Source organism: Microplitis demolitor, chromosome 9 (genome assembly GCF_026212275.2).
Source record: "Microplitis demolitor isolate Queensland-Clemson2020A chromosome 9, iyMicDemo2.1a, whole genome shotgun sequence".
Classification (NCBI taxonomy): domain Eukaryota; kingdom Metazoa; phylum Arthropoda; class Insecta; order Hymenoptera; family Braconidae; genus Microplitis; species Microplitis demolitor.
In genome coordinates, this window is record NC_068553.1 from 12,209,966 (window position 1) to 12,786,681 (window position 576,716).

General features: G+C 31.7%; 6 protein-coding genes and 4 long non-coding RNA genes across 27 annotated transcripts; 5 read left to right on the forward strand and 5 right to left on the reverse strand.

Moving 5' to 3' along the window:
- Nucleotides 1-29,806: 29,806 nt before the first annotated feature.
- LOC128668550 (uncharacterized) lies at nucleotides 29,807-30,628 on the reverse strand. The gene has a single exon (XM_053741711.1). The coding sequence runs from the start codon at nucleotides 30,626-30,628 to the stop codon at nucleotides 29,807-29,809; it is 822 nt and encodes a 273-aa protein (XP_053597686.1).
- A 3,282-nt stretch (nucleotides 30,629-33,910) lies between these two features.
- On the forward strand, nucleotides 33,911-35,152 carry LOC128668551 (uncharacterized). The gene has a single exon (XM_053741712.1). It carries the CDS (start codon nucleotides 33,911-33,913, stop codon nucleotides 35,150-35,152), a length of 1,242 nt encoding a protein of 413 aa, XP_053597687.1.
- A 10,572-nt stretch (nucleotides 35,153-45,724) lies between these two features.
- On the forward strand, nucleotides 45,725-46,804 carry LOC128668628 (uncharacterized). Its single transcript, XR_008404278.1, has 3 exons — nucleotides 45,725-45,748; nucleotides 45,851-46,087; nucleotides 46,190-46,804. It is a non-coding gene; the product is annotated as an uncharacterized LOC128668628 (long non-coding RNA).
- Nucleotides 46,805-53,511: 6,707 nt separating this feature from the next.
- LOC128668634 (uncharacterized) lies at nucleotides 53,512-58,438 on the forward strand. The gene is made up of 4 exons (XM_053741980.1): nucleotides 53,512-57,420; nucleotides 57,511-57,747; nucleotides 57,839-58,147; nucleotides 58,262-58,438. Exons 1-4 carry the CDS (start codon nucleotides 57,193-57,195, stop codon nucleotides 58,412-58,414), a joined length of 927 nt encoding a protein of 308 aa, XP_053597955.1. The 5' UTR covers nucleotides 53,512-57,192; the 3' UTR covers nucleotides 58,415-58,438.
- Nucleotides 58,439-142,608: 84,170 nt separating this feature from the next.
- Nucleotides 142,609-267,178, reverse strand: LOC103577800 (zinc finger protein 271). Of its 11 annotated transcripts, none has more exons than XR_008404312.1 (8): nucleotides 266,199-267,177; nucleotides 265,586-266,104; nucleotides 255,759-255,915; nucleotides 255,438-255,665; nucleotides 255,218-255,360; nucleotides 254,213-254,862; nucleotides 251,372-251,481; nucleotides 142,609-142,750 (listed from the first exon to the last, which is right to left on the reverse strand). XR_008404312.1 is itself a non-coding variant. In XM_053742064.1 (8 exons), exons 1-7 carry the CDS (start codon nucleotides 266,442-266,444, stop codon nucleotides 251,420-251,422), a joined length of 2,016 nt encoding a protein of 671 aa, XP_053598039.1. In that variant the 5' UTR covers nucleotides 266,445-267,178; the 3' UTR covers nucleotides 142,609-142,750; nucleotides 251,372-251,419. The 11 variants fall into 11 exon arrangements, 7 of the variants coding, with proteins under 7 accessions (XP_053598039.1, XP_053598041.1, XP_014297285.1 ...); XM_053742064.1 differs by having other exon boundaries at nucleotides 251,372-251,492; nucleotides 266,199-267,178; XR_008404311.1 differs by lacking the exon at nucleotides 142,609-142,750 and adding an exon at nucleotides 187,317-187,646.
- On the forward strand, nucleotides 156,603-160,446 carry LOC103578265 (uncharacterized). The gene is made up of 8 exons (XR_008404314.1): nucleotides 156,603-156,817; nucleotides 157,294-157,532; nucleotides 157,596-158,783; nucleotides 158,902-159,273; nucleotides 159,332-159,669; nucleotides 159,787-159,961; nucleotides 160,049-160,257; nucleotides 160,390-160,446. It is a non-coding gene; the product is annotated as an uncharacterized LOC103578265 (long non-coding RNA).
- An 809-nt stretch (nucleotides 267,179-267,987) lies between the features above and the next one.
- On the reverse strand, nucleotides 267,988-268,949 carry LOC128668620 (uncharacterized). The gene is made up of 2 exons (XR_008404270.1): nucleotides 268,776-268,949; nucleotides 267,988-268,387 (listed from the first exon to the last, which is right to left on the reverse strand). It is a non-coding gene; the product is annotated as an uncharacterized LOC128668620 (long non-coding RNA).
- A 13,409-nt stretch (nucleotides 268,950-282,358) lies between these two features.
- Nucleotides 282,359-284,391, reverse strand: LOC103571587 (uncharacterized). The gene is made up of 3 exons (XR_008404285.1): nucleotides 284,291-284,391; nucleotides 284,165-284,224; nucleotides 282,359-282,729 (listed from the first exon to the last, which is right to left on the reverse strand). It is a non-coding gene; the product is annotated as an uncharacterized LOC103571587 (long non-coding RNA).
- Nucleotides 284,392-298,008: 13,617 nt separating this feature from the next.
- LOC103571586 (exocyst complex component 1) lies at nucleotides 298,009-405,612 on the forward strand. Of its 8 annotated transcripts, none has more exons than XM_053742060.1 (6): nucleotides 298,011-301,355; nucleotides 301,531-305,189; nucleotides 307,505-309,157; nucleotides 334,919-335,064; nucleotides 405,128-405,322; nucleotides 405,390-405,612. In XM_053742060.1, exons 2-6 carry the CDS (start codon nucleotides 304,742-304,744, stop codon nucleotides 405,540-405,542), a joined length of 2,595 nt encoding a protein of 864 aa, XP_053598035.1. In that variant the 5' UTR covers nucleotides 298,011-301,355; nucleotides 301,531-304,741; the 3' UTR covers nucleotides 405,543-405,612. The 8 variants fall into 8 exon arrangements, 7 of the variants coding, with proteins under 7 accessions (XP_014297281.1, XP_014297282.1, XP_053598035.1 ...); XM_053742057.1 differs by having other exon boundaries at nucleotides 298,011-299,779; nucleotides 299,875-305,189; XM_053742058.1 differs by having other exon boundaries at nucleotides 298,011-299,779; nucleotides 300,478-305,189.
- Nucleotides 405,613-446,099: 40,487 nt separating this feature from the next.
- LOC128668552 (uncharacterized) lies at nucleotides 446,100-448,644 on the reverse strand (the record flags this gene model as incomplete). Its single annotated transcript, XM_053741713.1, has 2 exons — nucleotides 446,100-446,812; nucleotides 447,897-448,644. Coding segments are annotated over 2 exons (1,461 nt in total), but the record flags the coding sequence as incomplete, so codon positions are not given.
- Nucleotides 448,645-576,716: the final 128,072 nt, after the last annotated feature.

Below are 576,716 nucleotides of genomic sequence, written 5' to 3' on the forward strand. Positions count from 1 at the left end.
GATTGCCAACTTTTGCAAGCAACTTTTGCCACCAACTTTCTCAGAAAGTGACCGTCAACTTTTTGGATTTACAACTTTTGCCACCAACTTTCCCAGAAAATGTCTATCAACTATTGGAGGTACCAACTGTTGGCGGCCAACTTGGTATCCAATTGCGGCTGCAAGTTTCTCGTCAGTTTCTCACCAACTTGGCTATCAGGGTGTTTAAATTTATTTTTTCTTATTTCGGCTACTCTCTAGTCGAGACTTACCATTTGAAATCTACTTTATCAACTGCAATGGGTTTTGTACCCTGATAACACGAGTTGATCGTGAAAAAGTTGGTCATCCATTAGTTTCGGACCAACTTGACGACAAGTTATCGACAACTTCAGCTTTTGCAACTTTTGGCTACAAGTTACCGCCAACTTTCTCAGAAAGTTGGTGCCAGTATGGAGCCGCAACTGGAATGCAAGTTTCTGAGGAAATTGAAAAGAAATTTACCGTTAACTTATGATTGCCAACTTTTGCAAGCAACTTTTGCCACCAACTTTCTCAGGAAGTGATCGTCAACTTTTTGGATTTACATTTTTTGCCACTAACTTTCTCAGAAAATGTCCATCAACTATTGGAGGTACCAACTGTTGGCGGTCAACTTGGTTCCAGTTGCGGCTGCAAGTTTCTCATCAGTTTCTCACCAACTTGGCTATCAGGGTAGCTGAGTACCAAATGGAGCTTAGATTACCAATCGTACCTCACTAACCATACTGGGAACAAACTAGTACATCCTCCAAAAAAGTTGTGCGTTGAAAGTAGTTGGCATTATTTACTCGTTGACCAAAAATATTCCTAACTTTAATAAAGACAAGATTGAAATGTCTTTAGCTTAATATGTCATTTCTCTATCATCATATTGACATTATTCGAAAATAATTCAAAAAGTATATTTTATATTATGTCTCTTTATTAATGTCTTACTAGTTATTATTTATAACTGCTTTATATCAAATCAGCAATAAACCGGTTATACTTAAAATCCGTTGGTATTATTGCAGGACGTTCTCATCAGTCATATGTAGTTTTATAATACTTTCTTTAAGACGCGTTTTCATTTGTTTCTCTATTCGCACTCAACTGGATAAACAGTACTATCTCTGTTGCACTTGTACGTTAAATAGGAACTTTGTCCAAGCTTTTCTCGTAAACAAATGGAAGTTATAAAAAAATCCAAGTGCACTTCGCTAGTTTATAGAGTAAAGCATCGGGCCTGTGTCTTTATTTTGCGTTTAGAGCTTTTATTTCAGAGAAAAGCTGGGACAAAATTATCTGAACACCGTTCTTAAATCTAAATTTTTCAATTTAATCCTTTCACAACCTGCAATTCGATTAATTTGGACTTAGTTCAAACATAATTTTCCTCATTTGCGTTACAGGAACAATAAGTCTTTTACATTTTGTAAGACTGAAAGAAACTAGCTGTTGGGACGAATCCATGGCACTCGCAATTATTGGGTGAATTAGGTCGCGTTTTTCAAAAAGACAGGGAATCTGTTTTAAAATATTCTAATCGAATTGGTGATATTGCAACACAATTAGTTGAAGTACACAATAGAACACATACACAAGCAGAAAATAATGCTCATTCAATGCAAGTAGAATAAAGAGTAGTAGAAAGTTTTTTAAATGGTCTTAATCCTGAAATTGAAAGTAAAATTCGAAATTTAAATAATAATTTTCAAGGGACACTCGATGAAGCTATTAAAATTAAGCAAAAAATTAAATTAAGAAAGGAATTGAGTGAATTTGAAAATATAAAACGAAAGGTCTATGAAAAACCCGTGCTTCTTTGCGATGAAGTTAAACGCGAACACAATAATTCTCAAAAACCACATCAATCTAATTACCAACAAAAACAAGATTTTCACACTCAAAATAAACAATTTAACAATAATAAAATTTTAATCAACAATTAAATTTTAGACAAACTGTTATTTGTCAATTTTGCGATAAACCAGGTCATACTGCTGATAAATGTTTTAAATTATTAAATTCTAGAGAAAGATGTCAAATGTGTAATAGATCTGGCCACAATGCTAAAGTTTGTAGATTCAAACACGAATTTTTAAATGACAATTCTAAAAATTTTAATAAATGTTTAACTTGTGGTAGTCATGAACATTCAAGTAATAATTGTCCTAAATAAATTATTAGTTGTGATTATTGTAAAAAAATAGGTCACAGAATTAGAGATTGTTGGAAGAAAATAAATGATGAAGAAAAACAAATAAAAGAAAATCATCCTTCAACCTCTAATTCACATTTTGGTATTTTTAATAGAATTCCAATCAAAACTATTTCTGATAAAAAAGAAACTCGCGTTGAACATATTAATTTAAATAAAAATGATAAAAGTCCAACAATTTTATTAGGACATAGCGTAAATCCTAATGTTGGATAAATTTCTGTAATGTTTTCACAGGTAGTGGTCCTAATATTTTAAGAGAAAGTTTTTGTCCGAAAGAAGCAATTTTAGATAAAACTAAAACTATTAAATTACTTGGAATTAACGAAATTCCAGTCAAAGCATTAGGAGAAGTTGAATAAGATTTTCTTGATTTAGAAATCTGACTTTTAATAGTTCCTGACGATTTTCCAATCGAGCAATCGGTAATATTGGGTTCGAATTTTTTTGACGAAGCGAAAGTACAAATTTGCTATAAAGATCGCCTTATAAAAATAAATAATAAACAATATTTTTTCTATGATACTGATGAATCTATAAATCTATCATTTAATTGTGAAAAATGAGTGCAAAATAATAAAATAAATTTTCAAGATAAAATTTATCCTATCACTACTGAAAAAAATCTAAAAGAAGAAAATGAAATAAAGAAGAAAGAAATAAAAGAAGACAAAAATGAAACGAAGATAGAAGAAAATAAAATGAAGAAAGAAGAAATGGAAAAAAAGGAAATGAAATGAAGAAAGAAGAAAAAGAAATGAACAAAGGAAAAATAGAAACTGATGAAGAAACAGATGAAGAAATAATAATGAAAATCGAAAAAGAAGACGAATCTGATTTTGATGAAGATATGCATCAAAAAATGGCTACGGGATTTCAAAATTTTAATATTTATGGAAGTGATACCGACCACTATTCAGACGATGAAGCGGAAGACGAAACCGCAGAAGATAATAAAACAAAGATAAAAATAAATGGAGAAACTACTAAAATTTTTAACAAAAATAAAAAAGATAATAATCAACCTGAAAATGAGGAAAATTTAAAAGAAAAATCTGAAAATATCAACACAATCAAACAAAAAAAAAATCAAGAAAATAATTCAAAGGAAAATTCCAATTACAATATTGAGAATAACGATTACAATTTACATGAGTCGATCAATAAATTTAATAAAAAAATTATATATGCCCAGCGAGTATTAGTTATCAACAATGCCCATGAGAACGAAGAAAAGAATCAAGAGGATGTCACAGGACACTTTTCACATGATATTGATGCAATGAATAAAAGTAAATCACGTTTTGGAACAATAAAAGAGATGTTAAATATTAAACATTTAAATAAAATTGAGAAAGAATCTCTTTACGATTTAATAAAAGATAATACTGAAAGGTTTCACCTTCCAGGTGAATATTTACCTGCAACAGATAGAGTTGAACATGAAATTTTAACTACAGATGAAAGACCTGTTAATATTAAGAATTATAGAATTCCTTTTGCTTTAAAGGAGGAAATCAATCGACAAATTAAAGAGTTATTGGAAAATAATATTATTATGGAATCAAGGTCACCATACAATAGCCCAGTCTGGATAGTTCCAAAGAAACCGGACTCTGAAGGAAGGAAACAATGGAGAATGGTAATTGATTATCGAGCGTTAAATGAGAAGACGATTAAAAATGCATATCCACTGCCAAATATAAATGATATTATTGATAGTTTGGGTGGAGTTGAATATTATTCTGTACTAGATTTATCATCGGGTTTTCATCAAATTAAGATGAAGAAAAAAGATCGACATAAAACTGCTTTTCCGATTATTTTAGGTCATTTTGAATTTTTGAGATTGGTTTTCGGCCTAGCAAACGGTCCAGCAACATTTCAAGCATTTGTGAAGAGATTCAAGAATTTATTTTTTTTATTATTATTATTAATTGAATGTTTAAAAGTTTAAAATGAAATTAAATTAGCTAGATTATTTTTAGTTCCCGATCCACCGCTAGAGCACGAAAAATTCAGTTACGCGTTCGTTCAAAGATAGTTGTTCTAAAGTTATTAAAAGCAAAATTAAAAACATTTTTTTTTTTAACTTGATTCCGATCAGAGATTTTACCTGTCTTGAGTTCACTAATCGGTGGATTGTGTTCTCACCAATCAAGATACCTTGAGTTTGGTCCGCTGAGATAAAATCAAGGTAAGTTGATTTTACACCAATAAAGATTTTAGTTAGTGCGTATCGCTAGATACACACTTGCTAAAAATTAATTATTACTCTCCCAGTATCTTCACCTTCTGTCGAAATACTGTTGGTACGCAAACCGAGTAGGTGGGGCAAGAAGGATTTGATCCGCTTGTCCCTAGGGATTAGAGTCAGAAACGCCTGGACGACGCTAAGTCACTAGGAAGAGGGAGCTAGCTTTAAGTTCATTTAGTTCGCGAGTTGATTTACCGACCGTCCGTTTATTATCGATTATTTAAATTTCGTTTAAATTATTCTATTTTTGTCAAAAAAAAAGAAAGAATTAATTAACTGCATTACTCTGTATTTATTTTATTAATATTCAATTAAATTATATTTTCTTAATCAACTATTAAAGGCAATTAAGTTCTTTTAATTTTAATTATTAATATTCCTTAATAAAATTAACCTGGTTCCGGCGAGCTTACGAGCTGAGGATTATACCTGTTACACATTAATGGAGGAGATTTTTTCAGGATTAATTGGTGTTATACTATATGTTTTTATGGATGATATAATTTTATTTTCGAGAACTTTACAGGAACACATTGAAAGATTAAAAATTGTTTTCCAGAGATTAAAAGAAGCAAATTTCAAATTAAAACCAGATAAATGCAAGTTTCTCAAACGAGAAGTTTGTTATTTAGGTCATTTAATTAGCAAAAATTCTATCAGACCTGATCCAAATAAAATTGAAGCTGCAAAGAAATATCCAGTTTCTACTACTCAGAAAAAAGTTGGTCAATTTTTGGGTTTTACTAATTATTATAGAAGATTTATTAAAGATTTTGCAAAAATAGCTAAGCCATTGCATTCTCCTAATTAAAATTAGGAGAATGCAATTTTAAAGTTATTTACAAACCAGGTAAAACAAATTGTGTTGCGGATGCTTTATCAAGAAATCCAATCAAAACAGAAGAATTTGAACAAATCAAAGTAATAACAAGAGCTGCAGCAAAGAAACAAGAATTAAATACAAGATCACAATTAACAACCAAAACAACTGACGAAATTAATAAAAATAGAAATTTAATAAAGAACAAACAAGAAATACAAAAGAAAGTAAGTGATAAAACCAACGATTCAACCGACGAAGAAATTGAAAATCAACCAAAAGCTATTAAACGCAAGAAAAAAGTGAAACAAATTCAAAAAAGAAAAGAAACAAAAAATCAAGATTTAAATCAAGAAAATGTGAGTAGTTCTTCAAGTTCAGACGAAAATATTGAAAATATAATAAACGAACAAAACAATAATAAAAAAGATTCATCAGATCATAGCGATTCAGATATTAAAGAAAATTTAGAAACGGGAAATATTCATAATGTAGTTGATATTTAAGATTATTTTCATTTCAGAAAAGATAATTTAGCTTATTTTATCAGCACCAATGGTGAACCATATGATAATGGCGCAATTAAATTAAACGAATTGAAAAAATCACCGATATTTAAAAATTTAGAGCTAGGAAAAGTAGTTGAAAAGAAAATTAAAAATAATTATTATTTTGCTTTACCTATTCGTAAAAAAGAAAAAGAATCAATTGCAATTTTAATTGAAAATTTAAAAGTAATTTTTGAAAATTTAAAAGAAACTTTAGAAAAATTAAAATTAAAAACAGTAAGTTTCGCAAAAAGTGAAAATATAGAAAATTTACCGTGGAATAATGTCATAACAGAATTAAAAAATGTTTTTGACGGAACTGATATTAAAATTATGATTTGTTTGGGCACAATTATTTATGTTCCTAATGAAAAAAGAGATGAAATTTTTTATGAAATGCATAAATCACCAATTGGGGGTCATAAAGGGGTTACTAAAACTTATCAAAGAATTAAAAAAGACTATTATTGGGAAAATTTGAAAAATGATATTCAACGTAGAATTCAACAATGTTTAGATTGTCAATTAAAAAATTTAGTTCGTGTAAAACATAGAGAACCTATGATTATTACCGATACTCCAGCCACGTGTTTCTGGAAAATTTCTATTGATATTGTCGGGGCAAAACAAAAAACTAAAAGGGGAAATGAATAGATTTTAACTATTCAAGATTTATTTTCTAAATTTTGTATTGCAGAAGCATTACCTACCACTTTAGCTACAACAATTTCAACTGCTTTTGTTAAAAGATTTATTTGTTATTTTGGTCCGCCAAAAATTACTCTAACAGACCAAGGGTCGTAACTTTTTAAGTTCTATTTTAAAATGCGTAGCAAAACGATTTGGTATTAAAAAACTACAGCTCATCATCCACAATCTAACGGTTCATTAGAACGATCGCATCACACATTAAACGAATACCTTAAACATTACTCATCCATTGATGAAGAGTGGGACGAATGGATCGAGTTAGCAACATTTTCATACAATACAAGTTATCATGAAGCAATAAAAAATACACCTTATGCTATTGTCTTTGGACAACAGTCTAGATTCTTTGACAAAAGTTATTCAATGTAAAATCGAAGTAGATCGAAATATTTATTATTGCGGGGATTATTCTCATATGTCAGTCGTACATAGTGGACATATGGAATATATTGAAGAAATTTCAAAAGAAAGATGTTTAGATATTCATAAATCGGGTTCATATAGATTCGGTACGTTATTTATAACTGGTTTAAAAATTAATAGCACAACTACGCGTGGTGCAACACTCGCAGGATCAATCGGTAATGATGGGACGTGTAAAGGGGGAAGTGATTCAGATTTTTATGGAAGTTGCAGTGATATTGTCGCTCAAGGGGTTTTAAAAATAACAATACAAGAATATTTCGCGGAAGTTAAATATGAAAATGATGAAGTTTATTTAAAATCGGGTTTAATGTGTACTTTATCTGATTTATCTTGTGTTGAAAGTTATGACTGATTTTTATAATATTGTATTTCGACCATTTTTTGTAATTTTTATTTTTATTCCAAATGTTTTTAAGATAACCATCGGCGTTGAGAGCATAGCCAAATTTAATACCATTGTTTGATTATATTTTAGTTTTATAATTTAAGACCTTCTTTTTTTTCTATATTGTAAAACTTTAAAATGTGAGTTTCTTTGAATTGGAGTTTAGATAATTTACAACTTAATTCTAAAATCCGCTTAAAAACTATTCCCAAGTAAAATTTAAACTTATTTTCCCAGACGACATCGTCCAGCTGAACTAAATTACTTTATTGCCTTTTTCCTATAAACGCCTTTCGTCCCAAGCCTACGTGAATATCATATGGTGTCTCCAGTTTTTCCTAAATAATTTCTAGCCTTTCTAATATCTCGCTCTTTCCTCTTGCCTATCCTTTCTCACAGTGCCCCTTCCTACTTCAAGGGTTGTTACTCCTACAATTGCTGATTACCAATCACAAGGTCACTTTTCCCACCTTTTCTAAACAGTACGATTTTACTTACAGTTCAAGGGTCCTGAGGTACAAGGGCCCGTATGCAAGACAAAAAATAATAAGTTAGTCATCACCAGGATCCCAAACCGTTTAGTTGAGACTTGCCTATGTCTCATCCGGACCAAAATTCAAAGAAAATTCCATTTTTTAGTTCTTACCGAATTTGTTCAATCATAATACTATTTACCATTCTTTTGCAATGAAGTTATAGAAACGTTTTGTTCACTAATAAATCACATTAATTACGATATTGAAATCCAGAATAAATAAATATTAATAAGATATTAATTTAACTTATTAAATTATTACAATTGCATGAACAGTAACATCCCACCCGCGATTGTGATAAAAAGCATCTTGTTTAGATTTAGAGGGAGGTTATACTTTTTGGGACTATATTCCATGACATAAATGTGATTTTCAAAATTTTGGGGTTTTATATACGGGTAAAGTAAATAAAACATCTGAGAAAAATTCAGATAAGCATGAAATTGTTTATTCTTTAGAATTAAATGGAATAACATTTGCATTAACCACCACAAATATTGAAATTATTTGTGGCTATAAAATAATCAGAACTGAACATCCAAAATTATTTATCTTTGAAACATCAAAGAATGATTTAATGTTGAGTAATAAAATATCAATAGAAAATTTAGATTTATTTGCATATATTATTTCTAAGTTTGTATACGTAGAAAAATTTATATAAAAACAACTTAAACAATTATATTATGATGTATTAATTCATCGTTGTATGTTAGAACGTAATACTTTAAAAAATTTGTTATCAATTGCGTCAAGTAAATCAGACGAGTTTGCTTACAATTATATGAAAGGACCAGGTTATATAGCTATAATGTCAGGTGAATCGATAAATGTTGTTAAGTGCATACTTGTTGAGGTATCAGTTTACCCAAGAAGTGAGTGTCATAACGAATTACCAGTAAAAAGAGCAAATGACAGTTACTTTTTAACTCCAAAGACAAGAATTTTAGTAAGAAAAGGAACTCAGATTGATTGCAATCCACTTTTTCCACCTTTATTTTTAATAGATGGATCATAGTATAAATTTACACCTAATCCAGTTGAAGTTTTACCACCAAATAAAATTCAACCATTAACTAAACCAACATGGAAATATACTTCTCTAAAATTCTTAGCTACAAGCGGAATTTATTCTAAACAAGATCTCGACAAATTAAGACATAGAATTATGTCTCCAGTGGAAAAACCAGCAATTTTAAGTTATATTGCTAGAGGAATGGATGGTTTGCATTTTGCAGATCAAGGTGAATCAATATTAAATGCAGGAATATTTAGTATAATTATGATTATAAGACTAGTAAAATTTTCATTTGACACATTACTTCATGCTTTTCAAATTCGAAAATCTTATGGATGCTCTTTTTATATGTGTCTATCATTTTGGGATGCTTGTACTAATTTTATTTTAATAAGAGCACAAGAAAATAACTTAAATAATATTCATAAAAGTATTAATAATAATAATACAAATTCAAGCAACGACGAAAATGTTGAATTGGTTATAATTCAACAACCAACACAAAATCAAGAGATTCAAACAATAAATGAAAATACTGAACCATCAGCCCCATCAGCAGATGAAAAAATTTATCCAATTTTACCAGCAAGTCAAGAAGAAAATAATGGAGCAAGAATTATTCAAAAAACAATCAGCATGTTCCGTTTATCCTAATTTCAATTATAAAATTACTAACAACTTACAACTAACAAATTTAAAAATTTTAATATTTTTTATTTTATAATTTTAGTAATGATACTTAAATTAAAAGTATTATTACAGATGAAAATTCCTGCCGGAGTACTCAAGCAGATGAAAGAAGATGAAAAATTAGATGCATTATATGGAATTCCACATATCAGAATTCCTGGAAGAAATTTAAAATTTTATGCAAATTTGATAACATCATATTGTGTACCATGCCGAGGGAAATAGTAAAAGACTGTCCAATGATTTTTATGAAGAGATTTAAGTATTGCAATCAAAACTGGCATCGTTTATATCCGTATAAGATTTCGGGAGATTGTATTAAGTGTCGTGAAGTGTTAATAAATCAAAAACCGGGATATATTTGTGAAGATTGTGCAAATACTTGGGTAAACTATCGTGACATTTTAGAAAAAAAGTATTTTATCAATATTTATGTGTAATTTAGCCTGTTAGAAAAAAAAATAAATATCATTGTTATTAATATTGTTAATAAATATATATATATATATATATATATATATATATATATATATATATAATAATAAATAATATATATATATATATATTTCATGACTTCCAATGCAGTTAGCAATAACGCATAAAGCATTGGAGTCGAATTCACAAATCAATATTTAATGATTCTTATTATTTTTTCTTTATTGCAATAAATTCATTTATTATTTAAACATTTTATAATTTATTTCATTTTAATTATTATAAACTTGTTTATTAATAATAATTATTTTTTTATAAATATTTCATTATTTCATTTTTCATATTTATTAATTTTTAATTTCAATATTTATTTTATTCAACATCAATTTAATTATTCATAAATTTTATTATTTATTAATAATTAACAAATATAAAAATTTGAATTTATATTCAAATTTTAAAAACAAATTTTTTTATTATTTAACTTTTCATTTATTCATAATTATTCAATTATAACTTTACTCAAATAAAAATAATTTGAATTTAAATTTAAATTTCAAAATCATCAGCCGTATTGATAGCTGGAAGTAATTTGCTAATTGATTAATTTATGCATAACCAGATGGCATAACATGTATGATTTTTAATAAGTTGATTGATAGTAAGAATACGACGTCGTGACGTCACACTCGTAATGTTAGTCATTTGTCATATATTTTTAATATATGACAAATACTCGTAAAAAATATATAGTTTTTTTTTTTTTTTTTTTTTCTTATTGACAGTATTTCTTATTCATTTACTGTATTATTATTTATATTTTATTCTTTATTATTACATTTAAAAAAAATTTTATTTTATAATTAATTTGTTGTATAAATATTTACCACAGAATTTTAATTTCAATATTCATACTTATTTGTGTTTTTCCCCCCTTTTTTTTTTTTTATTTGGTTCATTCATTTTTTTTTTATCATTCATAATTATCATCATTATTATTGTTATTATTATTATTTTTTGTTTTCTTAAATTAAAAATTTCTATATTTCATAATTCATGTACATTTTCTTATCATTTAGCATATCTTCTCTTTTTTTTTGTTTTTTTTAATAAAGAAAAATTTATTTTCATAATGAAAGATATATATTTAGTTTTAACTTTATACTTACTTTTTCTTTATTTTATAATAACTTTTCTTATTTCATGTGGTTTTTATTAGTTTGTTTATTTATTTGTTTTTTTGTTTATAAAAAAAAATTTTAAATTATACTTACTCTTTTTTTTTATATATATAAATAATCAGAACTGAAATTGATTTTTTTTTGCTTTTTTTTTTTTTTTTTTTTTTTTTCTTTTGTTGGACAAGGATAGTTTTTTTTTTTTATGGATATTATTTTATTATTTTGTATATATATATTTTGTATTGCATAGTTTGATAGATTCTTTAGTACATAATGAAATGTATTTATGTCACTACATTTTTTTTTTTTTTTACATTTATAAGAAAGAACAATGAAAACACATAATTTTTATGATTAAAATATTTATGATAAAGCAGTATATAAGATATTAAAATAAAATTTACCAAATGATTAAATCTTTTAAAAGTAAATGATTTAAAAAAAAATTTAATTATTTTCACCCCATGGTTCATCAACATATAAAAATACTTTAGCAAACAATTCTTCTTCTCTCCACAAAAACAATTGTTTGCAGAGATCGCAATTTTTTGCTGGCTGGGCTTCAAGCAAAACTTCCCCACAGTGGTCACAATTTAGTTTTTCATCTAAACTTATTTTATGGAATTTTACGATTCCTTCATATTGGTTATATTCATGATCTTCGTCGTTAACCACCAAATCCACAAAACATGCGACGAAAATTTTTTCATCATTAATTTGCCCCCTATTTTTAACAAGAACACGATTCACATCTTTTTCTTTTTTCACACACACAAATCTTTCAATATCCATGAAAATCATTGGAACCTCATCGGGATCGATGTTGCTGATCTTTTCCAACTTGACGTAATTTGGCACATTTCTTCTATTTGCTGCCATTGTATCTAATTATTATTATTTTTTCTTAAAATAGAATTAATTTTAGGAAATACAAATTTTTAATTACAATGCATGAATAATATTATAGTTATGATTACCTTTTTAGATTTAGATGCGTAAAATAATTTATATGTTACTTTTTATTTAATTTTTCTTATATTATTTGTTTATTATTTTATGTTTTGTTTTCGTTGTTTTTACTAGTTTTAAATATTATTTATATAATAGTTTATATTGATATTTATAATTTTTTTTGAATTGATTTTTTTATTAAGAAACGTTTACTTTGGAGATCGTTTGATATTTAATAACTTTACTTTTGCATAACTTTCGGGCTGTCGCCAAGGAACATTCCTACTTAATAATTTTGAAAAGAATTTATATGCGGAAGGGGTGTCATATGAGTCCCTTTCGCGATAACGCGACTTATGCATTGGTTTTAGCATGCATAAAGTATAAAGTATAAAGTATGCATAAAGTGTATAGAACAATAAATTACAAAGCCGATATTCTAGAACATTTTCTTCAACAGAACTTGTAAAACTAACGTACATGGATTTAATATTGACGTCAATTAGACGATAATTGGTTTAATAACTAAACATATTTCTTATAATTATTTATAAAGTAATATTAACAATAAATCGTGAACATGACTCTAACTGTTACAATATCCTCATAATTCTCTCAGTTCTTAAATATTTTCTTTAATTAAAACAGTAGCATCATAGCTCAAGACTCTGACTCGAACTCAATTAATTATTGATAATTATAATAATTATTTCATACCTGATTACTACTGGAATAAGATATCGAGTAACGTCTTACACTGTTTTAAATAATACTTCTGTAACAATACTCTTGATCTGTAGCTTTCCGCAATGCCATGAACTGTAACGCCATTTTTGGACACGTCTGATCGCTTCGAGCGACCAGAGCTGAATGCTCACGTCCGTACTCTTCGAAGGTCTCCCTTCGACTCCTGTTCTCTCAATAACCAAAATCCAAAACTAAATCTTATCATTATCTATAACTGACCTCTATATTCTAAATCCATAAATCAATTTCCAAACTCTACTATATCGGTAACTGGAGGCTTATACCTCACCAAACGTACTCACTAAACCTGACTTTGAGTATGGATATCCTTGGTAGTTGCTCTCCTGGAACAGACTTCAGCTGGAATCGTAAAACTTAAAACTAAATGACCTATGACTTCCTCAGCGGTACAAGTGGTCATGACTTGTCCTCTGAGGCCTGTCAGACAAAAACAATTAAAAATGTCCAAACGGCTTCCACAACAGCAACGGTCACAAAATTACTGTTGAGGCCTGCCAAACCGAAACTCAAAAACTGATCCCAATCTGCATCCATCAGATTCCTTATATACTGGAGCGCTAGCAGTTCAGCTAGACCTCTGCAATCTACCAAGAAGTCTCATAGGGATAGAATTAAGTTCTATCATCATATGATACCGGGTGACCAATTCAAGTCCCGCTCCACGGCAACACTGACTTCTCCACATACTCAAAATTCCAAACTGTAAACTAAAACTCGAACTTTATCATTATCTCAACTTTAAATCTCAAAACATATTCCATATTAAATTTCTAAAACTCAGATTCTAATCCTTTACTTCAATTTTTCTTAGCAAAACCCATAACTATAGATAAACGTTACTCCATATTTAATTCTTAAACTATAACTTAAATCAAAAATCTGTATCAAAATCGTTAATACCTGTACGCTAAATTCTAAGTCTTGAGTTACCATGCTCGTAAATACAGTAAAATCAGTTGGTGTTTGTGACGTTCACTTTGATTTGACCCCCATACGAAAAATAACGTCACAATATATATATATATATATATATATATATATATATATATATATATATATATATATATATAATCCCTCGCAGTTTTGCGAATGCCGTAAAAATGCCGTAAATTTTCGGCATTTCTGCACATGCCGTAAATTTACCGTAATAATTTGGTGTTAATATGGTTATATTGGCCAGTTTTTTTCCTGGAGTTATGCCATATACTTACTGCACTTATGCTGTAGAGTTACCAGATTACTACAGTAATATTACTATAAAAATGCCGAACTTTTACCGAAAAAATGCTGTAAAAAACTACAACAACACCGAACTTTTACCAAAAAAATGCTGTAAAAAAACTGTAAAAATGCCGAACTTTTACCAATAAAATGCTGTATAAAAACTATAATACGATAATGTTATAATAATAAAATCATTGTTTTTGTGATAATAATACCGTCAGTATCCTGCAATTTCGCCAGATTTACGCTGATAAAATAGAAAATTGTAAAAAAATATGGTTTTATTTTTTGTTCGCTTCTGCATTTAAAATCATCGAAAATGTGCAAAATGTAATATTTTTTATTTTATTTTATTGGTTCACACAATTCTTACTCAAACAAAAACATGTAAGTGAAAATAACTATCTGAGAAAATTGATGTTTTCAATTTAAGTTTGTTTGTATCCATCTGAATACAATTAGTAAAATATTTCAAGTAACTGATTTGGCATAATGGCTACCAGATCAGACTTTGAACAAATAGGTCTCGGGATCGAGTCCACGAGTTAAAGGGTGTTTTTTTTAGTAGTTGAGCTGGGGGAGTTCACCCTCGATAAAACAGATTGTGGGTTCTAGTCCATGCTGAGTTACCGACGGAGGGGTAACCTGCTGGCGGTCGGGAATATACTGGCGGTCGGTAAGACCTGTTTTACCGACAGTATCCGGATTGACAGTCGGTAAACTTTGATTCGGTACTCGGCAAGCTCTTATTAGCAGTCGGTAAACACTGATTGATCGCCTGTATTGATATTGCCCGTCTGTAAACTTGGTTTGGTTGTCGATTACGTTGTGTTAGCGGTTGGTAAGATCTATTTTACTGACTAAAATACGCTTTTTAGGTTATTTTTGGATGTTTTTTGAGGTTCTGTACGATGGTGATTGCGTAAAAAAGTAACATACACACATCTTGTACAAACTAGATTGGGTCATGAGCAGCCTACCAGATTAAAGGTGGTTGATTAATTCGCATCACCCCCAAAGCTGGCACTAGCTGCCTACCATCTACAGGTTGTGGTAGTGCGTGTACTTACAAGTGTAGCAATTTCAAGTCTTATATATTGAAACTGAGGTGTGGACAAGTGCATGTGAGAAGCATGCTGAGAGGATGCCATCTATCGGCTGACCACCCCCCCCCTTTTTTTTTTGCTAAATGACGTCATCGATTGCGTCATCTGACAAGTTTGAGCTTGTTTCTGAGTTGTAGTGGGGGTAGACGAATAATTTCTGTGCTCTTGAGCTCTCAGCACTCAGTCTATGCCGAAACATCTAAGTGAACAGTCAGTGAAAAGTTTATACTAAAGTTTTTATAGTATTTATTGTGTTAGTTTTTTTTTATAAATCACGTACGTCATTTTTCTTTTAAATTTAGATGAATATTTGATGCTTTATTAATGAATTAATCAACTCATTAATTAACTAATTAATTGAATATCTTTTTCTAGGATGGATTTGAAGAAACTTAATGAAATTAGTAATTTGGAGAACATTTTGCCAACCAGAAAATTTAAAGAATTAGAAGTTGGCAAAATGTACAAAATTACTGAATTAAAGAAAATTCCAACGCAGTATGGGCCCAGAGTGGTTGCTGCTCTTGATGGTCAATTTATAGTCTTCTTTCTAACAAGGACGAACAACCAATTAATTGCCGATGAAGACACATTCAAAAACCTTGTCAACACTGTCGAAGAACAGCATCTTTATTTAAGATTTCATCGGAGTAAATATAGTCAATTTGAATTTGCTATCTGGTCAACGTAAATGTATTTATCTTTTTTAAAAAAAATAAAATATTCAAAATGTTATTATTCTTTTACAGAATTTTTCATAGACCTTTCCATAGTAATTTTAGTTTTATAGTTGAATTTTTTCAATAGTAATAATAATAATAATAATAATTTAATTTGGGAAACAGAAATGTCAGTCTACGCATGCGCTGTGCAAAGTATCCCTGATAGCCACTTTAGCTAGAATTTGGGCGTAATTTGATGTTGAAATTACCAGAAATCTACTGCCTAAATTTGCAGTAAATTTCACACCAGAAGTTGAAAATTAAAAAAAATTTACGGTTATTTTTTCTTCAATTTTAAGATCAACTTTTACGAAAAAAAAAACAGTCGGTAATGTTTATTTCTACCATTTCAGAAGGTAAGCAAATTTATACACAAAATTGTCAACAATTTAAGGGTAAAAATATACTTAACAGTTTTTCAAGTCAAATCGATGATAAATTAATATAAAATTTGACTTAAAATTAACAACAACTTTTAAAGTAAATTTACGTCAAATTCAATAGCAAGTCGCATTCATAATGTCGTAAAAATGGTAAAGTCCGAAGTTGACGGAAATTTGACGGAACTTTCGCTCAAGCAAACTGAGCTATTCGGAGTGATGATGACAAGTCGACGGTATACAAAAGGTGGTAGCAGGTTTTATATTTGTGGGAAATTTGAAAAAAGACCACTCGCGCACACTCTGTGTATCGCGCTGTATTTTAACTGTGAGGGATAAGTTGGACAGGACGGACAAGGACATTTTTACACACCCGACGACAAATATCTTGATGGGTCTTTTTTTATTATTATTATAATAATTAATTAATTCTAAAAAATAATAATCCTTTTTTTTTAAATATTGTTTATTTTTAGCACGCGAGTGTGTGTGTGTGTGTGTGTGTTAATCAAATTAATATTAAATAATAAAAAAATGCTTATAATAAATATTCATATCAAACGATTAAAAATTTGCACATAGCTATTAAATAATATTAATATGAATGAAGAAACTGTTAATAATAATAATAAGGAAGAGTTTCGAAAATTAAATAATTATGAAAAGAAAATATTAAAAAAAAAATCATGATAATCAAAAAATGATAATAAGAACAATGTTTCAAAACTTAAATAATAATAATTTAAATCTGAAGATAGCTAATCTTCATCTGATATTTCAGATTCTTCATCCGAATTTAAACCGCTTTGGTTGGTTGTACGATGTCTGGCTGGTGGTGATGGTGCTGATTGAGGTGATGGTGGTGGTGGTGGTGGTGGTGATGGTGGTGGTGAAAGTAATTCAGTTGATTGTGAATCATCATCTGACGATATCGTAACTGTTGAAATTACGGTCGAAGCCAGCGTTGTTGTTGTTGTTGTTGTTGTTGTTGTTGTTGTTGTTGTTGTTGTTGTTGTTGTTGTTGTTGTTGTTGTTGTTGTTGTTGTTGTTGTTGTTTCAACTTCATCAAAGTGATGTCGGACATCATCCCCAATCCAATTGAAAATCCATTCAACAGCCATATCCATTAAAATATTAATTTCCCCATTTGAATTGGGTATTCGCAAAATCCATAATTGACGGTCATCATCAACCGCCAATTCCATAGTAATATTTGATAATATTATCATGGGTTCACTTGTGATTTGCTCGCCTCCACTCAAAATTGATTTCTTAAATCACTAGCCAGTAAATAGTCATTCTGGTACCGTACGTAGCATCGGAACGGGACCAATAATAAATAATTTAATCTTCTTTCTATGAAATTGAATTCTGAATATAATTGATCCATCTTATTTCTGCAATTTAAAAAATATATGATCATTATTTACCCCCAATATGTGACCATATATATATATATATATATATGTATATATATATATATATATATATATATATATATATATATATATATATATTTATGTAATTAACAAAAATACTTTGAGGAAAAATTTAAATATTGAATAAGTAAAATGAAAGCTATTTAATTGAATTTATTTCCCCTCTAAGTATTTTTTACTAATAATGTCTAAAAATAATTAATCTTACATTTTCAAGCTTTTATTTTAATTATTGAAAAAAATTTGATAATAAAGAATTTTTCAGTTCTAAGTAATTGATTATTATTATTATTAGACATTATTAGTAAAATATTTAGAGGGAAAATGAATTTTTTTAAAACTGAAAAAATAAATTTAATTATTTTAGATATAAATTATTCCTCAAAGTATTTTATTAATTAGATTAAAAATATATGATTTATAACGATCTCTACTATTTTGCGCGTCCCACGGCGGAGTGTAGTTGGCGCTCAATAGCCGTTATGGCTCTCCGTTGATCGAAAACTGAAAATAAAATAAACCCAGAACCAAATGTCCCACCTGGAGATGTCCTGAATCTCCCTGGACTGGCTGCTCTGCTCAGGCTGGGTTAGAAAACCGAGTTGGGCGCCAGTTCGTGTGCCCCACGAACAAAATTAACTCAAAATAACACAACGGAGAAAATGAAAAATGAAAATAAAATAAAATGACAGGATAGCGATTTCAGATTTAGGAAAAAGGATAGCAAGAAAGATAGCAGTAATTAAAATAATAAAATTAAATAAATGCCGGGTTGGTGACCATTTGTTTAATTATCCATTAATTAATCAATTAATTAGCCAATATATATGACGCATACTCACATAAATAATGCTCAAAATAATGATAAATCACTTACACAAGTAATAAAAAAAAATAGTATGCGCATATAACTTAATTCAAATAATAATTTTTGCGCATAAATAATAAATGTAGTGAACAAACATAAATATTAGTGGGTAGTGGTTCACTCGCACAGGAACAACAATAGCAAAATACTTAATAACGCAAATAATAAAATATTTGATTACAACTCAAATCAAAATGAATATAATATTAATTCAAATTAACAATAATTAAAAACTCGGATTAATAATAATTGTTACGCAAATTAATAATACTTCTTAACCAATATTCAACTAAATAATAATTAATAATTCAATTCAACTCAATGATAATTGTATAAATAATACTCAGATAACAATTTCCAATTCAACTTATTAGTAGTTGATACGCAAATTACTAATATTTATTAACTCAAATTAGTAATATCTCATAAATTTTATCAATACTCAGTTATAAATAATACCCAACATACTACAATTTATAACTCAAATATTACAACTCAGCGTTGTGTACTGTATATATATACATATATATACATCTATTAGACTATCCCAGCCCGGTCGCATATGATGGTAATCACGTGACGTAAACTAATAATATCAACAAAAATATTTTTCTCACAACCAATAGTCGCTATTTAAATAATAAAATAACTGTGATTAAATTAAATCATCCACTGGGCGCGATTATTACCAATTTTATTCATATGCTTGCAATCACAACTTAATAATACCACACTAATACACTATCAAATACGTGAAATTCCCACGCTTGCAAATGGCCACCAACGCGGGAATGCAAAGCTACACGCCAATGAATTTACCAAAGGTACTTACAGTCATCGTCGTAGTACAAGTGGCGAATAGGCTCCATCGTGAGTGTTAATGTGAATAAAAAGCAAATCAGCTCAATTTAACCAACAATATACGTATATATATGCAGCAACAAAACCACTTAAAATTTTTACGCACGCAACAGCACACCCTGCTCGAACAAAAGATTATCCACGTCTGACCATGGCAGCACGTGATTTTCATGCCGGCACCTCGACCGGCCATATTTCATATGTGCATCTCATTTTAACCCATTGGAGTAGTATCTCTGTCGCCTGTTACTTTCAAATACTACCAACGCTGACGTACCCGATGTCAATTGTGTAGCCTTGCCAATTCCCGACGTCCAATGCCCAATTACTTTATATATTATTAATTAACAATAATTTAAATGGATAAATCATTAGTAGTGCATATGAAATAATTATAAATTTCAGTGATAATATAATAAATTTGTTGCTGACAACTGTTGCGTCGCCGCGCATGCGCCGACCAACCACAATAATTGCAAGCATATAAATAAAACAAATAATTAAATTCCAGCCCCATAAATTATACCTGTAAACTTACTATAATCAGTAATTTTTGCTGATTTCAGCGCCGGTTTCACCTACTGGATTAATTAAATACAAACAGCGTAATAATAAATGTAAAATCTTATATATAAACAACATAATCATAAAATTAATGAGTATAGAGACGTGAGAGCAGCGTGTGCTGCCATCTGTTGCTCACCAACCTAATGTGAGACTGCCACGATATTTAAATATCGTGACACCCCCCCACCAGGCCGGTCTTAGCCCTATGCAAGACCTCTGGCCGAGACAACAGCAGTCTCTACATCTATTGGCGTGTTTTAATAATGTAATCTATCACTTACCTTCTCTTGCTACATTGAGGTATAGGACAGGTAGTTGAATAAGTATATACAGGGGTATTGGGTGTGTGGCGTTTAATCTTTATGAACCAACTACACAACGAACAATGATTACAACTGTAATTGGCCGCCTACCGACACAATCAAAACAAACGATAAAAAGAAAATAAAATAAAACCATCCAATGGGACCGCTAATGGTTTAGCCATTAGTTTAGGCCGTAGCGCTGGATAATCTCCGGGTCCCAAGTGAACTTTGGGAGTTCTGGCAATGCCCACAGCTGTTCATATCCCATTCGCTTGCACTTAGGGCACCGCGTTATCCCCTGCGAGACACGTTCTGTGGGGTACACCCGTACACTGCAGCACACCATGCACCGCTCTCGTACGGCCAACCTCGCCCGCCCATGGGGTCCATGACACTCCTCCGTATCGTCAAAAAACGCCACACATTCGTCGCAGAAGGGTTTCCGTTCTGCCGGTGGGTTATCGCACTCCCGTGCGGTGTGAGTCCATGAATGGCATCGCGCGCAGCCAATAGGCACCACTCGAGCTGCCCACTGCCGTTTCCATTCCTCCACCTGGGCGAAAAATAGCACCTCCACGACTGACTTCTATTCCTCAGTCCCTGGTTGCCGCTCTCGTTCACTTTCGGCCTTCAGCTCCTCTCTCAACCGATTCCACCCAGCTTCCTTCTGCTCCACCGACAATACCGGGGCCGCCACCCCATAGTGAACCCAGTTCCTGGCGCACATCAGATCTGAAAACATTTAATTACTCTAGTTATCATGACCCCACTAGGGGTGTCCCAGCAAAGCAACAGAAGCAAGCAGTAGCCATTGGAGAAGCTAGAGTATAGTATAGAGTAAGCGAAAGACAGTACCACAACCAGAAGCTAGCTAGGCAGAAACAAACCATTGGAGAATCATCACGCGGCCGCCACCAAATTTATGAACTGGATTAATTAAATACAAACAGCGTAATAATAAATGTAAAATCTTATATATAAACAACATAATCATAAAATTAATGAGTATAGAGACGTGAGAGCAGCGTGTGCTGCCATCTGTTGCTCACCAACCTAATGTGAGACTGCCACGATATTTAAATATCGTGACAGATTATTATTTTTTTTTCATCTTCAAAATGTGACCATACATATTTTATCTAATAAAATAATAATTAAATTTATTTTTCACCTTAAAAAAAAAAAAAATAATTTTCCCTCTAAGTATTTTTTACTAATAATGACTTATAATAATTAATTACTTAGAACGAAAAAATTCTTCATCATAGAGTTTTTAATAATCAAAATAAAAAGTAATATTAATTAATTAATGACATAGATTTTTTACTAAATTCAAACAGATAAATATTTTTACTTACAATTATGATTTCTGTCCGTCCTTAACAACCGTACACGTTAATACTGCGTCACAAAAAAAATTATTTTTTCATTGTCTATGATGACAAACTTTAACAAAAAAAAAATCTTCACCACAGCTCTCATAAGACCCTCATATACATATATGAGACAAAAAAAAAGTAATGGGACCAACTATTATTGTTGGTCACCATGAACACGTGGTCAACCATGCCGGTTCGTTTACATTGTTTTAAAAAAAAATTTATTTAAACAACGTTTTACAGAAATAATATGAATGAAAGACAGAGTTTATTATCTCAATCATTATACTTTTATTCATAGATTAATTAAAAATGAATAAAATTATTTTACAATAAAAATTTGTGTGGTAACGAGTTGCGTGCGTAAATTTAGACCGATAGAATACCGCCACCTATGAGTAAAAAATTTAACCAACATTGTAAATAATTGATTTATCGACAAAAAAATCATAGCTGTTTAAATACATCGATATTCATTGAAAATCAATTTAAATATAAAATTATAATTACCTGTATTTAAAAGGTGAAAAAAATTAAAGTAATAATCGTTAGTGGTGGTAAAATCCATAGAAATATACTTACTGTTTGTCATAAAAAGAATATATACTCTGGTAGTCAGCAAGTTGGGATAAATGACTGAAAATGACCGTAAGTTGTCGTTAAATTGTCATTAACTTATTACACTCAGCATGGTTGCAGCATTAGGTTGATGACAACTTATCATCAATTAAATTAATAATTAATTATAAAATGTAAACAATTATTTTCTAGGTTATAAAAATGTAAACAATGATTTAATACCTTTTAAAAATAATAATTGTTAGAAAAAGAAGTTGAATTGCATCAAATTGAATTTTATTAATTATTTTCCAAAAATGCAAGTAATTATTTTTTTCAAGCGCGGGAAATTTAAAATCGATACATCTGATCGTTAATAGTGGTGGTTAATTCAATCAACTTGTTGTCATCAAAATGTGACAACAAGTTATTTTAGTGGGTAGATGTCAACTTATTATCAGTTTTGACTACCAGAATGCATGTAAATTATTTGATGTTTCAATTAAAATAATAATTAATTATAAAAAGTTAAACTATTTTCTAGGTTATAAAAATGTAAACAATTACTTAATATCATTAAAAATAAAAAAGTAAAGGGGGAAAAAAATAGAGAAAAAAGTAGAAGTACATCAAGCTCAATTTTATTAATTACTTAAACATCCAATTTTTAAAAATTATTACATTTTCCAGAGCACACAAGTAATTATTGTTGTTGTTCAATTTACGATGATATTCACAAAAATTATTGTTCAATAATTTTATATTTTTCAACGCGGGAACTTTAAAATCATCTAAATCAATTACAATTTTTTCACTTCCAATTAAATCTTGGATCCATAATTTTTTCTCAAAACCTTTCACATGAATATATTTGTAATTATAAGTGACATGTTCAATTGTTTCCTTTAGGTTTAAATATTGCGTTTTTCCAGCATCCCAGGTGATTCCATGATGATTATATGTTACCCAGGTATTTAAGCGTTGACACTGATTTTATAATAATGTCCAATCACAAGGTGGTTTGAATAACGTACATGACATTTCTTCAACACCATCAATTTTATGTTGGACTGTAATTGAAGCAAGTTCTTTTACAATAAATTGATTGTGTGAGCCTTTAAATCCTTGCACATCTATTATCATTTCCATTTTGATAGCTCATATCTCGACAACAGACAATGAATCACTGAATAATTAAAAAATCCTGCACAGATATTTGTCATTATCTCCCACCACACTGTTTTTAAAATTAATTATATTTTAATTTCATTGGTTAATTTTAAAACTGCGCAGTAGAAAGTTCTAGAAAATTTATTTTTAGACTGATGACTCATTCGTCTGCAGGAAAAAACTTGTTTTCTTTGTTTGATTGTATAACTGCGCAGTAGAAAGTTCGAGAAGATCTATTTTTAGACTGATGACTCATCGATGTGCAGGAAAAAACTTGTTTTCTTTGTTTGATTTTATAACTGCGCAGTAGAAAGTTCGAGAAGATCTATTTTTAGACTGATGACTCATGCCTGTGCAGGAATAAATTCGTTTTCTTTGTTTGATTTTCAAACTGCGTAGTAGGTGACGTCATACTATTTGTCGCGTCATCTAGCGTTTTAGGTTATGTTGACACGTTATTCTATGGGGATTTCACTACTTTTTGTTTGGTGATGTTGGCACTTTTGGGGCGACATCTATTTTTTACGGCGTCATTTGTGACGTCACAGGTTGTTCTGGAACTTTCTACTGCGCAGTTGATGAGCCGTTTCCCACCTATAAAAGATGCGTCTGAGACCATACTCCACAAAAAAGAAGTACGACTCTCTGAATGAAGTACGAATCTCTGCTGAAATATTCTCTGACGTTTACTGTGTTGAAGTTTTTTGTGAAGTTCTCTGTGAAGTTCTCTACAGTTTTTTAAATAATTTTTTTACAAAAAATTATAAACAATTTTTTAGTTTAAATGAAGTGCATAGACATTATTTTGAGTGCAACTGACACTTATTAGTTTTTAATTTTTGTGCAACTGACACTCATTTTTTTTTTTTTTTAGTGCAAAAGACACTTTTTTTTTTTTTGAACTATTGATAAAAAAACATTGTTTAAAAAATGGCGCGATTAGTTGATGCACTTCACGGTTTGGTGAATTCTGTTGCACAATCATACAATGATTTACAGTTAGAGTCAGTGAATGAAGAACATTGTCAGAGATGCTATCAGGTGTGTGTTGAGACAATTGATTATTTTAAGACTATTTTGGCAGATCCGCAATCGAGTGTCCAAATTCAGAAAAGCGTTCAAGCAAGTATAGTGCTTTTGTGCTGGTATGGCGATCAATTCGCTCAACTCAGCGGCTTGGCTACAGGTGGTGATTTGAGAATGCGTCATCGACTCATCAAGTGGCAAGATCTCGATAATGCTTTCTCGAACAACATTCGAACTGGATGTGTCACGAATCTCGCTCACACAGATCTGAGAGAATTTTTAAATGATTCTCGAGACTTGGTTTTCGAAAAAATCCAAGAAATGTTGGGTGATGTTGCTGGGGTGAAAATCAACGTCGAACTTGTATGTAAATTTAGAAATAAAAAAATTAATGACGTCGTTGATGAAACTAAATCTTTCAACACTACAAGTCGGGAAATTACACCCACAACATCTCTCGCTGATTGGTATGCTGACCATGTCGACGAGAACTTATTAAAAAAGGTCGAAGAGTTCAATCAAAAGGACTCGGGGTGGAGATTACTTGAAATCCATAGCTTGGTCATCACAATGTCCAGATATGTTCCTTTACAAGCTGGAGCATCTACTTTTGTCAGACTACTTAGAGACATTCAACTCAAACGCGCAGTCTTGAACATCGAGAACCACGACGAGTACTGCTTCCTCTGGTGTGTTGTGGCAGCGACACACGAAGCTCACACTGGACATCCAGAGAGGACAACATCGTACCCTCATTACAGCAGCGTACTTCAGTATGAAGGTATTGATTTTCCAATTACCCCGAAAGATATTCCAAAATTCGAAACGTTAAATAATTTGTCAATCAATGTATACGGGATTGAGTCAGAATTTAACGGCTTTGGGAATGAAAAAAGTACAATTATACCTTTATATTTAAGTAAAAATTCTAAGTCTGATGTAAAAAAAATTCATCTTTTAATGGTGCAGGCGAACGCTAATGTGAATATGTCTAATGAGAATGATTATAAAAATTATAGGCCTGTTTATCATTTTGCCTTAATTAAAAATCTATCGCGATTAGTAAAAAATCAAATTTCTAAGGCACATTGTAAATTATATTTCTGTGATCGATGGTTAAGTCACTTTAAAACAGAAACATCTATCAATAACCACAATGATGACTGTTTCAAATTAAATGAAGTCCGTATGAAATTTTTCACTAATGAAAACAAAATATTAAAATTTAAAAACTATCGTAATAAAGACTTGGTACCGTTTGTTGTCTACGCAGACTTAGAGTGTACACTAGAGCCTCAGGGTGATGATGATATTCAAAATCATGTTCCACACAGCATTGCATTTTATCGTCACTGTAATTAAGACAATAATTTATCGAAATTTGAAATTAATCGTTCATCTGATTGCGTGAAGTGGTTTGTAAATAAAATTGAAAATTTCGCATTTGAAGTTGAGCAGTATTTAAAAAATCCTGTACCCATGAAACCACTTGACAAACAGCAACAAAAGAGTCATGATCGGTCAACTGTTTGTCATATTTGCGAAAAAACAATAGCCTCTGATAAAGAGAAGTGCTATGATCATTGCCATTTTACGGGTAACTATCGCGGACCTGCACACATCTCATGCAATTTAAATTACCCAAAATCTCATGTAATACCGATAGTTTTTCACAATTTATCTGGGTATGATTCTCATTTTTTAATTAAATCATTAGCAACTGTTTTTTGAAGGGAAAGTCACATTATTGCCAATCAATAAAGAGCGATATATCTCATTTACAAAATCTATTGATGATATATCTGTGTCTTTACGTTTTATAGATTCATTTAAATTCATGGCATCAAGTTTAGAAAAACTAGCATCCTATCTTGATGATGACAATAAATAAATCACAAAACTTTATTATCCAGATCCGGAAAAATTCCAGTTAGTTACTCGCAAGGGTGTATTCCCGTATGAACACATTACAAACATTGATAAGCTTAATGACAAACAGTTGCCTGATCAAAATTCATTTTTTTCTAAATTATCCAATACTGGTATAACTGACGATAATTATTCATTTGCTCAACTTGTCTGGAATAAATTTAACATTAGTACATTAGGCGAGTACTCTGATCTATATCTTAAGACTGATGTACTACTCTTGGCTGATGTATTTGAAAATTTCAGACAAAATTGTTTAAATAATTATACCTTAGACCCGCTGCACTATTACAAAGCACCCGGATTAGCTTTTGATGCAATGCTGAAGTACACTAATGTGGAACTGGAACTGTTGATTGACCCCGAAATGGTACTTTTCATTGAGAAAGGTATACGAGGTGGAGTGTCTCAGTGTACTAATAGGTATGCGAAGGCCAACAATCGGTACATGGGTGATGAATTTGACGTTAAAAAACCCGAGTCATACTTGATGTATTTTGACGTCAATAATTTGTATGGCGCGGCAATGAGTATGCTACTACCTAAAGGCTCATTTGAGTGGGTAGATGAACATGATTTAAATAATGTAAATAACTTTGTAAATGCCAATGACAATGTAGGATATATTTTAGAAGTAGACTTGAACTATCCTCAGGAGCTACATGAGCTACACAAAGATTTACCATTGTGTCCTGAGCACTTTTTACCACCGGGTAGCAAGTCTACTAAATTATGTACAACACTGTATGATAAAAATAAATATATAATTCATTGTGAAAATTTGAAACAATGTTTAGATTTAGGAATGCAGTTGAAAAAAGTTCATCGCGTACTCAAATTTGAGCAATCCCCATGGCTAAAGACATACATCGACAAGAATACAGACTGTAGGAAGGCTGCCCAAAATGAGTTTGAGAAGAATTTTTTCAAACTCATGAATAACGCAGTCTTCGGTAAGACTATGGAAAATGTTAGGAAACACAAAGATGTTCAATTAGTTACTAGATGGTCTGGTCGATACGGTGCATCAGACTTCATTTGCAAACCTAACTTCCATAGTCTTACTATCTTTGACAAAGACATGGTTATAGTGGAAATGAAAACAACCCAGGTATATTTTGATAAACCTATTAACACTGGGTTCGCGATTTTAGATTTATCGAAATTATTTATCTATGATTTCCACTATAACTATGTCAAACAGAACTTCAGAAACCAACAATCTAAGTTGATGTACACGGACACTGACAGTTTAATTTACCACTTCACAGTACCAGACATTTACGAAATCATGAAACGTGATATTTCAAAATTTGATACGTCGGACTACCCGCCTCAAAACTCGTACAATATGCCACTTGCCAACAAGAAGGTCCCAGGTCTGATGAAAGATGAGAATAATGGGAAAATTATGACTCATTTTACCGGACTTAGGGCCAAGCTATGTGCATACAAAATTTTAAATGACGATGAAACGAAAAAACGAGCAAAGGGGATCAAAGGTCCGACGTTGCGAACTATCACGTTTGATGATTTCGATAAATGTCTTCACGATCACATTAACTTGACAAAAAAACAGTACTTAATTAAAAGTTCCAAACACAACGTGACGACAATAGCACAGCACAAAATAGCCTTAAGCTGGACAGATGACAAACGACAACTTTTGGACAACTCAACCGACACATTGCCATGGGGATTCACATCAAATAATTATGATGATAAAGACGATGAAAATGTTATATCTATTAAAAAAAGAAAACTTTTGTAAAAAAAAAAAGAAAAATGCAAAATATTGTAAAAAATTAGTTTTTTTTAAGTATGTAGAAATTATTTTTAAGGATATGTGTGTAAATAAAATGAATAAAACATTTATATACAAATGAAAAAAATTGTTTTTTTATTTTATAGATATAAGTGTATTTTATAAGTTTATTTACAGATCAGATTTTTCAATCCAGCTGTTGTGGGAGCTATCGAAGCCGAGCCACTTTACGTACAATTTATTTCCGCGTTTTTTTATAATTTTCTCAACTAGATATACATCTGGATATTTGACTTTGCTGAGTTCTTCTGCATAAAATCCACCTTCAATTGGCTTATCCTGATAGTCTACAAGTTTGTATGTTGTTGGATTTGTTTTCTGTACTGTCTTAATTGTAAAAATTTCCGTCGTCCAGTTGGGTGTGTAACCTTTTTAAAATACATGTTTGAACTTGCTGATTCGAACTTTGTCTCCGACTTTGAAATTATTTTTTCGTGCTTGTTGCTGAGCTTGAAGAGGTTTGTATATTCTTTCCAGCAGTTCTTTTTCATTAGCAGCAGTTACATCAGCAGGTTTCATTTTAATTGTCCGATGTTTGGTATTATTGTAAGTATCGAATAAGTCTTCTAGTATATCAATCCATTTATAGGTACCACGTGCAGAGAATTCAAGCCACATTTTATTTTTAAGTGTCCTGTTAAATCGTTCACATATGGACGCCTTCTAGTTGCTGAAGGTCGAGTACATATTGATGTTTTTGAAATTCTTTATTATAAAATTCTTTGCCTTGGTCAACGTGCAGATTTTTTGGAACACGACCTAGTTGAAATATAGATTTCATTGCACTGGTGACATCACTGCCACTTTTACTCTTAATCGGTACAGCCCAAGCATACTTTGAAAAAATATCTATAACAGTTAGCAGATATTTGTTTCCTTTGTTTACTGTTGCATAAGGAATCATTTCAACTAAGTCAGCTTGCTAAGTTTCATCAAGTGCTCGTATGTCAACATGACGACGTTGATAATTTCTGCGTGCTGGTCTGTGCAACTCATACGCTATTACTGATTTCTTGTCCTCCATTGTTAACAAAAATTCTAGCTTCCAATTCTTTTATTCGCTGTGTATTTCTACTGATTAAGTCTTTTTGTAACTTTATACGTTTTATTTTAACTTTTAGTTCTTGATTTTCTTTTTTTAATAGCTTCACAGCAGAGTCGAGTGTTACCACTTGAGAGTGTAAATGTGAAATGATCTCAGACTGATCATTCTTTATACTATCATACATTAAAGACAGCTCGTGATATACAAGATCACGTGTAAATTTTACAGTTGCTGCATCGCTATCTTCAGCAGGTTTGCCAACATGACACAGTCTCTTGCGCTCAACATCATACTGTCCGTCAACAGTTACTTGAAATCCTCGTCCAAGTGGTCCTGGCGGTCCACTGATTACAGCACCAGTTGGTAGTGAACGTCCAAATATATCGATACTCATTTTTTGCTCTTTTCACTTCAACAGTCAGCAAATATGTGGCATAGATTTGACACAGCAGATGCTAATAAATAATCCCCGCTTCTCGTAGCTCTTCGATAATTGATATGATTTCATTGGTGTGACTTGGATTTCCAGCTGCTTGAGATGCCATGAGTAAACGCAGACGGTCAACTAGTTCATTTGGATCATCCCAGTAGACATAATCCATATGTGATTTTTTCTTTTTCGCAACCATAAAATTCGGTAATCCTTTACCTCTTGATAAGTTTGCATTTTTATCGAGAAAATCGGCAATATAATTATTATACTTGATTGTCGAGTCTTCATAAAAACTACCATCTGGTTTATAATTTTTTCTATGAGTATTTGTCATTTTGATAATTTCGAGATATTTATTTTTATCATTCTGCGTGACTTTTGAATCATCCGGCGATTTTTCAAATAATAATTCCAATAAACCAGGAGTAACAGAGTAATTTTTATTTTTTATTCTAATCTCATTATCGTCAAAAGTTATTTCAGAATCACCAATATAAAAATCATTAAAACGTCGACGAATACCATATCTCATATCAATATCTTTACTTCTTCTGTACACTTTAGCTAAATATGATTTTATTTCACCACTCACTGGCTTAGCGGGGGTACTCGATGCAGCAGGAAATACTTGTGTTTCTTCCAGAGTTCCACTTCTATTTTCAGAAATAATACTATTATAATTACTAGCATCATCAAATTCTGTAGCATTATTCACCGTTGAATTATCATCTTTAAATTCTTCTTTGACTTCTTGCTTGATTTCTTGTTTGATTTTATGCACCCATTGCCTTCTCAGCTGTGTCTTTACCCAACTTGAGCATTCTGTGCTTTCGTCGGATAGCATCACTAGCCTGGGATATCTGATGTAAGAGATCTCTCTGCTTTGAAAGCTCCTCGGTCTTCATGTTGATGGGTTAAAGTTCACTTAATCTCTGATGACTATTTATCAAGTACAACTTAATTTATACTAATAAAACAGTCAAATCCTTTTCTATATCTACCACTATTTAGTTCACTGTCTTTGTCAATGACGACAAAACCATATTTACCATCAACATCATTCCAACATGCTGAACACAAATCTTTGAATAAATTGTATGACATATCAGTATTTACATGATCATCATACACATGCTTCAAGTTCATTTCATCTTGTCGAAAGAGAACTATAAAATTTGCATTGTCGCGTATCAAATGCTTAGGAATACGTGTATAAGTCTGACAGAGATAAAAACTGTCAACATCTTGATGTCGAACCATACAAAAGTATGCTCTGATATGATCTTGTTTTTCACAAGCGACATCATCAAATATCATCAATGAGTTTGGTTTTGCATCTTCAGGTTTCAGTACTTCTTCGTGCTCGTTGAATGTAAAAAATCCAATACCTTCTATTGGTTTAAGTAGTGATTCTAAAAATTTATATTTCGGTTGGTTCAGAGATTTTGAGTAGAGATAAATATTATCAAATCTCAAGCCATTGGGGTGTGTGATGAGTGAGAGTAGAGCATTTGTTTTTCCACAATTTGATGGACCACAAAATATAGCGCGTACACTGTTTGGTAATAAAGCGCCGTGTCTCTTAACTTTTTTCACTCCGGTACCTTGAACAATTTGATCAAAATTTATTACTGGTAACTTGGCTGCTTGACTTTTAAACTCCATGTTGCCAGTTTGCGATCACAACAACAACTCACTCAGCGAGCTATAAGTACCAGGTTTTATATCATTTTAAGTCAGTCATGATGCTGCTACTATGGAGAGCACATGTGTAAAGACCAGTGGTAAAGGTTTTATAAACAGTCTAATTAATAAGCTACCAGTTGAACTACACATACCTGGATACCAGGTACAAAGCTAGCCAAAAGATTAGCTCGTGGTGATCCTGGAATTAATCCTCTGGACGTTGCGTGTAAAGAACACGATATTGCATACTCGTATAATCGCGAAAATTTGGCAGCACGTCACGAGGCTGATCAAATACTTGCTGAGAAGGCGTGGCAACGTTATCAAGCGAAAGACGCTGGTATTGGTGAAAATGCTGTTGCGTGGAGTGTAAATAAAATCATAAAGATGAAAAAAAGATTCGGAATGGGTTTGAAGAAGAGAACAGCTGGCAAGAAAAAAAGCCTAGTAAAGAGAAAGCCTACTAAGAAAAAAACTGGCAAGAGAAAGACTAGCAAGAGAAAGACTAGCAAGAGGAAGACTAGCAAGAAAAACACTAGTGTAAAGGAACAAGTAGCACTAAGACAAGTTGTCACAGCTGCCAAAAATTCCATGACTCCTGGAGGTGATCCAATTAAAACGGCATTGAAAGGAGCTCGTCAGGCTGTTAAAAAGTCTGGTGGGAAAAAAAATATTCGGCTGCCACGAATTCTACCGGTTCCATCCAAAGTTGGTGGTGTACTACTATTTTTAATACCACTTTTTGCCGGCCTGAGTGCAACAGGAGCTTTGGCTGGGGGTGCTGCTGGTATAGCGAAAGCTGTAAATGATGCAAGTGCTGCTAAAAATCGATTGGAAGAGAGCAAACGTCATAATTTGAAAATGGAGCAAATATCTATGGGTAAAGGCTTATACTTGAGACCTTACAGACGTGGTATGGGTTTATTTTTGAGACCATATCCAGTAGGCAGAGGATGCAAGTCAAAAAACAAGTAGAGCTACCACATCGACCACTTACAAACATCGACTCACTGAAATACGCTAAAGCTCTAAAAATTCCAAACTTTCGCGGTGTTTTTATGAGGAATGATTTACCTAAAACTAGTCCGAGAAAAAACGAATCAGCTATTATTAATCTTGATGATAAATTCGGACCTGGTACTCATTGGGTTGCATACAAGAAAAATAATAATAAAGTTATTTATTTTGACAGTTTTGGTAATTTACAACCACCGCAAGATCTTATGGAGTATCTCGATGTTGGTAGCGTGAAATATAATCACAGAAGATATTAGGATTTTGATACAATTATATGCGGACACTTATGTCTCAAATTTCTCACAGGACAACTATAAATTGATGTGACTTTGTGCAGAGCACATCAGTCATGGCTGAGTCATTCACATTAACACTGACAGGATCTACATCCGTGTTGGAGGCCAATTATTTCCCTCCAATTGAATTATCACCAAATAAAAATTATGTTCTGGGACTTGTAGAGTTATTAACATTTAATTCAATACCCAATATTGATGTTGATTCTAATAAATTCTATGTCTTTTATCCTGTGGATAATATTGATATCGAAGAAATTGATATAAATGATAAAAATAATGTTGATGAGAAAAAAATAGTTAAGAAAAAAAGAGCTAAAAGGAATGTAGCAGTAATTACAAAGATTGATAACAATGTCTCAGTAACTGAAGATTATACAATGAGTGAAAATATAGAAGCTGGAAAATATGAAACTGTTGAAGAAAGAGTCTTGACAATACCAACAGGAAGTTACGAAATCACTGACATTGAAAAATACATTCAAAAGAAATTACAAAGACTTAGCATCAGCATAAAAGCCAATAATAATAAATTGAGAAGTGAAATTAAATGTGATCATTGTGTAAATTTTACATCCCAAGATTCTATTGGTACACTACTGGGATTTACAAACCGAAAGCTGACACCACATAAAACTCACTCATCAGATTTACCAGTGAAAATATTAAAACTCAATGCTCTGAGAGTTGAGTGCAACATTACATCAGGTGCTTACATAAATAAGCATAGAGTTCACACAATTCATGAATTTTTTCCAAGTGTACCACCAGGATATAAGATTGTTGAATTGCCATCTCACGTCATTTATCTTCCAATCGCCGTACAAGCAATACAAAATCTCAGACTAAGAATTGTCGATCAAGACGGAAAACTGGCTAATTTCAGAGGTGAGACGATAACCATAAGATTGCATATAAAGTCTATAAAATAATGGGTATCGTGTATGAGACAAAAAGTGGTGCTGGCTATAAAAAGATAGCAACATGGTCGAGCAACATCAGTCGCCGAGTACCTCACAAGGTGTTAACACATCAGAACGCTCAGTTTCTACAGAGCCTAGGACTAAAATTACGTGGAAAATTAAGAAAATAAAAATTTATTTTTGTTGTTTGACGTGTACACGACCATGGCGGCGGCGGAAATCTTAAATATTCAACGACAAATTATTTTTGATAAGTCAATTGCGCACTATGAAGCGCATGCTCATCTCCCGTATGCTCCATCAACATTCAACAACTGCGATGAAATAAGAATTGCTGTTCAACATCAAGATTTGTGTCTACTTCCAAGTAAGAGTACACTACATGTGTACGGAAAATTCACAAAGTCTGATGGTATAGCTGTAAGTGCAACTACTCACATGGTCAACATGACAGTCTGTCATATGTTTAAAGAAATACGCTACGAGCTCAATAGTGTTGAGATTGATCGTAATAAAAATGTCGGTATCACAAGTCTCATGAAAGGATACACATCACTGAGTCCTGCTCAACAAAATACACTCGAGAACTCAGGCTGGATTGTAGATGAAGCTGTAAACAAATTACACAATGACAATGGCTACTTTGATGTATCTATACCACTGAGTCTTTTGCTTGGATTTGCTGAAGATTACCATAAAGTTGTCATCAATGCAAAGCATGAATTAATATTAATAAGATCAAATGCTGATTTAAATGCCTACGTTGTGGCCACACCTGCTGCTGGAGCTCATGCTGAAGCTGTTAAAATTACGCTGCAAAAAATCGAGTGGATTGTACCGTATGTGACTATGGCTGATAAACAAAAAATTGAAGCTTTGAATTATATCACAAGTGATCCAGCTATCTCAATCAGTTTTCGTGCTTGGGAGCTGTACGAGTATCCTCTATTGCCAAATACTTCAAAGCACATTCGGGCAGTAAAAACTTCTACGCAGCTTGAGACACCACGTTTTGTGATACTTGGATTTCAAACAGCAAGAAAAAATGACGCAACTAAAAATGCCAGTGTATTTGATCATTGCAACATCAGAGATATAAAATTATTTTTAAACTCTCAGAGTTATCCTTATGGGAATTTAAACCTCAACATTGCAAACAATCAATATGCTCTGTTGTGCGACATGTACATAAATTTTCAAATTTCATACTACAACAAAGAACCTGAGCCACTGCTAACGAAGAAGAAATTTTTGAAACAAGCGCCGCTGTACGTTATCGATTGCTCGAAACAAAACGAATCGATAAAATCTGGACCAGTGGACATTCGTCTGGAATTTGAATCCGCAAATCAATTCCCTGCACAGACATCAGCTTATTGTCTCATTATACATGATCGCATAGTCGAGTATAATCCTATAAGCAGCATCGTACGAAAACTAATATGAAGACTGTTAAATTTAATCCAACACCCACCACACATTACATGTATGTATGGAGATTTGCACACGAGCAAGCAAGAAGAGGCGAATGGGAACAAGCAGCAAGAAATCGAGAACGATTTAAACAAAGAATTAATAAATTAAATATAATTATTGAACCTGTATTAATTAATAAACTTACATTTATAAATAAATAAACTTTTTTTTTATATTGATATATAGTGTTTTTTATTACTTATAACCTAAAATATACATTTAAGTTTTACATAACCTTAAATACATAATAAACTATAGATATTTTTCTTAACCTAAAATATAGATTTTAGTCTTACATAAACTATAGTCTTTATTCTTAACCTAAAACTATACATTTTAGTCGTACATAACCTCAAATACAACATAAACTATAGTATTTTTTTCTTAACCTAAAAAAATATACATTCTAGCCGTACATAACCTCAAATACATAATAAACCATAGATATTGTTTTTAAACTAAAAAAATGTACTACAGTTAGAGCAATCTTTTTTAAATGGATATGCAAAGCTATCGGGGATATCATCGTTGAATGTACAATGATCCCGACACCTTTGATAGCCTATTAATTTTTCATTATTTTTTAATTCTTCTGGTAGTTTGTGACAAGCGAAATCGATTTGCTGGGCTGCATTTTCGAGGATAAATGTATCATCAAGACATGCGATATCTCGATCATCCATACACAGTAAATTCTTCAATTGATTGAAGATCTGAACTGACTTCTCGTAGGTTGGTTGCATTCCATAAAAATGCCAGAACCATCTTTTGAACTCTTGGACATTTTGAAATGCGCATGAAGTATCCAATTTCTTCAAATGATAAGCAGAATATGGACATTGATGTTTCAAGAAATCATTTTTTTGATAGAGTGAGAAAAACCTCATTTTTTCCAAGTCAATAATTGGAACAGCAGTGTCAATTAGATCTTCAAGCCATTTTTTCTTCCATTCACCTTGTACGTAAAAGTATCGTGCATGTTTGACCATAATTTCAAAAATTTCTTTCAATAATTCATATGGTAGCAAACCAGCTATCCATGATATTGAATGTTGATGTCCACAGTGATCAACACTTTTCTGCATTACAGCAACGTCAACTTGATCCAAAGGTGGTTCAAACAACCAATGTTCACATCGTGCAACTCCATATGCACCCACTTTATCATAAATATCAGTAGCGCAAAGTTCTTTCATCACCAATTTGCCATCAGGCATCTCAAAACCCACAAAATCAATTATGAGGACCATGCTGTTTGTTAGCATTAAATAATAGCTTGGTTAACATGAACGTAGTTTTATGGCAAGCCTGTTCGTACTCACGGCGATCTTTGAAGCTGAGTAATAATTTCTTCCAATGCTTCACTTGTACATCGATTTCGTTCTTTTGTTCTTCGTTATGACGATCAAAGTCATTAACGTTGTCGTCGTCCATTACATCCCCGAAGTCGATCTGCGCATCATGAAAACATACATCCGTACTTACATGAGGTCTGAAAAAGAAGTTTAATTAATTAGTTATTATAATTAAAAGACTATAAAGCAGGTTATTAGAAAAAAAATTATTACTACATACCTTGACGAACGACTCATCGTGATTATTTATTTGCCATACGCTTTTCTAGTTTTACCAACTTTTCAGTAGTTTTTATTTATCTTCTGGACAAAATTCTCCTATCGTGGCAGCTTATACACGATGCTTCTAATCGAACACTGTGAATTATTTCCGTGTTTTTCGCGAATGCAATTATATCGTCAATAAATTTACCGATCGACTCAGGAGAAGGCACGTCGCCAAAAAACCCTTCAATGAGATCTTCAAAACTTTCCGCAAAAGGGTAATTATTACGAAGAAAAATCTTTTCACTTTCAGTTAATTCAGCCATAAATACAAGGTCTGGCACGCCAACTGTTCACTTTAACTCTTCTCAGCGTAGACTGACTGGTTGCGAGCTCTCGAGCTCAGCGCTCAGACCAGGATACCTCACCCAAAACCATAAAAAAAGTTCAAACTTGTCGAATGACGTCACAAACAAAGGAAAACGAGTTCAAGCCTGTTGGATGACGTCATAAACAAAGGAAAAACAAGTCCAGGCCAGTTAGAGGATGCAATATTCAAGAGAAGAGTGGGGGGGGGACTAAAATAATAGATGGCGTGCACTTCGCAAGCTCCTCGCAAGCTCCTCGCATGTACCCTTACACACCCCAGCTCTAATATATAAAACCGGATGGGTGTGTAAATTTACTTTGTGATGACGCTCAAAGCTTATAGACTGAGAATCGTCAGCCTTGATCGCCATCACGAAGTCTATTTTGTTTCAAAATTTCCCGCTTAGAACAGACTTTAAGGGACATCTAGTCGAAAACGAGCTCAATTCAACCGGCAGAGCTATATTATGAGCTCAAAATGGCCTCCATAAAGCTCAAACAGTACCTGAAAATGAGCTCAGGAATGATTTACAGTGGGTAAAATAGAGCTTACCGACTGCTAATACGAGCTTACCATCTGCCAAACCAGAGTTTACTGACTGCTAATCTAAGGACAGTCGGTAAAACAGGTCTTACCAACCACCAGTATATATACCAACCGTCGGCCGTACCCTCGGTCGGTAAATCAGCACGGATTAGAACCCACAATCTGTTTTATCGGGGGGGGGGTGAACTCCCCCAGCTCAACTACTTTTATAATTATTTTTTTTTTCATGACATTTATTTAATGTATAACTTTATAAGGTTCTATATAATTATATAAAATTATATATAACTGAATAAAATTTTATATAATTATATGTTACGTTTTGGGAAATTACCCAAAATTAATTAAAAATCAAAATAATTTTTAATTATTTAATTTTATCCAGATTTGGCCTCGTTAGAGTGTCTATAGACCCCTGGTGGGCCGTGGTCGTCGATTATTTTATTAATTATTAATTTAATTTAATTTTCGCGATTTTAAAATATGTTCGCGATCTGGTCTCCATATTATTTATGAGGATGCAAAATTTGAGGAATTCTGGACAGCCGGTGGCAGTGTCCAGGACTGGGTAAATTATTGGGCAGCCGGTATCAGCGCCCAATATTTAATTGATGATTTTTGGATTATTGGGCTGCCGGTAGCAGCGCCCAAAATAACCATGGAGTCGTAGGGTATTGGGCTGCCTAATGGCAGCCCAAAATAAGGTTGGATTAATTTAGGATTAATTGTAATTTATTAAAGCTAGAGAGCAGAGGTTCGAGCTCCATGAGCTCTCTCGAAGGACTGACTATTTCGTCATTATAAAAATATAATAAAGACAACAGAGTTGACAAAATGTTGACGCTGCATCTCAGGTTCCCTGTGAGAGAATCGTCGTAGCCCGGGTCTCATGCATCGTCATCTGTTTTGCCTACCCGCGAGCCACGGCGACTCTCTTATCATAACCGATTTCCGTTTCATTGTATAAAATTATTTAATTAAAAATAATTAATTTAATTTAATCAATAAAATATTACGGGAACATAACATATATATAAATTTTTTTTCGGGTAGAACGGTTTGATGCTGCAAAAATGCCGAAAATATACTATAAATATGCTGTATAATTACTGTTTTAATTCTGTGAAAATACCGTATTTTTTCTGTTTTATTACCGTAAATGTTAGGAATTTATTTCGTAAATTTTTGGTAATAATGCGGTAAAAAAACTGGCTAAAATAACTCGAGTAATACCATATTTATGCAGTATTTATACCGTATAATTCCGGTATTATTTCGGTATTTCGCAAACGGCGAGGGTATATCATTATAAAAAAATATTGATTTAAGTATAGCCAATAAAATAATTGGTATATTTAAATAATTATTGGAAGGGATGTTACTACCTGGTAACAGCTCTTCTGAAAATCGAAAAAGATTTCAGTTTCCTAAGTGAGCTCATTCGTCATTGAAGAAATTTTAATTATTTAAAGGCAAGGTCTTTAATTTTATTAAATCATTATAATATGATTTAAATATTTATAAACTGAATTATAAAAATGTAATTCAGAATATTTTTGAATAATTATTGAATTATTAAAAATAATAATTCATTTTAATAAAAAAATCATTTTGATAAATATTCCATCAATTATCAAGTTCAAGTTGAATTATTTAAATATAATTCATTCAATAAATAAAATTCAATATTGAAAAAATTTCATCAATTATCAAGAGTTAAGAAGGAAGAATAACAAAAAAACAAAAAAATCAAATAAATAATTATTGATAACAATAATAATCATCAAATAAATCAAGGTAACAATTTAATTGAATAAATATTTAAATAACAATTGATTGATTTTAAATAAATCAAATAACAAGAGAAATCGAGAGTTGAACCATTTCATAAAAGTGTAAAATTGTAAATTGCATTTAATTGTCTAATGCAAACTAAATTTTGTTTTGTAATAATTTTTAAATAATTGTTTTGATTTAAATAAATTTGGAAGTTGTTTTAATTTTGCTTTTATTATTTTACTTAATCTATTAAATTCTATTTTACTTAATTATTATTATTTTAATTTATCTCTTAGACAACAAAACATTTTCATTTTTATTTTATTTTAATTTTAAATTAACAGTCATCCTTATAGCTCCGTCCCCGTTATTTCGCTAGGCGAAGGTTAAACAGGAGCGTTACTCTTAATATGTGTTATTTTGACGTAACAAATTTTAAAATTTTTTAAATTTTTATGTCTCTTAAATAACAATTGATGATATACACAGCTGTTGGCTGCATTTTACGTGAGGTCAGCAATGTGTTACACAAAATTTAAAGAGTGTGATGAGGTTCGTGCCGAACCGGAAGAAGAAGATCCAGGAAATGAAATTAATGTGACTGAACACGATCCGGAGATATTGGACACATATTCGCCACATGATCCTATATTCAGAATTCCACCGAAACGATTATAATAATAATAACAATAATAATAATAATAATAATAATAATAATAATAATAATAATAATAATAATAATAATAATAATAATAATAATAATAATAATAATAATAATAATAATTATTATTATTATTATTATTATTATTATTATTATTATTATTATTATTATTATTATTATTATTACAATTATTATTATTATGTCCGCCGTTTAAATTTGAATTAATTATCCGGGATTTCTCCCTTTGGTAGCGATAGAAAAATTTAGATGAGCGATTTGGAGGTTCCGGACAGCATTAAAGAATACGAGGAAGAGGTATCTTCCTATAATTTATTATTCATGGTGGATCTTTCGAAAAGTAAGAACCCAAAACGTCTCCGAAGAGACTGGTGATCTTGTGTTGAACCCGTTATCTTATGAAAGAATAGAATTTAAATCTTTCACCTACCTTTCGATGTTTCTTTCTTCCTAGTCACGGCAGGTTAGATCCCTCCAAAACGTTGCAGCTCACTCAGCTTCCTCCTGTAGGATTTGGTTGGATGGGCGCGGCTGGGGTAGTAGAGTGTAAACTTATGTGTTACTCTCGAATGGAACTCGGAAGGCTGAACTTTTAATTTTTGACTTTTTATCACTGATTTAGTTACAATTCACTTGAACAATGAATCCTTTTCACAATTTTTAAACAATTGATATTTTAAGAATATTTATTATTCACGGATAATTTTATAAGATTTTTATTTCATGTTTAATGCGTCCTTCTTACACATCTAAAAAGTGATTTTATGCGCAAAATAACTCAGCCCGAGATGGAATCGCAAATACACGTGATTTGCGTCACTATTTCAATCGGACCGGAAGTTTCTATTAATCTTTGAAGATTTTTAATAGATAAAGAGGTCGATTATTGCTTTTTCAACGCCTAAGCGGAATCCTGCAATAATTGACTGCAAAAAGGTGTTATGTTTAGGATGCCTTATTGATTATTCAACGCCGAAGCGGATTCCTGCGATAAGGTTCAAATAGAAAATATTAAAGATCCTCTTATTGACCTTTCAATGCCTGGGGCGGAATCCTGCAATAAGAGTGCACGAAAGGTCGACGTTCGAATATTCGCGGACCGTAAGTTATATGAACTGACTAGCCGTGAGCTATAGGTGCTCAGGCTTTTTATAAACTTTGATTTGGCGATTAATGGGGAATTTTTAATTATTGTCATTGGTGGAAGGTGACGACAGTCTATTAATTCTTCGTTCAACTTATTGCAGTTATCCTCCCACTATTCTTTGTCGCATAAAAAGGTAGAAAAAGCTGACGCTGCGTTTTCGCGCGCTTTTTAAAAGAAGAGCTCTGTAATAATTATTTTTAAATAATTATTAGAATAAAAAAAAAATTGTTTGGACATAACAATCCCCTGGAAAGTAAGAGGGTTGCAGAACTCTCTTTGTTTCCTAAACATATGTCCCCTCTTTTACAAAAGCTTGCGATAACGCTTACAATTCTAAAATGTCTTACAACTATGAGTTTATATAATTATATAAAATATGGAAGATTATTTTTGGTTTTTTTTTTTTCTAAATATATATATATAGCAAATATTTATGATATGATTTTATATATTATTATATTATTTTATAAAGTTTTCCTCTAAAATCTATTATTTTATCCATCACCAAAATAATAACTATTTTCAAATATATGGATTACACAAGATATTCACCAAAAATTAGGATTATAAGATTATTATGTGATTTATCGCTCTACATGCATATGATGCATACACATTTGCATATGTGTATAGATGATCTTGAGACTGTAAAAAGTTAGCGAAATTAGCTGGAGAGAATAATTCATTCGCGTTGTGCGAATCTGCATTTAGCCGACATCTAGCGATATTTAATTGCGAATAGATTTTGCCGCGTTCGCATGAAGAATTCGATCTCCGGCTACCGTCTTATCTCGAAAAGCATTCCGCTGATGCTCAGTGCAATGTGTAAGTAGGAATAGTCAGTGCGAAAGTAACAGTGAATAACCATGTACGTTACTGGTCGTCACGACCGGGGTTTTTCGACCTGGTTTCAGCTGGTGAAGCACCAATTCGGGTTTAATGTAAGTAATGTTTACTTTTATTTATTACTAAACCGTTAGCAAAAAAAAACGTTTTTTTTTTTTTTCATTTCAGATGTTACTGGAAATTGGAATTCTCGTGGATGTTTTCACGAGGCCGATTAATCCGTTGGTGGGGGGTGAGGTTACTCCTCGAAATCAAGGAGATCGTGGGGGTTCTCCCTCTTGGGTTCGAGGTTGTCGAGCATTACTTTCGAGCCTCCTGGCCCTCTACGCCCCCTCGAGTTCAGTTGGAGGCGCCTAACGTCGGCGAAATCTGGGTCTTGGCGGTTTTTCCTCCTACCTTTTTTTTGAAATTATACTTAATATGTTATCCAAATATTTTTTTTTTTTTTTTTTATATATTAAGTGAATAATTAATATACAATTTTATTTGAAGAATTTGTCACGTAACGATTAAAATTATTTGATTTTATTTAGTTTTAAGTTAATTATTTTAATTATAAATTTAAATTTGAATCGTTACGCGGGCATTCCGCCATTTCGCCGATGAGACGGCAGTCCGTACACGGTGCTCGCGCATGCGCGGAGGGTATGAAAGAGCACATGTGTGATTTAGTATTATTTTTATAATTTATGATTTAAAACACGAACGCGTGATTTCTGTTTATTTTAAGTATTTATTTATAACTTTGAATTAGTTGGGATGCATAATCCAGCGTTATTTTATGCCCCAACAATTGTCAACATATTACCATTTGTTTAAACTTGTCATCCAACTGAGGACGTCAAGTGATGTTTATTATTCGGCCTATTATTATTTAATTTATTATACGAGACAAAAGATATAGATGAATAGTTCATATATTTAATTACTTAATTATGTATCATTCAGTTGTCTGCGTATTTATGTTTTATATTTTATATTTATTTAATTTAAGTAAGGCCCAGGGCTGACAAATGTAATTTTTAATAAAAATTAAGGGGACAGTAGTGTCATGTGTGCGACGACCAACAGGTGGAGGTTGAGACAATTAAGTTAGAAAGATACGGAGACGCATTGTGGACGGACGTGCATTTTCTTTTGTCGCTAAGCCATAAAGTTTTTTTTTATTGTTAAAAATAAATTAGTTCACTGGGTGAATTAATAAGAATAGTATTTCATTATTATAAAATTCATTATTATTTTGCTGATCATTTGTTGTTTTTGAGTAAGTACTTTGTATTTATTTCGCTGGATCATATTTTTCATTTGGTAACCTCCCCCGGTAGTTGTTGGTCGCCGCGGAGAAAATTATTTATCTGTATTTATTAATTATTTATCGAATGATACATGATAGAATTATTATTAAGTATCATTAAATATTATTCCGTATGTTAGTGAAAATATTTGGTAAAAATATATATATATATTGATAAAGCGTATGCAACGTCGTGAAACGTTGCCGGTACATACATATATATATATACATATTAGTAGTGTATATAGCTGTACAATACACGCAGTACTTATACATTCCTCAAGCACTGATGTCAGCACTCGGATGAAAAATTCCCGAGTTAATATAATTATTATTTTTCTATTTTATTTAGAATATTTGTATAAGATTATCAATTATTATTTACGTTTATTATTATTTAACATAATTGCATAGCATTGTATTATTTTCTTTTGATTATCTAGTACCCCAGCGGTCATAAAAATTATTATTGAGATTTTTAATTTAAAATTTATAAATTTGTTTCATATAGAGGAATTTATCTCTCTTTGAGTGTGAGTGAGGAAAAATTCCGTGTCTTTCTCTCTCTCAAGCGTGTTGAGAGATAAAATAAAGTAAGATTATTATTATTATTTTTTTATTGTCTGGAAAAATTTAAGTAGAATAATTGGTTTCTTTCCTTTAATAATAAAATTGGCAGTGTTAATTAAATTAAATTATATTTATTCTGGGTTGAATTTGTATAATGTTATTCTTTTTTTTATAACCACCGAGTGTCATTATTGTGGTTAATTTAACAGAAACTATTGATTGTAAAACATTATTAATTATATTGCTTATTGTTTAAAATTAAAATACGGAAACCAACAGCTGTCGGGGAAAATTTAATATTTATTTTCCCTGGATCTTTTCCTGCTACTTAATTTCATTCTTCTGGTTTATTTATTATTTGTAATATAATTATTTATTATATATTTACAATTTTTTCCTTTTCTTATTATTATTCATTTTATTTTATTTTCCTCAATTGTTTGTCCGCTTTGTCGTGTGTCACTTGCTCGGATATTCCTTGCAGATTTTCTCCCTGAATTAAATTTTGTCCGTTTTGGGATAAACGGTCTGGCGCCTGCGTGCACTAACCCAGCCTGAGGAGCTGGTTCAGGCACTCCAAGAGTTCATTATTTATAATTTCACTATTGTTTATAACTTATTATTTATTATTTTTATTTTCACACGTGGGTGACCGCATACGGTTTACCGGTTAATCCGCGTCTCCGTCGCGGAAATTAATTACGGTATACGTTATAAATTTACCGGGTTTTTTTTTTGTTATTTCTAACTTTTTAAAATATTTTCCTTTATAATTAGTTCAGTTTTTAGAATTTAATGTTAATTGTAAATTTAAGGTAAGTTAATTTAGTTTTTCTCTTTCTCTTTTTTTTATGAATTTTTTTTCACAATTTATTTCTTTATTTTTATAAGTTCATTTTAGTAAAAAAAAAAAATTATTTATTTACTAATAATCCCCCCCCCCTTTTCTTTTCATTATTTAACTTAATTTTAATACATTAGCCTCTCTTTTTTTATTATTTTTTTTTTTTTTTTGGAATAGTTCTAATTTTTAGTTTAAGGTCTAGATATATATTTATAATTTAAATAATAGGGTATTTATGAGTTAGTGATACTAACTATCATTTTAAATATTTGAAGACTCTGGCCGCATATGAGAGGGAGAGAGCGCGAGATATGAGGAGTTGAGAGTGAGGAATAACGACTGCTCGGCGTGTGGGGGTTAATCGGTCTCTTCTTTGCTCGCATTCGCAGCTCCCGCGATAACGTATCATCAATGAGATGTTAATTATCGACCGTCGTATTGATCTCCTCTTAGTAGATCTTAACCGGCAAGTGGCACCATCTTATGGCTACCAAAGGAACTTTTCTCTCAAACAGCTTATTTCGTTGATAACATTGATTATACGACTTTTACATGAATAATCCGCATATTAGATGGATTTTAACAATAATAAAAGATAAAAATATGCTAAAATAGAGAATAATTGTCATTTATAAGTGTGGAATACGTGGAGGGAGATTTTTACAGGTTTTTGTGATTATAATATGGGCGAAAAATTTTTTTTTCATGCTTCCTGGCAGTATCTTAGATTTAAAAATTATTATAAATTTCGTGTTCTGCTTAGTATAAATCATAGTTGATTTTGTCATACTATCTTAAATTTTTCTGCTGATTTAGCAAGGTCACGGTTATTTTCATTTAACTTATTCCTTTTTGAAGGAAAAGATGATCTTTGAATATAGTGTTTTGTTGAGTTGTTCTTATAGCTAGCGGAAGTTCGTTGCAATAAGGGGGTAAGTTGGTTAATTTTTTTATCAAAACCCATTTCCAATTTTAAAAATACGGAATTTGGTAGTATCTGGTTCAATTCACGATCTGAAATTCGGTAATTCCAGGATTTGTTATTGAAAATGTGTTTTAATCGCCCACCTGTCGAGATTGTTGATCCAGAATTGGATCCTTTACCGATCCTGCTGGAGAAGGTTCTCATCGAAGTACAAGCTCGCTGGTACTCGGATTCGGACCCGATCCTTTTTTTCGTGACCAACCAGTATAAGGTCGATTGGATCCATTCTGTAGCACCACCGTCATCCCCGCTGGGTGCCGATGGTCGTGTTCCTACCCTATTGGAGGTAAATGGTTTTGTCTTGGTTTTTTTTTTTTTTTGAAAAATGATTTACTTATAATGAGAGAAGGAAGTTTTCTTCTATATTGTGTTAATTTATGGATTTCAGTATATCGTGGTCAATTTACACTTGAATTTTACTGATAATACCGAGGTTCGTGACAGTTATTTGTTGGAAATTTGGAGAAATTTTCGTGACATTCGAGAAAACAGGAATAATTTACGATTATTAAATTCAAATTTAAAAGATTCCTCTATCGCCTGGCTGTTCAAAAGGCGTCAATGATTGTAAATTTTGAAGAATAAATTTTGACTGGATTCCCAAAATGTTGTAATTTTATTTTGTTATTTCTCAAGAGTTTTCTCATTATATTTTATTCTTTAACTTTTACTTCTTTTCTGTAATAACTCTCTCACGGCTAGCGCTTCTCATTACTGCTGACTAGCCGTTTATGCGCAAAGTCAGTCATTCAGTCATCTGGTTTGAAGCTAACATAATGTGCGTGTCTTTTGGTCAAAAGTACGACCTTGGGGATCCCATTTATTATTTTGTAAGAACCTATGCCAAATTCACTTATATTCGGAGAATTTTTGCAATCTGGGATCCCAGGATTCATATTTGTGAATGTTATTACTCGTGTGGTGTACGCAATAATCTGATACACGTAAGTGTTCAAGTGTTAAGTCAAGGTTAATTGTGTTTATAACGTTATTATTCCTATTCGTTTGTCCAGTACTATTTAAGCTGTGGTTCTCTGTCTTACTGTCCTGACCGATTAAAGCGTGAGCTTTTCCTGGCCTGGAGTAAACATCTTTGGAGGGAAAAGGACGAGGATTTAGCTGATTGGGTGGAAGATTGGATACCGATCACTTGGCTCTTTGAAAAGGATGGGAAAGATGAGCCAGAGGGGGAAAAATTCGAGAAACTGGACTAAAATGGTGCAACTTGGTCATCTCCAGCGTGACTCAGGAGATGTTATCACTCTCGAGTCACGCTTAGCTGTCAATTTTTTCTTTTCAATAAAGAGAGAATGAGCTTAAAGATCGTTTGTTCCTTCTTTTAACCCAGAAACTACCCATCCTTTTTAATATCCGTATACAATCTCGGATATAATAAATATGCGAATGTAAACGGAGAGAAAAAGTGGTTTTTATTTTTTTTCCTCTTTTCTTTTAATTTTATTATTATTATAATTAAATGGCGCAATTCGCCAGGTAGGTTAATTGAAATTTTTAAGGAACATGTGACCATTATGAGGTGAGTAACGTCCTGATGTACGTTTTTGAGAGAAACTTTCTTTTCTATTTATTGCTTCAATTTTTTTTTTTTTTTTTTTATTAGGAGGTGAAATAGGAGTAATGAGGATGTTTTCCTGGAGCTGAGTTTTAAAATAAGCGAATTTTAGTGGAGAATGGTGTTTCCTCAGGAGTTATGTCAGTGGCTGTAAGAAGCGGATGTTAATAATGTTCGGAGTTGCGCATGCGCTGTGAGAGGTGAGCACTTGTCTCTTAGTTAGATTTTTAAAAATAATTTCTTTAGTTTTAACAGGAATTACCAATTCTCCTGTTTTTTCAATTGTCCAGGTGACTTAAAAATTTGTTATTATTTAAATGAATTTTGAATTTAGATATATAATTTTTGAAAACTTAATCTTATAAATTTAGATTCTAATCATTTCCTTAATTAGAATATAGTAATATAATTTTTTCTTAAAATGGTGTGCCGTTAAAATAGGAATCCTTTTTCAAGACGACGTAAAGTGTCGGTAAATGTATAAGAATTTTGTAAAGTCACAAAAAGGCCCGAAAATTATTTTGTGTCTGGATTTAAAGTAATTTAAAAGAGGATTTCTATTTTTCCGTGAAATTTTGATTTGACTTATACATTATTCTTATCTTGTTTAGGATGATTAGATCGGAGCATTGAAATCTGAGAGGCGAAGGCCTCTCGTGGTACGAGTTGGAGTTGCTGATTTATTCGCAGAGAAGACGACACGAGTTGGAAGAGCTGGTAGAGTTCTCTGGAGTTCGATGACTTCTGGTTGGTCCTTGATTTGGACAGACTTCGGTATGGAGTCTGAGGTACGTCTGGTTTCTTTGACTGTTTTGGGATGTACCTCGCCTGGCTGCTTGTTTTCCTTGTAGGTGAAGCAGCGCTTCTTGCTCGAGCATACGCAACATTTGAAGAATATTGGAACGACGAGGATGACACACAGGACAGCTAGGGTGGACATGTTTCCCGCCGTCATCGTTCGATGAATATCGTCTTCTTGATGGTGCAACGATATTTCGGACATTCGATTTTCCGTTTCTTTCAATCCTGCTCCCCAGGGTTGAAATTTGTCTACTGTTTTTAACGGATCGACGTTTTTCTTGAAGAGAAATCCGGATATTTTGGGTTCAGCTGTTAAATTCGTTGATAGCGTTTCTAAGGTTAAGTTTAACCTTGGCAAGGTGATGTTCAACTGAGTGATTTCTTCATCGATGCTTTTAATTATATATTTTCCGCTTCTAGTTTTGCATCTTCCGTAAACATGGACCATTCCTGTTCCATTGATGTGATATTCTTTCTCAACTGGATTCAAACACTTGAAGAATAGCTTTTCTTCTTTACAAGTCGAATACGCCCAAGAATTCGGTTGATTGAGCTTGATCTACGTGGTTTTACACTCTGGAATGATGCGGACGTTGCAGGTTCTTGAGATATCCTCAGTTGACTTCAAAAGCAGCTTCATTTCGCAATCAACTTTCTCTTGGACTTCTGCAGACTGGAATGGTATGTCGGGACGAGAAGACAAATCGTCCCTGATAGATTTGCATTTGCTGATATATTCGGAATCTGCTAGGTAGAATCTTCTCAAGCGTGGGTCCATAACTAGGAACCTTTTCGGAGGTAGTATCTTCAGTGTCTGAATTTTTCCATTCAGATTTTCTAGCTTCGGCAATGGTCTCATTTCGTATGATACTAACGGAATTTTATGGAACAGGGGTAAGGTTACTATGATAAGAAGATAACCTTTCGCCCTTGCTACCTTTACTGTAGACACAGTTGACAAGGTTGAGATATCCATTCGGTCAATTGGTTGAGGTGGATTCAGAGCCGGATGCTTCCTCGTGATGTCGACGGTTGCTTGGTAGAGTTGACTTGGTGATATAGCTTGTGGGGAGAGTCGGCTGGCCTTGGCTTCCTCTATGATGGTTTCAGCTTCCTTCAGGACTCGAAGATGGTTATTGGCAATCTCTCTTCGTTCACTCCCCAGCATCGTGACTTTCATAAAATATGCGAATTTTTCCAAGGAATTATTGGTGGAATTCATAAAGTTCGAAGTAGCGTCTGCGAGATTATTCAGATTGGACTGCATTTGCGCCTCGCTTTGAAGAATAGTATTGATTTCACTCTTGACGAGGTGAGTGGCGTTCTGTACTAGGTGCACCATTTCTGCATTGTCTTGATATAGTTTGTTGATCTCCTTGGTAATATGTTCTTTGTCTTCATAGTCCATGGTTCCAAACAGTTCTCGGGCAATTGTACCGACGAACCCGAACCATGGAGCTCGTTGATTACGGTTAAACGGTGGAGTTTTAAATGTTGTTCCTTTGAGGAGCTGGTCCAAGCGGCTTTTAGCTTGGTTCATTGAGGTTGTATTTCAGTTATCAGGTCCATCTTCAGGTAGTGCATGCAGGACCCAGAGCCGATAATTTTGGTACAATCTAGCATGGTTAAGTGGAGATGGTCCCACTCAAAGGGATACATACCGACCAATCCTCGGACGTTAATGGAAGGAATGATGCACCAGTTTTCTTCTACCAGGTGAATCTTCTTAAACGGGTCATACAATAGACCCGCGTTGTCTGCCAGTGGCTGGATGTTCAGGTCGTCCCTGGATTGACTTCATTCGATGATGATGATCAGGAATATCAATAATTGTCTCTAGATGGTAAGAGATTTGAGGATCTGAAACAGAGAACTTTATAAAGGTTTAACCTTATGGTCGAATGCAGGTTTAGCTTTATTAGGGTTTACCAATTTGTGGTTCCCTTTGTCGTTCAGGTGAATCAGGCTCCCAAATTCGTTAATTTCGACGATTTCATAGGGCCCGGTATAATAAACATCGAGTTTATTTTTCCGTGGTTCCTTTAGAACTTAAATAAAGTCGCCTGCCTTGAAGGTTTTGGCGTGTATGTGTCGATCGTAACGAATTTTGGAATCTTGTTTTGCCTTATTGAGACAATCAGCAGCGATTTCTTTGACTTCTGACAGTCTACTCATAAGATCGCCGAGGTAGTCAGAATAAGTTTCGATTCTGGAATAATCGGGGAATTGTGTTGGTAACCGAGCTTTTCGACCAAACATCAGCTCAAATAGGGTGAATTTGGTTGAAGTATGCACGTTAGTATTGTAACTCAACGCTGCAAGACTCACGTAGCGATCCCAGTCCGGATACTTATCCCAGATTACTCTTAAAAAATCTATCAATGGTTGTTGGCTCCTTTCTAGAAAACCATTTGATTGGAGGTAATAACCCGAAGTCGTTAATCTTTGGGTTTTTAGAGCTTTCGCAAATTTTTGTATTATTTTAAAGGTAAATAAAGTACCTTTATCTGAGAAGATAACTCGCGGACACCCATAATAGCACATATAACGATCCACAAGGGCCTGTGCCACAGTTGTCGATCGGATGTCAGGTATCGGGATTGCTGTTACGGCTTTCGAAAAATTATCCTGAATAGTCAATATTTGAACATTTCCACTCCCAGTCATAGGAAGTGGTCCAACAGTATCAATAGAGATTTTCTCGAAGGGTTCAAAGGGGGTATCAGTTATCATCATTGGTTGTTTTGTTTTGATTCGGGTGAGTTTATTCTTCTGGCAGATTTCGCATTTCCGGATGAATCTATAGATTCTTTCCTTTATGCCTGGCCAGTAGAATCTCTCTCGAATTCGCCAATAAGTTTTCACGACACCCTTGTTGCCCGCAATAGGGCTGCAGTGGTTTTACTCAATGATTTTATTGCGTAACTCTTCGGTAGGAACTACTATATTTCCTTCGCAAAGTGTTACCTCAATAGGACAGTCGCCCAATTCTTGTATAAGATAAGGCTTAATGTTTATATCATCGAATTCATCCCCCTGTTTCGCCATGCGGAATGTATAGATTTTGTGCTTGAACATGGTGTTGTGTCCAACTAGTAGCTTGAACTGTGATGTTGGACAAGTTATTATAATTATTATTTTCGGCCCTAGTCTTTCGACCAATAGATCGGGCTCACACTGAGTTATTATCTGGAAGGGTTTTCGAAATAAAAAAAATGTTGTAAATATGAATTCAACTATTATATATTGAGACAATGCAAATTGTCTGCGTTGTCCTCAGACCATCGGTTCCCTCTTTTATCCGTCTCGTTGCCGTTTGAATTTTCGAATGTCATAGTGCCGTGATCACACGACAAGTTTTTCACGTCGACGTATGACCGTGGGGTTAGTGGGGGCAGAGCAAGTTTATGACCAAGGACCCTGCGGCATCGATAGACACTTCGATCTTGGATCTAGTAGCATTTAGATCTACTTAAATATTCTGAATTAATTATTGTTAGCTGGCAATTCTACTTGCGCCATATCAGTTTGTACTGTTCAATTTTAGTACTGTATTTTATATTTAACTGGCAAATAAGCTTGCGATTTCATTGTTTATCATATATTATTATTTTAGTATAAAATACGTTTAAATTATTAAGTTTATTATTACGTTACCGCTGATACATCTGTAGTATCAGCGCATTAATTATAAAGAATAAAATCAGTGCGATAACCAACGCTTACTACGTGGCCGTCGATTATTATTCGGACCACATCTATTGTATTCTTCGGAAGCATTTATTGTATGTAATTGAAATTATTATAACTGGCAATAATCTTGCATATTTTCCTTATAAACTCTCTATTCTATCTATTATCTTTTATTCATATTTTAAAATACTAGTAAAATTGTTTAATAAGATACAATACCTATTAATTGAGTTATACATGATAATTGAATTAATTATAAGAAATGATTTATAAGTAATAAGCCGTGAGGTAAGTTAATGAATTTTTATATACGTTGCCAAGTTCAAACAAGTGCGGGTCCTTGCTTTGCAAGAACCCTAGCCCATTGCTTTGACCAAATAAAATAAAATTTGTTAGAGGCCAGCCTAAGCCAGGGTTCAACGCGCGAATTCTGGTGGCTGCTCGTAAAAATCAAGAAAAAGAAAAGCGGTTTATCTCAATATTCTACAATTAAAATTTCTAATACTATGATTACAATAGATCTCAAAATTAAAAATATTTGATAAATGTATTAGGAGGCGACCCACCAACGCTAATTACATAGACACAAATTATCATAAATTCAAAATTAATACGGGGATAAAGGCGGCCACGTGCCTACACTTTCTCGTATAATTCGAATTTTTTCAATAAAATATTCGCTATTAGATTTTTTCAATAACGTAAAATGATTCGTTAGAGATTTTGTTGGTTGGAAATTTGTTTGATTACAAAGAAAATATAACTAAAATTTACAGTACCTGAAGTTGTTGAGACTGGAGCATACTTCTGGTTTACACTGAATTTACTATATTACACGCGATTACAATTTATTTTGACGTAAACTTGATATTTCTAATTCAATTATTCACTAACTGAAACAATATGTACTAAATGCTAGTGATATAACTAATAAAATAAAGTGTGAGGACACTTGGACTAAATAAAAATTAATGATAAAGTGTGAGAACACTTGTGAATGAAAAACTAGTACGGAACTAGTGTGAAGTGTGAGAACACTTGTAAATGTGAAACTAGTACGGAACTAGCGTGAAGTGTGAGAACACTTGTAAATGTGAAACTAGTACGGAACTAGCGTGAAGTGTGAGAACACTTGTAAATGAAAACTAGTACGGAACTAGTGTATACTTTCCTGTCGTTACTGACCCGGAACTGACAACTGAGAGTGATTGATGTGTATCTATACTTTTTATATTTTCCGATCGGGTCCTATTTGGTGGATCTTTTGGGGGAAAACTGTGTCCAATCGGAACACAGTTCCTTTGGGTCCTTTCCCTTTCCCTAGGATTTTCCGCTAGGGAAGTGGTAAAAGCATACCCCGATGCAGACCTATGTGTGTGCACATCCGCACATACACCCACATACACAATATTCTATGTATAACGATATTGTAACTTATTTATAATAATAGAAATTTATATCTCTTTTATGAATTTTCCTTATGAATATTTACTTTTATTTATTTATATAAATTTTTATTTATTTAAGTTTTATTGGTTTACCTATTTATTTATATAAAAATTTATATCTGTTTGCATGAATCTTTCCTTATGTAAATTCTATTAATTAATTTATTTGTTCATATAAAATTTTATAATTTTTCCTCATAGTTTTTACTTCTTTAGATTTTTTTAATTTATTTAATAATTTATGTAAAATTTTATATTTACTCTTATAATTTTTATTTATTTTAATTTTATTAATTTATTTCATGATTTGTATAAAATTTCATATTTATGCTTACAATTTTTTATCTATTTCAATTTTATTAATTAACTTATTTTTTTGAACATTCTGGACCGCGTGTAATTAAATTCATTTCTTTAGGTACCTATTTTACGTTTACGTGGACACCGAAATTTTATCTACAAAAATGCACTTAAAATATAAGGGCTTATAAGATTATATACTTTGTTTATTTTATTTATTTAACAATGAGTCATTGTTAAACTTTCACATTTTCTTTTTAAATATTTTAAGTACAGTTTTGTTGATAAAATATTTTTGTTAATTTTTACGGAAAGTGTTTCCAGATGTTCTTTGGGCCTTCATTCTATTGTGACCCGAAGGGTCATTAAAAATGCATTTGGTTGTTTGCTATAGGATTTCTACGTGCATCAGAGCAAACAAATTTACTAATTCTAAACATTTTTTAGAACTGCATTATTTCTTATCACTTGTCACGATCGAAGTGAGTGAAGGCGACGGGCGAAAGGGTAATTTTAAATCTATTATTTAATATCAGAATGCTGATTTTCCCCTTTCTATAACTCAGCCAAGGAGTTCGATTGAACCTCACGTGGTTAGTGTGAGAATATAGGGATTTGAGCACCGATTATTAATCAATAGATTAATGCATGGAATTATTTTTATTCTGTCATCCAACCAAGGAATTACAATCACGTGGCTGATATAAGAATGTTATAATTTCGTGTTGCTTTACAACTTATTTGTCTATTTGTACCGAGCGGATGTACTATAGACAGTCCCGTTCAATGACCTGCGTGGCGTTAGGGTAGGTCAGGGATTTTCTAAGCGAGAGGGATAGTGGGTCGATGAATATGGGCCCTCGAGAAGACCGTGTTCTTTCTCTGTCTTACTTTAAAGTTACTATGACTTAAATTACCAGCACTCGAATGCCAGAGAAAAGGACAGTAAATGAAAAGACAAATGTATACAAAAACATGTGTAGTATATTGACAGATTTTAATTTTACAAAGTATTATAATAATGAACTTACCCCAATGGGTTGATATACCTGCACACACACTCACTTCAGATTCACCAATTTGAATCTTGTGTATACAAGAATTTACAATGTTTTTACGGTTTTATCGAGATTTACAGATTAAATCTTTTCACGGGAATGCTATGCACGATGAACCGATAGGCCGGCTTTGCTTTCTAGTGAATTTACGATGATATATATATGTTCTTTAAATGATTTTTATAAAAAGTATTAACTATTCCCGAACAAGGACTCCGATTGCCTAAGCGGTGGACGTCACGTGAAAGAGTTTAGTTAATTTTATCGCGAACTCAAATGATTTTACTCTAGGTATCCAACCTAGGAGTCCAGATGCCTAGGCGTAGGACCTCACGAGAAAAGGTTTTAAGAATAAAATTCAAGTCGCGTAATTTATATTTTAAATAAAAGAATCGAGTTACGATTATCGATCTAGGACCCCCGATTGCCTAAGCGTGGAGCGTCACGAGAACGAATTTTGAAATCGACTCAGTGAGTCTTACTCGTGGATGAATCCGATTATCGATCTAGGACCCCCGATTGCCTAGGCGTGGAGCGTCACGAGAACGAATTTTGGATTCTTACTCGCGGATAGATCCGACAAGGATTTTAGTTGCGGCGGTAATGACTTTTCGATGTTTAATAAAAGAATCGAATTTCGATTATCGAACTAGGACCTCCGATTGCCTAGGCGTGGAGCGTCACGAGAACGAATTTTGAAATCGACTCAGTGAGTCTTACTCGCGGATAGATCCGACAAGGGTTTTAGTTGCGGCGGTAATGACTGACTTTGATTATTTTTCCGGGGTTTTTATATGAAAAAGTTTGAAAGAAAAGTGGGGCCGAAGATGCCTCTTGCATAGGTTAAAGACGAAGAAGGCAATAATATAGAAGGGTTTGATTTCTTTTGGACAGCTGAGAATGACATTTTATTACGGAAGTTCTTGGAATTTTGTAGTAAACAGGATGTAAATAGAAAAATAAGTCCGTGGTGTACTGCTTAAAAATAAAGTAATGAATATATGATGACATTTGTGATCGATATATTACATACTCTAGGAAAATATAATTTTAAAAATAATACAAAATTGAGATGAAAAATCTTTAGTGATAGGTGAAGGAACGGAGAGGTTCTGTGGGGGACCATATAAATTTTTAGAGACTGCGTGTCTATGATGACATTTATTATCAATATTTTTTTTAGGTGATTCCGAGAAATGGAATTAAAATTTAAAATAGAAGAGCTTCCTATGGTGGAAAAGGGAAAAGTAAGGATCCGCGGGAGACCGTGAGATTCTGTAAAAACGATGTTTCTCCAAAATATATAGTGACATTTATTATCGATATTTTGGACACTTCTGAGAAATGCAATTAAAAATTAAAAATAAAATAAAATTAGAGATAGATTTCTATATTGGAAAAGAAATAGTAAGGATCCGCGGGAGACGTGAGGCCCATTGGTAACAGATGGTTAAAATAGAAAGGTCGTAAAAATTTGAGTTGAACTAGAACAGAGAAATGTTTTGACAAATTTATTGAGCCCTTTTCGGTGACTTTTATGATGACAAGGGACTCGGAGCCGCGGAAGATTCAGAGAAATCTTTTCGTGGGACATCTGGAAGACATTGAGTCGGTGGATTCTTTATAAGGGATCGGCCGTAGTGGTGCAGCTGTGCATAGAGAAAGAAAGACGTACTATTTCCTAGTTGCTTGTTCTTATCTACGTCTCTCTTTCTTGTAACTTGACCGCTCATACTCGCATATCTTTCTGTGGGAATTCAGAGCAAGCCCAAAATACGTCATAGATATCTATATATGGTCAACGTACGCATACATAACACACACATACATATGTACAAAACTCATGCACATATACGTATGTACGGATACCCCTGTATTATTGTATCTTTGGTGAGTGTGCTCCGAATTCTCCAGGTTAATTCTCATAATATACATATATATAAAAAAAAATTAACGAAAAAATTTTACTGATCTTAAGGTTCAGTTGAGTGGTGACTCAGGTGTACCGATTGTTACATCTCTACCCCCAGAGTCGTCATCGCCCTCGATGACATTAATTTATGCAAGGAAATTTCTTTGCTTAAATGTAAATTAATGAGGATAGGTCAACCTGAATCATCAATCAACTAATTAAAATATTTGTTACAATTATGCTTGATGATTAGAGGAATCCCTGGACTTCGAGTGGTAGTTGTTTGATGGCTTGGCACATGTGTTGGCTTCTTCTCTCTCTCCTTTAAGGGACAGTGCATCTAAGGGTGATGGTGACATATTTCAGTTAATTCTAAATTTCTTAGCGTTGTCCTTGTAGGCGTTGTCTTAGGCGTTTTATTTTCTTAAATTTTTTTTTTTTTTGGGGTAGTGGGAAGAATTTTGAAACTTGATTGGTTCTTCTCGAATCCTACCCTTGTGGATCTTTGTATCCTTCGTGGATTTAAATACCCGTGATTTTCTCGTGATCATCATTCTCTGGTTTTCTTCTTGTCGCGACAAGTGAAAGTAAAAGTGAAGAAAGAAAATGGCTTTCGTTGTCAAAGATGGAGAAGTCAAACTTATCGAGGAGGTCATTGTCCAGGAGGACGCTTCATCTGGGGAACAGGCTGTTTCATTGGAGGAAACTCTTGCGGATCCGTTATCCGTCGAGGTGGATCCGTTAGGGGTCCCATCAGTCATATTTAAAGAAGATCGATGGTTATGCTGTCCTGAACCCACTGGGATGAATCCAGAGGTTCAATCCATAGTGGAGGTGAGTGCATTACGTATAAATATAATTACAAATTCTTTTTCTTCCCTTTCCTTATTTGTTTAATTATATGTTCATGTTGTTCTTTTACAGGAGTTGCTGGTTCAAAATCAGCGGTTGATACAATTACAGCAACAACAACAACAGCAGCCGATCGACTATTCGGCGTCAGGGGACCAGGCGGTTGAAGAGCCGGTCCCTTCGACGTCATCGGGGGACGTCGAATTGCGACGATTGTTGACCCAGCCGGCTCGTCCCAAGTCGACGTACAGTCGTTGGGTGCGCTGCCCAGCTCCTGAAGGGATACAGGCAACTCCTCGGATTCCTCAGGTATGTATATCGTTATTACTTTTACTATTTTCCTTCTCATCAATATTCTTTTATTTTAAAGAAGTTTTCAATTTGTGTTTGTTTGTTTTAGAAACGTTCCATAAAAAGAAAGCGGTCCGAGCTGGTAGTCGGTGGAAGCCAAGGGGCCCCTGAACCGAGGATTCGTCCTCCAGTCTTCAAGTTTTTGGAGCATTCCAGGGTCCGGGTCATGTGTGGGGATACCATGGCCGTGAGTGTGCCCTTCCGGGTGACGTTTGTGGACGGACACACCTTTCCGATCCCATTCACGGATCCACTGGTGGGTTTGTTGGCGCCGATGACGTCTCTAGAGGCGAGCTGGCTGGTGGCAACCATGCCTTGGCCCTTAATGGACCATTTCGTCTTCGAGTCCCTTTTGGCAGTAAGTTTCCTTTTCTATTTCTATATACATATATATACACATATACATCTACACATATACATATATATGTACATTCATATGCATATGTATTTAATATCATAATTCCTGTTACAGCTGATCGTTGCGATGTGTCCTATGCACCTGTGGGATCTGGCGGAAGGATCACCTCCTCGCATAAGGATAATAATCGAGGAGCTGTGGGACAAATGTTCTTCACGGGTGGCTCGCTGTGTGTACTGCGGCAATGGTTGTCGAGCGCAGCAATAATTAATATATATATATATATATATAATAAATTTTATGTACGTCACTGTAAACTGACTTTTTGTTTTATATTAATAAAAGAAAGAAAATTTTCTTTAAATATCTGCGTAATTACTTGTAGTCATAAGATTTTCCTAGACTTCCTTTTCCTCTTCTTCATGTAGTTAGTAAGGTTGTTCAAATCTTGATGTCTTTGCGCTCTCTGTTCTGCTGTTTTATGCTGCTGGTCATCGTTGGTTGATATTCTTTGTTCTTATACATTATATCCTTGTAGTGAAAGACATTTATCTTTTAGTTTCAGCATTAAGATTTGTTCGTTTCGTTCTAGGGTTTCCTTCCTTATTTCTCCTATAGATGTTTCCCTTCGGAAAAAGGATGGGACGTTGAGGCAAGCACGCTTGCTTCAAGTGGCCCCAATGAATCTTTCCTCGTTGTTGTTGATGTCTGGGACTGAGTCGTGTGTCGGTGCATCTGGTAGGTTCGTTGACTGCCCATGGGGTTTTCCGGAGTGGAGAGGGGTACGGGGGAACGACTGAGGTCGTGTTTATCCTTCAACCCATGTTCACTTCTCATGGTTATTTTAACTTATTGCTAAGATTATATATATATGAAAAAGAAATTTTCGTTACAATCTAATGATTATGATTATTAAATTTTATCAAAAAAAAAAATTTTTTTTTCTTTTTCTCTTAGTACTATTCTTATTCATGGATATATATAAATATACGTCATTATACTTCTTAACTTATTTTGTAATTGGTGCCGGGAAGCTCCAAATATAGTAAAAATCTTTAATAATTGACGCATACATACATATATTCGTACATATATTTTGGATATTTATTTTAAATTACTTAAAGTAAATCTAATTAACAATCAATGCAAGTTAAGCCTAATACTATCCCTTGTTCTAACATGCAATTTGTAAAAAGAATTATAATATAATTTAGCTGCTTTATTGCAAGGCTTAAGAGTTATGTATATTGTTATTAATATAATTATTGTTATTATTAATTTATACGAAATTAGAATATTTTTTTCCCTTTTGGAGTATTCTTTTGTAATATTTTTTTGTTTATTTATTCTTTTTATATATATATAAATTTTTTTTTTTTTTTTTTTTTTTTTTTTTTTTTTTTGTTTTAATTTATATGTTTACATAGTTATTGTAGCTTCATACTTAATTTAGCTGAATTACTTATATTGTCTGAGTGCCCATGCATTTTTAAATTTAGGTATTTTAACTTATTATTATACTTAGTCACTGTTTTCCTTATAATATTCTTATGGCGTTTCGTAGACAGAGTAACAGACACAATATTTATTATATGTAGTGTGCGCTATCTTAGTACCTTACATTATTCGGTTAGATTTTATTATTAACAACAAACAAATATTCTTTATCTTCTTGTTATATTATTGTTTTTATGATAAAACTTATTCCGACCTATGTAATAGTAGAAAATATAACTAATGATGCGATGATTACCAGCCCAAATAAATTTTATATCTAATTAGTATATATATTTATGTGTAATAATGAGATAGAAATATATATATTTTTGTTTTGTTTCAAATTTTTGGGATTTTTTTTTTTTTTTTTTTTTTTTTTTTTTTTTTTTTTTTTTTTTTGTCTTTTTCGTATACGGTTTTCAAATTACGTATAGATTAAATATTTGTTAATGCGTCTATTCGTACCCATGATTTTAAGAATTAGTTAATCATCATCATGAATAGGAATAGTTGCATATATTAGCATGCATATGGGTTAGTGTTAATTTGTAACGAGCATTGTTAGAGTCGTATTAGCGTGAAGAAGGAAAATGCATAGAAATATATGTATATATATATATTTTTCTTTGTATTAGAGTTTTCCGTCTTCTCGCTAAAGGGTTAATGTTTTTACTTAAACTATGGTTAGCTGAGTCAAATAGATGTATATTAGGTTATCAGTGTATGGGTTAATGTATGTGTTTTCTTAGTATATGTTAGTAAATTAAGAAGTCGAAGAGTTATATATATAATATTTTTTTTTTTTTTTTTTTTTTTTTATTTATTTGTACCCACTCGTATCCAGAGGAAAAATTATGATCCTGTTGATAAGAGTGTTTACATAATTTAGTACATGTGTATTCATTGTGTTAGTAATGATTTTATTTTGTTAGTTCTTGGATATATGATATTATGTGATTATATACGCTGGTATCTTACTTTTTCAGTTAGCTTACAGTCGGGTGGTTGTTATTGATACATCATTTCTTTTGGATTATTCTAATTCGAGAATACCTTCTTGTAACTCGGTGTATATGGGTCTGCCTTTTGACTGGTCGATGCCAACGTTGTATTTTCCTTCTCTTGTTGCTGTGATTCCCGTTCGTAGTTGAATTTGGTGAACTTAGTTTTATAACATCAAGATTCTCTAGCAGTCCTACGTGATTTTGAGGTATCAAGTATGGATGGTAACGGAGTCTCTGGTCTCTACGAATTGAAGAGGTTGATGGTGATGAATATTGCAGATTGATGGACGTAGGACTTGCACGATTTTTTCTTTCATTACTCCAAGATATGAGATCATCCAACAGTTGAGGAAGAGAAAATGTTTCCTGTAAGTCGGTGGTTAAGGATTTAAAAGGTTGCTTATAATTATCAATTATCGCATCTAAATAAATCTGAGTGCTTTCTCGCTGGTAGAAGTGTCCCACCATCAATAAATTTATCAATCTGTAAGCGCAATTTATCGGATAGTCATCGGGTAGGTCTATGTTGTCGGTTGCCCATGGTATTTCCCCAAACAGCCGTGGTAGGTCGAGATTGGAAAGGGGATGCACGTACTGGGCTCGGATTTTCCTATACTTGCGTTGTGTTTTTAAATAACGATGACTAATCCAGTAATTCCTCATGACTTGAGTTCTGATATCCTTATCCTGGGCTATGATCCATGCAGCTTGTATTTCTTTACAACTAGGTTCGATATTATCAGTAGTTTTTATGAGTAGGGATCCACAAGGGGTGCAGCGATCGGCTTCTAGAGTCCATGGATTCGGATGATTCTTATATAGGTCACTGCGACGTAAACGTCTTAAGGCTCTTAGACACATACGTCGATGCCAATGTTCTCGTATTACAATTAAGGAGACGAGATAGATGAACAAGGTGTCTATACCAAGGGGACGACTTCTAGAAGAGTATTCGTCTGTTGTTTCGAGAGACATATTGCTTGTTTTATAAAGGAAAAGATTTTAACTGATGATCTCGTACCCACTGTCTTATGCAGATGGCGTTAGTTAAAGCACAGTAGTAATTTTTCCTGAGTCCGTGGGTCGTGCAGGTAGTTGACGAGGTGCGAATTACGTCAAACTTAGGACAATTATATTTTTTAATCTCTAAGTTTACAATGTCACGATTCAGGATCTTTTGTAGATAAGTAGCTTTAATTGATCCTTTAGTGTAGACTTTCCTTGCGTTCTTAGCGTAATTTTTAAGGATATTTATTACTTCTTGGAGTTGGGTATCACCGTCTTCCCAATGAATACCGTGATGTTTTTCCGTTACCCAGTCGTTTCTTTGCTGATTTCGTGGTGTCAGTTTACGATATGGAAAAGGCTGTTCTATTATCCAGTGGCCTAAAATGTCTTCGGCAGTAGCAACCAGGGCAACTTCCTTTGGGATAAATTCTTCCTTGTTATTCCAGAATCCTTGGATATCAATAACTATATCCATATCACTTTACAGTAGTTTTTATTTTATTTACTCCTCAAAGAAAGAAGAAGAACGTGTCTCGTAATTCGTCGAACTGGTTGTAAGCTGAACTTCTTTGATAACTAACACGTGTACAACGATACAGTAAATTTTCTGACCAATAAACTCGCAGATAACTATTTCTGAGAGCCTTGTATTCGCTGAATAGGCAGGCGTTTTCGAGGTCTTCGCGACTTAATGAAGAAGGTTTTCTTATTTTGAATGGTTGCAAATATTTGTCGTAAAGTTTAAAATCTGTTACTGGATCGAAGTCATGGGCCTCGTCGTTGAAAAAGTCCTGGTGTATTAAATCGTTTCTGGATCTTAGATGTTGTCTGAATGCTCGCTTAACTTGTGCTGTTCTCCAGAAATTTCGAAGGATGAGGTGAGCAGTTAGTCGATGGAAATCTTCGAAACCTCTTTGATATTCAGATTGTATTTGACGTTCGTTTATACGAGCGTCTCGCTCTTGGTCAGTGTCGAGTCTGTTTTCGATAAGACCTTTACACATAATTCATTATTATGTGTCGGAGACGTTGAAGGTAAAGCTTCGATTATTGCTGTAAGATTTTGGTCGACCCCGTCGTCGACTATGATGCTTCTTCGATAAGTCGATTTAGTGCTTACAACAGGAGAACCGTTCCTAGTATAACAAAGAAATAGTTTGTAAGTTAGTTTTCGTGTTAGAAAGATTAAATACACCGTTAAGACTAAGGTAGTAATTAATATTCCATGCAAGAGATAAAGTTGTAAATCTTCATGCGTTTGGATTGGTTCGATAAGTTGTAATTCTTGTTCTATTTGTTTTAAGTTGTAGTCGTAGGAAAGAAATCCATAGGAGTCGATGAGTGATACGGGCGTTGGACTATCGTCGCTGTAATTGACCGAGCTGAGAGGTCGATATTTGTGAATTTCAGGAAATAATTGTGTAATATTAAGCCCGATCTTCGGTTGAGGTTGTAGTAGGGCCGTTGAGTCTTCTGACCCATACAGGGTAGTATAACCGATTCTTGCAGAAAAACCAGGGCTAAGGGTGAGAGCTCCCATACCGGATATTTTTATGTATTCAGTGGAACTTCCATGACGTGAGACTTGAAGCAAGCTTAGATGAGGTATGGAGTATATCCATCCCTTAATTTCCTTTAAGGATTTCCAGAACAGATAATGAGTTTTACTCAATCTGATGTCACATCTGCTGAACGAATCGAGTCTTGAATTTGCGAACAAATCAGCTTCACATGAAGGGTGGATAGCGGTTTCGTATATTACAAAGTTGGGTTTGCATATATAGAGATTCCTTAGTTCTTGACATTGCTTAAGTTCGTCCTCTTGAACTAATGTGTACCATTCATGATTTGAGGACATCATCAGATAATCGGATCGGGGTTGTATATAGGCGGATCCTTTAGAATTATTTCCAAAAATTTGACGAACCGGATAAGGATGAAGTTTGTACAAATTGTATTTAAGTAACTGCACTAAAGGTAGGCGAAGTGTCAGAATTAGGTTATCCTTGTAAAACTTATGCTCGAACTTAATTAATTTGGAGACTTCCTCATTATACAGATCTTCTGTTTCTATTGGGATCCGGTACTGCGGATTCTTATTGAGAAACGTTTCCATAGCTTCAAAGATTCTTTTTGGGCTAAGAAGCTGTGGTGGGAATTTTCCAACCAGAACGAGGTTTATTGCTTCAATGACATTTTTCATGAGATTAAGATATTCCTCAAAATAAGCTTGAGTATATACGCTCCAAGCACTTAGGTGTTCAATATACCTTGAGTGTGATATATTTTGTTCAGACAATGGACCAGTCATATTCTTTATAGGCTCCGAAAATTTGTAGTAAGTCTTGTGTCGAAATGCTAGCTGTATCAGGTCCTCGTATATGTCAGAATAAATGATTTGCCCTTTATTTTCAGTCATCAACGCATCATCTGATTGAGAGGCGGAAATAATTTCATCGAATTTTCGGAGAAAGTCTTGGAGGAGGGATTTCACGCTTGGGTCTTTTGGCGAAGAACGGTTTTGTGCTTGGTCTGGATCAACCAATTGTCTTATTACTTCCATCTGCTTGAATAATTTTCGAGACATGCGCTTGTAGTCTTCGAGCCTAATGTAGTATCGGCATTCCGATTCTGCAATTGATGTCAGGCAATGCTGATAAAGTCCAAGAATTTCCATGTCTGTTATAGAGGGAATTCGTTGTTCCAGAAAGTCCAAGTTCATTACAGTAGTTAGTTTCCATTCTTCTGGAGCAAGGTAAACATCCTTCAAATGCTCATAATAGAGTCCTGCGCTGGGTTCCATGGGTCTTAAGTGGACTGCACCTCCCCTTACGTTGGACACAATGACGATGACATTTATGAGAATCCATTGTAATGCCGCCTTGTTGTTTGCTAAAAGTAGTTATTTTAAATTCTTACTGTATTTTTGACGTTGAGAGAGCTTACACTAATCTTAAAATTAAATTAAAGAAGATGGGCATGCGGCATGCATGGGATTAGTTTGGAGGTTGTCGTGGATTTTCATTTGGAACCTGGAGTTCATTAGGGTCAGCTACTCCAGTAATGTTAGACTGAGTGTTCACTGTTCGAGTTCTAGGGGCAGCATAGATAACTTCCTTAGTGTGATCTGGCGGTGCATATGGCAAGTACGGATAGATAGGTCGAGCATGGTTTGCATCTTGACTTCCTTCCTTCTTTTGTGATGACTCTTCGTCCTCAGGTATATAACCTTTTCCAGTCTTTGGTAGATGTAGAAGAAGGTTGGTTACAGAGTCCCATAATGCTCCTATTAACCACACGCTCCATCCGTAGACAGTATGCAGCGCATAGCCGTGGATTAAAGTGTCCATTGCGAACTTTATCGCTTTGAACGTAAGGTAGACTCCAAAGAGTGTTACGCTGAATGTGCCTATGGTGTTGAAGAAATTATACACCTTTCCCCAGGCTTTCGCGAGAGACAGCCTAATGGCTTCTTCATCCAGTAGATTATTAATTTTGATATTGTTGTCAGCCACGAATTGACCCGTCGCACCTCTGGCGATAGTGTTTAGTACCGCAGTTCGTTCCAATGGGAACATCATGTAGTCCTTGAGCTTTACAATGTCGTTGTCTGAATAGATACCGCCTGTTGCCAATCCTTGGGCGGGAATATACTTCCAAGAATGATTTGTTGAAGCAGTGAGCTGTTCCGGATTGGGGACTGATGACAGTTTCGGATTCAGCTCATACCATGAGTCTTCTAGTCGATACATTGGCGCTGATAGAGGATTACAGTCTATTTGCGTTCCAGTTTTGACTAATATGTGCGTTCGTGGCAACATATAGTATGTATCATTGCCTCGGAGTACCGGCAATTCTTGATAGCATTCTTTCGTGTCCCGTCGTCTTACATCAACAGCTATACATTTAGCGAATCTTATTACTTCGCCTGACACGTGCGCTATGTATCCAGGCTTCTTCATAAACTGGAATGCGAATTCGTCAGGTGCCAGTGTGGCTAGGATGAGTGCATTTTGTAGGACCTTCTTTTCGAGTTCACATTCTTGTCTGATCATGTCATGGTAAAGCATCATAACTTGACTCTGCACATGTCGTTCGAGGTAGACAAACTTCGTATTTACGTATGTGAAGAGATCCATTGATTTTGTGTCTATGCGATTGGCGTCGTGGAAGAATTCACTGTTGTCAGAGTCGAGTATAAAGAGTGTCGGATGTTCTGTCTTGATTAATTTAGTTGCACAGTTGGAAATATGACCTTTAGCTGTTAGTGCGAATGTTACACCTCCAGTAGTGACTGAATATACTTCCTCTCCAAACTTCCGGTTGGTACGATCTTGTATTTTATTTGCAGATCCTTCGTAGAGTATGGAGAACTTGCGTGAATTACATTGATCTGGAGGCAGTAAATCCCAGAAGGTATTTCCTCCTTCGATATCCATACACTTACCGCGTTGATATTTGCAGCGAACTCCAGATCTTAATATTACTTCGTTTTGATCCAAATTAATTGGAGTGTAGTAGTCTTGTAAAGTGAAGGTGGCATACCCGGTTACAGTAACATCTTCCCAGTTACCGTAAGCGTCGGAGTATGTTCCCCTATTACACCAACCACCGGCCGTAAATGAGCCTGCTAGGGTAATTGGGAATCTGCTCGTTGCGTTCTTTTGTATCCCTGCATGTGTTGCATCGCGATACATAAAAAGTCCGGTTTCATGGATGGTCTTACAAGTTTCGTGGCTCAATTCATGAACAAATTCCATGTTATTATTTACTTCTCCAAATAGATGATCAAGCTTTCCGCAATGATAAATAGTGCGTTGAATAGTAAGTTTGCATTGAATGATTTTAATGTTCGAAAAACTAGTGGATTGCAGTAACTGGACTCGGGTGTCTTTTATTGTAGGGTTCCCAGTAGGTATGTTGCAATCCTTAATATCTAGCAAGGATAGCGAAGTGACATTTATCGACGGAGTCCCGCAATCATAAGCGATGAATCCGCGTGCCAGTTGGATTACAGATGTTAACCAGAGAATAATCCTTGTAAGCTCCATAATGTTTACCTGTAGTAATTTATTTAACTAAAACGTGATGATTAATAGAACAAAATAGGAAGTAGTAATTGCGTTAGTCAGATTGGGTATCAGTGTTAGAGTTAGTTGAATTTCTAGTATTACATATTTTTAACTTATCCACATGCTTAAGTGATCGTTTACCCTTTTCATCCTCTATTATAGCTGTATTATTGTCTAATAGTTCAACTATAACATAAGGGCCTTTATAGTGTGAATCAAATTTACCTTTTCGTGGTTCTTTCATAGCATAAACCTGATCTCCAACATTCAGGGTACTGGGGTTCAGGTGAGCGTCATAGTAACGTTTAGATCGGTGTTTAGATTTAATTAAACTAGAAGCCGCGAATTGTCTCATGTCATCCATACGGTTGACTAGATCATGTAAATACGAACCATAAGTTTCGGTTTTATCAGGTGGTGGAAAGGAACTAGGTATACGAGCTCGTTTACCGTATATAAGTTCGAAAGGAGTGAAATTTGTGGATTCGTGTACAGAAGTGTTATATGAAAACATTGCAAAAGGAACGAGTTTGTCCCAGTCATCATATTTATTTACATAATGTTTAATAAATTCTGCCAACACGATGTGACTACGCTCTAGGGCTCCATTAGTTTGTGGATGATACCCTGAGGTAGTAACCTGTTTAATTTTAAAGATTTTAGCCAAATGATGAAATATTTTACCAACGAATGATCGACCTTGGTCGCTCAATATTACACGAGGTGATCCGAACTGAATTATTACATTTCGCGCAAGTGCATCTGCAATGGTTTCAGCTTTTATGTTAGGAATCGGCACAGCTATACAATATTTTGTGAGATTGTCTTGTACAGTCAAAATATGCATATTACCTGATGGTGTTAAGGGTAATGGACCAACTGTATCGATTGATATTTTATCAAAGGGTTCTGCTGGAGTGTCAGTGATTATCATTGGCTCCTTAGTCTTAATTCGGACTAATTTTTGCTCTTGACAACTTCTGCAGGTTCGGATGAATTCCGTGACGTCATCTCGCATGTTAGGCCAGTAGAAACGTTCACGGATTCTTCGATATGTTTTGGTGATGCCTTTATGACCACCCGTCAAACTTTCATGATACTCTGCAATGATATCTCGACGGACATCTTCATCAGGCATTGTTACACTTCCATGACAAATAGTCAGCGAACATTCACAGTCACTCAGGCATTCTTTGAGAAGGTCAATGACGATTGATTGGCTCAAGCCTTCCAGCATATCTCCTGACTTTGAGATTCGTAATGATTTTATGTTATAATGGTTTAATACATTTTTGACAGTTTTTAGTACGTCTTTCAATTCTTGTATGGAAAATGAGTCAAAGTGGTTCCTTTTCAACACCGCGCTAAGAATTCTATGCTTACCATGCGGTGTTATAAGTACCTGATTAACTTTTGGCTTTTTCAATTTTAGATCTTGAGGATCTATTTTGTCTGTCTCTATCAATAGTCGTGAGGTAATAGTTGTAAACTCGCAGTCAGCGGAAATAAAGTGCAAGTAGTTGTCCCTGAAATATGTCAGATTTTCATTAGATGTATGCAGGGTTAGTTTACTCTCAATATTTTTCATTCCAGGATAAAACAATTCACAAGGAACAGTTTCAGCTACGGATTTTCTTCGTTCTAGCTGTGGTTGGGGTACTTCAATTTCTTCATCCGTATCTGTACTTGAAAAACTTTCGTTGATGGGTGGTAAATTAGCCCATCGTCTACTTGCTGCTCCTGGCGGTATTCTTTCGTCAATTTCTGATCCTGATGTTGATCCTTCAGAAGTTACTGCGGGGGTTGATCGTCCTGCAGGATGTCGAAAGGTTATGCCAGATGGTCTGCCGGGCTGAGGTTCTGGTGCCTTACCAGGACCCTCAGGTCGTGGAGATTCATATGATGGATTTTCAGCACGTCGATCCCAATAGTAGTTTTCATTTTCTGATGACGGTCCAGGTGACATTTCGACAATATTTTTAGGTAGCGGTACCTGGACAGGTTCAGTTAATGAAGGAGTTTCTTCGTCTTCCTGATTATTCACATACGTCAATTGGTAATCAGTCGATCGAGTTTTTGTGGATAATGGTCCTGATTTATCAGAACTTTTGGAAGGTGGAATACGATTAGTTGTGAGGCTAGGAAAAGCACTACTTCTACCGTGAGCCACTGGTGGTGCTGGAGCCACTGGTTGAGTGGTCTGTGATTGCTTTGAAGGTCGACCAACCTTACGTGTTTCTGGCTGAGATATTGGAATTCGGGCTATCGTTTTTGCACGCTGGATTGGAGGCGGAGGTGCTAAAGAAGGGTTACTTGCTAATCTTCGCAACCTTACTCTCTCACCTATAGAGCTAGCGTTCGCTATTGCTGCATTTGTAGCGGATGATCGCAATCGCTCTAAATGCTTGGCGATTGAGCTAGATTGTCTGGCGGCTGTTTCAGACTTGGTCGTAGGTAATACCATAATAACAGGATTTCTTGACAATGCATCTGCATTTAAATTCAATCGTCCTGGCTTGTAATAGAAAACATACTCATACTCTCTGAGTCTTGTTCTCCATCGAACCAAGCGTTGAACAGGTGGCTTAACAGAGTCGATCCATTTCAATGGTTCGTGATCACATACAAGAGTGAATCTCCGACCGTATAAGTATGGTCGAAAGTGTAGAATACCATAAATAACTGCCAAACATTCTTTCTCAGTTGTCGTATAGTTTCTTTCGGCTGGTTTAAGAAGTCTTGATAAATATGCTATTGGCCTATCTTCACCAATTTTTCCTTGACTTAGTACGGCACCGATGGCGAGATCTGAAGCGTCAGTAGTAAGTATAAAAGGTTGAGAAAAGTCAGGATATTGCAGAACTGGAGATGTGCATAATGCTTTACGCAAGTCATCAAAACTCTCTTGTTGAGCTGTAGTCCAGATGAACGGATTATCTTTCTTTAGCAATTCTGTTAGCGGTTTTGCACGCCCCGAGAAATTTTCGATAAAACGCCGATAGTATCCAGCTAGACCGAGAAACTGTCTAATGTTTGTTACGGTTTTTGGTCTAGGAAACTTCTCGATGGCTTCTGTTTTCTTTGGATCTGGGCGCACACCACCATTGCCAATAATATGACCAAGGTATGCGACTTCGAGATTCAAAAATTCACACTTATCAGATTGTAGGACTAGATTAGCCTGAACTAGCCTATTAAAAAGTCGCCGGACACGTTTGCCATGCTCTTCGAGTGATGATGCAAAAATAACAACGTCATCGAGATATACGAAAAGTTCGACGTCTTGTAAACCTAGAAGAACTCTGTCCATAAGTCGCTGGAAGGTAGCTGGAGCATTTTTCAGTCCAAATGGCATTCTAGTATATTCATAGTGGCCATTAGGGGTACTAAATGCAGTTTTCTGCTGGTCTTTTGGATCCATTTTAATTTGATGGAAACCACTAGCTAAATCAAATACTGAAAAATACTTAGCTCCTCCGAGTCTGTCAAGAATTTCGACTATGTTTGGAAGGGGATAAGCGTCGCCTATGGTTTTCTCATTTAATTGACGAAAATCGATTACCATACGCCAACGTTTATTACCTTTGGAATCTGGTTTCTTTGGAACTATCCAAAGTGGTGAATTATATGGGGAAACAGATTCAGTTATTACACCGTCATTTAACAGCTTATTCACCTGTCGGGCAATTTCTTCCTTATGTACAGGTGGAAAACGATATTGTCTGACAGATATAGGAACTTCGTCGACAGTCGGAATAGAATGTGTCATCATCGTAGTAGCAGGAAGATCGTCTCCAGGGAGGTGAAAAAGAAGCGGAAATTCTCTGATAAGTTCATGCACATGCTCTCTTTCTAGTACGTTTAAATGATCAAGTCGGAGACTGGCGCATATTCGCTCAAATCTATCTTGATCGGTTTCTGGAACATCACTTTCTTCAGAATCATCAAAGAAATCTTCAGAGCTACCGTCACATTCAAAGGGAATAATTTCTTGAGGAGGTATAACTAATTCTATGTCATCTTCATAGGCATTAATTGCATAAACGCAGCAAGTATTATTATTATTTGTAACCAAAGCATTACCAATAAAGATATTCTCGCGAGTTTCAATGCGGGGCAAAAATCCAGTTTTCAAATCTGTTTTGCAGAGATTGATTGGAACTATTGTGCGAGTTCGTGCTTTTAATACAAGTATCGAGGGTTCGTCTTCTAATTGGAGTGTGGTTATTTGTGGTGTATCGAATGGGTCACCGTTAGTATTTTCGAGCGGAATCGGACGTATAGGTTCGGAATCTGCGACTATGGTATTATGATGAAAAGATATTTCAACCTTTTCATTTGTTAGAAAGTCAATACCAATTATTCCGTCAGTTGGAATAGGTAGTGGATTCTCGAGAACATGAAATTTCTCGGGATTTGAGAAGAATGTGATCTCTGTTGTACCCAGAGTATCAAGTCGTTCCGTAGTGATCCCTTTTATTGAAACAGAGTCCCAGGTATCAATTACTGTGCGAGGGGCCAATGCATCTTTTCTAATTACGTTTATGTCAGCACCTGTGTCAACTAGGAAACGAGCTCTGCCGTTTCGCAACTCAGGGGCTGTTAGAGTGACGACTGGTCCTCTACCCTGGACTTCAGACCACATTATGAATTTTCGACTGTTAAGAATCTGATTGTTGGGGGACGCGCTTCCATGAGGTTCGCGCTGTTCGGCGTCGCGTCGTTCCGCCGAACCGCGTTGGAGTTTAAAGGCTCCTTGGGAGGTGCAGGGGAGTTTGGTCTCGAATTATTTTGTTGGTTTTGGGGATTACCGGAATTATTGTTATTCCCGTAATTATTTCTGTTGTAATTATTATAACCGTTATTGCCATATCTTTGATTATTATTGTTATTATTATTATCGTAATTATTACGACTATTGTAGTAGTTGGGGTTACTATTGTTGTAATTATTATTGGGACTACATTGATTGTTGTCTTGAGTAGGATAATTTGGGTAGTATGGTGGGTTATAAGAAACTGGAGGTGGATATGCTCCAGGGGGTGGATATTGGTATGGCATGGGGGGTATATATGGCATTGGAGGGAAGTAGCCCGGTGGAGGATAATATGGGTAGTAACTTCCAGGTGATCGACTTCGTGAACGATAAGGTTCTGAGCTACTACGCTCAGAATAATTACGTTTATCACGTGGTGGTGTCGTATCTCGCACCGGAGATCTACTATACGAGTTAGAAGATCTAGTATTGTCTTCGCGAGCGAATCTAAACGGTATTGTGTTTCGACGCTCCTCGTCTTGAAAACTGACCATTCGAGTTCTACGCGGTAGGTCAAGATTCGCGGATTCAGATTGCGCGTAAGCTAAATAATTAGAATTACGGTGAGAGCTACCTCTCAGGTCTTCCTCGAGCCGTAATGCAATTTTATATGCATCGTCGAGAGTACCAGGATTTTGGACACTTACTCCGTATATTAAATCGTCCGGTAGTCCGCGTTTAAATGACTCGAGTGCTAAACCGTCTAACATTTTCTTCATCGCAGCTACCTCAGCGTCATTGTTAAAGCTCTCGTTTAGTGCAGTTATTGCATTAGCGCGAATTTTCTTTATTCGGGTATAATAACTCAGGATCGACTCATTTTGCTTGAGTCGAATGGCTTGAATATCCGCGCAATATTGTGGATACGTTTTCTTAGTGGCGAAATATTCTTTAAGCGCGTCTCTAAGAGTATTCATTGTATTGATTGTCTTATCCGCGATCGCGTTTCTAGCCGTGTCCTTGAGCTTAGATTTTACTCCGTTAAAATAAGTGTTTACGAGATTTTCTGGTACGATTGTAAGGCCATTTTCTACGTCCTGTAAGAACGCTTGTAAAGGCATGTTTTTACCGTCAAAACTCGGGACTTGCATTAACGCTTGATGCAATGTCATACTTTCCCCGAGGGACGTGATCATTTGATCCGTAATGTTCGCGTGGCGGGTGATATTATGGACTTGTTGGTCTAAATCATTATTGTTAGCCTGTGGATCTAATCCATCATTGGCTGGTGGATTCATTTTGATTAATTACTTAGGAAAAGGTTATAGGAGTAATATAGAGATAGTAAAAATGAGAATTTTGGTAAATAGTACGAAGTTAGCAAGAAAATCTGCAATGGTCAAACGCAGGTGAAAGTTGCGTTAATCAGAACAAAAATTATTTACCAATTAATTGTTACCAAATTAAAAATAGCGTTGAATTGAATTTATAATTGTCTCTTGTAAAGTGAGTAGTGTTTGAGATTTGTTAATTGCTTGAATGAAGTGTTGTGTCTGTTTGTGTTTGTTGATCTTTAGTTTTAGGATTCTTATCGACACTACTGGTGGGTGAATTATCTGTTTCCTGAATGTTTACAGTATTTGTTAAATTTTCCTTTTTTTACAGGATACGGACCCAGTGATCCTTTATCCAGTATCGCTATTAACTTTCGTATCTGAAATTTTCTCCCGGCGCGTTTACCGCGTTTCATTGAGTGTTTGAAATGTGAGTAAAAATAGGTTTATTTTATGGAACTACAGTTATTTTCTCCTCCGAATCTGGATGATTTATTTCCTGATTTTGTAAAGTGTTCGTTGGATTTTGTAAAGATAACGGTATTGTTACGGGAGTGTATGATAACTCTCCCCTATGGTAAATTGCAACTAATTTTCGCAACTGATACTTTCTTCCAGCACGCTTTCTGCGTCTCATCAAATATTTCCAAGTTGTACGTGCAAGTCACCCTTCTCAATTGCTCCAATGATCAATTAAAGAGTAAGCGTACTACAATAACTGATCTTACGAAACACTACAAGCTCTCATGGGTTTTTGAAAATGAGTGGATGAGTGAATAATGAATGAATCGCCTGGAATCCGACAAAAAGTCTGCGGTCTCCCAATTGATTCGATGAAAGATTGAATAGAATCCGTCAAAAAGTCTGCGGTCTTCTAAACAACCGTGATTAATGAGATGAGTAATGAATAAATAATAACTGATCCAAAGTACCAAAAACAACTTGCGATTTCGGGCGCAAGAAGGTGGCAATTTATTTGCACGTAAAACGCAGTAGTACTATAGAATGAAGAATCACTTTAGGAAATCACAATTTATTTTCACTGAAATTGATTCTAATTTTAATAATTAAATTTATCGATAATAAATTGATTTTTGTCTGATACTTGCATACGCGGGTCTAGAGGCGATAATCTATAATTAAATTTCAAAAATCTTTTAGGTATGTCGATTGATGTAAGTTTGTAGTTAATAGAACTTTGTGACCGATTTGCGTGTAAATATTTTTGTATAAAAGGGCACGATGGTGCGTCTTCTATGATTGCAACTAATCTTTCGATGTGATATTTAATTTTAGTTCGTTTAGTGCGTTTTAGTGTAGATGAGTTGGGCATGAACGTGTAGTAGTGATAATTTGTGTAGCTAGTAAAATTGTAGGTAACAATAAATTTGAATTTATTAAACTGAAGGTACAGCACTTTTCAACTAAAGCCTTTATTTTTTTCTTTTCGAAAATATAGTAAAGGTTAAAGGTTTTTTTTTTAAAGATAAATGAAAATAAGTTTTAAGAACAGAATAAAGAAAAAAAAAAAAAAAAAATTTATTGCACAAGAATTTTAAGGTAAGAGTCTTAGGAGTGATTTAAAGATTTACTCCAGGATTTTATTAAAAAGATTAACAGAAATTAGTATAGAAAAAGATTTCAGATAAAGTTTATAGGTTTTGACGTTCAAATATTTTTAATTTATTTAAATTGATTTCGATGCGTTTTGATTTTCTGCGATTTTTAGCGAAATTATTTAAAAAAATTTGAGATAATTGTTTCGGTAATTAATTTCAATGATGGAGTTAAGAAAACTGAATCGGAGTTATTTTTATTTTTAAATGTTAAGAGAAAGATTTCGCTTTTTAAATTCAATACGAATGTTTTTAAATTTGTAAAAGAGATTCCTTTTGAAACAAATAGTGAATATTTTTATCTTCAATTTTGAATGGTTTTTATTTTTGAAATCTAGGAAAAAAAAATTTTTGTATTAAAAATTTTGAGGATTAAGATTTAGAAATTGAATACTTAAAATTACAAGTAGAAATCTAACTCAGAAATTTCAACAAGGCAGAACGTTTATTTTGTTAAAATTACAAGAATCGAATAATATTATAAATTTTTAGTGAAAAGAACAATTCACCAGCGTATCCCACCGCTGTCACCAAATTTTTCGACTGTCACGATCGAAGTGAGTGAAGGCGACGGGCGAAAGGGTAATTTTAAATCTATTATTTAATATCAGAATGCTGATTTTCCCCTTTCTATAACTCAGCCAAGGAGTTCGATTGAACCTCACGTGGTTAGTGTGAGAATATAGGGATTTGAGCACCGATTATTAATTAATAGATTAATGCATGGAATTATTTTTATTCTGTCATCCAACCAAGGAATTACAATCACGTGGCTGATATAAGAATGTTATAATTTCGTGTTGCTTTACAACTTATTTGTCTATTTGTACCGAGCGGATGTACTATAGACAGTCCCGTTCAATGACCTGCGTGGCGTTAGGGTAGGTCAGGGATTTTCTAAGCGAGAGGGATAGTGGGTCGATGAATATGGGCCCTCGAGAAGACCGTGTTCTTTCTCTGTCTTACTTTAAAGTTACTATGACTTAAATTACCAGCACTCGAATGCCAGAGAAAAGGACAGTAAATGAAAAGACAAATGTATACAAAAACATGTGTAGTATATTGACAGATTTTAATTTTACAAAGTATTATAATAATGAACTTACCCCAATGGGTTGATATACCTGCACACACACTCACTTCAGATTCACCAATTTGAATCTTGTGTATACAAGAATTTACAATGTTTTTACGGTTTTATCGAGATTTACAGATTAAATCTTTTCACGGGAATGCTATGCACGATGAACCGATAGGCCGGCTTTGCTTTCTAGTGAATTTACGATGATATATATATGTTCTTTAAATGATTTTTATAAAAAGTATTAACTATTCCCGAACAAGGACTCCGATTGCCTAAGCGGTGGACGTCACGTGAAAGAGTTTAGTTAATTTTATCGCGAACTCAAATGATTTTACTCTAGGTATCCAACCTAGGAGTCCAGATGCCTAGGCGTAGGACCTCACGAGGAAAGGTTTTAAGAATAAAATTCAAGTCGCGTAATTTATATTTTAAATAAAAGAATCGAGTTACGATTATCGATCTAGGACCCCCGATTGCCTAAGCGTGGAGCGTCACGAGAACGAATTTTGAAATCGACTCAGTGAGTCTTACTCGTGGATGAATCCGATTATCGATCTAGGACCCCCGATTGCCTAGGCGTGGAGCGTCACGAGAACGAATTTTGGATTCTTACTCGCGGATAGATCCGACAAGGATTTTAGTTGCGGCGGTAATGACTTTTCGATGTTTAATAAAAGAATCGAATTTCGATTATCGAACTAGGACCTCCGATTGCCTAGGCGTGGAGCGTCACGAGAACGAATTTTGAAATCGACTCAGTGAGTCTTACTCGCGGATAGATCCGACAAGGGTTTTAGTTGCGGCGGTAATGACTGACTTTGATTATTTTTCCGGGGTTTTTATATGAAAAAGTTTGAAAGAAAAGTGGGGCCGAAGATGCCTCTTGCATAGGTTAAAGACGAAGAAGGCAATAATATAGAAGGGTTTGATTTCTTTTGGACAGCTGAGAATGACATTTTATTACGGAAGTTCTTGGAATTTTGTAGTAAACAGGATGTAAATAGAAAAATAAGTCCGTGGTGTACTGCTTAAAAATAAAGTAATGAATATATGATGACATTTGTGATCGATATATTACATACTCTAGGAAAATATAATTTTAAAAATAATACAAAATTGAGATGAAAAATCTTTAGTGATAGGTGAAGGAACGGAGAGGTTCTGTGGGGGACCATATAAATTTTTAGAGACTGCGTGTCTATGATGACATTTATTATCAATATTTTTTTTAGGTGATTCCGAGAAATGGAATTAAAATTTAAAATAGAAGAGCTTCCTATGGTGGAAAAGGGAAAAGTAAGGATCCGCGGGAGACCGTGAGATTCTGTAAAAACGATGTTTCTCCAAAATATATAGTGACATTTATTATCGATATTTTGGACACTTCTGAGAAATGCAATTAAAAATTAAAAATAAAATAAAATTAGAGATAGATTTCTATATTGGAAAAGAAATAGTAAGGATCCGCGGGAGACGTGAGGCCCATTGGTAACAGATGGTTAAAATAGAAAGGTCGTAAAAATTTGAGTTGAACTAGAACAGAGAAATGTTTTGACAAATTTATTGAGCCCTTTTCGGTGACTTTTATGATGACAAGGGACTCGGAGCCGCGGAAGATTCAGAGAAATCTTTTCGTGGGACATCTGGAAGACATTGAGTCGGTGGATTCTTTATAAGGGATCGGCCGTAGTGGTGCAGCTGTGCATAGAGAAAGAAAGACGTACTATTTCCTAGTTGCTTGTTCTTATCTACGTCTCTCTTTCTTGTAACTTGACCGCTCATACTCGCATATCTTTCTGTGGGAATTCAGAGCAAGTCCAAAATACGTCATAGATATCTATATATGGTCAACGTACGCATACATAACACACACATACATATGTACAAAACTCATGCACATATACGTATGTACGGATACCCCTGTATTATTGTATCTTTGGTGAGTGTGCTCCGAATTCTCCAGGTTAATTCTTATAATATACATATATATAAAAAAAAATTAACGAAAAAATTTTACTGATCTTAAGGTTCAGTTGAGTGGTGACTCAGGTGTACCGATTGTTACACACTCTAGGGTTATTAAAAAAAAAATAGAATCTGGTCGCCACGTATTTTTTCAATGAATAAATTTAAGTAAAATAAATTTAAAAAAAAAAGAAAGAGAAATAATAATGTTCAGCATTTGAGCTGGACGTAACAATGGACACTCTTAAATTTCGTAATTCTTCAATTAAATTATTTAAATCGATTTTTTCGAAATGATTCTTCTTAACAAAGACCATGAAGATAAAGCACTGACCCAATTTTGTGATTAATACATCACCCATTTTTGGTTTAGCTGTCTTCAGATCTTCTTGATTGATGAAAATGAGATGTCTTAACAATCGTGAAACTGGTTTTACCAACTCACAATCCAGAGACAGGAAATGTACCATGTGGTCTCTCACGTAGGTAATTCCATCTCGACTGTCCTTGAATTTGATTCGATTTTCAGGTAATTTCCGAGATCTATCAGACTCAGAGCTCGAGGAAGACAAAACTTCCGGTGGTGAATAACATTGATCACTCAAATCTTCCGCTATATCTGAGGAAGGAGGATCACATACGTACCACAAAGCTTGATTCGGAATTTTAGGAGGTAAATCACGTTCATCTCCGGCTCATCCCCAAGTTGTTCGTGAACAACTTCCGGTGGAGTCGTGTGGAGAGGATCAGATTCATTTACCTGAGCATTTCCGTCGTCTTGTTCTCGATGTACTTCCACTTGAATCACTGTGGCTCCATCAGATTGGTTGGCATCTGATTGGTCTGATTGAGAAGATCTCTCCGCTATGATTATACGATCATTAGCAGAGTCTCGATTTGGTGAACTGGGCTGCTGATTCTCGTTCAGCAAGGTCTTTTCTTGTCCTAGATTTTTACTTGTAGATGTCACTTTGCGTTTGGGTGTTTCCACGTTTGCCATACTGGATGAAGCTGCAGGAACGTCTTCAACGTTCAGAGTTTGGCAAGTGGAAGGCCTCGCGATGACTGGAGATGTATTGTCATCAGAATTTTCGGTGTCCTTCCAATAAAAGCTTTTTGTATGATCGTCGTAGTCAAGTTCTTTGCAATTTGCCTGCGCAGCAGTCAGCACCGTGTTCTTCCACATAGAAGTCGAAGACTTCTACTTGCGGTGAAATATTTCTCTCAAATCTCGTCAGCTCGTGGTGTCTGTGGAGTTACAGGGGTTATTTCCACTTGGAATTCCGGTTCAGAGCAGCTGACTTCACTTGAATCTTTATTTTCTTCTATATCTTGATTTTTACAAAGGAATTCTTCTTCTTCTTCTTCGTCGGACTCATCTGAGTCTTCAGATTCATCGTGTTCGTCTGATACGTAGCCCGTTCAAGATATTTTCTGACTTCCTTGGCTACTTGAGGGCTGACTACAGGCAGTGGATTGTAATAATCATCTGGACGAGCAGTACGATCGGCTTCTTCATCTAAAATGTTAATTGCTCGTTTTTCTAGGACTTTATTGAAGCGTTCAAATAATTTTCTCAAATCTTCGCGCATTTGTCGTCGGTTTATCGCGGCAGGGAAATTTTCATCCCCTTGATCGCTGGAACTTTTCTCCAATTCGTTGAGCAGATATTCTTCATTCATGAGTCGGACTGCTTCTTCTCTCTCCTCATCTGTTTCTTCTAGTTCTCGCCCGGGTTCTGGCCCAATCTCCACTTCCGGGTTGGCTGGAGCCTGAAGTGCTGAGGATGGCCCTGGTTGATTTACTTCAAAAACGTCATCTTCGATACTTTCTGAGACGTCAGGTTCGATCGTACTTATTTCACAATAGTTTCCTTTTTCCGGTTTTGTGTCAGTTCCGTAGCCCGTCTCATTAGTAACCGGGATGCAATTGTGTCACGCGGTTGTGGGGCGCTGTTGACCCGAGGTTTGTTTTTACTTCCAGGTTTTCTTCCTCGTTTTACAGCTGCTATGGCTTCTTCGTCAGGACAAGAAGTTTTCTTGAGTGGGAGCATCACTGCTTCCTCGACCGATTTCTGGTTTGAGGCCATTTCCTCTGGAGAACTACTTTCAGGGTTCTAGGACAACCCTTCGGCATATTGTACTGAGATTTTATGTAGAACGATAACCAAAAATTTGTATTCAATTAATTTAGATCTCCCCTTAATTTGTCGTTCGGTGACAGTTTGGCTGTCTTTCAAACAAGACAAACAAGGGCTGCTTGTATACAAGGTGAAAGGCTTACCATAAAAGTAAGGCCGAAATCGTTGTACTGCGTACAAAACTGCCAAACACTCTTCTTCATTGTGTGTGTCTCAGTCTCTTGCAAGACTCTAGACGTACAGGAGACAATTTTCTCAACATTTTCATCGGGGTTTCCAGGCGTACGATTTTCGTTCTCCAGTTCCTCGTTCAAGATGCCTGAAATACCGACATCGGAGGAACTGGTTGCCAATATGAAAGGTTGATTGAAGTTTGGATATGCGAGGAATGAGTTTTCGCATAACGTGTTCTAAATATCCTCGAAAGCCTTTTGCGAATCAACCGACCAGATAAAGGGTTTATTTTTTCTAGTAAGGTCAATGATCGGTTTTGCTCTTTCAGCGAAGTTTTCAATGAATCGTCTGTAGTAGTTTGTTAATCCCATAAATTTTTGCGCTTCTGTATGATTACGGGGGTGCGAACGTTTTTAAGGGATGAGATTTTCTTTGGGTCGGGTTTCACACCATCTTTAGTCATAATGTGACCCAAATATTCCACCTCGGGGCAGAGAAATTTGCATTTCTCGAGCTGAAGAGTTAGCCCAGCCTCTCGAAGGCGGTTGAAGAGTCTTTGGACCCGTACCTCATGTTCTTCAAGCGAAGATGCATAACTTACGAAGTCGTCGAGATAGATGAATAGTTCTGTACCTTTTAAACCACTCAATGTGGAATCCATCATACGTGGAAAAATTGCTGGAGCACACTCAAGCCCAAAAGGCATACAGCAATATTCCCAATGACCATCAGGGGTGGAAAACGCCGTTTTTCCAGCGTTTCTGGGGTCCATTAGTACTTCGTGGAATTCACTGGCGAGGTCAAATACAATGAAGTATTTGGCTCCGCCGAGTTGGTCTAAAATATAGATTATGAGTGGGAGGGGGTAAGCAGCCCCAATGGTTATCTTATTCAGATTTCGAAAATCGATAACCATTCTTTACTTTTTGTTTCCTTGAGCGTCAGATTTCTTAGGGACTATCCATAAAGGAGAATTATACGGAGATTTTGATTTTCGAATAATTCCTTGTTTAAGTAGATTATCTAGTTGTTTCTTAATTTCGTCGCGGTGTTATTGAGGAAACCGATATTGCTTGATTCGGAGCGGTTTGTCACTCGTGGTTTCGATTTTGCAGGTGAACTTTTTAGAACGTCCCAGGCGATCACCAGGGAGGTAAAATTTGTCATGATTTTTCTGAATAAGTCGGAAAATTTGATTTCTTTCGGATCGACTGAGATGATTGGTAGGAATTTTATCGAAGATTCCTTGAATATGATCTCGCTTAGAGAGTGAGTGTGATCCAGATGGAGTTTCCGCTATGTCGGAAAATCCATCAGATGGATCAAGATCTAATGTGGTATTGATGACCATACACATCGCTTGATCGTCATGAACTGAGACAACGGCTTCGCCCATTAAGAGTCCCTCTTTAAGAGGAATCTTACGGAGGTAGCCCTGTTTGATCTCAGGATTTACACCAGGTACCGACACGGACATTCGCATATGGGGTGGAATTACGTATGAACGGGATGGTTTTATTCCGAGACTAAAAGGTAAAGGTCGGGGAGGTCGAGATGATAAGTTCAGAGATTGATGATGGTATGAAATCTCCGCTCGTTTATTTTTCAGGAAGTTGTTGCCCAGGATTCCGACACCATGGAAGGGTAAATTCCCATCACGCACATGGAATCGAATTTTTGAACCCAAAACCTTTAATTCTACAGTACCACTTGTTTCCATGGACTGTCCATTCAAACCATGGAGTAGCATCGTATTACCACGATCAACTCTAATTTCGGGTTTAAGGGTGGAAGAATTTACCAAACACCCCCCCCCCCTGTATCTATGAGAAAGCACCGTAATTCTCCATGAAGCGAATTACATGAGTCGAAAATTTTTGGCCCTGTCCCTAGGGACAGGATATATCTCACATCAAGGTCGTTATCCATTGAAAAAGGGATGGGACGAGTAGGTCGATTTTTGAGGACCAGCGTATTCCAATAAAAGGAAATGCCAGCTCGCTCTTTGATGAAAAATTCATTTCCAAGGATGCCCAGATAACCACCTGGTGGTCTAGGTACAACCTGGAAACAAACATCTACGTCAAAGATCTTGAGGGTCACAGTTTCAATTATTGGCATACTGCTGGTCGCTATGCCTCCCACCACACCGCCATTTTCAGGGTAAAAGGTGGTATCATCCCCCAGAGCATCAATGCAAAGGAGATTCAGGTCAGAACCTGTATCCAACAAAACTTCGCATCCGTCCTGGAAGAGGTCTGGAGATCTGATCCAGACTCGTGGACCTTTACCAATGATTAGTATAAGGGTTTCGGACGTTGAGGAATTCTGAACTCCTTCACCGTCTGAGTTTACTGATGAGGATTCGTAGGTCGGTGAGACTCTCGGGGCATACTCGCAGTCACTTCGGTCTGTCGAGTGCCCGTTGAGTTTAAATGTTCGTCATTGTCTTTTGGAGAGACAGATTTACTTGCCTCGCGATAAGGGCAGAAGGGACAGTTACAGCAAGCAGCCTCTAGTTTCAGATGTTCAAGTTTTTCTGTGTCGATGTCTGCAGAGTCGAAAGTCACAAGCTTTTTCTTCGTTGAAGAAGGTTTTTCTGCTCGTGAACGTGATGAACTTTTCTTTTACGTTCGTGAGGTCGAGGCGTCGTCATAGGTCCGTCCACGTCCCCCTTTACTTGAAGTGTGAGTGTACGTTCGGTAGTCAGCTGACGCTGAGCTATCGTCAGAGTCCACACTGTCTTCGCTGTCTGTAGCGTATTTGCTCGGTCTGTAATGCTTTTTAGAGCGAGAGAACGTTCGTCCTCTGGTGTCTCAACGGTTTTTGTAATCGTCATAATCCTTGCGAGGTCCCTGATAGTCGTCTTTCGAGAACGTCTGTTATAGTTTCGGTCGTAGCCTCTGGATCTTTGGATCTTTTAGGCTGGCAAGACATTTTGGAAGGTCAGACAAAGCGGAATAAAGAGTATCGAATGCAACCGTCTCTTGTTGCGACATGATGGCTTCCCGATTCTCCTCTGGTAACGCGGCTTCCTGGCCTCTGATCATTTTGCGCAACCTGAAAAAGAAATTTTCGATAGTTTCGCCCTCTCTCGGGCTAGCTAAAGCTAGACGTTTGTGCCAAACAAGAGCTGGATCACCGTTTCGATACCTTTCTCCCAGTATCTCGAGAAGATCTACGACACTGTGAATCGGAGTGTATTTAATTTGATTTCTAGCACGATCGGAAATTCCTTTTACGATTTTTGCAACGAACATGTCCTGATGTTCCGGGATGATGCAAGGTAACTAACTCCGAACGATTGCGTCAAATTCCTTAAAATCTTGTTCGCAATTCGGACCTTCTCCGTTAAATTTAGGGAGCTCTCGATAGAGCTCCTTGTCCATGTCATACTGAGAAGGTGGAGTGTTTGCATCGTGCAAAGTGGCATCTAGCCGGATAACGGGTCTTTCCTCGTTATTGACCACTTCGACCCTTAGACCACCGACTGGAGGAGGCGTTGAATTTCTTCGCCTCCTGTTTTTGTTGGTACGGATAATGGTGGTGACACACCCTAAGGTAAAGCGTAAGACAAGGATTTCAAACGTCTCTGAACTCTGAGCAAAATTGCTGACTTGGTCAGAAAGAGAAAGAAAAAATTAATAAATTTTTTTTTTCTAACAGCTCAAAGATGTACAGTAAGGTGAACTCAGGCGTTTTGTAACTCGAATCGAGAGGCGAAAGATCCTGAATTTACAATACTAGGGATTGCTACCTATTAAGGTGCGGCAAGTCCACGGAAGCAGGGTTCGGCACTCTCAAGAAAATGCCACGAAACTCGAAATTCTAAGATGTGAAAATTTCGAGAAGAGAAGAATAACCACAAAAATCTACCTTTTCTCAAAAATAGTAAGAGAATTATAACTGTGGGTCAACAAGAAGGATTTTTACTTTCGTAAATTCCACCGCTGCCACCAGTTTTCTTTATGTTATGTTCGCCGCTTAAATTTAACTTAATTATCCGGGATTTCTCCCTTTGGTAGCGATAGAAAAATTTAGATGAGCGATTTGGATGTTGCGGACAGCATTAAAGAATACGAGGAAGAGGTATCTTCCTATAATTTATTATTTATGGTGGATCTTTCGAAAAGTAAGAACAAGTTTATCCTGAAAATACACGTTTTTTACAAGAAATATACTATGATGCATCATCTGTCCCTTACAGCTATTTACTACTAGATTTAGAACCATCAACACATGGAAATTGTCGGATTCGTTGCTGTATTTTCCCAGATGATCACCATCAATTCGTTTATATATTCAAGAAAAGTATAAATAATAGATCTAAAAGTTACAATGTTCCAGTATCCCACCGATAATGGCGCAACGCGGACCAATTAAAAAGAAACAGCTTGCTATACTTCACGCACTCTGTTATTTAAATAACGAACAAAGACCAGCAATACTACGCAAGACTGACGCAGCTTTATTACAGTGTATTTGCGAGTGTGCTCTCTATATATTACGTAGTAATGTGTTGTTATCATCAAAAGATCGCAAATATTGAAACGTTATGCATTTCTAGCGCCCTTACTAGGTGTATTACTGTCAACAAGAGTCGCGCATTAATTAATATTGACTACGCGCGCAAAATGGTATTATTACTAGAAGATAAATTACAAGAGGATGGTAATGTTATGTCTGACTTCGCAAACTTCTCTTACAGTCACTCATGTTGAACACTCCATAAGAATAGAGATTCCATTTTCTCTTGAGAGAAACAAGGATGGGTTCAATGAAGTGTGACAAAACTATTCTACCAGATTTCTTCCTTTCTGTCTTTCATTCTCGTATTCTTCGGTCCCCACTTATTGTCGGCTAAGATCGCTCTAATGCGCACAATTAGCATCGACTAAATTAAGTTTCGTCAACGGGACATCTCACAAGATGCAACTCACCTAAAATTCCCCCTTCCCCGAAACTCGGACCCCATGGTTGCGGCGTTCAAGAAAAATTTTGAAGAATATAAACACTCTACCGAGCACAGGCTTGCATTTCGGTTATCAGCTGAATTCAAAGTTTTCAGTCGAGAGTCGCAAACTAGGTACAGCAATATCCTTAATTTTCATATTTAGTAAAACCGATAAAAATCGCTTCTATAAATCCATAAAATAAATCGTAAAGAAAATCGCATCGCGGAAAAAAAAGTTATAACAGTGGAAAATATATCAAAGTATAGATATATACAGCTATATATCTGTATATACACATCAGAGTATCAGTTAGCTCAAAAATCACGCATTGCGGAAACGAGTATAATAAAAAGAAATATTAAACAAATGTTCAACATTAAAATCTGCCTCCTTTAAATAGCACTGCTTCTATTTCCTGCAACGGAGAATGAAGGAATTGTGAAATTCTATATAAAATAAAAGTTTCCGTTTCAAATGAAATAATTTTACGGAAGGATAATAGTGTTATTGGTTGTGAGTGCTAAGTTAAGTTTTAATTCAAATTTATGAGCATTACTATATCCAAAAATTCAAATCTAAAAATAATAATCATTGTAAAGCTTCATGCTACTTTTTGAGTGTAATTATTTAATGATTAAGGTAAGAATGATATTCCTTTAAAGAGTATTAGCTCTATTTTCTCCAAAGAAAATTAAAGGAGTTTTTATTACCAAATTAGAATTGGAGTTGAAAATAAAAAAAAAACATAAGTGACAATAAATTTTGTGTATTATTCATAAAATAAGTTAAGCAATAAGTCTTTACCTCACCTTCATCCGGAGATTGCCTGCATCGAGACCTATCAGCCAATTCAAGGGTCTACAACGCGGGAACTATCTCAAGGAAAAATATACATATATATATATATATATATATATATATATATATATATATATATATATATATATATATATATATATATATATTTATATATATATATATATATATATATACATATACATCAGCACAAAAGGTAAGGCCATTATAATTGACATCTTTTCTTTTCAATTTTAACAACTTTTCCAACCAGCCTCAAAAATTTAAGAGGAAATAAGGACGCTATTAAAATAAAATCGCATGTATTGATTAGCGCATTTTTACATTCATCTACCTACAAAGATAACTTTATTTTTACGAAATTAGAAATGAAAGAAAGTCCACATCGAAACGTATCTCAAAACAAACAAATTAAGGCTTGAACTAAACATTTGAGCCGAAAATTGCATTTGTTAGTCCGAACGCCTAATCCACGCAACCAAAATAATTGAATAAATAATAGTCGGACATAACAGTAATACAGACCAAAATAAAGATAAATTAAAAAATAAAACTATACAGACTTCAGGCACAACTCTATTACGACTCGACAATGAAATGCACGAGATTCTAAACTCTAATAAGTATAATTCTGACAGTGAAAAATGTCAGGCGTACTTGCAAATCCTTGAACGTTATTTACATTTACTAGAATATGAAAAAAACCTTTAGAAAACAAATTTACCGAATCAAATATAAACGAGAATATAAATTTTTCTGGTTCTTCTTTTGACACTGTTCCTAAAACGTCGGAACCTAGTACAGACTCGGCTGCAACGACCATACATAATACTTTATATGAGGTTGGTATTGATAATTCAATTATAGACAGTATTCCGAAGAAATTTAAAAATAAAGTCCGTTTGTTGGTAAAACGTCTAAAAAATTTACCTAGCCCAACGATAACGTGGGATAGCTATGGGGTTGTAACACTTCATAGTAAAAAAATACCAGGCTCAAATATATCGGGTCTTCTGATTGGCGCTATAAGAAGGAGAAAATCTGTCAAAGCTATAGCAAGGCGTCAATTCGCACAAGTGTTACAAGCCTCAAATATCCCTCGTGAATATATAGGTAACCAAAATTTTTTCAATAGCACAGTATTATCTTCTACACCCACAAGTTTACAAGCTAGTATCAACATACCAATTATTCGTGACGATCTTGCTTCTTCAGATGAGTTTATGACCGGTGATGACGAGAGGGCTAGAACAGCTCAAAAGGGCAAAGGTTCTATATCTATAAAATCAAAAACTAAAAAATTGTCATGGACGGAGTTCAGATTGATGAAAGGCTAAAAGTCACATATTATAACCCTTCACACGTGGCCAGTTTTTCGGGTGCTAGAAATCTTTTAAAATTAGCTGATAAAGATGATTCAAAGTTATCAAAAGACATGATTGAAAACTGGCTTAATAAACAAGAAACTTTCACAAAACATCGACTAAATAGAAAATATTTTATCAGACGTACTTACAACGTAGAAGTAATTAATGATGTATGGGAAGCCGATTTGGTAGACTTGAGAAGTATATCAACATACCATGACGGCTATAAATACATTTTAATGGTAATTAACGTGTTGAGTAAATTTGCGTGGGCTGAGCGTCTATTTAATAAAACTAGTGTATCTGTGTCACAAGGTTTTAAAAAAATATAACAACATAGCAGCAAAAGATTACCACGTTTAATACAAACGGATAGCGACAAAGAGTTTCTTGGCGCATCGTTTCAAGAATTTTTAAAGAAAAAAGAAATACAATTTAGAACTGTATGAAATCCTGATGTAAAAGCAGCTGCCGTTGAACGTTTAAATAGAACGATCAAAGAAAGAATGCGGCGATATTTTACGTATAGACGGTCAAAAAGATATATAGACGTATTGCAGAATATTATCAATGCTTACAATCATACACAGCATAGTGGTATAAAAATGGCTCCTGTAAATGTCAATGAAGATAATGATACTGCAGCAATTTATAACTTAAAGAAACGCTATGGAAATAATAAACGTTATAGACTTATGAAAAAATGTAAACCTAAATATAGTGTTGGTGACATGGTACGCATCAGTAAGACTGGAGCAGCGTTTGTGAAAGGATACGAGAGTGGCTGGAGTAATAAGATTTTTAAAATTTCTAAAATTTCAATGTTTCGTCAGCCAGTGGTTTATTTATTATCCGATTTACAAAACGAATCCATTAACGTTGTATTTTATGAGGAAGAATTATCTCTAGTTAAATCAAAATGGCTTTAATTAGAGATAATTTTTATATTGTATTACCTAGTAACAGTAGTATAAAATATTTCCCCAATAACACGACTACGCATTTTATAACACAGTTACCCCAAGCGTTGGAATTAAGTGGCGAATGGGAAGTTGCGTTAGTAGAAATACAAACTCCTATGACCATACTACATATACCAAAAGAATCTACTGCAATTACTATAGGTACAGCCGACATACCTACAAATACAGAAGAAGGAAAAAGTGTCCCTCCCGGTTTTGAATCACCCTGGAAACACGGTGGAATCAAGGTGGATCCACGGCGGTTACACGGTGGGTTTTTATCATGTTATCACCATGATTCCACGGTGGTTACACGGTGTACCCACCGTGATTCCACGTACACCACGTAATCACCGTGGATACACCGTGGAATCTCGGTGAATATACCATGGAATCACGGTGAGTACACCGTGTAACCATCGTGGAAACACCGTGTATCCACCGTGTATACACGGTGATAAAATGGCACAAACCCACCCTGGATCCACCATGATTCCACCGTGTTTCCACTCCCAGGTTGTTTCCAGGCTGATTCAAAACTGCGAGGGGTTACTGAAGAAAACAAATAAAAAGAAAGTATAGTTGATATTTCTATGGACATGTACCTTATGGTCAATATCAAAATATTAGCTCTTTGGTGCAATATATAAATACAATTCCTGCATTATCTAAGCATATAAATTTTATACATGACGCCGGTGGCTATATAGCAGTTCATGAAATATGTGATTGCGTAGCTATACATACACTGAAGTTAAATGAAATATTTGAAAAGATACTAGAATTCGGCGTAGACTATTTACCTGGACCTATCTGAGAAAATAACGAATGCAAAAGGTCAACCCTTGCATCATTAGCTAATGCAGTGCCTGGAAAAATATTTGTGTACAGTGATAATTGTAAGTTATATAACAGGAAACCTGTAATCACCTCTGCTACATGTCGTACCTGTTAATACCGATCATTACGTCTATGGTTCAACTAAAATAAAGACTTTTTCACCGGGTCGTTATATACCCTTATTACGCAGAACCATGAACACTATCAAAATTGATATAAGAGACGAGTTTGGGAATCCTATTCCATTTGAATACGGTACGCTGACGGTGACATTACATTTCAGGAGAAGAATTTAAGTATAACTAAATGGCCGGGTTTGAAATAATACAGTACGGTGATGGAACTCATGATTATAATGGCATAAGTCAAGTTTACATAGGCTCACCAAATCAAAGAGGTCATGGTGTTAGTTCCTTCTATGGTGGCTTGTTTAGACGTGTATTACCATTTTTAAAAAGTGGTGCAAGAACGTTTGGTAAGAAAGCTTTAAAATCCGGTATAAATATTGCTACAGATTTTTTGGATCACAACGTTCCAGTCAAAGAGGCGATAAGTGTCAGAGCACGTGAATCAGGTAATAATTTAAAACGAAAAGCTCAGCAAAAAATGGGCAGTCTTATGAGCGGATCAGGGTACGTGCCTGGTCAGTTGGCTATTGCTAGTGGTATGAATAGCACCATTGGTTTAGCAGGAAGGCATTCTAATAAGAGAAGACGAGTGATAAAAAAAACAGTTTGGGAAAAAAATAAACGCAAAACAATAAAAAAGAAAAATAATAAGAAAAATAGCAAGAAAACATATAAGAAATAGAAAAAGCTGCGTACAGTGAATGATATTTTTTCTTAAATCGTTATTTTCAAAATGTCGTTTTTACACGTGCACTCTTGCGAATGTACTAAAATAAAACTTGAATTATTCTCATTGCCTCCTACTCAAACAACAATCGAAAGCTCACAGTGGGTCCATTATAAACCAATTTTATCATTGACTGATAACTCACCGATAGAATTCGTTGTATAGGGGAAAGGTGATAAATATATTGGTCTTGCTCATACTATGTTAAGTTCACGTGTAAGTATTACACGTAAAACGCCTGTCACTGCTAGTGCTACACCGTCTAAAGTGGGTCCTATCAACAATTTTATGCATTCAATATTCAATCAGGTAGACGTGTTGTTTAATCGAAAGCCCTTATCAACGCCCAATAATTTATATGCGCATACAGCATATATAGAAACCCTACTAAACTATGGTTTGGATGCTTAAAAAATCCACTTAAGTACAGTTGAATGGTCTTGAGATACGCCTGGTAAAATGGATAGTGTTGATGATGATAATCTAGGATTGAAGAAACGTCGTGATTTATTAACATGTGAAAAATCAGCTGATTTTATAGGCCATTTACATTGTAACATTTTTAATCAAGAAAGATTTCTTATAAATGGCGTTGAAATGCGCTTACATCTCACACGTGCACGTGAAGCTTTTTGTCACATGGATGCATCGCCTAACGGCTGTAATTTCGCTATTACTGAAGCTAGATTAATAGTAAGAAGAGCTAAAATTTCACATGATATTCTGTCAGCACATGCCCGCATGCTGGCAAAAACTACAGTGAAATATCCGTTAACCCGTGTTGAAGTAAAAGCTGTATCGATACCTACAGGCGTACATGGTGAAACTATTGACAACGTTATTTTAGGCCAAATACCTAGACATTTATTCATAGAATTTGTTGGTAATAAAACCTTTAACGGAGATCGTACAATGAATCCCTTCAACTTTTAAACATTTTGGTATTAACTATTTATCGCTGTATGTAGATGGCCGGCAAGTTCCATCAAAACCATTACAACCTGATTTTTCAAATAGTAAGCTGTATGTAAATGCTTATCACACATTATTTTCGGGTACAGGGATTCATTTTTGAAATGAAGGAAATACAATAGATCGATTCGATTATCCTAATGGCTTTCGCTTATACACTTTCGACCTAACGCCTGATTTATCAGCTAATAGTAACACTCATTGGAATCTGATTCGTCATGGTACTGTACGTATAGAGGTTAGGCTTGATAAAGGCTTAGAATCATTCGTAAACTGTATAGTGTATACTAAATATGAGAGCGTATTAGAAATAGACGCCTCCAGGCAAGTTACTATAGATTTTGCTGGCTAAGCAAAATAAGCTATTTCGTTCGAAATTAAAAATAAAATGTTTCAGTAACTGTGAATCTGCCTTATAGTGAAAAACATTATGGCACTTGTAATATATATCCAAGGCTTTATCAACAACGCACGAGAATTTTTACCTAAAGAAATCGGTGTTACTTTTCTAACTAATGGTGATACGGCCCACTAGATTTTAGCTCCTGAATTTTTATTTACGCTGTTGTCAAAAGAACGGCAGCTTGAAAATAATGCTTCAACAAGAAAGCATGGTCTTGAATGGTACGATGATGAGGCAATGATAAAATACGTACACATACAGCTACGCTTTTTCTGCCAATGTGTTATGAAAATTTTCACAAAAGAAAAACTGCAAAAAACATACTTAGAGGGCCTACTTTGTCGTCCTGCCATAAATATAGAAGATTTACCAAACAACCCTCCAGTAGCAACCTTGCAACAGCCACGGTTAACTTGTGCTCTACACAGTGTATTAGAGGTGAAACGAAATAGAAGTTAAGCATATAACCAATGTGCTTTATCGTGTGCAGATTTAATTAAACAGTGGTTAAATAGCAAGGCGCGTAATCAAGATTTTTCAATAGCTACTCATCATACAGCTGAGCTTGCTGAAAACAACGATAACATAATGACTTGTCCTTGCAAGTGCCAGGCTTGTAATGAACACGATACAAATATTGAAAGCTATACAGTTCATACCATACTACACGATTGGAGTATATCCAGCGGACAAAATCCCAAAAATTTGGACGAAGCCGACAGCCTTTGTTGTTAATACAGATGGCCACAATAAGCCAGGACAGCACTGGGTCGTCATGTACGTTGATAGACATGAAAATGAATGGAACTTTGACAGCTATAGATTACCACCACTCATTCCTCAACACCTTAAACGCCTCAAACGCAATTACAGATGGTTCAAATATAACGACAAGCAGTTGCAACAGGAAAATTATCATCTATGCGGTCAATATTGTATCATGTTTTTGCATTTTATGTCTACTGATCCTTCAATTGACAGGTTTATATCTATCTTTGACGAACGATGTAACAGAAATGAGGAAATTGTAAACGAATATTATAAATCATTCATGGATTTAATACGAAATAAATACTACTATAATTTTGTAACCCACAGCATAGCTGTGGATAATAATATTCAATCATGTGTTTAGACGTAAAGATATCATTATATAATCAAATAAAGACATCTCTAAAATGTACCTATGTATTTTGGTAATCTATATAAAATAATATAAATAAAATAATTTGTGTTGTCATTTTTTTCATGTACCCGTACTCGTTTATTTAGTTTAAGATTGTTTCTTTAAGTTCTTTATAGTATTTAAATAATTTCTATTAATATTATTTAATGATAAGGTAAGTGAGATGTTCATATGTTAATATCTAATACTTAGCAACGTAAGCATATATATATATATATATATATATATATATATATATATATATATATATATAAGGTGACTCTAATTTACGACCAGACTTTTTTATTTTTTGTGTTATAGGAATGACGGCTATACTGGTCTACTTGATTGACAATTATTAATTTAGAATCAAATTCAATTCGCGTATGAGTTATTACAAGTGGATTATTTTCTAATGCGCACTGCAATACCATACTATAATTGAGAGGATTCTAATTATCAAAGATGTTAATATTATAAAAACGGTTTCGCCCCGAATATACTTGCTGGGCTCATCAGTAAAGTTGATGCAAGTATATTCTACTTTAGACCGTTGAAAAGATGTTAAAAAATTTTGACTGTGAATTCTTAAGATGATGATGGTGCTACAAGTATTCCAAGCTTGCATTCATCCTTTAGAAGAATTCTGTTTAATTTTTATAGCCTTGTATAATTTATAAGGTGACTCTAATTTACGACCAGACTTTTTTATTTTTTGTGTTATAGGAATGACGGCTATACTGGTCTACTTGATTGACAATTATTAATTTAGAATCAAATTCAATTCGCGTATGAGTTATTACAAGTGGATTATTTTCTAATGCGCACTGCAATACCATACTATAATTGAGAGGATTCTAATTATCAAAGATGTTAATATTATAAAAACGGTTTCGCCCCGAATATACTTGCTGGGCTCATCAGTAAAGTTGATGCAAGTATATTCTACTTTAGACCGTTGAAAAGATGTTAAAAAATTTTGACTGTGAATTCTTAAGATGATGATGGTGCTACAAGTATTCCAAGCTTGCATTCATCCTTTAGAAGAATTCTGTTTAATTTTTATAGCCTTGTATAATTTATAAGGTGACTCTAATTAAACAGAATTCTTCTAAAGGATGAATGCAAGCTTGGAATACTTGTAGCACCATCATCATCTTAAGAATTCACAGTCAAAATTTTTTAACATCTTTTGAACGGTCTAAAGTAGAATATACTTGCATCAACTTTACTGATGAGCCCAGCAAGTATATTCGGGGCGAAACCGTTTTTATAATATTAACATCTTTGATAATTAGAATCCTCTCAATTATAGTATGGTATTGCAGTGCGCATTAGAAAATAATCCACTTGTAATAACTCATACGCGAATGGAATTTGATTCTAAATTAATAATTGTCAATCAAGTAGACCAGTATAGCCGTCATTCCTATAACACAAAAAATAAATATATATATATATATATATATATATATATATATATATATATATATATATATACATATATACACATTTTTCTGTACGCTCCGCAACGACCGGCGGACTCGCGGCTGACCCCACCACGCTCTGAGCTCTACCAACACTTTGTGGTGGGGGGCGCTATAGTTGCACCATACTACTTACACGATAGCAAATACAACCAAGAAGAATTATATTAAAGCAGTGCGGTTTTAGAGTACGAGGATGTACTTTTGAATTCAAGAGCGAAAAGACTCGGAAAAAATGTAGTTGGAAGCGACGTGGCCGCTTGGTAGTGAGGTGGTAGCCTTGATGCAAAAAACGAATTTTCTCATTGGCTCAAAAGTGCGTCAACAGGAAATAGTTAACCGCCAATATTCCTGATTGGTCGGCTGGTAGCGGGGCTCTCATGCCAACTTGACCCGGCCATGGACTAGAAATTGTATGTACTGGGCCCAAATAGTGAGTGACCCGGCACTATTCTGACCTTGAGATCAGTAGCGAGTTCAGCAACTCACGGCTGTAGCGGAAATGCACGAAGCTTTTCAAATTGTCTAAGCTCGTGACTGAACACACACACACACATATATATATATATATATATATATATATATATATATATATATATATATATATATATATAAATATTGAGACAAATCGCTTTTTGTCTTCGCGATTTTAACCAGCAGCCACCAGAATTCGCGCGTTGAACCCTGGCTTAGGCTGGCCTCTAACAAATTTTATTTTACCTGGACAGAGCAGTGGGCTGGGGTTCTTGCAAAGCAAAGATCCGAGCTTATTCAATCTCGGCAGCGTATGAAAAATTTACTTATTTACTTCACGGCTTATTATCGATAGATTTCTTGTAATTAATAAACTCATCAATTCTTACTTAATTAATAATGTTTTCAATAGATTATTTAATAATGCCCACCTGTAACATAGGATAATAAATAATATGAGTGAGAGATAGAGTGAAAGGAATTAATTAGAAAAATGCAACTTTTATTGCCATTTATAATAAAATTCAATCACTTACAATAAACGCTTCGCAATTAACAATATATAGAATGTCCTCGTAGATGCCGGATATACAATATTTCTTCACGTGAAATCGCGCAGTTCTCACACAGAATTGATCACTTAACTTTATAATATTTTATATCGCGAGTGAATCGCCGGTAACGTACAATAATAATAACTTTATTGAAACTTGATTGATAATAATTATAACGATTTCTAAGAATTACTAAAGTAATATTGCAAGTTAATTGGCAAAATATTAATACAGAATGTTACAATGTAAGTAACGCAAATTGATTCTAAATAATACGTCTTAGCGCTAGTTGATTCAGGATCAAAGTGATTGATCGATAATTGAGGGCCTATGACTTGCCTCGGAACTCTGTCCCCACTTCACCCTTACGGACATGCGTCGACGTGAAAATTAAGTCATGTGACCATAACACTATGACGTACGAAATTTAAGCAGCAACGAGACGGAGAAAATTAGGAACCGCAAGGCTGAGGACGACGAAGACGATTCGCATTGTCTCAAACCCCCTCCCCCTCCCTCCACCAAGCCAATAATAATAATAATAATAACTCAAATTAATAATAACTAATAACTCGGCAACTAAAATATATATATAAATATCGAAAACCCAGTCGCATATGTTTTGTCACACCGAACTTATTATTTACCACGTGACATAAAATAATAATAATCAAAATATTTCCCAAAATTAATATCCGGTATTAACAAAAAAATATAATAAATATTTCCAATCAAACTCTAAACATCCACTAGGCTTGATAACCACTTATTTCCTCATATGCTTGCAAAATTTCTATCAATAAATGATCATTAACTCTGTGATATTCACGCGCTTGCAAATGGCCACCAACGCGGGAAAGCAAAGTTACACGCCAATGAATTAACTTAAAGGTACTTACAGTCGTTGTTGTAATCAAACTGCGAACCAGATCCCTTTGGTGTCACGATAAGTGATAATTACAACTCCGCAATTATTAATGCAACTTTGCAATATTAAGTAACAGTAATTGATGTATATATATATAGCCAAAACTCAAGTGGCGTCTCAAAAGAATAACTTAACTAACAACAAGAATAACTTAACTAGCAACAAGCACACACCATGCTCGTACAATGTTTATCCCACGTCTGACCATGGCAGCACGTGGATTTTATGCCAGCACCTCGGCCGGCGCCATCTTTATAAAGATATCTCACTTCAACCAATGGAGAACTAGCTCTGTCGCATGTTAATTTGACTAATACCAACGACAACTTACACGATGTCAATTGTGTAACCTTGCCAATTCCCGACATGATTATTTCCCCAGCATCCTAAATTATGATTAAGCGCGTGCCTTCCGTCCGTGACTTTTCCTGATTAACATACAATTTATACATAAAGAAACTTCTTAGTACAACTAACATAATAATTAAAACAAAAGTATACATGTAAACAGAATAATCCTAATGTATGGAGAGACGTGTGAGCAGCGTGTGCTGCCATCTGTTGCTCCCCGACCCGATGTGAGACTGCCGCGATATCGAGATATCGTGACAGTATCTGATCCTGAATTTCCATGTATTTTCACTTTCATGATGAATGATCTGAAATATATCGAAAATAATCAGTTACGTCTTCGAGACCGTCTAGGAATTTTTAAGTCACTGTAATAATATGTGCCGATATCGTTACCAGCATTATCTTGTAGTTCAACTACACTACTGGAAAAAATTAAAGGATCAACAAAAAATTCCAAATTTTTGGGTGATTTTCAACAGGCCGTAACTTTGAGAGATGGTCGTACAAGGAAGAAAAAAATGGCAATTGTAGCTCCAAGTGTCTACTTTTTGGATTAGAATTTTGGAAATGTTTACCGTCAGCGGTTTTTGAGTAATCGTAGAAAAACCAGTGACAAAAAAATTTTCAAATTTTTTTTACTTTTTTTTCTTGGTCTACGGGCGAGGGAAAATTTTTTTTTCTTAACCACCATAAGGATCAGATACCTTTATTATTTAGCTTTAATTTCATTTTTCATAGACCTTAATACGTCCACTTGATGCCAAAATATCGATCTTCAAATAAAAAAGAATCCTTTTGTCTTTGATTATCGATATCTGAGCAACCAATGATCGCACAGAAAGTTAATGGCGGGTTTCAAAAACTTAGATAGATTCTCTTGAATGATTAGCCATTGTTTTTTCGAAAAAAAAATTTTTTTCTTTCGTCACATGAATTTGAAAATGCAACAAAAAAAGGGCTTTTGCTGGTTTTTTGGAAAATCAAGCGCTGGATCGAAAATATTGTAGGAATCAATAATGTTAAGTGTGCATTTTACAGTTTAATACGCTCACAAAACTCTACTAAGAGCCAAATTAATTCAACCAGCCGTTTTTTTGTTTCACTCGATTGAATTTCTAAAAAAATCAAAGGATCACGTTTTTTGCTCTGAGAAGCTCATAATCTTTAACAAATGAGAAAAAAAATTTTTTCCGAACTTCGGTCACATTTTTATTTCAAACAGTGCTCAAATTTTCAAAAAATAAAAAAATTTCAAAAACAAAAATTTAAAAAAAAAAAAAAATTCCGAAAAAAAAAAATTTTTTTCGAAAATTTGTTTTTTTTGAACGACTTTAGGTAATTTAAGAGACCACAAAATAAAGACTAAGAAACGTGTTGAAATTGGTTGGGCTTTGGTCTCGTAAATTTCTTAAAGCTGTTTAAAAACAAAAATTTCGAAAAAAAATTTTTTGTTTAAATTTTTTTATTGCTTGAAAATTTGAGCACAGTTAAAATAAAAATGTGGACGAAGCTCGAAAAAATTTTTTTTTCCATTTTGGTAAAGATTATGGGCTTTTCAGAGCAAAAAACGTGATACTTAATTTTTTCAAAAATTCGATCGAGTGAAACAAAAAAAACGGCTGGTTGGATGAACTTGGCTCTTTGTAGGGTTTTTGTAGGCATATTGAGCTGTATAATGCACATTCAACATTATTGATTCCCACAATATTTTCGATCGCGCACTTGATTTTCCAAAAATCCAGCAAAAGCCCTTTTTTTGTTGCTTTTTCAAATTCATGTGACGAAAGGAAAAAATTTTTGTTCGAAAAAAAAATGGCTAATCATTTAAGGGAGTTTATTTAAGTTTTTGAAACCCACCATTAACTGTCTGTGCAATCATTGATTGCTGAGATATCGATAATCAAAGACAAAAGGATTCTTTTTTATTTGAAGACCGATATCTCGGCGACAAGTGGACGTATCAAGGTCTATAAAAAATGAAATTAAAGCTGAATAACGAAGGTATCTGATCCTTAGAGTGGTTAAGAAAAAAAAATTTTTCCTCGCTCGTAGACCAAGAAAAAAAAGTAAAAAAAATTTGAAAATTTTTTTGTCACTGGTTTTTCTAAGATTACTCAAAAACCGCTGACGGTAAAAATTTTCAAAGTTCTTTAATCCAAAAAGTAGACACTTGGAGCTACAATTGCCATTTGTTTCTTCTTTGTACGACCATTTCTCTCGAAATTACGGCCTGTTGAAATTCACCCGAAAATTTGAAATTTCTTTTTGATCCTTTAATTTTTCCCAATAGTGTACTAGAGGACTTAAAATTTTAAAGACAATCGCGGTCCCAAATATTTTAGTGCTAATTTATCACTGTTACCATTAACCTTTTCAGTCAATTTTTTATTCGAATAATAAACTTGATCACCGATTTTTAAATCTCTAAGAATTCCAGAAAATTTTTGTTCGTGTTGCTTACGTGTGCGTTCCCAAGCTTTCAACATATTTTGCTCCACAAAATGTCTTTACTCAACTGCACGGTCCATTCGGGCTTGCCAAACGGTAACGTTAGATGCGTCTAGGTTTTCAAGAGGATCAGCATCATTAATCAGTCGTGCGTCACGTCCGTGATTTAAATAGAAGGGGGATACTCCCAAAGCAGTGTGTACTGAAGTATTGTATGCGAATTTTAAATCATCAAGATGTTCATCCCAGTCTTTTTGATTTTTACTCGTAAACGCGACAATCATGGATTTAATCGTACGATTACAACGTTCGACGGGATTTGCACAAGGATGACCGATAGGAGTTGGTGTGAATTTTATATTATATTGACTGATTAAATTAATTATTTCTTTATTTATGGATTCTTTGCCATTATCCGAAATAATTTGGCAAGGAGGGCCCCAGTGATTAAATACAGCCGTCAGGTGATTTTTTATGATTATACTCAATTGTTGTGTCACGTAACGATTCAAATTGTTTAATTTTTAGTTAGTTATAAGTTGAATACTTTAATGTTATATTTGAATTTGAGTCGTTACGCGGGCATTCCGCCATTTCGCTGATGGAGACAGTGGTCCGTGCACGGTGCTAGCGCATGCGCGCTGCGTATGAGAGAGAGCGCATGTATGAATGAATTTTAATTTATGATTAAAAAATATAAATAATTAATTTTTGTTAAATATAAGTTTTCGTTTATGATTTTGGAATAGTTGGGAGGCATAATCTAGTGTAACATTGTGCCCCAACATTTGTTTAATGCATTATTTGATTGAAACTTGTCATCCGACTAAGGATGTCAGTTAGTCGAAAAATTGACCGCCGGGTAACGGTAAATCGATACCGCGGCTATGATCCCGACGTCAATTCAATAATTTTGAATAATTATTATTTCAGTTACCGGGTAAAATAAAAATAGGAATAAGTTATAAACAAGTAGTTCATATATTTAATTAATTAATCATGTGTCATTCAGGTATTGAAAGATTATTTTTGTATTTTATATTTTAATTTAAAACCAGGCCCAGGGCTACTAGAAATAATTATAATAGTAATCAAGGGCGACGGTGGTGCCACGTGTGCGACGACCAACAGGTGGAGGTTGAGATAATTAATTTGGAAAGATACAGACTAGCATTGTGCATAGACGCGAAAACTGATCCATACTATTGTGTATTAATTATTTAGTTATTGATAAAGAAAAAGTAGAGTTAGTAAAGTTCACCGGGTGAATTTCCTTCTGATATTCATTTCAACGTATATTATTTTTGGTTATTGGAGGATTTGAGTAAGTACTTTGAATTTCGTTCGCTGCATTTATTTTTCACGTGATAACCTCCCCCGGTAGTTGTTGGTCGCCGCGGCGAGGGGAAAATAATTAATAAATAATTGACACTGGATGACATATGATTTGCATTGTTTATAATTATCATTAATTATTATTATCATTTATTATTGGTGGATTTGTTCTGATATTATTGCGCATATATATATATATATATATATATATATATATATATATATATATATATATATATATATATATATATATATATATGAGTTGAGTGCAGCGTTGGGAAAGTGTTGCCGGTATACCTTTATATACACGTATAGTATATATAGCTATAGAGCGCATACAGTGCTTGAGTAAATTCCTCAAGTACTGATGTCAGCACTCGGGTGAAAAATTCCCGAATTATTATAATTATTATTCTTATTTAAAATGTCTATACGACATTATCAATTATTATTTATATTTATTATTATTTAAAATAATTAGGTAACTTTATATTCTGTGATTTATTTATTTATGTACCCCAGCGGTAAAAGTTATTAATGATATTTTTATACTAAAATTATAATTTTACTTCATATTTTATAAAATTATAAATTGGTTTAATACCGAGGAATGTATTATTTTGAGTGTGAGTGAAGAAAAATCCCGTATCTTTCTCTCTCTCAAACGTGCTGAGAGATAAAATAAAATAAAGTAAAAATATTGTTATTATTTATTAATTAGAGACATTCAGATGAGATAATTTGTTTCTTTTATTTGATATGAAAATTGAGAATATTTAGTAATTATATTGTTTTTTTTCACAAGTACCAGATATCATTGTTGTTATAAATTTACCAGGAATTAAATATTGTGTAAAATATTATTAAATTTTATATTGTTTATATAAATTAAAATTCGGAAACCAACAGCTGTCGGGGAAAATTTAATATTTATTCTCCTGGATCTTTTCCTACTGCGTTATTTCACCTTTTTGATCTTATTTATTATTTGTAATATAATTATTTATTATATATTTACTATTTTTCTTTTTTTTATTATTCACTTTATTTTTTTCAATTGTTTGTCGGCTTTGTCACAATTCGCTTGCTCGGATTTTCCCTCGCAGATTTTCCCCTGAGTTAAATTTTGTCCGTTTTAGGATAAACGGTCTGGCGCCGGCGTGCACTAACCCAGCCTGAAGAGCTGGTCCAGGCACGACATTTAATTATTATTTATATTCTGACAAATATTTAAATCTATTATATTATTTTAATTTGATCTCAGTATTTAATATTGTTTATTATTATTTATTATAATTATTATTATCACGCCTGGGCGACCTCATACGCTATATTGAGGGATTTCGCGTCTCCGTCGCGAAAAATCGAGTAGATATACGTTATAGTTGTTTCAAAGGAGAAATTTCAAGGTAACGAGTATAAAGATCTTCGATGACGAGAGCATATTGATTTCCCATAGTTGAACGAGTGTAAGGGCCAATTGTGTCAATCGAGATAATAAACCAAGGCTGAGTTGGTGGTCTCGTTCCGATGTATCTTTGCGATTTCGTTTGGTCACTTTTGGTCATTATACAAGTCTCACAAGCTGAAACGTACAATGAGACGTCTTCAAACATTCCTGGCCAGTCAAAATGATCTCGTATCCGTTGATAATTCTTGTCAATCCCAAGATGACCCGACTGAGCTTCACAATGAGCTTTCTTGATAGCTGGACAGATTTCTGACTCAGTTACAACGACTTTCCAAGGATTCAATTCACCAAGTATTTCCTTGACAGCTAATGGACGATAAAAATACAATTTGTTATTTTCGTATTTCCACTCACGATAATTTTCAGGATATTTTTGAACAACTCGGACCTTTTCATCATACCAAACGAAATTTGGCGCAATTACACACAGCAATGAAGGATTGGAATCTGAAACAAGTAAATCAGCAGGCTCTGGTTCTTCATATCGACGAGAAAGTGCGTCTGGAGCTTCATTTTGTGTATCCCAATAATGAACAACTTCGATATCATAAGCAGAAATGTCTATAATCCATCTGGCCAATCTACCTGCCGGATCTTTTAACGAATGAAGCCATTTTAATGCAGAATGATTAGTGTAGACTGTGATTGGTAAACCTTCGATGTAACCTCGTAATTTCCATAAGGAGCAAACAACAGCAAGGCATTCTTTCTCAGTTATTGTGTAATTCATTTCTGCTTTATTTAACGGTCGACTTAGACAGATAATTAAATTTTCCCGGTCATCTTCTGTATCATACTGTTTTAAGACCGAACCTAACCCAGTATTGCTGGTATCAGTATAGAACCGATAGGGCAAGTCTGGACATGGTAGTGATAATGTTGCAGCTTTTAACAGAGCTTCTTTCGTTTCCACGAAAACTTTTTCTTCAACATCCATCCATTCCCATGGATCTCTAGTACTGGTCAATTTGTTCAAAGGGCCTTGAACCTGTGCAACATTTTCAAGATGTTTATGGTACCAGTCAACTAATCCATAAAATCTTTGCAGTTCCTTACGGTTAGTGTGTCGTTTGTAGTCCGCAATTTGTTCCAAACGCTTCACAATTAACAATACATCGAATGTCCTCGTAGATGCCAGACGATTTTAAAGACACTAGGTCGATGTGAATATGCTCGAATCGCTCAGTTAGAGGTTCAAAACTAGTGATCGGCGAAGACACGTGTTTATGAATTTTATTTGTCTGACAATCGATACGAGATTTCGCCCATTCTCAGCAATCTTTACCCAAATTTCCGTCGTCGAAGAAGACATCGAGAAGACAGCCATCATCTTTCCTTTTGGCTTATTCGAATTCCCATACGTGACGTTTAGACTTCGAAATGCCGCGCAAACTTCCCAAAGTTTCGTCGATGAGGCCACATGAGATCTACCGTTTAGTTTCCCATATATCGACCACGTCCTAGTAGCTTTAGAGAACCAAGAGTGACACGTCGAACACTTGAAAATTTTATTTCGGCGCTCATAAGACTACGGGCTTGTCATCAACGCAGCCAAATCGGTGCTGGGACAGCATAAGGTAAAATTCTTAGGTCACCACAACAGCGACAAAGATATCAAGCCGTTGCCCGACAGGGTAGACGCAATTATTAACCTAAAATTTCCTAGTACGATTTCTGTATTACGTGGTTTTCTAAGTACCATACATTTCTACAGGAAATTTATTAGAAATGCTGCAGAAATCCTTGCACCGCTGAATAAACTGCATGAAGGGCCAAAAGTCAAACGATCAACGCTGATCGTCGAGGCACCAGAACTTCGACAGGCTTATGACTACGCAAAGCAGGCATTAGCCAACGCTGAAATGCTTGCGCACCCGAACGACGACGCAACTTGGGCTATTTTCTCGGACGCTTCAAACACTGCCATTGGTGCAGTTTTGCAACAACTAGTTGACGGAGAATGGCAACCACTTGCTTTTTTCAGCAGAAAATTACAGCCATCCATTAAAAAATTATTGACGTACGATCGTGAACTTCACGCCATCTACGAAGCTGTCCGACACTTCCGCCATATTTTTGAAGGTAAGCAAGTTACGATTTACACCGACCATAAGCTGTTGCTTTTTGCTTTTCAGCAACGTACTGAACAAGCATCACCGTGGCAATTTCGTCACCTAGACTTTATTGGCCAATTCACGAGTGATTTTAGGCACATTTTTGGACACAAGAACATCGTTGCAGACACGCTGTCACGCTTTGAAGCCGTTTTGACGCCGATTACCACGCACGAGCTGGTAAACGCTCAGAAGAACGATCCTGAATTTCGAGATCTTCTTGGCAACGCAGCAACGTCACTACAGTGGCAACAAATTGTCTTCAACGACCATCCGGCCGCAGTTTATTGTGATGTTTCATCAAGTGAACCACGTCCATACGTTCCTGGTCAACTTCGAAAGAAAGTTTTTGATGCGCTGCACTTTTTGGCACACCCTGGCACCAGAGCATCCCAGAAACTGGTGAGCAAGCGCTACGAGTGGCCATCAATCCAGAAAGATTGTCGAGAATGGGCCAAAGCTTGCATGAATTGTCAGCGAAACAAGATCCATCGTCACGTGTCATCACCTCTCGTACGTTTTGAATTACCGACGCAACGTTTTGAGCACATCCACATCGATTTGGTCTCTTTACCAGTATCTCGCGGCTTCAACAAGGGTCTGACGATCGTTGACAAAGTCACTCGGTTTTCAGAAGCCGTGGCACTTAAAAATGGAGACGCAGATACTGTCGTACTCGCGCTGTTTAGAGAATAGATCTCAAAATACGGTGTACCAACCAGAATAACGTCCGACCAAGGAGGACAATTCAGATTGTCACGATATTTAAATATCGTGGCAGTCTCACATTAGGTCGGTGAGCAACAGATGGCAGCACACGCTGCTCTCACGTCTCTACACTCATTAATTTTATAATTATTTTGTGTATATATAAGATTTTATATTTATTATTACGCTGCTTGTACTTAATTACTTTATTAGATGAAAACTGCGCTGGAATCAGCAAAAATTGCTGATTATATTGAGTTTACAAGTATAATTATGAGGCTGGGAGATAATTATTCGTTTTATTTATATGCTTGTAATTATTGTGTTGGTCGGCGCATGCGCGGCGACGCAACAGTTGTCAGCAATAAAGTTATTATATTATAAATGAAATTTATAATTATTGGCATGCATTATTAATTGGCTTGGCAATTTAGATTACTGTTAACTAATAAGGTACAAAGTAATTGATCATTTGACGTCGGGAATTGGCAATGTTACACAATTGACATCGGGTACGTCGTCGTTGGTAGTGTTTGAAAGTAAAATGCGACAGAGATATTACTTCGATGGGTTAAACTGAGATGCACATATAAAATATGGCCGGTCGAGGTGCCGGCATGAAAATCACGTGCTGCCATGGTCAGACGTGGATAAACTGTTGTACGAGCAGTGTGTGCGTGCCTGTTTGCTATTTTTTGTATTGCGCCACTTGAGTTTTTTTTTTCCTTGCTAATTATTTATTAATTAATTTTGGGCTAGTGTTGCCAAGTTGCTCCGATTATTGGGAGGAGTAATTATTACATATTGTAATAACTGGAGTAATCTCGTCCATACATTTTGAGTACACCAACGATCTGTAAGTAGCTTTGCGTTAATTCATTGGCGTGTAACGTTGCATTCCCGCGTTGGTGGCCATTTGCAATCGCGTGAATATCACGTAGTTGATGAGGTATTATTGTTTATAAAGATTGGATTACAAGCATATAAACAGAATTGGTAGTGATCGAGTCCGGTGGATGATTTAATTTTAATCACGATTATTTAGTATTATTTAAATAGCGAATATTTATTGTGCAGAAATATTTTTATTATTATTATTATTTTACGCCACGTGATTATCATCATATGCGCCTGCGTCTCGATAGCTTGATATAATATATATATATATATATACGTATATATCTACATTACACAGCGCCGAGTTTAATAATTGGGGTTATGAATTGTCATTTATCTGAGTATTGTTTATAAATTATTATTGAGTGAATTTATGAATTATTAATAAGTTGAATTATAAATTATTAGTTATTTATATATTTTTATGAAAGATTATTAATATAATTTATGGAATATTATCTATCTGAATTAATTATTAATAATAATTTGCGAATCGCTTACTAATAATATGCGTTAGAAATTATTAGTTAATGAGTACTATTTGCAAATCATCATTGGTTTGATTAAAATTATTAATTATTACTCAGCGGAGTATTGTTTAAAATAATTAGTATTAACGTATTAAGTATCCCGGAATTGAAGGATTAATTATTATTTATGCGGATACTGGCTACGAAGTATGATTAATCTGCGTATTAAATATTATTAATTTGAGGTATTAATTATTGTTATTTTGAGTCCTCATCATGTTTATTTAATTTTTTTGAGTTGAGTTATAAACCCTTATTTTATTATTTGCGTTACTAATTATTTTACTATTGTTGTTCCTATGCGAGTGAATTAGTATATATTCCCCAATATATATATATTTTGTTCAACCCAGTTATGGTCTATACACTATTACCATTATTGGAAATAAGCTTATATGCGCACACCATTTTGTTATTATTTTGTTTGTAAGTGATTAATTATTATTTTGAACATTATTTATGTGAGTATGCGCTATATATTGACTGATTATTTTAATTAATTGATGGATAATTAAAGCAAATGGTCATCAACCCGGTATTTATTTAATTTTATTATTTTAATTACTGCTATCTTTCTTGCTATCCTTTTTCCTAAATCCGAAATCGCTATCCTGTCATTTTATTTTATTTTCATTTTCATTTTCTCCGTTGTGTTATTTCGAGTTAATTTTGTTCGTGGGGCACACGAACTGGCGCCCAACTAGGTTTTCTAACCCAGCCTGAGCAGAGCAGCCAGTCCAGGGAGGTTCAAGACATCTCCAGGTGGGATATTTGGTTCTGGGTTTATTTTATTTTCAGTTTTCGACCAACGGAGAGCCATAACGGCTATTGAGCGCCAACCACACTCCGCCGTGAGACGCGCGAAATAGAGGAGAACGTTATAAGATCATCGTTATTTTAATCGCTGAGCAAATTATCTGACATAACACATTTGGTGACGACGCCGTATCATCCTCAATCTAATGGACTGGTGAAACGCCTACACCGACAACTCAAGGCCGCACTGCTGTGTCACGACGACACTTGGTCTACGAGCAGCCTGGAAAGAGGACATACAAGCTACCCCAGCTGAGCTTGTATACGGTGAACCGATTCGTTTACCAGGCGAACTGCTAGTTGTGTCAAATAAACACGCAAATGCGGAACGCATTTTACGTGATTTAACAGCACATTTTAATAACTTGGCACCGGCCGAAACCTCGCGTCATAGACGGCGTTCTGTTTTCTGTTTCAGAGACCTCAACACTTGTTCTCACGTACTGGTGCAAATTGGACAAATTGGACCATCATTTTCAGCACCGTATGAGGGTCCATACGAACTCGTCATGCGACACGATAAATACTTTATCGTAAACTACAAACGCACAAATACTGCAATTTCCATTGACAGACTGAAATCTGTTAATTTTGTGGCCAACGACGCATAAAATTATTTTTTTTTATAATTTAAACTCGTTTAAATTCATCATTTTTTCTGTTTATTATTTACTGTATTCTCTCTAGCTAGTACTCTCTTCACAACGTAGCAAACATGCTCAAGTTATTTTTTTTTTATTATTTTTGTTTTGCATTGCAAATATTTCTTATTATTTTTCATTTGTAAATAAGCATCATATTTTTTTTAAGAAGGGAAGTACTGTAGTGACCACGTCGCTACTTTTATGATTTGACATTCATAATTTCGGATAAGTCCGTCAACCATCGATCGCCATCGATCGCCGAATATTTTCTCCCACGCGTTTAATTTGAGAATTCCGAATATTTTTCAAGTTATAGTCATTTTTGTGACAGCGCGTCAACTGACCATTGCATCGACTAACCACTTGAAACGCGTTTTTCTCGGAACTACTTTTTATGATCTGGTCGCATCTGTAATTTGCATAAATATGAACCGATTCAAAACTTTTCAACTTTCCGCTAGGAAAATCGATGATTTTCAAAAATTTCGCGGTTATTGTTTTCACCCCAATTTGCGAAAATCAAAATTCCAATAGATATCGACGTTTTGAGGTTCGAGGAAGCTATTCTGACTTTATTCAAGAGCCCGCGAGTATGTATGTACGTACGTACGTATGTATGTATGTAAATATTTTGTAATTTTTGAACCGATGAACCGATTTTGATCGGCGCAGTGTCATTCATCGCGGCTTGTTAAATACTCTAAGCAATGAACATTTGAGCTTAATCAATAGGGTACGCTTAGAGATGTTTTAAGAATGAATTTTTTTCAAAAATAGTTTTTTTGAATAACTTTTAATTTGCTGAATGGATTGATTCTAAAATTTCATCAGCTCTAAAACTTTGTAAGCCGCGACGAATGTCACCTCCACCATTAAAATCGGTTTATTCGTTCAAGAGAAACCGTTAACGAAAGAATTCAAAAAAATTTTTTTTTAGTTTTTTTAAAATTTCTCAAAAATGTCTTGATTAATTAATTTTAAAATTGTATCAGCTTCAGAACTCAAGAAAACGCGTCGATTACCACCTCAACCGTCTCAATCGGTGAATTCGTTGGAGAGATATCGTTGTAGAAAAAATGGTGAAAAACGTTAATTTTTTAAAACAAAGGCATAAAAAAGTATTTTTGAGCTCCTTGAGCTCGAAAATGTATTCTCAACAGTGATTTCGAACTTAAGGAGCTTGAAAGCAGCGGGGAGTTTTGGGGCTGGCCCGCAGGGTCAACTGACAGACCAATTTTTTTTTTCGCATTCGTCTATTCAGTAGCTAAAGTTGCATGTAGGGAATTTTGAAAATTTTGATTTTCAAGATTTTTTTTGGCTGTTGGAATCCAAAAAAATAAGAAAAAAAACGAAAAAGTTTTTAATATGTCGCCATTTTTTTCCAAATTAAAATTATTAAAATCCCCTGTGTGGAACGATAATCACATGCATACCAATTACAACGTGGTTTAGTTTTTTTGTTTCTGATAATCCGTCTCTGAGTTAGAAATGAGACCATGATGGGGGATATTTTTTTGGTGCTTCGCAAAAATATTTATAACTTTGTAACGACATAATGTTTTTTAATAAAAAATCAGAAGAATTATCTTCAATTTTCTTGTGTCCACTAAAAAAAAAGGTTTGTTTCAAATGTAACACCATAATATATATATATTTATTTAATACTTTGAATCTATAACAGGGCTATGCTGTTACTCTGGTCGTCCTTAAATTACCTTTTTAAGGGCGCCACTGGAAGTGATAACGGCCTCCCAGAACCGGATCTTAGATCATCAGGGTCGGTGTAATTTTATTTAATTGTAAGAGAAGAATGAGGAAGGATAACTTATAAATAATTTACTATTTCAATTCACAAGTTGAACCTTTATTCTTCAATGACCTGTTTAACCTTTATAATTTCTTCACTTATGACTTTTTATAAACCTTATATTTTATACCTTTGATAACCCTTATTACATTAAACCTTATAAACCTTATGACATTAACCCTTATAACCTTTATAACATTAAACCTTATAACCTTTATAACATTAAACCTTATAACCTTTATAACATTAATTGACCTTTATAACTTCATTAACCTTATAACCTTTTATTTATTTACCCGCAATAATTTTATCAAAAATCAGCCAACTACCTTTGGCGTTTCCACACACTCACACATACAACAGTTGAAAATCGCTTAACCTTCGCGATACTTAATTACTAATATTTCACTAAAACAGCAAACTACCTTTGGCATTACCACACACTCACACACTCTCTGATTAAAAATCGCTTAACCTTCGCGATACTTAATTACTAATATTTTTCCTTAATTTCTTATTTATTTCACTCACTCGGTCCCCTGGACTTATTTTACACACACTTCTTAAATTAATTTTCCGCAATTAATAATTTAATTAATTTAGAGAATTATATAATTTTTAATTAATTTATTAATTGATTTTCCTTTTCTATTTTCATTGATTACTATTTCCTTTCAATTTCTGCTTAACACTTATTTTAATATCACAACCTTCACTAAGTAATTTAATAACGCGTTACTTCAGGTACTTTTATCACAGCGATAATTATTCTTATTTTATTTACGCCTTCTTTTTAATTAATTATAATTTCTTTAATTACGTAAATTCTCCTATTTAATTTTACGACGCCTTCGACCACGGACTTCTCTTATTTTCCCGAGACAATATTAATTGGTTTTCTTAATTTTATTATTTTTATTAAATTTTACTTATAATTAATTATTAATTGACTAGCAGCTATGACTAGATTCGACAGTTCCGGTGCGCGCGTCACTCGACCCACCTGGAAACTTCTAGAACAATTCCGGCTACCTGCCTGGAAATATTTTATTAACGCAATGGCTCCGGCTACCTGCCTGGAGTTAATTAATTACTAAAATTTTATAATTATGTCCGAATTTAATTTATTAATATTCTTTATGCAATTAATTTAATTCGCGAGAGTTTACTTTAGACGCGACGATATTAAACGTATACTAAGTATTTAATAAAATTTTCCGGCTTCCCGCCTGGAATAAATTTTATAAATACCTCAACAATTAAACTCTCCAGATCTTTTCGTCGTCGTGTCTTTGTCCGGGTTCTGTCTAATTATTTGTCCTTGTTCTCGGTTGGTCTAATCTGGTTCCATCTCTCTCTCTCTTTACTCTCCTCTCTCTCTTTCTCCTTACTCTCCTTTAACCTGTTACAATCAGACGCAATCAGTAATGTTTATAAAAATACCGGCCACCTGCCTGGTATTTGTTAATAAAAATTAAAAATGTCATCGCTTGGTTCCACAATAAACTCAAGCTATTAATTAATTAATTACCTGTTATAATTAAATTCGGCGTCTATTGTGGCGTCGGTTGTCTCGTCACTCTGTTCTCTCCACCTCTCTATTCGGACGTCCCGATGGTTAATGCCCGATTCTCGTTCCGGTCCCCGTTCATAATTGCTCACTCACTTTTGACTATAGTTGTCCTTTTTTCTCTCCTACTTAACTCTAGGTGGGGTCGACGGTCGAGCAAGTGAAATTTCCATTTCCGGACGACTAGTCGCTACCTACCCGGAATACCCGAAGTGGTAATGTCACATGACCGACAGTGCGCATAATAGAATTTATTTGAATTTACTTGAACGCGGTAAATACGAATTTACCCCGTTACAAATCAAAACAATTTTTAATTATTAATATCAATCAATTAAATAAAGATATGCAATATAGAACTTTATCATTACTATGATTAAAAGAAATAAGTTAATTTCATTTAAATTTATCCTTCATCTGTGTAACACACTTCGAGATTACGAAGGTAGTATCACTACTTTCATGTTTTGGACTACAATTTTTAGAGCAATTTAAATTAAAAATACCCCACCAATCGCCTATCGTTCCGCCGCCTTGCTGCTACTTACTCGTTCGTTTCTTTTGTGTTGAACAGACCGCACAAGTAGTGCGATTAGCATTCATAGTTAGTGTATATTTTAATTGCTCTTTTGTTCGTATCTAAGTAAAAAGTTAGTAATGGGTGGCCAAAAAAAGCGCTCAAGAAGCCGCGATCGTTCGAGTGAGAGAACATCGAAGAGACTTCATAAATTAGAAGAAAAGATGAAAAATATTGCGACGTAATTTGACGCAATTCACCGAGCCATCTTGGGACGTAACGTAAAATTATCAGAAGGTTATCCGTCAGATAGTGAAGGTAATTATGAAACGAAATTTTTGAGTCAAATTGCATGAGATGCACTTTTATTTCAATACATCTTTACTTTTGAGCCCGAAAGGCCATTCAATTTTTTGGTCATACGAATCACAAAAATATTAAGTATACGTATAGTCTGTCTAGCCGGAAAGTAAAATAGAACTTATATGGTAACCAGACTTTACCTGTTAGGTAAAGTAGAAAAATTGTTGATCCTGAATTACCCGAACGATAATCTTGGAGTTATGTAAATAAAAAATTCTTTAAATTTAGCAACAGCAGAGATTCATTGATTCTGAATTATCCGAGCGGTAAATTTGGAGTAATGGAAATAAATAATCTTGAAAAAAAAAAAAAAAAAAAAAAAACGAAAGCAGTTACAGATGAGACACACTAAATTTTGATGTTTGGATCTTCTCTAGGTAAAGGGCAAGTTACGGATCCCTAATCGGTGACAAGGAAGGAAGAGGTAGAGGAAATTAGTCCTGATCCAGATCATGAGTGAGAAAACCACTGACAAAACAGCAGCCATCAAAACCAGAGACTTATCCCAAGTCCTGCCAATATCGACACCAGAACCAACGATCTCAGAATCGTTAACTTCGCAGACGGATGTAAGTATATTTTAAGGTCATTTGGTGCACTTTGTCAAGGCATGAAAATCACTTACTGACGATAGCTTTGTCGTCAAATGCGTTGAAGGGTACAAGATACTTTTTTGTCATCCCCTAAGCAGAACCATTGGCCATTGGTCAGATCTTGGTCTGATCAAGAATCAGCATGTGTCCAACTAGAGAATAATAGATCCCTGTCGATAGGCGCAGTTGTAGAAGCTGAAGATGACCCAGAGTATCTTACACCATTCTTTCTAGTTCCGAAGTCCGACGGTCAACAAAGATTTATTCTGAATCTAAAAGAACTGAATACCCTCATAGACATGGAGCATTTTAAGCTCGAGGATCTTAGATCCGCATGTAACCTCCTGAACCCGACATTTCCATGGGGAAAATTGATCTTAAAGATGCTTACTTCTTAATTGCTGTTTGGAAATGTCATCGAAAATTTTTGAGGTTCAATTTTAACGACAAAATTTACAAATTTGCGTGTTTGCGTTTTGGTCTATGGACATTAGGGTGTTTCATATTCAGGCGATATTGTTTTTTTTCTGTCCTACCTGAAAACTAATAATTTATAGAACAAAAAAAATCTTCCCGCTTAAAAAAAAATTCTAAATCAATTAGGAGCTTCGCTCATCGAAAAATTCGATTTCACATTTAAATAACATGGGAAACAAAATTTTTTTTAGTTCGGAATTTTTTACCTCGGTAATGGCTCATTGTACGAATAAGCTCAGCATAAATATTTGTAAGGAATTTAACGCTCTACAAAAAAAGTCTCTTATCTCTTTTCGATAAATTCAACTGTTCAAAAGTTATTAGACCTCAAAGTCAAGATAGAGTATATTTCTAGACCTTATTACGTTTCCAGCGAAACAATCGGACTTATCATAAAATGCTATAAAGTCTTTTTCGTAGACAATTTTATTGTCTACAAATAATCTTTGATAAATTTTTTTTAAATTCTGTATTTTTTTCTAGTTATTGCACGACTCATGATGCGAAGCATCAGAGAGTGCTTTACAATCAAAAAATTTTTTTCGCCTCATCTCGGCAACTATTTCAATTATTATACATTTGTTTATTTACGGGATTAAAATATGTTGCATACCATTTTGAAGATAATTTAATGGCGATTAATTCCATACTTTTCAAAAATTTATTTAGTTCAATAAAAACCGAAAAAACATCAAAATAGTTTAAAAAATTTTCCTGTCCGTCAAGTATGAATCCCGTATACACGATAACTTGCAAACAAATCCAGTAATTGAATCAAATTTGTTTTTTTAATTTCTTTGAAAGATTTATAGATCCCCTATTGAAAATGGCTAGGTAACTCAGTGTCGTTTAATTACAATTAATACAAGAATAAAAAGGCTGTATAACTAAACATATATATATCTACGTAAAATTAACTTGGATGGTGATATATCTGTACATTATCCTTACATTTATTCCACCAGGGGCGCTTATGCATTACCGTCCTAGTACAGCTGTTTTTTTTTGTACAATTGCTAATCGGTAAGCCTGAACTTCTCAATTCAATTTTTAAAAAATTTGTTTTTATTTACATGAATTTTGTTTTTTTTATTTTTTTTGTTATTAATCGAGATATTTTGAGAAAGTTCTTTTATAATTATAAAAAAAAATATTAATATAATTAAAAAAAAAAAAACATTTAAAACTTCTTACGTGTTTATTTTTTACAATTTTGAATACTTGAACTCAATGACAATGAACACTTTTTATTATACTTATTTTTAATAATGGCACGGAACATTTTCACAACAATTTGATCATTTATTTCTGTATTTCTTCCAAACTTTTTAAGTAGCAACTCGTAACAGCGACCATTACCAAGCCAATGCAACAAAACCATGCAGTAGTGCCGACAAACATTGCTTGATAGATCTTGTAGTTCGACGCGGTTTCACACCCATGATACTTCTACTGTGGCGAAAACACCGCCGACCGTGACATTCGTATTCTGTAAGACTTTAGGTAACTCTGACGTGTTCATTGAACGTTGCTGCTTCTACTGCACACGTCTTCCCCTTTTTGATAAGATGGCGGTGGTGATGTCGCTACTAGTGACCCAACGTTTTTACGAATTAAAGTGCTGCCTCTAAAACACACGTCACTGTTTCGAACATACACATCCTCCCCTTCTTGGTAAGATGGCGGTGGCGGTGAATACCTTGGTGGTGCGCTACTAGCACAATTATTAGATGGTTGTACTGTGTTACCTGACATCGGGAAACGATTGATTTAGGTCTAGAATTTTTTGATGTTGTCCTCGGCAGGGGTGCTGGTTTAATTTCTTGAATATTTTTTTTTTATCCTCACCTGCAGTAAACTAACTTATCCAGTGTTCGTCTTCGTCATTTTTTATATCATCAAATTTGTCTGTTAATGTTAACTCTCCAGTTAAAATATTATTTTCAATCCATGCTTTTAATTTAAAGGCATTATGAAGTGCACATGAATACTCATGCTTTGTATTTTTTTTTATTTCACCGTGAGAAAAGCACAAATAATTGTTTAAAGGTAGCGTATAAAATTGCGAGCAATATTTTTCCAAGTCAATAACAGGTCTTGAAATAATTGTTCGTAAGAAATTTTTTTTTCTTTACCACGGACGTATATCAATCCCGTATTCGTTGTAGCTTCAAATAACGAAGACTAGAGAGTTTCAAAGGGCGTTGTCCCTTGACACCAGTCTAAGCGATGATAAAATGTCATTAGCCAGAAATTACGCCTAAAAACTTTTGTACTTAAAGCACTTTTTGGTAACGGTGGTCCTATTATCCAATGTCCCATATGTCTGCCTGTAACAGGTAGTATAGCTATTTCTTTTGGTATAAATAAACCATCGGGACAGACCAAACCTTGTATGTCTATATTCAGCTCATTTAAATGATGAGTCATTTTTATAATATTTTTATTCACTCACGCACCAACTAAAAAAGGATAGATAGATAATAATACACTCACGAAATTTCCAAGCTAACTGACTGCTCTGCATTTAACCATATTCTTTTATCCATTGTAGTCGATTATCACTTGGCGGGAAGAATCAATTTCTAGTATATTATCGTACTCAGCATAGAGTATACAGTTTAAACTCGTAGTAGTTGCTCTATCAAAATGTACTTCAATTCTTGGGCTACCATTTCTAACAAGATTCCAGTGAGTAGCAAAATGAGCAAATAGATCAGGGGTCAAGTTGAATGCAAACAAACAATATTCTTCGGAGTAATTTTTTCGTGTAATGTTGTTACCATTGTCAGAAAAATGTATACCCGTATCGGTAAAAAGGGTATTGTATGCTTCGGCTTCTAAATAATCATTTTCAGAAAATTGTGGTTGTAATGCTTTACCTGCTACTTGCTTACCGTCAACAAAAAGACAAAAAAAGTTGATACCATGATTATCAAAATTAAAGGGTTCAATGTTCTGTCACCGTTGTATGCACGATTATCAACAAAATCAATAATCACTCGTTTAGGTAGCTGCCCTAACATGGCATTATCTATTGTTTGACTCAAAATACCTGCGTGTAACACAAATGATTTTATTTCAACGCGCGTCAAGGGGTACATTGCCGTTGTTTGTGACAAAGCCTTGACGTGACCCAAAAGTATACCTGGCACTAATTCAGCTTTTCTTACAATAAGTGATGCCTCAAGTAAATGTATTTTGTAATTTTTATTTGTACTGTTTATAAGACGAAATTAATCTTTTGTATGTACCAAACGTAAGCGCATTTCTACACCGTTTAATAAAAATTTATCTTGATTAAAAATATCACAATGTAGATGTCCAAGTAAATCAAATCTCGCACCGTTTCTAGTAATCCCCGCAAGTTCTTCTAGGCCTTTGTTACTAACATTGTTGTCATTTTCACCAATACCTTTTAGAGGATAATCAAACGCACCGCTAGTATCATTAGACCACAATGTTTAACCTAAATGTGAATTCTTCACATCACTACTGCAATTTAATAATGTTTCAATGTATGCTCAGTAAGCATGAGCATTATTAGGCGGTGAAATTAATTTTTGATTGAAAAACACATCCATTTGATTGAACATTGAGTGTAATAAATCATTTACAGGACCGACTTTATCGGCCACAGCGTGAGTTCCGTCGGCAGCAATTATTTGTGTCCGTATCTTTAACATTGTATGAGGTAAATCGATGTATTCATCACCATGCCCAGGTATAACAAATTCAATCGGCAAGTCGTCTGTTATTGAAGAAAGTGGATTGTAGTGCGTCTATTGTGAATATTCGATGCTCGTTTGTGTTGGTGGTATAGTAAATAAGTCCAATTCTGACTTGGCACACTCGCTTGCATGAGAATGTAAAAAAGCCATTATTATATATTACTATCAAAAATATCTTGCACTGAACGTTTTTTCTTTTTTCTGGAACCACTTTTTTGTTTTAATTTTTTAATTTTTTTTCTTGTTTTCTGATTGTCTTTTTACGATAATTTTTAATACGTTTTTTTGTCTTTTTCTTACGGGTACCACGCTTGCGTACACGTCGGTGCTTCAAACGAGACTGAATAACTTCCCTGCTGTCATAATTATAACTGAAGCCTGTCATTATTTTATCGATTTTTTCTTAGGCCTTATGTTTTAAATTCAAACCCGCATCCGTCCAACGATGTTCTAGGGCATCTCTCAGCGGTATACGGCGTGTTGAAACATCACTAACAACATTTAACCCCGCATTGAGTGCTTCTTTACCGACAGCACAAGCAGCTTTACCTAAAAATGACAATACACGTTGAAATAAACCACCCAAAAAAGCACCAATACCGTGACCACGCTGGTAAGGTGCACCTACGTATACACGGCCGAACCGATTATATTTTTCAGTGTAACTTCCACCAGCCTGTACTTGATAATATTCAACGCAATGATTAATTTTTCCAATCACTAATCAACGCGTTTAAAATGAAGTGTTACGTTTAATGGCCCGTATTCAAATGGTATAGTGGTATATAATTTGCAAGTGCAAAATTAGTTGAGCGTATACTACCATATACATATTTAGTTGCTGTATTAAATGGGAATATAGGTTATAATGACGATTGTATATCACCTGTGACGCATGGTGCACAAACATCACCAGAGATGAAAGAATTTTCAGGTAGCGCACGAGCTAAGCTCATAGGCCGTTCACCTATTATTTCATAGTCCTCTGGTTGTAATAAGTCTGGAAAAGGAACGCCTTCAATACCAATGGCCGCTCCATTGAAACGCAACACTGTCTATATTTTCGGTGACAAATTTAATAAATGAATTTTATCTTTACACTCGTCTCTTCTACAGTATCTACGTATAATAACGTATCCGTTTCTTGAATTGTAATGAAATTCAAAATGAAATTTTAAAGTCGGTATACGATTGAGTGCCCACATAAAATCATCAGGATTCTGATAAATACCACGTTTTACGTTATGCTGTCCTGCTTTTCGTAATTGTTCTTCTGTTTCATAGCCTCCAATAAAAGCAGCTTATGAATCATTATGTTCACGTATGTGTAAAAAATTACATGGATATTGTATTTCAGTTAACGCCATAACCCATTTACCAGTTAATTCAATTTGATGTGGTAAATAAGTTGTAAATCTAGATGCTGTATTAGATGGAAAATATTCCATACTACTGTCACTAGGTAAAATCATTGTAAATTTGTCGGTAGGATTTGTCATTTTACATTTGTAGCAGGTATCCAAGAATTAAATTTATCGGGGTAACCTAACCACTTGACAAATACTTGTTTATTACGTCCTTTACCTTTACTTTTCGTCAATATTTTTGTTCACTCAAGTTAATTCTTGTTCATAAAAAAACCCATCAATGTCTTCACATTCGAAATCACATAACTCGTAAATAGGTAATAATTGACGTCGTTTAACTTTTTTAATTTTAAATACTTCTTTAGTCCAATTTGCTTCATAACCTTTCTCAAACATAGCTTTTGTTTTACCGATTCGTACTAAATCATTTACACGATATTTAAAGGGATGAATTTTTTCACGTTTATTATTGATATTTTTTCGTTTAGAAGTTGATATTATATTATTACGCGCTTCACTTACATTTTCCAGCGTTGCCGACGCAGGTGTCATTTTCGTCGATGAGTGCCGTGTATTATTGTAAGCTTTTATAAGGAATGGTAGTATGTCTATGTAACGATTAGTTTTTTTATGAGTAAAATATCGCAACATACGTTCTTTTATTGTACGATTTACACGTTTAACAACAGCTGCTTTAACATCAAGATTACGTGCAACTCGAAACTTAATATTACGTTGCGCCAAAAAACCTTGTACATTTTTGGCTACAAATTCTTTTCCGCGATCAGTTTGTAAAACTATAAGTTGACGGTTACTTTCAGAAAAAAATTTTTTAAATGCATTTTCTACGTATAATGAAGTTTTATCTTTTAGTGGTTCAGCCCATACATATTTACTTAATAGATCAATTACTACAAGTATTTAAGAATAATTATCATTATAAGTTTTTAATGAACGTAAATCAACGAGATCGGCTTCCTAAACAGCATCAATATTTGACACATCATAATGTAACCGTGGAAATTTATAACGAATTGGTTTATGGAGTGTATAAGTATCTTAAGCCTGTAACCAATTTTTAATATCTTCTTGTGGTACTTTATTTTAAAATTTTTTCAAAAGATTCGTCCCACCTGTATAACCTGTAGGTTGCTCTACATCATAATACGATTGTTCAAAATTTAACGTAGACTCAGACATCCTGTTTTTTTTGTTTGACTTCTTGTTGAATAACGCGATGGTTGCTGTGGTGTTTCATTTTGTGGTATTGTCACTGAAGTATTGGATGATGCATCCTCATCCTCATCTTCGGTTATAAGATCGCTATTATTCAATAATGTATGTGGCGTTCTTAGAACACCCGGTGTTGTTGTAGGCGTCGCTGTTGGTGTTCTATTTAAAAAAATTTTGTTACCAACCAATGTTTGTGGTGTATTTATATCTTAAAGTAGTTGACTAAACTAGTGTCTTCCTACTGCTTTGAAAGTTTTTCTGAACCTGAGGGTGTCATTGACTAAATCCACAAAGTTTGCACCTTGTACTTCTTTATCATCGATAGTAACAGCACCACGGTTTTCCCATTTAATACGTTTACTACCCCATATATTTAGGTAGTCTATCAACGCATTAGCATTTTGTTGATATTTTTTAGATACTTGATCTAAAATAGTTTGCTTTGAATGTATTTGGTTCAAAAGCATTATGAGAATCATCAGAAGTTGTATAGTCAGTATTCGTAGAATATTCGTGTTTTTTTTTCTCCAACAACGTTCCTGAACCATTTGGATTTTCAATAAAAAATCAAAATCTTCTTAATGCTTCGTTGTAGGCTTTCCATTTTTTATCAGAGTCATTATTGTAAGGTGAATTTAAAATATTTGTCAATTCAGCATCTGAACGTGTTACAGGCGTACCTGGCGTTTGAGAAGACGGTAATATTTGACGAACCAATTGAGAAAGAAATTGACTAGCAGCTTCAGTATTGTTGGCTTCAGTAGAATCATTTTTCTATTTTTGTACCTTCTCCAAGTTTTCTTGGGGTACAAGTACCATTTTCCTCGCATGTTACATTAAATTATTTTCGAAATAAGCACACTAATAACTGGTGCTAACGATAAAGGCAAAAATGCTCCACCTTTTTGGTTGATAAGTTTTCGTTTTGGTGATAGAGGATTTAAATTTTTACTTAATTTGCGAATAACAGTTTTATGTTTTTTCAATTGTTTTTTTTCGTCGGGTTTTAAAGTAACGTTACCGCGACAAGTATTTAACGCACATTCACAAATAGACCTAATAAGATCACGATCAGCGTGACGTAATAATGCTTGACAATGCTTCGGTGATGCAAAACGAATAGCGTGTAGTAGAGCGATATTTTTTTTACCGAGAGATGTTTTAGGTGATTTATGTCTTATGCGCGCCATCACATCCGCATAACTGGTACCAAATCGTCAGTATGACCTGTTTTTATATCTTTAGGTATATAAACGTAATTATAAGAATCACTGGGAAAATACATGTATATATACGACAATTTTCAGGTGTTGATTACTCCAAATCTATCATTAAATAACCATGCAGTTTTGATGTAGCATCAAAATATGCTTCTTGTAGAGATTTAGAATTTTCCGTATAAATTTGCCGTGCAAAATGTAATATTTGGGCTCTGTCACGTGGATTTTTGAAAATTATGATATAATTTGTATTTGATGAAATGTCCCGTTGACCTTTTGCTTAATGAAATAAACTTTGTGAAATAAATATAACACTTAAATTTCTATGATGGCTACCTTTAGTAAAAAGATCAACTACAGCAGCGCCACCACTGTTTGCTCCTTCGCGCATTAAATCATCAAGAACCACTAATTTTGGTAAATTGTCATTAGGAGAGTCATTTGAGTTTGGTAAGCCTTCACGAAAGTCTATGTTGATGTAATCAGTGTATCCTGACTGCCACTCTGCATAGTAAAAAATTATTTTATTGAACTTAATATCTACAATTTGATCAAGTTCTTTGAGAAACATTTCAGCAAAAACAGTTTTCCTACACCCCGTAGGGCCACACACAATAGCTGTAAATGGATATTTCCAACGTACATCCATATTATTATTAACTTCCCGCTAAGGAAATCGACGATTTTCAAAAATTTCGGGAAGTTATTGTTTTCACCCCGATTTTTGAAAATCGAGTTTTCATCAGATGTCGACGTTTTGAGGTCCTAGGAAGCTATTCTGACTATTTTCAGAATGATGTCCGAGTGTGTGTATGTGTGTGTATGTATGTAAACTCTTTATAACTTGTTAACTAATAAATCGATTTGGATGGTTGAGGTGGCAATCGAAAGAGCTTGTTGGCCGTCAACTTTCCTGAAAATTTCAGATCATTTGATCGAATAGACTCGAAAATATTTGCGAATTACGAAAAAAAAAAATTTTTTTTTAGTTTTTCATTGATTTCTCAGAAGCGACTCATACGATGGACTTCAAAATCTAATCAGCTCTAGAATTCAATAAAACGCGCCGATTGCCGCCTTAGACATCTCAATCGGTTAATTTGTTCGAGAGATATCACGGGAGAAAGAAATGGTGGATAATGGTTTTTTCCAAATGTTTTCGAAATGACTGACCCGATTAATTCCAAATTTTTTTTTTAGTATTTTAAAAGTATTTCAAAAACGACTTGATGAATCAATTCAAAAATCTGATCAGTGATAGAACTCAATAAAACATGTCCATTGTCGCCTTGAACGTCTTAATCGGTTCATTCGTTCGAGAGATATCGTTTGAAAAAAAATCGTAAAAAACGTTTTCTTTCGAAAACAAAGGCATACAAAAGTATTTTCGAGCTCGAAGAGAAAATGTATCTACAACAATTTTCTGAGCTCAAGGAGCTCGAAATAGGCGGGAAGTTTTGGAGCTGGCCCGCAGGGTCAACCAACAGACCGATTTTTTTTTTTACGTTCACTACCTACGGCACCATATTTACCACCATTCCCGGAACCGTTGTACTTTTCACCATTGAAACTTCCTGGTGTATATGTATTACTACTTGAGGACGACGACGATGACCACGCCGATGAATACTTTTCACCAAATTTACGTAAATTTTCAGAAGCTGAAATACGCGACATGTTGATATTGACTGTGCAAAAACGTATTGTAGAATGATGAAAAAAAATTAAACTACATCTATTTATAGGATTAGGGGAACAAAGAAGGGTCCACAGGGGGGTTGAAACACTTATTGATTTTTTAAATAAATATACTCATTTTAAAGAGCATATTTTTATTGAAAAATATTTATACTACAGCAATTTTTAACATGACCTTTGAATAATCCAATACATTTTTTCATTTTTTTATTTTTTCATTTTTATAAAATTATATATTACAACTATGAATTTTTCTGTCTTTTATAACCTTAAGGATATGATATACTATCACTAACCCATCGTCGTTTAGTTGAAGTTACACTTACAGTTTTTATTTTATCACGTGATATTACCTGGTGGTCTTTCGTACGTCTTATAGAACGTGTATTAATTTTTATATCATCTATTTCTTTTTGTATGAGTTGACATATTGCATCAAAATTTATTTTATTATTTGTACTAGAATTTAAGCGTATACCTTTTATTTTACAGCATTCAGAAATTTAACCAGTTTGAGGGTTTTTCATACGGTATCTATAAAATTTAGGGCCTCCTGACACAAAAAATTTTATGAAACTAAAAAATTCCCCCTTCATTAGTTAAAGGATCATATTTTGTGAATGTATAATGCCATATTTCATTTATTTTATTAATATTATAACCGAGTTTCAATGCTTCTTTTAACTCGCAAGTAACCCATGTACCTATCAACTTGCGTTCCTTGTCTGTATGCTCACAATCATCTTGATTCATAGTGTCACAACACGTGCGACAAAGCGAAAACATAAGTTTACCGTGAGATTTTACAGGTAAAACAGGCTGATACAATTGAGCTGGTGGTAAAATTAAATATTTTATCAAACCTTCTACATGATTTATATCATTATTGTGAATGAACAAATTACATTCTTCGCCAAAATATATTGTAGTATGCCCCACGAGGTATACACCAGTTTTTAAAATATACGAATATAATGAACACATATCGACATAATTTATTTTTTCATTTTCATTACATTCATAATAAATCGCTGTATTGCCTGTACGACCTCCAAAAAATGCATCACGCGGATCTAAAGGTTTATATGACTAAAATTCTGAAGAATTTATAAACTTCATAATTTCAGGGTTTGATTTTTTTATGGTTAAAAATTCGCATTTCCATATTTCTTCTAGTATATAACCATCGTTTTTTATTCTATTTCGGATATCAAGTGTGTTTGTGTATCTTGTATTTAATGTTTCATTCGATAATTTATGAATAAATTTATCTCTATTGTGTGGAAAGCAGTTGGGACAGCCATGCCAGTAGCAGTCATGAAATTAATAAGCATATTCCGAGTTATTTGTAGGTTCTTTACGGTTGCCATCTAAGTAAACACCTGAATATGTTCGATACTCTGATTGTCTTCCGGCGTGTATGATTACTGTATCTAATTCTTTTTCTTTCCAAAATAACCATTCTAGAGCTACTCTCGATTGATTTACACATCTACAATATCTGTTTTCAGGTATAAGACCAATTTATTGGTCCTTTAAAATATTTTTTTTGAAGGCACCCATACAAGCAGACGCTATTGTTATATAATCCGTGAAGGGGCAAATACTCCAATATTTTAACATCAATTGACAAAAGTACGAGCATGCTCGTCTTAATATTGTCACATCTATTTGACAATATTTTACAAGTTCAATGTTAAAATTAAATTTATCATTATTTTTTTCTAAAGGATTATACCATTCAATAAATTCACACTGCGCTTTGTTCGTCATAGTGATAAACCCGTAATATTTTTTATCTGGCAACTTACCGGCATAATTATAATTTATTTCTTTATTAAAAAAATTTGGGAAATAGCATTTTTCAATATCACTCGACAAATGAAATGTCTTTGGTAATGAAGATAACGGCATAAGAAAAAATTTTAACTATTAATAAATTTTTATATTTTGAAATTTTAATAATAATATTTTAGATCCACATAAAATAAGATCAGGATTTGAATTTCTTTTATGAATGAAAGAATATAGTATAAATTGTGAATCATATACCTTTGCATTGTGAGCTATACAAATGACGGAACCTGTATTTTTACTTGTGTCTAAAACATAATTTATGAAATCTTCAACAGGATCTTTACGTTGGTCAATCGCATTAGCTAAAGTGCTAGGTACAGAGATCACACTATCATTGAAAATTATTTCACGTACTCCACAAAAATCACAAACAATATTTTCAGCCTCATTATTTTGTAAATTTATATAATTACAATACTCGCACGTTTTTCTTACTACACACAAATTAGGAACATGAATAGTAGTATTATAATTGTTATTTAATTTATTTTCTTGACGGCATTCAAAGTCATAATAAATAAAAACTACACGCTTGGAAATTTTTTTAAACTTTTGGTTTGGGTTATTTCAAAGTGGAGTAATGTAGCATCGGTGCGCCATATGTGTTAATATAAGTTCATTACATTTTTTACATTTATTCATATCTGTGAGGCATTTGTGAATTTGATTGATAAGTTTAAGCTTATTACATAATTTACAAAACTTATATTTCATAAAAATAGAATTTTTAGCTATATTATTTACAGCTAAGGGTTGCCTTATATGACTGTTAAAACAATCGTCACCATAAAATCTTCTATTGCAATCATTACATACAATTAGTTTTTTAGTTTTATCACATATATTTGTGCTAAAGCATGCATCACATCTATATTTACATTTATTTTCGCCAAGAGAATGGAAACATTTATTTTTCTTACAAAAGAATCGTCGTTTGAAGCAATAGAGTTACTTTGTGCTATCTTGTAAACTAAATCCCATATATCCTTGAATGTTAAATTTTCAAAAGGACGCATTGATAGCCATGCTTCGTCCAACTGTATTTGATTATATTTGAAAGTTAGACCTACACGATCTTGGCCACTTATTTTATTTAGCTTATTATTTAGTTTATTAAATTCATTTTATTATTTATTTTTATTATTTAGTTTATTTATTTATTTTTATTATTTAGTTTATTAAATTTCGTTTATTATTTATAATATTGTATATTTCTTTAAGAGCCGTTTGAAGCCACTCGACAGGATTTACGCTTTCATCCACAGGCTTTATTCTTCACTCTATAGTTTTCACAACATGCCTTAAATATTTTAGAGTGTGGTCCGAAGAGTTCAAAATTAACAATGGTGAGTTTTTCTCTTCTTGTTGAAATAGATTTATTATACCACTTGAACCTAGAGCTGGTGAAACTTGGTCCTCAGTGATATTTTCTATTCGGAAAAAATAGAGATCGTTTTAAAAATAACAAAAACAGAATGAAGGAAAGTGATGGACAAAAATTTAACTTTAAATATATACGTTTCTTTTAACTAAACAGGATCTTGCGAGCTTTAGTTATGTATATCAACACTATTACTTGAATTTTTATCATCACTTTGATTATCACTCGCTGTATTAATATCATCACTCGAAGTATTTCCAATTGAAGTATTTTCACTTGAAGTTTCATCATTATTTGAGTTATTAACGACACGATTATTTGTACCATCATCATTATTATTATTATTATTATTATTATTAGTAATATCAACGTGTTCTTCATAGTTTCTTCAAAAATTGCTATTGCGTTGTGATGCCATCGTGTGTTATCGGGTAACTGTATACACATTCAACCTGTATGTGAGTTATATATAAAGTGGTTCTATGTGAAGTTATATTTTATTCGAAAAAATCTAATTATCATATGAAATGTATTACTCTTGTAGATATATGTATATTTATATATATATATATATATATATATATATATATATATATATATATATATATATATATATATATATACAGTGACGCTTACATCGTAAAGTTTCTATAAAAAGACATAGTGGTAGTTCTACCAACTAAAATCATTTTTATTTTATTTATTTTTTTTTTTAAATATAAAATTTTTTCATAATTATTTTGTACAATTTGTTTAAAAAAATTGTTGAAAAATTAAAATTTTTTTCTAAAGTATTAAATTATACATTCAATAGAATATACCTAGGTCGCTCTAAAGTATCCATCCCACACTGACCACTGCTATTGTTACCTGCGAATATAAATGTCGGCAGAGTCAAGCAGCATCACAGTCAGAAGAATTTTTCGAATCTCAACGGATCGAGCTCTGCTGCATATTTTAAAAAAAAAAAAATCGGTCTGTCGGTTGACCCTGCGGGCCAGCCCCAAAACTTCCCGCTGTTTTCGACCTCAAAGAGCTCGAAAACATTAGTGTAGATATATTTTCGAGCTCTTCGAGCTCGAAAATGCTATCACATGCAATTGTTTTTTTATGATCTTTTCAAGCTCTAACAAGTTACCTGTTATGCTGAAGTTTGAAAATTTGAGAATCGAAAATCATCAATGAAGCGGTTTTTAAAATTTAGTTCCGGATTTTGTTCAGTAAAATAAGTGTATTGAGGCAGAAATCAATGTCGGGGATCAAAATCAAGATTTAAATAAATTTTGACTCATGTAAGAAACAATAAAATATGAAATATCCGATAAAAATATTAAAAACTACGTTTTATCGATTGTTTTGTTGATAATATGATTTAAACTAAAAACCAAGTTCGATGACATTATATGATCGAAAGAAACCATAAAAAAGATGAGTTGGTATGATATCAGCACATTTTAGTACGTTATATTCTGATTTATCCGGAAAAAATAACATAAAATGTTATTTTTTTAACATTTCAACGCCGATATCTTTTGAACTAATCAATCGATTTTGATAGTTGACGTGGCAATCGGCGCGTTTTATTGAGTTCTAGAGCTGATTAAAATTTGAAATCGATCGCGTCAGTCGTTTCGAAAATATTTAGAAAAAACCGTTTTTCACCATTTCTTTCTCCCACGATAACTCTCGAACGAATTATCCGATTTTGATGTTTGAGGTGGCAATCGACGCGTTTTATTGAGTACTAGAGCTGATTAGATTTTGAAGTCGATCGTATAAATCGTTTTTGAGAAATCAATAAAAAACTAAAAAAAAAATTTTTTTTTTTTTCGTAATTCGCAAATATTTTCGAGTCTATTAGATCAAATAATCTGAAATTTTCAGGAAAGTTGAAGGCCAACAAGCTCTTTCGATCGCAACCTCAACCATCCAAATCGATTCATTAGTTCAAAAGTTACAAAGAGTTTACATACACACACACACACACACACACACACACACACACACACACACACACACACACACTCGGACATCATTCTGAAAATAGTCAGAATAGCTTCTTAGGACCTCAAAACGTCGACATCTGATGGAAACTCGATTTTCGAAAATCGGGGTGAAAACTATAACTTCCCGAAATTTTTGAAAATCGTCGATTTTCTTAGCGGGAAGTTAAAAAAAAAAGAAAAAGAAAAATGAAGAAAGTAAGTGATTCTATTTTTCATTAATTTTCAGATTTTTTATTTATTTTTTATTCATTTTGTATATTTTTTATTCATTTTTATTATTATGATTTTTTTTTTAATTTTTGTCATTTCTGTAATTTTTTTTTTCTTTTACAGAATATCATGACACCAGCCATGAGAGTGGCATTGTGTGAAGCAGTAAGTATTCTTTTATATACTTTTATTTTTAAATTTATTTCTTTTTATTTATTCATGTATTGATTTATTTATTATTATGTTATTTTTTTTCAAAACTGGCAAGTTCGAGTCAGGCGGACGCTGACCGTAGGTACAATACATACATCCAGTGGGAGGACGACTATGGTGAACTCGTGGAAGGATATGACATCTTTGGTGTAGCAAGGCTATACTGTATCGCTGAGAAGTGGCGGCGTCGATGGGAGTGGAAGCAGACATGGGGACAGGAGTGGAAGCATAAATGGGAGCAGGAGTGGAAGCAAGAGGTAATTACGAAAATTTTTTCATTGACATTGTTTCACTACTAATGTTATAAATATTAATAATTATTTTTTTTTTTTTTGTTTTAGGCCAAAGAGATGTATATAATACCGACTGGAAGGGCTATTAGAATACCCGAAGACGAACATAGCTTACTATCAGAGAAGGAGTGGATGTCTCGTTTATACGACGTAGATTTAAGAATAAATAAAAATAACAATAATAGAAATTAAATGTACTATCATTATGTATAATGAATAATAATGAAAAAAAAAATATATATATATTGTTTCTTAATTTTGCAACCTATCACTATTTTTAGTTATATATATATATATATATATATATATATATATATATATATATATATATATATATATATACATACATATACTGAGACAATGTGAATTGTCTTCGTCGTCCTCAGCCTTGCGGTTCCCATTTTTCCCCGTCTTCTTGTCGTCTGAAACTACACAAGTCATAGTGCCGTGGTCACATGACTAATTTTCACGTTGACGCATGACCGTAAGGGTGAAGTGGGGACAGAGTTCAGAGGCGAGTCCCAGGCCCTCAATTATCGGTTAGACAACTTAGACTTCGATCTTGGATCTAGCAGCGTTTAGACGTATTTGAATATTTTGAATTACTTAATTACTAGCCGGCAATTTACTTGCATTGTATCCATTTAATATTATTTAAAATTATTATTGTACTTTATATTATACTGGCAACTTAGCTTGCGATCTCATTATATATCGTATACTATTATTATTTGAGTTTAAAATATATTTAATTTGTTAAGTTCATTATTACGTTACCGCTGATACATCTGTAGTATCAGCGTATTAATTATAAAATATAAAATCAGTGTATTATTTGGGTATAATAACCAACGCTTCCACGTGGCCATCCATTGTTATTTGGACCATATCGATTGTATCCTGCGAGAACATTTATTGTAAGTAATTGAAATTATTATAACTGGCAATAAACTTGCATACTTTCCTTTCTACTTATTATCTTTTATTCATATTTTAAAATACTGGTAAAATTATGTAATAAGATCCAATACCTATTGATTAAGCTGCATAAGATAATTGAAGTAATTATAAGAAATAATTCATAAATAATAAGCCGGGAGGTAAGTTAATGAATTTTCATATACGTTGTCGAATTTGAATAAGTGCGGGTCTTTGCTTTGCAAGAACCCCAGCCCACTGCTCTGTCCAAGTAAAATACAAATTTGTTAGAGGCCAGCCTAAGCCAGGGTTCAACCCGCGAATTCTGGTGGCTGCTGGTAAAGATCGCGAAAATTAAAGCGATTTGTCTCAATACATATATATATATATATATATATATATATATATATATATATATATATATATATATAAGGGTGGCCCAAAAAAAAATGACTATTTATTTATTTCGATCTCGCATAAAAATGTGTTGGCTTACGATGTTTTAAGACGTCTCTCCTAAAATTGGCTCGATTAAAAAATTTTAAGAGCTCGCTCAAAAATTTTAAAAATATCAATAATGATTGAAATTTGGGTTTTTTGTTTCAAATTTTTTCTTTCTCGTGGCAGCAATACTTTATACTTGTAAACTCATGAGTATGCAGAAAATTTCAGCCCCAAATTTAAATATTTAAACGCCGCTCAAGAATGTTGAATATTAACTGATAATATGTGGCTAATACTTTGAATTAGTTCTTGTATTTTTCTATAACTCAATTATTGCTATTTCACTAAAATATAACTTCTGCATAACCAAAAATACACAGGACAGTCTTAAACAAGAAAATTTAAAAATTCGTGAGCGACCTCTTGAAAATTTTTTATCGAGCTGATTTTTGGAGAAGCTTCTTAAAACATCGTAAACTAAAAAACTTTCATGCGAGATCGTAAAAAAAATAGTCGGTTTTTTGGGTATACCTCCTCTTCGAGTAAAATAGCCTCGAGAACAGGTATCCGCTTGACTTATCCAATCCTGACACACGCTGTTTTCTAAGCAGCGTTGCGGTGTCAGATCACGTAATTTTAATTGCTAGGTTAACCCGGTTGCTAAGTCGGCTTAACCAGGACAAATAGGGTAGTCAATATTGAGCAGCAAAATAAATCGTGACTTACCTTTTGTTGAGGATGGGCAAGTCCGTGCTGCAACCCTAAATCCAACGTTGTGTATAAAATTCTCGCGTAGCACTCAACGTTCTCTCAAATTAAAAACTACCTTAACTAAAGGATAGGTGTTGAATTTATTGCTCGGTATATTACTTTAAATGAATAAATAACTTCATTTAAAACTAGCTTGCTCACACAGAGTGATTAAAAATTCATTTTTAATAAATCAGGAAGTGGCTCAATAACACAAGTAAAGATTGTTATAATTAACGGACAACCGTTCAATGTAGCGAGTCAACCAAGAGTGACTTTCCTCCAAAAAGGTGCTCTAGTTCTTTTTATTTCTAGTTAGCCAACGTTGCGTCCTAGGGAATCTCTAGAGTCAATTTTTGTGTGTATGGCTACAACAATAGAGCGAACCCACACTCAGTCGCTCTGAGTCTGATCAAGAATCACCGGTTGAGTTTTCCCCCTCAAAGATGGCGCCACATAAGCTAAACTGGCCTTAACTTGTACAATGAGCCAGCCGCGGATGTCCCTGCAAAGTGGACTGCAGGGCACTGGACCATAGCCTGTTCCAGTGGGTCAACTTAGAATCTTCTGAGGTGGAGCATTGCGCCTCCGGGGAATTGTGGCAGACTTCGCCCATCACATGGTGATGACAGTCCGTGCCGAGTGTTCGTATGACTAGCAGTCGTACTCGTTGATGCCTCTTGGTTATCGCAACGTCGGTGAGCTAATCCAATTTGAATTTTAAGAGCGAATAAGATAATACTCGAGCCTTGTATAAGGCACTTCGTCACAATATATATATATATATATATATATATATATATATATATATATATATATATATATGTAGCGTGGCTAGAATAATTACGATCGATCAATTTCGGCAATTTACGCCGAACATCGATTTTTACATATTCCGTCCCTACCTCATTCGTAGAGACATTATATATTACAATAAGTTATACCGCTGAACTGCATACACGCATCTAAGCATTTCTATTGTATTTTCAAATTTTACTGTGTTAATTACGTTGGTTAAATCAAACTTTTATTCAACATTATTAGTTGGTTTAAACAATTTATTTATTATATTTAATTTTTACCCTTAATCACTAAATAAATACTATAGGCCCTATTGAAAATCTATTATACTCACATACGCGTTCTTGCACATGCACTTTCCATTACATCCCACCTCATATATCTATAGCTTTACATGCTTATGCATGTACACTAGGGTGATTCATTTCTGCAAAATTTTTTTTTCTTAAGTGCTCAAGCAAAATCTCAATCTACATCGAAAAATAAAAATTTTCACCAAATATGAGCTCTTACTTCCAATGCTAAGTACTTACTATATCAATTTGTTTTGTTCTCATTTAAAATACACGTAAATTAAATTATTTTTTTTTTAACTTTCTAATACTCAGCTGCGTTTTATGATGTCAACGCGGTTTCGGTCGCAAATTGTAGGGCATTTGGTATTCTTCAAAAGTGCCCATCGTTACCTAGCTGTTATTCCAGCGGTTTTACTTGTGTCCGTTGCGGAACTCATTTTTCCTATGCCCTTTTCCCAAGCTAGGTGACCTGGTTAAATTTATGCTTGGGGAAACAGCTATTAAAATTGTTAACACACTGTATTGACAGTCAGCTTAGGCACCACTATTGCCGATGGCATCTCTAGGAAAATTATCAGGCATACTATACCTGCTATCGTGATATGTGCACCACTGAGGTGTTCAGTAGATCCATCACTAGCAGGATCTTTTCCTGATGTCTGGAAGCGTGCTATAATCGTACCTATCTACAAAAGTACCTTCACAAAGCAGTGCATCACACTACTAACCTATAGTGCTACATCTAGTACACGGCAAAGTACTTGAGAGTATCTTCTGCGGACAGATAACTTAATATTTTCAAATTAAAATTGTCTTGAATCCTCATTAGTGTAGCATTAGATCAGAACATAGCACACGAACAAATCCGTTCAACTGGTTACATGCGATTGACCCCAATTGCATCGATTGGTGCATTATGGAAAGTGGTAACTATCAATGTTCAATAATAGGCCCGCTTCTATGTAAACGAAGTCTGTAAATTGATCATCTTCAGATCTATCTTGTGTAACAGGGTGAATTTGATTCCCCGAGTTTAATTTTGATTAAACTAATATCTATCATGCACGCTGTCGATAAAGTTGCAAAGCCACCCTAGGGTTATCTGGGGTAGGGTGCGCCTAGTGAACCGGAAGTGAAAATTGGGGAGGATCGTTCGTTAGTCCCACTTAGAGATAAGTTGAAGTGGTCAAATTCCAAAGATGTCCGAGTTCAGCGGGAGTGAACAATTATAAACAGAAGACGGAAGCACGAAGCTGACCGACAGTTATTACTGAAACCACTGGACTCGAGCCACGCTGTTATCTTAAGAGTGATCCCAAGTGGACCTATCACCGCTATTTTGTGTCTTAAAACATCATGGCACTCGCAAAAACTTGGAAATAAGAGAACACTAGGTGATGGATGAGGGCAAGTGTGTATAATGGCTTGTCTGAAATCTTAGTGATTATAAATGGAGGAAACCCGCATGGGTATGGGAAGAACTTGCACCCCACCACTAATCCTACGCAAGCATATTAACCAGAGCTAGGAGTCTGGTATCACGGGGGGCCTTTCCAAGCCCACTGTAACCAAAGTCTCTTTATTTCCTGAGATGGAAGTAGTGTTTGGCCCAAAAGAGGTTGGACTCGTGGTGGCCGTGGTTAGATACCACACACAATAAGGAATTTTTATAATTCCTCCGGTTAACGTCCACTCTTAGTCGATTTTCGATTGAGAGTGTCGTCTGGATGGTAAATGGGGACACCCCGCAACGCGTGTATGCCCAAAAGGGTTAGGAAGCGCCCTCTGGTCGGCGTAGATGGACGTAGGTCCCATTACGTTAATTATCTTAAGATTGAAGAAAGAGCTAACATCTAAGGAGACGCCATAAGTCAGACGCCAATAAGTACAACTTGTGAAGGTAATTATCTGATTGAGACGTGGGTTTTACATTGTGGAACCAAGTGATAATTAAATCAAGAATTTTACGAGATACCAGGCAGATTGCCGGTACCTTTTGTAACAATACTGATTGCGTGTGAATAGCAAGTTGAAGGAGAGTATGGGAATCGGACAAGACGAGAGAGAGAGTAAGAGTGAGTACGAGAAAAGAACGAGACGTGAACAAAATAAAGAACGAGACAAAAGCACGAGACAGGACAAAATACTGGACGATTACCACGACGGTAAAAGATTGGAGAAAAGGAATTGTAAAGGTATTTATTTTAGTTTATTTCAGGCAGAAAGCCGGAAAAATTCATTAAATACATAGTTATACGTCGCGTGTCAAGTGATTGTCCAAAATTAGTTAATCACTGAATTAGAATTAAACAGAACCGAAATTAGACGTTAAATTAGTAATTGATAAATCCAGGCAGGGAAGCCGGAATTATTGTAGGAAAATTAATTAATTAATTCCAGAAAGGCTGCGGGATTTATTACGCAGGTCGTGTGACCCACGCGCCGGAATCTTTGTTAATCTAGTCGTAATTCTAGTCAAAAATCAATCAATTAAATGCATTAAAATTCAGAATAAAATTAATAAAATCGTCTCGAAAAATATTATAAAAGTCTCGCGGTCAAAGTCACCGGGAAACAATTAAATTAAATGAAAACAATTTAATCAAATAACTAAAATAATTAATTAAATTAAATTAATAAACAATCGCAGCTATTTAAAACAAAAATAAAATTACATGATTAATTACTGTGATTATCAAGTACCTGAAGTTAACGTTAAGGAAGAGGAGAAAAATACTTATGTACCCTTGCAATCTCCAAACTACTCTGAAACCATTCTGGAATCAAAGTTAAAATGAAACAATACTGTCCAGCGTGTTTTCAGATTGGTTTTGTGCCCTTTTTCAAAAGTGAAACCAGACTGAAATCAGACTGAAACCAGAACATATTCAAAGTATTCCCAGAGTGTATTTACAGTAATTCAAGAGTATAAATTCAAACTGAATCCAGAGCAAGTTCCGAGCAAATCCAATGTAAGTCCAAAATGAAATGAGAGCGTTTCCAGAGTAAAACCAGAAAGTTTTCAGAACGAATCTAAAGTGTTCTTTAGAGTGGAACGACAGTTTAACCAGAGCGGATCTAGAGTGAAACCGAAGTGCATTACATATGTCCTCAGGCTGTATTCAGAGTAAATCAAGAGTAAAAATTCAGAATGAATCCCGAAAAAGTTTAACAAAAAAAATTTTAAATAAAGCTCAATTGTATTTACAAAAATTATATTTTGGAATGTTCAAAAAACATTTGAAAAATCAAATTGTTATTCATAAATTTTTGAGGTTACCTCTTTTTGCCTCCCCGTCTCTATATCTTAAAATATGTAAGAAATACATGAATAAAAACATTAAAAAAATAGATTTCAAGTACATAAAAAATATGTGATTTTATTATATTGTTTTTCTTACGTTGTCGGTTCAATTAATAATATATTTTCATAATTTTATCTTTTATATGATTGAAATAGATTCTTCATATAATTTTTTTAATATTTTGAAACATATATTTCTTATATTTTCTAAGATATATTTTCAATATATTTAAATTACATTTAAAATATGTACAAGAATAGGCCAAAAGATAGCTATTAAAAATACATTTTTTATACGTATATTTTATATACTTTAACGCAAAAAATAAAAGGAACAGAGAAATTTTGGAATTTTTTCATGATTTTTGCAAGGCTGTCACTTTGTAAAAAAATTATCATATCAAGATTTAAAAAAAATAATTTTATAGCTTAAAATATCTAGTTTCAATATCTTTGGGTCAAAATTTTTTTAGAGCGACAGTTTTTGCGCAATCATGAGAAATATCGTGAGAGAAAAATTTTCGAATTTTTTAAAATTTTTTTTTGAAAGGTCTACGGGCAAAGGATGATTTTTTCCAGCTAAACCAAAGCATAAGTCAGTTAGAAAATTCTTTCAGCCTTTCTTGTGTCTATTATGAGCCTTATACGACAATTCGTCGCAGAGATATAAGCCTTCAAACAAAAAAGAATCCGTGTAGCTGCCCCCAAAAATCCTTACAAATGCCTTTCATTATTTTTTATGAAAAAAAATTTTTTTCATCCTTAACATCCATTAGAAATAAGTACAAAAAAATCTAATAAGAAAAGCAAATTAAAGCTGAATAAATTTGCTAACTGCACTGAGAGAAAAAATAGCTTTTTTGAACGAGGAAAACGCAAAAAAAAACACCTTAGCTATAGGCCGTAGTATCTGTAACTAAAGTGCTATAGCAAATAGCCCAGTAAAAAAGAAGTCGATTACACTATTATGCAGTTTAATACACTACGATGATACTCGTGAATATGACTGTTCTGAGTTGGGTAATTTAAATTAAAAATTACTAGTCAGCAGAACTATATTATTTATGTAAACTTCCCGAGAAAAAAAGGTTTTGCCTAATTATATATAATCACTTATATATGATCAGATCCAAAAATTGGCCAGATCTGATTATATATAATCATATATGATTCCATATAATCATATATGAGTATATATAATCATGCATGCACGAATATAGTGATTTTTAGAATCTCCTTTAGAATATCCGTAAATTATTAACTAAGTAATTTAATTAGGATTTATTGTTTTCATCAATATAAATGTCGGTTAAATTTAGATAAAAAAAAATTAAAAAATTACTATTCGTTCACTACTATTTTAATACGAGGTCACCCGTCCTATTAACGTCCTACGTCGATGCTGCTTAACTTTGGTTATCGCTGGAGTGTACTCTGATCCTCAAGTCTGTTACACACTTATCTACTCGAGTAGAAAATACCTGATGTAATGCCTGACACTATACCCGGGCCGGATCAGGTGCCAATACGGTTTGCCGGAACAGGCATGCCGTATTCTAATCTGTGCAGTTTCGGACAGGGCATAGATCAGGATAGCCCAATATTAAAACTATTCGAGTGGTCTAAGGTTTGCCGAAAGAGGACCGGATGGAAAACGGATTCGGAAAACCCTATGCTAACATTATAGAATCGTGCGAGGCTTTCCTGGTAAGGAACTGGACAGAAACACTTCAGGAATACCTGACGTAAAAAAGAATTTTATTTTTTTAGCTGACAGAATTAAAAAAAAAGTGATTCTCTAAATATGATATTTATTTTGTAAAATTTCGGCCTAATTTTTTTTATTTTAATAAGTTATTTTACATGACTTATACAAGTATACATTTATTGTATTGTGGATTGCAGAAAACTTCAAAGCCTCACGACTATAAATGTTACGAAGTCCCATCTCCTTTCAGGAAAAAAAAAATCTGGGCAGAATTTATACCAACAATTTGAATGTAATTTTTACAAAACAAATGACTTTGTCAGTACAATGTATAAGATATTTTTTTTAATTAAATCAATTATTCTTTTCATTACGTTTTTTTCATAATTATGTTGCCATGAATAAAGATAATTATTAAATCATTGAATTTTTTGTTTATTATACATTTAAAATTTAATAAATTATTTTTTTAATTTGGGATGTGCATAACTTTCAAATATAATTTAAAAAAAGATTAAAATAATTTACTTCTGCATATTGGTTCTGGTTCTCATGTTTCAGTAGCCTTGTCTGTTTCGTACAATGGAAAATTTCCCGCACGCCTTAAATTGCAGATTATACAAAAAAAAAAAATCTGGGCGTCGGTTGACCCTGCGGGCCAGCCCCAAAACTTCCTGCTGTTTTCGACCTCAAAGAGCTCGAAAACATTAGTGTAAATATATTTTCGAGCTCTTCGAGCTCGAAAATGCTATCACATGCAATTGTTTTTTTACGATCTTTTCAAGCTCTAATAAGTTACCTGTTGTGCTGAAGTTTGAAAATTTAAGAATCGAAAATAATCAATGAAGCGGTTTTCAAAATTTAGCTCCTGATTATGTTCAGTAAAATAAGTGTATTGAGGCAGAAATCAATGTCGGGGATCGAAATCAAGATTTGAATAAGTTTTGACTCATGTAAGAAACAATAAAATATGAAATATCGGATAAAAATATTAAAAACTACGTTTTATCGATTTTTTTGTTGATAATATGATTTAAACTAAAAAACCAGTTCGATGACATTATATGATCAAAAGAAAACATAAAAAAGATGACTTGGTATGATATCAGGCACATTTTAGTATGTTATATCATGATTTATCCGGAAAAAATAACATAAAATGTTATTTTTTTAACTTTTCAACACCGATATCTTTTGAACTAATCAATCGATATTGATAGTTGACGTGGCAATCGGCGCGTTTTATTAAATTCTAGAGCTGATTAAAATTTGAAATCGATCGCGTCAGTCGTTTTGAAAATATTTAGAAAAAACCGTTTTTCACCATTTCTTTCTCCCGCGATAACTCTCTAACGAACTATCCGATTTTGATGTTTGAGGTGGCAATCGACGCGTTTTATTGAGTACTAGAGCTGATTAGATTTTGAAGTCGATCGTATAAGTCGTTTTTGAGAAATCAATAAAAAACTAAAAAAAAAAATTTTTTTTTTTTCGTAATTCGCAAATATTTTCGAGTCTATTCGATCAAATAATCTGAAATTTTTAGGAAAGTTGATGGCCAACAAGCTCTTTTGATTGCCACCTCAACCATTCAAATCGATTCATTAGTTCAAAAGTTACAAAGAGTTTACATACATACACACACACACACACACACACACACACACACACACACACACACACACACACACACACACACACACACACACACACACACACACACACACACACACACACACACACACACACACACACACACACACACACACATACATACACACACTCGGACATCATTCTGAAAATAGTCAGAATAGCTTCCTAGGACCTCAAAACGTCGACATCTGATGAAAACTCGATTTTCAAAAATCGGGGTGAAAACAATAACTTCCCGAAATTTTTGAAAATCGTCGATTTTCTTAGCGGGAAGTTAAAAATAGTATATAGACAATACCTAAAAATGAAAAACTATTACTTTTATGGGTTTGAGAATTAAGTGACTTGACAATGTAAATTCATCTTTATCTGCAAAATATTATGGTATTCACTTAAACTGGATAGTATATACGGGTAGTCATACTCGTAGTAACAATGAAGTTCTTTTCCTTGTCTTTCTTCAGGTGCAGATAGAGAATCTATTTTTTTTTCTGCTCTTTTACGTTGTACGTAACGAAAGTTACTAGCTTGAAGTATAGCATGAAGTACTTTTACTTGCCTACGACCTTATGTTATTTTCAAAAATTGTGTAGCGCACATCGTTATTTTTAAATTTTGTGAATATTTAACAATCAGTGTATACCAATTTAGCTTAGTAATAATATTATCATGAGCATGAACAAGTGTAATAATTTTTTTCATTGTACTATTAATCATTATATCTAATAAATAAATTTTTTCGGGTTTTTTTGAGAATAAAATACATACATTGACTGGTTATATATATTACTGACTCTTCAACAGGAAATCTAGATATTGTTCCAGCGCCATGATTGGTTTACGATCAAAAACTAGATTCATGTGTTTCAAATATAAAAAAGATACACCGTTTTTCTTATGCATATCAGGTAAATGAATTAATTCTATACTACTAAATAGACTTTTTTCAATTTTGAAGAGCTATTATTTTATTATATTCTATAACAAATTGGAAAAAAATATGTTAAAAGTATAGAATTTCCTAATTTAGAAGTGATAAAAAAAATTTGAAGTATGTACCAATCTTGATACACTCTTAAATCATAAAGAAATTCAGGAAGGTTTATCATCAGCAATGAAAAATGCCAGTGATTGGAATGGACATGGATTGATACAATTAGAAGAAAGCAATTGAAAAAAAATCGATTTATAAGGATGTATGACTTGTATAATTTATTGGTGATAACTGATAATAAAATAAATGAAATTAACTTTACTTTATATTTTTAAAGCCCCATTCTGTGTATGTTTTAATGAGAAAAAATGACTTTTAAAACAACATACATTCTTGATCAAAGACATTAATTTATTGCAAGTCTTTAAATTACTTATTGCTAAATGAAATATTTAAAAAAAAAAATTCTTAATGTTTGTAAAACGTAAACTTTTTTGATTGAGAATATTTTTTTTTTTTTTTATAAAAGTAATTTCTACTCTCGATATAGCGATAAGAATTTGATCGAATAAATTTCTAAAGGCTCATGCCAGGCTTGCCGAAGCAGTTTTATAGCCGGCACGCCGAACAGGACCCGGGCTGGGCATGCCGGATTGGGTCCGGAATACTCATCTGCGTTACATGCCGAGTCAGGTACGAAACAGAAAAGCCGGGATCGGCCCTGTCTAGTGTCAGGTCAAAATTTCTACTCGAGTATCTATATAAAAAAAATCAATTGCTGTTCGTTAGTCTCGCTAAAACTCGAGAACGGCTGAAACGATATGGCTAATTTTGGTCTTGAATGATTTGTGGAATTCGAAAGAAGGATTAAAAGGTGAATAAATATGAGTTTAGTATAGTGCCGGATAGCTGAACTGGTAGAGCACTCAGCGCGATACCGACATGGTCTGGGTTCGATTCCCCAATTCGGGCTATCTATATGTTTCTCAATTTATCTATGCATTGTCGTATTCAGATAGTTTGCATGTTTAGGGTTCCACCATATAAAATTGGTGTATTACCGTACGATGGACGGTGTGGCTAAATAAGTTATAGATCAAATTGAACGAAATATAGCATAGTGCCGGATAGCTTAACTGGTAGAGCACTCGGCGTGATACCGACATGGTCTAGGCTCGATTCCCAGTTAGGGCTATCTATATTTTTCTCAATTTCTCTCTAAACTGTCTTATTGAGAAGGTTTGCATGTTTAGGTTTCCACTATATTAAATTGGTTTTTTATACAGTGCAAACCAATTTAATGTAATGGAAACCTAAACATGCAAACCTACTCAATAAGACAATTCATAGATAAATTGGGAAAAATATAGGAGGCATTTCACGCCAAATCGGACACCATTTAGCTTCTGCGACTCGGATTTTCCTGTAACTTTTTTTAGTATAGGTTGAAAAAGGCATCCATGATTTTTTTCAAATTTTTTCCCCACCCGTTTTTGAAATATCGAATTTTTTAAAATGGAGAGATTTTTTTTTTCAAACGCCTGTAACTTTGCGAAAAGTGATTTAAACAAAATTTTCGAAGAGTAAAAAATGTTCGTTTTTAGATATTTTTTCGATAAAAAATATCAAAAAAGATTTTGGAACCACGCTTCCATTGAAATTTTAACTTTTAAGTATACATTGTCGATTTACAAAAAACACGTACTGATCGATTTTCCTCATAATTTTTCACAGAAAACTGTCACCTACTCTACAACTTTTCCAGCTATGCTCATAACGGGACAACGATGGGATCTATTTTTTTTCAGATTTTTTAAATTTCATATCCCAGTTTTTTTTTTAAGAAAAATGTCAAAATAATAGCTTGCTCAGGAGTTACTGTTAATAATTATTTGACACACAACTATCATCAAAATTTTCAAATTTTCTTCCATAGAAAAATTATCACTAATTAATCAATAAATAATAAACTAGTGCTCTCAGTTGAGCTATCCGGCTTTATACTATATTCCGTTCAATTTGATCTATCACTTATTGAGCCACACCGTCCATCGTACAACAATGCACTAATTTTATATAGTGGAAACCTAAACAGAGTTGATTTTTTTATTTTGCTCTACAATCAATTGAGGCAGTACGAAGTCTGCCGGGTCAACTAGTTAATAATAATAATAAACGTTATGTGAGTAGTGTTTGAATAGAATAGTATTAAATGATTCGAAATTTGAACTGAATAATTAGAACCTTCGACTTATTAGTATGTGATTATCAATGACTTATTTTATGTGATGAAGACCCAACGAATATGAAGCATGATCGCTGCCGCTCTGTACTTGAACATTTACGTTCAGTTAGAAATATTTTTATCTACTTAGAACGCAGCTATTATTGTAACAATGATATCATGCTAAAGACTTGAGATCATTCGAAATTACAAATCAAAAGTATGGTAGGTCTTGGAGGATTAAAACATCTTGTTAAAAAGATGATTTACTTCCTCATGCTTTCCTTTTGGAAAATTGAGGACTTGAATAGTATTTTAAAATATATGGTAGCCCATAAAAGCTTAAGATACTATTTTAAAAGGGTGATTTACTCCTTCATACGCTACTTTTAGGGCATGAAGGATTCAAATAACATATATTACATTTAGCGGTAAGTCCAACATCAAAAGAACTGAGGCTTCTGAGGCTCGAACCACTTTTTTAATTTTGACTCTGGTGGTCCTCAGTGCACTAATTGTCTACATCTTTATATAACTGTAATTTATGCTGGAGACACTGGTGCAAAATTTTAAATTGCAAGTCTTGTCTAAAAAGTATTATATAATACTATTTGTTTCACTCTCTATCTATTTTACTTTACTTCTTTCGTTGGCTTATGATACAACAGCTCAGTGGTACTCAATTGGAATTACCACCCGAATGAATTTTGTAAATATTTAATTTATTTTCTAAATAATGCATCGATCATTAAAAGAAAAACCACATTGATAACTATGGTATTTTCCATACACTCAACTGCAGGTGGAACTGTATAAAAATAAAAATTATATAATTGGTATTCCCAATTAAGTTCCACTGAGCTGTACAGTAGGCCAATGGAGACAGTTAAGTGACGGAGATAGAAGTGATATACATAGACCGTGTTATAAGATAATTTCTCCAGCAGATTTAGTGCAAGAAAAGCGTTAGTATCTTCAAGTTATTTCCGATGAAAGATTTCCTTAAGATATTAATAACTAATTGCACCAACATACTTTGAGGAAGACACATTCAATGTTATTTTTTACAATATCATCTACAAATCCTACAATAATCTTGTCTTAGAATCTCGCGACATATTTTAGGTATATAACGACGAAGACACGCCAAGGCCTTCCGTAAAACACTTTTACAAAAATAGTACAAGACAACTACAAGATTGTCTTATGAACGTCAACTTGGGCAAGTCCTTACAATATCTATCAAAAAATTCTTGTGATTAGAATATTGATCAGCAACTTTTGAGAGAAATCATTACATAGCCATCTCTTTCTAACTTTTATATACCACGCGTATTTGATTCTTTATTAACTTTATAGCCATTAGGAAATAAAAAATTACAAAGTTTAAAGTCTGACCTTTTGACTTCTCATATGAATGATGTTAGTAATGTATCAACTCTAATTGATTGTACAGAATATATAACACATTTATTCATAAAATGAAATACATTACAAAATAACGATTTGTTAAATAAAATTTTGTTTTATTCTTACACCGATTCCATGCTCTATTATGACTTATATTCTTACAAATCAGTATTATTATTAATACAGTATCGATAAATAAAATATTGCAAGTAACAACATTTGTCATTCGTGACTAAAATTCAAGTAAAAATATCTGCTATACAAAAGGGAAAGTAAAAAAAAAGAGTAAAATATATTCCATGGACAGTTGATGGTATTACTTTTCAACTGTTCTATGCACATAGTTATAATGAAGAAAAAAGGTATTATACAACAATATTGTATTACAGCCGAATATTTATTGTTATTTTTTTTTTTTTTTAATATATTACAAACCTGTTTGTACCAATAATTAATTTTAACCAAAATAAAAAATTTCACTACTTTTGTTTTTATTGAACAGCATTTATTGACACCAAGTTTAGATTAATTTTTTTAAGAAAGTTCATAAGGACACATTTGAATGAAAAAATTAAGTTTCACAAAATAAAAAAAAAGTTATGTTTCAGAAGTAATATTCATATCAATTACTGTGGGACTTAAAAAAAACATGAATTAAATCCTGGTCAATACTTTTGGACTTCTCAATTTGATACAAAATGTCATTAATGATAATTAATAAAAATAATAATTTGAAAATAGTTTGAACAATTTTTCAGTCATATTTTGTCTTACTGGTATATACAAAGTGTTGACAAGTTTCTATCTCATACATTTTATTTTTACAATCTTTTTATGTTGTATTATTCACAGTAGAGTCGTTTACATAAAAAAATATTGCCTGCAAAAGAAATAAAAACATAGTTTATTAGTCTATAGCCATTCATTAGACACATCTGCAATTCATGGTTGAGGAAAAAAGTAAAGTTTTTCTATTCTATTATGGACTGCTGAATACGAACATAGTTGACAAAATTTGAAAAAAAAAATGGTGTATTCTGATTAAACTATTATATTCCAAAAAAATTTCGAAATCAATAATAAAACAACAGATAATTTTCTTCTCAAGTAATATAAATTATTTTGAGACAAAAATAAACAATATATTTTTTGTCTAAACTGAATAGTTTTCAAGTCAAAAATTAAGATTTTTTTTTAAATTATTGCTGTCCCGGCACTTAAGAAGTGCCATAGACTGAGCCTAATGTAGATAACAAATGCTCTCCACTAAAAAAAAGTATTTTTCCTCCCGGAATCCAAAGTACTGTCGATTCATGTTTCCTATATTGAGTAAACGTATTCGTACTGCAAAAAAACCTAGCATGATTCCAACAGCAATACCGAGTTTTAATGTGGGACTTAAACTTTCTGCTATGTTCCTATAGCAAATGCTGTGGTCTCTCCAACGCTTACACATTTATCTTATAGTCATTTTTTTTCCTGCGTTTTTTACCTCATGTTATTATTAGATAGATAGAAAAGTGCAAGTGTGAACAAATATTAAAAAAAGGTGATTAATATTCTTTTTATACTTATTAAAATATTGATTAATATTTATAAATTTTTCGTCTCAATTGTTGATAAAACATTTATTATAATAAAAAATTTTCCTATGTACATAAATCCTTACATGTCAATAAAGTAAGGTTAAGTTTATTTTATTTTAGCTCTGTCAAATAAACTATGGTATTTTTACCACAAAAATACCAATATTGGGAACCGACATACTGGATTACGCAGTCTGGTGGTAAAAAATTAAACTAATGATAGCTTACAACAGACGAGTAAATACACAGTAAATGTATGCTGTTAACATCATAAATAAATTTCATACACCAAATTATTGAGGAATTAAAATTAAAATAAATGTTGGAATATTTAGAGAACGTAAAAAATAAAAAACTTGAGTATTTTCTGCAGTAAGTGATTGTCGGAATAAAGCAAATGCAACATTTAAATGCAGTTTTCTCTGAAATTTTCGGAGACTGGTGATCGTTCAGTGTTATTAGAAAATTTGTTTGATAAATTGAAAAAAGTTGATAAATTAAATGTGTTGAAGAAGTTAATGAAATTAAAAAAAATTACTTTTTATATGAAACTTTGCTCCTTACATTAAAAACAAACCGATTGTAAATTGTCAGATACGTTTGTAAAGTGTAACCTAAAACTTAAAAACTGGAAGTATTATTTTGTTTTTTCAAGTAAATAAATATTGATTATAATGATATTTTTACTGTTCTGTAATTTTTTAGATTTTTGCATTAATTTTATGAGGTTTTCTTTCATATGACACGTTTTTACACTGTAAAATGAGCGAATGCACAAAAGGATTTTGGTGTAGGTGTGGTTAATTCAATACCCTGATTAAAAACTCTGATTGAAACTGATTGAATCTGATTGAAACTCAATCAGAATTCTATCAGTTTCAATCAGAAACGAATTTTCAATCAGAAATGTTCGGGAGCGTTCGAGCGTCCTGATTGACTTTCTATCAGTTTCTACAGATTCTATCAGAAAAAAATATTTAGTATTTTCTGATTGAAACTGATTGGATTTTTTTCTATCAGTTTCAATCAGGTTCAATCAGAAAAAAATAATTTTAATTTTCGATTATTTTCCGATTGAATCTGATTGAAACTGATAGAGAAAAATCCAATCAGTTTCAATCAGATTCAATAAGGAAATAATAATTTTTAAGAAATAATTTTCTGATTGAATCTGATTGAAACTGATTGGATTTTTCTCTATCAGTTTCAATCAGATTCAATAAGGAAATAATAATTTTTAAGAAATAATTTTCTGATTGAATCTGATTGAAACTGATTGGATTTTTCTCTATCAGTTTCAATCAGATTCAATAAGAGAATAATAATTTTTAAGAACTTATTTTCTGATTAAATCTGATTGAAACTGATTGGATTTTTCTCTATCAGTTTCAATCAGATTCAATAAGGAAATAATAATTTTTAAAAAGTTATTTTCCGATTGAATCTGATAGAAATTGATTGAGAAAAATTCAATCAGATTCAATCAGAAAATAATAATTTTTAAAAAATTATTATTGTAATAAAAATTCGTATAACGACGATGTACAGAGAAATTGAGCTTCAATGTAATATTAAGCATCAAAATAATTTTTTTCTCTCTAAAGTCAGTATTTAATTTGTAGATAAAAATAAAAGTCAACGTCAGGGTTGAAATTATAACTTTTTTTTTTATTGAACCTCAAAATTATTCGGTTGCATACAAATATACCCTGATTAAAAACTCCGATTGAATCCGATTGAATCTGATTGAAACTCAATCAGAATTCTATCAGTTTCAATCGGAAACGAATTTTCAATCAGAAATGTTCGGGAGCGTTTGAGACCTCCGATTGAATTTCAATCAGATTCAATCGGAAAAAAATATTTTTTATTTTCGATTATTTTCCGATTGAATCTGATTAAATCCGATTGAAATATCTCAATCAGTTTCAATCAGATTTAATCGGAAAATAATAATTTTTTAAAAACTACTTTCCGATTGACCGATTAAAACTGATTGAGAAAAATTCAATCAGATTCAATCGGAAAATAATAATTTATTTCTCGATTTTATCCCGATTGATCAATTTTTTATTTCTCCGTGTAGAATGTTCTACTTGATTTTAAACTATCTTTCTGATGAGCTAGATATAGCTAAAGTCCTTAGTAAAAATGAAACGAGACACTGAATTGAGGCTAGCGTCACTAGAATCAATGCTAACGGTAGATGACAGACGAGGCGGCCCTCGTTTATTTTTAATAGGGGTATGCGTATTATCTATGAGATACGAATAGTTTAACATTAGACAGTATAAAAATTGTAAGCTTAATATAGTATAAATCCTTTTTACTGTAGAATGTTCTACTGATTGTATTTTATAAACAGTGCACTTTAGCGATATCACCCTGTTTAGAAAATCTCATAGATTCTCATACGTTTCCATAGAGATTTTATGAGAATGAATGAGTTCTATGAGAAGTGCTGTATGGTTAAGTATAGGGCCTTATACATACAGCTATAAGAATCTCTCGGATTTTTTTAGCAGGGAAGTATAATAAACAATTCTGTAGAGGACGAAATTTTCTAAAAGATGGGTGCTATGCATCTTTTTCGTACGATGAGCCGTTTTTTTTTTTCACTATTAACAAAATTATATGAAACAAGTGAAAAATAGACTTTCGGAGCAGATAGAATCGACATAGATCGAGTTAGAGCAATTTGTTTTATAGACTTTCAAATTCAACAAATTCTCTGCAAATTAAGACTGGTTTCAAAACGATAGCTTAAAATCTGGCTAAGTTATAGCAATTTAAGAAAAATGTTATTCAATTAATATACTTTTTAAATGAAAAAATTTGATACTCGAGAAAAAGTACTTTAAATTAAATTTAAGAGCTGAAATTTTCAGGGAATTTTTTTCTCAATATAAACAACAAAATTTTTTTGTATCGGCTAGAAAAAAAAAATTTCGTTTCAAACGAAGCGGATTCAATTAGAAAATAATAATTTATCTATCGATTATTTTCCGATTGAATCCGATTAAATCCGATAGAAAATTTTCAATCAGTTTTAATCAGATTCAATCAGAAAATAATAATTCATTTATCGAATATTTTCTGATTAAATTCGACAGACAATTTTCAATCAGTTTCAATCGGATTCAATCGTAAAATAACAATTCAGATAGTATTGATAATTATTAAAATTTGGGCAGATATGAATTCCATTTATCATTAATTCAGCAATTTTTAAAATATCCGAGTATAGAATTTTATCTGTCTTTCCAATTTAATCAATTTTATAAAAAGTTAAAACAAGCATTTTTCAGGATTATATAAAAACTTTTTTTAAAAAACTGTATTGATTGAGTTTAAAACTATCACAAGAATACAAGGAAACATCAATAAAAAATTATATACATATTAAGATAGTTAAAAAAAAAAATTTTTTTTTTTTTGGTATCCCAAAATTGACAGTCTACCTAAAAATAAAAATTTCGGTACCAATCCAAGCTCTTAATAATAATACTACTGTTTGCGTCAATCAATTTTTCTATTTTCTATTTAAATAACACGGGAAAAAAACTTTTTATTTTTTAGAATTTTCTAACTTACAAGCCAATCAACGAATTATTATGCACGATAGATATTTTTGTAGGATATTGAATGCTCTACAACAAAAGTCTCATCATTTTTTGATAAATCTAACTGTTCAAAAGTTATTTGAGCTTAAAGTCAAATTTATAGAAAATTTTGAGATCTTCTTACTTTTCCGGCGAAACTATCAGTTTTATCAGAAAATCTCATAGAAACTTTTTTGTAGGTAATTTCATTTCTCAAAAATTATTAGGAATAAAGTTTTTTAAAATTTCGCTTTTTTTTTCTAGTTATTTTCATTTCTATGTCAAGCTCTTAAAAAAATAGTTTTCTGATTGATTTTTTATAAATTCTAAAATATATTTTTTGTATTTTAACTTATATTTTTTAAATAAATTTTTTTCGTGGGGGGTTTTTAACGCAAGGATTTTCGTATGCTCCAACTAATAGAAAAAAAAGTTGCTTGAACCAAGAGAAAAATTTCTTAGGAGAAAAGATATATGTAGAGGAGAGGAAATTCACCAGTCCTAGGTAATAGCATTGGGAGTAGTTCGGTGCTCGCCACTAGATAGCGCCTACCACTTGTGAAGTGTCCCTGGTAAGAAACGTAGTTCAGACGTATTGTATTCCAGACTTGGAAGCAATTCTGACACGAGCACTCCTCTGTTCTTTGACAGAGTGACAAGTGCCATTTTTGGTGGTAATATAGTATATCCTATATTACTTCATGACATGAAATCTAATTGTTAATATAGATTCAACGTAGATTTTAATATTTTTGATTTTTTAATTTTTTACCATTTAATAATATATAAAATTATTTTTTCCCGGGAATCGATAATTTTTGATTAATTTACAATCGAAACCTTCCGGAAATATCTGATTAAATCCGATTGAAACTAATTGAAAGTCAATCAGAAATTTCCGATTGACTTTTAATCAGTTTCAATCGGATTTAATCGGAAACTTCCGAATGATTCCGATTAAAACTGATTAAAAGTCAATCGGAAATTTCTGATTAACTTTCAATCAGAATCATTCGGAAGTTTCCGATTGAATCCGATTGAAACTGATTAAATGTCAATCAGAAATTTCCGATTAAATCTGATAGGACGTTTTCAATCAGTTTCAATCGGAGTTTTTAATCAGGGTAATTAAAATTAATGATTAATAAATAAGGTGGTTTATTTACAATATTTACGCTAAAAAAATTATGAGAAAAATATTTAATATTAAATGCGACTTGTTATCACACGCGACAGCGAATGCAACTATACAAAATTCACGTATAAAACTCGACACGTGGTCAAGCAAAGCAGTTTTAGAACACGTGGTAGTTAGTACAACTGCACAATGTAGATTGATAAGTACGAAATGAAGCGGTTGAAGACTAGAAGCGAAAAAAAAAATGAAATGGCGGCGTCTTCTTCCTTCGTTGCCACTCGGTGGGCTGCACTAGCGAATTTTCCCATTGGCTTAAAAGGATGTAGTTAGCCACCAATTTTCCTGATTAGTCGGCTGCTAGCGGGGCTCTACGCCGACTTGACAAGGCCATAAGCTAGAAATTGTATGTGCCGGGCCCGAATAGCGTGTAACCTGGCACTATTCTGACGTTGAAGTCAGTAGCGAGTTCGGCAGCTCCTGGATGTAGCAAAAAACACAAAGCCTTTCAAAATGATTAAGCTCGTGTCTAAACAGTACATAAACGTGGTAACAACCATCGCATATTTATCACTTTTTTCGCAGTTTATTCTACATTCAATTCAATAGCCGACCAATGAAATTCGTTTGCCATCATGTTTATTTTTCTGTTTTAGGTTTTTACCCGTCCAAGATGGTATGTCTATGGAATTTAATATTTTATATATTTACCCTACTATTCCATGGATTGCGCATTTAGAAGTGTAAGCTACTGTCCAACATATTTTTTTAAGCCACGCCTCCGTGTCAGTTCCCAATTGCTACCAGAACAAAAAATTTACCAGCAGGAAAAAAACTTTATTTTCAGTGAACTATACCAACAAATAATCAAAATGATTTAAGAATAGAACCATAACAAACTTCATAACACAGAAGTTTGTATACAAATAATGTTAAATCCGAAGTCAAAAAAATTACAATTGTAAAAACATGGCCTTATTTCCTTATAATAGAGAACTAGGTCAACCCGCCCTCATTAACTCAAGTATTTAGCACTGGGTTCTTAAACACCTAGCACAACCGGATATGCGACTTGATTACAGGATAGGAAAAATAATGTAATTAATTCATTTTATAGTATAATTTTTATGTAATAATATTATTTCACTGATTTAATTAATGGTCTGATTACTTAACAAACGTAGGCAACTGAACATATGTATATGTACATTAAAATGGTATTAAAATAATTATTATAATTGGTGTATAAAATAAGAGATCCTGAGTCTGATCTCATGAGTAATTCAAATAATAGATTTGAAGACTTTCTCTTATGCAATTATGACCAGCTAGTTACTACATTTGATAATCTAATTATCAGCCAAAAAACAGATTACATCTGTAAAAAAGTGCGCTAAGTACACGGAGAGAAATTTATGGTAACCGTTCGTAGTACGTTTATAAAATATCATCACATACCGTTATGATAATGATTACTTGAAATTATGAAATATAGGCCTATACTTTCTGAAAAAAGTTCCCATATATATAGGAACAATTTCCATCATTATGGTAACAGTTCTCATATCGCATGTGAAAGAATTATGGTAATGATTACCATACTCACAGGAATAGTTCCCATAAGCAAATAGGAACCAATGCTATAACCATATTGTAATGGTTTCTAAGTACATATGAAAATAAACCCTGTATATTATGGTGAATATTCCTATAATATTGCGGTCATCGTTTCCATAATACTATGGTAAACGTTACCATGTATTATGGTAATCATTCCTACGCTTACCATACATATGGTAATGGTTACCATAATGTTATTGCAATGGTTATCATAATGTTATGGTAACGTTTACCATGATATTATGGTATCGATTACTATAATATTATAATAATAATTACTATAATATATGTAGGTACCATTCTATAATCGGCATTTTAGAAAAATCGGTTACCATGCGTTGTGGGAACCATTTCTATAATACACTAATACAAAAAATTGAAAGAACAGAAAAATTTTGAAATTTTTCAGTGATTTTTTGAAGGCTGTAACTTTGTAAAAATTAATCGTATCAAGATTAAAAAAAAAGTATTTCATAGCTTGAAATCTCTAGTTTCGGTGCATTTTTAGCAAAATTTTTTCTGTTCCTTTAATTTTTTGCATCAGTGAATATTGTAATTGTTACCATGAAATTTTCTCCATGCACGAATCTATCATAGTGAAAATTATTGAAATCAATATAATCACCAAGTACCTGAGCGGCACATAATAAAGAGTTAAAATTTTTTTCCCGCCGATTAGATATAATTTTTATATAATACAAAAAGAAAATGCCATCTGGCAGCCAGAATGGAAGGTAGATTTATCGAAAATTTTCAGCACTTCCCTGACTTTTCGGTAGCTCACGCTTAATTTAAAACAAAGGCGGCCCTTTTTCATTTTTATTACGGCTAAAGCCGATTTTCGAAGGTCAGTTTTTCAATAGGAAATGCATAAGTTATGTAAAATAAAAACCAAGTTTTCAACATTTTTTGATTCCATTAAAATGTTCAAGGCTACCGAATCATTGGAAGAAATGGTCACAACATAGATTATATATATGATATAGACTTGGAACATATAAAATATTTTTAAAGTTTACAGATTACATTGTCAACACAAAATATAACTGACGGAATTAAATTATAATGGGAATTATATATGTTATCCACAATGAAAACAACATTTCCTGATTTTTTTGATAATGTCCAAAGTTTCAAGACTATCAAATTATTGGGAAAAATAGTAAAAACATAAACTTTGATATTTCGACGTTTGTGCCCATACTCAATAATAACTATTTTATTCGTAGGGAATTTGCCCCGGAAATAAATGAATTGCTTTAACTAAATTGAATGTTTCGTCATTTATTTATGACTTCCTCAGCAACTAAAAACAAAATCCCACAACCTTTTGTAAGCACATGACACTTGTGGTAATAACATATATTAGGTTAGATTATATATCTTATTATTATAATTCAATTGTCTATTACATAGAAACTATGGAGAAAGACCGTATATCTTAACATGAATGCCATAATCAGACTCATTATTATTATAAAAGTTTGATTTTAAATTAATTGTTGTTAATTAAACTTAAATCTTTAAATATTGCGGTTCTCTCTATGCCACAACGTTTTAAAATATACTTAAGACGCGTTTTCATTTGTTTCTCTATTCGCACTCAACTGGATAAACGGTACTATCTCTGTTGCACTTGTACATTAAATAGGAACTTTGTCCAAGCTTTTCTCGTAAACAAATGGAAGTTATCAAAAAATTCAAGTGCACTTCGCTAGCTCATAGAGTAAAGCATCGGGTCTGTGTCTTTATTTTGCGTTTAGAGCTTTTATTTCAGAGAAAAGCTGGGACAAAATTATCTGAAAACCGTTCTTAATAATAATAATAATTATAGTAATTATGTATATTTTAAAACGTTGTGGCATGAAGAAAACCGCAATATTTAAAGTTTAAGTTTAATTAACAACAATTAATTGAAAATCAAACTTTTATAATAATAATGAGTCTGATTATGGCATTTATGTTAAGATATAAGGTCTTTCTCCATAATTTCTTTGTAATAGACAATTGAATTATAATAATAAGGTATATAATCTAACCTAATATATGTTATTACTACAATTGTCATGTGCTTACAAAAAGTTTTTGGATTTTGTTAAAGTTAATTTAGTCAAAGTAATTCATTTATTTCCTGGGCCACTATCCTACGAATTTAATAGTTAAAAATTTCAATTTTAAAAATTAAAGCTCACTGAACAAGCTGTACGATACTTTTTTCTGAAATTGTCTATCAGTTTTAGTTCCGATGTTTTATGAACTTTAACAGTGGATTAAAAGGCCGTTCGGCAGCCAAAATGAAAGGTAGATTTCTTACTCAATTGATCGAATGGGTTAATGTCATACATGAATATCATGTAATCAATATTAGCATGTAGTCATCGTATGAAATTAGGGTCGTTTAGAAAATTTAGAAAAATTTTTTAGAAAATTTATGTACTATCTAATAATATTTCTAACGGCTATCACGATAACACGACAGTTATAATTATGAGGCGTACATGTACGTTTGAAACATCAAAAATAACAAAAAAAAAAAATACTTTTGAAATATAAAATAACTGTGAAATTAATAGGTTATTTTGTTCACAATAGAATAAAACTGATGAAATCGGATTATAATGGGAAATGCTTATATTATGTGGAATGAAAACCGTATTTTCAACATTTTTTGATTCCATGCAAATTTTCAAGGCTATCGAATTATTCGAAATAATGGTCAAAACGAAAAGTTTAAGGTCATAAATTAAAGATTATTAGACAAGCTTTTAGATTTTTTTTACGAAGATTGTGTATGAATATAATTTTTTAAGTTATATAATCTCTACCAGTGATTAAAAACTGATTTTTACGAAAAATCAGGAAAATTTCAAACAGCCATAACTTTAAAACTATTCGAACGATTCAGCTCATCTTTAAACTTGATCAAGGTAATCACTTATAGAATAAGTGTAGAAAATTTCAACAAGATCCGATCAGAACTGTGGGTGCTATCGTAATGACAAAACCAATGATAATCGTAGGGAGTAGAGGTACATTTGATACATCATAAGTAATAAATGTATTTTTAAAAAAGTAAATACATCAAAAGTAAAAAATGAATACTTTTGAACCATAGAATAGCTAAAAAATTAACAGTTTATTTAGTGCACAATAAAATCCAACTGACGAAACTAAATTATAATGGGACGTGCATAAATTATGTAAAATGAAAACCATATTTTTAACAGTTTTGGAGTCTATTAAAATTCTCAAAGCTATCAAATTATTGGAAGAAATGGTCAAAACATGAAGTTTAAGGCCATAAATTAAAGCTGATTAGACGAGCTTTCAGATATTTTTTACAGAAATTGTCTATTGTTACGAACCCGGCATCCTTCATCCCTTACGCATGTATATATGTGCCCGACTAGAAATGACTTGGAGATTACCCAGCGTATACATCTGGACCTGATTGGGTCTCGAAGAGGTATGCCCAATAGGGAAATCCCAATAAGGTCCCAATTAGCCCCCAATCAGGAAACCCCAGCGTAAAAATTAAAAATTTTTAGTCAATATTTCCCAATTGGGACCTGAGTGGGACCTCAGTGGGAACCCCCACAGTAAAAATAAATATTTTTAGTCAATTTTTCCCAATTGGGACCTGAGTGGGATCTCAGTGGGAACCCCCACAGTAAAAATAAATATTTTTAGTCAATTTTTCCCAATTGGGACCTGAGTGGGACCTAAGTGGGAAACCCCGAAGTAAAAATAAAAATTTTTAGTCAGCTTTTTTGCACTATACTTTTTGTCCGACCACACTGAAAAGTCTCAAAATTATTTCTGGCAGACTCCTGACAATTTATAAATGACTTTTATCAAGTATCTTATTTAAAAAAAAAATTCGGTATTTGCGCATGCGTAAATAAGCGTAAGTATCGCAACGCTCAAAAGAGGTCTCTTATTATGTTATATTTATCGCGTTGGTTGTTATTTAAGGTTATAATATACGCAGTGCATAGTGAGTTTATTTTTTAACTTTGTTTAACAAAATGTTAAATGCAAATAAGTATAATAAAATTCGTGAACTTGCACGTTTGAGAAAAAGTAGACATCGAATTCAAGAAAATGTTAATACCTCAGCATCTGATGACTCCATAGAATTGTCACAGAAGTCTTATGTTGATTTGGAAGAACCTATAATCCAAAATAATGCTGAATATGATAATAACATTTTTTTAAATGATGAATTCGAAAGTAGGAAATCTAGCAGTGATGAATCTGAAGCTGATGAAGAAGAAGAAATTTCAGATAATGATGTATCTGATGTATCCGAAGAAAGTATAGAAGGCGCATTGGACAGTGACGAAGAATTTATTGGTAACAACGTCGAAGAGGTTTATGATGACATTGAAGAACTTCGGCAGTGGGCCTTGGCTGATCCTCCTATTCCACATACTCGTCTGGAGTCGTTGTTAAAAATTTTAAGACGAGAAAAATATCCTACATTACCTAAATGTGCCAAAACGTTTTTAGGAACTGAAAAATTTCAATATGATATTGAACAACTAGATGATAATGATTTAGGAGAATTTGTATATTTCGGGATTGAGAACAATATACAGCGCTGTGTGAACTCTGAATTACATGAAGTACGTCATTTGGAACTGCTAATAAATGTAGATGGTGTACCTTTGTACAAATCAAGTTCAATTCAGTTGTGGCCAATATTGTGTAAAGTATTTAACCAACCAAATATTTACAAACCATTTCTAGTGGCTGTTTATTGTGGGAAGCAGAAACCTATTAATGTAAATAATTATTTGAGAAAATTCGTGGCAGAAGTTAATCACCTTCAAGAATTGGGTATCCGAATAAATCATGTGCTTTTCCAAATATCTATAAAAGCATTTATTTGTGATAGGCCGGCACGAGCATTTATCAAGAGTATAAAAGGACACGGAGGCTATTGGGCTTGTGAACGGTGTGAAGTCAAAGGTAAGCGAGTAAATCGACGAACAATTTATCCTATTAGTCATCATCAGTACATACCAAGAATTGATGATTCATTTAGAAATCAACATAATGCTGGACACCATACAGGAGTTTCACCTATACTCGAGATCGTACCTGCTGTTGACATGATAAATACTTTTGTTCTAGACTCAATGCACTTGGTGCCTCTAGGTGTAGTCAAGAAAGTTTTTGATTATTGGTTTAGTGGAAACATTAAAGAGGTTAAATTGAGTAAAACTATGAAAAATTTACTATGCAATTTACTGTTACAATTGAAATGTCAAGTTCCTCAAGATTTCCAAAGAACGACAAGATCATTGGATGATGTTGCTAAATTTAAAGCCACTGAATTTCAATTCATATTATTATACGCAGGTCCAGTAATTTTCAAAAAAGTATTAACTCCTGAAGTTTATCGTCATTTTTTACTGCTACATGTGGCGATAAGAATATTGTCCTCTAAAGATCTGGCGGTTGAGAAGAGGAGGCAAGCTAAATATTGCTTGAAATTATTTGTGGAAACTTCAGTGATATTATATGGTAAAGAATTTCTAGTATCAAATATGCATAACCTCATCCATCTTCCTGATGATGTTGAAAATATGAACTGCCCGATCCCTGATATATCTGCTTATTGTTTTGAAAATGAGCTTGGTAAATTAGGGAGACTCATTCGAACTGGGAATAAACCTCTCGCACAACTTTGCCGAAGAAGAAATGAATTACAACATAAAGATATTGAAATGGCTACTATTTCACCAACTATTAAAATTATAAAACAATTGCATCAGGATGACTTTAATAATACACCGATTAAAAGTATTCAATTTAAGAACGGTTTTCAGATAATTTTGTCCCAGCTTTTCTCTGAAATAAAAGCTCTAAACGCAAAATAAAGACACAGACCCGATGCTTTACTCTATGAACTAGCGAAATGCACTTGAATTTTTTGATAACTTCCATTTGTTTACGAGAAAAGCTTGGACAAAGTTCCTATTTAATGTACAAGTGCAACAGAGATAGTACCGTTTATCCAGTTGAGTGCGAATAGAGAAACAAATGAAAACGTGTCTTAAAGGAACAATTATAACATTAAAACATCCGAAGAACACAGTTTTACTGCAAAATAATAAAATCATACAAGTGTCATTCATGTTTATTCCTGCTGGTGAAAACAATATTTATGTGAGAGGTACACAATTGAAAAAAATCGATCCAATTTATAACTATCCATTCAGTGCAGAATATTTAAATATGTGGGTCGTAAACGATAGACACTGTCCTACAGTAACAATTTCTCTCAATGATGTCGATAAAAAAATGGTTTGTTTTATAATTACAATAAATAATAAGAAAAAAAATTATGTGATGCCTTTGTTACATATGTAGTGCAACAAAAATATGAACTGATATGTTATAAGTGTTTTTGAGATCCAAATTAAATATAGACATATTTAAATATATTGGTACGTTTTTATAAATTTTGATAAACATTACGAGATGAGAAGTTACTATTGAAATTAAATAATGTATTAATTTTGTAGACTACTTATGAGTATTTTTATTATTCAAAGTTTAATAGTTTTATAGTTCTCGAAATTATTTGGTGATGTTTAATATTTTGTATATATATTTTCTATGCGTAAACAGTGGTGTAAAGTGTATCGCACACATATATTGTACACCTATATAGTACGCAAGTCGTGATCGCGACATCTCATACTCTAGCTTACGATTGTTTCTATACACCCTGTGTTAGTATATATCTGTTTAGTTTAAAGAACTGTGGTACTTTAATATCTATGTATATGTGTGTATGTATATGTACCAATAGTGCGACACCAAACGGAAAAAAGGATTAAGTTGACAATCGAGAAAACGCAGTGACGAGTTACGACAGGTTCATTTATTTAATTATCGAGAGTTTATTTTTTATTGAACAGCTTAGTGTTTCAGATTCTTAATACTGATTTTTATTATAAACTTTTACCAATGGCGAGTAATAGTAAAACGTAAGTACTTTTTAAATTATAAATATTAAATTTGTGTAGTTTTTACATTTGCAAACAAAAAAGTTTTCAATAACGTTGAAGGTCTTATAAACTTTTTTAATAATGAATAAAAATATTTCTTATTTTTAATTAAATATGTTATAATAATTTAGTATTTGCAGAGAATATTCTTTTTTATATTTAATATAAGTTCAATAATAATTATATATTCTTGTGTATGTACTTAATGTTAATTTTTCATCTTACGCGATAAAATTTTTTATTTTATTTAAGCATTTATAAAACTCATTTTTAATAATTAGATAGAAATTTATTTAATTACTATTGTTTATTAGATTTTTCATCAGTCAAGTGTAAATAAACCATATTTTCTGGATAATTTTTAGTTATTAACGCGTAGGCGGAAATGTTGATAACAATTTATTGTTTTTACTTTTATTGCATTTATAGATAATAATTTGGTTATTTGTTTCTAGATCTAAGTCCAAATATTACTTAGTTTTATTTTTGGCTAATAATAAAAACAACCAAGAAGTAGATATTGTCCCCGCGAGTTGGATATTTCATAATAATAAAAAAGATACGGTTCGGTGTAAATTTATGCCTGGTCCATATGATAAATCAAAACAAAACGAGCTAAAGTCAATGGTTCAAAATTGTGTGGGCCCTAACGAAAGCTGGCCTGATTACGCTGTTGAAATACGTGGAAGAGCAAGTAAGTCTTCATATACCTATGAGCCAATTAATTCAGCATCTTCATTACGGTTTTATATTACAGACAGCTACGAACAAGCGGAAGAACGGTTAAGTATATTAAAATCAGAACCTTATGCCTTCCCTCGCGGTTTTGGAAATACCGAAATAATACCGGAATTATACGGTATAAATACTGCATAAATATGGTATTACTCGAGTTATTTTAGCCAGTTTTTTTGCCGCATTATTACCAAAAATTTACGAAATAAATTCCTAATATTTACGGTAATAAAACAGAAAAAATACGGTATTTTCACAGAATTAAAACAGTAATTATACAGCATATTTATAGTATATTTTCGGCATTTTTGCAGCATCAAACCGTTCTACCCGTAAAAAAATTTATATATAATTATATAAAATTTTATTCAGTTATATATAATTTTATGTAATTATATAGAACCTTATAAAGTTATATATTAAATAACTGTCATGAAAAAAAAATGAAAACACCCGTTAACTCGTGGACTCGATCCCGAGACCTATTTGTTCAAAGTCTGATCTGGTAGCCATGATGCCAAATCACTTACTTGAAATATGTTACTAATTGTATTCAGATGGATACAAACAAACTTAAGAAAATTGAAAACATCAATTTTCACAGATAGTTATTTTCACTTACATGTTTTTGTTTGAGTAAGAATTGTGTGAACCAATAAAATAAAATAAAAAATATTACATTTTGCACATTTTCGATGATTTTAAATGCAGAAGCGAACAAAAAATAAAACCATATTTTTTTACAATTTTCTATTTTATCAGCGTAAATCTGGCGAAATTGCAGGATACTGACGGTATTATTATCACAAAAACAACGATTTTATTATTACTACATTATCCTATTATAGTTTTTATACAGTATTTTATTGGTAAAAGTTCGGCATTTTTATAGTAATATTACTGTAGTAATCTGGTAACTCTACAGCATAAGTGCAGTAAGTATATGGCATAACTCCAGGAAAAAAACTGGCCAATATAACAATTTTAATACCAAATTATTACGGTAAATTTACGGCATGTGCATAAATCCCGAAAATTTACGGCATTTTTACGGCATTCGCAAAACTGCGAGGGTTTACAACTGACAATGAACAATCTGCTAAGTCACAGGCCTTAAAAGATGAAAAATTGTTCAAAATAAAAACAACAACAAACAACAACAAATAACAACAAACAAAGAAGTTAAGCAAAAAAGCGAAGTTATCAAAAGGTTATTCAACTAACATACTTATTGTTCAATTATTAATAATTATAATTTTACTTTATATATATATACATATATATATATATATATATATATATATATATAATCTATAATTTATTTCCAGAGATACAGCGGAAAAAAAAATCTGGTTCTGAACGTTCTAAATCTTCAGAACAATCTCTTGATAGCGACTCTCCAACACAAAAGCAACGATTGAAGAAGTTGAGGGAAAAAATTAGAGCACGCCAAGGGAATAATCGTAGTAACAATTCCAAATCAAATGATTCGGGAAGCAGCAACCGGAATAAGAACTATAGTTTTCATGATTCCTCTCAAGGAAAAAAATCTGACAAAGCTGATTCAAAAACCAGCGGTGGAAGTAATAATAATACTCATCTCTGTGAATTATCTGCTCTGGAGAAAATATATTTCCAAAATTTAATCTCATCAACTCCAATAACTAACAACAATTTGAACGAAAACTTAGCCGATAAAGGTACAAAAATAAAATTATGGTTAAAAATAATAATATTTCATGATTTTTTTTTTTTCAGGTTTATCGAAAGATGGAATCATTAAAAAATATTTTGTGAGCTTAAGCAAGTAAATAGGACAACTGACAAGTTTATCAGTTCAGCATGGTGCGGATTTAAATAATATTTCCGAAGAAATAAAAGATATAAAGAAAAGGTTGATGAAAAAGTGTTCATGTGACGGTGGTTATGACGGTTCCAGTGGGGAGAGAAGCGACAATGACGATAACGAGGAAGATGAGGAAACCAAAAGTGCAGGAGAAAAAATAAAAAAATTCGACTATCCGATAAACAAGAAAGAAACGTTTGAAGAATTTAATAAACAACTTCACGATAAACCCCATGAACGTAAAATTGTAGTAAGTAAATATGAATGTAACTATTGTTGAATATTTTAATTATTGATTTGTTTGTAATAAAAACTATCTGTAAAATTTTAATTATCTACAAGTTATATATAACGTAATGCTTTTCAGATCAAACGCATTCACCAATTAGTTAATGCAAAAGAAACCTTAAACAATAATATGGAAGTGGTTAAAAGAGCTTACATTACACGAAGTGTCGTTATTTCATACGTTCCGTCTGCTGTTACAATAAGTCGAACGAAGCCGATATTTAAAAATACTGTTTTTTACAAATGCATTGAAGGTGAAGATTTTTTTTTTTTTTAATTGTGAATAGTCAATGATAATAGTTATTTTTCATTTATAATTAATATTTTTTCATAAATTATAGAGGTGATGCGACTAAAGTTAAAAGATAATTCGGGGAATGTTTTAACTGACTCCGACATGTTAAAAGCGATGGCTTCTGTACTTCGCAATGTGCGAGACTGGGACGGCCACCGCTTATTAAGGACACAAAAGGTTGATTCACCTGCTCCTAAAAATTAACCTTGAACAAGATATGCTCTTGTTAATAATATGATTAAAATTGAATACAGAGTGAGTTTAAATGTTAATTAAAATATTTGACTGTAATAAGTAATAAAAGTAAAATAAAAGTTATTATTATTTTTTTATAGAAACTAAATTATTAATAACAAAATTTTCTCGTATCATAAATATTTCCCCTAGGGCTCAAGTTGGGACACCCTTAATGGGGCCACTTCTGGATTTCCTGATTGGGATTAGGGCTGGGACGCCTTAACGGGACCTTTTTGGGATTTTTCCGTTGGGGCACGAATGGGATTGCCCGATAAGGGCCGCAAAGGGCTTTGCGTGACATCCCCATTTGTGGTCCCCAGAGGGCAGCCTAGTGAGGGCCCAAAAGGTCTCACATTAAAATTTCTAGTCGGGTGGGTACACATATATGTATATAGATAAAAATAAATATACACAAATATAATAACAGATATGTCAAGTCGGATAAATTTAAACTAAATAATTTAGAAATAACTCAAATTTGAAATCAAATTAAAATACATAAAAATTAATAAATAATATACGATTTATACATTTAAACAATAAATAATATATATATATACATATATTTGAAGATAAATATGTTTAACAAATAAGGAAATATACATGTATTTAAATGTAAATAATATATATTCTAGTACCGGGTGGAGCAAAACAATAGAGTAAAGCCCAGAGTAAAATTAAGAAACGCCTGCAGCAAGAGTAAACGACCAAATTACTCCTGCTGCTGTCCTAATACATAAAATCGAGAAAAGACTATTCAGAGGGCTGTAATACCCCCAAAATTAATAGCAAGTTCATCTAAAATATTAAATTCAATAGTAATTTCATTTTTGTAAATTTTTACTTATGCATTTTGGAAAATATCTATAATTTTATTATTTATAAATATAATAAATTAAACTGCCGATGGCAGTAATTTTTATTTTATTTAAATAAATAAACTGCTGATATGAGATATCAGATTTATTTAAATAAACAAAGATTCGGAGAAAACTTGGATCATCGATAAAATTTTTAATGTATAAACAATAAACTCTGGGAGAGTATTTCTGAGTCTTTACCCATGGCCCCTACCATGGGGGCCCATCTAAAATTACAAGTCAAATAAAAGTCGCTGCACCAGCTAATGAAGTCAGTCAGAAAAACTCATCAGTCCGCGATGTAAATCCGTTACCGTCGGATGTAATCCCGTTCTCGTCGGGTGTGACCGGGTTTTGAAGTTTTTTTCGTTAAAGTACAGTTTCGGGTGTGATCCCGCTTTTGCGTACAATTAAGGATTTCAATTTCAATTTTTATTCAAGGATTTGCATTGTCATCCAAGGATTTCAATTTTTATTTGACAATTTTCATTTTCATTCACGGATTTCAATTTTAATTCAAGGAGTTTCAATTTCATTCACGGATATCAATTCAAGGATTTCCATTTTTATTTCACGGATATCAATCCTTATTCAAGGATTTTCATTTTCATTCAACCTTCAAGGATTACAATAATTTCAGTTATCTTTAAAGTTAAAATCATTTCCCCTTCGCTAAATCGAAAAAGGTGCAGTGATTTTTCTCTACTTGTGTACTGTGAATCTATGAGCAATTAAAAATAAATAAATTAAAAATTAATCGTGGAAAGTTATAAAAATTTAGTAAATCTAAAAACAAGTTTGTGACATTTAAATTCAGTTTTTATTTTTCAAGTTACCTGCAATGAAAGGTAATGATTTGTTTATGAACGTGCGTTCTCTTTCGTTTTTTTTTTTTTTTTTTTGAGTTTCCGACGAACAATTACAATAACAATTTATTTAACCTTAAATGAGTGACGAGTGACTCGAATGACAATAAATCTACTACAATAATTTTTATATTTCATATCGTTATTTAATAAAAATAATTTTTCGATTATTTTCATTGAATTTCAAAATGAAATATATTTAAGAACGGTTTTCAGATAATTTTGTCCCAGCTTTTCTCTGAAATAAAAGCTCTAAACGCAAAATAAAGACACGGACCCGATGCTTTACTCTATGAACTAGCGAAGTGCACTTGAATTTTTTGATAACTTCCATTTGTTTACGAGAAAAGCTTGGACAAAGTTCCTATTTAATGTACAAGTGCAACAGAGATAGTATCGTTTATCCAGTTGAGTGCGAATAGAGAAACAAATGAAAACGCGTCTTAAAATATATATTACAAAATATTATACTACGAGTACAAATAATAATTTTACTATTTTTTTTTTTTTAATATTGATTCAAATATGAATTTAAATAATTAATTAATTTCAAAATATATTGCAAAAATATTATGTTATGAATTTAAATAATAACTTTACTATTTAATTTAAAAAATATTACGTTACGAATTTAAATAATTTTAATTTTGTAAATTATTAAACAATACTATTTTCATATTAATTCCGATATTATTCTAAATAATCAATTTTAGAATTTAAAATATATTATAGAAATATTATCATATAAATTTATGAATTATGAACCAATATTATTCAAATAATATACTAAAAAAAAAAAAATAATTTTTAATTTGTGAATTTAAAAATTTACTATATGAAACAACACTATACTATATAAGAATAAATGTAACGAGAATTCAACGAACTCAAGAAAACTGTCAACTCGGTAGTTTAGTACAAAAAACTGAAATATGAATTTAAATAATTTTAATATTGTTAATTTTTATTAAATATTTAATAATTAAATATGTGTATAAATAAAATTTAAAACCACGAAAAATTTATTATTGTGAAATTCCACACCCATGTTTCCCCGTGAATCCCCCGAAACAAGTCATTCCTAGGAATCTATAGATTTCCAAAAATCAAAAAATGAAACATAATAAATTCTATAAAATTTTCACAGGGACATAACACTATGAGCATTAGTTTTAAAATTATATGAACTTGAAAGTGAATAAAAACTGATTTTTCCAAAAAATCGTGAAAATTTTGAAAAGCCATAGCTTCTAAAATAATCAAACGATTTCGCTCATCTTCGAAGTTAATCGTGATAATCGCCCACAGAATGAGTGTAGCAAATTTCATCAAAATCTGATAAGAATTATAGACGCTGTCGTCTCCTCAAAACTGCGTTACATTACCCTCGCGGTTTTGATTCACCCTGGAAACACCCCGGAAACACGATAGAATCACGGTGGAACCACGGCGGTTACACGGTGGGTTTTTTGTCATTTTATCACCGTGATTCCACGGTGATTACACGGTGTGTTCACCGTGATTACGCGATGATTACACGGTGTACCCACCGTGATTCCACGTACACCGCGTAATAAAATGGCACAAACCTACCTTGTAACCACCCTGGATCGACCGTCATTTCACCGTGTTTCCACTCCCAGGGTGTTTCCAGGCTGATTCCAGGCTGATTTAAAACCGTCAGGGTACATATATGTATATATATATATATATATATATATATATATTAGGGTGCTTCGTATCCGGCGAAAGTATTTTTTTTCGTTGCTCATCAAGCAAAATATTGTTTTTTATGCTAAAACACAAATTCCTGCCAAGTTTGAGCTCTTAATTCCAATCCTAAGTACTTTCCATTTGATTTTAAAGATTTCCCATTTAAAATACATGTAATTTAAATTACTTCTCTATTAACTTTCTAATACTCAACTGCGTTTTATGATATCAACATGACTTTGGTCGCAAATTGTAGAGCATTTGGTGTTCTTTAAAAGTGCCCATAGTAACTTAGCTGTAATTCCAGTTATTCCACTTGTGTCCGCTGCGCAAGTCATTTTTCCTATGAAATTGACCTTTATTGGCTTGCAGAACGTAAACCAATAAAAGTACACTGAAAATATTAATCAAAATTTTGTATAAAATTTTATTCCCTTCAAAAAAAGTCCGATGAGTCAAGTCGCTAAAGTCCATAGTTTCCGAGTTATAGGAATTTTAATAATTTGAAAAATATAATATTATAAAAAACAATGGCAATAGATATTTTATTTTTTAAATTATTAAAATCACTATAACTCGGAAACTATGGACTTTAGCGACTTGACTCATATAACTTTTTTTGAAGGGAAGAAAAATTTACTACAAAATTGTTATTGTCATTTTCAGTGTACTTTCATTAGTTTACGTTTTGAAAGCCAACAAAGGTCATTTTCATAGGAAAAATGACTTCCGCAGCGGACACAAGTGAGACAGCCGAAATTTCAGCTAAGTTACTATGGGCACTTTTGAAGAACTCCAAATGCCTTACAATTTGCGACCAAAACCGCGTCAATATCATGAAACGCAGCTGAGTATTAGGAAGTTAAAAAAAAAAGTAATTTAATTTACGTGTATTTTAAATGAGAAATCTCGGAATTCAAATGGAAAGTACTTAGGATTGGAATTAAGAGCTCAAACTTGGCAGGAATGTTTGTTTTAGCATAAGAAACAATATTTTGCTTGATGAGCAACGAAAAAAATACTTTCGCCGGAACCGAAGCACTCATATATATATATATATAGATATAATCGACACATTTTATCAAATTCTAGAGCTGATTAGATTTTGAAGTCGATCATTCAAGTCTTTACTGAGAAGTCACTAAGAAACTAAAAAAAAAATTTGTCTTTTTCGTAATTCGCCAATATTTTCAAATGTACATGATCAAATGATCTAAAATTTTCAAGAAAGTTAAAAACTAACAAGTTCTTTCGATTACCACCTTAACCATCCACATCGATTCATTAGTTAAAAAGTTACTAAGAGTTTACACACACCAACACATATGTCACGATTGGAGATCGTGATGGGCGTAGGTACGATATTCGTATAAAGTATAGTGAATAAAAAGGTACTTACATTGATCAAGGACCGATCCTATGACCTGGGCTCACGTGACCAAATGCTCAGTTTATTCCTTTTATATTTAATTCGCGCCCACACAATATTGTTGAAGACAATATTGATAAGACCCAAAACGATTTCCAATTTATTATGTGACTGATCTAATTTCACACTCAAACGTCGAGCGGTAAACGTAAGATTGTGTACCCCCTACTGTGAACTATCGGTCTGAGCGGCTAGACAGGTAGTCAAATAAGGGATAAAGGAAGGTGGGTTGCCGAAAAGCCTCGTGAAGCTAGTATCTCATTGTTTATAACAGGGCTATGCTGTTACTCTGGTCGTCCTTAAATTACCTTTTTAAGGGCGCCACTGGAAGTGATAACGGCCTCCCAGAACCGGATCTTAGATCATCAGGGTCGGTGTAATTTTATTTAATTGTAAGAGAAGGATGAGGAAGGATAACTTATAAATAATTTACGATTTCAATTCACAAGTTAAACCTTTTATTTTCCTATGACCTAATTGACCTTTACAATTTTAACTTCACTTATAACCCTTTTATAAACCTTATTTTATACCTTTTTAAACCTTATAACTTCTTATCTAAACCTTATGACATTAAACCTTATAACATTAAACCTTATGACATTAATTGACCTTAACATGAAACCTTATAACCTTTATAACTTCATTAAACCTTATAACCTTTTATTTATTTACCCGCAATAATTTTTATTAATAAAACCAGCCAACTACCTTTGGCGTTACCACACACTCCCACTCTGGTTAAAAATCGCTTTACCTTCGCGACACTTAATTACTAAATTAGCCAACTACCTTTGGCATTTCCACACACTCACACACACAATGATTAAAAATCGCTTAACCTTCGCGATACTTAATTACTAAATTAGCCAACTACCTTTGGCATTTCCACACACTCACACACACAATGATTAAAAATCGCTTAACCTTCACGACAGTTAATTACTAAATTAGCCAACTACCTTTAGCATTTCCACACACTCACACATACAATGATTAAAAATCGCTTAACCTTCGCGATACTTAATTACTAATGTTTTTCCTTAACTTCTTATTTATTTCACTCACTCGGTCCCCTGAACTTATTTTACACACACTTCTTAAATTAATTTTCCGCAATTAATGATTTAATTAATTTAGAGAATTATATAATTTTTAATTAATTTATTAATTGAATTTCCTTTTTCTATTTTATTGAGTATTATTTTCTTTCAATTTCTTATCACTTATTTTAATATCACAACCTCCACTCATTAATTTAATAACGCGTTACTTCAGGTACTTTTATCACCACGATAATTATTCTTATTTTATTTACGCCTTTTTCTTAATTAATTATAATTTCTTTAATTACGTCAATTCTCTTAATTAATTATTCGACGCCTTCGACTACAGACTTCTCTTATCTCCCCGAGACAATTTTAATTGATTTTCTTAATTTATTATTTTTATTATATTTTATTTATAAGTAATTAATAATTGACTAGCGTCTATGACTAGATTCGACAGTTCCGGTGCACGCGTCACTCGACCCACCTGGAAACTTCTAGAACAATTCCGGCTACCTGCCTGGAGTTAATTAATTACTAAAATCTTATAATTATATCCAAATTTAATTTATTAATTTTCTTTATAAAATTAATTTAATTCGCGAGAATTTTCTTTAGACGACGGTCGAGCAAGTGAAATTTCCATTTCCGGACGACTAGTCGCTACCTACCCGGAATACCCGAAGTGGTAATATCGCATGACCGACAGTGCGCATAATAGATTTTATTTAAATTGACTTGAACGCGGTAAATACGAATTTACCCCGTTACATGTTAAAGTAAAATTGTCTGTTAAATAATGTTTTCAAATGTTTTATGTTAACGAGTATTTATTTATTAAATGACTCAATATTCTCAAAATACAAAAGGGTTACAAATGGCAATATTTAGAATAGTAAATATAAAAGCAAATGTTTCATGCATATGGGTTACAATTATTTCAGAGTATATAAAAATAAAAATACCAAACAATGGTTACAATATTTAAAAACTTACCCTAAACAGGTTTTGGTGAGGTGTCAAGATTGTCAGCAGTTACACAGGACACTTATTCACGACGCGTTCTCGCGGTCAATTAATGTGATTTTAATTTATCGAATTATTTATTTATTTATTCTACCTTGTTGTATAAGCTTCAATGTTTATGCGTTTTAAATCTCTGTAGGTTAAATTAAAATGAAGGTCTTCGCGCTTTTCGCGGTAAAATAATTTCAATGTATTCAAAGTCTTCGCGTCTTCGCGGTCATATAAAATATAAATTTATAAAATCTTCGCGTATTTTCGCGGTAAAAATATTTCTAAATATTATTTAAATTCTTCGCCTTTTCGCGGCAAAATATTATTCAAAATCTTCGCATTTATCGCAGTAAAATATTCTTTGATTCTTCACGTTTCTCGTGGTATATTTCAATATAAAAATAATAAAATGAATGAAATTAAATGGATTATAATAAGATGAAGATAACCAATGCTGTACCGGTGCTAAACGGTTGATATTAGTTCACGACTTACAACGATCAAGGACCAATCGTACGATCTGGGCTCACGTGATCGGATGCTATACGCTAATATCGCGTTGATTATGCTTCTGAAGCTAGTAGAAAATAATATACCGATTATACGAGTGCTTACGACGATCAAGGACCGATCCAATGATCTGGGCTCACGTGACCGAATGCTTAATCGGGATATCAATCCTCTAGCCACGAACACCGTCAAGTGTCCGGAGTTCGGTGAGGTTCAGAGTTTGATTCCCAAAAGAACTGATGAGCTAAAGTCCATGGTCTTTTTATATGATCCTCGCATATGAAAAGTGGTGGTAACCAGTTTCCCATACGAGAGGACTCGGACTCGCCCGAAAGTTCTAGGCCCATGCACACGTGTGATCCCTGGGAAACAGATTTTGACTATTAAAGTAGGCTGATGACCTGGCGCCACTCTGTCGCTGAGCATGCTCGTGTAGGAAACCATAAATTTGGAGGTTTCCATTAGCTTTCTCTAATTTCCAAGAATCACATGCAGGTGCGCATGAGTTGGGTGGTCTATAGGTTTAAGATGAAAAATCAAAGAAGACTACCGCTTCTATGCTTAGATTAGTTAAATGGGAACGGATACATAAATTTTAAAAGTACGTTAAGTAAAAATGATGAAATTTCCAGAAAGAGAAATATATAATACGCGTGGTCCATTAGTACAATACGACTTAATTGTAAAGCGTTGACAACGCTCAGGTAGGTATATTTGTCCGGTACGACTTCTGGCGTCAGTAAGTTGGCGTTATACATAAAAACGTTTACGCACAGGAGGTTTTAGTGTGTACTTATTTTGGAAGAGAGAGAAAAAAAAAATTAAAAATTTTTGAATGTAGCAGCCGTGACACATACATACACGCACACGCGCATACAAACACACACTCAGACATCATTCTGAAAATAGTCAGAATAGCTTCCTAGGGCCTCAAAACATCAACACCTGATGAAAACTCGATTTTCGAAAGTCGGGGTGAAAACAATAAATTCCCAAAATTTTTGAAAGTTTACAATTTTCTCAGCGGGCAGTTAAAAACCATACAAACATGAATTGATTATTAATAAATTAATTTAAAAAAAAATGTCATAAATTTTATAGCACAAGTAGATATCCCATAAAAATACTTAATGATATTGGTAATTCTACAAAAATTAAACTTTGAGCTCGAATAACTTTTGAACCAATAAGCTTAGCGAGAAATCATTGGAAATCTTTTTTGTAGAGCGGTAAATTCTCCGTAAAAATATTCATGTTTCATTATTTTAGAATTAGCTGTCCCCAAGTTATAAAATTTTGAAGAACGAAAGAAATTTTTCCCATGTTATTTCCATAAGAAACTTTGGTTGGAATGCGGACTATCTTAGAGTTAACATTAAGAGCTAAAATTTAAGGGAATTTTTTTTTATCCATTTGGAAGCATTCGAACCCCTGGGAGCAAAGAAATTCGAAAACCTCCCTTCTAAAGACCACCCTAGTATATATATATATACACACACACACATATATATATATATATATATATATATATATATATATATATATATATATATATGTAAGCAGCAGCAATCCTCATAGCCCAAGCTTCTCGTTGCGGGCACTTGGGACTCAGGGCTCTGATGTCAGTGTGACGTCAATCACACCCCCAAAGATAGACTACCCCCACCAACTACAAGCAGTGGGACTAGAGGACAACGAGGAGACATACAGTTCCGGCGCAACCCCCGACACCCCCGTCACGTAGTGACCCATCTTGTTCACCCCTCACTCGTATCATAATTATATTATTGTATCATTCGTTATATATATCTCCTCTGCCACTTTGCACAGTATATTGTAACAGAATATTAAACAAATAAAGTATCTAGTTAAGTGAGCTAAATATACTTCACGCTTCTAGTGGACTCGTAACTGTACTCGCTTGTCCTATCGGAGTTACAGTATATGACAACCTAGCTATTCTAACTCGGCTTTCAGGGATGTTATGTGACCATTTGTAGTTATTCTTCCCCCGCAGGTAGCTTGGCCGACCGCGTTTTCTTTTGCCTGATGTACATGCCCTTTGTTCCGATTCATTGCTTGATTCTTCATCGCTTTCGTCTTTATTACTTTCATCAGTTTCGTTATGATGCTCTTCAAAGATAGATTCTGTCTCGCTTTCACTCTCTTTGTCGTCGAAAATATCAACTGCGTCATATAATGCTTCTACTTCAGACGCACGGCGAGTCCGAGAACGTGTGTTCATTTTGAGCTAAATGAAAAATATTAACAATCAATAAATAAATGTTGACCTAATTAAAATCAAATTTTTCAGTAAAAATATTGTAGAAAATAAAATATTTATGATTTACTTACCACAAATTATGTCACAATCGAAAAAGTAGTAAATTAGAATTTCAAAGTAATATTCTTGGACTAAACAATAAAATAAATGTCTGGTGATGTTAAAAATTAATTAGGATTACTTTAAAAAAGTTATTTTAAGGTTATAATCATGAAAATACAACGTAAACGAAAAATAACACACTCTTTTTACAAAAAATATATTCATATAAAATAACAATATACTGACGTTACAACAGCACTGGGTGGCGCATACCCGTAGACTGAGTACGGTCACCTATATTTTAGTTACTATTCAGGTCTCAAGGTGGCTATGGTGGGGAATCTGTGGTGTAAATGTTAGATTTTTCCCCCATCTAGAGCTCTTCTCTGAATACAATGGTTTATAAGGGAGAGGCATTTTTAATTTACCCCTGGGTATCCCATACCCAGTGCTTCTTCTGAGGGTTATTTCTGAAATATCTCCAAACGCTACCTACCGATTAAGCTCAAATTTTCAATGCTTATAGTATTTAACAAGCCGCGTCGAATGACACCCCGACGATCAAAATCGGTTCATCGGTTCAAAAATTACAGAATATTTACATACATACGTACATACATACTCGCGGACATCTTGAATAAAGTCAGAATAGCTTCCTAGAACCTCAAAATGTCGACGTCTGTTGGAGTTTCAATTTTCACAAATCGGGGTGAAAACAATAGCTCCCCGAAATTTTTGATAATTATCGATTTTCTTAGCGGGAAGTTAAAAAATTTTCCCGGGTTATTTAAATGGAAAAATCTAATTTTTCAATGAGCTAGGTCTGTAATCAACATAGAATTTTTTTTCTTGCACGAAAATTTTTTTTTTTGTATTGAACTATGATTTTTTCCACATGCACTTGAAAAAAAATATTGCTCCGAAATGACGCACCCTAATATACATATGGGGCATTCCACGCCAAATCGGACACCAATTAGCTTTTGCAGGTCGAATTTTTTTGAAACTTTTTTATTTTGTAGTATAGATTGAAAGAAGGCTCGATGATTATTTTCAAATTTTTTCCTCCAACCGTTTTCGAGATATCAAATTTTGAAAATTGTAGGGATTTTTTTTTAAACGCCTATAACTTTGCGAAAAGTGGTTTAAATAAAATTTTCAAAGAAACAAATGTAACAGTGCATCTCGACTTGAAAATCGAACGCCAAATTCTAGTTGACCTACGGCCATCTATTTGAATAATTTTACATTAATTAACACTCATCAGTCACCCGGGGCCATGTCAGAGGCCTCTTAGATCGCATTCTGTTGGGACAATAGTGGGGTAGTTTCCCACCTTCAGAATTTTCCTTTAACCCTTCGTTCATCGCGCTATGAGCGCAGCGCCGTAATTTTTATAAAAAGATTATTTTAAAAAAAAATAAATTTTCTAATCTTTTGAAATTTTAAGAGTTTTTCTACTATACTTTTTAATATCGAATGAATCAATGATAATTATTTTTCCGATATTTTAAATATTTGAAAAATAATTTTTTTGGTTGGAAAACCTGAGAAACGCGGCGATGTGTCGCTGACGCGAGTAAACTCGAACGTTGAATTTGTTCGGATTTTCTGCGCAGTGTTGCCAGTTATCACCAGTGGCTTCTTTCCAGCTCATTTAATTCATCTCTTTTATTTATATTTTTATTTAATACAAAATTTTTATTTTAATAAAAAAATTCTAAAAATAATTACAATTGTCTACACGTATAAGCTTGTATGATTTGAATTTTAAAAAATCATAATTATGATACTCGGCAACACCGCAATATTAAATACATTGCGGCGGAACGCCGCGGCACAGCGGCGAGTTAAAAGGGCTAGCTAACAGTTGCTTGAGGACTTAGGCCCTGGCTACCACCTAGAGTGGACCAGTAGGGTAGTGAACTGATGACGCCTTGCGAGGTTCTTACTCTACACACAGAACTCAATACAATTTACCTGAGCCGGCCTAACGATAAGTCTAGTCACATCTAGTCATTGAGTCCAGTGTTCAGCATTATTTAATTTATTTTATATCATTGAATTTGTTTGTCCGTTATTAATAGCCACAATAATTATTTTATAAATTATTTATTTGAAGAACGTTTTAATTGACCGCATTTCTAGTCAAATTTCTATACGCGGACATTTAGTAAAGTTAAAGTTAAATTTAATTTGTGCCGATAAAATTTGTGAGTGTTACCACATCATTGCTGTTCATTTTCTGCGATTCGCTATCACCGAAGATTGGGCCTAAAACGTTGCTGCCGAGTTTGCTGCCTACGCTTATTGAGGGTCATCTACAACTACAGGAATGGACCATGCAGTAAGGTACAGCGTAAGTGGGATTCCGTCTTCCCCAAATTAAATTTATACTTGGTCTTCTCCCGCGTAAATTTAAAATATCAAAACTTATATATCAAATTTTATTCGAATTAATTCTATTGACGAAATTTTCATATTGTAATTGGGTATTTGGTTGAATAAATATAATATTTTCTCTTTGTTAATACAAAATCAAATCTTTCACTAAATAAACCACCAGGCATTCCTTTCCTTAATAATTAATAAGCGCGAATTTCAGGGAGCGAGGCGAGCCCCCCCCCCCCAGCTCATAAGATTAAATTAATTAAGTTAATTATAAGTAACCGGGGCCTGGACAAGAGCTAGCCAACCCAAACGTCATTGGTTATACAAAAAATGTTCGTTTTTAGACATATTTTCAGTAAAGAATATCTAAATTTACTATATATAATTAAAACAGAAATTAATTTTAACTATAAATAATTTCTATTTTATTGTAAATTTTGTTCTGTTATTAATTCGAAATGATGTTGAATTCTAAATTTTTTGATGAATAATGAATTATATTGAGTTAATTAATTGATAAGTTAAAATAATGAATTTTTTTCCGTTATTAATTCATTAATTAATTTTTTCCTCCTATTCGGCCCTCTGTAACTTCGTTTCTGTTGAATTTAGAAAAAAAATGGACACAGACAATTCTGTAGAGAATTATATTTCTAAGACGATAGTCGAGAGCAAAATTAAAAAAAAAACATTTCTTCGCGTAATTATTTTAAAAATAAAGAAAAACAAATTTTACAATGTTCCCGGTACAAAAAAATTATATATAATTATATAAAATTATATGTAAATCACTACATAAAATTATGTATGAGTTTTGGCCATATATAATTATGTATAATTTTATAGATTTACATAATTATTTATAATCTTATATAATGATTTATATATAATCAATAACTGCCATAAAAAAAAAAATAAAAAAAAAAACAATGCTAAGTAATGGGTTCGAACCCAAGACCTTTTGATTTGGAGTCTGATGTGTTGACCACTGTGCTGAATTACACACTTGGAAAGTTACGTTTATTATATTTATTTGTTTGGATACAAATGAACTTTAGAAAATTGAAAACATTAATAAATGATTGATTCTATTATTTGTATTGTATTTAATTATGTTATTGTTTATATGGTAAAAAGACCAATATCGGTATACCCACTAATAGCGGGGCAATAATCCTTTCTTTTGACAAATTAAAAAATAATGAGAAGTTAATCTTAACAAAGTCTTTTTCAATTTTGTATCTCAGTTTTTTATGACTTAATTCATTGTTGAATTTTCAAAATTTTTTAGTTGTCATCCCGCTTTGGGTTTTGTTAGTCTATTTCCATGAATTTAAAAAAAAGTTTTTCTTTATAACATTTATGAATGGGGTAATAAATTAAAAAATTATATAGACTTTATTTTATAAACCATTATGCAGTTTTTTACATATAATTTTACGTTGTTTGGTCGTATCTAAATTATTTCACAAAATATCATAATTCACACGACCGCACAGCTTGATATTCACTCAGAAATTGCCATTCGATAAAATTTTTTAGAACTTCACTGCATAAAATTTTTTGGACCGAATATAAACATATAATTGTATATAATTATATATAATGAAATTAGAAAGAGTTCTACAATTATATATAAATATATATCGTTATATAAAATAATATATAATTATGTATGTTTACGTATAAAAAGTTTGAAATAATTAAATATGCCATATATAATTATGTATAATCATACAAAATTATATATAATTTTATATGATTATATTTTATATATAATTTTTTTTCCCCGGTTATTTAAACGGAAAAGGAGACCCCCTTTTGCACCAGCTCAATTTTTGAGATATTGAGCTCAAACTTCAGGAGAATTTTTTTTTTTATATTGAAGAAACTTTTAAGAGACGATTAATCAAAAAAAAAACTTATTTTGACACAGTCTAATATATATATATATATATATATATATATATATATATATATATATATATATATATATATATATATATATATATATATATATATATACTAGCTGTTATCTGCCTGCTTTGCTGGGCATTTCGTAATGTTGGATGACTCTTTATTTTGTTTTGATTATTAAAATCGATATCCTAGCATCTACCGCTTAAGCATTTCTCACGTTCAAACTTGTACGTTAGACCATACGGCGTCTCTTGGCAGTGTGGCAATGAAATGGCGGTAAATTTGTGCAATCTTTTTCTATAATATTAAATTATCTAGGATCTCTAATACACCGCCAAGCTACTTATTTAACTTGTAGATTACGCACAGATATTATATTAATTAAATGACATATTGTTAGACTCTGTAAATATATAAAATTATATTTACATTTTGTATGAATCTATTAACCCTGTTATTGGCGCAAGTCGTTGGGTTTGTTTTTTTTTTCAATAAAATAAAATAAATAAAATATCGATAATCTAGTAATTCCTATAGTATGTAATTAATTATATAAAATAATATAATATAATAATAAAATAATATTATTTAAAACTTTTGAATGTTATGAATGTGAGTAATAATTGATAAAGTTATTTTTCTATATTTTATTAAATATAAATAAGTGCTGACGCTTCGAGTAATCCTCGAGATGTGCAGCGGCACAAACATCTAATTTCTATAAAGATAACTTTAGTTTATAGATAAGTGACTCTTTTGTTAGCAATAAAAGCGGAAAGAACGTGAGAATCGAGTATTTTTAATAAATATTAGAATGGATCATTCGAGAACATGCGTTATCTCAAATGACTCCTCCATATGAATCGATGCGCGGGTCTGATGCTCAAACGCCGCGTATCGATAAAATTTACTCTAGTTTTTCTCGATCAAGAGAAATCAGTCTGAAACATAGAATCATTGAGAGCAGTCAGGCTCATAAAAACTCAACTTCGTTCTCACCCTCTTGAAGTTATTGTAATGAAATCTCGACAATATTATAAATTACTCCAATTGAATATTTTTACATCTCTCGAATTATTTCTTTACAATTGAATAAATCGGATTTAGATTTATTAAATAATATATTCAAACAACCAGATTATTACAACCACTAACTAGTGGCCGTTCAACCCATATTTATAGTCCAAGAGCTGGTGACACATTTTTGGGAAAGTCCTTAGGGCAAGTTGAAATAGCGAAAAAATAAAATTTTGTTAATTGGCGAATCGAGATTCGCGGGTCAGCATATGATATTTGCAAAAAAAATCCAAAAAATCTATTTTTGGCAACTTAATTTTTTTTCATCTTTTAATTTAAGTTTTATATAATCTAAAAGAAAAGTTGTAAAGTATTACCAGACCCCTTTGAACATATTTATTATAATTCCCAAAAATTGTACTTTTGGCTATTCGAAATTTTAATTATCGTATTTATTAAGTAATTTTAATAATACCTGCAAATCGCCAGACAAATTTAGCAGTTTTAAATAACTGCCAGACGTGAATAAAGTTTGCTATGAATACGACAGAAAAAGTCTTATGTGTAGACATAGGTGCGAGAAAGATAACTTATCGAGGCATGAAGGCAGCTGATGGGGGTCCCACTTCTCGCGCTGTGATTGGTTACTGAGAAACCACGAGTTTCAAATATAGTTCAGGCTCTGTGGTTACAACTGAGTATTCTGAAGTAGTTGTTTTTTTTTTAATTTAGAAAAAAATTGAAAATTTAAAAAACGATCCCCGACTAGAAATTATCCCCAAGCATACATTGGGACTCCATTGGGTGTTGATGGGGCAAGCCCGATAGGGTTATCTCTATTGGAATTTGATTGGGAACATATTGGGTAAGCCCAACATTAAAATAGAAAATTGCGATTGGGTTCACCCAATTGGGAAATAATTGGGAACCTGTTGGGAAAACCTAATGCTAAAATTAATGATTCGACAATGGGTTTGCCCGATTGGGAAATAATCGGGAACTTGTTGGGACGATTCAACGTCAAAATTAATAACTAGCTGTTGGTCTTACCAAATTGGGGAGTAATTGTGAACCCGTTAGGAAAACTGAACATGAAATTTATAAAAAAAAAAAATTTTTACTTTTAAAAATTAAAAATAATTTTTAAATGCAAAATATTGACGTTTTATTCTGTATTTTAACATAAAAACAAAAAAAAACTGATTAAACTTTAATAATAAGGAAAAAAAAACTTAACAATAGTATAATGTATTTTTAATCTCTTGCAGATTATAAATTTAATTATAGACTTAAAAAAAACTACACTTTTAAGGGAAAAATAATCCATTTGAAATATCTACTAACTTTCATAGGCTTATATATTATTGTGTGTAAAGATAAAAATCTAATAGTTGTGTATGTTAACACCGAGATGCACGTGGCGATAAAATCTTGTAACTATAATTCAAGCGTAGACAAGTTCAGACAAGTCCGAGCATAAAACAAATAACTAGTGAACATAAACCCATATACACGTGACTCTTGCATTGGAAAACGTTCTAAGTAACTCATCAAGGCGTAATATTTTGACATCTTTACAGTTACAATACTGTGCAATATAATTGATAGAATTAATAATAAAGAAAGTGCTAGTGCAGTACAATATGATTAATCAAAATAATATTAAAGTGCTAGTATAGTGAATATAGGTTATCAAAATTGTGTCTCGTGCAAAGTGAAAATCTGTGAAATAATTAATTTTTTTTGTTAGCTAACACTATTAGTAATTAATAGTAATAACGAAAATTGAATAAATAAAAAAAAAATGCCATCTGGCAGTCAGAATGAAAGGTAGGTTTTTCGAAAATTTTCAGCACCCCCCTGACTTTTCAGTAGCTCAAGCTTAGTTTGAAACGAAGGCGGCCCTTGTACTTTTTTTACTAATGCTGAAGTCAATTTTTGGAGGTCAATTTTCCAACACGAAATTTTTAATCTGCTCTTTAAATATTGTTAGTATTCTTATATATTTATATATAAATGTACGAGCAATACTTATTTAATCACGTAATACTAAAACCTCGGATTGAAAAACTAGTTTCGAGTAAACGGGGTGAGAAATGAAAATATACATATTTCACAAAATATGTGATGAAAACTTACATAATTCACCAACAATTCAAGATTTATAAGTTCATTAAAATTACCAAAAACGGCGCTAACCAATATTTAGATATTTAGAAATGAAAAATTAAATATGAAGTTCAAAGATTTTTCAAGGAATTGGTGATTCTATTCATGATAGATTAATAAACAAATAGGTAAATACCAGTTATAATTGATATTTATTTCTTATTAATAAGTTTAAATACGAGAGAGGTTAATGAGCTATATGACACTGATCTATCTATATATTAGACTGTTTAAAAAAAAAAAACTATTTTTTTTTCTTCATTATATCGAAAATATTGTTGGAAATAACGAAAAAAAAATACTGTAAAAGTTTGAGCTCTTAATATTAATATTAACAACTGCCGCATCGCAATTTTCTATTTCCCGTTTTAATAACATGGGAAAATTTTTTTTTTAAGCTTTTTAAGGAATTTTGTAGCTCATGGTGGAAGCAATACTTTGAAATGTTCAAGACACGTCCTTATGGTAAATTTGACGCTTTACAAAAAAGGTCTCTTATAATTTTTCGATATTTTTATTTCTTCAAAAGTTATTCAAAGTTAAAGTTAGATTGATGATAAATTTTTACATTTTTTAAATTTTTTGACGCAACCATCAAATTTATGGGAAAATTTTATTGGACATTTTTTATAAAGCATTTTATTTCCTATAACATATCTTTGAGAAAATTTCCGATATTTCTCACAAGTCGTTAGTTATTTGCAATTAACTGAAAATTTTCTTAAATAATCTAAATTTTGTTGCTTAAAATTAATTATATTAAATTTTCAGTTAATTCCAAATAACTTACGACTTGTGAAAAATATCGAATGGAATTTTAGTGGGATTTTATTGGGTTGGTCTAAAGTATCTTTAGGGTGTACCCAATTGAAACCCTATAGGATGTGCCTAATTAGGAAACAGTTGAGTATACCCAATAGGGATGACCCGATTGGGATCATCTTGGGCTATGCGTTACAACCCAACGCTGGGTTCCCCATTGGATCCCAATAGGTCTTACAACTTTTTTCTCGTCGGGTATATTTACGCTTGCCGCATATAGTATAAAATTGTGAAATTCAATAAATATTTTGCTGTCTAGAAAAAAAAAAATTTCAATTTTGTATTATAAAAAGAAAAAAAAATAAAAAATAAAAAAAAATTTAATAAATGATTCTTACTAAAAACCATCATGAGTAATTTATAATTTAAGATCGTAAAAATAGTTCCCTCGCAGTTTTGCGAATGCCGTAAAAATGCCGTAAATTTTCGGCATTTATGCACATGCCGTAAATTTACCGTAATAATTTGGTGTTAATATGGTTATATTGGCCAGTTTTTTTCCTGGAGTTATGCCATATACTTACTGCACTTATGCTGTAGAGTTACCAGATTACTACAGTAATATTACTATAAAAATGCCGAACTTTTACCAAAAAAATGCTGTAAAAAAACTGTAAAAATGCCGAACTTTTACCAATAAAATACTGTATAAAAACTATAATACGATAATGTAGTAATAATAAAATCGTTGTTTTTGTGATAATAATACCGTCAGTATCCTGCAATTTCGCCAGATTTACGCTGATAAAATAGAAAATTGTAAAAAAATATGGTTTTATTTTTTGTTCGCTCCTGCATTTAAAATCATCGAAAATGTGCAAAATGTAATATTTTTTATTTTATTTTATTGGTTCACACAATTCTTACTCAAACAAAAACATGTAAGTGAAAATAACTATCTGTGAAAATTGATGTTTTCAATTTTCTTAAGTTTGTTTGTATCCATGTGAATACAATTAGTAACACATTTTAAGTAAGTGATTTGGCATAATGGCTACCAGATCAGACTTTGAACAAATAGGTCTCGGGATCGAGTCCACGAGTTAACGGGTGTTTTCATTTTTTTTTCATGACAGTTATTTAATATATAACTTTATAAGGTTCTATATAATTACATAAAATTATATATAACTGAATAAAATTTTATATAATTATATATAAATTTTTTTACGGGTAGAACGGTTTGATGCTGCAAAAATGCCGAAAATATACTATAAATATGCTGTATAATTACTGTTTTAATTCTGTGAAAATACCGTATTTTTTCTGTTTTATTACCGTAAATATTAGGAATTTATTTCGTAAATTTTTGGTAATAATGCGGCAAAAAAACTGGCTAAAATAACTCGAGTAATACCATATTTATGCAGTATTTATACCGTATAATTCCGGTATTATTTCGGTATTTCCAAAACCGCGAGGGTAAAAATAGTAAATTTCTATAAAATTTAAAATATTTAAAATAATGTCTAAAATGTCTTCAAAATGTTACACAAACTTGTACACAAACTTATTTTAGAATGTAAATACGTCTATTATTTGAAAATCAGCGCTTAAATAATGAACGTTTTTAATTCAAAGAAATTCCTAAGTAAATTTTGTCAAGCTTAAATATATCTGACAATAAAATAATAATTTACAACATTCGTTCCATCAGAAATTAAATTTAATCATCAAAACAAAATTGAAATCAAAGTTTTGTAAAAATAAATTTCGGAATCAAAATAATAGATAAAGTCTCAATTAAATTATCTGTAAGTTAAACAAAATGCTATACCAAGGGAAATCCTCTTAACTAAATTTACTAGAATAATTTCCCTATTGTGAAATTCACCTTAATATACATTCAGTCTAACGATTAAAATTTCTTCATAAAATTAAAATTAAAATAAATATTCTATTATTTAATATTGTAATCTGTAGTCAATTTATAGTAAATTCATGAAGCACAAATTTATGTAACTTAATTATAAACGGAAGTCATATAATTTATTTTATAGGTCAATAATTACCTGGGTTTTGTAAATAAGATAATCGTCAGATTAAAATATTAGAGAAAAATTAAAACTTGATTCGTTAGTCATAATGTAAGAAATGGCATAAACGAGAACTATGCATACCCCACTGCATCCTATGGTGTCAGCATCCTATGGTATCAAAATTCTATGATATTGACAACACAGCCATGAACTGCGAAGCCTGGTGCGATTACACATACAGTGTTAAGCTTGAGTACAAATGAAATCATTTCAGCTACGCGTACAATAATGAACGTTACAACTTTGACGGTTATGACAAGCATAGGTTCCATCACAATACCCAGGGAAAAATGTTCAGGTATGACCATATATGATCATGTATGAATACTCAGATCTGATAAGATCCAAAAAATGGACCTGCATGATCATATATAACCATGTATGATCGTATATTATCATATATGATCGTGTATAATCACGTATGATCGACAGGATCTTTTTCGAATCTTATTAGATCGGAGTATTCATACTGTGTTTTTTGAAAACATCAAACCCATGCACCCGGGAATATAATGTTTGCACATATTTGCAAGAATATTTATATACATTATTATTGAAATGTATGTTATATAACATGGGCGCGTGCGCTTATGTTGGAATTGAAATTGAATAGTACCATTAATGGTCATAAATCTACAATAACGGAACCTTAGGTTGGTGAATAAAATTTATTGTAGAGAAATTAATATTAAAAATTTATAATAAATATTAAAAATAATAATTTAATTAAATATTTAATTTTTATTATTATTTAATATTTTTTGATTAAATTTATTAATTAATATCATTCTGAAAATGTTTAATATTTTCTAAATTTAATATTTAATCATTTATCAAAAATATTAAATTTAGAGAATAATAAATATATTATATACCTTATACAAAATATTATTAGATATTTGATTTAAAATATTTATTATTTTAATTTAATATTCGATTGTAATTTTTATCAAAAATTTTGTAATAAATTTATTGAACTATTTATTAAAACTAAATAATCAATAATAAATATTTTGAATTAATAAGATTATAATACTTAGTATAAATTATATTAAATAATAATATAATAATTTATATCAATATATAATTCATACGGAAAGTTAACCTCAATTATATCAGAGCACTTAAAAAAGAAAATAAGCACAATTTTTTAAACTAATATTTACAAATAGTAAATAATATTTATCAAAATGTTCAATCTTAATCACTTCAGTGATTCAGTATATTGAATATAATTATTAATAACATCTGTGTGAATTGTATATGCATATACAATTCGCACTTGTATTAAAGTAAAACACGTGTTTGTATGTAGTAACTTCAACATTTATTTAGTTTTCGTGTCATCCCTGTGCGCACACATCGTAAAAATTCACTCTCATCATTTTTCTATAACGCGCTTAGAGAAGTATAATAATATATACTTAAGTCATGCATGATCATATATGAAGTCATATAAGAGCTCATATATAATCATACATGAACAGATATGATCATGTTTGAACATCTTTCCCCTATTCGAGTGCAGATATGACCATACATGATCATACATGGCCTCATATATTATCATTCATAAACAAATATGATCATGCCTGATTATTTTTTCTCGTGAAAGGATGCAGATATGATCATGAATGCTAATGCATGATCATACATGAAGTCATATATGATTTCATATGGTTATACATGAACAGATATGATCATGTCTGAAAATTTTTCGCCTATTCAAGTGCAGATATGACCATACATGATCATACATGGCCTCGTATGTTATCATACATAAACAGATATGATCATGCATGATCATACATGAAGTCATATATGATTTTATATATGGTCATACATGAACAGATATGATCATATCTAAGCATTTTTTCCCGGGTACCAAGTACACGGGAAAAAAATTCTAGTTAAATTTATGATACTCACATCGCAATTTGTCCTATTGATTATTGTAGTGGTGAACTAGACTTTTAAAATCGTATTGGTTACGATGTAGCGTTGGAAATTTCATTTAAGAAATAATACTTCAGACGAATAATATGAAGTCATAAGCTCTTTAATATAAATTACGATGTAAACATCGTAAAATTTGAAGGGAAATCTTAAATAAAAGAATAAAATAATAAACGTTCGGCAGTTGGATTCGAACCCGAGTCCTTTCAAGTGCGACGTGTCTGACGCCTTGGACCACTCGACCACCGAAGGGCTGCATTTTAGGTTTTTTTTAAGATGCATATAAACAATTTAAATAAACAGTCATAAGTCACGAGAGCGTCTATTGCGAAGGACGCAGTTATTATTTAAAAATTACGATGTAACATCCTACTTTTTATAGCTTCCATCGTATTATAACAGTGGCAGCACTGTACTATTTATTTTATTAAAAAGTAAATAGAAATATTAAATATACGAATAAATATAGTTTTTAAAGTGTAATTTTTATTTCTTTTTTTTTTTACGATGTTAAATTGTAGTTTTTGAAGTAGTTTTCAATCCTAAAAGTCTTTGTTAAAATGACGATGTTAAATAATAAAAAATATAACCTACATAGTAAATTTTGAAATAAGACATTTCAAAAGTGACGTTAATAAAAGTTTAGTCCACGATTACGATATTAACATCGTAAATTTGGGTAGTTTTCTTTTCGCCCATCACTAATTCAAAGAAGATAAAAAGGTCTCAACTACGAAGAAAATTTATAATGAAATAAATTCGAGCCATTTAAATAATTTGCAGAGTAGATTAAATAATAACTATGAAAAATTATAGGTACAAGAATTTAATGTGGGCCTTAACGTAAATTCAAATGATTCTAATGGAGCCTAGATCAATGAATTATTGTTGTTAGCGTCTACAATGATTAACCAAGGAAATAACCCTACTAAAGAAGATAAAAAAATCGTATTCAGTCCAAATCTGGCTCAGGTATCGCTCTTTTTCCTGGCTTTGCCCCAGTATCTGGTCAATTCGATGGTGAAACGATGATTATGCTGAGAGATATTTAATTTAAAATTTGCATGTAAAAAATAATTTTAATTCTGTGATAATTTTAGTCCGATCGGAAATTTGGCTTCTGTAAATAGTTTTAAAATTTTGATAATATTGTTGCTGATAAATTTAGCTTCTAGTAATGATTTTATACTTTTTGATAATTCTGCTGTTCAGTTTTCTGTAAATAGTTCTTTTAAAATTAATCCCTCACCAAAGGTTTGCCATGGTTTTTATAATAATCACTACAATAATAATAAAGACAACTACACAGTAATGGTAATCAAAAAATAAACATCGTCGTAGAAATTTCGCTAATAATTTGAGCTTTTAATCTTTATTTTAATCATTGTGAAGTTGTAAGAAATCAACCCTATAAAGCATCGAGTTAATTTATAATCGAGCTTATTATAATTATAAATGAAGTCGGAAACATTCATGAATATTGACATAGATATTTATATATTTCAAGAAGATTTGTAATATTAGGCAATATCGCTCTATTTTTCAATGTTATCATAAATTAGTATCAGTCTGTTACCATACTTACATTATTGGGATAAATGGAAAATTTTGGCAGCTAAATAATTTGTTTTGCTAAAAAATTTCAAATATAACATTGTAATAGTGTGATGGCAGACCAGTTGGGGCGGACCCGTTTCGTTTTTTTTGTTTTATTCTTACAACTATTGATTCCTTATATCTACTACTATACTAGCTACTATTTATCTAAATTACTACTATTTCTTATACTGTTACTTGTTAACTACTAAACCTATTACTAGGATGCTTATTCTAACTACTATTTATTACTGTACTTAAAACCTACTTTTTTATAATAACTAGGACTACTATTTAATTACTACTTATTTACTATTTGTGATATATTACTATTATTATTATTACTTACGACTAAACCTAAAACTAGGGTGCTTATTCTAATAACTATGACTACTTAATGCTACTTGTAACGATTAACGAAACCTAAAACTATGGTACTTATTATAACTACTATTTTGTACTTAAAACCTATTTATCTAATACTAATTACTACATGATTGAACATTTAGCTCTATTTCTTTTTGAATATACTAAACTATCACTATAACTATTTAACTTATTGTAACTATGGCTGTGTATTACTATTACTAAGTTTTTTTATAAGATTTTGTGTGATATTATGGTTATACGAGTGAATAAGTATGAGTATATGGAAGCGCGCGGAGTGAAATTATTCTAAGTCCCGAGCCGACAAAGTCAAAGGGAAAGGAAAAAAAACGTGAAAAATAATTCCATGTGAATCTTTAAAAGATTCACAGAGATCGAAAGAAATATAAAATAAAATAAAATTATGAAGAGAGTTGAATTTAACTTAGTATTTTAATCGCGCATTCTTCCATTCTCTTTTCGTTCGCTCGCGAGTACGGCTAATTCCTCCGTAATCAAATGTTTGCTCAAACTCTTAAACACATTCTTTTTCTTTCCGAATCATTCTTTATATTATATTTTTCAATTCTCACTGATATTAAAGCACAAAAACTTAGAAGAAATTCAATCTCGTGAATAATATTTCATCATTATTTTATTTTCCTTTGATTTTTGTCGGTTTGGACTTAGAATAATTTCTCGATCACTACGCTTCAGACAGCAACACTAGGTGGCGATAAATTTATCCTTTTCCGTATGTGGGACGGATGGCTCAGGTAATAAAAGCGCTCGGTAAAGCTGGTATTGGCAACTTAGTCTCCCGAGACGTTTTCTGGAGGAAGACCATTCCCTGGACAACATCTGGAACTTCGACTACCCCGAGTCCGACCGGACCAAGGTAAGCGAAATTTTGATTCTCGGGGAGATTTAAGGGTCCCCACTCTGAGGCCTTCTGCCAAGGGGTGGTAGGTAGAACTAGCCGTGTAGGTGGGGGTTTGACGGAGACCATCCGCTTACCCTCAGGAAAGGGGAACTCGTGCAGGGCCGACGGGGAAGTCGACCAGACACTCCTGAAGCATCCGGGAGAGGGGTAGACCCGCGTTACTAGTCCGCGTAAATTGTGTGTGTGTGGGAATTGACCGCGTAACCGTGTGTACGTATTTACAGAACCGTGATAAACCGTGATTTGAAATAGTTTTAAATAATTAAAAAACCGTAATCATTTATTGTAAAGGTAGTAGAACAAGGGCTCGAAGCCTATGTAAAGGTTTGATTTGAATAAACTTTAAAGTATTACATTTAATATTGTCTATCTTTTGAAAACCCCCTTTGTTTTCAACCCTGGACTCCGGCGAGCTAAACCGAGCCAAAGGGGTAGTTTTGTATATCTTCTAATTTTGTTTTCTGGAATTATATTGGCTATTCCCTTGCATTCAGATATTGTTTATCTATTTACTGATTTATCTTTTCTGGTTCTTGATGGTTCATTTTTTTCAAATTATTAAGTAATTAATAACTCTTAATTGACAAGCGAAATTTACCCAAGTTTTACCCGTTACAATAGTCATGGATATCGATATTAATAGTATATTACTCCGTGAGAATCATATTTCAAGTAACGATAATAATTTAAAATTTAATTAAAATAATAATGGTTGAATGAAAATTAAGATAATACTTGAAACTTATGTGAACTTAACGCTTATTTAATAAGGTTGTTGTATAAATTTAAGTTATGTTATAGGTTAAGTTAATATTGTTAATTGATCGTTGTTATTTATTGCTGGTGATGAGGTTTCGCTCATCAGAGCTGATTGGGAAGGTTGTCAGTTTGACGTTGCGATTCACGTCTCTCCTTCAGTAAAATTGAAGATTTGAAGTTGTTTTTTAAATGGTCAAGGTTGAACGATTATTTCCACGTTCCCCAAAAGAAGTTAGGCTGAGATAGGCGGATTAGGCACGATGATGAGGTTGACGATGATTTCCACGTCCTTCAAGTTGAGAAGGTACAATATTAGGGGTTGGCGATGATTTTCACGTCCCCCATGTTGGTGAAGAAATTGTATTTAGAGTGACGAGGGTTTGCCGTCCCCTATTTAAGTTAAAAAAAATTATGTAACTGAAGTTGCGACCCGTCAATTGAACGTCAATATTAGGGTGGCGCAAAAAAATGACTATTTTTTTTTCGATCTCGCATGAAAATTCGTTGGTTTACGATGTTTTAAGAAGCCTCTCCAAAAATTAGCTCGATAAAAAATTTTCAAGAGGTCGCTCACGAATTTTGAAAATATCAAAAATGATTGAAATTCGAATTTTTAATTTCTAAATTTTTTCTTTCTCGTGGCAGCAATAGTTTATACTTGTAAATTGATGACTATGCTAAAAATTTCAGCCCAAAATTTAAATATTTAAACGGCGCTCAAGAATTTTGAATATTAACTGATAATTCGTAACTAATAGTATGAATTAGTTGTTGTATTTTTTTATGACTCAATTATCGTCATTTCAGTAAAATATAACTTTTTCATAACCAAAAATATACAGGATAATCTTAAACAATAAAATTTTGTAAGTTTTGATTCAGCGAAAAAACCTACAAATTGAATATAAAAATAAAAAAGTATGTAAATAACTTATTATTTCTATTTCTCGGGTTATATTTTTGTTCACTGTGATGTTAATTGATGGTGAAAAAATCGAAAAACTTTATTATTAATATTTAAGGATCACTCGAAAACGTTGAAAAGACAGCACTCGGAAACATTCAAAATTCTTGAGCGAGGTTTAAAAATTTTAATTTTGGGCTTAAATTTTCAACGTAGTCATGATTTCACAAATATAAACTATTGCTGCCATGAGAAAAAAAAAAACAAATTTGAAATAAAAAAGTCGAAGTTCGATCATTTTTGATATTTTCAAAATTCGTGAGCGACCTCTTGAAAATTTTTTATCGAACTGATTTTTGGAGAATCTTCTTAAAACATCGTAAACTATCAAATTTTTATAAGAGACTCAAAAAAAAACACTCGGTTTTTTTTGCGCCACCCTAGTCAATATATATAGATGTACGTAATAACAGAAATATTAAAAATTGAATAAGAAGTTGCGAGTGATATTTATCCCCATAAAAAAAAATGATAATTGTGTAAAGAAGCCCTTGGTTCTCGTATCCCATCAATTCAGCAGCCTTCAATAATCGGAACCACTTGAATTTCCATCTAGAAAATTTTTGAAACGGCGAAATAAATTCTGAGTACACTCTACCCCGCTGGAATAAATTCGAGCATGTCTGGAATGACCTCAATTGCATATTTTCACCGTTTCGTCCACCACCGAGTATTGGAACCACTGGAAATTTCAGCTGGAAAATTTTGAAATAGTAAAAAAAAAAAATTATGAGTACACTTCACCCCGCTGGAAAAAATTTAAGCATGTCTGGACCCTGATTAAACAACTAAATTCGATCGAATTAAACAGAATTAAATTTTTAATTCTATTTAATTGAGATAAATTCTGTTAATTCGGTACCTAACTTAAAAATTAATTCTGTCTAATTCGACAAGAAAACCAGAATTTGTCCAAATTAAAACGAATTTAAATAATTCTATTCGGCTTAATTTTAATTAATTCGAAAATAATTTTACAATTTCTGGTTCTGAATCCAAATTAAACGGAATTAAAACGAATTTGAAATTTTTTAATCGGTTTCATTTTATTTAATTCAAATTCAAATGTTCAATTCAGTTGAATTCTGTTTAGCAGAATTCGACAGAATATAACAGAATTAAAATTTTGGATTTGGTTGAATTCAGTTGTATAATCAGGGGAGTGACCTCAATTGCATAAAATTTAGTTTTAAGGAAATTCAGTTACAAGGATAATTAGTTGTAAGGTAACAACAACCCGACAATTAGAAGAGCTGAAAACACCAAGTTGATTTCGAGCGATTAGAACTTTGTATGTAGAATCAAGTAAGTCAATAATCTTTCAGTAGTTATGAGTATAAATTATAAATTAAGTTCTTAAGGAAGACCTGTTGAAAAATGTTGTTTGAAATCCTAGATAATAATTGTTTTAGATTATAATATTAATACTTCTCACGGCGATATCTGCTGTAAAAATTTTTGCAGTCGTTTTATCAATGTAAAGTTTATTGCATTATTTATTTAATTATTTTATTGAGCTGAAACTTTGTTAATTTACTTGTTGAAAAAAAGGATCATCCTGAACTTGTCAAGTCGCACCCGATTTTCGAGTCTGGCGGCGGGGATGGTGACGGGGAAGCTAGAGGTTCGACTGCTCAAATCGGTCACGCCATTTTAGGGAGCCCCTAAGTTCATACATTACCCTTATCAACACAAATATTCACTGCCCGATTCACCGAGACTCCTCTTTTGGAGGCCTATGAGTCAGTGTGCCAAACATCATAGACGGCAGTTCAGACGAGGTCACATGAATGACGCCTCCTCGAATTTTACGGCTATATAAGGGCGAGCAATTGGCGATTAACTCAATTAGTACACAATTAGTACACACTTAGCATCTAGCAACCAGCTGGAAGGTGTAGAGAAGGGCTGAGGACGCCTAGCGAAGTCCTTACATTACACTCTTCAGCTCACCAATTACACAATCGCTGTTCTCTCTTTTGTACTAGTAAAGTCTAGTCAATTTGTCGTGAAGTTAAGTCCGTTAATTTATTGAAAAAGTGTAGTCAGTTTATTTGTCGTAAAAATCTAGTCAATGCATAACCTGCATTTTAAATCTGTGTAATAAAATCAGTACCATAATGTCGGATCATCGCCAATAGTCTAGTCAAAGGATCAATCAAGTATGTTGCAGTCCACGTTCAGGATGCCCTATGTATTTAAGAGATCATCGATGTAAATCTACATGCAGTTAATTATAAGTTTGCCAAACGCGGAGCTATTTATATTCAGAGCTTTGTTAAATTTTATTTCTCTTTTAATTTGTTGAACATTATATATAAATCTTGGAATTTCATTTATAACTTTCTGATAGAAATGATTAAGATAAATTATTTAAGCTGCTAAATTTTATCACAAGAAATAATAATATTGTACAAAATAAATTTTTTAAATTATTTCTGTTACTCATGAGATCAGACCCATGATCTCCTATTTACGCACTAGCTATAATAATTCTTTAATATGTTTCTAATATACAAACTCACATAATCAGTCGCTTAGATTTTTTAAATAAAGAGAAGATTAAAAAATCAATAAAATAATATTATTGTTTAAGACTACAAATTTACTTAAGATTTTTATATATTTTAAATTTTCATTCAATATGTATTTTTAACACTCTTGCACGTTAATGTTACTTCAAGGCTACAACCTTTTTTTTTATCCTTGCTCTGTTCTTGTTTCATCCTTTCCAAACGTTCCGGTACGCCTTTTTTTTATTACTTTAATCCCTATATTTGAAATAACAAATTTCTTCGAGTGCTTTATTGCCCTCCATAAAATGCACTTAAAGATAGAAGGTCCTCGGACATATGGTAAAAGAATTACTATAACTTTGAAAGATTTCTTACTTTCTTACGACTCTTGCCTCTGTACACTCATCTGGTTTACCTTTGACTGTACCTTACCCTATACCAAAAATATTCCCGCCTATTTCCCTACGTCATAAGGTTTCTCACCAATGATAAGCCGATTTTTCCTTCCAACGAGAGAGTCCTTTTTTTGAACTTGAAGTAACATAAAAGAATTGCTGAGGGGTAGTAAGAGAATTACCACTCGAGAGAGCTGGTCACGTATTTTTGTTCACACACCTAATTTATTCGTACACCTACGTTTTACTTACACCTTGATTCATACACCTATTTTGTTTTTACACCGGTCAACTATATTGTTGTAATCATATTGTCTCTACTCAAAATCCATATTGTATCAATCAACTTAATTTTTTTGAAAAGAAAACAGTGTAATTTAAAATATTGCTAAGTTTGTTTGTTTGAATAAATATTCAGCCACGTATTTAATTCTAATCCTATTGTAGCAATCATTTCAAACGCCGACTATCTATTTTTTAGTAACATAAGAGATAGAAAAATTGTTTAACGCAATTTACAATTATAATAAAGAGAATCACATTATGAAATAAATTCATTACATCATTTCCTTTATCCTGTAATCAGGCTGCGTACTCAGTCATAATAGGTATTTTAGAACCCAGTGCTCAGATTACCCGAGTTACTGAAGGAGGATTGCTCGAACTTTCTGGTACGAGGAAGCCAGGACATACCCTTATACTTATCTATTTTCCATTATAATCTAAATCCGTCAGTTTTATTTTCTTGAGAATAAAATAATCTGTAAATTTTACAACTATTTGATATTTTCAAAGTATGCCGTTCATAACTTCTAATGTTTCAAACCTAGTACGCCTTATAATTATAACTGGTTTTGTCATCACGATAGTGTCTATATTTCTAATCGGATCCTCATGAAATTTTCTACATTTATTCTCTAGGCGCTTTTCTTGATCAAGTTTGAAGATGGACTGAATCGATCGATAAGTTTGGAAGTTATGGCTGTTCGAAATTTTTACAATTTTTCGAAAAAATCAGTTTTCATTCAATATTAAAGTTCATATAACTTTAAAACTCAAACTGACAGACAATTTCTGTGAAAAGTATCTCAAAACTTGTTCAATTAGCCTTAATTTTTTACCTCAAACTTTATATTTTAACTATTTCTTCCAATAATATGATAGCCTTGAAAATTCGGACATTATCAAGAAAATTAGAAAATGTGGTATTGGTTTCGAATAACTTATATATTTCCCATTATAATTAGATTCCGTCAGGCATAATACGCTGTGAACGAAAAAATCTGTAAACTTTATAAATATTTTATATGTTCAAAGTCTATACATATATATATCTATAAAATGACAGGTCTTTTTTAACTTCCCGCAACGAAAATTGCAAATTTTTAGAAATTCGGGAAGTTATTGGTTTCAGTCCGATTTTCGAAAATCGAATTTCTAAGAGATCTTGACGTTTTGAGGTTCTAGGAAGCTATCCTGATTAATTTCACGATGATGTCCGAGTGTATGTATGTATGTATGTACGTACGTACGTATGTAAATATTTATAACTTTTGAACGGATGAACCGATTTTGATCATCAAGGTGCCATTCGACATGGCTTGCGAATACCTTGAAGCTGAAAAAAAAAATAAACTTGATCGGTCGAGCTCGTTTAGAGATATTCGAAAAATAAACTTTTTTCAAAAATGTTTTTTTTGGATAACTTTTTATGTTCTCGATGGATTGATTCCAAAATGAACTGGGCTCTGAAGCTTCATAAGCTGCATCGAATGCCACCTCAAACATCAAAATCGGTTAATCCTTTCAAGAAAAGCCGTTGTCGAAAGAATTTAAAAAAAAAAATTTTTAGTATTTTGAAAATTTCTCCAAATCGACTCAATAAATCAATTTAAAAATCTGATCAGTTGTAGAACTTAATAAAACGCGTCGATTGCCGCCTTGAACGTCTCAATCGGTTTATTCGTTCGAGAGATATCATTTGAGAAAAAATGGTAAAAAACGTTTTTTTTCGAAAACAAAGGCATTCAAAAGTATTTTCGAGCTCGAAGAGTCCATCTCACCGTGAATTTAACAACACCTCCTAGCTCAAATCAAGCGCATTTATTTATTATAATTTATTATTATTTAAATATTTAAATTATGTTGATGGATTATTTTAGTATGATTTAATTATGAATTTATTGATATTATTGTTTATTATGTTTATATATATGTTTTGATAATTATTTTGAATTTATGTACTTAATCGATATTTTTATTTCAGTCAGTAGCACGCGTGTGTGTAGAGCATACATCAAAATATCGACCGAAGGGAGAGTAAGTCGATATAGTGGGGATAAAAATCAATATTTTTCTCCATCCACATGATGCACTGAAATAATTATTATTTTATCGTTTAAAGGGTTAATAATTATAATGTTTATGTTAATAAATAGGAAATATTATTTAATTTATTATTATAACATAACTCAGGTCGTTTAATGATTTTAAATATTTTATTTTAATTGAAATTTCGGGTCCGAGGTCATGAGAGGGGATAACACATGAGTGATACCGATCCCTCGGAAAACCGACGTGGCAATATAGTCAGAGAGGACCGGGATTTTGTAAAGATAGGACGTGTTGTTGTCCGTGATTATTTTTGAGTAAATTTTTCTGGCCCAGTAGCCTTAATAAAATAATTAAATAGTTAAATTTTATTTAATTTGAATAATTGATATTCTGTTATATAAAGTAAAAATATACTCAAGAAGTTAATTGTTATCAACGCCGGTAAGTCAGTTGTATCTTCATTTGTTGTATCGGCTATCGCTGGTCCTTCAGTAGAGTTGATCGCGGTATTTGTTTGATAAATAATGACACTGAGTTATATTGTTATAATACAGTACTACCTTAGTAAGTTACGACGATTTGGGACCGTCGTAATAGTTTAAGGGGCAATAAAAGTATTAGTCTCGATTGACCTGGAGCTAGGAAGGGTATGTGAGTGTGAGGGATCGTTAGTGTCTGTAAATGCAGGCAAAAAACTTTATCAGTAACATTTAATTTTTCATTTCTCGAAATCAATATAAATAATTATTATTTAATTTTGCTTGCAATAATGAGTCAAATAAATTTTTTCTTAAATAAATAAATTTTTAACGATTGTTTTATTAGAAAAAAAATAATGATTAAGTAAATAATATTAGAAATTTTAAATATTCATTTGTTTTATGATTATTTCAAGTCCTGTTAATACTTCTTCTGTTGTTTTACAATCTAACTGAGGAACTTCAGGGATTTTTCTTGGTGCAGCATGCTCTAAAAATTCCTTGACATCAAAGCATGGATCATATTCATCCTGTTCAATCCATTGTTTCAAACTCAGAGTAGAATAGTCTCTGAAATCTTAAAAAGAAGCTAAATTAACATATTCACTGTAAATAATTATCGAAATGGCATTTATTTTTATATTGTCATAACATTTACCTGGAATTTGATGCAATGTTTTTTGAGTATCCAACAGCAAATCCTCCATTGATTCGTGTGCAGTTACCACATTACATTCTACTGGCAGTAATTTTCTCCACGCATTTTTTAAATTATCTTCTGTTACAACAGCAAATGCTGCCCCAATCAATTGGCAACATTGCTGAAGATTAAAATTCTTAAAAAAAAAGTGTGGTTTCGGAAAGTTATCAATGTTTTCCAATACGCTTCGAAGAAGATATTTCCGATAAATTTTCTTCATTTTTTCTATCACACCTTGGTCCATGAGTTGAATCAAAGATGTGACATTTTTTGGAAGATAGAAAACAGTAAAATTTTCATGTACGTAATTAATTTCTTCAATTTTAGGATGAGATGGTGCGTTATCTAGCAAAAGCAAAACATTTCCTGTTATGCTATCTTGTTCTTGCCTTTTTAAAACACTGGGAATAAAATGGTTCTTGAACCAATCCATGAAAATGTGGCTATCCATCTATCCAGCTTTTTGTGAGGAGTATATTACGTATATTACGAGTATATACACCGTGGATTAGCGTGCTTACCAATTATCAAGAGAGGGAGTGGACGTATGCCAGCTGCATTAGCACAAACTAAAGCAGTGACACGATCTTTCATTACCTTTCCTTCAGAACATGAAGACTCTAATCCAGAAATAAGTGTTTTCCTCGGTAATTTCCGCCAATTGATTCCAGTTTCATCCGCATTGTAAATGTTCGCAATGTTATACCCATTTTCTTTGATATAAGTTGGAAAGTTCTGTCGGAAATCTTCAGAAGCTTCAAAACCTGCCGACAATTTTTCCTCTTGAATCGAAATTTATCTAATCCTGTGTCTTTTTTTACAATTTTCCAGCCAACCATTGCTAGCTGTAAAATCAGGTGGTCCTCCTAAGCTTTTATCAAGTTCAAGTGATTTTTCTTTGAATAAAGGTTCACTCACTGGATATCCCAAAGTTCGCACTGCATTAAACCACGTTATCAAATGTTCCTCTAACTCAACGTAATAAGGTGCTTTAATATTTTTTCTACTTTTAAAACTGAATTTGAAGATTTATCTGCATAATTTGCAATTTTTTCTTGGTTCTTAATTATATAACGTACAGCACCTTCAGTAATATTAAATTTTTCACAAATCTCAGTAGTTTTAATACCGGCATTTTTCATTTCAATCACTTTTAATTTATCAGCTATCGAAATCTGTTTTTTTGAATCTTTGATTTTTTTATTTTTTACATTAAATGAAAGATCATAATTTTGTTGATTTTCTATCACTATCAATTATTAATTCACCACTAGAAACAATAAAAAAAAGCTCGCGTTTTAGTAAGCATCAATATTTAAAAAAAATTAGAAAATAGAGTGCAAACTACTCTGTCTAACTTTACTGACGGTTGTCAACTAAATGAGAAATTTTTACTGAACACCTAATTGTATACGAAAAAATATATTTTAAAAATTGTAAAATCTGCCTTTTGTTAAAAATATTTCATAAATGTACCGTAATATAATAAAATATTTTTAAATTCTACTCAGGAACATAAACTTATTTAAGTAAATGAGTCTTCAGATTGTAAAAGGCGATACGGAGATTCATCAGTTGTATAGGCACTGAAAAGTTTTATTGATGAAATTACGAAAAAATCTTGTATATTCCAGGTAGACTTTATTAGGATTTTGGGGCCAAATGATCATTTATTTATGAACGCATTCTAACATTTAGAGCTAGGCAAAAATAGTTTTCATTCAAAATTCTGAAAATCCATAGTTCAAGTTATCTCTAACTCAAGTTACTGTTCCCCACTCTAAAATTCTGAACTATACAAGTAACATCTCGTTAACTACATACGCATTCGTCATAGACACTTGCATCTTTACTTATTTTATTCGCCACACGTATTTTAAAATTTTAATTAATTTAAAGCTATTTGCAACAAGATTATGTTATAAATATTTAGCAATCCTCACTTAAATATTAAAAATTTTTTTTGTATGTAAATATTTTTTGGAAGATTTGAAAGAAAGGTTTTAAATTAGATGGTATTAAAAAATAATTCATCATTTCATTACATATGATAATTTTCAAATGAAAAAATCTATTTTTTACGATTTTTGCATGTCCATATTACCCCTCAAAATCTCATAAAATGATCAGCTACTTTATAAAATACAATAAACATACTCTCAATCACACACGATGAAACTGAAGTGTAATATGAGGGTCTCAGGTAGTTCGAAAATTTTTTTTGGTGGTTTAGGGTTAAGCACGGGTTGTAAAAATGAGAAAATTCGTAATAGTGTAAGGTCGTAACTTACTAAGGTAGTACTGTAAGTTGAATATATTCGGCGTACGTCACAGCATTTGGGTGCATATGTACTAATACGTGTCGAATAAATTCCTTAGGAGATTTGACAAGAATAGCGTATGTAGCTCCTTGTCTTTCAACAGTATTAAAAATATTATTTCTCTGGGTAAAATTTATTTCATAAAGTAATGGTATGCAACCCAGTGTTGCCAAATATATATTGAGTATCCGCGTCTTTCTCTTTCCAGAGTAAATAATATAAATTAAAGAAAAAGATTAGTATTATGTTATTTGTTTACAATCTATATTAATTATATTGAGTTTGAAAATTTGTAATTCATTATTTGAATTCCCCAGTGGATAATTTAATAATATAATTTTATCATTATTATTTGGCTAGATTGATCATATTTTTATTTAATAAAAATTTATTATAAAGAATTAATTATATTAATTATTTGGGTATTGTAATCATTTGTTGAGTTTATTCAAATATATTTTAAATTAAATAATTTCGTAAAATGAACCCTGTGATAGCCAATATTTATTTATTTGTTTCCTGGATATGTTAGTAGTAATTATTCCTTATTATTATTTTTATTCATTATATATTTGTTTGATTGTCATTCCGCTTGGTGCATACATTCTCGCTCGAGATTTTGTCTTGTGATATCTCCGTTGATTGGTTATAATTTTCGTCCGTTTTGTAAAAACAGGCTGGCGCCCTCGTGCACTAACCCAGCCTGAGAAGCTGGTCCAGGCACACCTTTAATTTATTTATAATTATTTATTATTTTTAGTTATATTTATTATTATTTATAATTTTAATACGCTTGGGTGACCACATACGACTCCGGGTTTGTTTCATGTCTCCGTCGTGAAAATAAAAACGGTTGACGTTATATATATATATATATATATATATATATATATATATATATATATATATATATATGTATATATATATATATGTATATATATATATATATATATATGTATATATATATATATATATATATGTATATATATATATATATATATATATATATATATATATATATATATATATATATATCCCAGTGAACACATGACCTTGTTTTGACGTCATACGTAGGTCATAGAAATGTCACGGCATTTTACGTGAATTTGGTGTCAATCTGACGTTATACATGACTTTAATATGATGTAAAAACTTGACATCATATTGATGTAAGCATGACTCTTGTATGACTACACAGAAAATTTACATCACATTGTTTTTTAGCAATAAAGTCATTATTATATATCATAATGACGTAATTTTAAGATCATACATTTATGTCAGTAGCAAAGTCACGGTTATACGTAATATGGATGTCACTCTTAAATCATATCTTTACATCAGTGACAAGTCAGTATTTTATGCAATGCTGATGTAATTTTTGAGTCATAGTGTTTTTATCAACTATTTATTAAAATAAAATAATCATAGAATGAATTTTCAAAAATGTGTAAATGTGTAATAATAACAACTAAATATCGAACATTTTTGGGGCCAAAGTAATCGATAAACTCGATAATGAATTTCAGACGTTATAGATTAAAACATTAGCGTGAGCATAAAAAAATTAATTTTATTTTTTTAGATGATATACCGAAAATGTCATTGAGGATGAAAAAGAAAATGTGACAACAGTTTGAACTCTTTTGATATTAAGATTGTAAAGTGTAGTATTGCAATTTTTCAATCGATTGAATTTCACAAAATTTTGTGAAATTATTTAATGTTTCGCAAAATTTTACACAAGATTTTTTAAATTCAACATCACAACAAAAAATTAAAAAATTTGAAGAAACTTAATAAATTTTTATATAATTTTTTATGATTTTCATCGAGGCCGACAAATATTGTTTTTATAAAATTTCATAAAAGTTCATGGAGTTTTTCTAAATTTTGTAAAAATCCATCACGAAAACTCATGAACTCTGTCTTTACTGGGATTTCACTCTAAATACACCAATTAAGCACAAGACTTGAACTTTCGTGATGTGGACCAGTGATCAACGTTCAGGACTACCAGCCAAGTGGAGCCGTGTTCGAACCCAGCAGACGCCCAGGATTTTTTCATCATTTACTGCTATCAATTCGTGTTTTGGAATTTGTAATACGTTCGCGCGGTAATATTCAAATTAAAAATTCAATATTTAATTTTTTTTTTTTTTTTTTTTTTTCAAAAATATTTTTTCTGGATTGATGATTTTGACATCACCCATATGTCATACTGACGTCATGGAATGTCACGCAGACATCATATTAACGTCATGCATACGTCATTAGTTTTACATCATAATCTTACGTAAAAAAGTGTGAAATAATGAGTTACACCTGACTCATTCGTGACTTATATCTTACGTAAATTATTAGGTGTACAAAAAAGTTCTACCCGTTTTTTGTCAAAAAAAAATATATTTAAAAATTTTAAATAAAATACAAATTTTAATCAAAATAACCACCATCAGCATCTACTACCCTTTGCCAACGCTCAGGCAACTGATGGATCCCACGGCGATAAAAGGCTTGATCTTTTGTCGAAATGAAATCATCTATTGTTTTTTGCATTTCGTTTTCATTTTGTAAGTGTTTGTCAGTCAAGTAATTTTGCAATGAACGGAATAGGTGAAAATCACACGGTGCAAGGTCTGGTGAATACGCCGGGTGCGGTAAAACTTCCCACTGTAAATCATTTATAGTGTGGTGGACGATTGAACTTCTATGAGGCCTGGCGTTATCATGCTGCAGTATCACTGGTCGAGGTTTTTGTCCCGCAAATCGTCTTTTACTGTTGATTTCATCTGCTAATTTTTTTAATTGACAACTGTAGCGTTCTCCAGTAACGGTTTCTCCTGGTTTGAGTAACTCATAATATAGCACGCCCCACTCATCCCACCAAATACAAAGCAATATTTTTTTTCCAAAAACATTACGTTTTGGTGTTGATGTCGTTGGTTGTCCTGGGTCTACCCAATGTTTTCGACGTTTAGGATTCTCATAGTAAACCCACTTTTCGTCCCCTGTTACAAGTTTCCACAAAAAACTTTTTTTTTATGTCGTGAAAGCAACGACAGGCAGGTGTCAACTCGTCTCTCTCGTTGTTCTGGAGTTAATTCATGAGGTACCCATTTTAAATCTTTTTGTATCTTACCTAAAGCATGTAATCTTTCAGAAATAGCTTGTTGAGTAACGTTTAACTTTTTCGCAAGTTCTTGTTGTGTTTGTGCAGAATCTTGATTCAGTAATTCTTCCAATTTCTCGTCACTGATTGTTGAAGGTCTTCCAGAGCGTGGTTTATCATTTAAATTAAAATCTCCGTTTGTGAATTTCCGAAACCATCCTCGACAAGTACTGTCATCAATGACATTGTCACCATAAGTTGCACAGATTATTCTTTGAGCTTCAGCAGCACTTTTTCCTTGATGAAATTCATATAAAAGACAATGGCGGATATGCTCATTACTTACTTCCATTTTTAACTTAATAAAAAAATATATATATCGAAGATTAATATATTAAAAGTTTGATGAATTTAAAGAGTACAAACAGCTGTGCATGTACATATACGTATTCATAGCTAACCTATAAATAGCTGTTAGATAACTCCATCTTTGAAAAACGGGTAGAACTTTTTTGTACACCTAATATGACATAGCGTAAAATCACTCTGACCTCAAATTTACGTCAATGTGTTTACCGGAATACGATAGCTGCGAACGCCCGCTTCGCTGGGTAATTTTTTGTTGGTGCTTTTATTTATATGTTAATTTTTTTTTGACTGCTCTGAAATTTCGAAAATGATCTGTTAAGTTCTAAAATATTCGAATTTCGAACATTACTTCAAATTAAGTCTGATCGTTCTGAACTATTTTTCGATCAAGTTGATCCGATTACTCTTGTGTAATTTACGACTTTAAAATACATTTTTGAATTTTTATAGCAATTTTCAAATTTTTAAAACAATCCAGAGCATCCAACATTCATGAAATAATTTTAAAGTAATTTAATGTATTTACAAATATATTCGAATTTTCTAGAATGTAATATATATACACGGGAAGAAAATTCTAGCAAAATTTACGATATTAATACCGTAATCGTGGACTAGACTTTAGGAAGATCCTCCTCATCAGTTTTCCATTTTTTCTTTAGTTTCTTGTATAAAAGACCATATCTCAGTATTCATTAATGGCTTAACCAAACCCCTATACATGGTTTTATAAGAAATTGAATGCTCTACAAAAAAGGATGAGTGTGTTTAAGCGATAACTTTCACCATTCAAAAAATAGTTGAGATCAAATTTTGAAAAATTATGTAAAAAAATTTTTTTTTTAATTTTCTACGTCATTGAAAAATAATTATTGTCTAATGAGCGTGACATGTTTTTGTAGGAAATTCAATGCTCTGCAAAAAAAAGTCGGATGTGCTTAATTTATTTCTCTAACCGTTTAGAAGATATTCGTTGCCAAATCCCAATGCGTTTGAATTTCCAAAGTTCTTCAATAACTTTTCTAGATTTATCAACTTAGTTTATCAAGTTATGAATATTTATAAGAATTTCAGCTTATGTCAATAAAATGAACGTTTCCAACTCTTTCTTAAACCTGTTCATAGATATACGTAAGCTTCACTTTTGGAAGAAGAGAATAGTGGAAAAAAAATCGGTTGAAACGAAACAACTTAATCTATATATTGTAACGGGGTAAATTCGAATTTACCACGTTCAAATAAGTCCAAAATAAAATCTATTATGTGTACTGTCGGTCATGTGACATTACCACTCAGGGTACTCCGGGTAGGTAGCGACTAGTCGTCCGGAAATGGAAATTTCACTTGCTCGACCGTCGACCCCACTTAGAGTTAAGTAGGAGAGAAAAGGACAACCAAAGTCAAGAGTGCGCGAGCAATTATAAACGGGGACCGAAACGAGAATCGGGCATTAACCATCGGGACGTCCGAATAGTGGAGACGTGAGGAGAGAGTAACAAAGTGACGCGACAACAGACGCCGTTAATTTCAATATACCAGGTAAATTATTGATTGATAGCTTGAGTTTACTGTGGAACCAAGCGATGATATTCTTAATTTTTATTAACAAATACCAGGCAAGTAGCCGGTATTTTCTTGAAAACATTACTGATTGCGTCTGATCATAACAGGTTGAAGGAGAGAGTTAAAGGAGAGAGAGAGAGAGAGAGAGAGAGAGAGAGAGAGAGAGAGAGAGAGAGAGAGAGAGAGAGAGACGGAACCAGAATAAAACCTTAACTTGAACAAGGACAATTAATCAGACGACACCCGGACAAAGACACGACAAGGAAAAGATCTGGAGAGTTTTGACTGTAGAGGTATTTATAAAATTTATTCCAGGCGGTAAGCCGGAAAATTTTATTAAATACTTAGTATACGTTTAAAATCATCGCGTCTTGAACCAAATTCTCGCGAATTAAATAATTAATTGCGTAAATAAAAATTAATAATTTAAACTCGGACGTAATTATAAAATTTAAGTAATTAATTAACTCCAGGCAGGTAGCCGGAGCCATTGCGTTAGTAAAATATTTCCAGGCAGGTAGCCGGAATTATTCTAGAAGTTTCCAGGTGGGTTGAGTAACTCACGCACCGGAAACTGTTGAATCTAGTCACATCCGCTAGTCGAATATTAATTAATTATAAGTAAAATTAATAAAATAAATAAAATTAAATAAAGTTAATAAGAAATTGTCTCGAAAAAATTATAAAAAGGTCTGAGGTCAAAGTCGCTGAAAAAAATTAATTAGGAAAATTTAAGTGAACTAATGAATTGATAATTAATTAATTAGAGGGAATAATGAAAGAAAAGCATAAATAAAATAAGAATAATTATCGTGAGGATAAAAGTACCTGAAAGAACTCGTGTAGGAAATGAAACAATTGTGATGGTGGGACTTCGAGTCTGAGAAAAATTAAGAAACGTGTCACTAAATTACTGAGTAAAAGTCGTGATATTGTTGAAGTAAAATTAAGTGATAAGAAACTAAGAAAAAAGAAATAATAAGAATAAAGGGAAATTAAAAGTAGATAATAAATTAATTAAAAATTATATAATTTCCAAATTAATTACTTTATTTAAAATTTATGGAAAATTTATATTATTGTAAATTCAGTGTGTGTAAAATAAGTCCAGGGGACAGAGTGAGTGTGTGAGTAAAATAGATAAGGATTTTAGTGAAAAATTTAGTAATTAAGTATCGCGAAGGTTAAGCGATTTTTAACTATTGTGCGTGTGAGTGTGTGGAAGTGCCAAAGGTAGTTGGCCAATTTTAATCAAGAAATTATTGCGGGTTATATTAGGTGTACAAAAAAGTTCTACCCGTTTTTTGTCAAAAAAAAATGTATTGAAAAATTTTAAATAAAATACAAATTTTAATCAAAACAACCACCATCAGCATCTACTACCCTTTGCCAACGCTCAGGCAACTGATGGATTCCACGGCGATAAAAGGCTTGATCTTTTGTCGAAATGAAATCATCTATTGTTTTTTGCATTTCGTTTTCATTTTGTAAGTGTTTGTCAGCCAAGTAATTTTGCAATGAACGGAATAGGTGAAAATCACACGGTGCAAGGTCTGGTGAATACGCCGGGTGCGGTAAAACTTCCCACTGTAAATCATTTATAGTGTGGTGGACGATTGAACTTCTATGAGGCCTGGCGTTATCATGCTGCAGTATCACTGGTCGAGGTTTTTGTCCCGCAAATCGTCTTTTACTGTTGATTTCATCTGCTAATTTTTTTAATTGACAACTGTAGTGTTCTCCAGTAACGGTTTCTCCTGGCTTGAGTAACTCATAATATAGCACGCCCCACTCATCCCACCAAATACAAAGCAATATTTTTTTCCCAAAAACATTACGTTTTGGTGTTGATGTCGTTGGTTGTCCTGGGTCTACCCAATGTTTTCGACGTTTAGGATTCTCATAGTAAACCCACTTTTCGTCCCCTGTTACAAGTTTCCACAAAAAACTTTTTTTTTTATGTCGTGAAAGCAACGACAGGCAGGTGTCAACTCGTCTCTCTCGTTGTTCTGGAGTTAATTCATGAGGTACCCATTTTCCTTCTTTTTGAATCTTACCTAAATCATGTAATCTTTCAGAAATAGCTTGTTGAGTAACGTTTAACTTTTTCGCAAGTTCTTGTTGTGTTTGTGCAAAATCTTGATTCAGTAATTCTTCCAATTTCTCGTCACTGATTGTTGAAGGTCTTCCAGAGCGTGGTTTATCATTTAAATTAAAATCTCCGTTTGTGAATTTCCGAAACCATCTTCGACAAGTACTGTCATCAATAACACTATCACCATAAGTTGCACAGATTATTCTTTGAGCTTCAGCAGCACTTTTTCCTTGATGGAATTCATATAAAAGACAATGGCGGATATGCTCATTACTTACTTCCATTTTTAACTTAATAAAAAAATATATATATCGAAGATTAATATATTAAAAGTTTGATGAATTTAAAGAGTACAAACAGATGTGCATGTACATATACGTATTCATAGCTAACCTATAAATAGCTGTCAGATAACTCTATCTTTGAAAAACGGGTAGAACTTTTTTGTACACCTAATAAAAGGTTATAAGTGAATAAGTTTATAAAGGTCAAACAAAGGTTAAAAAGGTTATTGAAAAAATAAAAGGTTTAAAGTGTCAATCAGAGAAGTAAATTATTTATAAGTTATCCTTCCTCATCCTTCTCTTACAATTAAATAAATTACACCGACCCTGACGATCTCAGAGTAACAGCATAGCCCTGTTATATAATGACTGAAGAAGTCGGCACCTATAATCGGTTTAGTGACGCCAGCAATTATAAAGTTCCATGAAAATTCACGGCGAAGTCCAAGGTTTAATGTAAGCGATTTTAAACCATAGGTTTGAATTATCAAGCCGTTTGCGGCATAAAATTGATAACCTATGGGTGTACTGATTGATTACAGCCAGCCACGTGAAAAAACGGACAAATCGGAGCCGGAATCGAAAAGATATTCCGTTCCTGTAGTTCGATCTCGGATAAACAGGCGGCGAGAAATCGATTGAGAATCATTAGCCGCCTCTTCTGATTCTCGTTTGCGTTTTCGTGCCATTTGCAACTGGGAGCGCATGATTGGGCATTTTTACCATGCTTGAAGTGATACCAGCAATAGTCGAATTTTTTAACTTTCCGAGGACGATGGTGTCGGTATACTCTGGATCGTGTGTTCGGAAATTTTCCTGAGCAAGCATTTTGCTTACCTCGGCAGTCAATAGTGCAAGTTGTTTACAAGACTGTTTCAAATTAGGGGACTATTTTATTTTTTTATGAACATTGAAAAATCGGAAGGGTATCTTAAAATGTGGTGACAGTTAAAATTTGAGCTCTTAATAGTGATATTTAGAGGTAGCTTTTGATAATTTTCATTTTTCACTTAGTAACATGGTAAAAATACATAACTTCCGACGAAATCAAGACACAAAAAATCTCCTCTCAAACATTCTGTAGCTAATTAACTGATCTACAAAAAAAGTCTTTTATGAATTTTGCATAAACTCAACCATTCACAAAATATCCAACGTCAAAGTTTGATACAATTCGAAGAACTTGTTTTTGCTCGTTCTAAATTTTATACCATGTCAATTAATGAGAATTCAGAAATTCTTAATACAATATTTTGTAAGAAATTGAATGCTCTACAAAAAAAGCCTCTTATCATTTTTTTAAAAAATCCATCTGTTCAAAAGTTATTAGAGCTTGAAGTCAAGTTAGAGCAAATGTCGAGATCTTATGTAACTGAAGTTCCGAACGTTCATTGAACGAAATTTTCTAAATAATTAAAAAATTATCTAAGGTCGTAAATACTCGAGGTTAAGTGTTAGGGGCACAGATTCATGTACACAAGGGTCAAATGGACAATTTACCGAAACCACCCTTATATATTTAACCCCCACAAGAAGTAGATTTAAAAGGTCCATCATACCACCTCCAAAAATTATGAAAAAATTACTGAGACATTCTCTTTTTATGTAGAATATTTACACACTATTCCGATTCTGTGGAATCAAACCCTTCACCTACCCTTACACTAGAGAAGTCTATATGACTACAGACGGTGACTTATGGCCCCTCCAAAAATTATGAAAAAATTACTGAGACATTCTCTTTTTATGTAGAATATTTACACACTATTCCGATTCGGCGGAATCAACCCCTTCACCTACCCTTACGCTAGAGAAGTCTATATGACTACAGACGGTGACTTATACCCCCTCCAAAAATTATGAAAAAATTACTGAGACATTCTCTTATTCTGTAGAATATTTCCACACTATTCCGATTCGGCGGAATTAACCCCTTCACCTACCCTTACGCTAGAGAAGTCTATATGACTACAGAGGATGTTTTATACTCCCCCCCCCCCAAAATTATGAAAAAATTACTGAGACATTCTCTTTTTATGCAGAATATTTTCACCCTATTTCGATTCGGCGGAATCAACCCCTTTACCTACTCTTACGCTAGAGAAGTTTATATGACTACAGAGGGTGTCTTATACTTCCTCAAAAAATTTTGAAAAAATCATCATACATAATTGTAAATTTCACCACATTGTTGGTAGATTTTACAATTTAGATTGTATATTTAGTAATTTCAATGATATTTGCTTGTCTTTAATTCAGCTTTAAAATCGTACCATAGCTCGAAGCCAACTTTTACCATAAAATTCTAGACTCGTATTTATTTCGAACAGGTTTTTAACTTTATACGTTTACATTAGTATAAAACTAGTCTTAGAAATATTTTTCCATCAGAGATTTTATTTCTCAGAATTTTAAACTACCTGTAAGTGATAACTTTCCGATTTGTATATCGCGATTCGTTAGATATTTCCAATCGCAACACCTTCGAATTTTTTATATAAGTATTTAATCATAAAATTATGTTATTATTCGAGTGACAAGGATAAATTTATTTTGCAAATTTGTGCATCACTTGTTTAGTAATGATGATGTTCACTTCTGTTATGTCGTTTGTTTTTATAACGATTAACTTTCACACTTTAAGCTGCCATTATATCTGTTATTTGTCACGTCGCTTTAGTGTATGTGTATATTTAACGCTTATAATAATTAATGATTACAATACTACTAACAGTTTTTGATGGATGATTGATCAAATATTCAAATGTGTTTATTTATTACATATGTGATTGTGTTAATAGTTTGTATATTATTGTATTATTTTCCCGTCATAATGTGAATATTGTGGTATTAGTTCAAGTTGATAATTTTTAATATTCTTTAAATTCAAAGAAGAACGTTTTTGCTATTATCAGTTAATTTGAAATTTTTGTAAATTATTATTGGATCATAGATGAAAAAAATACAAATGCGTGCAATATCGCACGAATAATTGCTGATAATATTAACGATATAAGTGAAGTATCATTCAAAACCATGGCCGAAGGATCACTGTGTCATAAAGTGAGTGAATTCCATTTAAATATTCTGTATTACTTAAAAATATTAATGATGGTAAGAGGCAAAGGTTTTCATAACCGAAAGTTGTATCTCCTTGATTGATACGAAATTAGTTTTGACTGCCTAACATAAATAGTTGATGATTATTGAATTAATAAAAAAATAAGTGCATAATTATCAACTTCATCATATTGAATTAATAAATGTTATCTATATGAATGTTAAAATCCTCTGCTAGATGTCATCATTCATAATTTTCATCGCAATTTAAATATTTTCATTCGCGGGAAAAACAGCCCCTTTTATTTTTTTTTCATCAGCTGTTGTATTTAAAGTTATTAAATTGGCCTAATGATTAAAAAAAAATAACAATAATATGAAAAAAAAAAAAAAAATAATAATTAGTAATAAACTACTCAACAAATTGAATTTGGTAACACTAATTTTGTTTATTCAAATGTTAAATTGCTCTGCAAGATGTCGTCCACAATTTTTGTCGCAATTCAAATTTTTTTATTCGCGGGAAAACTAACCCCTTTCAGTTTCGTCTATCAGCTGTTATATTTGAAGTGATTAAATTGACATAGTGATTGAAAAAAAAAATCGGTCTATCGGTTGACCCTGCGGGCCAGCCCCAAAACTTCCGGCTGTTGTCGAGCTTCTTGAGCTCGAAAACATCGTTGTAAATACATTTTCGAGCTCTTCGAGGTCGAAAATATTTTTGTATACCTTTAGTTTAGAAAAAAATCGTTTTGAGCATTTCTTTCTTCCACGATATCTCTTAAACGCATCAACCGTTTGAGATGGTTAAGGTGGCAACAGACGCGTTTTATCAAGTTCTAGAGCTTATCAAATTCTGAAATTGATCAGATGAGTCACTTCAAAGATAATCGTTTTTGAGAAATCAATAGAAAACTAAAAAAAAAAATTTTTTTTTTCGTAATTGCCCAATATCTTTGAGACTACTTGATCAAATGATCTAAAATTTTCAGGAAAGTTGATGGCCAACAAGTTCTTTTGATTGCCGCCTCAAACATCCAAATCGATTCATTAGTTAAAAAGTTACAAAGAATTTACATGCATACACACACACACACACACACACACACACACGCACGCACGCACACACGCGCGCGCGCGGACACACACACACACACGCACGCACACACGCGCGCGCGCGGACACACACACACACACACACGAACACGGACATACACACACGGACATACACACACGGACATACACACACTCGGACACACACACACACACACGGACATACACACACTCGGACATCATTCTGAAAATAGTCGGAATAGCTTCCTAGGATCTCAAAACGTCGACATCTGATGAAAACTCGATTTTCGAAAATCGGGGTAAAACCAATAACTTCCCAAATTATGGAAAATTCACAATTTTCTTAGCGGGAAGTTAAAAAAAATTAAGCAATGTTTTGCCTCTCGGTATTTCTCATGTTTACGCAATAACCGGAGCTCGTAAAAAAATTTTGATTAAAAGCATCAAAACTAGAGATTCCCAGCCATAAAGTGCTGTTTTTAAATCTCGATATGACTGTTTTTCACAAAGTTACAGCCTTCCAAAAATCACTAAAAAATTTAGAAAATTTTTCTAATCCTTCAATTTTTTACGTTAGTGTATCACGCTGGATTTTTTTTTCAAGTATTCCCCCCCCCCTTCTTCAAATACTTCCAGAAATTTTATTGGTGTATATTGACTCTTGAAACTCATACAGCTGCCCCCAAATTTACCAATTTCACAAAAATCGTGTTTTCAAATATGCCTCCTTTAATTTCTTGGCACTACATCTGATTGCCTCAGAAGAAGACCTTTCGAATACTATAAGTGTAAATTAAATGAAATAATCCTTACAGCCACCCCTAACTTATTAACTCAATATTAAGTTTTGTTTATCTGTATTTACTTTTGAAAATATTTTTACTCTGTACAATTTTTGTAATTCCATTCAAACTCGTTGTAATGATTGGTTTCACTTTATTTTCATACTTAGATATCTCAAAAAATAAGACGGAAAAATTGTAGAACCTTGCGCAATGATCTGAGGTATAAATGGGCAAGAGGGCCCTTAAAAATGTAAGTGTTCAAAATTATTTCCTCAAGACAGCCATCCAAATGTCCTGACACTGCTTTCGTTCCTGACATTTCTAAGATTTTTGGCACTCCTGACACTCCTGACACTGCTTCCGTTCCTGAAACTTTTGAGACTTCTGCCATTCCTGGCACTCCTGACACTTCTTTCGTTCCTGACTTTTCTGAAATTCCTGACATTCCTGGCACACCTGATACTCTTCAGATTGGTTGTATTCTTGACTCTCCTGATACTTCTAACATTCCTAACACTCTTGAACCTATCTCGTTACTTATGATGAAAGGAGGTGGTTGTTCGACTACTGCTTCACTCGATATGTACGATATAATACGAAACGAAGGTAAAGGGAGCTGTCTTTTTAGGGCACTCTCCCAAGCTTTGTTTGGCCATGAAAATGAGCACAGCCACCTTCAGTTCATCATAGTCCAAACTGTTTTTGAAAACTGGGAAACTGAAAAACATTATCTTCTGTTGGGTTATGATGTTTCAACTTTTCAAACACGTAATCAATATAAAAGATCATTGAGTAAAACTTCAGAATTTGCAACACAGTTTGAAATAAATGCTTTCTCTAAAATATTTAACATCCCTGTTAGGGTGTTTATCAAAAATTTTAGTACTGATACGATATTTTCCCTTCAATCGACTTTTTCTGAGAAACCTGTTGCAAATGAAGATGATTACATTAATTTGTTGTTTAGTGGTAATTATAATGAGGGTCATTTTGAATTATTAAAAAACAAAACTATAAAAAATGTAAAATACAATTTGAATTCTTTTCAATCTAAGTTTACTTACAAGCTCTGCTTACATCAGAATAAATTTTGTGAATTTAATAGTATTAAATATATTGAAAAAGAAAATTTGAGCAACGTAGATATAGTTGAACCCGAGATTTCTATCAGTTCTAAAGCGAACAGTAGTTCTATGATTAATAATAGTGATAATGATAAATTAACTAGTGTTAACGAAGATAAAAATTATAATAGTTTGATCTGCAAAATAAATACTTTATTGAGTGATTCTAAGTCTAGTTCTAGCAAAGATATTGAAGATAAGTTTTGTAGTTTAGATAATATTAAATCTGAAAATCTTGGTATTTTAAAAAATAATAAATTTTATAATACAAATGTCGCTGAAAAAGATGTTAATTTAGATCAAGATAAAACCGTGACTTTTACACCACTTCAAGGTTCAAGTAATCTTTCGACTTCGCGTACTGATAATAAGGATCTCTTTAATTTAATTGAGTCTGATCATGAAGATCATGATAAAAATATTCTTCCTTCACCTGCAAAGTCGATTTTATCGGACAGTGAATTTACCTTATCGAATGACGAAGATTGCAGTTCAGATAATGCTGAAGAAAAAGAAAAGATTCGAAAAAAATAAAAAAAAAAATAAACAATTGTCTGATAATGAAGAAAATGATATTGAAATGAATACTGTTCGAGCAAAAAACAAAAATATTTATGGGGAATATTTAGGAGAAGTCTCATTCCTTACGAGTAAAGTAGCAACAAGAGAAAATTATATGAGCGTTGATTTATTGCGAGCTGTAATAAAAGAATATATGAGAACTGAGTTAAACTGCTACTGTCCATTGGCTTTTGAATCAGGGTTTCGAGAAAACAGTGTAAATGTAGTTGAATATGCACACTGCAAAGTCACAAGTCATGGCGCCAAGTATAAATTTGAAGTTATTGAAAGAGATGGTCACTACGTTCAACTTGATGTATCCAGTAATATGAAAATCGAATTTCCACATAAACCTCATGACGATCCATTCACTCAGCTTACAGGTCCTCGGCGAAAGCAGTTTTTCAAACTTTCGAAATATCGATCTAGTAGAGATCTGTATCTCGATAATTGTTGTGAAAGTTATCAGGAATACAATGTAAAAGGTTATACTGATAAAGAAGTAAAAATGGCCACCGTTGAAAAAGTAGTCTCTGAAGGTAAAGTAGCAAATCGAAAAAAACTGAAATTATTAGATCTTAGAGATGTTGTGCAACAATGGATCGATGATGATAATCTTAAAGATAAATTTATTCGAGAATGTAAGTTGTCATTAATAATAATATTGGGTAGTGAACAACAATTAGAAGTAATCAACCCTGCCATTCCTGCTATTGCTCATTCAGACTCAACTGGTGCACATGTTAAAATTCCTGGTGATTTTCATTGTAAACGAGTTTATTACTATGCATTAGTTTACAAAGCCACAAAGTCTACTATTCCTTTATGTCAAATGATAACTAGTAAAAATGATGAGGATTCCATTTCCAATTTTTTAAGGTTACATGCTGACGTTGTCAAAAATTATTTCGTTAAATGGCCTATTAAAGCAGTAGTCACTGATTGGAGTTGGCCGTCTATGCATAGTGTTTTAAAAGTTTATAATAATATGGGTATAAATGAATATTTACAAATTACATTCGATTATTATATAGATAATACCAAAATTCCCAGAAATATGAATCTCAACCATAACAAAGCAATTCTCATGGAATGTATGGGAAAGTTGATACTTTGTCGAAGCAAAGACGAAATGGACGTTACATTTAAATTAATTGCGAGCATATTGTTGACAAAGGATGAAAAATCAGCCGATCGTTATATGGTTGAACTTGGAAAATTACCGGGTGACAGAAATAATGATATTACAGGTCTTTTAATAGAAACTGATACATTTATTTCTGAAATCGACGAGACTGATGGTATTCACCTTGAACTGTTATCAAAAACAATTAAATACCAACCAATTTATCAGAAATCACCATTTTTTGTTCATTTCTCGGGTATTATTGAAGAATTATTAATCAATTTTGCTGAAAGAGAAAGTAATGTACAAAATGTTACAAATCGATATAATAGCAAAGAATTTTTAGATTATTTGTTACAATTTTTTATGGCGTATGCTTCTCTATGGAGTGGTATATTATTAAATTTAGTAGATGAAAGCATTTCACAAGTTTCAAATGCTTATTCGGAATCACATAATAAGTCATATAAGCGTAGAATCTTAGATGATAATAAAAAAAATAATACGATCGGCGATACAATTAGAGCTTTGAAAGATGACATTGATTGTTTACTTGCAGAGGAATACTTATTTAAATTAAGAACCGATGATACCGTAGAGATTAAAAAATATCCACCTGTCGTAGAACCTGCTGCTAATCATAAAGCAAAAGATCCGTGGGGGAGAACCCGAAAAGATATTGAAGCAGTGAAACCAAAAAAAACACGTAGTAGATATATTTCGGGTCAAAATATTATTAGAATCAGTAAAAAAATTGTCGAAATTGATTCCCAAACAGAATTACCGTTAAATAATGATATTAGTGACAATAATGATGGAATTAAGAAAAAACGGTCCAGTAGATCGAAAAAATCAGATGATAAAGTTAAGAAAATAAAACGAGATAAAAATAATACTGTACTTGTCTCTCAAAGAGATAAGCTGATAGATAGCTTACCTAATGGTCTAGTAAATTCAGTCGTTTATTATGTTAATTCTAATTCAGCCCTTCTTAAATTTTCTCGTTATTCTGCAGATCAAAAAATATTTTACGGTTTACATGAATTTGAGTTAACACCAAGAGAATTTCATACAGTAGTTAGTAAAGAAGGATGGATAGACGGAGAAATAATAGACTCGTTTGTATCAACCTTAATGAAACAATGGCGCGATATAACTTCTGTTCCTACTGATTTACTGTATCCTATACTTGGTCCTACGTGGAGATCGGTAAAAAGAAATAAATTATTTATTCATAAACTTAATAAAGAGATCGGTAATATTATATTATTACCTTATTGCTATCAAAGTCACTGGCGCCTACTTCTTATGAATAGAAAATCGCAAAACCTATTGCTCTTAGATCCATTAGAAAAAAGTACCGATATTTATAGTTGAAGAAGCATTAGTCAAATTCATAGAAGAATGTGATGTAAGGAGTCCATTTGGGAAATTAAAAAGGGTTAAATGGAGATCACGTACAGAAGATACCAAAAGACCATATCAGGCGATAAATGATACATCAAATTGTGGTGTGTACTGCATGTATTATATATAATGTATTTATGAAAATACTGCGTTCGACATTAATTTTGATCCCGATGAATTTCGCAGAACAATTGCTCACAGATTGTGTTCAGTCATGAGCTTGATTAATTTGAATCAAGCTTCGTGCATTTCCGCTCGGTTCGGGAGTTGCCGAGCTCGCTACTGACTGAAGGTCAGAATAGTGCCGGGTCACTCGCTATTTGGGCCCGGCACATACAAAATCTAACTCAGGATCGTGTCAAGACGTCCTGAGAACCCGCTACAAGCTGACCAATCACAAAATTCGTCTTATATTGGTCAGCCTATGAGAGAGCTCGCTATCAACTGCTACCTGTTGGCGCGCTTTTAAGCCAATAGGAAAATTCGCTATATGCAGCAAGTCTGCCACGTCGACACCAAGCTCCTCGACGACTCAACGACGCTACCAATTTTCATTCAACAACGTGCTTCGCTACTTGCAACCTCGTGCTTGAACCGCTTCAGTAAATAATTTGTGTGAAATTATAACTAAATCGCTACGCTAAATTATCCTCAATATTTAGACAGTATATCAAGGCTGCTATTTATTGAGAATAAATAAATTGTTCTTCCGCTAATAATTAATTGTTAATTAATTATTGCTGACTTAACCGCTACTGACCACGTGTCAATTTATACGTGAATAAAATACCTGTGAGTTTGCTTTCGCTATCGCGTATTATTTTCTAGTCGCATTCGGTTGAACATAAGTTCTCATAATTTTTAAGGTGTAAATAAATGTAAATAAATCTATAATTTATTTTGTGATAAAATCTGAGTAATTTTTAATTGTTTAACCAACCTCGCCTAAACCAGATCCAATTAGTTTATTCGCTCATTTTACAGATTGATACTTGATTCTGATGATGTCCGACACTGTTGTTTATTTTGTTTAAATAAAATAGATTATAAATCTGATAAAATTGATTGTATTAAATGCAAACGTGCTATACATCAATATTGTAGAGAGAACGATGGTAATGAGACAGAGAATGGAATAAAAGATGATGAATTAAAACTTAAAACTAAAAAGAGAAAAAGAAAACAACAATCAAATTTATCAACATTTATTTGTCGACTTTGTAGAAAATATGATAGTAAGTCATGAAAGAAAAGTCTGACAAATAAATGTTGTTAAATGTGAATTAATTGTTGTTTCCAACATTTTTAAAATCTCTTAATTATAAATTCCTTTCGAATAGAAAAAAAATTGCCATTACATCAATCCATCGTTTCGTCAATCACGTTTAGTTAAGAATGTGATCCCATATGGTCATCGTAGCTAGTCATACGGCTACAGAAGTAATCCGCTTGCCACCATTTGCCGTTTGATAAGCTGCCGTTACAATATGGGATACCTTTCTTAACTAACCTCTAAATAGATGACGGAGTGTCGTGGTGAGGAAACTATTTCGTAATGATCAGATTTTTTTTCCTATGAGAAGTATTTCACATCCTGTTATTTCTGCGTCATATCTGCTTCATTCAATTCTATTCTAGACATTATTGGTGTACAATACACTAATTTTATTCGATTTACAATTTATTTTGTACATAAAAAAAAAAACAATACTCTCAAACATCATATTTAAGTATTAATTTGATAGGCACAGTTTTGCTTTTATCGTAGAGATAAAAATCATTATTGAATTACTATTTCATTTAATACATTCTGTAATTTTTACAAGCCGTACATGATTTGTGCACATCTTTTATAAGTAGAAATGATCTTATATGGTTATCTTTTGTCCGTACTTTATATAACAATGATTATTTTAGCACCTATAATGTTCTAACTACAATTCATTTCTTTGTGAACTGGATATATATACTTTTCAGCTTCTTAAATATCTGTAATCCTACCAAAAACAGATTCTCTGTAAAACATCGCGCCAAGTACACGTTTAAAATTTTTTACAAATAAGAAAAAATTATTTTTTACAAAAAAAATAAATCAAATCGAAAAAATACCAAAAGTACCTAGTATGATGCAAAATCATAACAAACATTTTCATGAAATTTAAAAAAAAAATTGTATAACAAAATTTCAATGTACTTGGTGTGCGTTACTACATGTACTCAAGCAAAATTAATTTCTAATAAAATCAAACATGTTTTTTTTTACTCTTTTGTAAGCACACCAAGTACATTGAAATTTTGTTATACAATTTTTTTTTGAAATTTTATGAAAATGTTTGTTATGATTTTGCATCATACTAGGTACTTTTGGTATTTTTTCGATTTGACTTTTTTTTTGTAAAAAATAATTTTTTTTTTACTTTTAAAAAATTTTAAACCTGTACTTAGCGCGACTTTATACAGAGAATCTATTTTTGGTAGGATTTTAAGTACTTGGTATTTTTTCGATTTGATTTATTTTTTTTTGTAAAAAATAATTTTTTCTTATTTGCAAAAAATTTTAAACGTGTACTTGGCGCGATGTTTTACAGAGAATCTGTTTTTGGTAGGATTTGTTTTCTTTTTGTCGTGTTGATTGTGAATAGTTTTAATGCATACTATTAAAAATCGACTTCCAAACTAAACTCCAAAAATCCGTCTTAAAGTAATGCGTAGTCGTGATATATAACACGTGAGGGTATACTGTTTATAGTATTATTTTTTAGAAACAATATAATAGTACTAACTAATAATTTAGTACTGCCAAACATTATAACCTGCTTGATCTATTTTTATAAGACAAATAGTTGCAGTTATTTAACGACAGTCCCCATTAAAATTAACGTCAAATATATTCATCAACGTCGGGCTTTTCTGTTAATAATTTTAAATATCAAATGGTTTAGTGGTTTGACCCCTCTTTCAGCATCTTTCATCTATTACAACTAGCAAGTGGTGCAAAGTACTTATCCTCCCTCTCCTTTGACCCAAGGGTATGCTTTTCTTTTTTTTTAGAATTTCCATGGACATATGAATATATATATATATATATATATATATATATATATATATATATATATATATATATATATGCACTAGCTATTGCTTGCGCGCTTCGGTTGACACGTCGTAATGTTGGATGAGTCTTTATTTTTTATTTATTATTGACATCGACATCTTAACATTTACCGTTTAAATATTCGTAAATATACTTATTCTCTTGCACTTTTCTACGGAAAAAAAAAATTGTAAGTGGTTTTGAAAATTTTTAGAATCATCTGATGTGTCATTAGTTGTTAGTCTATAATAATGACTTAATTAGAGAAAATTATGCGTATTTTCGACGCAAGTAGTAAGTAAAAATATTTCAATTGATCTACATATATATATTGGGTGTACAAATTAGTTCGGTCTGTTTTAAAAAGATGGCTCTGGCTGTCATGAATGTTTTATTGTGACAGTTGATCTCGGTGGTTTCAGAGAGGTTAGACATCTGTCAATAACATTCCGTTCCCATCACTTCGAATTTCGTAAAAGTACTTGTTTTTAATTTTTTTGAATATGTCAAATTTTGTGGTTACTAAGCAGCATCTGCGGGAGGTTTTAATTTTTTGCTTTAATTGGAAGAAAAGTGCAGCGGAAGCGCATCGAATGCTTGTGGAAGTTTATGGTGATAATGCTCCAACTGATAAATCATGTAGGGAATAGTTCCGACGTTTTAAGGATGGTGATTTCAGCGTTGAAGATAAGCCTAGACTCGGACAACCAAAAAAATTCGAGGACGAAGAATTAGAGGCATTACTCGATGAAGATCGAAGTCAAACACAAGAAGAGCTTGCAGATAGTTTAGGAGTGACTCAACAAGCAGTTTCTGTACGATTTAAGTCCATCGGAATGATTCAAAAACAGGGATACTGGGTTCCTCATGAATTGAAACCAAGAGACGTTGAAAAGCGATTTTTCACTTGTGAGCAGTTGATTCAAAGGCAAAAAAGAAAGGGTTTTTTACATCGAATTGTTACTGGAGATGAGAAATGGATATTCTACGATAATCCCAAGAAGAAAAAATACTACGATAAGCCTGGTGAATCGTTACCATCGACCTCGACATCAACAGAAAAGCGAAATTTGAGTTCAAAAGTCATGCTGTGTATTTGGTGGAACCAAAAAGGTGTTGCGTACTATGAGTTGCTACAACCTGGCGAATCTATTACGGGCGATCGGTATAGGTTACCATTAATTCGATTGAGCCGTGCATTACGTGAAAAGCGGCCGGAATACGAACAAAGACATGATAATGTTATTCTTTTGCACGACGACGCTCAACCTCATGTCGCAAACGTCGTCAAAAAATATTTAGAAACACTCAAGTGGGATATTTTACCACACCCGCCGTATTCTCCGGACCTTGCTCCTTCGGATTACTGGTTATTCCGACAGATGCAGCACGACTTGGCACGTCACCGGTTCACTTCTTTTGCAAAAATAGAAAATTGAATCGGAAGTTGGATTGCCTCGAAAAACGAATCATTTTTTCGAGATGGAATTCGAAAATTGCCTGAGAGATGGGAAAAAGTAGTAATCAACGATGGACAATACTTTGATTAATCTATTAATTTATTTAGATTTAAAAATAAATATATTTTTAACAACAAAAAACGGACCGTATTAATTTGTACACCCAATACATATATATATATATATATATATATATATATATATATATATATATATATATAGCACTAAATTGCCTGATTTTGGTACTGTCTAGCGGATATAACTATATATACAACGAAAGGGTTTAAAATTTTGACGTAAATATTGACTGCAAGTTGTTTCCAACGTTCGTAGAAAGTTGACGATAATCTACTACCGCAACCTGTCACCAAACTTTCTGAGAAAATTGAAGGCAACTTTTCGTCAATCCTGTCAACTAAGGGAATGCCAGCTATTGGCATACATTGGAACAGTATTTGCGGCCAACTTGATAGCAAGTTGCAACAGTTGGTTGCCACTAGCTCGCTTCCAAATTGATTATCAGAAATCGCTTAATGAAGTTGTATATTTGAGCTCCAACTTAACTCCTCATTATAAACCAACTCAATATAAACCGATCCGATTTATTTCAATTGCAATCGTTTGTTGGTCGTTTGTCGATCAATGTTGACCTATCAAAGTTGTTTGAGGGTTAATTGCTTAATTATGAAAAAGTAAATAAAAATTAACCTTTAATTTTTTTCATTGAACCCTTCTATTTCGATATTTTTTTTATTTTTTTATTTAAATTGCTAGGAAACCGTTTGTCGGTGATTGTTGGTGAAATCAAATAAAACAGTAATTTATTTATAACAAAAATGTAATTAAAAAACTAGAATTTCCATTAGTAGTCTTCAATAAATAATATTTTTTTTTTTTTTTGTATAATGATATTTTGTTTTTGTATAATGATATTAAATCTTCCGTTAAAAAATTAACTTAAAAAAAAATTATTTGCTTCCATTGATTAAAAACCTGATTTCCAAATTTCGCCAATAAGGTATTGACAGGTAGCGCCACAATGTTGGTAGATGTACGAAATTACCCTAAAAACCACTTTAGATTAAAACTGACAGTAATTTGACAATTGAAATTATCAAAATGTGCTGCCTGAATTGGCCGACAATTTGATAGCAAAACTTGAAAATAAAATTAGCGGTTAATTTTTTTTTTAATTTAGAAGTTACTTTTTTTACTAGAAAAAAAACCCTAATAAAAGTTCCCATGAAATTTTTGTCAAATGTCTGTCAAATTCGGGCTTTTCCGTTTTTGACGATAATTCGTATACGACTTTCAAAATGAATTTGCATTCGAATTCGGGTAGTAAATTTACGTCAAATTGTATAGCAAGTTGTATGCAAATTCTCGTCAAAAACGGAATAGCCCGAAGTTAACAGACATTTGAGAACAATTTCATAGGAACTTTCCCTAGGGTTTTTTCCTAGCCAAAAAAAGTAACCTCTAAATAAAAAAAAAAATTAACCGCTAATTTTTTTTTTTTTAACTTTTGCTATCAAATTGTCGGCCAATTCAGGCAGCACATTTTGATAATTTCAACTGTCAAATTACTGTCGATTTCAATCTGGAGTGACTGTTAGGGCAGTTACGGCAGACGTCAACTAACTCTAATAGCACAATTTGCTTGAGCAAAAGTTTACTGTACAAAAGTTTCGTTAAATTTTTCCTCAAATTTCCGTCAACTTTGGACTTTTCCATTTTTTACGACAAGTTGTATGCAACTTACTGTTGAATTTGACGTAAATTTACTGCCCGAATTTGAATGCAAATTCACTTCAAAAGTTGACTAGAAAAAAGTTGTCTTTAATTTTCAGGCAAATTTTATGTCAATTTATCGTTAATTTGACTTGAAAAATTGTTAAGTATATTTTTACGCTCAAATTGTAGACAATTTTACGTATCGATTTGCATGCCTTCTGAAATGGTAAGAATGAACATTATCGACCATTTTTTTTCGGACAAATTTATCTTAAAATTGAAGAAAAATTAACCTCAAATTTTTATTTTCAACTTTTGCTGTGATATTGTCTGCAGATTCAGGCAGCAGATTTCAGGTAATTTCAACATCAAATTACTATCAATTTCAATGCTATTAGGGTAAGTTTAGTAATTCCAGCTATTGGCCGTGCTTAGCTGAATTAAGTCCTCTGTGAATTAAGTTAAGATTTAGCATAGTAGAAGCAAAGCATACTTATTAGACTAAATCTTAACTAAATCTTGTTAGGCACACGTATAGGATTTAGTTCGGCCAAATACGGCCATTAATGACAACATCTGTACCTATCATCGCGCTAAATGACACGGTTTTGGTACCACCTTTAAAAGCCACACTCTAAATATAATTGCTTAGCAAGTTCTGCAGTGAAACATTTACGGGTAACTTAACAATAAGTTTCTGGGAAGTCATGGCTGGATAATACTTGCGTGCAAATTGATGCAAATCAACTACCGTCTGAACGTAATTTGACAGAAAAACTTGTCATCAATTTGAAGTGAAACTTACAGTCAACTTAACGTCATTGTCTGACAGTAACACTTGGTCGAATTGAACTCAAGTTACAGACAATTTACTGTCAACTTGAAGGTAACTGTTTGCTCTCTAACACTTTTCCTTCGAATTGGCTAATACGGCAGTAGCTTGAAGTTAACTCACGGTTGGAGGCTATCAGGGACCTGGCGAATATAACTAGAGAGAACATACAACATTCAAAATTTTTTAGCAATCCACAAATTATATTTCCTAAATGAAAGGTATTATTTGACGCAAAATTTAGTTTTAGTCAATAATAATAACTTAATTAGAGATAATCATACGGATTTTCAATGCAATCACTAAGTAAACATTATACTTTAATTGATCACTTCATAAATATATATACATAGCACTAATTAAAAAGTTGGTGTCAATTAAATGTGACCAAATTGGTGACTACTTTCCGCTTTTGGAAGAGTTCCTATAAGTTGTTATCAAGTTTCTTATAACTTGGCAACCAGTTGCGGCTAATTTAAGGAAATGCCAATTTCTGCGGTCAACTTGATGACAAGTTGCGGCAATAGATTGTCGTTAGCTTGCTGTCAGCTTGGCTATCAAGGTTGATACTGCTTAGCGAATAGAACTACACCATAAGGACGTTAAACATGAGTTTTACATAATTGTCAAAGTTTTTTTTGCAACTATATAAAAGCATTCCTAACAGCACAGTTTGCTTTAGCAAAAGTTTACTTATAAAATTTTCCTTGAATTTTTCATAAAATTTATGATTATGAAACGAATTTATTTATGCTCATAAAAAATTTGCATACGAAACTATAGTAAAAAAATACAGACTGAAGCACCGCTGGTGGCGAAAAAACAAATCACTGCTACAGAAAAATTTCAATATTTACTGAATCATGGCATTTCTTACAACTTTTTATTCTCTGGCAGTGCCCTTTTCGCATGAAAAAATTTGTAAAAGGATTAAAAATGGGGGTACTATAGTATATGCTGGCCTAATTTAATTATTTAAATTAGTTATCGTAACTAAAATTGGTAAAGTTTCATAATTTTATGACGAACAATCAATCATCTTTCGATTGCAAAAGGAATTTTCTAGATATTTTGTTTTTTAAAAAAGTTTTTAAAAATTGGAGCTAAATACCGTTCTGTCTACGGTATAGAGACACGGTAGGCTAGCGCCATGACACTTCACACATATATATGTGTCTGAACGTGTACTTGGCGCGAGACACTACCGTGTCTCCTGATTTTAGTAAACAAAGATACAAGCAGTAGTTTTACAATTTTCTTTTTGTCAATAAGTTGGTAACTGTTTTTTATAGTCAAAATCATATGATATTCCATTTCTTTTACTTGATTTATTTATAAATATGTTATTTTCATTCATCTGACTAACTAATTATCAAGTATGCGACGAAATAAATTAGTGAGAGCACATTCGTATAACCGGTTATTATTTCAATGTGTTCGATACATATGTGTATATTAATTACTTAGAAGTCAATTAATTCATCTTGATGAATTTCTGTACTATATCGATTGGTGAATGACAAAAATTTCTATACTTTCGAAATAATTTTTCAATTTGCTCCCTACTGCTGAAAACTAAGATGCATAGAATTTTAATTAGCATATAAATATCTTGATTTACTTATCTATTAATTAATTATGTATTAGTGTCAATATTAATTTTATCTTACTTGATTTTCTTAATTTTTAAACATCTGCTTTATCGGTTTTAGGCATTTTTAATTCATACTAATAGTGTTATTTAATGATGACTCTGTAATGGAATTATTTTTTAAATTTCTTATTACGGATTTTAAAAAAAACTTCTCCGGAATCGTATTCTGTGTTTCTTTTAGATTTCACTAATTCGTTATTTTACTACGAATTCTCTCAAGTTCACGATTTTTTTTTAATATTAGCAATAAGTTACACGATAGATATTTTCATTCAATCATAAATATTATCATTATTTAATTTCGATAATTATTCTTTGGAATTAGACTTTCGAATAGTAATTTTTAGCTTGCTGATTTGTAATTTTTTTTTTTTTTAATAACGTGAATATGTTACTTTATGTATTAAACGAAAGCATTTGTTATTGGAGAAAACTTGAATTAACTAAATTTACTATAAACTCTTTAGAAATAGTAATGAGGAAAAGCTGTAACAAATGTTCAATTGATTGTTTACTATAATATTTATTGATAATTTTCAGTTCATTCTCTTTATTAATGTTAAAATGATATTTAATACAAACTTTAATCAATATTCGAGACTTGACTTCAAAAAGGTGATTTATAAATACTTAATTGTTGTTATAACTGATTTGAAGGAAAATATCAGAATTTTGAAGTGCTAGATATATCAGTATGTGGTTACTAATAAAAGTATGATATTATTATTTTCAATACTTGGTATTGCTTTCCTTTGTTTTGATATAATAATGAATGGACTTTTTTATAACTACTTAACAATATTTTCGTGGTTGGTTTAAATTGAAACTGTAAAAAGTATGAACTTTCTTATCACTCGATTAAAAATATTGTTAAAAGGATAGTATTCATATCTTTCGATATCTTTGTAATTTTGTTACGATATATGAACAGTGCAACTTGCAATAATAATATTTTATAATTTTTCATATTTATATGAGCAGCGTTTATAATTTGTACATAATCATTTATATTATCATAATTGTAAACGTTGGAACTATGCATTGACACTAACTTCTCTTAGTTTATAGCTAAAAAAAGATCTTTAATAAAATAATTTTCGACAGTTGTATATAATCTATAAAATAATAATCAATTTTTTATACTTACTGTTTATCATTTGATTAAATGCATCATAGACTAAGTGACATATTAACTCAAGTATAGAAATAAACTCATTCGTCATCGTCAATCTCAAGTAGATTTTTAATTTATGTCAGAAATATATAATGAGCAGTATAGAACGGATTAAAAAGTTAATTACATCTATTCGTTCATAAAAAATATTATTGATAGCATTTAAACGACTAAATAAAAAACGTCTAGAATTTTATAATCATTAATTTATTTTTGCTTAATATCTTTTAGATAATGGTAAGTAATTTTCGATTGCTTACGAATTACTTCAGAAGTTTTTTAAACGGTACATGTACTGCTTGAGAAAATCATATTACTAAGATGAAATTTTGAAAGGTAAAAAATTCGTTATAGCTTAAAGGATTTCATTATATGAAAATGGATTGTATCATAAGGTTTATACAAGAATTAAAATTTTTTATTATTTAATAATACATCAATTTGAAGAAAAAACTTTTTTTTATCAGTAACGTCGTAGTTTCATTTGGCAACGTGATCCATGATTTTGCATTGTACATATTATCTTTAATTTGCTTTAGTTTAACGTAAACATCTATCTAAAAATTAATTGACAGTACTGTTCTAATTATTTCATATGCACATGAATATTATATCTCACAATAAATTAAGTACATTATAGTTTCCTATTGCTACTTTATCAGTGATGGATAATGAATCTGTATTTATTTTAATGATAGATTTTTCAATCATTGTCATGTATATTGTTTATTTATTTAGAGATTATTTGAATTTTCTACTTCTCCAGTAACTATCTGCCGCAATATTTGCATAGTTTAATAGTAAAATCACTGTAACATGGGATGTATCGATTTGTAAGTGAGAAAATATTATTATACTTATGACACGAATATTAAAGCTGTCATTATTGTCATCATAAAAAGTCAGACAGTGATGAACTTTGTTTGATTGGAAAAGTTATTTTTTTATTTCTTCTATTTAATATGTTTTCAATGCCGCAGTTGTAAATGATAAATTTATTTTTTTTTTACATAACAATGTTTTTTGTAAATTTCATATTATCAAAATTTTGAAATTTATCATAGCTTATCAAATGTTGGGTATCTATTATTAGCATCACACAATGAGTATTAATATTTTGTAGATAATAGCTATTTTTCTATTGCACGACAATACACATAATTTCTCAGCAATATTATTTTTACATAGAACTGCTGGATGCGCTTAAACTGCTCATATTTTATAATTTATTATCCATCTTATAAGTGTACTATCTAATTTACATAATTTATTATTATTGATAGAGCAAAGATTGAAGTAATGACATTGACATAAAAAAAAAATATTCTGATCATAACGAAACAGTTTCCTCACTATCGCGATACTCCGTCATCTATTTAGAGGTTAGTTAAAAAAGGTATTCTGTGCAGTGATGGCAGCTTTCTAACGGCCACTGGTGGCAAGCGGGATTCAACTGTGACGTACGAATAGCTAGCAAAACCATACAAGAATATTTTTATAACTAAACGTGATTGACGAAACGGTGGATTGTTGTAATGGCAATATTTTTTTTTATGCATAATTGATTATGTGGATCTTCAAATTTTTTATTTCATTTTTTTCTTTTTGTTTCGTTAACTAATCTTTATAATTATGGTAAAAGACTTAGTACCCCATCAAGTAACTAATACCCGATAACGCCATGTATTTTGTATATCTATATTTAGTAAAATTTAGCAAATAGAAATATACTTATATATGAGTGATCAGGTACTAGTTTCCTGATCGGATACTGGGTCTCTTACTTAATATTAATAATTACTATTGTCCAATAGATTAATGTGATCATCACTCGAGAACTAATTGTATATTTAAAATTCAAAAATTTCAAAAATTTTTCTGATTTATTATTTTAAATCATATAACTATAACTTTGTGTACTTGAAAATCGGAATGTTTCTTGCGGAATGAAAATAAAAAATTAAAATGAAAGGAAAAAATTAATTGGATCGAGATTTCTGAATTGTTTCGCATGAAGGCTAGTACGCCAGTCGAAAATTGCGACGGCCACATATTACTCCTTAAGTCACCTGCAAGCAGTCAAATTACACAAATATTTTTCATTTTCGTTGCGTGAAAAACGTTCCGATCTTCATATATATATAACTTTTTTGTTAAACTAAAATAAAGTAAGAGCAACAGTATCCAGCCCCATACCAGTAGCCAACCACTTCATGTTAAATTATATCTATAAATATTTTAAGCCAATGTTAAAGCATATGTCCGGCTGGCTACTGGTCTATAGGGGCTGGGTATTGGTTCTTTACGCTACATGTACATATTATTTTGATAGAGATTTATGCTCTTCGTGTACCTAATATACCATCGTTAATGCAATAAAAGTATAATTTTTCTGTACATAAACATAAATAAATGCACTAGAATTATCATTATATTTGTAAATAGATAATATTAAAATTTATAATCAGCAATAAACTTGTTTTTTGTATTCAATTTATAAAATTTTTTGCAAATTGTTATTTTGAACTAATTAGTATACATTATATACTAATTAAAATTCATCTTTCGAGTAAATATTTTGGTAAATGAGAAAGAAAGAGATTTTGTTTCAATATTAATAATCTCTATTAAAAAATAAATGTGAGATTGCATGGGAAGCCATAGAAATCTATATTGGAAAGTATGGATTTACGTAAGAATCCATAAGAATTGATGTAAGTATCCATGTAAGGAATCACGGGAATCTGGAATCCCATATGGAAAATCCACATAGAGAAATGTTAGTACCTTAATTTCAATAAATTAATATAAGAATATGGGTTTCTATAGAATTAATTTCTGTAAAATTTTCGCCGAATCAAAACTAGGTGTAAATATTCTACAGAAAAAGAGATTGTCTCAGTAATTTTTTCATAATTTTTGGAGGGGCCATAAGTCACCGTCTGTAGTCATATAGACTTCTCTAGCGTAAGGGTAGGTGAAGGGTTTGATTCCACAAAATCGGAATAGTGTGTAAATATTCTACATAAAAAGAGAATGTCTCAGTAATTTTTTCATAATTTTTGGAGGTGGTATGATGGACCTTTTAAATCTACTTCTTGTGGGGGTTAGATATATAAGGGTGGTTTCGGTAAATTGTCCATTTGACCCTTGTGTACACGAATCTGTGCCCCTAACACTTAACCTCGAGTATTTACGACCTTAGATAATTTTTTAATTATTTAGATAATTTTGTTCAATGAACGTTTGGAACTTCAGTTACATGAGATCTTTTTAATTTTCGGGTGAAACTATCAGATTTATTACAAAATGTTATAAGGTCTTTTGTATTGACAATTTCATTTTCTACAAATTATTATCAGTCAAGTTTTTTTAAATTCCGCATTGTTTTCTAGTTATTTTCATTTTAATTTCAAGCTCATAAAAAAGTGGTTCTGATCGATTTTAAGAGCTCGACATTAAAATGGGAATAACTAAAAAACAATGCGGAATTTGAAAAAACTTGACTAATAATAATTTGTAGAGAATGGAATTGGCAACAAAAAACTTTCTAACATTTTGTGATAAATCTGATAGTTTCACCGGAAAAGTAAAAAGATCTCCCACTTTACGTCGAGCTCTAATAACTTCTGAACCGGTGGATTTATCAAAAAATGATAAGAGCTCAAAATTTAACTACCACCATATTTTAAGATACCCTTTCGATTTTTCAATGTTCATAAAAAAAAAAAAAATAGTCCCCTAATTTGAAACAGTCTATCGTTTACGCAAATCAGCGATTCCTTCTGCGGCGGATGCATAGATTTTGAAATATAGAATATAAAAATAAGATGCCCAGCAATGCACCAGGAGTGAAAACTTGTTTACCTTCAAAAATATGACGGAAGTGTCTGACAGCTTCATAGATGGCGTGAAGTTCACGATCGTACGTCGATAATTTTTGAATAGATGGCTGTAGTTTTCTGCTAAAGAAAGCAAGTGGTTGCCATTCTCCGTCAACTAGTTGTTGTAGAACTCCACCAATGGCAGTGTTTGATGCGTCCGAGAAAATAGCCCAAGTTGCGTCGTCGTTTGGATGCGCAAGCATTGCAGCGTTGGCTAATGCCTGCTTTGCGTTGTCATAAGCCTGTCGAAGTTCTGGTGTCTCGACGATCAGCGTTAATCCTTTCACTTTTGGTCCCTCGAGCAGTTTATTCAGCGGGGCTGACGACGAAACGGCGGTTTGACGAAGCGAGAGAGTCGCTTTCCGCCGCTAGTGAGTCTCGTTCACGTTTCCCGAGAACTTGCATCCTGGCATACATTTGTACGCAATTTTACCAAACGGCGTGGTAATAACAGATGCCTGTTTTATCAAGTTTGCATGGCTTCGAATTGCTTTGGGAGCGTTGGTTTGGTTTTCAAGCTAGAGATCTGCCGCGGTTCTTGTTGAAAGCTGATGTCAGAGCTGCTACTTGCCGAGATAGTTCGCTGACTTGTCTCTGCAGCGCCATCGTCTCCTGGGAAGATGATGATGATGAGGCTAAAGCGGCGGTGTGAGTAACCGGAAACATCTCGTGTAACTTGTCAGCTGTTTTAGCTAACGCCTCGATGGTAACTGTGGTCGGAGAGATAGCTAGAAGCTCTTGTGTCTTCTAAGGCAAGTTTGTCAGCCATCTTGCTTTTAGAACTGCGTCATCGATGGTCGGCGCGAGTGATTTAAGATGGCGGAGAAACTGCGATGGGGATCGGTCACCGATCGCTTCGCCATCTAGAAGCTGACGTAGTTTAGCTTCTTCATACTTTGAGAAACGCGATGAGCGTGGCTTTCAACTCCGCGTGGTTGAATTTCTCTCTCTCAGTCGCTACGCCGTGAATTGCAAACTGAGCCTCGAGCTGCGCAAACTATAAACTCACTCGCTTCGGGTTGAAGTGAGGTGCCTTGAGAGAGTTGAGAATCAATGGTTTGGCATCCACGTAGACTTCGTCTTTCTTGCCGTCTGGATTAGACATCGTAAATGTATGTGGGACACTAACACGATAAAACTAACACAAAATTTTAATACCACTGTAAGCGGATTAGTGTCCGTCGAAGCTGACTCACCGCTTAGGAATGTTCAAGACGCTTCGAGTCGCACGAAAATTATCACTGGGCGAAAATTGAACGCGCACGATAATTTTACTCACTGTATTTTACAGCGGAATGCACTGATCACTTTTATCACAATTCAATTTGCATCCCGATGGTGTCCCTTAAATTATAAACTAGTGCGGCATATGTCCAAAATGCCCCGCAACACACCAGCCGTAATAAAAGGCTTGCACAACACTTAATTCACACACTTCACTGTTACAAAGAACTCGCGGAATTAATATGTCGCGATTAGCTATCAGCAAAGACGCGATGTTGTACACTTAACAAACTATTTGCCACGTGGAACGTGTGCACGAAATGGCGTCCTCTTGAAAATGACGTCGAGCAGTCACCAATGTAGTGACTGGGATTTGGTTCTTGGAACTTAATCACTAGGATAAATAAATTATCTGACTCCAATTGATTATATTAACAGAGTAATAAATAATTAGTTTTATCTAATAAATTATATAATACAAAATAATGCTGGTCGCATTAGATATGTGTTAGATAGTTGCCGTGTATCTCTCTATTGTACGCGTGTACTGTACTGTGTACTTGTGTGAACTGTTGCTACCGAATATCGTATCCGCGTGGGGGAAAATGTTCGGCGATCGATGGTTGACGAACTTATCCGAAATTATGAATATCAAATAATATAAGTAGTGACGTGGTCGCTATGTATGTATATATATATATATATGTATATATATATATATATATATATATGTATGTATAGATAGATAGATATATATTAGTTGAGACTGTTCATAAACTATGTACTATACGAACTCCCAGACTATATATACTCAACTATACATTTACTCATTTTGGTATACTTCTAGACCAACACAGGCACTCATACATGCTTACCCATACGCACAAATATATACCTTCACGTGCACGAGTTACAAGAAAGATTCACGCTAGATAAGATTAACGTTATACGATAAGGAGTTACAAAAATTTTTCCCTACCGCGCCGAAAGAAGTTTTACTTCAAAAAAAAAAAAAAAATAGCTGAACAAATCTTTGAAAATTAAAACAATGAAAAATATTTTGCGTTACAAAAAAAAAACCGCATCCATTTAGTTAATTTATTACTACTAATACCTTTTTGTGAAATTGAATGTTAAAAAAAATCTGTTCGACGCAATTAGTTTTTAATTGTTTAAAGGTGTTATTAGCTTTTACGACTCCATTCCTTTAATTAAAGTTGATTGATTTTGATTCGGCTTAATTTGATGAAATAGTAAAATTCAAAATCGTAATTCACTTTTACTGTCTTGGATATTCCGGAAAACTATTTGAGAAAGTACTGGTTACTACCTTGGAAACTATACAGTCCTGTCTTGCGTAGTAACCACTATCATCTACAGATCGACACACGTGCTATCTGTCGATAGTATTTTGTAATATCTTAGAAACGTGCCTATACTTTCCGGAAGAGTACTCGTTACTTTACAGATGCCACTGACTACTATCTAAGAGTGTGCTATATGAGATATTGGAGGTTTCTGTCTGGTATAGTAACCAGTACTGTCTAGAGAGTAGTGGATACAGTCTAGATGGCATACAGTACTTTCTGAAATTTTTTTTTCACAGAAAATACTCAGTATTATCTCAGAGAGTTGCCACTACTGTTTTTTTTTCCGTGTAGTTTACAATCCTAAAAGTCTTTGTTTAAATTACAATGTTAAATAATAAAAAATATAACCTACATAGTACATTTTGAAATAAGACATTAAAAAGTGATGTTTAAAAAAAAGTCTAGTCCATGATTACGATGTTAACATCGTAAATTTTGGTAGAATTTTCTTTTCGTGCATGAGCACAGTTCAATAGTTATGAGCTCTTGAAATCTTATTATTCAAATTATTTACTTATAACGATTAAGGTATTGAGTATAAAGACAACAGTTATTTAAGAATTCCATAAAAAATCCAATGCACTACGTATATGCGCGGGAAATTTTATCTTTAATAGCTCAATAAATTTGAACTTCAAAAGTCTCAATTATAAATTTATTTAAATTATCAGTTTAAACTACTATCTGTTGAAAATAATCTGAATCAAGATTCTTTAGCACTATTTTAAATATATAAAAAAAACTCGTAGAAAATTCATCATATCATTAATAATTGATTATTGATTTACTTTCTCTATCCCATGATTACGAAAATCGAATAAAATAAAGTTTTTTTTTGTTTTGAATAGCTGTTGGTAGCGAATTTTTCGATAAATTCAAATTTAAATTTATAAAACTAACTGAGAAATTTGTTGTTTTCGAAATTTAAATTAACTTACTTAGAATAATTTAGAAGTCTGAGTTAGTGGAAAAATTTTTGCACTATTTAAAACTTTTATATCATAAAAATTAAAGTCGCAATGTATTTTACCTTACTTTATTCAAATGATTGTTTTTTACTGTCTGTAGGATTAATTTTAAATAACATCAATTTTAAAGCTCATAGTTATTTAAAAAATATATAATTTTTATTAAAAAAAGTTTTATAATAAAGATAATGTTTTTCATCTACAATTAATTTGTAAGATCAGAAAATATCATAGCAAGACTTTAATCGAACTGTATTACTTTGTAAAAAATAAGTTGTAGGAATTAAAATGATTTACATAAAAGACTCTATCACATTTTAAGATAAGTCTGAAAGTTTTGCCAAAAAAGTCATATGATAGTTAAATTTACTATGAATCCATCTTTGACCTCGAATAACTTTCGAAAAATTAAATTTATCGAAAAATTATAGGAGACCTTTTTTGTAGAGCGTTCAATTTTCAACAGAAACATTCATTGATTTTTCTGATACACTAATTCCCTGGTGAGTGATAAAATTCCAAGCTGTAAAAAAAAATTTTCCTATGTTATTTAAATCGGAAATCGAAAGATACGATAGGCTACCTCTAAAACTTAAAATTCAAGAGCCGATTTTCTGGCAGAATTTGTATTTTGACATATTTCATCAATTTCTGTCGGTGCCCAAAAAAAAAAATGTTATTTTTCGGATCACCCTAATTTTTATATTATAAAATAATTCCAACTTTTAATATTGACTACAAATACATTTTAGAATTATCTGATGTTTTTGTAAATTAAAACTATATAGAAAAAACAGTTAACTCGAATTCAGAAAAATCCGGAAAACCAAAATTATCTTGCACCGAATAAATAATTATATGGATATTTTTATCTTAAGTCAAATTTTTTTTAAATCGACGTATTTCTATGCTTAAATTGAAAAATTTTTGATTGCTTAAAGTGTTTTTATTTCTTGGTATGAAAGATATTTTTTGGAAGAAAGTTTTTCGTTAAAAGTGGAAATAAATATTTTTTAATTGAACAATTGAAAGCAGAACATAGTAAAATGACGAGTTATTTAAAAATTCAAGTTGTAGTAGAACACATGTACCTATTATGAAATCTGGAGATTGTTTATTAATTATGTATCACCATTAAGATGTTTCAAAAAAAAAAAAAAAATTTCTTTTTATGGTATCCAAAAATTGAAAGTATAACTAAAAATAAGAATTTTGGTACCAATCCGGACTGTTAGTAATGATATTAAGATTTGCCTCGATCTATTTTTCTATTTTCCATTTAAATAACACGGAAAAAAATTTTTTTGTTTAGAATTTTCTAGCTCACAAACTAATCAACTGATTTTTAGGCACAATTAACGTTTTTGTAGGAAATTGAACGCTTTACAAAAAAAGTCTCATATCATTTTTTAATAAGTCCCATTGTTCAAAAGTTATGTAAGCTTCAAGTCAAATTTACAGTAAATTTTGAGATTTTTTTACTTTTCTGGCGAAACTATCAGTCATATCGAAAAATATCATTGGAACTTTTTGTAGATAATTTTATTCCTGACAAATTATTTTGAATAAAGTTTTTTGAAATTCCGCATTGTTCACAAGTTATTTTCATTTCAATGTCAAGCTCTTAAAATCAATCAGAAATCTAATTTTTTAGGAGTTTGACATTGAAATGAAAATGACTTGTGAACAATGTGGAATTTCGAAAAATTTTGTTCGTAATAATTTGTAAGGAATAAAATTATCTACAAAAAGTTCTAATGACATTTTTTGATAAGACTGATAATTTCGCCAGCAAAGTAAAAAAATCTCAAAATTTACTGTAAATTTGACTTGAAGCTTACATAACTTTGAACAATGGGATTTATCAAAAATGATAAGAGACTTTTTTGTAGTGTGTTCAATTTCCTAAAAAACTGTATATCGGTCTATTCGGTCTATTGATTTATCACGGACTTAAAAATACTCAAAGCTTGAAAAAAAAATTTTCCTGTATTATTTAAAAAGGATGATTTAAATGGGAAATAGAATTTTTCAATGAATTAGATCTCTAATCGAGATAGGATTTTTTTTTCTTGCACCAAAATTTTTCTTTTATGTTGAACTATGATTTTTTCCACAAAAACTTTAAAAAAAAAAAAAATGTTGCTCTGAAATGACGCACCCTAATATATGCATTCATTTATATTACTAGTGTGCTTCAATTGTACAACTTTTACAGTTTTTTACAATGTTTCACCTTTCACCCTAAGCTCTTTTCTCTTTACGCTCCCTACGCTCTTTTACCCTTTTTTATGCAGATGTGGTCCGACTTATGCTTACTGTACTGCTTCATTACGATGATGCCCTACGATCTCACCTTCCGGTGGAAGTGTAGTGGCATAGGGAAACCACAGAGAAAACTCATGCCAGTACAGTTTTCGGTTTGGGCGAGGCTATAGTGATCGATAAAATTCCCATTTACCGATTACTAAACTAAGCGGTCAGCCAACTAGGTAGCAATCATGCTCTATGCAACTTAACTTTGGTAGTCACCCGAGCCACATTCTTAATGGATCTCAACGACACTCAATATTCATTATCTGTGGACCATTTTCGAGATCAAGTTCAAGAATGAGCAAAATCGGTCAATTAGTTTAGAAGTTACAGCATTTCAAAATGTCAATAATTCATATTGTTAGTGATACTTTCTTCAAAAACTTTCGAATGTGTCAGCTTATCAAATTTCTATAAAATGCATCTGAAAGCTCTTTAAATAAGCTTTAATTTTTATGTCTCTATATGTGCCTAGACAAATAAAATTATTTATCTTACCACTCATTAAATGAAATCTTGCTATTGCAATCGTTATTGATGATGTTTAAAAAAAACTTTTCTATGGCTTTTCCGATGCCTCCGATTGTAGTTATACACTTTTACATATACTAGCGTCCATGTTTCTCGCGCAAGCATGCTCATGTCATTTTTCATATATTTATTTTAATGTATATTACTGTAGTAATTGTGTATATTTTTATACTGTTTGGGGCTCTTAGCCAATCACGTTACGAATAGTTTGGCTTTACATATTTTTCATATCTTTTATATTATAGGGATATATGTATTATGAAATCTACTTCCATTTTGGCTGCCGAATGGCCATTTTTTATTTCGTATTTCTTAATTATTTCTGAGTCTATTCGATTGAATGACCTGAAATTCGCAGAAAAATTGATGGCTAACAAGATCTTTCGATTATCAGTTAATTCGTTGATTAGTTAAAAAGTTATAGATACTTACACTCATACACACTCACTCAGACATCCTCGTGAAAATAGTTAAGATAGCTTCTTAGGAACTCTAAACACCAAAAACTGGTAAAAACTCGATTTTCGAAAATCGGAATAATAACAATTACTTTACGAATGTTTTGAAAATCATCTATTACCATAGCGGTAAGATGAAAATGTTTGAAAAAATAAATACAATTTATAAAAATATCAATTACTATTATTATTAGTTGTTTTTTTTTTATTTAGTTTATTTAAGGTTTTTTTTAACATCGTGGTCATCAACGACTACCGTAATTACAAATTTAGTATATGGGTCATTCCACCAAATAAAGTTATTTTTACGGGGCAACCCTCGTCGAATTGATTCAAACTTTGTGGAGTCTTCCCATGTATTTAATGAAAAATTCTCTGAAAATTTGAGCCGTTAATATGCAGCAATTCCAAAGTTATGATTTTTTGAATTTTTTAAAAATTTTTGTTTTCAACTTTTTCATTACTTTTTTCGAGGGAAACAATTTTTTTTAAAAAAATGAGCACATGATAGTTTTTTTCAGGAGAAATTCTCAGCTTTCCAATGAAAATATCCATTTTTTATTTCAAGTTACAGAAGACCCTTTAAAATTCGTTTAAAATAAGAAAAACGATTTTTATGACTGTGTGGCGCTTGATACATCTAATTTGATATTTTTTTGAAAGTTGAGACTTTTTCCCACAAAACACGTAATTTTCATAATGCGCATATTTTTTGTTTGAACAAAATTAAATAAATTATAAACTCTTTATGATTAAAAAACTTGAATTCTTAACTTTTTTGAGAATCTTGATACATTTTTAACACAAATATATCCTAGGCTATCAACAATAGGTGAGAAAGGATGCACTGCTTGTGTTTCTTTCACCGTATTTGACTCTAAGTATCGTACGTCTAAAACATTTATTTTCTATTAAAAGGCATTATTCCCTGATTAAAAGGAACGATTTGTCATGTTAAATGCCCATAAAAAAGAGTGATTTAAAAACATTTAAAAGTATTGAAAAGTATTAAAAATTTTTTTTCCAATCGTTTGAAATCGTTTCTTTTGATGAGGCTTGATTATAAAAGTGAAATCAACGCCGGTAAAATTTTGAATAAAATCAATGACTTGTATTTAAATAATTTTTGGTTTTGTTCAAAAAAAAAAAATATGCACATCGTGAAAATTACATCTTTCGTAGGAAAAGGTCTCAGCTTTCAGAAAAAAATATCAAATTAGATGTATTAAGCGCCGCATAGTCATAAAAATCGTTTTTATTTTAAACGAATTTTAAAGGGTCTTCTGTAACTTGAAATAAAAAATGGATATTTTCATTGGAAAGCTGAGAATTTTTCCTACAAAAAGCTATTATGTGCTCATTAAAAAAAAAATAGTTTCCTTTAAAAAAAGTAATGAAAAAATTGAAAACAAAAATTTTTGAAAAATTCAAAAAATCATAACTTTGAAATTGCTGCATATTAAAGGCTCAAATTTTCAGAGATTTTTTTTTTTAAATACATGGAAAGACTCCTCAAAGTTTGAATCAAATCGATGAGGGTCGCCCCGTAAAAATAACTTTATTTAGTGGAATGACCCATGTATAGATAGTATTTAATATTGAACATAAAGTAAATTGAATCTATTGTGCAAGCTGTCGTTTGGTTCTTGTTTCAGTAACTAATCATAGATGATTTAATTTTAGCTTTTACTTTTAGATAAAATTTTACAGATTGATTCTTTTAAGGAACTCTAAGGACTTTCGACATCCAATCGGTATGTTTAGTCATTCTTTGATGTTGTTTGGAAGCTTTAAATCAGCTCTAACCTCCGTTCCAGTAGCACAATCCAAGAGTATGTGCCCAACGGTGAGCTTCGTACTACACCTGTTACATTTTGGTAGGTTCTCTTTTTCCAGCAGCCATTTGTGAGTGATCAGCGTATGTCCCATCCGTAGTCTGTTGATTTTTACTTGGTCTTTTCTGAACATGTAGAACTCTGGGAATTTCTCTTGTACTGAGTCTCTTAATTTTTGTAAGTGGGAACTTTTTTGATTCCAGGCCTTATTCCAGAGCTTCTGTGTCTCCACTTTGATTACTTTGTAGTAATCATCCGATGCAGGTGTCAGAATCGTGTCAGGTTTGTCTATGAAGTTAGCATTTTTTGCTTGGAGGTCTGCCTCTACGTTGCCTTTGATGCTATGATGCCCAGGGATCCACACGATTTCCACTGTGGCCTTGTTGTTTAAGTTGTGTAGCAGAGTCGTGATTTCTAAAATCAGCGGTGTCTTTTTGGTGTCACTCTTAATGGCAATTAGGGTGGACATAGAGTCCAAGAAGATTACTGATTTATCATTTCTCTTTGAGTTATTGATCAGTTGGAGAGTGTTATGTATCGCTGTAGCCTCACAAGTGAAGACTGAGTGATAGTCCTGTAGTCTAACTAGGTGAGTTTCATAATTCGCAACTATAGCGCAGCCCGATTTCCCGTCTGCATGTGAGCCGTCAGTGTAATATTGATGGTGTTCTCTATACTTATCTTTAAGTTCCAAGAATAGATTTTGGTAGGTGATGGCTGGTGTCGTTTTTCGAGGGGACTCTGCGAGCTTAAGGTTAATAGGTAGAACTAATTTTTCCCAAGGCGGAGGTGTTTCCGTACTGCTAGCGGTCCAACTTGGTAGCGGGAGAAGGAGTTCCTTTATGTATTAACCGGATCTAGTCCTCAATGGTTTGGGTAGATATTTTCTTATCTCGTATTCTAAATCTGTTGCAGACAGCTTGAGTACTTGATTGGTAGCTGGGTTGTCGTCGCGAGTGGAGATCTTGGTTCGGTATTTTAATACAAGTTCTTTTCTTCGAATGGCTAACGGTTTGTCTCCTGCTTCGGCCAGTATACTGTTGATAGGACTTGTTCGGTTTTGACTTTGGAGAATTTGAATCCTGTTCTCTCCGACCATTCCTGAAGTTTGTTTAGGGTCTTTTGCATTGAGTTTAAGACAATATCCACATTTTTGCCTTTACCTACCACTGTCAAGTCATCCGCAAACATGTAGCTTTTTATTGGGGCCTCGACAAATGAGGGGATGTCATTGACTGATAAAATGAAAAGTATGACACTGAGGACCGCTCCCACCGGGAGGCCGTCCTCCACTGAAGCTGTTGCGGACAATATACCTTCCACTTTAACTCTGATAGTTCTCTTACTTAGAAACTTGAGTATGAATGCCAATACATTTCCAGTGAGGCTCAAGTTTCCCAGTATTTTTAGTACTCGGTGAGGCCAAGCCATCTCATACGCCTTTTCTAGGTCCATTGCAACTGTAACCACCGTATTTCCTTGGGCGATAGGATAGTTACGAAAATTCGTTTCCTGCAAACAAAGAATTAACGGATTATGGTTATTAACTATAAGATATATGTTTTCTAGTCTGTTATAATATCCGTTAACATTCTATTGTACTACCGCCATTTTGAGTTAATTTATTAAATTAGATTGAGGTAGTCGAGTTACTTCTTGTTCTAATCCCAGTTGCCTCAGGACCTCCAGTTGGGATTTGTACTCTTCGCATGATTCTTGAAGATCGGTTCTTCAGTCTAGGGTTCTAGGTCTTCCCATACTTGATCATCCGTTCTAGTATCCGTTCTTAATTTCTTTTTTGCCACCCTGGGTTTCCTTGGCGTGATCCAGTTGCCTTCTAAATCACTGGCCACACTGGAGTTGTCAGTTTCCCTGTCAGAATCACTCGGGTCCAAAGCCTTGGTTACAACATCTGAAATTGATTCTGTGGTATTTGAGTGCGCTCTTTTCTGTCCTTTTGTGGTAGTATCATCCATTTCCATACTTTCTTGCTTATGGCTAGCTGTTGGTGGAGCTGGCGGCGGAAACATAATAGTTTTAAGCGTCCCCTCTGTGCTCTTTGGAGGGTTTCCTTGATGATATGATCTGTCTAAGTTTTTGATATTATCGTCGTTTTGATTCTCCAGCGTCTCTGTTGTGCCTGCGTTTGGGCAACTTTTAGCTATATGCCCAGTTGTGTTGCAAATAAAGCATTTTAACGTGTCTTTGGAGTTGTAAATTCAATAATTGGTGTCTTCATAGTAGATTGGGAATGACTCAGGTAGTTTTTTGTCATCGCAATGTATAAATGTCTTCGGAAACTCAAAACGTGGGAGAATCCGGACTCATTCATACCTAACTTCATAAAGGTTAGCTGGGACATTACTTGTATATTCATTTCTTTAAGTTTACCCTCGATCACATAGTGAGGTATAACTGGACAAACATTAGATAACACAATTCTCTCATTGTGGGTAATTAAATGTCAGATAGAAATAGTTGTGTCTTTGAGTTTAACCACACCTTAAACTTTGTCACGATATTTAAATATCGCGGCAGTCTCACATCGGGTCGGTGAGCAACAGATGGCAGCACACGCTGCTCACACGTCTCTTCATACAATAATATTATGATTATTTTGTTTATATGTAAGATTTTATTTTAATTACTACACTACTTTTACTTAATTGATTTTTTAGATGTAAACTGGGATGAACTCAGGAAAATTCACTGATTATGTTGAGAATAATTAGATTTTTGTAATGCTAGGAGAAATAATTGCGCATTTTATTTATGTGCTTATGATTATTTTGATTGGTTGACACACGCGCATCAACACAAGAGTTGACAACCGTAAATTTATTTATTATCAATAAATTTACTAGTTTATAAATAAATCATTGGTTGATTTATCGGTAAATCATATTAAGAATTAATTAAACCGGCACACAAAAAAAATTAAATAGAATGTGCATTTGACCGGACCTACCTACGGGTATGTATTTTGGTCCGCTGAATCCGAATTCGAGGTAAGTTTGACCCCTACACCCTCGAAATTTCGAGAAAACTCCAAAAAACCATAAAAATGATGAAAATTGGCAGTTTTAATGATAAAAAAATGTTTTGGAACTAAACTAAGCGTGATTTTCATGTATATCGATCCGCTGAATATGAATCGAAACTTTATTGAGACCACGAGACAAAAAAGAATTCTTCTGGTCCAATTCAGATAAAATTTTATATCTTTTGATGTCTTCAATTCGCATCTTAATTTTTTTAGTCTATTCACCCTCTAAAACTGGAAAAATTCGAAAAAATTATAAGAATTACCATTCATAACAATGAAAATTGATTAGACATAATTTAATGCCTAAAATAAATGCTCTATAACGTAGATATAACAAATAACTTGAAATCTGTGAAAAACACAAGACATAAAAAGATAGAAAGAAATGATTTTTACGAATCCTAAACTTTCCTTCGTTTGTATCGCACTCTTTTATCCTCAAATGATTTTCGTAGTGGATTCCTCTTTCGTTCACGATTTTCTTCGGGTACTTCTCTTTTTAACATCCAACGAAAATCTGCCATCATGTTAACACTTCAATTTCCTTGGTAACTACTCTCCATTTCACTGATGTCTTGGTGTAAACATTCTCCCTGTTTTTCACTGTAGTCTCCACGATTGTCAGAGAAGTGGTCAAGATGAGAATCTAAAAAGTGTAACTTGAGATTTATTAAACAACCCAAATTTTTGTAGTTTTCTAGCAATGCGTCAACTAAAGTGCTGTAATCCTCACTTCTGTTATTTCCCAAAAAGTTTTGTGAAACATTTTTGAAGCTTACCCAAGCTGCTTTTTCTGTGTCATTCATTGTTCCTTCAAAATTTGCATCCTGAAATAAAGATCGTATTTGGGGTCCATCAAAAATTCCCTCATTCAATTTCGCATCACTTATTGCAGGGAACTTTCCTCTCAAGTACGCAAAACAATCACCATCTTTATTCAGAGCTTTCACGTACTGTTTTATGAGTCCCAACTTGATATGTAGTGATGGCAGCAAATATTTGGAAGGCTGAATTAAGGGTGGTCGTATAACGTTATGGGAACCTGGATTTAATGCAGATCTTAATGGCCATTCTTTTTTGACATAGTGATTTTTCCGGTCTCTGCTATCAAACAAACATAAATAGCAAGGATATTTGGTGAATCCCGATTGCTGACCTAACATAAGTGTTGGAGTTTTGAGATCTCCATAAGTTTTCCAGTTATGCTCTGAATATTTTATTTTTCTCAATACAATCTGTAAATTTTCATAAGTTTCTTTCAGTTTTGTCGAATTAGCTATTGGAATCGGCGCAAATTCATTCCCAATATGAAGCAAAACAGCTTTAAGACTTCGTTTCAATGAATTGATAAAAAGTCTCCACTCATCGCCCTTATACGTGTTCGGTTTCACTTCATCAACTAAAGCTTTAACATCTGAACAGTATACCACCGAATGTTGATCGTCGTTCATAAAAAATTTCCGGAATTTTTTTTCCCTATTTCGATAGAATGTCACTGATACACCTTTAGCCAACAAATGTTTTTCTTTCAACATTGACGCAAGTAATTCAGCTCCATCTTTCGGTAAAGCTAAGTCTCGAACCAGATCATTAAGTTCTTCTCGGCTAAACGTTTCAGGGTCTTTTGTTTTTCCGCCAGGTAAGTACTCTTCATATTCTGAATATTCTTCTTCCGAACTTTTTTCAACTAGCGTGTCGTCTTCTTCTACATCCATTTCTTCAACCGTATTAATTTCCTTGACAACTTCTATTTTTCGTGACTTAATAGCTGATGAAACATTGGCGTATACAATTTTGTTTTTTGTATTCCAGGTGAACCCGGTAGTATCTGTCATACAGAAATAACAATTCTGTAAACCAGTTGGTGAAGACCATATCATTGGCATTGTGAATTTCAAGTTGTCCTGTTTCTTGTTTTTTTCCCACCGGGTTAACATCATGTTACATCGACTGCAAATCGTATGTGGAACCCATTCTGAATCCGAATTAGTAATTTGGAGACTAAAACATTCTACATAAATTTGTTTGATCTTATCAGATAACGATCTTCGATTCCTTTCCAAATTGAATTCTCCACAAATGTAACAAAATGAATCAGGACTTTTATTACACAGATGAGAATTACTTCTTGTAATAGTATACTCTCCAGTAGCCAAGTTTCCCACTTCTGAAGAGCTGCAGTCGCTTAATGACGACGCCTGCGGGCCTGCTTTCTCACCCTGACCAGACGCCGATACTGGGGCTCCGACTCCCTGCATCGTAAAGTACTTGTACCTGCCATGACGGCACACACGCCGTTAACCCAGGGACTCTGCCAGATGGTTCTGTAGCCCACCGTCACCACGTGGAGGCGCCCTGGTTACAGGCACAAGCAATTAAGTCTTCAAAAGTCAAAAACGAGAGTAAAAAAATTACTTTTTTCGGAATTTTGGAGGGTTTGTGTGATTTTTTTACATTTTAAACGGCTCGTGGTCTCAATAAAGTTTCGATTCATATTCAGCGGATCGAAATACATGAAAATCACGCTTAGTTTAGTTCCAAAAAATTTTTTTATCATTAAAACTGCCAATTTTCATCATTTTTACGGTTTTTCGAAGTTTTCTCGAAATTTCGATGGTGTAGGGGTCAAACTGACCTTGGATTCGGATTCAGCGGACCAAAATACGTACCCGCAGGTAAGTCCGGTCAAATGCACATTCTAGTTAATTTTTTTGTGTGCGACAGTTATATATTTTCAATGGTTGAAGTGAGATGTATGACAAAATGTTGCCGGCCTAAGTGCTGGCATGAGATTCACGTGCTACCATGGTCAGACGTGGGATAGTCTCTGTAAGAGTAGCGTGCGTGCTTCTGTTGCATTAATAATTATACATTTGACGCCATTTGGTATTTTGAGGAAATCATATAAATCCAGTGGCATTAGTTGAGTATTTTGGTATAACGCAAAAAGGAAAATACAGTTACCGTATTATCGTGCAACCAAGGGAGTTGAATAATTACATAAACTGTAAGTACTTTTTGGCTAATATATTAGCGTGTAATTTGGTTCCCGAGTTGGTGATCATTTGTAGTCTCACATGAGTGAGAGTGAGATAGTAGATTATGAGTTTTAATATTTTTCATACGCATATGATGGAATGCGTGATTATATTGTGCCCAGTAAATACTAATACAATAATTGAAATTATTCAGTATTATTTTGTCATTACCTAATATTGGTTGTGATAAATATTTGGTTATCTTTCTTTATTATTTACTGCTATAATTATTAGTTCTTGCGTTTATTATTATTTTTAAACTATCACGTGTGAGTGATATAAGAGTTTATAATTATTATTGATTCTAATAATTATTGTTATATCTATTATTTTCTGATAATACTATTATTGTGAGTACAGCGTAACAGTCAGCAGTGGAAATTTTACGAAACTATTTACTGGAAATATTAGAAGATTAGTTTGAGATTATTTTTATTTTATTTTGGAATATCACGTGCTAATAATATCATTATTTACATGCGGTAACTTATTTTGCGTTTAAGATATTTATTGTCTATTCATTATTGTTATTTTTGTATTTGTATACGCATACCCGTATTATTTTGTAAGTGATTTATTATTTTATCTTTGATATTGTTCATTTGGTTATGTGATACCCTTGATTAATTAAGTTATTACTTAAAATATATTTGAAGCAAATGATCATCAACCCGGTATTAATTTAAATTTTATTTACATTACTGCTATCTTTTTCTTGCTTTTCTCTTCCTAAAATCTGAAACTGCTATCCTGTATTTTTAATTTAATTTCATTTTCATTTCTTTATTGTATTTTGTTTTGAGTTTAATTTTGTTCGTGGGGTACACGAACTGGCACCCAACTAGGAAATCTAATCCAGCCTGAGCAGAGCTGCGTATCCAGGGAGATTTGGGATATCTCTGACGGTTTTAAATCAGCCTGGAAACACGGTGGAATCACGGTGGATCCAGGGTGGTTACAGGGTGGGTTTGTGCCATTTTATCACCGTAGATACACGGTGGTTACATGGTGTTTCCACGATGGTAACACGGTGTACCCACCCTGATTCCACGGTGTATTCACCGAGATTCCACAGTGTATCCACGGTGATTACGCGGTGTACGTGGAATCACGGTGAATACACCGTGTAGTCACCGTGGAATCACGGTGATAAAATGGCAAAAAACCCACCGTGGATTCACCGTGATTCCATCGTGTTTCCGGGGTGTTTCCAGGGTGAATCAAAACGGCGAGGGATCTCTAGGTGGGACTTTTGGTTTACTACTATTTTTATTTTCAGTTTTTTCACCAACGGAGAGCCATAACGGCTATTGAGCACCAACCACACTCCGCCGTGGGACGTGTGAAATAGAAGAGAACGTTATATCTCCAACTAGCATGTCAGCTGTTTCTTTGAAATTCATGTAAATGCAAACACGTTGGTTAGAAATTTGAGATCCAAATATTATAGCTGTAGGAGATGATAAGGTAGCAATGGCTAGAATGTAGTCTTTTAAATCAATACCTTCAATGGCGTCCAGGACAATCGCTTGTTCTTTTTTAGGGAAAACTCAATTTGCCACACTGGCATATCTCGACATATTTTTCATTGGGTTCTGTTGGATTTAGGGTACATTTGTAGTATTAGTTTGGAGAACATGAGTATTTCGGTATCTTGTTGTTGAACAAGTTCTGTTGTTTGGATTGACCTGTGTACGTTGACTGTTTAGGTTACCTTGAAGGGGCATGTCACTTTGGTTATCAATAACTTTAGGGTTTTCCATAATGTGGAGCCCCCTCTGGAGCCTCCACTAGCTTTTGTTTTACTTCTTATGCTCATTAATAAAATTTATTTACTAATCTCAATTAATTAATCACGTGAAACACGTGCCACAGTACATAACCTCAAACTCGAGTTACTGTAGTAATACACGTCTGCACTGTATGAGTGTCGTGACACGACTGATCAATTATTATTATTTATAATTATTTGAAGTAAATAAAAAGTTTATTAGAACATCTCATATTACATATTGATTTACTTTTAGTTTTATTTTTAGTTCAGAAAATAATAAAAAAATATTCAATTAATTTAAGGTAGTACTATCGATATCACAATTGTAAAATGTGTGTTTTATGTAATTTGACTATCATAGTATTTATATTTTTGAACGTCACGTAAGAGCAAAATAAATAGAAATATGCTTACAGTAACTCTGTTTCAGTCAAAATATGATAACATGCGCTCAAATCTATTGCGCCAACATCTATTGTACAAATTATTAGCCAAAAAGTTTTAAACATTTTTTTCTTTCCGTTGATACCACTTTCATTGAAATCTGAACGTCACGTTTAGTGAAATAAAAGAAACTCTCTGATTTCCCATAAGGAGCAACGATAAAAGCAGACATTTTTAGGTAGATTTTTCTAAAATCTAGCTATTGTATTTATCCTCATGGTCGATTTTTCAAGGAATTTTGTCACAACCTATTATGATTGGTTGAGTAGGATTCAAAAATACCATCCATTAAAAAATTTATATATATATATATATATATGTATATAAATAAATATAAATATATATATATATATATATATACATATATATATATATATATATATATATATATATATACATATATATATATATATATATATATATATATTAGACTGTTTCAAATTAGGGGACTATTTTTTTTTTTTTTATGAACATTGAAAAATCGAAAGGGTATCTTAAAATATGGTGACAGTTCAAATTTGAGCTCTTAATAGTGATATTTAGAGGTGGCTTTCGATAATTTTCTTTTTTCACTTAGTAACATGGTTAAAATACATAACTTCCGACGAAATCAAGATACAAAAAATCTCCTCTTAAACATTTTGTAGCAAATTCACTGATCTACAAAAAAAAGTCTTTTATGATTTTTGCATAAATTCAACCATTCACAAGATATCCGATGTCAAAGTTTGATACAATTCGAAGAACTTGTTTTTGCTCGTTCTGAATTTTATGACATGTCAACTAATGAGCTTTTGTTCGGATATAGGGAATCGGATATAGTTATTGGTATGATAAGTAAATACCTTTACTCCTGAAGCATTACAATTAGCGTCTACACGCTACCGTATATTGTTACAAACTGAAATCTAAGCATACATAATGAGCAATGAGCAATAGTACGGAGTATAGTGTATGTACATATGCATGCTATTGACTCCAACAGTTTCCCTCAATTGTATGCGTGTGTCAAGTTATTCTTAATCATATTGGTAACCTATTATTTGAAGTAATTCTAGGGTCCCAATGGCTTCTTTAGGATATCGCCGATATTCTTCTCAGATCGGACATAAATAATTTTTATTATTCCCTTTGATTCCAGGTCTCTTGTATTGAAATATTGTGTGTCGATGTGTTTGCTTCTTGGACATAAATCTTGATTTTGAATATTTGCAATGCAGGCCTGGTTTTCTTAATAGATAATAGTTGGTTGTTTTTGTGCTTTGTTCAGAAATTCTAGTATTCTTCGAAGCCAGATGCACTCTTTCAATGATTCGAACAATGCCACGATTTCAGCCTCCGTCGACGATATTGAGACGCATCGTTGTTTCTTGCTGACCTAGCTTATGGTGCCGCTGAGAAATTTTAAAATGTAGCCGGAACTGGATTTTTTTCTACCTAGTTCGCGTCTGGGTATCCAAATAGATTTTGGGGGTCGTATTTGTGGTCGCTCAATTTTAGTTTGTATTTTTTTTTTTCAGTTTTAGGTATCTTACTACTCGCTGTAACTCATTTCAGTCAATTTTTTTTGTGTCTTTAATATGTTGGGCTAAAAGGGCGACAGGCGCTGAGATGTCTGGCCTGGTGTGAGTCGGCAAGTACCGTAGGGACCCAATTAGATCGCTATAGTGTTCGTTTGGTTCTTCTGGTGCCGATAGTCTATTTTTCTCATAGTCTACATCTATGGGATACTTGGATGTTATTGCGAGATCTAGTCTTGTGAGCGTCAAAATTTTTTCAATATAATGCTCTTAACTGATCATAAATTCGCTGTCAACATTTCGTGAAATTTCAAACCCAACATAACATTTGACATCTCCCATATCGACCATTTTAAAGGTTTTATTAAGTAGTGCAAATATGCCATCTATCTGTTTTTCTGATGAACTGGCTGCTAGTATGTCGTCTACGTGTACTACTAGGAAAATAATTGTGTTTTTTCCATGTTTGTAAAGACAGGGATCACTCTGGCAGCGTTCAAAGCCACGTTTTGTCAGTATAGTGTTTAATTCACCGTTTCACATTCTTGCTGCCTGTTTTAAACCATAAATTGATTTGTTGAGTCTACAACCCCAGTCTGACCTAACTTTGTCTTCAAAACCTGGTGGTTGTTTCATGTATATGACCTCACCGAGTTTTCCGTTTAAATATGCCGTTTTTACGTCCCAGTGTTTGACTGTCAACTTCTGCTTTTCAGCGATAGCTAGTACCATTCTAATAGTGCTTGGTTTTACTACTGGAGCAAAAACTTCTTCGCAATCCACTCCAAATTTTTGTGAAAATCCTTGAGCCACTAGTCTGGCTTTAAAACGATCCGGTGTACCATCAGGAGTTTTCTTTACTTTGAAAACCCATTTACAGCCTATGTCCTTTTTGTTTTCGAGATTGGCTCGAGATCCAAGGTTTCATTTTCTCATAGTGATTGAAGTCCTTCCAAAACCGCTATTTTCCATTCTTCAACGTATGGTCCGTTTAATGCCTATTCGATAGTCGTCGGTTCTTCGCCATTTTGATATGTTGCTGACTATTCTCTTTGAGTGAATTGATTCTTATGTACTTCCATGTTTTCATCTTGTATTATTGATATTTCAGGAATTTCAAAGGCTTCTCCTAGGGTGTTCACTTTTCCACGTTTGTCAACGGTTTTGTGACTCTTTTCTGGCTCTGAAATTTTGTTTTGATGGGTATGTTTACCAATTCTTCTCTGTCTTCGCATGATTTAAATTTTTTTTCGGGGATGAATGTGAATTCTTCTTCGTCCATGGATCGTCCTTCAGTGCGGAGTCCTTCCAGAAACTTTTCGTTTCTGCTTACTATGACTTTGCCCGTCAAAACCTCCAATAGCCCAAACCTTTTGGGTTTTGAGGATAACCGACAAAAATACAGTCGCGAGCTTTCACATTGAGCTTATTCCTCAATTGCTTTGGAATGTGAACTAATGCTCGAGATCCAAATTCTTTCAGGTGACAGACATTCGGTTTCTTGTTGAAAAACAGTTCATAAGAAGTAGCGATCTTTCATTTAATTGGCAAACGATTTTGTACGTAGACAGCTGTAAGAGCGGCTTCTCCCCAATATTTGTTTGGCAGGCTTGCGTCAATGAGCATAGTTCTCACGGCTTCAATTATATATCGATTTTTACGCTCAACAACACCGTTTTGTTCTGGTGTGTACGGAACAGTGTGTTGGAACTCTATTCCGTGTTGTTGAAAATGTTTCTTCAGGTCCTGATTTAAATATTCACCGACAAGATCTGACCTGAAGGTCTTTGGTTTTCTGTTGAATTGAGTAATACAAAATTCTATAGTCTTTGATAGCTTGAGACGCTTGCGATTTTTCTCTTAGTAAAAGTATGTATGTATAACGACTAAAGTCATCGATAACTGTCATTATATACTTTCTTCCTCCTGGTGTTTGTGTGGGCATTGATCCACAAAGATCGGTATGAAAAAGCTCCAACGGATGATTAGTGTATGACATTGACATCTTTGGAAATGGCTTTTTGCTTAACTTCCCCTTTATGCAGGGCTTACAGGACTGTTTAATTTCACAATTATCAATTTTTAAGCCATCTACTAAGTTATTTGTTAGTAATTGTTTTATTACCTTGGTGTCTATGCCCGAACCTGGAGTGCCGTCTATGTATACAATTATCCAAATGATGTGGAACAACAGCGAATGCTACATCAGGAATTCTTAATCTGTATACTTAACCTAAACTGTCTCCAACAGCTACTTCAGTTTTTTTAGAATCGTGAATTAGCATTTTGTTATTTTTAATCTCAAGCTTAAAACCGAGTTTATCAAGTACACCGATAGATAATAAGTTACAATCAAAGTCTGGTATGTATAATACCTTGTTTACAGTTAGGACTTTGATTTTCCAGAGCTAGTGAGGCATTCTATTCTCCCGCTCCCTATGGCTTAAACTTTGCATGAGCGACCATTCGCCACATGCACATTTGACGAATACGATCTATTTATGTTTTCAAAGAAAATTATGTCATTGGTTATGTGACTGCTTGCTGCCGAATCTAAAAACCAGCTCGTTTTTGTTTGTTGTTTTGTAGCAACGTAGGCTTGATTGAGTAATCTCTGTACTGCTGCTGCTGTCTTCCCCACTTTCCGAGTCTTCCTGCAGTGTGGCCCTAGCTCTTTCTCTTTTCCTTCCTTCCTTTTGATTTTTCTTCAATTTTTTTCTCCAGTCTAAATACTTTGGGCACTCCTGTTTCACATGACCGGTTTCGTGGCAAAAGAAACACTCAATATAGGCATTGTTTCTTTTATTCATAGTCACTTTTAGCGCAGTATTATGTTCTTCGGAGCTGTTTGAACATTTACGCCACTTGTACTCCCCGAGCAAAGTGGCCTTGACTATATCCATAGTCAATTCCTCTTCCGGTTTAGACGCTATGACGGATATAAGGGTATGATATGACGCGGACATGCTATGCATGAGGATCCCAGGACCAAATTCCACTGCGTCCCGTCCCCGAGTGACAACAAATTATCTGTCAGCTTTTGAGTCTTAGCTAAGTGTTTTTCTAGGTCCTCTTCATCTTGGGATTTTAACTGTAACAAATCCACAGTCAATGTAAACTTTTTAATGCCACTTGCCTTTTCGTGATACGCTTTAAGTGCGTCACAAGCACTTTTGGCTGTTGTCTTGTCTCTGATATGTGAGATTTGTGCGTCTTCTACAAGAAGACAGATAGTACCACAGTATTTATAGCTTCCTCTCCAGCAGTGGGTCTCGTTCCTGATACCGCTTTCCATGTTCCTTCACGTTTTAAAAGCTGTTCGACTTTAAATTTCCATATTTGGTTGTAACGGGGTGGAATGCTCTCGCATTTTAATTTAAATTTAATTTCGACTCGCACCAAAAGATCCGCCTTCCTTCTCCAACAACTGTCAATATTGAAGCAAATACAGTCACTGATGCGTCGGAGTCGCTACGGTCGAGTTTTCGACGTTTGGTTTTAGGGGTTGGTCAACCTGAGTAGAGAGGTACGAGGCTCAGAGACGATGAGCTGTCGGGCTCTTCGCTCGCAGCAACCGCCGTAGACGGACGTGCCTACCACGACTACCATTACTATCTTGGTTTTCACTACAACTACCATCTACCACTACTACTACACGTGCTGATATTTTATACTTATAATGGGCCAAGAGCATATAAGCCCACTTCAGGTGAAAGCTTATTTCTTACTTGTTAATTAAGTTTTATTTAAATTATTCATAATTATATAATAATTATTGTGGATTGGACCTGGTGGATTTGTAAAGGTTTGAAATGGATTGATGGACTTGGAAGGAATTAGTTGGAGGTTTTTTGGTCATGGAAGAAAAGGATCGGTGGAAGAAAGGACTGGTTTGGATTGGAGATTTGTTGGAATAAGTCGAGTCGTTTAATTATTGTCGGGTTAATTATTTTATTTGTCAAATAATATTTGAGTAATTGAGTCGTTATAATTTAGTCGAGTCAGTATTAATTTAATAAAGTCAAGTCGAGTCAGTTTCATCAGTCATTTTGGTTATTGTTCACCTTCTCATTATTTCTTTGTAAAACGACTTCGTTTGAATAAATACCATAGTTTCATGTCTTAATTTCAGATATTTACTTAATTAATTAATAACAACCTTCCTGATAAGTTTAGAATAAGATCTCTCTCTAATTTTAATACAGTGTGGTCCAGTACGGGGTTATCCTCGTCCGTATTGCACTTTTCTATTTTCCATAATTGAGGAATTTTTTTTGACGATGATAGATCATTGCGGACACAACAAAAAAAAAATTTGAAAAAAAAAAAAAAAAAAAAAAAAATTGAATTTTTTTTTTTTTCTTTCCAATTTTTTTCGATAGTCCTATAACCGGGCAGCGTTGGTATACGACGTGAGAGTGCGGCTCTCTCACTGTCTCTGTTTGAATTTTGGTCTTTCTCTCTCTATCTCATTACAGCCTGATTGCTGAGTTTGGCTGAGTTAGGCGTTAGACCACGAGGGATGACTTCGCGCAGCAGGTGACCGTAAATCGGTCATATGCGCATAATTAGGTAGGGGTCATCGGAGGTTGAGACTTGAGACAAATCTATCGGAGATGACACTCAAGTTCAAGTACTCGGCTAGTCAGTCGTGCTTAAGTCAATCTATTGTTCTGCAAGGGATTTCTTAATTCATCTTAGTGATTGATTTCGTTACAAAGTGGTTTACGAAAACCAAAAATTCGTTAAGTTTTTTTTTTTCGTGAAGTGATTTGCCAGAGTGTCAAGCACCAAGTCTATCAACAGCCCAGGAACCGGAAGAGGAGCTCCACTGAGGAACTCACCATGCAGCGACGCCCGATACCTGCAGTACGTCGCACTCAATAAAATCCAGATAAGATTTATAATAAATTTATTACTATTTATATCTCTCTTCAACGTCAATCTAGCGTGAATAATTATTATTTTATTTCCCGTGTCCATTAAATAATTACGTGTAAATAAATTTATTTCGTTGTCACTAGACACTTATTTATCTATAGAAGAAATTTAATTTATATAAAGGGGAATTTTGTAAATATTTGGGAATTTGGTTAAATAAAATTTATTATATATATAATAATTGAATTAATTCTCTAAATAAAATTACTTTCATCACCAGTGTCTTTAGAATAAGTTAAATTTCAGCCACGTGTCCAGTCAAAACGAGTCGACCCATCCCTGAGATCTATTGCCCGCGTTCCAGAACCAGCAATATAATAATTAAAATTTATATTTATAATTAATAATTGATTATTGAATCGGGAAATTATTTAACTGTGGTTAGTGGCTACTGGACACGAAGTAGCCAAAGGTCACCGTTATAGTCCATCTTTTTGATCGAAATATCACGATTATTGGTGAAAAAAACATTTTGAAATCGAAAAAATGAACAAAAACCAAGAAACTACCAATTATGGTGATTTTTGGAAAAATCGATAAATTTAAAGCTTCGGGACACTAAGAAAGAAAAATCATAGCGCTTTAAAATTATCAGGGTTTTTTCACGACTCTTTGAGGTTGAAAAAAAAACGACGATATCCTTTGTTCATCTGTTATATCCAAAGTTATAGCAAGATTTCGGAATATCCTTAATTATGAGAATTTTAGCTGTTTTTTAATAAACATTATCACTTTAAAAAAAATTTTTTTATCAAAAGTCACTAGTTTTATCTTACAGAGAATGTTTTCCAGTTTTCAAAACCCTGCTTCCATTCTCTGTACGAAAAATACGTCCGGAGTTATTGATTATCAAAGCTAAAATGGACTTTTTTGCTTTGATCAATGATAAGTCGGCGCCAAATCGTCGCAGAAACTTTTTTAGGCCACCAAATTAAAGGGCATAAAATTTCCTAAAAGAGTCATAAAGTCAAATTATCCAAAAAAATTTATTGAAGCCCATAGATTTGTTGAAACACGAGCAAAAATTTTGAAAATTTTTTTTTCGTCGGTTTTCTTAAGATTACTTCGGAACCGTGCATGATAAAAAAAAATTGAAGTCCAGATCTGAAAACTAGAAACTTGAGAGTTATAAGATAAAAACCCGCCCATTAAAAAAAAGTAAAAAATTGCGATGATACACTTCTTAATATTAATATTAAGGGCTCAAACTTACACGATAGTTTTTTGTCATGATGATTAATATTTTCACAGTATCGTAAAAACAAAAATCGTTGTCTTTTTTGGCCCAGTCTAATATATATGATCATATAAGAATTTTTTTTATCGGGATGACTACACACTAATATGTATCACAAGATATGCATGCACGAAATTAACTTATTAGATCGATGGAGTGAGTAATGAGCCTTTTATTTCGGTTGCTGAATGGCCTTTTTTACTATTAATATCTTTTTTTTAGTTCTCTGTAGACCTTCAAAAATTTAACTAGTTCATAATCTTATAATGTACTAGTAAGTCAAGTTTTATTAAATTCTGAACGTTAATTCTAAAACCAGTATTACTAATTTAAAAACATTATATTGCTTAATTATTTGCATATAGGGAAAGAACACTAGTACCCAGCTCCTAACCAGTAGCTAGCCAGTCATATACTTTAGCATTGGTTCAAAATATATATGGATATAATTTAACATGAAGTGGCTACTGGTTTGAGGCTGGTTACTAGTGCTTTTACCCTATAATAGTATAAAACATTTCATAGCCAAATTTAATTTTTTTGAGAGTTATCATCTTATTTGGTTAAAAATAAATATTACTTACATAAATAATGGGAACAAGTAATTTGTATGATTACTTGTTCACTAAGTATCAGACAACGTGCATGTTAGTACGCATGAGCGGTAGTTTGGGAATCATCGTCGCCATGATACCTATTGACGCCCTCACAGAAATAATTAAAAAAAAATTCATAACTTGAAAACCAATCAGTTTAGTAAAAAAACTCATTATTTTTGTCTTAAAACAACCAATATTACTCAAAAAAATATAGTATATTATACTTCTAGGGTGGTAAAGTAAGAAAGCCTCAGATCACATGTAATTGTTGGCCAAGGTGGAGCCGATCAATTACATGTGATCTGAGACATTTCTTACTTTACTGCCCTAGGTGTGTAATATACTATTTTTATTATTGATTTCAAAATTTTCTTCAGAAACGATTGTTTAAACAAAACACACCATTTTTGCAAATTTTAACAATCATATTTATATTTTACCTTAGCTTTTCCATCAACCTCGAATTGCATATGGGTCTTATGACCGGCCCCGGACAAATACGATTATTAACCCTTCGTCGGTCGCATGCATTTCCCATCCGAGTTAGGTCGCATGGTAAGCGTCGCGCCGCCGTGTTAAATTAAACACGGTGACGCCAAATCTCAAACTGCGAATTTTGTACGCTTACCCGGAATTAAATTTTTTTTTTTACTAAGAAAATTGTTAATATTAATTTTATTTGAATATAATTACACTCATTCCATAAATTAAAGGAACAAAAAAATTTTAGAAATTTTTTAGTGATTTTTGCAAGGCTGTAACTTCGTGAAAAATAATCGTATTGAAAAATAAAAAAAAGCATTTAGTAGCTTGAAATCTCTAGCTTCAACTCATTTTCATCAATTTTTTTAGACCTCCAGCCATTGCGCAAACATGAGAAATGCCGCGAGACAAAAAATTTCTACATTTTTTCTTTTCTTTCAGAGAGCCCACGGGCTGCAAAGATTTTTTTTCAGCTAAACCAATGCATAGTTCGGTTAGCAAATTTAATCAGCTTTAATTAAAATTTTTTTTGAGTTTCGTACGATAACTTGTCGCTGAGATATCAACCTTCAAACGAAAACGATTCTTTTGGGTTTGATCATCGATATTTCGTGTACCAATGATCGCACAGTAAATTGAAGAGCGGCGTTAAAAACTTGAATAAATTCCCTTCAAAACCCTCCCGATATTTAAAAAAAAAAAAAATTTTTTTTAATTTTAACATCCATTTGAAGTAAATACAAAAAAATGACTTTTTTTGGTTTTTTAGTAAATCGACCGCTATTCTACAAATATCGTTGAAAAAAAAAGTGTTGCCAGGGTCTTTTTTAGTTTAATGTATCCCCAATAACCCTAAAAATTTTTAAATTGATCCATCGAGCCGTTTTTTGGGGTGGATTGATCAAAGTTTTTCAAAACAATTAAAGGAACAAGTTTTGTTCCTTTAATTGTGTAATCATAATCAAAATGAAAAAATAATTTTTTTCCGACTTATCGTAAATTGTTGCGTTGGTTACTCAGCAAATGCAAGGAAATAACAAAAAAAAAAAATTCCAAAAAATTGCAACTTGTTTTATAGTGTTCGAAATTTTTTTTTTATCGAGATTTTTTGGAAATTTTTTTTTTTGTCACGATTTTGTTTACGATAAGTCGGAAAAAAATTATTTTTTGTTCCTTTAATTGTTTTGAAAAACTTTGATCAATCCACCCCAAAAAACAGCTCGATGGATCAATTTAAAAATTTGCAGGGTTATTGGGGATACATTAAACTAAAAAAGACCCTGGCAACATTATGTTTTTTAACGATATTTGTAGAATAGCGGTCGATTTACTAAGAAACCAAAAAAAGTCATTTTTTTGTATTTACTTCAAATGGATGTTAAAATCAAAAAAAATTTTTTTTTTTTAAATGTCGGGAGGGTTTTGAAGGGAATTTATTCAAGTTTTTAACGCCGCTCTTCAATTTACTGTGCGATCATTGGTACACGAAATATCGATGATCAAACCCAAAAGAATCGTTTTCGTTTGAAGGTTGATATCTCAGCGACAAGTTATCGTACGAAACTCAAAAAAAATTTTAATTAAAGCTGATTAAATTTGCTAACCGAACTATGCATTGGTTTAGCTGAAAAAAAATCTTTGCAGCCCGTGGGCTCTCTGAAAGAAAAGAAAAAATGTAGAAATTTTTTGTCTCGCGGCATTTCTCATGTTTGCGCAATGGCTGGAGGTCTAAAAAAATTGATGAAAATGAGTTGAAGCTAGAGATTTCAAGCTACTAAATGCTTTTTTTTATTTTTCAATACGATTATTTTTCACGAAGTTACAGCCTTGCAAAAATCACTAAAAAATTTCTAAAATTTTTTTGTTCCTTTAATTTATGGCATGAGTTTATTAATAATAAATAACAATTAAATTGTAAATAAAAAATGAAAGCAAAAATTAACCTGAACAATCACTTCACTTCAATATAGTTATACCTATTTCACATGTGGTATAACAGGCTAAAATCGTGGCGGTAAAGAAACTTGGCAACAGCGCACTTTGAAAACGACTCGGATATTTACTCGACCAGGGCGGTGGAACACCGCTCTCTCATACTCGGCCTCGAATATTAAAATTTATAAATATTTTCCAAGTGTTTTTATGCTTGTTAAAAGCGTTAAAATTTTTAAAATAATTTTAAGAAAGAATCAAATTTCTTTAAAAGCTACTAATTCAAGTAAATTTGAGAAAAAAAATATAATGTAAAAAAAGCAGCGCCACGCTCATTCCGCGACCGACGAAGGGTTAAGAAAATAATATTTAAACCAAATTTAATAATTTTTGAATATAAAAATTACTTACAAAGTATCAGATGTTCTGTCAACCGCTTCAAGTGGATCACGATCAGAGTTTGCGTCAGTGGAATCTGTGACATTATATTCTAGATTTTGAGAACCACCTTCATGAGGTAAAATACTTTCAGGATTATCGTCCGCTGATACAATTTCAACAATGCTATTTGGTGACTCAAGTTTTAATTCTTGAACTAGGTCTTGAATTAATGTTCTTGACTGAACTGCACTTTTATCTTTTTCATTTATTATTATTTTACCGGTCCCGGTACGATTGATGGGTCGCTCTGATCGACTTTTAGTATGAGTGTGCAAGTGGCGTTTCATATCGCTACGTACGCGAAATGGTTTTCCACACACAGTGCAGGGATGAGGTTTTTCACCTGTATGAATACGCCGATGATTTTGTAAATAACTACTAGCTCGGAATGTTTTATTACAATATTCACAACGATAATTTTTTTCGCCTGTATGAATTCGGCGATGGACAATTAATGAGTATTTTCGTGCAAAATCTTTACCACAATATTCACACTGAAACTGACGTTGTTCCGAATGAATACTCATGGAATGATATTTTAAATCTCCCCACTGACGGAAATGACGACCACAGTCTTCACATTTGTAAGGTTTGTCACCACTATGTAAGCGTTTGTGAACCTATTTAAAATAATATTTTATATTCTTGAAGATAAACAAATTTGAATATAAGATAATCATGCAAAATCAAGGATCTACGTGTTTTAGCTAATAAAAATACTTTTTTGAGTTTTTTCTATGATTACTTAATTGAGTCAGTGAATTAAATAATATAATCGTCTTCACGTTTTGACATGAAAACCTTCTGACAACAGATAGATTCTTGAAAAATCCATCTAAAACCACTCTTAAAAGCTACAACAAAATCGTTTACAGGCATAAAGTCTAGAACTGTGATTCTTACATGATTAGTGATCAATATAATATTAATTGATTATGGATAATAAATCATCTATTTAATAGATGTTCTACTCACTTTTAAAGCACTAGCAGCGAAAAAACTTTTGCCACAAATTTCACACTGATGTGGACGTTCACCACTATGAGATCTCATATGGTACACAAGACTATTTTTATGATGAAATGACCTATCACATTGCGGACATATCATTTCATTATCTGTAAATATTAAAAAATTATAAGAGCCGATAATTATTAAAAACAACAAAATTTGTACTCTTCAATTCACTACTTACTTTGAGTTTTACGTGTTTTGTTAATTTTTTTTTTTTTGATATTATCAGTAACTTCTGTATCAACTCTATTTTGCAAGTCTTGCTGATTAACTGTCGATGAATCGTTAAGGTCATGAGATATAGTTTCGGTAATACTCGTTGCTATAGACCACAAAGTTGAACTGTGGTTAACTTCAGTTAAAGGACTTGTTTCTGTATCGTCATCAATACGTGCTCCAGTTTCTTCAACTAAAAAGTATTCAGAAAAATTTAATAATAAGAACAAATTGACGTTAGAATATATAAAAAAATTGAAATGATTTGAAACTAAGACTTTCATACCAACTCCTCGAATCCCTTCCATTAAATCTTCTGGCTCACTAAATTCTTCAATACTAGAATTTTCTACATTTTGGGCAGTTTCTGATACAGAAATCGTTATATTAGTGTTTGTTGCTTGTCCTATCCTTGATTCTTGTTTAACTGGTTCATAATGATTCTATAATAAAAATTTTAGAGAAGTAATTGGAATTTAATTGAAAACACCAAAGAACTAATTACTATTTCATGATACAACGAATTCATAAAGCGTAAGAATTTCATTACAAAGAAAAATTAAAATTCAATTTATATTAAATATGAAAAAATGGGAATTAAGCATAAAATCTATTAATTTAAATGAATTCTTCGAATTAAGTTTTTCAATACTGTCCAATTATAAAATATTTAGGTTAATACAAATATGAAAAATTATGTGAAAAGCGAAATAACATAACTTAATTCATATAGATAGTTTTGGGCCCGATATTTTGTGATTGATGTTTGATAACTTTTCGTCCATCGCGCTATGAGGGAGGCCTCACCTTTTTTAATGTCCCGCTAAAAAAATTGTAAGCTTTCAAAAATTCGGGAAGTTATTGTTTTCACTCCGATTTTCGAAAATCGAGATTTCACCAGATGCCGATATTTTGAGATCCTAGAAAGATATTCTGACCATTTTCTGGATGATGCACGCGCGCGTGTGTGTGTGTGTGTGTGTTAAGACAATACGCTTGTCTTAATAGTCCTCCGCCTTGCGATATATTTTCGCCCGTCTCGTTATCAACCCAAAGTATAGTTTCTCATGTGCCATGATCACATGACATGAGGTTCAAAAGACGCCTGACCATAAAGGGAGTGGGGAGTGAGTCGAATTTTAGACCGAAAACCCTGCGGCGTCGATCGGACACTTCGATCCTGGATAAATTACTACTAAGACGTACCATTTATTAATTATTATAAAATACTGGCAATTCACTTGCAATTTTATTTATTACGAACAATGTACTTGCATTATATTTCATTACTGGCAATTTACTTGCAATATTATATCTTAGATTTATTATTTGTTGTAAATGAAGTCTTATTACTCTGAGAAAAAAATTTTCTTCTGATAACTAAATTTTAGTTACGACACCAAAATGATTTGATTACCCATTGCCAATTATATATTTGATTGCTTTAACTAAATATTTTATAATCCATCAACAAAACAAATCATTAGAAAATATAAAATATTTAGTAAAGATAATTACGCGTTAAGTAGCAATCATAAAATCAAACTGATTACCTGTAGAGCTTACAGAGTATTTATGACGAAATATATTAGTGAGCCTCAGAAAATGAGTTATTAATAATAATTAAATATTACTTTAAGCTCTTCGAGCTCAAAAATACTTTTGTATGCCTTTGTTTTCAAAAAATAAGGTTTTTTTACCATTTTTTCTCCAAAAATATCTCTCGAACGAATTGACCAATTGAGACGGTTGAGGTGGAAATCGACGCGTTTTATTGAGTTCTAGAGCAAATCAAATTTTGAAATTGATTTATCGAGTCGTTTTTGAGAAATTACAAAAACACTAAAAAAAAAGTTTTTTTTTTAATTCTTTTGACAACGGTTTCTCTTGAACGAATAAACTGATTTTGATGGTTGAGGTGGCATTCGACGTGGCTTATAAAGTTTTAGAGCTGATTAGATGTTGGAATCGATCCATTGAGCACATTCAAAGTTATCTAAAAAAAACATTTTTGAAAAAATTTTATTTTTGGAATATCTTCGAACGCACTTGACCGATCAAGCTCAATTTTTCACGGCTTCTAGATATTAACTTTATGGTGACAATTGGCATACGAAACAGTATTACAATGTGATCTCTTCGAACGAAACAATCAATATAATTACGATCGAGCATCGCCCGCCTTCGGCGGGCTCGCTCGATCATATAATTATATGATGATGAAATGCTATTTTTATCACTTTTCAATGCCAATATCTTTTGAATAAATTAGCGGATTTTGACGTTTAAGGTAGCAAATGGCGGGTTTTATTGAATTCTAGAGCTGATGGAAATTTGAAACCGATCGGTTCAGCCATTTCGAAGATATTGGGATAAACTTGTTTTTTAGCATTTTTTTCTATCACGATATCTAGTTAACGAATTAACAGATTTCGATAGTTGAGACCTCAATTGACGCATTTTATTGAGTAAGAGGACTGTTCAGATTTGGGGATTGTTTGGTTACGTTTTCTCAAAGATATTCGCAAATAACTCCCTGGTTAAAAAATACTGCTTGAAAAGAATTGAGAAGCAGTCACTCCATGCAAACTGTATAACTGTATATACAAACAAAAGAATTGAAATTATTGAAAAGAATTCAAATTACATCATTTTTAATTCTTTTCAATCAATATTTTTATACAGGGCTGTTTTTTACCATTTCTTTCTCCCGCGATATCTCTCGAACAAATTAACCGATTGACATGTCTAAGGTGGCAATCGATACGTTTTATCAAATTATAGAGCTGATTAGATTTGGAAGTTGATCGTTCACGTCGTTTCTGAGAAATCGCTAAAAAACTAAAAAAAAAAATTTTTTTTTTCGTCATTCGTCAATATTTTCGACTCTAATGGATCAAATTATCTGAAATTTTCAGGAAAGTTGATGGCCAATAAGCTTTTTCGATTGCCGCCTTAACCATCCAAATCAGTTCATTAGTTAAAAAGTTATAAACCGGTCACACACACACGCACACACATGTACACGTATATACATACATATGTACAGGCACTCGGACATCATTCTAAAAACAGTCAGAATATCTTCCTAAGACCTCAAAACGTCGACATCTGATGAAATTTCAACTTTCGCAAATCGGGGTGAACACAATAAATTCCCGAAATTTTTGAAAATTATCGATTTTTTTAGCGGGAAGTTGAAAACAAAATATATAATTTTTTTTTGGGACACCCTAATATATATACATGTAGGAGAGGGAAATCACCGGTGCTATAAGCAGCAGCGGAAGTAGTTCGGTGCTCGTCACGAGATCGCGCCCACCATTTGTAGTGTCCCTAATAAGAAACTTATTTCAGAACTGTTAAATTCCAAACTTGAGACGATTCTGGCTCGGGCACGTCTCCGTTATTTGACAGAGTGATAAGTACATTTTTTGATGTTAATATAGTACATCCTATATTACATAATGACAAAAGTATTCATTATCAATGTTTCCATGAATAATTTTTCTTAGAAATTCAACTTGAACTTTCAAAAGGAAATTATTTAAATAAAAAGTATAGCCTCTACTATACAAAAATTCTCAATTTATTTAATACATTGTATAGAAATTTGATTATATATAGTTCTACATAATTATATATAATTATATAGAACTATATATAATTATATATACATATAAATGTATAGTTATATATAATTATATAGGGCCATTTTTCATAGATAATTATACATAATTATATATAATTGAATATAATTTTTAACTTCCCGCTAAGAAAATCGACGATTTTCAAAAATTTCGGGAAGTTATTGTTTTCACCCCGATTTTCGAAAATCGAGTTTTCATCAGATGTCGACGTTTTGAGGTCCTAGGAAGCTATTCTGACTATTTTTAGAATGATGTTCGAGTGTGTGTATGTATGTGTGTGTCCGAGTGTGTGTGTGTGTGTGTGTGTGTGTGTGTGTGTGTGTGTGTGTGTGTGTGTGTGTGTGTGTGTGTGTGTGTGTGTGAACTCTTCGTAACTTTTGAACTAATGAATCGATTTGGATGGTTGAGGTGGCAATCGAAAGAGCTTGTTGGCCATCAACTTTCCTGAAAATTTCAGATTATTTGATCGAATAGACTCGAAAATATTTGCGAATTACGAAAAAAAAAAAAATTTTTTTTTAGTTTTTTATTGATTTCTCAAAAACGACTTATACGATCGAGTTCAAAATCTAAGCAGCTCTAGTACTCAATAAAACGCGTCGATTGCCACCTCAAACATCAAAATCGGATAATTCATTCGAGAGTTATCGCGGGAGAAAGAAATGGTGAAAAACAGTTTTTTCTAAATATTTTCGAAACGACTGACGCGATCGATTTCAAATTTTAATCAGTTCTAGAACTCAATAAAACGCGCCGATTGCTACGTAAACTATCAAAATCGATTGATTAGTTCAAAAGATATCGGCGTTGAAAAGTTAAAAAAATAACATTTTATGTTATTTTTTCCGGATAAATCATAATATAATGTACTAAAATGTGCCTGATATCATACCAAGTCATCTTTTTTATGGTTTCTTTCGATCATATAATGTCATCGAACTTGGTTTTTAGTTTAAATCATATTATCAACGAAAAAGTCGATAAAACGTAGTTTTTAATATTTTTATCGGATATTTCATATTTTATTGTTTCTTACATGAGTCAAAATTTATTTAAATCTTGATTTTGATCCCCGACATTGATTTCTGCCTCAATACACTTATTTTACTGAACAAAATCAGGAACTAAATTTTAAAAACCGCTTCATTGATGATTTTCGATTCTTAAATTTTCAAACTTCAGCATAACAGGTAACTTGTTAGAACTTGAAAAGATCGTAAAAAAACAATTGCATGTGATATCATTTTCGAGCTCGAAGAGCTCAAAAATATATCTACACTAATGTTTTCGAGCTCTTTGAGGTCAAAAACAGCGGGAAGTTTTGGGGCTGGCCCGCAGGGTCAACCGACGCCCAGATTTTTTTTAACTGAAAATACATAATGTTGTAGGAAATTTACCGCTCTTCAAAAGAGGACTCTTATTTTTTTTTCGTGAATCCAACCATTTGAATGCAATTAAAGGTCAAAGTATGATTTGTTTAAAAAAATTGGCGTTTTTGTTTGAAATTTTATTACTCTCTAACACATAGACACAAATTTAAGCGCTATGAACTTTCTTGTAGGAAATTTATCGCTCTTCAGAAAAAGGTTTTTTACACTTTTTTCGTAAATCCAAACATTTTTTTAGTGATATCGAAGCTCAAAGTGGATAGATTTAAAAATTAATGTTTTTCGATTAAAATTCTATACCTCTTCAGCAAACAGATACATACTCAGGCATTAGATAATTTTTGTCGGAAATTTACCGCTCTACAAAAAAGGTCTCTTAGATTTTTTTGATAAACTCAACCGTTTGAGTGATATTTAAGCACTAAGTTGAAAGACGACTTTCACAAACTCAAAATTTCGCTCTGATGATATAAAAAATTCCTTTTATTTTGAGATATAAAAGCTAATTTAATGAGTGACAATAAGAATTTAACGAAAATAGATGGTAACGTGTAATGTCTAAGATATTAAGAGTTACAACCAAGAAGGATGTTAATTGCGATAATTTACAAAATTTTCAAAGCTTTGAAACTATTATAAATTATAGTAAATATGCCAAGTTTAAGGTACGAAACCCGAGCTTATCAAGTCAGCTTTAATATACATTAGGTAAAAACTGTCTAAAATCTTAGTTTTTAAAGTTCAATAAACCTTTATAGTTGAAGGTTCACAATAAAAAATAATTGATGGAGCTGGATTGTAATGAGAAATGAATAAGTTTTCAGGAATAAAAATCATATTTTCTGAATTTCTTGATTATGTCTAAACTTTCCAGGCTATCAAATTATAGGAAGAAATAGTCATTACTTTGATTTTAAGAACGGAAATCAAAGCTTACTAAACAAGTGTTAAGATTATTTTTGCATAATTCGTCTATGAGTTTAAGTTTGAAAGTTATACGCACTAACAGCGAATAAAAACTGATTTTTTCAAAAAATCGTAAAAATTTTAAACAGCCATAACTTCTTAATTAATCGACCGATTTAGCCCATCTTTAAAATTTACTGATTATTTTATTTACAACAAAATATAACTGATAGAATTGGATTACAATGGAAAATGCATAATTTATCAGAAATGAAAACTATATTTTGAAATTTTTTTGATTCTGTCCAAACTTTCAATGCTATCAAATTATTGAAAGAAATGGTCAAAACTAAAGTTTAAGGTCATAAATTAAAACTTATCAGAAAAGCTTTAACATACTTTCTACGGAGATTGTCTATACGTATTAGCTTTAAAGTTATATGAACTTTAAAATGAATTGAAACGATTTTTTCGAAGAATCGTGGAAATTTCGAACAGCCATAGCTTCTAAACTAATTAACGGATTCACCCCATCTTCGAACTTGATCAAATTACATCAGATCAATTAGAATAAGTGTGGGAAATTTAATTGGGATCCGATAAGAATTGCAAGCGTAAATATGTCCGAAAGTGGGACATATTACTTATATATCTATATATATATATATATATATATATATATATATATATATATATATATATATATATATATATATATATATATATATATATATATATACATTAGGGCGACTCAAAAAAACTGACTGTTCTTTTTTTCGAATCTCTTATGGAAATTTAATATATATATATATATTAGACTGGGCCAAAAAAATCGACTATTTTTTTTTTCTTTCGATACTGTGAAAATATTATTCCTGATGACCAAAAAAAATTATTTTGCAAGTTAAAGCCCTTAATATTGATATTGAGAGGTGTATCGTTGCAAATGTTCATTTTTTGACAGAAATTTCATTTTTTACCCAAAACTCGTAAATCATCTATCTGAAAAATTTGAGCAATGCACATTCTTAAAGGAAATTAAATTCCCTACAAAAAATCACTCCTAGTAAATTGCCATAAAACGAGCCGTTTCCTTGTAACCGTGCCTTAAATATTGATTTGTTTATTAAATTCTTTACTTTTATTTTGGATTTTTGTAACTACTAGAAATATTAAAATTATTTCTGGTCAAGATACATATTTTTGAAGGGAATTTCATGCTCTACAAAAAAGGTCTCTTGACTAGAGTACTCCTTAGTAAATATAGCTCCTTCGCTTTTTCAAATAATTATATGGATTTTTTGAGCTACGGTAATGGTCTTAGCTATGTTGTATAGCAAATTTAATGTTTCTTTTGCTTCGAAATAGTTGCTTCTTAATAAATAAAAACATTTATGATAACTGCTCATAAATAGCATTAACTTTTACTTACTGCTTTTAAATCCCTACTCAGAACAAAAATATATAGGAATCAATTTATAATATGCAAGAAAAACAAGTGTAAAATGTCAAAAATCGGTACTGATAATAATTTATAGCGAGAAAAAAATTTTTTCAATTTTTGAAAATCGAAAAAAAAATAGTAATTATGGAAGGCCCACTACCGGTCCGGGCTTAAAAAGTTCCAGAATGGATAGAAGTTTAAGAAAATTTTCAAGAAAAGTGAATGATACATCTTTTTTGAAAAACACGGTTGAAAACTTAAAGTTAAAAAATCTCGATTAAAAACATTTCCTATATTTGTTTTGTACTTCATTCTGTAAGGGCCATCTCATTTTGAAGAAAAGCCATTGAACTTCGACCATTATTACGAAAGTTATGATCTAAAAACCATCAAAAAAGCGGTAAATTTTGAGATTTTTTTGATCAATGGTTCAAAAAATATCGAATTTTTAATAAAACCGCTCTTTTTATGGTTTTTAGATCATAACTTTCGTAATAATGGTCGAAGTTCAATGGCTTTTCTTCAAAATGAGATGGCTCTTACAGAATGAAGTACAAAACAAATATAGGAAATGTTTTTAATCGAGATTTTTTAACTTCAAGTTTTCAACCGTGTTTTTCAAAAAAGATGTATCATTCAATTTTCTTGAAAATTTTCTTAAACTTCTATCCATTCTGGAACTTTTAAGCCCGGACCGGTAGTGAGCCTTCCATAATTACTATTTTTTTTTCGATTTTCAAAAATTGAAAAAATTTTTTTCTCGCTATAAATTATTATCAGTACCGATTTTTGACATTTTACACTTGTTTTTCTTGCATATTATAAATTGATTCCTATATATTTTTGTTCAGAACAGGGATTTAAAAGCAGTAAGTAAAAGTTAATGCTATTTATGAGCAGTTATCATAAATGTTTTTATTTATTAAGAAGCAACTATTTCGAAGCAAAAGAAACATTAGATTTGCTATACAACATAGCTAAGACCATTACCGGAGCTCAAAAATTCCATATAATTATTCGAAAAAGCGAAGGAGCTATATTCACTAAGGAGTACTCTAGTTCATGAAACAATCGTTGATGTAAAATTTTCGAATGAACACGGAAATAATTAAAAAAGTTTGTAGCAAATCTAATGTTTCTTTTGCTTCGAAATAGTTGCTTCTTAATAAATAAAAACATTTATTATAACTGCTCATAAATAGCATTAACTTATTGCTTTTAAATCTCTACTCAGAGCAAAAAAATATCGGAATCAATTTATAATATGCAAGAAAAACACGTGTAGTGTCAAAAATCGGTACTGATAATAATTTATAGCGAGAAAAAAATTTTTTCAATTTTTGAAAATCGAAAAAAAAAATAGTAATTATAGAAGGCCCACTATCGGACCGGGTTTAAAAGTTGCAGAATGGATAGAAGTTTAAGATGGAAGATTATCGAAAAAACCGAAGGATAAATCTCGTTTTAAAAACACGGCCGAAAACTAAAAATTCAAATATCTCGATTTAAAACATTTCATATATTTGTTTTGTATTTTTTTCTGTAAAGGCCATCTAAAAACGAAAATTTTGAAAAGAAAACCATTGAATTTCGACCATTATTACGAAAGTTATAACCAAAAAACCATAAAAAGAGCTCTTTTTTTGAAAATTCGATACTTTTTGAACCATTGATCAAAAAAATCTAAAAGTTTACCAGAAAGCCTCTTCTGAGGGGTACTAAAAAATACCAAAAATTTAAGAAAATCGGAAAATAGTAGTTTATCTATCGAGTGCGATCGTGTTTAAGACGCGAGTGTGAAGATTGATGCCCGAGCCGAGGGCGAGGGTACCAACACACGAGCGTCTTAGACTCGATTGTATTAGATAAATACATTAGTTTTTGTGACAGATATTTGAAATTTACTACATTTAGTGCCTATAAATGTCAGGTTATAAATTCGCGTTTATTTATTTGGTAAGATTGTTTTCAGTATTTGTTAAAAATTAGAGAGAAGTCGGTAAGTGGACGAATTAAAATGATAATAAATTTTGTCACAAGATGGTTCGTTAAGTTACTTCGATATTTTTTGGTCGTTTGCTATTGCACATGTAACCAAAAAATATTTTTTAATCTGATGATGACGTCACTATTAGAACGATTAGGTATCTTTTTTACCAGCTGTATCTTATCTAATATTTTTAGCTGCCGGCTATAGGCGCTGAATGTCGTAGATTTCAAGTGTCTGTCACAAAAATCAATTTTTGAAACCGTCCGATTTGGCGTGGAATGCCCCAAATGTAAATATATTAAATTACGTCAAAGTCATTTTATTGATATAGAATGCTTTGAATTGTTTTAAAAATTTTAAAAATATTATAATTAGAAAACATATTTCCAAGTCGTAAATTGCACGAAAATAGTCGGAACAACCCGATCAATGAGTATTCTAAAAGGAACAGAGTTAATTTGAAGTGATGTTCGACGTTCGAATACTTTAGAACCTATCAGATAGTTTTCGAAATTTTCTGCATTGTCCAAAAAATTTAGCGCATAAATAAATGCATCACCAAAATATAACCCAGCAAAGTGAGTATTCGCAGTTAGTACACCTATGAATTAATAGTATTTTTGAAACCTACTCGACTAATTATTTTAAACAGGCAACCTTCTCTGAAAAATCGGCCATGAGAACAAATGTAATAGCTACATTTTTAAAAAATCTACTCTTAAATTTCTGAATTACCTTAAGATGTTCAAAAAACTTCAATTGTGCAGTAAATTCACAATTACACAATTCACATTTGAACAATTGACTTGAATTTTCGTTTATATTGTTGGAAACGGCAACTTCTTTACTATTTTTTCTTGAATCATGTTTGAGATTTGTTTTATTTTGTTGCTTTAATTTTCTGGCAATCCGTTTTTTATGAGGTAACGATCGTTTAGGCCCTGATATCGGTATTGAAGCTTCTTCACTACTTTCAGCCGATACGTCAATGTCATATTCACTTTTAACATTTATAAACTCTTGCTTGACATGATGATTGATACGTTTAAACGATTGTATTGCTGAGTAAATTGACGATGGTTCAGGATCAGCAATAGTCTGTATGGCGTAAGCATTAACAGGTGATAACGTAGCTAATTGACTGACATCAGGTAAAGCCGTATCATCTTGATGTAGTTGATTATGAATTTGCTGATGTTTTTGTTGTTGTTGAAGTTGAACTGCCACCAAAGCTGCAGCTAATTTACGATCCTCCTAAATTTCAAATATAAAATGTATGTAATTTTATAATATATTTCCAATTATTTTAAACGATAAATAAATTCTCATAAATAAATCCAACACGTACCTCAGTTAATTCATGTGGTAAAAGATCGTCAGTTTCATAATACGGGGTAGCAGAATTGTATTCTGTTCCTACTCCAGCATTTATCATGTCAACAACCATCCCTTCAGATATTAATTCACCATTTAATGTTATCAATGGGACTTTACTTATTGATTCACTATCAGCACGTTGAATTGTAATATATTGTGTGGCTTCCATTCCATCAAGAACTGCTTGCGCTTCTTCATCAGTCGTTACTTCCATCATTACAGTTTTATCGATAATGTATTAAATATATTTTTATAAGTAATAAATAGCTTAAAAAATACGAAAACTTTGAAAAAAGATTATTAAATTAGATAACTTGAAAAAAAAAAAAAACAAATCTTTATAAATTATTAACAAATACGAAAAAAATAAAATGAGGAAATCACAGTAATCAAGGTCATTACTGTTAACACTTGTTACGTGTATATGTCATTATCATTTATTTTTATGATTAAATTTTGACTTTTCGAAATAATTGCAGTGAATTTTAAAAGTTAATCACAATAAGTTTGTTCAGACTGGCGTAAATTTAGTATAAGATGTAAACAAACGGAAAATGTGAAACACTGTATCATAAAATGTGACAACAGTGCTTAGAACTCATAATTAGTATTCGACGCCATGTACCATGAACACTCGTTCTAAGCGATATTACATCTATTTTACCCCCAGATGCCAATTTGACTGCAAGTTGACGGAAATCTAAGCTGGTATTTGGGGTGCCATCATTTTGTCCTAACAACCAGTTCTTTCGAGTCGAAAAGTATTTCGATTGAATATTATTCCCGGTATAGTTAAGAGTCAAATGATGTTAATAATGACTGTATTTATTTCTAGTGGATGTTTGAGACAGATTTGTATTTAGTCAGTTGCACTTAATGTTGTTTCCTTTAAATACAGATGGCTGATAGTAACAGTACGAGATGGTGACTTAAGCCATGATCTTAAGCCATGTTCAGTACTGCGAGCACTGTTCAGTGCTCTTAATGCATGTCGGAGGTCACAACTTACAGTGGTCACAGTGTATATCGGAACATAGCCTTAGGAATGTAGAAAGATGTCAAATTATGAAAAGTTGTACATCGAACTGATGTTATGTATTTGCATACAGTGATTAAGTCGGACATAAAATGTTACATGTGTATTTGTTGCTATCATGAAAAATAGTCACTAATCTATTAAAAAAACGATAATTTAATGCATTAGTATTTTATACTTTTTTTAAAATGAGTCAAATAAATTGAGAGCAGTTTGCTTATAATGCCAGTTGAATTTTTGTCTAGCCTTATTTAAGTTTACAATAATTTCGAGTCAGCGATTGTATGTTGCCAACATACTTGGTAGCATCGAAAGTTATAGCAAGTGGAGGGCTTGCTGAAGCTGGCCCCCATCAATTTTGATTTTCACACTTTTTTAATTTTTTAATGCTCCAATCGTTTGTTCGTCATTTGTTCGTTATTGTCCGTCGATTGTTGTTGTTTGTTTGTTTAGTGTTTATTTATAATTAAATAATTAAATCTTCAACCTCAACTTAGCCCCCCTTAACTTATCGTCATTTCATTTCTTCCTGTTATCAATCAATTAATATTCATTTTCGTTTGTTCGATCATAATTAACGTCTTATCGCCTTTTATTATTAAAAACGATTTTTTTTTTTTTTTTTTTTTTTTTTTTTTTTTTTTATAGCCTTATATAATTTATTCTTTGCATAATTTTATTTTTTTTCCTCAATAGGTTCATTTTTGAGTAAATAAAACGAATATTGATTTTTATAAATATTTATTTATTACTCAAGTATCACAATTCACAGTATTGTGAAATCAAAATACATTCTAATTTGACTTGAACATCGATAAATATCATGAGACCACATAGATAAGTTTGGAATCATAAGTTTAGACGGAAGCACTGTAATAAATAAAAAAAATTGTTGTCAGTTGACCCTGCGGGCCATCCCCAAAACTTCCCGCTGCTTTCGACCTCCTTGAGTTCGAAATCGTTGTTGAGAATACATTTTTGAGCTCTTCGAGCTCGAAAATACTTTTGTATGCCTTTGTTTTCAAAAAATAAGGTTTTTTTACCATTTTTTCTCCAAAAATATCTCTCGAACGAATTGACCAATTGAGACGGTTGAGGTGGCAATCGACGCGTTTTATTGAGTTCTAGAGTTAATCAAATTTTTAAATTGATTTATCAAGACGTTTTTGAGAAATTTCAAAAAAACTAAAAAAAAACAATTTTTTTTTAATTCTTTCGTTAACGGTTTCTCTTGAACGAATGAACCGATTGTGATGGTTGAGGTGGCGTTCGACGCGGCTTACAAAGTTTTAGAGCTGATTAGATTTTGGAATCAATTCATCGACCAAATTAAAAGTTATTAAAAAAAAACATTTTTGAAAAAATTTTATTTTTGAAATATCTCCAAACGTACCCTTCCGATTGAATTCAAATTTTCAGTGCTTATAATATTTAACAAGCCGCGTCGAATGACACCCTGACGATTAAAATCAGTTTATCCGTTCAAAAGTTACAGAATATTTACATACGTACGTACGTACATACACTCGGACATCATCTTGAATCTAGTCAGAATAGTTTCCTAGAACCTCAAAATGTCAACATCTGTTGGAATTCCAATTTTCGCGAATCGAGGTGAAAACAATAACTTCCCAAAATTTTATACGCTTCATACACGCCTGGTTGCGAATAGTCTCGTCCTAAAATAAATTGAAATAGTTAATAATGAGAGGCTAAATAAGGATTGTGAGCAAAAACCTGGTAACCATGTTTATTGCATATTAATGTCAATTTAAAGATACAACTTGACCAAAATGCGGTTAAAATTGGGCAGCAAATTGCTAGCAAGAGTTGAAGATCAAAATTTTCAGTTAACTTTCTATTAATTTACACCGTGTGTTATGCTCATGTGTAGTTAGAAAACTGAATAAAGTTGACGTTTATTTGCTATCAATTTCAAGGATAGTCAGCTCGACAGCTCAAACTTGAATTCGTTTACCTCCAATTTACGACAGACATTTTACGGTAAAATAATAGCAAATTTTTGGGTTCTTTCGAGTCGAAAAGTATTTCGATTGAATATTATTCCCGGTATAGTTAAGAGTCAAATGATGTTAATAATGACTGTATTTATTTCTAGTGGATGTTTGAGACAGATTTGTATTTAGTCTGTTGCACTTAATGTTGTTTCCTTTAAATACATATGGCTGATAGTAACAGTACGAGATGGTGACTTAGTAATGTAGAAAGATGTCAAATTATGAAAAGTTGTACATCGAACTGATGTTATGTATTTGCATACAGTGATTAAGTCGGACATAAAATGTTACATGTGTATTTGTTGCTATCATGAAAAATAGTCACTAATCTATTAAAAAAACGATAATTTAATGCATTAGTATTTTATACTTTTTTTAAAATGAGTCAAATAAATTGAGAGCAGTTTGCTTATAATGCCAGTTGAATTTTTGTCTAGCCTTATTTAAGTTTACAATAATTTCGAGTCAGCAATTGTATGTTGCCACTATACTTGGTAGCACCGAAAGTTGTAGCAAGTGGAGGTTTATGCTCGTGCGATTTAGTGGTAGCAGTATATTATACCAAATTAACTTTATACTAGAGTATACAGCGGTACCAACTTTTTTAATTTTTATATCTCTAAAGATAAGGTAGATCTCGAAAGGTAACTCTAACATTATACGCGGGTAGGGATCGGAATAAGAAAATTTAAATTCATATAAAATTTCTATTAAAACATTTATTAACAAAAATAAAGACATTAAAATTTACGACTATCATTAAAGATTGTTATTTTGATAACTGTATTTTATATTTTCTTAAAAATAGATAATTTAATTAAGATATTTTTTAATAATTTAAAATATTTTATTGTCATAATATAATTTTTACTTTATTTGAAAAATTTAATTATTTACACATAAGTTACATAACAAAAAAATAATATTTAATTGAAAAAAAGAAAATTATAAAATAATTAATTTACTGATTATATCAATATTATTCAAATAAAATATTAGTCTTCACTTTTTTCATCGACGACTTAACATTCACATGTTTTGGGAAGAACATTGACCCTACCACCCAAAGTACTCAGAATACCATTAACAGACTCTAAAACTGGGCAGATAATACAGGATTTAAATTTTCAATTGACCAAACGGAATTCATCATTGTCTTTCGAAACCGTTCCGTAATCAACAAAAACATCGAACTTACGCTAAAACATCAACCTATCAAAAGGGTAAACACAATTAAAATATTTGGCATGATGCTAGACACCAAAGCCTCCTGGGTCCCGCACGTTAAAAAATTGAAAAGCGACTGCCATAAACGATTGCAGACTCTCCAAGTTCTAGCATCTAAGAAATGGAGAGCTTATGCACTCTGCTGAACATATACAAAGGCTTGATAAGACCTAAACTGAATATATGGGGTTTATTCCCATATATAATAGGAATCATTTCTATAATTTTATAGGAACCATTCCTATAATGTTATAGGTAGCATTCCCATAAGTATACGAACTACTCCGATAATTATGTGATAAATTTCTATAATCATAGCAACTGCCCCCATAATATATGGTCGTAATTCCTATTATGGTATAGGAAAAAATGTCACAGAATTGTGGGAACCGTTTTCATAGTTTTTTTTCCATGTAGAGAGAAAGTAATAGTGATCATTTTTAATTTCAGATAATGCAGATAACAATGATAATTATGAAGGGTTGTTGATTTTTTTAAAAATTGATGTTCATCATCTTTGAAGTTGGGTAAAACTTATAATAAAAAATGTTTTATAAGTAATTCTTAAAATTAATACCACTTTATTTTTGTTTTTTGATCTATACACAAAAATAAAGTGGTATTAATCACATCGATGTATAAAATTAACGTATTTGTATTTTACAATATTTTATACAATAATAAATTAAAAATATAAAAAATATTTTCTTTGCACTAATAATTTTTTATTCTGATCCAAAATGTTACCGTACTCTTAATGCATGTCATCGGCCTTGTAAAATTATTAGTCGTTAGATTCAAATATAAATATTCATTAAAAATCTTCTACTTAGATAGAAAAGTAATATTGAAAAAATGATTAATAGAAGAGTGTAAGTAATTCCTCGTAAGAAAAATATTTTTTAGTATTTCAATTTTCTTTATCGAAACTACATCAGTAGATAATTCATAAATATAAATATAAAAAAAACCTGTCAGAAGAATTGAAATTTTTGAGAATTTAAAAGTAACTTTTGTTCGGCGCGAATGTAATAACTTGCACATGTGTAGTCAACATGGCAGATCGTGGTGATACAAGCACGGAGGCTAGATATATCTAGCCTCCGTGGTCCTCCTTATATCTAGCCTCCGTGGAAACAAGACTGGCCAATAATTCTTGAGGGGTAGCGTAGAATCGGGAAAAAAAAAATGTCTCAAAATAAAAATGTATATGACTACTTTCATACAAATGTAAAAATATAAAAATAAAAAGTTGTAAAAAAAAAATTCAATAATTAAAAATATATATACAAATAATAAAATGTAAAATTATAAATATCTATTGTAAAATAAGTAAATAAAAAAAAATCCCTATAAAAAATGTCTATATATTTGAAAATCACTAATAAAAATATGGTCACTATTTAAAAATTACTAAATAATTTTAGTGCATATATAAAATTATGAATAATTAAAAAAAACTAAATTAAAAAGTCACTAAAAAAAATTACTATAAAAATAAAAAATCCTACAAACCAACATGTTATGTCCTCAACAGCCTCAGGTGCCTCCACCTGTTAATTAATTAGTAAACTTGAGATATATAAGAAGCGCGCATTTAAATTCCATTTGAAATTATATATTAATTTCTTACAACACTTATTGCGTCTTAACAATATTGAGTCAATAATTTAAATGATAAATCGTCGTGGCACATACTCATTAAATTATATATTTTTATTATAAGAAAGTTTAAATAAATAGATAGATAAACCTTTATTTTGTATTCAGAGAAATATAAATACAGGTTGAGTGGTCTTGGAACGTTTCCTGTCATCCGATACTTAAAACCTAAACGAAACATACGCATAAAAATCATGAATAGGTCCTTGTTCTAAAGTTAACCGTCAATATGGTTATAAACAAATACATATTCTATCAACAAGTAAGAAAAGAAAATATATAATTAATAAATGTTACTTACTAATGAAAACCATGTCTCACCAGAATTTAACTATTACTGTTAATATTAAATAAAGAGTGACGCGTATAATAAATAAATTAAAGAAAATATAGAAATATAGCATTATATTGATTATAATAATGTTTCACAATAAATAGTAATGTCAATCGTACTAAATAATTAAATATAGAATAATTATGGAGAAATACACCTCTGATAGCCTAGAATATTTAACTGGAAGATTGTATCTAAGTACATATAAATAGAATAAGTAATAAGAAGTTGTAGAATGGATAAAGTGAAGAACGTATATGTGTAAGCTTATATCCCAAATTTGAATTAGTAGAAAGTATAAATGTATAAGTATAATATTTAGTAAAGAACATAGATATATAAGAATATATACATATAAGCATGAGTGTGAACATGAGAGTAGTGGGGAGAAGTTGAAGAGTGAAGGTCCGAGATCTCTCTGCCGTCTGATGTAACTTCACTTCTCTCCGAGAACTCTTTACGAATACAACTGTTATTACTGATCAAGTTTTATCCATACTTTATAATAAAATTCAGTCTTCAGATAAAAGTTATTTTATCAATTACATCTATCCTTAATCATAGTTTAATTATTTCATTAAATAACAATCATAATCATCATCATCGTAGTAAACAATAAATTTATCCACTGTTTTCAAATTCAAAATTTGGTCCCGCGTGACAACGAACTGCCCACTGTCCAGGAGGTGGCGTCAGCTCCGATCCTAGTAACCTCCCAGGACATAACAAACATTTGCATAACCAAACACGTAAATAAAAAAATTATGTGAAAATAAACATCTCTAAAAATAATATGTCTATAAATAATCGACTGTTTTTGAATATCTCTAAAAAATATAATGTCTATAATAAAATATCTGAATAAAATATAACCTACAAATTGAAGAATTTCACCATGTGCTCATAATAGTGACTAAGTTTATATTGTAAACTATAAGTATTAATAATTATGATAAAACGACAATAATAATAATAAAAATTATAGTTATTGTTATGGAAAAATATTAAGGAAAACAATAATTAAATAAATAATTTTAAACTTATAATAAGAGACCTGGAGTAAATGTGAAAAATCAAAATCTGATTACTCCAAAGCACTGAGCTTGTAATATAATTTACATAATTTTAATTAAATAAATTAATCATTTAATTAAATATTATATTAATTATATAATTATATAAAGAAGTGATTAAATTATGATTATTTAATCATATTAATTAATTTAAGTGTATAGTTGAAGTACAGAGTACTGTTTGATTTATGAAAAAATAAAAAAATAAAACCAATCAGTAATTTCTCATTATCACAGTGATGCTGATATAATAATAATAGTAAATTAAAAATAATAATTATAAAAATTATATTCATTATTATGATGTAGAGTTAAAATAGTAAATAAATTAAAAAATGCAAGTTTATGAAAGAACTTTGTTTATTTTTCAAGTTTTTATTATTTTTTTTTTTTAAATGTTTAAAATTAATGTTAAAAAAGTAATCTATATTGTAAATATATAATATATACATAAGATATAATCTGTAAAAAACATAATGTTGTACAGTTAAGGAAAATAAAAAATAATAATAAAGTATTCTATATTTACACAAAAAAAAAAAAAAATAAACTTTGATTTAATTGATTTAATGACACTATTGATTTAATGTATAATAAATCTAACTTGTAAGATTGAATTGTTTAAAGTTGTATGGATAAATATTTAATAATAATAATAAACGCAGCTTAAATACATTTTATAGTAAAAATAAATGCAGCTTAAATAAATTTTATAATAATAATAAATGCAGCTTAAATAAATTTTATAATAATAATAAACAATCAAAAACTTCTTTAATTACTATTTTGGCTTTAAAAAGCCTCCTAAAACTAAATAAAAATATAAAACTTTGTCATTTTGGAATAAGTAACGTCATATAAATAATATAGTATATATTCAGTGACATTCAGTCATATTGAGTGATAGAATAATTAGAATATTAATTTATTTAAAAAAAATAATTACAATCATATTTTTCCTCGCGTAATTTAAATGTAATTCGAATGATACAGATAATTTAATTTTTCTCAATGATTGATAATAAAAAAGAGTTGAAACTATGAAAAGGCACAAATTCAAGTCAAAATCTTTCTAACGATACTAAATTTAATAACATTGACCAATTCTATCATACAGATATGCCGGGAACAAAATTTTCCTTATTATCTTAATAATATAAATAATAATAATAATAATAATTTAGAATTTTTTTTTTTATGTTTAAATAACAGAGTATGATCCGCTATGCATGCATTGTCGGTCAGCCGAGGCAAGTGCCCCAGTTTTGAAATGTAAACATTTTATTGGCTGTTACAATTGCTATCTTGATGATTACTGGGTCCACAGAAGAAAGAATTGCCCATTGTGCCGAACGGCATATAAAAATTATATAATAACTATAATATAAAATGATAAACATTTAATGCCTTTTAATGATAAGTATTTAAGCTGCATTTATTTTTACTATTAAATATTTATCCATACAACTTTAAACAATTCAATCTTATAAGTTAGATTTATTATACATTAAATCAATAGTGTCATTAAATCAATTAAATCAAAGTTTATTTTTTTTTTTTTGTGTAAATATAGAATACTTTATTATTATTTTTTATTTTCCTTAACTGTACAACATTATGTTTTTTACAGATTATATCTTATGTATATATTATATATTTACAATATAGATTACTTTTTTAACATTAATTTTAAACATTTAAAAAAAAAAAATAATAAAAACTTGAAAAATAAACAAAGTTCTTTCATAAACTTGCATTTTTTAATTTATTTACTATTTTAACTCTACATCATAATAATGAATATAATTTTTATAATTATTATTTTTAATTTACTATTATTATTATATCAGCATCACTGTGATAATGAGAAATTACTGATTGGTTTTATTTTTTTATTTTTTCATAAATCAAACAGTACTCTGTACTTCAACTATACACTTAAATTAATTAATATGATTAAATAATCATAATTTAATCACTTCTTTATATAATTATATAATTAATATAATATTTAATTAAATGATTAATTTATTTAATTAAAATTATGTAAATTATATTACAAGCTCAGTGCTTTGGAGTAATCAGATTTTGATTTTTCACATTTACTCCAGGTCTCTTATTATAAGTTTAAAATTATTTATTTAATTATTGTTTTCCTTAATATTTTTCCATAACAATAACTATAATTTTTATTATTATTATTGTCGTTTTATCATAATTATTAATACTTACAGTTTACAATATAAACTTAGTCACTATGATGAGCACATGGTGAAATTCTTCAATTTGTAGGTTATATTTTATTCAGATATTTTATTATAGACATTATATTTTTTAGAGATATTCAAAAACAGTCGATTATTTATAGACATATTATTTTTAGAGATGTTTATTTTCACATAATTTTTTTATTTACGTGTTTGGTTATGCAAATGTTGGTTTGTAGGATTTTTTATTTTTATAGTAATTTTTTTTTAGTGACTTTTTAATTTAGTTTTTTTTAATTATTCATAATTTTATATATGCACTAAAATTATTTAGTAATTTTTAAATAGTGACCATGTTGTTATGTCCTGGGAGGTTACTAGCATCGGAGCTGACGCTACCTCCTGGACAGTGGGCAGTTCGTTGTCAGGCGGGACCAATTTTGAATTTGAAAACAGTAGATAAATTTATGGAATTTAAATGCGCGTTTCTTATACATCTTGAGTTTACTAATTAATTAACAGGTGGAGGCACCTGAGACTGTTGAGGACATAACAATGTTTTTATTAGTGATTTTCAAATATAGAGACATTTTTTATAGGGATTTTTTTTTATTTACTTATTTTACAATAGATATTTATAATTTTACATTTTATTATTTGTATATATATTTTTAATTATTGAATTTTTTTTTTACAACTTTTTATTTTTATATTTTTACATTTGTATGAAAGTAGTCATATACATTTTTATTTTGAGACATTTTTTTTTCCCGATTCTACGCTACCCCTCAAGAATTATTGGCCAGTCTTGTACAATACATAGGGCATGTTTAGAAATATACTCTGGAGGTAAAGAATTACCTATCCAGGTGTGATTAGTACCTTTGTAATGTTAAATCGCATCTCTGGTTCGACTAGAGGATATTTTTGAACGCAGGAGTTGAATATTTCTCTTTCAGAGTGTGTTTCTGAAGGCAGTATGACAACTTTACTCAGGATTTCTTTACTCGAGAGCCATCTATACTCAAAAGCAGTTCTTGAACCACCAGTTTCGTTTTAAAACTATACTTAATTCTCTCTTTATTCAAGGACGACTTTACTCACCCTGATAGCCAAGTTGGTGAGAAACTGATGAGAAACTTGCAGCCGCAACTGGAACCAAGTTGACCGCCAACAGTTGGTACCTCCAATAGTTGATGGACATTTTCTGAGAAAGTTGGTGGCGAAAGTTGCTTGCAAAAGTTGGCAATCATAAGTTGACGGTAAATTTCTTTTCAATTTCCTCAGAAACTTGCATTCCAGTTGCGGCTCCATACTGGCACCAACTTTCTGAGAAAGTTGGCGGTAACTTGTAGCCAAAAGTTGCAAAAGCTGAAGTTGTCGATAACTTGTCGTCAAGTTGGTCGGAAACTAATGAATGACCAACTTTTTCACGATCAACTCGTGTTATCAGGGGCAATGACAACTGTACTCAATGGCTCAGCCAATAAGAGAGCAGGCGTCGGTAAGAAAGAAGTATGTAGGTCGGTCATTATCATATGGCGCTGAGTGAAGATTCTAAAATTATCTCAGTATTTAATTAAGATAATGAGATATAATTCAAATATTATATAAAAAATAATTTATTAACAACTTTTATACAATAAAAATACTAAATGTACGGATGTTTTAATAGTTCTATAATTATTATAAGTTTATAATTATAAATTGAGGTATATTTATGTCTTTAATTGAAAAAATTTGTTCAAAAAACATAAAATTTCTATACATTAATTTTGAAATTTACAGGTAAGTTGTTTTAACAGCTAATTTAATAAATAAAAATAAAACTGCAAGGAATTAATGGTTGTTAAAATTAAAAAAAGAAGAAAAAAAGTAATAATTTCTATTAAAAATCTGGAAAGGTTCAAATATCTATAATTTTCAAACTGTCTACACGGAAAGAAAATTATGGGAATCATTCCCATAATAGTATGGGAACGATTTCCATAATGATATAGGAGCCACTTCTATAATATTATGGGAATCGTTCTCATACTATTATAGAAACCATTGCTATAGTTAATGGGAATGGATCCTATAATTATCCTGTAAGGAACTGCTCCCATAATTTATGGTTTTTCTATAATAAACTTAAACTCAACACACCTATATATTATTGACAATAGAACAGCTAGTTAGCAGAATATTTTTCAACTTCCCGCTAAGAAAATTGAAAATTTTTGAAAAAAGAAAGGTTTCAGTTCGATTTTCGAGTTTTGAATAAGTCTCGACGTCCTAAAAAGCTATTTTAACTAATTTTACTAATAATGTCTGAGCATATGTTATCGTATGTAAATATTTTATTATTTTTTGTTAAAAAAAATAAAGAAAACACAAGAAAACAGAGTTTTTAAGAGTTTTTAAGGGTTTATAAGACTTATTGAGTAATAACAATTGAGTAATTAGTAAAAAATATTTAAATAAATACTCCAATTTTTGAAAAGTGGTAAATTTTATTTTGTTACTTAGAAGTTAAAGTTTCTTATAAACAACTTTGGAATTTCTAGATCAACATACCATTTATAATATAGTTATTTTTTTTTTAGACTTCAGGAACTGCTTCAATTGTATCACAACTTCATTTTTAGCCTCGGAAGGCTTTATAACTTACTAGAACGTGAATTTCCGAACACTTCGAATTCGAAACTTCATTTACATACATTTTTAAAACTTATTATGAAAGTAAGATTTGTATTATAAATTATTATCAATTCAATGGTATTGAACGCTACATCATTAATATTGTTTGCTTATTTATGTTTTAAATGATCGCCTTAAATGTTATCCATTTAAATATATAATAATTTCGTAGACATTCAATTTAAATATAACATAAGAAAAAATTCTAGTACGAAATACGATTTATACAAGTACTTTTTCAGTAATTATTGATAATTTTAAAAGAATTTAGTGAGTACGAAATATATTTGCACTCACTAAGCAAATTGAAGATAATATTTAGTACACATTACAAAACCTTAATGTCGGAAGTTACGAAAAATCAGCCGTTAAAGCTGTTAATAACGTTTAAGTTAATAATTTTTAATAGCTACATATTTTTATATTTCCTAATTTTGTTTCTTATGAATCGTTTCAATTTTTTTAAACTTATAAGATTAGCTTTTTAAATTTAACTTAAAATATCTTATTTTATACATTTCAAATATACAGTTAATTAAAATTTTACTATGAATTACTTTTTATGGTAAGTATCTTTAAACAGAAAAATCTAAAATTTGAGTTTTTATTTGAAATATCTGAAATATTTTTTATAATGACAGAAAAAAATATTGCGAAAGTACATATTCTTCATATTCATTTTAACAAGTCTATCATAGCGATTTGTTAATTTAATTTTTAAAAAATTATCCGTTTCTCGAAATATTTAAATTATTAAACTGAAAAAATTTATAACCAAATATTTTTTAAGTAATTTTAATGCTCTCGAGAATAGATCTGATCGCGAATTTACGTCTGTATAGTCACTCCCACATCGTGACTCAAAAATTCATGCAATTTTTATGATTTAAGGGAGTTCTCCCGTGTGAAGGTCTGTTTTTTGAGCGTTTTTCGGGAATTTTTTTTAACAAACAATGAAAAGATATAACCTTGAGTGTTTTTTTATCATTTATTAATTATATATTTCAAGAGTATATAAAACAAATTTCCAATGAAAATCTTCATACAACTTAAATGGTACCGCTGTGAAGATACCCGCCTCGGAATAAAGCACGCTTACTTTTTTCACGATTCCGACTAATCAGCTTATCTGAGAGAAAAAAAAGCTGTTTAAATCTGTAAGCCTAGATGCTTCGAGTGAAGTAGAATCATCCGAAAATTCTGAGTATTTCTATTTTTTTTCATAACGGAAAATAAAAAAATAATCACGAAATTTAACACTTTTTATGCAAAAGTCTGCTATTAAATCAATTTTTGAATACTCGCAAATGATTCTAGTTTACTGAATGTATTTAGAAAACTGTTTTATTAGAAAATTGTATTATTTACTCTCAAAATATTAATAAATAAAAATAATAAAAAAAACTCAAAGTTCTATCTTTTAATTGGTTATAAAAAAAAAAAAAAAACAAAAATTCCAAAAAACGCTTGTAAAAAAAACCCTCACACGGGGGAACCTCCTTAACTCTATAACTTTGAACTTGTAATCACTGAACGAAACAATATTTAAAAAAAAAAAAAATATTTTGGAAGGAACTTAAATTTTCTGTGATAAAGCTTTCTTTACATTTTTTTATGAATTTACTCTATGTAATGATCAAAGTTTCAAGTCAAATTTATAAAAAATCATATGTATAAGAAACATTTGACAAATTATGAAGTATATATCAACGTTCAAGTCATGCTACTATAGAAACAACTTGACTGACATAAATTTGTAATCTAACCTTTTTTGTAGAACTCCAATTTTTTTTTGTAAATATAAAACTTTCAATTTTTTCCGTTCAACAATTATAAAATTTCAAGCGTCAAACAAGAACATTTTAGAAACTACAATAAGTAATTACTATAATAGACCTGTTATTAATAATTTGGAGAATTTAAACTTCCTTAATAACTTTTTTTCTGGTATCTTGAACAATATATTCTATATATATATTTTCAAATAAGAAATTGTTTCTTTTATTTTTTTTTTTATTCAATTTAATGAATTCATAAAGTTTTTCCTTCAATCGCCATAACGTCCTGTTGGTATAAAAATTACATAATGCTTATTTCGTATCGTAGTTAACATACATGGTTGCAATATCATTTTCGCTTCACAAAATTGTAAATTTTCCGTAATCAAGCATTCTTCAACATTATGAACAGTTACATATTTCGATGAATGTAAATATTTCCTCAATTTTATAACTTCTTCATAAAAATGTATATGTTTTTCTCATTTTCATGTGAATTGAAGTAACAAATGTTTTTTATTACACCGACCTGACCATTTTTTAATAATGCTACGGAGTCATCTATTTTTTCACAAAAGTGACAACTTTTTGATGTATATCTTTTGCTGTCAAAGATAAATCGATTAAAAGATTTACATTCATCTGATCTGTTCAAAAGTTTTCGCTCATTGTCATTTAAATAATATTTTTTACCCTTTCCGACTAGTATGCAGCCATCCACTTCAAAAGTATTTTTTAAGCGCCCTGTTAAATTTCTTTCACAAAATTGTAAAAACTCTTCACTTGTATTAATTTCATTTTTCAATGGTGATAGTGCTTTTTGAAACAAATAACGCCTGGCGATTCGAATAATAACATTATTAGGACTTTTTTGCAATTTCATTAGAAAATGATTTTCATTTTCGAAAATGAATGTATTATGATGTCGCAAAGGCCCTAACTTTCGTACACTTTTCACCATATGTTATAATAAGTGTATATTATACGTCATTACGTGCATACCAAAATAGTCTTGATATGTTACTACATATCTTAAAATCAAAGCGTCTGCCGTGTCCAGTTCATCAAAACTAATTTTTTCAGATAACAAAATATGTATAGCTTCCACCAATAAAGCTAAATGATTTAGATATTTTTGTGGAAGAATCCCCTTGAAGCATATAAGCGAATAAAAAAGAAGCCATAATCGCCATTCCGTTGCCTTCCACATTTCCCTTTCAGATAGCGTCCTTGGAGATCGAGTTATACATGTAGGATGCTTAAAGTTTACAAGTTTTGTATTTAATGCTTCGAGTTGGTTCGGGTTACCCACATAATAATCTTCACCGAATGAAGATAGCAGAATTTCAGTATGCTGTTTTATTACACCTTATAAAACAGCGTGCATGTAATCGGGTGACATACCATCAGCAATATTAAAATGGTTTAAATTCATTAATGGTGATGGCCCCCAAACACCCATAATGTCATTACCATATTCATTCCCAGCAGCTCGTAGCATTTGTTCTTTAATTGACTTGTCTGTTCGTTCTGTTGGAACAATCATTGTCATAGGAAATTTTTGGGAGTTATTGATACGTTTCCCCGGATGTTCGCAGAATGTACAACCGTACGAACCATTATATTGTTTCATATTTAAGATTTTACATCTTGCGACTGAATCAACTACGGCACAAATCGGGATGAACTTACTGGTTATTATCTGTTGTTGTAATTTCCATTGGACACCTTCCTCACATAATTTATTCGCTTCATCGACGAATGGTTGTAGAAAAAGAAGCATATCGGGTGCTTTTTTATCAACCCGTAGGCCCGTCATTATCATGTGTTTGGACTGAAGTTTTGGAGATAGCTCATTAATGCAAGCATATATGGGCCAGATCGAAAGCTTGCTTGATTTCGATGGTTGACAACCATCAGTGTTGAAAGTATATGAAAAATTATATTCTTCTGAAAAAGGTTTGTCTGCCATAGATAATTCTTTATATATTTCACCATCACTCATACTTCGAAGGTCATTGTGGTTGCAATTATCTTCCTTACTTTGAAGATTCTTCATTAAATCTTTTTGAACTTCTTGATCTTCTAGTATGGATTTTAATTGCAGAGAGACATCAAACGTTAAAAAATAACAAGTTTCTGGCGATTTCTCATTATTGTCACAAACTTTGCACTGAAACTCGCCTTTATTAAGTTTGTTTCGAGCACCGAAATAATAATGACATTCATCACAGTACACATGATATACAAGAATATTTTCGTTGAGTTTTAAAGTTTTAAATAATTTATATTTAGAAGCAGGAATCACGTTATTTTGGAGTAACGTATTAATCATTGATAAGATGGAAATAATAGTTTTCCATGTAAGGGATTCTTCAGCTCCTAATGCTAGTGTCATTATTAAAGCTTCACCTCGTGTGATTGTCGAACACTTACAAACTGGTTTATTGTAACTATCATTTCTATCTTCCTCCTTCTCTTCTTGCTGTAAAAAAAAAAATATAAGCCGTCCACCTTCTTTAGATATTTTAGTCCGATTATTAAAGTTGACCGAAATAATAAAATACATTGTCAGCGAAATTTAAATTTTCTTAATATAGGAAATTTTGAATGGCTTACATTTAAAAATTTATTAACAGATTTCGATCTTAATTTTGGTAATCATTATAAGAATAAATACTTCAAGGGATAATAATTTCGAAACCTACTTAGAGGACAAAGACTAACAGCGTTATTATTTTTCGAAAGTAGTATTATGAAAAAAATTACAAAATTTGAATTTTTATTGAATCGAGTATAACATTAAAAAAAATTAACCGTAACGAACTGCAACATAGCATTCAATATTTTGAACTCAATGGATATGTTATAAAATAATAAAGCAATATTGAACACTACTTGCTGGAAATCAAATTCAGGATTATTCGATTTTATGTAGAGTGATCTAAACCTTCAATTATTACTTGAGTTTCCAGATGCTAAACTATATATTTTTGAATATACGGGTCATTTCATGTCAAATCGACCAGTAGTTGGAATCGACCCCTTTCGATTTTGACGAAATTTGGTCAAAACTTTTCTTTTATCATAAAACAGAGATTTGCCAAAGGAAAAAAATTAGAAAAATTTTTTGCTAAAGTTATTCAAAATTCAAAATTTTTCAACTTTATTTCTTGAACATCTCAAAAAATATGATAGACACAGAAATTATCTTGGTTTTTTTTGAAGGGGACACTTGAGGCTATTGAAAAAATAAATATTTCTGAAAAAAATTTTTGAAAAATGAGAAAGCTTTCGAATTTTGAATTTTCAAAAATCGTCAAAATCGTATGGCGACACGAAATTTTGGGCTCAAATTTTTTACTACACTACCTTTAAACAATCTTAAGAGATCCTGAAAATTTCAAAGAGGTATTTTTTTTTTTTCAAAAATATGAATTTTTAAATTTTGGCAAAAAAAAAAATTTTTTTTCTCACTGTTTTATGATGAAAGAAAAGTTTTGACCAAATTTTGTCTAAATTGAAAGGGGTCGATTCCAACTACTGGTCGATTTGACATGGAATGACCCATACCCATTGAAATCAAAATACTGTACACTATCTCTTGAAATTCTTTATTTTAATATTTGTGATTGCTTTTTGTATAAAAGTGATATACTGCTTTAAATTGAAATTTCTCACATGAAACAAGTTAAGAATCTCATCAGATAAGCTACGACAAACTAAAATAACTTATAATATCACCTAAAATTGATCTTAGAATGCATTTAGAAATAATCATCTTTACTTTGTTACAAAAAAAATAAAGGAAGTTATGAAAATCTAAAAGAACATACTATTGTGAAGAGTTATGAAATAACGGAGAAATTATATGCAACAATCCTTCAACTTATTTTGATGTATTAAGTGATAAAATATACCTGACTAGGTTCGTTATTATAATCCTCATAAAAATCACCTATCGTTGTTGAATCTTCGGCCTGTAAAATAACAAAAAATGATAAAGATATTTACAAAAATTTTTTTACTACGTGTTAATAACTTACGTCAAACCAGATTTCTTGATGTAAAGATTCTTCATCATAATCTTCATACAGCCATGAATTTGATACCGAATGTATGGTGGTTAAGGCTAGTTGATGACTGAAAAGAGTATCAGTTTCGGCCGCAGATTCAATTGAAAATGTGTTGGTATCATTGGAAAATTGATTGACAGGAAATGGGTCATTTGCGTTCGTATTATTATCCCCAGCGTTTTGATTACAGGTTTGATTTTCTACATTTGTGATCTACAGTACATCCAAACAAAAAGTTTTCGATATTAAGCTTAAATAACACGTGAAAAAATATTTTTTTTAGAATTTTCTAGCTCACAAACCAATTAAAGGATTTTTATGTGCGATAAATATTTTCGTAGGAAATTGAACACTACAAAAAATGTTTCCTATCATTTATTGATAAATCCATCTATTAAAAATTTATTTGCGCTTGAAGTCTAATTTACATTAAATTTTGAGATCGTTTTACTTTTCTGACGAAACTATCAGACTTATTACAAAATGCGATAGAAACCTTTTTGCAGGTAATTTTATTCCTGACAAATTATTACATATGAAGTTTTTAGGAATTCCGCATTGTCTTCTAGTTATTTTTATTTTAATATCAAGCTCTTAAAATCTCTGAAAAAACTATTTTTTTAAGACCTTGACTTTATAATGAAAATAACTAGAAAACAATGCGGAATTTCGAAAAACTTTATAGGTAATAAGTTATCAGGAATAACATGACCTACAAAAAAATTTCTATGACATTCTATGATAAGCCTGATAGTTTCGCCGGAAAAGTAATTCTTGAACAGATGAATTTATTAACAAATAATAAGAGACATTTTTTGTAAAGCGTTCAGTTTTCTACAAAAATAATTATTGCACATAAAAATACGTTTATAGGTTTGTGAGCAAGAACATTCTGAAAAAAAAAAATTTAGTTACGCTCAAACCTCCGATTAAGAAAAAAAAAGTTCACTTAGTTTTCTTTACATTTTTAAATTTAAAAAAACAATCATAAAATTTTTATTTTTATTTTGACTCTTTATCATTTACATCAATGAAAATAGGCAAATATAACAGGGAACAAACGTCTATAGTTTAATTTTCTTAACCAAAAAAAAAAAAAAAAAAAATTCAATGAGACACTTTAAAATCGTAACCAAGTAAATTAAAGTAATTATGCTTTTGTAGGCTCCGCTTCCAAGGTCATCACAGCAGAATCTTTCTAGTAGTCGTGCTATTTTAGCTGACGTAAAAGTAAGCTTAAGTAAACGATATTCTCTGTTTACATTTTATATTTTCAACGATTGAGCTAAGAATTATTTTATTAATTTTACTAATGTACTTTATATGTAGAACCTAAGTTCAAATCCGATGATGAAGCGGCTGATGGAAGACAATAGAAGAAAACAAGAAGAAATTTCCAAATTAAAACGTGAAGCTCAACAATTGAGATTACAAGCAGCTTCTGATCGACAAAAGCTTCGTAGCATTTGACGCAATTATTTAAGTATTATTATTATTATTATTATTATTATTATTATTATTATTATTATTATTATTATTATTATTATTATTATTATTATTATTATTATTATTATTATTATTATTATTATTATTATTATTATTATTATTATTATTATTATTATTATTATTATTATTATTATTATTATTATTATTATTATTATTATTATTATTATTATTATTATTATTATTATTATTATTATTATTATTATTATTATTATTATTATTATTATTATTATTATTATTATTATTATTATTATTATTATTATTATTATTATTATTATTATTATTATTATTATTATTATTATTATTATTATTATTATTATTATTATTATTATTATTATTATTATTATTATTATTATTATTATTATTATTATTATTATTATTATTATTATTATTATTATTATTATTATTATTATTATTATTATTATTATTATTATTATTATTATTATTATTATTATTATTATTATTATTATTATTATTATTATTATTATTATTATTATTATTATTATTATTATTATTATTATTATTATTATTATTATTATTATTATTATTATTATTATTATTATTATTATTATTATTATTATTATTATTATTATTATTATTATTATTATTATTATTATTATTATTATTATTATTATTATTATTATTATTATTATTATTATTATTATTATTATTATTATTATTATTATTATTATTATTATTATTATTATTATTATTATTATTATTATTATTATTATTATTATTATTATTATTATTATTATTATTATTATTATTATTATTATTATTATTATTATTATTATTATTATTATTATTATTATTATTATTATTATTATTATTATTATTATTATTATTATTATTATTATTATTATTATTATTATTATTATTATTATTATTATTATTATTATTATTATTATTATTATTATTATTATTATTATTATTATTATTATTATTATTATTATTATTATTATTATTATTATTATTATTATTATTATTATTATTATTATTATTATTATTATTATTATTATTATTATTATTATTATTATTATTATTATTATTATTATTATTATTATTATTATTATTATTATTATTATTATTATTATTATTATTATTATTATTATTATTATTATTATTATTATTATTATTATTATTATTATTATTATTATTATTATTATTATTATTATTATTATTATTATTATTATTATTATTATTATTATTATTATTATTATTATTATTATTATTATTATTATTATTATTATTATTATTATTATTATTATTATTATTATTATTATTATTATTATTATTATTATTATTATTATTATTATTATTATTATTATTATTATTATTATTATTATTATTATTATTATTATTATTATTATTATTATTATTATTATTATTATTATTATTATTATTATTATTATTATTATTATTATTATTATTATTATTATTATTATTATTATTATTATTATTATTATTATTATTATTATTATTATTATTATTATTATTATTATTATTATTATTATTATTATTATTATTATTATTATTATTATTATTATTATTATTATTATTATTATTATTATTATTATTATTATTATTATTATTATTATTATTATTATTATTATTATTATTATTATTATTATTATTATTATTATTATTATTATTATTATTATTATTATTATTATTATTATTATTATTATTATTATTATTATTATTATTATTATTATTATTATTATTATTATTATTATTATTATTATTATTATTATTATTATTATTATTATTATTATTATTATTATTATTATTATTATTATTATTATTATTATTATTATTATTATTATTATTATTATTATTATTATTATTATTATTATTATTATTATTATTATTATTATTATTATTATTATTATTATTATTATTATTATTATTATTATTATTATTATTATTATTATTATTATTATTATTATTATTATTATTATTATTATTATTATTATTATTATTATTATTATTATTATTATTATTATTATTATTATTATTATTATTATTATTATTATTATTATTATTATTATTATTATTATTATTATTATTATTATTATTATTATTATTATTATTATTATTATTATTATTATTATTATTATTATTATTATTATTATTATTATTATTATTATTATTATTATTATTATTATTATTATTATTATTATTATTATTATTATTATTATTATTATTATTATTATTATTATTATTATTATTATTATTATTATTATTATTATTATTATTATTATTATTATTATTATTATTATTATTATTATTATTATTATTATTATTATTATTATTATTATTATTATTATTATTATTATTATTATTATTATTATTATTATTATTATTATTATTATTATTATTATTATTATTATTATTATTATTATTATTATTATTATTATTATTATTATTATTATTATTATTATTATTATTATTATTATTATTATTATTATTATTATTATTATTATTATTATTATTATTATTATTATTATTATTATTATTATTATTATTATTATTATTATTATTATTATTATTATTATTATTATTATTATTATTATTATTATTATTATTATTATTATTATTATTATTATTATTATTATTATTATTATTATTATTATTATTATTATTATTATTATTATTATTATTATTATTATTATTATTATTATTATTATTATTATTATTATTATTATTATTATTATTATTATTATTATTATTATTATTATTATTATTATTATTATTATTATTATTATTATTATTATTATTATTATTATTATTATTATTATTATTATTATTATTATTATTATTATTATTATTATTATTATTATTATTATTATTATTATTATTATTATTATTATTATTATTATTATTATTATTATTATTATTATTATTATTATTATTATTATTATTATTATTATTATTATTATTATTATTATTATTATTATTATTATTATTATTATTATTATTATTATTATTATTATTATTATTATTATTATTATTATTATTATTATTATTATTATTATTATTATTATTATTATTATTATTATTATTATTATTATTATTATTATTATTATTATTATTATTATTATTATTATTATTATTATTATTATTATTATTATTATTATTATTATTATTATTATTATTATTATTATTATTATTATTATTATTATTATTATTATTATTATTATTATTATTATTATTATTATTATTATTATTATTATTATTATTATTATTATTATTATTATTATTATTATTATTATTATTATTATTATTATTATTATTATTATTATTATTATTATTATTATTATTATTATTATTATTATTATTATTATTATTATTATTATTATTATTATTATTATTATTATTATTATTATTATTATTATTATTATTATTATTATTATTATTATTATTATTATTATTATTATTATTATTATTATTATTATTATTATTATTATTATTATTATTATTATTATTATTATTATTATTATTATTATTATTATTATTATTATTATTATTATTATTATTATTATTATTATTATTATTATTATTATTATTATTATTATTATTATTATTATTATTATTATTATTATTATTATTATTATTATTATTATTATTATTATTATTATTATTATTATTATTATTATTATTATTATTATTATTATTATTATTATTATTATTATTATTATTATTATTATTATTATTATTATTATTATTATTATTATTATTATTATTATTATTATTATTATTATTATTATTATTATTATTATTATTATTATTATTATTATTATTATTATTATTATTATTATTATTATTATTATTATTATTATTATTATTATTATTATTATTATTATTATTATTATTATTATTATTATTATTATTATTATTATTATTATTATTATTATTATTATTATTATTATTATTATTATTATTATTATTATTATTATTATTATTATTATTATTATTATTATTATTATTATTATTATTATTATTATTATTATTATTATTATTATTATTATTATTATTATTATTATTATTATTATTATTATTATTATTATTATTATTATTATTATTATTATTATTATTATTATTATTATTATTATTATTATTATTATTATTATTATTATTATTATTATTATTATTATTATTATTATTATTATTATTATTATTATTATTATTATTATTATTATTATTATTATTATTATTATTATTATTATTATTATTATTATTATTATTATTATTATTATTATTATTATTATTATTATTATTATTATTATTATTATTATTATTATTATTATTATTATTATTATTATTATTATTATTATTATTATTATTATTATTATTATTATTATTATTATTATTATTATTATTATTATTATTATTATTATTATTATTATTATTATTATTATTATTATTATTATTATTATTATTATTATTATTATTATTATTATTATTATTATTATTATTATTATTATTATTATTATTATTATTATTATTATTATTATTATTATTATTATTATTATTATTATTATTATTATTATTATTATTATTATTATTATTATTATTATTATTATTATTATTATTATTATTATTATTATTATTATTATTATTATTATTATTATTATTATTATTATTATTATTATTATTATTATTATTATTATTATTATTATTATTATTATTATTATTATTATTATTATTATTATTATTATTATTATTATTATTATTATTATTATTATTATTATTATTATTATTATTATTATTATTATTATTATTATATTACACAATCACAGTTCTTAGTATAAACTTTGTTACTTTTCCAATCTTTGCATATTAAGTAGTAAAACCCTGGATTAAAATTAAGATATAAATTATATTATATATATATATAATTATATAGTCTTTTTAAGTAAATATTAAGTATTGAAATGAAATAATAATGCTTCTAATTATCTCTTAAGTTTTTTCAAGTAAAAAAAAAAAAAAAAATTACAGTACATAGGCATATTCATTAAAAAATTCCATGATTGTTTCCAAGAAACTTTAACTTCTGTTTTCAAGAAACTTTAACTTCTAAATAAAAAAATAAAATTTACCACTTTTCAAAAATTGAAGAATTTATTTAAATATTTTTTACTAATTTCTCAATCATTATTACTCAATAAGTCTTATAAACCCTTAAAAACTCTTAAAAACTCTGTTTTCTTGTGTTTTCTTTATTTTTTTTAACACTCTGAATAAGTCTTAATAACTCTGAAAAACTCTTTCCTAAAGTCCGAAATTTCAGAGAATATTTGACTTATTCAGAGTTATTAAGAGTTATTGATACTTTTTTTCACTTGATCAGGAAAAATAAGGCTTTCAGAAAGTCTTATTCAGACTTCTAAAGACTTCTAAAGAGTTTTTTCCATCAAAAATTTCCACAAGGGTGTCATGAAACCACCAGCAATATTAATTTTAACCCGGATAAAAATAAACTTGTACCGAAAAACTGACCCTTTATTTATAACGATAGTAGGAGTTATAGTTCTTATATTTGTGTAAATCTATATATATATATATATATTGTGACGTTATTTTTCGTATGGGGGTCAAATCAAAGTGAACGTCACAAGCACCAACTGATTTTTACTGTATTTACGAGCATGGTAACTCAAGACTTAGAATTTAGCGTACAGGTATTAACGATTTTGATACAGATTTTTGATTTAAGTCATAATTTAAGAATTAAACATGGAGTAACGTTTAGCTACAGTTATGGGTTTTGTTAAGAAAAATTATAGTAAAGATTTAGAATCAGAATTATGGAACTTAAATATGGAATATGTTTTGAGATTTAAAGTTTGAGATAATGATAAAGCTTGAGTTTTAGTTTACAGTTTGGAATTTTAGGTATGTGGAGAAGTCAGTGTTACCGTGGAGCGGGACTTGAATTAGTCACCCGGTATTATCTGATGATAGAACCTAGTTCTATCCCTATGAGACTTCTTGGTAGATTGCAGAGGTCTAGCTGAAATGCTAGCGCTCCAGTATATAAGGAATCTGATGGATGCAGATTGGGATCAGTTTTTGAGTTTTGGTTTGACAGGCCTCAACAGTAATTTTGTGACCGTTGTTGTTGTGGAAGCCGTCTAGTCAGTTTTAATTGTTTTAGTTTGACAGGCCTCAGAGGACAAGCCATGATCACCTGTACCGCTGAGAAAGTCATAGGTCACTTAGTTTTAAGTTTTACGATCCCAGCTGAAGTCTGTTCCAGGAGAGCAACTACCAAGGATATCCATACTCAAAGTTAGGTTTAGTGACTACGTTTGGTGAGGTATAAGCCTCCAGTTATCGATATAGTAGAGTTTGGGAATTAATTTATGGATTTAGAATATAGAGGTCAGTTATTGATATTGATAAGATTTAGTTTGAGGTTTCGGATTTTGGTTATTGAGAAAAAAGGGGTCGAAGGGAGACCTTCGAAGAGTACGGACGTGAGCATTCAGCTCTGGTCGCTCGAAGCGAGCAGACGTGTCCAGAAATGGCGATACAGTTCATGGCATTGCGGAAAGCTACAGATCAAGAGTATTGTTACAGAAGTATTATTTAAAACAGTGTAAGACGTTACTCGATATTTTATTCATCAGTAATCAGGTATGAAATAATTATTATAATTATCAATAATTAATTGAGTTCGAGTCAGAGTCTTGAGTTATCATACTACTGTTTAATTAGAGAACAGATTTAAGAACTGAGGGAATTATGAGAATATTGTTACAGTTAGAGTCATGTTCACGATTTATTGTTAATATTATTTTATAAATAATTATAAGAAATATGTTTAATTATTAAACCAATTGTCGTCTAATTGACGTCAATATTAGACCCATGTACGTTAGTTTTATTAGTTTTGTTAAAGAGAATGTTCTAGAATATCGGTTTTATAATTTATTGTTCCAGGTTATTGAATATTAGTTGATTGTTAATTAGCTTTAGTAATTAATTAATTTATTTTAATGTATCGATACATATCCTTCAGACGTCAATTTACCTTTTTGTTAAGATTAATTTCATTATCATTAGATTCAGTATTTTGTTATAAAGAAGACTTATTTGTACGAAGCTACCGTATTTTGTTAATTGTTAAATGGAGATCTTAGATTATTTGTTGTTTAATAAAAATTGCAAATTCACTGATAATCTACATGAATTTGGAATGATGTAACCCGGACCACTCCCTCTCTCCATAAACCTACACACTGAGCGACACCATGGCATACCGTAACTCTGTTTTTAGTTTTCCAGTCTCTGTTTTTGTTTTTGCTTATAAGTTCTGAGCATTTTGTTAAGTTTTAATTTTTATTTAGTTGCGTGGTTTTGGTGATAATTCCACAGATCAAAAATTATTCGGTTTTTATTTATGCGTGGTTTTAAGATAGTTCCACAGATCAAAAATTTATCTAATTCTTAAGATTTACTGGTTTGGTGATTCCAGTGATAAAAAATTACCTGGCGCCCTGATAGTATTGAGACTGGAGGCTAAGGATAGAAAACGAAGTTTGTAGCGCAAAGGAAATCCGGGCGTATTAACGATGCTTGAATGGATTGATTTTGCGTTATAATATATATGATTATAATTGTTCATATGACTTTATTGATACGTAAAAATGATTATGATTATCATGAACTAGAAAATTGTTTCCGCTTATTAAAAGAAACGATTTAAAGCGATTAGAAAAAAAAATTTTAATACTTTTTGATGCTTTTGAATACTTTCAATACTTTTGAATCATCCTTCTTATGGGCATTCAACATTGCAAATCGTTTCGAACCATTTCTTTTAATCAGGGTCTTTAAGCCATGTTTTGTAGTACAACTGTATCAGAATATATTTTTAACTTCCCGCTAAGAAAATCGATGATTTTCAAAAATTTTGGGAAGTTATTGTTTTTACCCCGATTCGCGAAAATTGGAATTCCAACAGATGTTGACATTTTGAGGTTCTAGGAAACTATTCTGACTAGATTCAAGATGATGTCCGAGTGTATGAACGTACGTACGTATGTAAATATTCTGTAACTTTTGAACGGATAAACTGATTTTAATCGTCAGGGTGTCATTCGACGCGGCTTGTTAAATATTATAAGCACTGAAAATTTGAATTCAATCGGATGGGTACGTTTGGAGATATTTCAAAAATAAATTTTTTCAAAAATGTTTTTTTTTAATAACTTTTAATTTGCTCGATGAATTGATTCTAAAATCTAATCAGCTCTAAAACTTTGTGAGCCGCATCGAATGCCACCTCAACCATCACAATCGGTTCATTCGTTCAAGAGAAACCGTTAACGAAAGAATTAAAGAAAAATTGTTTTTTTTTAGTTTTTTTGAAATTTCTCAAAAACGTCTTGATAAATCAATTTAAAAATTTGATTAACTCTAGAACTCAATAAAACGCGTCGATTGCCACCTCAACCGTCTCAATTGGTCAATTCGTTCGAGAGATATTTTTGGAGAAAAAATGGTAAAAAAACCTTATTTTTTGAAAACAAAGGCATACAAAAGTATTTTCGAGCTCGAAGAGCTCAAAAATGTATTCTCAACAACGATTTCGAACTCAAGGAGGTCGAAAGCAGCGGGAAGTTTTGGGGATGGCCCGCAGGGTCAACTGACAACAATTTTTTTTATTTATTACAGTGCTTCCGTCTAAACTTATGATTCCAAACTTATCTATGTGGTCTCATGATATTTATCGATGTTCAAGTCAAATTAGAATGTATTTTGATTTCACAATACTGTGAATTGTGATACTTGAGTAATAAATAAATATCCATAAAAATCAATATTCGTTTTATTTACTCAAAAATGAACCTATTGAGGAAAAAAAATAAAATTATGCAAAGAATAAATTATATAAGGCTATAAAAATTATAACAAAAAAAAAAATCGTTTTTTGAGATATCTAATTTTTACAGTAGATATTAAAACTGGAAATAATCTAATTTATACAAAAGAATAGAAAATTTGCTGCAAAATTCAACATATATAAATATGCACGCACAGGAAATCTTCACATACACAACCAAAAATTTGCAGACATAAAATTTCCACAAGTAAATACAATATATATGCACTCACGTTGAATGTAGAGACGTACGCTGAAAAGCATGATAAATTAGATTTTCACTTATATTTTCCATTAATTAATAACTAATTTACTAACTATTCAGATTGATGCTGTATATTAAGATTATTCACAATATTAATATAGATTATTTTATATAAATTTCATAACGACAAGTACAATTAAAAGTTCATATTTTGTTTGATTGGATATTCACTTTTTTTTTGTAATAAATCTTAAATTCAAATGTTCCCGGGCATCTGGAAGGAGATCCCACTGCGTCACAAGTATTAATGCGCATGCGCAACATAGCTACACTGGTAATGAGATGTTAATTAATTAAAATTGATAATAAAAGGCGATAAGACGTTAATTATGGTCGAACAAACGAAGATTATGAAAAAACAAACTAAAATGAATATTAATTGATTGATAACAGGAAGAAATGAAATGACGATAAGTTAAGGGGGGCTAAGTTGAGGTTGAAGATTTAATTATTTAATTATAAATAAACAATAAACGAACAAACAACAGCAATCGACGGACAATAACAAACAAATGACTAACAAACGATTGAAGCATTAAAAAAATTAAAAAAGTGTGGAAATTAAAATTGATGAGGGCCAGCTTCAGCAAGCCTTTTGTTGGCAAAGTGTCCCCATCCCCGTTCTGGCAGCACTGTTCCTACCCTCGCAGTTTTGCGAATGCCGTAAAAATGCCGTAAATTTTCAGGATTTATGCACATGCCGTAAATTTACCGTAATAATTTGGTATTAAAATGGTTATTTTGGCCAGTTTTTTTTCCTGCAGTTATGCCACATACTTACTGCACTTATGCTGTAGAGTTACCAGATTACTACAGTAATATTACTATAAAAATGCCGAACTTTTACCGAAAAAATGCTGTAAAAAAACTGTAAAAATGCCGAACTTTTACCAATAAAATGCTGTATAAAAACTATAATGCGATAATGTAGTAATAATAAAAGCGTTGTTTTTGTGATAATAATACCGTCAGTATCCTGCAATTTCGCCAGATTTACGCTGATAAAATAGAAAATTGTAAAAAAATATGGTTTTATTTTTTGTTCGCTTCTGCATTTAAAATCATCGAAAATGTGCAAAATGTTATATTTTTTATTTTATTTTATTGGTTCACACAATTTGTACTCAAACAAAAACATGTAAGTGAAAATAACTATCTGTGAAAATTGATGTTTTCAATTTTCTTAAGTTTGTTTGTATCCATCTGAATAAAATTAGTAACACATTTCAAGTCAGTGATTTGGCATAATTGCTACCAGTTCAGACTTTGAACAAGTAGGTCTCGGGATCGAGTCCACGAGTTAACGGGTGTTTTTATTTATTTTTTTTTTTTTTTTTCATGACACTTATTTAATATATAACTTTATAAGGTTCTATATAATTATATAAAATTATATATAACTGAATAAAATTTTATATAATCATATATAAATTTTTTTACGGGTAGAACGGTTTGATGCTGCAAAAATGCCGAAAATATACTATAAATATGCTGTATAATTACTGTTTTAATTCTGTGAAAATACCGTATTTTTTCTGTTTTATTACCGTAAATATTAGGAATTTATTTCGTAAATTTTTGGTAATAATGCGGCAAAAAAAAAACTGGCTAAAATAACTCGAGTAATACCATATTTATGCAGTATTTATACCGTATAATTCCGGTATTATTTCGGTATTTCCAAAACCGCGAGGGCAGGACATAACTGTGTTATGTCCTGGGAGGTTACTAGCATCGGAGCTGACGCCACCTCCTGGACAGTGGGCAGTTTGTTGTCAGGCGGGACCAATTTTGAATTTGAAAACAGTAGATAAATTTATTGTTTACTACGATGATGATGATTATGATTGTTATTTAATGAAATAATTAAGTTATAAATAAGGATAGATGTAATTGATAAAATAACTTTTATCTGAAGACTGAGTTTTATTATAAAGAATGGATAAAACTTGATCACTAATAATAGTTGTATTCGTCAAAAGTTCTCGGAAAGAAATGAAGTTACATCAGACGGCAGAGAGATCTCGGACCTCCACTCTCCAACTTCTCCCCACTACTCTCATGTTCACACTTATGCTCATACAATATACAGAGATATATATATATATATATATATATATATATATATATATATATATATACATATATATATTAATTCTTTACCTAATAAACTTATACATTTATACTTTCTACTAATACAAATTTGAGATATAAGCTTATATACTTATGTTCTTTACCTAATACATCCTACGTCTTCTTATTACTTATGTTATCTATATTCTATTTTCCTGTACTTAGATACAATCTTCCAGTTAAATATTCTAGACTATCAGAGTTGTATTCTTCTATAATTATTCTATTTTTAGTTATTCGATACAATTGACATTATCATTTGTCGTGAAACATCATTATGTTTATTCTAATACTATATTTCAATATTTATATTAATTTATTTATTATACGAACCACTCTTTATTTAATATAGAAATATATATATTAACAATAATAGTTAAGTTCTTGTGATATGGTTTTCATTTATAAATAACATTTATTTATTATATATTTCCTTTTCTTATTTGCTTACAGAGTATGCATTTGTTTATAACCAGATTTAGTGTTAACTACAGAACAAGGGCCTATTCATGATTTTTATGTGTGTGTTTTGTTTAGGTTTTAAGTATCAGGTGACAGGAAACATTCCAAGACCACTCAAACTGTATTTATATTTCTCTGAATATAAAATAAAGTTTATAAACATTTAAAGTTTGTAAAGTTTATTAATGAATAGATGGATATATCCATCTATTCATTCAACTTTCTTATAATAAAAATATATAATTTAATGAGTGTGCCACGACGATCTGTAATTTAAATTATTTACTCAATATTGTTAAGACGCAATAAGTGTTGTAGGATATTAATTTATAATTTCAAATGGAATTTAAATGCGCGTTTCTTATATATCTCGAGTTTACTAATTAATTAACAGGTGGAGGTACTTGAGGCTGTTGAGGACATAACAACTGTGTTATGTCCTGGGAGGTTACTAGGATCGGAGCTGACGCCACCTCCTGGACAGTGGGCAGTTCGTTGTCACGCGGGACCAAATTTTGAATTTGAAAACAGTGGATAAATTTATTGTTTACTACGATGATGATGATTATGATTGTTATTTAATGAAATAATTAAACTATGATTAAGGATAGATGTAATTGATAAAATAACTTTTATCTGAAGACTGAATTTTATTATAAAGTATGGATAAAACTTGATCAGTAATAACAGTTGTATTCGTAAAGAGTTCTCGGAGAGAAGTGAAGTTACATCAGACGGCAGAGAGATCTCGGACCTTCACTCTCCAACTTCTCCCCACTACTCTCATGTTCACACTCATGCTTATATGTATATATTCTTATATATCTATGTTCTTTACTAAATATTATACTTATACATTTATACTTTCTACTAATTCAAATTTGGGATATAAGCTTACACATATACGTTCTTCACTTTATCCATTCTACAACTTCTTATTACTTATTCTATTTATATGTACTTAGATACAATCTTCCAGTTAAATATTCTAGGCTATCAGAGGTGTATTCCTCCATAATTATTCTATATTTAATTATTTAGTACGATTGACATTACTATTTATTGTGAAACATTATTATAATTAATATAATGCTATATTTCTATATTTTCTTTAATTTATTTATTATACGCGTCACTCTTTATTTAATATTAACAGTAATAGTTAAATTCTGGTGAGACATGGTTTTCATTAGTAAGTAACATTTATTAATTATATATTTTCTTTTCTTACTTGTTGATAGAATATGTATTTGTTTATAACCATATTGACGGTTAACTTTAGAACAAGGACCTATTCATGATTTTTATGCGTATGTTTTGTTTAGGTTTTAAGTATCGGATGACAGGAAACGTTCCAAGACCACTCAACCTGTATTTATATTTCTCTGAATACAAAATAAAGGTTTATCTATCTATTTATTTAAACTTTCTTATAATAAAAATATATAATTTAATGAGTATGTGCCACGACGATTTATCATTTAAATTATTGACTCAATATTGTTAAGACGCAATAAGTGTTGTAAGAAATTAATATATAATTTCAAATGGAATTCAAATGCGCGCTTCTTATATATCTCAAGTTTACTAATTAATTAACAGGTGGAGGCACCTGAGGCTGTTGAGGACATAACACCTCCCCCGTTAATGAAAATTCGACATATCGTTCGTCGAATTTTTCTCTCATATATACACATGTATATAACGATATATAATAATAGCTGAAGCTAATTCTGAATGAAATATAAATTCTGCAAGACAATTACCTATATAAATAATACCATTACCGGTTGTTAAATCGTGGTCGCACATTTACATTACAAGTTACAAAAATAATCATTTTTATGATTTAAAACTAACAGTAAATATTAACTCAGGTTACGCACAATATTTATATTACACAAGAATACATATTTTTTAAGGGTGAGCAGCACTAACCGGATGTTCGAATTTATTTTTCTAATTACGTTTGGAATAATTACGTCACTTAAATGATGAAAACCTTCAAAAAAAAAGTTTATCTTAAACATTTTTCGGAAGCTATAAAATTTTTGTAATAAGAATTGATCAATAAATTCAAAGAAAAGTAAAATTTAAAAACTCGTTTAGTACGGCCCAGCCTTATCATTGAGGTCACGGTGTTTACATTTTAGCAAGAGTTTAATCCAGACTATGAAGTATTATACGGATCAACAAGGTAATTTAATTTTGTAGAGTCTTTTGACGAATTTAAAGAAAATTTGATTAAAGTTATACTCGGAAATTCTTATCACTTATGTTATATTATTCCAGATATATTAATTTCAACTTGTTTGTATGTACGACTTGGTATGTTATGGGGTGAATTAGGTAGCTACATTTCATTATTCCAGGTTTCAGTAATTTTATAAGGGTCTATATAGTTACGATCAAGTTCGTTGGTTTTCGCGTCATTTGCCAAAAATACCCAATTTCCTTAAGAAAACTTATTAGGGTTTACCCGACAGTCACAATATTCCTTTGATTTGAATGTAGCTCTGTCTGGATTTTCAGCAGCTTTTTAATTGTGTTACTTGACTTATAATCGGCAGACTAGAAATTACACAACAAGTAAGATTGATTTTCTGATTCTTTTCGTCAGCCGTTCAGGGTTTTTAGGGTTCTTGTCAGGTTCATCGTCTGAGGAATAAACGTCATTTAACATCGGTTCAGGAAAAGTATCATTATCATTAAAAGAATTGGCAGGGAGGTTGGTTTGAACCGGATATAAGAAAACTAGATATTTATGACTACAAACATTTGTTGCTGATTCCGGAATATTTAAATATAAACTAGTTTCACTTCTTTTAGATAACTTTAATGTTAGTACTTAAGCATGCATTTCTATAATGTCTCTTTCATTTTCACACATTTCAGGCGAGGACGTCCTCTCTGGCATCTCATGCATGGGGGACTCAAACCCCCACACGACATCCGAGCTCGGTACAACAACTGCTGGGTGGTCCAACCACCCAAGGGACAGGGCTAATAAACCCCTCTGAAGAGGGCTGCCACTCATCCAACAACTCGTCTCCCTGGGAAGAGAGTACTGTCCTCGTTCGAGTCTCGCTTTCCGCCTCAACGTCAGGTCGGCGAGTCGTCGGGAAGGCATCTCTATCCTTCAGATATGTGCACAACGTGCCAAGGGTGGCCATAAACTTGCTGTTTACGCCACTATATTTGGAGGGGGTTGTCCAACAACCCCAGGGAGTCGATGCCATAATTTTTTTTTCACACTCTCTTTTTTTTTTATCTTATTCTGTTTTTATCCATGCTAATACTCAACCTACTATTTCCTATGAGTTTATCCTCAAGAAGCGGTTTCCCAAGCTTTGTGTTCTAAATCAATAATATATTAAGTAATTTTATGTCAATGGGGTTTCGAGAGAGCGCATCAACATTAGCGTTCAATCGACCTTCCCTATAATTGACTTCATATTTATATTTCCGTACTTCAGCAACCGATGTAGGAGTTAAGATATAGGAATTTTTATTCTATGAGCTCACACCAATGATTTATGATCTGTGACTTTCAGGAGTTCAGGGGCAGAGTAGTAGGAAGGTATTTTCTAATGTCTTCTGGCTGAGAATCGCACCGAGGGCATAAAAAGAAGTGTTTGTTGTCGTGACGAAAAGTTTTGAAAGTGGGGGAACTGGAGAATAAATTAATATCAACTTATAATTAATATCAGAATCTATCGTGAATTAAAATTTCTCCAAATTAAGTAGTTCATCACTATTAATAGTTATACACGGTGAGGTAATATGCTTGTTGTTGTGAGTTTTTATGGAAGCGTCATTTTGAATAAGTTTTGTTTCATTTGGTCTTCTGTGTGGGCTGTATTGTCAGTTTGTTGGTCGTTGTATGCATTGAAATTTTGGTTTGATGTTGTGTTATTTTCTCTAACCCAAGTAAACCTATTTTTGCAGATTTGTGCGAAATGACCAGGCTTAGAACATATTGAACAAATTACGTTCATGGAGTTATTACAGTCTTTTTGTAATGTCCTCGTCCTCCACAAGAAAAACAAATAATCGAATTACGGTCAAGTCGTCTTATATTGTCATTGTTATGTGTCTGAGTTACCCGTACAGTAGCCTGGTTATTAGTTGATGATTCCTGTGGCAGTCTGTTATTGTTATGATTTCTTCTATCTCCATAATGATTGTTCGCAAATTTGATATGATTTTGGGAACTACTAATGGAATATTGGCTGGAGTAAGGATTATTACTACAGTGGGAATGTATTTTAAAAAGTGAATTTTTTTGTTCCAATTCTTTTTCTAATTCTACGGCAAGATCTACTGCTCGCGACAGAGTAAGAGGTTTTTGACTAGCAGCCCACAATCCTAACTCTCCCCTAAGACCCCGTACGAAGCTATCTCGAGCTCCTTCTTGGGTACTAGCTAATAACCCGGTTCGTATTTCACCCGAATGCTTATCCATAATTACTTCTGACGTTCCTTGAACGATTTCGTTGATTCTAGTAACGTAATCTACGATGGTTTCACCATCCTTTTAATAAATATTCGAAAGTAACGACTGCCATTGAGATAGAGTTCTACTCGGCACTAAAGCTCTTTTAAGATTTCCCAAAATCCCTTCAAATGCTAATCCCGATTGATTTGAAATATATTTGCTGGCTTTACCCAATATACGAGATTTTATCAACTGAGTTAAATACAATTTACCAGATGGATGTATTAGATTTAAGGTTTGATTACAAAGTTCAATAAAATTATTAACTGGCATATTTTCTCCATTGAATACGGGTATAAGGTTTATAGCGTCTTTGATACTCAAAAATTGGGAATTACTTGTATGAACTAGATTATTGGTAGCATAATTGTGCTCATTATTTCCGTAGCCCGCGAGTACCGGTTCAATTGGTACGCGATTCGAATTATGAACTGGAGTAGCTGGAATGCTAGGGGTTATAGAAGGAGAGATGGTGGAAAAATTGTCATTATTAGTGTTCTGAATGTCAATAGAACTAATCACCACTTCAGTGCTCGCGTCCGAAATGTGTTCGTCTGTAGTCACTAAATTAGACATTTTCGCCTCAAATCATGTTAATGCTTCTATAGTCTTGATTCTATTTGATTACTATATTTAATATATTAAGGAAATACTATATCAAATTACAGTTGAACTTTTAATTATAATTATTAAGATTATGGAATTGTAAATAATACAAAATATTATAATGTGTACTTATTTCGACTGAAACTTATGTCTGATAGCAATTTAAAAGTGTTAAATATCAAATAATCGTCAAATTTCATACATGAATAGTTATAGAATTTCCTTTAAAACAAAATGCCTTTAGTTTTGATATAAAATAATACTTCATAGAATGACTTACAGGTTGCAGAATTAATACAAATAAAATACCTTAAAAAAGAAAATAATCACTTTTCACTTTTCACTCGCGAAATTGCCCTTATTAAAATCGCACTACATAATTTCACTTCACTAATATCTTCTGTCAGCATGAAGTTTCCTCCTAGATGACCCTTCGCAGTTGAATTGACCCTCTGGAATTGGAAGATCGCCGATAAACTTACTGGAACGCCGGAACAGATGCAGAATAATACACTCGATGATGCTTTTGAATTTCAAAACGCTGATGGACCAATCAGGATTTTCCAGAACGCTGTTGAATCTCCAGATTTGCGTTGAACCCAATTGGTGTGACTATCCCACCGCTGTCACCAGTTGTTATGTCCTGGGAGGTTACTAGGATCGGAGCTGACGCCACCTCCTGGACAGTGGGCAGTTCGTTGTCACGCGGGACCAAATTTTGAATTTGAAAACAGTGGATAAATTTATTGTTTACTACGATGATGATGATTATGATTGTTATTTAATGAAATAATTAAACTATGATTAAGGATAGATGTAATTGATAAAATAACTTTTATCTGAAGACTGAATTTTATTATAAAGTATGGATAAAACTTGATCAGTAATAACAGTTGTATTCGTAAAGAGTTCTCGGAGAGAAGTGAAGTTACATCAGACGGCAGAGAGATCTCGGACCTTCACTCTCCAACTTCTCCCCACTACTCTCATGTTCACACTCATGCTTATATGTATATATTCTTATATATCTATGTTCTTTACTAAATATTATACTTATACATTTATACTTTCTACTAATTCAAATTTGGGATATAAGCTTACACATATACGTTCTTCACTTTATCCATTCTACAACTTCTTATTACTTATTCTATTTATATGTACTTAGATACAATCTTCCAGTTAAATATTCTAGGCTATCAGAGGTGTATTCCTCCATAATTATTCTATATTTAATTATTTAGTACGATTGACATTACTATTTATTGTGAAACATTATTATAATTAATATAATGCTATATTTCTATATTTTCTTTAATTTATTTATTATACGCGTCACTCTTTATTTAATATTAACAGTAATAGTTAAATTCTGGTGAGACATGGTTTTCATTAGTAAGTAACATTTATTAATTATATATTTTCTTTTCTTACTTGTTGATAGAATATGTATTTGTTTATAACCATATTGACGGTTAACTTTAGAACAAGGACCTATTCATGATTTTTATGCGTATGTTTTGTTTAGGTTTTAAGTATCGGATGACAGGAAACGTTCCAAGACCACTCAACCTGTATTTATATTTCTCTGAATACAAAATAAAGGTTTATCTATCTATTTATTTAAACTTTCTTATAATAAAAATATATAATTTAATGAGTATGTGCCACGACGATTTATCATTTAAATTATTGACTCAATATTGTTAAGACGCAATAAGTGTTGTAAGAAATTAATATATAATTTCAAATGGAATTCAAATGCGCGCTTCTTATATATCTCAAGTTTACTAATTAATTAACAGGTGGAGGCACCTGAGGCTGTTGAGGACATAACAACTGTGCTATTAGGGAATTGTGGTGTTTTGAGCGCTGTGAACGCTTAGTGGAACGCACCCACTAAAACATGATATATCAGTGAAACAACTACTTTTACCAATACTTTTGAATAAATCCAGTGTTATTTACTATTTACTATTTCAGTGCCTCTAAAAATATTTCGGATACCTAATTTATATTCCTTTAATATATCTGTTTTTAGTTTTTGAATGAAAAATGGCTGCAATACGTCATACGTTACAACGCGAAATATTTACACCAAGTGATGAAAAATTGTTAAGTGTTTGTTTTGTCAGTAAAACATATAAAAAAAAGAAAACAAGTTTCTTATGTTTGACGACTACAACAGATGTACCAGGAACATTCATTATATACCAAATAAAAAAAAATGATAGAAATATATTTAAAAAGAAACAGTCCTGGTTACTCACGGATATACAAGTTGTCGATGGAGTTAAAGCTGATTCTATGGATATTGAGTTACATATAGATAAAATTTATAGATGGACTGTTGCTACGTCACAAGAATGTCGAACATTCATCAGTAATTTATATACTTTCTCATGCGGCTTACCTCAACGGCCACAATTTAAAAATATTCCACAAAAATGGTTGATTGATCCCACAACTCTTTCGGAAAACGACAGCATTATATTGACTCCAGGTTGAGGAAGCAGCAGACACTCGAAATTGTTTTTATTTTTAATCAAACAAATTAAGTATTATTAAAAAAAAATGATGACCCTGAAGTTAGCCGACACCCGCCATTTTAAAAATAAAAAATCTTACAACTTTAGAGAAAAAAAAATTTTTTTAATTTAAAAACAAATGCTTGTGTAGATTATTTAATAATTTTCTAGATGAATGTTTTTTTTAAAAATCAATAAATAAAAACTCTAGATATCATTTGAAATTAAATTTTCAAGATTACTTAATTTTTGTTTAAGACGCGTTTTCATTTGTTTCTCTATTCGCACTCAACTGGATAAACGGTACTATCTCTGTTGCACTTGTACATTAAATAGGAACTTTGTCCAAGCTTTTCTCGTAAACAAATAAAAGTTATCAAAAAATTCAAGTGCACTTCGCTAGTTCATAGAGTAAAGCATCGGGTCTGTGTCTTTATTTTGCGTTTAGAGCTTTTATTTCAGAGAAAAGCTGGGACAAAATTATCTGAAAACCGTTCTTAAAAATGTTTACAAACCTCATTACTTTTTGATTTTATATACAATTTTTCGAAATCTAGACGAGTATTTTTTTTATTTTTCACTTTTCCAATTTTTAATCCGGAAATTAGCCGTTACGCGCCATTTTTAAATAAAATATGTAATTTAAAAAAAAAAAATTTTAATTTTGAAAAAATACTCGTGCAGGTTTTTTAATTTCCTAAATGTGTATTTTTTTTAAAAGATCAAAAATGTTCAAATTGTTATTTTAAATAAAAATTCATGTATTTATAATTAATTAAAATCAATTTGTTTTTAAAATTTCTAGTCGGAGGTTGCATATTTATGAGTAGGGGTCAAAGTCCATTTTGTGATAAGTCAGATAGTTTCGCTAAAAAAGTAAAAAGATCTCGAAATTTACTATAAATTTGAGTTCAAGCTCCAATAACTTTTCAAGAGATAAATTTATCAAAAAATGACGAGTGACTTTTTTTGTAGAACGTTTAATTCCCTACAAATATATATCTTGAGCTTATCTGTACAATGAGCCATTGCCGAAGTATAAAATTCAAAACAAATCTTGTTTCCCCATATTATTTAAATGGAAAATCAAAAATCAAGTGATACCTCATATTATTAATATTAAGAACTCAAACCTCACCAGAATGTTTCTTTCATCATCTTTAACGATATTTTTATGGTAACTGAAGAAAAAAAATCAGTTTTTTTTGGCCCACCCTTCTATATATGGGATTACTATAATTACTATTATTGCTATTTCTTTTGATGACAATCATGGTTTTTATTTATTTCAGTTCAAGTATTTAATATTCTGTAACTAATTATTTTCTATTAATGGTACTTCCATGTGTTTTACATTTTAGAATTTTTTTTCAATAATATTTCGTTTCGTAAATTTTTACTGTTACAAACTTAAAGTTTTATACTTTTAGTTTATCCACCGATATTTTTTTTTTTCTATGAGATTAGCTACTCGAGAACTTGTTGCATATATTTTGCATCAAACGAATGTCTTCTGGACAATGGCCCTGTTCCCCACTCGTAGGCATAAATACGGGAGCCTCCGACTAGAAATTTTAAAAACGAATCAGCTTTTAATTAATTATAAATTTATGAATTTTAATTTAAAATAACAATTCGAGTATTTTTGATCTTTCAAAAAAATATACGTTTAGAAAATTAAAACATCTATACGAGTATTTTTTCAAAATAAAGAATTTTTGTACTTTTTTTAAATTACATGATATTTTATTTAAACATGCCGCGTAACGGTCAATTTCCGGATCAAAAATTGGAAAAGTGAAAAATAAAAAAAAAAATACTTGTCTAGATTTCGAAAAATTGTACATAAAAATCAAAAAGTAATGAGGTTTGTAAATATTTTTAAATAAAAAAAAAGTAATCTTGAAAATTTGATTTTAAATGATACCTCGAGTTTTTATTTTTTGATCTTTTTAAAAAAAACACTCGTCTAGAAAATTCAAGAATCTACACGAGCATTTTTTTTAAATTTGAAATTTTTTTTTTTTCTTAAGTTATAAGATTTTTTATTTTTAAAATGGTGGGGGTCGGCTAACTTCAGGGCCATAAAAAAATAAAAACAAAAATGTTTATGAACGGCTTGCACCAATTTTTATGTGCATTTCCTATTTTTTTTGTTTATGTCATTTTTTGTTATAAAATATAAAAAAATTGTCGGTCGTCTGCTATTTTCTATATCATGTACTTCATTGACATCTTACGTTATTTAATATATATATACAACATTCTCCATAAATTTTGTCTCTTACAGATTTGTTGACACCAGTAATATCATCAGACTATCAGCCAATAACCGATAAAGAGACAACAGATCTTGAGAATTTGATGTTAAATTGTTCTTACGCAATATCTAATGCTGAGTTATTTATGGAAACTCTCTCGAAAGATTTATCAATTTTAGATGGCGAAAATGTTCAGTCAGTTTTAGCATCAGAGCCTCAAGTAATTCAACTTATGAACGGAATTGAAGCAGCAATTGTTGAAGCTTCAGTTGTAGAAGCACGGTTAACATTGTATGATGAAGCTCTAGGACGAATTCGTGAAGTCATGGCTCGAGTTGGACAAAAGAATCAAGCCATTCACACTGCAAATCGCAATGCGAGATTATTATTAGAGCATTTAGACACAATTATAACTCAATTAGACGTATCAAATCATCATCAAAAAATAATTAATGAATCTGAACTTCCGGGTGGTAGAGCTGAACTTGTATTAGCTGGACATGCAGTTTTAAAGGCTGTTTCAGTATCATTACCCACAGGTCTTGATAAATTAAGTGCAGTTAATGAACAAAAACGTCGATTAGATAAATTGAAAGTTAAATTTTCGTTATTAGTTGCTCGGCACCTCAATAATTTATTTATTCACTTAGGTAATGATATCGGTGAAACATCATCTGCTTTAGATTTAATTTTACCAATGCATTCATCAGTTCACCGTGAATTAGAACCATACACTGATTTGATGCAACTACTTCGCGCATTAGATTACAAAACATTTTCTCAGTTAATCAAAGTTTACACTAATACTATGAGTAAACTATATCAAAGAGATTTTAAAATATTTTTTGAAGAAGCTAAAACATGTTTAATTAATTCACGACCACACTTCAGCTCATCTAAACCAAGTGGTCAAAAAAAAGATGATGACTTATTCACACCAGCACCAATATATTTATTGAGTAATGAAATATGGACACCACATAATGATGGTATTATATTAGATTCGATCTTAGATCGCGTACTATCACAATTACAACCAATCAGTTTAGCTGAACAAGCATTCTGTGTGACATTCTTTCAACTAGATTCTGTACTATCACCATCTAAAACTAGTGAGAACGAAGATAGTACGATTGTTCTCAGTGATAATATAAGTAATGGGGCGACAAGTCCTGAATCAGTTTCATTGACAGTAAGCAAAAAATTAGAAAGACAAGTTAATGAAGAAGTTCGTGCTACAATGGGTGCTATATTCCCGTCTTTAGAAGTAGAATTGAATAATTTTATATTATTTTTAGATAAAATTGATAGTTTTTGGTGTATGTATTTATTGGTACGATTGTCTCAACACGTAATGTCAGCACAAGATACGGGATCGTTCTTATCAATGACATTTGCATCAGCTTTAGTTCAAGTAAAAAGATCATTTGATAAATTTATGCAATTACAACAGCAATCTATTTTAAAAGATACTAAGGTTAATCGGCGTAATAAATGTGGAATTTTGCCTTATATAGCCAATTTTGGTTTGTTTGCTCGAATTACTGATAAAATATTTAAAAATTCTGATCGTAAAGTGGACTTAGAAAAATGGTATACAAAATTAGTCGGAACCATGTTTGAAGCTATCAACATTCACAGTAGTGAACATCATAAAACACCTCAAGAAGTTGTAAAAATGGGTATAGAATTTGCTTTATTAAATACTGTACGAAAAATTTATCTTAATTTGCGATTAGTTACTTGGGCCTAACTTCCGATTAAGTCACCCCTTATAATCTCACGAAAATTTCACAGAACTTTTATTTTTATATGGAAATAAGATGTTTAATAATGATTTTCACCGGAGAAGCCGTATAAGCCGTTATCTTTGATGTTATAGTATAAACCACACTACACGTTTACACACATTAATTTATCGATAATTGATTGGTTACTCAACTCTAGATAAACGCGCGAATTTTAAGTGTAATAATACAATCAAGATACCAAATAAAAATCTTTAACGAACTAAGTTCATTAGACCCCGAAAACAATGATAGATTTCATCCCGGATGTGATGGTGGAATCGTCAGTGAAGCACCTCCATCACATCCTGCCTCAGACCTAACACTGAAGGACTGAAGTAGCCATAAAATTATAAATGGGTTGTACCTATAACGCCACACTGAGAAAAAAAAATACTTTTGTTAAGAACATTTACTTGATACAAGAACATATATTCTTGATAATTTTCAAGAATATATAATTTTGCCTGAAGAATTTGTAGAATTGAAGGAAATAATTTTTATTTAATTCAAGTAAAGCTATTCTTTTGTTTACTTATAATACAATATCAAATTCATATAATAACAAAAATAAATTTGATGCTCTTTTTTCAAAAAATTGATAATTAATAATCATAAAATAAATATTTTGAACGGATTTCTTGAACCAAGAAATTCTTGTTTCGAAAATAGTACTTTTTTTCTCAGTGCACCGTCCATCTTACGGTATTTAATAAAATTAATTATTAGGTAATTTTAATTTTACTAAGTAATTGATGTATGGTAATTGATCAGTACGATCGTAGCGAGCACCACCTATGTGCACGTGTCACGACTATTTTTGGCCTAAACGGTCTTGCCGGCGACTTTTATGTACTGTCTCGTGTTTTATGAGATAAGTTGAAATTTGTGGCTTTTATAGACCAATCGGTGGGGTGACCCAAACGGAAGTATTTCCAATTTTAAAGTTACGCGTGTATTTTTTTTTTTAACTTCCCGCTAAGAAAATTATTGATTTTCAAAAATTCGGGAAGTTAATGGTTTCACCCCGATTTTCGAAAATCGAGTTTTCATCAGATGTCGACGTTTTGAGGTCCTAGGAAGCTATTCTGACTAATTTCAGAAGGATGTCCGAGTGTCTGTATGTGTGTGTGTGTCTGTGTGTGTGTATGGATGTAAACTTTTAATATCTTTTTAATGAACTGATCGATTAAAATGTTTGAGGTGGCAATTAAAAGAGTTTGTTGGCCGTCAATTTTCCTGAAAATTTCAAATCGATCGATCAAATAGACTCTAAGATATGGAAGAAAAACAGAAAAAAAATTTTTTTTTTTTTTCAGTTTTTTTCAAATTTTTCAGAAATGGCTCGATCGATCAATTCCAAAATCTAACTAGCAGAATAATTCAATAGAACGCGTCGATTGCCGCCTTAACCATCTCAATCGGTTGATTCGTTCGTAAGATATCGTGGGAGAAAGAAATTCTAAAAAACGGTTTTTTTCGAAAACAATGGCATACAACAGTATTTTCGAGCTCGAAGAGCTCAAAAATGTATTCACAACAATGTTTTTGAGCTCAAGGAGCGGGAAGTTTTAGGGCTGGCCTGCAGGGTCAACCGATAGACAGATTTTTTTTTTATTAAGCTTAAAACCATGAAGCTCAATGATATTTCTTCAACTAACTTATTTTATTATACTTACTATATTAGTCTAGTAAAATAAATCGAAATTTTTGTACTTAGCTTAAATAATTCCGGACAAGATAAATTTAGAATTTTTAACTTCCTGTAATGGAAAGTGGAAATTTTTCAATTGAATGGGAAGTTCATGGGTTCAGTCTGAATTTCCAAAATCGAGTTTCCAACAGATGATAACGTTTAGAGGTTTCAAGGTGTTATTTCGTTTAATTTTATGATTATGTCTGAGTGTCGGTATGTGTGTGAGTATGCGCGTTCGTATGTAAACATTCTATAACTTTTGAACGCATCAGCTGATTTAGACATTCGATGTAATTTAAAAAAACTCGAATTCTTTGAGAAATAAAGTCAAAATTTCTAAAATTGATTAATTCAAAAATTTTATTAGCGTTAAAGCTTGAAAAATTGCGTCAAATGTCGCATTGAGTGACAATTTATTCGAAATATTTCGATCTTGAAAACTTTAAAAAGCAATTTACCATATTTTTTTTTTGATAATTTAATAATTTAATTTACTAAATATTTTAAAGATTATATCAGATCATCGGCTTAACAGTCTTTTACGATCGTCTCATAATTTGTTGTAATCAGTTTGGTAGTTTAGAAAATATCGTTAACTAGAAATTTTAAAAATGATTGTTTTGTTTTTCTCACAAGGAAACATCCCCAAGTGTCCTCCTCCAATTTCGATATAACTAAGATATGTTATTCTCTGTCGAAATCTAAGAGAAACTTATTATTTTTTTTATCGGCGGAAAAACATCTAAGGGGTGAAATCACCCGTCAAAGCTTAGGCTCCAAAGGGGTGTTTTGCAAGTTTCGCATACTTGCAGTTTGAATAATCGAATGGGACCAATGGCATCATTTTTGGGGAGAAAAATTATACAAAGTGCTATTGATGTTATAATAAAAAAATAAATAGAACAAAAGTTATAAGGGTTGAAATTCATAAAATTTTTATTGAAAAAAAAACTGTCCGTTGGATTTTAACAAAACCAACGGCAATTGAAAGAGAAAAACAAAGTAGAGAATACGTCTTTTTGGGTTTTTACAATAATTAAAGTTTAGGGGGTGAACAACTCCTAAGTCCATCTACATTGATCAACAAGAAAACATTCAATTTTTATGAGCTTTGGTTTTCATTCGTCGAGAATCATTTTTTCATACATTTTTCACAGTAAGGGCATCATAATAATATTTTACTTAGCTTTTTACTTTTAATTCCAGACTTGATTGTTTGCATCATGATATCATGTATTACTAATATTAACATATCTTAATTTTAAGGTACATTTATTTTTTTTTTTTTGGCAGTGGTTCAAATAGCTTCTTACTGACACTTGAAAAAAAACAGCTGAGTATATTTTTAATATATATAAGTCAGTAACGAGTAAAACATCATTATATAAATAAACTCATTTTGTCCAAAAAAGTTCAGTTACCGCGATGTACTTCATTCTTCACGATTGAGTGTTATAATCTTGTAATTTTTTTAAGTGAATAATTTAAAATTATACGACAACTTCTATTTTGTGTATTGACAAAAATGAAAGTTAATTCTATAAATGAACATTCCGGAATCACCTGTAAATAACGAAGAAATACAAATATAGGAAAGTTTCTAAAATAATCTCATTGTTATGAATAAATACTCCGGAGTTGAAGTAAATTCTTTACATTGTCGATAACCATTCAAAGATTAGACAACGGAAGTAGTGGAAGACAACGAGTGGGCAAATGCTCTAGTGAATCAAGAAACACCTTCCGACGAATGCACTAGTAATGATAAAGATTTAACCTATGAATATAAATTGAGAGCAGTTGATTATTAGCGTAGCGGAAAAAACAAAAATGTAAGTATAGAGAGTGTCAGACAAAAATTTAAAAGAGTGCAATCTGTGTGTCAGTCACGACGGTGAGCTCATACTTTGAATCAAGGAGGGACTTAGAGAAAAATATTAGCAAGAATTTGTGAATATACATTAGAAAATTTCAAAGCGGCTGTAGATGCAGGTTTAATAGTACATGACTGCGATTTAAAAAGATGGGCCTTACAAGCTCAAAAAGAAATTGGTGCCGAAGATTTTCGTTTCAAAGAATAACCAACGTGGATCCTGTCATTCAAATGAGCACATCGCATTGTATTAAGGAAAATAAATGGGTTTATCACGTCCAAAACAGTTGAAGATGGAAAATTATTAAAAAATCAGGCTGAAAAATTTCTCAATAATGTGAAACAAAAAATGAAAATTTATAAATAACCAAATGTGTACAATTCAGATCAAAGTGGTTTTCAGTTGGAAATGCATTCCGGGCGAATTTTAGCCGTTGAACAAGAAAAGTAGGTAGGATATATAGTACAATCTGTTACTTCTACGACCCATAGTTATGCCGTTCAAACAACTGTATCCGCTGATGGAAAGCTTTTATCCCCACTATTTTTGGTTTTAAAAAGAACCAAGTGGTAAATTTGGGCCAATAGTTGACAGAACGATTTTTAGACCACAAAATATACACCTAGAAGCATCAAAATCAGGGAAACTTACGTCAACTATAAATTATTTTTTACTTTTTTTGATTCAACTTGAATAATTGTCAATAAAATTATTTCATAATTTTGAATTTTCAGATCATTTAAAAATTTGGTTAGAGAGCCCGGACTCAGTGGTTGTGATGTACTGCAATTTGAAACCGTAAGTGTAAAGTATTTTTCTTGTTCATTTTCTTTATTTATTAACATGGTTATAATAATACTTGCGTAGAATTATTTTTTTTACTATTTATCAATTTAATTTTTTGGTAAAAAATTGAATCAATAAATAAAAAAAAAAAAAAAAAAAATATTTTCCATAACACAGAATGGTGAGAACATTTTAAATTGCAGTTCACGACGACCACTGATCCCGGGCTTGCACTCGCCCTCTAGCTCAGTTTCTGCAGCTCTGTTACCGACAGCGTGACTAAATGTAAACAACTAATTATTTTGTTTTTTTAATTAATTTTTTTCGCGAACATAATAAACCCAGGGAGATTGGTTTTTGACTTTTCTTATTCAGAATTTATCACCCTTTAATTTAATACTATTCATCATAGGGCTTCACATTAATAGACTAAAGTTTTTTAATAAAAATACACGGTGTCTTGGCATCCCTATTGTTATTTTATTTTTTATTTAAAAAACGCGGCCGAATCGAGCTTTCTTATTATTATTTTCGTGATCTGCGGATTTTTTTTTACATATTATCAATGAAAAAAAATCCACTTATTTATTTCCCCCAACAACAGTTAAGGGTAAATTAGGTGGACTACATATGAGAAAATAATGAATATTTAATAAACATCAAAATGGTAAAATATTGTTTTTTTAAATATTTTTGCAAAAATTATTTGTGAATGCTAGTTGAAAAAGTTGTATAAGAATAAAACGTATCTTTTTTTGGAGCTTTTTCTTTTTTTTTTTCAAAGCTGATTTAAATTATGTGATATTTACAAAGCTGGGTATCCTGATGTATACAATCAAGTCTGGAATTAAAAGTGAAACGGTAAGTAAAATATTAAAAAGTAATATCAGTATCATGCCCTCACTGCTAAAAATTTATAAAAAAATAATTCTCGACGAATTAAAACCAAAGCTAATAAAAATGTTGATGTTTTCTTGTTGGTCAATGTAGATGGACTTGGGGGTTTTTCACCCCCTAAATTTGAATTATTGGAAAAACCCAAAAAGACGTATTCTCTACTTTATTTTGCTCTTTCGATGGCTGTTGTTTTTGTTAAAATCCAATGGATCGTTTTTTTTAAATAAAAGTTATGTGAATTTTAACCCTTATAATTTTTATTTTATTTATTAGTAGATTTCATAGAAATCTATATTTTGCATTTGTTCTCATGGTGGAATTTTCAAAGAATTTTACCATAATCTATCATAATTCATCGAGTAGGTTCCAAGAATACCATTGGTTCAAAAGTTTATAAATGTATTTATATATATTAGGGCGTCCGTTATTTACCAAATTAGATTTTTTTACTTGGCTATGATATAAGTCATTTAGTTTTAATCCAACACTAATAAAAAAAAAACACAAAAGTTTATTCTAATGCCGTTTAACCTTGCCTAAGTAATGATACATTCCCATTTTAGAACAATGAGCATAATTTTATTACTCGATTAAAAATGAAAGTACAGAAATAAGTAATACTTAGTTTTGTAGGAAATTTACCGCTCTTCAAAAAAGGTATCTTATGTTTTTTTCGTGAATCTAACCATTTGAGAGATATTGAAGGTCAAAGTTTGATTTGTTTAAAGAAATTGGCGTTTTGGTTTGAAATTTCATTACTCTCTAACAAGTAGACATAAAATCAAGCGCTTTAAACTTTCGTGTTAGAAATTTATCGTGCTTCAAAAAAGGTTTCTTCCACTTCTTTCGTAAATCCAACCATTTAAGTGATATCAAAGCTCAAAGTAGATAGATTTAAAAAATAATTTTTTTCTATTAAAATTCTATAACTCTTCAGCAAACAGATGTGTACTTAAGCATTTAACGGTTTTTGTCGAACCGTTTAAGAGATATTTAAGCACTAAAGTGAAAGACAACTTCCGCAAACCAACTCAAAATTTCGCTCTGATAATATAAAAAATTCCTTTTATTTCGGGATTAAATATCTCTTAAACGGTTCAATTAATTCAAAAAATCTAAGAGACCTTTTTTGTAGAGCGATAAATTTCCGACAAAACCTTGTTAAAAGCTTAAGTACATATCTGTTTGCTAAAGAGTTATAGAATTTTAATCGAAAAACACAATTTTCAAATCTAAATGGTTGGATTTACGAGAAAAGTGTAAGAAACCTTTTTTGAAAAGCGATAAATTTCCTACACAATGTTCAATGCACTTGATTTTATGTCTATGTGTTAAAGAGTAAAAAAATTTCAAACAAAAAGACCAATTTCTTTACACAAATCAAACTTTGACCTTCAATATCTCTCAAATGGTTAGATTCACGAAAAAAACATGATACTTTTTTTGAAATGCGGTAAATTTCGTACAAAATATGTATTACTCATTACTGTACACTTATTTTTAAGCAAGTAATAAAATTATGCTCATAGTGCTAAAATGGGAATGTATTATTATTTAGGCAGGGTTAAATGACATTAGAATAAACTTTTTTTTTTTTTTTTTTTTTTATTATTTTTGGATCACAAATAAATGATTAATATCATAGCCAATTGAAAAAATCTAATTTGGTAAATAACGGACACCTTCATATATACACTAGGGTGGTTTAAGAAAATCGAATATTTTTTTTTTAACTTCCGACATTGAAAAGTTGGTTCTCAGGCATCTCTAGAAAATGCTCACCAAATTTGAGCTCTTAATATTAATAGGAAGATCCTCCTCATCACAGTTTTCCATTTTTTTAGTCCCTTATATAAAAGACCTTATCTCATTATTCATTGATGATTTAACCAAATCATCATGCATGTTTTGATAGGAAATTGAATACTTTAAAAAAAAGGATAAGTGTAATGAAGCAATAGCTTTCACTATTTTAAAGATATTTGGGATCAAGGTTTGAAGAATTTATTAAAAAAAAAATTTTTTTTAATAATTTTTTACATCATTAAAAAATGATTGTTGATAAATGAGCGAGACATATTTTTGTAGGAAATTTAACGCTCTACAAGAAAGGTCTGATGTGTTTAATTGATTTCTCTAACCGTTTAGAAGATATTCCTTGCCGAATCCCAATGAGTTTGAATTTCAAAAGTTTTTTAACAACTTTTTTAGATTCATCAACTTTATTCATGAATTTTATAAATATTCATAAGAATTTCAGCTCATATCAATAGAATAAACATTTTCAACTCTTTTTTTAACCTTTTCATAGATGTAAGTAAGCTTCACTTTTCGAAGAAGAGAATAATACGTCAGTTTATTATTTAGAGATAAATTAAGACCCATTTTTTAGAAATAAGCGTTCTTATTTTAGAAGTGTCATCATTTATATCGATATAAAAAAAAATTTCGAATTAATGATACATAATCGATTCATTTTGAATTAGTACTTACGGAAATATTAATTATATTAAAAAATATATCTGTTCGTCTTATCAAAAAAATTGGCTTTTATTGCAGTTGGGATATTTTGCCAGATTTCCTAGAAAAATATACTTAAGACACGTTTTCATTTGTTTCTCTATTCGCACTCAACTGGATAAACGGTACTATCTCTGTTGCACTTGTACATTAAATAGGAACTTTGTCCAAGCTTTTCTCGTAAACAAATGAAAGTTATCAAAAAATTCAAGTGCACTTCGCTAGTTCATAGAGTAAAGCATCGGGTCTGTGTCTTTATTTTGCGTTTAGAGCTTTTATTTCAGAGAAAAGCTGGGACAAAATTATCTGAAAACCGTTCTTAATTATAAATTTTGTGGAAAAAACTTACAGTTACATTTTTAATAATAAATCATTTAAAAAATATAGATAAGAAATTGTTTGGAAAATATTATATTCTTGACATAAACAATAAATCTAAAGTAAATACTTTTATTCTATTTATATAAGCTGAAATTCTTATGAATGTTTATAAAATCCATGAATTTAGTTGATCAATCTAAAAAAGTTATTGAAAAACTCTCGAAATTAAAACTCTCTAAACATGAATAAATGAAATAGGTGAATATTTAATCATTCTGAGTGCCAAATTAAACCACTTTTTGAAATTAGTGGTTCGCTTTACACTTGGAAATAGTGAATATTCACTTATTTTCACGAAATTCATGTTTGGAGAAAACGCATTGGGATTCGGCGAGGAATATCTTCTAAACGGTTAGAGAAATCCATTAAACACATCAGACCTTTCTTGTAGAGCGTTAAATTTCCTACAAAAACATGTCTCGTTCATTTATCAATAATCATTTTTTAATGATGTAGAAAATTATTAATAAAAATTTTATTTTTAACAAATTCTTCAAACTTTGATCTCAAATATCTTTAAAATAGTGAAAGTTATTGCTTAATTACACTTATTTTTTTTTTTTAAAGTATTCAATTTCCTATAAAAATATGTATGATGATTTGGTTAAACCATCAATGAATAATGAGATATGGTCTCTTATATAAGGGATTAAAAAAAAAAATGGAAAACTGTGATGAGGAAGATCTTCCTATTAATATTAAGAGTTCAAATTTGGTGAGCATTTTCTAGAGATGCCTGAGAACCAACTTTTCGATGTCGAAAGTTAAAAAAAAAATATTCGATTCTCTTGAATCACCCTAATATACACCCTATGTATACATATGGGGCATTCCACGCCAAATCGAACGGTTTGAAAAATTTTAATTTTAAATTTCCTCAATTTTTAACTTCCCGCTAAGAAAATCGAAGATTTTCAAAAATTTCGGGAAGTTATTGTTTTCACCCCGATTTTCGAAAATCGAGTTTTCATCAGATGTCGACGTTTTGAGGTCCTAGGAAGCTATTCTGACTACTTTCAGAATGATGTCCGAGTGTGTGTATGTATGTGTGTGTGTGTGTGTGTGTGTGTGTGTGTATGTATGTAAACTCTTTGTAACTTTTGAACTAATAAATCGATTTGGATGGTTGAGGTGGCAATCGAAAGAGCTTGTTGGCCTTCAACTTTCCTAAGCAGCTCTAGTACTCAATAAAACGTGTGTGTGTGTGTGTGTGTGTGTGTGTGTGTGTGTGTGTGCGTGCGTGTGCGTGTGCGTGTGTGTGTGTGCGTGCGTGTGCGTGTGCGCGCGCGCGCGCGCGCGCGTGTGTGTGTGTGTGTGTGTGTGTGTGTGTGTGTGTGTGTATGTAAACTCTTTGTAACTTTTGAACTAATAAATCGATTTGGATGGTTGAGGTGGCAATCGAAAAAGCTTGTTGGCCATCAACTTTTCTGAAAATTTCAGATTATTTAATCGAATAGACTCGAAAATATTGGCAAATTACGAAAAAAAAAAATTTTTTTTTTAGTTTTTTATTGATTTCTCAAAAACGACTTATACGATCGACTTCAAAATCTAATCAGCTCTAGTACTCAATAAAACGCGTCGATTGCCACGTCAACTATCAAAATCGATTGATTAGTTCAAAAGATATCGGCGTTGAAAAGTTAAAAAAAAAAACTTTTTATGTTATTTTTTCCGGATAAATCAGAATATAACGTACTAAAATGTGCCTGATATCATACCAACTCATCTTTTTTATGGTTTCTTTCGATCATATAATGTCATCGAACTTGGTTTTTAGTTTAAATCATATTATCAACAAAAAAATCGATAAAACGTAGTTTTTAATATTTTTATCGGATATTTCATATTTTATTGTTTCTTACATGAGTTAAAATTTATTAAAATCTTGATTTTGATCCCCGACATTGATTTCTGCCTCAATACACTTATTTTACTGAACAAAATCAGGAACTAAATTTTAAAAACCGCTTCATTGATGATTTTCGATTGTTAAATTTTCAAACTTCAGCATAACAGGTAACTTGTTAGAGCTTGAAAAGATCTTAAAAAAACAATCGCATGTGATAGCATTTTCGAGCTCGAAGAGCTCGAAAATATATCTACACTAATGTTTTCGAGCTCTTTGAGGTCGAAAATAGCGGGAAGTTTTGGGGCTGGCCCGCAGGGTCAACCGACAGACCGATTTTTTTTTATTTTTTTGTACTTGTTATGTCCGCCGCTTTGATTTAAATTAATTATCCGGGATTTCTCCCTTTAATAGCGATAGAAAAATTTAACGAGCGATATGGAGGTTGCGGACAACAATAAAGAATACGAGGAAGATTTAAACTTCCTATATTTATTATTTAATGTGGGTTTTTCGAAGAGTGTGAACCCCAACGCCTTCGAGCTGAACATGGAAAAATGATAGTTTTTTATTCAGTGAGTATTTTGATTTAAACCATTCCTTAAAAAGTTGTCAGTAAAAAACCATAAAAAGAGCGGTTTTCTTTAAAATTCGATATCTTTTGAACCAGAGATCGAAAAAAATTTTAACATTTCGGAAAAAGAGTTTTTTGATAGGTATATAAAATTAAAAAAACATTGAGGAAATCTAAAATTAAAATTTGTCAAACCGTCCGATTTGTCATGGAATGCCCCATATTTATATATATATATATATATATATATATATATATATATATATATATATATATATATATATATATACAATCTGGGACAGAAATTCGAGTAGGTTTCTAAGATTCGAGATTTATTGCAAACCTTAAATTTGGCGGTTTCTAAACTTTAAAATTTAAAAACCTTAAATTTTACGGGTTTTAAAAATAAGCTAAACGTAAAAAAATTATGATATCATAAAAATATGAGAAACCTAAATAATGTCTAAAGTGAATTAAATTTATAGCAAAATCTGATAAAAAAAATGTCAGCTAAGTGTAAATAAAAAAATCAAAAAATAAATAAATTTTTAAAATCAGCCATTTAAAGAAAAGCATTAATAAAATGTCACTAATCATAAAATTAGCGGATTAAAAATTAGAATTGTTAAAAATATTCCAAATTCAAAAGTAAATAAACGAAAAGTTTAAGCATCTAAAATAACGTCATATTAATATTTACGTTATTCAAAATTAAGATCTTTAAAATTTGTATATCGACAATTATCGACACTTAAAAAGTCTACCGTTTGAATTCAGCCGATAATAAATTTAATTATAATTAAAATTTGCCGTTTCTAAACTTATAAATTTGTAAAATCAGCCGATTCTAAACTTGGCGATTTATCAAATTAGTCTGTTCGAAGCCTGGCTGTTATAATATTAATGTAATTAAATTTAATGAATAATTAAATATTTTTAAAAATTTTTTATTTAAATTGTATGAATGTAATTATAAATTAATAATGATGTATGAACGTCAGTTCTATTCAAGTAAACAAAAAATTAACTTGCTCCAAGAAATATACTTTTAAATCGATTTAATATTTTTGAACAAATTCATTTTCTTGAGTTAATTAAATCAATTAATTAATTGACACGGAAAAAAATGAACTATATAAATTGAGAACGACAAGTATTATAATGATAAAGTGATCAATAAATACTATCATTCTAAATATTAATTTTGCACACCTCAAGCGCAAAAGCGCTGAGGGTGCTTTATGAACGGTTTCTCTTATTCGACTATTTTACCCACATAAAAATCTTTCTACAGTATCTTTATTACATCAAGATAGGTAAAATTGTATACTAGCATATAGAGAATTTATTAAGGAACAGTTTAAACTCAAAATTAAGTCGATTCATTATTCCATTCGTTTAAAATAAATTATTTTAACTCAAGAAACCAGTGTTGTCAATTGTTACGTATGAAACTTCGTAAACACGATAACTCTCGATAGACACCATTAATCGGCCTAACTTTTTTTTTATTGTCTTTGTATTTTCTATCACAAGAACTCTTATGAAATTACAATCTGAATCCTTTTAGTTTAATTGTAATCAACTAACGACGTAAAACTGATTATTCGTGAAAAATTTTGCTGCTATTTTTACTGTTGTTATTATTTTTTTCATTGTTTCTCTCTACTTGTGGCAGCACTAGCGTATCTATATGTTTGAAAAAGCGACATCTAAGACAAAAGGCAGGATATTTAAAAAAAAATTTTAGTCAAAAAATATTAAACTGAAAATAAGAAATAAAAAAATCAAATTGATAATTTGTAAATTTAATAAAAGTTCATACTAAAAAAAAAAAAAAAATACATTAATATTATATAATAAAACTAATGATTAAAAATAAAATGAGCGCTTGAGGTGTGCACTTTTGGATTTTCCAACATTTTTTTCATTTATGATTAAAACATGAATAATTACAGGATAAGTATGACAATTGATTATTTATGCAAGAAAAATAACTATTTGAACTTTAAAAATCGTAACTGATACTTAGAAAATCGCCGACACGTATTATAAAAGTTATTATTTGGAATAGTACAATTCCCCATATTGACACCAGAGTTCTGGGTTATAATTTCAAGCACTAATTTTAAAATTTAATTTTTTTCCTAGAGCTAAAAATTTCACCATGTTACTCGAGCAAAATAAATTTTACTTAACTAAAAAAAAAAAAAATCTGGGCGTCGGTTGACCCTGCGGGCCAGCCCCAAAACTTCCCGCTGTTTTCGACCTCAAAGAGCTCGAAAACATTAGTGTAGATATATTTTCGAGCTCTTCGAGCTCGAAAATGCTATCACATGCAATTGTTTTTTTACGATCTTTTCAAGCTCTAACAAGTTACCTGTTATGCTGAAGTTTGAAAATTTAAGAATCGAAAATCATCAATGAAGCGGTTTTTAAAATTTAGTTCCTGATTATGTTCAGTAAAATAAGTGTATTGAGGCAGAAATCAATGTCAGGGATCAAAATCAAGATTGAAATAAGTTTTGACTCATGTAAGGAACAATAAAATATGAAATATCCGATAAAAATATTAAAAACTACGTTTTATCGATTTTTTTATTGATAATATGATTTAAACTAAAAACCAAGTTCGATGACATTATATCATCAGAAGAAACCATAAAAAAGATGAGTTGGTATGATATCAGGCACATTTTAGTACGTTATATTATGATTTATCCGGAAAAAATAACATAAAATGTTATTTTTTTAACATTTCAACGCCGATATCTTTTGAACTAATCAATCGATTTTGATAGTTGACGTGGCAATCGGCGCGTTTTATTGAATTCTAGAGCTGATTAAAATTTGAAATTGATCGCGTCAGTCGTTTCGAAAATATTTAGAAAAAACCGTTTTTCACCATTTCTTTCTCCCGCGATAACTCTCGAACGAATTATCCGATTTTAATGTTTGAGGTGGCAATCGACGCGTTTTATTGAGTACTAGAGCTGCTTAGATTTTGAAGTCGATCGTATAAGTCGTTTTTGAGAAATCAATAAAAAATTAAAAAAAAAAATTTTTTTTTTTCGTAATTCGCCAATATTTTCGAGTCTATTGGATTAAATAATCTGAAATTTTCAGGAAAGTTGAAGGCCAACAAGCTCTTTCGATTGCCACCTCAACCATCCAAATCGATTTATTAGTTCAAAAGTTACAAAGAGTTTACATACATACACACACACACACACACACACACACACACACACACACACACACACACACACACACACACACACACACACACACACACACACACACACACACACACACACACACACACACACACACACACACACACACGCACACACACACACACATACATACACACACTCGGACATCATTCTGAAAGTAGTCAGAATAGCTTCCTAGGACCTCAAAACGTCGACATCTGATGAAAACTCGATTTTCGAAAATCGGGGTGAAAACAATAACTTCCCGAAATTTTTGAAAATCGTCGATTTTCTTAGCGGGAAGTTAAAAAAAATTCCAAGTTCAATCTTTTTTATGCCCAATGAAAGATAATGAAGTTCTTCAATTACTTTTTTAGTTTAAGATTCCATTTCCTCCATATTCTTACATTAAAATTATGAGATATATATACTTACATTGAGGTGCTTCTAACATTTGTAGAGTAATTTTTTAAACTATCACCTTAAATATAGAACCACCAAGAGTGCTGATATTGCTTTTCTGGTAAAGCATGTGTAAAAATTGATAATTGTTAGCATGACATCGGCTGCATGATTTGCTGGGTAGCCGACTATTATATGATTAAAAACAAAAAATGTCAATATTGAAGCGTAAATAATGATAAAATTACATTAATTATATTACACTAGATGATTTAATGTCCCTGATTAAAAACTCTGATTGAATCTGATTGAAACTCAATCAGAATTCTATTAGTTTCAATCGGAAACGAATTTTCAATCAGAAATGTTCGGGAGCGTTTGAGGCCTCCGATTCAATTTCAATCAGATTCAATCGGAAAAAAATGTTTTTTAATTTCTGATTGAATCTGATTAAATCCGATTGAAATATCTCAATCAGTTTCAATCAGATTCAATCGGAAAATAATAATTTATTTCTCGATTTTATCCCGATTGATCAATTTTTTATTTCTCCCTGTAGAATGTTCTAATTGATTTTAAACTATCTTCCTGATGAGCTAGATATATAGCTAAAGTCCTTAGTAAAAATGAAACGAGGCACTGGCTAGCGTCTTGTTAGCGTCGCTAGAATCAGTGCTAACGGTAGATGACAAACGAGGCGGCCCTCGTTTATTTTTAATAGGGGTGTGCGTATTATCTATGAGATACGAGTAGTTTAACATTAGACATTATAAAAATTGTAAGCTTAATATAGCATAAAACCTTTTTACTGTGGAATGTTTTACTGATTGTATCTTATAAACAGTGTACTCTAGCAATATCACCCTATTTAGAAAATCTCATAGATTCTCATACGTTTCCATAGAGATTTTATGAGAATGAATGAGTTCTATGAGAAGTGCTGTATGGTTAAGTGTAGGGCCTTATACATACAGCTATAAGAATCTCTCGGATTTTTTTAGCAGGGAAGTATAATAAACAATTCCGTAGAGGACGAAATTTTCTAAAAGATGGGTGCTATGCATCTTTTTCGTACGATGAGCCGTTTTTTTTTCACTATTAACAAAATTATGTGAAACAAGTGAAAAATAGACTTTCGGAGCAGATAGAATCAACATAGATCGAGTTAGAGTAATTTGTTTTATAGACTTTTAAATTCAACAAATTCTCTGTAAATTAAAACTGGTTTCAAAATGATAGCTTAAAATTTGACTAAGTTACAGCAATTTAAAAAAAATGTTACTCAATTAACATACTTTTTAAATAGAAAAATTTGATACTCGAGAGAAAGTACTTTAAATTAAATTTAAGAGCTGAAATTTTCAAGGATTTTTTTTCTCAATAAAAACAACAAAATTTTCTTGTGTCGGCTAGAAAAAAAAAATTTCGTTTCAAACGAAGCGGATTCAATTAGAAAATAATAATCAATTAATCAATAATCAAATAATTTCAATCAGTTTTAATCAGATTCAATCAGAAAATAATAATTCATTTATCGAATATTTTCTGATTAAATTCGACAGACAATTTTCAATCAGTTTCAATCGGATTCAGTCGTAAAATAACAATTCAGATAGTATTGATGATTATTAAAATTTGGGCAGATATGAATTTCATTTATCATTAATTCAGCAATTTTTAAAATATCCGAGTATAGAATTTTATCTGTCTTTCCAATTTAATCAATTTTATAAAAAGTTAAAACAAGCATTTTTCAGGATTATATAAAAACTTTTTTTAAAAAACTGTATTGATTGAGTTTAAAACTATCACGAAAATAAAAGGAAACAGCAATAAAAAATTATATGTATATTAAGTTGGTTAAAAAAAAAAAATTTTTTTTTTTGATATCCAAAAATTGAAAGTCTACCTAAAAATAATAATTTCGGTACCAATCCAAGCTCTTAATAATAATACTACGGTTTGCGTCAATCAACTTTTCTATTTTCTATTTGAATAACATGGGAAACAAACTTTTTATTTTTTAGAATTTTCTAACTTACAAGCCAATCAACGAATTATTGTGCACGATAGATATTTTTGTAGGATATTGAATGCTCTACAACAAAAGTCTAATCATTTTTTGATAAATTTATCTGTTCAAAAGTTATTTGAGCTTAAATTCAAATTTATAGAAAATTTTGAGATCTTCTTACTTTTCCGGCGAAACTATCAGTTTTATCAGAAAATCTCATAGAAATTTTTTTTTAGGTAATTTCATATCTCAAAAATTACTATAAATAAAGTTTTTCGAAATTTCGCTTTTTTTTCTAGTTATTTTCATTTCAATGTCAAGCTCTTAAAAAAATAGTTTTCTGATTGATTTTTTATAAATTCTAAAATATATTTTTTGTATTTTAACTTATATTTTTTTAAAAAATTTTTTTCATGGGGGTGATTAACGCAAGGATTTTCCTATGCTCCAACTAATAGGAAAAAAAGTTGCTTGATCCAAGAGAAAAATTTCTTAGGAGGAAAGATATATATGCAAGAGAGAAAATTCACCAGTCCTAGACAATAGCAGTGGGAGTAGTTCGGTTCTCGCCACTAGATAGCGCCTGCTACTTGTGTAGTGTCCCTGGTAAGAAACGTAGTTCAGACGTATTATATTCCCGACTTGGAAGCAATTCTTCCAAGAGCCCTCCTCTGTTCTCTGACAGAGTGACAAGTACTATTTTTAGTGGTAATCTAGTATATCCTATATTACTTCATGACATGCAATCTAATAGTTAATATAGATTCAACGTAGATTTTGATATATTCGATTTTTTAATTTTGTACTGTTTAATAATATATAAAATTATTTTTTCCCGGGAGTCGGTAATTTTTGATTAATTTACAATCGAAACCTTCCGGAAATATCCGATTAAATCCGATTGAAAGTCAATCAGAAATTTCCGATTGACTTTTAATCAGTTTCAATCGGAAACTTCCGAATGATTCCGATTAAAACTGATTAAAAGTCAATCGGAAATTTCTGATGAACTTTCAATCGGAATCATTCGGAAGTTTCCGATTAAAACTGATTAAAAGTCAATCGGAAATTTCTGATTAACTTTCAATCAGAATCATTCGGAAGTTTCCGATTAAAACTGATTAAAAGTCAATCGGAAATTTCTGATGAACTTTCAATCGGAATCATTCGGAAGTTTCCGATTAAAACTGATTAAAAGTCAATCGGAAATTTCTGATGAACTTTCAATCGGAATCATTCGGAAGTTTCCGATTGAAACTGATTAAAAGTCAATCGGAAATTTCTGATTAACTTTCAATCAGAATCATTCGGAAGTTTCCGATTGAATCCGATTGAAACTGATTAAATGTCAATCAGAAATTTTCGATTAAATCTGATAGGACGTTTTCAATCAGTTTCAATCGGAGTTTTTAATCAGGGCGTATTAGATTTTTATTTAAATAATTACGGTTATTTATTCATATCTTTAAAAAATAAAAATTTAAAGTTAATCATGACTTTTTTTTGTCTTAAATCTCTTTTAACTAAGACAAAAAAAAGTCAAAAGTAAGTCAAATGTTATGGAAATTTTACACATATAGAAAAAAATAAGAAAGTTAAAATTAACAGACTTTGACTTAAATTTTAGGTCAAAAGTAAGTTTAACTTTTGATCCGGGATCAAGCAAATTATTTATTTATTTATATTTTTTTTTGGCCATGAAATTTTTCTTTGCTCAATAAATTTTGTGCTTCATCGAAGGTAATCAATTTTTTCAAAATGATTATCTTGGTTAAGAATTTTTTTTCTTCAATCAAATTCATTTTTTTTTACTATCAACTTTTACACATGCTTTACTAAAAAAGCAATATCAGCACTATTGGTCGTTCTATATTTGAAGTAATAGTTTAAAAAATTACTAAAATAGTAGTTTATCTATCGAATGCGATCGTGTTTAAGACGGGCGTGTGAAGATTGGTGCCCGAGCCGAAGGCGAGGGTACCAACACACGAGCGTCTTAGACTCGATTGTATTAGATAAATTAGATAAATAAAATACATTAGTTTTTATGACAGATATTCGAAATTTACTACATTTAGTGCCTATAAATGGCAGGTTATAAATCCGCGTTTATTTATTTGGTAAGATTGTTTTGAGTATTTGTTGAAAATTAGAGAGAAGTCGGTAAGTGGACGAATTAAAATGATGATAAATTTTGTCACAAGATGGCTCGTTAAGTTACTTCAATATTTTTTGGTCGTTTGTTATCGCACATGTAACCAAAAAATATTTTTTGATCCGATGATGACGTCACTATTAGAACGATTAAGTATCTCTTTTACCAACTGTATCTTATCTAATATATTTAGCTGCCGGCTATAGGCGCTAAATGTCGTAGATTTCAAGTGTCTGTTACAAAAAATAATTAAAGAACTTCATTATCTTTCATTGGGCATAAAAAAGATTGAACTTGAAATTATTTTTTTAATTACGTAAAAATTAACTTTATTCGAGTAGCATGGTGAAATTTTTTAGCTCAACTTAAGAAAATGAATTTGTTCAAAATTATTAAATCGGTTTAAAATTATAATTTAAATAAAAAATTTAAAAAAATTTTAATTATTCATTAAATTTAATTATATTAATATTAATACAGCTAGGCTTCGAATAGACTAATTTGATAAATCGCCAGATTTAGAATAAGCTGATTCTACAAATTTATAAGTTTAGAAACGGTAAATTTTAATTATATGATTAAATTTATTATCGGCTGAATTCAAGCGGTAAAGTTTTAAAGTATCAATATTGATTGATATACAAATTTTAAAGATCTTAATTTTGAATAACCTAAATAGTGATATGACGTTATTTTAAATGCTCAATTTTTTCGTTTATTTACTTTTGAATTTGAAATATTTTTAATAATTATTTTTTTTTAATCCGCTAATTTTATGATTAGTAACATTTCATTGATGCTTTTGTATTAAATGGCTGGTATTAAAAATTAATTTATTTTTTGATTTTTTTATTTACACTAAGCTGTTTTCGATATCACTAAGTGATGGATGAGGGCAAGTGTGTTTAATGGCATGTCTGAAATTTTAGCGATTATAAGTGAAGGAAGCCTTTATATAGGATATGGGAAAAAGTTGCGCTTCACCACTAATCCTACGCAACCATGCTGATCAGAGCTGGGAGTATGGTACCACGGGGGGTCTGTCCAATCCCACTGTGACCAGAGTCTCTTTATTTTCTGAGATGGGAGCAGTGTTTGGCCCGAGAGAGGTAGGACTCGTGGTGGCTGTCGGTTCGGCACCCACACGGAAAGAATCTCTGATTCTAAGGGTTATAACATCCGCCAATATTGAGCATGCTCAATGTTTCGCATTATGGTAAAAAAGAAGGGATTTCGCAGCTTGAGTATGCCTAAAAGGGTGAGGAATCGGCTTCCGGTCGGCGGAGGTGGACCTAGGTCCCGTAATATTGATTAATTAATTACACTCAGCTGTTATTTGTTTTATTGTGTTGTAACAGTGTATTTTTCAACCTTGCCAAGTTTGGCCCCTTTATCAATTGATCCTCATAAGGGCGCCACTGGAAGATAAGTTTCGGCCTTCCAGAACCGGAGATGTTAATTTTAAAAATCAGGGTCGTTGAATTTTACAAGAGTGAGGAAGGATGAGGAATTAAATTTAATTAACTAATATAATTATCAATTTTTATTTATCACAAACAATTATACCCACCGGGTTTTTACTTCCCTTATAATTTATTTATAATATTACTGTCCACCGGACTTTATTCTTACAACTACGTGTCCCCTGGACTTTGATTTAAAAGAAAACTAATTAGTCCCCTGGACTTGTACAATAAATTTGGCCACCGGCCTGATCCCTTGAACCCTTAATAAAATTGAGTCCCCTGGACTTTATAATTAATTGGCCACCAGCCTGATCTCCTGGATCAATTATTTTACAACAATTTAAAATAAAGTGGCAACTTGCCAGATCCCCTGGATCTTAATTAAAAATTTAATTCCCCTGGAATTATTTTATCTCCCATACACACAAACTTATTTGATTTACTCGATTGTCCACCGGATTTAACTCACTCACACACACGTTTTACGATATACTCAATTTCCCTTTTCCACTCTTTTTACTTAATCTCAATTTACTTTATTTTTTTATTAATTTTCCATTAATAAATTATACTTTAATTCTAAAAGTTAATTCATCAACACGTTTTAATTTCACGTAAATTTTCCTTTGGATTTATTGTACTGCGGAAACTTACGTGAAGCCGATGATTGTACTTTGGACTCTTTTTTTTGGACTGTAGACTCATGTTCTGTTTATAACCGGTGGATCTGGCTGGGCTAGCTCTTGTCCAGGCCCCGGTTATTGATAATTAACTTAATTAATTTAAGCTTATGAGCTGGGGGGGGGGGCTCGCCTCGTTCCCTGAAAATTTGCCTTTATTAATTAATAAAGGAAAAAGGAATGCTTGATGGTTTATTCAGTGAGAGATTTGGTTTTGCATTATCGAAGAGAAAATATTATTTTATTTAACTAAATACGTTTTACAATATGAAAATTTCCCCAATAGAATTTATTAGAATAAAATTTAGTATATAAGTTTTGATGTTTTAATTTACGCGGGAGGAGACCAAGTATAATTTTAATTTGAGGAAGACGGAATCCCACTTACGCTGTACCTTACTGCATGCTCCATTCCTGTAGTTGTAGATGAAAAATGACCCTCAATGAGCGTAGGTAGCAAACGTGGCAGCAACGTTGTAGGCCCAATCTTCGGTGATAGGAAATTGCAGGAAATGAATAGCAATGGTGTGGTAACACCATTCACAAATTTTATCGGCATAATTTCAATTTAACTTTACTAAACGACCGCGTGTAGAAATTTAACTAGAAATGCGGTCAATTAAAACGTTCTTCAAATAAATAATTTATAATAATTACTGCGGCTATCAATAACGGACAAACAAATTCAAAGAAATTAAATAAAAGTGTTCACTGGACTCGATGACTAGATGTGACTAGACTTATCGTTAGGCCGGCTCAAGTAAATTATAATGAGCTCTGGTTGTAGAGTAGGGAATTCGCTAGGCGTCATCAGACTACTACCCTACTGGTCCACTCTGGGTGGTAGCCAGGGCCTAAGTCTTCGAGCAATTACTTGCTAGCCCTTTTAAAGGAAAAGTTTGAGGGTGGGAAACTACCTCACTATTGTCTCAACAGAATTCGATCAAGGGAACCCTCTGACATCGCCCCGAGTGACTGATGAGTGTTAATTAACGTCAAATTATTCAAATAAATGGCCGTAGATCAACTAAACTTTGGCGCTCGATTTTCAAGTCGAAACGCACTGTTACATGTTCTTCATCATTGACCCACGCACTCATTATCCAAACTCAATTTCCACAACTTTTACTTGACCAATTATTTCAATGAAATTTTTTTAAAATTTATAATTTATTGCTAAGTTCTTATTATACTAAATTAAATTAATAATTAATTCTGGATTCCCTTCCGAGAATTAAATTTTATGGAAATAAATTAAATAATTCATTCAATAGTTAATTCTGGCTCTCCTGCCGAGAATTAATTTTCCGTAATCATTAATTAATTTATTTATAATAAATTCTGGCTTTCCCGCTGAGAATTTATTTGACCAAACTCGAGGTTAATTATTACTTTATTTCTTTACAATAAATTCTGGCTTTCCTGCCGAGAATTTATTCTATTGGAGATGCTGGTTTATTAACACTTCTTATAACTTTACACTCGATGTTAATTAATTTATTAATTCTGGCTTACTTGCCGATAATTAATTTACGTACAGCACTACGATGTTAACACTAGATTTTGCATTTATTCACCAGATGATACCCTTGGCGTCTATCTAGCTTCCCTTGGCCTTTCTTTGGTTTCCGGTTTTCTAGATAAGGCTCACGGCAGATGGACGTCCGTTAAGCTTGACGGCTCGGCCGACTCTCCTCGTTTTTGCTACTGTCCTGTGATTATATATATTTAGCTCGGTCATTTTCGGCAACTTCCGGAAAATGGCCTTCCCGCTTAATTAATTTTCGGACAGAAGTCCGAGCTTCTTCAATTAGCGCAGCCGGCGACAAGTCGAAGAACTCTAACGGCTACTCATTGGGGGTTACGGCTCGGGTGACTGACCAGCCGCGGAAAACCACGATTTTCCTTGAGAATGAATAAATTTTACCCCGTTACAATATTTTACTATAAATTTAAGTCACTTTAGACATTTTGTTCGTTTCTCATATTTTTATGATATCATTTTTAACGTTCAGCTTATTTTTTAACCGGTAAAATTTAAGGTTTTCAAATTTTAGAGTTTAGAAACCGCGAAATTTAATGTTGGCAATAAATCTCGAATCTTAGAAACCTACTCGAATTAATGTCCCGATTGTAAATATATATTGAGACAAGTCACTTTTTATGTTCGCGATTTTCATCAGTAGTCACCAGAATTCGCGGGTTAAACCCTAGCTCAGGCTGGCCTCTACAAATTTTTATTTTACTAGGACAGAGCAATGGGCTAGAATTCTTGTAAAGCAAAGACCCGCACTTATTCAAACTCGGCAACGTATGTTAAAAACTTACTAATTTATCTCACGGCTTATAATTTATAGATTAATTTCTTATTGTTCATTGAATTATTGACTATGACTTAACAAATAATACTTTTATTAAACTATGTAAGAATTTTACCAGTAAAATAGGCTATACATAGGATGATCAGTGACAGATAGAGTAATAGGAATTAATTCGAAAAGTACAGGTTTATTGCCAATTATAATAAAATTCAGTGACTTACAATCAACGTTTCCGCAAAGTACAATATAGTCCCGCACAGAAAAAAGTTTGTTCTTGACTCGAGAAATTTTTAACTTCCCGCTAAGAAAATCGACGATTTTCAAAAATTTCGGGAAGTTATTGTTTTCACCCCGATTTTCGAAAATCGAGTTTTCATCAGATGTCGACGTTTTGAGGTCCTAGGAAGCTATTCTGACTATTTTCAGAATGATATCCGAGTGTGTGTGTGTGTGTGTGTGTGTGCGTGTGTGCGTGTGTGCGTGTGTGTGCGTGTGTGTGCGTGTGTGTGTGTGTGTGTGTGTGTGTGTGTGTGTGTGTGTGTGTGTGTGTGTGTGTGTGTGTGTGTAAACTCTTATGTAAACTCTTTGTAACTTTTGAACTAATAAATCGATTTGGATGGTTGATTCGGCAATCGAAAGAGCTTGTTGGCCTTCAACTTTCCTGAAAATTTCAGATTATTTAATCGAATAGACTCGAAAATATTGGCGAATTACGAAAAAAAAAATTTGTTTTTTAGTTTTTTATTGATTTCTCAAAAACGACTAATACGATCGACTTCAAAATCTAATCAGCTCTAGTACTCAATAAAACGCGTCGATTGCCACGTCAACTATCAAAATCGATTGATTAGTTCAAAAGATATCGGCGTTGAAAAGTTAAAAAAATAACATTTTATGTTATTTTTTCCGGATAAATCAGAATATAACGTACTAAAATGTGCCTGATATCATACCAACTCATCTTTTTATGGTTTCTTTCGATCATATAATGTCATCGAACTTGGTTTTTAGTTTAAATCATATTATCAACGAAAAAGTCGATAAAACGTAGTTTTTAATATTTTTATCGGATATTTCATATTTTATTGTTTCTTACATGAGTCAAAATTTATTTAAATCTTGATTTTGATCCCCGACATTGATTTCTGCCTCAATACACTTATTTTACTGAACAAAATCAGGAACTAAATTTTAAAAACCGCTTCATTGATGATTTTCGATTCTTAAATTTTCGAACTTCAGCATAACAGGTAACTTGTTAGAGCTTGAAAAGATCATAAAAAAACAATTGCATGTGATAGCATTTTCGAGCTCGAAGAGCTCGAAAATATATCTACACTAATGTTTTCGAGCTCTCTGAGGTCGAAAACAGCGGGAAGTTTTGGGGCTGGCTCGCAGGGTTAACCGACAGACCGATTTTTTTTTGTCTAAAGACTGTTACCTTATCAAGAAAGTTTTTGTACTAAAAAAAAAATTTTTTTAAACCAAGAACAAACTTTCTAGGGCCAAGAAATTTTTTTTGTCGCAAACAAAGGGTAGTCCTTAGCAGGGATGTTTTCAAATTTATTTGCTCCCAGAGCTCAAATGCTTATGAATTGATGAAATAAAAATCTCTGAAAATTTGAGCTGTTAATGTGAACTCTAAGAGAATAGTCCGCATTCTAACCAAAGGTTATTTTTAATGATTTTTCGCTGTTTATTGATTTAAAAGTTATTCGAGCTCGAAGTTTCATATAATTATGAATATTATCAAGTCTATTAATTAAATAAACGTTTGTATTATGAAATTCGCATATGTTGTTAAGTTTTAAGCGTTTCAACCATTTTTCGAACCCCTGTCAGAACTTTTCAATATAATCACTATCTGAAAGAAATAAAAAATGTAAGTGACTTATATAACTTAAACATAGCCTCATTCATATTAACAAGATCACTCCAGTTTTTTAAACGGTTTAGAAGAAGTACAGATTTTTTAAGCCCAAATCCGTCTGAATAGTGTAGAAATTAAGATTTCAAGAAGAGTTTACGATTGGTAAAAAGTTTGAAAGCTGTTACTGACATAGCCAAGCGTGCGGTTAAACTAATTGAAGGTTACAATGGTATACTAAGTAAGAATCCAGAGCAGCAGCAATTGATATTTCAGTTTTTATCAGAATACAAACAATATTATGCTGATACTCGAAAAAGTTCAATTGGTGAAAAAATGAAAATTCATTAAGGTTAAGTATTCAAATGGTATCATATTTGATCTGCAATTTAATTTTGTACTCTTGAATATTAAGAAACTTTCAGTTTTTTAAATCGACGAAACATACATCTTGATCACAATAACAAAAAAAACAAATATATTTGCATAGATTGATCATAAATGAAATAACTTACAATAAAAATGTGATATATTTTATAACACAAGTGTATCTTATAAAAATACTTAATTATATAGGTAATTATATAAAAATTAAACTTTGAACTCGAATAACTTTTAAATTAATAGATTTAGTGATGAATCGTGGAAAACCTTTTTTGTAGAGCGTTAAATTCTCTATAAAAATATGTACGTTCTATTATTATAGAATTAGTTGTTCGCGAGTTACAAAATTTTAAAGAGCGAATGAAATTTTTCTCATGTTATTTCCAAAAGATACTTTGTTTTGAATGCGGACTATCTTAGAGCTAATATTATGAGCTTAAATTTTCAAGGAATTTTTTTTCGATCAATTTGGAAGCATTTGAGCCCCTGAGAGCAAAGAAATTCAAAAACATCCCTGCTAACGACCACTCTAATATATATATATATATAAATGAAATTAACTGTCTATTTTACAGAAAATTTTCATCACCTCTATGATCTTTTATCACAATTAAAAATATCTGTTCTGGATAATGAGCGGAAAAGTGCAAAACAAAAGTATCAAGATGCATTAAAAGCATACGTTACCCGATATTTCGGCCGACCCTTAGAAAAACTTAATGTAAGTACAATAAACTATAATGTATTTTAAAAAATTGTAATGCACTGTGATTAACACTTACACATAAGATATTACACTGAGTATAAGAGACATTTCGACTTTATTCACCTACATCCAGAGTTTAAGCTCAATTAATCAAATTTTTATACAAATACTTTTTTATTATTTTTTCAAACTACTTAGACAAATAAAATTTGTCAAGTTACAGCATGGAAAACTATGGGATATTACAATGTTGTAGACCTCATAAATTGTTTTTAATCTAAAATTTTGAAATTTCGAGATAAAATAAAATTATCCATCCTTTTTTAACAGTGTATTTTTTAACTTGTCAAGTCTAGTCACGCCTTTTAATTGTTGTTAATTAATGAGGGCGCCACACGGTAAACATACACGGTCTTCCAGAACCGGAAACGTTGAGTTGTAGAAATCAGGGTCGTTGTAAATCTATACGAGTGAGAGTGATAAATAATAAGGAATTAAGTAACAATACAAGAACAAATAAAAATTTCGAATTTATTATAAACGAAATCATTTGATAAAAATTCTTACAACTATACTCGTTATTAATTAGTACAGCTTACAGGCATCGAGCCCGGAAAATACTTATGGCAAACTAATAATAAATCTCCTGGATCTGACTTATGAAAATCTAAGAAAAATTCTCTGGATCTAGCTTATGAAAAAGCTAAATAAGGTCCCCTTGATCTAAATTTATGACATAACTAATATCACAGTTAATTTAGTTCCCTTCAATTTTATTTGAATACGAATTACACTGGTAACAAAAATAAGAAAATAGAAAAAAATTCTAAATTTTTGGGTGATTTTTAACATGCTGTAACTCGGCGAAAAATGGTCAAAAAATAGAAAAAGCAAATCGTAGCCTCAAGTTTCTAGTTTTCAGACCTGGACTTTAAATTTTTTATCATGTACGGTTCCGAAGTATTCCTAAGAAAACCGACGAATCAAAAATTTTTAAAATTTTTGCTCATATTCCAATAAGTCTATGGGCTTCAATAAATTTTTTTTTTTGATAATTTGACCTCATCACTCTTTCAGAACATTTTATGCCCTTAAATTTGCTGGCCTCAAAAAGTCTCTACGACAATTTGGCACTGAATTATCATTGATCAAAGCAAAAAAGTCCATTTAGGATTAGATAATCAATAACTCCGGATATGTCGGTCGTACAGAGAATGGAAGTAGGGTTTTGAAAACTGCAAAACATTCTCTATAGGGCAAAATTAGTAGCTTTTGATGGAAAAATTTTTTTGAAGCGATAATGTTTATTAAAGAAACAGGTAAAAATTTGCATATTTAAGGATATTCGGAAATCTTTGTATAACTTTGGATATAACGGATGAACAAAGGATACCGTCGGTTTTGTTTTAACCTCAATGTGTCCTGAAAAAAACTCTGGAAATTTCAAAGCCCTGCGATTTTTCTTTCTTGGTGTTCCGAAGCTTTAAATTTATCGATTTTGCCAAAAATCGCTTAAGGAGCGATTCTTCGCTTTTCAATCATTTCTTTAATGTCAGAAAGTTTTTTTTTTTTGGCGTCAAGCTTTATTTCTTCGGTCAAAAACAGTAATTATTGAAAAAAAAAACACGGTTCCACATCTCATGTGGCAACGACAAACGTGTGATCGAAGTTGTGCAGCACAAAAGAGGAGTCTTTCACGAAGATTTCCTGAGCCCTCTGCTGTTTTGCATCTCACTGCGGCCAATATCTGTTGCGCTACGCCGTACCCGTGGATACTCAGTGGGCTTACCAACTGATCGGAAGTATTCGATCACCCACTTACTCTACATGGATGATCTGAACGTACATGCTCCTCATGAGGAGCACCTTCAGACAGCCTTGAATATCGTAGGGGAGTATACACGAGATGTCAGCATGGCTTTTGGGTTGGACAAGTGCGCGGTCGTTAATCTGGTGAAGAGTAAGTGCTCTAATTTGCGTGAAGATATCGAGTTAGTAGGTGGGAGCATCATTAATCATCTTGACGCGGGAGAGTCGTACAAATATCTAGGGATTGATGGGAGTCCTATGCAGGACCTCTCTAAAATCAAAACAACTCTCTGCAGCGAGTATGTACGGAGACTTCGGAAAATCTTGGTCATCAGAACTTTCCGGGAAAAATAAAGTCGCCGCAACAAACATGCTTGTTGTCCCGGTACTTCTCTACTCTTTCAGTGTCCTTGAATGGGCCCGAAAAGAGCTCAGAGACCTCGATATCAAGACACGCATAGTCATAAATATGGATCGGCGCATGCACCCTAAGTCCTCAGGCACCAGATTATACCTTTCCCAGCACATCGGAGGGAGAGGTATACAGAGCTTGGAGTGTCTGCACGATCGTTTGGTATTGGGTCTAACATATGAAGTTGTCAATTTCACAGCAGATGAAAACGACTTCCTTATGTAAATTGTTCATAGTCATGAGAAGGGGCATAAGGGAGCGTTCATATATAAGGCAGCAATGGGCGCGGCAAAATCCCTTAGTCTCGGAAGAATAAACCCTCTTATTCCACTTCCCAAGGAGGCATTTAAGAAAGTCGTCAGGAAGGCTGAGCAGCAAAAACTGCTCCGTACACACATGGACAAGACCATGCATAGCGTGTTCTTTAAACACGTGCGTGATCATGGCTTGTCTATCCAGCTGACGTTTTCCTTATTAAGTCAACTGGCCTAATGTCCGAGACCGAAGGGTATATTTTTGCCTGCCAAGATGGTGTGATCAACACTCTTGAATATCCTGCTAAAGTGCTCCAGATGCAGCTACCCGACACTGTGTAGGGTGTGTAAGTAATATCCAGAGACGCATATGCACCTCTTGTCAGCACGTTCTGTGCTGGCAAAAATGCATACATTCAACGTCACAATGCTGCTCTGCGAGTACTTTATTACAAACTTAGACATACGTACGGTATCGATAAAACACCGGCGCTGCCTTATTTACTAGGAGATATTCTGCAAGTTGTTGAGAATGACCGCTGTCGTATTTACTAGAACGTTCCATTCGCAACAATTAATTAATTAATGTTACGGGACCTAGGTCCAGCTCCGCCGACCGAAGGCCGTTCCCTCACCATTTTGGGCATACACGCGTTTCGGGATGTCCCCATTTACCACCCAGACGACACTCTTAGTTGAAAATCGACTAAGAGTGGACGTTAACCGGAGGAATTATAAAAATTCCTCATTGTGCGTGGTATCTAACGATAGCCACCACGAGTCCAACCTCTTTTGGGCCAAACACTGCTCCCATCTCAGGAAATAAAGAGACTCTGGTCACAGCGGGCTTGGAAAGGCCCCCCGTGGTACTAATTCCCTTTATTGGTCTTCAGATTGCATAGGATTAGTGATGGGTTATAATCACTAAGATTTCAGACACGCCATTATACACATTTGCCCTCATCCATCACCTAGTGATCTCTTATCTACGAGTTTTTGCGGGCACCATGATGTTTTGAGACACAAAATGGTGGGGTAAGACCCACTCGAGCCATTCGCAACAATGTGGAAGATTGGCTACAATAAACCTGATATTGTGCTCTTCGATAAAACCGCTCGTGACATTTATGTCATTGAGTTTTCAGGGCCCGCTAAATATAACATCACGGTTAAAGCAGAGCACAAGCACCAGAAATACCAGGATCTCCTGTTCGAAAAATGCAAACCACCCAGGTTACCGTGCCAAGCTTGTCGTACTCATTGTTGGCGTTCTAGGAAGGATGAAGCAGACTTTTGTATCTGCACTGTCTAGAATATTAACTTGTTCATCACAAGTTGAGTTTTGGACATCACCGATGCAAAAGGCTGTAATTCTTGGATTCCATTGTCTCCTAGGGCAACAAAACTTGGCCTGCTGTGCATGCTGACTCAGTGTTGCCAACCTACCTACAAAAATTCGATAGATTTGGTAATGCTTGTTTTTCACTGGTTATCATTATGTTATGCACTTGTTCCGTGCTATACTGCATTATTTTACATATATATCTTGTCGTTCGGTGTATTGAATTGTAAATCAACAATCAAACTCAAGGTATATGTCTACTTGCATGATTTTTTGTAGTTTCGTCCTGAGTACGTTAACGGACTCGTCAGTAAGGCTATGTTAACGCACTCTTGCCTTAGACTACATCTCTTACTAGTATACGCTGGCGTGAAAAAGTGTTGTAGGCTTCAGCCAGACACTATACTAGCAAAAGAAGGCGGATACCGTCCAAACTACTTGCAACAAAGTGTTAGGTGACCTGTTGTATACCGTTAAGGTATTGAAATAACACAAATATGCCAATTTTCACTATTACAAGAGTTCAAAACTATTTTGTAACTCTTAGATGGACCTTTCTATTGCCACCGTCCTTCTTATGGTATTATATAAAATTACTTATATCTATTAGAAAATTTAGAAAATTCATTTATGAAAAATTGCATGATTTAATGTTATTTTTTACCAATTTTTCACACTTTGGTATTGTAGACTTTACACTTACCGATAATATTTAAGTGAATGTTAAACAATTAATTCTGGCTTTTCTGTCGAGATTTTATTTACCCAATAAGCAAAAGTGATATTACTTGATGAATTGATTAATTAATGTCTTCCCGCCGTGAATTATTTCCTGTAAATCAATAAATCATTAGTAACTAATTCTTGCCTTCTTGCCGAGAATTACTTTTCTGTAGTCACTAATTTTTCACACCAATCCTCACAACTCTGTATTGAATGATGAATAATCAATTCAATAATGTTGGCCTTCTTGCCTAGAATCGTTTTACCGAATCAACTTACGAAAATAGTGACTCACGACTACAAAATATCTGACTAACTTCACGGGATTCATTATGACACGGTTTTATTCCGAATAAATTAATAAAATATATAGTTACGATTTAGGTCTTCTTCTCTGAATTCAACTAATTGTGCCTCTCATATTTACTTGCCGGTAAATTCTCCAGAGCGTCCTCCTTAATTATTCACGTCTCAACTTTGCCGTTTTTTAATACACTGAAATTTCTATCCAAAAATCTCGTTCTGCTTCCAATCTCTTTTTAACTTACGCCAATTTATTAGTTAATACCTGTAGGTAATTTTGTACAAATTAATAATCAGTTTAATATGTACATCGGCATGTACAGTGGCTGAATAGTCATACAAAACTTTCCCAATATATGGAGTTATCAGAATGAATCCGATTGTGTTCTAGCTTTTAAGACAACTAAGAATGTCGAAGATAGGGGCTACGCAATGCATGTATACCCAAAAGAATGAAGAAACGGCCTCCCTTAAAGGGATATTGATTTGCATAAACTAAGCACGATTTATAGGTGAATCTATTTGTTTTTTCAAGCACGTTCGTGAACGAAAATTTCACCTTACAGCCAGAATGAAAGGAAGATTTTTCAAAAAAAGATTTAAACATTTCAGACCCTTATAAAAGAAGTAAAAGTCATTATTACATTAAAATTATAACAATTCACCCTGAAAAAAATTAACGTTTGTAAAAACAATATTTTTTTACGGTGTAAGTCAATAAAAATTATTACATTATTAATTCCATATTTAAGGTGAAAAATAATTTTCTTGATGAAAACAAATCGAAATGGATTTACAATACTCGAAAAAAAAAAACTTTAAATATTGAGATTAGCTCAGATTTCTTCAATTAAGAAAATGATTTTGAATCAAGTCATCACATTTTTGCACTAAAAGTATATTAGATTGAAAATTTTCAATAGTTTATTTTTTTATAAGAAGAAAATACAATATTTCTAAAAGTTATTTTTTCTCTCAGTGTAGAGTTTCACTATAAACTTAATTATTGGCGTATGACGCCAACTATACTAATGCTTATGAACTTTTATTTAAAGTAAGAAACACATTTGTCAATTGTAGTCTAGTCAACATGTGCCTTTTTGGTCAAAGTTTTTTCTTCGCCTCGAAAAATTATGATCGAGGTGTCATTCGATTCGTCATCACATCTAGAAACTTTTTGAAAAATTTGAAGTGGCGCTTGCAAAAATTGCAAAAATTATGAATAATTTAGTAAAAAAAAAAAAAAGGGGTTTGGTTTTTTGCGAATGTCTCAAAAAGTATTTAAAATTTTCGAAATTTGAAAAAAGATTCGAAAAGAGGAAGAAATTTTCTAAAAAAAAGTCCTATCTCCCCGAACTCTAGGACCAATATTTATAATTTTTTTAGGGGGTTGAAAATACGGCCGAAAACGGGAACTCACGGTTGCGTAAGCTCTGCCCATTTCGGACATTTAATAAAAAAATATAATTTAAACTTATTAAATATGAAAATTAAGAAATGAAAAAATTCAGGCACCTGCAGGATAGATCAATGAACAAAAATCCGGTGATAAAAAATTTTTATCGCGATTTTTCAATTAGTTATCCATTAGTTAATTAACAATTTTTTATCGCATGAACTTAAACATTGAAAGTGCGATAATTGTTAAACTAAAAATCTGGAATTTTTTTCCTTTTATGGAGCTATTTTACAAAGACTATAGAACAGATTCCCCTTGGAAAAATTAAAAAATTGTTAATTTTCACTTTGTTATTAATAATTTACTTAAGTGAAAAATTATCAAGCTCGATTAAACATTGGAAAAAATATTTTTTTTATAATATTGCTATTGGTCTGTTTCCGTATGATCATACGATACTTAAAAATGATTTTTAATAATTTTTATCTCATATTGTTTGAAAAATTGTTATAAACAAATGCGTTGTTTATAAGATAATCAAAAATTATTTTTTCATAACATATTCTTTGATGAAAATTATGATTGAAAAAAAAAAAATCGTTTCTTAAAAAAATTTTTTTATTACTTAAAAACGCATTTGTTAATTAACTATTTTTTTTTACCACTTGTTATGAAAATTAAGGAACCATTTTTTTTTAAATCATAATTCATCTTGTTTTCGATATCGATATTTTATTTCTGGTTCTGAATGCGGGAAATAAATCTCAGAGGTGGGTCGACTCGCTTTGACCGGACACGCGGCTGAAATTAACTTATTCTAAAGAACGCTGGTGATAAAAGAAATTTATTTAAGGCGTAATTTAATTATCATGTACAACTAATTTTATTTAACCAAAGCCCAAATATGTACAGAATTTTCCCCTTTTCTTATAATCAATGAATGTCCAGCGACAGCAAATAAATATATTTATCCGTAGTTATTTAATAGACACGGGGTAATAAATTAAATAATTATTCAAGTAGAATATTACGTTGAAGAGAGAGAGTGTATGATTTATATTTATATAATTTTAATTGTAAATCTTATCTGGATTTATATATCGACGACGTACAGGCGGGGTCGGACGACGCTGCATCCTGGACCTCCTCTCTGAATCCTGACTGATGTATTGGACTTGATGTTGGGTGCACTCACAATCACTTAACTAATAGTTTAATTCAATTTTGGTTTTGTAAACCAGTTAAATAAAATAAGACAAATTTAATTTCCACAAAGTAAATTGAACGAATACAATAACGAGGCTGACGTTGTTAGAGCTTCCACTTCAATGTCTCTTGAAATCTTGAACTTCAATTCATTACCTGCCCTTGAATCGCCTCTTTTATCTAGTCGTCTTAGGCCCCAACCTCCGATGACCCCTACCTAATTATGCGCACATGACGAATTTACGGTCACCTGCTGCGTGGAATCATCCCCTGTGGTCTAACGCCTAGCTCAGCCAAACTCGGCAATCAGGCTGTAACGAGAGAGAGAGAGAAAGACCAAAAACCAACAAGGACAGCGAGAGAGCCACACTCTCACGTCGTACCAATGCTGCCCGGTTATACTCCCCGTCGCCAGACTTGAGATTGGGGCTCGGAAGCTGAAAGAAAGTTAAACGGTTTTCATCAGCCTTTGGCTGCGCCTGGGCAATTTTAAATCTGGAACATAGTGATTGCCCAAATTTTTCCCAGTCTCTGATTTTAACTCGACGACCAAAGGACTAATGATTTTATTCACAATGGCTGGTCCTAAGAATTTACTAGCCAAACTAGACGAATATTTATCGGCTTTCTTACTCAATTTCCGATTTGGGTAATATACCGAATCACCCACTTGCAGTTTGGGTGGTTCTTTAAGTCCCTTATCGTGATATACGGCTTGCTTCTCACTTTCTTTCCTTATTACGTCCTCGATTTTATGACGTAATTGATCGAGACGATTAATTCGAATACGCCACGCAGTATCATCAAGATCCAAATCATCTATTTCGAGTCTAGAAATTTTACCCGACAGCCGTGGTTCTTTGCCATGAACCAAATAGTATGGCGACATGTGCAGTGAGGCATGATAACTACTATTATAAGCAAGTTGGAATTCGCCTAGGTGTTCATCCCACGACGTCTGGTCTTTCGAAATAAATGCCCGAATCATTGGTTTAAGAGTACGGTTAATTCTTTCAACCGGATTACTCTGTGGGTGCGCGATCGCGGTGGGTACTGATTTTACTCCCGTTTCTTTTAAATACTCTTTAATCTCGTGATTAATAAATTCTTTACCATTATCCGTGATTAAAAACAGAGGGTATCCCCAGCGTGAGAAAACACGACGTAAACTCTTTTTAACATTTAATCCGGTCTGTTTACGAAGTCTAAAGACCTCAATAAAACGCGTGTATAGGTCTTGTACAATTAAAACGTATTGATAACCGGCTTTCGATCGCGGAAATGGGCCAGTCACATCGGCAGCGACTATAGCCCAGGGTTCAATAGGTTGTCGCGTGCGCATCGGCGCTTGAGACGAGGTCTGTTTATATTTGACCCTTTTACAAGTTTCACAGTTCTCAACATACTCGCCGACATCGCGATACATACCGGGCCAGTAATAGCGTGTACGTATCCGATGATACATCTTATCGCGACCCAAATGACCCGCGTCCGGTACATCGTGGTTCTCTTTTAAAATATTGGGGATCTCATTCTCTTTTAAAACCAATTTCCACGCATCTTGATCGTCAACATATTCTTTCAAATAATCTGGCTTATAATATTCTAATTCATCCTCGCTATTTATACGCCAATCAACAAAATTCTCAGGATATTTCCTAACATTAGCTTTCTTTATATCGTACCATGAGCGAACTTGAATATGTACCAAATCTACACCCTTATTTTTAATTTCATCAAGGACTTCGGACCACTCTACAGGCTCCTGGTCCTCGTATAAGTGCGATAAGGCATCCGGGCCTTCATTCTCGGTTCCACGACGATGTTCGATCGTAATTTGGTGGGCCAAGAGTTCCATGGCCCAGCGGGCAAGCCTACCGTTCGGATTCTTTAAAGTATGGAGCCATTTTAATGATGCATGATCGGTAACAACAACAAACGGTAATCCTTCAAGGTAACATCTTAATTTTCTTACGGCCCATACAACCGCCAAACACTCTTTTTCAGTTGTAGTATATCGTGTTTCGGCACCTCGTAACGGTCTACTTAAGCATATTATGAGGAACTCTTTTCCGGTATGTGGTTCCTTTTGAACCAAGAACGCGCCTAGACCCGTATCACTCGCGTCAGTATATAAATAATAAGGTAGATTTGGCTGCGGTACAGCCAAAGGTTTGGCATTGACAAGAGCTTGTTTAAGATCTTGGAAAGCTTTTTCTTCCTCCTCACCCCATTTCCATTCCGTATTAACGCTACACAATTTATTCAGAGGTCCTTGGACCTTCGCGACATTTTGCAAATGCCTATGATACCAATTTACAAGCCCGCAGAAACTGCGTACTTGCTTACGAGACGTTGGACGAGGGAAATTCGCGATAGGTGCTATTTTCTCAGGGTCAGGTCGTAGACCCTCGCTATCTACAATAAAGCCCAGAAATTTTACCTCAGATCTCGCGAATTTACATTTACTTGGATTAATTAATAATCCAGTCTCACGAAAGGTTTCAAAAACAAGAGATAAAATAGCTTTATGTTCATCGTAATTCTCACTAATAATTACCCAATCGTCCAGGTACGCAAAAACTTTTTCAGTCCAAGAACTCGGCAAGTTTCTCTTGTGTACTTGCTCGATAAACCTATCGCGAAGCTTATCCATGGCCTTTTGAAACGTTGATGGTGCTCCCGCGAGACCATAAGGCATGCGAACCCATTCAAATTGCCCCCTACCTTCGACAGAGAAGGCAGTATAAGGAATGGATTCCGGTGACATTAAAACCTGATGGAACGCTTCCTTGAGATCCATGGTTGTGATATACTTCGCGTTATGTAAAGCACTTAAAATACGTAGCATATTAGGAAGAGGGTGCGCAGGTAAAATAGTATATTTGTTGATTGGTCGATAGTCGACGCAAAAACGCCAACCACCCGAGGCTTTGGTCACCATAACCGGAGAACACGACCAGAAACTATTACTAGGCCTAATATAACCTTTCTCGAGCAGTTCGTCTATTTGTTTATTTAATTCCGCCGCAATAACAGGACTACGCCGATACGGACGGATTTGAATGGGTTTAATTCCCGGTTGTAAGACGATCTTATGCTGCACGAGGTCAGTTAGACCTTGGTTCGGTAACTCCGCGAATTTAGACATTTCCGATTCTAAAAATACATCAAAGTCTTTCTGTTGATCCGAAGTCAACGTTTGACAACTAGTTTGTTTATCACGACAATTTATTAATTCGAATGGATGACTTTCGTTAGTGTCTTTAAATTGCCAAGTTTTCGTAGCGCAGTCGATAAATATCCCAAACTGAAGAGCAAAGTCCATACCTAGGACTACTGAATAACTCAGGTCCTCGAGGACACTCAAATACTGCTCTCCTGCTATTGTACCGATTTGAATGATGAATGGAGCTCCCCCAATGGTTTTACATTGGGTATGATTCGCGAGAAGAACTCCCCGACGGTTCGTATCATCCTGTTGTAATTGACCAGAGCTAAGCTCACGTATTTGGTCATACACTCGCCGATTGATGTAGGACCTCTCACTCCCCGTATCAATAATACCGTTCACTTGCACCCCGAATATCCAGATGGACACCGGTATACGAGCTGTAATTGTTGGTGGAACAGGACCAGTACCCGTATAAAATTTGGTCCGAGATGCAATACGATTGGCGATACGTGAGGGTAATGTTTTATCTCTGAATATCTCAGGAAGATACGACGCGCGCGAAGGCGAAGAACACGATGGTGGAGAGTCATGACTAACAGCTGAACCCTCAGGTTCTAATCCTGGGTTAAATTCTTCCTCCCACTCCTCTTCAATCTCCTCATCACTCTCAAGTGGCTCCAGACCACATAGGTATGGCATACCAGGGACGTCTACGAAACTTGGTTCTTCCGACTCGTCGGAACCAATTGACACAATAAAATCGCTAGCCTCTAAAGTCTCTAAGATTTTTTGATGTATTTCATTCGGATTAATTTCTACCGAAGGAAAAGAACGATCAAGACCGGCGCAAATTTCTTCGAATAAATTATTAGATATTGGTAAATTAACCATGGGCTGTGCTTCTTCCCTCAAGCCTTCCCAGTGATTAATTTCGTCGGAATTTAAAATGGATGGATTAATTATGTCATTTTTTAAAACCGATAAATTATTAAAAACAGATAAGTCATTATTTAAAACCAATAAGTTATTATTAACAACAGGTGAGTCATTATTCAATAAGTTATTAAAATTAGATGAGTCATTATTTAAAACAGATAAATTATTAAATATTGATAAACCGTTCATATTATCATATATATCGCAAAACTGCGCGAATGGATTTTCTTCATCATCCAAATTTTCTAAATTACTACCAGTTCTAATTTCATCGATAGCATCATACCAAATTTCATCTTGAAAATTAATTTTATCTACAACTGGACTGCATAGGTCAGGTAAATTGACCTCAGTTTCACATTTATTATCATTATTATTTATAACGGAGCTAGTCGAATTTAACGCCTGATTTTCTAATATAAAATCACCTATTAGTTCACCACTGGTTAAAGCAATCGGACCGACAGTACTCTCTAAGACGCCGTCTAGTCTTGTTATCAAATTGCTACCAACTACCTCTTTAAATTTAAATTCTTCTACTGGACCGACAGTACTCTCTAAGACGCCGTCCGGACCAGTTATCAACTTTTTACTAATTAAATTTCCTATTTCCGGACCGACAGTACTCTCTAAGACGCCGTCTGGTTCCGAATCTTCTTTTATTAATTTATTAATTTGTTTAGTTGGACCGACAGTACTCTCTAAGACGCCGTCTGGTTCCAAACTTGAATTTATTAAATTTTCAACATTAAAATCTACGACTGGACCGACAGTACGCTCTAAGCCGCCGTCTGGTTCCGAGTTATTATTTGTTACATTAATTACTTTAATTCTTTTGAATTTATTTGGTTTATTCAACCAGGCTTCATGTGAACTATTACGACTAGGGCTCCGATTTCCCCATATTATTTGTTTGAGAGACCTTCTACGTTTCGCGCCCTTTATCCTCGGGGAATAGGAGGGCGAAGCTAGTTTTTTGAATGATCAGTACGACTAACATCCATAACGCTGGTCGGTTGTAGTTCGACGCAATTTGGATTGTTTACATTATTGACATTATCAAAATTATTATTAAAACGATTAGAACGGTTGTTACGATTGTTATTTCTTTTAGAATTATTTGACGTTGAATTTGGATTTCTCCTATTAAAATTATTCACACTTGGTTGCCCACGATTTAGGTTATAATTGTTACCATTATTATTAAAATTATTATTATTTGAATTAATGTTTGGCCAAACGGGAATGTTTGGCGGACGTAAATTTGAATTGGCCGTAAATCCGGACGTAAATGAATCGGCATTTAATTTAAAACAGTTTTGTCTTACGTGTCCTATTTTAAAACAATAATTACAGACATCAACCCTGTTATTTATACACTGTTCAGACAGATGACCATTTTGCCCACAGTTAAAACAAAAGTATTGGTCGAAATTACGACCAGCAGTTACTTCACTAAACGTACGCGATATGGCATTTGAGTTGCCATTATTTTTCGCGTTGTAGGAATAACGTACTCGATTATTTGGAGATCTATTTGACGATGCATTAATTTGCGGGGTTTGGACAGTAGCTGTCGATGCACAAACAATTAGTTTGCCGTCCTCTCCCTCTCTAATTTCCTCGATGACGAGTGGTTGTTTATCATTCATCATCTCAACCAAAATAGGAGTACGCGGGAACGAATGTACTGCTGAGAATCGCGATTTTTCTTTCGTTTTAGCGTGCGACTTATCGGATGGCTCAGACGCGCGTTTATTTTCTTCTAGTAGCGCGGTGGCTTCATGTAATACCGATAAGAGGTCATCATAAGAGTTCACTGACCTAGAGAATACTAAGGTGGAGAGATTTCTAGGCAAGTGATTACGAATACACGTAACCTGTTCCGATTCAGGGGGTGGGTTACGCATCTCGCTATATTTTTGTTGCACTCTGAATGTGAAGTCGATTGACGATTCACCGGATTCTGGTCTTAATTGACCAATTTCCATCAACAATTGTGTGTCTGTTTTTTGTGAGCCGAATGCTCTTAAAAATTCCCGTTTAAAATGGTCATAGTCGGACCAATGTCTGCTGTACACGTCGTACCACTTAGTAACTTTCCCAGTAAAAACATATCCAAGAATTTTCACGAAATCCGTTGTGAGCCAACCCTCACGAAACGCCATGGCTTCAAATGAAGTCAAGAAACTATTGGCTGTTAAATCGCCTTGCGGAAAACGTACTGGCCACGCTCTGACAATTTCTCTTATATCGCGCCATTTACGTAGCGAAACCGCCGCGGCGTTTGGTATTAACAGATTATTCGCCCTAGGTTGGTCATAGTATTCTTGGTGTCTTTCCTGACCATTATTAATCCGATATCCAGCGTTTCTTTCATCAAAATTATTATTATTACCAGCAAGTGAATTATCCCGTAATATTTCGAAATTAATATCATAATTATTACCGTAATTATTTATTGGTGGATTATTATTTTGAATTTCGCTGGGGGTATTGCAACAATAGTTATTGCCGTTTAAATTATTATTTAAATTATTGTTATGCACTCCACTAGGATTAATAACGGGGTGATCGTTACTATTATTGTTTAAATTATGATTATAATTATTGTTACTGAGACCGACCGTATTGTTACGAACATTATTAATTCCACTGGTACTTGGTTGTAAATTTATCGGGAGGGCTGAGGTCGTAGCAGCCCTATTTTCATGATTCAAGTGACCTGTACTACACTCCCCGTCGCCAAAACTGTGAGTTACTTCGCGAACAGTTTGTGTAATTGACTGTACAGGCACTTGCTGATTGTTTACTTGTTGCGTGCTCATAGCTATGGTCAAATTTTGTAAACAATTCAAAATTTGAGCCAGGGCAGTTTGAGTTGCCGCTTGATCAGCCTGTGCGGAAACTGGAACGGTGCCAGTCAGAAAAACGGATCCCGCATTAGGCTGAATTTGTTGAGGAAGTACCGGTGGGGGGTTTTCTATGAATACTTCGTCCATAGACGCCCGTAAATTATTATTAATATTTGTCGAATTAAAATTTAATTGTTCATTTGTATTTACGGCCTGTGGGTCGCTCGTTTGAATTGACCCAGACGAAGTTGTAACAGTAATAGGTGTGGTAATGACGGTACTGGGTCGAGTCGCGGTAGTAATCGGTATAGCGGTGGTCACTGTCGTGACCATAGATGTGGTAGTTGCTACCATATTCCCCAAGCTGCGCCTTACTGGCGGTCTAACTTGCTGTGGGGTGTCTGCAGTCACGGTCAAATTAGGTATACCGGGTAACGGAGTAGGATTTGACATCGTCGAGCTCGCTGACGAAACCGTAGTGCTTGACGTTATCGTATACGTAGTCGAGGGTGGTGAATGCACTACCCTGTTTTGATTCCTACCTTTAGAGGAACTAATTCCTTCGAAAATTATCTCTTCACTTTGCCGCCTACCCGATTGTTGGACCGAACGCTTTGAGTTTTGACGCGTCACTGGTCGAGTGTTACTCATAATATGATTATTGGGACTTAATTTTAATTTATTTTAGCTGGTAAGACAAGCAGCTTACGAGCCCCAATAATACTTAATATAAAATTTAATTACCGGTAGTAAATCCAAATAAGTTAAAATATTTCTTTTGTCACTTATTAAAATTAAAATTTATTTATTTGTTACCGGATTAAGAATTTATTTTAATGACTTGGTGACGACAGTTATGACTCCGTAATCCCTAACAATGACAGTTTTTGTAAATTGAATTAAATTTATTCTAAATTAACTATACTGGTTTAAGTAATAAACCACAAGTCTATTGAGATTTGGTTTTGTTTAAAATTATTATAAAGAAAATTTTAGACAATGGCTAAAATTTTAAGCTACTGTTTTATTTTATTTATTAGCTGATAATTTCTAATCTTTCCGACGCTTAAAACTTTAAGCCCTGAATTCTATTTTGAACGATAAGGATTTTAGCTATTTAGTTTAATTTATTTGATTGAAAGATTTACTTAGACTTAAGTCTAGTGAGTAAATTATTTTAAAATTTGAATATAATATTATTTTTATCGAACAATTATATTGCAATGATTCATTCACTTAATGAATTTTACTTAAACTTATTTTAATAATTCAAACAGTGGTTTATTTTAAACCAAAGTAATTAAAATTATTTGTCTTTGTTTTATTAAAATTTTACTTGTGATTTTACTAATGAATTTTCTTTTACGATTTTAATTCAATTAATTTTATTATAACAAAAATTTACTGTCACTGTTAGTCTAAAATGTATAAATTTTATTTACTAATTTATTTTATTTTACTTAGTTTATTTTACCCGAGAATTTACAGCAAAACTAACAAGCGATTTTATTTTATTTATTTCTCTGGGCTTAGTATTGTACCTATTGTTTGTACTACGAGTAACGCGTACGACCAACGCGTAAGACGATGACCTTGTCTTGGTCTTCACGAGACCACCGGAATTTATCGATTTTTTTCACTACCACGATTTCAATTTTAATTTTATTCTTTTCACTCGGTATTTTATATTTTTAAAATTTAAGTATTTTACTCACTATTTAGCCAGTTAATATTTAAAGAAATTATTATAATTTTTATAGATTTAGTTTAAATAATTTTGGGCAACCAATATATATATAATTTAGCACAGTATCAATCCACTTTATGATTTATAATACCAGTATTTCTCTCTTCAACGGTAAAATATTTAATTAATTTAATTTTTCAAAATTTTCCAAATTTAATTTTACTTTATCACCAGGTCTAGAATTTTCCAAAACGAGAAAACCGAGTTGGGCGCCAAATATAACGGTGGGCCCTGGGCTACTTCGTGTCTAGTAGCCACGAACCACAGTTACAAAAATTTCCCGGTTAATTAATTAATTATTAATTATGGATATAGATTTTATTATTTTATTTCTGGTTCTGAATGCGGGAAATAAATCTCAGAGGTGGGTCGACTCGCTTTGACCGGACACGCGGCTGAAATTAACTTATTCTAAAGAACGCTGGTGATAAAAGAAATTTATTTAAGGCGTAATTTAATTATCATGTACAACTAATTTTATTTAACCAAAGCCCAAATATGTACAGAATTTTCCCCTTTTCTTATAATCAATGAATGTCCAGCGACAGCAAATAAATATATTTATCCGTAGTTATTTAATAGACACGGGGTAATAAATTAAATAATTATTCAAGTAGAATATTACGTTGAAGAGAGAGAGTGTATGATTTATATTTATATAATTTTAATTGTAAATCTTATCTGGATTTATATATCGACGACGTACAGGCGGGGTCGGACGACGCTGCATCCTGGACCTCCTCTCTGAATCCTGACTGATGTATTGGACTTGATGTTGGGTGCACTCACAATCACTTAACTAATAGTTTAATTCAATTTTGGTTTTGTAAACCAGTTAAATAAAATAAGACAAATTTAATTTCCACAAAGTAAATTGAACGAATACAATAACGAGGCTGACGTTGTTAGAGCATCCACTTCAATGTCTCTTGAAATCTTGAACTTCAATTCATTGCCTGCCCTTGAATCGCCTCTTTTATCTAGTCGTCTTAGGCCCCAACCTCCGATGACCCCTACCTAATTATGCGCACATGACGAATTTACGGTCACCTGCTGCGTGGAATCATCCCCTGTGGTCTAACGCCTAGCTCAGCCAAACTCGGCAATCAGGCTGTAACGAGAGAGAGAGAGAAAGACCAAAAACCAACAAGGACAGCGAGAGAGCCACACTCTCACGTCGTACCAATGCTGCCCGGTTATAATACATGACTTTTAAACAATAAAATTTGGTAAGTTTTGAATAAGCGAAAATACCTAAAAATTGAATTAAAAGATAAAAAAGTATGTAAATAACTTATTATTTCTATTTCTCGGGTTATATTTATTGTGATACAATAAAGTAGTTGGAGTCTTTTGAAATTTTAAGTTTATAACATTAATTACTAGTTTCAGTTTGTTGATGAAATTATTATTCTTTTGTTAACTTTAAAAAGGTGTAAAAGATGAATGTACAAAATATTTTCATTAAGAACGGTTTTCAGATATTTTTGTCCCAGCTTTTCTCTGAAATAAAAGCTCTAAACGCAAAATAAAGACACAGACCCGATGCTTTACTCTACGAACTAGCGAAGTGCACTTGAATTTTTTGATAACTTCCATTTCTTTACGAGAAAAGCTTGGACAAAGTTCCTATTTAATGTACAAGTGTAACAGAGATAGTACCGTTTATCCAGTTGAGTGCCAATAGAGAAACAAATGAAAACGCAAAAAAGGTATTGGTAAAATTAAATTAAAAGCTTGGAATGGGGAATCGTGGATCGATACAGAATTAACAGATACTCTATATGTCCCAGACTTACATCTAAATTTATTTTCTCTTGGTCGAACTCTTGGTAAAAGGTATGTTATGATTTCAGATAAATGTGAATGTAAATTAATAAATAAAAATAGTAAAGTTGGAGCTATTGCAACAAGACAAGGAAAACTATACAAGATGAATTTTAATGTAGATTTGGAAAATAATTCTCAAATTTCTCGAGAATCTCAAGCATTTAAAGTTGGAAGTTTGAAAATATGGCATGAAAAGTTAGTTCACCAAAATTATGGACAAGTTAAGGAAATTTTGCAAAGAAATAATGTTGAGTTTACGGATTATGATGATATTAAAATTTGTGAAGATTGTATCAAAGGTAAGCAACATAGGATACCACATTCAAAGAGTCGATCACGTGCTACAAAAATAGGTGAATTAATTCATAGTGACTTATGTGGACCTTTTGAAGTTGATTCTCTCAGTGGAGCTAAATATTTTTTATTGTTGAAGGATGATTTTTCGAGTTATAGAAATATTTATTTCTTAAAACATAAATCTGAAACTAAAATAAATATACAAAAATACGTTAGATTAGTTGAAAAAGAAATAGGCAATAAAATATTAATTATTCGTACTGATAATGGATTAGAATTTATAAATCAAGAGTTGAAAGACTTTTTTGAAGAAAATGGGATTCGTCATCAAAAAACAGTAGCGTATACTCCACAACAAAATGGTCGAGCCGAAAGAGATATGAGATCTATTGTTGAATTAGCAAGAATATTAATTCATAGTAAAAATTTAGTCAAAAATTATTGGGCTGAAGCAATTAATACTGTAGTGTATATATTAAATCGCACAGGAACAAGTTCGGTACAAAACAAATCACCTTTTGAATTATGGTATAATAAACAAATTGATATGTCTGTGTTTCAAGTTTTTGGCACTGGGGTTGCAGTACATATTCCTAAAGAAAAACGTTTGAAATTAGATTCAAAAAGTAGAAGGGGAATTTTCGAGGGTTACAGTGAAGAAGTTAAAGGTTACAGAGTTTTCTTTCCCGAAGAAGAGTGGAGTGTGTACGTGATTTGATTCTTTTACCTGAAAATTGTCAAAAGAATGAGCAAAAAGAAGAATTCATGTTTTTGGATAAAATTACTGAAAGTGATAACTCACATGAACTTAATGAAAGTGATTATTTTAGTATCGAAGATGAATCAGATTTAGGGAGGGAAATTGATTTTGAACAAGAAAACTTGATGGAAGAAAATGAAAATAATTTAACTCTGATGGAAGAAACTGTTATTTTAAATGATGAAAATATTACAGATGATTTGGAGACTCAAAGGATATCTAAACGAGTTAAGAAAAAGCCAAAATATTTACAAGATTATGAAACAAGTTTTGTTGCTAAAGGAGATCCTTGGAACTAATGATAAGCAGGTTGAAAATTTAAAAATGGTTCTTAAACAAAATTTAAAAATGAAAGATATGGGTTTAATCAGTGATTTCTTAGGAATAAATATGTCAGGATATAAATAAAAGGAAAATCATTTTAAGTCAAGAAAAATATTTAAAAAACGTATTAATTAAAACTAATATGTCTGACTGTAAAGGAGTTCATGTACCAATGGATAAAAATTTTAATCTGGAGTTACTTCGACGAGAAAAATCAGAATCAGATATTTTAGAATCTAAGTGTAGATCAATTATTGGATTATTAATGTATGCTATGTTAGCAATACGACCTGACCTTTCTGTATCATTAAACATTTTAAGTAGATTTCAAAGTACAGCTAGCGAGGAGTTGTATATGAGTTTAACAAGGTTCCTAAGATATATTCAGGGAACAATTAATACAAAATTAATTTTTACACAAAATTATGACAATATATTAGAAGGTTTTGTAGATGCTGATTGGGATGGTGATATGATTGGTAGAAAATCAACAACAGGTTTTATATTTAAGATATTTGGATGTTCGGTTACTTGGTGCACTAGAAAACAACAATCTGTAGCAATATCTTCAACTGAAGCAGAATATGTAGCATTAAGTATTGCTGTTAGTAAAGCTTGTTGGTTAAAAGCTTTATTAATTGATTTTAATGTAGTTTTAACTAATAAGCCTATAGAAATTTTTGAAGACAATCAATCCGCTATTCACGTAGCAAAAAATCCTTCAAATCATAAACGACTTAAACATGTTGATATTAGATATCATTTTGTACGTCATAAAGTCGAAGATAAGACTATTAAAATAAATTATATTAAAACAGAGGATCAGATAGCTGATTTGTTTACTAAACCTCTCGGGAAATATAGTTTTGAAAAATTTAAAACGAAAATTGGGTTACAAAATTAAAATTAATTTGTATTTACTTTATTGAGGGAGGGTGTTCTGATACAATAAAGTAGTTGGAGTCTTTTGAAATTTTAATTTTATAACATTAACTACTAGTTTCAGTTTGTTGATGAAATTATTATTCTTTTGTTAACTCTAAAAAGGTATAAAAGATTAGTGTACGAAATATTTCCAATAAAATAAAATAAATAATTAAAATAAAGTTTTCTTTTAAATTAATAATAACAATATTTTAATTCATTGTGATGCAAATTGCTGGTGAAAAAATCGAGAAGTTTTATTATCAATATTCAAGGGTCGCTCGAAAACGTTCGAAAGACAGCACTCGGAAACATTCAAAATTTTTGAGCGAGGTTAAAATAATTAAATTTTGGGCTTATATTTTCAGCGTAGTCATGATTTCGAAAATATAAACTATTGCTGCCACGAGAAAGAAAAAAATTTGAAATAAAAATTCAAATTTCGACCATTTTTGATATTTTCAAAGTTCGTGGGCGACCTCTTGAAAATTTTTTATCGAGCTGATTTTTGCAGAGGATTCTTAAAACATTGTAAACCAACAAATTTTCATAAGAGACTCGAAAAAAAAATAGTCGATTTTTTTGGGCCACTCTAAGATATATATAAATATATATATAAATATATAGCTTATTTTGGTTTGTTTTATCTGATAGCTTACTCGATTGCCTTCAATTTTCACTATGCAGCTCATCGATTTGACCACTTTTTCTGATAGGAAAATGGTTTTAGAAATTCACAAAATATTGTAAAAAATAATTTTATGAAGATTGTCACTGATTATTACCACAGTCTTAAGCCAATCGCTTTGAAACTTGGTATTCTGTAAGTGACTACCTTGATCGAGTTGAAAAATGAGCTCAATCGGTCGATTAGTTTAGAAATTATAGCATCCCGAAATTTTCAGAATGTCGAAAATTCATATTTCTACTTATTCTTTCTTCGATATTTCTTGAATGTTATAACTTATCGACTTTGTATAAAATTCATCTAAAAGCTCTTCAAATAAGCTTTAATTTTCATTCTTATATTTGTGTCTAAACCAATAAAATTTCTTATCTTACGACTCATTAAATGAAATTTTGCTATTGCATTGGTTCTCCTACTTTTAATAAATTCCATAGAATCCTAACTACTGTATTTATCAGTAAATTTATGAAATTGATTGAATTTATATTATTGTTGTGTAAAACTCATAAAATCTAAATATCTCAATTCAAGTGTGTAAATTCCATTTTGTTTTATTGACAGTGTTTATGACTGATGTCAAGCGTGACACTTAGATCTATCATAATTGAAATTCCAACTCAAATCATTTTATTTAGTTTTGTATTAACTATTAATTCTACAGTAAAAATTCTACAGAATACTTATTCGTAGATAAATTGATTCTCTTTAACTTCAATTTTTGTTATTCAACTTACCATTCCGATTAATTTTTTTCAATTTCTAATATCAATTCTTAAATTTTTTGCATTTCACTTGAAATTGTTTGACAATTTTTCTTTGTTTTATAACCTTGAGAATCTCTGAGAATGTCGAAAAAGAAATTTATTTTGTTATTAATGTTTATTTGAGAGGTTGAAATAATCAAATCATGAGAAATCTACTTCCATTTTGGCTGCCGAATGGCCTTTTTTTAGTTCCATACGAAAATTTTGTTGCACGTAACAAAGCAAAAATTTAGAAACTTCGTTGTAGATCATTTTATTATCCATCAAATAATGCTATCTAATTATTTTTAAACCTCATAGTTTAAAAGTTACAAGTTTTTAAAATTAATAGTTTGTAAAAAAAATCACAATTTTCGTGACAAACGGATGAAAATTCTTTAATGTATGATTAAACTGTATCAAAAATGTTTGTCTTTGATTATTATATCAGCCAAATGACGGATTTCATCTGTAAAAAATGCAGTGAATATGCACTTATTGTAGTAAAAAATTTTGAGGTGAAAATATTTAACTAGTATCTAAGCGGCACAAAATAAAGCCTTTAGCTTCATATTTAATTTAAATTAACGATTAATACTTGTTGATATCTTCTTGAATCTAATTTAACAAAAATCTGACGATTTCTTTAGATGTGCTTACTGCAAAAATTATTTGCGAATTTAACTGAATTATTTACTTTATCGAAAATTTTTTGGATCCAAAAAATATTTGTTGAATTGACAAAAAGAAATTAAATTTCTCGGAATAAATACTATTCTTTCAACGCAAGAAATTTCGTATGCTCCAACAAAGAAAAAAAAGTTAATTAAACCAAGAGAAAAATATCTTGGCAGAAAAAATATACATAGAGAAAAGAGGAGTCGCCAGTACTAGACTACAGCAAAGGTAGTAGTTCGGTGCTTGCCACTAGATAGCGCCTACCTATTGAGTTGTCCCTGTTAAGAAACTTATTTCAGAAATTTTACATTTCTAACTTGAAAGCAGTTATGGCACGAATACTTCTCTGTCATACGATCGAATAACTAGTACCTTTTTTGGTGGTCAACATTTTTAGAATTTTTTATTATGCATGAATAACTTGATATAATTCCTCTGGTAATGGTAATATATTGAAAGTAAAAAATATAATACTAGATAACAAGATTAATTTGTTTTTGTTCATGAACTTTAAAATTACTCGTTAATTTGAATATAAAATTAGAACAGAATAGAAGTTATAGAAACGATAAATATGATTTTCTAATCATGATAACTAAAATTATTGTTCATTTGATGACAAATGTATAGTTAACTCGACTTATACACTAGATTTGTATTAATTCTATAAAAGTAGGGGATCGTGGGGTCGCCCCGGTCACCATGAGACGAACATTATCTTATTCTATGGAATCTAGCGATCCAAAGGTACATACTTCAAAATAAAAGTATAAAAGTAAATAGAAATATTTGATGAATTAAAAAATTGTAAGTTTGACCGGGGCGACCCAACGTGTCGGGTCGGTCCCGGTCACTATCAATTTTAAATTGAAAATTAAGAATTCAAAGTCGTATTGCTGAAATTTAATGAAATTAAAATTTCATTTTGTCAACTAAAACGTAAGAAATAAGAAAAAAATTGTAAAATTAATAATTAACAACATTTCACTAGGCATCTATAATTTATTTAGTTGTTTATTGATATTGTAACAAAAATGTTACGATGTTTTAGAAAAAAATGCTCATGATGAATAAAAACATTTTTAGCTTAAATTTAAAAAAAACTTACCTTAATTAATTGATTACTTATTAAATAAGGTATTGATTAATATTTTTATTAAACAAACACACGAATTGTCAGTCGAAAAAAAAATAAATGAATTGACCGTTATGACCTCATAACTTTGACTGGTACGACCCCAACTAAGTTTTGAGGAAATAAACTGAATTTAAAAAAAAGGTTTTCTAATTATACTTATATACACTAGTCCCAAAAATTAAGGGATAGAAAAAAAATTCGAAATTTTTGGTAGATTTTCAATATGCTGTAACTCGGTGAAAAATGATCGTAGAGTGAAAATAAAAAAAAAACTCTAGCCTCAAATTCTAGTTTTCAGATTTGAACCTTACATTTTTTGTAATGCACGGTTCCGGAGTAATCTTGAGACAACCGACGAGAAAAAAATTTTCAAAAATTTTTTCTCGCCATTCAACAAGTCTATGGGATTCAATAAATTTTTTTGGATAATCTGACCTTATGACTCTTTTAGGAAATTTAATGCACTTTAATTTAGTGGCCTCAAAAAGTCTCTACGACGATTTGGCGCCGAGTTATCATTGATCAAAGCAAAAAAGTCTATTTTGGCTTTGATAATCAATAACTCCGGATGTATCGATCATAAAGAGAATAGAGGCAGGGTTTTAAAAACTGGAAAATATTCTCTATAAGACAAAATCAGTCGCTTTTGATAAAAAAATTTTTTTTGAAGCGATAATGTTTATTAAAAAACAGGTAAATATTCGCGTAATTAATTATATTCGGAAATCTTGCTATAACTTTGGATATAACCGATGAATAAAGGATATCGTCGTTTTTTTTTCAACCTCAAAGTGTCCTGAAAAAATCCTGGGAATTTCAAAGGGCCGCGATATTTCTTTCTCAGTGTCCCGAAGCTTTAAATTTATTGATTTTGCCAAAAAACACCATAATTGGTAGTTTCTCGGTTTTCGTTCATTTTTTCGATTTAAAAATGTTTTTTTTCACCAATAATCTTGATTTCTTTGGTCAAAAAGATTGATTATCGAAAAAAAATGAAAAAAAAAAAAATTTTTCAAATTTTTTTTTTTTTTTTTTTTTTTTCAAAATTTTTTTTTTCAAAATTTTTTTTTTGTTGTATCCGAAATGATTTATTATTGTCAAAAAAAATTCCCCAATTTTTTTTTACCGTTGGCATGTGTGTGAGGAGCGTAAATTCCACCGAGCAACCTTCACGTGGTACGCTTTGGGTAAATGTGTCCTAAAAAAATACTGGGAATTTCAAAGGGCTGCGATTTTTCTTTCTCAGTGTCCCGAAGCTTTAAATTTATCGATTTTGCAAAAAAACACCATTTACCCAATATTTTTCCGAATATCCTTAATTACGCGAATTTTTACCTGTTTTTTAATAAACATTATCGCTTCAAAAAAAAATTTTTTATCAAAAGCGACTAATTTTGTCTTATAGAAAATGTTTTCCAGTTTTCAAAACCCTACCTCCATTCTCTCTATGACCGATACGATGATACCGATTTTGTATAACACTGATGTTATAACAAAAAAACAAATAGAATAAAATTTATAAGGGGTAAAATTCACAAAACTTTTATTTAAAAAAAAAAAAACATCCAATGGATTTTAACGCATGCACAACTAGTGATGCGAAATGACGGTCATTTTTAACTTTGGTCAAATCACGAGCAATTGTCGAGCAAATCTTTGTCAATTGACGTCATTTTTTTTTGATCAGTCACAAAAATTCATGAGCATTTTTTTTTCTTTTTACGAAAATTCCTCTAAAAAAAAAAAAAAAAAAAAAAAAAAGCAACCTATTTTATATGCAACCTAAATATTTTAAATATTCAAAATAAAATTTATCCGAAAATTCTGACGATAATAAACAAATTTGGCTTGCTCAACTATTTAGATGGAAAATGACCGTCAAAAATTTTTCGGTCATTTTTTGGTCAATTTTTTAGACTTCAGAATCTGGCGAAATTTGTTTGCTGAAATTGATTTTAGAGATTATTTATTAAAACCATTACTATATCTATCAATACGAACACAAAATTTAACTAAAAATTCTGACGGTAGTAAACAAATCTGGCTTGCTCAACTACTTAGATGGAAAATGATCGTCAAAATTTTTTCGGTCATTTTTTGGTCAAATTTTTAATAATTTTTTATTCTCATTTCGCGGGAATCGACATTAAATTCAAAAATGACCGGCGGTCATTTTTTTTAGTTGGTCAATTGACGTCAAATGACGAGCAATTGACGAGCATTTGACAAGCACATGCTTAGCTTTACATCACTATGCACAACTTTTTCCTTGACTGTATAGACCTCATTGTAGCCTAATGGTCACTAGTGCGGGAGCGCATTATTTACCGATTAAGTTTCGTTTGCATGTAAAATTCCACATACGTTTGCTAAGGATGAAAAGAACCTTTAATTATCTTAATTAGCTTAACAGGCCTCGGCTTTATCCTATCCCTGCTGCAAACATTACTCATTTCGACCGTATTGGTGTGAGGTTTGCTCAAGGTACATAACTATTCCACCTCAAATACATGTATATGTAAGTACATATATATTAGGATGTCTGTTATTTCCCAAGTTGTTATTTTTTTCGCTGCTGCTTCCTGAAATTTTAGTTTTTGCCCTAGAAAAAATTATCCAACCTAAACGAGCTCTTAATTTTCAAATGAAACCGTGCGGAAATCATGTTACATTTTTCATTCAAATAACATTGGATTTTATGACTTTTTTCTTTTAATTTTTTATCTCTGAAACTACTGAATCTATAACTAGGATTAAGGGAGGTTGTGATAGAAAATTTTCCGCTTTACCAAAAAGGTCTCTTTGATTTTTCCGATAAAATCATTCTTTTAAAAGTTATTCACGATTAAAGTTGTGTTCATGATTTATAACTAAATTTTTTTGTCATTTACTGCAAATTTAAATTGTACATTGTGGTTTTAACCAAAAAGGATCGGCAGGTATACGACTCAGTCATACGCAATCCTACCAAAAATAAAACTCTACCCAATTGAAGTCAGCCGCAACATGCTTACCTAGAAAATTCCCGCTCCAATAAAATGACTACCATCTTGAAATCTCTACCAATGAAAAAATCTACCATGATGTAATCACTACCAGAAAAAAAACACTACCAAGATACATTTACGAATAAACTCTACCGTTGGAAGTTCCTACCATCAACTTACGAATATATATTTTACAAACAACACATTTATTTTTAATTAATTGGGAATTATTTGGGAAGATTTGGGAGTATAACTCTATTATTTACGATTAATTAATTGATGAGTAATTAGCATTTTGGATTTTGAAACTAAAACAATACATAACTATTTTCCCAAATAATTTACTGTTAGCTAACGAAAAATTTCGGATTTAATTCATTTTCTAACATGCTTACTAATGAAACAATGTGAATTGTTTTCGTCGTCCTCAGCGTTGCGGTTCCCAATTTTCTCCGTCTTGTTGCCGTCCGAATTTAATACGTCATAGTGCCATGGTCACATGACTTAATTTTCACGTCGACGCATGTCCGTAAGGGTGAAGTGGGGACAGAGTCAGAGGCAAGTCCCAGACCCTCAATTATCGGTCAATCACTTCGATCCTGGATCACTTAGTACTTAGACGTATCTTTCTTATTAATTTGCGATACTTATTAATTATATTGAGATATTTCTATTATTACTCTAGCAATTTTACTTGCAATGTTATTCCATTATTCGTTTTATAAATTGTTATAAATGTTCTAAATCAAGTGTTAATAAACTTATTAATATTGTACGTCACTGGCGATTCACTCGCGATACTAAAGATTATAATATTAAATAATAAATTCTGTGTACAACTGCGCCATTCCACGTAGAGGACAATTGTATCCGGCATCTACGAGGAATATTATATATATTGTTAATTGCGACGCATTTATTGTAAGTAATTCAATTTTATTATAATTGGCAATAAACTTGCATCTTTCTAATTATTTCATTTTACTCTATCTTTCACTCATATTATTTATTCTCCTATTTTATTGGTAAGAATTATTAAATCGTCTATTAAGAATGTTATTAAGTAAGAACTAATAAATCTATTCATTATAAGAAATCTATTGATAAATCATAAGCCGTGAGGTAAGTTGGTGAATTTTACGTACGTTGCCGAGTTTGAATAAGTGCGAGTCTTTGCTTTGCAAGAACCCCAGCCCACTGCTCTGTCCAAGTAAAAAAAAATTTGTTAGAGGCCAGCCTAAGCCAGGGTTCATCCCGCGAATTCTGGTGGCTGCTGGTTAAAATCGCGAAGACAAAAAGCGATTTGTCTCACTAAATGCTCAAAAAAATATTAAATAATTACTCATTGATTAATTAGTCCTTAATAATAAAATTATATTCCCAAATGATTCCCAATTAATTAAAAATAAATTAATTGCTTGTAAAATGTACACCCGTGAGTCGATGGTAGGGGTTTCAAGGGGTAGAGTTTATTCATAAATGCAATTTATTAGTTTTATTGTCTGGTACTGATTATATCGTAGTAGATTTTTTCATTGGTAGAGATTTTAAGATAGTAGATATTTTATTGAAGCGGGAATTTTCAGGTAGGCATGTTGTGGCTGTTTTCAATTGAGTAGAGTTTTATTTTTGGTAGGATCGCGTATGACTTAATCGTATACCTGCCAATCCTTTTTTGGTCAAAATCAAAATGTGCACTTTAAATTTGCAGTTAATGACAAAAACATTCAGCTATAATCTGTAAACACAATTTTAATCGGAAATAACTTCTTAAAGAACGATTTTATCGATAAAATCAAAGTGACCTTTTTTGTAGAGCGGAAAATTTCCTATCAAAATTATTCTTGATCTTATATTTATTGGCTTCACCCGGGAAAAAAAAATTATATATGGCCATATATAAATGCGGCATATATGGAAATTGGCGATGTATGGGCATTTATAGTTTGATATGACTATATATAACTTGATATGACTATGTATAGAAATTTTAACTAAAATTAAAAAAGAATTTTTTTTTATTTTTAATTATTTTGGCAACGCAGAGATTATCAGATTTGTAAGTAATTGAATTCCTAATCGAATTGGAATTTTTTAATTCAGAGAAAAAACGCTAAAATTATTAATGACCGCACCCGCTTCAGTAGGATTCGAACCTGGGACCTTCCGTACGAGAGACAGACGCTTTGACGACTAGGCTCTGCGACCGACAGTTACAACGAAGTTTAGTTGTACTACGTAAGATTGAAAGAGTATAATCACTTTCGAAAATGTAAAATATAATGATAATGGTTGATTGATTATTGTTACTACAGTAAAAATTGGTTGATTGATATTCGATGTGTATGATATCGAGATGTATGAAATTTTTATGTTCACTTTTATGTATGACCGTGTATTATTATACATACCTATATATAGTTATATATGGTCATATATAGAATTTGAGATGCATAAAATTTTTATGTTCACTTTTATGTATGACTATATATTATTATATATACCTATATATTAGGGTGGCGCAAAAAAACCGACTTTGTTTTTTGAGTCTCTTATGAAAATTTGTTGGTTTACGATGATTTAAGAAGCCTCTCCAAAAATCAGCTCGATAAAAAATTTTCAAGAGGTCGCTCACGAATTTTGAAAATATTAAAAATGATTGAAATTCGAATTTTTTATATCAAATTTTTTTTTCTCGTGGCAGCAATAGCTTATATTTGTGAAATCATGAGTACGCTGAAAATTTAAGCCCAAAATTTAAATATTTAAGCCTCGCTCGAGAATTTTGAATGTTTCCGAGTGCTGTCTTCTGAACGTTTTCGAGCGACCCTTAAATATTAATAATAAAGCTTCTCGATTTTCTCATCATTAATATGCATGACAATGAATGAAAATATAACTCGAGAAATAGAAATAATAAGTTATTTACATACTTTTCTATTTTTTAATTCAATTTTTAGGTTTTTTTTGCTTATTCAGAACTTACAAAATTTTATTGTTTAAGACTATCCTGTATATTTTTGGTTATGCAAAAGTTATATTCTACTGAAATGACAAAAATTGAGTTATAAAAAAATACAACAACTAATTCAAAGTATTAGTCACATATTATCAGTTAATATTCAAAATTCTTGAGCGCCGTTTAAATATTTGAATTTTGGGCTGAAATTTTCAGCATAGTCATGATTTCACAAATATAAGCTATTGCTACCACGAGAAAGAAAAAATTTAGAATTCAAAAATCCGAATTTCATTCGTTTTGATATTTTCAAAATTCGTGAGTGACCTCTTGAAAAATTTTTATCGAGCTGATTTTTGGAGAGACTTTTTAAAACATTGTAAGCCAACAAATTTTCATGCGAGATCGAAAAAAAAAATAGTCGTTTTTTTTGCGCCACCCTACTATATATAGTTATATATGGTCTTATATAGATTTTGAGATGCATACAATTTTTATGCTTACTTTTATGCATCACCATATATTATTATATATACCTACATATAGTTATATATGGTCATATATAGAATTTGAGATGCATAAAATTTTCATGTTCACTTTTATGTATGATCATATATTATTTTATGTATCTATATATAGTTATATATATCTATATATAGAAAGAATCGAAAATTATATATTCCCATGCATTGTTATTTGAATGGTAAATGTAGCATGATTTCGGCACGGTTTAATTTTAAAATTAGAAGCTTGTTAAGGTTGAATCATTTTTTTTAGGGCAAAAACTAAAAGTTCAGGGGGTGGCAGAGAAAAAAATAACAACTTGGGAAATAACGGACACCCTAATGGGTCCTTCCATGTCAAATCGATCAGTAGATCGAATCGACCCCTTTCAATTTGGACGAAATTTGGTCAAAACTTTTCTTTTAGTGTAAAACAGAGATTTGCCAAAGGAATAAGAATTGAAAAATTTTTTGCGAAAGTTATTCAAAATTCAAAATTTTATTATTTTTCTAATTTTTCAACTTTATTTTTTGAATATTCCGAAAACTATGATAGGGTAAGTGTGGGTATTACCGCGGCTTAATGTGTACGTCCAACTTTAACAGCATGGTTTGTAGATCCACTTTAAGATATCGACTCAATTTTTTTTTTAAATCGATAATTAACTTATTTTAAACCTTAAAAAAAATTAAGCGTATGGTTTAATGTTGATTTCATGAAATAATTAGCATTTTAAAAAAAATTCCAAGTGCTACTATTACCGTAGACCTTAAAGAAACTTGTGACAATTACCGTGGATGTTACAATTACCGTGTGACAATTACCTCGGAATCCGATAAAACAAAAATCAATTAAATAAATTATGAGGGCAAACATTTAATAAACACACAGTTTTTTTTTATAAAAAATGAACTCTTAACTTTAATAAGGCACAGCACGTTTAAACTTTGGTATATTTCACCAATACAATTAAAACTATTAGTAACATAAAAATATTTGATTTAATCAATATCATTGTTCATCTGCTTCTCTTTTTTGGAGTTCAGCGATTTTTCTTTTTAATTCAGCTGCTTCTTTTTTTTTTTATAACGATTCTTCTTTTATATTATTTTTAATCGCAATTTCGTTAATTTTTTGTTCTTGTTTAATGATTTGTTGTTTTTCTTTCTCAAGCTTTATTTCCTCCTTTCTAAGTCTTTCTTCTTTTTTTCGAACACGCTCTTCTTCTTTTTCTTCTTTCATAATCTCTTGTTTCTCAATTTAATTTTTTTTTTTTTAAATTGCTGCTTCTGTCTTTGATTGTTTTTCGTTTTCTTTGGCGTTCTGAATCGATTGCCATTGAGTACTGGTCAGTACAGATCGAATTTTCGTCTGATTATTTGCACGTTTTTTATTTTTATTTATTTTTTTTTTTTTGAGAGATTGCACCTAGGCCAATGTAAAAGTTTTTTAAACGGTTCAGAGAACTTTTCTACTTCTAGATCACAATTAGTAGATATATCTTCAAGTGGAAGGATTTTTTCGTTGTCGAAATGTTTAGAAGTTGCTGGAACTACTTCAAAGCTAGGATTTTAAGTTTCTAGAATTTTTGGTTTAATGAATAGTTTTTTTTTCAGGAATAGTATCTCCTGATTCAGGTACTTCTATCTCTATAGCTATTGAAGCGACATTTATAGTTTGCTTAATCACAGGTATTTCATTCTCTATAACTTCAGAAGCAATATTTCGAGTATGTTCAATCACAAAGAGTCCTGATTCCAGTGGTAGAGGTGAAAAGCTTGAAGTTTCCCGATTAGAGAGGACAAAGGCTTCCGGGACCGGTGTTAAGGATAGGATAGCTGTAGGTTGATCGGAGTCAATCGTAACTCGTAAATCAGGAGTCAGGACATTCGCAGTAAATTGTTCTATATTTAAATCTTGAATCAGATTTTCATGAATATCAAATGTCAATCCCAATAAGAAGTCGAGGTTATTATGTTCAATAATTTTATCATCTTTTGGCACATCCTAAAAATTTCTATTAAAAATATTATTTATGTATGAATCATAAAACAATCTGTATAAATCACAAATATTTTTCTTTTATTGGAAACATGATTTATGAATTTTTCAAATTCTATCAATTAATATTTAAATATATCATTAAACGATTTAAATTATCATTGTTGCAAATATAAATTGATGAATATTACAAAAAAATAAAAGTGCAAAATTAATTTATCGTATAGAATATCAAATTACGTAGCAGTTAATCATGATTAAACAATTCTATAAATAGACCATATAAGTAATAATATTAAATAATTATAGTACTATTGAATCATTCAGTGGTTCCAAGTTATGTTCTAGTGGTATTGTTATGTCGTTAGCATCTTTAAATCCATTTTCCAAGATTTGTTTCAAATTTAATTTTTTAAAAGTTTCTTCTAGTACAAGTGCGAATTGACACTTTTTGATACTTACAGTGCCGCACTTATCACAAAAAGATTGAAAAGATTTTCGCCAGGGCATTTTAAAAGTACGGAATAAACACACGTCCATAGGTTGAAGAATATGCGTAGAATTAGGACACAAAACCACAAGGATAATTTTTTTTTCACAACAAAATTCACTTAATGGTAAAGTAATATGTGATGAATGCCCATCAATATACAAAATAATTGGTAATTTGATCTCCTCTTATATTAACCAAGGATAAAAAATGTTAGCTATGTATTCATAAAAATTTTTAGATGCCATCCAGCCATTCTTTGAATAACCAAAACTATAATTAGCTGGTGCTATTTTTATAACATCTTTGGGTAAACTTTCTCCAGTAAATAGCACCAAAGTCGGAGCAAGAGTTCTCGCTGCATTTGCTGTTACTAGCACAGTGACGTTTTCTTTCTCAATATTAGTTATAATATTATATCGCGTTACTAAAACCATAAGGGCGTATCTCAAAATATACGTCCTTTTGGTTCTGCAGAACCAAAAGGGCGTATAAAAAAACTTTTTTGCTTCAATCAATGTAAAAATGTTGACAACATTAAAATCTATTGAAAAAACGAAAGAAATTTTTTTTTCGTTTTACGCCTTTTTGGTTTTAAGAAAAAATTTTTTTAAAATCATAAGGGCGTATCCTGTTTTTTCGATTTATTATCAATTATAGGTAAGAGTAAGAAAAAAAATTGCCAGGGTAATAAAAATTATCACTCCACAATTTAATTTATATGAACAAATATTTATTTAAGTGAAAAAACAAATAAAAAATAGAGAAAAAATAAATTCATTAGGGTATTAGTCCTATAACGTCTCCATCTTCAGGATCATCTGTACCTAAGAGTATAAAAAAAAATTTTTTTTATTTTTTTAGAACATAACTTGACAATAATAAAAAAATTTATAAACTATTACCATCGCTGAAAATTAATCTTTAATAATATTGATAATATTTTTGTGGGACGGTGCCTGATGCACAAAAATGATTTAGGTCATTAAACTTGCTTCGATATATTGGTATTCTAGAACCATAACAATTCTCAAGAACAGCGGCAATTGATTTTTGAAAATAAAAAGAAAGAAAAAACAAGAAACAGAAAATGAAACCTTGATTGAAAAATGAAAAAATGCACCTTTGAAAAATTGAACAATCTAAATGTGCATTTTTTTAATTTGATTAAATTAAATTTCACAGCACTCATAGAATTTAGAATTTTTTAGATGAATTTTTTTCGTTCTCGAATGATACATATTTTTTACATCAATTGTTGAATTTAAAAAATTGTGACAAACTTAAAATTCGATCAAAATTAAATAAAGAAATTTGGTTTTTTACTTAAATAAATATTTGTTCAGATAAATTAAGTTGTGGAGTGATAATTCTTATTACCCTTGCAATTTTTTTTCTTACTCTGACCTATAATTAATAATAAACCGAAAAAATAGGATACGCCCTTATGACTTTAAAAAAATTTTTGCTTAAAACCAAAAGGGCATAAAACAAAAAAATTTTTTTTTTCGTTTTTTCCATAGATTTTAATGTTTTTAATATTTTTACATTGATTGGAGCAAAAAAAAAAAATTTTATACGCCCTTTTGGTTCTGCAGAACCAAAAGGGCGTATATTTTGAGATACGCCCTTTTGGTTTTAGAAACGCGATATACATTTTTTATACCTTTTGGAGCAAGTACAGTTGGTGGCTTTGGATTCAACGATACAGCATCTTCGTCGCCATTGAAAATCCTGGTAGAATCAATTGAAAGTAGATCTTCTTCAGTAAAATAAGTTTTAATTTCTGTAAACCATGAGCGTATGTTTTCCTCAGATACTTTAGCACAATTCAGCGATACATTTTCAGCAATTCTTTTGGATACAGTTGGATGACGCTTTAAAAAATTATCATACCAACCTCTTCCTGGTCGATTAGTATTGAAAGGAGTTTTGCGCCTATCATGATCACATATTTACACTTTCAATTAACTGATGTTTTGTTACTGGAAATCCTCGGCTAGTACACAAAAAAATCCAAGCAACAAGTTCACATTCTTCTTCAGCACTAAGTACTGTTGATGGTCCTGGTCGTTTGTCTACATATTTATCAATTTTTCTATCTCTTATCGTTGATTCTAGTATTGAATATTTTCTTTACAGTACTGCCATTTTTTTTTCCTTTTTGCGCTTCTTTCACCGCTAATATTAAATTTTCATGTTTATAATTACACTTTTTTTTTTTCACTGATTACTTTTTTAATTTTTTTTTTCGTATTTTTATTATTTGCTCGAGTTTTTGCCATCGTGAACGTTTAAGACGTAATAAAAAACTAGGTATATTAATTTTGAGGTTATTGATGATTATATTTTAACCGCGGCAATTGTCGCATGCACCTTAAATACTACATATATTTCTATTACCGTGGAATCGTAGTGAAACCACGGTAATACTGACATGCTTCAAAAGTTGGTGACAATTACCGCGGCAGTAAATTAAAAATAACACTTAATTAAAATTCAAAGTTTATTAAATTTTCGACTATAAAAAAGTATAATCTTGCTCTGAAACGCAAAAAATAAAAGTATCAAAGCATTAATTCATAAAAAAACACAATTTATTCGAACCTACAGTTGCACACTAACTGTGAGAAATTGATATTTTCTCTTAAAACGATCAATCAGTTTTCAATAATTTATAACAAACTATAATAATTACATTTTATACCGGATTGTATGTTAATTACATTCTTTAAATAATAAATTTATTGCTGGAATTTTTTTCAATTACAAAAAATTATGTATAATTTATTCATAATAGAATGAAAAAAATCAACGGTAATGGTCGCACCCACGGTAATATCCACACTTACCCTAGATGCAGAAATGGTCTTGGTTTCGTTTTAAAGAGGACACTTAGGGCTATTGAAAAAAAAATATTTTGGAAAAAAATTTTGAAGAACGAGAATGCTCTTGAATTTAAAATTTTCAAAAACCGTTAAAATCGTATTGCGACGCAAAATTTCAGGCTCAAATTTTTTTGCTACACTATCTTTAAACAATCTTAAGAGATCCTGAAAATTTCAGAGGTGTTTTTTTTTGTTTCGAAAATTTCAGAGAGGTGTTTTTTTTTTTTCAAAATCCCGAGCGGATCTAACGCCGCGATTTTTTGTGTCTCAACACATCAATGGCGGTCTCAAAAAACTCGGAGATAAGAGAACACTAAAGGATGTGTTACGTCCTGGTTGATGTTTTGGCGCTGGCGTGGTTGAGCGGTCGATTTGAATTGGACGTAATGAGAACTTACATATAATTATAAATAATTATTTAGTAGGGGTTGAACAGCCACCATTCGGTGGTTGAAATAAACTGGTTATTATTTTATATCTCAATCCGATTTATTTAATTGTAAAAGAATAATTTCAATAATGTGAAAATATACAATTGAATCAATTTATAAATTGTTAAAGTTCGTCTAACAATAACTTCGAAAGGGTGAGAAAGAAGTTTAGTATTTAGTATTGAGCCTGACTGCTCTCTATGATTCTATATTTCAGACTGCATTCTCTAGATCGAGAAAAACTAGAGTAAGTCTCTTATCAATACGAGGCGCTTGGGCATCAGGCTCGCGCATCGTTCGATATAGAGAAGTGGATCGTGATAAGCAATATTCTCCGATGATCCATTCTCCGTTCTCACGCTTTCTCCGTTTTTATTATTAACAAATGAGTCACTTATCTATGAATAAAGTTATCTTAGAACAAAATAGATGTTTGTGCAGCTGCACGTCTCGAGGATTTACTCAAGGCGTCAGCGTTTATTTGTACATAACAAATATTAAGAGAAAAATAACTTTATCAATATGTTTCAAATATTCTAAATAATTATATTATTTTATGTTCTATTATTTTATATTATTATGTTATGTTATATTAATATATTATATTATATCCTATAATATAGAGTGACTTATTAATTATGCAACTTGCTAAATTATCAATATACATCTTAATTAATTACTTAGGTCTCAGATCAGTCTCTTAATAATTAGTATTTAAAAATAGTCAGAGACATCTGACGAGCAGGTTGGGACCTAACACCTCCCCACCCGGTAGACAAGCGCCCCGCTTGTTCTGGGCCTTAGCTCTTGTTGTAAATATAGTTTATTTTCTTTATTGTTTTATTTGTAACTCTATTTTAAGCATTTTGGAGTTTGGGAAATCTAAGTACCGACCTGTGACCTACGACTCGACGCCTGCCTTTTTAGTGGCGACATTAAAAAAAAACCATTCCCTTTCTAATCCGTCTGTTTGTAAGCCATGGTAAACATTTTTATGGTTTTATTTTAATGACGATGTTCTTTTTTTTCCTAATCCTATTTGTTTGACGATTGAGATAAATTATGCGTCACGTATGCCGCATCTGTGGCCAAAAAAAATTATTTAAAAATTTATATTTTTTTTTGTAAACAAAAAAAAATATTTTATATATTCATAAAATTACTTACAGTGTTTTTTTTTCTTTATTTAATTTAATTTTTTCTTCAAATTATTTAAAAGTAGACTATATGCGTATATATAAAAAAAAGATTTTACGAATAGGACAAATTCATAAAATTTTCTTGTAAAATTATAAATATGTTCTTTTTCAAAAAAAAACTTTAAGATATAATGTTTGTAAGAAGTTTATGCTAAGGAGAAAAGAAATTCCAAAACCTTAAACTATTATTTGAATGTGATTTCTTTCCGGTCTTCTTGATGTAATTATTACTATGATTTTAATTTTCTTTTAACTGTTAAATATATTACTTTATCATAGGTTATAAAAATTTCTTCATTTCTTTCTTTTTCTTTCTATTATTTAGTTAGTTTTTTTTTCTCTTTTTTTTTTTTTTTTTGCTTAAAATTCTATATACATTTGCATTAAAATTATCTATTAAATAATGTATAAAGTAAAACTTAATGTACAAATTCTTAATTTTATATTAAAATTCTATTTGAGTCTATATACTGTTAAAAAAAATTATTTTTTTTTCTGTTTTCTTTTTTTTTTTTTTTTTTTTTTAATTTTTTTATGAAAGTTTATAGACTGGAAGCTTATTTTTTTTTCTTAGCATTATTACTCAATTTCAATTCGTAGCAGATATTATTGGTACTATCATTCTTATTAAAATTTCTGTATAGAAAGTAAATTCATTCATTAATTATAAAAGTTATTAACATGATGTTTTTTTTTTTTTTTTTTTTTTTTTTTTATATATATATATTGTGTGAGAAGGCAAAAAAAAAAAGAAAAGAGTAGAACAGGAAGGAAAGAAATATGAGAGGTACAGATTTCAATGTATCTACAAAAAGACGCATGCGTCTGGGAGGAAAAAAAACCTATTTATTTGTAAGCAATTTTGGCTCTATCACAATGAATGATTTTTCTCTTTCCCGGTTTATATTCGATTTCTATATAATTTTTATCAGGAAATATTTCTGTAACTTTATACGGACCTAAATAATTATCATCAAATTTACCATCTCTCTGATTCTTTACTAAGAATATTTTTTGGCCTATTTTGAAATTTACTGGATTAATTTTTTTATCATACCGTACTTTGGATCTTTGCTTTGAATTTTCTAAATTTTGTTTTGCTTCTTTCCGTGATTCTAATAATCTAGTTGCAAGTTCCTTAACAAAATCTGCGTATGTAGGAATCTCGTCTAGATAGGAAAATTCTGATGGTAATCGTGCTTCTTTACTAAAAACTAATTTATACGGCGTGAATTTCGTACCTTCGTGTACACTTGTGTTGTAAGCAAAAGTGGCATGAGGCAACCATTTATCCCAATCATCGTGACTTGTAAAATGTTTAATATAATCAGTTAAAACTTGGTGGCTTCTCTCGAGAGAACCATTCGATTGAGGATGAAAAGCTGTTGTCTTAATTTGGTCCATTTTGAAAATTTTGGCTATGCAACCCATTACTTTACCTATAAAAGCTTGACCTTGGTCTGTTAAAATTACTTTCGGGCAGCCGTGTTTTAATATAAAATTCTCGACTAATGCTATTGCGATATCTTTAGCCGTTATGGACACTAAAGGTATTGCAAAACAATATTTTGAAAGGTCATCTTGCATCGTTAAAATATATGAATATCCGTTAGCTGAAGTTTCATTCGGTACTACTATATCTAATGCTAATTTATCCCATACTTCTGCGGATGTGTCTGTAATGACCATCGGATGTTTTGTTTTTATTCTAACTAATTTCTTTTTCTGGCAACTAATACATTTCCTAACGAAATCTTCAACATGCTTTTTGATATTGTCCCAAAAATATTTTTGTCTAATTCTATTATAAGTTTTAGTTACTCCTTTATGTCCTGCTATTGAAGTTTCGTGATTTTCGGCTATTATTTTTTCTCTTTCCTCTGCTGGAGGTATTATTATTTCATCTTTGCAAATAATTATTTTTAAATCGCTACCTTTGAAAATTTTAGCAATAATATTTTTAATTTTCGTCCAAACTGTTTTTGATAAATTGCTTCTACCTTGAGAAATACTAACTGATTTTATTTTTGATTTTTCCATATATAACTTTAAATTTTTGAAAGCTTTACAATAATCTTTTTCAGTTGGTGTATCTCGACTATCACTTTGAGTTATCAACGCGAGTACTTTCTTTTTAGATGATCCCATTTTGATTACTTGACCTGTTTTATAATTAGTTAAAGGGCTTAATTTTAAATATCCTGACACTAAAAACTGTTTCCCGATTTCACTTGGTACGGTACCATCAGCGTTAATGAAACATAAATAACAATTTTTCTGCATTTCTAAGTTATCTCTTGTTTCGTGTACGTTCTCGTTACTGTAGTCGTTTGAAGTATTTGAATTTATAGATATATTACCGTCAGAGTCTATTTCCTTGTTAGATAAATTGTCGTTTGCTATTATGATCGCATTGTCGTTTGATTTGTTTTGATTTCTGTCCGAATTTAATTGTGTCGAATTTCGTCGTATGTCTATTTCATTATCAGATGAGTTTATCTGTTCGATTTGGTCAAAATTTTGGTCATTAAATGAATTTATTTGTTCTATCTGTTCGAAATTTTCGTCGTCAGCTGAATTTTTCTGTTGATCGAAGTTCAGGTCGCTGAATGAATTTATTCGTTCAGGCGATTTTGAATTTCGATCAGCAGGTGAATTTAGTGTAGGGTTTTGTGATTCTCTACGTGATGTAGTTTGTTGTGAATTTTCTGGGCTTGTATTTTCGTTTATTATTGACAATCTATCATTAGTTCGTTTATTATTTAAATTTTGTTGACGTTTAATTGCTTTTAGAGTAACCATTATGTCTGGTAATTTGGGTTGTGAATTTTTATTATTTGGCTTTTTTGTTTTATTTTTAAAATTTTTCGCAAGATGTTGTATTTTATTCGGAATCTGTTTTTGTGTATGTGTATGTTCGTCGTAGTCTGTACAGCATGAACATGTTTTGAGTTTACGTTTTCTAGTCGATCTACGTAGTTCTGGTGTAATTTTATTAGTATGTGTTTGTTCTGCATCAGTACCGTGAGGTCTGTTCTTGTCTGCGTCTGTTAAATTTGGGTTTATTTTTGTAGTGTTTGTTTTTGTCTTTTCTGTATTTTTATTGGCTATTTTTTCCTGTGTCATTGTGTTAGTTTTTATGGTTTTTGTTTCGTCGGGTGATTCTACTGTCATGGGTTCAATTACAAAAGAATTTTCTCCTATGTCGTTAGTTTACATGTTTATGTTATTTTCTGGTTCATTATGAATTACCGCAGAGACGTCCATAATTTTTGGATAATCGCCTCCTTCGTCAGAAGACCAAGGAATTGCACCTCCCATGTCTTTTTTATTTATGGATTTGGGTGTGATAGGAGTTCTTGGAGTGATAGGGATTGTTTCGAAAGGTGATTCAGTACTAATGTCATTTGAATTTTCTGAATATATTTTTGAATAAGTCATTTCTGTCTCGTCAGTGTTTGATTCGTCATCAGAAGTTTCTGGAATAATTATTTTTTCAATTTTCTTACTTTGTTTATTTATTTTTCTACGTGAACGTATTGTAGGAGAGGGTGTAAACTCTGCCATTTTAGTTGTCCTTTTGATTTGAGAAGGATTAAATTTATTTTTATTAATTTTTACATTTTTCTTATCTGTCTGTATTTTTGGATTTGGGTGTGTAGATGTAGCTGGTGTTTGTACGTTGGGTGGTAATGACAATGGAGTTTTCGTGGTTTTACCACTTTCAACTTGCGGATTTGGGGATTGAGGTGTTGGTGTTAAATTACGTGAATTTTTATGTTTTGGAGAGTTTATAGAATTATTAGAAATATAAGACAAACCGAAATCTGTCATATCAGATTCGTCACTTAAATACGAAGGGTTGTCTTTAATGAGTTTTTTTCTCAGAGTTACAGCATCATACATGTCTCCTGATGACGACGATCCGTCAGAATAATCAGGAAGAGTTATTGATTTATCTGGTTCTGGATTTGATACGACTTTGCATTTAGAATTTTTTTTTAATTTTGCATTCTCGTTAGAATTACGCATGCGATTTGAATTTTCGTTAGAATTTAATTTATTTTTATTATTTTCATTTTGATTTTTAGAATTGAAGTTTTTATTTATTGAATTTGAATTTAGTTCTTGAGGATTATTTGTTTCCAAGTTTGTGAATATTTTATCATTTTTATTTTTACTTAAATCATCTTCGCTTAGTGATTCAGTGCTCGAAAATTTTTTATATGGATTATATCGTCTGACGTCAGATCTTTTCATTTTTTAATTTTTATTTTTACCGATATATCCGTTTTTATTATTTTTAACTAATCGCCGGTCGCTAGGGTAGCTAATCCTATTGCCGTCGCTAGTAGATTTGACGACTGGGTCCATAGTATTGTTACTGACTAGCCCAACCGCTTGAGTTTTTGGCTCAAGAATTTGACGTTTTTTGACCGAATCTTCTAGACCGACCGCTTGAGTATTTTGCTCAAGATTTTGAATTTTTGAATTTATTTTTCTAACTCCGTCGACTGAGTTAGTCGCAATTTTATTTTTATCGCGAATTATTTTCTTACTTGGAGTAATTTCCTCTGAACTTGAATTATTATTTTTGTTAAAATTTTTTTTATCGTTACTCGAGCTAATTGACTCTGAATTAGTTTTGTATTTAGGTTTCTTTTTAAAGACTTAACCATCGTCTGAAGGATCTGAAGTCCTCAATCTAGCGATTCCGGGTTTTCCAGGTCGTCATTTAATTTTAATTGGATAAACTTCGCGGTTTTCAATTATTGGGTTACGCGATAAAGCGTCCGCGTTTGTGTTTATTTTTCCCGCCTTATATAATACGGTACATTCGAACTCTTTAAGCCGTTCTCTCCATCTCATTACACGCGATGTTGGGTCATTCATATTGTTTACCCACACCAGCGGTCTGTGATCAGTGACAAGAGTAAACTCTGCCATAGAGATACGGTCTAAATGTTTTCATACCAAATAAGGCTGCGACCATTTCTTTTTCGGTGGTCGAATAATTTTTTTCGTGTTTATTGAGCACACGAGAAGCTGCTGCAACAATTGTGTCTTCGCCAATTTTGCCTTGTGAGAGAATTGCTCCAACTGCATAGCCCGAAGCATCGGTCGTTAAAATAAATGGTTTCGAAAAATCTGGATACTGCAATATCGGAGCTGTACATAGTTTATCGCGCAAGGTTTCAAAAGCTATCTGATGTTCAGGCGCCCATGAAAATCTTGCGTTTTTGCTTGTAAGATCGGATAGGCACTTAGAGATTTTTTCGAAATCCTTGATAAATCGCCGATAGTAACCAGCAAGTCCAAGAAATTCTCTCACTTGAGTTTTCAGGTGTTTTGAAACATTTGATCGCCTTAATTTTATCGGGATCAGGCTTGACACCGTCGGCAGATATAAGATGGCCTAAATAAATTACTTCTTTTTTTAGGAATTCACATTTATCGGCTTGTAGAGTTAAATTCGCGCTTCGCAAACGTTTGGCTAATTTTTCGAATTTAGTGTTATGTTCTTCTAGAGAACGTGCGTAAATGACTATATCTTCTAAGTAAACAAAGAGATCTGCTCCTTGTAACTCGCGTAAAACTAAATCTATTAACCTTTGGAACGTTGCTGGAGCATTTTTAAGTCCAAATGGCATTCTATTAAATTGATAATGACCATGAGGAGTTGTAAATGTTGTTTTGTGCTTATCTTTAGGATCTACTTTTAATTGATGAAAACCCGATTTTAAATCAAATACTGAAAAATAAATCGCACCACCTAATTGATCAAGAATATCATTTATCAACGGTAGTGGATATGCATCTTTAACAGTTTTATCATTTAATTTACGATAATCTATAACTAAACGCCATCTTTTATTGCCTGTAGAATCAGCCTTTTTGGGTACGATCCATAAAGGGGAATTATATGGTGAGGTCGAAGGTTCAATAATATCCATTAACATTAGTTCTGTTATCTGTTTTTCTATTTCGTCTTTCTGTGCTGGAGGGTGTCTGTATTGTCGAGTATTTACGGGAACGTCATCGATAGTGGGTATAGTATGAGCTGCAGTGTCTGTAGCGCGCAGTGGTTCTCCTGGAATGTGGAATAGGTCAGCGTATTTCTCTACTAGAGAAACTATTGCTTTACGCTCTTCCTCATTCAGATGTTTTAAACGCAAGAGTTTTAACACTTCGTTGACACGATTTTCCCGGGCCCTGGTACTATTATCGTATCTATCCGTGTCGTCTTGAAACCAGTATCCTCGTCTTCGCTTGTCCCAAATGGGTACAGAGGAATTACGGGTACTTTTACTTCTACATCTTTGTCAAGAGTATTTATTGTGTACAAATAAGCGATTCCGTTATTATTACTCACTAAAGCTTCGCCCGCGTAAATACCGTTTTCAAATTCGATACGAGGTGTATAACCCTCTTTAAGTTTACTATCTACTCGAACAAACATTGCCGTTTTCGTTCGAGCTTTTAAAACGAAATATTCTCCTTCTGTTAATGATATTTATAGATTATTTAAATGTTGAAATGTTACCGTATTGTCTACTAAATTTATTATTGTGCCGTGTTCTCGTAAAAATTCCATGCCAAGTATGCCCGTATAATCTAAAGGAAATTCGTCCGGTATTATATGAAAATAAGTGTCCTTATTAAAAATTTGTATTTTTATTCTACCCAAAGTGATAGCCTCGGAGACACCGTTCAATTTGTAACAATATGATTCGTCGATTAATTTTTTATATTTTACTTCCCCGTATTTTATTAAATTTAAATTACATCAGGTGTCTACTAAAATTTTCCCATAGTTAGATATTATATCTTTGGATCTGAACATAATTGACGTAGGTTTATAATCAATTGACATGGCACCCACGGAATAAGTTTTTGTCGGTATTCTTAGTTTTTGTTTAAATTTTGGCGCTGAATTGCTACGTTTCCCATCGGAGCGCCGACTCGAGGGAACGCTTGGTCGTTTCCCGTACCTGTACTCGGCTTTGCATTTAAACCGTCGCGTTTTCCTTCATTATAATTTTTTTTACGACAATTGTTTACTGCATGACCGTTCATTTTACAGTAATCACATTGAAGAATATTTTGGTTTATAATTTGATTTGATTCAATATTCTTTCTTTGAATTAAAATTCTACATTCCTAAATATTATGATTGTTTCTTTTGCAAAAATTACAAAACTTATTTGGGTTGTTTCGATTTTGATTATTAACCTGTTCCGATTTTTCACGACTGTTTCTGTTATAATTTTTATTAAATTGCTGATAAGGATTCAAATTTCGAATGTGGTGATTATTTTGGTTAATTGTGTTGTGTGGGTTTGGGTCTTGGATTGCGAAACAATTTTTATTTGAATTATTATCGAATGGCTTGTAAAGTTTATTTATATTTTTCATTTGCTGTAATTTTTGTTCCCCTTTAGTTGCTGCAGTAGCGGCTGTAGCAAGATCCGCGAATTCGTCATTGTGTAAAAATAAAGCAAGTCTTGGTTCTAAACCCGAAATAAATGCTTGTACCGCGGTTTCTTTAGCCAAAACTATTTTTTCATCTTTACTATTACCGCCCGTATCCGCGATTTTTGAGCAAGTGTCCTGTAAATGTTTATTCACTCTATGGTAAAAGTCCATTACGCGTTCACTCGATTTTTGCTCCGAGTCATTAAATTCTTTTAACCAAACTGAAACTTGTTTGCTTAATCTAAAATTTAAATTTAAAAATGCAATAAATTCGTCTATTGTTTTTACGTTTGACCCGCTTACTCTAATTAAAGGTTCGCCTTTGCATTTGGATTTTAATATCCTAACGAGCGCGTCCTCGTTTATTTCTCTTAGATATTCTTTCGCGTCTTTGCATGCCTGTATGAATGATTCTGCTGGATAACTTATACCGTCAAAGTCTGGTATAGTTTTGAAAAATTCTTTGTAATCGAATTTGTTATTTGCACTTAAATTATTCGTTAAATTAAGATTGGGAGGTAGTTGGTGTGAAGTACCCACGGGTGGATTTCTTTCGAAATGTGTTTTTAATTGTTGAGAAATAGCTGCTTGACAATTTTCTTCGAATTTATTTTTCATTTCAGTTTTTCTGCTAGTAATTGTTCGATTTGAGCTTTTAACGCTAGTACTTCATTTTGGGTTTCCGTAAGGGAAACTTCCATTTGTTCAAGACTCATTATTGTTTATATAGATATTTCGAAAGACAGAAAAAAAAAACTTTTAACAATATAATTGACTTACTACTTAGTTGTTTACAGGTTTGAATTTCAGATGAATCGGTAATTGTAGTTGATATAGAGATCTTCGTTGCCGTCGGAAGGTTGATGGAAACACGTTGAGCAGAATGTGTGATGACTGTAGATTTCTCAGCTGTAGTTGATATTGAACTGCGTCCGTCGGGCGTCGTGAATGATATTGGTAGTTTTATTTTATTTTAAATTTTAATTCTTCATTAACTTCACTTACTTGAATTTTATTATGAATTTTATTGTTAATTCACAAAATTTTATTTTTTTTCTTGATGTATATGATTTTTATAAATTTATATACTTTTTTTTTTGTTTATTAATTTATTTGAGAGCAGAAAAAAAAATTTAATTTCAGATCTTGAATAATAAAAATTCAATTTTCAATTTAAATGTTCGACGAGAAAAAAAAAAATTTGTTATTTTATCTTAATTATTTTTGAATTTTTTTTTTTTTAATTTCAATTATTTAGATTTTTATTATTATTTATTTCACTCACTTCAATTCTCAATTAACTTTTCACTTCTGTTTCACAATTTTACTTCTTTTTTTTTCTTTATTTAGGAAAAAAAAATTTCTGATTTCGACAAAAAAAAATTTGTAATATTTTTTTTTGTGTTGCTCAATTTCACTTTGAGAACTTGATGTTAATTTTTGTAAAAAAAAATTTTCGGATTTTTGAGATTTTACCAGTCTATTCGGGGGCTGTTCGAATCCGTCGCTGCCACCAATTTTAATTATATAATAAGTTGTTACGTCCTGGTTGATGTTTTGGCGCTGGCGTGGTTGAGCGGTCGATTTGAATTGGACGTAATGAGAACTTATATATAATTATAAATAATTATTTAGTAGGGGTTGAACAGCCACCATTCGGTGGTTGAAATAAACTGGTTATTATTTTATTTCTCAATCCGATTTATTCAATTGTAAAAGAATAATTTCAATAATGTGAAAATATACAATTGAATCAATTTATAAATTGTTAAAGTTCGTCTAACAATAACTTCGAAAGGGTGAGAAAAAAGTTTAGTATTTAGTATTGAGCCTGACTGCTCTCTATGATTCTATATTTCAGACTGCATTCTCTAGATCGAAAAAAACTAGAGTAAGTCGCTTATCAATACGAGGCGCTTGGGCATCAGGCTCGCGCATCGTTCGATATAGAGAAGTGGATCGTGATAAGCAATATTCTCCGATGATCCATTCTCCGTTCTCACGCTTTCTCCGTTTTTATTATTAACAAATGAGTCACTTATCTATGAATAAAGTTATCTTAGAACAAAATAGATGTTTGTGCAGCTGCACGTCTCGAGGATTTACTCAAGGCGTCAGCGTTTATTTGTACATAACAAATATTAAGAGAAAAATAACTTTATCAATATGTTTCAAATATTCTAAATAATTATATTATTTTATGTTCTATTATTTTATATTATTATGTTATGTTATATTAATATATTATATTATATCCTATAATATAGAGTGACTTATTAATTATGCAACTTGCTAAATTATCAATATACATCTTAATTAATTACTTAGGTCTCAGATCAGTCTCTTAATAATTAGTATTTAAAAATAGTCAGAGACATCTGACGAGCAGGTTGGGACGTAACAGATGGATGAGGTCAAGTGTGTATAATGGCTTATCTGAAAATCTTAGTGCTTATAAGTGGAGGAAATCCGTATGGATATGGGGAGAAATTGCGTTCTACCACTAACCATGAGCAATCTGTAGATCAATACAAGGAATTGGTACCATGGGACACTCATTCCAAGCCCCACTCCGACCAGGGTCTCTCGATTTCCTGAAATGGGAGGAGTGTTTGGGTCCAATTGACGTCGGACTCGTGGTGGCTGTTAGTAAGGCACCCACATGCTATGCATGGTGAAAGGGTAAGCTAATATGAGCTTATGCTTATATTTTGCTTTTATAATATACGGAGTCAGAATATACAAATAGGGTTTACGCAGCGTGAGTATGCCCAAAAGGGCGTGGTATTGGCCGCAAAATTATGAATTTTTTAATTTTGGCAAAAAAAATTTTTTATTTTCACCCCTGAGTCTAGCATAGTTACAAAAAAAAATATCATTTTGAGAAAAAAAAAGATTATTTCACCACGCTTTTATTAACGCACTTTCATGAATTGTTCGGGTGGAATATTGTTACCGATTTTAAACTACCTTTCCGATAAACTATAGATTTGAAATTTGAAGCATGACTCAGAACTTGATGACAGTGCAAGAAAAAAAAAATAAAAATGAAAAAAAAAAAAAAAAAAAAAACAAAGCGAATAAAAAATTCGTATCCATTTGTTTCTATGCTCGGTATTAAATTTTTAAAATAATTTTAAAACTAACTTCTGGATATGACTTATATTCTCGAATATAACTCACAACTGAATGCCCGATAGAAGAAACACCGTTTAATTAAGATTTAATGAAGGAAATGGAAAGAATGCGACGACTAGGACCTCCAGATGTATTTAAAATTTTTAACTAAAAAAGATATGGCTTTCATTGCTTTTGATATTTTTAAGTACAAGTTTTATAAAACATGATTTTGTTTGCTTCTTAATTTTGTTTTTCAGAAAAAAGAAAAACAATCAACTAGTTTGATAGTTTACTGGTAGGTAGACATAACGATTTCCTATTTCAGATATAATTAGGTGTTATCAAGGTGTTCGAAATCGATTTAAAAATTTCACACACATAATATTAAAAAGCAGAAAATGATCGAAATAAAAAAACTTATTAATGTACCACGTTTTTAGAACAGACTCATGACTGTAAAATAATATCTCTGAGGCGCATCAAAATTTAAAACCACATGCAGATTTCGAACTTCTTACAAATAGTCCTGAAAATTCAGGCGGCTGAGGCAGCCGTTCGGCACGCGCGTGGCTCGGGTGATCACCGAAGTTAAGTAGCATCGAGCATGATCACTACTTGGCTGGGTGACCGTTTAGCCACACGTCGGGTTCGAACGAAGATCTCTGATCGCTAGGCGCGGGATGAAGATCCAGTTATCGGTAAAATGGGAATTTTATCGATCACTGGAACTTCACCCAAAACCGAACTGTTCTGGCTAGGTTTTCTCTCTGTGGTTTCCCTAGCCACTGCACCTCCATTGCACAAGGGAGGTTGTAGGGCATCACCGTAATGATGCAGTACAGTATAAGCACAAGTCGGGCCACAGCCGCACAACGGAAGGCAGAGGAGGAGATGTAAAGCAGTTTGCGACATAAAGGCAAAAAGTGTAGAAGGCCGTAATTGCGGCTATACACTAGAAAACGATTAAAATTAGTCCTGAAAATTCATGATTGTGGGTTTTATGAAAATACTTGTAAGATTTAAAACGATAAATGTGGGACACATGCAACCGATAATTGATACATTAATAGTTTAACTAACAATTTCATTGCACTACAAATGAATTGAATCAATGTGTGAGTTTTCTCATCATTTGCTCCACTCTTTATTTACTCTTACAGTTATGTATTGCATGCGTTCCACAGTTTCGTTTTAGATCGTCCAAAGTTTCTTTTACATAAAATGACCTTTTTTTCTTAACTATGCTAGACTCAGGGGTGAAAAAAAAATTTTTTTTTTGCCAAAATTAAAAAATTCATAATTTTGAAAAAAAAGAAAGCACCTCTCTGAAATTTTCAGGATCTCTTAAGATGTTTCGTTTTTCAAAATATATATTTTTTTTCAATAACCCCAAGTGTCCTCTTCAAAACTAAACTAAGACCATTCCTGTATCTATCATAGTTTTCGAGATATTCAAAAAATAAACTTGAAAAATTAGTGTTACATTTTGATTATTGGGAATGTTTCGACAAACCCTTTAAACGGGCATCTTTATTTCAGATTTTGTTGCACACTCTTTATTGCAGCCCTCCTAGGTTGCAAAGAATCTTCGTTTTTCCTGAAGTAGAAGCTGAGAAATAAATTTTTATATTATCGTCAGAGTCATTTTGAGGTTATTGTTAATCAGCGTAAAGTGATTTTAGTTCGTCCGGTGTTATAGTACCAATGCCTTATTTATTGACGTTTATATTTACTTCTCTTATTATCATCTACTCAGAAGCATTTGGGGAAAAAAATCATAGGTGGCGTTAGTGGAACCTGTTGGTGGTGGTTTGTTTACATCAGTGAGCTGTCAAAACAAATCAAAATATAAACTTTCACGCTAAATGTCTGTCATCATCTAGTGTGTCCTGTTATGCTCTGTGTTAGAGGTAAGAAAGTAGCTAAAAGTAACAAAACCTGCTTGACTTGTAAATCTTCTTATCATCCTAGTTGTCTCAAGGAAGCGTTGAAATTTAAACCACCAACAAATTGTTGTGTGATATCTTTTGAAGCTCCATTATCTCCACTTGAATTGACAGCAGATTCATCTAAACGTTCTAGTTTTGTTAGATCTACAAATCAACGGTCATCACTTTCTAGCTCTAAATCAATTGGTTCTTCGCTTAAAACTCCACCGGTTTCAATTGTGTTAGAAGAGTCTGATTTTATGTTACCAGTCATGGATTCACCGCCGATGACCACTACAAGCGGAACTACTTCTTCAAGTAATTCTGCTATATTGAAGAGAAATATTAGCACTCCCAAAGGGACAAGTTCTTTAATTGATAAACTTGATTGGACAAAAGATACGCTTGATCAAAAAATGAACCTGCTACTTGATATGTCATTCAAAAATAGCTATGAGATTTGTAAAGTCTCTCAAGATCTTAGTCAACACACTGAAGGCTAAAAACTATAATGACAACTTTAAATAAAAATAGTGCTGATATAAAAAAGCTTTCAACAAATCTTGACATCTTAAATAATTCAGTAGCAAAAGTAACAAATAAACAAAAGTCCACTGATGAAAAAGTAAACAAGATAGCTGAAGCTTGTAATGAAAATTCCACTACTATTGAGTTAGTAAAATCGACTCTTGATTCCATTGGATCAGTCAACAATACTTCGTCAGTGTCATCGAACGCGTCGTCGTCTCAGCTGATTTTGTCTGGGGTGTGTAACGGGTAAAACTGGGGTTAAATAAAAGTTATTAATTACTTGATAAGTTGAAAAAAATGAATCATCCAGAACCAGAAAAGATAAACCAGTAAATAGATAAGCAATATCTGAATGCAAGGAATTTAATAATTAGCCAATATTATTTTAAGTTAACATAAAATATCCCAGAAAACAAAATTAGAAAAATATACAAAACTACCCCTTTTTGCTCGGTTTAGCTCGCCGGAGTCCGGGGTTAAAAACAAAAGGGGTTTTTCAAAAGACAGACATAATTAAATATAATACTTTAATTTTTATTCAAATCAACACCTTTACATAGGCTTCGAGCCCTTGTTCTACTACCAATTATTTAAGCAAGGTTTTCATCACGGTTTATTATTATTTTAAAATACATACACACGGTTATGCGCTCAATTCCCACACACACCCACACACACAAAATTACGCGGACTAGTAACGCGGATCTACCCCCTCCCGGATGCTTCAGGGGTGTCTGGTCGACTTCCCCGTCGGCCCTGCACGAGTTCCCCTTCCCTGAGGGTAAGCGGATGGTCTCCGTCTAACCCCCACCTAATCGGCTAGTTTCACCTACCACCCCTTGGCAGAAGGCCTCAGAGTGGGGACCCTTAAATCTCCCCGAGAATCAAATTTCGCTTACCTTGGTCCGGTCGGACTCGGGGTAGTCGAAGTTCCAGATGTCGTCCAGGGAATGGTCTTCCTCCAGAAAACGTCTCGGGAGACTAAGTTTTCCCATACGGGCTTTACCGAGCGCTTTTATTATCTGAGCCATCCGTTACACATACGGAAAAGGATAAATTTCATCGCCCTCTATTGTTGCTTTCTGAAGCGTAGCGATAGAGAAATTATTCTAAGTCCAACCGACAAAAATCAAAGGAAACAGAAAAACGATGAAATATTATTCAAGAGATTGAATTTCTTCTAAGTTTTGTGTTTTAATATCAGTGAGAATTGAAAAAATATAATTTAACGAAATATAAAAATGGTTTGAAAAGAAAAAGAATGTGTTTAAGAGTTTGAGCAAACATTGAATACGGAGAAGTTAGCCGTTACGCACTCGCGAGCGAACGGAGAGAGAATGAAAGAATACGCGATTAAAATACTAAGTTAAATTAAACTCTCTCACATTATTTTTTCATATTTTGTCTTATTCTGTATTTCTTTCAATCTCTTAAATCTTTTAAGAGATTCATATGGAATCATTTTTCACCTTTTTTTTTTCACCTTTAATTTTACTGGCTCGGGACTTAGAATAATTTTCGCTCGGCGCGCATTCATATTCTCATTCTATACACTCGTACCAATGTAATATCACACAAAATCTTAGTAATAATATAACACAGCCATAGTAAATAAATCAACATAGTTATAGTGATAGTTTTAGTATATTAAAAAAAAGAAACCACAGCAGTAGTTAATAATAGTAATCAAGTAATAGTTATAATACCAATATTTAAGTAGATTACAATAAACCAGTAGTAATTAAGTAACGTAGTTATCTAGTCATAGTTAATAAAAGATATAGTTTTTTTTAAGTACGAGTAGTAAGTAGAATAAACACCATAGTTTAGGTTTAGTCATAAGTAATAATAACAATAGTAATACTAGTTATAAATCATAGTAATAAGTAATAATAAGCAATTAATAATAGTCATAAGAAAATCACAATAGTAATTAGTCAAATAGTAATAAGAAAATCATAGTAGTATAAGTAACTAGTAATAAGAGTAAAACAAAACAAAACTTGGTCCGCACAAAAACGGGTCTACCATCACAGGTGCCAAAACAAATTACGTCAAACTTATCATCAACGGAAATTGTACATCATGTATTCAATAAACTGAATATCTCTAACCTAGAAAATGGTATTCTCAGTGTACGGGAATTGAAAAATAGAAATCCCTCAACATCACATGGATTGAGACACTCATTCGTTCTGAATTTAAAATCCTGTCAAGTTCGTGATCATATTATCAATGTGAAACGTTGTGTAAAAAAAATATTAATTAGAGAAACATTTCATACTGTAGCAAATGTTGCTGATGGACAAATTTATCAAAATGAATTTCTGCATCCGAAGGCATACAAACTTTTAAAAACCACAAAAACAAAAGCAAAAGAACTCAAATATAAATATGCTTGGGTGTATAAAGGCGTAGTTTATTTGAAAAAAAGCGATGACTCCGCTAAAATTGAAATACATTTTGTAAATGATCTAAATAAACCAAATTAACAATTACCACGCAAACATATCTCAAATTGTCAAGCTTTAAATATACTAACTCTCAATATAAATAGCTACCTCGCTCATACAGTTCAGTTTGATATCTTAGTTGCTGAAACGAAGCCACATATCATTACTATTGTAGAAACTTGGCTAAATTCAGATGCCTCTATTGCGCTGGAAAACTATGTTATTATTCGTAGAGACAGATGACTTATTGATGAATCAGGACGTTACATAAGAGGTGGTGGCCTGGCTTGCTTTATTCATAAGTCACTAAAATCAAGAGTTCTACACACTTCGGTTACAAATCACCTAAATCAGCCGGAATTCATATTAATTGACGTCTCAATGGAAACTGGATCTCATATACTGTTATCTGCTATATATAGAAGGCCTCAAGGTTATCTATTGGATAGTTTTTTTATTGAGTTTGGGAAGCGATATCCACACTACAATAACATAATCATCACGGGAGACTTAAATTGTAATCACCTTAAAACTGATCGTTTAGCTTGTCATCTACAGTCTTTTATAACAGAATTTGCTTTATTCTGTGTACCACATGGTCCAAATTATCATACAAATGAAGTTGATTCGTGGTTGGACGTTATTATTGTTGATAATGAAGACAAAGTAGGAAATTACTCTAAATCCACAGCGCCTTTTATTGGAGGTCATGATTATACATTCATAGAGTATAAGCTTGAACACCCAAAAAAGTGTAATAAAGTAAATAAATACCGTGATTTCAGAAACTGTGATCCCTTGGCTTTTTCACAGTCTCTAAATATGGAGTTAAATGTAAATAATATTGATATTGATAACTTGGATCCAGATGAGCTTACTTCTTACTTTTTGACGGTAGTATCAAATTCTCTAGATAAATATGCACATTTCTCGGAGAGGAAGATTAGTCGTCCAAATAGCCCTTGGTTAATAAAGGAATTAAAGAATGAACTAAGACATCGTAATGCTATCTACAATCGAGCGCGTAGAAATGGTGACCAAAATCTTCTAAAATACTATAAAAAACTAAGGAGTGAATTAAACGTTAAACGAAACACAAAGCGTAACAATTACTTTACCACTATTTTGGCCAAAGAATCATATGGTTCCTCAATATGGACAAAACTTAAACAATCAAGTATCATAAAATCAAAACAGTCATCACCATCAGACCATTTTAGTGCCAATGAACTAAACAACTTCTATGCTACTACTCTGACTAGACATCCTTCTTGCGGCAAAGAGCTTGTGCAGGATTTGCCATTACACTATATTAAAAAAGTGGACTGCGAGTTCCGCTGGTCCAAAATTGATATTGTTGATGTCACAAAAAGTCTGCATCTTACTCTTTCAAAATCTGCTGGAAAAAGTCCAGATGGGTTGGACTTGAAATTGCTGAGAGATCATCTTGCACAAATTTCACTATTCATGACCGCTATTTTCAATCGCTCACTAGAGACCGGCATCTTTCCAGAAGTGTGGAAATCTGTTTTCATTGTTCCATTAAATAAAGTTACACCACCAAAATCTTTATCTGATACGCGGCCCATAGCGAATCTCTTACATGCATCCAAAGTATTTGAGCTTATTATTGCAAATCAAATAGTTATGTACCTGGAAACAAATAACCTACTGGATGATTATCAATCTCGGAAAAATCAAAGTACGCAAGCTGCACTACTGAGACTAACTGATGAGATTCATCGTGCGATCGATAATGATGACTTTACATTCTGATTTTGTTTGATTTCACCAAGGCATTTGATTATCTAAATCCAAAAATGCTTTTGATTACGATGTTTGAATTTGGTTTTGCTATTGAAACTATTCTTTGGTTTCAGTCTTACCTCTCAGGTAGATCTCAGATGATCATTGATCCGTCTAATGTTCCATCACAATAATTATTTACTTTCTCTGGTGTTCCACAAGGATCTATTCTAGGTCCGATCATCTCTTTGATCGCAATAAATGGAATTGTAAAGCGTTTAAGATATTGCAAGCATGGTCTCTTTGCTGATGATGTGAGCCTATCTCCATTTTAAACTTTTCAACTTAAATGAGGCCGCTGCGCGTCTTACCGCTGATGCTCAAGCTATTGCAGATTGGGCGAAGGAAAACGGCCTTGACATAAATTTAAAGGAGAGTAAGGTGAAGATTTTAGGTAGTAACCGAAAGCTTAAGCTACTTGAAACCTGCCAGGTTCCAGAAATTAAAATTGACGAAAGTATCATCCCTTATATAAACACGGCTAAACATCTCGGTTTATATATCTCAAATAACCTTTCGTGGGATGCTTACATTTCACAACTATCGCGCAAAGCCTATGCTTCAATAAACAGTTTAAAATATAGAAAAAATATACTTTCTTTGTCTTGCCGTAAATTATTAGTTATAACCACGCTTCTACCAATTATCGATTATTGTTACATCGTTTACTTGGACTTATCTAAACGACTTGATAAGAAGCTACAGCAGATAGTGAATAACTCTATAAGATTTATTTTTAATATAAAAAGGGATGAGCATATTACACCTTATAGACACACTCTAAAATGGCTTAGTGTTGAATCAAAAAGGGAATATTTTCTAGCTTGTCTGATTTATAAAATTTTTGGATCTGGTGAACCTAAGTTCCTGCGGCTTTTATTTAAAAATAAAGATCTTGACATCAGGAGATCGAACGGGCTTGTAGCGAAAAACAATAATATGTTCAAAATGCCTAATTTTACTACCATCGCCTATGAGCATTCGTTTTTAGTGTCAGCTATCCGTTTGTCGCAGGAATTACCAGCAGAAATTACAAACTCATCGTCACTACAGATCTTTAAAAACAAAGCATATGAATTTTTTATGAATAAAGAATCAAATTTTTGACAATTATTATGTTTGCAACCTCTTACTATCTGAACATTGCATAAACTATTGTTTCTGTGTATAAATTTGTATAAATTTATATTAAGCTTGCAGAATATTGATTAGATTATGTACCATTATCTATTACGTTATTTTTCTTTCTTTTTACTAAACATAGAATTATTTCCTTAATTTCTGAATACATATTATAATACTTATGTGATTAATTAAAATTGTTACTTTTTTTGTACTTGCCATTAGGCTAAATGCCTTGGCATATAAAAAAAAAGTGCACTTAAAATCAAAGTAAGGGATTAAGATTGCGTAAAGATTACTTGTTGTTTGAAATTTATTTATTTATTTCTTATTCCAAGCACGCTTCTATCCATAAAATTTTCGGTTACTTTCTAAGGAAAGTGTTTCCGAATGGCCTCTGGGCCTTTACAATTACTCGGGGGGTCATTAAAATTACGTTTAGGTGTTTGCTCTAGTATTTCAACAAATGTCGAAGCAAACAAGCCTAAATATTTTAAAAGCATTTCGAAATTACTTTTTGTCTTATCGTTCTAAAACTAATGAAAAAAAAAAAAAAACGAACAAAATCTGGTCACCGCATAATTTTTAATTAGAGGAAAAATTATGAGAATATAAAAAATAGAAATCGAGAAATAAAATATAATCTTCAGCATTTAGCTGGACGTAATATTAGAAAAATAGTAAAATTTTGAATTTTGAATAACTTTCGCAAAAAATTTTTCTAATTTTTTTCCTTTGGCAAATCTCTGTTTTACAATAAACTGAAAAGTTTTGACCAAATGTCGTTCAAACTAAAAGGGGTCGGTTCCAACTACCCGGGAGAAAATCAGCATGCAAGACCATGCTTGATCGAGCATGAACTAGACATGATCATGCATGAATCATGTATGATCGTGAATGAATCAGGCATGGACATGCGTGAATCATGCAAGGTCGTGCAAAGTCCTCCTCAACCATATATTTCAATCATGAATGGTGATATACCATCATGCATGAACTTGCATGATTCATGCACAGTCATTGTCGACAGTGCACGACTATGTACAAAAGAAATTAAAAGATTATGCACGGGCCTGCATAATAAAACTTGTTCTTAAATGACCATTTATGATTTTTGTTTGATCAAGCCTGATTATGCACGATTCATGCTTGGTCAAGCCTGGTCATGCATACTAATACTTAACTCAGTCAAAACCATTATGCACGACTGCGCATGGCTTTGAATGGGCATCCATGATCATTTTTGATCATACATGACCATCCATGTCTATTTTAGAGCGGCCAGAATGATCGAGGTCGAGTCTACCTGACCGTGTATAGCTTTGTATGATTATGCATAATCAGACTTGATCATGCACAATTATTTTTTGCGCGCTCTATACGATGATATATGAGCTTACATGATTACATATGACTTTGTATGGTCGTACACAATTCATGCTTGGTTAAGGCTGGTCATGCTCAACCATTTTTTACGTCACTGAATCGATCACGCATGTACTTACAAGATTGCTTATGAGTTTGTATGGCTGGGTATATTTATACGGATTTATACTCATACGAAATTATAATCATGCATAAACATTGAAACAGTAAAATCATGTTATTCCGTTAATTATTTCCAATGTATTAACTTACTAATTACAAAAAAATAAAATTTCTTTACAAATAAATTATTAAACAGCTAAAAGTTATTTTTAAATAATTGAAAATTATCACATACAAAGTTCCCTATATGCAATACGTGACTTATCATCTTCATTTGATTTATAGTAAAAAAAGTTAATTTTTTACTTTCAATTATAGATATTATATGATCTATTTTAACTTGGTGTTCTAAATTACAAAAGAATTTCTTTTTTTCAATAACAAATTTCTCTAAAACGAAACACTCAATTTTATTCATTTCTACAAAAATTTTATTGATCTATAATTTTCAGTATTGTTAATTAAAGTAAATTTTACTGTAAAGGTATTTATTTTTAGAGTTTTATATATCTCAGAAGTAAAAAGTTTTCGTTGAATTTCTGCTCTGCTATAAATTTGTAACCTTTTTGAGTTTATACTGAGTGATTCAAATAGATATAACTCATTATCGTATAATTGATGATCAACGACTCGCCCTCTTCGGGAAAAAATCAGCATGCATGATTAAGCATGATTCAGGCAAGACCAAGCATAGTCAAAGATGGATCATGCATGAATTATGCAGGATCAAGCATGATTCATGCAAAGTTATGTCTGATCATGCAAGAAAACACAATCAAAATCCGCTTGAGCTTCAATCAGATTTAATTAGAGTTTTTAATGAGGGATAATCAAATAATTTTGATGAAAAAATTTAAATAATAAAGCACTCATTTTTATTTTGACGTTAGTAGTTAGAATTATTATTTTTTTATCGATGATAAAAATAAATGTAATTTATAATTATTGATTCAGTTAATAATGAAAATTAACTTTTTTTGCAAAAAAATAATTCAAATAGATTAAATTAAATTTTTTTTTAATTAATTGAAGAATGGAATCAATAAAGTTTTGCGACATTGATAATAATAATCAATACAATTACATTGTTTCTTTTTTCAATTGATAATGAAGATTAATTTCAATGTTAGATTTGCTTGTAATTTATAACCGGAATTCTTTTCATTCATTATTAAAAAAAATTCTAACGAACGATTCTAAATTAAATTCCAATAATATTTTATTTTTTACAACCCTGAGTTCTCAAAAGGTGTTAAAAATTTTTAGTAACTGAACGAGACAGGTCAGCCTGCTAGAAAGCGTACGTGCGTCATAATATAACGGTCGTGGGTTCGAGACCCGTCACGGGTAAAATTTCAATATTACTTTTCAGCCAGTAAAATTTAACTATACGACAATACTAGCAAAATAAGTTAATTTAAAGTTGAATAATCGTTATTTTAATTTTTATTAAAAAATAATGCTAGGGATTGTGTTTGAGCAGGCCTGATCATGCTTGGTCAAACATACTTATGGTTGCTCAAGCATAATCATGCCCACATATTCGCCAGCCATGAGCATGTGCGATCATGCATGAGAGAGTATAATCATATCTGACCAAACGTGATCACGCATGCTGATAGCTGGCGAATATTCATGCAAGATCATGCATGATCAGCTCTGATGATTTTTTCCCGGGTACTGGTCGATTTGACATAGAATGTCCCCTAATATATGTATATATATATATATATATGTGTGTATATATGTATACATATGGGGCATTCTACGCCAAATCGGACGGTTTGAAAAATTTTTATTTTAGATTTCCTCAACTTTTTTTTATTTTTTTGTACCCATCAAAAAACTTTTTTTTGCGAAATGTTAAAATTTGTTTGATCACCGGTTCAAAAGATATCGAATTTAAAAAAAAAACCGCTCTTTTTGTCGTTTTTTTACTTATAACGTATACCGTGCTGAACTTCCTCGACGGAGACGCGGAACAGTACAATATAGCGTATGCGGTCGCACACGCGTGATAAATAAATAATAATAAATAAATATTACCGAATAATAAAATCAAATTATAATAAAATAATGAATTCAAATAATTATTAAATTATAAATGATAATTAATTGTTGTCGTGCCTGGACCAGCTTCTCAGGCTGGGTTAGTGCACGCAGGCGCCAGACCGTTTATCCAAAACGGACAAAAATTATTCAGGGGGTATTTACGAGGGAGACACCGAGCAAGCGGCTTGTGGCGGAGCGGAAAACACTCGAGTAACACAATAGAAATTAAATAAATAAATAGAAAAATTGTAAATAAACAATAGATAATTACATACAAATAATAAATGAGAGTAGGAAAAATAAAATGAAACAGTGGAAAAAGATCCAGAGGAAAATAAATATTAAATTTTCCCCGACAGCTGTTGGTTTCCGAATATTTAATTTTATAAACAATAGTAGGAAAAATAAATAATAATCTTTCACAATTTTTAGTTTTGTTTAAATTAATAACAATCACGGCATACATACTCCACTCGAAAAATAATAATATAAGTAGGAAAATTATTTATACTCAATTTTATAAAATGAATATAATTTGATTTAATTAATACTACTAATTTTAATATTAAATGAAAGAATTAATTATTCCAGTTGGAATTTTCCCAAATTAATAAATAATAACATTATTTTTATTCCTTATTTTGTCTCTCAGCACCTGTGAGAGAGAGAAAGATACGGAATTTTTCCTCACTCGAACTCAAAATAATAAATTCTCCTCTGTTAAATAATTTATAATTTTAACATAAAAATTTGAATAATAATTTTGACCGCTGGGGTAAATAAATTAACCAAAATGAAAACAATAAAATTTCTTAATTATTTTAAATAATAATGAATATAAATAATAATGCTCAATATTCTGATAAATAGTTTGAGTGAAAACCAAAATAATTTTTATACTTTGGGAATTTTTCATCCAAGTGATGATGTCAGTACTTGAGGAATACCTAGATAATATATTTGAATTATGACGGCGAATAAAAAGAAGTACGAGCTTTCTATGTTTATTTCATTAAAATTTACCAATTTTATTTTATTAGAATGATACTTAAATAACCAATTAATTTTTTTCTTGATTCACATGAAATTCACAATATCATAAATAATTTGACAGGTATCATTAATAAGCTATACTTCATTATTATCATTAGTATTACGATTATTAAAAATCCTAACGTTAATATTTAATTACTTATTGTTATCATTGTTTGTCTCAAGCGAACAGATGAACGATAGAAACGATAAAATCCACCAGACCGGAGTATGCAGCTTCTACTTCAACGAATAAATTATTAAATATTACATAAGAAATGGAAAGAATAAAATTCATCTATTGTTTTTTTGCATTTTTTATTTTATTATTAAAAATGTAATCGACATTTATTAAATATTATTGTTATATTTTAACTTATTTATGATTATTTTAGATTTAATATAACAATCGTTACAGACTTATAGAATACATGACATTTAATACAAACATTAAAATATTTATAGATTAAGAATTTAAAAAATGAGAGTGAGTTGAATGTAAAAAATTTTATATGATTAAACTAATTGTTCTATTGAATTTATAAAAACTATAAATAAGTTATAAAATTACTCATTATAATATTTTCAAAATATGGGAAATGCGAGGGAGTAAGTAATAAGTTGTTTTTGAAGTAATCATTTTTTTTTATCTTATTGATAATTACCCGAGAAAAAATTTTTATATATAACTGTATATAATTATATATAATTATATTTGGACATTTTTCATATATGATTACATATAATCAAGTTATATATAATTAAAAAATATTTTTGAAAAAAAAAAAAAAAAAAAAATTAAATACCAAATTTTTGATTTGGGTATTACCGCGCGAACGCATTACAAATTCAGAAACAAGAATTGATAGCAGTAAATGATGAAAAAATCTTGGAACATCTGCTGGGTTCGAACACGGCTCCTTTTGGCTGGTAGCCCTGAACGTTGATCACTGGTCCACATCACGAGAGTTCAAGTTATGTGCTTAATTGATGTATTCAGAGTAAAATGCCGGTAAAGACCGAGTTCATAAGTTTTCGTGATGGATTTTTACACAATTTAAAAAAACTCCATGAACTTATATGAAATTTTATTTTTGTCGGCCTCGATGATAATTATATAAAATTTTATTAAGTTTCTTCAAATTTTTTGATTTTCTGTTGTGATGTGAAATTTAAAAAAACTTATATAAAATTTTGAGAAACATTGAATAATTTCACAAAATTATATGAAATTCAACCGATTGAAAAACTGGGTACTTCCAATTTTTGAATACCATGAAAAAAAAAATTATTTTATTTTTAAACACTCTAATGATTGTATACAATTATATATGGATATATATATATATATAAGATTATATATAATTATATATGATTCTATATGAAAAAAATTTCTCGGAATAGTATTATATATAATCATATATAATATATATGAAGCTACATATGACTTTCTCCGTTTAAATATTGTAATATGTATGATCATATATAATCATATATAATTATATATAATTCTATATGGATATATATACAAGATTATATATAATTATATATGATCATATATAGTTATATATAATTATGTATGATTATATATAAACATTTTTTCTCGGGTATTTTAAATCTAATAGTAATTTCACTTAAAATTTTTTGCTTGCTTTTGTGGGGAATTATGATATATACACTTCTCTTGTAGAGTCAACGTCCACGGCATACAGGACACGTTGGTCGATGGTTCCTAGTTACAGCTAACTGATCCGTATCTATTAACTGTCGGCCGAACTCACACCGTAAAAATAAACATAAGTAGAAGCAAGGAATCACTCTAATTTTTGGCTTATTCGATAGGCAAATAGCACATACTCCAGCGTCTATTCTTTCGTAGACATCGCCATCCTTATTTGCTGGTACCATCAAACCGTCATCTGCAATTATACATATAATAGAACATGATCTTAACGAATACAATAATAAAGTAAAACCTCGAATTAGTTGCGGTAATTATGTTTCAGTTTACCTGTAAGTCACTAATATGAGCGGATCACTTAGCTGTAAATAGAAACCATCGATCAACGTGTCCTGTATGCCGTGGACTTGTTAACTCTACAACAGAAGTGTATATATCATAATTTCTCACAAAAGGAAGCAAAAAAATATTGAGTGATTTTAATATAAGATTTAAAATAACTATAAATAAGTTAAAAAGAAATAATTACTTAAAAAATAACTTATTACTCACTATCTCGCATTTTCCAAACTTCAATTTTGAAAATATTATGATAAGTAATTTTAAAACTTATTGATAATTATTATTGATTTAGTATAATAATAATTTTAAACTTATAAAAACCTTTCTATTTTATGGAAATATTAAAATTATATATAACTAGAATATTTCTAATAGGAGCGACTGGAAAATGAGTTTTTTTTAACTTTTATTGCTAACAATTGAAAATGTAATATAACAATGATTGATAATTTATAAGAACTTTTATATTTAGTAGAAATAAAAAAATGTAATATATTTAAAATATTAGGACTGAGAGTGAGAGAATAACGAGTTACCTCCGAAATTACTTATTATAATTATAAATTATAATTTTAGTACAGTAATTATTTTGCATTGACAAAATCCTTCGTATGTAACTCATTCGCTTTCACTTTTAACATTTAAAAATATTGTTATGAGTGACGTGAAACTTATTTATAATTGTTATGAATTAAACATGATAATTATATGGAATAGGCAATATCCTTAATATTTAGTAAACAAATATGATTTTAATATATTAAAAATATTATAAGAATGAGAGCAAGGAAATGATATTTTTCAAAATATTTATAGTTGTTATAAATTCAATGCAACAATTATCTGAATCTTATAAAATACTTACCATTTGACTCACTTACTTTCATTTTAAAAATTTTGAAAGTACTATAATAATATTTTTTTTGACTTTATTAATAATACTTAATAATTAAATATAATAATTATTTGGATCTTATAAAATACTGAACATTTGACTTACTCACCATCGTTTCCAATATTTTCAATTTAAAAATATTTGAATATTTGTACTAAATGTTAAGTATTCGATAAGTTTCAATCAATTATTATATTAATTAAATCTAAAATAATCATAAATAAGTTAAAATATAACAATAATATTTAATAAATGTCGATTACATTTTTTAATAATAAAATAAAAAATGCAAAAAAACAATAGATGAATTTTATTCTTTCCATTTCTTATGTAATATTTAATAATTTATTCGTTGAAGTAGAAGCTGCATACTCCGGTCTGGTGGATTTTATCGTTTCTATCGTTCATCTGTTCGCTCGTGACAAACAATGATAACAATAAGTAATTAAATAATAACGTTAGGATTTTTAATAATCGTAATACTAATAATAATAATAAAGTTAAACTTGTTAATGATGGCAGCTAAATTACTTATAATTTCGTGAATTTCATGTGAATCAAGAAAAAATTTAATTGCTTAGTTAAGTATCATTCTAATAAAATAAAAAAGTTAAATATCAATAAAATAAAAATACGAAGCTTGCACTGCTTTTTACTTGCCGCCTTAATTTAAATATATTATCTAGATACGATTCAGATAACAATCGTGCAGCGTGGTATCTCCATTATCGACATACGTTAATAAATTTTTTCTGTATTTCATATCGCATGGTACATAAGCATATGACAAAGAAGTTACTTTTCTGGTAGTGTTCACTACGTGGTAGTGTTTTCATTGGGTAGGCTTAAAAATGGTAGAGATATTTTTTGGTAGTGTATATTATTGGTAGTGATTTATTCTGGTATAGATGTAATATGGTTGAGTTATTAATGGTAGGCATATTAATGGTAGAGATGCTAATGGTAGGCATTTTTATGGGTGACCTGTATTGTGGTAGACATTTTTATGGTAGAGATTGTTATGGTCGAGTTCGTTTCTGGGAGGGTTGTAATCTGGTAGAGTTGTAATGTGAGAGAGTTCTTAAGTGGTAGAATTGTTGATTGGTTGAGATTTTTGCGGGTAGTGTTTAAAACTGGTATAGTTGTTGTGTGGTACAGTTACTTGTGGTAGGTCTGGTTGTGGTTCAGTTGTCGTAAGGTAGAGATTTTTCTGGTACACCTATTAATGTGCCTTTGACTTGTATACATTTATATGAAAATACCTGGATATTTTCAACTATATAAAATAACTATCCAACGATAATTAACAACAATCATTTATACATATATCGTGTATCGTTCAGTTCATAATTATAAACAAAGTAATTATATCATCCGCGGCGACCAACAACTACCGGGGGAGATTATCACGTAGAAAATATACACGGCGAAATGAATCCAAAGTACTTACTCAAAATTAATTCTCCAGACAACCAAAATAATATAAGTTGGAAAAAAATATAAGTTAATTCACCCGGTGAACTTTAATAACTGTAATCTTTAGTAGAAAATAATAAAATCGTAATGATGCACAAAGGACAGGCTCCGCACACAATAACTGCCCGTATCTCTAATTTAAATACTCTATCCTCCACCTGTTGGTCGTCGCCCACGTGGCGCGTCCATCGCCCTTAATTACTATTATGATTATTTCTACTAGCCCTGGGCCTAGTTTTAAATTATAAATATAAATTATAAAGATAATTTCTCGACACCTGAATGATACATGAATAATTCATTTTATGTATGAACTATTTATTCATAACATATGCATGTTTTTATTTTATCTAATAAATGAAATAATAATTATTTAAAAATCATAGAATTGACGTCGGGAATATAGCCAAGGTATAGATTTTCCCCTACTCGGTGGTCAATATTTTTTCAAACATCAACTGACATCCTTAGTCGGATAAAAAGTTTAATAAAAATAATATGTTTAACAAATGTTGGGGCATAATGTCACGCTGGATTATGCATCCCAAATGTTTCAAAATCATGAACAAAGACTTATAAATAACAAAAATCAATTGTTTGTATTTTTAAATTATAAAATAAAATTATTCCACACACGTGCTCTCTCATACGCTGCACGCATGCGCCAGCACTGTGGACGGACTGCTGTCTCAACCGGCGAAATGGCGGAATGCCCGCGTAACGATTCAAATTCAAACGTAAAATTAGAATATTCAACTTACAACTAATTAAAATTAAATAATTTCGAATCGTTACGTGACATAATGATAACTTTTTAGGGAATGGTTTAAATCAAAATACTCACTGAATAAAAAACTATCATTTTCCCATGTACTTTTGGAAAAAAAATACAAAAAAATTATTTCAAGTGTTTTAATACGTTTTTTTTTATTTTTAAAGTTTAAATTGCATTTTTTAAAGTGAGTGCATATTTTGATTATCTTCTAAATTTTTAACAGTAAACTACTATTCATACCACAACTTTTTAAGCCGGTCTGGTCGAGGGTTCTTAATGGCTACTATTTTTTTTCGATTTTTGAAAATTAAAAAATTTTTTTTTTTTTTTCTATTTTATCAAATTTTATCACTGGTTCCTTTCTTTCAACGTATTTTAAAAACTTCATGTATATTTTTTATTATAACAAGCATAGGAGATTGTTAATAATTAAAAAAGACTAATGATTAGTTTCAATGTAATTTTCTGCACTGATAGAAGGTTTTATTATTGAGTACTAAATAGATTTAGTAACAAAATTTTCAGTCGCTCATTTGGGAGAAAAAAATATTTTGTGCCCATTATCATAATCTATTATAATTAAATAAATCATTGTTTTATCTCAATTAAATCTCATTATGGTAAAATAAATATTTGTTTCCACCAAAAAAATATTTGGTAATCGGTACTTAATATTTTTTTGGTAAGTTTTGTCGGTAGATGGCTTGTTCAGGATTAAAATCGCATGCAATAAATATTTTCTTTATTTGGATAAATAACAGTATACAAAAAAAACATTCATTTTATATTTAAAAATATTCTCATAAATCTCTCGCGTATTCTTTTTCAATTATTAACAATTTCCTATGCTCGCTACGATAAAAAATATACATGAAGTTTTTCAAAATACGCTGAAAGCAAGAAGCCAGTGATAAAATAGAGAAAAAAATTTCTTTTAATTTTCAAAAATCAAAAAAAACATAGTAGCCACTGAAAACCCACGACGACTGGCCTAAAAAGTTGTGGTTTGAGTAGTTGTTTAATGTCAAAAATTTTGAAGAAAATCAAAATATGCACTCACTTCAAGAAATGCAATTTAAATTTTAAAAATAAAAAAACACGTATTAAAACATTTGAAATAATTTTTTTGTATTTTGTTTTCAAAAGAACATGGAAAAATGATAGTTTTTTATTCAGTGAGTTTTTTGATTAAAACCATTTCCGAAAAAGTTATCAGTAAAAAAACAATAAAAAGAGCGGTTTTCTTAAAAATTCGATATCTTTTGAAAGGGTGATCAAAAAAATTTCAACATTTCGAAAAAAGAGTTTTTTGATGGGTACAAAAAGATTAAAAAAAATTGAGGAAATCTAAACTTAAAATTTTTCAAACCGTCCGATTTGGCGTGGAATACACATTTAGAATGGAATAACATATTTCAGCGGTAGTAAAATCGGGGGTGACCACCTAGCATACCTTCCATGTATAGAATTAAAAATGAAAATGTATAAAAAAAAAAAAAAACAATATTATTATTACTATTACTATGATCTCACCGCTAAAAATTTATGAAAAAATAATTGTCGATTAATTAAAACCAATGATAATAAAAATATTGATATTTCCTTGTTTTTCAATGTAGATGAACTCAGAAGTTATTCACCCCCTTAACATGATTTTCGGGAAAACCCAAAAAGACGTATTCTCTGCTTCTTTTTTCCTCCTGCGATCACTATTCGTTTCGTTAAAATTCATTGAATATCGTTTTCTTATATAAAAAGTTTGTAAATTTTCGTCCTTATAAGTTTTATTCTATTCGAAAATACTGGCGTCAGTTCCATTCGATTATTCAAAGTGCAAGTATGCGAAACTTGAAAAACACCCTTTTGGAACCTAAACTTTGAGGGGTGGTTTCACTCCCGAGATATGTTTTTCCGCAGTTAAAAAAAAAAATACGTGTCCCTTAGATTTCGATGGAGAAAATATATCTCAGTCATATCGAAATCGGTGAGGGACACTTGGGATACCTTTTTTATCAGTTCTCATGCACGCACTGCCAAAGTCTGACGGGAGTAGCCGAAGCGATTCCAATTACCCGAAGTCTGTGGAGAGCTATACTCTCGCTACTTTGAGTTCGGTATTCTTTGGCAGTGACGATGAATTAACCCAAAGCGAGTGACTAGTTTGTGAGTCACACTCTTCACACAACAAAGTAAATCAGACGAAAATAATAGATCGAACATAAAGCATCCTCAGAAGGTGTGAAAAAAATTATTTTATTAACTGCAAAATAAATATAAGGGAATTTAACTACAATGTATAATTTTCAAGTTATAAGGAGTCAAAGCCACACAAAGTAATTTTTATGTATTTTGCACGCTTTGAGCGCAAACGCTCTGTGTGTGCCTTACGGTGGTGTTGGTTTCTAGTAGTATGGTCTAGGTACCCACACGGAAAAAGATATATTCAGGAATATATGCCGGCAAAATAGCATACATACGACAATACTAAAGATATAAGCCTATTTTGCCAGGATAGATATTTTTTTGTGCGGGTACAGCGACTAGCGGTTCACGAATACGGAAATATCCGGGAGTGAGAGCGAATAATTTTGCAGGATCTTCTGTTAGTGGAGCTAAAGGTATTAAATTTAACACTGTTTCTATCTGTGTTGATACTGTACTGAATTAGTCGTAAGTTAATAGCGATTCTCCAATTGTACGTATAAGATAAAATTTGGTTGACTTTACGGCTGCTTTCTACTTGCCAACAAAGTCAAGAGTACTTGGTGAGTTGAACATCCAATTTGTGCCATCTGTTGCGAGTAAATACTAAAGTTCACGTAGCTGTCTTGATCCTGCTGAGAATTATTTCTTAAGCGTGGCGTCTTCTCCTACAAAATTTGTATGACAGTCCAAGTAATAGGGTACGGCAGGTACTTCTGCGACTAATAAATCTTCTGAATGCTGCGACAAAATTGTCAGTAGAGTAATCGGTTATTTTAATGTGTATAGTGGACGTAGCGAGGCATAGAAAAACAGCGATCCATCCTCATAGGTTTTCGCACCTTGACCTGGAAATGTCTTTAGTGTTACTGGCCCAGCGTAGTCGATTCCAGTGTGTAAAAAAGCTTTTTTTGGTCTTACACGAGCGGCTGGCAATTGTCACATGAATTGTTGTGCACGAACATCTCTGCCTCGTGTATACGACGCAGCGGAGAATGTATGATCTGACTGGAACTCGCCCACTTTTTATCTAGACAGATCTCTGTAGATCAGCGAGAGTCAATTGAGCTCCCCAAAGAAATGTTTTTCGATGCGAATAATCAATTAACAGCGTACTTAAGCGTGATGAACGTGGTAAAATGACTAGTTTTTTTTGTTGATCATCCAGTAGCGAGTTCCTCAAGCGATCGCCGACTCTGAGTACTCCATTGTAGTTGACGTAGGGAATCCATTTAGCGAGATGATAATTTCGTTGTAGAGAATCACCATCTTTTAGTAGTTTTATTTATGTCATTGCCTAAGTTAGGTATATTTTTGGAATTCCTGGCTAGTACCAAATAATATTTAAATAGCGTAAATAAACTTAAGAGCCACAATCAGTAGTGTAGCTTAGTAGTTGAAGTGTCGGTCTTTCGTGCGTAGAGTCCCCAGTTCGAATCCCACAATAGCGGTCCTTGATAAAATTCGCGTTTTTCCTTGAGTTAAAAATTTATAATTTGATTGGAAATTAAAGTAACATTAAATTACCACATTCGATGATAACTGCCCTGCAAAAATAATTTTAAACAATAGAAAATAATCTTTTTTTTTTTTTTTTTTAATTTCGTTAAACAAAATTATCTGATCATTACAGTCATAAATGACCATATATTACCAATTTCTATGCATAATCTTTCACCGATAAATTACAGTTTTTCGGAGTGACTTTGATTTCTCACTTTGTGCCGAATTTGGCTTTCCTAATTATTCAGAGTTTTGGACCTGCGTCATTTTTGTGGTGCGAGCCTTATATACGGTTGCTCTATTTGGCGCGAACTTTAAATAAGGTGTGTGTATTTTAAATGACGTACAGATGTATATTTTTGCCTTAAAGTCCGAGTGACAGGATCAAGCCAGTAAGCTGTGTAGAGGTTTCAGCTCTACTAGATTTTGCGATCGACTGCCTTAATTCTGCCGATCTCTAATTACATGCATTCATCAAAATTTTGACGTTGCATCTCAGGTTTTTTATAAGAGAATTGTCGTGGCCCGGGTCTCAAGCATCGCCATCTGTTTACACTATTCGCGAGCCACGACGATTCGTTTATCGCCAGAGATTTCCGTTACACTGTTGGTAATAACGATTTATTGATTTATTTATTATGATTCTAAGAAGTGTTGTACCGTTTATTCGCTCACCGTGGTAAATAAATAATTTGAAACTTAAAAAAAAATCTGGGCAAAAAATTTTTTTTTTTTCGTATTTCTTTGTCTCAGAGTCTATTTGACTAAATGATCTTAAATTTTCTGTGAATCTAAGTTCAGAAGGAATCTTTTGAATGCGGCAAGAACTATCTGAATCGGCTCATTCATTAAAAAGATATGAGAGGTTTACATCCGCATGCATACGCACTCACACACCCACACACACACGTGCGCGCCTGCACACGGACACACACACACACATCTCTCTGAAAATGTCAGAATAGCACCCTAACACCTTCAAACGTCGACATATGATGAAAACCCGATTTTTGAAAATCGCGGTGAAACCAATAACTTCCCAAATTTTTTGAAAATCGTCCATTTTCTTAGCGGGAAGTTAAAAAAATTTCTAAAATTTTTATTTAAATATAATTAAAGTCCAAACGTAACAGAAGTATGTTACGATGTAGGTTTTAAATATGTTTCACAAAGATATTCATTATCTTTCAACAGTTGTTTTTTGAAGGTGTTCAAGCAAAAGTTGGTGCTGGAGTTAAAGAATCTGAAATAAGCTATCAAATGGCATTTAGTAAACAGGAATTACGTCGTGTGGTCAAAGAATATCCAGCTCGAGAAGTTAAAAAAGGGTTAGAAAATTTGTATCGTAAAGTTGAAAAGCACTTATGTGAAGAAGAAAACTTATTACAAGTAAGATATGTAACATATTATGAGGTTTCAATCAAATTTTTCAATTTACATGTTTTGACTTTCACAGGTAGTTTGGCGCGAAATGCAAGGTGAATTCATAGCTCAATACATTTACATTGAGGAACTGATTCAACGGTGTTATCCTGATAGCCTGATAACTCTTGAATTCACAATTCAAAACATATTAGAATTTTTTTCAGAAATCGCGAGATCACATTGAAAGTGTATGCAAATATTTTTTGCATTCAATATATATTGTAACAAAATAAATTATTAATATTTTTAATGTACATTATCTTTATTCTTACCAATTATTTTACTTGTTTATTTATAAATCATTGGCCCTGATCAAAAGAACTGGTTTGAAATAATTTGCAATGTTTGAGGGATCATTCTGGTTTAGGCTGTCAAAAAAAGGCTACTTTCATTAATTTATCTAGAAAGGAATTGTTGTAAATATTTATACGAAGTTTATTTAGGTTGACTAATACACCCTTAAAGTATATGGAAAAAAATTTTTTATGTTTTCATTCTTCTAATACCTTGAAATAGCGGATGAAGGTAACTCCATAAAAAAGTAGTACATTTAGTAGCCGTATATTTCTCGTCTGAACTACGGATTCTAACAGCCGCCATTTCGAGGTATCAGAAGAGTGAAAAAATTAAAAATATTTTTCCATGCTGAGGAACTCATTCTGCACGATAGTGTTTAAGGATACATACATACATATATATATATATATATATATATATATATGTATATATATATGTATATATATATATATTAGACTGGTTAAAAAAAAGTGACTATTTTTTTTTTTTTTCGAAACAATTCCATTTATACCTTTAAGGAAGAGAAGATAGATGTTAAAAGGAGAGCTCTTAATATTAGTATTTAGAGGTCGCTCATCGCAGATTTTTATTTACCATTGAAATAACATTAGAAAAAAAATTTTTAAACTTTGGAATTTTATATTTCAGTCTAGAAGCAAAATGCCGGAATGAGCGATACATATTGTTATAGAAAATTAGTTGCTCTACAATAAAGGTTGATTATCATTTTTCGATAAATTCACTCCTTCAAAAGTTATTCAAGGTTAAAGTTTAATTTAGAGTAAAATTAAGTTTTTTTTCTTGATTTCTGACAAAGTGTCAAAACTTATCTCTTAAAATAATAAAATCATTCATGAAAATTTTATCAATGATTATCTAGAGAGAAGTAGGGCCAATTTGAAATTTTAGATTTGCGAAGTTAATCGCTTCTCGTTCTAGAGTTCCTCCAAAAAATAGATGAATAAATAACAAGACGTCGATAAAAAATGCCAATCTTAAAAGAAATACTGTTTAAAATCCATCAATATATATAAATTCATTTCTGCAGAAATATTTCGTTTAACATTACTTTATAAAACAATATTTTCTCCAATTGAAAGCGTATAAATTTTTATCAAAAAGTACGGATGATTATTTCAAAGTTTTTTTGTTGCAATCCGGAAAACGTCGACGATGTTCTTGCACGACTTGTAAAAGATATTGTAATTGCTCCTCGTTCTTCGTTATTTTTTTTTAATAACTTTCAAATGGGAAATTAATAAGCTTCAAATGGGGTTTTTTATCATTTTAACTAGAGATTTTTAAATCTAGAATTTTTAACTGACCCTACTTTTCCCTAGATAATCATTCATAAAATTTTCATGAATAATTTTATTATTTTAAGAGATGAGTTTTAACATTTTGTCAGAAATCAAGAAAAAAAACTTAAATTTACTCTAAATTAAACTTAAACCTTGATAATTTTTAAAGGAGTAAATTTGTGGAAAAATGATTGAAAACCTTTTTTGTAGAGCAACTCATTTTCTATAAAAATATGTATTGCTCATTCCAGCATTTTGCTTCTAGACCGAAATATAAAATTCCAAAGTTTAAAATTTTTTTTTCCAATGTTATTTCAATGGGAAATAAAAATCTGCGATGAGCGACCTCTAAATATTAATATTAAGAGCTCTCCTTTTCACAGGCATCTATCTACACTTCCTCGAAGGTATAAATGGAATTGTTTCGAAAAAAAAAAAAAATAGTCACTTTTTTTTAACCAGTCTAATATATATATATATATGTATATATATATATATATATATATATATATATATATATATATATATATATATATATATATATATATGTATATGTATATTAGTGTGCTTCGTTTCCAGCGAAAGTATTTTTTTTGTTGCTCATCAAGCAAAATATAGTTTTTTATGCTAAAACAAAAATTCCTGCTTAGTTTAAGCTCTTAATTTCAATCCTATGTACTTTCCATTTGATTCCAAAAATTTCCGATTTAAAATACACGTAAATTAAATTACTTTTGTCTTAACTTTCTAATACTCAGCTGCGTTTTATGATATCAACGCGGTTTTGGTCGCAAATTGTAGGGCATTAGGTGTTCTTAAAAAGCGCCTATAGTAACTTAGCTGTAATTCCAGCTGTTTCACTGATGTCTGCTGAGGAAGTCATTCTTCCTATCAAATTGACCTCTATTGGCTTGCAGAACGTAAACCAATGAATGCACACCAAAAATGTAAATAGAAATTTTATAGGGAATTTTATTCCCTTCAAAAAAAGCGCTATGAATCAAGTCGCCAAAGTCCATAGTTTCCAAGTTATAGGAGTTTTAATAATTCAAAAAATATAATATTAAAAAAAAATGGCAATCGCTATTTTATTTTTTAAATTATTAAAACTCCTATAACTCAGAAACTATGGACTTTAACGACTTGACTCATAGGGTTTTTTTGAAGGGAATAACATTTCCTATAAAATTCCCATTCACATTTTTGGTGTGCATTCATTAGTTTACGTTTTGCAAACCAATAAAAGTCAACTTGATACGTAAAATGACTTCCTCAGCGGACATCAGTGAAACAGCTGGAATCACAGCTAAGTTACTATGGGCACTTCTGAAGAACACCTAATGTCCTACAATTTGAGACCGAAACCGCGTCGATATCGCAAAACGCAGCTGAGTATTAGAAAGTTAAAAAAAAAAGTACTTTAATTTACTTCTCTTAAACTTTTAGCTCTTAAATTACAGCAAATTGTAATGCGATGATATATGCAATTGAGTTGTTTGGGCAGATACATCCTTATAATTTTATCGAGAGGTGCTTGATCTGAAGATAAGTCTAAATTTTCAAATAATTTGTTTCTAAGATTTGTAAAAAGCTTACAGTTTAATAGGAAGTGGAATACATTATCACATTCTTCTAGATCACACAAAGGATAAACTTCTGAGGGCTGGAACTTCAGTGCTTCGCCATTTATAAAGATTTTGGAGCCGAATAAATTCGCCGTTTTAATTTGTGCAAAGACTTTCATTACCCGTAAGGGGACATTACTGAGTAGGTAACGGTTTGTGCTAGGCTGGCAGATGACATTTGACTTCAAATAAGCTATATTTGATACTTGTCTGTAATTTATCTGTAAGCGTTTGCCTAAACTTTTGAAGAATTACCTCACCAACTTTCTCCCATATTGCTTTGTCTGTTTAATCTATAATATACATGTATCTGCTGTCTACTGATTTTATAAAGTTACAGAGTTGTGCTACCCAATTGTATTCTATACTTGATTCTCCATTTTTATATAGCAAAATCTGTTTTTGAAGACATAAATACGGAAATAGTTTCTGTTCATATTAAAAATTTTAACTACCCAGTTCCATGCTTGTTTCCAGACATTAAAAGCAAGATCAATTTTGTTTAATTCAAATTTTAAAAGAGCATTTGAGGTCGTACGTTTCAGATTTAAAATTGACTTGAAAAAGTCAACTCAGACGAAGTCTAATTCATTTGTGTATCTTAAAGCCCAAATTGATGAGGCATAAAGAGTGACCGAAGATATCATACTGTCGAAGAGCAGTACGATGCTATGAAAATTACTTATCTTCGCTTTGTAAATAAGCGATATGACTGCGCCGGAGGCGAATTTAGCTTTTTGAATCGCACTAGTTAAGGTTAAACGACCAAGACCTGTCGATGCAACAGGTACCCCCAGGTAAGTGAAGTTTGAAACCCCCTCGATTGGACTAGCATCATAGAAGAATCTTAAATTCGAAGGAATTTTGCCAGCTTTACGGCAGTATAAAATCTTCGTTGTCTCCTTATTCACAATTAGCCCCTTGAGTTCACAATACTTATACAGAGACTTTAATTTCGTGGCCAAGTCCGCTTTGTTCCTGGCGATGATGGCAAGATCATCAGCGTATAAAAGGATTAAAATGTCAGTCATTAAATTTATATTAACTCCGTATAGACCACTAGAACGGAAAAATTCCACGATATCAGCTATGCATATGATAAAAAGGAAGGGACTCAGAATCTCCCCCTGCAGAACGCCTTCTGTGATGTCTATCTCTTTTGTAAGACCTTCTTGAGTTTTAATACGAATTGTAGCTTTATCGTACAGTGATTTTAGCACTCTTATTAGCTTTGTGCTAACTCCTAATTTTAGAAGAGTTGTCCAGAGCTTATCGTGTGGCACAGTACCGAATTCCACAAATAGGACGAATATGGCTTTTTATCCTTTCTTAGGTGGGTGTGTATCACTTCCATAAGCGTGTATAGATTTTCCGTGCAACTTCTTTGAGGTCTGAAACCGATTTGTCCTTCTGGAAATATGTTGCACTTTTCCGCCCAATCGTACAGTCTCTCAGCAATCCTCGACGTAAATAGTTTAGTAATGTGATTTATAAGGGCTATGCCCCTATAATTATTTGGGTTACTTTTATCCCCATTTTTAAATAGTATAGTTAAAGTAGCACTTGCCCATGAGTCTAGAATTTTTTCTTCGCGGAGAACCTTGTTGAAAAGGCATAATAAATACTATTTCCAATTGTACGACAATCCTTGGTAAAATCCATTGGTAATGGTATCACAGCCAGGTGGTTTTTCTCTTTTGCTTTGCTTAATAACCTTCTTTAATTCCTCCATGAAAAACTCACTGTCCAAGAAGTGGTCCCAAACTCCGGAGAACGAGTACTCCGACGCTTCCGCTGGTTTCATTATGTTCTTGTAAAAATTTACCCACTCGTATGCTTCGATCTTCGGGTATGTATAAGCTCTTCATCAATGGCTTCCTAAAACCTTCCAAAACTCAGACGGGTTTATTGCTTTTTCACTTTTGGTCTACCCAAAGCTTATGACTGCTCACATCATGCTCTTTGGTTTTGATCACTAGCCCAATATCCATAGCAGCTGTGGTAATAGCCGAGAGTAAATTGTTTTGGATGGCGTCAACTGTTTCTTGTTCAAAATTTATGCAGGCCAACGTGGAGTGCCTGATACAATTCTTGAAATCCAGAGCTTTCTCAGCTTTCCATTTAAGTTTTATAAAGCTGATTTTTCAGCTGGATAGAAGAGCTTTGTTGTACTTTAAATATAGTGCGATCGGAAAGTGGTCTGAGAAGTTCACGGACTGAAGAACTTTAAAATCTTTAATTTTTTCTAGATCTTTCAAATTGGCCCAGGCCAAGTCGGCCGTGCTACTTTGCCGAAGTATGTTGATTGCGCAGCAGTATCGCTGTATGACCTTCCTTTTACATTTACCAGGCTTATACTGCCCATATAGTAATTTAATTTATTACCTTTATTATTAAGTGCGTTGATGCTCATGCTGCAAGTAGCAGACAACTCTGAGTTTTTAAATAGTTCCTGTGGGTAGTTTGATGGCGTACAAATGTGCGCGTTTACATCACCCATTAAGAAAATTGAAAACGTTTCAAATTGATTGAGAATAACTTCCATTGCCTCTCGAAACTTCATAAAATCTTTGTAGAAAAGGGAGATATCAGGCCTGATGAAAAACCAATAATACAGTTAATTTCTTCATGTGCTATACGGACAAAACAAGAGTTATAAGATCTGTGTAAAATAACTGAATTTATACTACTTTTAATGAAAAGTAGAATACCACCACTGAGTCGCCCAACAGTCTTACCCTTGGAAGCCTCGATCCATTGAGCGTTATACTGATCCTGCCACATCCCCAAATTTAGTTGTTTTGTCGTCCAGGTTTCGAGTAGGCATATCAAATTATAATTTATAGTCGTTACAAGCCCAAAAATTTTTAATACCACTTACATTTCAGAGTACTATTTTAAGAGAATCGTTTAACTGTTACTTCTGCTGCGAGGGGTTTGGGTTCTTGTTACCACAAGAGTCGACCTCCGTCAAGTTCTCTCTTTGCGCGGGGAAAGAACCCGCGAGCTCTTGGCGATTTTCATTCCACTTTTTCCATTTACTATCGACGCAGATTTTATTGCCATGCACTGTGATCTTTGCTCCTTGTGCTTTAAGTTCTTTCGTCGCAGCTCTTATATTGCGCTGTTCGAGTGCTTGCATCTCAGTGAGATCATTATCAATATATATCTTAGTCTTTGCTAATGTTCTTCGTTTGTTTGACATAATCTTCTTTTTACCTTTAGCATTTTTCAAAACAACTTTATAGATGTTTCTCTTCCTGCCAAGCGCCGACATATTTTCAATAACTTCTTAAAGTTCAAACTTGTTCTTTAATAAATCAGAGATCGATCCCAAAGGGTCCAGCGAGGCTGCTAGCCCTTTTCTTATAACGTTGAGCTGTTTTCTTCACGGCCTTTATGTTCAAGGCTATCTGCAAATCTTAATAAGTTGTTAAATTTATGTGATTCGACACTCGGCAGTTAGGGATTGCCTGCAGCTGCAGGTGGAAGAACGGGCTGAGAGGCACTGAGCGAAGATTTCAACTTTGTTATTTCATCACGTAATTAGTAGATTTCATAGAAATCTAACTATTGTATTTGTCCTTATGATGGAATTTTCGAAAAATTTTGCTACATCTAAAAATTCAGCTCAATGAGCTGAGTCAGAAAATACGTTTGGTTCAAAGTTTATATATATATATATATATATATATATATTAGGGTGATTCGTTTTGAACGAACATTTTTTTTTTCGCTCTTACAGCAAAATATCATTGTACACATAAAAAAAAAATTCCCTGAAAGTTTCAGCCCTTAATCTTACGTCTAAGTACTTTTATTTTGATTTTGAAGTTTTCCCATTTAAAACACATAGGAATATTAGGTTTTTTTTTTTTTTAATTCCCTATAACTTGGTGGCATTTCATGGCACTATAATGCTCCACTTTAAATGTGCTCACGACAATTTTATTATAACTCGTATATTTCAGTTTCTATGCGAGATAGAAGTCATATTTTTAAAAAAATACTATATTTTTTGCACGTAAAGGCTAAACGGTTAGAGTTACGAAAAAAAAGTAAACGAAAATATTGTCGGAAATTAAATTCTCTACAAAAAACGTCCCATTCATGAAATCCATAAAATCCATAGGTTAAAAGATGTAAAACATTTAAGAATTTTTTTTATTAAATGTTGAGAGAATAATGAATATTATGTGGTTTAAACTAAAAAATTATGCAGTTTTTATTATTTTCTCATGTTTATATACAGCAAGATAATAATTTGCGTGATTGTTTTGTTGTGCACTTTCCTCCTTTATTTTTGGCAATGAAAAATCTGTACTATATAATAGCTAGTGCAGAGATTGGCAAGTCAACTCCTTTTTCGTTTAAGAAGATATGAAATTCTAAATCGAAATCTTGCAGAAAGGAGGCACTGTAAGCGCGCCGCTGTTTGACCTTGAACTTTTTTATAATTATTCATAATAGAGGCGCTTTTGATTAATCGCTATGCACTTGAGCTTTCAATAAATTAAATTTCTTCTCGAAGGTCCTTACTATATTGACTATATCTTCAATTATATTATTCAGTTTTTGAGGTTACTTTTTGCTGTTAATTGCTGTGCGTGCAGATAAATATTTTCTCTAGATAAATAATTAAAAAATCAACAACATTATTTGTTTACGTAATATATTAAAATAATTCATTCATACAGTTAAAAAAATACTTAAATTATGACGGAAAAAATTAGTATTAATAAGATATATAATTATTTAATTGGATTCGAGTCGACTAAACTAAATGAAAATAAATTACCGACTTATCGTGATATTATAAATGTTTTTATGTACAAGCATCATTATTTGAATTTTACAATTCGACAAAGCTCAACTGAAGTAATTAATGATGTGCACGGTATATGGAACAAATTTTGTATTCCGATCGGCCGTATAGAACATCACATAAAAAAATTTGAAAAATTTTATAACTTATATAAAGAATTAAAAGTTAATCGCAACAAAAAAAAAAATCACCGACTCAACAAAAAATAATCAAAAGTTTCAATGAAAAATTGGATCAATTATTCGATATTGCTAAACGCAATGGAACTGAAATTTTGCCAGATCATTTGCGTAAATATCTAACAGAATGTCGTGAAAACAATAGGAGTTATAAATCTGCACCAATTGAAAATAAGTTACCGAAAGATTCGTCCATAGAGTTGAGTCGAAAATTATCACAGATTTCGATATCAGATATTGCCAGTAGTCAATCGTCAAAATGTAGTGATTTTAAGCGTGCTCATTCTGATTATGAGGATGAGAGTCCTCCAGCTAAGACTAAAAAAATGAACATCATGACACTGGACCTTGTTTCCACATTCGATCGTACACAAACCAGCAATAGGCAAGCAATGTACATAATCGCTTCGGTACTCGGCAGTCTTGGAATAGATATCCATGATTTTAATCTAAGCTATTCAACCATTTTTAATGCTCGTAATAAATTCAGAATAGATATTGTGGAGGCATTAAAAAATGATCATAATATCGCTAAGTGTCTTGTCGTCCATTGGGATGGAAAATCATTTCCCACTGTTTTAAGCAAAAAAAAAAGTGGAACGACTTCCGATTGTAGTCTCCAGAGTTGGTACTGAATAACTACTTGGCGTTCCAAAACTTGACAATGCAACAAGATTTAATCAATCTGAAGTTATTTTTGAGGTGTTGAACGAGTGGAATATTGTTGATAGAGTAAAAGCAATGTGTTTCGACACTCCCCGCGTTAACACTGGTAAATTATTTAATTATATGAACAGGTAAAAAGAAGGCTCGGAAATTTATCAGTTGGTAACATATTTTTTACTTTGAATTCATATTTATATACTAATAATTTTGAAACAAGGCCATAATTTAATAAAAGATAGAATTTTTTTTTTATCAAAATTTGAAACATATAAGAAAACAAACTTCATGATTTGCTACAGTTAATTTAATAAATATTACTTATTTGATTGATGTATGTGATAAATTAATTAGATTCCACACTTTAATTATCAATTGATATTTAAAATCATAGAGTTTTATTTACTTTTTCAGATAATTCATAGTAGTAATTTTAAATTCACAAAAATGAATAAACTTATTTGCATAGAATATGTAAAAATACTAATTAGTGATGATAAATTCCGCTTCTAACTATTTCGCATTAATCTTCGAGATTTATTAATTATTGACGAAAAATATCATTTTTTGCTTTTTTTTATAAATTGTTTATATTTTTTTTTTTTTCGGTATAGAATTATTTGTTTGTAAATTTGTAAATTAATGTTGTTTCGTAAAAATATGATGCCACTTCAAAACATTTTTTTAAATTTTTATATTAATCTTAATGTAGATCTCAGAACAGAACATGCACTTTATTAGTCCAAAAATTACAAAGAGATTTATTGTTCTCGCATGTCGTCACCACATTTTTGAAATAATTTTACGCTATGTAGTAGAAGTTGCTTGGCGAATTACACCAGGCCCAAATGTGCCTATTTTTAAGAGATTCCAACATTTTTGGGAAAATATTGATCCATCTCAATATGATATTAGAATTGATGACTTAGCAATAAAAGGCATTCTTAGTGAAACGAAAGAAGATAAACTTCGTTTCATGGAAACTCAACTTAAGGTATTAGTTATAAAAATTAAAATATTAGTTAGATAATGCAACATACAGAATACTAGTTTAAATAAAAATTATTTGATTTATTTTGAATGATTTTCGATCATCATGTCCTATGATTATTATCCTCAACGTAAAAATCCAGGACAAAAATATCCCGAACGAAAAAATCTGAGACAAATATAGATATTTTCAAGATTTATCCTGGTTGATCAGGGTTTTTTATTTAGGATATTTTTGTACGGATGAATGTGCTAAGATTTTATTATCTAGTATTTTCTTGTCTCGGATAATGTGGCCGGTTACCATTTTAAATATTTTAATAATAGTCAGTTCACAGTTATTAATAATTAATTTCATCAGTTTATGATAATTAAATGATAAATACTATAAAAGAATTAATATCAATTGATATTTCACATTATTTACAATGTTTTTCATTAGGATCATTTACCGAGAGATGATTATCGTGAGTTTTTGATGCTTATTTATATTTTTTTGGGAGGTGTTCCCAAAAATGGCGTAAAATTTAGAGCTCCTGGCGCAATGCACCACGCGAGGTGGTTATCCGAAGCATTGTATTGTTTGAAAATTTATTTGTTTACAAAACAATTTTCAATAAAAAAGTCAGATGTTGACGCTCCGAGAAATATGTGTTTTTTTGGTTTTATTTTACCTTGAAAGCTGGTTTACTGCTATGGATGCGACAAAAGCTCCGAATGGTGATTTGAAATTATTTCAGAATTTATTGATTTACAAGAACACGCATTCGAAAATTGCTGAAGCTGCTCTAGCAAAATTATCCCGTCATCTTTGGTACCTGAACGAACAACTTGCTTGTTTAGCACTGTTTGATCCAGCCGTATCACATAAACAAAAAGTAAAAATGGTAAATTCGATTAAAAATAAAGAAACACATGCTATTAAGGAAAAACGGCTCATTCTAAACAAAAATAAATTTTATTCATTGGCTACGAAAGAGATAAGTGATTTTTTTAGAAAGGATGCGTAAAGAATTCAGAAATTAGCGGGTATATACTGGGACTTGGGTAGTATAGGTTAAACACATGAATTAACGACCTTCGTTTGTAGTACGCTGTTTATTCATACTAAAAAATATGCACCAATTTAAATAAATAATATAAATATATATCACAGTTAGGCTTCAAATTATAGCAAGTAGTTTATGTTAGAGAATAACTAGCAGAATGCAAAGCGTTTATAGGTTAAGCACTGTCACGCCATGCGGTCTGGCAACACATGCCGGTAATCAAAGCAATCTTGCGGAATAAAGCACTGATTTTATACTGTGAACGGAAAAGTTATAATTAAAAATGCACCGAATAATATAAAGTAATGAATTAATGCGAATTTAGCGTGATTAATGGATAATTAGCGGATTCGTATGCCGGAGAGAAAAAAAGCGATGTGTATAGTAGTGTGTATAGCAAGCAATTCCGCAAACTTCCAAGAGAGAGCGCTGCTCTAGTAGAAAAAGGTAGCCACCGTCCGAGTTTGCAGCTGTCATGCCACCTAGATCGATGATCCATGCCTGTCGATCGATAAGCAGAATCGGGCGATAAACAGTCAGTGTCTGACGGTCGATAATGTAGCGGAAGGCAGGAGATTTGAACAGATTTTGTTAGTCAGAAATCTCTTTTCATTTTTAAACAGCTTGAGTTGTCCACTAGTTTTCTTGAAATCGATCCTGACTTATGGAAATCTAATGACGATTATAAAAAATGCCTAGAAATATTTAAGCAGCTAAAAGTTGTGAATGATACAGCGAAACGAGGGGTGGCATTGATCGAAAAATACAATCAATGTCTCACACAAGACGAAGAACAAAGGCAACTAATTTTATAAGTAGTCCAAGACCACCGCAAAAAATATCCATCATGTAAAAAAGAAAATTATGTCACAGAGCTCTTAACTAATTAATGTATAAGCATATTTTATTTTACCGTCAGAAATATACGGTAAACAAATGAGGAAATAATAAAAAAATGTATAATTTTTTAGTTTAAACCACATAATATTCATTATTCTCTCAACATTTAATAAAAAAAATTCTTAAATGTTTTATATCTTTTAACCTATGGATTTTATGGATTTTATGAATGGGACCTTTTTTGTCGAGAATTTAATTTCCTACAAAATTTTCGTTTACTTTATTTTCGTAACTCTCACTGTTTAGCCTTTATATGCAAAAAATATAGTATTTTTTTTTTTAAATATGGCTTCTATCTCGCATAAAAATTGAAATATACGAGTTATAATAAAATTGTCGTCAGCACATTTAAATTGCAGCTAATTATCTATAAATCACCTCTATTGGCATTATAGTACCATGAAATGCCGCCAAGTTATAGGGAATTAAAAAAAAAACCTAATATTCCTCTGTATTTCAAATGGGAAAACTTCAAAATCAAAATAAAAGTACTTAGACGTAAGATTAAGGGTTGAAACTTTCAGAGAATTTTTTTTTATGTGTACAATGATATTTTGCTGTGAGAGCGAAAAAAAAAAAAAGTTCGTTCAAAACGAATCACCCTAATATATATACTAGCTGACCCGGCAGACTTCGTACTGCCCCAATTGATTGTAGAGCAAAATAGAAAAATCAACTCTCTGTTTAATTTCCACTATATAAAATTGGTGTATTACCGTACGATAGACGGTGTGGCTCAATAAGTTATAGATCAAATTGAACGGAATATAGTACACGGAGAGAATTTTATGGTAAAAGTTACCGTCAAGTTGTAGTAAAATTTTTAAACTAAATTATATGATTGATAATATCATTTAAATTATTAAATAAACAATATGAATGGTAGTATCTACCATCTATATGGTACGATTTACAAATATTTATGATAACCACAAATTATAACTATTATTATCTTAAATAATTACTACTATTATAAAAATCGTGATTCTTAATAACCTCATGGAAATGGTTACTATCAGCCTAAATAATGATGACTAGCTAAGCTAATAAAAAACTAAAATATAAACGTTATATACACATGCGTGTGCACATGCACACATATACCTACGCACGTACACATGCACGCACAATCGCCAGCACACGTGCGCACACTTGCCCGCGCACGCATATGCATATACATGTAGACACGTGTGCATACTTACTCACACACAAGCACGTGTACACACACTCGCCCGCACACAAGCACACACACCCGTGCGAACACATGTACACACATGCGCATACAAATACTCACGCACGTACACATACACACACGCACGCGAGCGCACTCATGCACACACACATTCTTAGTTAAGAATTTTTACAATTTTGACCAGTAAGAGTTACCAACTTTGAATGTAACAATTATAATTTTTAATAATTACAATTAGCATCTGCGATAGTAACCGTTACCATCATCATTTATAACTGTTATCACTTTCAATAGTAATACTAATCATTATAACCAATGAAAAATGTTATTACCATTTGAGATAGTTAAAATAACAATTTTTGTGTTGTACATAAAAGAATTAAATTCTCCCAGTGTATAGTAGTGCCGGATAGCTCAACGGAGAAGCACTCGGGGCGATACTGACATGGTCTGGGTTCGATTCTCAGTTCGGGCTATCTACATTTTTCTCAATTTATCTATAAATTGTTTCATTGAAAAGGTTTGCATGTTTAGGTTTCTATTTTATTCAATTGGTTTTTTATATAGTGGAAACCTCAACATGCAAACCTTTTCAATGAAACAATCTATAGATAAGTGAGAAAAATATAGATAGCCCGAACTGGGAATGGAACCGAGACTTTGTCGGTATCGCACCGAGTGCTCTACCAGTTGAGGTATCTAGCACTGTACTAAACTCATATTTATTTATCTTTCAAACCTTTTTTGGACTTCCACAAATAATTCAAGGCCAAAATTAGCCAAAACGGTTCAGCTGTTCTCGAGTTTTAGCGAGACTAACAAACAACAATTGATTTTTATTTATATAGATAACGTGCCGTTCTCCAACAATAGTGTCCACAATTCTACACTGATCTTAATGAAACTTGATTCATTTATTCTATGGACGATTACCTTGGATAAGTTCGAAGATGAGCCAAATCGGCCGATAAGTTTAGTAGATATGGTTAACTGAAATTTCGTAAAATTTTCAAAAAAAAATTGCTTACTAATTCCACCGGATGTAACTTTTAAACGGGAAGAGAAAGCTTATTTTTGTTTGTTCTATCTGAAAGCTTACTCGATTGCCTTCAATTTTCACTATGCAGCTCATCGATTTGACCACTTTTTCTGATAGGAAAATGGTTTTAAAAATTCACAAAATATTATAAAAAATAATTTTATGAAGATTGTCACTGATTATTACCACAGTCTTCAGCCAATCGCTTTGAAACTTGGTATTCTGTAAGCGACTACCTTGATCGAAATGAAAAATGAGCTCAATCGGTCGATTAGTTTAGAAGTTATAGCATCCCAAAATTTTCAGAATGTCGAAAATTCATATTTTTACTTATTCTTTTTTCAATATTTTTTGAATGTTATAACTTATCGACTTTGTATACAATTCATCTAAAAGCTCTTCAAATAAGCTTTAATTGTCATTCTTATATTTGTGTCTAGACCAATAAAATTTCTTATCTTACCACTCGTCAAATGAAATTTTGCTATTGCATTAGTTCTCCTGCTTTAAATAGATTCCTCATAATCCTAACTATTGCATTTATTAGTAAATTTATGAAACTGATTGAATTTATATGATTGCTGTGTAACACTCATAAAATCTAAATGTTTCAATTCAAGTATGTAAATTCAATTTTGTTTTATTGACAGTTTTTATGACTGATTTCAAGTATGATAGATCTACCATAATTGAAATTTTAACTTAAATTATTCAATTCAATTTCGTATTAACTATTAATCCTATAGTTAAAAAAAAAAAACAGAATACTTTTTCGTAGATAATTTGATTTCTTTAATTTTTATTTTCGTTATTTAACTTACCATTCTGATAATTTTTTTAATTTTTAATTTCAATTCTTAAATTTTTCGCATTCAACTTTAAATTTTTTGCCGAATTTTTTTCGCTCTATAACCTTGAGAATTTCAAAGGATATCAAAAAAAAATTCATTTTGTTATTAATGTTTATTTGAAAGGTTGAAATAATTAAATTATGAGAAATCTACTTTCATTTCTGCTGACGAATGTCCTTTTTTTTTTTTAATTTCATTTGCTCGTGCCTTGTCTTTTTCTTCGATATCAGCCCGGAGTTTTTTAATCTCTTCTTTGTGCTCTTGCCTAACTTCAGCGACTTGCAAATGAATCCGGTCTTCCAATTTTTCGAGATTTTGTGCATTCTCAGTCCTAAATTTTCTAATTTCGTTTAAAATGTCGTTGTTAGTTGGACTCATCTTGTCTGTTAGAGAGGGAGAACCAATTGGAATTAACTCTAAAGGATTATCTGCAGAGTGTGGAGATTCAAGTTCAGACACTGGCTTCTTCTTGGCGGTCCACTGCGGTTTCGTCCCAAGACAATTTATCCCCAACAACTCATCCCCGACAATGTATCTCTTAATTTTAATATTCCAGATAGGAATTCCAAATAGTTTAAAAATACATTCGTAATGTGAAGAGCATAATTTTTTTCATTTTTAACACACGCAAAGAAATCGACAAAAAAAATCGGTCTATCAGTTGACCCTGCGGGCTAGCCCTGAAACTTCCCGCTGTTTTCGAGCTTCTTGAGCTCGAAAGCATTATCGTGAATACATTGTCGAGCTCTTCGAGCTCGAAAATACTATAGTATGCCTTTGTTTTTGAAAAATAACGTTTTTTACAATTTTTTGTACAACTATATCTCTCGAACGAACTGACCGATTGAGACCGTTGTGGTGGCAATCAACGCGTTTTATTGAGTTCTAGAGCTGATAAAATTTTGAAATTGATTTATCTAGTCGTTTTTGAGAAATGTCAAAAATATTAAAAAATTTTTTTTTTTTTTTTTCGACAACGGTTTCTCTTGAATGAATGAACCGATTTTGATACTTAGGGTAGCATTCGACGTGGCTTATAAAGTTTTAGAGCTAATTAGGTTTTGGAATCGATCCATTGAGCAGATTAAAAGTTATCTAAAAAAAAATTTTTGAAAAATTTTATTTTTGAAATATCTTCGAACGCACTTGACCGATCAATCTTAATTTTCCACGGCTTCTAGATATTAACAAGCCGCGTCAAATGACACCTTAACAATCAAAATTGCTTCATCCGTTCAGGAGTTATAGATATTTAGATACGTACATACGTACGTACATACATTAGGGTAGTCCGTTTGGAACGACTATTTTTTTTTTGCTCCCACTGAAAAATATTTTTGTAGACATTGAAAAAAAACAACCCGCTGAAAGTTTTAGCTATTAATTTAAATTTTGAGTACTTTACATTTGATTTTGAAATTTTCCCATTTAAGTACATGGAAATGTAAGATTTTTTTTTTTAATTCTTTATATCTCAGTGGCGTTTTACGTTAAGCGTACGTACGTACGTATGTAAATATCTATAACTTTTGAACAGATGAACCGATTTTAATCGTCAAGGTGTCATTCGACGCGGCTTGTTAATATCTATAATCTAAAAAAAATTGAGCTTGATCGGATAGGGCTCATTCAGAGATATTCCCATAGTAAACTTTTTAAAAAATTTTTTTTTTTGATAACTTGTAATCTGTTCGATGGATTGATTTCAAAATCAACTGGGCTCTGAAACTTCACAAGCCGCGTCGAATGCCACCTCAACCATAAAAATCGGTTCATTCGTTCAAGAGAAACCGTTGTCGAAAGAATTAAAAAAAAAAAAACAAAATTTCAGTACTTCCCCAATTTCTCAAAAACGACTACATAAGTCAATTTTAAAATCTGATCAGCTGTAGAACTCAATAAAACGCGTTGATTGCCTTCTTAACCGTTTCAATCGGTTAATTTCTCGAGCTAAAGGAGCTCGAAAAAAGCGGGAATTTTTGGGACTGGCCCGCAGGGTCAACTGAGAGACCGATTTTTTTTGTTGCAAGACGAATAATTTTTACGGTGATCTTGAAAAATTTGTAAAATCAATTGCCTCTATTCTTCATCTTGCGTAAGACAATTACTTATTTTCCCATTGAAATTGCGTGTAAAAAAATTTTTTTTTTGTTTTTTAAAAATAAAAGTATTAAAAATTTTTTTCTCGAAAATCGAAGTACACAGTTCTGTAGGTAATTAAATTCTCTACAAAAAAGCTTCCGATCGTTTTCTCCGGAGAACTAACAGAAAAAAAGTTATGAAGCTTTAAACTATATTAAATAGTATAACTTCATGTTTCCATTATATTAAACAGTTTTTTAAACGGAAATTTAGGTTTTTTCTTCTGAACTAATGTTATTTGTCAATTTTTTTTTGAACATTTGGGAAAAATTTTCCTTACTTTCAGAACAGATTTTTTTTTTTAAATTAAAAATACAGAAAGAAAAAAATTTTTAATTCTTAAAAAAAATATTTTTCTTTCGAAATTATTACGAAAAATAAGTAAGATTTCAGAAATCTTTTTAAAACACCTTACTGATTATACACAACATATAGGTTCACCATATAAACTTGTACACGTAATAAAATCCGGAAATTATCTTTACGTTAAGTTTTTCAATTCACTATTGTTTCAAGCTTCATAACTTTTTTCCTGTTAGTTGTGCGAAGAAAATACTCAAAGGTTTTTTTATAGAGAATTTAATTTGCTATAAGACCACGTACGTTGATTTTCAAAAAAAACTTTTTTAAATACTTTTATATATAAAAAACAAAAAAAAAATTTTTTACACGTAATTCAAATGAGAAAATTAATATTGATTGAGCTGTTAGCAGGATTGAGCTATCAAGCTACTCTGTTAGGAGGATTTTTCTAATACCTAAGACTAACTTTAAAGACCGTAAGACTTTAAAAAAAAAAAGAAATGTTTATTTTGAATCACCCTAATATATATATATGTCGGAGATAAAAGTATAGCTGGGTTTTTCCAGAGACTTTGGAAAGTCCCAACTACATTTTAGTTTATATTTTATTTAAGCAACAATATTTAGCAATAATATTTTACAACTTTATCGGATTGGGAAATTTTTTTAAGCTTGTTGTAAAATATTTTTATGGCGGTAGGCTTAGACTTGGAGTGGCATCTGTTCACCAAACGTAGCCACGGTCAGAGGATAGTAAAATAGTACAATATAGAACGGAGGAGTTCGTTTTGGGTCTTTCAGGTAAAGACAGTAGTTTTTGGAGTTCAGAGAGCAATTAGAGTGACACTGCTGTTTGAGCTTGAGTCGAGAGCGTCTCGTATCCTGCTGACCGTGTATTCGTTCTCAAGTCTAATTTTACTCTCACGTATATTTTGTTTACTCTACGATTGAGTTGTATATTAAATTAGTGAATACTGCTGTACCGCGTGTATTATAATCCATATAATTATTTGAGTGTAGTTATTGTAATATTTAGCCTATAGTAAATATTTACTATTGTGTAACTTCGATCTTAGTTTAAATCATACTGTAATACTTGAATTATTTGTAATACTTTAATCAATTGTGAAATCTCCTCGAGAGTAATTTTGTGTGTGACGATAGTTACTTTGTTATTTATCTGATATCTTGTTGACTAAATAAAAATGTCTACGAACAAAGGTGTTACTAATGATGGTACTAAGAGTACCTCTCAACTACCTGCTGCCCATCCGACATCAGAAGTGGGATCCAATCCGTCTGGCCCGTCACAAGATCAGTGGAATATTTTATTCGAATTTATGAAAGGTTGTATGCAAAAATCACAACCTTCGAATAAAAATTTTTCTTTGCCGCGGTTTAATCCTGAGAGTGCGGGATCAGATGCAGTTGCATGGTGCTCCGCAGCTGATTTATGTTTAGTTGAAAACCCTTTACAGGGTAGTGAATTAATTTCCGCGCTCAGTAAAGCTTTGGAAGGCTCGGCAGCGCAGTGGCTGCCTCAAGTGGCAATTCCTGGTATCAGGTGGCAGCAATTAAAGGAACTTTTCGTGTCTCGTTTTGGTGGTCAAGAAACAGCGGCAGCGGCAGTTTTAAAAATCAACAATGAACTGCCAATGAAAGATGAAAGTGTTGGTGCGTTTGGTATTCGACTACGATCATCGTTGAAGGCTCGTTGGCGATCTTTAACGACCGTTGAAATTATCAACGCAGTAGTGCTAGCAAGACTGTCTCACATCGATAATCGAGTTGAACGTGTAGCACTGACAAGTGACATTAAAAGTGAATCTGACTGTAACTCGTTGAAATCCTCACAAAATAAAATTGATCTTAACGATAGAGTACACAGGTGGTGGGCTTATTTACAGGCATTTGAGTTTGATATAGTTTACAGAGAAGGAAGTCGCATGGCCCATGTAGATTTCTTTTCTCGAAATCCAGTACCTGAGTCTCCAGATCGGATTGATAAGGTTGAACAAAAGCGTGTTGATCTCGCTGAGATATCTGATGATTGGCTCCTCGCTGAACAACGACGTGACCCGGAAATTTCGGAAATAGTCACTAAGTTGGAAAGCGACGGGCTATCTGAGGGTCTCGCAAAAACCTATGAGGTTCAATCTGGTACTCTGTATCGTAAAATACAAAGGAAAGGGGAAACAATTTGCTTACCAATTGTACCGAGAGCGTTTCGTTGGTCTGTAATTAACCATATCCATGAGTCCATTATGCACTTGGGTTGGGATAAAACGCTTAACAAAGTTTATGAGTACTACTGGTTCGACAACATGTCTAAATATGTACGTAAATTTGTCGAGAATTGTATTATTTGTAGACTTTCTAAGTCTAACTCAGGTAAAATTCAAGCCGAGTTACATCCCATACCTAAGACTCGCATACCATGGCACACTCTTCATATGGATATTACAGGTAAACTAAGTGGTAAAAATAATACAAAAGAATACATTATTGTTCTCATTGATGGTTTTACTAAATTCGTCTATCTACATCATACACGTAAAATTGATTGTAATAATGTCATCAGGGCCTTAAAATCTGCAATATTTATATTCGGTGTACCTTCTCGAGTAATAGCCGATCAGGGCAGATGCTTTACCGGAAAAGAATTTGGAGATTTCTGTAAATCTCAAGATATAAATTTGCATCTGATTGCTACAGGATCTAGTAGGGCAAACGGTCAGGTAGAGCGTGTTATGAGCACAATTAAAAATATGTTTACCGCTGTTGAGACTAATAATCGTTCATGGCAAGAAGCCATCGGTGAGGTTCAGTTAGCATTAAACTCAACTATTAATCGTGTCACCAAAGCAAGTGCTTTCGAATTATTGATCGGTAAAAAGGCAAGACCATTTGGATTATTAGTGAATGACAACGAAAAAGAAGTCGATATCTCTAATGTAAGACAGTGTGCAATTAACAACATTGAGGAAAATGCTAAATATGAAAAATTAAGATTTGATAAAAATAAAGCTAAAGTAAATACGTTTAAAGTAGGAGATTATGTTTTAATTAAAAATGAGGAGCGTAATCAGACGAAACTTGATCCAAAATTTAGAGGTCCATTCGTAATAACAGAAATACTTGATAGTGATCGTTATAATTTAAAGTCATTAAGTAATAAAAGAAGCTATAAATATAGTCATGATAAGTTAAGAAAAATGCCTGAGAGTCATATTCCCAGCGAACTGGATGTATGTATTGACGATAGTAACGATAGTTCTATTGATTATGAATGTAGTGACGATGCACAGAGTTCTAAAATAGGGACTCTGGAATTAGTAACCACCAGTGACGCTGAGCACTGAGGGCTACAGGTCGTGGACCTGGTTTGTTAAAAGATCTTATGATATCACGCACATGCATCAGACTGTAGTCGTAACTGCAAATTGATTTAGTCGGTTTGATCAGGGCGCGATGGGCAGCTGATGATGTGGCGGAAACAGTTGTGGCAACTGTATATGTTTTTACACTGTATGTGGCATACAGGCAGAGCCTGGAATAGTGGGCGTTAGCTGGTGGGAATTGTAAGATTGTATGAATATTTGGCAAATGGGAATTATGACTGAGGGATTTTGCATAGTATACGTGAACTTAGTTTGTGGTTTCAACTCTTATTGATTATTATTGTTCTAATTCTATTATTGATTAGCGATAAAATTTCTGTTATGTGGCTGGACCTGTAAATGAATCATATTCGCAGATAAATCTAAAATTGTAATATCTTATCACAACATGGAACTTATACTCCGTTTAACATGGCATGTTTTCAGAGACACCCGAGGACGTGTGATTGTCAGAATGACCGTGTCGGAGATAAAAGTATAGCTGGGTTTTTCCAGAGACTTTGGAAAGTCCCAACTACATTTTAGTTTATATTTTATTTAAGCAACAATATTTAGCAATAATATTTTACAACTTTATCGGATTGGGAAATTTTTTTAAGCTTGTTGTAAAATATTTTTATGGCGGTAGGCTTAGACTTGGAGTGGCATCTGTTCACCAAACGTAGCCACGGTCAGAGGATAGTAAAATAGTACAATATAGAACGGAGGAGTTCGTTTTGGGTCTTTCAGGTAAAGACAGTAGTTTTTGGAGTTCAGAGAGCAATTAGAGTGACACTGCTGTTTGAGCTTGAGTCGAGAGCGTCTCGTATCCTGCTGACCGTGTATTCGTTCTCAAGTCTAATTTTACTCTCACGTATATTTTGTTTACTCTACGATTGAGTTGTATATTAAATTAGTGAATACTGCTGTACCGCGTGTATTATAATCCATATAATTATTTGAGTGTAGTTATTGTAATATTTAGCCTATAGTAAATATTTACTATTGTGTAACTTCGATCTTAGTTTAAATCATACTGTAATACTTGAATTATTTGTAATACTTTAATCAATTGTGAAATCTCCTCGAGAGTAATTTTGTGTGTGACGATAGTTACTTTGTTATTTATCTGATATCTTGTTGACTAAATAAAAATGTCTACGAACAAAGGTGTTACTAATGATGGTACTAAGAGTACCTCTCAACTACCTGCTGCCCATCCGACATATATATATATAAATATATATATATATATATATGGATATATATATATATATATATATATATATATATAGTATATATATACTATTACAGCTGTAATAGATTGCGCCAAGTACACGTTCAAATTGCAACAATATATTTAATATTCTACAAAAATATTTGAAATCACTAAATAATGCCAAGTTAAGATGTAACATTTTGCAATAAAACAGTTGATAGATCGGTTCAATTGATGTAGATGTACTTAATACAAAAAAGAAATTGGTAAAAAAGACGGAAATCATTAAAATATCAAGTATTTGAAATTTTTTTTAATTAAAAAAAAAAAAAAATTTTTTAGAAAATATACAATTGAAAAAAAAAAAATTAGTTGAACGTACTTCGTGTGCGTTAACGCAAAAAACTTGTTATGTCATAATTTGTAAATGTTTTACAATCAGATGATATACTTATCTCGTTTTAATAACGCACACCAAGTACGTTCAACTAATTTTTTTTTTCTATTTGTATATTTTCTAAAAAATGTTTTTTTCTGTTTTAATTAAAAAAATTCCAAATACTTGATATTTTAATGATTTCTGTCTTTTTTACCAATTTCTTTTTGTATTAAGTACATCTATATCAATTGAACCGATCTATTAACTGTTTTATTGCAGAATGTTACATCTTAACTTGGCATCATTGAGTGATTTCAAATACTTTTGTAGAATAGTAAATATATTATTGCAATTTGAACGTGTACTTGGCGCAATCTATTACAGCTGTGCTGTTTTTGGTGTGATTATAATTATTTTATTAACATGTGAGATTTTGTTTTAATTATTGCGTTAATAATGCTTAACCGATTTCTTAGGTATAAATTGTATTTGAATCAGGAAATTTCACTAAACAATTTAAGTATATAATTGGATTTTTGTAGTGCTGGGAAAAATAGTTGCGCATTTGATTCATATGCTTATGATTATTTTGATTGGTTGACGCATGCGCGTCAATGCAACAGTTGGCATTAGTAAATTTATTTGTTATAAACAAATTTATTAATTTTGTGAATAAACCACTGGCTGATTTATCATTAAATCGTGGTTATGAGTAATTATGAACTGGACAATTGGTCATTTAACGTCAGTAACGGACTAAATTACACAGCTCAAATCATGTATTTTGTTGGTGGTACTAGAAAAAAATAACATGCGACAGTTATATATCTCAATTGGCTGAAGTGAGATATATGACAAAATGGCGCCAGACTAGGTGCCGGCATGAGATTCACGTGTTGCTATGGTCAGACGTTGGGTAGTCTCTGTAAGAGCAGCGTGTGTGCTATGTTTGTTAAGAAATGTTATAAATTAGACGCCATCTGGTATTTTGGTATTGTTTTCGCACCACTTGGCATTTCGAGTATTATGATAAAAGCATAAAGGAAAATACATTTACCGTATTGACGTGCAACCAAGGGAGTTGATTAATTACGTAATCTGTAAATACTTTTGGGCTAATACATTAGCGCGTAATTTTGTTTTCGCGTTGGTAGCCATTTGTCGATCTCATTAGTGTGAGAGAGATAGTAACACTTGAGTATTAATATTTTTCATAAGCCTATGATGGAATGCGTGATTATTGTGCCCAGTAAATACTAATGCAATAAGTGAAATTATTCAGTATTATTTTATCATTACCAAATATTGATTGTGATAAATATTTGGTTATTTTTTATTATTATTTATACGCATTAATTATTATTTCATTATTAGTACAAGGTATATGCGATAAATAGTCGATGGGATTTCAATGATTATTTATGATTTTGTATATTGTTTCTTAGTATTGGTTATGATATGCGTCACATATTTAATTGATTATTATCTATTCTTGATTATTATTTGTTATGATTTACAAGTTAATATTATTACTATTGCGTTAGAAATGTCACGCATTTAAATTATTTGTGATTAATAATTATTATTTGCGATTATTATTTATCTACAATTGGTATTTATAAGGAATTATTATTTTGTGATTTATTTGTATTATTTTAAAGTTATTATGGTTTCTTGCGAGCGTGCGGCATTCCCTGATGAAAAACTCCGATTGAATCTGATTGAAACTCAATCAGAATTCTATCAGTTTCAATCGGAAACAAATTTTCAATCAGAAATGGTCGGGAGGGTTCGAGGTCTCCGATTGAATTTCAATCAGATTCAATCGGAAAATAATAATTTTAATTTTCGATTATTTTCCGATTGAATCTGAAATCTGATTGAAATATTTCAATCAGTTTTAATCATATTCAATCGGAAAATAATACTTTTTTAAAATTTATTTTCCGATTGAATCTGATTAAATCTGATTGACATATTTTAATCAGTTTTAACCGGATTCAATCAGAAAATAATAATTTATGTCTCGATTATATTCCGATTGAATCGGATTGAAATACTTCAATCAGTTTTAATCAGATTCAATCAGAAAATAATAATTTTTTAAAAATTATTTTCCGATTGAAACCGATTAAAACTAATTGAAAAAAAATCAATCGGATTCAATCACATTCAATCGGAAAATAATAATTTATTTCTCGATTATATTCCGATTGAATCTGATTAAAACTAATTGAAATATTTCAATCAGATTCAATCGGAATATAATCGAGAAATAAATTATTATTTTCCGATTGAATCTGCTTAAATCCGATTGGTTTTTTTTCAATTAGTTATAAGCAGATTCAATTGCAAAATAATCATTTTTTCACGATTATTTTCCGATAGAATCCGATAGAAGATTCTCAATCAGTTTTAATCGGATTCAATCGGAAAATAATATTTTATTTCACGATTATTTTCCGATTGAATCCGACAGAAAATTTTCAATTAGTTTTAATCGGATACAATGAGTGAATAATATTTTATTTTTAAGATTACTTATCATGTTTTTATTAACTCGCTTTCATGTATGTCTGCCCGGGTGCGCGGAAAAAAATGTTAGCTTGAGACCTAGCAATTTTTATTATGCTGTCGACCAAGCTTGAAACAGGAAATGAAGCATCAAAAAAATTATTATACTCATACGAAAATTTATTATGCTGTATCAGAATACTTACTACGCGCGAGAGACTTATCGATAAACTTTAATAACAATTACTTTCATACATTATAATAATTCTGATGCGACGTAACAATTTTTCGTATGAATATAATAATTTTTTGGATGCTTCAGTTCCTGTTTCAAGGTTGGTCGACAGCATAATAAAAATGGCTAGGTCTCGAGCCTACTTATTTCTCCGAGTAGAATGTTCTAATTGATTTTGAACTTTCTTCCTGATGAGCTAGATATATTGCTAAAGTCCCTAGTAAAAATAAAAGGAGGCACTGGCTAGCGCCTCGCTAGTGTCGCTAGAATCAATGCTAATGGTAGATGACAAACGAGGCGGCCCTTGTTTATTTTTAATAGAGGTGTCCCGAGTCAAAAAACAAATTCCAGTTCGAACCTCAAAATGTGTGGAAAGTAATTCCAGTTTAGGCCTCAATGTTTTAGTTATGAGCAATTTTACATAATTGAGGGCTAAACTGGTATAAAAAAAAATTTGCGGGGATCTCAAATTCCTCATAATATAAAAAAATTTAGTGCTCCAGATTTAGGCCTCAATTTCTCAAATGATGTAACATACGCAGATTCCCTCACTTTTTTTCGTAAAAAATAAATACTTTGGACGGAGAATCTCAAAAAAGTTGACCCAAAAATAAATAATTAATTACAAATTTGCAGAAAAATTACCGGAACCTCTATAAAGTATAACAAATGAAAATGAATATTTATTTTTATTTATATCCATTCAAAAAAAATTTATTAGTTACTATGAGAAAATAGTTAACTGAAAGAAAATTTAGTATACATTTCTTCAATTAAAATACAAAAATTTATTGAGAACAAAATGTTTGATTTTGTATTCTATATTATTTAGGAAGTTTGAAAAAAAAAATTTTTTTTGAGACCTATTAAAAATTTGTCCAGGAATATATGAAAGCGAATAATAATAATAATAAATTAATTAATTCATTTTATTTTACATATAATTTTTCTAAGTACTCAGATTTTTTTTTTCAACTCGAAAATTTTCTAAGTCCAGAAAACGGTAATCTATTTTTTGAGGATTTTGAGAGCTCCGTTAGAATTTAAAACCGATGAAGAGTTTGCATTTAGACCTCATAGTTCTCACTGAGGATTTAGAGTGCCAATATCGTATCATTTTCCGACCGGTAAATAAAAGATCAAAGGAATTGAAGTTTTTGAGGTCCAAACTAGAATTTGTTTTTTGACTCGGGCATAGTATCTATGAGATACGAGTAGTTTACATTGGACAATAAAAAATTGTAAGCTTAATATAGTATAAATCTTTTTTACTGTAAAATGTTCTGCAATTAATAATAATAATTTATAGCAATTTAAAAAAAAAGTTATTTAATTTACATAGTTTATAAATGGACAAATTTGACACTCGAGAGAAAGTAGTTTAAATTAAATTTAAGAGCTAAAATTTTCAGGGAATTTTTTTCTCGATATAAACGGCAAAATTATCTTGTGTCGGCTAGAAAAAAAATCTGGGCGTCGGTTGACCCTGCGGGCCAGCCCCAAAACTTCCCGCTGTTTTCGACCTCAAAGAGCTCGAAAATATTAGTGTAGATATATTTTCGAGCTCTTCGAGCTCGCAAATCCTATCACATGCAATTGTTTTTTTACGATCTTCTCAAGCTCTAACAAGTTACCTGTTATGCTGAAGTTTGAAAATTTAAGAATCGAAAATCATCAATGAAGCGGTTTTTAAAATTTAGTTCCTGATTATGTTCAGTAAAATAAGTGTATTGAGGCAGAAATCAATGTCAGGGATCAAAATCAAGATTTAAATAAGTTTTGACTCATGTAAGAAACAATAAAATATGAAATATCCGATAAAAATATTAAAAACTACGTTTTATCGATTTTTTTGTTGATAATATGATTTAAACTAAAAACCAAGTTCAATGACTTTATATGATCAAAAGAAACCATAAAAAAGATGAGTTGGTATGATATCAGGCACATTTTATTAGGTGTACAAAAAAGTTCTACCCGTTTTTCAAAGATGGAGTTATCTAACAGCTATTTATAGGTTAGCTATGAATACGTATATGTACATGCACAGCTGTTTGTACTCTTTAAATTCATCAAACTTTTAATATATTAATCTTCGATATATATATTTTTTTATTAAGTTAAAAATGGAAGTAAGTAATGAGCATATCCGCCATTGTCTTTTATATGAATTTCATCAAGGAAAAAGTGCTGCTGAAGCTCAAAGAATAATCTGTGCAACTTATGGTGACAATGTTATTGATGACAGTACTTGTCGAGGATGGTTTCGGAAATTCACAAACGGAGATTTTAATTTAAATGATAAACCACGCTCTGGAAGACCTTCAACAATCAGTGACGAGAAATTGGAAGAATTACTGAATCAAGATTCTGCACAAACACAACAAGAACTTGCGAAAAAGTTAAACGTTACTCAACAAGCTATTTCTGAAAGATTACATGCTTTAGGTAAGATACAAAAAGATTTAAAATGGGTACCTCATGAATTAACTCCAGAACAACGAGAGAGACGAGTTGACACCTGCCTGTCGTTGCTTTCACGACATAAAAAAAAAGTTTTTTGTGGAAACTTGTAACAGGGGACGAAAAGTGGGTTTACTATGAGAATCCTAAACGTCGAAAACATTGGGTAGACCCAGGACAACCAACGACATCAACACCAAAACGTAATGTTTTTGGAAAAAAAATATTGCTTTGTATTTGGTGGGATGAGTGGGGCGTGCTATATTATGAGTTACTCAAACCAGGAGAAACCGTTACTGGAGAACGCTACAGTTGTCAATTAAAAAAATTAGCAGATGAAATCAACAGTAAAAGACGATTTGCGGGACAAAAACCTCGACCAGTGATACTGCAGCATGATAACGCCAGGCCTCATAGAAGTTCAATCGTCCACCACACTATAAATGATTTACAGTGGGAAGTTTTACCGCACCCGGCGTATTCACCAGACCTTGCACCGTGTGATTTTCACCTATTCCGTTCATTGCAAAATTACTTGACTGACAAACACTTACAAAATGAAAACGAAATGCAAAAAACAATAGATGATTTCATTTCGACAAAAGATCAAGCCTTTTATCGCCGTGGGATCCATCAGTTGCCTGAGCGTTGGCAAAGGGTAGTAGATGCTGATGGTGGTTATTTTGATTAAAATTTGTATTTTATTTAAAATTTTTAAATATATTTTTTTTTGACAAAAAACGGGTAGAACTTTTTTGTACACCTAATAGTCCGTTATATTATGATTTATCCGGAAAAAATAACATAAAATGTTATTTTTTTAACATTTCAACGCCGATATCTTTTGAACTAATCAATCGATTTTGATAGTTAACGTGGCAATCGGCGCGTTTTATTGAATTCTATAGCTGATTAAAATTTGAAATCGATCGCGTCAGTCGTTTCGAAAATATTTAGAAAAAACCATTTTTCACCATTTCTTTCTCCCGCGATAACTCTTGAACGAATTATCCGATTTTGATGTTTGAGGTGGCAATCGACGCGTTTTATTGAGTACTAGAGCTGATTAGATTTTGAAGTCGATCGTTGAACTCGTTTCTGAGAAATCAATAAAAAACTAAAAAAAAAAAATATTTTTCGTAATTCGCCATTATTTTCGAGTCTACTCGATCAAATAATCTGAAATTTTCAGAAAAGTTGATGGCCAACAAGCTCTTTCGATTGCCCCCTCAACCATCCAAATCGGTTCATTAGTTAAAAAGTTATAGACCGGTCACACACACACACACACACACACACACACACACACACACACACACACACACACACACACACACACACACACACACACACACACAAACATACACACACTCGGACATCATTCTGAAAATAGTCGATTTTCGAAAATCGGGGTGAAAACAATAACTTCCCGAAATTTTTGAAAATCGTCGATTTTCTTAGCGGGAAGTTAAAAAAGTTTCGTTCCAAACGAAGCGGATTCAATTAGAAAATAATAATTCTTTTATGAATTATTTTCCGATTGAATCCGATTAAATCCAACGGATAATTTTCCAATCAGTTTTAATCAGATTCAATCAGAAAATAATAATTCATTTATCGAATATTTTCTGATTAAATTCGACAGAAAATTTTCAATCGGATTGAATCGGAAAATAACAATTCAGATAGTATTGATGATTATTAAAATTTGGGCAGATATGAATTTCATTTATCATTGATTCAGCAATTTTTAAAATATCAGAGTATAGAATTTCATCTGTCCTTCCAATTTAATCAATTTTATAAAAAGTTAAAACAAGCATTTTTCAGGATTATATAAAATTTTTTTTTGAAGAACTGTATTGATTGAATTGAAATTATCACGAAAATAAACGGAAATATTAATAAAAAATTATGTATATATTAGATTGGTTAAAAAAAAAAATTTTTTTTTTTTTGGTATCCAAAAATTGAAAGTATACCTAAAAAGCAAAATTTCGGAACCAATCCAAGCTCTTAATAATAGTACGGTTAGAGTTAATCCGTTTTTTTTGTACTCTGTAAACATGAATAAGTGAAATAGGTGAATATTCACTTATTCTAAGTGCCAATCGGACGACTTTTTTAAATAAGTGGTTCGGATTGCACTTAAAATTAATGAATATTCAACGATTTCACTTGTTCATATTTACAGAGTATTTAAATAACACGGGAAAAAAACTTTTTATTTTTTAGAATTTTCTAACTTTCAAGATAATCAACGAATTATTATGCACGATAGATATTTTTGTAGTAAATTGAATGATCTACAACAAAAGTCTCATCATTTTTTGATAAATCTAACTGTTCAAAAGTTATTTGAGCTTAAAGTCAAATTTATAGTAAATTTTGAAATCTTTTTACTTTTCCGGCGAAGCTATCAGTTTTATCAGAAAATCTCATAGAAACTTTTTTGTAGGTAATTTCATTTCTCAAAAATTTTGATGAATAAAGTTTTTCAAAATTTCGTTTTTTTTCTAGTTATTTTCATTTCAATGTCAAGCTCTTAAAAAAATAATTTTCTGATTTATATTTTATAAATTCTAAAATATATTTTTTGTATTTTAACTTATATTTTTTAAAAAAATTTTTTTCATGGGGGTGATTAACGCAAGGATTTTCGTATGCTCCAACTAATAGAAAAAAAAGTTGCTTGATCCAAGAGAAAAATTTCTTAGGAGGAAAGACATATATGCAAGAGAGAAAATTCACCAGTCCTAGACAATAGCAGTGGGAGTAGTTCGGTTCTCGCCACTAGATAGCGCCTGCTACTTGTGTAGTGTCCCTGGTAAGAAACGTAGTTCAGACGTATTATATTCCCGACTTGGAAGCAATTCTGACAAGAGCACTCCTCTGTTCTCTGACAGAGTGACAAGTACTATTTTTGGTGGTAATTTAGTATATCCTATATTACTTCATGACATGCAATCTAATAGTTAATATAGATTCAACGTAGATTTTGATATATTCGATTTTTTGATTTTGTACTGTTTAATAATATATAAAATTATTTTTTCCCGGGAGTCGGTAATTTTTGATTAATTTACAATCGAAACCTTCCGGAAATATCCGATTAAATCCGATTGAAAGTCAATCGGAAATTTCTGATTAACTTTCAATCGGAATCATTCGGAAGTTTCCGATTGAATCCGATTGAAACTGATTAAAAGTCAATCGGAAATTTCTGATGAACTTTCAATCAGAATCATTCGAAAGTTTCCGATTGAAACTGATTGAATGTCAATCAGAAATTTCTGAGTAAATCTGATACGACGTTTTCAATCAGTTTCAATCGGAGTTTTTAATCAGGGTTGTGCGCACAAGTATTTATGAGCAATTATTATTATTTGTATCTATAGTGCTATTGAGTGCAATTATTTATTATTTGGGAATTTCATAAGATTATAAACAATTGGCGAATATTGTTTTTGCAAATATAAATTATTAATTTTATATAACATTTAATTTTATGATTTAAAATATAACTGAGAAACACATGGTCACCAACCCGGTAGTTATTTAACTTTTATTTGTTTAATTAATAGCTATCTCTTTCTTGCTAATCCTTTTCCTGACCTGAAAACTGCTCCCTGATCATTTTATTTATGTTTCATTTTTATTTTATTTGAATTTGTTCGTGGAGGTGCACGAACTAGCGCCCAACTAGGATTTCTAACCCAGCCTGATAAGAGCTGTGTGCCCAGTAAAGATTTGGAGCATCTCCAGACAGGATTTTTGTTTTCGTTATTATTTTTATTTTCAGTTTTTCACCATCGGAGGGCCATAACGGCTATTTGACACTAACCACACTCCGCCGTGGGTCGTGTGAAATAGAAGAGAACGTTATAAATTGTTTTCTAAACATATAGATTTCTAAACAATATATTGCTTTAGCGAGCCATCTTGCATGATGCGTCGCACCTGGAGCTCTGAACTTGACGCCATTTTTTGGAATACCACCCAGAAAAATATAACTTACCAACGAGAATTCTCGATAATCATCTCTTGAAAATCATTGACAATTCAAACAAGATAAATATATAAATTATATTTTAATTTCCATGCCCAATAAAAGTAAATTTAGTACAATAAAAAAAAGATGAGAAAATTACTCTTTGAATACTTGAAATACTAAATAATAGCTTAAATATAATTAAAAAAAATATGAAATAATAAATATCAGCCGATTCTTTAATTATTATCTCTAATTGATTTTTGATAAAACTGATTTTTTCTTTCCTAGATTCATTCAATAAATTTACTATATCTTCATTATTAACCCCAATATCATATTTAAATAAATCAATTTTATCCCAATAATCTTGAAATCTTTTGAAGATTAGTACATTTGGTCCCGTTGTTATTGGTCATGCTTCTACCACATTTCCTAGAATTATTTCATAAATGTGGTGACGACAGGCAAGATATTATAAATCTTTTTTAAATTTTTGAGCTAACAAAGTGCATGTGCCATTTAAATAGCCTGCAATTATGATAATTACATGAATGAATGAACCAATAATTATAAATTCAAACGGAATTATTTTCTATCAAAAAAGTAATTTATGAAAAATTTACCGGTGTTGACGCTGGTTGTGTCAAAAGACATTTCTTTAATTCTATCCGCAATATTCCACTCATTCACCATTTCAGAAATAATCTCAGCTTGATTAAGTCCTGTTGCTTTTTCAAGCATTGGGACACCGAGGAATTGTTCGGTATCTAAATCTGAAATAACTATCGGAAGTCGCTCTACTTTTTTTTTGTTGAACATGTAGGGAGAGATTTTCCGTCCCAATGAATAACAAGACATTGAGCAACACTAAGACCGTTTTTCAGCGTTTCTATAATTTTTTTTCTAAATTCGATACGAGCATTATGTATAGTTGTACGGTTCAAATTAAATCTATTTACATCCAATCCAAAGCTGTGGAGTACTGAAGAAAAAAAGATACATTGCCTGTCTATCGCTTGTTTGCGTACAATCTAACATTGACACAATATCAGGCGTCATAATAATGACTTTTTTATTTTTGTCGGAGGGATTTCAATTTCGAATTCTGAACGAGCACGCTTGAGATCATTGTCATTCGATGATTGACTGGTTGCCGAGCTCTAAGACAATTTTCTGACTTAAATCTATAAAAATGAATAAATAATTAATCTTAGAAATAAAACTTAATCACTGGATAAATTAATTTAAAAAAGTTTATGGTAGTGATTGATTAATTGCTTCCTGAATTTATAACTTTAACAATAAGCTTACTGACAAAATACTATTTTCCAAACAAGAATTTCTCGGTTCAAGAAATCCATTCAAAATATTTATTTTATTATTATTAATTATCAATTTCTTGAGAAAAGAGCATCAAATTTATTTTTGTTATTATATGAATTTGATATTCTATTGTGAAAAAACAAAAGAATAGCTTTACTTGAATTAAATAAAAATTATTTCCTTCAATTCTACGAAATTCTTGAGACAAAATTATGTACTCTTGAAAATTATCAAGAATATATGTTCTTATATCAAGTAAATGTTCTTGATAAAAATATTTTTTTTCTCAGTGTAATAAATTGAAAATGTTTGTATTTCTTCAGATAAAAGAGTTAATAAAGCGTAATCTGGTTGAGGTTGAAAAATAATTTAATTTTTCACTAACAATCTCATTGGTAAAAAAAATTTTTTTTTTCTTAATTATTATCTTTGTTGGTTATTTCGAATAAAATCAATACTTAACATTTTCATCACCATTAATATTAATATTATCTTCATCATTATTCAATTCTTCAAGTTGTTGAATTTCGATATTTATGGGATTTTCTAATGTTAACGGCACACATTTATTATTACTACCTTTTGCACGAATTTCCATTAAATATATTCGTAAATTATCTGGTAAATTTTGAATTTCGTCATTTTTAGAGATGTCGAATAATTGATCAAGCTTGGCATAAAAATTTTGTCCATGCTTTTGTTGTGTTGGCGATTTTTTTTCTATATCTCGACGAAGTTTTAATTTTTTATATTGGTCGTAAAACTTTTATAATTTTGTAATATTATGCTGCAATTGACTTGTTAGTCCTCGCGGTTTTGAGAATGCCGTAAAAATGCCGTATATTTTCGGCATTTATGCACATGCCGTAAATTTACCGTAATAATTTGGTATTAATATGGTTATATTGGCCAGTTTTTTTCCTGTAGTTATGCCATATACTTTCTGTACTTATGCTGTAGAGTTACCAGATTACTACAGTAATATTACTATAAAAATGCTGAACTTTTACTGAAAAAATGCTGCGAAAAAACTATAACAATACCGAACTTTTACCAATAAAATGCTGTATAAAAACTATTATACGATAATGTTACAATAATGAAATCGTTGTTTTTGTGATAATAATACTGTCAGTATCCTGCAATTTGCCACATTTACGCTGATGAAATAGAAAATTGTAAAAAATGTCCGAGTCCTCTCGTATGGGAAACTGGTTACCACCACTTTTCATATGCGAGGATCATATAAAAAGACCATGGACTTTAGCTCATCAGTTCTTTTAGGAATCAAACTCTGAACCTTACCGAACTCCGGACACTTGACGGTGTTCGTGGCTAGAGGATTGATATCCCGATTGAGCATTCGGTCACGTGAGCCCAGATCATTGGATCGGTCCTTGATCGTCGTAAGCACTCGTATAATCGGTATATTATTTTCTACTAGCTTCAGAAGCATAATCAACGCGATATTAGCGTATAGCATCCGATCACGTGAGCCCAGATCGTACGATTGGTCCTTGATCGTTGTAAGTCGTGAACTAATATCAACCGTTTAGCACCGGTACAGCGTTGATTATCTTCATCTTATTATAATCCATTTAATTTCATTCATTTTATTATTTTTATATTGAAATATACCACGAGAAACGTGAAGAATCAAAGAATATTTTACCGCGATAAATGCGAAGATTTTAAAGAATATTTTACCGCGAAAAGGTGAAGAATTTGAATAATATTTAGAAATATTTTTCCCGCGAAAAATACGCGAAGATTTTATAAATTTATATTACCGCGAAGACGCGAAGAATTTGAATACATTGAAATTATTTAACCGCGAAAAGCGCGAAGACCTTCATTTTAATTTAACCTACAGAGATTTAAAAACGCATAATCATTGAAGCTTATACAACAAGGTAGACTAAATAAATAAATAATTCGATAAATTTAAAATCACATTAATTGACCGCGAGAACGCGTCGTGAATAAGTGTCCTGTGTAACTGCTGACAGTCTTGACACCTCACCAAAACCTGTTTAGGGTAAGTTTTTGAATATTGTAACCATTGTTTGGTATTTTTTTATTTTTATATACTCTGAAATAATTGTAACCCATATGCATGGAACATTTGCTTTCATATTTACTATTCTTAATATTGCCATTTGTAACCCCTTTTGTATTTTGAGAATATTGAGTCATTTAATAAATAAATACTCGTTAACATAAAACATTTGAAAAACATTATTTATCAGACAATTTTACTTTAACAACGAGATAATAGCTTCACGAGGCTTTTCGGCAACCCACCTTCCTTTATCCCTTATTTTACTACCTGTCTAGCCGCTCAGACCGATAGTTCACAGTAGGGGGTACACAATCTTACGTTTACCGCTCGACGTTTGATTGTGAAATTAGATCAGTCACATAATAAATTGGAAATCGTTTTGGGTTTTATCAATATTGTCTTCAACAATACTGTGTGGGCGCGAATTAAATATAAAATAGAATAAGCTGAGCATTTGGTCACGTGAGCCCAGGTCATAGGATCGGTCCTTGATCAATGTAAGTTTTTTATTCACTATACTTTATACGAATATCGTACCTACGCCCATCACGATCTCCAATCGTGACATTACTTTGAAGTAAAAGATCCACCATAAATAATAAATTAAAGGAAGATTCCACTTCCTCGTATTCTTTAATGTTGTCCGCAACCTCCAAATCGCTCGTCTAAATTTTTTCTATCGCTACCGAAGGGAGAAATCCCGGATAATCAATTTAAATTCAAGCGGCGGACATAACAGCAACAAAATTTAGATTATTTAAGAAAATTTTCCGTTAATTGCAAATAACTTACCAGTAGATAGGTAAGGGGGTTTCTGTCCCAATTAGCATCAAAATGGGTACGATCTGTTGTATCGACTGAGGGTAAGTTAAGGATTGATGATAATGTGTCGGCTGTTGGTTTGCTTATCTGGGGCCTTTTTGATGCTAATTGACGTTATTTGGGGCCTTTTTGACATCATTTTAATGATAATTGGCGTTATTTGGCAGTGTTTTTACCGTTTGAGCTCATTGTGAGCTTATCTAGGACCCTTTTGAGCTCGTGTCCACCATTTTGAGCTCGTATCAGCCATTTTGAGCTCGTCTTATTATAGATGGCGCCTTGTGTGTATATTTTGAGTGGGAAAATTTGAAAACAAAATGACACCGTGATGGCGCTCAAGACTGATACTTTCTCAGTCTATCAGCCTTGAACGTCATCACGGGGCCAATTTACTTTCTGACCAATGTTTGATATATTCAAACTCGATGTAGTACGAGCACTTGCGAGAAGCCATGCCATCTAGTGGTTTAGTTTCTCTCCCCTCTTTTTTTGCTACTGCGTAGTAGATGACGTCATCCAACAAGTCTTAACTGGTTTTTTCCTTTGTTTTATTTCTAACTGCGTATATGATGACGTCATCCGATAAGTCTGAACTTGTTTTTGAGCTAGAGAGGGGGAAATGAGCTGAGCGTTGAGCTTACGAGCTCGCAGCAGTCAGTCTATATCGAGGAACGTTCTAGTTAACAGCTTGTGCTAATGGATAAAAAATTCAGTAAAAGTGAAAGAATTCTTCTCTTACATAACCGGCCATACACCGATAATCTCGACGATATTATTGAATCGTTATTTGGTGACGTGCCTCCTGAGGATATTGGAAAATTTATCAATAATGTAATTGCGTTTGCTAAAAATCTTGAAATTATTGAAAGTGCGCGAGAAGTATCGTGTCCAGGCTGTGCTGAAAAAAGAAATTTAGCACAGAATCTATTTGAAATTAGTGAAAAAACGGAAAAACTACAATTACGTATACTTAGAAAATCATAAAAATGGTTCCTCACGGTTTAAAGTATGTAAGAATTATTATTAAAAAAAAAAAAAAAACAAAAAAATTATTATTTTTTAATTAATTTAACTATAAATATTTAATTATTAACTTTTATAGACTTCATGTATGCATTGGTGAGTGTAACCACGATGCTCAAATCGAATTCGAGGATATAAGCAGCGAAAGTGATATTTTCGACGACGACGCTTGTATCCCTGATTTCTATTATTTTAGGAAAACGAATGAAGAGAGAAACAAAGAATTAGCAATTCGAACGAAAGAAATCGAATTACAATTGTCTCATTGGAAAGAAATATTATTAAACTTCAAAGATCGCAAAGATTATGAACAAACCTGTCATGAAATCACTTTTATATTAACTAAGTTATTGTTTAAAGCTAACAAACCGCAATAATAATGGACTTAATAATTGATTTTGTGGGTTTCGAGATGCCTGATGGCAGATTTGTGATAAAAGAACTTTGTGCTACTGATATTTATGATAAAGTGGGTACATATGGTCTTGCATGAAGTGAACATTGGTTGTTTGAACCACCTTTGGATCAAGTTGATGTTGCTGTAATGCAGAAAAGTGTTGATCATCATAAGCATCACCATTCAATATCATGGATAGCCGGATTGCTACCATATGAATTATTGAAAGACATTCTTGAAATTATGGTCAAACATACACGATACTTTTACGTACAAGGTGAACAGAAGAAGAAATGGTTTGAAGATCTCATTGACCCGGCTGTACCAATCATCGATTTAGAAAAACTGAAATTTTTCTCACTCTATCAAAAGAATGATTTCTTGAAATATCAATGTCCATACTATGCATATCACTTGGAGAAATTGGATACTTCATGTGTATTTCAAAATGTCCAAGAGTTCAAGAGATGGTTCTGGCATTTTTATGGAATTCAACCAACATACGAAAAGTCAGTTCAGATCTTCAATCAATTGGGGAATCTATTTTGTATGGATGATCGAGACATCGCATGCTTTGATGATACATTTATCCTTGAAAATGCAGACCAGCAAATTGATTTCGTTTAGCACAAACTACCAGAAGAATTAAAAAATAATGAAAAAATTGATTGGCTATCAAAGGTGTCGGGATCATCATATATTCCATGATGATATTCCTGATAGCTTTGCATATCCATTCAAAAAAGATTGCTCTAACTGTATATTTTTAGGTTAAGAGAAAAAAAACTATATTTTATGTAAGACTAAATGTATATTTTGATGTTAAGAAAAAAGACTATATTTCATGTAAGACTAAATGTATATTTTGAGGTTATGTAAAACTAAAATGTACATTTTAGGTTAAGAAAAAAATATCTATAGTTTATTATGTATTTGAGGTTATGTAAAATGAAAAAAATATTTCAGGTTATATAAGACTTAAATGTATATTTTAGGTTATAAATAATAAAAAACAATGTATATCAATATAAAAAAAGTTTATTCATTTATAAATGTAAGTTTTTTAATTAATACAGGTTCAATAATTATATTTAATTTATTAATTCTTTGTTTAAATCGTTCTCGATCTCTTGCTGCTTGTTCTCATTCGCCTCTTCTTGCTTGCTCGTGTGCAAATCTCCATACATACATGTAATGTATGGTGGGCGTTGGATTAAATTTAACACTCTTCATATTAGTTTCCGTACGATGCTGCTTATAGGATTATACTCGACTATACGATCATGTATAATGAGGCAATAAGCTGATGTCTGCGCAGAAAATTGATTTGTAGATTCAAATTCCAGACGAACGTCCACTGGTCCAGATTTTATCGATTCGTTTTGTTTCGAGCAATCGATAACATACAGTGATGCTTGTTCCAAAAATTTATTCTTTGTTAACAGTGGCTCAGGTTTTTTGTTGTAGAATGAAGTTTGAAAATTTATATACATGTCATACAACAAAGCATATTGATTGTTTGCAATGTTGAGGTACAAATTCCCATAAGGATAACTCTGAGAGCTTAGAAATAATTTTATGTCTCTGATGTTGCAGTGATCAAATACGCTGGCATTTTTAGTTGCATCATTTTTTCTTGCTGTTTAAAATCCAAGGATTACAAAACGTGGTTTTTCGAGCTGCGTAGATGTTTTGACAGCCCAAATGTGCTTCGAAATATTAGGTATTAGTGGATACTCGTACAGCGCCCAAGCCTGGAAACTGATTGAGATAGCTGGATCACTTGTGATATCATTCAAAGCTTAAATTTTCTGTTTATCAGCCATAGTCACATATGGTACAATCTACTCGATTTTTTGCAGCGTAATTTTAACAGCTTCAGCATGAGCTCCAGCAGCAGGTGTAGCCACAACATAGAAATTCATATTAGAATTTGGTCTTATTAAAATCAATTCATGCTTTGCATTGATGACAACTTTATTATAATCTTCAGCAAATCCAAGCAAAAGACTCAGTGGTATAGATACATCAAAGTAGCCATTGTCATTGAGTAATTTGTTGACAGCATCATTCACAATCCAGCCTGAATTTTCTAGTGTATTTTGTTGAGCTGGACTCAGTGATGTATATCCTCTCATGAGACTTGTGATGCCAACATTTTTGTTACGATCAATCTCAACACCATTGAGCTCATAGCGTATTTCTTCAAACATATAATATACTGTCATGTTTACCATGTGAGTAGTTGCACTTACAGCTGTACCATCAAATTTTGTGAATTTTCCGTACACATGCAGTGTACTTTTACTTGGAAGTAGACATAAATCTTGATGTTGAACAGCAATTCTTATTTCATCGCTGTTGTTGAATGTTGATGAAGCATACGGGAGATGAGCATGTGCTTGATAGTGTGCAATCGACTCATCAATAATGATTTGTCGTTGAATATTTAAGATTTCTGCCGCCATGGTCGTGTACACGTCAAACAACAAAAATAAATTTTTATTTTCTTAATTTTCCACGTAATTTTAGTCCTAGGCTCTGAAGAAACTGAGCGTTCTAATGTGTTAACACCTTGTGAGGTACTCGGTTACTGATGTTGCTCGACCATGTTGCTGTCGTTTTATACCCAGCACCACTTTTTGTCTCACACACGATACCCATTATTTTATAGACTTTATATGCAGTCTTATGGTTATTGTCTCACCTCTAAAATTAGCCAGTTTTCCGTCTTGATCAACAATTCTCAGTCTGAGATTTTGTATTGCTTGTACGGTGATCGGCAGATAAATGACGTGAGATGGCAATTCAACAATCTTATATCCTGGTGGTACACTTGGAAAAAATTCATGAATAGTGTGAACTTTGTGCTCATTTATACAAGCGCCTGATGTGATGTTGCACTCAACCCTCAGAGCATTGAGTTTTAATATTTTCACTGGTAAATCTGATGAGTGAGTTTTATGTGGTGCTAGCTTTCGATTTGCAAATCCCAGTAGTCCACCAATAGAATCTTGAGGTGTAAAATTCACAAATTGATCACACTTAACTTCACTTCGCAATTCATTATTATTGGCTCTTATGCTGATGCTGAGTCTTTGTAATTTCTTTTGAATGTATTTTTCAATGTCGGTGATTTCGTAACTTCCTGTTGGTATTGTGAAGACTCTCTCTTCAACAGTTTCATATTTTCCAGCTTCTATATTTTCACTCATTGTATTATCTTCAGTTACTGAGACATTGTTATCAAACTTTGTAATTATTGCTACATTTCTTTTAGCTCTTTTTTTCTTGACTATTTTTTTCTCATCAACATTATTTTTATCATTTGTATCAATTTTTTCGATATCAATATTATCCACAGGATAAGAGACATAGAATTTATTAGCACCATCATCAATATTAGGTATTGAATTAAATGTTAATAACTCTACAAGTCCCAGGACATAATTTTTATTTGGTGATAATTCAATTGGTGGGAAGTTGTTGGCCTCCAACACGGATGTAGATCCCGTTAACGTTAATGTGAATGACTCAGCCATGACTGATGTGTTGTACACAGAGTCACATCAATTTATAGTTGTCCAATGAGAAATTTGAGACACAAATGTCCACATATAATTGTATCAAAATCCTGATATCTTTTGTGATTATATTTTACGCTACCAACATCGAGATATTCCATAAGATCTTGCGGTGGTTGTAAATTACCAAAACTGTCAAAGTAAACAACTTTATCATTGTTTTTCTTGTAAGCAACCCAATGAGTACCAGGTCCAAGTTTATCATCAAGATTAATAATAGCTGATTCATTTTTTCTTAGTCCAGTTTCAGGTAAATCATTTCTCATAAAAACACCACGAAAGTTTGAAATTTTTAGAGCTTTAGCGTATTTCAGTAAATCGATGTTTGTGAGTGCTCGATATGGTAGCTCTACTTGTTTTTTTGACTTGCATCCTCTGCCTGCTGGATATGGTCTCAAGTATAAGCCCATATCACGTCTGTAAGGTCTCAAGTATAAACCTTTACCCATGGATATTTGTTCCATTTTTAAATTATGTCGTTTGCTCTCCTCCAATCGATTTTTAGCAGCACTTGCATCATTTACAGCTTTCGCTATACCAGCTGCACCTCCAGCCAAAGCTCCTGTTGCACTCAGGCCGGCAAGAAGTGGTATTAAAAATGGTAGTACACCACCAACTTTCGATGGAACTGGTAAAATTCGTGGCAGCCTGATATTTTTTTTCCCACCAGATTTTTTAACTGCCTGACGAGCACCCTTCATTGCTGTTTTAATTGGATCACCTCCAGGAGTCATAGAATTTTTGGCAGCTGTGACAACTTGTCTTAGTGCTACTTGTTCCTTTACACTAGTCTTTCTCTTGCTAGTCTTTGTTAAATGAGCGAATAAACTAAATGGATCTGGTTTAGGCGAGGTTGGTTAAACAATTAAAAATTACACAGATTTTGTCACTAAATAAATTATAGATTTATTTACACTTATTTACACTTAAAAATTATGAGAATTATGATTAATAGCGAATGCGACTAGATAAATTATACGCGATAGCGAATGCAAACTCAAAGATATAATTCACGTATAAAATTGACACGTGGTCAATAGCGGTTAAGTCAATACTAATTAATTAACAATTAATTTTTGTCACAAGAACAATTTATTTATTCTCAATAAATAGCAGCCTTGATGTACTGTCTAAATATTGAGGATAATTTAGCGTAGTGATTTAGTTATAATTTTACACAAAATATTTACTGAAGCGGTTCAAGCACGAGGTTGCAAGTAGCAAAGACACGTTGTAGAAACTCTGAGCGAAGCGGTTAGACAGATAGTTGTAGAAAGAATATTGGTAGCGTCGTTGAGTCGTCGAGGAGCTTGGTGTCGACGTGGCAGCCTTGCTGCATATAACGAATTTTCCTATTGGCTTAAAAGCGCGCCAAAAGGTAGCAGTTGATAGCGAGCTCTCTCATAGGCTGACCAATATAAAACGAATTTTGTGATTGGTCAGCTTGTAGCGGGTTCTCAGGACGTCTTGACACGATCCTGAGTTAGAAATTGTATGTGCCGGGCCCAAATAGCGAGTGACCCGGCACTATTCTGACCTTCAGTCAGTAGCGAGCTCGGCTTCTCCCGAGCCGAGCGGAAATGCACGAAGCTTGATTTAAATTAATCAAGCTCGTGACTGAACATTCTCCCCAGCGCTGGCGACTGTGTCGACTGGATTGTCTTCTGGAGAGTGCACTGGTAGTACACACAGCTTAGCGATTGGTCGTACAAGTTCCGTGGTAGCGGTCTTCAGCGTGACTACTCGAGTCAGGCGATCTCTGCCTGGATGTAATGCGAGTACTCGAGCAAGCGGCCATTTCGATGGTGGGAATCTTTCATCAGTCAACAAGACTAATGAACCCACTTTGATGTTGTTTTGCGGATTATGCCATTTCGAAATAGATTGATGACGTTGCAGGTACTCTGATGACCATCTACTCCAAAATCTCTGGAACATTTGTTGTAATTGTTGCCAGCGTGACAACGCAGCTGAACTATTTTCCAGTAGCGAGGGCCCAGGTACAGCGATAAGCGGTTCACCGATGAGAAAATGTCCAGGAGTTAGAGCGGTTAAATCTGCAGGATCTTCAGATAGAGGAGCGATCGGTCTTGAATTTAACACAGCCTCAATCTGTGTTAGGACTGTAGCGAGTTGGTCGTAAGTCAATAGCGATTCACCAATAGTTCGTATGAGATGGAACTTGATTGACTTTACGGCTGCTTCCCACTTGCCACCAAAGTGAGGAGCGCTTGGTGGGTTGAACTTCCAGTCTGTGCCATCTGTAGCGAGTAAATACTGAAGTTCCTTTAGTTGCCTCGATCCTGCTGCGAATTCTTTCTTTAGCGTGGCGTCTGCTCCTACAAAATTTGTACCACAGTCCGAGTATAGGATACTGCAGGCACCTCTTCGACTAGTGAATCTTCTAAATGCTGCGACGAAAGCGTCAGTAGAGTAGTCGGTGACAATTTCAATGTGTATAGCGGACGTAGCGAGACATACAAACACAGCGATCCATCCTTTATAGGTTTTGGCACCTCGACCTTGGAAAGTCTTCAGTGTTACTGGCCCAGCGTAGTCTATTCCAGTGTGTAAGAATGCTTTAGATGGTCTTACACGAGCGGATGGCAATTGTCCCATTAATTGTTGTGCACGAACACCTCTATGTCTCGTGCACACGACGCAGCGAAGAATATGTGATCTGACTGGAACTCGACCACCTTCTATCCAGACAGATCTCCGTAGATCAGCGAGAGTCAATTGAGTTCCCCCATGGAGTGTTCTTTGATGCGAATGATCTATCAATAGCGTACTTAAGCGTGATGACCTTGGTAAAATGGCTGGATTTTTCTGTTCATCATCCAGCAGCGAATTCTTCAAGCGACCGCCGACTCTGAGTACTCCGTTGTAGTCGACGTAGGGAATCAATTTAGCGAGATGATGATTTCGATGTAGAGAATCACCATCTTTCAATAGCTTCAGCTCCTGCGAATAGTACTGACTTTGAGTATACTTGATCAGCAATGTCTTAGCGAGTTCCAGGTCAACTTTAGAGAGTGGTGTGTCCAGTGTGGACTGTGGCACTTTTTTAAATTTAGCGATGGCACGAAGACAGATTCCAAGCGTGCGAAGTAATGGTGACAACTTAGAGAATTTCTCTAGTAGCGTGTATAGCGGGTGTGAATCTGCCTTGAAGATGGTAAAAACCAGACCTGGACGTTCTTCAAGATGTGATACCGTCTGCGTAGGGATAGCAAAAGATGGCCAGTTATCTTTTGATTGACTGAGCCACTTTGGTCCCGTCCACCATAGCGAATGCTGTTCTAGTTTGGCTGCTATTAGACCTCTTGAAGCGCAGTCAGCTGGGTTAAGTTTCCCAGGAACAAAATCCCAGTTGACACTTGGTAGCGATTCTTGAATCTTGGTGACTCTATTGCGAATGTGGACTTTCCATCTAGCTGGGTTGTTTCGTATCCACGTTAAGGATACAGCGGAGTCTGTCCACATGAAAACTGGAACGTTTTCAAGTTTCAAAACCTTCTTGACGTAGAGTACCAGTTGAGCGAGTAAGACAGCGGCATTGAGCTCCATTCTTGGTATAGTTATAGGCTTCAGTGGTGCAACTTGTGTTTTGGCACACACTAGCGAAATATTGGAACTTCCAGTAGCGTCAGTAACTTTTAGATAGACTACAGCAGCCATAGCGAGTTGTGAAGCGTCAGAGAATCCATGTAATTCGATTGATACACCATTTTTTACATGATTCCAGCGAGGTATCTGAATCTTCGAGATCTGATGTAGTTCATCTCGAAACAAATTCCATTCTTGAAGAAGCGACGGTGATAGCGTAGCATCCCAGTCAAAGTTCTGCAGCCAGAGCTTCTGCATGAACATCTTGGCTCTCACGATGATCGGTGCCAAGAAACCCAGTGGGTCAAACAAGCGAGCAATTTCAGATAAAATTGTGCGTTTAGTTGTTGGTGATGCTTCTGGAAGCGAATAGCCGAACTGGAATTTATCCTGTGTTGAATTCCAGGTTAGCCCGAGCACTTTTACCGTAGTATCCCCAAGCTCTCTTGGTGTATCTTCTTGGGTTTCACTTGGAGCGACTTGAGAGAGTAATTCAGTTGAATTACTTGCTCACTTGGCAAGCGGAAAACATCCTGTGGCACACATATTTTTTGTGTCGAGAGCAACTTGAATTGCCTCAGCGAGTTCATCTGCACCTCCATAGATGTCATCAACATAGCGTGTGTTAGTTACCGGTTCGACAGCCTTCGGAAATTTATTCCCTTCGTCTTCAGCGAGTTGTAATAGTGCTCTTCCAGCGAGATATGGAGCCGATGATGTTCCATAAGTAACAGTAGCGAGTGCAAATACTATTGGGATGTCATCTTCGTCAAACCAGAGTATGCACTGTAGATGATGATCTTCCTTGTCAACTGCAATCTGACGAAACATTTTTGTTACGTCAGTAGCGAATAGATAGCGATGGCAGCGGATACGAATAAGTACATCACTGATGTCAACTTGAATCTTTAGGCCCACATGAAGTATCTCGTTGACAGATATGCCAGATGTAGTTTTCCAGGACCCATTGAATACCACCCTGAGCTTGGTGGTAGTGCTCTGCTCTTTCAGAACCCCATGATGAGGCAACAGGTAGCTGTTCGGTGGTAAATCCTTTAACTTAATGCGTTTCATGTGTCCCAAGTCTTCATATTCTTTCAGGAAGTCGAAGTACAACTTCTTGTAGACTGGATCAGCTTCCAATCGTTTGCGCAGACGTAGTAAGGCGTATTGTGCAGCTCTAAGCGAATCACCCAGTTGACTTGGCGAAGATTTAAGCGGCAAGCGAACGACATATCGACCATCAGACTGTCTGTAGTGTGTATTGACAAAGTGTTGTTCACACTCTTCTTCTTCTTCAGTATAGCGTGTAGCAAATTCTGTCTGTGGCTCTTCTTGGTACCAAAACTTGCTTAACAAGTCTTGTAGTTGATCATCAACAGCGACATGATGACCATAAGCGGTCAATTTTGATGTAGCGGTGTCCACAGATCCATATATGATCCAGCCAAGCGATGTTGACTGAGCGATTGGGTCATTGTCACTTCCTTTTCGTATTTTAGCGTTGATTATATGTGCAGCTGGTGCTGCACCCAGAATGATGTCAATAGGTCGTGATGTCAAGAAGTCTGGATCAGCGAGTTGTAGCCCAGTTATATGCGGCCATTCCTTCTTTTTAGTTAGCGTAAATGACGGTAAGTTTACAGTCAATAGAGCAAGCACATGAGCTTGGATGGTAATAGAAGCGTTGTTGTGTAGCGAATGCAGCGTCATCTTGCATGACCCAAGCGAATGCCCAGCTGACACATTACCAATTCCACGTAATGGTACAGCTGCTTTACTGAGTTGAATATCCAGCTTCTTGATTAGCGAATGCGTCACGAAGGATAACTCCGATCCTTGATCAATAAGTACACGGGCTGTACATGTACTTCCTGTTAGCGAATTCAACTTAACAATAGCGGTAGCGAGTAAAACATTAAGCGAATGAGCTGAAAGCAGACTAAGTTAGCGAATTCAAAACAAAAGTTACCAAAATTGGAACTATTTGTTACCTGGGTCAGCTACAGGAGCGTCCTGTGCTGGTTTAGCGGCAGCACCATCGTCAAGATGCGTTGACGTGTGATGTGGCTGATCACAATGCCGGCACTTCTGCTTAGTTCTGCAATCAGCGTAGCGGTGGCGTCCCAAGCAATTGAAACAGAGACGATAATGCTGGACGATCGTTCTTCTGTTCAGTGGCGACGCCTTCTGGTAACTGGGGCAAAAGAGAACAAAGTGCTTCTCCTTGCAGATTGGGCACATGCCCGGTTCACTCGTACGATCCCTGGGAGTGAAAGCAACGTAGCTAGCGAAACCAGTAGATGTAGATGGCGTTGATGAGGTAACGGGTCGACTGTTCCCAAACTTCACTTGCTTGGTTGTAGTGGCTGACTTAGCGTAATTCTTAGGTGATGGTGGTCTTTCACTAGCACTCTTAGGTGTAGAGGTTATGGTTGCGCCAATCTCTGAATTTTCCCACGCACGCACCTTTGCTTTTAGCATGTCGTGTAATTGTTGGTAGGTGGGAAACTCATTCGATAACCCAAGCGAAGCCATCCATTCCACTCTCAAGTCTGATGGTAAACAGCGAACAGTCAAGCGAATTAAAAATGGGTCCAACTCACCAATTGGTATTCCCAAAGCAGCGATGGCGTCCAGCGATTTTTTATTAGCGAGTAGCAGCGCATCCAGATCAGCAGCGGAGTGTGAAGTCACCGGTTGACGATCCAACAAATCATCGATGTGCATGTCAAGCAATCGACGTGGATTTGTGTAGCGAGTATTCAGTAATTCCCAAGCGGGTTGAAAAGCGTCATCAGTGATCTGTAGATTAGCGAGTAGTGCAGCGGCCTCACCTTTTACCTGCGTCTTCAGGTAATGCATTTTTTGTGACCCGGTTAGCGAATCTTCATTAATAATGAGCGAAGTAAACAGGTCCTTGAACGAGTCCCACTCGTCATAAGAACCCTGGAAGGTTGGTAGTTTAATTTGCGGCAAGTTGGATTTATGCGCGCCTCCAAAGTAAGCGGTCTGATCATGATTAGCGGGCTGGGTTTCATGAGCAGGTTCTGGAGCAGGTCTAGCAGCGCTGAGTCTCACTCTGAGCTCAGTGTATACGAGATTAGCGGTACCGTATGCATTACCTGTGTGGTATTCATTTTCGACGATCTCAGGCACATCATCGAATAGTCTCTCATGAGTTGTGTTGAAGCGATTCCACAAATCATTGAGAATAGCGAGTTCAGCATCAATAGCGGCGGCACCTTGGTTAGCTAGTACAGCGTCAGTTAAGCGAGCAGACATATTGCGCATCGTGTCGATGCGGTTCATTTGAAGAGCGACTTGAGCTTCGGCGGCCATCTTGGTTTGACGTGGCACACAAAATGGACGCGATGACGTGAACCCGACGCTAAGTTTTCGATCTTTTTTTTTTGATTAAGTGTCCTTTTTACACCGGTGTGTAAAATAGATCACCCTGGGCAGCACTCTAGCAGTGCTCAGCAATGCCCACGGCACTTAGCGATTTTCACGACACAGAACTGACACTACACTTTTCTCACAATTTTTTTTTTTTTTTAAATAATTTTTAATTGTTTCATTTTCGCCAGATCCGGCTCGAAGGACCAAAATGTTAAATGAGCGAATAAACTAAATGGATCTGGTTTAGGCGAGGTTGGTTAAACAATTAAAAATTACACAGATTTTGTCACTAAATAAATTATAGATTTATTTACACTTATTTACACTTAAAAATTATGAGAATTATGATTAATAGCGAATGCGACTAGATAAATTATACGCGATAGCGAATGCAAACTCAAAGATATAATTCACGTATAAAATTGACACGTGGTCAATAGCGGTTAAGTCAATACTAATTAATTAACAATTAATTTTTGTCACAAGAACAATTTATTTATTCTCAATAAATAGCAGCCTTGATGTACTGTCTAAATATTGAGGATAATTTAGCGTAGCGATTTAGTTATAATTTTACACAAATTATTTACTGAAGCGGTTCAAGCACGAGGTTGCAAGTAGCAAAGACACGTTGTAGAAACTCTGAGCGAAGCGGTTAGACAGATAGTTGTAGAAAGAATATTGGTAGCGTCGTTGAGTCGTCGAGGAGCTTGGTGTCGACGTGGCAGCCTTGCTGCATATAACGAATTTTCCTATTGGCTTAAAAGCGCGCCAAAAGGTAGCAGTTGATAGCGAGCTCTCTCATAGGCTGACCAATATAAAACGAATTTTGTGATTGGTCAGCTTGTAGCGGGTTCTCAGGACGTCTTGACACGATCCTGAGTTAGAAATTGTATGTGCCGGGCCCAAATAGCGAGTGACCCGGCACGTTTCTGACCTTCAGTCAGTAGCGAGCTCGGCTTCTCCCGAGCCGAGCGGAAATGCACGAAGCTTGATTTAAATTAATCAAGCTCGTGACTGAACACTTTCTCTTACCAGTCTTTCTTTTGCTAGGCTTTCTTTTACCAGCTGCTCTCTTCTTCAACCCCATACCGAATCTTTTTTTCATCTTCATGATTTTATTTACACTCCACGCAGCAGCTTTTTTACCAATACCAGCGTCTTTTGCTTGATAACGTTGCCGCGCCTTCTCAGCAAGTATTTGATCAGCCTCGTGACGTGCCGCCAAATTTTCACGATTATGCGAGTATGCGATATCGTGTTGTTTACACGCAGCATCCAGAGGATTAATTCCAGGATCTCCACAAGCTAATCTCTTGGCTAGCTTTGTGCCTGGTCCACAGTACTGGTATCCAGGTATATGTAGTTCAAATGGTAGCTTATTGATTATACTGTTTACGAAACCTCTACCACTGGTCTCTACACGTCAGCTCTCCATAGTAGCAGCATCATGACTAACTTAAAATGATATAAAACCTGGTACTTATAGCTCGCTGAGTGAGTTAATGTTGTGATCGCAAACTATCAACATGGAGTTTAAAAGTCAAGAGGCCAAGTTGCCAGTAATAAATTTTGATCAAATTGTTCAAGGTACAGGAGTGAAAAAAGTCAAGAGACACGGTGCTTTATTGCCAAACAGTGTACGTGCTATATTTTGTGGCCCATCAAATTGTGGAAAAACAAATGCTCTGCTCTCACTCATCATACACCCCAACGGCTTGAGATTTGATAATATCTATCTCTACTCAAAATCTCTGAACCAGCCGAAATATAAATTTTTAGAATCACTACTTAAACCAATAGAAGGTATTGAATTTTTTACATTCAATGAGCATGAAGAAGTACTGAAACCGGAAGATGCAAAACCAAACTCATTGATGATATTCGATGATGTTGCTTGTGAAAAACAAGATCATATCAGAGCATACTTTTGTATGGGTCGACATAAAGATGTTGACAGTTTTTATCTCTGTCAGACTTATACACGTATCCCTAAACATTTGATACGCGACAATGCGAATTTTATAGTTCTCTTTCGTTAAGATGAGATGAACTTAAAACATGTGTATGATGATCATGTAAATACTGACATGTCATACAATTTATTCAAAGACTTGTGTTCAGCATGTTGGAATGGTAAATATGGTTTCGTAGTGATTGAGAAAGGCAGTGAGTTAAATAGTGGAAGATATAGAAAAGGATTCGACTGCTTTATTAGTATAAATTAACTTGTACTTGAAAAATAGTCATCAAAGATTAAGTGAACTTTAACCCATCAACATGAAGACCGAGGAGCTTTCAAAGCAGAGAGATGTCTTACATCAGATATCCCAGGCTAGTGATGCTATCCGACGAAAGCACAGAATGCTTAAGTTGGGTAAAGACACAGCTGAGAAGGCAATGGGTGAAATGTTCAAGCCTATTGTTACACCTCTGCAGAGTTTAGTCGAGTCGTCTAAGCATAAAATTAAACAAGAAATCAAGCAAGAAGTCAAAGAAGAATTTAAAGATGATGATTCAACGGTGAATAATGATACAGAATTTGATGATGCCAGTAATTATGATAGTATTATCTCTGAAGATAGAAGTGGGACTCTGGAAGAAACACAAGTATTTCCTGCTGCATCGAGTACCCCCGCTAAGCCAGTGAGTGGTGAAATAAAATCATATTTAGCTAAAGTGTACAGAAGAAGTAAAGATATTGATATGAGATATGGTATTCGTCGACGTTTTAATGATTTTTATATTGGTGATTCTGAAATAACTTTTGACGATAATGAGATTAGAATAAAAAATAAAAATTACTCTGTTACTTCTAGTTTATTGGAATTATTATTTAAGAAATCGCCGGATGATTCAAAAGTCACGCAGAATGATAAAAATAAATATCTCGAAATTATTAAAATGACAAATACTCATAGAAAAAATTATAAACCAGATGGTAGTTTTTATGAAGACTCGACAATCAAGTATAATAATTATATTGCCGATTTTCTCGATAAAAATGCAAACTTATCAAGAGGTAAAGGATAACCGAATTTTATGATTGCAAAAAAGAAAAAATCACGTATGGATTATGTCAACTGGGATGATCCAAATGAACTAGTTGACCGTCTGCGTTTACTCATGGCATCTCAAGCAGCTGGAAATCCAAGTCACACCAATGAAATCATAGAGCACCAAAGAGCAAAAAATGAGTATCGATATATTTGGACGTTCACTTCCAACTGGTGCTGTAATCAGTGGACCGCCAGGACCACCTGGACGAGGATTTCAAAGAACTGTTGACGGACAGTATGATGTTGAGCGCAAGAGACTGTGTCATGTTGGCAAACCTGCTGAAGATAGCGATGCAGCAACTGTAAAATTCACACGTGATCTTGTATATCTCGAGCTATCTTTAATGTATGATAGTATAAGGAATGATCAGTCTGAGATCATTTCACATTTACACTCTCAAGTGGTAACACTCGACTCTGCTGTAAAGCTATTAAAAAAAGAAAATCAAGAACTAAAAGTTAAAATAAAACGTATAAAGTTACAAAAAGACTTAATCAGTAGAAATACACAGCGAATAAAAGAATTAGAAGCTAAAATTTTTGTTAACAATGGAGGACAAGAAATAAGTAATAGTGTATGAGTTGCACAGACCAGCACGCAGAAATTATCAACGTCGTCATGTTGACATACGAGCACTCGATGAAACTTGGCAAGCTGACTTAGTTGAAATGATTCCTTATGCAACAGTAAACAAAGGAAACAAATATCTGCTAACTGTTATAGATATTTTTTCAAAGTATGCTTGGGCTGTACCGATTAAGAGTAAAAGTGGCAGTGATGTCACAAGTGCAATGAAATCTATATTTCAACTAGGTCGTGTTCCAAAAAATCTGCACGTTGACCAAGGCAAAGAATTTTATAATAAAGAATTTCAAGAACTCATGCAACGTAAAAACATCAACATGTACTCGACATTCAGCAACTTGAAGGCGTCCATATGTGAACGATTTAACAGGACACTTAAAAATAAAATGTGGCGTGAATTCTCTGCACGTGGTGCTTATAAATGGATTGATATACTACAAGACTTATTGGATACTTACCAAAATACCAAACATCGGACAATTAAAATGAAACCTGCTGATGTAACTGCTGCTAATGAAAAAGAACTGCTGGAAAGAATCTATAAACCTTTTCAAGCTCAGCAACAAGCACGAAAAAATAAATTCAAAGTCGGAGACAAAGTTCGAATCAGCAAGTACAAACATGTGTTTGAGAAACGTTACACACCCAACTGGACGACGGAAATTTTTACAATTAAGACAGTGCAGAAAACAAATCCAACAACGTATAAGCTCGTAGACTATCAGGACAAGCCAATTAAAGGTGGATTTTATGGAGAAGAACTCAGCAAAGTCAAATATCCAGATGTATATCTAGTGGAGAAAATTATAAAAAAACGCGGAAATAAATTGTACGTAAAGTGGCTCGGCTTCGATAGCTCCCACAACAGCTGCATTGAAAAAATCTGATCTGTAAAACTTATATTCTAATAAATAAAAACAAAATTTTTCATTGTATATACATTTTTTTTATTTTCAAACCTTAAAACTAATTTTACAAAAAAAAAAAAAAAAACCAAACTTAAAAATAATATTTACATTTTTTATTTAAATAAGTTCTCTTTTATTTTTATACCTTAAAACTAATTTACATAAGTTTTCTTTTTTTAATTATTATCTCATCGTCATCATCATCATCTACAATTTTCTTATTTTTATAGCCCCATGGTAGGGTATCGTGGCTGTCATCAATGAGCTGGCGCTTATCATCAGCCCAGCTCAATGCAATTTTATTTTGCGCAATTGTTTTAACATTATGTTTGTTCGATTTTATTAAATATTGCTTTTTAGTTAAAGTCAGATGATTATTTAAACATTGCATGAAATCATCAAACGTGTTGGTTCTCAAAGTAGGACCCTTGACTCCCTTTGCACGTTTTTTAGCTTTTTTGTTTTTATATGTTCGAAATGCATATAATTTCGCTCTGAGTCCAGTGAATTCAGTCATGATTTCACCATGATTTTCATCCTTTATTAGACCCAGGACTTTTTTATTAGCTAATGGCATATTATATACATTATCTTTTGGGTAGACAGAGGTGTCGAACTTTGAGATATCACGTTTGATGATTTTATAGACATCTGGTACAGTAAAATGATAGATGAGACTGTCTGTGTCTGTGTACATTAATTTAGACTCATCATTTTTAAAGTTCTTTTTTACACAATTATAATGAAAATCATAAATGAATGTTTTAGATAAATCTAAAATAAAAAAGCCGACATAAATAGGTTTATTGAAACAGACTTTTACTTTCTTCATCTCAATAATTACCATATCTTTATCAAACATGGTATGACTATGGAAATTTGGCTTACATATCAATTCTTTGACACCAAATCTACCATCCCATTCAGTTTTTAATTGTACATCTTTGTGCTTTCTAACATTTTCCATAGTCTTACCAAATACAGCGTTGTTCATGAGTTTATAAAAATTTTTTTCAAACTCATTTTTTGCTAATTTTCTTCAGTTAGTGTTTTTATCAATATAACTTTTGAGCCAAGGTGATTGTTTAAACTGTAGTACTCTGTGTATTTTCATTAATTTTAATCCTAACTCTAGACATTGTTTTAAATTTTTGTAATGTATTATATAATTTTTTTTATCGTATAGAGTAGTTGATAATTTCGAGTGTTTGGATCCTAGCGGTACAAAGTGTTCTGGGCACAGCGGTAAATCTTTATGGAGTTCATGTAACTCCTCAGGATACTCTAAGTCTACTTCTAATATATATCCTACACTGTCATTATCATTAAAAAATTTATTTACATCATCATCAACATTTTCCACCCACTCAAATGAACCCGTCGGCAGTGACATACTCATTGCTGCACCATACAAGTTATTTACATCATAGTACATTAAATATGATTCAGCTTTGCTTGGATCAAAGTCTTCACCCATGTACCGATTGTTTGCAGCAGCATATCGGTTTGTGCACTGAGATACCCCACCTCTGATACCTTTCTCGATAAAAAGTACAATTTCAGGATCAGTAAGAAGCTGAAGTTCCACACCAGTGTATTTTAACATTGCATCATTAGACAGACCGGGAGCAGTATAGGAATGTAATGGATCAAGATTATAAGTTTCAAAGCAGCTACGTCTAAAATTTTCAAAGACATCTGCAAGAAGAAGTACATCAGTTTTAAGATATAAATCTGAGTACTCTCCCAGTGTTTTAATGTTAAATTTATTCCAGACTAGCTGAGCAAAAAAATAATCCTCATCAGAGACACTTTCATTTGTTAGTTTTTAGAAGAATGGTACTTGATCAGGCAATTGTTTGTCATTAAGTTTGTCAATACTTGAAATATATTCATATAGAAATATGCCTTTGCGCGTAACTAATTTAAATTGATCGGGATCAGGATAATGAAGTTTCGTCATAAGCTTTTCATCATCACCAAGATATGAAGCTAATTTTTCAAGGCTTGATGCCATAAATCTGAATGAGTCTATGAAGCGTAATGACACTGAAGTATTTTCTATTGATTTCGTGAAAGATATATATTTTTCTTCATTAATTGGTAGTAAAGTTACATCACCTTTAATTAATGTAGCTAGACTTTTAATTAAAAATTGTGAATCATAACCGGATAAATTGTGAAATACTATGGGAATAACATGTGACTTGGGATAATTGACATTACAAGATATATTTGCTGGGCCGCGATAATTACCAGTGAAATGACAGTGATCATAACAATTATCTGTATTTGTTGTAATTATTTTTTCGCAAATATGACAAACAGTTGCTTGATCATGTGTCTCTTGCTGTTGTTTAGTAAGCGGCTTCATTGGTATGGGATTTTTTAAATATCCTTCATACTTGATAGCTAATTTTTCTAACTTTAAAATAAACCAATCAATACAAAATTTTGAACGATTTAATTCAAATTTAGATAATTTATTGTCATAACTGCAATGTTGATAGAATGCTACACTGTGTGGAACATGCTTCTGAGTTTCATCATCTCCTTGGGTTTTTTCTAGTGTACATTCCAAGTCCGCATACACAACAAAAGGTACAGTGTCTTTGTATCGGTAGCTTTTGAATTTCAAAATTCGATCTTTTTCCTTTGGAAATGTCATATGGACTTTATTCATTTTAAAACAATCAGCTTTGTGATTTTCATATGAATAATTATATTTGAAATGATTCAAACATCGATCACAAAAAAATAATTTGCATTTTGACATTGTAATTTGGGTTTTAACTAATCGTGAAAGATCTTTGATCAAAGCAAAGTGAAATTTCGGTTGAAAATTTTTAATATCAAAATCAGATATATTTAATTTAATATTTTGCTGTACCATTAAGAGATGAATAACTTTTTTATCAGACTTTATGAGTTTACTTAGATACAAAGGAATTATTGTACTTTTATCGGATTTTTTATTACAAAATTCTGACTCGATACCATAGACATTAATTGGTAAATTATTTAATTTTTCAAATTTGGGGATATCATTTAAAGTGATTGGAAATTTTATACCTTCATAATTTAATATAGAGCTGAAGTGAGAATATGATATTTTTCTCTCAGGATGTCCTTCAGTAGCAGGATGTAATGCTGCTACAACGCTCCATAGAAAACAGAGTTCATCAAAATTTTCAATGTTTAAAACTGCTTTTTTTGCTTGAATGTCCTTGGGTAGTTTCACGAACGTTGAATCTCCAGCTTGAAGAGGTGCATATCTCGACATTGTAATTATCAAACTGTGGATTTCAGTTAAACTCCACCCAGAGTCTTTTTGATTGAATTCCTCGACTTTCTTCAATAATTTATGATTGATGTGATCTTGATACCAAGTAGCAAGAGATGTTGCGGGTAAAATGTCTCGGCTCTTTGTGTTAAATGACTTTGTTTCTTCAATCACATTTTCAGCTTTATATTTCGAAATTTGCAAATCAATTCAACATTTACTTTAAGCCCAGCAACATCTCTGAGCATATTCTCAACTTTTCCAGTTATAAGATCTTGAGCATCATCAAGAAAAGCACGAAGATCAGTATGAGCTTGATTCACCACTCATCCTGATCTAATATTATTAGAAAATGCGTTTTCAAGATCTTGCCACTTGATGAGACTTCGGTTTGCACGCAAGTCACCACCAGTTACATCTCCACTTAATTGTGCAAATTGATCTGCATACTTGTACAAAAGTACAATTTTTGCTCGTACACTTCTTCTGACTTGAACATTTATTTGCGAATCTAGCAAGATCTCATTGAAGTAATCAATTGTATCAGCGCAGACTTGATAACACTTTTGACAATGTTCTTCAGCTAATGGCTGATCATGTAAATCATTAAATGATTTAATTATTGAATCGACTGGACGCTGAAGCGCCGCAATAAAATCGTTTTGTGCCATTTTTTAAAAGTTCATCTCTAAAGTCACTGTTTATATTTACACTTGAAATTGTCTGTCACTAGTATTGTTTATTAAGTAGTTTTTATGTATAAATTAACAAGTTTAGTAAAAAATAAATTTAAAAAAAATCGCTAAGATTGTTCATTTAAAAATTTATCACTAAAACTATTGATATATTGTTCAAATAACTACTTAGAAATTGTTTATCACTACACTAGGATTATATATAAATTAATAAAGTTTTAAAACATCACTACGATTGTTCATTTAAAAATTTGTCACTAAAATTATTTATATATTGTTTAAATAATGATTGAAAAATTGTTTATATATTGTTTAAATATTCACTTGAAAAATTGTTTATTAAAAATTTTTTTTTTGTTACAAAAAAATTTTTAGAAAAAAAATTTTAAAACGCACACACAAAGAACTTCAAATCGTTGGAGATATTTTGAGCAGAGATTCGTACTTCATTGATTGAACTCGTACTTCTTTTTGTGAAGTATGCTCTCACGCGGTACTTTTATAGGTGGGGGATGACTCATCAATTGCGCAGTAGAAAGTTTCTAGTTCTCAAAAGTACTAACCTTATAAAATGAAATCACCAGAAACTTGAAAAAATTCCCTAGATTGCATCAACATAACCTAAGATCTAGATGGCGCGACGGAAAGTTTGACGTCATCTATTACGCAGTTAAAAATTTAACTGGATGAGTCATGATCTAAAAATAGAATCGATTGAGTCATCATCTAAAAATAAATATTCTACTGCGCAGTTAAAATAATAATGGAAGGTTTTTTTCTCGGAACTAGATGAGTCATCATCTAAAAATAAATATTCTAGAACATTCTAACTGCGCAGTTAAAAAATAGAACAAAGGAAAGTTTTTTTCTCGGAACTGGATGAGTCACCATCTAAAAATAAATATTCTAGAACATTCTAACTACGCAGTTAAAAAATAGAACAAAGGAATTTTTTAAGCCAATCAAATTAATTAAAAAATAGAGTGGTGGGGAAACAATAAAAAAATAGTTGAGCTGAATTTTTAAATACTTCAGTTGTTTATTGACAGTCATTGTGATACAAGCTATAAAAATGGAAATGATACTGGATGTACAGGGATTCAGAGGTCCCGATAATCAGTTTATCGTGAAAGAACTTGCTACAATTACAATTCAACATGTAATTGATGATGTTGAAGAGTTATCATGTACATTATTCAAGCCACCTTATCACTGGAAATCATTATCACATCAATATCAACGTCTAAATACTTGGGTAACACATTATTATCATGGAATTAACTGGAATGCTGGAAATACATCATATTATAATCTGAATGAAGTAATTAATCATGTAACACGTTATTATAAATATATTTACGTGAAGGGTCATGAAAAAAAGTTATGGATAAAAGATTTAATTGAACACGAGAAAATTGTAATTGATTTAGATGACTTTAAATGTCCCGCGCTAAAAAATTTAAAATTATTGAACAATGATTTTTGTAAATATCATTGCCAATTAAATAGCAATAATAATAATTATTCATGTGCACTTGAAAATGTAAAAATGTTAAAAAATTGGTTTATAAACACCTAATAAAAACTCTAATTTGATTTAATAATACTTGAATCATTTATTTTTTAACCTTTAATAAAATTAGTAGATTAAGTTAATTATAATTAATAAAAATATGTGATAAATAAAAAATAATTAATTTCATTTTCAATATATTTTACCAGGTATGTATAATTTTTTAATTTAAAATTTTTACCGCCAAGAGTAATAATATTTTTTAAATATGATGCTTAATTTTTAATACATTCTAAATTTTTAAACAAATTGCTTAATTGACTTGAAGAAAAAATATCGGTCAGGTATGTATAATTATTAGATTTGCAATTTTTACTATCATAAGTTTAATTTATTCAAATTTAAAAATTTGACTGCCATTATCGATCACTAGTATTGATGTGTGATATTAGTCTATCTCGGTAGAGGTCGCCTCGGCAGATATAACCCTGTCCCACGCGTAAATAACAATCAATTTTTATTCGATATATATGATTAATTGATTCTTAAAAATAATGCTCAATATCGCAACAGGATATGTATTCGATTGTATGTTTGATATAAAGTTCATCAAAAAATATTTACTAACATTTTTTACTAACGTTATAACTTGCTGGTAACAACAACAACTACGTCACAGTGGAATAGGCCAATCAGATTTTGAATTTTCAGTCATATATACTGTTATTGGCTGCTTAGTTCTAGAAAAAAAAAATGTTTACTTATGACAATGAGATCTCTTAACTTAAATCCAAAAGCGTCTAAGCTCGTTCAGTGCTGGTCGCTGGTTTTCTACATTTTGTAAGTATCAATGTAATTAATTAGACTTTGATTCATTATTAATTAATTGGACTTTTATTCATTATTAATTAATTAGACTTTGATTTATTATTAATTGATTAGACTTTGATTTATTATTAATCAACTTAAAAATCCATCAATGCATAATCGAATGTAAAAGTTAATAATCAAATTGTTTAGCAAAGTAATATAAAAACACATTAAGGTGGAACATGACATCAGTTAAGTGTATATTGTGTTACTAGTTAAATGATGTTTTTTATATTTCATCGGATAGTCATAATTATCATAGAAAGTTTTTTAGAATATATATTTATATATAAATATATATGTATATAATTTTGAATTATAGATAAAGTACATCAACATCAACAAATGGGTGATACATTGGGATATGAAATCATCATTCCTAATCAATGGGTGAATGAAGATTTCCATTCATTATTAAGATTAATAACCAACCAGTTGGGATTGGTAGTACGTGGTGGGGAATCTTTTCATGAGTCATTAATTTCAATAAATAACATAACCACAGTACTTACAATTGTGCAGAATAATTTTTCTTGGTGGTTTAAGATCCCAGGGGATCAAATTCCTTCACCTGCACATTATCGATTCTCAGGAAATCTCCTTGTCACCATGTACCCAGAACTTTATGATTCATACCATCAAAATTTAATACAAGCTGGACTGGCAATGCCTGGTAATATTTTATTTGTTAATAAATTTTACTTTTTGATATAGTGTTGAATTTATATATTTAATTAAAAAATCTTTATTTTAGTTTATCCATCCATGGGATCTATTCTTCGGTATGGGGCAATTGTACCAAAACCATGGCTGATGAACCGTTCAATATCAAATCTGACGAGATTAATAACCGCTCAATTGCAACCACTATTAGCTCAAGATGTAAATTTCGAAAATGCTGTGGTAGTGGTGGATGGTATAATCACAAGATTATGGATATCAAACCAATGTTTGATATGAACATTTTTAAGATTGACTGATGATTCACCAAATCCTGTGACTTACCAAATTGTTGATAATTGAAATGCTGGTTTATTTAGAAACATTGTGCATTATCATCAACAACGAGCAGATGATCTTGATATAATTGCGGAAGTTTAAGCTTCAGATCTTATTGATGAAGGGTTCAATGAAATCTTTGATGATTGAAAAAGCTTGATTAAAAATTAGTAATTAAATACAACTATAATCGAAGTGATATTTAAGAATCAAAAATATTTAGTTTTTCATTATTGTTTTTATGAAAGTGATATTTAAGTTTAAAAAATATTTCTCAGTGGTTAAAGTCTATTATTTAAAAATTGTTTTAATCGTTGATTTCAATAAGCTGACTGCTTAAATGAATACAAATACTTATTTATTAAGTTTTTGATGTAAATAATTACACATCACCATTATTATATCAAGTCGGAAAAAATATTTCCTAATAATTAAAATTTTATTTAAAAACGATTTTTAATCGTTAATTTAAATAGTCTAACTGCTTCATTGAATACACTTAAGATATAATAAGTTTCTAACTGAAATAATCAGACATTATAATATTGAACTAATGCTAAGTTTTAAGAAAAATACAAATATTTTTTATAAATTAAGCTACTTTTAATTTATTTTCTTTTTTATTGTAAAAGCTTATATTTATTCAAACTACGAAAGAAGTATAAATAAATTGAAATATGATTATATTGATTTATGAAACTAATATTTATGTTTAAAAATATAAAAATTTATTCAAATAAAATAGGTATTAAGTATATTTGATTAGTTTTTTCAATTTGTACGTATTTATGCCATTTTAATAGTAAAAATATGCAACTTAATAATTTTTTGTTGATTATAGTATCTTGACAGTTAACAATTTTTTTTATTAAGCACAAAAACTTTATCTTAGCATACATTGATATTTTTATTATTATTAATTCAACACATAGTAATGAAGTTTTATACACAAACTTACACATATACATAAAATGTCTAGGTTCATAAAGAAGAAATGGAAAGAAAATGGAGTTATATTTTTTTTTTATTAAAAAATGAGTATTCTGAAAAAAAGTTCATTTATAATTATCGCGTGACAAATTCAAATCTATTGTATTTAGATCCATGAAATAAAAGATAAAGATTTTCTTAAGACACCATGTCAATAAGAGTTTTTAATTTATCTTCATTAACTATCAATTCGTTGTTTGTTCTTGCAGGGAAGTAAATTGTGAATTCATCATCCAGGTTGGCAATTACTTAAGGTCCATATTGCGTTGAAATTTTTTTGACTTCAGTTATTTTATATGTCTTGTCGGCTTCCAGTTCCTGAAGTTTTTTAACAGGCAAGATGTATGCCAAGGTGTTGATTTCATTCAGTTTTGATAGATCCATCTTGAAAACTAGTAATTCGATTAATTAATTTTTCAGTCAATAACACATAATTTAAATGTTATTATAATTTGATACTTACTTGGTATTAAAACACACAATAAACAATAATTAAGAAATAAATCGAATGATCACTGTAATGAAATAATTCAGTAATAAATCACAAGCTTTTTCTTTTTTACAAACTTAACTAGAACCTTTCTCGATGTAGACTGACTGATGCGAGCTCATGAGCTCAACGCACAGCTCAGTATCCCCACTCTAGGCCGAAAACAAGTTCAGACTTGTCGGATGACGTCATCATCTACGCAGTTTGAAATAGAACAAAGGAAAAAACCAGTTCCGACTTGTTGGATGACGTCATCTACTACGCAGTAGCCAAAAAAAGAGGGAAAAGAAACTAAACCACTAGATGGCATGGCTTCTCGCAAGTGCTCGTACTACACCGAGTTTGAATATATCAAACATTGTTCAGAAAGTAAATTGGCCGCGTGATGACGCTCAAGGCTGATAGACTGAAAAAGTATCAGCCTTGAGCACCATCACGGTGTCACTTTGTTTTCAAATTTTCCCACTCAAAATATACACACAAGGCGCCATCTATAATAAGACGAGCTCAAAATGGCTAATACGAGCTCAAAATGGCGGACACGAGCTCAAAAGGGTCCTAGATAAGCTCACAATGAGCTCAGACGGTAAAAACACTGCCAAATAACGCCAATTATCATCAAAATGATGTCAAAAAGGCCCCAAATAAGCTCAAAAAGGCCCCAGATAAGCACACCAACAGCCGACACATTATCATCAATCGTTAACTTACCCTCAGTCGATACAACAGATCGTACCCATTTTGATGCTAATCGGGACAGAAACCCCCTTACCTATCTACTCTTACCTACTTGTGAGAAATATCGAAAATTTTTTTCTGCGATAAGTTATAGGAAATAAAATGCTCTACAAAAAATGTCAAATAAAATTTTCCCATAAATTTGATGGTTGCGTCAAAAATGTTAAAAAATGTAAAAATTTATCATCAATCTGACTTTAACTTTGAATAACTTTTGAAGAAACAAAAATATCGAAAAATTATAAGAGACCTTTTTTGTAGAGTGTCAAATTTCTCACAAAGACATATCTTAAACATTCGAAAGTATTGGTCCTATCATGAGCTACAAAATTCCAAAGCATAAAAAATAAATTTTCCCATGTTATTTGACAGGAAATTGAAAATTGCGATGCGGCAGTTGTTAATATTAATATTAAGAGCTCAAACTTTCACAACATTTTTTTTCGTCATTTCAAACAATATTTTCGATATAATGAAGAAAAAAAAAAGTTTTTTTTTTAAACAGTCTAATATATATATATATATATATATATATATATATATATATAGACATATATTAGGGTGCTGCGTTTCCGGCGAAAGTATTTTTTTTGTTGTTCATCAAGCAAAATATAGTTTTTTATGTTAAAACAAAAATTCCTGCTTAGTTTAAGCTCTTAATTTCAATCCTATGTACTTTCCATTTAATTCCAAAAATTTCCCATTTAAAATAGACGTAAATTAAATTAACTTTTTTCTTAACTTTCTAATACTCAGCTGCGTTTTATGATGTCAACGCGGTTTTAGTTGCAAATTGTAGGGCATTTGGTGTTCTTCAAAAGCGCTCATAGTAACTTAGCTGTAATTCCAGCTATTTCCCTGATGTCCGCTGAGAAAGTCATTTTTTGTATCAAATTGACCTTTTCTGTCTTGCAGAACGTAAACCAGTTTTAATAATTTAAAAAATATAATATTAAAAAAAAATGACAATTGCTATTTGATTTTTTAAATTATTAAAATTCCTATAACTCGGAAACTATGGACTTTAGTGACTTGATTCCTGGAGCTTTTTTTGAATGGAATAAAAATCCCTTCTATTTACATTTTTGATGTGCATTCATTAGTTTACGTTCTGCAAGCGAATAAAGGTCAATTTAGTACGAAAAATGACTTCCTCAGCGGACATCAGTGAAACAGCTGGAATTACAGCTAAGTTATTGTGGGCACTTTTGAAGAACACCTAATGTCCTACAACTTACGACCAAAACCGCGTCGATATCATAAAACGCAGCGGAGTATTAGAAAGTTAAAAAAAAAGTAATTTAATTTACGTGTATTTTAAACGGGAAATCTTGAAAATCAAATGGAAAGTACTTAGGATTGGAATTAAGAGCTTAAAATTGGCAGAAATTTCTGTTTTAGCATAAAAAACAATATTTTGCTTGATGAGCAACAAAAAAAATACTTTCACCGGAAACGAAGCTCCCTAATATATATATATATATATATATATATATATGTATATATATATATATTCGTATATAATGACATGTCGTTTTTGAACGCGCTTCATGTAAAAACTACTAAATATTTTGACATGAAATTTACACCACGAAATTCTACATGTTTCAAAAATGGTTTTTAGCTCTGTATTATTGTGATTTTAATGATAATAACTATATTTTCTTAAATTTCGTTTTAATAAATTTTATCGACTATCGATTGTTCTTTTTCTTTCAAATAAAACAAAAAAACATAATATTTATGAATCTGTTCTTTCTTTGGCATGACATGATTTTATTTTATTTTTCAATTAAGTTAAAAGCCCCTATATCCACTCAGTACTATTAGTCGGTCACATTAATTGTTTAATGCGTTTTTTATAGTTTTTACAAAAAAAATTTCGACTAAAAAAATTATTGTTGATAAATAATTATTTCTGGATCGAAATATTTCAAAATATCATGTATCAAATTATTTTATAATAGATTATAAATTTAAATGGAATGACTGTTTTCAAAATCGCGCCCAGTTGGGCATTTTTTACTTCAACGTTTATATATATATATATATATATATATATATATATATATATATATATATATATATGTATATATATATATTATAACGACAAAATCTATGCAGACGTTGATACGCCAAATTTTGCGCTACAACTTCGTTCTCTATCGTTAGCCTCCAGTCTCCATACGAATAGGGCGCCAGGTAATTTTTATTACTGGAATCTCCAAACCAGTAAATCATAATAATTAGATAAATTTTTCATTTGTGGTACTATCTCAAAACCACTTATAAATAAAACTGGATAATTTTTAATCTGTGGAATTATTACCAAAACCGCGTATAGATAAAAAACTAAAATGCTCAGAACTTATAAGCAAAAATAAAAACAGAGACAGAAAAACTAAAAACAAAGTTACGGTATGCCATGGTGTCGCTCAGTGTGTAGGTTTATGGAGAGAGGGAGAGGTACGGGTTACATCATTCCAAATTTATGTACATTATTAGTGAATTTGCAATTTTTATTTAACAACAATAATCTCAAAATATCAATTTCACAAAGAACAAAATACTGTAGCATCGTAAAAATAATTTCACTTTGTAACAAAATACTGAATTTAATAATAATAAAATTTAATCTTAACAAAAAGTAAATTGATATCTAAATGATGCGTAGCGATACATTACAAATAAATTAATTAATTACTAGAGCTGATTAACAATCCAATAATATTCGGTAAACTAGAACAATAATCTATAAAATCAATATCCTAGGAGATTTTCTTTAACAAAACTAGTAAAACTAACGTACATGGGTCTCATATTGACGTTAATTAGACGACAATTCGTTCAATAACCAAACGTATGTCTTATAATTATTTCATAAGAATAATATTAATAATGTATCGTGAACATGACTCTAAATGTAACAATATTCTCATAATTCTCTCAGATTTTAAATCTTTTTTTTAATTAAAACAGTGGTATAGTATATCAAGACTCTGACTCGAACTCAATTAATTATTAATAATTATAATAATTATTTCATACCTGATTACTGCTGAATAAAATATCGAGTAACGTCTTACACTGTTTTAAATAATACTTCTGTAACAATAATCTTAATCTGTAGCTTTCCGTAATGCCATGAACTGTAACGCCATTTCTGGACACGTCTGCTCGCTTGGAGCGACCAGAGCTGAATGCTCACGTCCGTCCTCTTCGAATGTCTCCCTTCGACTTCTCCTTTCTCAATAATCCATAACCCAAAACTTAATCTTATCAATAACTGACCTCTATATTCTAAATCCATAAATCAATTCCCAAACTATACTACATCGGTATCCTTGGTAGTTGCTCTCCTGAAACATACTTCAGCTGGGATCGTAAAATTTAAAAGTAAGTGACCTATGACTTTCTCAGCGGTACAGGTGATCATGGCTTGTCCTCTGAGGCCTGTCAAACTAAAACAATTAAAACTGACTAGACGGCTTCCACAACAACAACGGTCACAAAATTACTGTTGAGGCCTGTCAAACCAAAACTCAAAAACTGATCCCAATCTGCATCCATCAGATTCCTTATATCCTGGAGCACGAGCATTACAGCTAGACCTCTGCAATCTACCAGGAAGTCTCATAGGGATAGAACTAGGTTCTATCATCAGATGATACCGGGTGACTAATTCAAGTCCCGCTCCACCGTAACTCTGACTTCTCCACATACTCAAAATTCCAGAACTGTAAACCAAAACTCAAACTTTATCATTATCCCAAACTTTGATCTCAAGGCATATTCCATATTAAATTTCCATAATTCTGATTCTAATTCTTTACTTTTCTTATCAAAAAACCCATAACTGTAGCCAGGCGTTACTCCATTTTTAATTCTTAAACTATAACTTTAATCGAAAATCTGTATCAAAATCGTTAATACCTATACGCTAAATTCTAAGTCTTGAGTTACCATGCTCGTAAATACAATAAAATCAGTTGGTGCTTGTGAAGTTCACTTTGATTAGACCCCCATACGAAAAATAACGTCACAATATATTGAGGCAATCTGAATTGTCTTCGTCGCTTTCAGCCTTACGGTTTCCATTGTTCCCCGTCTCATTGCCGTCTGAAACTACACAAGTCATAGTGCCTTGATCACTTGACTAATTTTCACATTGACGCATGACCGTAAGGGTGAAGTGAGGACAGAGCCCCAAGGCTAGTCCTACGCCCAAATTTATCGGTCAATCACTTCGATCCTGTGTTACATCCCAGCCTGCTCGTCAGATGTCTCTGACTATTTTTAAATACTAATTATTAAGAGACCGATCTGAGACCTAACTAATTAATTAAGATGTATATTGATAATTTAGCAAGTTGCATAATTAATAAGTTACTCTATATTATAGGATATAATATAATGTAATAATATAGCATAACATAATAATATAAAATAATATGATATTATTTAGAATATTTGAAACATATTGATAAAGTTATTTTTCTCTTAATATTTGTTATGTACAAATAAACGATGACGCCTCGAGTAAATCCTCGAGACGTGCAGCTGCACAAACATCTATTTTGTTCTAAGATAACTTTGTTCATAGATAAGTGACTCATTTGTTAATAATAAAAACGGAGAAAGCGTGAGAACGGAGAATGGATCATCGGAGAATATTGCTTATCACGATCCACCCCTCTATATCGAACGATGCGCGGGCCTGATGCCCAAGCGCCTCGTATTGATAAGAGACTTACTCTAGTTTTTCTCGATCAAGAGAAGTCAGTCTGAAATATAGAATCATAGAGAGCAGTCAGGCTCAATACTAAATACTAAACTTCTTTCTCACCCTTTCGAAGTTATTGTTAGACGAACTTTAACAATTTATAAATTAATTCAATTGTATATTTTCACATTATTGAAATTATTCTTTTACAATTGAATAAATCGGATTGAGATATAAAATAATAATCAGTTTATTTCAACCACCGAATGGTGGCTGTTCAACCCCTACTAAATAATTATTTATAATTATATGTAAGTTCTCATTACGTCCAATTCAAATCGACCGCTCAACCACGCCAGCGCCAAAACATTAACCAGGACATAACACCTGGATTAATTAGCGTACAGACGTTTTTATATTAATTATTCAGTATCAATTCCGGCAATTTACTTGCAAAACCTAATTGAAACTCGGGCAATTAACGGCGGACAATAAACGTTAACGGCGATATACTCGTAACATAAGATTATACTGTGCTACCCATCTCTCTACATTACATCCAGCGCTTGCATCTTCTTGTAAGTAATTTTTATTATTACAATTGGCAATAAACTTGCACATTTTGTTAATCATTCATTTTATCTATTATTTGTTCATCCTATTCATATCCTATTTTACTGGTAAGATTCTTCAATAGTTTAATAAAAGTATTATTAATTAAGTAAGAATTGATAAGTTCATCAACAATAAGAAATCTATTGATAAGTAATAAGCCGTGAGGTAAGTTACTGAGTTTTACATACGTTGCCGTGTTTGAATAAGTGAGGGTCTTTGCTTTGCAAGAATCCTAGCCCATTGCTCTGTCCTAGTAAAATAAAAATTTGTTAGAGGCCAGCCTAAGCCAGGGTTCAACCCGCAAATTCTGGTGGCTGCTGGTTAAAATCGCAAAGGGAAAAAGCGATTTATCTCAATATATATATATATATATATATATATATATATATATTTCAACACCAAAACAGATATCTACTGTTTCTTTCTACTCTTTCGAAGTTCTAGTCTCTTATAATTTTATATAGAATAACATATTTCAGCGGCAGCGAAATAGGGGATAACAACCTGGCATATCTTCCATGTAGAATTAAAAGTAGAAAGGTAAGTAAAATAAAAAAAAATAATATTATTATCATTTCCCCTCTGCTAAAAATGTATGAAAAAATAATTCTCGATGAATTAAAACCAATGCTAATAAAAATATTGATGTTTTCTTGGTGGTCAATGTAGATGGACTTAGGGGTTGTTCACCCACTACTCTTGATTTTTTGGAAAAACCCAAAAAAGCTTATTCTCTACTTCTATGTCCTCTTTTAATCTCCGTTTATTTTGTTAAAATCCAATGAATAATTTTTTTTTGTAAAATTTTTGTAATTTTTAACTCTTATAACTTTTGTTCCATTTATTTTTTTATTATAACACCAATGGCACGTTTCATCATTTTTCACCCCGTAAATGATGTGGTTAGTCCCATTCGATTATTCAAACTGCAAGTATGTGAAACTTGCAAAACACCTTTTGGGAGCCTGAACTTTGAGGGGTGGTTTCACCCCCTAGATATGTTTTTCCGCAGGTTAAGAAAAAGACGCGTCCCTTAGATTTTGACGGAGATTAACATATCTCAGTTTCATCGAAATTGCCCGGGAAAAAATGATCAGGCCTGACCATGCCTGTTCATGTATGATCAGGTCTGAAATTAGACATGATCATGCCTGATCATATCTGTCCATGCCTGTTCATGTCTGAGGCGTTTAATACACTCAGGCCTGTTCATGTCTGTTCATGCCTGCTCAGGCCTGTTCATGTCTGAAGCGTTAAATACTCTCAGGTCTGTTCATGCCTGTTCATGTCTGTGCAGGCTTGATCATGTATGTTCACGTCTGAAGCGGTAAATGCGCTCATGCCTGTTCATGTCTGTTCATGCCTGATCATGTATGTTCACGTCTGAAGCGGTAAATACGCTCATGCCTGTTCAGGCCTGATCATGTATATTAATGTCTGAAGCGTTAAATACGCTCAGACCAGTTCATGTCTATAGAAAAGTTTATTAAATTCACTCTATGGTAGGTTTTTAAATAAAATAATTTTATTTAATGAATAATTAAATATACCGTTTATTGATAATTTACAAACTTATCGATCGAAATTAATGTACATTCACTATGAACATTCAAAAATTTTTTCTCAGCATATTTGGTCGTTTACATAGATGATTTTCCACTACAATTAGATGAAACATACTCTCTATCTGATTACAATCAATTAATAATGACGAATTATTTTTGGTAAAAGGAATAATATGTTGAACTTGCACCTGTTTTTTTGAATGAACAAAATACTTAGTATTGTCTATGATATATTCACCAACTATAAAATATATTAATCTATTTTCAGTTCGAAAGAAAAGTTTCATCGAACCATAGGCTGTAACATTATTTTTCAAACTTATTTGTACGGTATGGCTATTAGTTTTGATCGTCTTATAAATTTCAGAAGTATACTTTTCATTAAAGATTTCCGCTTGTGCATAAACTTTGAAATTTTCCATTTCAAAATCATGATTTCTTATCAATCGATTATCATTAGCCGTATGTTTTACATCATTCATATTTTTACCAATTACTCGATGATTTATTATGTCAACTGAAGACTTAGAGCTTGTTTCAATAATTTTACTTTTGAGAAATTGTAATGCTTGAACTTCTTTGAAATGATTAGTTATTTCTTGTCCAAGATGTTTTGTGCCATGAACGCAGTTAGCGATGTATCCATTAAAACTTTCGAAGGAAAAAGCTGCTGTGCCCCGTAAAGGTCCCCAGCGTTTAACACACAAAACAAGATGTGAAAGCTGGTGGACATTATATGTTAATTCTCGATCTGTATATAAAGTCTCAACTTCTTCTATGAATAATGAAAATAAATATTGTGCTTCATTCAAGTCTTCTGCTGTTATGGTTTTTTGAAGTAAAATAAAAAGACCTTTAACTAAGAGCATCCAATGGTCGATATATTGAACAGGTAATCTATTAAATAGTGCAGGAAGAGAATAAACCAAAACCCAATTATAAAATTCAGAAGCTTTATAATGTTTAAATGACGACAATTTACGTGGCATTCTTCCAAAAAAGTATGGTGGCCGAATATTTAATATAAAATCATCAATTTCCTCGATTACTTCTTTTTTTAATTTCCATGGGTTTTTCTTCCCAAGTCATAAACCTGTAAATTGTCGAACAACTCCTAGCAAAACAGAATGCATATATTCGGGAATAAAGCATGTTCCTGTGTCAATCAAAGGCAGTTTTGAAACGATAGAATTCCCTTTAATACCTTTTGATGTTTTTTTTTTTATCACTATTCATAACTTTAAGTATCTGATGTTTTATCCTTTTTCTAGTTCTTAGTTTAGCTTCCTCAAATTTATAAATACGTACTCTTTTCTTTCCTGCAACAGCAAGACATTTTTTCGATTTTATTTCACATATATTGCATCCATAACGCCCATTGAAGTTTAAAATATTCTGCAGTTGAGCCCTTGCTGGCGCATCAGCTATTATCAAAGGAACTACAATTCGTGAAACTATTTTTTCACTCGTCTTCGGATGGGTCCACAGAATTCCATCATTAAAACATTTTTTGAATTTTGTGACAAATGGTTCAAGAAATGTGTTCATCACTGGTTTACAGTCTTTATCATACCGAAGGCCTACAGTCGTAAGATATAACTCTCGGAGGTATTCTGGAAGTTCAGCTATAAAAAACATTATTGGCCAGCAATGACTTGTACTACTTTTAACTAAAGACAGGCCATCTGTGTTTAACACTAATGTTAAATCATATTTTTGACGATTCACCCTAGAATTAACTCTTATATATTCGGATCCATCGGTAATATCAGTAATGTTCCCATCGTGTCTCGGTTGCACTTGAATCAATTTTTCAGCTAGGTTTCGATGCTCAAACATGTACTTAATTTGATCGTGAATATCAATTTCGAAAAAAAAAGCTACATCTTTTTTCAACGTACGACAAGAAGAGCAATTCTTAATATCTGTGTTAAAGCCATTGTAACATAAGCATTTTTTACAGAAAAAATGTTTAATAACAGTTAATGGTGGTGCCAATTGATGAATATAGCTAAATAATTGAAACACAGTTTTTGGCAATTGATTATCTTCTGGTAGTAGATTTTGTAGCAATTTTAATACATCGTTCAAGCAAGCTTTAGTTAATTTATGTCGAATATACAATTCCAGAACCATTAACACACTTTCACCCGTTGTTCTGGTACTATTTTCATAGAGAGATTGAATTATTGAAGATTGTTCTTGATTTAATTCGCTATCATGTTGATCGTCTTCAATATTTTCTGCACGGTTAACATCGAAATCATCATTGTTGTCATTAATATCATTATCAGTATCATTAGTATCTTGATCACTATTATTTACATTAGAAAGATCATCAATATCATCATCTGAACTGCTATCACTAATAGAAATATCAGTATCATCACCATCTGAAGTCGAATCATCATCTCTTTTTTCTGCTATAGTGTCCGCAATTAAAATACTTGTTCTTGAAGTGCAACAATCATTATTGACATTCAAACTTGAATTATCAGATATCATATTTTTTTCCCATCTTTTCAATGTTCTTGCCGGTATCTGTAATAAAAATAAAAAACAAAGATAGTTGCAATGAAGTAAAGTACTAATTTTTAGAATGTCGGGAATTTTTATTTATAATATTTGATTGGAACATTCAAGTTTTTTAATTATAATCATATTATATTAATTGTATAAATTTTTTTTTTTTCATTTTAAGCTACAACATTAAAATTATCGTTTTCATGATAATAATTAGGAAATAGATTTATATAAATATATATGAGTACATACAGGAACTGTGTGATCTTCTTTCCATAACTTATATTTTTTTGATTGAGGTAATGATGAATTGTCATCATTTTCTCGCAATTTTCTATTCGTGTTTGACATTTCTAAACCAACCTTGAATAAATAAATTTTATTCAATTACCAGATTGAAATTATGATTATATGAATTTAAAAGACATAAAAAATATCTTCTTAATTGTAAATAAATAAATTAATAATGACAAAAATTAAAATTAAAAAAAAATGAACCTACAGATTAATTTTCCAAATCTACATTTTTTTATTTTCAACTTATTTATATTTTATCAATGGGTTTTTTTAATTATAATAATTATTTTATGTGTATTAGATTCAGTCATATAAAATTTATGCAAATAAGCATATTCTATTAATAAATATACATAAGACCTATGATACTAAAGTTAGCTGACGTCTAATAATTTTTGGATTTTATTTCAAAACAATGAATTATGAAAAAAACTATTTTGAAAAATTGCACCTACAGTTTTTTAAATGTTCTACATGTGCATATTTTTAGTTATTTCTTTTTTTAAATTAAATTGGAGAAAATAAAATTCAAAAATTGTTAATTGTTTGCTAACTTCAGGATCATATAAGATATTATAATATATAAATATATACACAGTTACTCAGCTTCAAAGATCTACTGCTTCAGAACAAACAATTCAGATAGAGGAATTTGTTGGAATAGATGACAGTGTCGCGGTGTGCGCCTTAGTTACTGAGGAAGAAATTCTTGCAGAAGCTGAAAGTAATAACCGTAACATTGACGAAGAAAACGAAGACCTGCAAGATCCCGAAGAACAGTTTCAGCCAACAACAATTTCCGAGGCTCTTAACGCTGTAACAGTTTTGCAAAAATTTTTTGCCTTTAACGATCAGTTTGATAGTGATGATGCACATGTCTTGAGGAGTATGAAACGTAAAATGCAAAGAATATTTGAGACTGGGCTGAAAAAAAAACAGACCAAAATGACTGATTACTTTAAAAAGTAGTGTATGTAGTTTTCTAACCCGTAACTGTAAGCAGCTAAGTACATTTTGTTTCATAATAAATATTTTTATTATTTTTCTGACTTTTAATGTGACGACAATTACATATACATAACCTACATCCATTCTAGATACATGCCAATGATAATATAACTACTGTACTATTGCATAATGACTCTATTGCTTATAACAACTATCGGATATAACGTCGGCAACTATAAGGTCCCTTCAATGTCGTTATAAACGGTTTCGACTGTATAACGAATAACCGTTAATTATATTTCTAATGGATAGAAAGACTTTATATTCTTACCTTCAAGTTTGATATTTTTATTTTATAAAAATAAATTTTTTAATTTTATCTTTAATTCATATTTTTTAATTATTATAATTAACTTGTTAATAATAATTTAACAGAACTTGTCAAAATAAAAATGTGACTTGCATGTGTTTACATCCATTGTACATGTAGTGTGTTGACATACATATATACACATGTAGGTGTACAGACAATATACTACATCTTAGTAGTCAAGTAAAGATGGCTACCCTCATGTATATGCAAAACACACTAATATAAATCGTCACGAGATACATTTCTTCCAACAATGGACGCTACACGACAATAAATAGTAATTCTATGGGCGTCTTTTACTATTATTTTTTTGTACGCGCGTTTATTTTGCAATTAAAGAAAATCAACAGTACTGTTATAAAACGTCTTATAAATTATTTGTTTGTAACGATGTTCTTGGTTCAAAGTGACGGTGATAATCGTGCTTACATTGTTGATTACGATAACATTGAAAATGAAGGGAAGCAGGAACACGAAATACTGAAGAACGACATTGTAAAATTTACAATAAATAAAAAACAATATGACGGAAAAGTAATCGAGTATTCAAGTAAGATATTTAATAAATTTTTTGTATTACCTTATAGCTACTATCATTTGATTGGAATATCATGGATATAATCAATCATAACCTTAATAATCATTCATAGATAATTTAATTGGCCAACATTTAAAAATTTTTATTTTTTTTTTTTTTAATAAATAATTATTTATAAATAATAATTTAAATTAATTACTTAATTAATTTTTTAATAAATAAATTACTACTCATGAAATGTTTTACAAAATTACATTACGGTAATTTTTTTAAACTTCTTTATGTAGAATTTTTAAAAATATTTTTTTTTTCCATGAAGTTATTTATTAAGATATTTTTAAAAATTGTTAGATGGATAATTTCAATAATTGTAAAAAATTCTCATTTTTTTTTAATTGAAATTAAAGTAAAATAATATATTCTTATGCATACGAAAATAAATATTTAATGTTTTTAGGTAATTCTCAATATTTGAAAACCCAAAGGAGCAAATTTAATAAGATGGTTGATGAAAATCGAAAAAAGCCCTTGGTTGAGATTACAACTAAACGAAAGCTAATTCCTAAAAGGAGTTGGTCTCCAAGTGATTCGCCTCCATTAAAAAAAAACAAAAAAAGTAAGTTAACTTTGTTGTAAAAAAATATTTAATTGTATTCTCAGTATGAACATTAATTTGAAAGCAAAACTGAAGGAATGCACGGTTACAAAAAATTAAAAAAAAAAGTAGCAAAACTTTTTGAAATAATTTTTTCTAGATTCATTGTTGCTAAAAAAAGTATAAAAATTATCAAATTTTGACTAATTTTTGCGTCATAATATTTATAATATATTTAATTGATTTTCTGATGTATAACTTATTTTTTAATCTCTAAAAAAAAATAATTAGTGTTTATTTAAAAATTATTTATATTTTTATATAGCAATTAAAAAGTACTGAAAATAAAAAATTCAAGAAATTAAATGAAAGTACGGAGTCAAGTGCATCTTCAAACATATCTAGTGAGAACATCAGTGATAATGAACTTATTCATAAAAACAATAATAAAAAGTCATCAGACGAAATAGAAAATATTAGTCCATCGAAAGATGACTTAAAAAAGCAGATAGAATTGCTAAACGCTCAAAAGAAAGAATCATTAATAGCAGAAAACAGTAATATTTGTACATTGACTCTTCAAGACCAAAATAATAAGTCGTCGAGCAAGGAAATACCTTCAGATAAAAATGTTAATCAAGATGTATCAACAGACAAAAAATCTGATCGGGAAGAAGTAAAAAATAAAAATGATTTCGATAATCTTAACGAGCGTGAAAATGTTGAGCAATTATTCTCTCCTAATCATGACGACGGAAAAGTACGTAATATACTATTCTATATGAGTATGAAATCAGAAGACAAAAAAATTATTCAATTATAAATTAAAAACTAAATATTACATTAAAAAAAATCGGTCTGTCAGTTGACCCTGCGGGCCAGCTCCAAAACTTCCCGCTGTTTTCGAACTCGTTGAGCTCGAAAACATTATTGTAAATACATTTTCGAGCTCGATAATACTTTTGTATGCCATTGTCTTAAAAAACACCATTTATTAGCATTTCTTTCTCCCACGATATCTCGCGAACGAATTAACCGATTTTGATGGTTGAGGTGGCATTCGACTCGGGTTATAGAGTTTTAGAGCTGATTAGATTTTGGAATCAATCCATCGAGCAAATTAAAAGTTATCCAGATAAAACATTTTCGAAAAAATTTTATTTTTGAAATATCTCTGAACGCACCCTACCGATTAAGTTCAAATTCTTACGGCCTCAAGACATTAACAAGCCGCGTCGAATGACACCTCAACGATCAAAATCGGTTCATCCGTTCAAGAGTTATGAATATTTACATACATACGTACGTACGTACGTACGTACACACATACATACTCGGACATCATCGTGAAATTAGTCACGATAGCTTCCTAGGACCTCGAAACGTCGACATCTGATGGAAATACGATTTTCGTAAATCGGACAGAAACCAATAACTTCCCGAATTTTTGAAAATTTATAATTTTATTAGCGGGAAGTCAAAATAACCTACACTGATTTTTTAAATTTCTACATAGGCGTTTTTAATTTTTCTAATTTTTTTATACTTAATTCGTTGTTATTTAACTTTTAAAACTTAACTTATATATTCTAGATTCATAATCAATGATCTATTACAATGAACCCTCGCGGTTTTGAGAATGCCGTATATTTTCGGCATTTATGCACATGCCGTAAATTTGCCGTAATAATTTGGTATTAATATGGTTATATTGGCCAGTTTTTTTCCTGTAGTTATGCCATATACTTTCTGTACTTATGCTGTAGAGTTACCAGATTACTACAGTAATATTACTATAAAAATGCTGAACTTTTGCTGAAAAATTGCTGCGAAAAAACTATAACAATACCGTACTTTTACCAAAAAAATGCTCTAAAAAAACTGTAAAAATGCCGAACTTTTACCAATAAAATGCTGTATAAAAACTATTATACGATAATGTTACAATAATGAAATCGTTGTTTTTGTGATAATAATACTGTCAGTATCCTGCAATTTTGCCAGATTTACGCTGATGAAATAGAAAATTGTAAAAAATATTGTTTTATTTTTTGTTTGCTTCTGCATTTAACATCATCGAAAATGTGCAAAATGTAATATTTTTTATTGTATTTTATTGGTTCACACAATTCTTACTCAAACAAAAAAATGTAAGTGAAAATAACTAAAATATACTATAAATATGCTGTATAATTGCGGTTTTAATGCTGTGAAAATACCGTATTTTTTCTGATTTATTGCCGTAAATATTCTGAATTTATTTCGTAAATTTTTGGTAATAATGCGGCAAAAAAACTGGCCAAAATAACTCGAGTAATACCATATTTAAGCAATATTTATATTGTACAATTCCGGTATTATTTCGGTATTTCCAAAACCGCGAGGGAATATTAAAAAATAAGCATACTTATAATAAATAATAACCATTAATTTAAAAATAATTTTATCTTATAGATGAAATACATTGGAAATGATGTATACTGCAGAGAAGTAATCTATAATTCAGCATTGGGAGCTTCGCATAAGGCAACGCACTTGGCAAGAAGGTTACTAGAAGGTGTGTTTAAACACGAAGCTTTGATGGGTTGTACTTTAACAGGGCAGGCCCCACGAGGTGCAAATAAAAAATTAGTGGTTAAGCTATTAGATCAGCGTGCGAAAGATGCAATTGTTGGTGAGTGTTCCTTTTTATTTATTAATTTCATTAATTACATCTTTATAGTTGATTTACTTTTTTTTCAGACTTTTCAATGCGTATAGCCATTGAAAAAAAATGGCCAAGTCAAAACCGAAGTGCTATATTTAAAGAAATGAGCCAAAAATTAACGGAATATAAACGTGACCACAATAAGAAAAATCCAACACTTAACAAAAATGATAATTAAATAACAATAGTTATTACCTCTATTTACTTCTATATATTAACTTAAATACTTGAGTTAATTTAAAAAAAAATTAACCAAAGGTTAAACCAATATTATAGTTAATATTTACTAACTTTTAATAATAATTAAGTGATATTAACAATAATAAATAAACATTAATATACGCGTAATTAAATAAATATTTAAAAGTTTGTCGTTCTAAAATAAATGAACCAAAGGTTAACCGAATGTTACAGATAATATTTAATATTTTTTTTAAAAGATTAGTGATAATAATAACAATTAACAAACATTAATATATTTGTAATTGGATAACTATTAATAAGTCTCAAGTTCGTAAATAAATAAACCTAAGGTTAACTAAAATTTTATGTAATATTCGGATTTTAATTTTTATAATCACTAATTTCCATTATAGGATATATATACTATAATTAAATATTCAAATATTTATATTTACAACTTTTAATATAGGTGAAAGTAAGAAGCATCTATTGTTTCAGATCCAGGAAGAATAATTAAATTCGATTCGTTTGTACATGAGCCTTCAGACCTGATCATGCATGAACAGGCATGAGCCTTCAGACCTGATCATGCATAAGCAGGCATGATCCTTCAGACCTGATCATGCATAAGCAGGCATGAGTATTCAGACCTGATCAGACATGAAAAATGATCAGGCCTGCTCATGTCTGATCAGGCCTGAACATTTTTTCCCGGGTGGAGAGGGACACTTGGGATACCTTCGTTGTAAGTTGCAGAGTGTGATAATATTAAAAATTAAATAAAATTGATTATGGGTTTCCGCTTCAGTAAATTAAAATGGCCTCATTCAAATAAAGGTCCCACACATATGTGGAACTTCAGGTGTTTCACTTACCTTTTCTGTGGCTAGCTCAAACCTCAGGGCAGGTTACTGGGTCATGCAGTATTAAATTGAAGAGCGAGATCTTATATGTAACTTATCAGGAAGGTTGTTATTAAATTCATACATGAAACTATGGCATTTATCTGAAAACGAAGCCGCTTTACAAAAAATTCAAATGAAAAGATGAACAATAGTTATAAAATGGCTGATGAACTGACTTGACTAATTTGACTGACTTATTAAAACGTGACTTGGTTTGTTAAATCAAGCTGACTTAAATAACATTAAAACAATTGACTCGACTAAATCAAATAAATGTAACGATTCCTCAAATAAAAAATTAGTACCTTCAAAATAACATAGTTAACCCGACAATCAAATGACTTCACTTACTCCAAGCATAACCAGTCCTTCTTTTTACTGCTCCTTTTCCTAGATAACCAAAACCTCCAACCAGTTTCTTCCAGATCCACCAATCCATTTCAAGTCCTTCCAAATACACCAGGTCCAATCCACGATTATAATGATTAATTATATTTAAATAAAACTTATATAAGATCAATCAGCTTCGACCTGAAGTGGGCTTATACGCTCTTAGCCCTTATGAGAATGGCTAGCAGCACGTGTAGTAGCAATAGATTGTACACTCGTTGTCATTAATGCCTGGTCCCCCAGACTATAAATTCTTCACCAAGCAGGGGGCCAGGCATTGATGACAATGCGTGTACTTGTAGTAGAATCCAAGATGGTAGTGGTAGTAATGATAGAACACGTCCGTCCACGGCGGTTGCTGCGAGCCAAGAGATTAACAGCTTCTCGTCTCTGGGCCTCGTATCTCTCTACTCAAGTTGGTCAATCTCTAAAACATTAACTTGCCGAAACTCGAGAGTAGCGTCCCCGGCGCATATGTCTAGATATTCCATATCGACGGCTGTTGAAGAAGAAGGTCGGTGATTCTTTTGGTGTGAGTCGAAATTAAATTTAAATGTAATGCGGAGACATTCTACTCCGTTACAATTTCATAGAATAAATATAATTATGTTAAAGAAAACTATACTCACATTTTATACATCAATAAAGAAAAGTATGGTTTGAGTTGAAAATTGAACTAAACATAATTATTTAAAAAATTTTATTCGATCTCCTTAATGAGAAGTTATTAAAGTTAAATACATACATTAATTCACGGTTTTACGAACGACTTTTTATATAATTACAAGTGATCACTACTAAAATAGCTGCTTTGCATCATAAAAAGTTTATCAATAGGATTATGCATGGCTGCATGTAGACTTTGAGATAATGTGGCGGTATCGTGTGTCGATGCTGCATGATGAGAATGTGTAGAACTCTGATGGCTATTCTCAGGGGCAGTATTTTCATTTTCACCAATATCGAATGCAGCTTCTGTGCCGTCTAGAGATATATCGCTACTTAGAAAACTTTCTCCCGAGTTTCCTGGATAAGTATCTAGAAAAAAACAAAAAAACATAGAATGAAAATTTCTTGTAGAGTAAAATATTTCAATAAAATTCAAAATTTTTGCCAATTTTCTCATTTATAAACTCAAATTCAATGCATTGCTAATGACAAAAAAATCAATAATAATGTGAAGTCACGAGTAAGTATGCCACAATATCAACAATTGAACTGTAAACAATATGCGACGTATGGTCTTACTTATAACAGGGTGTCCATTAACTTGGTCGTCCTTACTAAGGGCGCCATCGAAGTATTAACGGTCTTCAAGAACCGGGTTTTAAAGTTTATAATTTCTTAATTGATTTTTATTAAATTTGTTTAACTAAATTATAATTAATTGATTCTTATTTTAATGCTTAATTATTTATGACTAGAAAAGAGACTAGGTTCACATGAATATTTGCGGTGCGTGGCTTCCACTAACTGCCTGAAAAGTACTGGAAGAATTTTTCTGGCAAGTAAATTACACGACCTGTCTGAAAAATTCTATTGCGTAGTGAATCCGGCCTCTCTGCCTGGATTTAACAAAATTAATATTGTTGAGTCCGGTTTTCGATTATTTTATTACACGTATATTGCCACGATAAAACTCCGCGTACACGACGTATTTTTGCGTTTGTCTTGTGTGAGCTGTCCTGATCCGTGTCTTGTTCTCTTTCATCCGCCCGGGAAAAAATGATCATATCTGATCAGGCATGAACAGGCATGAGTATTCAGGCCTGATCAGCCATGAAAAATGACCATGCCTGACCAGGCATGTTCAGGCCTGATCAAGTATGTTCATTAGGGTAGGCCGAAAATCCGCTTTTTTTAATTCAAATTATTCATAGTAAAAGTATCATTTATAAGGCTTAAAAAAAAATGTGTGCGAAAGGCAAAAATTTTAGGCAGATATCTTAAGTTCGCCAAATAAAGTGAAAGTTCAAAGTCAAAAAAAAATTCATTCAGGTAATTATTTCGATAAGAAATTTGATTGTCTAAAAAAAAGGTCCTGTGACAAAATTAAAAAAAATTAATAGTTTTTGAGATAATGACGATTTTATATCAAAATTTCAGTTTTTTTGCGATCTCCATACTTTATAACGATAAACTATAGTAATCTGAGTATGTTTTTTATTGAAAATTTGATTCTCTACAAAACAGGTCCTTTAAAAGAATCATGTTAAATCAAAATTTTCGGAAATAATGACGATTTCATTGCAAAATTTCACGTTTTTTGCTATATCCAAACATTTACTGATGAATTATAGTAGTTTCAGTATGTGTCTTATAGGAAATTTTATTCTTTACATAAGAGATCCTCTGAAGAAATAATGTCAAATCGAAATTTTTCGAAATAATGGCCATTATATTAAAGATACTAATGTTTTTTAATATTTTAATATTTTTTATAGTGAGTAGGGATTTTTGGTGGATATATTTTAAAGATCATATAATTTTTCATGAAAAAGGTCTCAAGAAGAAATTAAATCTAATTTTTTGTTTCTGAGATAATTTCGATTTTATTGAACAATTTTGTATATTTTACTTTATTTATATTCTCTATCAAATTATTATTTTCCTATGAGGAATATAAATAAAGTAAGATATGCTAAAATGTTTAATGAAATTGATATTATCTCAGAAGCAAAAAAAAAAGTGAGTGAGCCTCACAGACATAAGGTCACAATAGCAGTGAAACTTTTTCAATAATTAAGTCGGTCTAATTAAATAAATAAATTAATATAAATATAAATATATATGTAACATTGGCCATTAGATCTTGTCGAATAGTATAGCATCGGGAAAGAAGAAATCTCTGAAAATAAAACTCTATAACTAGTTTTCTATTAAATGTAAAAATTTAAAAAACAATATTTCATCAAAAAAACCTCTAGATTTGTAAACCACTGAAAAAAACATGGTCACTATCTAAAAATTTGTAAATAATTTTTCTGCATATTATAACCGGGCAGCGTTGGTATACGACGTGAGAGTGCGGCTCTCTCGCTGTCTCTGGCTGGATTTGGTCTTTCTCTCTCTCTCTCATTACAGCCTGATTGCTGAGTTCGGCTGAGTTAGGCGCTAGACCACAAGGGATGACTTCGCGCAGCGGGTGACCGTAAATCGGTCATGTGCGCATAATTAGGTAGGGGTCATCGGAGGTTGGGACCTAAGACGTCTCGATCAGAGACGACACTCAAGTTCAAGTGCTCGACTATACAGTCACGCTCAAGTCAGTGTTCATTGTTCCTTTTTGAAAAAGCTTTGAAAATTTAACTCTGTTTCTCGTGAATATCTTTATACATTAGAAACTGCTTTACAAAATCATTTGTCGTAAAGTGATACGAGTAATCTGCCCAGTGTTTCCAGCCAGTAAGCAGCCCAGAACCTGAATGACAAATCCACGGTGAAGGTCCACGATGCAGCGGCGTCCGATACCACCAGTACGTCGAACGTAATGAACCCAGATAAGATTTATAATAAATTTATATTCATATTTATATCTCTCTCTTCAACGCGATCTAGCGTAAATAACTATTAGATTTTATTTTCTCGTGTCCATGCACATTTGTGCGTTGAATAAATTTATTTCGAAAAGAAATTAAATTTATATAAAGGGGAATTTTGTACATATTTGGGATTTGGTTAAATAAAATTTGTTATATATAATTGAAGTGAGTTTCTGAACAAAATTACATTTCATCGCCAGTGTCTTATAGAATAAGTTTTGATTCTCAGCCGCGTGTCCGGTCAAAACGAGCCGACCTACTCCTGAGATCTTTTCCCGTTTAAGAACCAGCAACAAAATAATTATAATTTATATTTATATTTATAATTTATTATTAATTAATTAATTTGTACGAGAAAATAATTTAACTGTGGTTCGTGGCTACCGGACACGAAGTAGCCGGGGCCCACCGTTATAATATTTGAAAACATTTATACTTAAATAAAAAAGTTGATAAAAAGTAATAACTACATATAAAGATATACCTCCATGTAACTTACTGCATAAAATTCAATTTCAATGAATAAAAACATAAATCATTTTGAAAAACTGTAATTATAAGAGAATAAAATCATTTAAATATATTTAAAATATTTTCTCTAATTGAATAAATGAATAAATAAAAGTATGTAATTTTAAAGTGAACAAAAAAAAATTCCTATGAAAAAAAAAAAATTATAAAAACAAACATTTGCATAACTAAACATGTATATACAAAATTTATGTAAAATGAACATCTCTATAAAATACTAGCTGACCCGGCAGACTTCGTACTGCCTCCATCGATTGTAGAGCAAAATAAAAAAATCAACTCTGTTTAAGTTCCCACTATATAAAATTGATGTATTCCCGTACGATGGATGGTGTGGCTCAATAAGTTATAGATCAAACTGAACGGAATATAGTATAGTGCCGGATAGCTCAACTGGTAGAGCACTCGGTGCGATACCGACATGGTCTGAGTTCGATTCCCAGTTCGGGCTATCTATATTTTTCTCAATTTATCTATAAATTGTCTTATTGAGAAGGTTTGCATGATTTAGGTTTCCACTATATATTAAATTGGTGTAATACCATACGATGGATGGTGTGGCTCAATAAGTCATTTTGAACTTCTGATTTTTTAATCTTTCAGCATAGGTTGAAAGAGGTCTTCATGATTTTTTTCAAATTTTTTCCTCCAACCGTTTTCGAAATATCGAATTTTAAATAATGAAGAGATTTTTCTATCAAATGCCTGTAACTTCGTGAAAAAAGGGTTAAACAAAATTTTTAAAGAGTCAAAAAATGATTGTTTTTAGATTTCTTTTCGATAAAAAATATCAAAAAAAATTTTGAATCACGCTTCTGTTGAAATTTTAACTTTTAAGTATAAATTGTCGATTTACAAATAACACGTACTGATCGATTTCCCTCATAATTTTTTCATAGCAAACTGTCACCTATTCTACAACTTTTCCAGCTATGCTCTAAATGGGACAACGATGGGATTTATTTTTTTATAGATTTTTTAAATTTCATATTCCACTTTATTTTTAAGAAAAATGTCTTAAAATAATAGCATGCTCGGAATTTACTGTTAATAATTATCTGACACACAACTATCATCAAAATTTTCTTCCACAGTAAAATTATTACTAAATAATTAATAAATAATAATTTCATTAATAATTATTTTTTTTGTCGCCTGCCGAAAGTGAAACAAAAGAAATAATATCGCGAAGCCGACCAAGTTGTTATTATTATATTTTGTGACTATTCAATTTGGTCGGGTTCGCGATCACTTTTTTTTAGTTTCGGAACGTGACATTAATTCCTCCAACGACGTATTCTGTGCTCCAACGCACACCCGCACACTATTTTGATAGAAATGATTGAATTTGAACTTTGTATAGCGGTAAGAAAGTGTAAATTTACTTTTTGACGTTAGGAACACTTCTACATTTCTTAGATAACAGTGAGTGCTTGTAATTTAATATGAACTTTATATAATAGCAATAAAGCTCAAATTGATTCTACGTTTTAGTTAGAAAACGTTTGTATGTGAAAAAGAAAAGGGCTGTTTTAAGGGTTTTCCCGACAATTATTCGATTTTTTCTCGCCGTAAGAACCATCCTTGGACTTCAACGAACGTTTTAAAAAAAGAATTGGCCAAATTGATCCAGGCGCTGTTGAGTTATGCGCTTACCAACACATTTTGCGATTTATTTTTATATTATAGATGATATTGATGATCAAATTTAATTTGATATTTTATTTATCGAGATGTTCATTTTTTACTAAATTTTCTTATGTACATGTTTAGTTATGCGAATGTTTGCTTTTAGAATTTTTTTTTATAGTAATTTTTTTTAGTTCTCTTTAAGATTACATACTTTCGTTTATTCATTTATTCAATCAAAGAAAATATTTTAAATATATTTAAATAATTAAATTTTATACAGTAATTTATATGGAGATGTATCTTTATTTATAGAAATTTCTTTTTATCAACTGTTTAATTTAGTTCTTTTTAATTACAGATATTTTAAAGTACACACAAAAATTCTTTACAAATTTTTAAATAGTGACCATATTTTTTTTAGTGACTTATTTTACAATACATATTTATAATTTTACATTCAATTAATATACATATATTTTTACATTTAGTAAAAAACTATAGTTATACATATTTTGATTTTCAGAGAATTTATTTTCCCGATGCTATACTACCCGATAAGATCTAATAGCCAATATTGTATATGTATGAATAACGTGGTTATACTATGACGCATGCGCATTACACTCGTCCATTCTACTCGACTCCTCTCAACTCCCTCCACTCTTTAAAATTTATAAGGCTTGCTATACAAGCAATTCCCCTTCTCACCCATTCTAAACTTTCACTCGTTGGTTCTCCTCTGGCGCTACCTCCCCATTTCCGCCTCAAATCGTTCAATTTTAGCCTCCGTAAAGAAGTTTTACTTCAAAAAGTGACTTAGTTTCTTCTTGAGACCTTCTTCATGGAAAATTATATGATCTTTAAAATATATCCACAAATAATCACTACCCATACAAAGTCGCCGAGCTTCGAAATTTTCCCATAGATTGCCGATGCCTGGTTTGCAATAACTGGCCTATAAATGACTGACTTCACTGGCCCGTGCATGGTGAATCATTAGCAGCCGTCATTTTGCTTATAAAAACGGTGCACAATTAACCGCCATTCGTTGGCCAACGGTTTGATCAAGTGATCTTGATATCATGCTTTGGCCGATGATTGATTTCTGCGATTGGCCAGTGTTTGCGACTGTCATGCTTGGCATACCGTTATCATCCGATATTTAGCCGATCTTTGGCCGATGCTTGAAAATCAGCAGTCATTTACGTCCCAGAAATGGGCCGATTCTTCTTTTTTGTATGGGTATACTTACTATGACAAAATATAAAAATATTAAAAAACATAGGTACCCTAATTAAAAATACTCATTGAAAAGGATTAAAAATTATTTAAATTTTTTTCAATCCATACGGAGGTTTTGGAAAGTATTGAGTGGAATTGAAATTTTGATTATTTGAATACTTTGTAATTCTTAAAATGGGATTCAAAAGTATTGAAAGGAATTCAATCTTTCATCATTTCAATATCTCCCAATATGGAATTATTTTAGTATTGAGAAGGATTCAGAAAGATTCAAAAATGTCAATTCATTTTAATTCTTTTCAATTCTACACTCGATCCAAAATATCGAACTATTTTGGTATTAAGAAGGATTCAGAAAGATTCAAAAGTGTCAATTCATTTGAATCTTTTTCAATCCCACACGTGACTCGAAATGTAAAATTATTTTGTTATTGAAAAGCATTCAGAACGATTGAAAATTTCCATTCATTTGAATCTTTTCCAATCCCACTCGTAACCCGAAATATGGAACTATTTTGGTATTGAGAAAGATTAAAAATATCAATTCTTTTGAATCTTTTTCAATTTCTCGGAAGTTTAGAAATTCAAATATTATTTTTAGATTCAATATGATTGAAAAGTATTAAATTCATGTTCAGATGAAAACCTTGGGGTATAGAAAGTATTCAAAAGGATTCAGTTCTTATTTTTTTCAATACTTTTCAATGAGTATTCTTAATCAGGGTTTTTTTTAATATAATGGCCCTTATTTCGAAAAATTTCAATTTGACATTATTCTTCAGAGGACCTTTTTTGTAATGAATAAAATTTCCAATAAGAAACATACTGAAACGACTATAATTCATCGGTAAATGTATGGATATAGCAAAAAACGTGAAATTTTGACATAAAATCGTCATTATCTCAAAAACTATTAATTTTTAATAATTTTGTCAGAGTACCTTTTTTGTAGAGAATCAAATTTCCTATTGAAGTGACACCTGAATGAATTTTTTTTTGACTTTAAACTTTACTTAATTTGGCGAGCTTACTCTCTTAAATCTGAAATAGTGAAAATAGTGACTATGCACTATTTGCTAGTGAAAAGTATATAACTAATTCAAATAGTAGTATACTATGCACTAGCAATAAGTGACTATTCACTTCCAAATAGTGATTTTTTAGGCAGATATCTTAAAAGATATCTGCCTAAAATTTCATCCTTTCGCACACATTTATTTTAAACCTTATAAACAGTGCTGTCAGATCGTGCGGTATTTTCACCCATTTCCGAGGTGAAATAGCATGGAGTGTAATGACAGGAGGAGGTAAAAATATCGCACGATCTGGCAACACTGCTTATAAACGATATTTCGCTATTAATTATTTATATTTAAAAATAGCAGATTTTCGGCCTACCCTAACGTTCATGTCTGTTTATGCCCATCTGGGTAAAAAATTATAGAAAAAAAAATGGCTCTATATAGTTATATATAATTATGTATAACTATATACAATTATATATAATTATTTTTATAAAAATAAAAAAAAAAATTAAAAATTCGGGCATGTGCAGGATTTGAACCGTGGACCTCGCACTCGAGAGTTTACCCAGCTACCCGTTGACCTAAGAGATTAACTTGAAAAGTAAATTTCGTATGAACTTCAAGTAATAAAAATCTTATACGTGATAGATTCTTGGTCAACAAAATTTTGTATCTTATACATAATAGATTTTTAGTCAACAAAATTTTATATCTAATTTAATAATTATTGATCTATAGTTATATGAAATTATAAATAAGTTACATATTTTTATAACTACGTTAGCTACATATAATTATACTTATATTATTTATATTTAATTATAACTAAGATTTTAAATTTAATCCCATATATCAGGCTGGATCAGACATGAACAGGCATGGTAAGGTCTGATCATTTTTTCCAGGGCGTATAATTGGTTCTGGACCATGAATGTCTTAAGTAACCTCCTCATTCTTTTTTAAATTTGCTCGTTCTCATATCAACCTCTCGTCTTTTCCAAAGCACTCGTACTCTCCTTCAACCTGCTGTTCAGACGCAATCAGTAATGAGTTGTTACAGAATACTGACTACTCGCCTGGTATTCAGCTCTAAGATGGATGGAAATATCGCTTGGTTCCACAAGAAAAAAATCAAGTGCGACTTAATTAATTTTATCTGATGTTTGGTAGTCAGCAGTCCTACGTCTGGATGGTTACCCGGTCCTATCGGCCTCTCTCCGTGCGTCTAGATGGCTGCCTAGGCTTATTGGATCTATCTCGTACCAGCTGCTGTCTTACGGTTTTATCAATTTCACTCGATTATTTTCGGCTATGATCAAGAAACTCCTTCTCTACCTAACGATGATTGAGCCTAGCGTGAGAGTATTTTCAATTAGCGCGCCCGGCAACAGGTCGAAAAACTTAATTGAATGCTCGTTTAGGGTTGCAGTAATAGACCATCAGTGAAAAATCACGATCTTAGTCGATAAAGTAACCCAATTTCCCCCGTTACATTCTTCATTAAACAATTTTTAAGCATTTAAAATTCCGTCTGACAGCCAAAATGGAAGGTAGATTATTCTAAAGATATTCTAAAAATTTTAAACTCTCATAAAAGCAGTAAAATTTATTATAAGCAGAAATTAAAACGTTAAAGAGTCTCTGTCGAAATATTATCAGCGTATAAGGCCAACTATACACATTGGGGTGACATAAAAAAGCCGACTTTTTTTTTCGAATCTCATGTAAAAATTTGTTGGTTTCATATGTATTAAGAACCCTCTCTAAAAAATCAGCTCAATGATCAATTTTTAAGAGGTCACTTACAAATTTTGAAATTCCATAAATGATTGAAATTCGTATGTTTTTTTTTTTTCTAATTTTTTTCTTTCTCGTGGCGGCGATACTCTCCTGTTTATAAAATCTAATAGAATCCACTAGATTCTTATAAGTTTCCATGGAGATTTTATAAGAATTGATGAGTTCTATGAAAAGTGCTATAGTTAAATATAGGTGCTTATACATACAGCGATAAGAATCTATCGGATTATTTAAGCCGGGTCTATGTGTCTATTGGTGCCCAAAATTTAAATAATTGAACGTTGTTTAAGAATTTCGATTGTTTCTGAGTGCTGTCTTTTGATTACTGCAGTATATTTTCGGTTATGCAAAAGTAGTATTTTAGTGAAATGATAATAATTAAAATACAAAGAAATACAAGAATTAATTCAAAGTATTAGTTACCTAACATGAGTTAATACTCAAAATTCTTCAGCAAGATTTAGAAACTTATATTTTGAGCTAAAATTTTCAGTATGCCATTGATTTTACATGGAACTCGTATACAACAGGAGAAACATTTGTCAATGAAGTTATAAAAGTGCTATTTGAACCACATTTCACAAGTGATAAAATACATATATAAAAATTTTCTTATGAGTAGAGCCACGATTTTTACTTAGATTTAAAAAAAAATCATGTGCATGATTTTTATATCTCTTGAGTTGTGATATTTTAGTGTTCTATATAATTTTTTATAATTTTTGGAAAAAAAAATTTTTGTTTTTGTTCATGAATTTTTAAATTATTAAATAAAAAAATAATAGCCGGTATTTAAACGAATTACTGATGCCCTCTCGCGTATGTGATGTCACAGTGCATGTTTCGTTTAAAATTAATGGCCTCAACCTCGTTTGTACTATAGGTCTACAAGCACGTGCTAATTGCTGTTGTGATTGTCATTTAAAAAATACCTTCCATATTATTGTTAATAATAAGCAGAAACATTTAAATTTCTGAATATGTCATCCCTGACGGTTTTAAATCAGCCTGGAAACACCCTGGGAGTGGAAACACGGTGGAATCACGGTGGATCCAGGGTGGGCTTGTGCCATTTTATCACCGTGTATACACGGTGGTTGCATGGTGTTTCCACGATGGTAACACGGTGTACCCACCCTGATTCCACGGTGTATTCACCGAGATTCCACAGAGTATCCACGGTGATTACGCGGTGTACGTGGAATCACGGTGGGTACACCGTGTAATCATCGTGGAATCACGGTGAATACACCGTGTAATCATCATGGAATCACGGTGATAAAATGACAAAAAACCCACCGTGTAACCGCCGTGGATCCACCGTGATTCCATCGTGTTTCCGGGGTGTTTCCAGGGTGAATCAAAACCGCGAGGGATTAAAAAATGATTGTTATTGGTGTATAGTACCAACAGGTAAAAATACCGGTAAATCTACTCCAAATAAAATGTTTATAAATGTGCTATCGAATACTTTAAAAGGAAAAAACTGGTCGGATACATGCAGAAATAAAAGTTATTATTCTACATTTAGCCGATTTTATTGTTGTGAAGATCGTTTTGAATTAAGTAATATTAAAATCAATTGGTGATTTCTCTTTGATGAAATTCTAACCTTAAACTGCAGTTTTTTTCATTATGTACATTAATAATAATTTTGTATATTTTAGCTCGAAGACGACATGGAGAATTGGCTGGAGTGGACGATAATAGGTGGTAATAAACGAATGCAAAATGATGTTGTGCCACATAAATTTATTCAACAACCAAAGCCACTAAACGTTGAGGTTTCACCAATGGAAGTAGATCTTCAAGATCCTGAAAAATTAAACTTAAATACCAGTGATAAAACGACAACTCAAAATTTAAGCAACGAAATTGATAGTATAGACTTAGGGTACTCAGATATCGTAAATTTTCCAACACTTCAAGATTCTGATAACAACGGATCAAGTGTTTGTTGTGATTATCCTATTAGTCAAAGTCAAAAAGTTAATGCTGCTGTTCAAGTTAAAATACAAAGTTCTTATAGAAGTATTTCAGTTCAATGTAAATCTCAAACAAAAGATCGTGCATTATCTCCGATTGAAATACTAATTGAAAATGAACGTGTATATAATAATTCTAGTTTTCTTTCGCCGACTAGTAATGATCAACTTACAAATACATCTAATAACACAACATTAAGCTCATTTCCTACTTCATCAGGAATTTTTTTATCCACTAATGCCACAAACACTGAAAATTATTGGAAAAATCTCTACCAACAAGAAGAATTTCAAAAATTAAATTTAGAACAAACTGTTAAGAAAATCCGACAATTTCCTTGTAAATATATCGGAGTTCCAAATGACTATGGATATCATCGATATTTTACAAACTGCTAATTTAAGTGGCATTGATATTTTTAATACTTTGAAGAAAATAAGACTAAATGAAAGTTTTGCTATTTTAGCAGATGATTTCGGAATGTCTACTTCGAATCTAAGTCATACATTTACTAAGTCTCTAACCATTATAGCAGAATATTTGGAAGACTTTATTATTTGACCGTCATCTTCAAAAATTGAAGAACAATTACCAATGAGCTTCAGAAGCTGCTATGCTGCTATTGAATCGATTATCGATTGTTTAGAAATCGAAATATAAAAGCCAACAGACCTAGTAAAGCAGTTATTAACCAAGTCTGAATACAAAAAATATAACACCGTTAAATATTTGGTACCATGTACTCCTGATGGAATACATAATTCCATTTCACCCGATTTGATGGCAGAACATCTGATGCTGAAATAGTGTCACGCTCTGGGTATTTGGATCGTTTAAAATCAAGCGCAGCTGTACGAGCTAACAGAGGTTTTAAATACATTGAAAATTTAAAAGTTGCTAAAAAATGTACATTAATTAGACCGCCAACAGTAAACTCAGATAAAAAACCAACTCATAATGAAGTATTTGTTACAAAACAGATTGAAAGTCTTCGTATTCACATTAAAAGATTAATAAGAAGAATTAGAGAATTTCATATTTGTGAACCTCACTCATGTGTAAATATTGAAGCACTCAGTGAACTCACTGACGCAACAGTGATATCACATCTAGAAAACATGTAACGTAACAAATTCAACATAAATTTTACATTCTGATGATATAAATTGTAATGTAATTGCTACATTAAGGTAGTGACGTAAATGTGACATTAAGATTACATGCATGTTACTGATCATGTGACATCACATTGGTGACCTAAATTTGTATTCATATCACATACTGACGTTAGCTTTACATTGTAGATATTACCTTAAAATTACGTAACAAAATCGACTTATAAGAGACATAATCTTGGTGATTCTATTTTATCGTCACATTCACATCACAATGTAATGTTTCGGATATGTTCATACTGTTACAACACTCTTACATAAAAAATAGTTATTTTTATTTTACATCGAAACATTTCATCACATTTATGTAAAAAATATTTCTCTAAAATGATGTATGTAATTCGACGGCATTGGGATAGAAAGGATTATGGACAAAAATGATGTATTTGTAATAATTCATATTTTCGCATTTTATTTATGTGAAAAATAATATTTGGCATTGAAACGCGTTGAGGCTTATGTCGAATCGGTGGTGTAAACGTTTTTTTTTTAATTAATATAAATTTACATCTGTATTTTCATTTGCTTATAAATATATTTATTTTATTATTGGGCATTTTCTTTGGTTTTTTGATTTTTATTCTTACTATTTTTATTTATTAAATTAAATACAAATAAATAACAATAAAAATAATTTTAAAATAATTATTTACAAGCAGGTGGAAAAAATTAATAAAGTGTCTGACAAATTTACATGGACCACTAATTAAAAAAATATAAGTTATTAGGTATCGAATAAAACTACACCATAGAATACTTTTAAAAATACTGAAATTATTAATCGTAAGATTATTACTCAATAGACATTTAAAAAATATTTATGTTTGTCAATAAAACACTTTATTTCTATCATTTCGACGTTCGTGTCCATACTCAATAATAACTATGAAATTCGTACAAAATAGGACCAGAAAATAAATGAATGACTTTAAATAAATTGTGCCTCTGTTCTTTAACGAAGCCAGTTTAATTGAATTATTAAACCAGTTTTTGTCAATCTCATAGTTTGGTCATCACAATTAAGGTCCTATTTCCTACGAATTTAATAGTTATTATTGAGTATGGACACGAACCTCGAAATATTATCTACACTGAGGGGCTACTTTGACTATTTATCACTGAATTATGATGACCAAACTATGAGATTGACAGAAAACTAGTTTAATAATTCAATTAAACTGGCTTCGTTAAAGAACAGACTCCCAATTTATTTAGAGTAATTCATTTATTTCCGGCTCCTATTTTCCACGAATTTAATAGTTTTTATTTTTATTGCGACGATTTTCATCGCGCGGTGAGCACTGTGCCGCCCATGCTAAAGAAAATGCAACGTTGTCAAATCACAATGCCATAATGAATTATTTCTTACAGTAACAACAGTACGTTTGGAAAAATGGTCACAAAAATTGAATCAACGATTTAACTCGCATAATGAGCACTGTGCCGCTTTTTCACATCCTTGTTATATAAAAATATACATTTCAAAGAGAGAATTGGTTAAGTATAAAGTCACAAATACCCATACAGTAACTTTTATTCCAATTTTAGTCAAAAAAGCGGCGTCACGCTCATAGCGCGAGTAACGAAAGGTTAAATCGTGTAATAATTTATCATTATTTTTAATAATGTAATAGTTTATAATAGTTTGTAATAGTTTAACTTGTAATAGTTTATAATAATTGTTAATAATTTTTTTCCTTCCAGTGAAATGCAATTGAGTTTGCACTTGAGTTATGTATTTTATTGATACTTTATCATAGTTATTAATATCATCGTATGTCTAAGCACTTTTTTCAGATGTTGGGCATTTAATTTTAACACCAAATTTTTCATCAATTGCGTCAGGTGAAGCTCCAAGATGAGGATATTGATCACACAAAATAAACCACATTTTTTTAACTTTCTCTTGAACTTCTGTTCTACTCGTTGTAATACTATTTCTTCTAATTCTCTACCTCTTTCCATGGCTTTAGTATTACGTAATTTTTTACCACCACTTATTAGCTCTACTAAAATTCAATCCGGTGTATTACAACGAGACGCTTCGTATGCCTTTGATGCTGTAATTCACCCGTATTGCAACGTTAACCAAAGCTCACAATCTGCTTGCTTTTGAGTAACTTTTTCAATATATTCACATAAGTCTTGAGACATTCGATTTTTGCAGAAAGTTAAAAACTCTTCAGATGATGAACTTCCTTGATTTATGAAGATCACTAATAAATTATGTATCGAAAATTTTGTTCAGAGCTTACACTGTTAAAATACTTTAAGATTTGAATCTGTACAGGTTTTTGTTTTGTTCTTTTCACGAATTCTTCTAATGTATTTAAAGACTTAGCCACACAAGTAAGTTTTTTATTTAAAGTAAAATCTTTCACAATAATACATTTAATGAATGACCCAACCTGAGACAAAATTGACTTTCACTAGTAACATTCAACATCAGTTGCTGACGGTTCTTCAGATTTTCTATGTAACCATATCACAAAAGTAATCGAGTGTTTACAGCATTCTATAAAAATAATTTATTTGTAGGTAATACACAATTATAATATAAAAAATATAAAAAAATAACGGCAATGGTTATCGCTACGATATCTTTAGACTATTTCATTTGCTAGACGATGCGGCACAATCATGCCATCGGATTGATATAATATCTTCTTGGACAATATTTAAAACTAGAGTCACTTTATATGATTGATTACGTACTCTGTGCTCGCGACAAATAAGACACTTGAGAGTACATATTGACCCAACCAGCTTCAGTTGTACAAATTCTATGGCAGCATCTCCATATGACTGTCTCCCAGATCTTTTATTAAGAGTATATTGATTAAAAACGAGAGAATAGTCAAAAATTAGTTGAAAAACTTTTATTAATTTTTTTTTTTCGATTTAATACTAAAGGTATCGATTTTTATTCCAAAAATTTATATTTCAAAAATAGATTATACATACAGGCTACCTTTTGTTCCTTGAATTTCTGCTAATACAAAATCGAAGTTAGTTGCAAAATAGGATGCAACCATGAATGCATCAACTCGTGGTAGATTATCAGATCGGGTTTCACAGAATCCTGGATCAACTATTTTTCGAGGCATTTTCGTTTAATTATTGATTATTTGTCACTTACTCCACTTTTATATATTGCCACAAGTGCTAGTCCGTATTGTTAATAAAATAAAGTATGTTCATGACCTTCACACCCATATCCGCATCGGTTAAAAAAAAACTTCAATAATACTCGATTTCCTGAGTACTATTATTCAATATTACTCAGTAACCAATAGTAATCAATATTATATTAGTATTCTGAGTGAATTAAAAATAGAATAATACAATTTACTTGAAGTGGGAACTTATTTCAAATTTTTTCAATACCTCAAAATGACATGAACTACACATTATGGATTCAAATAACGCGCTAAGAACATGCACAATGCTCGGCTTGACGAGCACTTTTCAACGCTATTTTAATTGGATCACCTCCAGAAGTCATGGAATTGTTGGCAGCTGTGATAACTTGTCTTAGTGGCACTCGTTTCTTTACACTAGTCTTTCTCTTGCTAGTCTTCTTTTTGTTAGTCATTCTCTCGCCAGGCTTCCTCTTACAAGGCTTTCTCTTGCTAGCTGTTCTCTTTTTCAACCCCATACCGAATCTCTTTTCCATCTTCATGATTTTATTTACAGCCCACGCAGCAGCTTTTTCACCAATTTCAGCGTCTTTTACTTGATAACGTTGCCACGCCTTCTCAGCAAGTATTTGATCAGCCTCGTAACGTGCTTTCAAATTTTCACGATTATACGAGTATCCGATATCGTGTTCTTTACAAGCTGCATCCAGAGGATTAATTCCAGGATCTCCACAAGCTAATCTTTTGGTTAGCTTTGTATCTGGTCCATAGTACTGGTATTCAGGTATATGTAGTTCAAATAATAGCTTATTGATTATATTGTTTACAAAACCTCTATTACTGGTATTCACACGTTTGTTCTCCACAGTAGCAGCATCATGACTGGTCAAAAATCATATAAAACCTGGTACTTATAGCTGACTGAGTGAGTTGTTGTTGTGATCGCAAACTATCAACATGGAATTTAAAAGTCAAGAGGCCAAGTTGCCAGTAATAAATTTTGATCAAATTGTTCAAGGTACAGGAGTGAAAAAAGTCAAGAGACACGGTGCTTTATTGCCAAACAGTGTGCGTGCTATATTTTGTGGTCCATCAAATTGTGGAAAAACAAATGATCTGCTCTCACTTATCATACACTCCAACGGCTTGAGATTTGATAATATTTATCTCTATTCAAAATTCCTGAATCAACCGAAATATAAATTTCTAAAATCACTACTTAAACCAATAGAAGGTATTGCATTTTTTATATTCAACGAGCATGAAGAAGTACTGAAACCTGAAGATGCAAAACCAAACTCATTGATGATATTTGATGATGTCGCTTGTGAAAAACAAGATCATATCAGAGCATATTTTTGTATGGGTCGACATAAAGATGTTGACAGTTTTTATCTCTGCCAGGCTTATATACGTATCCCTAAACATTTGATACGCGACAATGCAAATTTTATAGTTCTCTTTCGTTACGATGAGATGAACTTGAAACATGTGTATGATGATCATATAAATACTGATATGTCATACAATTTATTTAAAGACTTGTGTTCAGCAGGTTAGAATGATGGTAAATACGGTTTTGTAGTGATTGACAAAGACAGTGAGCTAAATAGTGGAAGATATAGAAAAGGATTTGACTGTTTTAGTCAATAAATTTTTTACAATAATTTTATTTAAAATAAATATTCATTTATCGCATAGTAATTTTTTAATTAAACTTAACCGCGTAAATTTTGGTGAAGATAATTTTAAAAATGTTAAAATTTGTTGACAGTCGAATGTCTTTTCGAAAATACTTATATAGCTTTCATTAATTGGTAATAGTGAAAAAATACAAACTCTAAATAAAATGTAAACTTTCTGAGGAAAAAAAAAAGATACGACACCGTATTTATCAGACGATTCCGAGTTTTACGAGATGAATTTCTGATGGATGAAAAAAAATAATTTCTTTTCTAGGTAGTTAAAAAAATGGTAAAAATTTCAAAACATTTAATTATTATGAAAAAAAAAAAACTGTTATATAACTGCTGTTATTATGTAAATTCTGATTGGAAAATATTTGAAAACAATTAACCCTTCAATGTTCTTAAGTCTCAATGAATTTCAGTGCGAGCTTTTAAGGGGCACAGCCAATCACATCCTATTATCCGGCTGTGTGAGAGACGGTTTAGCTGTGTAGTGTGCCCAAGCGTCCCTTTCTGCTATTTTTCTAGCCCCCTTTATAGAGAAAAGTCTATAGACTATAGCTCTGTCACTTAAAGATACAAAGTATGACTCAAAATAAGAGCGGTGATTCAAGGTCAAACATTGAAGGGTTAACTAATTAAAAAAAAAAAAAAAAATTCAATTTCTTCGCAATCTAAAAACAATTTTCAAGTTTTAAATTATTAAAAAATTTTTATTTTATTTTCATTTTAATATAGCAAATGATAGTCGTATAAAATTGTTATCGCATTACAAATAAAATCTTACTAATTTGTCTCGATAAATCCTCAACAGTTTCCAAAGTATTTTATTGTATTAAAATTTTTTTTTTAAAAAAAAAAAATTATTCCGAATTAATTCAACTTCTGCCATTCTTTTTTCAAAGGATTAATAAAAATTTTTCAAAAATTGGTTTATAGCGGAAGAAGTCGTAAAAATTTACTACCTTAATCTATGAAATTCTGAGACTTTGCATATCAGTTTTGTGGGAACAATTTATTTTTATTAATTAACGTATTGTTGAAGAACTTAGATAAATGGAAAACTACTCTTACTTCCCTTCCTCTTCTCTATTACCCAAGCGGCACTTGACGAACACACAAAACTGTTTGTTAACATTTTATTTATTTTACCTTGGCAATTGTTAATTTTCAACTTCTTGTTGAATATAATTTGCCGAAAAGTCAACATTTTTTTTTTTGGACGCTCAGGTACCTCTCTTTTTTTCACCGCTGTCGGGGCTCACGCACATACTGTCTACTATATGGGTGTAATACACTAATACATCATAGTACCAAACTAATTTTACAAAAGAATAATCTTCATCAGAAATATTATTATCAGTTAATTTAGAAAAAAATTTGTCCTTATCAGGCAACTGTTTGTCATCAAGTTTATAAACACTGTCAACATACTCGTAGGGGAATACACCTTTACGTGTAACTGATTCAAATTATTCTGGATCGGGATAGTGAAGTTTTGTGATTTGCTCATTATCATCACCCAGATAAGAAGCTATTTTTTCAAGGCTTGATGCCATAAATCTAAATGAGTCGATAAAACGCAAAGTAACAAAAATATTTTTTACTTCTCTTGCAAATGATATATATTTTTCTTTATTAATTGGTATTAATGTCATATTACCTTTAAAAGTTGTAGCTACAGATTTGATTAAAGAGTGAGTGTTTAAAGCTAGATAATTAAGATTAAAAATAGTGGGATCTGAATACCCTCGCGGTTTTGAGAATGCCGTAAAAATGCCGTATATTGTCGGCATTTATGCACATGCCGTAAATTTACCGTAATAATTTGGTATTAGTATGGTTATATTGGCCAGTTTTTTTCCTGTAGTTATGCTATATATTTTCTGTACTTATGCTGTAGAGTTACCAGATTACTACAGTAATATTACTATAAAAATGCTGAACTTTTACTGAAAAAATGCTGCAAAAAAACTATAACAATACCGAACTTTTACCAAAAAAATGCTGTATAAAAACTATTATACGATAATGTTACAATAATGAAATCGTTGTTTTTGTGATAATAATACTGTCAGTATCCTGCAATTTTTCCAGATTTACGCTGATGAAATAGAAAATTGTAAAAAATATTGTTTTATTTTTTGTTTGCTTCTGCATTTAACATCATCGAAAATGTGCAAAATGTAATATTTTTTATTGTATTTTATTGGTTCACACGATTCTTACTCAAACAAAAAAATGTAAATGAAAATAACTATCTGTGAAAATTGATGTTTTTAATTTTATAAAGTTCGTTTGTATCCATCTGAATACAATTAGTAACATCTTTCAAGTAAGTGATTTGGCATAATGGCTACCAGATCAGAATTTAAATAATTAGGTCTCGGGATCAAGTCCACGACTAGACGGTTTTTTTTTTTTTTTTTTTTCATGACAGTTGTTGCATATAATTTTATAAGTTTATATATAATTATATAAAATTAGATATAACTACATAAAATTTTATACGATTATATATAAATTTTTTTCTGGGTAGAACGGTTAGATGCTGCAGAAATGCCGAAAATATACTATAAATATGCTGTATAATTACGGTTTTAATGCTGTGAAAATATCGTATTTTTTCTGATTTATTGCCGTAAATATTCTGAATTTATTTCGTAAATTTTTGGCAATAATACGGCAAAAAAACTGGCCAAAATAACTCGAGTAATACCATATTTATGCGGTATTTATACCGTACAATTCCTGTATTATTTTGGTATTTCCTAAACCGCGAGGGTAGCTAGGATATCTCAAAATGATCGTTTACTGACGCTTTGATTAATCTTAGTTTATTAATTAATTATAAATATTCACTTTATTTATTCACCTTAATTATATTATCACAGTTATTGTTTTTAATTACGTCTAGATTTACAAGATTTTGCAGATGTGCGAAAAAAAGCGAATTCAATTTAGGTTAAGCACATTCTTACCATGCGGTTGAGGACTTTAGGCCAAGAATGAATGCAAAGTAGATCGAAACTAAAACTGAAAACTGTTTTTGATAGATCAGATATCACTGGAATAGATTAATTAGTTTTTTGATTAATTTATAACACGATTGATTAATATTTTTTAGATTAGCCTAGCGTAATTATATAGAGAAAATAAAACGTGGTTTTTTATAAAGCACGATCAAAAGTAAGAGAGAGTTGACCATAAAAATCAGCCAGAGGGCGCCTGTGGCATAATTGTAGCGACTGTTAGGTCTCCACGTGGCGCGGCTGGAACCTTCACTTTGATTTAAGCTTGGCTTGATCGATGGTGCAGAGATCTACGGCGGGTGCGATCGAAGAGACGGATGAGAGAAAGTGAGGGAGATTTGAACAGTGAGAATCGTAACCGGATAAATTATGGAAAACTATTGGAGTAACGTGAGATTTGGGATAATTAACATTGCAGGAGATATGTGCTGGACCACGATAACTACCCGCAAAGTGACAATGATTATATCATTTATCTTTATTTGAAGAAAATGATCCTTTGCATATACGACAAAGAGTTGCGTGATCATGAGCTTCTTGCTGTTGTTTATTTAGTTGCTTCATAACTGTGGGATTTCTTAAATATTGTTCAACTTCAATTGCTAAATTTTCTAGTCTTTTTGAAAACCACTCAATACAATTGGTGATCGATTTATTTTGAATTGAGATAATTTATTATCATAACTACAATGACGATAGAAAGCTATACCGTGTGGGACGTGCTTTTGTGTTCCATCATCATCATCTTATGACTCCAGTGTACATTCCAGGTCTGCGTATACGACAAAAGGGACAGTTTCTTTACATTTATAATTTTTTAATTTAATCATTTTCTTCTGAAAATTGCATTTGAACTTTACTCACTTTATAACAATCTGCTTTGTGATTTTCAAAAGGCTTTTCATATCTAAAATGATTTAAACATCTGTCACAAAAAAATAATTTTGACTGTGAATGTGATATTTGGCTTCTAACTAACCAAAATAAATTTTTGGTTAACGCAAAGCGAAATTTGGGTGCAAAAATTTTTAAATCTTCAGATATATTTAAATTTACATTTTGTTGAACTATTCTAAGATACATAGTTTCTTTATCAGATTTTAAATTGTTACTTAAATACAAAGGTAAGATTGAAGTTTTTTCAGCTTTTGTACCGGTATATTCAGACTCAATACCATGAATATTAATGTATAAATTGTTAATTTTTTCAAATTTAAGAATATCTTTGAGTGATAAAGGGAATATAATACCTTCATACTTAAGAATTGTGCTGAAATGTAAATGTGCAGTTGTCTTTTCGGGATATCCAGATCGAGCTTGATGTAATGCAGCTACGATGCACCAGAGAAAGCAGTAATCAACATTTTCTCTATTCAATACAGCCCGCTTGAAGAGGTGCATATCTTGGACATCGTGATGACCAAATGATTTATTTTAATCAAACTCCATCCAGAATTTTTTTAATTGAAGTCTTCAACTTTTTTTAACAATTTCTCATATACATTGTCTGTATTCGTCAGCAAGAGATGTTGCAGGTAAAATTTCGCTGTTTCTGATGTTAAATGATTCTGTTTCTTCAACAGTGTTTTCCTTTTTGGAATTTCTAAATTTGCAACCCGATGAAAAAAGATTTTATACCATTGTATAAAATTATACATAAATTGGATAGAAAAAATGGCTGGATCTATCTGTATACAATCGTACATAATTATACACTAACCCAAAAAATTGAAGGAACAGAAAAATTTTATAAATTTTTTAGTGATTTTTGAGGGGATGTATGATATTTACAGAGTAGCGGTTGATTTACTTAAAAACCAAAAAAAGAGATTTTGTACTTACTTCTAATGGACGTTAAAAATAAATTTTTTTTTTTTTTTTTTTTTTTTTTCACTAGACATCCACAATATTTTCGATCCAGCGCTTGATTTTCCAAAAAACCAGCAAAAGCTCTTTTTTGTTGCATTTTTAAATTTATGTGACGAAAGGAAAAAATTTTTTTTTCGAAAAAACAATGGCTTATCATTCAAGGAAATTTATTTAAGTTTTTGAAACCCACCATTAACTTTCAGCGTGATCATTGGTTGCTGAGATATCGATAATCAAAGGCAAAAGGATCCTTTTCCATTTGAAGACCGATATCTCGGCGACAAGTGGACGTATCAAGGTCTATAAAAAATGAAATTAAAGCTGAATAATGAAGGTATCCGATCCTTATAGTGGTTAAGAAAAAAAAATTTTTCCCACTCCTGTAGACAAAAAAAAAATGTAAAAAAAATTTGAAAATTTTTTTGTCACTGGCTTTTCTAAGATTACTCAAAAACCGCCCACGCTAAAAATTTTTGAAGTTCTTATCCAAAAAGTAGACACTTGGTAGTAACTTTTACAGTTACTAAATGTTGATCATCAGTTAATAAAGTTCTGAAATCGGCGTAGGCATGATTTACCACACAGCCAGTCTTGATATTATTCGCAAATGCGTTTTCTAGATCTTGCTATTCCTCAAATTATTTCTCACATTGACAGGTAACTTGAGCACTAAGACGATAAAATTGATCGTTATACCAGCACAGTAGCACAATGTTCGCTTGCATACTTCTTTTAACTTGTACACTTGTTTGCTGATTCAACAAAATGTCATTCAAATAATTGATTGTGTCAACACACACTTGGTGGCACTTTTGACATTGTTCTTCACTCACTGCGTCTTGTTGCAAATCATTACATGACTATGCTACTGTGTCTTACTGCACTTAACTTTGAATTGCATCAACAATGCCGTGGGAGTAGTTAAACAGGGGGTTTTACCCATCCGATATGACAGTACTCGTTTTTACCGACCGCTGTTCGTGGGCCAATTTCTCATTTGAAATGAGGATTTGGGTGTAGGAAATATTCAAAGTCCTCAGTCGCAGCCGGTAACCTGTACATTCGTGATCCCAAGTCCTCATTTGATATGAGGATTTGGGTCATAATCTATCTTATTGACCGTCACTGATATTACCTGTCGGTAATGTACCATATCTGCGGTCGGGAAATAGTAAATTTGTGATCCCAAGTCCTCATTTGAAATGAGGATTTGAGTGTAGAAAATATTTGAAGTCCTCAATAGCAGTCGGTAACTTGTACATTCGTGATCCTAAGTCCTCATTTGAAATGGGGATTTGGATGTTTTAAATATTCAAACAGGGTGTAGGACAAGCACTTTCGAGAAGCCTTGATGACCTTGCCATCTTGCGGCTTAGTTCTTCCCCCACCTCTTTTTTAAAGGATAAGGTCATCGAACGTGTCTGAACTCGTTTTTTTTCATGAGGTTGGGTGGGGGGGGGGTAATGCAGCTGCGCAAATGCTTTGATGATGACATCGCCTTCTGCGTCGTTAACCTTTTCTAAGCTCATATTTGAGATCAAGTGGGGGAATATGAACCTGCGCAATTCCATCTTTATACGTCATCCGACAAGTTCCAACTTGTTTTTTCTGCAGTTGAGTGGAGGAATAAGAGTTAAGTGGGTGACTCTTGTGGCCATATGCATCAGTAAGTCTTTTGAAGCCAAAACTACCGCTGTTCTCACAAAAGTGCATTTATTTTCAAGTCTTTGAGTATATCACCAAAACTATTCCATAAGTAAGTACTATTTCTTATTGCTCGAGCATACACCAATACTTCCTACATATAATTTCTATAAACATATTTTCCTCCATCTATTTTTTAGTGTCGGAATTCGACCTCTCAGCTATCAACCAAGTCAACGGTTTAGCAAACATTTTGCCAACAAAGAAAATGCAAGAATTGGAAGTGGATAAATTATATCAAATAACCGAGATCAAAAAAATAAAGACGCAGTACAGGCCCAAAGTAATTGTTTATTTAAACAATGAATTTACCATCTAATTTCCAACCCGGACAAACAACTAACTCCTCGGCGACAAAGGGAAGTTAAGAAGCCTGAGTGGAATGGCAACTGAAGACTCGCTTTATCTTAAATCTCTTGGAACCAAGTACAACAAATTTGAATTTGTGTCTGAACAATCACCAGTTTCAGTATAGTTTCTGATATTAATACTTACAACTTAAATTTCATACATACTTATTATATATATTGTAATGGGTCCACTTATCTTATCATCTAAATGTGGTCGTTATAAAACAAGGGTCCACACATGCCTAAAACTTAAAGGTGTCTTACATACTTGCCCAGATATGTTCAGTAATCTCAGGACGAGGATAATCTCGTACTGGACCACACAGTATTAAAATTAGAGAGAGATCTTAAATTTAACTCATCAGGAAAGTTGTTATTAAATTTATGATTTAAGTATAAATTTAATTATGAAACTATGGCACTTATTTAACGAAGTCGCTTTACAAATAGTGAATGAAACTATGAACAATAAACCAAAATGACTGATGAAACTGATTCAACTTGAGTTTATTAAATTAATACTGACTCGACTAAATTATAACAAATCAATTCAAAAATATCATTTCACAAATAAAATAGTTAACCCGACATTAATTAAACGACTCGACTTACTCCGACAATCTCCAATCCAAACCAGTCCTTCCTTCCACCGAACCTTTTCCTCCATGACCAAAACTTCCAACCAGTTCCTTCCAAGTCCACCAATCCATTCCAAACCTTTCCAAATCCACCTGGTCCAATCCACAATAATTATTAATAGTATAAATAATTTAACGAAACTTAATTAACTCAAGTAAAGAATAAGTTTCCACTTGAGGTGGGCTTATATGCTCTTGGCCCATTATACGTATGACTAACAGCACGTGTAGTAGTAGTAGATGGTAGTTGTATTAAAACCAAGATGGTAGTGGTAGTAGTGGTAGAGCACGTCCGTCCACGGCGGTAGCTATGAGCCAAGAGACCGACAGCTCGTCGTCTCTGGGCCTCGTACCTCTCTACTCAGGTTGATCAAGCCCTAAAACTGAATGTCGAAAAACTCGACCGGAGCGACCCCAGCGCGTCAGTGTCTGTATTTTCTCATAATTGGGCAGTTGTTGAAGAAGGGGGCCGCTTCTTTTGGCGCGAGTCAAAATTCAAATTCAAATGCAATGTGGAAGCCTTCCACCCCGTTAAAATATCTTTAATAACCATTCTGAACATAATAAACACTGGGAAATAAATTCTATTATTTAAATCTCCTAAATCAGTGTTCAAAATTTCTTTCATCTTAAGTTAACCTTACCATCATACACTTTAGATAAAATTCAATATAGTAATAGACAAACTAAGTTACTACCCGTAAAACATTCAACATCTTAGGGTAAGTAAGTAAGAAATTCTATTTCTACATAAAAAATCATACGCTCGAAGATATCTGCGCACCAGAAAGTTTACGAGAGCCAGAAAATTTATAAGGAAATGTATGAGAACTTAATCTACTGAATTATTTTGAGAAATCAAATTAGATGAATTCAAATGACTGCAGTGAGGACTTGGGATCACGAATGTTTCAAATCGTTTGTTGATCTCTTACATACCAAGAGTACAAAAAGGAGGCTCGCTAAAGCGAGCCTCAGAGAATTATCTTTTTTTCGTGCCATCTAAGCTAGCTTAAAGTCATGTGCTGATTAAAAATAAATTCGAAGAACCCATCACTGTAGACAATACATTAAAAAATAATAGAAAAAGTTATCAACATTCAATTTAATTGTTCATATCAGAATAATAATAAACATAATAATCACACTAATCATTTTTTTATTACTGACGTCGATAGAATAATTTCAAAAATTTCAAATTATCAATGCATCAATTTTTATATGATAACGACATATAGAAGGGCTTCAAACGTATGAGAGATAACTTTGAGATCTACAAATTCATCTTGCTATCGAACCATATTTAAAATGAAAGTTTATATTTATATTTAAATATTCATTTAAATCATCATTAATATTTAATAATTCATATTTAAATTTTTAAACAAATAATATGACATATGCTGCAATCAAACTTTTAAAATATTTAGCAATCACACAGTCTATGAAGAAGATGACAAAAATGATCAAAAATTCTTGTATATAAGGGTTATAATACATTCATATTATACCGATATGTCCTGTACGTTGTATAGTCTGAAACGTAGACTTTATTACAAATGTATACCCGTCAATGTATAGTCACGTATTGTAGGTCAACATTGAAGTAGTAGTGGTGAAAGAGTAGTCGAATTAAAAAGAGCTGTAGTGACTTGCGTTCATCAATCTTTCAAGTCCTCAGTTTGTTGGGTAGTAGTGGTGGGGCTACCAAAGTAAATCATTGTAATAACACTGGTTATTGTGATCTATGCGTTCCTCGTTTTAAATACTTAGAAACTTCAATAACATTATCCTTATACCTATAGTTAAACGCTTAAATAGCTTGTGAGAATGTACTTAATTGGCAGTTGAAGTGTAAATCTTTATGCGAGCACATCTTAAGTTTTATATAAAATAATTATTCCTGATCCACAAGTGTTTGTGATCCGAAATTTTAATACACAGTGTTTATCAAACAATTAAAAAATGACCCAAAGACGTTTAATTATAGCTTTCCATGATTCAGTAACTACGGTAGCACAATCATATAATGATTTGCAATTGGAGGTGGTGAATGAAAAGCAATGCCAGAGGTGTTATAGTGTTTGTAATGACACAATAGACTACTTCAATACAATCTTGGCAGATCCTAATACCACCGTTCAAGTCCGACGAAGTGTGCAAGCAAACATAGCATTTTTTTGTTGCTACAGTAATCAGTTTCTGCAACTGAGTGGGCTGGTAGCAGGTAGCAATTTAAGTGCGAATAATTTTTTAAATGACAAGATCTCGAGAACGCTTTCTCCAGTAACATTAAAACAGGATCGATAATTAACATCTCTCACACTGACTTGAGAGATATTTTAAATGTGTCTTGAGACATTGTCTTGGATAAAATGCTGGAAAACGTTGCAAGTGTTGTAGTGAATGTTGAGCTATTTTGTAAATTTAAAAAAAAATACATCTTTTGAAGAAGAAGTCAAATCGTTCAACACCACAAGTCAAGCGATTTTACCTGCAACATCTTTAGCTCAGTGGTATACAGACTTTGTGTACGATAAAATGTTAAACAAAGTGGAAGAATTCAATCAAAAGGATACAGGGTGAAGTTTGACGGAGATCGCCAATCTGGTCGTAACCATGTCAAAATACAGGCCTCTGCGAGGAGGAAGTTCATCATTTGTAAGGCTTCCTCGAGATATCCAGATAAAAAGAACTGTGCTCAACATAGAAAACTTTGATAAGTACTGTTTTCTATGGTGCGTCATTGCTGCGATTCATCTTCTCAACACTGGAAATCCTGAGAGAACATCAGCGCATCCTCATTATAGTACAGTGCTAGACTATACAGGTATTAAATTTCCTATGACACTTCATCAAAGCCCACAGTTTGAAAGACTGAATGACTTGACGATTAATGTATATGGTATTGAGTCTCATTTTACAAAAAAAAAGGGTGCATGTACTTATGTACGCGCGTGAGCACTTATACATCTTTGGCATCATTGAAAACAAAAAAAAAAATATATATATATATATATATATATATATATATATATATATATATATATGATATATATATATAAAAAAAAATATGTATACACAGCAAAAAAGGTTGACTTGGTCCAAGATAATTTTTGCCTTCATTTTTTTATTCTTGGGCTGAGTAATTGGGTTTTTTTAATCCACGAACATTTTCTTCGACTAATATTATAAAAATATTGTATCAAGAATAAGTAAATTTTAATTCAAGTTAAATAATCTTGGTTTAAGAATATTTATTTCAAGTCAAATATATTTTGTTTCTAACCGAGTAAAAAAAACTATCAAAACAAGATACTTTTCTGTCTTGGTTGGTGAGTATAGTAAATTGTCACAATATACATCAACATCTCAAACCAAGAACTTTTTTTGCGTGACAGAAGAACATTTACTCTCAGTTTGAGAAAACTACATTATCGACTCAAGACAACGGTCTATTGTAATGAGAAAATTTTCATTTTGATTTAAATAAATTATAATCTTAGCTTAATAAAATAACTTTTTGTGAATCATGCAAATATTTACTTAACGGAAGACATAGAATTCTCCCATTGATGATTTTTTTTCTTGACTTAAAAAAATTCTAGTCTCGATTCAAGAAAATAAATTACTCTACTTAAAAAAATAAATCGACCTATATTTTTCAGTGAATCTAACTTAATATAAATATTAAATATTGTCAAGCAGGAAAGTGTATGCGTATATTTAGAACACCGCAATACAGCAGTAGAGAGGATAATGAATAAACTCTCTCGATTAAATGGCTTATGAACGAATTGAGAAAAATAAATTGTTTGCTCATGGTAGGAATCGAACCTAGACCGATTCGGCATCACGCGAGAGCTTTACCAATTATGCTATCCGACCATTTCCTGAACACTTGTTCACTTTACCCATATCTAGTTAGCACACTGTACAATGTAGAGTCTAAACTACCGCCACTTTAGTATAGTACAGTTAGTTTTCCCAAGAGAATTTTTGCGTTGAGCCGTGAGCGCAGTTGCTGTTGGTTCAAACGTCTACGCTTATTTGCCGCAACACAACAAATACTTAAGGACGGTTTTCAGATAATTTTGTCCCAGCTTTTCTCTGAAATAAAAGCTCTAAACGCAAAATAAAGACACAGACCCGATGCTTTACTCTATGAACTAGCGAAGTGCACTTGAATTTTTTGATAACTTTCATTTGTTTACGAGAAAAGCTTGGACAAAGTTCCTATTTAATGTACAAGTGCAACAGAGATAGTACCGTTTATCCAGTTGAGTGCTAATAGAGAAACAAATGAAAACGCGTCTTAAGCCAAGATACTTTTTACCATTGGATCGAGTACTTTTAATTCTTGACTCGAGTCACAAATCATCTTGATTCAAAATAAATTATTCTCCAAGAAAGAATATTTTACTTTTCGGACAATTAATTATATATTGGGGCAAAACATTTATTTTTCTCACTTTAAGAAAATATTTTTTACTTCAAGAAACATATATTATATTGGTTGAATAAAAAAAATCTTATGCCAAGATGACTAAATTTAAGAAAATTTTGCTCTTGAACCAAGAAAATTTTCGTTTTCATTCAAAATTGCAAAAAATATTCTTGCGGCAAGAAAAAATTTCTTACGTCAAGATATCCTTTTTTTCTGTGTACATATATATAGATATATAGGGGGGGGGGGGCAAAATGGTTTACCCCCAAAATTTTATAAAAAAAAAAATTATTTTTTGTCGTCGAATTACTATAGATCCGATATATTTGCACATTTTTACCCCTACGCATGACACCTGGGGCAAAATGGACCATCCGAAAATTATGAGAAAATGATTCTTTCATATTTTTATCGTCAAATTAAAAAAAAAATTAATATATTCATCCAATTGTCGGTTGATTTTCTGTATCTGGGACAAATTTGGCTACGAAAAATTTTCGAAACTAATATTTTATTGTTTAATTGATAAAATTTTTTTAATAATGCAAAATAATCTGTAATCTAAACAATCAATAAACCCGTTTTTTGAGTTCCAAATAATGATAAATAAGAAATATGAAATTGTTTTTTTTTTTTATTGAATAACAATTTTTAATTAAATTAATCGAGGGGGAATGAGTTATTGCACCTAAAAAATTTTTTTTTGAGTATTTCAAAACCAGAAATAGTTATCGAGAGAAAGAAATATACTCTTAATGATGAAAACAATTTTTTAAAAAAAGAATAATTTATCATTTTTTGGAAGGGGGCCTCTCTGCCTCACAAAAAAAAAAATTTTCTGCCTTCGTATCCACCAATGATGTGAAATGTAATTTTTCTTGAGGTATTTTACATCAAGTAAATTTAATTTGATAAAATTTGATCAACTTTCAGAAAATTTTTAACTTCCCGCTAAGAAAATCGACGATTTTAAAAAATTTTTAACTTCCCGCTAAGAAAATCGACGATTTTCAAAAATTTCGGGAAGTTATTGTTTTCACCCCGATTTTCGAAAATCGAGTTTTCATCAGATGCCGACGTTTTGAGGTCCTAGAAAGCTATTCTGACTATTTTCAGAATGATGTCCGAGTGTGTGTATGTGTGTGTGTGTGTGTGTGTGTGTGTGTGTGTGTGTGCGTGTGTATGTAAACTCTTTGTAACTTTTGAACTAATGAATCGATTTGGATGGTTGAGGTGGCAATCGAAAGAGCTTGTTGGCCTTCAACTTTCCTAAAAATTTCAGATTATTTGATCATATAGACTCGAAAATATTGGCGAATTACGAAAAAAAAAAATTTTTTGTTTAGTTTTTTATTGATTTCTCAAAAACGAATTATACGATCGACTTCAAAATCTAACCAGCTCTAATACTCAATAAAACGCGTCGATTGCCACCTCAAACATCGAAATCGGATAATTCGTTTGAGAGTTATCGCGGGAGAAAGAAATGGTAAAAAACGGTTTTTTCTAAATATTTTCGAAACGACTGACGCGAGCGATTTCAAATTTTAATCAGCTCTAGAATTCAATAAAACGCGCCGATTGCCACGTCAACTATTAAAATCGATTGATTAGTTCAAAGGATATCGGCGTTGAAAAGTTAAAAAAATAACATTTTATATTATATATATATACATTTTATATTAATAATTATATATATATATATATATATATATATATATATATATATATATATATATATATATATATATATATATAATTATTAATAATAAAATTTAGAGAATAATAAATATATATGTTATGATTTGTACTAAAAATTACAAGATTCTTAATTTTTAATATTAAATTGAAAAATCAATATTTTATATAATGTTCGATTTCAATTTTTATCAAAAATTTTTTCTTAAATTTATTTCTTTATTTTGTAAATATTGAATAACCAATAATAAATATTGAACATTAATCATCTAATAATATTTAATATTAATTATATTAAGTAACAATATTTTAATTTATATCACTACTGAATATAATTTATTAGCACATATATAATTTGAATTTGTATGAAACTAAATCACGTGTTGTGAATGTAGATATTAGAAACATGTGGATAAATATGAAAATAATTATCAGAAGCGACGAGCGTGCCAACATGCGCGACTAATAGAGCTTCTATTTCTATTTTGTTAGTAGCTTTTTTTCGAGACTTAATGAGCGGTTTAGCAGGCCGCTTCAACCTGTAGCTTTCGTGTTACAGATGCTCGCGCATCTTAAAATTTCACTCTCATCATTTTTTCATAACGCGCCTAAAGAAGTATAACTTCAAAAAAATTCTGAAAAAAGTATTATAATTCCACTATCTTTAAATGTTTATTGTAAAACGAATTGAAAAACAGTCCACCTTTTAATGGTACAAACTAATGCTAATTTGAATATGACGAGTAATGAGTACAAAGATTATGAGCCTATATATCTATATATTTTGCTCTAATTAATAATCTCTCACGATTAGTAAAAAGTCAGATAACAGCTTCGAAAAACAAATTATTTTTTTGTGATAGATGCTTAAATCATTTTAAACTAGAAAAATCCTTTGAAGACCATAAAAAGACTGTTTCTTATTGAATATCGTTCACATGACATATCCTACTGGAGAAAATAAAATTTTAAAGTTTAAAAATTATCAGTATAAAGATACTGTACCGTTTGTTGTCGACGCAGACCTAGAATGTACATTTGAGACCCAAGAAAATGATAATTTTGACAAGTATGTACCACATAGTATAGCATTTTATCGTTTTTGCAGTTATAATAACAATTTATTTAAATTCGAACTCAATCGATAGCAAACCTGCATCAAGTGGATTGTAAAAAAATTAGAATGTTTAGCATTAGAAGTCGAATCATGCTTAAAAATCCTGTTGCTATGAAATCTCTGCCAGACATCAAAAAGAGAGTCATAAGCAAGCGACTGTTTGTTATACTTGTGAAAAGTCTATAACTTCTGCTACAGATAAATGCTATGATCACTGTCATTTTATTGATAATTATCGCGTTCCAGCTCACTTATCTTGTAATATTAATTATAGAAAATCTCACACTATACCAATAGCATTTCATAATTTATCTGGTTATGGTTCCCATTTTATAATAAAATCTTTAGCAACAGTTTTGGAGGGTAAAATTACATTATTACCAATCAACAAAGAACGTCATATATCTTTTACGAAATATGTTGAAAATACATCAGTTCGCTTACGTTTTATAGATTCATTCAGGTTTATGGCATCTAGTCTTGACAAATTAGCATCTAATTTTAATGATTGTGATAAACAGATAACTCAACAACATTACAGTGATCCGGAAACATTTAAATTAGTTACTCGAAAGGGTGTATTCTCATACAAGTACATAACTAGTATTGACAAACTTAATGACAAGCAGTTGCCCGATTAGGACTTATTTTACTCTAATTTATCGAACGATGGTGTATCTGATAATGATTATACCCTCGCTCAACTAGTTTGGAATAAATTTAATATCAAAACATTAGGGGAATATTCAGATTTATATTTAAAGACAGATGTCTTTCTTTTAGCTAACGTATTTCAAAATTTCAGAGATAGTTGCATGGCTACCTATAACTTAGATCCTTTACATTACTACACGGCACTGGGACTCGCTTTCGATGCAATGTTAAAATATACAAATGTTGAACTCGAGTTATTTACTGATCCTGAAATGATGCTTTTCAATGAAAAAGGTATCAGGGGTGGTGTATCTTAGTGTACAAATAGGTATGCAGTGGCAAATAATCGTTACATGAGATCCAGCTTGGATTCTAATAAAGCTGAATCCTATTTAATGTATTACGATGTAAACAATTTGAATGGTGCTGCTATGAGTATGCCACTACCAAAAGGTTCATTTAAATGGGTTTACCCGCCTGAAAATCTATCCTTTAACGTCGATAACATAGATCAATTTTGAAACGACATCGATAGTGTTGGCTATGTATTAGAAGTTGATCTACAATATCCTCAGGAATTGCATCATCTACATCAAGATTTACCACTATGTCCTGAACACTTTTCACTGTCGGGTAGCAAGTATATTAAATTATCGACAACTTTATATGACAAAAAAATCATGTTATACATTATAAGAATTTACGTCGATGTTTAGATTTAGGATTAAAATTAACAAAGATTCACAGAGTTTTAAAATTTGAACGGTCATTCTGGCTCAAGCCCTATATCGATAAAAATTCAAATTGCAGAAAAGCTGCTCGAAATGAGTTTGAAAAGGACTTTTATAAACTTATGAATAATGCTGGTTTGGTAAGACTATGGAAAATGTCAGAAAATACAAAGAGATTCATATAGTAACAAGATGGGCCGGTAGATATGGCGCTGCTGACTATATTTGTAAGCCTAACTTCCATAGTCTTACTATTTTTGACAAAAATATGATAATTATTGAATTGAAGGCGGCAAAAGTACGCTTTGACAAACCAATTTATTTTAGTTTTTGTATATTAGATCTATCAAAAACTTACATGTATGACTTTCATTATAATTATGTGAACCCTCGCAAATTTAAATCACGGTGGAAACACCGTGGGTTTGTTCTATTTTACCACTATGATTACGCGGTGTATCCACCGTGATTCCACGATGGCTTTACCACCGTGTGTACACGGTGTTTTCACAGTGGAAACACGATGTATACACGGTGGTAAAGCCACCGTGGAATCACGGTGGATACACAGCGTAATCACAGTGGATACACTGTGTATACATGGTGGTAAAATGAAACAAACCCACCGTGTAACCACGGTGGATCCACGGTGTTCACACTTCCACGGTGTTCCCACCGTGATTCAAATCTGCGAGGGAAATAAAATTTTGCAAACGGTAAATCAAAACTAATGTACACTGACACGGATAGTCTTATTTACTGTTTCATTGTACCAGATATCTATGAGATCATCAAGCGTGATACCGGCAACCTGGGAAAAAAATTTAGATCTATTCAGATCAAATTAGATCTGATGTTTTAGATCTGAACAGATTTGATGTTTCAGATCTGAACAGATCTGCATTTTGGCCAGATCTGTTTAGATCAAATTGGATCTACTCTGATCAGAATAGATCTGCTTGGATCTAAACAGGTCAAGGTAAATAAAAAACACTCTTAGATCTGCTCAGATCAAATTTAATTTAATTCGCTAGATCTAAATAGACCTGTTTTTTAATCTCAATCCTAATTAAAATTGATATGTCTGATTAAAAATATATTAAATATATCACAATAATAAAAAATATATAGAATTGAAGCCATTAAAATTAAAAGTAAACGTTTCATATTCCATATGAGATCTGCTTCATCTTCTCCTTTAAATGATACAATTGAAATTTAGCTTAATAGAGCTTCATAATGAAGATCACTCTTCTCCGAATAATACAAATTAACTTATAATTAAGAAGATACTAATTTAAATAAAACAAAATATCCAATAGTTATTGATCTCGACGGTAATATAAAATGAGTATAAGTAATGAAATATTTCCACAAATTAGATTGATTTTTTGTTAAATAAAAATGGTTATAATCAAAACGAAACATTTTGTACAAATGTAAAGGATTACTTCTTTATAAACAATAATGAAAGTAATCTCATTTCAAGATACATAAAGGATTTTTCCTTAAAGTATTTTATACTTATTTACCCAAGAAAGTTATGTATTTATGTATATGAAGTACCTATATGAATATCAGATAATATCGATAGTAGATTATTATCATGTTTATATTTTCTATAATAAAAAAATCATTGGATGAATAAACAAGAAAATGTATTTATTTTAATTACGATAGACTTTTTACAATTATCAACATTTAAGTAAATGTGTCAAAATTCAGCTAGTTAATCTTATAATTATAATATAATGTGAAGAAATATTTCTTTATAATCTGTACAGATTTAATCTGATCAGAGCAGATCTGAACTTTTTTCCCGAGAAAAAGTTATATCTGCTTAGATCTGGTTAGATCCGTACAGGTCCAATTAGATCTATTTATATTTACTTCATAAATTGATAGTTTAATCAATGTTGATCTGATTAGATCTAGGTTGATCTGACTTGATTAGATTTGATCAGGGTAGATCTGGAATATTTTTTCCCGAAGAAAATTGTCATATCTGATCAGATCTAGTTTGGTCTGAACAAATCAAATCAGATCTACTCTGATCTGGGTTCAATATAAATTATGATCAAATTTGATCCGAGCTGATCTAATTTGATCTGATTTGATCAGAACAGATCTAAATTTTTTTTTCTCAGAAAGTTTGACACCTCTGATTATCCACCTGACAATGTTTACAACATACCACTTGTTAATAAAAGAGTTATAGGTCTGATGAAGGATGAGAATAATGGTAAAATTATGACAGAATTCACTGGGCTTAGAGCGAAGTTGTATGCTTTTAAAATTTATAATGACGATCAGGTAAAAAAGCGAACCAAAGGTATTAAACGCCCGACTTTGCGAACTATCACTTTTGAAGATTTTAAACGATATTTAGAAGATCATGTTAATTTAAGTAAGGAACAATATGTTATTAAAAGTAACAAACATAGTGTTAGTACAATAGTTCAGAATAAGATAGCTTTAAGTTGGGAAGATGACAAACGTCAGCTTCTGTTAAACAGCACTGATACTGTACTATGGGGTTACCAAGTGTCAAGAGATGAAATTATGACTGTACCGAGACCAAACAAAAGACGAAAAATGTAAAAAGTAGTTATAAATTATTAGACTAGTAAAAAAAATAAAACATATCCACATGATAAAAAATTACTTTGTTATTATTTCAAAAATATAATACATTTTTTTTATAGATCAGTGTAAAATATTAAACTTAAAGTTACACTAAATATTTATTTTGCTGGATCGGGATGGCGAAAGAAAGTGTAAGTCACTGATTTGGTGTATTGTCCATATTTAATAAAAATAAATCACAGATAATAGCATTGAGTACATGATCTGAGCACGAGTATAATTTATAATGCACAATTAGCACATAATTTGATTGTAATACATTGACAGTAAGTGAGTGTGAATGTTCGAGTCGAATAGAATTTAAAATTAACTGAGTATGGATTTCACAACCAATAACAATTTTAAACAAAGTTTAGTATAAATCACGGCACCGTACACATGAAATAATATACCATTATAGAGCGCAGTTATATGAATGAGATTTCGATTGAATTTTATAGAGGTGAGTTTATATTGTTCCCGGCACCGTGCACGTGGATTAATTATTTAGATAGAGCGCAGAATTGAGTAAATTAGTAACAATTAATAGTTCACCATTGTCACAAAAATGTCGAGTATGACTTATGCGAGTATAGTAAATTTTATTTTACAACATGGTGATTGTAATTTGAATCGAGCACACAGTTGTGATATCGACGAGTCGAGTGCCGAGTCTTAACTTGAACTGCTAAGCGAAATATTCCTTTGCATTCACAAATAAAATTTGGTATTTATTTTAAAGATTAATATGACTGAATGACTGAATGATGACATCAGTAATATCACTTGTCATAGAGTACGAGTAAAATAATTATATGATGAGTAATAATTTAAGATTGTAATTATACGGTAACTTGTGAACAGAAAGTAAATTGTTTGAGTGTGCAAAGTCACGGGATATCGAGTATGTATATAGATATAGCCGGCAGGTTAGTTCACCACGCGGTCAACACAACAAAAATGATCACAGAATTTATGTGTGAAATTAATGGAACAATTAAAAAATATAGTTTATAGAAAATACCTGATGAATCAGTGAACTGTAATTGATTTTTATGAATTTGTGATGCACAATATTTAGCACGATTAACTGAGTGTAAATAAACGCTGTTAGCACGTGGTTTTCTATAACATGTGTTGTAGAGTATGGGTTGTTGCCGCGTTGTTGGCTGTAGAGTTGAAATTCCGAGTATCAGAGGGCGCGTCGATAGCTGCACCTCTGGTATGGTAGAGCTTGGAATTATCAATGTTCTGGCGCGAATATTTGATAATTACGCGACAATCAGATTTATTTATTCAGCTATAGTGAGAGCTATCAAAGCCCAGCCATTTTGCATATAATTTATTTCCACGTGTTTTTATAATTTTTTCTACCAGGTAAACATCCGGATATTTAACTTCGCTGAGTTCTTCATCGTAGGATCCACCTTCTATTGGCTGGTCCTGATAGTATACTAGTCTGTAGGTCGTAGGAACCGTATTTTGTACAGATTTTATAGTGAAAATCTCTGTTGTTCAGTTAGTGGTGTAACCTTTCTCAAACACATGTTTGTGTTTGCTAATTCGAACGTTATCTCCAACTTTGAACTTAGATTTTCGTTCTCCCTGCTGCATTCGAAGGGATTTGAATATATATTTCGATACAGTCCTTTTTCAATAGCAGCAGTTACATCAACAGATTTCATTTTAATTGTCCAATGTTTAGTATTATTATATGTATTTAAGAATTCTTCTAGCACGTTGATCCATTTGTTGTTCCCACGAGCAGAAAATTGACGCCACAAATTAGTTTTAAGTGTTCGGTTAAAACGCTCATATATGAATTCTTTCAGGTTGCTGAACGTAGAGTACATATATTAATTTTATACTGCTTCATAAGATCTTTGAACTTTTTATTGTAAAACTCTTTGCCTTGATCGACATGAAGATATTTCGGAACATGCCTTTATTGGAATATAGATTTCATTGCATCCGTAACATCACCAGCACTTATATTTTTAATCGGTACAGCCCAAGCATACTTGGAAAATATATCCATCACCGTCAGCAAGGATTTATTTCCTTTATTTGAAGTAGCGTATGGGATCATTTAACTAAATCGGCCTGCTGAGTTTCATCGAGTCCACGGATATCAACATGATGTCGCAGGTAATTTCTACGAGCTTGTTGATGGAGCTCATAAGCTATTACTGATTTCTTGTCCTCCATCGTTAAAAATTTTAGCTTCGAATTATTTTATACGCCGGGTATTGTTATCGAGTGATTCTTTTCTTGTTTTCTGCTTTTTTAACCTTAGTTTTAGTTCTTAAACCTCTTTCTTTAATGATACCACTATAGAGTCTAGTATAACCAATTTGGCATGCAAAAGTGAAATGATCTCGGGCAGATCTTCTTTCATACTATCATACATTAAAGTCAATTCTTTATGGACAAGATCACGCGTAAATTTCAATGTTGCTGCATCATCATCATCTGTAGGATCACCAACACGACACAATCTTTTACTCTCGAAATCATAATCTCCACCAGGAGTCAATTTAAAACTAACTCCAGGTGGTCCAGGTCGTCCACTAATAACTGCAGCTGTCGTTAACGAACGTCCAAATATGTCAATACTCATTATTTTTTTGATCTGTACACTTCTATAAACAGCAGAAGACTGGTCGAAACAGTTAAAACAAATTGTTAATATATAATCCCGTGAAAAATGAATCATACATGGCCTTGTATGAACGCTCCATGCATGGCCATTTATGAAAATTGGCCAGGTATGTCCATATATGATCATACATGGTCATGCATGACTATACATCGCTTGATATGGCCATATATGACTTGATATGACTATGTATAAAAATTTTGACTAAATTAATAAAAATTTTTGTTTTTTTAATTATTTTGGCGACGCAAAGATTATCAGATATGCGAATGATTGAATTCCTAATCGAAATGGAAATTTTTAATTCAGAGAAAAAACGCTAGACTTATTAATGACCGCACCCGCTTTTGTAGGATTCGAACCCGGGATCTTTCGTACGAGAGACCGACGCTTTGACGACTAGGCTATGGGACCGACAGTTGCAACGAAGTTTAGTTGTGCTACGTAAGGTTCAAAGAATATAATCACTTTCGGAAAAGCATAATGTAATCATCAATATTCTGTTAGTGATATCAAAATTTCCTATTTTTTTAACACTACAACATCATGTTTATAAGTAATTGTAATAGTCAGCTCGAATTCTTATATATATATATCCGTGAAAAATTAATCATACATGGCCATGCATGGCCATACTTGGCCATACATGGAGTATATATGGCGATACATGGACATACCAGTTTTTTTAATACAGTTATGCATGGCCATATATGAACCATACAAGGCCATGTATGGCCATACATGTTTTTGTATGACTGTATATGGCCATGTATGACTGTATTAAAAAAGTTTTTATGTCCATGTATGGCCATCCATGTTCCATGTATGGCCATATATTCTCCATGTATGGCCATATATGCATCATATATGAGCCATGTATGACCATATATGCTTCATATATGAGCTAAATACGGCAATGCATGGCCATGTATGTTTCATTTTCCACGGGATTCCAGCCTCTCGTAACTCTTCGATTATTGATACAATTTAATTTATGTGACTTGGATTACCGGCTGATTGAGATGCCATGAGTAAACGTAGACGATCAACCAGCTCGTTTGGATTATTCCAATAAACGTAATCCATATATGTTTTCTTCTTTTTTACAATCTTATATTTAGGCAACCCTTTTCCTTTAGGTGTCTTTGTAAGAAAATCAGCAATATAATTATTAAACTTTATTGTTGAGTCTGCATAAATACTACTATCTGATTTGTAATTTTTCTATATGTATTTGTGTTTTTAATGATATTAAGGTATTTATTTTTATCATCTTGTGTAACACTTTCATCATCGGGTGATTGTTTATACAACAGTTCCAATAAACCAGGAGTTATTAGGTATTCTTGATCTTTAACATAAAAAGGATTTCCCTCAAAATTCATTTCTGAATCACGAATGTAAAAATCATTGTACTACCGATAACCGCCATATCTCAAATCTATTACTTTACTTTTTTGTACACTTTGGCTAAATAGGATTTTACTAAACTGCTCAGTTTAACAGGAGTACTTAAAGCATAGGGATTGATTTGGGTCTCATTGAGAGTTCTACTATTCTCATCGTCATCAGAAATAAAGCTATCATAATGACTTGTATCATCATATTCTGTTTTATTGTTGAGTATTGAATTGCCCTTTTGTGTAACCTCTTCTTCTTTAATTTCCTTCCTGACTTTTTGCTTAATTTTTTATTTCGACGATTCAACTAGGCTCTGCAACGGTGTAACTATGGGTTTGAACATTTCACCCATAGCTTTTTAAGCGCTATCTTTACCTAACTTTAACATTTTATGCTTTCGTCTGATTGCGTCACTTGCTTCAGATATCTGGCGCAGCACATCTTTTTGTTTCGAAATCTCTTCAGGCTTCGTGTTGATGTATTAGGGTTCACTAGGTATATGATTCATATTAACAGTGACACTTTATTTATACTAGTAAAGCAGTCAAATCCCTTTCTGTATTGTCCGTTGTTGAGCTCGCTATCTTTATCAATTACCACAAAACCATATTTGCCATCATTCTAACATGCAGATCATAGTTTTTTGAATGAATTGTATGACATGTCTGTATTTACATGATCGTCATATACATGATTTAAATTAGTTTCATCTTGACGGAACAGAACCAAAAAGTTTACATTATTACGTATTAAATGCTTAGGGTTAATAAGGTAGCAATCACCGGTTGGTAGCGTGAAATATAATCATAAAAGATATCAAGACTTTGACACAATTATATGTAGACATTTGTGTCTACAATTTCTTTCCGGACAACTTTAAATTGGCATAACTAGTTACTCAGGGCATTAGTCATGGCTGAGTCTTTCACGTTAACGCTGATAGGATCGTCCTCTGTGTTAGAGACGAATTATTTTCCACCAATCGAATTGTCAGAGAAAATAAATTATGTCTTGGGTCTCGTAGAATTGCTGACATTAAAATCGATACCCAATATAGAGATTGGCGCTAATAAATTTTATGTAAATTATCTTCCGGATAAAGAAGAACAAGAAAACACTAATAACATTGAGGATAACAACGTTGGAAATATCGATAAACCTGGTGAAAAAAGGAAAAACCGAGATGTGACTATAGTGACGAGAAGTGATGATGTTTCATCGGCTCCAAAGAATGATGTGCAACCTGAAAACGATATTCCGAATAAAACTATCCCTAAAAGAATTGTTTCTGTTAAATAAAGAGTTATTAAAATACCAACTGGAAGTTATGAAATTAGAGATATCGAGAAATACATACAAAAGTAATTGCCGAGACTTAGCATCAGTATAAAAGCAAATAATAATGAACTACGAAGTGAAATTAAATGTGATCAGGTTATAAATTTTATGCCTAACGATTCTATTGGTCGGCTCTTAGGTTTTCAGAATCGGCGGCTTCAAACAAACAAAACTCACTCATCGGAATTACCTGTGGCTATACCAAAGCTCAACGTTTTAAGGGTTCAGTGTAATATTAATAATTAAATTTAATTGAGTTCTGTGGATCACTTGGCTTACATCTGATTTATTATAACCCAACACATCATACTGCATTATCACATACGTGGATTAATCATTGTATGGTCAATAACTTGGATTTAGTAATTTCGTCAAAGCAATCATCAGAGCCAATTCTTACTGACCACGATTTAATTTCGATAGAATATGATTATAGTATACCGCATCAAGGTAGAAAGAAGATTTGGGGAATAAATTGGAGCAGAGTTGATGAGAGTAGACTTGAATCAATTTGTGCAGGCTTAGAACTACGTGATATTCAAGAATCCGATTCAGTGAATGAAATAAACAATCATCTACATACTAATATTAGTTCGGTAATAGATACTGTTGCGCCATTAAAAGAAATGACGGTCAGAGATTCACCAGCTCCATGGATAAATCGAGATATTAAAGAACTTCAGCGTCGTCGACCGAAGCTCTACAGGATTTATTCTAGAACGGGTTTTGCGTATAAAGAATATTCTAATCTTCGTAATTTTATCAAACTTAGAATTATTAAGGCCAAGAAAAAATTGGTCTTGATGGGTATTCCATTAAAAGTTATAAATTACTTCTACCTTATTTTTTACCTTCCATTACCGATTTTTTTAACCGGTCATTGCTATTTGGAGGATTCCCATCAGTTTGGAAGCAATCTTATATCATACCGTTACCAAAGAATCGTCATCCTGTAGATTACTTGGATTATAGACCGATCTCTTTATTAAGTACATTATCAAAGTCATTAAAAAGATGTGTTTATAATCAAATTACAATATATATATTAGATTATAGAATTATAGATGAGTATCAAACTGCTTATCTGGAAGGTTTGAGTGCTCAAGATACGATTTTGAGACTCTGTCATGACATAAGATTAGGTATTGAATACTCAATGGTCACCATAGCTGTTTTCTTTGAATTCAGTAAAGCTTTTGATTCAGTAGTATTTGATATATTAATTTATAAATTAAGAGCAATGGGTTTCTGTGATACTGTTGTAAATTGGATCGCTTCTTATTTAAAGGACAGACTGCAATCTGTAAGAAACAGTAAGGGCAGATCATCAGTATGGAAAGAAGTTTTGAGTGTAGTGCCTCAAGGGAGCGTTCTTGGTCCTTTATTATACTCGTTATATGTGTCGGATCTTGGGGTATTATTAAAAAATTGTAAACATCTTTTCTATGCGATGACCTAGTTATTTATTCGAGATGTAAATTAGGAGACATTTCACATCACATAAATATTCTCAATACTGAAATGAAAGAGATACAGCTATGGTGTTTAAAAAACGGATTGAAATTAAATGCGAATAAGACAAAAGTTGTTATCTTTGGTACCGCACAAAAGTTAAATAATGATTGCTGTAAATTTGCGCTGAAAATATTGGTAGAGGGTAACGAGATTGAGTTTTCTGAATCAGTTAAATACTGAGGCGTCATTTTAGACAATACAATATCTTGGTCAAGTTGTAAATGTTTGTAAACGGAGCATGAGGATACTTGCACAACTTAAAGTGAACGGCGATGTATTTAATTTAAAAACTAAGAAAAAACTTGTCACTACGCTTATATTCCTTATATTTGATTATTCGCTGCTATATACACAGTTATAACGGGCAAACAACAACTAAAGCTCCAAAGGAAACTTAATGCTTGTGTCCGATATATTTTTAAACTTTCGAAATATGAGCATGTTACATCATATTATAATAATCTACGATGGCTAACTTTGAAACTAAGGCGGGAGTTTTTTCTATGTTGTCTAGTTTGTAAAATATTGTATTTGAATCAAAAACAACTTCTTTCAAACAATTTTTGTGTGCGAGAGCCTCGTTTTCGAAGAGGCGATATCCGTCGTGATTATTTAATATTACCAAACTGTCACAGCATGAAGTATGATAAATCATTTTTAATGTGCGCAATTAGAATATGGAATGAGTTACCTAGTACTTGTATGCGAAAGCCTACATTTAATGAATTTAGGAAAGCGTGTTATGATTATTTCTTGAATAAGATAACTGATTAATTAATGATGAATGAAATGATTACATGATTATACATAAAAAAAAAATAAAAAATAAAAAAATTTATACATTTATAACATACGAATACTGTTATACATGTATAACATACATATACTATAAAACAATTGTATTAATATCTTTCGTTTAACCACTATATACTCTATTATATAAAATTATGCACTTTGGATGGCCGCAAGGAGTTAAGACTCCATGGCCAATTAAATAAATAAATAATAATAATAATAATAATAATAATAATAATAATAATAATAATAATAATAATAATAATAATAATAATAATAATAATAATAGTAATAGTAATAATAATAATAATAATAATAATAATAATAATAATAATAATAATAATAATAATAATAATAATAATAATAATAATAATAATAATAATAATAATAATAATAATAATAATAATAATAATAATAATAATAATAATAATAATAATAATAATAATAATAATAATAATAATAATAATAATAATAATAATAACAATAACAATAACAATAATAATAATAATCATAATCATAATATTACCACAGATGCTTAGATAAATGAACGCAAAGTGTGCACAATTCATGAGTTTTTTCCGAGCGTACCACCAGGATATAAGATCGTTGAGTTGCCATCACATGCCATTTACCTTCCAATCACCGCAGATGCTATATATGATATAAGACTATAGTGGATCAGGATGGAAAATTAGCAAATTTTAGGGGTCAAATTATAACCATAAAATTACAAGTGAAAACGATATACATGGGTCTTGTATATGACACAAAGAGTGGTGCAGGCTATAAAAAGCTATCAACAGTCTCGGACTACGTTCACGTGGAAGATTCACAAAATAAAATTTAATTTCTGCTGCATAATCCCGTGTCGAAAGATTTAGGTGGTAAGCTGTTGGGTATCTGCATCTCATTTTAACCAATGGAGAACTATCTCTGTCGCATGTTAATTTCAAATAATACCAACGACAACTTACCCGATGTCAACTGTGTAACTTCGCCAATTCCCGACGTCAAATGCCCAATTGCTCCTCGCATTACTAATTACCAGTAGTATAAATTTCTAAATCAATTAATGATTTATGCATGATAACTCTAACTTAATTTATAATACAATAAACTTGTTGATGACAACTGCTGCGTTGCCGCGCATGCGCCGACTAACCACAATAACTACAAGCATATAAATAAAATGAATAATTATCTCCCCAGCCTCATAAAATCTACTTGTATGATCAACATGATCAGTAATTTTTGCTGAATTCATCGCAGTTTTCTCCTAATAAATTAATTAAGTACAAGTAGTGTAATAATTAAAAGAAAATTTTACATATAAACAAAATAATCGTAAAATTAATGAGTGGAGAGACGTGTGAGCAGCGTGTGCTGCCATCTATTGCTCACCGACCCGATGTGAGACAACCGCGATATTTAAATATCGTGACACATTCCAATAACATAAGATATCATAAGTTTAATTAAATTGTATATTTTTTTTTTAATTTGTTCTATGAATTATTATTTTATAGAATTACTATTATTTATACACTTTGGGCGATCTTGTCGGTACGGATAAAGCCACATTCCACAGACATCCCAATTACCACCAGTCACTGGGTAGTGGTCCATACCAAATGAGTAATCTTATTTTATCATTATTCTGTAATTCCAATGGTAGCGTATCGTAAACATGACGTATCTGGGTCCTCGTAAAACGTAGAAGAAAGTGATAATCAAGGCAGGCGATATCACGTTTATGCATTTTTTTGAAAAAACAGTTGATAATATATTTGCGCCGATGTTTCGTACGATGGTTTGTCAACCCAAAAATCCAGGAACCAATGTTTTAAATGTTGAATATTTGGAAAAGCACATGCATGTGTCTTTCGGCGATGAAACTGTCTCAGAGGACATTTTTTCTTATTGTAGTGATCCACGTTTTCAAATGAATAATGTCTCATTAGTTGGATGTCGATTATTTGTACTGAGTAATCGGTCATGATCGTCAACCATTTTTTTTTGCTTTCCGTCGACGCAAATATAACTTGCTTTGCTCACTAAATCTTTAATAATTTCTTTGAGTTTGTCGTATGGTGTTTCACCTGAGTCCCACTGGATACCATGGCCGCACCCAATCTCATCAAAAGTTTCTTGCACAATTGCTCCATCATACTCCAATGGTGATTGAAAGATAAAATGTTTACATTTATAGAATGAGCAATTTTCATATATATCAACCATACATAACTCTTTCACTACTAAGGTGTCATCAGGCATAACAAACCCCGCGAAATCTATGATGAATTCCTTTGACTCTTATTTTTTGTCGATACGTTCTTTTCGTTTTTCTAAACTTTCGATCACATCATGCAGTTTTTTTACAGAGTCTTTAAATGCACAGCAGTATGGATACGCTTTTTTATCACGTCTAGTTCAAATGATATTTAAATTAGTTTGCAGATGATGAATATCACACAAAACTTTTAATATACTCTTGTATTGGTTCTTCAAAATAACGTGATAATACATCTGCTTCAAATACGGCGTTTGGTGGATGGTTGATCAGATAATCTAATTCTTCTTCACTTAATTGATTCATTTTGTCTACACTTTATTTTGATGAGTTAAGTTTGAACATTAAGTGAGTTATAACGTATGTAATTCTGTAACACGCTTGCTCGTAATTCCGACTATCTTTAAAAGATAGTAATAAGTTCTTCCAATATAAGATCTGTGAGTCAATTTCTTTTTCTCGAGCACTAAACTTATGAGTATAATTGTCTTCTTCTTCTTGTTCATTCACAACACTCACTTCATCGAACTCAATCTGTGCTAAATGATCACAACGATCAGTGCATACATGAGGCCTGTAGAAGATTGTTAGTTAATATGGTTAAAAATAAAAAGATTCACGCCAGTTTAAACGAAAAGATATGTTGTACACTACCTCAGAATTCGACAGCCCATTTGTTAATCACTTTTTACCGGTTTTTAGGTAGATTTCTTTAAAGATCAGCCTATTGCAATGGGTCTCATGATCGAATTATCACAGAATTTTGTCACCATATGTCTTATTTTACCTCGTAGAATCAAAAAATACCATCCGCTCAAAAGTTTATGGATGCATGTATATATATATATATATATATATATATATATATATATATATATATATATATATATATATATATATATACAATATAACACGCCTTGTCATCACGATAGCACCCGCAATTCGTAACGAATTTTAATGAAATTTCATACACTTATTTATTGGACCATTACCTTGATAAAGTTCGAAGATGAGCCCAATCGGTCGATTAGTTTGGAAGTTGTGGGTGTTTGAATTTTTTTTTTGATTTTCATAAAAATGAATTTTCTGGCTTTATCGTAAAATAACTTTTGAACCGAGGACGATAACTTAATTCCGTCAGAAGTATCTTAAAATTTAAACGATTAACTTTAATTTTCACTGTAATACTTGATTTTTTGGAGCATCTGTTCTAACAATTTGATAGTATCGAAAATTTCACAAAAAATGAAAAAAAAAAAAAACTCAGTTTTGCAGCTTAGTCTTCTAATAACTTCTAATTGATGAGGCATAACTGATTTTCTTGAAATTCATACTTAAGCTAACAAAATAAGTATTAATTACACTATTGTAGCTTTATTGTATTTTCATAAAAAATCTACCTTTCCATTCCGGGTAAGGCCGGATGGCTCTTTTTTAACTGAATAACGATTGTTTTTACTTCAGAACACTTACGCAGACTGATGGATATGGCCGCGAAAGTCACCCACTTAACTCTTTATTCCCTTACTCAGCTGCAGAAAAAACAAGTTCGAACTTGTTGGATGACGTAAAAAGATGCAATTGCGCAGGTTCATATTCCCCCACTTGATCTCAAATATGAGCTTACCAATAGTTAACGACGCAGAAGGTGATGTAATCATCAAAGCATTTGCGCAGCTGCATTACCCCCCCCCCCCATTCGTCCTCATGAAAAAAAATCGGTCTGTCGGTTGACCCTGCGGGCCAGCCCCAAAACTTCCCGCCTATTTCGAGCTCCTTGAGCTCAGAAAATTGTTGTAGATACATTTTCTCTTCGAGCTCGAAAATACTTTTGTATGCCTTTGTTTTCGAAAGAAAACGTTTTTTACGATTTTTTTTCAAACGATATCTCTCGAACGAATAAACCGATTAAGACGTTCAAGGCGAAAATCGACATGTTTTATTGAGTTCTATAACTGATCAGATTTTTGAATTGATTCATCAAGTCATTTTTGAAATACTTTCAAAATACTAAAAAAAAAAATTTGGAATTAATCGGTTCAGTCATTTCGAAAATATTTGGAAAAAACCATTATCCACCATTTCTTTCTCCCGCGATATCTCTCGAACAAATCAACCGATTGAAATGTCTAAGGCGGCAATCTGCGCGTTTTATTGAATTCTAGAGCTGATTAAAATTTGAAATCGATCGCGTCGGTCGTTTCAAAAATATTTAGAAAAAACCATTTTTCACCATTTCTTTCTCCCGCGATAACTCTTGAACGAATTATCCGATTTTGATGTTTGAGGTGGCAATCGACGCGTTTTATTGAGTACTAGAGCTGATTTTAAAGTCGATCGTATGATTCGTTTCTGAGAAATCAATAAAAAACTAAAAAAAAAATTTTTTTTTTTTCGTAATTCGCAAATATTTTCGAGTCTATTCGATCAAATGATCTGAAAGTTTCAGGAAAGTTGACGGCCAACAAGCTCTTTCGATTGCCACCTCAACCATCCAAATCGATTTATTAGTTAAAAAGTTACAAAGAGTTTACATACATACATACACACACACACACACACACACACACACACACACACATACATACACACACTCGGACATCATTCTCGAAATAGTCAGAATAGCTTCCTAGGACCTCAAAACGTCGACATCTGATGAAAACTCGATTTTCAAAAATCGGGGTGAAAACAATAACTTCCCGAAATTTTTGAAAATCGTCGATTTTCTTAGCGGGAAGTTAAAAAAACGAGTTCAGACACGTTAGATGACCTTATCCTCTAAAAAAGGGATGGGCGAAAAACTAAGGTGCAAGATGGCAGGGTCATCAAAGCTTCTCGAAAGTGCTTGTCCTACACTCTGTTTGAATATTTAAAACATCCAAACCCTCATTTCAAATGAGGACTTGGGATCACAAATTTACTAGTTACCGATCGCACATATGCTACACTAGCGACAGGAGGTATCAGCGACGGTCACTAAGGTAGATTAATACCCAAATCCTCATTTCAAATGTCCCACAAACAGCGGTCGTTAAGGAAAAGTACTATTGTATTGGACGGGTGAAACGTTTAACTACTCGCGAGATTGCGCCATCTTCGATAAAATTGTTTTTTTTTTATTCAATCACTAATTTACTTGATTACATATTTTCTGCTTAAAGTTTTTTGATTGTACTAAGCGGAACGACATCCAAACAAATATATAATGAATAAAAATAATAATAAGGAATAATGACTACTAAATATATCCAGGAAATAAATAAATAAATATTGGCTATCACTGGGTTTTTTTACGAAATTATTTAATTCAAAATATATTTGAATAAACACAACAAATGATTAAAATACCCAAATAATTAATACAATTCATTCTTTATAATAAGATTTTATAAAATAATAATATGCTTATAGAAGCCAAATAATAATAATAATCAATTCAATTTAAATAATATTATTAAATTATTAACTGGGGAAACCAAATTATAAATTACAGATTTTTACCCAATATAATTAATATAGATTGTAAACAAATAAAATAATTCTAATCTTTTTCTTTATTTTATATTCCCGAGAAAAAATTTTTATATATAATCATATAGAAATATATATAATTATATATAACTGTATATAATTATATATAACTATATATAATTATATTTGGCCATTTTTCATATATGATTATATATAATCAAGTTATATGTAATTAAAAAATATTTTTGAAAAAAAAAAAAAAAAAAAAAATTAAATACCAAATTTTTGATTTGGTTATTACCGCGCGAACGCATTACAAATTCAGAAACAAGAATTGATAGCAGTAAACGATGAAAAAATCCTGGAACATCTACTGGGTTCGAACACGGCTCCTTTTGGCTGGTAGCCCTGAACATTGATCACTGGTCCACATCACGAGAGTTCAAGTCATGTGCTTAATTGATGTATTCAGAGTGAAATGCCGGTAAAGACCGAGTTCATAAGTTTTCGTGATGGATTTTTACATAATTTAAAAAAACTCCATGAACTTATATGAAATTTTATTTTTGTCGGCCTCGATGATAATTATATAAAATTTTATTAAGTTTCTTCAAATTTTTTGATTTTCTGTTGTGATGTGAAATTTAAAAAAACTTATATAAAATTTTGGGAAACGTTGAATAATTTCACAAAATTATATGAAATTCAACCGATTGAAAAACTGGGTACTTACAATTTTTGAATACCATGAAAAAACAAATTATTATTTTTTTAAACACCCTAATGATTGTATACAATTATATATGTATATATATATATATATATATATATATATATATATATATATATATATATATATATATATAATTATATATGATTCTATATGAAAAAAATTTCTCGGAATAGTATTATATATAATCATATATAATATATATGGAGCTACATATGACTTTCTCCGTTTAAATATTGTATTATGTATGATCATATATAATTATATATAATTCTATATGGATATATATACAAGATTATATATAATTATGTATGATTATATATAAACATTTTTTCTCGGGATGGTAGTTCTGAACGTTCATCAATGGACCACATCACGAGAGTTAAAGTCTTGTGCTTAATTCATGTATTTAGAGTGAAATGCTAAATACAAAATTAAAAAAAACTCTATGAACTTATTTGAAATTTTGTAAAAACAATATTTGTCGACCTCGATGATAATTATATAAAATTTTATTAAGTTTCTACCAATTTTTTAATTTTCCGTTATGATGTGAAATTTGAAAAAAACTTATATAAAATTTTGGGAAACATTAAATAATTTCACAAAATTATATGAAATTCAACCGATTGAAAAACTGAGTACTTTCAATTTTTGAATACCATGAAATAAAAAATTCTTTTTTTTTGAAACACCCTAATGATTGTATACAATTTAATATGGGTATATGTATAAGATTATATATAATTATATATGATTATATATAAGAAAATTTTCTCGGAATAGTATTATATATAATCATATATAATTACATATGGAGCTACATATGACACTCTCCGTTCAAATATTGCATTATATATAAACATATATAATTATGTATATCCATATATAATTGTATAAAATTATATATGGATACATATAAGATTATATATAATTATATATGATTCTATATGAAAAAAATTTCTTGGAATAGTATTGTATATAATCATGTATAATTATATATGACGCTACATATGACTTTCTCCGTTTAAATATTGTATTATATATGATCATATATCATCATATATAATTATATATAATTATATATGATCATATATAGATATATATAATTATGTATGATTATATATAAACATTTTTTCTCGGGTTATTTACTCTGGGGAGAGAAAGACGCGGGTACTCAATATATATTTGGCAACACTGGGTTGCATACCATTAATTTATAAAATAAATTTTACCCAGAGAAATTATATTTCAAATACTGAAATATATAATAGTAAAATAACACGTGAAATACTAGCGTAAGACAAGGAGCCGCACTTGCTATTCTTGTCTAATCCTCTAAGGAATTTGTTCGACGCGTCTACGTACATATGCACAAAACTTATGGGACGTACGCCGAACAAATTTAACTTATTATTACAAAAAAACTCAGTTTCAATTATTTATCAATTATTTATTGCGATCAACTCTAACGAGGGTCCAGCGATAGCCGATGCAACAAATAATACAATTGACTTACCGGCGTTGACAAAAATTGACTTCTGGAACTTTCAATAATAAACAATGCATGAACTATATTTTTATTATCCAAATTGAATAAACTCTAACTATTTAATTATGTTATTATGGCAACTGGACCAGAACAATTTACTCAAAAATAACTACAGACAACAACACGTCCTATCTTTACAAAATCCCGGTCCTCTCTGATTATTTTTCGTTGATTTTGTTACGTCCCAATCTGTACGTCAGATAACGTGGGCATTTACTTCTCTAATTACCGACCTGAAATCTAACTAATTATATCGAATATCGATAACCACGTAATTTCCATAGTATTTAATTGATTATATAAAATAATATAATATAATAATAGAATAATATTATTTAAGATATTCGAACGTTAAGGATATGAGTAATAATTGAAAAAGTTATTTTTCTATATTTTATCAAATACAAATAAACGCTGATGCCTCCAGTAAATCCTCGAGACGTACAACTGCACAAACACCTATTTTGTTCTATGATAACTTTTGTTCATATATAAGTGACTCATTTGTTAATAATAAAAACGGAGAAAGCGTGAGAACGGAGAATGGATCATTCGAGAATATTGCTTATCACGATCCACTCCTTTATATCGAACGATGCGCGGGCCTGATGCCCAAGCGCCTCGTATTGATGACTTACTCTAGTTTTTCTCGATCAAGAGGATGCAGTCTGAAATATAGAATCATAGAGAGCAGTCAGGCTCAATACTAAACACTCAACTTCTTTCTCATCCTTTCGAAGTTATTGTTAGACGAACTTTAACAATTTATAAATTGATTCAATTGTATATTTTCACAGTATTGAAATTATTCTTTTACAATTGAATAAATCGGATTGAGATATAAAAGAATAACCAGTTTATTTCAACCACCGAATGGTGGCTGTTCAACCCCTACTAAATAATTATTTATAATTATATGTAAGTTCTCATTACGTCTAATTCAAATCGACCGCTCAACCACGCCAGTGCCAAAACATCGACCAGGACGTAACAATTTTTCCGAGGGAGGGGTATTACTCCCGTGCTATCCCCTCTCATGACCTCGGACCCGAAATTTTCAATTAAAATAAAATATTTAAAATCATTAAACGACCTGGGTTATGTTATAATAATAAATTAAATAATATTTCCTATTTATCAATATAAACATAATAATTATTAACCCTTTAAACGATAACATATTCATTATTTCAGTGCAGCTCGTGGCTGGAGAAAAATATTGATTTTTATCCCCACTATATCGACTTACTCTCACTTCGGTCGATATTTTTATGTATGCTCTACACACGCGCGTGCTACTGACTGAAATAAACACATCGATTAAATACATAAATTCAAAATAATTATCAAAACATATATATAAACATAACAAACAACAATATCAACAAATTCATAATTAAATCATACTAAAATGATGATATAAATATTCAAACAATAATAAATTATAATAAATAAATGCGCTTGATTTGAGCTAGGAGGTGTTGTTAAATTCACGGCGAGATGGAAAAGCGCGCGCAGCGATTCACGTTTGAATCGCTACGTGACATGGTTGATTTTCACCTCAATAGAGAAATTGTTTTCTTGAGAAGAGAAAGGTCTCTCAAGATACTTAAATCCAAAATCCGTCGAGATGAGCGTTGAGATGTCTGGTAGACATCGTTTATTTCGTAAGTTTTATGTTTCTTATAAATAATTGTTTCTTAAAAAATAATATGTTTCTTATAAATAATATGTTTTTTATAAACATTTATAAATATATATTAGGGTGGTCGTGAAAGATTTAATTTTCTCAGGTGCCCTATAAAAAGATTCTTTTTAGTGAATAAGTACGTGGGGAATTTGGTTTTTTCGTTTTAAGTAAAAAGAACACGTGCCGAAGGGAGATCTAAATTCATTTTTCGATATCATCGCGGTTTTTTTCAAATATCTCATGATATATGGGTGATTCCGTGCTAACTGTGATATTCAATGTCCTGTATTATTTATTTTCCCAGGTCATTAATTAATAATCAATTAATAAAATTTTTGTGTCAATTGAATAGTGATGAACATATTTTAACATTATATTTCTATTATATAACTTGCCACTCAAAGAAAACTAACAATATATCACTTGAATGTCAGTTCCGTGTCATGTCCATTTCTAGAATTTACCTATAAAGTTTAATTTAATTAGTCGCAATAAATGATTTAAACTAATCACCTCATAAATTCTGATGTTTATGATTCAACTGGAAAAAATTGGCACACTTTCTGTTCAATATATTAAGTAACATTGAATTTCGGTTCAATAACTTTTGTCTTTAAATTTTAACGAATTTTTTAATTTGAATTTGTGTGACTCGAACGCCATGTTCCTCGAGATTTATAAAACGTCTAGCGAACTATCTTGAAAGTAGGTCACCTGAGTAATATTTACAAACACTAAGTTGATGAAAAAGTGCCAAGAGTTCGTGTCATATCAGAACATAATTTTTAAAAAGGTATGTCATAAATTGCCTTGTCGCTACCGTGGTATTAATAAACTTCATTAGCTATTAATTTTTTTTTAACAAAATATATTCTTGTACTTAAGAGCAATGTGCTAAGGGATCCCCTTCTCTGCTTGCACCCTACCCCCCTTCCCGCCCGAAGCGCCACCTAGCGGTGAAATCCAGGACAAAAATAGTTATAAATAAAAAAATATAAATTAAAAAAGTAGCACCATAAAAAAATAGTATAATAGTAAAAAAAATTATTTTTTAAAATAGTTTATTTATGTAAAATTTAATTTTCGTTAAAACTAGTAATAGATAATAATTTAAAAAGCAAAACAAAAGTCGACACACGGACACGATTACCCTGCTTAAAAAATCTCATAAGATCTGATAGCTTCTTATAAATTCTCATAGGAATTTTATGAGAATCAATGAGTTCTATGGGAAGCGGGAGTCCTCTTCTCATAGAACTTACAAAATTTTATGAGATTGTAAAGGAGGTATTTAAAAAAATTATTTTCTCATAGATTCTGATAAGGGATTCTTTATAAGAATCTATCGGAAAATACAAATGTTTATAAAAAATGAGTTTTTATAAAGTTGGATGGGATAAAATACTCACGGGATTTATAGGGATCTATAAGAAAATAATAAAATTTACAAAATTTCTATTCAGTTGAGAATGTATGAGGAAATGATTTAGTCACTAACAAATGGAATCTATGAGAAAATAATGGAATTGACAAAATTTCTATTTGGATGAGAATGTATAAGGAAATGATCTTATTACTTACAACTGGAATCTATGAGAAATTAATAAAATTAGCAAAATTTTTGTTTTGAGAATGTATGAGGAAATGATCCTGTCACTAATAATTAGATCCTATGAGAGTATAATAAAATTTATAAACTTCCCGTTTGCATGAGAACGTATCCGAAAATATTTTTATCAGTCACAATTGGATTCTAAAAGAAAATAATAAAATTTACAAAATTTCTGTTTTAATAAGAACGCATGAGAAAATGATCCTGTCATTAATAATTGAATTTTATGAGAAAATAATAAAATTCATCATATTCCCGTTTGTATGTTCAATGACTTGTTGTCTCATGTAAGTTACGGTATTTACGCATATAAACATATTAGTCTAGTCAGCAAGTGGCTTTTTGACGAAAATCTTTCCACGACCACCGAAAATTATGATTAAGGTCTGATTTGATTCGAAATGGCATCTATTAAAAAAAATTAAAGTGGAAATTTGGGCCTGGCAAAAATTGTAAGTTATTAACAATTTAGTAAAAAAAAAAAAATGGTTTGGTTTTTTACAAATAGTTCAACAACTATTTGAGATATCTAAAATCTGTAAAAAGATCCTCAAAGAGCGGGAAATTTCGAAAAAAAAGTCCTATCTCTCCGAACTGTACCAACAATATTTATAATTTTAATTTAGCGGTGAAAATGGGGCTAAAAACGGGTAGCAGCTTATGCACGCGCGTTAATAGAATCAATAGCATAATCGAAAAAAATTATTTTAACTGATTAAATACAAATATTAAGAAATAAAAAATATTGGTTCTTTCTAAACAAATGGATTAATAATAATCGACCGAAAAAAAAATTTTACCTCAATTTTTTAATTAACTATGCTTTTGTTATTTAGTTCATTTTTACTCGTTCAAAGTTTATATAAAAACCCTGATTATTTCTAAACTAAGAACCCAGGATTTTTTTCACTTCGTAGAGCTGTTCTTGAAAGGGTTTAGAAAAAATCGCCGTTGGAAAAATTAAAAAATTTCGATTTTTTACTTTTTTATTTACGATCTAAGGAATTGAAAAATTAAAAATGTAAATAAAGCAATCAAGGAATTATATTTTTTTGATTATTTTGTTTTCTTATTGCTAAAAGCTATTTAACAATAATTTAAAAAAAAATTTTACTTACATCGTTCAAATAATTATTATAAACAAATGCATTGTTAATAAGATTTTAAAAAATTTTTTTTTGGGAATAAGATGCTTGATGAAAATAATGATTTTTAAGAAAAAAATCGTCCCTTAAAAAAAATTTTTTATTGCTAAAAAGCGTATTTCTTTTTTAAATCATAATTTATCATGTTCTTTTGTTTTATAAAAAAATCATTTTTTAATAATTTTTCATTTGTTTATTAAACAAACAATTTATTGTACACAAATGAATTTTTACGCTATATTTTTTTTTAAATACTAAAAAAAATACTAAAAACAACCATGTGTTTTTTTTTTTAATCGGAAAACATTTTAGGAATATTCGAGTCGAATTTTATCTGGTTTTTCTTGTAATTTAATCAATTTAATAAAGTTTCAAACTGTCATTTTTCAAGATTATGAAAAAAGAAAAGAAACGATTGAGTAACTTTCTTTAAAAAAATGCATTAAATGAATTTAAAACTATTACAAAAAATAAAGAGAACATCATATTATCAAAATTTCAATAATAAATAAAAATAATTTTTTTTAAGCTTAGACTTGGCTATGTATAGTACTGGATAGCTTTAAGTAAAAGAATAAATTTCGATTTCCAAATGCATGTGGTGGCCGAGTGAGCTAAATCACTTAACTTGAACTGTTTTCAGAGCTTCAATCGAAGGGTCTTCAGTTCGAGTCCCATCACATGTTAGAAAATAATTAAAGATTTCTTCTTTACCGAAGTTGAAAAATAATATACAGTAGACTCTGATTATAAGTTATATTTCTATCTGTACTCTTACTTACAGGAAAAAATGAAATTGACGTGAGAGTGAGGAGAGCTTCCGATGTAACTTATAACCAGAGTCTACTGTATAACTTTCAGTGGGTTAAAATGAGTTGTCAACTAGTAATTAAATTATTTTTTTAAACAAAGAAATAAATGATTTTTTTTTTCTTATTCAATTCAACTGAAAATAATTTCAAAATTTAAATTACTCCAAATAATTTTTAATTATCTTAGGAAACAGAAATACACGATATTTCTCTTATTTTTTTAATTATTATCTCATAGAACCCCATAAGTATGTCGCCTACGAATTAACGTAAAAATAATAAAACTATTTTCTCATTCATTCTTATACAGTGGTAAGAGTGGTATGAACTTGTACCCATAGAATCTTATAAGAAATTGACGCATTGCAAATTATTATTATAGATTCCCATAAGAATGTCGCTTACGAATTCACGTGAAAAAATAAAACTATTTTCCCATTCATTCTTTTACAACAAGAAGAAACAAGACGTCTATATTTCCAATTGATTCTTTTACGAAATGTATAAGTACGACGCATTCTTAATCATTCTGATAAAAATGTGAACATGTACAACAAATTTTATATAAGAATGAATGAGACATAAGTTGAAGAATTTGGTAAGTTTCTATCGGATTATGCTTGGGTTTGTATATTCTCATATAGGTTCTAATATGGACTATCATTTTTCGATGGGACACTTTACCGATTCATTCTCATAAAAATTTTTTTATGAGAATCTATCGGATTTTTTAAGCAGGGTTTTCTCGTAAATTTCAATAAAAGTAAATTGCTAAACTATAGAATAAGTGTATTGAGCTATGATTAATTTTTTCGAGTTTTCGTTTAAGAGAAAAATTAGATCAAAAGTATCTGAAAATCCATTTTACTGAACTGTTTTCATAACGAGATGATTATTACTTGTTGAATAAAGTTTTTCTTCAAATAAGTTATTTTAAATTATAAAAAAATTTGTTTCAACTTTTGACAATATTATTGGTTGAGTGGTTATTTTTGGGCTATCGTCCCGAACGATTCTTAAATCCGACAGAGTTATTAAAAGAAAAGAAAAGAGTTATTAAAAGATTATATTAACTATTGCACCTCATTGTACTGCTTTTTTTGAAATTGTAAACGAGTGTCATGGAAATTTTGGATGTATTATTCTTGGCCAAAGTTATTCATCATTCACAAATAATGTTTTTAATAAATGTAGGAACAAGCGAGCGACGATTTTAACAATACACCAGCAATCTATAGCAATTTTACCACGATTTAATCGTTATTATGTAGTTGATTGTAAAAGTCGAGATAAAAATGGTACCTTTCGTGATAACTGTGACGCAAAATTATTTTATTTTAAAGACTCCAGTTCTCTTATTAATTGGCTGGTGGATATTTTTTATGTGCGTCCTAATTCGTCTGGTCCAAAAACTGACAGTTCATACTCATTTCATGTATTACGAGTTACACAATTTAAAGTAAATGAGGAGAGGTTTACAATGTATTCTCTGCTGAATCAAGATATTCTTTACCGTCGATTTACGTCACTTTTATCAATATTAACAGTTTTTAATACTAAGAAAATCGATGAAAATCACAGTGTTATACAATTACCATCAACTACCACTATTACCTATCCTCCAATACTTGCAACTGAAAACAATACTACGAAATTAACACTCTCCTTGAAAAATCCTCATAATATAGTTAAACCGTCAAATAAAAAAAATGTAACACAATTGGAAGGCAAATTGACGCAATCGAATATGACTGAAATAACTTATTAGCCTTATAGTATTGTTAGAGGTACAATTAGTCGAAATAATGAAAAGTTTATAAACTCTAAGGGTAGGCAATGCACAGCTATGGCAGCATCAGCTATCGTGATAGCAGCTTTCATTCCATTGAATAAATGGTCTACGGAGACGATTGATTTTATTTTAAATATTGGTGATATGCTGTATAATAAAAGCATAGCAGCACGTCCTGATCCTCCTGTACCTGGCGGGCCGATTGATTAATATTATCTAGATGCTCATGAACTCCAAACAAAAATTTGCATTGCTCCTTCGTTTAACTGTGATTTCGTAATAAAAGAAGTTTTTTATGGAAAATTTGATGCTGTGTTAGATCCTCAGTGGTTAACATTACGGGAACAACTTGAAATATTTCAAATTCGGAATATAAGTGATATTTTAACGAGTAATAACAAATCAATTTCTATTATTGCTCAAGAAGGTCTCTATTATGTCTTTGATTCACATCAACGGAGTGTACGAGGGCTTGTAACTAATTTAAATGGAAAAGCATGTGTCTGCTGTTATAATGAACTGGGGGACGTATACCAAATTATTAAAAAAAATATGTATTCATTGAATTGTGTTGCAACAGAGCAAGAAGCAATGCAAACTAATGCATATATGCTATCAGTACTTGAAATAAATAAGTTTACAGTAGACAATAATATTTTTATTATTTCCAAGACAACGCGACTAACAGAATTTTTGGAAATTTACTTATCATTTATACCTTTCAATCGTTTTGCAACTTCAACAGATTATTCAGCAGATAACATCTTTCGGGATACGGATTATTCAGATAATGAAGCGAGTACAGAACCACTCAATCAACGACTGTCATCGATACACAAATCTCCATCTACTTCTATTGAAGCTGATAAATTATTATTGTCATCGAAGAAAGAAAGTCATTTAGCCTCTAATCTTGCTGGTAACACATTACATGAGAAATGTAAACGTAATTTGATTCCGGAATCTGCTGATAAAGCAGATTAAACTAAACGTAAAAAAAACGAATACGTAGGTCTAGCTGTAAACCGATTAATCGAAATACAAAATTAATTGTTAACGTGGGCTATGTACATGATGAGCTGAATTACTTATATTTTACTCATCGTAGTAACTCATATAATAACGACTGTCGTTTCTTGCAATGTCATACTAAATATATTGGGCCTGTATTAAACGCGTTACAATCAATGTTGTCATACGAATGTTCTGCCTGTGGGTTTGAATTCAGGATTTTAAGTGAAAAAAAAGATCGTGACGTATTAAGTACCAACGATGGGATTGTACTTGGTTGCATTAGCAACGGCATAGGTTTCTATCAACTAGAAAGTATATTTTGTGCAGCTAATTTACTATGCCATGATTATAGATCATAAGTTTTTTCGGAACGTTATTACGTAGATTTAAACGTCATTAAAGCAGCAAATAAGTCTATGGATGATGCGGGATCAGAAGCTGCAACATTATTACATTTATTATATTTATGTTGGTGTAATTATAATCAAAATAAAAGTTCGGTAAGTATGGGATCGGCCATCGTATTACAACTATTTCAAACGAGCATAGAAAATCATAATTTAATTTATAAATCAGTTATTACTGATGTAGATAACAGCACCCATCAATCAATCATAAATCACAATGCGTACGGAAAATATGATGTTACTGTAACAAGAATTAATTGTGTAAACCATATGCTACGAAGACTATCAACTAACCTGAAAAAGGTGAGTAAATTTCGAGTACTAAATCACAAAATCAATCTTAAAAAAGCAATAATCGATGCTGGTGTAAGGACAGCTGAAGCTGTAAAAGAAACATCACGGTATTGGAATTCAACACACAAAGATCATAATAACAAATTACAAAATATGAAGGAAGATATTGAAAATATGGCTTTTCATGCATTAGGGCAGCATCGTGATTGCCGTGAACATTACTGCAAAAAGAAGCCCGAGACAAATTATGTAATTGAGTTGATGAAGCTAAATATTTGAAACACTTTGGCTGCTTATTTTAATCCGTTGATAACAGTTCCTGGTGACTTATTAGTAAATGCTAATAATAATTATGTCGAATGCTTCAATAACAACATAGCAGCTACAAACTATGCCAAGCGCGTGAATTCATATAACAGAGGTAGTTATACAACACGTGTAGCAATGGCTGTCATTAAATATAATAATAAAACGTCAATGAGTGATGTGTATAAGGTCATGGGAAAACATGTTCCTCAGCAGCCTTCTCAAATGGAAGAAAAAAGATATCAACGCAAAGTTGATTATAATCGTAGGTACTATGAGCAAGGTTCACATAATCGCCATTCTAAAAAACAAAGCTATAGTCATGACAGTGATTATGGACGTAGTGCCGGTATTTCGGTTACAGCAAAAGAATATGAAGATTTATTAAAACTTCATAGAACAAAGCTACTTAATTTCCAAAAAGATCGAATTCAATTGAGCGTCGTACTGTTGAACAAGCACACTGTGAAGATTGGCATACTATACGCCGATTATTTATAACTGCTTCGAATTTTAAAACTGTTTGTCAATGCCAATCAGATCGCACTAAAAAAGCAGCAGTCCATAACATTTTATACTCAAATGTTAGTAGTAATCACCCGGCTGTAAATCATGGTCTAGTTAATGAAGATAATGCCCGTGATCAACTTGAAGAAGATTTTCAACTAGAAATTCAAGACTGGCTTTTTTGTGGACAACGAGATTCCGGGATTTGGTGCAACTCCGGATGGATTGCTTGGAGATAATGGAATTGTGGAAATCAAATGTAGTTACACTATTCGAAATCAACACCCTGAAGAAGCTATTCGCAAAGGTATTACTTGGACCAAGCAATACTTTGATGATGAAGATCCAGTAAAATTCAAAACAAATTCCGCTTATTACTATCAAATTCAGGGACAACTCCGTATAACACAAAGAGAGTATTGTATTTTATGTATTTAGACATTCTGCGGCGCGTATTACTTAAGAGTCGAATACAATGAAGAATTTTGGACGAATAAAATGTACCCTCAATTATACGATTTTTATTGGAACTATTTAGTTCTGGAACTTTTGAATCCGAAACTTCTATTTACGTCCAAAGATTCAAAAAATAACTTTGAAGATAAAAAAATAACCACAATTATTGATAAAAAAGAAAATGAAAAATTACAACAGTTTTTAGGAAAAAAATTCGAGCGATAGTGTTCATTGAGGCCGATCATTCGACTTCGAATGGACGATACTAAAACTAATGAAGAATTAACAGGAAATGATAATAACACAGAAGTTGAAGAAAGTGAACTTGAAATTAATAATGAAGAAGAGACAGCGATAAATTTTAATGATAATGCAAATTTTGAAAATGATGAAGGAGATTCAGAGTGTGGGAGTTATAGTAACTAGTTATATAGTGACTACAGTGATTCTGAAGACTCTGAATGCAGTAATATAAATGGATTTGAGTATGATTCTTACTATGCAAATAATGCGTTATAGTAACTTCGAATAAAATCTTAACTTTTAATCACTAAGTACGATAAATATAGCAATTCTTGGTATAAATGGAAGAAAACAACTAAATAATTGATACCAAAAATTTAATTTCATTATGAAGATAATAATATTATTATTGTTATTGTTATTATTTTTAATGCTATTGTTGTTATTATTATTATTATTATTATGATCTTTTATTATTATTATTATATTTATTGCTATAAGTCTTATTATTATGAACTATCATGTGCGTGCTTTTATAAATAAACATACATTTAAATTTCAGTAAGCCTAATTTGAATTATTTATTGTCCACAAAAAATTATTATAAAATGATATCTATGTGCTGACATTTTCTTTTTCTAATTCCATGTTATGATAAGTTCGTTATTAATAAAAATTAAGCTTTGTTTTAATTATAATTTTTGTAAAGCACATTCAAATTTTCGCGCCAAGTGTATGAGCCCTCCGAAGCTCATCTCAATAAATCTAAAAATATACGTACCTGTAATACGCACACACTGACGGAAAAATCACTAGTTCACTTTTTTGCAATATCACGGACAAAATATAAGTTATAAAATTTGAGATTAATTCTTTTTATTTTCGAAAAAGATATAGTTAACGAAAAACAGAGAGATTTTTACTGATAAATCAGTATATTTAAAATCAAAATAAGTTAAAATCGTGCGTTCACTAATCGTGTTCGTGTGTCAACTTTTGTTTTGTTTTTCAAATTATTATCTATTACTAGTTTTAACGATAATTAAATTTTAAATAAATAAACTATTTTAAAAAAAAATTTTTTTTTACTATTATACTATTTTTTTATGGTGCTACTTTTTTAATTTATAACTATTCTTGTCCCGGATTTCGCCGCTAGGTGGCGCTTCGGGCGGGGGTGGGGTGCGAGCAGAGAAGGGGCTCTCTTAGCACAATACTCTTAATACCAGTCTAAACTTTACAGTCAATGGATATTTTCAAATACATGACCAAACAATTACAATTGTTATTTGAAATGAAACTGTCAGTTACGTATCTGTCAGTACCATGTGAAATAATAATAAGAATCGTATATAATTATAATAATTGGTTGTAAAATTATTTTAATCATTAATTAAAATTTTTTTTAATACAGATAGCACCAATACTTCGTGCTAGAAAGCTACCTGATACAAGTGACAATCAATTTACTCAGTGTTTACTAATTTAATTAATTAATTTATTTTTTCGTAAATTCTATAACTTAAATTATAGTTGCTATAAATTATAAAGTTAATCGTAATAAATCATCATTGTGTTAAGAACGGTTTTCAGATAATTTTGTCCCAGCTTTTCTCTGAAATAAAAGCTCTAAACGCAAAATAAAGACACAGACCCGATGCTTTACTCTACGAACTAGCGAAGTGCACTTGAATTTTTTGATAACTTCCATTTGTTTACGAGAACAGCTTGGACAAAGTTCCTATTTAATGTACAAGTGTAACAGAGATAGTACCGTTTATCCAGTTGAGTATGAATAGAGAAACAAATGAAAACGCGTCTTAAATAATTATTAAAAAAAGAGTATGACAGTTTTACGACGGAATTTATAAATAAATTTAATAATTTTCTCAAATAATTTCTACCGAATTTATTTTATATCAGTACGATGGAACGCAAAATTTGAAATTTGTATCTCGTTCTTGACGCTTTCAAGTTGTAGTAAAATCCTCTCAGATTTTTGTTTTTACAGTAAAATAGATAAATAATGTGCATAAACAAATTGAGAAAGATTAACTTAAAAATCTTAATAGTTTTAATAAAAAAAATTACAGTTAGAACGGAATCACCCATATGCAGATTAAAGGAATAAACGATGAGAAGAATTTTGTAGGAAATTAAATTTTTGACAAAAAGTCATGTTCATTTTTTTTTATAAATTGTATATTTATGAAGATATTAAAAAAAAACTTTTTTAGGTCTTATGAATTGAGAAATTTAAGGATAATGAATGTTAAAAATAACGTTTTGTGATAAATATAGACAACTTCGTAATTCGTAGCACATTAATTATTAATGCTTGTAATAGTTTCTATATACATAGAAAGATGTTATTTTCAAAATTTGAAATTCTTAAAACGCTCGATTCATATGATCTACATGTAAAAAAAGTTTTTTTAAAATATCTTCATAAATACGCATTCTATAAAACAAATGAATATGACCATTTTTGTCAAAAATTTAATTTCCTAAATGATTGTTCCCATAATTTTTTCCTTTAATCTGCATATTTCATGAGATAATTGAAAAAACCCTCGATCGTATCGAAAAATTAATTTAGATCGCCCTTCGGCACGTGTTCTTTTTAGTTAAAACGAGAAAACCATATTCCCCGCGTATTTTTTCACTAAAAAGGAGCTTTTTATAGAGCGCTTGAAAAAATTCAATTTTTAACGACCACCCTAATATATATATATATATATATATATATATATATATATATATATATATATATATATATTAGGGTGCTTCGTTTCCGGCGAAAGTATTTATTTTGTTGCTCATCAAGCAAAATATTGTTTTTTATGCTAAAACAAAAATTTCTGCCAAGTTCGAGCTCTTAATTCCAATCCTAAGTACTTTCCATTTTATTTCCAAGATTTTCCAGTTAAAATACACGTAAATTAAATTACTTTTTTTTTTAACTTTCCAACACTCAGCTGCGTTTTATGATATCGACGCGATTTTGGTCGCAAATTGTAGGGCATTTGATGTTCTTCAAAAGTGCCCATAGTAACTTAGCTTTAATTCCAGCTGGTTCACTGATGTCCACTGAGGACGTAATTATTCGTATCAAATTGACCTTTATTGGCTTGCAGAACGTAAACCAATGAATGCATACCAAAAATGTAAATGAGGATTTTATAGGAAATTTTATTCCCTTCAAAAAAGCCCTTAGACTCAAGTCGCTAAAGTCCATAGTTTCCGAGTAATAGAAGTTTTATTAATTAAAAAAATATAATATTAAAAAAAAAAAAGTGACAATTGCTATTTTATTTTTTAAATTATTAGCTATTCAGAGCAAAAACCATGATCCTCCAATTTTTTCAAAAACTCGATCGCGTGAAATAAAAACAACGGCTGGTTGGATTGATCTGACTCTTTGCAGGATTCTTGTGGACATATTGAATTTTTTTTTTTTGGAATAACTTTAGGTAATTTAAAAAACCAACGCCAAAACCATCTCTCGTTCATTAAATTTAAAATAAAACTTTTTTGAAGAATTTTTTTTTTATTCTTATTTTTGAAAATCTAAGTACTGTCTACAAAAAAATCTTTACAAAGCTCAGAAGAAAATTTGTTTACTTATTTTGTTAAAGATTAAAATTTTTTCAGAGCAAAAAACGTAATCCTTTAACTTTTTCAAAAATTTGATCAAGTGAATAAAAAAAAAATGGCTGGTTAAATTAATCTGGATGTTTGTAAGGTTTTTGTGGACATATTGAACTGTAAAATGCACACTCAACATTATCGATTTCCTTATCAAAACCTCCATAAGCCCTATTCTTGTTGCATTTTTAAATTCATGTGACGATAGAAAAAAAATTTTTTTTCGAGTAAGCAATGACTAATCGTTTTAGGAAATTTATTCAAGTTTTTGAAACCTACCATTAACTTTCTGTGCGATCATTGGTTTCCGAGATATCAACATTCAAAGACAAAAGGATCCTTCTCCATTTGATGACCGATATCTCGGCGAGAAGTCGACGTATCAAGATCCATAAAAAATGAAATTCAAGCTGAATAACGAAGGTATCCGATCCTTATAGTGGTCAAGCGAAAAAAATTTTTCCACGCCCATAGACCAAAAAAAAAAAAGAAACAAATAAAAAGAATTTTTTAATTTTTTTATCTCTGGTTTTTCTAAGATTGCTTAAAAACCGCTGACGCTACAAAATTCTCAAAGTTCTAATCCAAAAAGTAGACACTTAGAGCTACAATTTCCTTTCTTTTTTAATTCTTGTACGACCATTTCTCTCAAAGTTACGGCCTGTTGAAGATCACTCAAAAATTTTGAATTTTTTTTTGACCCTTTAATTTTTTCCAGTATTGTATATATTAGAGTGTGCCAAAAAAAATCGATAATTTTTTTTTTTGACTCTCCCACGAAAAATTTGTTGGTCAGCCCTAAAAAAAAATTCAGTAAAAATTTCAGCCCTTAATTTCAATTTTCAGAGGTCCATCATCGATCTCAAAGTTTTCCCATTTAAATAACATGGCAAAACTATTTATTTACATTATCAATGGCTGCATACTTTGAAGATTTATTTTTTTTTTATATTATTGATCAGTGAATCTTCTTAAACTATAAATTGTCTATGAATAAGTCCGAAGAATCAAATCTGTGCACTGAATATTTCGTCTATTAATGACGTTAGAATATGCGAATTTTAAAAAATTCGTTATTTTTACATCTGGAGACTCAACTATTGGTTGTAAAAAAAAAAAAGATAAATAGTAATTTTGTAGTACATTTGATTCTCTACGAAATTGCCATCGAGAACTTTACTTCAAATTTACTTCTCCATTCAATTTATTAAAAAAAACTCGTAGAAAATCCATCATATCATTAATAAGTGATTGTTTCTTGACTTTTCCTATTCCTTGATTACAAAAATCTGATAAAATAAAATTTTTATTTGTTTTAAAATTAAAAAAAAAATATTTCTTAATTTCTATTTGGATTATTCTAGCTGCTAGTAGCTAATTCTTTGATAAATTAAAATTTTAATTTATAAAACCCACTGAGAAATTTGTTATTTTTTGAAATTTGAATTAACTTACTTAGAGCAATTTAGAAGTCTGAGTTAGTGGGAAATGAAAAAAATACATACAGAGATAAATTAACTTATTAATATACTTTTTTTTCACACTACTTAAAACTTCTTAGTCATAAAAATTAAAGTCTCAATGTATTTTACCTTATTTCATTTAAATGATTGTTTTTCAATGTCTGTAGGATTAACTATAATAACATTAATTTTAAAGCTTACAATTATTTAAAAGATACATAATTTTTATTAAAAAAAATTTTATAACAAAGATGATGTTTTTCATCTACAATTCATTTTTAAGATCAGAAAATATCATAGCATGACTTCAGTAGATTCAACATTGTCACAAACTAAGTAAGGATTTTAAAAGATAAGTAGCACGGTATTTTTCTTAATTTTCAAAACTCGAATTCGACTCAACATCTTGACTAATGGCACAAGTTGATACTTTTTAATTTGGTAAATGAGATTTCTATTGAAAATTATGCTAGTTTTTTTATAATTGCATAAAGAAATCGAAATTCAAATATAAAGTTATTAACTTTTGGTAAACTTCCGCAACAATTATCTTTAAAAAACGAAAAAATCATTAATAGCATACGTTAGTAATATTTAAGTGTCGGATACTCCAAATAGAAATTAAAAAATATTTTTTTTTTTTAAATTTTAAAACAAAAAAAAATTTTATTTTATCAGATTTTTGTAATCAAGGAATAGACACAGTAAAGAAACAATCATTGTTAATGATATGATGGATTTTTTACGAGTTTTTTTTTTATAAATTTAGAGTAGTGATGATAAATCGTGATTCAAATTATTTCCAACAGATAATAGGTTAAACTGATGATTTAAATAAATCTATAATTGAGACTTTTGGAACTCAAATTTACTGAGCTGTTGAAGATGAAATTTCCGCGTGTATACGTAGTGTATTGGATTTTTTACCGAATTTTAAAATAACTGTTGTCTCTATATTCAATACTTTAATTGTTATAAGTAAATAATTCAAATAATGAGGCTTCAAGAGCTCGTAACTATTGCACTGTTTATCATACAAAAGTTCTTAATGGCAATTTTGTAGAGAATCAAATGTACTACAAAATTACTATTTATCTTTTTCTTTTTTTTACAACCAATAGTTTAGTCTCCAGATGTAAAAGTAACGAATTTTTTAAAATTCGCATATTCTAACGTCATTAATAGACGAAATATTCAGTGCACAGATTTGATTCTTCGGACTTATTCATAGACAATTTATAGTTTAAGAAGATTCACTGATCAATAATATAAAAAAAAAATAAATCTTCACAGTTTGCAGCCATTGATAATGTAAATAAATAGTTTTGCCATGTTATTTAAATGGGAAAACTTTGAGATCGATGATGGACCTCTGAAAATTAAAATTAAGGGCTGAAATTTTTACTTAATTTTTTTTTAGGGCTGACCAACAAATTTTTCGTGGGAGAGTCAAAAAAAAAATTATCGATTTTTTTTGGCACACCCTAGTATATATATATATATATATATTAGGGTGTTTCGTTTCCGGCGAAAAAATTTTATTGTTGCTCATCAAGCAAAATATTGTTTTTTATGCTAAAACAAAAATTCCTGCCAAGTTTGAGTTCTTAATTCCAATCCTAAGTACTGTTCCTGAGTAAATCTTCGAGACGTGCAGCTGCACAAACATCAATTTTGTTGAAGATAACTTTTGTTCATAGATAAGTGACTTATTTGTTAATAACAAAAACGGAGAAAGCGTGAAAACGGAGTATGGATCATTCGAGAATATTGTTATCTCGATCCACCCCTCTATATCGAGCGACGCGCGGGCATGATGCCCAAGCGCCTCGTACTGATAAGAAACTTACGCTAGTTTTTCTCGATCAAGAGAAATCAGTCTGAAACATAGAATCATTGAGAGCAGTCAGGCTCAATATTAAAACCTCAACTTCGTTCTCACCCTCCCAAAGTTATTGTTAAGAGTACACTAACAATTTATAAATTAATTCAACTGTATATTTTCACCTCACTCAAAATTATACCCTTATAATTGAATAAATCGGATTTAGATGTATGAAATAATATATGTAATCGAACAACCAGTTTATTGCAACCACCAAATGGTGGCTGTTCAACCCATACTTAATTATTATTTATAATTATATGTAAGTTTTCATTACGTCCAATTTAAATCGACCGCTCAACTACGCCAGCGCCAAAACATCTACCAGGACGTAACAACTTATTATATAATTGAAATTGGTGGCAGCGACGGATTCGAACAGCCCCCGAATAGACTGGTAAAATCTCAAAAATCCGAAAATTTTTTTTTTACAAAAATTAACATCAAGTTCTTAAAGTGAAATTGAGCAATACAAAAAAAAAGCACAATTTTTTTTTTTTTTTTTTTTTTCTTTCTTTGTCGACATCGAAATTTTTTTTTTCCTAAATAAAAAAAAAAAAAAAAAAAAAAAAAAAGAAGTAAAATTGTGAAACAGAAGTGAAAAGTTGAGTGAGAATGGAAGTGAGTGAAATAAATAATAATAAAAATCTAAATAATTGAAATTAAAAAATTCAAAAATAATTAAGATAAAATAACAAAATTTTTTTTTCACGTCGAACATTTAAATTGAAAATTCAAAATTTTTTTCATTATTATTCAAGATCTAAAATTAAATTTTTTTTTCTGCTCTTAAACAAAATAATGAATAAAAAAAAAAAAAAAAAGTATAGAAATCATTTACATCAAAAAAAAAAAAATAAAATTTTGTGAATTAAAAATAAAATTCATAATAAAATCCAAGTGAGTGAAGTTAATAAAAAAAAAAAAAAAATTTTTAAATAAATCAAATCTGCCAACATCATTTACGACGCCCGACGGATGCAGTTCAACATCATTAGGTGCTGAGATACCTACATCGGTGCATAAAAATGTCTAAATTAGAACTTATGGAAACTTCCCTCACTGAGGCAAAAGATACAATAGAACCATTAGTAAATGAAATTCAAAAATTAAGATCAGATCATGAACGAGTAAAAAATACTTTTAATGAACAATTCGAAACCGAATTAGTGCGACGCGTAAAAGAAGAAATGAATAAATTAGACATCACAAATTTAAATTCACAATTCACACCAAGTCCTAACAGAACTCAAAATAATGGTAATATTAATAAAATTGATGATAAAGACTTTCTAAAAACCATCCCAGACTTTGACGGTACAAAAGACGGTTATCCAATAGAATCATTTACAAAAGTATGTATAAATGCTAAAAAATTTTTAAAGACGATATTGACGAAGAATTTTTACTAAAATTATTACAGACCAAATGTAAAGGCGAACCGTTAAAAAGAGTTAGTACTGTGTCACGTAACGACTCACATTATTTAATTTAGTTTAGTTATAAGTTAAATATTTAGATTATATATTTGAATTTGAGTCGTTGCGTGGGCATTCCGCCATTTCGCCGATTGAGACAGCGGTCCGTGCACGGTGCTGGCGCATGCGCGCTGAGTATGAGAGAGCACGTGTGTGAATTAATTTTATTTTATGATTTAAAAATACAAATAATTGATTTTTGTTAGATTTAAGTTTTTGTTTATGATTTTGGAACAGTTGGGATGCATAATCCAGTGCAACATTATGCCCCAACATTTGTTTATTATATTATTTTATTTAAACTTGTCATCCGACTAAGGATGTCAGTTTTGGTTGAAAATATTGACCGCCGGGTAACGGTAAATCGATACCTCGGCTATAATTCTGACGTCAATTTGATAAATAATAATTATTTCAGTTATAGGGAAAGATAAAAATAGGATAAATTATAAATAAATAGTTCAGGCATTAAATAATTATTCATGTATCATTCAGGTATTGAAGGATTATCTTTATATTTTATATTTTAATTTAAAACTAGGCCCAGGGCTGATAAAAATAATTATAATAGTAATTAAGGGCGACAGTGGCGCCAGGTGGGCGACGACCAACAGGTGAAGGTTGGGGTGATTAATTTAGAAAAATACGGACTAGCATGGTGTGTAGACGCTGTACAACCGCGCATTTATTAATTCTTGTGAAAAAGAAAAAGATAATTATTAAAGTTCACCGGGTGAATTTGTTGAAATATTGGTTTCAATCCATTTTATTTTTGTTATTGGAGATTATTAATTTTGAGTAAGTACTTTGAATTTCTTTCACGGCATATATTTTTCACGTGATAACCTCCCCCGGTAGTTGTTGGGCGCCGCGGCGAGGGGAAATTGAATTGTTCATAACAGATTACTGAATGATATACGAGTTATATTATAAATAATTGTCAATTATTATTATTGTTTATTATCGGTAAAAATATTATGATATGTCTACCTATATATATATATATATATATATATCTATAACTTAAGTACAACGTGGGAAAACGTTGCCGGTATACATGTATATATACTTATAGTATATATATCTTTATTGCGTATGCAGTACTTGAGTAAATTCCTCAAGTACTGACATCACCACTTTGGGTGAAAATTCCCCAAAGTTAAAATTATTTTTCGGTTTTCACTCAAAGTATTTACAAAAATATTAAGCATTATTACATATATTTATTATTATTTAAAACAATAAAGTGACTTTATATTTTTTTGTTACTTTTGATTTATTTTTTGACCCCAGCGGCCTAAAATTATAATTTAAATTTTTATTTTAAAAATTATAAATTAATTTAATACCGAGGAATTTATTATTTTTGAGTGTGAGTGAGGATAAATCCGTATCTTTCTCTCTCTCATGATTATTGACAGATAAAATAAAGGATTAAAAAGACTGTTATTATTTATCATTCTTATTTTTTTTTTGAAATATAAAAATTGAATAATTATTTCAATCACTTAATATTAAATTAAAATTTTCTTTAATTTAAGTTAAAATTATTTTTATTTTGGTTTTGTCTACTTGTGAAATGAGCGAATAAACTAATTGGATCTGGTTTAGGCGAGGTTGGTTAAACAATTAAAAATTACACAGATTTTGTCACTAAATAAATTATAGATTTATTTACACTTATTTACACTTAAAAATTATGAGAATTATGATTAATAGCGAATGCGACTAGATAAATTATACGCGATAGCGAATGCAAACTCAAAGATATAATTCACGTATAAAATTGACACGTGGTCAATAGCGGTTAAGTCAATACTAATTAATTAACAATTAATTTTTGTCACAAGAACAATTTATTTATTCTCAATAAATAGCAGCCTCGATGTAATGTCTAAATATTGAGGATAATTTAGCGTAGCGATTTAGTTATAATTTTACACAAATTATTTACTGAAGCGGTTCAAGCACGAGGTTGCAAGTAGCAAAGACACGTTGTAGAATCAATATTGGTAGCGTTGTAGAGTCGTCGAGAAGCTTGGTGTCGACGTGGCAGCCTTGCTGCATATAACGAATTTTCCTATTGGCCTGAAAGCGCGCCAACAGGTATCAGTTGATAGCGAGCTCTCTCATAGGCTGACCAATATAAAACGAATTTTGTGATTGGTCAGCTTGAAGCGGGTTCTCAGGACGTCTTGACACGATCCTGAGTTAGAAATTGTATGTGCCGGGCCCAAATAGCGAGTGACCCGGCACTATTCTGACCTTCAGTCAGTAGCGAGCTCGGCTTCTCCCGAACCGAGCGGAAATGCACGAAGCTTGATTTAAATTAATCAAGCTCGTGACTGAACATTCTCCCCAGCGCTGGCGACTGTGTCGACTGGATTGTCTTCTGGAGAGTGCACTGGTAGTACACACAGCTTAGCGATTGGTTGCACAAGTTCCGTGGTAGCGGTCTTCAGCGTGACTACTCGAGTCAGGCCATCTCTGCCTGGATGTAATGCGAGTACTCGAGCAAGCGGCCATTTTGATGGTGGGAATCTTTCATCAGTCAACAAGACTAATGAACCCACTTTGATGTTGTTTTGCGGATTATGCCATTTCGAAATAGATTGATGACGTTGCAGGTACTCTGATGACCATCTACTCCAAAATCTCTGGAACATTTGTTGTAATTGTTGCCAGCGTGGCAACGCAGCTGAACTATTTTCCAGTAGCGAGGGCCCAGGTACAGCGATAAGCGGTTCACCGATGAGAAAATGTCCAGGAGTTAGAGCGGTTAAATCTGCAGGATCTTCAGATAGAGGAGCGATCGGTCTTGAATTTAACACAGCCTCAATCTGTGTTAGGACCGTAGCGAGTTGGTCGTAAGTCAATAGCGATTCACCAATAGTTCGTATGAGATGGAACTTGATTGACTTTACGGCTGCTTCCCACTTGCCACCAAAGTGAGGAGCGCTTGGTGGGTTGAACTTCCAGTCTGTACCATCTGTAGCGAGTAAATACTGAAGTTCCTTTAGTTGCCTCGATCCTGCTGCGAATTCTTTCTTTAGCGTGGCGTCTGCTCCTACAAAATTTGTACCACAGTCCGAGTATAGGATACTGCAGGCACCTCTTCGACTAGTGAATCTTCTAAATGCTGCGACGAAAGCGTCAGTAGAGTAGTCGGTGACAATTTCAATGTGTATAGCGGACGTAGCGAGACATACAAACACAGCGATCCATCCTTTATAGGTTTTGGCACCTCGACCTTGGAAAGTCTTCAGTGTTACTGGCCCAGCGTAGTCTATTCCAGTGTGTAAGAATGCTTTAGATGGTCTTACACGAGCGGATGGCAATTGTCCCATTAATTGTTGTGCACGAACACCTCTATGTCTCGTGCACACGACGCAGCGAAGAATATGTGATCTGACTGGAACTCGACCACCTTCTATCCAGACAGATCTCCGTAGATCAGCGAGAGTCAATTGAGTTCCCCCATGGAGTGTTCTTTGATGCGAATGATCTATCAATAGCGTACTTAAGCGTGATGACCTTGGTAAAATGGCTGGATTTTTCTGTTCATCATCCAGCAGCGAATTCTTCAAGCGACCGCCGACTCTGAGTACTCCGTTGTAGTCGACGTAGGGAATCAATTTAGCGAGATGATGATTTCGATGTAGAGAATCACCATCTTTCAATAGCTTCAGCTCCTGCGAATAGTAGTGACTTTGAGTATACTTGATCAGCAATGTCTTAGCGAGTTCCAGGTCAACTTTAGAGAGTGGTGTGTCCAGTGTGGACTGTGGCACTTTTTTAAATTTAGCGATGGCACGAAGACAGATTCCAAGCGTGCGAAGTAATGGTGACAACTTAGAGAATTTCTCTAGTAGCGTGTATAGCGGGTGTGAATCTGCCTTGAAGATGGTAAAAACCAGACCTGGACGTTCTTCAAGATGTGATACCGTCTGCGTAGGGATAGCAAAAGATGGCCAGTTATCTTTTGATTGACTGAGCCACTTTGGTCCCGTCCACCATAGCGAATGCTGTTCTAGTTTGGCTGCTATTAGACCTCTTGAAGCGCAGTCAGCTGGGTTAAGTTTCCCAGGAACAAAATCCCAGTTGACACTTGGTAGCGATTCTTGAATCTTGGTGACTCTATTGCGAATGTAGACTTTCCATCTAGCTGGGTTGTTTCGTATCCACGTTAAGGATACAGCGGAGTCTGTCCACATGAAAACTGGAACGTTTTCAAGTTTCAAAACCTTCTTGACGTAGAGTACCAGTTGAGCGAGTAAGACAGCGGCATTGAGCTCCATTCTTGGTATAGTTATAGGCTTCAGTGGTGCAACTTGTGTTTTGGCACACACTAGCGAAATATTGGAACTTCCAGTAGCGTCAGTAACTTTTAGATAGACTACAGCAGCCATAGCGAGTTGTGAAGCGTCAGAGAATCCATGTAATTCGATTGATACACCATTTTTTACATGATTCCAGCGAGGTATCTGAATCTTCGAGATCTGATGTAGTTCATCTCGAAACAAATTCCATTCTTGAAGAAGCGACGGTGATAGCGTAGCATCCCAGTCAAAGTTCTGCAGCCAGAGCTTCTGCATGAACATCTTGGCTCTCACGATGATCGGTGCCAAGAAACCCAGTGGGTCAAACAAGCGAGCAATTTCAGATAAAATTGTGCGTTTAGTTGTTGGTGATGCTTCTGGAAGCGAATAGCCGAACTGGAATTTATCCTGTGTTGAATTCCAGGTTAGCCCGAGCACTTTTACCGTAGTATCCCCAAGCTCTCTTGGTGTATCTTCTTGGGTTTCACTTGGAGCGACTTGAGAGAGTAATTCAGTTGAATTACTTGCTCACTTGGCAAGCGGAAAACATCCTGTGGCACACATATTTTTTGTGTCGAGAGCAACTTGAATTGCCTCAGCGAGTTCATCTGCACCTCCATAGATGTCATCAACATAGCGTGTGTTAGTTACCGGTTCGACAGCCTTCGGAAATTTATTCCCTTCGTCTTCAGCGAGTTGTAATAGTGCTCTTCCAGCGAGATATGGAGCCGATGTTGTTCCATAAGTAACAGTAGCGAGTGCAAATACTATTGGGATGTCATCTTCGTCAAACCAGAGTATGCACTGTAGATGATGATCTTCCTTGTCAACTGCAATCTGACGAAACATTTTTGTTACGTCAGTAGCGAATAGATAGCGATGGCAGCGGATGCGAATAAGTACATCACTGATGTCAACTTGAATCTTTGGGCCCACATGAAGTATCTCGTTGACAGATACGCCAGATGTAGTTTTCCAGGACCCATTGAATACCACCCTGAGCTTGGTGGTAGTGCTCTGCTCTTTCAGAACCCCATGATGAGGCAACAGGTAGCTGTTCGGTGGTAAATCCTTTAACTTAATGCGTTTCATGTGTCCCAAGTCTTCATATTCTTTCAGGAAGTCGAAGTACAACTTCTTGTAGACTGGATCAGCTTCCAATCGTTTGCGCAGATGTAGTAAGGCATATTGTGCAGCTCTAAGCGAATCACCCAGTTGACTTGGCGAAGATTTAAGCGGCAAGCGAACGACATATCGACCATCAGACTGTCTGTAGTGTGTATTGACAAAGTGTTGTTCACACTCTTCTTCTTCTTCAGTATAGCGTGTAGCAAATTCTGTCTGTGGCTCTTCTTGGTACCAAAACTTGCTTAACAAGTCTTGTAGTTGATCATCAACAGCGACATGATGACCATAAGCGGTCAATTTTGATGTAGCGGTGTCCACAGATCCATATATGATCCAGCCAAGCGATGTTGACTGAGCGATTGGGTCATTGTCACTTCCTTTTCGTATTTTAGCGTTGATTATATGTGCAGCTGGTGCTGCACCCAGAATGATGTCAATAGGTCGTGATGTCAAGAAGTCTGGATCAGCGAGTTGTAGCCCAGTTATATGCGGCCATTCCTTCTTTTTAGTTAGCGTAAATGACGGTAAGTTTACAGTCAATAGAGCAAGCACATGAGCTTGGATGGTAATAGAAGCGTTGTTGTGTAGCGAATGCAGCGTCATCTTGCATGACCCAAGCGAATGCCCAGCTGACACATTACCAATTCCACGTAATGGTACAGCTGCTTTACTGAGTTGAATATCCAGCTTCTTGATTAGCGAATGCGTCACGAAGGATAACTCCGATCCTTGATCAATAAGTACACGGGCTGTACATGTACTTCCTGTTAGCGAATTCAACTTAACAATAGCGGTAGCGAGTAAAACATTGAGCGAATGAGCTGAAAGCAGACTAAGTTAGCGAATTCAAAACAAAAGTTACCAAAATTGGAACTATTTGTTACCTGGGTCAGCTACAGGAGCGTCCTGTGCTGGTTTAGCGGCAGCACCATCGTCAAGATGCGTTGACGTGTGATGTGGCTGATCACAATGCCGGCACTTCTGCTTAGTTCTGCAATCAGCGTAGCGGTGGCGTCCCAAGCAATTGAAACAGAGACGATAATGCTGGACGATCGTTCTTCTGTTCAGTGGCGACGCCTTCTGGTAACTGGGGCAAAAGAGAACAAAGTGCTTCTCCTTGCAGATTGGGCACATGCCCGGTTCACTCGTACGATCCCTGGGAGTGAAAGCAACGTAGCTAGCGGAACCAGTAGATGTAGATGGCGTTGATGAGGTAGCGGGTCGACTGTTCCCAAACTTCACTTGCTTGGTTGTAGCGGCTGACTTAGCGTAATTCTTAGGTGATGGTGGTCTTTCACTAGCACTCTTAGGTGTAGAGGTTATGGTTGCGCCAATCTCTGAATTTTCCCACGCACGCACCTTTGCTTTTAGCATGTCGTGTAATTGTTGGTAGGTGGGAAAATCATTCGATAACCCAAGCGAAGCCATCCATTCCACTCTCAAGTCTGATGGTAAACAGCGAACAGTCAAGCGAATTAAAAATGGGTCCAACTCACCAATTGGTATTCCCAAAGCAGCGATGGCGTCCAGCGATTTTTTATTAGCCAGTAGCAGCGCATCCAGATCAGCAGCGGAGTGTGAAGTCACCGGTTGACGATCCAACAAATCATCGATGTGCATGTCAAGCAATCGACGTGGATTTGTGTAGCGAGTATTCAGTAATTCCCAAGCGGGTTGGAAAGCGTCATCAGTGATCTGTAGATTAGCGAGTAGTGCAGCGGCCTCACCTTTTACCTGCGTCTTCAGGTAATGCATTTTTTGTGACCCGGTTAGCGAATCTTCATTAATAATGAGCGAAGTAAACAGGTCCTTGAACGAGTCCCACTCGTCATAAGAACCCTGGAAGGTTGGTAGTTTAATTTGCGGCAAGTTGGATTTATGCGCGCCTCCAAAGTAAGCGGTCTGATCATGATTAGCGGGCTGGGTTTCATGAGCAGGTTCTGGAGCAGGTCTAGCAGCGCTGAGTCTCACTCTGAGCTCAGTGTATACGAGATTAGCGGTACCGTATGCATTACCTGTGTGGTATTCATTTTCGACGATCTCAGGCACATCATCGAATAGTCTCTCATGAGTTGTGTTGAAGCGATTCCACAAATCATTGAGAATAGCGAGTTCAGCATCAATAGCGGCGGCACCTTGGTTAGCTAGTACAGCGTCAGTTAAGTGAGCAGACATATTGCGCATCGTGTCGATGCGGTTCATTTGAAGAGCGACTTGAGCTTCGGCGGCCATCTTAGTTTGACTTGGAACACAAAATGGACGCGATGACGTGAACCCGACGCTAAGTTTTCGATCTTTTTTTTTTTTGATTAAGTGTCCTTTTTACACCGGTGTGTAAAATAGATCACCCTGGGCAGCACTCTAGCAGTGCTCAGCAATGCCCACGGCACTTAGCGATTTTCACGAGACAGAACTGACACTACACTTTTCTCACAATTTTTTTTTTTAAATAATTTTTAATTGTTTAATTTTCGCCAGACCCGGCTCGAAGGACCAAAATGTGAAATGAGCGAATAAACTAATTGGATCTGGTTTAGGCGAGGTTGGTTAAACAATTAAAAATTACACAGATTTTGTCACTAAATAAATTATAGATTTATTTACACTTATTTACACTTAAAAATTATGAGAATTATGATTAATAGCGAATGCGACTAGATAAATTATACGCGATAGCGAATGCAAACTCAAAGATATAATTCACGTATAAAATTGACACGTGGTCAATAGCGGTTAAGTCAATACTAATTAATTAACAATTAATTTTTGTCACAAGAACAATTTATTTATTCTCAATAAATAGCAGCCTTGATGTACTGTCTAAATATTGAGGATAATTTAGCGTAGCGATTTAGTTATAATTTTACACAAATTATTTACTGAAGCGGTTCAAGCACGAGGTTGCAAGTAGCAAAGACACGTTGTAGAATCAATATTGGTAGCGTTGTAGAGTCGTCGAGAAGCTTGGTGTCGACGTGGCAGCCTTGCTGCATATAACGAATTTTCCTATTGGCCTGAAAGCGCGCCAACAGGTATCAGTTGATAGCGAGCTCTCTCATAGGCTGACCAATATAAAACGAATTTTGTGATTGGTCAGCTTGAAGCGGATTCTCAGGACGTCTTGACACGATCCTGAGTTAGAAATTGTATGTGCCGGGCCCAAATAGCGAATGACCCGGCACTATTCTGACCTTCAGTCAGTAGCGAGCTCGGCTTCTCCCGAACCGAGCGGAAATGCACGAAGCTTGATTTAAATTAATCAAGCTCGTGACTGAACACTATTCAATTTATATAATTTGCTGTAATACTGCGATATTATTATTTCAAAAATAACCTGGTATTATTGTTATTAATTTTAACAAAATTAAATATTGTGAAAAATTGGTATTTTTATATTGTTTACAAAAATTAAACGTGGAAACCAACAGCTGTCGGGGAAAGTTTAATATTTATTTCTCTGGATCTTTTCCTACTGCTTAATTTCAATTTCCCTGATCTTATTTATTACTTATACGTAATTATTTATTATTTGTTTACAAATATTTCTATTATTTATTTCATTTCTGTTGTATCTCTCGAGTATTTTCCGCTTTGTCACGAATCACTTGCTCGGATTTTCTCTCGCAAATTTTCCCCCTGAATAAAGTTTTGTCCGTTTTAAATAAACGGTCTGGCGCCTACGTGCACTAACCCAGCCTGAGGAGCTGGTCCAGGCACGACAATTATTTAGTATTTATAATTTAATCATTGTTTAAATTTATTATTTCATTTTAATTTGATCTCGATATTTATCATCATTGAAAATCGTTTATTGTTATTGAGTATCACGCGTGGGCCACCGCATACGCTATATTAAGCTATTCCGCGTCTCCATCGCGAAATTTCAGCTAGGTATACGTTATAACTGTAGACCCGACAAGCATTGACGACTTTATTTTATTTTTAAATTTACACTTTAGACAAAGTAAAGAAATCTCACTATGGATGAGAGAATTTGATAACTTTCAACAACGCCCACACGAACGCGTAAGGGATTTTTACTATAGAATAAGCCAACATTTGCGAAATACATTGTCAGAAATTGAATATACCGACGGGGAAAATATGACAGAAAAAGCTACGCTAGCTAAAGAAACTGCTATTCGTTCATTTATATCGGGTTTACATCCGAAATTTGCTATTTTTTTACAAGAAGATAAATATTCGGACCTCGACTCCGCGACAAAATCAACCGAAAAAGTCGAAAAACAGCTACAACAAATGTGAATTGTTGATAATTTTTTTAATGTATATGATTCTTGAACAAAAAGTACAGATTACCACCACGTTTTTACTTCAGACACTAAACTAAATTTTCAAAATGATACTGACTCTACCCACAACATTCTTAATACAAATAATTATCATAAAAATCTAAATCAATATCAAAAAAAATAATCAAAACTACGCACAAAAATGGGGACCAAATAGACATCAAAATCAAAGAAATTTTAATCAAAATACTAAATTTTGTAACTTTTGCAAAAAAAATAATCATAGTATCGAAGAATGTAGAAATTTAATGCAAAGAAAAAGCATTGGATCTAATCGAGTTATAGACAAAAATATTCTTCAATGTAATTACTGTAAAATGAATGGTCATTTAATGAATAATTGTTGGAAAAAATTTATAAAGAAGGAAAACACGATACATTAAATTCAAAACCGAGTACAAGTATGGGAAACGATCAAGCGTTCCGTCGAGACGGCACTCCGATGGGAAACGTAGCAACTCAGCGCCAAATTTCGAACAAAAATTAAGAATACCAACGCGAACTTATGTCGTAGGTGCTATGTCAATAGACTACAAACCTACGTCTATCATGCTTAAATCTAAAGATATAATATCGAGTTACGGAAAAATATTAATTGATACGGGATGTAGTTTAAATTTAATTAAATATGGCGAAGTAAAATATAAAAATCTAATTGATAATTCTTATTATTATAAACTAAATGGCGTATCTGAAGCTATAACTTTGGGTAGAATTCAGATACAAATTTTTAATGAAACTACATACTTTTATGTCATCCCAGATGAATTTCTTTTGGATTATAGTGGAATACTCAGTATGGAATTTTTACGCGAACATGGCGGAATAATTAATTTAGTAGAAAATACTATAATTTTTAAGAATTTAAATAATTTAGAATTATCATTTACCGAAGGAGAATATTTCGTTTTGAAAGCTCGAACTAAAACAGCAATGTTTGTTCGAGTCGATAGCAAACTTGAAGAGGGTTATACACCTCGTATCGAATTTGAAAACGATATTTACGCGGGCGAAGCTTTAGTTAGAAATAATAATGGTATCGCTTATTTGTACGCAATAAATACTCTTGATAAGGATGTTAAAGTGAAAGTACCCGTAATTCCTCTGTACCCTTTCGGGACAAGTGAGGATGAGGATACTAGCTTGACGCAAGACGACACAGATAAATACGATAACAATACCAGGGCCCGGAAAAATCGTGTTGACCAAGTGTTAAAACTCTTGCGCTTAGGACATTTGAATGAGGAAGAGCGTTAAACGATAGTTTCTCTTGTAGAAAAATACGCTGACCTGTTCCACATTCCAGGAGAACCACTGCGCGCTACAGAAACTGCGACTCATACTATACCCACTACCGATGACATTCCCGTAAATACTCGACAATACAGACACCCTCCAGCACAGAAAGACGAAATAGAAAAACAGATAACAGAACTAATGTTAATGGATATTATTGAACCTTCGACCTCACCATATAATTCCCCTATATGGATAGTACCTAAAAAGGCTGATTTAAAAGGCAATAAAAGATGGCGTTTAGTAATTGATTATCGTAAATTAAATGAAAAAACTATTAAAGACGCATACCCATTACCGTTGATAAATGACATTCTTGATCAACTGGGTGGCGCAATTTATTTTTCAATTTTCGATTTAAAATCTGGATTCCACCAAATTAAAATGCATCCAAAGGATAAACATAAAACAGCATTTACAACTCCTCATGGTCATTACCAGTTTAATAGAATGCCATTTGGACTTAAAAATGCTCCGGCAACGTTCCAAAGGTTAATGGATTTAGTGTTACGCGGGTTACAAGGAGCGGATCTCTTTGTTTACTTAGACGATATAGTCATTTACGCACGTTCTCTAGAAGAACATAACACTAGATTCGGAAAATTAGCCGAACGTTTACGGAGCGCAAAATTAACTCTACAAGCCGATAAATGTGAATTCTTAAAAAAAGAAGTAATTTATTTAGGTTATCTTATATCTGCCGATGGTGTCAAGCCTGATCCCGATAAAATCAAAGCGATCAAATGTTTCAAAACGCCCGTAAATACAACACAAGTGAGAGAATTTCTTGGACTTGCTGGTTATTATCGGCGATTTATTAGGGATTTCGCAAAAAAAATCGCTAAGTGCCTATCTGATCTTACAAGTAAAAACGCAAGATTTACATGGACGCCTGAACATCAGGTAGCTTTTGGAACCTTGCGGGATAAACTATGTACAGCTCTGATATTGCAATACCCCGATTTTTCGAAACCGTTTATTTTAACGACCGATGCATTTAACTATGCAGTTGGAGCAATCCTCCCACAAGGCAAAATTGGCGAAGATACAATTGTTGCAGCAGCCTCTCGTGTGCTTAATAAATACGAAAAAAATTACTCGACCACTGAAAAAGGAATGGTTGCAGCTTTATTCGGTATGAAAACATTTAGACCGTATCTCTATGGCAGAGAGTTTACTCTTATCACCGATTACAGACCACTTGTGTGGGTAAATAATATGAATGACCCAACATCGCGTGTAATGAGATGGAGAAAAAGGCTTAAAGAGTTCGAATGTACCGTGTTATATAAGGCGGGAAAAATAAACACAAACGCGGACGCTTTAGCGCGTAACCCAATAATTGAAAACCGCGAAGTTTATTCAATTAAAATTAAATGGCGACCCGGTAAACCTGGAATCGCTAGATTGCGATCTTCGGATCCATCTGACTCCGGAAGAGTCATAATAAAAAAACCAAAAAAATATACTAATACAGAGCCAAGCAACTCAGATGAAAAATTAAAAACGCGGAATATTAATAAAAATAAATTGCATGTAAATTCAAGCAAAAATAAGAAAGGAAATGTAAGTTCAGAGGAAAGTTATTCAAGTAATAAAATGAATTCGGTAATTCAAATTCTCGAGCCAACAACTCGAGCGGTCGATAACGAAAATTCGGTCGAAAAAGATAAGTAAATAAGTCAAGAACTCAAATGGTTGGGCCCATCGATAAATTAACTACGGACCCAACAGTCAAAAATACTAGCGACGGCAATAGGATTAGCTACCCAATCGATCGGCGATTAGTTGACAAAAATGAAGAAAACGGATATATCGGTGAAAATGAAAATTTAAAGAATAAAAAAACTAACGTTAGACGGTATAATCCATATAAAAAAATTTCGGAAACCGAATCAAAAATAAATAATAAAAAAGATAAAAATGATAAAGTAAATAAAAACTTGAAAAATTATAATACTCGAAACCCTTCGAATAAAAATTCCGAGCTTGATAGTGAAAATCAAAATAAAAAAGAAACTAACAAGTAAAAACTAATGAAAATTTAAAAAGTTATAAAAGAAAACCCTTCGAAAATTTTGAATCGAATAAGTCTATTGTACTTCCTGATTATTCTGACGGATCATCGTCACCAGGAGAAGTTTATGATGCTGTAGCTCTAAGAAAAAAACTCATTAAGAATAACCCTTCGTATTTAAGTGACGAATCTGATATGACGGACTTCGGTTTGTCTTATGTATCTAATAATTCTGTAAACTCTCCAAAACTTAAGAAATCTTATAATTTATCAGCATCATCTCAATCCTCACATTCATATATACTTGAAATTTCTAAAATCACTGATCCTTCATTACCATTATTAACAGACGTACAGACGCCAATTATATCTTCAATCTCAAATTTAAAACCACAGACAAATATCAAAAAATACAGAAATCAATAAAAATAAATCAATACTTTCTCAAATTAAAAGATCACATAGAATAGCACAATTTACACCTTCTCCAGCAGTTCGTACACGCAGAAAAATAGATAAAACTAATTACAAGACAAAAAAAAATATTACTCTAGACACCTCAGATGACGAATCAAATACAGACGAGACAGAAATAATAAAATCAAAAATATATTCCAGTAACTCAAACGATATTGACACTGAATCTCCAATAGAAACTATTCCTATTACTCCAAAAACACCTACACGAAATGTCACAAAAAGTCCAATTAAATTATGCCCGACTCCCATACGGAGTCCTATAAGAAAAATTAATAATTCTAAAAATATGGGAGGCGCGATTTCATGGTCATCAGAAGAAGGTGGTGACCACCCAAAAATTTTAAATGTAGAAGCTTTAGTTCATGCCGATCCTTATAACGAATCCAATATTCATGTAAATATGGAAATTGATAAAACTACTTTTAATGACTCACTCGCACGACCGATGGACATACAGACGTCGTCCGATGATAACATAATACCGCCGACTATTGTAAACACTGATAGGAATAAAACTAATGTAGAAAATGCAAAAATAAAAAATAATCCTAAAACAAATAACGACGAACCACGACAACAAAGTCCTAGTAAAGCCATAGAAAAACATCGTGTCGTAACAAATCGTCAAACGATAAATAATTCCCCTAATAGCGAACCGCTATTATAAAAATACCGCTAAGTATGAAAATTTTTTTGCCTATGTAACCATTATAGTGAATAAGACATTCATATTATATAGTATTGCATGGATAAATTGATATGTAGAAAAAATAGAAAATGAACAAAAAAATATCATATTAAAGAAATTAAACGTGTACGGATTTCACGTCGGTAAAATAATTTTTTTTTTGCTAAGTATCTTTCACGGATAAAGCCCGAACGAGCGAGGGCGCTCGTCTAACGGGTGGGGGCGTATTACTTCCTAACCTGTACGTCAGATGACGTGGGCATTTACTTCTCTAATTACCGACCTGAAATCTAACTAATTATATCGAATATCGATAACCAAGTAATTTGCGTAGTATTTCATTAATTATATAAAATAATAGAATAATATTATTTAAAATATTCGAATGTTAAGGATATGAGTAATAATTAATAAAGTTATTTTTCTATATTTTATCAAATATAAATAAGCGCTGACGCTTGGAGTAAATCTTCGAGACGTGCAGCTGCACAAACATCAATTTTGTTAAAGATAACTTTTGTTCATAGATAAGTGACTTATTTGTTAATAACAAAAACGGAGAAAGCGTGAAAACGGAGTATGGATCATTCGAGAATATTGTTATCTCGATCCACCCCTCTATATCGAGCGACGCGCGGGCATGATGCCCAAGCGCCTCGTACTGATAAGAAACTTACGCTAGTTTTTCTCGATCAACAGAAATCAGTCTGAAACATAGAATCATCGAGAGCAGTCAGGCTCAATATTAAACCCTCAACTTCGTTCTCACCCTCTCAAAGTTATTGTTAAGAGTACACTAACAATTTATAAATTAATTCAACTGTACATTTTCACCTCACTCAAAATTATACCCTTATAATTGAATAAATCGGATTTAGATGTATGAAATAATATATGTAATCGAACAACCAGTTTATTGCAACCACCAAATGGTGGCTGTTCAACCCATACTCAATTATTATTTATAATTATATGTAAGTTTTTATTACGTCCAATTTAAATCGACCGCTCAACTACGCCAGCACCAAAACATCTACCAGGACGTAACAGTAATTTCCATTTGATTTCCAAGATTCCCCATTTAAAATACACGTAAAGTAAATTACTTTTTTTTTTTTTTTACTTTCTAATACTCAGCTATATTTTATGATATTGACGCGGTTCTGGATGCAAATTGTAGGGCATTTGGTGTTCTTCAAAATTTAAAAAGTAAAATAGCAATTGTCTTTTTTTTCTTAATATTATATTTTTCAAATTATTAAGACTCTTATAACTCGGAAACTATGGACTTTAGCGACTTGACTATAACAGGGCTATGCTTGAGTGACAAAATCTTGAGCGAGAATGTATGCACCAAGCGGAATGACAACCAAACAAATACATAACGAATGAAAAATAATAATAAGAAATAATTATTACTAAATATATCCAGGAAACAAACAAATAAATATGGGCTATCACTGGGTTCCTTTCACTAAATTATTCAATTCAAAATATATTTACATAAACTCAACGAATGGTTACAATAATAATCAATTCAATTCAAATAATATTATTAAATTCTCCACTGGAGAAACCAAATTACAAATTACACACTTTTACTCAATATAATTAGTATACTCAAGTCTTTATAACAAGATTGTATTAAATAATAATAATAATCTTTTCTTATTTTAAATTATTTACTCTGGGGAGAGAAAGACACGGGTACTCCATATATGTGGCGACATTGGGTTGCATACCATTAAATTAGAAAATAAATTTTACCCAGAGAAATAATATTGAATATTCAGCTATACTTTTAGAATAATACATGAAATACTAGTGTAAGACAAAGAGCCACACTTGCTATCTTTGTCTAATCCTTCAAGGAATTCGCTCGACGCGTCTACGTACATGGAACGTACGCCAAACGAATTCAACTTATTATAACAATAAAACTCAGTGTCAATTTTCTATGAAATAAATACCGCGATCAACTCTACTGAAGGATCAGCGATAGCCGATGCAACAAATGATAACACAATTGACTTACCGGCGTCAACAAAAATTGCTTCTGGATCTATTCAATCATACGATATTCAAACTAAACAAACTTTAACTATATAATTATTTTATTAAGGCAACTGGGCCAGAACAATCTACTCAGAAAAAGATCACGGACAACAACACGTCCTACCTTCACAAAATCCCGGTTCTCTCTCCTTATTTCTCGTTGATTTTTCCGACGGAGGGGTATCACTCACGTGTTATCCCCTCTCATGACCTCGGACCCGAAATTATAAATTAAAATAAAATATATAAAATTGTCACACGACCTGAGTTATATCATAATAATAAATCGAATAATATTTCTTATCAATAAACATAAACATAATCGGTACTATCTCTTTCAAATAATAAAATAATAATTAATTTAGTGCACCACGTGGCTGGATAAAAATATTGATTTTTATCCCCACTATATCGATTTACTCTCCCTTCGGTCGATATTTTCAATTCAAAATAATTATCAAAACATATATATTAACATAATAAACAATAATATCAATGAATCGATAATTAAATCATACTAAAATAATCGATCAAAATAATATAAATATTTGAATAATAATAAATTATAATAAATGAATGCGCTTAATTTGAGCTAGGAGATGTTGTCAAATTCACGGCGAGATGGAAAAGCTCGCGCAGCGATTCACGTTTGAATCGCTACGTGACAATCCTTATCTATTTCACTCACTTAATCACTCAGTCCCCTGGACTTACTTCACACACACTGAGTTAAAATAATTTTCCCGCAATAAATAAATTAATTAATTTGGAAAATTATATAATTATTAATTAATGTATTAATTGATTTTTCCTTTACTTTTATTTATTGGTATTCCTTTTATTAATTTTATCATCAATAACTTTTACTTCAACGACTTTTCCTCATTGAATTCATCGCGACGTTACCACTTCAATTGAACTCAAGTTCCGCCTTTTTTTATCAGCTTTTATCCCATGCTCTTTTTCAGGTACTTGTTCCTCACAATAATTATTCGTATTTTTATTAATACCTTTTCTTTAATTATTTCCTCTATTTAATTAATTATAATTTCATTAACTAACTTAATTTTTCCTATTCAAATTTTTTATCGGTGACTTTGACCACGGACCTTTTTATAAATTTTCCCGAAACAATTTCTTATTAATTTTATTTAATTTCATTTATTTTTTTAATTTTTCTTATAGTTAATTAATTTTCCGATTAGCGACTATGACTAGATTCGACAGTTTCCGGTGCGTGAGTTACTCGACCTACCTGGAAACTTCTAGAATATTTCTGGCTACCTGCCTGGAAATAGTTGACTACGTAATCGCTCCGGCTACCTGCCAGGAGTTTATTAATTAATTATTTTATATATTTTACTTCTGGGTTAAATTATTACGAACGATCTGCCTGGAAAAATTTTCAACAAATACCTTTACAACAACTTAACTCTCTGGTTCCTTTCTCGTCGTTGTGTTTGTCTTGGTCTCGTCCTGGTCTGGTCTGGTAATTATAATTTTTCGTCTCGTTCCGGTATTTGTACCTTGTCTCTTCTCCCCTTCAACCTGCTTAATCAGACGCAATCAGTAATAATCATAAGAGATAACGGCTAACCGCCTGGTATCTGATAAAAGATTTCAATAATTTATCGCTCGGTTCCACAGTAAAACACAAGCTCTCAATTAAATTATTTTACCTAACGTAAACTCGCAGCGTCTAAATATCTGCGGTTATACTGGAGTCTTATGCCTGATTCGCGTTCCGGTCCCCGTTTAGAATTGCTCGCTCACTTCTTGACTTTGGTTGTCTTTTCTCTCCTACTTAATTCTAAGTGGGGTTGACGGTCGAGCAATTGAAATTTCCACTTCCGGACGACTAGTCACTACCTACCCGGAATACCCTGGGTGGTAATGTCACATGACCGACAGTACACATAATAGATTTTATTTTGGACTTATTTGAACGCGGTAAATTCGGATTTACCCCGTTACATGACTTATAGGGCTTTTTTTGAAGGAAATAAAATTTCTAATATAATTTTCGTTCTTATTTTTGGTGCGCATTCATAGATTTACGTTCTGCAAGCCAATAAAGGTCAATTTAATACAAAAAATGACTTCCTCAGCGGACATCAGTGAAACAGCTGGAATTACAGTTAAGTTACTAGGGGTATTTTTAAAGAACACCTAATGCCCTACAATTTGCGACCAAAATCGCGTCGATATCATAAAACGCAGCTGAGTGTTGGAAAGTTAAAAAAAAAAGTAATTTAATTTACGTGTATTTTAAATAGGAAATCTTGGAAATCAAATGGAAAGTACTTAGGATTGGAATTAAGAGCTCAAACTTGGCAGGAATTTTTGTTTCAGCATAAAAAACAATATTTTGCTTGATGAGCAACAAAAAATATACTTTTGCCGGAAACGAAGCACCTTATCATATATATATATATATATATATATATATATATATATATATATATATATGGGGCGTTCCACGGCAAATCGGACACCATTTAGCTCTTGAAAAATCGGTACAGACAATAATTTGAAGTAAAAAAAATATTTTTTCAATTTTCAATGATCGAAAGAAATAGTAGCCATGGAAGTCTCACGACTCGAACCACCTGAAAAGTTGTGGAATAGATAATAGTTTGTTGACACAAATTTTCAGGAAAATCAAAATATGCATGATTTTCAGAAAACGGCTTTACAGTTTTAAAGCTCAAAAGATTCTATGACATTTTATGATAAGTCCGATAGCTTCGTCAGAAAAATAAAAAGATCTCGAAATTCACTCTAACTTGACTGTGAATTCGCTATGAATTTACTGTAAATTCACTGTGAATTGGCTGTAAAACCACTATCGAATCACTGTGAGATAACCATAAAACTACAGTGCCGAATGGCACAAAATCATGGTGATTTCACTATCGTTTCATCATGGTCTTACAATGTTTTTACTATAATTTCACTGGGATTCAACTGTGATTTTATAGTGATTCCAGGTCCGCGAGGGTTATGATTATTTCAATAACCTACGTCAGCAATAGTTTTAAGGAGTAAAGACAATGGTATCAACATGTAACAGGGTAATTTTCAACCTTGCCAAGTTTGGCCCCTTTATTAATTGTTGTTAATAAGGGCGCCACTGGAAGATAAGACTCGGCCTTCCAGAACCGGAGATGTTATATTAAATTAATTTCAGGGTCGTTGAATATTATGAGAGTAAGAAAGGATGAGGAATTAAATTTATTACACAATATTTTATCAATATAATTAACAATTTTATTTATCCCAACAAATTATACCCACCGTATTTCACTTCACTTATAATTAATTTATTACACCTGAGTCCACCGGACTTTATTACATTAAATATTTGGTCCCCTGGACCTTATAAAATAATTAATTAATTGGCCCCTGGCCTGATCCCCTGGATCTATTCAAAATTTAGTCCCCTGGACTTATTACTATAACTTGGCCACCGGCCAGATTCCCTGGATCTAATTATTTCCAAAATAATTAATAAAATTCCCCTGGAATTATTTCCTATCACACACACACACACACACACACACACACACACACACACACACACACACACACACACACACACACACACACACACACACACACACACACGTTTAATTAATCTATTTCCTGTCCACTGGACTTAATTCACACACACACAGAATTTAATTTACATAAAATTTTTTCACTAATATTTTAAATTTTCTTAATTTAGTTAAATTCACTTTTCTCTTTTATATAATTATTTAATTAATTTATAATATTTTACCAGTAAAAATTTCCATCAAGTATTAGATTTCTTTCTCGAATAACTGACGCTATCTCTCTCGAATTCGTGTCTTTCTCTCTTCGCGTTAAACTTTAGATGTTCTTTTAACAATTTTCGGACATCAACTTATTATTCTCAATTTTAATTAATTAAAATCTCAATCTTTCATCGCGATTTTCACAGCACTTGATTTTCAGTCTTGTAAGTTTTATCTTATTAATTTACCGATTAATTTATTATACAACAAGGACTAAATAACTATTATAATTTCTGGCCTCCTGCCGAGAAATTCTACTCCTTAATTTACAATTAATGATTAATAAATTCTGGCCTCGCTGCCGAGAATCTGCTCTATTCAAGACACAAAGTTGTTAATACTTCTGATAACTTTATTCTCAATGTAAGTTAATCTAATAGTTCTGGCTTACCTGCCGAGAATTAATTTATGCACAGCCCTTTGATATTAACATTAAACTTTACACTTATTCACCGGATGATACTGTTGGCGTCTCTCTAGCTTCCCTTGGGCTTTCCTTGGTTTCCGGTCTTCTGGAGAAGGCTCACGGCAGATGGACGTCCGTTAGGCTTGTCGGCTCGACCGACTCTCCCCGATTTTGCTGCTGTCCTGTTGTTATATATTTTCAGGTCGGCCATTTTCGGAAACTTCCGGAAAATGGTCTCCCCACTTAATTAATTTTTGGACAGAAGTCCGAGCTTCTTCAATTAGCGCACCCGGCGACAAGTCGAAAAACTCTAACGGGTACTTATTTGGGGTTTCGGCTCGGGTAACTGACCAGCCGTGGGAAACCACGATTTTCCTTGATGATAAATTAAATTTTACCCCGTTACAAACAACAAACATCTTTTAGTTTTTGAAAAAAAAAAACCCGAGTGGAACTATCGCCGCCATTTTTATGACTTAAAACACTAATGGTGTCCTCAAAAAGCTCGGAGATTAGTGAACACTAAGTGAAAAATGAGGGCAAATGTATATAATGGCTTGTCTCAAATCCTTAGTGATTATAAGTGGAGGAAACCCGTGTATGTTGGGAAGAACTTGCATCCCACCACTAATCTTAAGCAAGCGGTTGATCAGAGCTGAAGTTTGGTACCATGGAAGACCCATTCCAAGCCCCACTTCGCCCAGAGTCTCTCTATTTCCTGGGATGGGCGGAGTGTTTGGGTTCATGTGAGATCGGCCTCGTAGTGGCTGTTGGTAAGGCACCCACATGCACTGCATGCCTAATGGGTAAGCTAATGTGAGCTTATGCTCATATTTCGCTTTTATAATATCTGGTGGAGTCATAATATACAAATAGGGTTACTGAACGCGAGTGTGCCCAAAAGGGTGTGGTATCGGTCTCTCGTCAAACGGAGGCGGACTTAACAGTCCCGTTACATTAATTTTTTTTTTTTGAAAAAAAAGCAACATTATCATTACTGCATTTTTTTTTTTGGTAGATTTTTCTAAAATCTAACTATTGTATTTGTCCTCATGGACGATTTTTATAGGAATTTTGTCACAACCTATCATAATTAGTTGAGTAGGGTTCATAAATTCCATTCGTTAAAAATATATATATATATATATATATATATATATATATATATATATATATTGTGACGTTATTTTTCGTATGGGGGTCAAATCAAAGTGAACGTCACAAGCACCAACTGATTTTTACTGTATTTACGAGCATGGTAACTCAAGACTTAGAATTTAGCGTACAGGTATTAACGATTTTGATACAGATTTTTGATTTAAGTCATAATTTAAGAATTAAATATGGAGTAACGTTTAGCTACAGTTATGGGTTTTGTTAAGAAGAATTATAGTAAAGATTTAGAATCAGAATTATGGAACTTAAATATGGAATATGTTTTGAGATTTAAA

Excerpts from the sequence above, each read along its gene's own strand:
- LOC128668634 (XM_053741980.1), top strand. The coding sequence starts at position 57,193 with ATGGCTTTCGTTGTCAAAGATGGAGAAGTCAAACTTATCGAGGAGGTC. Across the intron at positions 57,748-57,838 it reads CAACTCCTCGGATTCCTCAG|AAACGTTCCATAAAAAGAAA; the intron begins GTATGTATATCG and ends TGTTTGTTTTAG. Across the intron at positions 58,148-58,261 it reads TCTTCGAGTCCCTTTTGGCA|CTGATCGTTGCGATGTGTCC; the intron begins GTAAGTTTCCTT and ends TTCCTGTTACAG.
- LOC103577800 (XM_053742064.1), bottom strand. The coding sequence starts at position 266,444 with ATGATGGAAGTAACGACTGATGAAGAAGCGCAAGCAGTTCTTGATGGA. Across the intron at positions 266,105-266,198 it reads TACCACATGAATTAACTGAG|GAGGATCGTAAATTAGCTGC; the intron begins GTACGTGTTGGA and ends TTTGAAATTTAG. Across the intron at positions 255,666-255,758 it reads GGAAGGGATTCGAGGAGTTG|TTGAAGAAACTGGAGCACGT; the intron begins GTATGAAAGTCT and ends AATACTTTTTAG.
- LOC128668550 (XM_053741711.1), bottom strand. The coding sequence starts at position 30,628 with ATGCTATCCGACGAAAGCACAGAATGCTCAAGTTGGGTAAAGACACAG.
- LOC103571586 (XM_053742060.1), top strand. The coding sequence starts at position 304,742 with ATGGCTGCAATACGTCATACGTTACAACGCGAAATATTTACACCAAGT. Across the intron at positions 305,190-307,504 it reads CAGCATTATATTGACTCCAG|ATTTGTTGACACCAGTAATA; the intron begins GTTGAGGAAGCA and ends TGTCTCTTACAG. Across the intron at positions 309,158-334,918 it reads TCAAGAAGTTGTAAAAATGG|AAAATTTTCATCACCTCTAT; the intron begins GTATAGAATTTG and ends TCTATTTTACAG.
- LOC128668551 (XM_053741712.1), top strand. The coding sequence starts at position 33,911 with ATGGCGGCGGCGGAAATCTTAAATATTCAACGACAAATTATTTTTGAT.